At 36.8% G+C, this 550,722-nt stretch overlaps 14 protein-coding genes and 1 long non-coding RNA gene across 47 annotated transcripts; 10 read left to right on the forward strand and 5 right to left on the reverse strand.

Moving 5' to 3' along the window:
- Positions 1–3,404: 3,404 nt before the first annotated feature.
- On the forward strand, positions 3,405–116,394 carry Hnf4 (Hepatocyte nuclear factor 4). Of its 21 annotated transcripts, none has more exons than XM_067764679.1 (8): positions 9,583–9,898; positions 12,601–13,136; positions 28,284–29,032; positions 42,296–42,450; positions 108,206–108,545; positions 108,607–109,103; positions 109,170–109,307; positions 111,053–116,394. In XM_067764679.1, exons 4-8 carry the CDS (start codon positions 42,363–42,365, stop codon positions 112,258–112,260), a joined length of 2,271 nt encoding a protein of 756 aa, XP_067620780.1. In that variant the 5' UTR covers positions 9,583–9,898; positions 12,601–13,136; positions 28,284–29,032; positions 42,296–42,362; the 3' UTR covers positions 112,261–116,394. The 21 variants fall into 21 exon arrangements, with proteins under 21 accessions (XP_067620785.1, XP_067620775.1, XP_067620777.1 ...); XM_067764694.1 differs by lacking the exons at positions 9,583–9,898; positions 12,601–13,136 and having other exon boundaries at positions 28,129–29,032; positions 108,206–108,337; positions 108,431–108,545; positions 111,053–111,289; positions 111,368–116,394; XM_067764674.1 differs by lacking the exons at positions 9,583–9,898; positions 12,601–13,136 and adding an exon at positions 6,503–7,191.
- A 2,939-nt stretch (positions 116,395–119,333) lies between these two features.
- Prx6a (Peroxiredoxin 6a) lies at positions 119,334–121,833 on the forward strand. The gene is made up of 5 exons (XM_067769386.1): positions 119,334–119,577; positions 119,651–119,826; positions 119,886–120,078; positions 121,195–121,267; positions 121,592–121,833. The coding sequence occupies exons 1-5, from the start codon at positions 119,474–119,476 to the stop codon at positions 121,718–121,720; spliced, it is 675 nt and encodes a 224-aa protein (XP_067625487.1). The 5' UTR covers positions 119,334–119,473; the 3' UTR covers positions 121,721–121,833.
- Positions 121,834–122,570: 737 nt separating this feature from the next.
- Positions 122,571–154,386, forward strand: LOC137239407 (congested-like trachea protein). Of its 2 annotated transcripts, XR_010949361.1 has the most exons (6): positions 122,571–123,017; positions 123,079–123,226; positions 129,541–129,973; positions 147,545–147,724; positions 152,577–152,871; positions 154,257–154,386. XR_010949361.1 is itself a non-coding variant. In XM_067764695.1 (5 exons), the coding sequence occupies exons 2-5, from the start codon at positions 123,113–123,115 to the stop codon at positions 152,765–152,767; spliced, it is 918 nt and encodes a 305-aa protein (XP_067620796.1). In that variant the 5' UTR covers positions 122,571–123,017; positions 123,079–123,112; the 3' UTR covers positions 152,768–152,921. The 2 variants fall into 2 exon arrangements, 1 of the variants encoding a protein (XP_067620796.1); XM_067764695.1 differs by lacking the exon at positions 154,257–154,386 and having other exon boundaries at positions 152,577–152,921.
- Positions 131,963–142,898, reverse strand: LOC137239404 (insulin-like growth factor-binding protein complex acid labile subunit). Its single transcript, XM_067764673.1, has 4 exons — positions 142,629–142,898; positions 140,898–141,468; positions 134,307–135,163; positions 131,963–132,930 (listed from the first exon to the last, which is right to left on the reverse strand). The coding sequence occupies exons 1-4, from the start codon at positions 142,665–142,667 to the stop codon at positions 132,097–132,099; spliced, it is 2,301 nt and encodes a 766-aa protein (XP_067620774.1). The 5' UTR covers positions 142,668–142,898; the 3' UTR covers positions 131,963–132,096.
- An 8,882-nt stretch (positions 154,387–163,268) lies between the features above and the next one.
- Positions 163,269–197,293, reverse strand: Marf1 (meiosis regulator and mRNA stability factor 1-like protein). Of its 4 annotated transcripts, none has more exons than XM_067764665.1 (12): positions 197,033–197,293; positions 186,727–186,783; positions 183,374–183,411; positions 180,209–181,343; positions 180,012–180,143; positions 176,896–178,425; positions 175,799–176,074; positions 175,568–175,721; positions 171,513–171,620; positions 170,394–171,439; positions 163,933–164,004; positions 163,269–163,829 (listed from the first exon to the last, which is right to left on the reverse strand). In XM_067764665.1, the coding sequence occupies exons 3-12, from the start codon at positions 183,391–183,393 to the stop codon at positions 163,695–163,697; spliced, it is 4,608 nt and encodes a 1,535-aa protein (XP_067620766.1). In that variant the 5' UTR covers positions 183,394–183,411; positions 186,727–186,783; positions 197,033–197,293; the 3' UTR covers positions 163,269–163,694. The 4 variants fall into 4 exon arrangements, with proteins under 4 accessions (XP_067620766.1, XP_067620767.1, XP_067620769.1 ...); XM_067764666.1 differs by lacking the exon at positions 197,033–197,293 and adding an exon at positions 186,903–187,141; XM_067764668.1 differs by lacking the exon at positions 197,033–197,293 and having other exon boundaries at positions 163,269–163,573; positions 163,670–163,829; positions 186,727–187,141.
- Positions 197,294–212,889: 15,596 nt separating this feature from the next.
- LOC137239402 (scavenger receptor class B member 1) lies at positions 212,890–361,637 on the forward strand. 4 transcript variants are annotated; one of them, XM_067764670.1, is made up of 13 exons: positions 212,893–213,341; positions 213,405–213,554; positions 264,017–265,401; positions 304,231–304,322; positions 305,237–305,397; positions 311,031–311,175; positions 323,466–323,666; positions 324,538–324,765; positions 324,851–324,968; positions 329,975–330,141; positions 341,900–342,025; positions 342,109–342,747; positions 358,351–361,637. In XM_067764670.1, the coding sequence occupies exons 3-13, from the start codon at positions 265,086–265,088 to the stop codon at positions 358,576–358,578; spliced, it is 2,421 nt and encodes an 806-aa protein (XP_067620771.1). In that variant the 5' UTR covers positions 212,893–213,341; positions 213,405–213,554; positions 264,017–265,085; the 3' UTR covers positions 358,579–361,637. The 4 variants fall into 4 exon arrangements, with proteins under 4 accessions (XP_067620772.1, XP_067620771.1, XP_067620770.1 ...); XM_067764671.1 differs by lacking the exon at positions 358,351–361,637 and adding an exon at positions 346,380–346,820 and having other exon boundaries at positions 212,890–213,554; XM_067764669.1 differs by having other exon boundaries at positions 212,893–213,554.
- Positions 361,638–368,029: 6,392 nt separating this feature from the next.
- On the forward strand, positions 368,030–375,688 carry CRAT (Carnitine O-Acetyl-Transferase). 2 transcript variants are annotated; one of them, XM_067764697.1, is made up of 7 exons: positions 368,030–368,416; positions 369,484–369,574; positions 369,643–370,272; positions 371,240–371,587; positions 371,655–371,755; positions 374,667–374,912; positions 374,970–375,688. In XM_067764697.1, exons 2-7 carry the CDS (start codon positions 369,539–369,541, stop codon positions 375,529–375,531), a joined length of 1,923 nt encoding a protein of 640 aa, XP_067620798.1. In that variant the 5' UTR covers positions 368,030–368,416; positions 369,484–369,538; the 3' UTR covers positions 375,532–375,688. The 2 variants fall into 2 exon arrangements, with proteins under 2 accessions (XP_067620798.1, XP_067620797.1); XM_067764696.1 differs by lacking the exon at positions 368,030–368,416 and adding an exon at positions 368,549–368,765.
- A 782-nt stretch (positions 375,689–376,470) lies between these two features.
- On the reverse strand, positions 376,471–378,756 carry Gpa2 (Glycoprotein hormone alpha 2). The gene is made up of 2 exons (XM_067769387.1): positions 376,799–378,756; positions 376,471–376,709 (listed from the first exon to the last, which is right to left on the reverse strand). The coding sequence occupies exons 1-2, from the start codon at positions 377,081–377,083 to the stop codon at positions 376,617–376,619; spliced, it is 378 nt and encodes a 125-aa protein (XP_067625488.1). The 5' UTR covers positions 377,084–378,756; the 3' UTR covers positions 376,471–376,616.
- Positions 378,757–381,223: 2,467 nt separating this feature from the next.
- Positions 381,224–401,751, forward strand: klhl10 (kelch-like protein 10). 4 transcript variants are annotated; one of them, XR_010949364.1, is made up of 9 exons: positions 381,224–381,339; positions 389,208–389,477; positions 392,576–392,840; positions 392,933–393,055; positions 393,160–393,435; positions 398,102–398,312; positions 400,202–400,547; positions 400,744–401,376; positions 401,435–401,751. XR_010949364.1 is itself a non-coding variant. In XM_067764698.1 (8 exons), the coding sequence occupies exons 1-8, from the start codon at positions 387,242–387,244 to the stop codon at positions 401,141–401,143; spliced, it is 2,202 nt and encodes a 733-aa protein (XP_067620799.1). In that variant the 5' UTR covers positions 386,457–387,241; the 3' UTR covers positions 401,144–401,751. The 4 variants fall into 4 exon arrangements, 1 of the variants encoding a protein (XP_067620799.1); XR_010949362.1 differs by lacking the exon at positions 381,224–381,339 and adding an exon at positions 386,457–387,552; XR_010949363.1 differs by lacking the exon at positions 381,224–381,339 and adding an exon at positions 388,790–389,103.
- Positions 401,752–410,922: 9,171 nt separating this feature from the next.
- On the forward strand, positions 410,923–415,552 carry Gpb5 (Glycoprotein hormone beta 5). Its single transcript, XM_067769388.1, has 3 exons — positions 410,923–410,992; positions 411,076–411,414; positions 415,311–415,552. The coding sequence occupies exons 1-3, from the start codon at positions 410,990–410,992 to the stop codon at positions 415,473–415,475; spliced, it is 507 nt and encodes a 168-aa protein (XP_067625489.1). The 5' UTR covers positions 410,923–410,989; the 3' UTR covers positions 415,476–415,552.
- Positions 415,553–418,612: 3,060 nt separating this feature from the next.
- On the reverse strand, positions 418,613–425,925 carry Tim23 (translocase of inner mitochondrial membrane 23). Its single transcript, XM_067764699.1, has 4 exons — positions 425,712–425,925; positions 425,292–425,574; positions 419,327–419,496; positions 418,613–419,261 (listed from the first exon to the last, which is right to left on the reverse strand). The coding sequence occupies exons 1-4, from the start codon at positions 425,761–425,763 to the stop codon at positions 419,146–419,148; spliced, it is 621 nt and encodes a 206-aa protein (XP_067620800.1). The 5' UTR covers positions 425,764–425,925; the 3' UTR covers positions 418,613–419,145.
- Positions 425,926–433,089: 7,164 nt separating this feature from the next.
- On the forward strand, positions 433,090–459,367 carry LOC137239412 (uncharacterized). The gene is made up of 5 exons (XM_067764700.1): positions 433,090–433,352; positions 451,481–451,614; positions 455,052–455,174; positions 455,253–455,790; positions 458,789–459,367. The coding sequence occupies exons 1-5, from the start codon at positions 433,280–433,282 to the stop codon at positions 458,983–458,985; spliced, it is 1,065 nt and encodes a 354-aa protein (XP_067620801.1). The 5' UTR covers positions 433,090–433,279; the 3' UTR covers positions 458,986–459,367.
- Positions 459,368–463,656: 4,289 nt separating this feature from the next.
- LOC137239413 (uncharacterized) lies at positions 463,657–469,863 on the forward strand. Its single transcript, XR_010949365.1, has 2 exons — positions 463,657–465,109; positions 465,164–469,863. It is a non-coding gene; the product is annotated as an uncharacterized lncRNA (long non-coding RNA).
- A 5,874-nt stretch (positions 469,864–475,737) lies between these two features.
- mira (miranda) lies at positions 475,738–478,969 on the reverse strand. The gene is made up of 2 exons (XM_067769389.1): positions 476,629–478,969; positions 475,738–476,538 (listed from the first exon to the last, which is right to left on the reverse strand). The coding sequence occupies exons 1-2, from the start codon at positions 478,528–478,530 to the stop codon at positions 475,855–475,857; spliced, it is 2,586 nt and encodes an 861-aa protein (XP_067625490.1). The 5' UTR covers positions 478,531–478,969; the 3' UTR covers positions 475,738–475,854.
- Positions 478,970–500,254: 21,285 nt separating this feature from the next.
- Positions 500,255–547,636, forward strand: mmy (UDP-N-acetylglucosamine pyrophosphorylase mmy). 2 transcript variants are annotated; one of them, XR_010949366.1, is made up of 4 exons: positions 500,255–500,502; positions 514,259–514,600; positions 545,520–546,791; positions 547,067–547,636. XR_010949366.1 is itself a non-coding variant. In XM_067764701.1 (3 exons), the coding sequence occupies exons 1-3, from the start codon at positions 500,469–500,471 to the stop codon at positions 546,632–546,634; spliced, it is 1,491 nt and encodes a 496-aa protein (XP_067620802.1). In that variant the 5' UTR covers positions 500,255–500,468; the 3' UTR covers positions 546,635–547,636. The 2 variants fall into 2 exon arrangements, 1 of the variants encoding a protein (XP_067620802.1); XM_067764701.1 differs by having other exon boundaries at positions 545,520–547,636.
- The last annotated feature ends 3,086 nt before the right edge of the window (positions 547,637–550,722 follow it).

Consider the following 550,722-nt stretch of genomic DNA (forward strand, 5'->3'; position numbering starts at 1 on the left):
GAGAATCACCTAAGCGGTTGTAACCTCTGCCGGTGTAGGTAAGCTTTGGTCTACTGTAAAGTCCCTATCGAATCCGTCTAGGCACAATGGCAAAGTTTCCATCGCCTTCAAAAGCTTTTGATATGGTCAACCATGGCACGTTACTGCAAGACCTGGAAGGGTCTACCCTTCCCCCATGTCTTAAAAGGTGGACCGCAAATTATCTGGGTGGTCGGCAGGCATCGGTGCAATTTAGAAACGAAACATCAAAACCAAGAAGAATTAAACAAGGGGTGCCACAGGGTGGTGTCCTATCCCCACTTTTGTTTAATTTCTACATATATGAGCTACCTTCGCTACCAGAAGGAGTTACTATCGTTTCCTTCGCCGATGACTGCACAATAATGGCCACAGGCCCAGGCCCACAGATCGATGAGCTATGCAACAGAATAAACAACTACCTCCCTGATCTCTCCAGTTTTTTCGCCTCGCGAAACCTGGCATTATCACCGACTATAACCTCCGCGACCTTATTTACAACAGGGACTCCCAAATGTCGACCAGTTTGAACCTCCACGTCGATGGCACTACGCTACCGACTGTCCTACACCCCAAAATCTTGGGTGTGACGTTTGACCAGGATCTACATTTTGGTGAGCATGCATCCGCAATTGTACCGAAAATCCAGAGCCGTAATAAAATCCTCAAATCCCTTGCTGGCAGTACTTGGGGAAAAGACAAAGAAACGCTCATTACCACATACAAAGCAATTGGCCAGCCGATTGCATGCTACGCGTCCCCTATATGGTCGCCAAGCCTAAAAACTACCTACTGGAAGAAGCTACAGCCCTGCCAAAATACTGCTCTCAGAACCGCCGCGGGCTGTCTTCTTATATCCCCAGAACACCATCTACATAATGAGGCGAGAATACATCAGGGAGAGAAATGAGATGCTAACCAAACAGTTCCTGTTGAATACCCAGAAACCTGGGCATCCCAACAGACATCTGATTGATGAGCCAAAACCGCCTAAGGGCTTAAGTAGTCATCTCCGTAAGCATTTTGAGGAAATGCGGCACCTGAGAACTCAGCCGTATGAAACAAAAAAACACAAGCAGGTCCTCAGTGAACTCCACAAACAGGCGTCGGACCTTTATGCCAGGAATTGCCCGGTAAATCCAGTACTCAAAGAACAGTACCCAAAACTTGCGGAAGAGGAACGCATACTCGCCAGGGAAACGCGACTCACTCTAGCTCAACTTCGTTCTGGATACTGTAACAGGCTAAACTCTTACCTATCCAGAATCAACCCCGACATACAAAATGTATGCCCCGTTTGCAATGTGTCCCCACATGACACCAACCATCTCTTTAATTGTAATGTGGGACCAACGCCTCTAACACCCCTTTCATTATGGTCCACCCCTGTTGAAACAGCAAGTTTCCTAGGACTCCCGTTAGAGAATATTGATGACAATTTGTGGTCGGTCGCATCTATTAGGTGGGGCGAAGCACTGCTACAACAACAACAGGGCAAAGCTACCGAATACATCTTGTTCGCCGAATCTTCCAGTTAACCTGGCACCGATCAACCATCCGCTACCTTCGTCATCGACTAACTATTAATTGCTGCTCCCGCTAACCATGGCACCAGTCAACTGTTCAAAATTCAATGATAACTCCGCCGTCGGATAACTATGCACAGATTCCTATGACAGACAAGACTATATCCACTCTGGCGGATGTTATCTTCTCATTTCTTTCTACTGAGCTCCTTCTAACAAGCTCCTGAATAATTCTATTGCCGACCAGCGCAGCTTAATTGTGGCTTCAATAGACTCAAAATTTTCTTGGCAGTATTTTATCTTTGCAATGAGTACAGTACTTTCATATTCCCCCTGTGAGGCCCTATACCGCTGAAAATACCACCACGAGTAGCAATAATTAAAAACCGTCCTGAAATTTTACTTTAAGTCATTAAGGCTTTCATACCACAATGGAACGAAGGTATTTTTTCAGATTTCCTGCAGACTGGATGGGAGTCTTATTTCTACGGAGCCTATATTGGCTGATCTTTGCTTCCTCTAATAGTTTATATCAAAAGCGGTCATAGATTGATAGGGCAAGGCAATGTATGTCGAGACCTTTCAGTGCCCTTTCTGTAACGGTTCCTCCACTAGCCTTATATTATGGTATTTCCTCTGAAAGAAACAATAAGGTTTCCCTAGACAATTAATATTAAGGATGCTGTAAATTAATCTGTGTCACCCTCACCATCAGACGAGGAACGCACTTATGTACACCTCTCAGGGATGTAGGTACACAATTCCAGCTCCCCAATGTGGCCCATAACATAAAGTTTCCCTAGCAACTTGTTGGCATCGTTTGAAATCGGTTCTAAAGATGTCGCGAATTTTTTTAGCTTGGCACCTCTGATGCTGACCTTAAGATAATAAGATGCTTTAGCCTCTCTTCTGTTCACTATTTGCAGAAACACCGACTGATATCCAGTCTTTAGCTGTTCTTTTACCTTGAGAACTGCTTAGTCCTCCCAGTATCCTCTTATTCTCCTTGTAGCCATAAGGATATTCCGCGAAGGTTTTGGGCAGTTTAATCGATATTGATGGTCTTTGTCCGGATATTGATACGCTACGCTCCTTACGCTCCTGAAAATAGCAACATTACGGTGCTAGTCCTACTATTTCGGTAACGATTTGATGTGAGCACGTTGAAGCTTCTTGATCATCTAAGCCCTGCTCCGTATGAAATTTGGTGTCACCAGAGCATCGCTACTTGACGTTGTCGGTCGTCATGTATGCCTAACTAACTGACACTAATATTACACATTTTAAACCGATTATCTATTCGCCTAAAACTATATAACATGTGGGCTGTAAATATCACATAGAGCCCAATAACTGTATATCAAACAAGTATGAGCCCCAAATGTCTGTGTATTCGGATGTGTAGTTCACGATGTGACTGCCAAACCACTATAGCTGTCACTGTCTAACAAAGGCTACCCCAACAGAAAGACATTTTATTTCTATCTACCATACCTACATATTCCTGTGGAGATCTGAAAAGCAGCACATACACACACAGATATAGCAACAAATCGCCACGCTACCAAAGCAAATATATATCCACAGTAAGTGGGTGGTAAACAAGCTAAACATATTGGATACTCGAAATGGGCTCAATTTCTCAGTGAGTACGTGGATTTTAATATTTTCATACACGTATGATCTTGAGTTTGGTTTAAATTGTGTATGGGAATAACTGGATTGAAACCAAGTTAACCTAACACAAACCAACCTAGAGCTTACTCTCAGCTCAAGTTTTGCTCGAGCAGATTGAAAAAGACAAACCAACTTGATAATATTGAGGTTAGTGCGAGCAATAGCTTCAGAGTCAACATCAGTTTATATATTCTTGCTGATTCAAGTAGTGCTGAGTATTTTGTTGTTCATGTCCAAATATCAAACAGATAATAAGTCTTTTCGGTAGACGCATGCGATCGTCTAGTCGTTATTCGTTATTATTGTTCATCGGTATCGTGTTCAAAGCCGTCGCTGTTTGTTTGGATTTTTTGTTGTAGTCGCCAATGTGGTCAGTGTTCTTGTTTTTGGGTTATTTTTTATACCCAATAGCACTATCTTATTTAATGGTTTGTAACGGTAAAAGAGGAATTGAGATGGATATAGCCTTTGGTATATCAAACAATGTACTCAACACCAAGAAGATAATCTTTTGAGCCATGTTTAGTTTATCAAAAAAACCTCGAAGAATTTTGAATGGCGAGGACAGTGTTCCCCTATCTCTGGTTAACAGTTAACAGTATTTTATCTGACAGGGGCACTAAGCTATTTCTAAGGTTAATGTATGCTTCAAATATGATTCATAAACATGTATTTTCAAAATATTTCGATCGCAGTTGTTTTATTTTAAATTATTCGAGACTTATGAATTATAACTCGGTTCACAGTCCGATAACGCCTCATTTAAGAATATTTTTGAAGACACGCAGTCGCCCCTCGGCAGTGTATGGCAAGCGCTCCGGGTGTATTTCTGCCATGAAAAGCTCTCAGTGAAAACTCATCTGCCTTGCAGATGCCGTTCGGAGGCAGCATAAAAAATGTAGGTTCCGTCCGGCCAATTTGTAGGGAAAATCAAGAAGAGCACGACGCAAATTGGAAGAGAAGCTCGGCCTTAGATATCTTCGGAGGTTATCGCGCCTTACATATATATATGTATAACTAAAAATATCGGGTACCTAATAAAGTCGAAAGAAAAAGACTCCAAGGTTTTGGCGAATCTTATCGATATTTATGGTTCTTTGCCAGATATAGATAACGTGCGTTCCAGTAACAAGTACCGTTAAGGTACAAGCCTGACCACCTTGTAACGATTTAATATGACCGCATTGAACCTTCAAGGCCATCTCGCCCCATAGCCCAGTTATATGAAGGACTAGGGGTCACCAGGGCCTCGCCTGCTGAAGAAACTGGATTCGCCACGGGTAAATAAGTTTTACAATTGAGTTGGAGAAGCTATAAATTGCGCTGCAATACCTTGAAAGGATTGCGCTACAAAACCCCTTTCATCGTTTGGGTATTTTAGTCGCCGCTTAGGGTATATTTTATTTCCGCTGGGGAAGTTTAAAACATCGAAATCAGTTTCAGAAAATAAAAGACCTTGCTAGTGCCGGTACCCTGTCTGCATCTGATGTAATGCAAACCTTTTTGCAGTTTTGGAAGAAATTAGTAGGGTTTGCAGCACAATAAGCATGTCCTAGACCAGGAAGTTTTCAACATGTCCTAGACAAGGAAGCTTTGAAATGTATATTTTGTAAAACATTTTTCGCTTTCTTAAAAGACCTGACATGGCAGCTCTTAAGTCAAACTTTTTCAAGGCAACAAAACTAATGTGTCCTGTATAATCCTACGATGCTTCACAGTTTGTTTGTTAGGCGAATATTTCAGAATAGCGGATTCAACGTAGTAGCACAGCAATATCATAAGCTAACTCTCGCCTTATTGGATCAACAACTAACTATTTTAATTGGCGCCCGAGCAGGGACATATTCTTTTATACAATTTTGCAAAAAAAAATATATGATATATTCTTAATTTGATGATCCATCGGTTACCTGACAACATATTCGAACTAACCGTTCGCTTGCCAAAGAATAGAAGTTCAAAGAAGTTGAGTAGATGTCGTTCTAAGTCTGTCAAAGAAGTTCGGTTATTTTTATTATATTAGAAATTTCAAAAAGTTGTGGAAGTAGAAGTATTTTATTTTGAAATAGGTTTTTTCACTTTAATTGGCACCCGAGCAAGATCACACATTAGTAATTTAATAAACCAAATTACGAAATATTCTTGTTTTCTTATTCACTTGGCTGGTGTACAATATAATTAAGTCATACTGACTGTTTTAATGTTATAGAACATGAGCTGACAAATGCTGCGTAAATAAAGGTGACGACTATCATGAATCAACATTAAGTTATAAGGTGAAAAGTTATCCTCGCATTTTTTTACATATGTACATGGGGGCAACCCGCAACAACCTATTGATCAATAGAGATCAAAAAACTATTGAAAAGTCTGCGAATTTACGGCAACGCCAGGAGAACTACACATTGTGTGATAACTAGATTTAAACTTAAAATTAAAAAGCGGATTTCTGATAATATGAAAACAAAAATCTTTGGTTCATTTGCTCGATTTTGACAAAAAAAAAAACGGTTGGCGAGATGAGGAGCGTTGGATTATTAATTCAAAAATATAAACCAAATGCGAACTTATTCTTTAATTAAACTCCCTTTACTAATGGTGTGGTTATGGACTAAAAAATAATTGTTGGAATTTAAATGTTTGGATTTAAAGTATAAGTCTGAATTTAACTGCATTTTTTGGGTGATAAAAATTAAATTCGGAATATGGCTGTTATTTTTAGAGTGCAAATGTAACACTTTGAAATTAGTTGTTTTTCTTGGATCTAAAAATATTACCTGGCAGCTTATATGTTATTTTTGAATTTTCCCTCTTATTTTTTTGATTAAAAAAAAAGTCGGAATTTAACTGTTATTTTTTAACTTAAATAATTAAAGTTAAATAAATTAAATTGTTATTGTTGAATTTAAACAATAAAAGCCTAGGCTTAAGCGTTACGTATGAACTTTTAAAAGAGAAACAATAAAACAAGACGCGATCCAGGCATCACAAGTGAATTCTACTAATGCCCAAAAGTCGCTACTGGGTATGTAATGCTGTATTCCATGCGAACTTAATACAGTCGACTGGTTTTTCTTTGATCAATTGTTTTTGTTTGCGTTTATTAGTTACAATTTTCTTTTGTTTCGGTATTTATTAATCGTGATTATTGCTTACTTGTTGTTATTGTTTTTAGTATTTTTGTGAATGTGTTTTTTTTTTCAATTATTGCTGTTGTTGTGGAATGAAATGGCAATTCAACTTTTATCAACGATTAAATTCTATTCAAATGTAGTCGCGAGTATGCTGTGCCACCGCTAGCTGTGTCTTTGCCTTTATCGGTGCTATTGTTGTTTTTTTTTGTGTTCATACATACATATATTTATTATCAATTTGTTTTTCGCCATTAGTGGTTAAAAACATGAAAACAAATATTTGAAATTATTTTATTTATCAGTCAAACGAGATTTTGGTGCGCGCAGTGATAAAATATTTTAAATTAATGTTTTATAAGAAGCAAAGTGATTAGCCAGCCACAAGTGAGTGCGAGTACATCTCTTCACACATACGAGTGCTCACTATGAATCAATGGGTAGTGTAGTGTTAGTGAGTCGTTAAAATCCGTTTAGTGAGTGACTCTGTTTTATTAGCTCTGTAATATCTAAATGAGCGAACACTTAATTTGAGTAGGCAAACAAAAACATGCAGCGAGACGAAAAATAAGATTAAAAAAATACGAAAAAACCCAAGATTTGGTAAAAGAAATTTAGTAGGAAGTAATACATAAGATACAGAAACAGCTGAAATACATTTTCAAAAATGTCAATAAGTCTAAATAAAGACCAAGAGCATAAGAAATAAGAATGACTGCGAGGTCTACCACGAGTGTGTATTGTTTAAAGTGACTAGCAAAAAATGTGTAAAAAATTACACCGATCAACAAATTTAGAAAAAAATGTATTCTAGCGCATTGTACCTACGGGTTAATAAGGTAAGCCTAGTATCAAATAACAAACTAAAGGCTCGAGCACATTTCACTTTTACGTTGTTTTTGCGCTGGCGTCACTTTGAAATAACGCATGTTGAAAGTAAGGCGAATCTAAACAAGGTGATGGCAAAGCGAAATCGACCCAATTCGCCGTGCAGAATAATGTCAAATTAAATGAAAATTTGCATTGATTACGATTAACTGATATCTTGCTTTACCAATGCGTCTTCTTGATAATTTACAAGCAAAAAAAATTATCAAGAAGACGAAATCAGTTGATGGGATAACACCATCTGGTACTGAATTCCCCTTGATTAAAAGTTTGAATGCCATAATTAACGCAAAAGAATAACTCAAATTTAAATTTTGTGTCAAATATTTTTTAAACGCATATAAAATCTTTGTGATTTGAATGTAAGGGAGACGAAAGCCGCAACATGTGTATTTCAAGAATTTTCAAAAATTTCAAAAACTTATCATGGCTCAACTATATGGTTGGCTCATCTCTACAGCAACAACATATCTTTAATCAGATTGTCAAAATCTGCGTGTTGGTGTTAGACGAATGAAATGGAGAGAACACATAAATCTTTGCAATTCTTGTGAGTTGTGGGAAAATAATGCGCTCAATTAGATGGATTTACTAAAAAAATAACTTAAAGTGATGTGAAACTATTTTTGATAAAAAAATTACCATCATGGCATTAAATAATTGCCAATGTGTGGGTTACATTTTACGTTTGCCATCTCCTTGTGACAATCCCTATGCCAGTGATATGAAAAAATAAAATCAGCTGATGAGATGAGCCAACCAATATAATTGAACCATGGAACTTATTTACGTCGCCAGCAAAACGTAAGTTTTTTTTTTATTAGTTTTGCCTTATTTTGACGTTGCTGTTGCGCTCTCAGTAGGTTGGAACACAGCAATGAGGCCGTGTGTGTTCAAAAGTCGAATGTTGTTGGGCCTTAACGGTCTCTAATTCAGTATTCCTTTTCTTGTCTCACCCCCTTCCTTTCTCTCTCTCTCTCTCCCAAACTCCAGTTCACACTCCTATGCACTACCTCTCCCGATATCATTTCCACCACCTCCCTCATATAGAGTATCACTATACCGAATATTGGATATCTACAGCAGGGAGGATTACAAGTATTTTATTTTATTATATAGCAAATTTGTATATTTTCTAAAAAAAAGGGGCGTGGCATTGCTTACATGTTTTCCTGTCTTTTAAACCGGTGCAGATCCTGACGACCTTGCAACTGGCGTACACTTTTACACATTTTTATATAGCGAGGGAGATGAGGATTCTGGAACTTTTTTTTTTCCTGAGCCAAAATCTTATCGAAAAATCGATTGCGCGATATCGGTTAATAAATCGACCCAGTCTAATATGCATACCGTCACCCTTCTAACGCATTAATGTTTGGTGGCCGACACTCGAAAGAAACAGCACAGTCAGCATGCTGATTAGAGCGCAGCAGTCAGCCGCAGCCCCCCTTAGAGATAACTCTTTTTCGTCCTTTTCTACAGCAGCCTTAGACGTTGCATTTTCATCTGCTACTTCAAAGTCCTCAGTAGTTTTCTTTGTTAGCTTAGCAAAGGCATCCACAAAGGTGCGTTTTCAGTTTATTGGGTAACAGATTGACTAGGATGAAAAGGGAGTAACAGTAGTAGTTGTAGGAGTAGGGGTGGCTGTGGGAGTTGGAGTGTGATGTGGAATGGAATCGGTTTGGGAGTAGATTTGGGATCGAAGTGGAAGTGGGAGTAGGAACGGAATAAATGAAATAAGAGATGGACAAGAGTCAGGAAAAATGGAAGACAATGTATAAGAAAATGGATATACATATACTCGTTAATTTGATTTATGAGGACCACCCTATGCTGCTTTGGCCATGAGAAAAAGAAATCAATAAGACGTCTCCTCCGCAAAAGATCAAGTTCTGAGTGGTGCCAAACTTGACTTTCCTGCACCAAAATCACAGTTAACCAGTGTTACTTAAATGTGCATATTCAATGCAGAGAAAGAGTCACTCTTACAAGGGCACACATGCATTACACTTGTCTTGTTCTTCTGCATGAAGTGCATTGCAAGTAGAAAAAATAGATTTAAATTTTTTTTTTTTTGTACCTTTTTAATATTTATGCGCGCATACTAAATATTCACAAAATACGATTGACGTTGCAAATCTATGCCGTCGACGTTGTCGTTCCTGTTGCTGCTGCTGCTGCGATGTTGATTCCCATTATCGCTTAGCGCTTGATGTCTGGCGTGCTGTTTGTCAACACTACGGGTGTTGGTTCTTGTGCCTGCATAGGGGTGAGGGGGTGATAGGGTGACAATGCCTTTTACTCTGCTGTCACTACTGGCTATCGCTTTCGTCGCCGTTGACTTATTCATTAGTTGTTGCGCTTACGTATCTCTAGAAGGTACAGCAAAGAAATTGCTTTGCCGCATTCGTACCTATTTATTTTGATTTATTTTTATAATTTTCATTTTATTACGAAATAAAATTAATATTTTATTTAGTACAATAATTGTGTGCAATTGCCGTGAAAAAGTATGTACAATAAAAAAGAAAATTAATTAAAGCAAATCAGTGCAAATCATCAAATCAAAGTGATTCAGTGTTTTTTGAGCTTAAAGAAAAGAGGCAGAATTGCATTGCGCTGTAGTTTCGGCTTACGTTGTCGTGATTGGGTAAATAAGTAAGTGAGACTCCCGTGCAGGTGGTGCACAGTGGTGTATTTCGGTGTGATACTCTAAACCTAGTTAAGTTGACTTCATACAGAGTATTACTTTTGAGTACTAATATATATCAAAGTTTTTATTTTACAATTAATAATAGGTTTCAAAAGAGAAGTCTTAAATCTACTATCATACCCGCTTTGTTATATGGCGCCCGAGCATGCACGCTGATAACAATATATTAGCTGGCCACAAGGTACAGCGTAAAGTTTTCTACAATATACATAATGGACCTTTCCCATAAGCTAATCGCCAGCAAAATCAGGGTACTACAGGATTCATTGGAAATAAACATGAAAAATATGACTTCGCTCCTTTGGTGTCTTCAACTGGCATGCGTTATCGTAAAGGAAAGAGTCTTACGCATGGTTGCAAGACGCCGAATTCTTCTAGACGATTAAGAAACTCCATCTTGAAGAATACCAAACTTAAAGGTCGACACGTCGGTATAAAGTAAAAAAGGGATGACTGCAAACTCGCACGCAAACATGTGAAGGATTTAAAATATGGCCGGCACTCCTTTTCTCAGTGGACCGAGAGACCTCAGTTAAAATTATTTATAGCCAGGAAGAGCCCAGGTATTTAAGGGGTTATGTAGCGGAATCCTTTCAAGGGTTATTATAGGGAATATTATAGCTTCTCCAACCAAATTGTCATATCAGTGGCGTATCCTGTTTCTTTAGCAGTTTATACTCTGCCGACCACAATTTCATTATGCAACTAGGGAGTGGAATACGGGATGGCCTAGAAGGTTCAATGTGATCATATTAAATCGTTCTTGAGATGGTCTGACTTGCACTTCAATACTGCTTGTTACCGAAACATGCCGGATATATATTCGGCAAGGAACATCGAGAACACTCCCCAAAACCTTAGGCGAGTTTCTCTATCGCTACAACGGCAACAGGAAGAGCCCAAGTCAGCCTAGACAATCTTCAATGCTTTTTTTTTTTTTGAATAATACAGGCTCAAAATAACTAGTTAGATCTATTGCTGCACATGTACAACACGTATATTTCCTTTCCAAAAAAAAAAGAGTAAAGACCCATAAATGGCACCTTCGGGCGCTCGCTTTTTACCGGACCAATTAGAGAGTAGGAGAGCGTTGTTTATGAACGTCACAGCAGAAAGCCTTACAAGGAAGAAGAGCTCAAATCAGTCACAAAGCCTCCCCAGACGCAGTAAGCTAACTAAACATAAGAGCCGTGAGCTATTGCTGTACATGTACGTAATATGTAAAGGCTTGAAAGCAAGTATCTTCCCTGTCAGAAGTAAACACATTCTCTTTTCCAAAAAAAAGTAAAACGAGGCCGCGATTTGTAGCTGATGGCGTTCAGTTTTTCACCAACCAATTTAATAAACGAGCAGGTGAATCACGAAGACCACAAAAAAGCAGCACAAAAGGAAGCAGCAGAACACATGTTGTAACTTCAAAGGAAGTATATGTTTCAATCGTTAACCCAGCACTGGCAGCAGAAAGAAGTGTAGGCTCTTATAATTGGACTTAAGCTATGACTCTGTCACCTGCTCACAATCTCACGAACGGTTCTATCTAATGAGAGGAATAACAAGATACTCACTCTCTTTCGCCTCTTTCAACAACAACAAAACTTTACACTTTAGCTATAGAGGAAAAAAGGAAAAAAGATGCTCAAAGATCGCCTAAATACGACCCATAGTCCTACTGCCAACACTCGCCACAACGTCATGTCTACAGAATGGTAAAAAAAAAGGTACCCAGCTTCGTGTCTGGCGTTCTTCGTTTGTATATTCCAGACGGCACTTCTCTTGTCACTTTCTTATACCAAGACTTCGCGCGAAGTAGTGAAGGGTGAGGCTAGATAAGGATCCAATCACTTACGGGTTGCCGCTGAAAAGTATTGACTTATGCGTTGTCATTCTTTCGCCCTTAATGGAAAGGCGGGGATCAAGGAAATGTGTTACTCGAATCTTACTCGTTTACTTAGAGTAGAAATGAATTGGTATCACAAGATCTCAATAACAAGATCTAAAGAAAAATGGGCTGGAAAATGTTTTGAAGAAATAATTCTTGACTTGCTATCATGGATAAACAGTGCCAAAGCGAGGTCGGAAAGGAAAGGTGAGAATATTTGAGACACGATTATAAAACAGTATGAACAGGCCCTTTAATTAATAAGGGACAGTAATTGGGCCGAAGTAGCAATAGAGCAACGAGCTTCGGCACCTTAAATGACTCTAAGCGCGGTGGAGAGTGCGGAAAAATCGGTGACCTTGGGAGCTTAGTTGATAATGGGTAGAAAAAAATCTACCTTCCGATTGTATACCCATAGCTCTGAATGTTCCAATGATATTTTTCCCATTGCAGAAGAAAGAGCACATTGTTTAGGAATTGGAGTCCCAAGAATTTAATGACTAGTGAGATTGCACCTGAAAAGCAATATGTACCGCGAACTCTTTGCATGGCTAGCCAGCACAACCTACCTACCCTAAAGCAAATACCCAAAAACTGTTTGGCACACAATTAATTATCTTTTAAGAACTTTATAAAACGGTGCCAAAAGTTGTCAACGAATTGGGAAAGAAGAAACAAACAAAAGCTATTAAAATTAAAAAAGCAAAATTACTGAAATCTTTTTACTTTCTTTTTCTTTTGCTTTTCTCTCTTTTCAATTCATATAAGAATACATGTGAGGTGCTTGAAATAGAGCTGCCAAGAACCGAGGAACCGGTTTTTTTTAATAAAAGCCGATTTGAGGCCAAACATTTAGTCTGAGAAGCGAAACTCTGTTCCAGAGCAACCGAAAAACATAGATGGGAAGGGTTGAGGGAAGGTCGGATCCTGTCAAATACGCCGATTTGCTGTCTTATAAGGCCTGGGAAATGGAATTAGAAGCTCATAAAATAAGTTCCGAAACATCCCGAAAGCACTTTTCAAGGAATCAAAAACCCAAAACTCGGTTTTAACAAGTCAACAATTTATAAAGAGCAATTCATTGATTATAGAAAAGTTTGGCCTAAACGCTTATAAACCACTCCAGAATTGCCTGAAACTAAGTAGCTGAGCCATAAAAGTCAAAGAGTGTGGATGTTGGAAGTGGGACGCAGGTTGGTGAAAATGGAATTCCCAACAGCCTTGACGCAGTCCTTATATCAAGCAAACGCATGCAGATATTTTCTAAAGAACTTGGAGGAATCATAAACAAAAGATTCGTAAAGGTCAGTAAATACAAGCTTCAAATTAAATTTAGCTAAGCGTCGATGAAAGAATAACAGCAATGTAAGGTTGGTTCCAGGAATAAAGTCCAGAGACACTCCAAAAGCCTTAGTGCATTTGACAGCAAGTTTGAAAACCCGAGTTAAAATGAAAGCTAGTTTTACAGACCACACAGCCCGATTTCAGTTTAACTGGAAGAACATTTTAGTGAGCCTACTTCAATTGAATGTGGAATCGAGATACTCTATTTGATTTGAAAACGGATAAAGGAAACACAATCCCAAGTTAAAGCGGATTTGAAGGGCCCGGGTTCAGTTGGATACAGATTGAAAACGGCCGGGTTTATTTGAAACTGGATTTGAAAGACCCGAGTCGATTGGAACAGGATTTGAGATACTCGGTTTAATTTTAAGCCTGATTTTATAGACCCAGTCCAGTTTGGAATCGGCTAAGAGAGGCTTAGATCACTTCGGCACTGTATTCGAAAGACCGCGCCAGTATGAAAACGGATTTGAAAAACTTGAGTCAAATTAAAGAGGATTTGAGATACGTACTCGCATTAGTTTAAGATGGGATATCAGAGTAACGGGTCCGTTTGAGCCGGTTTTGAGAGAACATGCCGATTTGAAACATCTACTTTGGAAACGCATTTCGAACCGAATTTGAAGTGCTTGAGCCCATTTAAACCCAAATTTGGGTACAACCGAAGATAATGGACTCTGGAAGATTTGAGAACAAGCTTGGGAAGCCCAGGTGAGATCGGATTTGGGCAAACCGACTACATAGAGCCGAGTCGTTTCGGATCTGTATTTGAAGTACGCTTGGGCATTTAAACCAGAATTTGGGTCCAATTTGAAACGAACTAAAATGACTCGGGTAGATTTGAGCCCGGACATGGGAAAACCGAGTTCAAGTGAGACGGAGTTTAGGAGACCCCCTCCATCTGGTGTCATGTATGAAAGAGCCAACAGCGTTTAAACCGTATTTAAGACATCGATCCATTTCAAAAACAAATAAATATAGGTTCGTTTGAAACCAGATTCCAAAGACTCGGCTACATTTTGAATCAGAATTGGGGCATCTGGGTTTATTCGGAAGGGAAATTGGGAGAACCAGGTCTTTTCCGAACCGCTACCGAATTCATTTAGAACCGGTTTCAAAAATACTCAGAACTGCACATCACTAGCTTACATACATACAAACTCATGCACGTAAATATATTCAAACATATATTCAACTAATTCGCAAACATGCCCCCACAGTTAAATATTTTTTTTCCGCTACGTAACATAAAACAACAAAAACAACATACAGATATAATATACATATACATATATACGCACCATGCACACACGAGGCTTCACTCATTTGCCCACATATGCACGTCCTCAAGTCATCGACTTAATAAAAATAGTATGTAAATAACAGCGTTGACTGCGTTAATTGTTGTTATTGGTTTTGTCATGATAAATGCATACATACATATATGCATTCATATATTCATACACACATGCATACATATCTACTGGCTTGTTTTGTGGAACGTATTTATCTAAGCGCATGTGTCACTTGTTTGTATGGGCGCTACCACCGATCATGCTAATAGCAGCACAGTGGGTCGAAATCATATCAAACGCATACAAAAAAATTTTACTTCATTTCTATACGATACCAAGCCAACAAAAACCATCACATTTAAATACTATTTCATTACTGACATTCTGGCAGGTGAACTGAAGCTAAATATACATTTTATATTACTCTGTCTGGTTGAAGCTCATAAAGCTCTTCATTTAATTTTGGCATACTATTCACCAAAATTTGTTAAGAGGGCACCAAAAAGGTTCTTTGAATACCTGTTTTTTATGGCCTGAATCACAGCCATTGCCTTACTTATACATGTGTGTACCTCCTCCGATGGGGCCATCTTGTTATCTACAGACCAAGGCATTTATATCCTCCTAGCGTACCTGGCACCGTGCTTTGAGCCAGGACACAACAAAGACCTCTAGGCAGCGGTCTTCGTTTTCAAGTCGAATTCATTTTCTAACTTAGACTTTCCAGTCGTAGTTATTATCACAGACGAGTCGGCGTTTGGACCTCGGAAATATGCACATCAAGAACACTGAACTATGTCATCTGAAGTTGATCAAACACGATTTAGGTCCATATTGTTTAGTGTGGAACTTCCTGATCGTTTATGGATGTTTTTATGCTCTAACCTAGTACTACAGACGGCGATAGTTTGGTAGGTGGGCCTCGTGCCATCGCCGTAAACATCCTTGTCGTCTACAGACAACAAGGCGGTACAGTCTGTTTTCCATTAAAAGTTCAGCACCACGGTGATCTTATTGCTTTACAAGTTTACTGAAGACCCTGAGCTCAAGTCCCAGAAAAAGCAGCATCAAACACTTAAAAACTCTTTCTAAGAAGGGTCGCTCCTCGGCAGTGGCGTGGCATATACTGGGAATATATTTCTGCCATAAAAAGTTTTCAAAAAAAAATTCATCTGCCTAGCAGATTGTGCTCGTAGTCGGCATATAGGTCTCTTCCCTCTAATTTTTAGAAAAAATTAAAAAGTAGCACGATGTAAATTGTAAGAAAAGTCCGGCATAAATTGGAAGAAAATCCCGGCCGAAATTTTTTCGAAAGTATTTCGAACGTATTTGCTTTTTATTTTAATTGAAAAGTATTCAAAAACAATCTAAATAATTATAGTATTTTCCTCTTGTTGTTGTTGTTGTAGCGATAAGGACACTCCCCAACGGCCTTGGGGAGTGTTATCAAGTTGGTAGTCGTTTGCCGGATGCAGATCCGGTACGTTCCGGTACCAAGCCCGACCATCTCGGGAATGACCACATGCGACCTTCTAGGCCATCCCGACCTTCCACCCCCTAGGCCCATGAGGAGTTCGGGGTCGCCAGAGCCTCGGCTGTTAATGAAACAGGATTCGCCACGGATAGGTGAAGTTGACAATTGGGTTTGGTGAAGCTATGTATTTCGCTGGCAACCTGAAAGGGCTGCGCTACACAAACCCTTGAATCCGGTATTTTAGTCGCCTCTTACGACAGGCATACCTACCGCTGGTATATTCTAACCGCCTAATCCGCTGTGGGCGTATTTTCCTCTTACAATTTCTCACTATATGATTCTTCCTTATCTTTGTAGTTCTACTCTTCTGTCCTTTTTCCACTGTCCCTCGTCATTTCGTTTCTCATCTTCATTATCTCTTTCCCTCTTCCTCGTTCTTTCTCGCTCACTTTTTGTTCTCTTCTCTACTTTTCCCCGTTCGAGTTCTTCTATTTCTACTTTGCGCTCATTCTGTGTATTTTCTTCCCCTATCCCAGCCTTTTTTAATTCCCTTCGTCTTAATCTCCGCCTGCACGCCCGTGTTCTCTCTCTTCCTGTCCCGTTTCCTGTCCCACTCCCAACTATTTCCTTCCTCTCCTTAGGCGTAATCTCACCCTTTTTCTAATCTCCTCCGTATTACACTGTTTCATATTTTCCCTCTTCGGTACTTGCCGTCGCCAATAAGATCCGTAAATCTTCTAAATAACTTTTCTCTCGAACACTCCCAGAGCCGATGTTGTCAGTGTCTATGCTTCTGCACTATAGAGCACTATAGGGGTTCGGTAGCTTATTTTTCTGCCCCTTCTTGCTACTTTGTATTTCCCCTCTGCTCCTTCAAGCTTCCCAGTAGCCTTTTCCCTATTTCTTCTGCTCTCTATTTCTTTTCTTATTTTTTGCCTTTTTCTATCCTCTACATTTTCCACAATTCTTTACCTTGTTCCCCCCTCCCTAAACCTTTGCTTTGCTAGAATAGCCTCTCCATTCCTCTTTTTCCCCCTTTCACTAATTTCTCTCATACATAGCAACAATAATACCTGCCATCATTTACTATAAAAGGTTTTATTCCAATGCCGTCCCTTCAACCCACCCCCTCTCACCATTTCATGTTCCCTCTTCTTCTCCTATTGATCTTCATCTCCTTCTCCCATCGTGCCACTCATCCCAAGAAGCGGTTATTAAATTTGATTGCATTCGGTTGAGGCATTTCGCACTCCACCGCATTAGATTTACATCTGTATGACCAAAGCTCATCATAATTCTACCCGCAGTGCGGGCCAACTTCATAATGTGTACGCATGTGTGTGCGCCTATTAAACGCATTGCTAGATCGGGATACAGTGTGGAACGTAAGCGAATCAGTGAAATCGAAATTAATTTAAAAAGTAATAACAAAGAAATAAACTTTTTATAACTACACATACATACATACATCCATATGTTGCACGTAATGCAATGCGGCAGCATACATACCGCAACATTTACCACACAGCAACAGCTACAATTAAATATTTTTATACTCAGCTGAGCAGAGCTCACAGAGTATATTAATTTTGTTTGCATAACGGCAATTCGTAACGGCATAAACTAATCGAGATAGATAATAGACTTCTATATATCAAAATGATCTGGGCGAAAAAAAAAATTAATTTAGGCATGTCCGTCCGTCCGTCCGTAAAAACGATAACCTGAGTAAATTTTGAGGTATCTTAGTGAAATTTGGTATGTAGGTTCCTGGGCGCTCATCTCAGATCGCTATTTAAAATGAACGAAATCGGACTGCAACCACGCCAAATTTATCGATATCGAAAATTTTGAAAAACAGAAAAAGTGCGATAATTCATTACCAAAGACGAATAAAGCGATGAAACTTGGATCGACGTGGCACCGCCCACTTTTAAAATAAGGTAATTTAAAAGTTTTGCAAGCTGTAATTTGGCAGTTGTTGAAGATATCATGATGAAATTTGGCAGAAGCGTTACTCCTATTACTATTTTTGTGCTAAATAAAAATTAGCAAAATCGGATGAAGAACACGCCCACTTTTTAAAAAAAAAATTTCAAAAGTCAAATTTTAATAAAAATTTTTTATCTTTACAGTATATAAGTAAATTACGCCAACATTCAACTCCAGTAATGATATGGTGCAACAAAATACAAAAATAAAAGAAATTTTCAAAATGGGCGTGGCTCCGCCCTTTTTCATTTAATTCGTCTAGAATACTTTTAATGCCATAAGTCGAACAAAGATTTACAAATCCTTGTGAAATTTGGTAGGGGCATAGATTCTATGACGATAACTGTTTTCTATGAAAATAGGCGAAATCGGTTGAAGCCACGCCCAGTTTTTATACACAGTCGACCGCCTGTCCTTCCGCTTGGCCGTTAACACGATAACTTGCGCAAAAAACGATATATCTTAACTAAACTTAGTTCAGACACTTATCTGAAGTCACTTTGTATTGGTATAAAATATGGCCGAAATCCGACTGTGACCACGCCCACTTTTCCGATATCGAAAATTACGAAAAATTAAAAAAATGCCATAATTCTATACCAAATACGAAAAAAGGGATGAAACATGGTAATTGGATTGGTTTATTGACGCAAAATATAACTTTAGAAAAAACTTTGTAAAATGATTGTGACACCTACCATATTAAGTAGAAGAAAATGAAAAAGTTAAGCAGGGCGAAATCAAAAGCCCTTAGAATCATGACAGGAATACTGTTCGTGGTATTACATATATAAATAAATTAGCGGTACCCAACAGATTACGTTCTGGGTCACCCTGGTCCAGATTTTGGTCGATATCTCGAAAACGCCTTCACATATAAAACTAAGGGCCACTCCCTTTTAAAACCCTCATTAATACCTTTAATTTGATACACATAACATACAAACACATTCTAGAGTCACCCCTAGTCCACCTTTATGGCGATATCTCGAAAAGGCGTCCACCTATAGAACTAAGGCCCACTCCCTTTTAAAATACTCATTAACACCTTTCATTTGATACCCATATCGTACAAACACATTCTGGTCCACTTTTATGGCGATATCCCGAAATGGCGTCCACCCATAGAACTATGGCCCACTCCCTTTTAAAATACTCATTAACACCTTTCATTTGATACCCATATCGTACAATCTCATTCTAGAGTCACCCCTGGTCCACCTTTATGGCGATATCCCGAAATGGCGTCCACCTATAGAACTATGGCCCACTCCCTTTTAAAATACTCTTTAGTACCTTCCATTTGATACCCATGTCATACAAACACATTTCAGGGTTACCCTAGGTTCATTTTCCTAAATGGTGATTCTCCCTTACTTTGTCTCCAAAGCTCTCAGCTGAGTATGTAATGTTCGGTTACACCCGAACTTAGCCTTCCTTACTTGTTTTAAATACGAGTTAAATGAAATCTCGTGCGCCACCAACAACATATTAATTGAAGAGAAAAAATATGCGCATACCCAACATTGAAATATATTGCAGCTATTTTTATGACAAACAGTGCGGTGTGATAAGTGTTTGTATTTATTTTAAATTTTTTTTTATATTTTTCTGTATATTTTTGTTAATTGTAAATTGTATTTGTTTTTGAGTTGTTTTTTTTTTCAACTTGGTTTACAGTTTCATTTAAACTCATTGCGAAAAATTTCAAAATAAAAACACAAACGTGAATAGCTTTGTAAATAAAAAAGTTTACAATATCATTGAAAATGTTTAAAAGTAAAGTTAAATATTAGTACTAAGTTAGTGTAAATAATTACAGTAATGAGTTACGAAACCCAGTGAACAAACACGAAAAATAAAAATTGAAAATGTGGAAAATTTTGTAGTGTTATATTCAAATCTAGAGACTTCTCCTAAAATCGAGCGCCTAAAAGTATGCAAAAATGTGTCACCTGAAAGTATGCTACAAGTAAGTTAGCTATAGTAACAGTAATGAACATTGTAAATTTTACAAAGTAGCGCAACTAACAGCTGATCGGTGAAAATTCGCACATTCACACGCACAGTTCTCGACTCAGTTTCAAAACAACACTTTAGATTATTTAATTCAAATTTTATAGTGAGATAATCCTCACAAATTTATGTATACAGAATATATATGGCGTTTTTGTTGTTATTAAAACAATAGTTTTATTTATATTAAAGCTTTTATCATTTTTTTTTAACTTTGAAAAATCTCCGAACACCATTCCTTCATTATATGACATTCGACTGCCTAGTCCACTGCCTTCCACTCAATTCGCAACATAACCTCTACTTAAGCTGCCAAACTATATAGTAAACAATGGTAATGAAGCCGGTTTTTTAAAACATCAATAAGTGTCCATTACGATGAATTTTTCTTAGAAGATGCATGCGAAAAAGTTTGTATTCTCTCTTTCGCTCTATCACCTCCACTTTCTCAAGCATTCTCATGGTCATCTACATCTTTCTGTCTCTGCTTCTTATGCCCGGTAGAACACGTTCTATCACCTAAGCTACTATCCCACTGCTTCCTTTTTTTTTTGGACGTTGTCGCTGCCCTCTTGTAGCCCAGTGAAACCAGGCTATTCCTGCTCATATGTCCACGCAACGTAGGACCGCCGTTAAGCATAACGCCAGGGAAGGGGAAGACGATTTTATCGCCTCTACTTCGCATGCGCATTTCTTTGCACGGTCAAAAATTTTAGTTTTTTCGCGGGTTCGAATCGAGCTCAAGGCCTAACAATAATTTTTTTTTTTTTTATCATTATTATTGTTATGATAAATTTTTTCTTAATTTTTCTTAATCTTAGCAGCGGCGCCTAAACGTTGCCGATGAAGGAATTTAGCAGTTCCCGAAATGGATCTATACAACGAGCTTTGGCAGTTGTCTAAAATTTTTTCTTTCTTCTATTCTAATTTAAAAATTTTTTCAATTAAGAAAAAATTTATCATAACAATAATAATGATAAAAAATTATTGTTAGGCCTTGAGCTCGATTCGAACCCGCGATCTTAAAATCAGTAGGCCGATATAACAACAAAAATTGTTAATACATCCCAGAGCACGGGGAAAAAAGTGTCAATAAAATATGACACTATGGCAGCATTGCCAACAAACAAGTCCAATTTTCACAGCTATTCTGCAACAGATGTCGCAGTGTTGTGAATATCAATTGGCACGAACCAGAATAGAAGTAGGATTAATGAAGACAAACAAAAAACCGCTGTGGTGGCTGAATGGTTATAGCAGCGGCGCCTAAACGTTGCCGATGAAGGAATTTAGCAGTTCCCGAAATGGATCTATACAACGAGCTTTGGCAGTTGTCTAAAATTTTTTCTTTCTTCTATTCTAATTTAAAAATTTTTTCAATTAAGAAAAAATTTATCATAACAATAATAATGATAAAAAATTATTGTTAGGCCTTGAGCTCGATTCGAACCCGCGATCTTAAAATCAGTAGGCCGATATAACAACAAAAATTGTTGATACATCCCAGAGCACGGGGAAAAAAGTGTCAATAAAATATGACACTATGGCAGCATTGCCAACAAACAAGTCCAATTTTCACAGCTATTCTGCAACAGATGTCGCAGTGTTGTGAATATCAATTGGCACGAACCAGAATAGAAGTAGGATTAATGAAGACAAACAAAAAACCGCTGTGGTGGCTGAATGGTTATAGCAGCGGCGCCTAAACGTTGCCGATGAAGGAATTTAGCAGTTCCCGAAATGGATCTATACAACGAGCTTTGGCAGTTGTCTAAAATTTTTTCTTTCTTCTATTCTAATTTAAAAATTTTTTCAATTAAGAAAAAATTTATCATAACAATAATAATGATAAAAAATTATTGTTAGGCCTTGAGCTCGATTCGAACCCGCGATCTTAAAATCAGTAGGCCGATATAACAACAAAAATTGTTAATACATCCCAGAGCACGGGGAAAAAAGTGTCAATAAAATATGACACTATGGCAGAGCATTGCCAACAAACAAGTCCAATTTTCACAGCTATTCTGCAACAGATGTCGCAGTGTTGTGAATATCAATTGGCACGAACCAGAATAGAAGTAGGATTAATGAAGACAAACAAAAAACCGCTGTGGTGGCTGAATGGTTATAGCAGCGGCGCCTAAACGTTGCCGATGAAGGAATTTAGCAGTTCCCGAAATGGATCTATACAACGAGCTTTGGCAGTTGTCTAAAATTTTTTCTTTCTTCTATTCTAATTTAAAAATTTTTTCAATTAAGAAAAAATTTATCATAACAATAATAATGATAAAAAATTATTGTTAGGCCTTGAACTCGATTCGAACCCGCGATCTTAAAATCAGTAGGCCGATATAACAACAAAAATTGTTAATACATCCCAGAGCACGGGGAAAAAAGTGTCAATAAAATATGACACTATGGCAGCATTGCCAACAAACAAGTCCAATTTTCACAGCTATTCTGCAACAGATGTCGCAGTGTTGTGAATATCAATTGGCACGAACCAGAATAGAAGTAGGATTAATGAAGACAAACAAAAAACCGCTGTGGTGGCTGAATGGTTATAGCAGCGGCGCCTAAACGTTGCCGATGAAGGAATTTAGCAGTTCCCGAAATGGATCTATACAACGAGCTTTGGCAGTTGTCTAAAAAATTTTTTCTTTCTTCTATTCTAATTTAAAAATTTTTTCAATTAAGAAAAAATTTATCATAACAATAATAATGATAAAAAATTATTGTTAGGCCTTGAGCTCGATTCGAACCCGCGATCTTAAAATCAGTAGGCCGATATAACAACAAAAATTTTAGTTTTTTCTTAAAACCTTTTCACTGTTTATTTTAAGCTGGTATAGTTTTAAAACCACTAAATAGTTTTAAGCAATTTTTAAGACTTCTTGATTTTAATTTTAGTGCATATAATTGAAAAATAAAAATTTCGATGAAAAGTTTAAAATTAAAACCAAAAAGTTTTACCCGTAACGCGTTTTTAAATTTTTGATATACATATATGATAAATTATGCTAGGATAAAACCAATTTTTAATATACATACTTGAGTTTAAATTTTATTCTCGAAGTTTGAAAAATGAAAATTTTTTGGACTTAAATTTAAACTAAAATGTTTCAATGCAAAACCAATGATACGAGCTCGTTTCGTTTTAAACTTTGCAAGGTCTGCGAAGGGTGTGCATGGATGTAAGTATGATGATGATGTGACATCCGCCCGCATCAAGGTGGACAAGGGTTAAGGGCCCCGACCTCTCGTCCTGAGCTAGCTGGGGGACATTCCACCTTGATTGCGCAAAGGGGCGGATTCACCTTCTAACAGGTGTACGTTACAATTATTATTAATATGCATAGAATTTGGTCAATTATATAGACCAAAAAGTTTAGGATTTAAAACAAAATTTTCAACCGTGTGCGCTCCCTTTCAGCATCCCTCAATCGCGTCGTAACTATTAAGGCCAATATGTTGACAAGAGTCCAACAATCTATGTATTAGCATATAAGGGAAACTAAATTTCTTGTGGAACTCTGTGCACAGTGATTGCTCGTCGTAAAAACGAGGGAGCGAAACATTACTAATTTTGCGTTTTCCCGTTCGGAGGGACTCAATATTTGCGTGAGGTGGAAATTAAGTTCGCCGTGTTTCCGCTCATACCATTTCACTATATTTCGAACTAACGTGATGGTTTAGCGCGCTTTCCTCGATTTCTCCCACCGTTCTTGACATTCAACAATTGTTTGTGACGCTGCGCTATTCTTGGCGTCGGCCATAAAGATCGTCCGTTTCCCTTGACAGCAGATCTACTGGACTGAACAAGGATAGGGTCCTCGGACACCATCCTGTAAGCTCTGCACCTACCCCTACCTCTGCCTTCCACCTCTACCTTAGGATTTATGTAGCCGCTCAAACAAGCGAAAGAGAAATCCAAAGAACATACATATCACGCGCTCTTGCGGTAAACTTTTTTTCGGAAATTATGGGCTAAGTCGGGCCAAGCTTAGTTCTCATTCGACTAAAATATCGAAGATGGATTGCATGCATGCTAGACACGTTACGAAGGTTTCATTCGCAATTAATGTGTTTATGAAAGTGCAAAGCCGGTAAATTCGCTCTAAAGTTTATCCAATCATGGTGACAACAATAATCAGCATCTATCTTCAGATGTTAAAATATATAATAACGAGTCGGACCCGTGCGAATCTTGCGCAACCAATATCAAATATATCAAATATCAACAGAAATCAGCTGTTCTATGAATCAATTAAATATTTTTAAATAATAAATTTGCGCTGCCATCTGGAGTAGGGGAAGTGACTGCCGTTAATGCAGTGCAAATATTTACAATAGTGCCATAGTACAAATAGATTTCTTTGTGTGCACTACGACCAAAATTACCCAAAGCTCGCTTATAGCCCGAATCTCCATCTTTACAACCAAAACTTTATTTATAGATTTGGATTCCAAATAAGAGCGAAAAAGCGACCCGTACATAAAACCAGCAATTAGAAATAATATGTATGATATTCGTAAGCCTTTAACAAGTCATACCAAAAATTTAGCAGGAATGCCACATTCTTCGATCTCACCGAAAATTCGGATATTGGATCGAAAGTATAATAAGACCGAACGTTCTACTTCCGTTTGCCGAGAATGTAGAATATTTTCAAGCTTATTAAACTTAACGCTAGTGATAAATAGGATCATGCTCAGAATTTTTTTAGAATTTGGTTCATTAACTACCCATCTCAATAGAAGTCCAATTGATTGATAGCTAGGATAGACCGTTAGAAACTATCGTCATATTGAACTGGATTCTGAAATGGTGTTCTTAAAAAACAATCTCAATAGGTTTTAATAAAATTTTGGCATTAGGCATTTCTAAACCAAATTTTTATATAGAACGAACTCTCAGAAAATTCTGAAACACGAATATTTCTGCACACACACTGTATAGCAACTTCTTTTAATAATGGTCATAATATGGCACGATACACATACATAACTACGAAGAGATTCAAACTGAGTTTCTTCTAAGGTTTGTGTTTCGAGGATCATTTTTGAAATTTATATAGATCAGATTTCTTAATAAGAAGAACATTATTGTTGTTGTTATTAAACATTCACAGTCGACCAAAGCTCTTGCCAAAATTCGTTACATCTCTATTATTATATACTCCGTATGTATGTGATGACGTATGCATGTGTAAGTGATATGGAGAAACTAAAAAAAAAAATACTGAATTTATTTAAACGTTTATATGGCGTGATAAAAGCAGTAAAATTGGTCATTTGAATTGGCAACGACAATTACAGTACATACATATGTATATATTATATGCAACAACTGAGAACACTTGTTGATTTGTCAACAAATTTCCGGTTTATGTAAGAGCAATGCATATAGAAATTTGTTTATCTAAGAGAATATTTTTAATATCATATATGTATCTATGTACATATATATAATGTATTTAGTCATTTTAATGACAATGAGAATATATAAAGTAAGTAGGGACCATATAGTCTGAGCTTAAAACAACGTCGACCAAAGCAGCTATCTAAAATCACCTATGTGGGCATATTAGAGATAAGAAATTTTGTTTCTCAATCTAACATTCTATCTATTACCCAGTCGATGCAAAGAGTTCACTTTCTTGCTGCAGCCTACATCGAAACTAGACTCAATTTAACCTTGACTTTTATAGTGCTTCTGCTGAAATTCAGACACGATAGATTAATAATAGCTTTGGAATTGGAATTTATACGAAAATAGAACGATTTCGAAACCAGTCCCGAGACATTCTTGAAATTTTCCGAAAGCAATCCCAAATTCTAAAATAAACCCGAAAAGATCAAGAGAAAGTTCTGACATTATTTCAAACACAATCCCTAAACAGTACCGAATTGATCACTAAAACAGTCCCGATATCGTCTCTGAAATGATCCGAAAATAGTCCTTAGAAGATACCGAAAATATCAAGAAATTTCATGAAAATAGTTTCCAAACTATCCAAAAACAATCCCAAAATTTCTCGGATTATCCCGAATGAAAATTAATATAAATTTTTTGTATTTAAGTGAAAGAAAAATAAATAAAATACAATAAAATATACCAAAATAAAGTAACAAAAAAAAAAAAAATAAACAAAATAATATAAAAAAAAATTAAGTAAAACAAAGTGACATAAAAAATTTAAAATTAAAAAATAAAACTAAATTAAACAAAACAATATGAAAGGAAATAAAATAAAACAATTAAATTAAATTAAATTAAATTAAATTAAGTTAAATCAAATTAAGTTAAAGAAAATAAATTAAAATTAAATGAAATACAAGAAAATAAAATTAAACAACATAAAAAATAGCACTAAAAATTATAAAAATAAGATAAAAAATAAAAAATTTTATTAAACAAAAAAATATAAAAAAAAAAAACAAAATAAATAAAAAATAAAATGAAAGGAAAGAAAATTGAAGAAAATAGAATAAAATAAAATAAGATAAAATAAAATAAACTGAAATAAAATAAAATACAATAAAATAAAAGAAACTAAAATACAATAAAATAAAAGAAAATAAAATGAAAGAAAATGAAATAAAATAAAATAAAAGTAAGTAAAATAAATTAAAATTAAATGTGATAATATAATAAAATAAAAACAATCAAATAAGCTGAAACAAAATATAATAATATAAATTAAAATAAAATTAAATGAACTAAAATAAGATAAAATAAAATAAAATAAAATAAAATGAAATAAAATAAAATAAACTGAAAAAATATAATAAAATAAATCAAAACAAAATAAAGGGAAATAAAACAAAATTAAATTAAATTAAAAAAATGAATTATGATAAAATTGGTAAAGTAAAATAAAATATAATAAAATAAATCAAAACAAAATAAGAGGAAATAAAACAAAATTAAATAAGATAAAATAAAATAAGATAAAAGAATAATTAAAAATATAAAATAAAATAAAATAAAGTAAAATAAATAAAAAAATAATAATCTATATATAGTGTACATTTGATTGTCACTCCATAACTCGAGAACGGCTCGACAGATTGCCATGAAGTTTTTAGGAAAGATACAGGAAGGAGAGATGATGGTTAGTTGATTTTGAAATCCCAAATCGGTTTAGCCATATATATATAAAAATCAAATTCTGTGTGTGTGTGTGTTCACTATGGAAACGTATTTCCCACACATCAATCATCACCAAATTTTGGTTATGGGTTCCTTCGATCAACGGGAAGGTTTTAGGCTAAAAATAATTTCGATATATAAAAGGGGCGTGGCACCTCCCATACAAATGGAATCTTTATTAATGCATAACTTTGAAGGTATACATGCCAGAAAATTGAAATTCAGTAAGGAGTTATATGAGGTCAATCCCTAACACCACCAAGAAAAGGCGGAATTGGGAAAAAGGGGGCGTGGAACCTCCCATTCAAATGGAATATTTGGTACTGCATAACTTTGAAGGTATACATGCCAGAACATTGAAATTCAGTAAGGAGTTATATGAGGTCAATCCCTAACACCACCAAGAAAATTCGGAATTGGGAAAAAGGGGGCGTGGAACCTCCCATTCAAATGGAATCTTTGGTACTGCATAACTTTGAAGGTATACATGCCAGAACATTGAAATTCAGTAAGGAGTTATTTGAGGTCAATCCTTAACACCGCCAAGAAAATATGGAATTGGGAAAAGGGGGGCGTGGCACCTCCCATACAAATGGAATATATTATACTGCATATATCTGGATGTCGTAATGGTAGGATAATTAAAATTGGTAAGGAGCTATGTGACGTTAAGTCTTAAAACCTCCAGTAAAATGTGGAATGGGGAAAAACTATGTCTGGCGTACAAACTTAAGTTATTTTAACACCTAAAGTTTGACTGCATTATTGAGTTTAGCTGTTATTCCTTTTGGACGTTTAGTAATCTGCCGCTGTTAAAAAAATTGTTTAGCTTCAGTCTATCTACATCTTCTATAAAAATCAAATTCTGTGTGTGTGTGTTCCCTATGAAAACGTGTTTGCTATACTTCGATCATCACCAAATTTTAGCTCGAGGTTCCTTCGTTCAAGACGAAAGTTTTTCATATTTCAGAATTAAGAATTTTTAATTTAAATGTTTTTGTTTTTTGGCTATGCGAAAGAACTGTCTTAGCTCCCAAAAATGATCATGTTAACAACATCAATGATCGCTTTCAAAATCAATTTCCTGGTGAAGTGACGAAATATAAATCGATTGACCCAGTTACAGATGAAGATAAAATTGTGAATTATCCAAATGAATTTCTATACTCCTTAGAACCAAAAGGAATGCCTGCGCATATATCAACTTTGAAAATTGGCTAACCAGTCATGCTTCTTCGGAATGTAATCAAAGCAACAATCATCAGCGGTAAAAGCAAAACAATAATATAAAATAAGATACAATAAGATACAAGAATAAAATGTTTTAACAGAAAATTTCACCAAATATGGGTACAAAATTCAATTCAATTTACAGAACAATAAATTAAATTATCAACAAACAAAACAGAAAAAATAACGCAACATCCATTCGATCTCGGGCGTTACAACGTGCGCCTGGTAAAGCTAGTATAATATAAAATAAAGTTAAATTAAGTTAACAAATAAAATAAAATATATTTATAAAACAAAATATAACAAAAAAATTAAATAAAACCAATATCAATTGAAGTAAAAGAAATATCAATAAAATAAAAGAAAAGAAAAAACAACATCAAATAGGATAAAAAATAACAAAATAAAATAAAAACAAACCTGCAGGCTTAATTTACCAATAAAAAGAAATAAACTAAAGATAAATTAACCGAGAACATATCCAAATAACCTCAAAGCACACCATTTATGTAAATGTTCTCGAAGTGTTGTAAAAATCCGCAAATAGTTCCGAATACTCGTATATTAAAAAAACGGAAAGAAAACCCCATAAAAATCACAAGCTAGTTTGCTCCCAGAGAAATGACTACCCAACCAGCAAATCGCTGGCGTCGACGATATCAACTTTTGTGCAACTGACGCATCGAGAAGGTGAGTGTCCATAAGAAACTTAAGGAATTCCTCGCCCCCATTGCCTAACTAACATGATTGCTTTCAGGTGACCCTAGTAAGGTTTCACTATGGTAATTTTTCTGAGCGTCTCAGGGAAATCTATGCAGGTTTTCACGTTTCCGCACAAGCTTCTCCAAGAGTTCTGCTGGGTTTTCCCCTATTCTCCATTATAAATATTCAGCCACACACTTTTAGAGTTCCGATTCAGAGATCCGTTTACGACACCAGGTTGAAAACCGTCTATGTACTATGTACCACTCTAGTAGAGCTAAACGTCTTCATATTGTATTGCAGTGAGTCCCCTTATTAACTGCTGGATTTTTGAGATTTGTTGAACTGTCTGGTTGGCTGATTGAATTTGACAAAAACAAAATAAAATAATTAAAAAAAAAAAATCAAGTTAAACGGTTTTATTGAAAACAGTACTTACATCAAGTAATAATAATACTAAAAGCTAGAAAATAGGTAGGTCCTAGGTACTAGTCATCACACTCCTCATCAATCTAGGGCGTTGATCAGACAATTAAATAAAAGCGTTGGGCCCGTGAAATTCCTAGAAATGTGAGGCGTAGCATAACCTGATTAAGGTTCAGTTGGTGTTACTTATGACTATCAATAGAAATTTGACGCGGTCAACGCGTTTATTTAATTGTCTGATCAACGCCATAGATTAATGAGGAGTGTGATGACTAGTACCTAGGACCTACCTAACTATTTTCTAGCTTTTAGTGTTATTATTACTTCACTACTTCACTACTGTTTTCAATAAAACCGTCTAACTTAAACATTTTTTTGTAATTATTTTATTTTCAAGTTTTTAGTCTTTATTTAATTGCCGACTATTTCTCATTCAATTTAGTTCATTTAGTGACTTATTTACAGTTACAATCTAAGTCCTCAATACATAATCCTTCCAAAGACTTTACTCGACTCTGCGCAACGTATGCTTGTCCCTTCTCGAACTCCAAAATATTTTGATGTCACTTCTACCGGACTGTATGTAATATTTGTTCCAAATATGAGCCAAATCGGACATCATAGGTCGCTTTCTATTCATGTATGTATTATGTGTTCCAAATATGGACACAATCAGACCACAAATACGATTGTTTTGAACGTCTCGATCCTTGCGCCACCTAGCAGCGCTTTTTTTCATACATCGCTTTCTATTGTTGTATGTATTATGTGTTCCAAATATGAGCCAAATCGGGCCACAAAAACGATTTTTTTGAATATCTCGATCCTTGCGCCACCTAGCGGCGATTTTTTTTTATACTCAGTTGAGCAGAGCTCACAGAGTATATTAAGTTTGATTGGATAACGGTTGGTTGTACATATATAAAGGAATCAAAATAGATATAGACTTCCATATATCAAAATAATCAGGATCCAGAAAAAATTTGATTGAGCCATGTCCGTCCGTCCGTCCGTCCGTCCGTCCGTCCGTCCGTTAACACGATAACTTGAGTAAATTTTGAGGTATCTTGATGAAATTTGGTATGTAGGTTCCTGAGCACTCATCTCAGATCGCTATTTAAAATGAACGATATCGGACTATAACCACGCCCACTTTTTCGATATCGAAAATTTCGAAAAACCGAAAAAATGCGATAATTCATTGCCAAAGGCGGTTAAAGCGATGAAACTTGGTAGATGGGTTGACGTTATGACGCAGAATAGAAAATTAGTAAGATTTTGGACAATGGGCGTGGCACCGCCCACTTTTACAAGAAGGTAATTTAAAAGTTTTGCAAGCTGTAATTTGGCAGTCGTTGAAGATATCATGATGAAATTTGGCAGGAACGTTACTACTATTACTATATATGTGCTAAATAAAAATTAGCAAAATTGGATGAAGAACACGCCCACTTTTTAAAAAAATTTTTTTTTAAATTCAAATTTTAACAAAAAATTTAATATCTTTACTGTATATAAGTAAATTAAGTCAAAATTCAACTCCAGTAATGATATGATGCAACAAAATACAAAAATAAAAGAAAATTTCAAAATGGGCGTGGCTCCGCCCATTTTCATTTAGTGTGTCTAGAATACTTTTAATGCCATAAGTCGAACAAAAATTTACCAATCCTTTTGAAATTTGGTAGGAGCATAGATTCTATGACGTTAACTGTTCTCTGTGAAAATGGGCGAAATCGGTGGAAGCCACGCCCAGTTTTTATACACAGTCCACCGTCTGTCCTTCCGCTCGGCCGTTAACACAATAACTTGAGCAAAAACCGATATATCTTTACTAAACTTAGCCCACGTACTTATCTGAACTCACTTTATCTTGGTATAAAAAATGGCCGAAATCCGACCATAACCACGCCCACTTTATCGATATCGAAAATTACGAAAAATTAAAAAAATGCCATAATTCTATACCAAATACGAAAAAAGGGATGAAACATGGTAACTGGATTGGTTTATTGACGCAAAATATAACTTTGGAAAAAACTTTGTAAAATGGGTGTGACACCTACCATATTAAGTAGAAGAAAATGAAAAAGTTCTACAAGGCGAAATCAACAGCCCTTGGAATCTTGGCAGGAATACTGTTAGTGTTATTGAATATATAAATAAATTAGCAGTACCCGACAGATGATTTTCTGGATCACCTGATCCACATTTGGTCGATATCGCGAGAACGCCTTCACATATACATCTAAGGGCCACTCGCTTTTAAAACCCTCATCAATACCTTTAATTTGATATCCATATCGTACAAACACATTCTAGAGTCAACCCTGGTCCACCCTAATGGCGATATCTCGAAAAGGCGTGCACCTATAGACCTAATGCCCACTCCCTCTTAAAATGCTCAGTAACACATTTCGTTTGATACCCATATCGTAAAAACATTCTAGAGTCACCCCTGGCCCACCCTAATGGCGATATCTCGAAAAGGCGTCCACCTATAGACCTAATGTCCACTCCCTCTTAAAATGCTCAGTAACACCTTTCCTTTGATACCCATATCGTACAAACATTCTAGAGTCACCCCTGGCCCACCCTAATGGCGATATCTCGAAAAGGCGTCCACCTATAGACCTAATGCCCACTCCCTCTTAAAATGCTCAGTAACACCTTTCGTTTGATACCCATATCGTACAAACATTCTAGAGTCATCCCTGGCCCACCCTAATGGCGATATCTCGAAAAGGCGTCCACCTATAGACCTAATGCCCACTCCCTCTTAAAATGCTCAGTAACACCTTTCGTTTGATACCCATATCGTACAAACATTCTAGAGTCACCCTTGGTCAACCTTTATGGCGATATCTCGAAAAGGCGTCCACCTATAGAACTGAGGATTACTCCCTTTTAAAATACTCATTACCACCTTTCATTTGATACCCATATCGTACAAACACATTCTAGAGTCACCCTGGCCCACCCTAATGGCGATATCTCGAAAAGGCGTCCACCTATAGACCTAATGCCCACTCCCTCTTAAAATGCTCAGTAACACCTTTCGTTTGATACCCATATCGTACAAACATTCTAGAGTCACCCCTGGCCCACCCTAATGGCGATATCTCGAAAAGGTGTCCACCTATAGACCTAGTGCCCACTCCCTCTTAAAATGCTCAGTAACACGTTTCGTTTGATACCCATATCGTAAAAACATTCTAGAGTCACCCTTGGTCCACCTTTATGGCGATATCTCGAAAAGGCGTTCACCTATAGAACTAAGGATTGCTCCCTTTTAAAATACTCCTTACCACCTTTCATTTGATACCCATATCGTACAAACACATTCCAGAGTCACCCCTGGCCCACCCTAATGGCGATATCTCGAAAAGGCGTCCACCTATGGACCTAATGCCCACTCCCTCTTAAAATGCTCAGTAACACCTTTCGTTTGATACCCATATCGTACAAACACATTCTAGAGTCACCCCTGGCCCACCCTAATGGCGACATTTCGAAAAGGCGTCCACCTATAGACCTAATGCCCACTCCCTCTTAAAACGCTCAGTAACACCTTTCATTTGATTCCCATATCGTACAACTAGAGACACCCCTGGTCCACCTTTATGGCGATATCTCGAAACGGCGTCCACCTAGGGAACTAAGGATCACTCCTTTTCAAAATACTCATTAACAGCTTTCATTTGATACCCATATCGTACTAACATATTCTAGAGTCACCCCTGGTCCACCTTTATGGGGATTTCTCGAAAAGGCGTTCACCTATAGAACTAAAGCCCATTCCCTTTTAAAATACTCATTATCATCTTTCATTTGATACCCATATCGTACAAACACATTCTAGAGTCAGCCCTGGTCCACCTTTATGGCGATATCCCTAAATGGCGTCCATCCATAGAACTATGGCCTACTCTCTCTTAAAATACTCTTTAATACCTTCCATTTGATACACATGTCATACAACCACATTCCAGGGTTACCCTAGGTTCATTTTCCTACATGGTGATTTTCCTTATTTTGTCTCCATAGCTCTCAACTGAGTATGTAATGTTCGGTTACACCCGAACTTAGCCTTCCTTACTTGTTTCATATTACTTTTCATGTGTGTATTATGTGTTCCAAATATGAGCCAAATCGGACCACGAATACGAAATATTTCGATCCATGCGCCACCTGTCGGAGTTTTTTTCTTATTGTTGCATTGTCATCGGGTTCTGAACTATATTCCAAGTTTCAAGCTTGTAGCTTATCGGGAAGTTAGTTAAATTTAAATTACAAAATTCGTGCCGGCCAACCAGCCAGCCAGCCAGCCATCCTGCCAAGTCAAGCTAAATAAAACCGTTTAAAAACAAATGCAACTTTTACTTTCTGTGGAACGAGTATGCATGTGTGTAGTATATTTAAATAATCTCATTGTTGTACGATCGCTTGGATACACATTGAAATACGATCGATGCCACCTTCGCGTAGTAAATGATGTGTATAATGTAGAACCCACTTGAGATAAGAGTTTGTTATGGTAAATTTAGTCACATACAAAAACAATCATAATGAGTCAACTAATTTTTATCAACATACATACATATATTTATCGCATGTATGTGTATAGGCGCGTGTTTTTGTTTATCAGCATCATAAATGTTATGTCGATAACAATAAGTTTGTTGTTTTTATCAAAAAAAACCCTGCGTGAAAGTAAGTTTTATTTCATTTTAGATGTTTTTTGAAAATGACCACTACGGTGGCGCTTAACTGTCATTAATTTAAACTATTGGGATCTTAGATATACAATTTTTTTAAATTTTCTACTACAACCCAAAAGGTCACAAACTACACCATCAACTCAATTTTCCAAAAAGTCAAATGACCACCTTTGATGCACGATTTTTACCAACTTATTGCCTTCATGTTTGAACCGTTCAGCAGGTAGTCCGTCATCACCTACCGCATTGTTATTCTTTAGCCGCGATATTGTCATTCTCTCCTCGAGTGACGGGACGTGAATATATTGCATCATAAGCGATTGGCTATCAGATTCGTTATCGCTTCGCTGTCTACCAATCAGCAGGCATTTGAAGCTGCTGACGGCCACGCCATTCTGAGTCACGTTTTTCCTTCCCCCGAATACACCGCGCCCCATAGACAGCGTACTTTTTTTTCGAAGGATCGCGTTGTTTTGGCGTGCTGACTGGAGACCTATTTTGTCCGCGGCGATGTTATGTAATGAGAGATAAATGTGCTCCCACTGCTTGGCTACACTGTTACTGTGTACACTTTATTCGCTGCACAGAGGCGTGGGCTAATCTGGCTGCCGAATCGATATTTGGGTCTCGTAGTGTGCCCGCATTCAGGATACTGAAGCCATGCCTACTTGCGATCACGACTACATCGATTTGGTTTCGTGTTCTTCGATCAGAACACAGCCAAGTAGCATGGTGCTTTTATATGCTGGAACGTGGTACAGGAGATGAACATATTTCGAGCCGTGGTGAAGTCAATAAGCCTCAATACGTTGGGAGATGCTGAATTTTCCGACTGTTGGTCACAAGATCTCTTCCCAACACCGGCGTTAAATCACCAAGCATGTTTTTTTATGTATTTTATAGTTTTTCAAAGTAGGAGTTCTTAATGCGGATCTCGACTCATTCACAGTGCATTTGTCTCCTTATTGTACTTCTGTCCATATCATCGTATTAGTAAGCGTCGCAAGGGGTCACTGCTTTTTCCCGTGCATCGCGCTTCCCGAACGGTGGTTGCGTGGGCCTTTGCCTTAAGAAGAGCATCAACCAGCCAAAACAGCCGGGAATTGGTACCTTCTGCACCGGCAATAAGATAATGTGTCTCCTTCAAGAGTCTATAACACTGTTGAGTACAACGCTTTAAATACTTCCCACTTAAACTAACTCTACTATATTACGCGTCCTCCTCAACCTCTGAATCGGTGGCGCAGCTCGAACAAAAAGTATTAGCTGAAGCATAGCCATATGTTTTGCTAGGGAAGAAGTCGCAGCTTGCTTGATTTCTAAAGTGTGGGTAGTTCGAAATTTTTTAAGACTTAGCTCGAAGTCAAATTTGCTTCGCTACTTTGCTAAGCCGCTGGTCGGACAGCTACCACTTATACCTCTCACGTAGCTTTATACGCGGTGTTCATTGTGGGAAGAACTCTCTGACTAAGAGCTCTGGTCTAGGGATGGATCAAAATTTGAAGACAAAAAAAGAGAGCTGGCGTCTATGGGCCGAACTTCAAGAAAGCAAACCCTATGGGATACTACCCCATTATTATTCAGGCAGAAATCCAAGTTTGCTGTAGAGAACGTCCACGAAAAGTTTTATCCTCGAGGAGTATCCTCATTATGTCAGACAGCCAGGCAGCCTTACGTGCCGTTCAGTCTCAGAATGCATTGGAATCCTAAATGATCTGGGTGCCAAAAATGAAATTTTGTTATGACAGATTCTCGGGCATCAAGAACGTGAAGTTATTGAAGAGGCAGACTACCTAGCCAAGCAGAGTCCTATATCAGCATTCTATGAACCAAAGCTCGTCTTTGGGCACACAAAGGCTCACACTAGTGAAACCATAAGTAGCTGGAAAACAAAGCACTTCAGACAACAGTGGACTGAATCTCCAGGGCAAATTGTACTCCCACTGGGTGCTATACGGGTCAATGTAGTCTACTATATCACCTAAGTACGTTAATGTGCATATATCACTAGCACACCTTCGCCTCTACCCTTTCGCGTTTTTTCACGAGATTTTATTCCTGGTGCCAAAGTCCAATCATAATCGAATTGCACAATTAAAAGCAAAAATCGGTCATAAATTATATATATACGCTTGTACAGAGAAAGCTGTGCTAGATAGTTTTAGAAATATAGATTATCTGTAGGTTTTATAATTAAAATGCTCTAACTCATGTCTTGTCTTTTTGTATTGCATTTCCTATAATTATTAATTTAACAAAACCACAATAACAGTTTGTTGCAAAGGAAGTCAAATCCAAAGTATCCATAAATGAGGCATCCATACAAATCAGGAAGTTAGGGAGAGGGGGGGGGGGGGGGGGGCTGAATATTGTCTATAAGGCTGTTTTCTTCTGAAAATGCCCCAAAAGTAAGTGTCTAGTACTCAAGCGCATCCCTTTTCAGACATTGAACTGCCGATAATTTCAATATCGGTCTTAATCAATGCGACCCATCATTCTTTGCGATCTCATATATTCTAATATATTCCAGTGTGGAAGACTGGAAGTTGGATACATTTTGTTGTTGTTGTTGTTCTTTTAACGATAAAGAAACATCCAGGGTTTTGGAGAGCGTTGTCGGCGTTTATTGTCCTTTGCCGAATGTGGGACCGGTACGTTCTGGTAACTAGCGTCATTGAGTTACCAGCCCGACCATTTCGGTACCCTTTTGGTATGACTACGTTGGAGGCAGGTGTTCAGCCCGATGATATCAATATCGTCAGCATACGCTAGTAAATGCACACTTTCATAGAATATTGTTCCAGAGCGGTTAGGTTATGCAGCTTGCATTATTTTCTCGAGCATAACATCAAAGAAATCGCACGATAGGGGGTCACCCTGTCTGATACGGCTCGGAGAGTTCTTTCCCAATTCTGACAGAGCTAATGGTGGTGCTGAAGATCATTCTTTGCACAGCCGTTTTCCGGGGAAACAAAATTCAGACATAGTGGCATCTAGGTAGCACCTTATCGTGCTGTCGAAGGCAGCTTTAAAATCGGCCAAGAAGTGATATGTGTAAATTTTTTTATCGCCTTTTTTGTGCAAAATTTGTCGCATAGTGATGGTAAATTTAGCAGATCTGAAGCCACACTTATAAGGTGCAATCAGGCCATTCACAGTGGGCTACAATACACTTGACAGGACCTTATATGCGATACTAAGAAGGCTAATTCCGCGATAGTTGGCGCAGTTTGTATAATCCCCCTTCTTGTAGACTGAGCAAAGGACACTCAGATTCCAATCGTCGGGCATGCGCTCGTTCCACCATATTTTGCATAGAAGTTGAAGTCGAACCCCCTTACAAAAAAAACCGATAGGTAAGCAGTTTGATAAGAAATAGGCATGATTGGCAAACACTTGTGAAATTCGATGTGTATTACAGGTGTACGTCTAGAAAACTAATGTTTCGATATCGGTTGTTCCCGGCAAAGTTTTTCTCAAAAAGTGCGAAATTATTTGTTTCTGGTAAAGTTAACTCTAGTGTGGTTTAACTTCAACCCGACCGAGCTCTAGTCAGAGGGGTTGAAGTTAAAGCAAACCAGAAAAAACTTCGCCGTAAACAACGGATTTCGAAACATTAGTTTTCTAGACGTACACCTGTAATATGAATCGATAACTCATCGATAACCTTTGTCATCGATAAAAATGTTTATAACACTTCCAAAACAAATCTATAATTCGTAGATGCCTCTTCGATAACACACTTATAACTTGTTAAAAACAAGTGAGTAACACGCCCATAACCAGTCGTTAAAAAACCGATAACTTAGCTGTAACAAGCCGTAAACACGCCATACGGGTTCGGTTCCGGCTTCGGTTCCGGTTTCGGTTGTGATATCTAGTCTTAAATTTCGTAGCCTCTCCCTTTCTTTTTTTTTTACCTTTTCCTTCGTTTTTCATTTTCCGCTACCTTTATTTCCTTCCCTTAATTTAACTTTCATTGCCTTTCGTTGGCTCATTATTATCATCCACATCATTATCGACATAATTATACACTTCTTTCTTTTTCTTAAATGTGGCATCACATTATAACATCACATCGTAACATCACACTTTCGTTTGCTGAGCATTTTTTATTTCTGTTGTTGTCCAATTTTTTCTCATTTCCATTACTTTTCAACTGTTTGCCTTTCGTTGGCTCATTATTATTATCCACATCATTATCGACATTATCAAACAGTTATACACTTCTTTCTTCTTCTTAAATGTGACATCACATTATAGCATCACATCATAATATCACATCATAACATCACATCCTTTCATTTGCTAAGCATTTTTTTACTTTCTGCCCTTGTTCTATTTTGTTCCTCATTTCCATTACTTTTCAACTTTTTGCCTTAAAACATTCTTCGTAATTTTTTGTTTCTTATTTCTTCTATGCTTAGACCTTTATTGAACCCGTCGTTTTAATCAAGCCGTAAGAGGTTTTAAATCGATTCTTCACTTGTTTAGCGATTTTTTAAATTTCTTGTTTTGGATGAGTGATTGCAATAAATTAAATGCGAAGGAATATTTAAAAATATACTAAAATCAAAAATAGAAATGCTAAGCAATGCACCGTTCTTTCAGCGTATTATATGAAAACCATAGCTTTGTTAACCTTCTCACCCGAGTTGAATGGGCCTCCATGAGTTATACTATATTTGTATTACATCCCCGTTGTTGTTTAGCTATTGGAACATGGTGTTTTTTTTTACACATTAACGCCCAAATTAAATCTGCTGATAGGAAATTATTCTCATTGTCATTTATTTATTAATTCATGACAAAATAAGGAACTAAACAAAAAAATTCCAATTTTTTTTAACTATCATACTAAGTTCAACATTACGCACTCCAATTAGTTTGTGAAGCGCTCAAGATGATGACCGTTGTTTATCGACACAGCAGCAGTAGGTTTCAGATACGTTCACACAATGTGTCTTCTGAATAGCATCTGACCTATTCGGGGTGTACTGTCAGCATTGCTTAGTAAAACGTGTAGCATCCATGCAGTATGTGAAAATTGGATACCACCATATTTCCCCTCCCATCTAATGGACACCACATACAAGCATATATATCCATTCATTTGGTCCACGACTCCCATGCCTCGGTTATAATTTATATTACACCAAAGTCGTACTTGTCCTTTAGGCTTTTTGTAGTCCAAATATGTTCCCATTGTAACGACGTTACTGCCTTCCCATCGCACCATTGTAATTTCGTTACTTTTGTCAAAGTGACAATCACATCTTCTCTAGAACACGTTTTGTTCATCTCTTTTATGTATATAAGGAGATACCTTTTTTTCTATTATCTCAAGTAAACGAATCACTTTAGATCGCATAAAGGGTGATAGTTGGTAAAAAAATTATCAAAATATACGATATGTTCCATTGGTATTGTAGATAACGAGCCAGACCCGTGCGCATCTTGCGCAACCAATATAAAAGTATATTATCAAATATCAAAAAAAAATCAGCTGTTCTATCAATCAAATAAAACTTACAGCTTGCGCTGCCATCTATCATATGGTAGCAACTGCCGGTAATGCAGTGCAAATATTCACAATAGTGCCATAGTACAAATAGATTTTTTGTGTGCTCACAATCGTTTAATTTTATACTCAGCGTGCTTTGCACACAGATCGCTATTAAAAATGAACGATATCGGACTATAACCACGCCCATTTTTTCGATATCGAAAATTTCGAAAAACCGAAAAAATGCGATAATTCATTACCAAAGACGGATAAAGAGATGAAACTTGGTAGGTAAGTTGACCTTATGACGCAGAATAGAAAATTATAAAATTTTGGACAATGGGCGTGGCATCGCCCACTTTTAAAAGAAGGTAAATTTAAATGTTTTGCAAGCTATAATTTGGCAGTCGTTGAAGATATCATGATGAAATTTGACAGGAAAGTTACTACTATCACTGTATATGTGCTAAATAAAAATTAGCAAAATCGGATGAAGAACACGCCCACTTTAAAAAAAAAATTTTTAAGTCAAATTTTAACAAAAAATTGAATATCTTTACAGTATATAAGTAAATTTTGCCAACATTCAAGTCCACTAATGATATGGTGCAACAAAATACAAAAATGAAAAAAATTTCAAAATGGGCGTGGCTCCGCCCTTTTTCATTTAATTTGTCTAGAATACTTTTAATGCCATAAGTTGAACAAAAATTTACCAATCCTTGTGAAATTTGATAGCTCCTATGACGATAACTGTTTTCGGTGAAAATGGGCGAAATCGGTTGAAGTCACGCCCAGTTTTTATACACAGTCGACCGTCTGTCCTCCCGCTCGGCCGTTAACACGATAACTTGAAAATCGATATATCTATACTAAACTTAGTTCACGTACCTTTCTGAACTCACTTTATCTTGGTAAAAAAAAATGGCGGAAATCCGACTATGACCACGCCCACTTTTTCGATATCGAAAATTACGAAAAATGAAAAAAATGCCATAATTCTATTCCAAATACGAAAAAGAAACTTGGTAACTGGATTGGTTTATTGACGCAAGCTATAACTTTAGAGAAAACTTTGTAAAATGGCTGTGACACCTACCATATTAAGTAGAAGAAAATGAAAAAGTTCTGCAGGGCGAAATCGAAAGCCCTTGGAATCATGGCAGGAATACTGTTTGTGGATTGTATATATAAATAAATAAGCGGTACCCGACAGATGGTGTTCTGGGTCACCCTGGTCCACATTTTGGTCGATATCTCGAAAACGCCTTCACAAATAAAACTAAGGGCCACTCCCTTTTAAAACCCTCATTAATACCTTTAATTTGATACCCATAACGTACAAACACATTATAGAGTCACCCCTTGTCCACCTTTATGGCCTTATCTCGAAAAGGCGTCCACCTATAGAACTAAGGCCCACGGCCTTTTAAATAATCATTAACATCTTTCATTTGGTATCCGTATCGTACAAACACATTCTAGAGTCACCCCTGGTCTACCTTTATGGCGATATCTCAAAAAGGTGTCCACCTATAGAACTAAGGCCCACTTCCTTTTAAAATACACATTAACACCTTTCATTTGATACCCATAACGTACAAACAAATTCTAGACCTCTGGTCCACCTCTATGGTGATATCTCAAGAAGACGTCCACCTATAGAACTAAGGCCCACTCTCTTTCAAATAATCATTAACAACTTCCATTTGGTACCCATATCGTACAAACACATTGTAGAGCCACCCCTGGTCCACCTTTATGGCGGTATCCCGCAATGGCGCCCACCTATAGAACTATGGCCCACTCCCTTTTAAAATATTCTTTAATACCTTCCATTTGATACCCATATCATACAAACACATTCTAGGGTTACCCTAGATTCATTTTCCTAAATGATGATTTCCCCCTATTTTGTCTCCAAAGCTCTCAGCTGAGTATGTCATGTTCGGCTACACCCGAACTTAGTCTTCCTTACTTGTTAACATATTATTTTAATAAAATATAAATAAACAAAAGCACTAAGACCAAAATTGCCCAAAGCTCGCTAATAGCCCCAATCTCCATCTTTACAACCAAAACTTTATTTATAGATTTGGATTCCACATAATAGCGAACAAGGAACCCGTACATAAAAACAGCAATTAGAAATAATATATATGATTTCGCTAGTAACGACTCGACTACGAGCTCAGCAAGCAAGCCCTTTGCCGGTTCTGTAGACTTAGCACAGGATACGTCAAAGGCACTGCTATGCTATGTTTTCTTTTTACATGTATACACATATGCACTTAAACTTTATATGGACTGGTATGTGCATAGCTTTATCTACACTTATGTCCTCAAAAACTAATTTTAACATAATGCTCTGCCATCTAGAAGTCATAAATGTATTTACTTTCTCAACTTCTTTCTATTTGAAGACGTGTTCTCATATGGGGACAATGGGTTGTAATGGGTTAAGCATTTTTAAACTACTCGATTACCTTCTTATTAACTTAGATCATAAAATTCTAATCATAAATTACATAATACCACTGAATAATGCCGTTTGTGTTAAATCTATACTATACTATATTGCCTTTTAACACTTTACAGCCATTTATAACGTTGGCTTGACCATCGAATGGCGTTCTGTTGATTTGCTTTGAGGCAATGCGAAAAAATGAAGGATCCGAACGAACTCAAAGAACACGACAATCTTGCAGCAATCAACAACATGGAGAATTTAGAAGGCGATTCAAATGACAGAGGTAAGTAGAAAAACTATGCTTTAAACATCAAGCAGTCACCCGCAGTTGCTTTTAATATTGCGTGTTTGTATGGGAACACAAAACACACTATTTTCTGTGAACACGGCTAACCTCGGGTTGACAAAAGAACATGAAAGTGAATAAGATTTTCAAAGCGGAAGTTAATAGAGTAAATAAAACAGACTACTTTGAATATCTACGCTTAAGTGGTAGTAGTAGTAGTAGTACGCATAAAATAAGTAGCAAAATGTGTGTCGTCAAAAGGTCAAATCAGATCACAGGCGAAGGTGAGTTACTGAGGAAACGCCAGTAAAAATTTTGGGTTTGTGGAAAATTTGTGTAAGTAATTACGAAAACGGAAATTAAAGGTAGTTTGAAGTTATGCAGCTATGAGTGAGTCTATGCCATAGACTCCTTAGCATAAAATGCTCTGTGTAGAATACACAACAGGAAGTAATTGTAACCTTTAACCTTGTTTTCCTGCAGGCAAAATGTAGCTCGCTCTGAATTTGAGCTAAATACGAAAGCATTAGAAAGCGCGATTTTGTATTTGAATATGAAGGGTGAATGTACTAGCCTCAAGAAAATCGCTTAGATCTTATAGATTTATATAGGCTTAGAGTCACTAGGCCATATTTAAGGTACATAAAAGTATTCTGAAAAACTCTGAAGCAAGAAAAATAGGAAAATAGTGGATTAATTATAGTGAAGCTCGGGTGATCAGAAAAGTTCGGTCCCTAACCCCTTGGAATATGAAGAATTATATGCGTACTGCTAGGCTGACTGATAAATTGATGTCGAAACTCCACCGATAAGTCTGGTAAAGATACCTGTGTCGCCGTACTGCCCCGAATACCTTAGTTCTCCTATTACCCTGCCGAATGCCACCATAATATCGTTACATACGTTAATACAGATTTAATAATCGTCCAAGCCTTCTCCGACTATCCTATTACACGTGTAGAGTAGACTTAGTTAGCCTTCTCTGTAATTCATTCAAAGTTGTTTTCCCTGTTTAAGTTTATTGTTCAACTCACTCCCCGAAGGCCTTAGGGAGTGTTATCGACGTTGATGGTACTTTGCCGGATGCAGATCCGGTACGTTCCGGTACCAACCCTGACCATCTCGGGAACGATTTGTTATGACCACATGCGATCTTCTAAGCCATCCCCCCATCCCCTTGATCCATGAGGAGTTCGGAGTCGCCAGAGCCTCGGCTGTTAATGAGACAGGATTCGCCACGGATAGGTGAGGTTGACAATTGGGTATGGAGAAGCTATATATTGCGCTGGCAAGCCCTAGAAAGGTTTGCGCTACACAAACCGTTGAATCTATTGGGTATTTTAGTCGCCTCTTACGACAGGCATACCTACCGCGGGTATATTCTAACCCCCTAACCCGCTGGGGGACCCATAAAATTGCTTAAATAAATTTTGGCAATCTGGAAACTGATTTGCTTTTAACCTAATCATTACAGCCGACGCACACTTTTATTTCTCCAGATTTTAACTAGGCCTAGCTTCAGTCAGCTTTGTCTGATTTAGCTATCGCTGCCCGGTCATCCATCGGGATATATACTTTCTGCATCTTACTAGACTGTGTGAGAATCTCTCCTGCTGCAGCATATCTTCTCATAATTGAAAGTAGGAACTTTAGTGCTCGACGACCAAATCACATAGCGCCCATCTATGGTGTTCTAACTTGCCAGTACTTGTTTTCAACTATTACTACTAGCATCACCAAATTAACTTGGTGTCTTCGCCAACGCTGAAGCTGTAGTTATAAAGCTCTCATTCTGCCTTTTCAGCCTTTCTTCTTAGCATTGCGTTTGTTCACGCCTTTCACTTTGTTGACTCCTGTGAGTTTGTTAATTGCTACTGTTTTTGTTGGGACTGGGCTCCCTGATTGCATAAAAACTTAATGGACAGGATACGACCAGGAAGATTTTTACTGACAAAGAATACTTAGGTATACACTTTACCACATGCAGGATATTGCTAAAGGAGCACGTCAAGCCAACGAAAGATAGCTGAATATACTAGGATGTCGGCACCTAGGCAAATCTGATCACCACATCTCCAACTACACGGAGCTAAGCGGCGCCAGTCAACGCTCCCTTTGGATAATCCACATCAGGTCTAGGATTATGACATAAAGGACTTAGTAGTCTCTATCACGTCCTCAAAATGGTTCGAATAAGAAGGTATCGGTCCGGACATGCAAGAGCATCTACATTTCAATGTAATGCAACGAGATTTCTTTTTTCGTATCCCGCCGTCGTCTCGAAGATGTGTGAACGCGCCGTAGGTTGAAAAGACACTACGAACCCGAATACGGTAGGTGTAAGTATATATAAACTTCGCCGGCCTTGGTACAGTGATTTTTGCAATCCGAAAAGTTCTTATCATTACCAAATATGTAGTCTTATCACTTGAGTAGGTACTCAAAATATTTTGATTTTCTGTTTTTGTTTTCCATGATCTAGCACCATAAAAACAACCACGCCCATTTTTCTTTCCAACAAGTACTGTGTAGATATGAGAATAACTTTACTAAGCATTTACTTATAAAAATTTATAAAGAGAAATTCCCATTTTGATGACTTTCATAGTTTGGGTTAGGAGATAAAGTTGTACCACCAAGAGTTTTGTTTAGGTATATATGTATATGTATCGTATACATACATATATTTCAACACATATGTAAGTAAGTATATTTACGCTCTAACTATTTATTCATTTGATTAACAAAAGCATCAGCGTCTTTGAGACGAGGTGCCTAAGCGATAACCCCAAACAAGTAATATGAAGATTATCACATTTTTTATTTCATGCACTGGAACACCAGATGATGCAGGCTATGTTAGGCATGTAGGTGGCTCAAATACTACGTATTACTTGTTTACAATCAAATCTTTATTAGGGTGGTAATATTTGAAAGTACGCTTTATTTTAGAACTCTAGATAGATATGATGTTGTGTGCATGCCTACTTGTTGTTGTTGTAGCAATAAGGACACTCCCCGAAGGTTTTGAGGAGTGTTATCGATGTTGCTGGTCCTTTGCCGGATACAGATCCGGACGTTCCGGTAACAGGCACCATTAAGTTACTAGCCCCGATCATCTCGGGACGATTTAATATCGCCCCATGAAACCTTCTAGGCCATACAGTCCTCTCACCCCCTACTTCTATGAGGAACTTGGGCTTGCCAAAGCCTCTACTGCTAAAGAAACAGGATTCGCCACGGGTAGGTGAGATTGACAGTTGGGTGTGAAAAGCTTCAAATTGCGCCAGCAGCTCCTTGAAAGGGTTGCGCTATACAACCCCTTCAATCACTAGTCGTTCCTTACAAAAGGCATATCTCTCTTTGGTATATTCCAAGGTCCATAACTCGCTGGGGGTATGCCCGGTGATCCATTGGTATTGTGGCGAATTTTAGCATCACTATGTTGTTAGTAAATAAAGGCACAACAACAATGAAGCAAGCTGCCTCTCTTGTGTACATGAACAAATCAATCATTATTTACACACATACATACAAGGCAACGAAGAGATATCTCACAAACACATGTAATCATCATCCGAAGTAGTTGCTCATACATACAACCGCATATGGCTATAAGATAAACACAAACTACAAACATACATGTATATAGATGGTAACCAAGCAGGAGATACAAAAGTTCTAGGATGTGAAACGTCTAGACCTTAGGAGAAATATGCGAACGAAGCAACGGAGAGTATAAAAGCAGCGCAAGCTGAATCAGTAATCAGTTTAGATTTAAACACGCTATTGGTTGTGAAGTATAATTGTGCAGTACTACTCCCAAAGTAAGCTAAATAAAGACCAGTTTGCAATAGTGAATATTGATTTATTCAACAGTTTAGCGATTCGAACGTTAGCAGAAGGTTTCAAATAAATGGAATTTCCCTAAATTTGTTACAGCATTTTGTGCCTTTTTTTTGTCTGAACCAATCCCTTAGAATATCCAGTACAGTGCTCCGCGTTATACACTCTGTATATCCTTACTTTCTAATTTTAGCCATCATTAGTCTTCTTCTCGTCACTGCGTCGCAGGATGTGTTCTGCAATCTAATCGTCGCTCTATTTGGAGGTTAAACATGACTTTATAGCACTTTGATCCATATCCTCATAATAGTGCTTTTTCGTGCCACAGTCCCGGACTTTCGCGCCAGTGTTGTTCTTTGAGGCATGTCTCCTTTTACCTGAGGTCTTCGCTTATAATGTGCGACCCTATCGCTTTGATGGGCTTAGGCCCTATTAGCTTTTTGGCCGCTGCAATTCTGGCAAACCCGTCAACTTGCTCGTTTCCCTACCACCTCTCTGTTACCAGGTACCCAAGCCAAACAAATTTGTGTTATTTCTCCATAACCTCTCCACGTACTCAAGGACCGTTGATGATTAAATCTCCACTGAAGACATTACCTTGAGCGCAGCCTGACTTTCGCTGAGTATAAAATTCTCTCAGTTGTGTATTCACGCTGCAGGAACCCGCTACAGTTAACATCAAAAATTAGAAAAGTTTTTCCACAACGAAGTCGGCTCTCAACAAACAATACACTATTCTACGCCCTTATGCGACTTCGGCTAAGCCTTCTGCCTTCATCAAATACATTGAAGGCATTTTATTCGTTCCCCTTAATGCAATCGATATTCGGCTTTTGATTGATATCCGATCACTTCTCAGTACCTTCATGCATTAGTTTCAATTTCTATAACAAGTACCATCGAACATCCGACTACCGATGAGCCTGCGGTCGCTTCAGATATCTGCCATTCTAACATTACTCAGCTACCAATCGACATCCTATAAGTTATCAGTACCTTGGCGACCGAGCTTTGCTCGGCAATCTTCGAGTATGCCGCATAACATACTTTGTTCTACATGTCATCATCGCCGAACTATTAACTTCAAACATTTTTTTTAGTTATACACTATGAAAGTCTCACAATTTTATTCCATTCCAAAAACTTGTAAATTTCACGAATGACAACTATCAGTTAGTTTAATTAAATGTCAACTTACTTCACTAAGCGCCATCTGTTGGTAATTAGTTAAATGGTTAGATGTCGTTTTCAAAATGAACATATGCCTCTAGTGTTTAACGGTAGCAAATTACCATGGTGAGATATCTTTTTGCTATAGTGAGAAATCTTTCTAATAGTAATCTGTGAGAAATTGCAATTATTCATTTCATATTTGCCAAAAATATGCATTTAAATATATTTTGCTAGAATTTGCCACGGTGCCTTGATATTGCAAAATTTTTTTACGAAGATTTTAAACTTTAATGTTCTCCTTTAAAGATTTAATAGAATATGAGGAAGTAGAGTACTATTCCGTCTAACTACCGAAACCCTAAATGACAACCCTACTCAAAAATGTGCCTATTGTAATGCGGAGTGAAACACCTTTCGGTTGATACCCATATCGGCATATCTTTATTTTATTTCGAATAGGTGGCAACCTAGTGAAACATTCTGAGGGGCAACACCTAGGTAGAAAGTCTTAAAAGGTGATATATTATCTCTGTGTCAAATTTCATTTAAATCGATTAAGGCGTTCCCGAGATCGTTCGGCTATACAAACATACAAATATACGAATATACAAGAATTGCTCGTTTAAAGTTATAGGATAGCTAAGGAACCGTCCACCGGTTTCATCTACCGAATTATAGAGACAATCCTATAGACCACCGACTATTGACAACCATGGTGCTCTTTGCGGTCTTCGACCACCAGACCATGTACGACACTTTTTATTTCATATATATGAAATATTTGTCATGAACTTGTTGAGAAGTACAACAGTTATACTGCCCACTAACGCAAATACTAGCGCGTGTTTATGGTATATGCGAATTTTTGTTGTTGCTTACCGCTTATTACAGTGGTTTTAATTAGAAAATGCCGACCACCCTAATGTACTTAATTTTTTAAATATGCAATTACAGTTGGATGAAGGCGTTACAAATCTATCATAATTCTAAATATTTTACTTATTACATTTAATTATATACTTATATAAATGTATATTGACAAGATGTTTGCATCTAATATACATAAACTGTCATTAAATGAATTTTAATAGTTAGAATCAGAGAACGAATTAACCAATTTTTTTTTTTAATTTTAAGTAAAGTGTCAGTTTTTAGCAAATTGTATCATAAAAAACATTAATGAAATGGGCTCGGCGAGAGGATCTGAATTGCAATGCACAAACGGTTCCGAAATAGTCAAAAAAATCTTGAAATAGCCCTGACAAACCAGTCCTATATTAATTTACGAATAGTTCTGAAACGATTTCAAATAATACCTCGAAGCTGTACCGAAATAATCCTGATATGATTCCGAATATAGTAGTCCAAACATAATCTAAAATAGTCCCGCAGTAATCCAAAAATAGCCATAAACGACCACGAAAAAACCCGGAGAAAATCGTGAAATATTCCAAAAATAGTGTCGAAACATTTCTTAAATCCCAAAACAATCCTAAATGATGATAAAGCAATTACGCAATGATCCCCAAATAACCCCGAAATGATTCAGAAATAGTCCTCAACACAGTTCCCTAAGAAATTATCCGAAAATGATCCCAAAAATGTCAAATACGGAGAAATTTCTGATGTGATCCTTAAAACTCTTTTTTCCACAATTGTCTTGGCTTCAATCTAAGTGGTTCAGGGTACCAAAAACTGGTAGAACACGATGAATATTACGCATACCAAATATTATCGATCTGAGGTAAATTCATTCAGAGTTAGAGCAATTTTTTTAAATTTCTAAAAATATTTAGACCTCTATAAATACAGGAAGGGTTAAAGCAATTTTTTTCTTGCAATGCTTTTCCTGGCGGCCGCCATGGTGTGATGGTAGAAGCGTTCTCCGCTTACCAAACCGGAGATCCTTGGTTCACGCTCCGGGCAAAGCAACATCAAAATTTTAGAAACAAAATTTTTCAATTAGAAGACAGTTTTTCTAAACAGAGTCGCACCTCGGCAGTGTTTGGCAAGCACTCCGAGTATAATTCTGCTATAAAAGCTCTCAGTGAAAACTCATCTACCTTGCAGATGCCGTTCGGAGTCGGCATAAAACGAGGAAATCCCGTCCCGCCAATTTGCAGGAAATATTAAAAAAGGAGCACGACGCAAATTGGAAGAGAAGCTTGGCCTAAACTCTCTTCAGAGGTTATCATGCCTTACATTTATTTATTTATTTTTTAATCTATGTAGAAATAGTCCCGATATGATTTCGAACATAGTGCCGAACTTGTCGAAATAGCCTCATCCCAAACAACCCGAAAACCATCTAAAAATAGTCGAACAGAAATAGCCGCAAGCGACCACGTAAAAGCCCAGAGAAAGCTGAGAAATATTGCGAAAAAAAGCCTCGAACAGCTCTGAAATCCCCAAAATAATCCGAAATGAAAGTGAAAGCTATCATGCAACGATCACAAAATAACCCCGAAATTTGCCAACTGTTTGTAAATTGCAATGCCTCTATTAATGAAGCCCGAAGGCTTCCGGCGAAAATTAAAAGGTTCCTGGTCCCAATGGGCGTAGGACCTGACCCTACTTTTTCAGAAAGATATAGCCAGTAGATCTTTCTAGACAATCTGTGTGAAAAATTTCATTTAAATACGTTTGACCGTTCTGACGTGTTTCTGTCATAAAGATAAACGTCTGGACATCCAAACATGTAACCATTAATTTCTTCTTCTGTATTTGATAAGAAATTTAAATTTTTATTTAATTCTTAAAGACATTTGACTTAAAAAATACGAATAAAATGTTATCTTTTGACTTTGACTAAAAAACAATAATTAAAAAAACAAATTCTAGATTTAACTGAACAAAAAAAAATCTAGTTCTAACGTTTAGATTTGATTTAAAACTAAAACTCAAATTTTGTTTTTAAATAACAAACAAAAAAATCATTATAAAAAATTAAATTCATATATCGACTTCTATATAAGACTAAAACAAAAAAAGGTATTTAATTCTTCATTTGACTTAAAATTAAATTTCACTACATCATTAGACTTTAAAAATAAAAAAATTTCAGCATTGGCTAAAAAAATAAAAATTAAGTTGTAACTTTTAAACTTGAGTTAGACAATAAAAGTATAGTTTTAACAACAATTGTTTTTGTGTTCATCGGCCTATTGATAAATGATTCAAGGTTCGATTCGAGCTCAAGGCCAGAACAATAATTTTTTTCTAATGATAATTATTGTTATTTTTTAAATTTTCTAAATTTGAAAAATTGTATTTTGTTTTAATTTTAACATATATTTATAAATAAAAAAAAATAAAAATAAAGTTCTAATTTTTGAATTTAACTTAAAAAATAAAAACTAAATTTAGCCTCACATTTGATTTTACAGAAAAAAATAAATTTTAACTTCTATATTTGAAAAAAAAATGGACTTTTACACTTGATTTAGAAAATAAAAGCATAATTTCAATATCTATTTATAAATAAAAAATAAATAATTTCTGAATTTAACATAAAAAATAAAAATTAAATTTACCTTTCATTTAATTTAACAAAAAAAAAACAAACTAACTTCTAAATTCTCTACTTGAGTTTGCAAAAAAATCTAATTTTAACTTCGATCAAAAAAATAAAATAGAATTTTAACTTCTGCATTCGACTTAAAAAAAAACCAAATAAAATGTTAACCTCAGAATTTGGTAATAAAATTGAAACACAAATTTTCAATTCTGGATTTAACTAAAAAATTAAAATTAGATTTAACTTCAATAGTTGATTCAAAGAATTTAAAAAACAAAATTTGACTTCAAGACTTGATTTAACAATTAAGGTCAAATATTTACTTTTGACTTAAAAAATAAAAATAAAAATTGGCTTCTAGATTTGACTTATAAATTAAAACTGAAGTTCTTACTTCTGCATTTGACTTAAAAAATAAAAATCTAATTTTAACTTCAGGACTTTAATATAAGGATTAAAGTCAACATTTACTTCTGAATTTGACTTAAAAAATAAAAATAAGAATTGGCTTCTAAAATTTACCTATAAATCAAGTCTGAAATTCTAGCTTCTGCATTTCACTTAAAAAATTAAAATCTAATTTTAATAAAATCAAAATTGGCTTCTAGATTTGACTTATAAATTAAAATTGAAGTTCTTACTTCTGCATTTCACTTAAACAATTAAAATACAATTTTGACTTCAGGACTTGATTTAAGAATTAAAGTCAAATATTTACTTATGAATTTGACTTAAAAAATAAAAATTTGCTTCTTGATTTGACTTATAAATAAAAACTGAAATTCTAGCTTCTGCATTTGACTTAAAAAATAAAAATTAAATTTTGATTTAAGAATTAAAGTCAAGAATTAAAGCCTGAATTTGACGTAAAAAATAAAAATAAAAATTAGCTTCTAGATTTGACTTATAAATCAAAACTGAAGTTCTCACTTCTGCATTTGACTTAAAAAATAAAAATTAAATTTTATCTTCAGGACTTTAATCAAGAATTAAAGTCAAAATTTACTTGTGAATTTGACTAAAAAAATAAAAATAAGAATTGGCTTCTAAAATTGACCTATAAATCAAATCTGAAATTCTAGCTTCTACATTTCACTTAAAAAATAAAAATTGAATTTTAGCAAAATCAAAATTGGCTTCTAGATTTGACTTATGAATCAAAACTGAAATTCAAGCTTGTGCATTTCACTTAAAAAATTTAAATCTAATTTTAGAAAATTAAAATAAAATCTTGACTTCAGAACTTGATTTAGAATTAAAGTCAAATATTTACTTCTGCTTTTGACTTAAAAAATAAAAATCAAATTTTAACTTCAGGACTTTATATACGAATTTAAAACAAAATTTACTTCTGAATTTGACTTAAAAAATAAAAATTGACTTATAAATCAAAACTGAAATTCTAGCTTCTGCATTTGACTTAAAAAATAAAAATAAAAATTGGCTTCTTGATTTGACTTATAAATCAGAACGGAAATTCTAGCTTCAGCATTTGACATAAAAATTTAAAATAAAATTTGGACTTCAGGACTTGATTTAAGAATTAAAGTCAAATATTTACTTCAGAATTTGACTTAAAAAATAAAAATAAAAATTGGCTTCTTAATTTGACTTATAAATCAAAACTGAAATTCTTGCTTCTGCATTTGACTCAAAAAAAACAAAAATTAAATTTTGACTTAAGAATTAAATTCAAGAATTAAAGTCTGAATTTGACTTAAGAAATAAAAACCAAAATAAAAATTGGCTTCTTGATTTCACTTATAAATCAAAACTGAAATTCTTACTTCTGCATTTGACTAATAAATAAAAATCAAATTTTAACTTCAGAACTTTATATAAGAATTTAAAACAAAATTTACTTCTAAATTTGACTTAAAAAATAAAAATAAAAATTTACTTCTTGATTTGACTTATAAATCAAAACTGAAATTTTAGCTTCTGCACTTGACTTAAAAAATTAAAATCTAATTTTAACTTATGTATGTGACTTTTGGTTTTAACTTAAAAATTAAAAAAAAAAATTTAACTACTAAATTTGGCAAAAAAGGAACGTAAGTTTAAATTTTTGGATTTAACAAAAAATAAAAATTGAAATTTTAACTTCTATATTCGATTAAAAAGTTTGGTTTCAATTTAAGTTCTACCTATCTTAAAACAAAAACATAGATTTGTGTTCCTGGATTTGACCTAATGAAAAATTAACTTTTAATTTGTGATATTTGAAAATATATAAAAACACCAATCAAATTAAAAAAAAAAAAATTTTATTAAAAAGTGGGAATCAAATTTTTAACTTTTGAATTTGACTAAAAAATTGAAATTTTGGGTATGAAAATAAAAAAAATTAATTTGAAATATTTGTTTAATTAAATTAATTTTTTTGAAAAGTCATAATCGTTGCGATCCCTGCTTCGTATTTAAACTAAATTTTGCATATTTATAGAAGATGAGAATTTTTTCAAGATTTTTCAAATCTCATTAATCAGATCAATGAGGGAAAACCTTCCGTCAAATTGAGTTCAATCGCTTATTTTACAATAAAACTTTATTTGATGTTAGTATTCAATACGTGTTAAATTTTCAGTAAAATTAAAGAAAAAAAATTGCACAAGCTGATAGCGCAACAATGTTGAATCATCGCCTACAATACCAAGCAACAACAACAATAACATAACATGTATTTCTACATATTTAATTATAGCAAAATTTTGATTAAAAGAGAAATAAAACAAAAAAAAAACGTTAATATTAAACAAAAGAAAATTTTCATAAATGCAAACACTATCTGAGTTCGTGTTGAAGCTCAGATTGCCATTTGCTTATTGTTGTTATTATAGAGCGCCCTACGTTGGCTGCCTTGGCTGACTGATTACGAGTGATTCATGTTTAATTTCTTTGTAAACATTTGTTGGGCATGTTTGTTGTTGTATTTTTGGATATTTATATATGTTTCAAGCATATCATCATTTATGCATCATTTTCAATTGCAATATTTTTTTTTTTTGCATTCTCTGAACATATGTTAATTGACATGTTCTAACCGCGGTGGTGTTTTAATTAACGCACGCTAAAGTCCAGCGTCATTCCCCGAAAGCTGGTTGGATTGCCAAAGACAATATGGAGCAACTGGTTGTGGTAGCCTACTTAAACCCAAGGTGTACAATGCGCTAATAGTTTGGAATGCGTTATAACAACATAATCGCATACCAGCATGCGCATATGACACCTACGTACGTGTGTATGTGTATATTTAGTTATGCATTTTTGCGTCTGTCTAAGGTCTACTGGACTGTCCCCTGTGTGCCATTGTTGCAGCTAAGAAAACATGCATTCCTAAGTATGAAGCAGAGGGGGATTCTGGGATTACTTGTTATCAAACACTTGCACAGTGTATGATTTTGAGCTGGCCAGAGACAAAAACTAAGATTATGGATAGATAGGTAGATAGACTGTTGTTAGCTATGCACTTCCACCTATAGGTGTACTGTGCACTCATTCTCTTCACAGCATCCAAACCGAGTTCCCTGAGGAAATCCAGAATGGTGCTCGGCTTTATGTGGCTTTTTTTAATTTTAGCGATCCACGAATCCTTAGACTTCCTCTCACGGCTGCGTCGCATTCGAGAAGTATGTGTTCAGCAGTCTCATGCTCGCTGTCATAGAACCGGCAGAATTTATTGGAATAAATACCTAGCTTGTGCATGTGGCTTTTTAGTCTCCAGTGACCTGTAAGTACGCCTGGTAAAATTCTGGCTTATAACGCTTTTAGCTGTATCCTCCTGTTAGTACCTTTGCCTGCCGCAGTCCTGGAATTTCGCGCCAGTGTTGTTCTTTGAGGCATGCCTCCTTTTACTAGAGCTACTACCTTATAGTGTACGACTTTATCGCCATGATGGGCCTATTCGCTTTTCTGCCGCTCCCTTTCTGGCCAGGCCGTTCGCTTGCTCGTTTCCTTACCATCCCCCTGTGGCCAGGCCTAGTCAAACGAAAGGTCTTAATAGCCCATAACCGATTTAACCTCTTCCTCGCACTCAAGGACCGTTTTTTCTCTCATTAAAGAGATATCAAATATCAAGGATAGCACCGAATCTGTTTTGAAGTTATTGAATAGCTCGAACTATTGTCTTAACTCGGGCTTCTAGCAGAACATTAGTAGCTTCTGGCGACATTCGCGCAATGACCACCCGACAACCTTGCATTGAAAATGGAGAAAAGGTTTTCCAAGTAGAAAGATGGCTGTTCCCACGCAAAGGTTTCATCGAAGTTCTCCTAAGTGATCTGTATAGACTTACCGAAAGGGATAATCTGTTACACACTTTTTACCTATCAGCTACGCAATATCGTGCACTGTGCGGCGTCAATCGCAAATTGGTGCAAAATCCAGCAATAGAATAACAGTAAACATATAACTACTTATGTATGTTGTTATAAATAGAAAGAGGAAAAAAGTTGTATGGTGACGCGGCCGCATACGAAAGAAAACAAAGTTCAATTTTCCATTTCGTCACAGCATTGGATGTCGCAGCTATGGCGCGGTTAAAGTACAAAATGGGCCAACGCAATCGACACCGCCACCGCCACCATCACTCATCATACAATTATCAGCATCATCAGCGATGGCATGCGCATTTTTTATTTTTTTATTTTTTTTTTATTTAATGTGTGAGATATTTTTTTAGTGGATTCTCTCATTTGCGTTGTTTATAAATTTGTGTACATGAATAATTTATTTGTTACCAAAACCAAAAGCTTGCAAAATAAAAATTAATTTCTTGAGATTAGGTACACTGTGATTGATATTCTAAAACAATTAAAAACGCTCAACATAAAAATAAAAGACCTAATTTGACGAAATTATGATGAACGGTTCGGCAGAGTGTGAGTGAGTGGACTCATACCGCTTCTCGAAATGCGAGTAAATCATCTTGTGCACTGAACGACTCAAACATGAAACTCAGGTAAAAATATATGTATGTGCGGTTGTTCTCCGAAACTTCTCAACGGATTGTAATCAAATTTGGTATATACCTGTAACTTAAAGTATCTTAGGCTACTCGACACTTCGCATCCCAAGACAAAATGACATTGTTTGATCTGTACTACGTACATATACTTTAAAGATAAAGAAGGATGCGAATTCGGGTAAGTGGGTGGTACCACTCAGCTTTTATAGAAAGAAAATATCTCAAGTGCATGCATTCTTATTGAAAAATTGGTATAGTGATCTTACACTTACTTAAGTAAGTGTATGATATAGGTGAGTAGATGGGAAGAGCGAAATGGAAAGAGATGGGAGGGATGAGAAAACACGACAGGGAGCAGAGAAAGGCGAAGGAAGATGAAAAAGATAGGGGACGACAATACAGTCCATAGAAAAAGAAAAAGCCCGATGGAGAAGAAAAGCCAGGGATAAAGGGAGCGCAGAAAAATAGAAACGGGGGGAAAACGCTTAGGGAAAGATTAAGCGGAATATAGAAAGAAAGAGGGAGCGAAGAAATATAGGAACGGGGAGGAGAACGGTTAACGAAAGGTCAAATGGGAAGGTAGAGGAAAGAGAGAGAGGGAGCAATAACAGAGGATGATGAAATGGAGGAAAAATCAAAAAAGGGCAAAAGTAAAGGGTGTGAGAATGAAGAGGAAAAGGAAGAAACAAGAGAGGGGAGAAAGTCCGAAAGCAAGAGGAAAAGGGAGGAAAAGGCTGAGAGCAAGACAAAGAAAACGAAGGCGTGGAAGGGAAAGAAAAAGTGTAGCGGAGAAAGACCCGAGAGGAAGGGGAAATGTATGGGGCAGTTGAAAAGATGAAGAAAGGGAGGGACTGGAAAAAAATGAGGAAATATGCAGGGGCAAGAGAGGGGGGACGTAGCAAAAGAAGAAAAGAGGAGCACTGAGAGCAAGCACGTAAGTAAAGATAAATAGCGAAAGAAGACACAGATGTAGATAAAGCCGAAGTAAATATTATATGTAAATGGCTTAAAATACATTGGAATTATTTTTATATTAGACCAAAGCGCAGCGAACCGACGGAAGATTGCTAGTATATTTAAAAGCACAAAATTTAGTTATTGCTTTTGAAAAGGAAATGAAAAGTAGAAGGAAGGGGAGAGAACCGCAAAGGAATGTTAGAACTCGCAGAGGGAGAAGAGGATCAAAAACGGGAAAGCGAAAAGAGAAAGGAAAAGAGAAAAGTAAAAGGAAAAGAAAAAGGAAAAGAAAAAGGAAAAGAGAACAGAAAAATTAAGAGAAAAGAAAACGAAAGAAGGAAAGGGAAAAGGTTAGGTAAAAAGAGAGACGAAGGAAAGAAAAAAGAAGGAGAAGGAAAAGGAAAAATCAATAGAAAGGAAAGGAAATAAAAATGAGAAGAAAAAGGAAAATGAAAACGGCACGGAAAGATAAAGTTAAAAAATAGGAAAAGAAAAGGAAAAGGAATAGTAAAAAATAAAAATAAAAAGGAAGGAAAAAGGGAAAAGGAAATGGAAAAAGGAAAAGGAAAGAAAAAAATAAAAAGAAAAGGAGAAGAGAGGAAAAGTAATAGTAAAAATTTTAAATAAAAAGAAAGGAAAACGGAAAAGGAAAATGGAAAGAAAAAATTCAAACAAAAAGGATACGAAAAGATAGAAAAGGATAGGAAAGAAAGTAAAGGAAAGAACAAGAAAAGGAAAAGGAAGGTTGGATTAGGTTGAACTGGTGGGTCAATAAAGACCTTACATAGACTGAATATGTCCATAGTGTTACCAGAACTCGTTGGACAACCAAACGGAACAACCCCAGTCAGGTGTCAGCACTTATGTTATAGCATAACTACGTGCTCTTGGCAAATACTAGAAGTTTTCTTGGAGATAACTTAATTGCTGCCTCGCGATCTGACAACTTCGTTGCCCCTAATAGCTGAAGTCGTGACCTGGCGAGCGCAGGACACGAAGACAGAACGTGCTCAGCCGTTTCCTACTGCAGCTAACAGATCCCACTTCTGCTGTTACTGACGAGGTTTAACTTATAAACAAAGGAAAAGAGAATACAAATGGAAAAGGATATGAAAAATAAAATGAAAAGGATAAGAAAATGAAAAGGATAAGAAAAAAGAAAAGATAAAGGTAAATGGAAGGAAAAGAAAGGAAGAAAACATACGAATGCTAGACTGGGTCGGCCTTAAAACTAAATAAAAAAAAATTACAAAAGGTCTCATCTAAATTTGATGATTATATTGTGTTCAGAGCTGACGATTTCTCGAATTTGTTCTAGAAGAAACTTCTCGCGAGTAGCCACTTCTCGTGAGATTCTCAGAATACTCTGTAAGGCTCGCAAGATACATGAAATTCACTTTAGTCGATGCATGGGTAGTTTTATTAAATTGAATATCGAGAAGCTCGACTCGAGAATCTATTAGGAAGCGGAGTATCCGATTTCTTTATTCTCAAAATTCTCGTTCTTGTTCGAGAAGAAATAGTAAGCTCTAGTTGAGATGGGGTTGTTTAATATCCTTGCTTTGGCCTTAAGAAGCTATCGGTCCTTTTGACCACTGCATTCGTTTCCACCCAGAGGTTTTATCATAGCCGGTGAAATGAGAAACATACTTTAAGGATCTGCAGCTAGTTTAGAAGGCAAAACTATGTGTTGACGACCTCTGAGCTCAAAATGACATTACAAGGAAATATAGAGGTTCTCAGATGTCAAGTAAGCAAATTATTATATTATTGATATCAGAGAAAAATTACAATGTTTACAAACGGCAATGGCTACTCTCTAATATCAATAACAAAAACAATTGTAGAAAGCAATTTGAGCATGTCTCTCTAATTAAATACAGATAATAATATTGATATAATAGTGAAAAGCGGAAGTACTGCTTATAAAAGCAATACTATAAACCCAATTTTACTAAGCTCTTAGAGCGTGCCTATAATTATTCCACACAATAAGGATTAAAAAGAATATTAGTATGTACCTAAATTGTGAATAAAGGAATAGCAACAAAAAGGCAACACTTAGAGACCAATTGCAAAGCGAGCAGTGAGGCATTCATATGGCTAAGAGGATAAAGGCATCTTCTTTACGCTAGTATAAAATATGAATGTTGGAGAAGATGATGAAGAAGTGAAATTCCTAAAGATGGCCGAGAAACCATCGCCATTTGTAAACTTTGTAATTTTTCTCTAATATCAATAACAAAAACAATTGCTTAAAGCAATTTGAGCATGTCTCGCTAATTAAATACAGATAGCAAATTATTACAGCTTGGCTTTATTATTAAACGGTTTTATTTAGGTTGACTTGACAGGCTGCTGGTTGGATGGCTGGCACGAATTTTGTAATTGAAATTTAAGTCACCTCCCGATAAGCTACAAGCTTAAAACTTGGAATATAGTTCAGAACCCGATGACAATGCAATAATAAGAAAAAATTGCCGCTAGGTGACGCAAGGATCGAGATATTCACAAAACTCGTATTTGTGGTCCGATTTGGCTCATATTTGGAACACATAATACATACAAGAGTAGAAAGCGACCTATGAAAAAAATCTCCACTAGGTGGCGCAAGGATCGAGATATTCACAAAAATCGTATTTGTGGTCCGATTTGGCTCATATTTGGAACACATAATACATACGAGAATAGAAAGCGACCTATGATGTTCGATTTGGCTCATATTTGGAACAAATATTACATACAGTCCAGTAGAAATGACATCAAAATATCTTGGAGTTGAAGGAGGGACAAGCATACGTGGCGCAGAGTCGAGTAAAGTCTTTGGAAGGATTATGTATTGAGGAATTAGATTGAAACAAATTGTCATGAAAGTCCTTGCAGTAATGAGTCACTAAATGAACTAAATAGATTGAGAAATAATAGGCAATTAAATAAAGACTAAAAACTTGAAAATAAAATAATTAAAAAAAATTTTAAGTTAAACGGTTTTATTGAAAACAATACTTACATGAAGTAATAATAATATTAAAAGCTAGAAAATAATTATGTAGGTCCTATGTACTAGTCATCACACTCCTCATCAATCTAAGGCGTTGATCAGATAATTACATAAAAGCGTTGGACGCGTAAATTTCTATTGATAGTCATAGTTAAGACCAACTGAACCTTAATCACATTTTTAGAAATTTCACGCGTTTAACGCTTTTATTTAATTGTCTGATCAACTAATTTATGACTGACAGCCCAATAAAAATCAGCATACAAGTTAGGAAACTCCACACATCAAACTAAAAGGGTTCGAATTGTTTTTCTCTCATAAATGGGATGAATCAAAAACAAAAACGTAAAGTTAATCAAAACAAACAAATAATTAACACATTTACGCGTTTGTGATTATTTCACATCATTGCCAAAAACTAAAGTGTTGCATGGTGACTTTGAGAATTTTTATTAGCACACATTCATATACAAAAAAAAAATACAAAATTAGAATGAAACAAAATAAAAATAAATAATATAAGCAAACACATGAAACAAAAAAAAAGCACAATACAAATAATTTAAAAAAAAGAACAATAACAACATAAAATTGCTCGTCAGCATAATAAACATTGCTGATTAGCTATTTGAATTTGATAAGAAAATATAGCTCTATATAGATAAGTTTAATAGTTTTTTTAGTCTGGCAATTTAACCGTTTGTTTTCCTTACTAAATTCTAACCAATTTACGGACATTTATTTGGTAAAATGATTTTAGTAGAAATGACAAACTGGCGCTTAGACGCGCTCACTTGCCGCTAAAAAATTGAATAAATAAAGTCACACCTTCAGAAGTAAATGCATGCGAATGTGTGAAAAAGTAATTATGAAAATAGACATACGTACATATGTATGTACATTAGGGTGTTTTATATTGTGACGAATATTAGCATCACTAAGCGATAATATCATCACTAAGCCGATACTAAGCAGCCACTCGTATGTACGTAAACAAATCAATCATCATTTACACACATACATTCAAGGCAGCGGAGAGATACTCACAAACGCATGTCATCATCAGCCAAAGTAGTACTAGCATATACACACACATATGGATACAAACTACAAATATACACGTATATGGTTGGTAACCAAGCATGAAGTTCACGAAATTACTAGACCTTAGGAGAAATTGGTGAACGAGGAAGCCGAGAGTATAAAAGCAGCGCAAGCTAAGGCATGTCTAATCAGTTTTGATTTAAGCACGCTATTGGTTGTGAAGTGAAGTGTTATTCAAAAAGTAGTCTAATAAATACCATTTTGCATTATTGAATATTGGAGTTATTTATTCAAGAGTTTAGCGATTCGAACGTTAGCAGAAGGTTTGGAATAAGCGGAATTTCCCTAAATTCGTTACAATATATAATAATTAATATTTGTACCTTAATTTTATGCAAAATTATGGTTCCCTACGTTGGACGCCGAAATTGTGTGCATCACAAGTTTAAAAAAATAAATTTCAGGTGCGAGAACCAAAGACATTTTACATGTTTTATGCCGACTCCGATCGGCGTCTGCTGGCAGATGACTTTTCACTGAGAAGTTTTTCATGACATAAATGCACTCGGAGTGCTTGCCAAATCACTGCCAAGGAGTGACCCCGTTTAGAAAAGCTCTCTTCTAATTAAAAAAATATGTTTCTTAAATTTTTGATGTGTCTTTGCTTGGGGCGTGAACCTAGGATCTTCAGTGCGGTGGGCGGAGCACGCTACCACCACAACACGGCGGCGGCCATACAAGTTTAACAACTAACGAAAAGCTCTCCTTTTTGACTCCTAACGTTGGGTGCACAAGATGTGAGTGTAAGCCTAATAACTTTCCAATAGAACTGGTTGGACTGAAAGCCTTATAGCCTATACTGGGTATCCTGTCAAGGAGCCTCTATATCTTATGTGGCTTAATACATAAAACAGCTGAGTACATTCCTCTCGAGTGCTAGAGAAGTGAAAACAACATATTGACACACTTTGATCATCGTATAATAACGAAACTAAGGGCTTCATTCTGTATTGCGAACGATAGCTCAGACGAACGATTCGCCTCCAAACGATTTCGTCTATGTATCAATGGTATTCTGTATCATTTTCGTTCGGGCTTTACGTTTCTTACTTTATGTCAAACCGGAAGGTGAAGGCAATTGTCAGGTGATATGTTGCTATCGTTTAACATAGTGCAAATATACTAGAGATTCGTCTCTGAGACGAAACGATTTATCGTTCCGTAATAGAGAATCAAGCCCTAATTTTAGATATGCACTGATATAAGTTGGGAGCCAAAACTGTTTGAATCAAAATAAGATTATTTTCTTTTAAAACAAGTACTACCGTCGACAGATGCAAGAATGCCATTATGGAATTGTGATTGAGCCTGAGATTGTATGCATTACTAGAGAGATATAGAGAGTAAGAGAGTAGTGCCGTAATATTGTAAACAATTAGGATTGATGTGCCGCCCACAGTGATGATTAGAACTTGTCTGAACAATTTCTTTCAGTAGAATGTAGAGAGTATTGTTATTGTTTTTGTTGTTATTTCGCACTGCGTAGATCCAGGAGTCAAGTCCATACGATATGTAGTGGTTTAGAATACGTGAAGCACTCATTTGGCATCCGTCACTTCATGGACAGCATGGAGACAAATTGTGAATTTTTTCCTTACCGAGCTATTTTCTAGAGCTTTCTTACTGCACAAGAGCTACCTGTACCTAAATGCCAGGAACTTGTTTATGAATTTGGCTAAACGACGTCTAAACGGTCGCTGTGTTTTAACCTGTTGCGCGGGGAGATGTGCAAATGCGTGTAGAGCTCATCCCGGAATATTTGAAGACCGTTTTGTTTTTAAATGAGTGGAAAACAGCGAGGGTTGTTGTTGGTCACTTGAAGTCACCCGATTAAATCAGGATAGACTCTTCATCTTTTAAGGAGCACCAGTCTTCTCCTATTATCAAATATACTGGCGCGCCTGATTGCGCAACGCTTTCATACTTTCAAAAAATTGCTTGTAATGGCCGTTCGGATAGGTAATATGGGTTTCGGAAAGAACCTTATATTGAAAACGCCTGGGGGTATGTTGAAAGTGTTGGGAGTAGTTTCAGTAAATAGGTGCTTAGGTTATTTACTGTCTTCGACTTCCCTCTCTGGGACACAGTCATTGATATGTGCGAGAAGCACGGATACCTTGAAGTGAATCTTAACAGAAGTAACCTTTTGGGTACAAAAGCTTCACCGTTGGTGTGTATGCGACTGTATCGATACAGACAGATCGCTCAAACTTACGCGTATGCGGACAATCTCCCTCTTATGGTGTTCGGGCAGTCAATGGTGGAATGTGGGCTGCCTCTGTGGGGCACAGTGCATTAAAGCAGTAAGCTGATGGATCCGCATTAAGTACGTAGCTCAGGTCAAATATCTGGCGAAACCATGTGTGAAAAGCTTAGTTTTATCGGTGAAGTGTTTAAGGAAGAAAATACCAAGAGCTGATGGAGCGTTGCATGGAATAATGGAGTCGTCATGCCACCATATGATACGATGCGCTGTCGAAAGCTTGTCGCCTCAAATGAATACTACGGGTACAAAGGACTATTATGATGCGATGTTTGCCTCTGTACATCGCCGTAGGTACGAATACGATGCCAGTTTTGTTTGGTTGTTATAGAATTGATGGACTATACAAACAAAAATCGTCTTGTAGAATAACGCCCACCCTAATGTACGTACATGTTCATCTGAGCTTGTGTAAAATACGTATATGTATATAAATGTGTGTACGCGTGCTATGGAATTTTGTTATTGGCGCACGAGAATGTTTTCTTATTGGTATTAGTGTTATTTTTCTTGTAAAAGGCCGTGGCTGATACAGCGGCCACAAGTCACTGCCAAAGACAACGTGCACTTGGATAGCAAAGTAAATACGGACACCACCTCTCTTTCCTCAATTTCCATTTCATTACGCAGTTTTTGCTTTCTGCATATACATGCTTGGTTACACTCTCACTCTTACTCCTACTAGAAAAAGTACTTAGAAATAGTAGCAGTGCTACACATGCATAGATCCACATTTGTTGTGCTGATTGTTGACTAAGATCGCACAGTGTACATTTTTGAATTGCCAAGGGACAAAAAATATTTAAATATTGAGTAAGATAAGTGGCGTGTAGTCTTTTTTCAACGTCAGCTAGAGTTGCTAGAATATGCACAACTGCGCTTTATCACGGCATAAATGGAGGATCACATCCTGCCATCGAAATTTTTGAAAATATAAGAAAATTTAATTTGAAACCCTAAATATTTTTTTAAAGATTTAAAAACCACAAATAAATAAATTAGTCAAAATATTAATAAATGAAAAATTTTAAGAAATTGAAAAAAAACCCAAATTCCTTTACAGAAAGTTTAAAAAATTTAATTTATAATTTTAAAACATTTAAGATTTCAAAATTAAAAAATGTTTTGGTAAAAAGTTAAATATCATAATCAAAAATTGTTTTACATTTGAGAAAATTTTAAAATATTTCAAAAGAAAAAAATGCAATTGATATTTTTCAAACAAATTTTTAAAATTTAAAATTAAACTTAAAAAAGCCGTCATCCGAAAAAATATAGAATTTTAAGACTTATAAAATGATAAAAAATTCAAGAATAAAAAAATAAACAATTTTTAAAATAAAGAAAAATGTTGGAAAAATTTTGGAAATATTACATAGGGAACAGAATTAAACGTTCTTTAAAGTTTTAATTTCAAATTTAATATTTTAAATATTTTTGTTTAAAATTTCGAAAATATTATTTCAGATTTTTAAAACTTTGATTTTTAATTTAAAATATTATCAATTAAGGAATACGAAAAAATCTGCTTAATAAATTTTTACAAAAACTTAAAAATTACTAAAAAAAACAAACAATATTAATTTATTATATTACAAAAGGAACACATTTGAATTATTTTACGAAAGCTTTACAAAATTTAAGGAAAGACATTGGCAATTTTTTTAGATACTGAAAAATTTTTAAATTTGAAAATATAAAACTTTCAAATTTTTTACTAGTTTTGCAAAAGAAACAGTGGGAAAGATTTTGGAAAATGTGATATTAAAAAAGTTTTCAAATTTGGAAAAAAACTTTCAACATGTTTGCTTATATTGCAAAATGAACATCAGAAAGAAGTTATTTTACCCAGAATTTATGTGTTCTGAAAATTATTATTTTTGTGTTAAATTTCTTCATCCAGAAAATTTGAAGTAAAAAACGATTTGAAATAAAAAACAAAACACTATCAAGTTGAAGAAAAAAATTGTAAAAACGTTACTAAAAATAATCCAGAATTGAATTTAATTAAAGATTTTGAAAATGTTTACAATAAAAATTTTGAAAAAAAATTTATAGAAGCACAGAAAAAAAATAAAAATTTAAACTACCCTAATTAATTAACAATTATACGAAGTTCAGAACAGTTTTAAAATTAATTTGAAATAACCCAGCCAGCATTTTTTGAAAATTTTGATCAAAAAATATTCAAATATCATACCCCCAGATGATTAAAAACGTTCAAATTTAAAAGCATTTTCTGTTCGAAAATTAACGTATCGTCGGGAGAAAAATGTACCATAAATGTGATTATTCTTGAATACTCATTTATGTTTCATATTTCGAAACGCTTTTTGTTCATATCTGATATCATTGTAAAATTGGGCTTTAATTGTTTTAAACTAATATTTGAATGCTTTTCACGGTCATTTTCTGATCATATTCGTGAACATATTTCAATCATTTTGGTTGAGATTTTTGAATCATTTTTGAATGCGATTATCATGCATTTATTCTTCATATCTCATACAAAATAAGATACTACATGCTAATCTTATTTCATAAGGGGGAAGAAAGCATGCGGAAGTGAGCTATTTGAACCAAAGGTAATGTGCAAACAAACTAGAACAATATACACCTGCGACTACAACATCCAGCATCAGCTATGATTGTCAACATCTTAAAATACGATATGGTACGGGATGTTGAAGCCATATCCAGGTACATATGTCAAGAGAGTTTCACTTACCTGGGGTTCAAATAGTTCACAACTTTTGTATTGTCCAAATATTTATGTATTTTCTGGGAAGCCGAAGGTGGAGAAATGGTTGGGGAAATCTTCGGGCAAGAGCAGCATTTGCATTACGTTGTCTTGAAGAATGTCTTGATAATAAAAATTTTATATACATATTTTTTCTGAACTTCATGAATCATGATTGAAAACATATGTGTATGTGAAAAAAATAAGATTTTCAATGAGAAGTAAAATTTTAACAAGTGTAAAATTCATTATTCAGTCAACAAATATATTCATAAAAGATTCAGAAAGCTGAATGAAAAATGATTAAAAATTTTGATCACCTAAAGTAAACACATTTGATTCAAATATGATTCCAAAATTTGATTGAAAAACTATATTCAGTTTTTGATCATCAAAAGTATTCATATTTGATTATTCCTTTTGTTCAGTTGTATGATAACTCATTATTTAGTCAGAAAGAGTAATCAAATTGTATTGAAATGTAGGGAAATTCAAAATTTAATCACCTAAATGCTGAGTGGGAAAAATCAAAAAATTGTCAAATTGAAAAAAAAATCATTAGAAATCTTTTTTTAACATTACAAAAAAATTATAAATTGAAAAATTTCAATTTCACTTAACTCCTTAAATAAAAATTTAAACACCTAAAAAATCCAAGAAAATGTTAGTTTCAATTACTCAAAATAATAAAAAAAATTCACAAAATTTAAGAAGAACTCAAAAATTGTGTATGCAATGCACATTTAACTAAATGTTTTGCAAAATATTTTTTAAACATAAAGTTTACTTTACAATTTGAAAAATTAACACAGCTTAAAATTTTTAGAACAATTAAAAATGTTGAACACATTTGAAAACCCTATAGATGGATATCCCCAAATAATTAGAATTTCAGAATAAGTATAAATTTTAAATATAACATTTGAAATGAAAATAAAAAAATTTCAAAATGATAAATTTTAATTTAAGGCTTAGAAAACTTTTACTATAAAAATTTTGGTAGAAATGTAAAGCCTCTAAAAACCTTACCTTAATAATCGAATAAGTTAAAGCAACTTAAAGTTTTAAAAATAATAAAAGTTTACAAAGAAAACTTAAAAAATCTTTTTACTAACGTAGCCGAAATAATTAAGATTACAAAAAATTAAAAAAGGTTTAACTCATTACAAAAACGCATTAGGAAATGGATTACCTAGCTTAATTAAATTTAGATATTAATTTAAAACTTTAATAGTTTTTATTTTTTAATTTTATTTGTTTAATAAAATAAATATTTTAAAGTTTTCAGTTATACAAATATGACCGCGCATTAAAAAAAATTATTGATGATTTCGCATTAAGTAGACATTGTTCAAAATAAAAAAAATTTTAAGTTAAACGGTTTTATTGAAAACAATACTTACATTAAGTAGTAATAATACTAAAAGATAGAAAATAATTAGGTAGGTTCTAGGTACTAGTCATCACACTCCTCATCAATCTAGGGCGTTGATCAGACAATTAAATAAAATCGTTGGACGCGTCAAATTTCGATTGATAGTCATAAGTAAGACCAACTGAACTGTTGTCGTCAAAACCAGGCCTTATCGTTCGATCACGATGGCAACCCCCGCGCGCACAATAATATTTCTTCTGTTGCTACAATCTGTTCGTTCGTACATTTTTTGCACTTGCTTGTGCATACATACATACATATCCGGCAACTTGACATTTCAATTCGGAACAAAAGAGAGAAGGAAGAAACTAAAAATTCTTAAAGCGCTCCCGCTATTTTTTATATACTTTATTAAATACTTTATTAATGTGTTGAATTGATAAATAAAGTTATAGCTGCTATTAAACATCAAATATTTCTCCTTCTTTGCCCGTAACAAATCTTTAAAAAATTTTAGTGTTTTGCTTTGATTAATTACTTGGAATCGCGATCATTTTTCAGCACTTGCACGTGCCAATAAAGGCTCTTGCATAAACCGGCGACAGTGGCTACGGAATGTTTCGCGTGCAATGCTACTGATCACTACTACGCTGCGCTTTGCTCAACATTCAAAGACTTGCCAGTAAATGAAAGGTGGTCTATGGTAAGAAGGGAAAAGCATGTTATCGCTGCTTGAAGACTCACCACAAAGGCTGTTTCTCGAAGAAGGGTTGTGGTACGAACGGTTGCACACAAAAACATCATCCACTTCTGCATAGTGGCGGCAATGAAAATGCAATTAAGGCAGAAAACGACCAGGCCATTGTAAGCACACATCGTGCCGATAACAACAGCAGACAGTTCTTTCGTATAATGCCAGTGAAGCTGCATGCGGCAGGTAAGACAATCGAAGTGTTCGCGTTCCTAGACGAAGGATCGTCTGTGACACTCATCGATGAGTCAACATTCAAAAGGCTCGGCATGAACGGCGTACCAGCACCAATATGTCTACAGTGGACGAATGAAACTACGCGCAGCGAAAGCACATCGGTGCGGGCGTCAATACAAATATCCACAACAGACTGCTTTGGTTAAATAACGTACATACAATAAAAAAATCTAGCTCTACCGAAACAATCGATGAACGCAAGCGAGCTGCGTCGCGCATACCCTGCGTCGGGACATACCTTTACCATCTTACGATGATGTTCAACCAATGTTGCTTATAGGAGCCGACAATTGCTGTACCTCGAAAAATACGCGAAGGTCGTTGTCACGAGCCAATCGCATCTAAGTGTTGGTTAGGGTGGAGCATCCAAGGCGCTTCGACCGCAGCAACATATGTAACCATGCATCATTGTGAATGCAAATGGCAAGAATTACACGACGTCGTTAAAGAAAGCTTCAGCTTGGACGCCGTGAAACAACAAAATATAATGTCAAGCGACGACAAACGAGCTATTGAGATGCTGGACCAAACGTGCGCTAAAGTAAATGGGCATTTCGAAGTCGGCCTGTTATGGCGCTACGAGGACTACAGCCTGCCCGAGAGCTACAACAACGCACTTTAGCGTCTCAACTGTTTAAAGGCTAAAATTAAACGCGAGCCGTCACTGTACGAAAAAACCGATAACCAAATCTACAATTTAATACAAAAAAAATTACGCGTTTCAACTCTCGGAGGCCGACATGGCTATCAACAATAAGCACGTCTGGTATCTAGCGATTTTCATAGCAACAAATCCGAACAAGCCTAATAAAATTAGACTAGTGTGGGATGCGGCAGCGAAGTCGCATGGTACGTCATTGAATGATCATTTACTCACGGGACCAGATCTGCTACAACCTCTTATCGAAATTCTACTGAGGTTCAGAGTGGGGAAGGTGGCAATATCAGCCAACATCGCTGAAATGTTCCATAGGATAAATATTCGCGAAGAGGACATGCACGCACAACGCTTTTTGTGGTTCGACCAAATCAGCGGGCAAACAAGCGCATATGTCATGAGAGCTATGACATTCGGCATAAACTGCGGTCCATGCATTGCTCACTACGTCCGAAACAAAAATGCCGAAGAGAAACGTCAGAGGTATCCCAGAGCATACGAGGCAATCCGAAACGCACACTATGTTGATGATTACATAGATAGCACCGAAAACGAAGAAGCCGCATTTGCGGTGGCAGACGAAGTTCACACTGTTCATCGCGCTGGTGGATTTGACCTTTGAATATTGACCCAGCAGAACAAGTCCCAGTACAATTGAGAGGCCGAAAAGGTTCTGGGTATGTATTGGGACCCGTATAACGACATTTTTAAGTATATTTTCAGGTTCGCACGGCAGCGTAGATATGTCTTAGCGGAGCAGGCCGTTCCAACAAAATGTGAGGTTTTGCAGGTCCTCATATCCATCTTCGACCCGTTGGGGCTGGTCGCGTGTTACACAGTAGGTCTGAAAATACTTTTACAGCGCATGTGGCGAGTTAATATTGGCTGGGACGACGAGCTCTCTGAGGAGCTTGCCGAAGGTTGACGACATTGGAAGCGTACGATGCCTTTAATACAAGCAGTCGAAATTCCGAGGTGCTACTCACAACAATTTGATGATGTGGCGCGTGTAGAATTGCATACGTTCGTTGATGCAAGCGAGTACGCTTACGCAGCGGCTTGCTACTTAAGTGTAGCGCAAGAAGATGTGGTCGATCTTTCGTTAGTGGCTGCGAAAAGCAAGGTCGCCCCTCTAAAACATCTTTCCATTCCTCGTGTGGAATTGCAAGCTGCGTTAATCGGCTTACGCTTGTCTCAACGTATTATCAATGTGCGCAAACTCAACATACAAAACGTCACATATTGGTCAGATTCGAGGACGGTTTTACAATGGTTGAAGATGGACCCACGCAAATTTCAACAATTCGTTATGCATCGTATCGGCGAGATACTTGAAAACTCAGACGTCAGGCAGTGGCGATGGGTCGCTACGAAATTTAATGTGGCAGACGCAGCAACCAAAGTCCAGTGTCAATTACACAGTGGTTGCACGGTCCCGATTTTCTACGGAAGGCGAGCTTTGAATGGCCCGAATTCGAGTGCACCATCACTGATGACGTCAATATGAGCGAGTTGCGGAAACATGTATATGCAGTAAACAAAGTTCCATCTATACCGATAAACGTTAAATATTTTTCCGACTGGCGCAGGCTTTATAGGGCCGTCGCCACATTTATCTTATACATTGCCAAGCTAAGAGCTGCTGTACACAGCTACATCAAGCCGAACACAATTACGCCAGAGATGATCCAGGGCGCAGAAAATCTTCTCATTAAGCAATTGCAGCTTGAATCATTCTCACCTGAGATCAGTGCATTATGTGCTAAGCAACCACTAAGCAAACGAAGTCGATTGTCTGGGCTAAACGCTTACCTGGACAATAATGGAGTAATGCGCATACAAGGAAGAGCCAATTCCATCGATTTCCATATGGATGCTATAGTAATGCCGCGAGAGAGTCATAACATTCCTCATCGTACGAGCTTATCACGAAAATTGTCACCATATGTCTAACGAAACGGTTATTAATAACATCATATCTTCATACTATATACCCCGTTTGCGCGTGTTGTACAAAGCGGTACGCCAATCATGTCAAAAATGCAAGATTTACGCAGCAGTACCTATACCACCACAAATGGCGCCTATACCCACTGCGAGACTGGCCAGCTTCTCGTGAACGTTGGCAGACACAAGGAGAAGAGGTGGGTCGTACTTTTTACGTGCTTGACACTTCGTGCGGTACATTTTGAGATAGCTTACAGTTTAGATACTAGCTCATGCATCATGAGTATACGTAATTTTATGGCAAGGCGCGGCACTCCGTTGGAAATATATTCCGACAATGGCACGAACTTTAGAGCAACGGAAAGGCTTGTTCGTGACCAAATTATCAAAATCAATTTCGACGAAATTACTATTAATACGATCGCATCAAGTGGCACTTTAACCCGCCAAGCGCCCCACATATTGGAGGTGCATGGGAACGCCTCCTTCGATCAGCGAAAACCACGTTACGAAGCGTCTGTCCAGCTTACTCATTCAACGACGAAAGTTTCGTTGCGCTTTGATGGAAGCTGAATTCATCATTAATTCTCGGCCGCTCACCTTTGTAAGCCTCGATTCGACTGATGACATTGCCCTGACCCCAAATCATACAAGCCTGCTTGTATTGATGGCATGAACATAAGGCAGCGGTGGCGTCTAGTGCAACTATTCGGAGATCGTTTTTGGCAACGGTGGGTGAAGGAATATACACCTGTACTTACAAGACGTGTTAAATGGTTTAAGAAATGCACGCCGTTGGCGGTGGACGACATCGTAATCGTGGTAGATTAAAACCTGCCGAGAAATATGTGGGCCAAAGGTAGAATAGTGAAGACAGTGGTGGCGAAAGACGGTCAAGTAAGAAGAGTAAGCATAAAGACGAGCCTAGGAGTGATGGAAAGACCAGCGACGAAGGTGGCTAAACTGGATGTCGGCACTGAATATGGTGGTAAATAATCCGTAGGTAATTTACGAAGGGGGGGATGTTGCCGTCAAAACCAGGCTTTATCGTTCGATGGCGATGGCAACCCCCGCGCGCACAATAATATATCTTATGTTGCTACAATCTGTTCGTTCGTACATTTTTTGCACTTGCTTGTGCATACATACATACATATCCGACAACTTGACATTTCAATTCGGAACAAAAGAGAGAAGGAAGAAACTAAAATTTTTTAAAGAGCTCCCTCTATTTTTTATATACTTTATTAAATACTTTGTTAATGTGTTGAATTGATAAATAAAGTTATAGCTGCTATTAAACATCAAATATTTCTCCTTCTTTGCCCGTAACATGAACCTTAATCAGGTTATGCTACGCCTCACATTTTTAGAAATTTCACGCGCCCACGCTTTTATTTAATTGCCTGATCAACGCCCTAGATTGATGAGGAGTGTGATGACTAGTACCTAGGACCTATCTAATTATTTTCTATCTTTTAGTATTATTACTACTTAATGTAAGTATTGTTTTCAATACCACCCTTTAATTTAAAAAATTGTGTTTAATTATTTTATTTTCTATCTTTTAGTATTATTACTACTTAATGTAAGTATTGCTTTCAATAAAACCGTTTAACTTAAACATTTTTTTTATTTATTTTATTATACTGAAACTTAACTAGCAAAATTGAACTTATGTGCTCCAAAGCATTTTGACGTCTCTTCTAACGGGACTAGAATTTTTATACTGAAATTTCACTAGCAAAATTTGAATTTATGTGCTCCAAAGTATTTTGATGTCACTTCTACCGGACTGCATATAATATTAGTTCAAAGAGCCAAAGCGGACAGAAAAGTACGAGTTTTTTGAATATCTCAATTTTTGCGACACCTAGCGTGAATTTTTTTTTACTAAAGCGGTTTCTATTTCTGTGTCAAATGTGTGTAAATCGGACCACAAATACGATTTTTGTGAATATCTCGATCCATGCGCCACCTAGCGGCAATTTTTTTTCATAGGTCGCTTTCTATTCTTGTATGTATTATGTGTTCCAAATACGAGCGAAATCGGACGACAAATACATTTTTGTGAATATCTCGATCCTTCCGCCCCTAACGGTGATTTTTTTCATAGGTCGCTTTCTATTCTTGTATGTATTATGTGTTTCAAATACGAGCGTAATCGGACCACAAATACGTTTTTTGTGAATATCTCGATCCTTGCGCCACCTAGCGGCGATTTTTTTCTTATTATTGCATTGTCATCGGGTTCTAAACTATATTCCTAGTTTCAAGCTTGTAGCTTATCGGGAGGTAACTTAAATTTTAATAACAAAATTCGCGTTGGCCGTGCAGCCTGTCAAGTCAACCTAAATAAAACCGTTTAATAATAAAAAACATACAAGAATTTGTGGTAGAAAAACTACGTCAAATTTAAACAATTTAGTAGCAAATTCTTATTTTAAAATTTTAAAAGCAAAATAAAACTATTTTAATTGCAATCAAGAATTTTAATAAATGAAAAGCTTAATACCATACACTGTGCACTTCTTCTACATAGAACAGCAGCGTTTAGCCGGCCGGCCTCAGCTCGGACAATGACGATCAATTTTTTTTTAGCGTCAATATTTGCCACAACGAATAAGCGCACGTTTGGAACAACCAATATATAAGTGATTATAATTATGTATGTATGTGTGTTTCAGTTTCAGTATACATATGTGTGTACATATGACACTCGTAATCACAGTTTTCCTTAACAATTTCGCTAAGACTATCATTAGCATTACTAAAACGTTTTAGTCTGAGTATAGAACATTATTGCTTTAGTCGGGTTTTATTTGTGCGTTGCGGTGTTGTGCTCACACACATGCTCGTAGTATGTTTTAGGCCCACCTTAGCTAGCTAAGAACGTACAACGCTTGAACAGTGCTGATTAGTCGACTACTACAATTGTTTGATAACTGTTGACATACCGATTTTGATCGTCCAAGAAGATTGCTGTTGGTGATCGTGATAAATAAAGTGAGAACTAATAACATGAATGGATATTATCCTGATAAAGAGTGATAGTTAGAATTTATAATACACTCATATACATATATGTATATGTAAACGGAAACGCGAACATTTCAAGTGCATCCCTGCAGCATTTTGTTAAGTGCGTATGCGAGTGTGCGCCAAAGAAAATTGTTGGACTTTTTAATCAAATGACATAATTAGCGCAGTATTCTCAGTTTATTACTATTACTCTTTTATTGAATTTTTTTTTTTTTTTGAGTGCATTGAAACTCATTAGAGGAGTTCAGGACTTTGTGCAAATGGTCTAGTAGCATCATTGTATTTGAAAAATGGTGTAGTATTTTTACGCAAAACGCCAAAAAATTATACGGCTGTGTATTTCTTACATCATGGCAAATATGCTGGATCAAAAACCATAAGGGAGTTCAGGATTTTGTGCAAATGGCCTAGCATCATTACATTTACAAACTGGTGTAATATTTTTACACAAAGCGCCAAAAAATTATACGGCTATGCATTTGCTACGTCATGGCAAATACGCAACCTCAAAAACCGTAGTTTATTTTTTCAATTTTGAATATCAAATGAACAACCGTCAAAATAAAACAAAATATGCAAAGAAAAAATTTAAAACGAAAAAAAGTTGTTCACGATCGATGGCTTTAAAATATTTAGGTGCCCTTTAAACACGATTTCGCTAACGCAAACCCTTTTTATGAGACGAATCGATATAAATTTCAAAGGAGCAAGTAAAAAATAAATTTTAAATTTATGCTTCGAAAATAAAACAAAAAAATCTTTTTTAAAACAAACAAAAGTTAGAGCATTGAAACGCGAAAGAGAAGTATTGGATATATCAATTTACTTAAATTTAAAAAAAAATTTTTTCACAGACTTTCAAAAATTTTAGATATTAAAACAAACAATTAAAAAATTTTAATTTAAAAATTGGTGAAGTTGAAAAAGAAATAGTACTTGATTAGTTAACTATGTACAACATCTAAAATTTAAATATTAACTTTAAGTAAAAAAAAATTTAAAAACTGAAAAATTTTAAAATCAAATATTTTATGTCTTTTTTTATAAATCAAAACTTAATAATTTTAGAACGACATAAGAAAACAACATTTTACCCACTAATTAAGTTGCGGGTTCTATGCTAAAATCAAAAACAAAAAAAAAATAAATTTTGAAATTTTAAAAATTTAAGTAAATTTAAAAAAATCCAATATTATTATCGGTATTTAATTAGCGAGATATGCTCATATTGCTTTATACAATTGTTTTTGTAATTTGTCTCTAATATCAATAATAAAAAATTAATTTTAGTTACATTTGAGAACTAAAAAAGAACCCATTATATCAACTATTTTTACTTAAACGTGTGTGTTAAAAATTTAGCAGGTTCAAAAACAGCTAAAATTTTGAAATATAAAAAAGAAATCAAGCTAAGAACGTGTTTATAAAAGACTGGATACATTCTATAAAAAAGGTTTGAGAAAATTTTAAAGTTTTGAGAGAAAGTTTAAATTAAAAAAAAATATAAAATTTTCAAATTTAAATAAGTTCTAATTGAACATAATTTTAAAATACTTAAAATATTTATAGGAAAAATCAAATTTTGGAAAAATATTTAAGATTTTAGAAAAAAAATTTTAGATTTTGAAAAAATATTTAAGATTTTAAAAAAATTCTTATCAAAAAGTTAAAAGCTTAAAGAAATACTTAAAAAATAATAAGAGTAAATAAATTACTTTACTTAAATGTTTTAAAATACTCAAAAAAATTTTGTTTAAAAAGCAACAATAATAAATCTTTGACAACACTGCGTGAACGTAACCAGCGATGCAAAATTTAAAAATTCAAATAAAATAAAAAAATGTATTTTATATATATTTGAAAACCTTAAAAATAAAAAAAAAAATTAAATATCAATTCGACTTAAAAGTTGTAAAATGTTAAAATTCTACAATTTCAAAACCAGCTGAAACTGTAAAATATTACAAAATTCAAACTAAGAAAATGTTCTGAGGGGCTTCGTTTATTCTAAAAAAAATAAAATTGAGAAAAACTTTAAGTTTTGAAAACAATTTTGAAAAAAATTAAAATCTTGAAGCAAAAAATTTTAAATTTTAAGAATTGAAATATATTCTAATTGAACCCAATTTCATAAAACCTAAAATATTTATAAGAAGCATCAACTATTGGAAATATATCTAAGATTTTAAAAAAATATTTAAGATTTTGAAAAATTTTGTGTTAAAAAAAGTAAAAAATTAAAAAAAAAAATTTTAAGTAAAAGCAATGTCCTAGTAATGTAGTAGTTTGTAACCTTTGCAAAATTTTTCTCTAATATCAATAACAAAACCATGGCATAAAGCAATATGAGCAAGTCTCGCTAATTACATACATAAATTATACTACTTAAACGTTGAAAAAACTCAAAACGATTTTCTTTGAACAGCAACAACTATAAATACAACTGTTTGAAAATACAAAAAATAATAAAAAAAATGTATAAAAAATAAATTTAGTATTTTAGGATAGAAATAAATTTTAATTGAACATAATTTTGAAAGACTTGAGTTTTGAAAACAAAATTGAAATTTTAAAGAAACGTTAAAATTTGAAAAAATATTTAAAATTTAGAAAAAAATACACAAAAAAACTATTAAAAGATAAATATAAATAGCAATAAATAAATCACTTCACTTAAAAATTGAAAAAAAAAAAAAAAATTTTTAAAAATTTGCTTGGAAAGCAACAATAATAAATACTTTACAACACTGCGTGCAGATAACGCATGTGCGGCAGCGCTTTCAAGACTCGCACACGCAAAAATCATTAAGGTGCGATTTTATTTATTTATTATTATTTTTTTTTTTTGTACAAGGGAGTCTATACAAGAATCGCATCAAATTTAAAAAACGCCAATAGCATGCGATGTAATGTGTATACATAAATATACATATATATATAAATACTATAGCTATGTATATATGTATATACTCACAAACTTAAACTTATCTACTTACTTATCTACTTAATAGCCAGTCTCCAAGTCAAAAGTGACTGTCAAGGGGAAAAAAATATTGTATTTTAATTTTTAGTAAATATTAAATATTTGTGTTTACTTCACGAGTGAGCTGTGTATGTTGCAAAAAGTAAAAAGAAAACGTCGACAAAAACAAAAACAAGCATATGTAAAACATACAAATTTTTAAACAACAACAAAAAAAATTTTTTAAATATCGTCATAGATTTATCGTAAGATTTGCTAGCTTTTCACGCCTGCAACGCATATTTGCATGAGTTTTTTTTAACATTTTTCTGACGTGTGGCGTGTTCCTTGCAATAAAAAACTGAATGCATTAAATTAAAAGAAAGGAAATATGCTTAAAATGAAGACGGAAGTGTTAACGAATAACAGCTTTGAGGATTCCTACATATTTGAGGATAATTTGATGCGTATTATTGGTGAGTAAAAACAACAAAGAGAATAAGATTATAATTTAACCTAGTACTAACCTCTAACCTTTTGTCAAATATTAACCCGCTAGCCGTCATGCGAACTTTGTTGCCGCCGACGGTTTTTCGACAGTTAATTTTGTTAATACCATATAAAATCCAAACAAAGTTTTGAAGTTTATAAATATTTAAAAATTCGCTAAGAGCTATATGAGATCCACGTGGTATCACAATGGGACTGGTGCTCGCACTCTAACCTAACCAAACCTACGTCCTATGCTCACTGAAACTATTCCTTAGTCTAGTTTTCACGTGAAAGCTATTTCTAAACAGACAATGCGCTGTTGTTGGCAACTTAGAAAGTACTGCATATCCCGATTTTAAACTTTGATTGTCCAATATGGTCACCAGTAACAACAAAGCTGCGAACCCATCCGAACAAAGCGCTCCAAAAATACGCAGATTGGAGAGACATTCCAAGACGCACATGCACGAGGTTTCTAGCAAAGCTAAGATGCTCGGAGCTTAAGTACACAACGCTAATTTCTTATGAAGCCGTTGATAAATATAAATATGAGGGCTAGATATCTCCGCAAGAGAAACTCACTAAGACAACTTAATGGTCTGTTATAATACCCCATAAAATAGCGCCGTTTATGTTAGGTAAGGTCGAACTGGCCAGTCCGTGTGGACCTCACATAAACTGAATAAGTCCACAGTGTTTCCAGCCGCCCCTTTGGCATATACCAGAAGTTCAAGGACCTATGCTACCTGCTTCTAGATCTGGTAGCTGTGCCATTTCTTATAGCTGGAGAAATCAACTGAATACGGCCACGCGACGATATAAATTGGAACGCAAAGGGGACGTTTCAACGGCGGAGGGTGCTTGTACACTTCCCTGGGCAGAACATAGAATATACTTCGTGGAGCAACGGGAGTAGGTTTTGGACTGTGGTAGGTGCATTACAATCTACACAGAAGGCTAGAAAATTGAAAAGGGGTGGGAGCTGTACTTGGCTCAAAGCATCTGTAGGCAAAACAGTCGTACCGAATTACTGCCTCATCTCATTGTAATCCATGCCGAGGTCTTTGCCACAGTAAGAACACCCAAACTGCTCCTGGGCAGCACTTTACTGGGTCCCTGCGCACAGCGATATTAAAGGGAATAAATTTCCACCTTAGTTTCCGAAATGAAGTATAACATACGGGCACCGGACTTCCTGTGAACCAAGAGGGATGATTGCCATTTCTAAAGGTCCTTTTGACCTATTTCATCGATGATGGGCTATACAAAAAAGCTTCCTCTGCAAAAGCTGTCAGGAAGAGAAGGAAGGTGTCCGTGACTGCATACAAGGCGACTCAGATTTCTGCCCGCACCGTGTTTCGACAGTCTGGCAGAGGTTGGGTAGGTGGATCTTTCGCTCCTACTTAAGTTCATTACAGAAAGCATGTAGTTCGTTGAGGACTACTAAGAAGGAAATTGGTTGGACGAATGTTCTTGTTGTTGTAGCACAAATTGTCGTCAATGTCCCCTAATGGGAATGCGAGGAAACTTGCGGTTTTAATAGAGTTGGCCCGAAGAGATATGTGTGTAGAGGCGTTGGTTTCCCATTGCAATTGAAAAGATGGTTGGTGTCATGTGGGTACATACAATGAGTATGTAGTGGTGGATTCTGGAGAAATAACAGCTTAGCCTATTATAGTATCTAGGTCAAAGTTGAGCTAGATTGACACGCGTCTCCCTAGGGAGATGGCTCAAAATGCAAGGTAACAGTATTTTGCATTTGTTGGCATAGCAATTTGTCCACTTTTTGTGGATGTCTCTGTGATCTTCTTTGTGTTCCTTTTCTTCATACGGCTGACTCCTGAGTGCCGAATTTCTTCATAATGCTTACGGAGACGACTCCTTAAATTCAAGGGTGCTGGGCCTCTTCAATCAGATGTCTGTTGGAATGCCCAGGTGTCTGGGTGTTCAACATAAACTGTTTCTTCAGCATTTCATTGCTCTCCTTTTTTGCGAGTATTTTAACCTCACTGTGTAGATGATGCTCTGCCGACATAAGAAGCCTGCAGTTTCCTCCAGTGTGTTTTTTTAGGTTCGACGGCACTTATGGAGACTAGTAGCATACTAGCCGGTGGCAAATGGCTTTATAAATGGCTATGAGCTTTTCATTGTTTGTGCACTCAGCGAGAGGTTTTTTCTACGGCTTTGTACTTAAGTTGCGATTGTGGTTGTATACTCGCCAAAATATAGGTCCTAATCAAACGTGACATCCAGTATATTTGTTTCTAGTACAGTCGTTGGCGTAATACGTGATCCGACGTGAATGTCCAATATTGTAGACATTTTCCATGTCCACGTTGGACGAATGTGTCGCCACCCATCTCTCACTGAGGGCATTAACGATATACAAAAATATTGTAACGAATTTAGTGAAATTCCGCTTATTTGCAACCTTCTGCTAACGTTCGTATCGCTAAACTGTTGAATAAATAACTCCAATATTCAATAATGGAAACTGGTCTTTATTAGACTACTTTGAAAAACACTTATACTTCTCAACTGATAGCGTGCTTAAATCAAACTGATTGCTGCTTACTCGGCTTTCGCTCCTTTTATACTCTCTGCTTCTCGTTTGCATACTTCTAGGCAGTTCTTCTTCTAGAATTTACTACTTAGTTACCAGCTATAATCTACAGATGCACGTTTATAGCCTCTCGCATAGCCATATGCGCGTGTATATGTGAGTAATACTTCCACCGATGAATGCATACTTTTGTGAGTATCTCAGATATGGGCATGTGAATTTGTAGTTTATAGTCTCTCGCATAGCCATATGCGTGTGTATATGTGACAACTACTTTGCTGATGATTGCATACTTTTGTGAGTATCTCTGCGCTGCTTAGTATCGACTTAGAGATGATAGTATCCCTTAGTGTTGCTAATATTCGTCACACTGCCCTCCACCTAAGTCTGATCGTCCCGATCCGACAAATCTCTCGATCTAAACGCCGCCAGGCTTTCCAAATAAACCACTTTCATTTTGGTTCGTGTTTTGACAATGGTTTGTATGCGGTAAACTACATCATTGATCCGTTTTACAACTTTGTATGGGCCTTCCCAATTACACTGCAATTTCTAGGACAAACCATTTTCCGTTGTGGGTTGAATAACAGCACCAAATCACCTTCCCGAAAACCTTCCGATTTAATTGCCTTATCGTACCTGGCTTTCATCTTGTCACTCATAATCTTCGTTCGTTGCCTTACAAGATCGTGTATTTCTCTCATCTCTTCTTCCAAGACACCAGTGAATTTCTTGGTATTTCTCTCTGCATCGGCATCTATCCCAAACATCAGATCAGCTGGCAGTCGAAGGCCATTGCCGAAAATTACCTTTGCGGGAGTTTGGCCCGTTGTCTCATGCACTGCCGATCGGTAAGCCATCAAGAATAATTATATGTGTGTATCCCATAGCGATGACGAGATGGCGAGTACCGAAGAAGATTTAATGATGAGCTGTACGAGCTATACGCAGACATCAACATAGTCCATCGAATTAAAACGCAGCGGCTGCGCTGGCTAGGCCATGTTATGCGAATGAAAGATAATGCTCCGACCAAGACAGTGTTTCTATCGGAACCCACCTATGGAAGCAGAGGTAGAGGGCGGCCCCCACTCCGTTGGAAGAATTTTAAACTTTTCCACTGTGCCCAATACGACTTCGCAATGGGACTCTCTGCTGACATCTCCTCTCTGTTTGGTCTTTCGTTTCGTTCGAGCCCTTACATAACATGTGACAGATCTGTATCTTCAAGCTGACACTTCCTTAGTTGTTCCTTGTCCCATTCATCCGTACATGTTATAGTCATTAGCCGGACATCTATAATGTCTTCTTTAGCCTCGGCCTTTGAGCAAAGATTGCATTCCAAACTACATGGTCATCGTGACATTGCATCAGCATTTCCATGGGTACTACCTTTTCGATGCTCAATGGAAAAGGCATAGCTTTGTAGTCGCTCGATCCACCGTGTCAATTGTCCTTCTGGATTACGGAACTGCAAGAGTCATTTCAACGCTGCGTGATCTGTCCTGACGCGGAATCGCTGACCGTAGAGGTTTTTGTAAAAATGTTTAATGCACTCTACCAATGCCAACAGCTCCCTCCGTGTAACGCAATAGTTCCTCTCTGGTTTTCCAATTGATCGGCTGTAATATGCAACTATCTTCTCCTGTCCATCGACCAGTTGTGATGAAACGCCTCCTATAGCATATCCACTCGCATCTGTATCTAGAATAAATGTTGCTCCTGGAATCGGATATGCCAACATTGGGACAGTGCACAAACGCTCTTTCTATGTTTGGAAAGCCACTTCTTGCTCCTTCTTAATTTCGGTAATATGTGCACAGCCCAAGGAAACTTCTCAATTCATGTAGGTTCTGTGGTCTTGGCCAATCCTTTACAGCCTCTATCTTTTCGTTCGCAGTGCAGATGCCTTCTGTCGTTACCTTGTGACTCAAATAATTTACTTCCTTTTTAAACAGCGCACACATTTTGGGACTTAGTTTCAGACCAGCGCCAGCTATTCTCTGGAAAATTTCCTCCAAGTTTTTAAGATGTTCATCAAAGTTCTTGCCCAATAAGATGATGTCGTCCAGGTACACCAAGCATGTTGTCCAATGTAGTCCTTTCAATACCTGATCCATGAGTCTCTCAAAAGTAGGTGGTGCATTACAAAGTCCGAAAGGCATTACTGTAAATTGCCAAAGGCCACCTCCGACGCTGAAGGCTGTTTTATCTTTGTCTTCCTCCTTCACCTCCACTTGCCAGTAGCTACTTTTCAAGTCCAGTGTGGAAAACCATTTCGTACCAGAGAGCGAGTCCAGAGTGTCGTCAATTCTTGGGAATGGGTGCTCCATTTTCCAAGGATCACATTTTCCAACGTACCTACAACAAAAAAAAAAATAACATCAAACAAAAGTACGTGCCATAAATGGTTTCATTATCGCACTTTTATCATGTTAGCAAGTTTATGGTCAACACCAAAAGCTGGCCAAGCTCTCAAGAGGCGCCAAATGGCGCTATGGTGCACGGTGAGTGGTGGTGTGCGTTGATGCGAATTATGATGCGGACAATTATGATTTTATTAGTTAAAATCTTCAAGTACAACAACGTAATTATTGAAAATTGTTCGCAATTCAAATATAGTACACCGTGTATTTATTTAATCGACGAAAAAAAGTGTGCGAGTGCAGGTGGTTGTGTGTGTGTGTAGTTAGTGCGATGTGTTAGAAAAAAGGCATTCCGGTGATAAGATAAACCTCAATTGTTTTTGTACAAATCTACATTGTTTAAGTAACCAGTTTAATCAATAGATTTTTTATGTAGACGTTATAGTATTTAAATGTTGTAGATGTGCCCCACACATACATACGTGCACACATCTACACACAAATTTCTATATATTTCAAATGCGATTAACCTTATAGCACCAAAGCTAATACCAACTCGTTTTCTTTCCATCATGAATAATAAGAATCATTTTTTCTTCAATTTTTTTTTAGCAATTGCTTGGAAGTAAACGGTATGCACATGCAAACATATGACACATGTACATGTGTGCTTGTATGTGTGTTAAGCGTAAAAAATATATAGAATAAAATAGTTAGCCAATAAAAGTTAATGATTGAACCCCAATTAAGTTGTTAATGGAACTGGTGTAATTGTATGCACTTCAACTACTTTTTTCAATTAGAATTTTTTTTGTTTTTGTTAATTAAAAGTAGTTACACGTGTATGCGTGTGCAAATACATAGGCAAAAGATATAGCTACTTGCTGCCATAGATATTATTAAGTTATGATTTAGTATTTTTTTTATAATATATGCAAGTTCCAGTCAGCCAATAGTAGCCCGTGAGATAAATGAAGGATGATGGTGGCTTAACACATTTACTGACATTTGGAGCGGTGGGCCGTAAAATAGCAACTCAATGTATCAATAATTTTTGAATTTTTTTTAATAACGATTAGGCTAGGTTAGATTGAACTGGATGGTCCATGAGTGCCTCACTTAGTGTTACCAGATGACCAAGCCGCAAAGCGCTATCAGAAACTAGGACCTATCTTATCGAAACTTTCTAAGACTTATGCTACTTGTTGCTTCTAGATTTAATAGCTGTGCCACTCCTAATAGCTGGAGCCCGCACCTTCACAGAATACCTATCACGAGACAGGTATACCCGTCGTAAGAGGCACCTAAAACATCAAATTGATTCAAGGGGTTGCCAGCGCAATATATAGCATCTCCAACCCAATTGTCAACCTCATCTACCTGTGGCGAATCCTGTTTCTTTAACAGCCGAGGCACTAGAGACCCAAAATTCCTCATGGATCTAGGGGGTAGGAGGGCCCAATGGCCTAGAAGGTTTCATGTGGTCATACCAAACCGTTCCCGAGATGGCCGGGCTAGTCCTTTAATGGTGCTTGTTACCGGAACGTTCCGGCTGTGCAACCTATCATGAGCCTACAGTTCCCTCCTTCCAATGTTGTTCTTGTTGTGTTAACGGCTTATTCAATGGATGCCACCTCTCACAAACTCTCATCAGAGTCCTCTAACGGGAGCCCAAGGAAATAAGCTGCTTCGACAGTGGTTGGCCATAGGTCGGTGTTTGGTTCTGGATAATTAAGAGTTAAACCTGTTACAGTATCAAAAGAATGAAGTTCACCAGAGTGACTCGTGCCTATCTTGGTATTGTGCTTTCTTCTTCTGCAAAAGTAGGATATTGTATATTGATAACGGAGGTTAACGCGCGCGTCCTGGCAAGAGCGTTTACCGATTGCGTGTGGATTTAGCCTAGGGCGTTCTCATGTTCGTCTGAATCAAACGTCTGTGTTGGCAGGTGCCATAGTGCTTATGAAGATCTTGCCTTAACCCTCTTGTTTGATAGGGTGTCCTGGTTTGTGACAAATAAGCAAAACCGGTCTGTTCTGCATTTCGTTGTGCTCTTTTATTCCCTCTTTCTAATGATAAGAGTAGCTTTGTTAATATAAGGTTGTAAGACCTGCACATGATGTTTGGCACATTGCAACCTCGCACTTGGTTCTACGCTTCTCCGGCTTGGTAGATCATATGCAACTCCCGCCTTCTCTTACTCCAGACCAATATATCAGGGACATCCATGGTAAAAGTCTCGAGGGGTTCGCATTGATTAGCTTCAGGGATTGCTTACACTCTAACACACTTTAATATGTTGTGCTTTGAGAAGCCTTGATTGCAGCTACTTCTGCCACCTGAAAAACACTACATTAATCTGTACTATACGGACCCGCAGACCCTACTCTTGCCATTACTTTGAAACCATATAGGTGTATAGATTTGTATGCCATTTGAGCGCCTTTGCGTGAACCTTACACCTCTATTGTGACTCTGAGAAAACCATCAAAGCGCAGGTAGGAAGCTTTGTAGCCTGTTTGTCTAATATTTGATGACTCTGACCACTGTGGCGGTATGGCCTGGGCTTAAGCTGTTCCGATGAATTGAGCCTCGTTGTAGTATGTATGTATCTCCGGATCCATTAAAGAGCTTATTATTGGAAGGCACTATCCACTTATGACAACTGCTCTTCCTTAGACGTATTCCTTACATAACCATCCGACGCAGTGCAGTGTCTACCGACTTACTTTTGGCATGTAGTCTTTTGGAGAACAGTTTTGTTGGACTTTATATACATATCTAACAGTCTCTCAATGGTTTTGAGCAGAAATGAGTCAACATTATGGGTCTCTAGATTTAGGGATACATATGACTGATCTTTCTCGCCCTTGGTATGATAACGACAAAAGGAGTTCTGAAAGTATTGGGTATATGATTCAGTCTTTTACACCCGGCGAAAAATATTTGAAGCCATTCTACAATCACTATCCTCGCGATTTGTAGCATGGCAGGGAAAAGGAAGGGATTTGAGCCTGACGGTTTAAACTTAGAAAAAGTCTTCAACTCCACTCGACCTTGGTATCTGTCACCAGGCCCTGCACTACCTCCTCCGTGATCGAAGTGCAAGTGTTGTCTGCTAGCTCTTCTGTATCATCTGCCGATGGGAAATCAACGTTGATAATCACTTTAAGGGATACTTCACTACTACGTGACCATTGCCTGTTTTCTTAATTTATTAGCCTATACCCTATAAGTATTTCTTGCAGCTCGGTTTTTCGCAACCACATGTCAGCACAAAAATGTTTCCATACGGTTCTCTTCGCCCTGAGTACTTCGGCCGTGTAGGTCATCAACAGATTCCTTTACTCGTCCTTGCATGCGTCGCTTTCCACGACCTTTGCCAGCTGAACAAGATGTTTGTTATCGGATCTAAAAAACTTAAAAAAAATATCTCGTAGTTCCAGTATCTTCCTAGCTGAATAGAAAAAATGTAGTCAAAAGAATGTATTAGCCCTTGATTAGGAATATCGTGAATGCTCTACAATTAATATGTTTGACAAATATTAAGTGTGCACTTTATATAGACACAACTAGAAATTGTGTTTGAAAATGTTTAGAAACAAAGAAGGGTAGTTCGAGCATCCGTCGATCTGCATTTCCATCAATGTGTTGATTTTCATGTACATGTTGTCTAATTCATTCATTCAATCGTCCGTCCATCAGTCAATCTATTCATCTATTTGTACACTTTTCAGTCCACATATTCGTCAGAGAGTTGATCGATTCGTTTTATTCACATCAGTCGTTAATTCAACCAAGTTAAATTTTGCATTGAAGCTCCGGCTTTTCTTGGCATATTACATCTACTTCAGCGCGGTAGTTCGATATGATAATATTGATGTGAGATCGAGGCCATCTAAAATGTTACTAATTAGTTTATTGGTGAGATAATAAAGTACTTATGCTTTATGTCAATATATGGGGATTCGGTTAAAGACATCTTTTACTGATAGGGTTTTAGGCAAAGGTTTTGTTGGAGTCGAATTTTTGGCCCGCCATTCGACTATAAAATAATATAGCTGAATCCACCCTTAGATAGAGTGGTTGATTAATATATTTATAGTATTTGTATTGGTCCAAAAGGTATTGTACAGTCTCACATATCATTCAATTAACTTTTTGTTTCAATTGGGTATACAATTTTATCTCCAAGTAAATTTAGTCTTCTTCTTATTCTTTTATGTATTACATAACTTAAGTAAACACTTTTTCTATAAAATAAAAATGTTTAAGCGCATATACATTTATTAAATAATTATAATTTATGTCTAATGGGAATTTTGATGGTAAAAAAAATTGTTTTAGTTTTTGTTGCTTTTGTATTCGCAAACGTGTTAAATACTTTTAGCTAGAAATCAATTTCAATAAAGTTTTTATATTGCCACTATACACAAGGAGTTTTATGGCACCTCCAACAGAGAATGCGTTAAGTATGTAAAGAATATCCGTATATATGTATGAATACTTAGTTATATATATGTATGTATACATATATATATTAACTATAAATGTGCAGATCTCATTGCCCTAAACTGAGCTGATAGTCAAACCTCAATGCCTTAGTTATTTCAAAATATGTAAACTGTGTTGTTGCTTTGTTATACTTATATATGTATATGTGTATATGTATACCACATTGATATGCATGTAGGTGTGTATACAATAATGTATATGTATGTATATATAATTATTTATTACAAATCCATAAATATGTCACTAATCAATTTTTCAATATGGATGTTTACATGTACACGCGATTAGATTTAGATTTAAAACGCTTATTGAAAGAAAAATGTCAAATGTGTATAGTGAATTGTCACACAATAATCTGAGAACACTCATATAGCTCATGTAGATTATTGTGTCGATATTGAATATGTATGTATGGTCGTAAGTTCTTTAGATGATAAAGAAGATTTAAGTAAATATTTTTGTATCGTGTACTTAAAAAAGACAAATTTATTATTTCGAAATTCGTGCATGATTCAATTTTTTTCCGGAACTCAGATATTTTCAAAGTTCTTTCGAAATTGAAATTTTTGAAATTTTTCGAAGTTTGAATATTTTTCGAACTTAAATTTTTGCCGTTTTTATTTAGTTCATAAATTTATTGTCTTTATTTTTGTCCAGTTCGTGAATTTCTTTCTAAATTTATTTTTATTTTCAGAATTAAAATTTTTTCGAAGTTTGAATATTTTTCGAACTTTAACTTGTGCCGTTTTTATTTAGTTCATTAATTTTTTTAATTTTTTTTTTTGTAGTTCGCATATTTTTGGAATTTTAAACTTTTTGCCAGATTGTTTATTTTTTAATTATTGATAAACGTAATTAAATTCATTAAACTTGTATTTTAAATATCTAGAGCATAACATTTCGACAATATGGTAAATTATTTTTCGTTTCAAAACTTAAATACATACATATATTTAGCTTCAAATTTTTTTATACGAAATTTTTTTTTTTTTTTAAGTGAAACATATTTGCAATTCAAATTTTTTAGATGTTGAAAATTTTCGAAGCACGTAAATTGCTCAAGTTTCAAACTTTTCCTATATTCTTTTGTTTCGAAGCAGCTTCTTTCAAAATTTTATTTTTGATGTGTTTTAAAAACCAAGTCCGTAATGATTCCTCACAAAATTTAGGTTCTCTTAAGGTTCGAGTTTCGAAGGTTTACACTTTAAGTTGTGTTCTATTACCATAGAGCTCATTGCAATTTATTTCTTTAAGATTTTTCCAACTTCCACTTTCAAAGATTTTAATAAGTTTTCAGTTTTAAAATTGTATAATTTTAGTTGGGATCTAAGACCAGGAAGCTTATTGCAATTTATTTCTTTAACATTTTTCTAATTTCCAATGTTTTTCTAATTTTTAAGATTTCAAAACTGGCTAAAGAAATAAAATTAGAAGTTTATATGAAAACTTTTTCCGAAACTCAGATATTTTTATCTTCAAATTTTTTCGAAATAAAATTTTTTTCGAAGTTTTGTCATTTTTACTCAGTTCGTAATTTTTTTGCTGAATTTGTTTTTCTTTTAGGTTGCTTCGAAGTTCCATAATTTTTCGAGTTTTCATATTTTCGCCAGCGTGTTTATTTGTTTAGTAATGAAAAATGCGCTTAAATTGATTTTTATTCGAAATTACGTGTAATATTTTTGGAACTCAAATTTTTCCGATGTTGAACATTTGAAATTCAAATATTTTTTTGAAATTTTTTCGCAGTTTGAATATTTTTTGAGCTTAAATTTTACCCGTTTTACTTGTGCCAAATTTTTTTTTAGGTTTCTTCGAAGTTCGAATATTTTTCGAACTTTTATCTTCTCGTCATTTGAAAAATTTAATTAGAAAAATTTAACTTGTATTCCGGATATAAAGAGAAAAACTCGAATATTTTTCAACTTGAATCTTTACAACTTGCAATATCTTTTTGAGTTTAAAAAATTTCTATTGTAATATCATTGCATTATTATTTCTTGTTATATGTGCAAATCATGATTTCTACAACCTTCAACTGCATCTAAGTTTTTAATTTTTTTTTTAAGCTCACGCATTTCTTTTAAATTTTTGCTTCAAAACGTGTTTTTCGAAACTGAAGTATGTTTCGAAAATATAAGTTTTTGCATGTTTATAATTTTGTTTAATCCGGTATTTCTTAAACTGTTCATTATTTTTAGCTATTGATAACCTTCATTGTAGAGTATAAAAAAAAATGACGTTAAACCTATATAATGGATTTAGCTTATAAAAATTGTTTCCTAATCTACTTGTTATCGCCATTTTATCGCACAAAGCGTATCTTATTAAGTATATATCGATTACCAATCAATGAATAGCTTCCTTTGCCATAATTTAAAAAATTTTATTTCATATGAATTTTCATATTTTCTTTTGTTGTTATTGCTCCATCTCTAAGTGGTGTTATTGGCAACAGCAGCATCGCAATTAAATAAGAAATCATACTTTTTATTACTTCTGCCGATTTCCATGTAATTTTAAGATAAAATTATCGTATTTGTTTCAATTAAGTGGCAAATAGTTTTATTATAGTTCTCGAGACATACAAACATACACACACATCCACACAAACCTTCTTTGGCACGTTTGTATCACTACAACATTTGTTAACAATTTCGCTAATTAAAAATGGTGTACTTACAATACATTCGAACCTATGTAGACATATGTAGGTACTTTCATACACATATCTACATAAAAAAAATAATAATAATAATAATAAAATAATGGCATCTAGAATAGCGAGCACTTAGCTCTGGCTTAAGTCGTTCATATTAAATTTTTTTTATTTATAAATTACAAAAAATATTAACTTTACAAAAGGTGGATAAATTACTCGCAAATAAATATCTTTATATGTATATGTAAACATCATTTTTTTAGACCGCCAAGCAACAGCGCCTCAATAGCAATATGTCGCCCCAAGTGTAGTTCAAGGCAAATAGTTTAATTACATTGTGCGGTCACTACTCTAAATTGCTAATCTGTTTTGACCGCATTTTTTTTTTTTTTTTTTTTGTAAATGCTGTAGGGAGTTTATGTTCTAATTTAAAAATTGATTTGAATTTGAAGAAAATAAAAAAAATCAAGTAGTTTGGATGTTCCTACGACTCGACATGTGTCTACTGACCCATATCAGTTTGTGAATCTTGAAGTATGATGTAGCTGGTTATTCTAACTATCAAAGAATGCATAACAGGAAATAACAGACCCTATCAAAATAAGATGGCATAGCCCTCGGAGCATTCAAAATAGAAATTCTCCGGCTTATTGATGGCTCTTCCCATGATATCTACTTCGTGTGCCAAAGGTTCGGTAAAACGGTGAAATTAAAAAAAATGTCAAACACAAACTTAGTCAAATGTATGGAAATTTTTTTCAATTTATCTTTTCACAGAACCAAAATTCCCGCCTGGATAGGTGTTATAATCATAATAGTAAAACTTATTATAATAACAATTTCGAAAGCAGAAATTTAACAGGATTGCATAAAGGTGGTTTTAGCTTAAGTTTCGAAAAATATTCGAATTTCGAAAAGTATTCGAACTTCGAAAAGGGTTTCAAAAAAATCAAGCTTCAGAAAAATTCGTAACTTAGAACTAAGTTCTCCGATTTATTGATGACTTTTCCCATAATCTCAAACTTAGTGTATAGAAGGAAATTTAAGGATGAGCTGGCTAGGTGTTATGATAATAAAAACAAGTAAGGACGGGACTGTCTTCGGCTGTGCCGAAGACTTCATACCTTTCATGAATGGGGCTGAACAATAATCTTATCCTGTTCGTAATCTCCAAATAATCGGATGTATAAGATAAGAAATATATAGTGAACAGATGTACATACCTAAACGATTTTTAAGATAAATATAAAATGAAAAATGGCGAAAAACCCCCTTATCTGAACGATCGGTTGTAAGGGATATATATTATATATAGCTCCGATTGAAGTGATTTTTACAGGAAATTTTCTATGATATATTAGAAAATATATCACCAAATTTCACGTTTTTATATTGGAAACTAAGGGAAAAATGGCCAAAAATCTTTCTATCTGAACGATCGGTTGTATGGGATAGGTATATGCTATATACATATAGCTCCGATCGAAATGATTTTTTCATGAAATCTTATATGATATATTAGAATGAATATCACCAAGTTTAACGTTTTTATATTGGAAATTAAATGAGAAATTGCCAAAAATCTTTCTATCTGAACGATCGGTTGTATGGGATATATGCTATATATAGCTCCGATAAAAGTGATTTTTTCAGGATATCTTCTACGATATATTAGAATATATATCACCAAGTTTCACGTTTATACTTTCTAAATTGCGGCAGGAATGACCAAAATCGTCTTATCTGAACGATCGGTTGTATGGGAGATATGTGTTATAGTGGTCCGATCCTACCGGATCCGACAAATGTCTAATATAATACAAAAATGCATCCTTGTGCCAAATTTCATTGAGATATCTCAAAATTTGGGGGACCAGTTTGCGTTCAAACAGACAGACGGACGGACAGACGGACATGGCTATATCAACACAGTTCGTCGCCCTGATCAATTCGTTATACTTAATGGTGAGTCTATCTTCTATATTTCTCAACGTTGCAAACATCGGACCAAAGTTAATATACCATTTCATGTTCATGAAAGGTATAAAAAGTTAACAAGATTCTATAAACTTATTCTAGTTTGAGTTTCGAAATATATTCCAACTTCAAAATATATTCGAACTTCGAAAAATATCCAAACATCGAAAAATACCTAAACTTCGAAAAGGGATTTAAAAAATCAAGCTTCGAAAAAAATTGAAGCTTACAAATATTTGGAAATTGTAGAAATAATAATTTATAAAGCAAAAAGCTATAATAATAATAAATTTATATACCTTTTAACAAAAAAAAGAGGGTCAAATAGATGTAAAATGAGAACCACAATTAAGAGTCTCAAATATAAAAATATTTAAGTTCTGAAAAAGCTTAAACAATCAAATTTTGAAATAAAAGACTTTCGAAAACGTTTGAAATTCTAAAAAATTTTGGAATTTCGAAGTAATTACACCTAGAATCAAAAAAATATTCGAGCTTAAAAAATAAAGAAAGGAGACGTTTGGGTATCGAAAAATGTACAAACTGCGAAAAACAATGTAAAAGATCTAATTTCAAAATGGTCTTTGAAAAAAACTATCGAAAAATAAGCTGAAAACACTATCGCAAAATAATGAAAAAATATCCGATTTTTAAAATATAAACGAAAAGTCCAAAGTCAAGAAAGTTTCCAAAAAATTAAACTAAATTCAGGAATTGTGTGATTGAATCTCGGTGAAACCTTTGATAACATTACGAAATTGCCTGATGATGATTACGTGGCGGTTTTCGAAATGCTACCATCGCAATATGCCAGTAAATGTTTCTTTCTTTCTTTTCAGTTTCTCTTAGAAAAACATGATAACTGAATACTTAATTATTATAAGCCGGTGTTAAGCTCATGAATTCTTAAATAAAATCAGGAAATATTTTTTCTTCGAAAAACTTGAAAAAATTTCTTTCGGAAGAACTCCTTGATTTTCGAAAAAACACTTCTGGATCTTTGGAATAAAACACGTTTCAAACGTGCTTGAATGTTACTACTTCCAAACAAATTTTTAGTTTCCGAGATTCGATAAAAATTTTAAAAATCGAATTTTGAAAAAGTTAAAAACTTATAAATATAACACAATGTTATAAGTTATAATTTATGTAAGTAAAATTATTATAATACAAATGTTTATATAAATTTTAATGGAGGAACATAATTAAAAGACTACGAAGTAAAAATTATAAAAACAAATGCTCAAGTCTGAACTTAAAAAATATATAAGTTTTGAAAAAGCAGTATTGAAGTACGACAATAAAATTTCGAAAAATAGTAATCTAATACAGAAAAAGTTTAAAATTCAAAAACGCATATAATTTTAAGGCCGACTTGTATTTTTTGCCAAAAATGTATGAGTTTTAACCTCTCATGTCAAGTTTACGTTGAGTTTAGAAGTTAACTTGCTGTTCTGCAAGCGAGCCTAAGAAAACGTAAAGCTTAAAAAATATTCGCACTTCGAAAAATGTGCCAAAGCAGTGTTTCAGATAAGTCTGTCTGGGTTGCGAAATAAATAAGCATTAGCAATGTTTGAGGTTCGACAAGCAATCGAATTCGAATGAAACAATTTTCAGAAACAAACCATTGAAAAATATTGATATTCGCAGACTGGGTTATGGAATAATAACAATAACAATATATCGACGGCTGAGTGGAATATCACTCTATATTGGTAGCCTTTCAAAAGCGCCCTATCTGAGAGTATTTTTCAAAAACACCCTTTTTTAGAATTTCCTTCAAAAACGCCCTATAACAGAGTTCGGCTGGAGAACGCCTAGCCGAGGGCCAATGTGAAAATATATTGAACTTAAGCTCAGATAGGATGTTCTTTAAATAAATACTGAGATCGGGGGTTTTTAATCGAATTTTGAGATAGCGCCTTTTTGAAGAAAATCCTAAAATAGGGCGTTATTCAAAAGTTGTATGATATAGAGCGTTTTCGAAACGACAACCGAAATAGGGTGATATTCCACTAACCCGTCGATATGTTCTGTTGCTTTTTAAATCGTACGAATCCACGAGCCTACATGTTTTATACCAACGTGTCGGCAAATGTTAAGGGGCAAGAAATTTTGCTTAGCTTTTCATGGCAGAAATACAATCAGTTGGCTTGGTTGACCACGTTCGGAAAAATATTCAGTATTTTTAATGTAAGTTGTACCGCTACTTGAATCTGGGATATTCGGCATGATAGAACAGCGCATTGTCTCTATACCACGGCCGCCAATGGCGCCCGAGCAGGGACATGAAGTCAGCGTAAACATATCACTAAGAAAATGGCGGTACAGAAAGGATACCTATAATTACACATATTTTCCAGAAAGGGAAGGCTCAGACTTCCTTCATGTTTTGATAAATAGATGGGGAAATTTAGCTCTCTTGCTGCTTGCTATTGCCACCAGTTATCGCTGAAATTTATGAATGAATGAGTTCACTAAAAATATTAATGTAGGAGATTGTTTTCTTCGTGTAGCAATTAAAAGATTGATTTCGAAGACAACTAAATCATAATTGACATTTTAAGAATGTTTTCTACTCTTTAAAATTATCGCCGTAATGTTATTAAAGTAAACAAATTTAAGTTATTTTTGTTTTTTTTTTATATTATTTTGATAGGTGATAAGTACCTGCACTTGAAAAGGTGAAAGATTACGCATAATATAACTTTAGAAATGAGTTTTAATAAAATATTAGTAGCACGTGTGTGTATGTGTATTATAGCACAAAATAATGATTTTAATATTTTTTGTTCCTTTTTTTTCGTCCATATTTTTTTCAGCCGAATTCTATTTAATCACAACGCATTAAAATTTACCTAAAAGTATAATCACTCATACTTATCTAATTTTAATATTTTTAAATTATTTAAAGGTCACTTATTGTCACATTTTAATTATATGTTGTTTTTTTCTTTTTTAACCATTAATTATAAGGGGGCCCAACCGAAGCCAATAGGGAAGCGGAAGTAAAATTAGAAGAAAAAATTATTTCTTTTTTGTTACGAGATTTTTTTGCGTTTTAACTTTTAAGAAAAACCAAAATGTTTGTTTATTAATATTTGTCTAAGTATACATTTAGCTATGTATTTTTCCACATATATTTGATTAAATTTAAATTACTTGGTACGTATTTACTCCTTACGTAACAAACATCTATAGAGACGTGTAAACGTGAACAAGCCCTCTAGGAAATATTATAGTTAACTTATCAGATGGTATATTACCAGTCATGCAACAAATCTCTAGTAGGGCAATCGTGGAGTGACTCAAAATAATATTCGACGGGTGCATAAGACTTAATTATATAAGGAAGCAAAAAAAGTGGGCTTCGCGGTAAATGGCGACAAGACGAAGTATGTGCTGTGATTCGAGAAAGAGTCGGCGCATTCGCGCCTTGGCAGCCACGTCACTTTTGACAGACATTAATTCCAGACTGTGAACAACTTCGTTTTTGGGAGCCACAATTAACAGCAAAAACCATGTCAGCTTAGAAATCAAACAGAGAATAACTCTTGCCAACAAATGCTGTTTTGGACTAAGTGGACAATTGAAAAGTAAAGTGTTCTCTCGACGAACAAAAATCACGCTCTACAAGTCGCCCATGACACCTGTCCTGATGTATGGCTCGAAATCAAGGACGGTGTCGAAAGAAGCTGAGATGGCACTTGGAGTGTTAGAGAGAAAAGTTCTCCGGAAGATTTACGGTGCTGTTCGTTATGCCGACGGCGAGAGGCAGGTGAAGAAGACTTGACCTCCCTTCGTGCTCCCAACTGGCATCAACCATCGCGAAACAGGGATAGCTGGCATGACTTGTTACGAAACGGCCGCTTAGGCGGTTAAGCGCCAATTAATTATGAATGATGATAATGATGCATAAACTGAATCACGTGCCCAAACCTTGGAAAACTGCACGTGTCGTTTTTCTACCAAAAGGCCTTCCGCGCCTTCAGTCATATGTAATATAAGTCCTGGTTTATGATACGGATTTCAGTTTGGGTATTCAGCAAACTTCTGGTAGCACTATGAACTCATTCAGTCTATGTAAGATACTCACGGAACGGCTAGTTGAACCTAATCCAACTTAAAAACCATTAAGACAAAAATTGTTCAGCACTTATTTTAGTATAGCTCTAAACAGTGAGGTTGAGTGAGAATCATATTTAGACTAACAGGCCCGTTCCGATTACCCATCTGAAAAGTGATATCTAGTCTTCTCTATCATTCATATTTGCTATGCATAGCGGTGTATTTTCCCGCTTGTTACAGAGCGCTGATCTGGTAGGTAATCGTAGAAGCATCGGAGAGCCCAAATTCAGCCTGTATCTCGAACTTAATAAAAATCTTAAAACTAAAGCGGATATAGGATTTCCCTCGAACTTAAAGGCGTGAAAAAGTAGCTATAAAACTTGCCCATATTTGTTAAACTGTCTGCGCTTCACACTCTAATGCAGTGTTATATAGTCTTTTCTATAGGGTTTGTAGCTGTCATATGACCGTCTGCTTCTACGAGCTTGTATTCACATACATTTAATTGGGTTGCGGCTCTATTTTTTTTTTTAAACACTACCATTTACAATCATACATTATAAGAAATCGAACTATTTATTAAGTATCTGGTATTTTATTTGGAATTTCAAATCTATATACATACATATGTATGTATGCAGAAAAAAACAATCACATATCCATGCAAATACGCAATCAACAGGAACGGAAAAGCAAAAACACAAATATCAAATTAAAATAAGTTCGAATTGAACACTGAAAAAAACCGCAAATGAAACTGAAATAATTACCAATAATTATTAGTCGATCACATATGCAGCACATCTGGGTGCTTCGCTCTTTAGCGGAATTTTTAACTCTATTCTACAAAATATGACTGCTCACAGAAATCAGAAGTAAATTGCGAAATATTTTTGAATTGTTTCTACAAACCAAAAAACAGAGAATCCGTAATAGTAATCGTAACCGTAACCGTAAGGGTTATTGTAACTGTAACTTTATTAGTAGCGGTAATAATAACTGTAACAACATAAGTAACCGTAACCATATCGCTGACCTTAACCGTAACAGTGATAATAACGGTAACGGTACTAGTAACTGTAGTCATAACCGTAAACATATAAGTAACCGTCGCCGTAACTAAAACCATAATCATAACCGTTACAGTAACCGTGACCACGACAGCATAACCATAATGTTGTTGTAAACAGTGATCATAGCCATAATCATAGGCTTTATCGCAAAATTTACCATAAATATACCCGTAACAATCAGCTAAACTGTCACCGTAACCATTATACTTTCTTTGAGCGTAATAGCAACTCTCACCAGAAAAGGTCAGGATCCATAATCATGCTTTTTAAATATTAATTCACTTAATAATTTGGGAGAAATTGAAACAACGTAACATCGCACGGATAAGGCGACAGCTGATTCGATTATACCTTCTAAATCTCTTCAAAGCCTTTTTTCTTGGTAGTGGGATTCGAACACGGACTCCTGCGATGATTGAAATGTTTAGAAAATTAACCAAAACCATGTCTTTGTTGCAACTTCTCCCAATAATTAGTTTCAAATATAAAAGTACTTTTTATGTGTTTTTAAATAATTTTAACGTTATGCTTTGACGAGAAATTTATTTTTTTTTTTTGTATATCTAAGTGAGAATCTTTTTTGTTTACAATATACAAATTTTTCAAAAAAAGCTTGAACGTCAAAATATAATTTTTTATTTAGTTTTTTATATCATATAAAGAAAATTTAAAATCTTTTTTCCTTATTTTTCCGGAAAATTTAGGACAAGAGTTTTAAGATTTTGCTTTTAAATATTTTTTATTCTGTTTTTTTTTTATGGTTCTTTATTTAACCCTTAAGGTTGCTCAAAAAATGTTTGCACATCAAAATCAAATAAGAAAACGTTGATTTCTATTTTAATATCAACGAACAATTATTATAATATTTTTTATTTTTGATATCTACAAAATTTATTTTTGCTGTCCTTCTTCCCCGAGAAAAATCAGTTCAAGAATTTTCCATTTTTAATTCAATTTATTTTGTTTTATTTATTTTTGCTGCTTTTTCATTTTTCTTCATCCTGGACGAAAAAAATTTGCCCCAAAAAATGTTCCACCCTAATATATGTGCATGCGTTTATATCCAACGACACTCGCAATGACTACTACCTGCTCGACAATTAATTCAGTAAATATTCTGAATTAATCTATAGCAACTCGAAATTGCAGTTGTTTTGTTTTCGTGCTTATGCTTAATTCCTTTTTGCTGCTGTTGTTGTTGTCGTTGCTATTTTTCTTTAGATTTACAATGAATTTGATCTTTGACATGCATAGTACTTTTGCATACATTGTACGCGCACATCTACTATAACGTTAAAACAGTACCTATACACACTTAGTAATAACCCTCATACATAAGAGGTTATGAGGCTTTGGCGAGATGTGTAAACTTAAAAATTCACAATCTAAAGCTCCTCATTTCTTCAATTGCATGTGTTGCGTTAGCACGATATATACAGGCACGAGCTACGTGCAGCGCACATTTCGATTTGCCTTCGCTAAAGGAATTTTTTTTTTTTGAGGTACGCAAAAAATTTAGCATTAAAAAAAATGTTTTAATAAAATTTAATATTTATTTTTAAACATTTTATTTTAAATTTATTTTTTTAATTTATTTCAGGATTCCGAAACAGATCCAAGAATTAGGAAAATATCTTTTTCTATTTTCTCTATTTTTTATCTTATTTTTTTATCTTATTCCTATATTGAAATTCGAACAAAACTGCTTTCTCCGCTCAAAACACTAAAAAAAAACCGATGAGTAAGAAAGGTTTTTTTTTTAATTTTTTTTTTAATTAATTTTTGCGATTTTTTTTTTCAAATTCTTAGCAATTGGCAATAGTTAAGAATACATTTAAATAAAAAAATAGGGATTTTTTTATATTATACTAGCAGACCCGGCAGACGTTGTTCTGCTCTAAATTTCGCCTATCTGCATACATTTTAATAAGCTTTTTCCGTCTAACTCTGCCCTACCCCTCTACACTTTCTCCTAATCTTTTTATTCACTCGTCCCTCCGTCTTTTTCGCTTCATCTCCATCTTCGTCTCATTCTATCTCTTTCTCAGTCTCCTTCTCTCTTTTCTCTTCTCTCAAGTTTTTCTCCTTCTTCTTCATCTCTTATTGCCAGTCCCAGATGGTGGTATGTATTTTGTTCCAGTCCCATTCCGAGTTTTAGTCCCAGTCCCACTCCGAGTCTCAGTCTCAATCCCAGTCCTAGGCCTAATCCCAGTCCCAGTCCGTCTCTGGTATACTTCCCGGAAAAAAGCATCGTAAATACTAATATAGGCAAATTTATATACGAAATTTCAGGCAAATCGAATAGGACGTATGTAAATAGGTATGTGGGTATTATTAATTCTTGTCTTTATTTCGGCTTCGCATGCATATTTATCAGTTTTGTCAGGTTGATGCGACTAAATCGAATATCACAATGAACTTTAGAGCTCTCAGCAACAGCTTTAATTTTATATCTATAATACACACACATTCTAGGGGTATCCGGGTCCATGTTTTGGCCTATATCTTGAGACCCTAGCCTCCCAGCGGTGTAAAACTTACTCTGTATTATAGCACACATCAACAGCTTCAATTTGATACCCATAAATAAAAACACTTTCTAGGGGCACCCGGGTCCACGTTTTTGGCTATATCTCTAGACCCTAGCCTCCCGATTGTATGAAAATTATCCTGTACTATAGCACTCATCAACAGTTTTCATTTGATATCCATATTATATAAACCCATTCTAGGGGTACACGGGTCCACGTTTTGATCTCAAGACCCTAGGCACGTAGACGTTGGCCGATTCTCAGACCTACCCAATATGCTCACAAAATTTCATGAGAATCGGTTCAGCCGTTTCGGAGGAGTTAAACCTCTGACACCGTGACAGAAGAATTTTATATATTAGATTATGTATAAGAAAAAATTGATTTCGAAGATGTTTCGAAATTAATTTTTTTAGTTTTTTTAGTCGTTTATTTTTTTTCCGGAATTCTGAACAAATTCAAGAGTTAAGAAAGTTATTAAAAACAGTTTTTTTCCTCAATTTTTCAAAATTCTGAGCTATGCGAATAGTTAAGAAAATATTTAAAAAATATGTTTCTTTTTCGATAAACTATTTTTTTCTTTTCATATTATCGGAGAACACAATTTTTTTTTTTTTTGAAATACTAAAAAAGCGATTCGTAAGAAAAATGTTTAAATACAGATTTTTCCTCAATTTTTTTTATCTGACTTTTTTCCCGGTTATGTTTTTCGATTTATTTTTAAATCTCTGCGTAAATCGAATAGTAAATAAACTTAAGAAAAATGGTTTGCTATCAGTTAATTTTTTTTTATTGTATTTAAGTGTTTTTAGGTAGTCAAATATATAATTAAAAAAAAACGTTTAATCAAATAATTTTTGGTTTTTTTTTTAATTTTTGTCTAATTTTATAAGGCTGAGGCATGACGCAATAAAAACAGTCAGATGAAGTGAATTTTACAAAATGGGGTCGCATTTGACAATACTCGCCCTCATAAATTTAAATGTGCTTCTTGGCCTATCTGCAGCATTAATTTTTTCAGTATTATAAAAAAACACTACATTAATGCCTTTTTGAAGTGTGTAGTAACGTACAGGAAAATACCGCCTGCGGTGTGTATTTCCTTTTGTGGGAGAGTTTGTTTCCTTTTCCTGCGACGAAATGGAAAAATTTAAGTCAACGGAACTCATTGGCCGCATTTTCAGAGTATCAAATTTTCCACAACTTAGGAATATGAAAACATACTGCTACGTTAATGAGATGATTGACGACTTGGAACAATAATATGAGTATCTGAAATGCTTGTAGTCCGAAAACTCGGCATTGGCGGTATACGGTTCCAATACCCAACTCTACATATGTAAACCAAGTATAGTGGGCGCTTTGAGCAGAAATAGGTGGCTGGTGTAAAAATATATAGCGACAGAGGTTTTACAGCAACGATGCTTACACCAATCAGAGCTTATAGATTACCAGATGGCAAAAAAAACGTTGGCATATCAGAACTTTATTTCAAACAGCTCTGGCTAACCCTGGAAGCATTCAGACAAACATGAAACACTCCCAGCCGTATGATCAAACCCGACAGACGTTATTCTGACTTTCTCTGTCCTCTATCTATTCACCTGCCGCTATTCTGTCTAACCCTCTTACTCTCTTATTTCCTCTCCCTTATGCACTTTCTAGTTTATCTTAATCGGCTCATTGAATTTACCCACCTCTTTCAGTTTTTATTAAATCGTGCCGCTTTTCCTCTTTCTCTTACTGCTCTTACTCTTATTTAAGACTAACTCTCACTATATTACTATATTTCCTATGCTTATTCTTAATCTTCCTGTTAACCTCTATTTACTACTTTGTCTAAAACCATTACACTCATTCTTAATTTTACTCTCACTTCATGTCACTCATCTTTCTTTCTGAACTTTCTCTTCTTTTTCTTTCCATTTCCTCTGTTTTCTCTTTTCTTTTATGTCCCCGTTTCCAATGTGGAGATATATCGGGTTTGCCTGTCTCCGCACATTGCATTACTAAGGTAGTAAAAAAGTAGCAAAATAGTACCAAAATGTTTCCCTCCCTACTATTTTACAATTCATGACCGGATTATGAGGGCCATAAAATGTCTGTTATTGTACTACTGACTTAGCCTGTCTGGTTTTATTGTGTCATGAGGTTCAGGATGAAAAATTGCTTCTGTATTTGACTTAGCAGTTCCAAACAAATCAACTTCAATTTTTTAATTTTAGTAGCACGTACGACCAGAGTAGATCAGGCACTCAAACAGCCAATTTGTGCATGCCACGATACATGTATTTCCAAGACCCTAAGAAGGAACACCAAGCTAATACTGCAAATAACCTTAAAACCAATTAGAGATAAATAATGAAAGTTTACAGATACTTGAAAGGTAGTGGTGAGTGGGAATTGGAGTGGAAGAGGAAAACGGCAGAGACCCGGGCAGGAATACGGGAAGCGAGGATATTGGACAGGCGGAAAGTAAGTAGAATAAGAGGAATGGGGAAGAAAAAGGAAAAGAGGAAAGGAGCAAAATAGATGTGGATAATTAAATAGATGTGGGAGAGTTAAAGAGGCATAGAAAGGAATGAGGAGAGTAGAAGAAAAAAGGCGGAAACAAAAAATTGAGACCAAAAGGAAATAGAGAACGAGGTAGAAAAGCGGCAGAAGGAACTTTGAAATGCAAAAGTAAAGCCGCAGAGAAAGGGATGAGGCATAACTATGGAGAGTTGCCAGCAGAGGGAAGTTTTATGTAATGATATTAATTTGGAATTATTTTCTGACGATACCACTAAATTAAGTGCGCTATTGCGTATACGTAACATAAATAGCAGATGTTAAACATGACCGGGCTCCAAACGTTTCATGGTTGTTTTCACGTGGGATGAGAAGTTTTTCGTTGTGATGAGAAGTTTTTCGGCTAATCGTTATGAAATCTTCTTAGTTACCAAAATGTTTGGCAATATAATAATGCTTATAATACATTTATACATACGTACATGTTACGATATTTCTAGGAAGTTCTGCCAAAAATGTTTTGGTTTGTTAGCATGTTTGAGAGAATTTCTATTTGCTTATCTATTTATATTCATATAGACTTGACGCAAAGAAGTGGCATGCATATACATATGTGTATGTGTGTGTTTGTAAGGACAATAGAGTGACCAAAAAGAACCGATTTTCTAAAGCCAAAGGCGCTCAAGCAAAAAAAAAATATGAGGCAGCAATCCATTTTTACCTCTCACTGCACCCCTCCGCCCACCTGTCCTTTCTTTCATTTCTATATGTTAACTTACAATTATATATTTATGATAATGATCATATAAGTGTTTTGCAGTGTATGTGTAAGTACTTTTGTCCATGGGTATGTATATACAGACCTATTTACGATTTACTACGTCCTACATACTTCTTTCCCTCCGAAAATGTTGTTGACCCCTTATGAAGATGCAAAAATGTGAACAACTCAATCAAAACAAAATAAAAATTTAATAATTTTTAATAAACGTGTTTACGAATTTTGCAAAAAACAAATTTGTCAATATTTAAATATGTACATATGTATATATGTGTGTAGTAAGCCTATAACCAGTTGTACATATTTAATTTAGCTGACTGTCGATGGTGGCTTGTTTATAAAAAGTTTAAATATGTGCATTTGTACATATTTGCCCAGAGGATAAAAGAAGGGGTGGAGGGGATTGGTGGATCACGTTCGTTTATATATTGCCCAAGACACTCTACACATCTTAAAAAAAGTTAAGGCATATCGCCATAACTATTTTATATGGATAGCCGAAGACACAAGCAATGCAACAAACATCATGGTGATATCAGAAAGTGGTTGACGACAATACGTTTATTGTTACACGATTTTCCCAATCTAAGTGTCAACCTCACCTATGCAGGGTGAATCTGGTGAGATATATAAATTAAAATATATATAGTATGCAGAGCTTCCGCGCTGACAAAGGCCATTGAGTAGGCAAAGGAGGGTGCAGTACTCGATAAGGAGAGACAATAGACGCTCCTATCCGTCAAAAGGAGACAGGAGATCGAATGTGAGTATCAGTTGCTCATATATCTAAAGAGAAGACTTAAGGCTCACGATGGGCTTTCTAAGTAGGCACTGCCTTCTGGCGACACGCGCTTATATTTTAGGCCTCGTCTGTAACAGCAGATGTGGGAAGTGCGAGCTACAGAAATAAGCGGTTGAGCACGTTTTACGTTCTTGTAAGCTAGATCTCAGAAAACGTCTATTATTTGCCAGAAGTTGTTTCATTACATAAGTCCTGGTACCGAATTGGTATTTTTCCATTCTGTCGTCAAACAAGTTCTTAGGCTATGTGTAGTCTTTATTGATCGGCAGGTTCAACCTTACCTAACGTAACCAAACACTCACTGTCAAGTTTCCCATGGTAAAAGCGTGTGAGATAACCTTTTGAACTTTTTACATGAATGATATGCTTAGAGGGGAAGTGTTTATTATTCAGTGGATTTAACTGATCGTTTTGGCAGACATTTACGCGCCAAGACATACCGCTATAAACGAGAAAATATACTGACATGACATAGGCATATTTGCTTAGTCCCCAGATTCTTTTGTAGTCGAGATATATTTGTACTATGAGTATTCGTTTGAAGTTCTTCTTCTCATTCATAGACTTCCGTTGCTGATCCATAAATTGATCTCAGATTAACATAAACTTAAAACTTAATTTTCCTAGTATTACTTCAGACCTACATGGCCTACATACTTCACTCATTATAATCTAAATACGTTAAGTTTAAAAATTCCACTTCTGATTTCTAAGATTCCGCTGCTTGTTTTTCAAGTGATCTACGCAAAAATTAAGATAAGGTGTCTTTTTTATATAAAAAGATCAGTGGATCATATAAATAAATAAATGCTAGGCGCGACAACCTCCGAAGAGATCTTAGGCCGAGCTTCTCTTTCAATTTCCGTCGCGCTCCTTTTAATTTTTCCTACAAATTGGCGGGACAGGACCTACATGTTTTATGCCGACTCCGAAGGGCATCTACAAGACAGTTGAATTTTCACTGAGAAGCTTGTCATGGCAGAAATACTCGGAATGCTTGCCAAATAACTGCCGAGGGACGACCATGAGGCGGAGCACGCTACACCCACACCACGGCAGCTGGTAGTGTATCATATACATATGTATTTTTGGTGTAAAATTTTGCGGAAAATTTTGTGTTATATTCCAACCCTGATTATTAGAATTGCAATTTTGATTATAAAATATATTTAAGATTTTCTAAATTATCTGAAACTGGTATAGTATAGCTAAAATATTACACATCTGGCTTTTAAAAAGCTACTTTTTATTTAATATATTCCACTTCTGATTTTCTTCAATTTGTTTGGGCTGCATCTTAGAAAAACTTCATATGAGAAAATGTGCTATTTAGTACATGAGCGTCCCGTTTTAACATGAGACAAAGGACTATCCACTCAAGCAGCACCTCACTAAATCCTTTCGGTGTGTTTGCCTGTTAAAATAAGAACGATTGTCATGTCGGGATACTTGTATATACTTCCATTTCTGCCAATGCTGAAAAAGCAAGGAAGCATCAATGGTATGATATGGTAAAAGTTAGATGAGTTAATCCAAGCAAACTTACTAGGTTTGAGTCCAACATGGATGGGTGTGTTTACTAATGAATCGAAGATACTTAGTTGAAAAGGTTTTAACAGGTTTTTGCTAAAATATAGATCTTCAACAACAATGACTGCAAGCTAACTACTATTCAACAACTTTATATTGATTCGTGTTGAAGAGTTTCGTTTCATGGATATATTTTGGCGTAAGCTTAGGCTACAAAATCAAAAACTGTATCCAACCAAGAGTACTGGCCTCATCTATATATATAAGATCTTTACCCGTCAACTCTCAAAGCACAGCTACGCACTTTTATAAAATCTGAATATATCTAACTATTATCATATTCTGCTTTATAGATACAACGAATATTCGTAGTAACAAACACGAATAATGAAAAACGAGCTAGACCCGTGCGCATCTCTTATCAAATATCAACAGAAATCAGCTGTTCTATCAATCAATTAAAACTTCCAGCTTGCGCTGCCTTCTGGCGTATGAGAGCAACTGCCGGTAATGCAGTGCAAATATTCACAATAGTGCCATAGTACAAATAGATTTCTTTGTGTGCTCACAATCGTTTATTTTTAACAAATTATTTTAATAAAATATAGCTAAACAAAAGCACTACGACCAAAATTGCCCAAAGCTCGCTAATAGCCCGAATCTCCATCTTTACAACCAACACTTTTTTTATAGATTTGGATTCCAAATAAGAGCGAAAAATGGATCCGTACACAAAAAAAGCAATTAGTAATAATATATATGATGATTATAACTGGAAAAGATAAGGATGCTCATGAAAAGAATCAAAGCAGATATGTGCCCAAAGAAATATTAAGTTGAAGTCCGACATGTGAACCAAATATGGACAATGACAAAAAAGTCGTAAAAATTAACGCAAAAAATTCTAAAAAATTACTGTAAAATACTGGCGCCGCACTTGCATTCGGAACTGCTGATATCTGAAACTCCACATTCGCCACGTTCCTATTCTGCATTTACTTAGTTGTTCTCAGATTTGTATACCATTAGCTTAATAAGCTTAAAAGCTAAACCTATTTTAATCGTTTAATATTTTTGTTTTTTCCTTAATTGTTAAACAAATTAGATGCATTTTTTCAAAGTTAAAACCGGCCTCAAATATGACTTAACCGACCCCAGCGGGTTAGGGGGTCAGAATATACCCGCGGTAGGTATGCCTGTCGTAAGAGGCGACTAAAATACCAGATTCAAGGCAACCCTTCAGGGGAGTAACGTTGTCGGGGAGTAACCTTATCGCTACAACAACATGGCTTAACCGATGCGCTTGATTAGACATAGTTATAAAGATGACATAGGAGATTATATATAACATTGACACGGGATGACATAGACACATGCACATAGAGACGAGTGTGGGATATAGGGACCACTGGGGAACCTGTGAAGCTCACCGTAATAATTTAAAACTTATCGAGAATCTACGGCACACTTATTTCAAAATAGGCGTTATCGTGGTTTGCCTTCAAGGTTCACTTTGAGAATAAAACAAACACCCATTCTCGACGCTTCGGATAGAATGTATTATTTAAACTTTGTAAAATTAAAACTGTGTCCGTCTCGTGTTATACGAATCCTTTTAAATTGCCATAGCTCTGAAATGGTTAATCGGATTAGGGATATATGTGAAATGGTGGCTACCAGTACTCGTTAGATACATACCTATTGTGACGAATACTAGCATCACTAAGCTGTTAGTAAATAGTCACACAACAACAAAAACATGGAGCAGCCACTCTTATGTATGTGTACACATTAATAATAGCAACACTTATGTAGAAGGCGACGAAGAGCTATCTCACACACACAAATATGTAGTCATCAGCCGAAGTAGTTACTCACACATACCCATAGTCATATGACTATGAGAAACGCATAAACTACAAAAATAAATGTAATTTGGCTGGTAAACAAGCAGGAGATTCTAGAAGGTGAAACGTCTAGGCCTTTGAAGAAATATGCACACAAGGCAACAGAGAGTATAACAGCAGCGCAAGCTGAGGAATGACTAATTTATTTAAACACGCCATTAATTGTGAAGTGAAGTATAATTGTACTACTGTCAAAGTAATCTAAATTAAGACCAGTTTGCAATACTGAATATTAGAGTGATTTATTCAACAGTTTAGCGTTTCGAACGTTAGCAGAAGGTAACCAGGATTTCCCAAAATTCGTTGCCCTATTATGATTTTTACTACTCTTTTTGGCTTATTTATATTTATCGCTTGAGTGAAATTGCTTTTCGAAACGTGATCGTTACGGTCCCTGATTCTTTTTTTATTGAGACTAAAAAAAATATGCCTAAAGTGTTTCACGATTATTTATTTCATTCAAAACCAGGAAAAATTTAATTGGCAGCTTGGATCTAGGCTAATCCATACAAGGTGATGGCAAAGCGAATTTGACCAATTCGCCGTGCAGAAGAATGCCAAATAAAAAGAAAATTTTCATTTATTTCGATTTACTGACATATTGTTGTGAAAGGCGTTGTATGGAAAACAATTAAGAAGCAATCAGCTGTTGGGATAACAACACCTGGAAATGAATTCGCCTTGGCTTGGGTGTTGGGGTTGGTGGGATTCGGATAAAAAATTTAGTCTAATTTGCAATCATTACATAACAATATAAATATATGAACACATAGCTAAGCGTACATGGTAGTGTGATGGTAGCGTGCTACTCCTACCACAACGACGATTTTTGGGTTTCAGGCCCGGGAAAAGCAATATCTTAAGAAAAAAGTTGTTTGCCTTGGCATATACTCCGAACGTATTTCTGCCATTAAAAACTTTTCTGCGAAAATTCAATTACTTACAGATGCCTTTCGGAGTCGGCAATAAGCACGTAGGTCCCGTCCCGACAATTTGTGGGAAAAGTTAAAAAGTAGCACGAAGGTCAGCCCGAACCTCCTCGGATGTATAACACGTCTTGTATTTTTTTAATTTATTATCAGCACGACCATTTTTACAAACAGTTACGTGCCACGAGTGACTCCATAGGGCTTTGGTTTCTAAAAAGAGTTAACCTGGAATATTTCTACAATTACAGTTATTCCACTTCTGATTTTTTTAAATGATTTGGTCTGTACTCTCTTGAAAATATTAGCTGAAAACTAGCTGATTCTATAAAATGAACTGATACTGAAGTAATCATGTCTGATTTTTAAGGCGCTTCTTTTCTACTTTTTGCGCATAAAACTTGTATATAATTTTAAGCTAGTTGAAAGATAGTCATTTAGAAAAATTTTATTATTTAATGTCCGGCTTTAAAATTTACTTTACAAAATTTCTTTTATTTCCTTACTTTCAGAAGCGGAGGGTCACATGATGCACACTATCGAACCAGCCCTTTCGCTCAGCAATGCATCCGCTCATAGTCCAAATGGCAGTCAGGCGCTCAGTCCTACACTCAGTCTCAGCGGTGGCAACAGCAATAGTAATGGTAATTTATCTACTAATGGCGGTAATACACTTGCCAACAATAATAACAACAATAACGCATACGCACCAAACAATAACTCACAATTATCTACAGTTTGCGCTATATGTGGAGATCGTGCTACCGGCAAACATTATGGTGCCTCAAGTTGTGATGGCTGCAAGGGTTTTTTTAGACGCAGCGTGCGTAAAAATCATCAATATACCTGCCGGTAATTTAAATTTTTGAATGATTTGTGTTTGGGTCCAATTATATATTCCACTAATTTGCAGATTTTCACGTAATTGTGTTGTAGACAAGGATAAACGTAATCAATGTCGATATTGTCGACTGCGCAAATGTTTTAAAGCTGGCATGAAGAAGGAAGCTGTGCAAAATGAGCGTGATCGCATAAGCTGTCGTCGCACTTCAAATGAGGATCCTGATCCCGGTAACGGTCTGTCTGTTATATCATTGGTAAAAGCTGAAATTGAGAGTCGTCAATCAAAAGCTGGTGCCGCTATGGAGACCAACCCAAATGAAGATCTCTCAAATAAACAATTTGCCAGTATCAATGATGTTTGCGAATCGATGAAACAACAATTGTTGACACTTGTCGAATGGGCTAAGCATATACCAGCATTCAATGATTTACAGTTGGACGATCAGGTAGCGTTACTGCGCGCTCATGCTGGTGAACATCTGTTGCTCGGTTTATCGCGTCGTTCAATGCATCTAAAAGATGTGTTGTTGCTTGGCAATAATTGTGTCATTACAAAACATTGTCCAGGTAAGTGTTTAATAGGTTTTTTTTTTTTGTTGTAAGAACTTTTTTTGTAATATTAACAATTCATAGATGCACGTTTATCGCCAAATCTGGATATATCGCGTATCGGTGCTAGAATTATTGATGAGCTGGTATTTGCGCTCAAGGATGTGAATATTGATGATACGGAATTGGCATGCATTAAAGCGTTGGTGTTTTTCGATCCTAGTAAGTATAGAAATGTTAAAAAAAAAATTGTCCAAGAGGCATAAGTGTGACTAATTCTTACTGCTGTGGGATAAGCATAAAAACCAAACCCCTGATAGCGATGGGTGCACTCAAGTTGTAGACACGATGATCGAAATGGTTGTCGTTGTACCGCTTAACAACTTCCCTGTCCAATGAGTCATATATGACTCACAAGAGCGTTTTGAAATAAGTCCATGAGTCACATGTGACTCATTTATTTATACAACTTAAAGACGCTTTCTTGGTATGAACGTGTCGTTATATATTTGCGAATTCTATGTGAGTGTAATCAAAAGACCTAAACTTTAGGAAAATGAAAGAAAATTTCGAAATTTTTTTCTGATACCTTTTTCTCATGTATACTTCTAACTTCAATTAAACAAAAAAGCACACTAATACACGCTTTTGACATTTATATATCAATTTACCGTTATTGTGATTCGAAAACATAAATTATTTCTTAAGCCTTCATTACTGATACTTAGCATAGACTTGACTTGACTTGGCGTAAACTTGGCAACTTAGCTTTGAAATTTATTTTTAAATAAATGTCAATTTGTAGGACGAAATGTCAAAATGAAATGGAAACAAACAAATGGCATCTCAAAATGTAAACGTCACTTAGAACTTACATAGAAAATCAAAATTCAACAGACTTCTAAGTCAAGTTAAGTGTGGCTAAGTTTTGAGTAATCAGTAACATGCAATGTTCATTTAACAGAACTGTAAGTGACAGTTCTCAAGTCAAGTCAAGTCTATGCTAAGTATCAGTAATGGGCCTTTATGATCCTATATGTTCACATGTGACTCATTGAACGTGGTAAACAAAATTGTTTTTGCTACGTTCAGGAGTCACATTTGACTCACAAAATAAAATAGCCAAAATAAGGTAAATATATTTCAATTATTTATAAAAATAATATTTTATAATATATATTCATATTATTCAATTAAGCAATACAAAAAAATAATGGGTGTGGGGCATTCTCAAAGCGCTTTGTATGGGGACAGTGAAGTTGTTAAGACACTCCTGGACGGTTTTGGGCAGTGTTATCGATGTTGATGGTTCTTTGCCAGAGATAGATCCGGTACGTTCCGGTAACAAGCACCATTAAGGTATCTCGGGAACGATTTAATATGACTACATTGAACCTTCTAGGCCATCCATTCTCCCACCCCCTAGTTCCATGAGGAACTTGGGGTCGCTAAAACGTCGGCTGCTAAGGAAACAGGATTCTCCAGGGGTGGGTGAGGTTGACAGTTGGGTTGTAGAAGCTATAAATTTCACTGGCATCCCTTGAAAAGGTTTCGCTACATAACCCCTCGAATCATTTGGGTATTTAAGTCGCAACAGGCTGACCTGCCGCGGGTATATTCTAAGTCCCCTAAACCGCTGGGGTCTTTTATAAATACGATAGATCATCTTAAGCTTTCTCGGCAATTATGTATTCAAGCCTTGACAGTAAACAAAATCTGCAGTAGTAGAAAGATTTTTTAAGAAACGCTTAATAGTTGCCTAGGGAAAGATGCGAAAAACACGCCAAAGAAAGTAATACACGCACAATTCCATAAAAAATAGACTTAAGAAGCTCTTTCACTGCTCATGAGCTAAGCTCCTGCAGTAATTTCGCATGTACCTCCAGAAGAATATCGATTAAGGACAGCTTACACTGTCAACCTAGTCCTATACTTTTTTTACAAATTCTTCATTTTTTTTCTTCCAGATGCCAAAGGCCTTAACGAACCACAGCGCATCAAGACGTTACGCCATCAAATACTCAACAATTTAGAGGACTATGTGTCGGACCGACAATATGAATCACGTGGACGTTTTGGTGAGATCCTTTTAATATTACCCGTCCTGCAATCCATCACTTGGCAGATGATCGAGCAAATACAATTTGCAAAAATTTTCGGTGTTGCACACATTGACTCACTACTACAGGAAATGTTACTCGGAGGTATGTCTACATCACACTTCCCCGAACCGCACTATTTTCAAATTTTACGTTCATATTTAATGTACCCCAAATTTGAAGGTGAACTGGCCGACAACTCACCACTCTCACCACCAAGCTTAAATAATTATAGTCCCACAAGGAACATGGATGGAAGTCATGTAACCTCAACATTAGATATGCTTACATCACCCTCGCCTAACGATCATCTAGCGGCTTGCATGGATGGCAATAGTCTGGATGCACAAATGATGTCACCGCTGTTAGAGAATATCTCTCCACCGCCGCCGCAATATCACACAATGCGAAGCGATCCAACGCAAGAACGTCCACCTCATCAGCTACATCAACAGCAGCACAACCAAGCAATCAATGCACCGTGCGCATCACATCATACACGTTCTATGCACTCACCACAATTACAAGACCAGCAGGAGGCAACAAATTCTGATGTTGGTAATGGTGGCATGAATAACAACAATCAAAACCCAAATCCATATATGGATGAGCATAGCATTTATAATACAAATGCTTCAATGCGCCCCCTTTCAGCAGGTAATGCCGTACACAGCTTGCCACATATGACACCAACAAATATACAACATACTCAAACGCCATCAACGCCTAGTCAAACAATTCCAAGTGGTGCAATAATGCAGCATTCACCACCACTGCATCGCATTCATCCCTACCAAAGACCCGACCAGCTAAATACCGTCGGTACGAGTAATGGTTTAACGGGACAGCATCAATTACGTAATCCAGCAGAGATGACTTTAAATGAATATAATAGCGGTAGCGCGGAGGAAATGTTACGGCGTGCACCACTTAAAATACGTGGACCTGATGCGCTGAGCAGTGGTGCTGGAGGCGTAAGTGGTTATGCGGATATGATGGGTGGTAGTGGTGGATTACATGTTGCCGAAAATGCTTATCGTATGACATTGAAAGAGGAACCGGAAACTGGTTATTGAGAAGGGGAGGGTGAAAGAAAGAGGTTGGGAAAAGGGGTACGGAGGTTGTGTTTGTTTTTTAAGGAAATTAAGTATGTTAGGATACAGATGTTGACGTGCAGTAAAGATCTTAATTGACTTACACTGAGTACCGCCAGTATGTTATTTAAAACAAAAACGTGCCAACAACTCGAAGATTGCTCTGAATGTTAGATTTAACAAAAGTAGCCACAATGAGAGGCTTTGGCCATACCAAAGTTCCTGTAATATGGTGGCAATAACTGTGCATAATAAAGTTTTGTATAGCTATAAACGATTATTTGAGAAGTCGAATTCCGTGCAGAGCTAAATCGCGCTAAGTACCAAAGTAATCTTTATCAAAAGAACCTGATTGGGCGTACTTTGATATTGATGTGAACTAATCCGCGACTCAAGCGAAGAGTGATGCTGTGTGTTTCTATTGGCATTGCAATGCTAGCATAGATGCGTCTCGCTACACTCAAGGCCATATCACAGCTTCAAATGCCTGAAAGTTCGTACGACGAACAATGTACAAAATTGCCCTTTATCAATCCTGCTTGACCATAATCAGACTGGCAACTTTCTAACTGCGTGTTCATTGTGAGACCTCGATTCTAGAATATATGTTCAGTGAGGATATGAGCTAATCTGAAGCTCAAGCTATAAGTAATGCATGGTGTTTGTAAAGAAGCTGCGATACTAGCAAGATGTTTCTCGCGACTTTAAAGGCTAGATCACTGCTTCAACAATCTCGGCTCCATGCACAACTAGCAACGATGCTGCAACATTTTCCCATCGAATTAATGAGCTTCCCGCTTTAGGCAAGCCTGTCGTAAGAGGCGACTTGAAGCCACAAAACTAGAAGATTCCACGTGGCAATATTAAATCGTTTACGAGTGGGTCTTACTAGTACCTTGAATTTCCGGAACATACCGGATCAACATCGGGCAAAGAACATCGTCATGCCTAGTACTCCGAAACAGTGTGTCGGAGTGTCTTTATTATAACACGAAGAAAAATAAGGCTTTATTAGTATTGCAATGCGATGAGTCTTTAAATGCTGGTTTTTTTTTCAGTTTAAGCAACGAAGTCAAGCTTAAATTTTATTAAAATACAAATTTTTATGAAATTTAAGAAATTAGTGTACGGTTTCTTTTATGAAAAAAATCATTTGCGTAAAATTTGTAATTATAGTACTGAAGTAAATTGTTAATATATTTTAGTAATTTTCATCACCCGATAGAAAATAAAAGTCACAAAACTTTCAACTTCTCCCTATAACCAGGTCCAAATTAATAGGGGCCCCGGGGCGCGAAGCCCGTCGGGATAGGGGGCGGAGCCCCTCTATGCAAAACTTGTTTGTGCAAGAACCCCGCTGAAGATAGCCGTCCCTATGCGCCGCCATATTGAACATTCTGTGAAAACGCTAAAAAGTAGACATCTTGAACATCCGTCAGTCACTTGGGGGATAAGATAGCGCACTTGTTTTATACACAATGGCCGGTACAGGCAAGAAAAACTTTCGCTCTGTCAGTATTCAAATCCGAACGGAGTGCGCTGGTTCATCGGACAACTCTTTTCTGCACAACGCATTACATATGCACTTGTTTGACCCATGATCTAATCTCTGCAATATCGTTGTGAAACTAAGAGCCCGTAAAAATATCTATCTAAGTGATAATATGGCTTTAATATGCCCGACGCTAACCGATGTTAGTTAGAAGAGACTACGGGAGAGGTGTCAAAAGACGCATTTTGATCCGAGGGCTACGAATCCGAAAGCGGAGATTCAAAATTTTATTTCTGTCAAAAGATATTTCCAAAAAACCGTAAAATGGCCCCGGAGCGCCCCGAAAACGGGGGTGAGATCCAAAGTATTTTTGTGCATAACATCTTTCTGCATTGGCGGCCTTCGGCCGCGCTTATAAACAATTACCCTGAGTGGGTCCAACACCAGTTTGGAGACCAAAACTACATATATCCGCGAAAACATTTGCAGCCACAGTTTTTCTTGTGGGTACGTCAAAATCGCCAAAATTACAACAACCACATCAAAATTTTAAATTTTGTTTGCAAATATCTTCGAAATGAAAAAAATTTCCAATTTCCGCTTTAGGATTCGTGATGCTGGGTTCATAACGCGTCTTTTGACACCTCTCCCGATATTTTTGGACGAGTTTTAGCAGTTGTGAGCTGAAGTGGAGAATTACCAAGAAAAAGAATGATATAGGTAAAATATCAGCTGAATCTGTAAAATTCACTTACCATTTATCAGCGCCAAGAAATATGTGATCTTCTGTATTTTAGCATTCTTAGAACCTAGTTCTTATTTCTCTTGTTAAGCACTTTATCATATTTTACACTTAATAGATATTTAGAAAGCAAACACAAAAGCCGGCCCCCTCAAACGAACACTAATAGAATAGCTTCCGATACCTTCGCCAGGCATATCGCGGTACTTTAAGTCACATTAATTTAAGTTGTTACGGTCAAACACCGTTCCAACTACTTGTTGATCAATAATTTTTTTAAATATACTGAATACTTATTTTCCTCCCGTTAGTCATAGCATAACATAACTTCCATTTACACAATTCTATTAAATTCTACAACAAAAACTTTTGTAAATTAAGCACACACAGAGAGCACTAAAGACAAAAAAGGTCGTTGGCTATAAAAATCAATTTTTAAGTAATATTATTTCAATTATTCACAAAAAATATAATAACTTTTCACTTGTGCACTTCTTCAACCAAAATTAATTCGCTATTTTCGCATAACGGTAATTCGTTGTAGTGACAGCAGCTAGTTGTGTACATGCTAATGATGGTAGATTAGCGATTTCTATGAAAAGCGATAAATTAAGCGTTATAGCTCCGGACACATAAGCAGTTTTTCATACAGATAAGTTTAACACAAGCTTATGCATTATGAGTAGCTTGCACGTATTTTTATGGAGAACGGTAGAATGAGCGACTCTGGCGCCATCAGATATTGAAAAGTAGCCAACTCCAAATTTTGTTCCAAGCAAATCATAAGAAGAAATTGACATTTGCTTTGGCTAAGGGTGTTGGCACACTTTGCAAGTGAAATTATTTTTCCCACTGGTTGGTAAAATTTCTAACATTTTTCGCAATTAAAAACTGTAATATAACAATCGAATACGACACAAAATATGTTAGCAAATATTTTTGTTGTATAGGGAGCATGTTTACAACAGTGCTTCGCGAAATTTTGTATGTGAATGGCCAAGGCGTAATAAACTTCAATTGCCAAGTCTGAAGTTCCTTCATATTTACAAACGCTACATCTTGGTTGATTGTGGCGATGTTATTGGAATGCATAAGTTTGTGTTAAACGCATCTATATGAAAAATGTCTTGTACCGCGGCCTTTAGAGCGACTTGACGACCTTTTCACGTGCTCCATATATCGTCGGTCCAATGCCAAAGTCACGAATGTGCATATTTGGTGTTTTGAGAAAAACGCGTACAATATTGTTAATTTATAGAGATTTAATTAATAGAGATTTTATTTTATATTTTTCAACAACTACTGGAAGGTTTACTTTTGTAATGTTAATTGAAAAATGATTTTTTATTTTTTTTTTTTTAAAAATGCACAAATTTGACATATATAATATTTCGTTTAAACAAAAATGGCACATTCGTGACTTTGGCATAGTACCGACGATATGTAAATTTAGGAAATTTGGTAGACAGTTTCTATTACTTACAATAGAAAGTTTTAAATTGTATATATAAGCTGAAAATAATAAATAATTTTGTTGCAATTTTTAAGATGAGTTCTTTATGCATAAATAGATAGGTTTTATGGAAATTTGGTTGTTATTAAAAAGTTACTTGTTAACAAAAATATTTCAAAAAGGGTTAAGTAGGTAAAATTTGTAATAATAAAAATGGAATATACTAGTATGATGAGTAAAGTAAGTAAGTATGATGAAATATTTTCTTATTTAGTTATAGGTTAAGGTGAACATTGAAATAAGCATTCAAAATACGTAAATCAAAATAAGAATATTTTTTATAATATTTGTACTGCAACGAATTAATTGTAACAAGAAGCAATGATATGTAAAAATAAATAAAAAAATAGTTTTTATGAATAAAGAAAAGAGTTTTTACAGTGTTATTACAAAGAGGATAAATATAATAAGAGACTTCACTCGTTAATTTATATAATGTTTTTGGTTAGGGTAATCACAGGTTTTTTTGGGCGAAATGTGCATAAATGTCTTTATACCTTTTCGTGCGGTATATGTGTTTATTTTTCCGACTGTATTTAATTAATTAATTAATTCTCTTTCCAAAATCACATTTGCATAAGACGCCTACACGACATGGATAAATGCGAGACAATTGAAAATTTCCCTCATAGAAAACATTAGGCATACTTTTTTTAAATTTCCAGCGAGTTACTCGCCACTCGTAACAGACTGGTGGCTCTTATTATATTTATCCGACTGGTGGCTCTTATTATATTTATCCCCTTTGGTTATTAGGCATAACTCCCTCCTTTAGCAACGGAATTCGTGTCATCAACTGCATATTGCTTGAGGAATACTGCACGTAAAAAGAATTATCGGTGAGTCGGTTAACGAATAACTATAATTACTGGTGAAATCAGTGAACGGTGACTCGACGAGCAGCGAGTATAAGGTTTTACGTGAGTAACTGCCGACGTCGACCTTAACTCACGGATGCATCATAGTGTCAAAGCAAGTTTGACCACCCCAAAGCTTACTAACCTTGGTCCCAATCGATGATGTGAGTGGGTGTCCACCTTGGAGCATCAACTGGATGATGTCCAACTGAGTGATGTGGCTGCGAAGCAGGTGACTGGTTGCAGATGCTTATGGGGAAAGTGGGATTGTTGGCAAGCGGGTACCAACTTCAGTCAGATGGGCAAATCAGCGAACGGTGATGCGATTTTGACAAATTTCCGGATCGGTGTTCAAATAACCAGTTGGTTGGTAACCGATGCATCGATCTTCACAAGCATAGATGGGCCGCTGCCAAATAAGCTGCGGATTTTTAAATAGCAGGTGGATAGGTGAATGATTTTTCGATAATCAAAAGAACGGATGGAGCAGTGCCAAATAACCGGGTGTAGGGTGAGTTCAAATATTGTATTAAACGGAGGAAGTGAAATCATTGGCAGATCTGATAACAAAGGCGGATGCACCAGCGTTTTGAAAAATAGAAGATACAATCCGTAAGTTGCATCCACTTTCAGTCCTCCCGCCGTACCAAAAATCAGTGCATCGTTCACCGATACACAATTTATAGGCACGGTGGCGGCTGGCGTTACAAAAAATTAGAGCGGTCTCAGTGGTAGCGCGGAGGGATTCGTTAATTGGGTAAGTAAGAGCAAGTGTAAGGATAAATCTGTAATTTTTCACCAGCAAATTTTTTAACGATATGTGGTATGCTATAAGATCAATGTATCTATTATCTTATATCACAATACTTTCCTATTATAAAACACGAAGTTCGCTGCGGAAAAAAGCATGTATTTGGATCCAACGTTTTTCAGGCGATAAATAAATTGTACAATGTCACAAATACCGGAAATCACAAAAGGGTAGGTGATTTGTGCACAAACACCCGAGCTGATGGGTTTGTTTCTGTTTGTGTTTGGTTAAATATCTTCTAGAGTTATAAGGGTGGGGCTCCAAGAAATTGATCGAGATTCACACGGGTCCATTTTCTAGTAGATTTTTTGACGATCAACCATAAACTCCCTCCAATTTGGCGAACGGAAAATCAAGTTTAGATGACGCGAGAGCCCTTAATAAAATGATAGCTGAGATATAATCTTACCCTACAGTATGAGACATGCGCCTATGCCTTATAATTCCCATAGGGAACTTGATAACTCATGCACACTATAAGGGCGTCCTTGAAGGAACTATTCAAACAACGCTTGGTTTTATAAAAATCATATTTCGTATATACATACTTATGCCCCGAGATACATCGGTATACCGTTGTATCAGTAGCAACTCAGATTACAGCTCAGGCAAAATCTTTACGTAGGATTACTCGAAAAACCAGTGTTCTTGTATCACAGGTGTGCTTTAGAAATTGCTTTAGCCTAGACGGCTCAATTTGGTCGGGATTGTACTTTAAAGTGCTTGTTGCCGGCACGTACTGAATCTATATATCCGGCAAAGGGCCATCAACATCGAAAATACTCAAAACATTCGGTTGGAGATCTGTACTTGAGAGAATTGTCCTAGTCTAAAGGATGACCGCAGGGCAGCACTTCCAACAGTCTGCTCGAAGTATATATCGCAGCGGTTCGGAATTTTTCCTGACCAAGGGCTGTTATTTCAAGTTATTATTAATTTAAGATTAGGAACTAAGTACGGAAGGGGAGATAATATCGTTATATGTAAACTGAGTCTGAAGGGTATACAGTCTGTCACGCCTCAGCTGGAAAGGTTCGCCACATTTCTTGACTTAAAAATATAATATAGAAGGAATCCTGAAACACGGTTGTACGAATTCTATGGCCGTTTTCATTGCACGCTCCCAAATTTAAGGGCCAATTAATGGTGACTTATAACCGTAAAACCATAACCAGAAAAACAGCTGATCGAACTTACCTTATGGTAATCAATGTAATCGATTAATGATGCCATACGTTAACGCTAACGCCATAACCATACCATAGCCAACCAATTGGTTTTCGGTTTCTTGCCATATCCATAACCTAAAAATATTGGAGTTGGTGAATTTAATAATTTTTTATAGTTTTTATTGTATTTTGGATACGTTATGACGGAGAGATTTTTTTTGTGGAATATGTTTGTAATTTTCTGAAAATGAAGTTTTTATGAAATTTTCACGATTAGGCACCATTAATCGATCACATTGGAGATGGTTATGGATATAGGTATGATTACGACTATGGCGTTAGGGTTAAGGAGGTTTAATTGTCCCTTTACTTTGAATGGAGGTGAGGGATAACTTAAAAAAGCCGAATCTCGATTGTACGTTCATTCAAGCAATTATCGAGACTCGGAAATTCGCAATAACACTGAGTATAGTTTTTCTCACATCACTGAATATGTATAACAAAAACGCCTTTTGGAATGAAATAAATTTCACAATTTTTGCTGCTTATTTAAAATAAGTCGTCCATTTTTGAGCATTGCAATATCCACACACCTTATCAGTAACCACAAAATGACTGGCGCTGGCATACCATTCAACATTGGTGACGTCTTCCCAAACTTCACAGCACAAACCACTTTTGGACCAATTGATTTTCACAAATGGATTAGCGGCACGTAAGTCTTATTAAAAGTTAGTTATTTTATTTAAACATGTTTCAATTTATTTATAAATGCATTTGTTCTCTAGCTGGGCTGTATTATTTTCACACCCAGCTGATTACACGCCGGTATGTACAACAGAAATGGTACGCCTTGTGAAGCTATTGCCGGAGTTTGTGACACGTGATTGTAAAGTAATTGCATTGTCTATAGATAGTGTGGAGTCGCACAAGGGATGGATTGAGGATATTTTAAAGGTTGCAGGTATGGTTTTGACGTAAATTAACAAGAGGAATTCCGTGAATAAAATTTTTACAATACAGAAAAACCTTCCTTGGATTTTCCTGTAATTGCTGACGAAAGCCGTGAGATAGCGTACAAACTGAATATGCTGGATAAAGATGAATTGGGCAAGGATGGTATACCGCTCACCTGTCGCGCTGTATACATTATTGACGACAGACAGAAACTGCGCGCATCAATTTGTTATCCTGCAACTACTGGCCGTAATTTTGAGTAAGCATATATATATATGTATGTCTGATATTGAAAAAATAATGATGGCTGAGTGAAAATTTGCATTATATAGATTACCATTTCCAGAACGTATTATAACAGCAAACGGTTTCCCCCAGCGGGTTAGGGGGTCGGAATATACCCGCGGTAGGACCAGATTCAAGGGGCTGTGTAGCGCAACCCTTTCAGGTTGCCAGCGCAATATATAGCTTCTCCAAACCCAATTGTCAACCTCACCTATCCGCGGCGAATCGTGTTCCACTAACAGACGAGTCTCTGGCCACCCCAAGCTCCTCATGGAACTTGAGGGTTGAGAGGGAGGGATGGCCTGAAGGTTTAATTTGGCCATATAAATCGTTCCCGAGATAGTCGAGCTAACACCTTACTTATGCTGTGTTAGCGGAGCGTACCGGTTCTGCATCCGGCAACGGACCTTTACATCGATAACGCTCCCCAAAGCCTTCGGGGTGAAACCTTATCGCTACAACAACAACTACAACAGCAAATAAATAAATAAAGAGATAGGGTGTATGTAGAAATTTCATTGTCTCACGAGCGGATGTATTAGTGTGTCGTTTTGATGGTTAAAATATAACTGATTATTTTATCTTAAAGGTATTGAGACAGCGCGTAATGTAGGTTAATTAGCAGTTTCTTACTACAACTTCATATATAAAGTTGTCTCATGGTCGTATTTGGCCTTGGAAAGCTAGTTTACAATAACATTTTTAAAACTCAACTCGAACCCTCTAGAAACTGCACTATATTCTTAGATACGTATCGTCAGCGTAAAGTGTAAACCTGCTGATTGACATACAAAACAATACATGGCAGTTAAGAGATTATTCTAGTTTTTCGTTGATAGTAAACTCAGCATAGAGTTGGTTTAGTTTATTAAAAGCCACTACTGACAGTCGCTGCTTCCGTTAGCATGGAGAAAACAAAATGTTCGAAAACTTAAGTCGACGATGTGTAAGTTTTTCGACGACAAAGAATAACGAGTTTATATGAGCAAGCAAGTGCGTTAAATTTTAAAGCAAACTAGACCCTCAGCCTATCGCCATAATACATTTAACAACCTTTTATGATTTCATTCCATTTCTCTATTACGTACAGTGAAATTCTACGTGTGATTGATTCACTCCAATTAACTGATAAGCATTCTGTTGCCACACCAGCTGATTGGAAGGTAATCATTTCGCTCATTTACTTCAATAGTGTCATAACTAAAAAAACACAATTTTCCAGGAGAGCCATTCAGAGATTTTAACTGCCATATGTTGCGCATATAAATGCATATTGTCATTTTTATAGCACGTGGTAATTTTTTAACTGATCACAAAGATTTTTTATATAACATAGATCATGATATTGGGTACGTTTATATATTATTAACTCAAAAGTCATGTTTTTTGAGTTATGACACTATTGAAGTAAATGAGCGATTTGTTGTTAGCTCAAATATGAATGTGTGTTATATTGACATTTTTTTTCTCATTGGTTTTAACTATAGGATGGTGATGCTTGCATGGTTTTGCCCACTGTTAAGCAAGAAGATGTTGCAAAATTGTTTCCAGCAGGCGTTGAAGTGATACCAGTTCCATCAGGAAAGACTTATTTGCGTAAAACTCCGCAGCCATAAGTTACTTTTCTGTTAAATTACATTACTAACTACTATTCACAGAAATTCCTACTGAAAAGTACAAATATGCCAAATAAAACTAGCCAACTTCGCCGAAAGGTGAAATAAACTAATCATTTTTTTACGTTATTCGCCGTCATGGTTCTTTTCATGTATCTGGCAATAAGTAATGCTGTTGTAGCAATGCCTCCTCACCCCATCCAATAGTTGCGATCACTCACAATCAACAGGATTGGATGAAAGAGTTAAGGGTGTGGTAGTGGTTGCTGATGTGGATACACGTGTCACGCTGTACAAAAATTGGATACTGTATACTGGAGCAAATCAATTTCGCGCTGTCATTGAATTCCCTCTTTCGGATTCGTGATCCTGGGGACATAACGCGTGTTTTAAAACAAACGTTATGTATGTGTTTTAACAGTTGTGAGCTAAAGCAAATAATTACCACTAGATCTGCAAAGAGGCACTACTGAAAAAGTTTGGGTATTGCTCTGAGTGCAGCTATTTATGGCAGGATGTGAACTCGGATCTTTCCAGTACCTTCAGTCAAGCCACACACCATCCCACTTGCGCCCTCTCTAAAATCTCGATGGTATTTCAAGAATTCTGATTGCTTCCCAACTACAACTTGAGCTACAAGCACATTTCAGGTAATGTCAACAAAAAGTTAATAAAATTTTCTAATTTCAAAGTTCTATTATAAACAAAATGTTTTTTTTTTTTTGAATCTCCTTTCAAAATAAAAAATATATTGCGCAATATTTGGGTTGTCACAGACGATAACTACCAACTGACATTTATCGATAACTTTGCATTTACTGTCCATTTGACATTCAATTTTTTTATTTCTTGTGTTATTAATCCACAGAATGCCACAGAACTTCAACAAATTGAAACACTTGCGCTTATTCTACAGCATCGGGTGAAAGCAGATTAGAAGCAACAGGTTTGCAACAACAACAACGCGTGTGTACAACGAAAGTGTAAACGCTTTTGGAAATATTTGGCAAATAAGCCACCAGCTTCTAAGTTCCCGTTGGCTGTGCACAGTTTTTGTTTTTTTTTTTTAATAAGGAGCCGCTTTTACTCGACTTGCCTGCGTGAAGAAACGCGCTTGAGTTTTAGCGCCAACCATTGTGTAATGTGCTCAACATAAAATCCCATAGCTCATAAAACCACAACAACACTTATTTCCTAGGTAGTAAATTTTAAGAAAAAACACGTTTGAAACAGTGTCAAGTACAAAGGTCATTTGCAAGCATATCTAAATCGACGTTCAGTGCATTATCATTAAGAGGTAAATTTTATTTCAGTCATATATTGATATATATTATCAAATTTTAATTTGAATATTATAGAAGTTAGCAAAACTAAAAGCAATCGTGTAATAAAATGACAGAGGCACCAGCGCAAGAACGTAAAGCAAATCCTTTTAAGGCTTTTTTGAGTGGCGGATTTGGTGGCATATGCAATGTCCTCTCGGGACATCCATTGGACACCATTAAGGTAAGTTTCACCTTTAAAGTTGGAGAAATTTACCTATTTTCGTTTACTCGCTTGCTAAATTAGTAGGTAATAAGCGAATAGAACAAGTTCGCTTTGAACCACTTGTTGTTGTAGCAGTGCTTCGCCCCATCCAATAGGTGCGACCGATCACAAATTGTCATCAATATCCTCTAACGGGAGTCCGAGGAAACTTGCTGTTTCAACAGGGGTGGACCATAATGAGAGGGATGTTAGAGGCGTTGGTTCCACATTACATATAAGAGATGGTTGATTTCATGTGGGGACACATTGCAAACAGGTCATACATTTTGTATGTCGGGACTGATTCTGGATAGGTAACAGTTTAACCTGTTACAGGTTAGTAAAGGTCCGACGCGTTCACCACTCGTTGTTGTTGTTGTTGTTGTTGTTGTAGCAATGCTCGCCCCACCTAATAGCCGCGGCCGATCACAAATTGTCATCAATATCCTCTAACGGGAGTCCAAGGAAACTTGCCGTTTCAACAGGGGTGGACCATAAGGAAAGGGGTGTTAGAGGCGTTGGTTCCACATTACAATTGAAGAGATGGTTGGTGTCATGTGGGGACACATTGCATGCGGGGCATACATTTTGTATGTCGGGGTTGATTCTGGATAGGTAATAGTTTAACCTGTTACAGTATCCAGAACGATGTTGAGCAAGAGTGACACGCGTTTCCCTGGGGAGTATGCGTTCCTCTTCCGTAGGTTTTGGATAATTTTCGTTAAGTACTGGATTCACCGGGCAATTCCCGGCATAAAGGTCCGACGCCTGTTTATGGAGTTCACCAAGGACCTGCTTGTGTTTTTTCACTTCATACGGCTGGGTTCTCAGGTGCCGTATTTCCTCAAAATGCTTACGGAGATGACTCCTTAAGACCCTAGGCGGTGCTGGTTCATCAATCAGATGTCTGTTGAGATGCCCAGGTTTCTGGGTATTCAATAGGAACTGTTTGGTCAGCATCTCATTTCTCTTCCTGATGGGGAGTATTCTCGCCTCATTATGCAGATGGTGTTCTGGGGACATAAGAAGACAGCCCGTGGCGATTCTGAGAGCAGTATTTTGGCAGGCCTGTAGTTTCTTCCAGTGGGGGATTTTTAGGCTTGGCGACCATATGGGTGACGCGTAGCCCGTAATCGGCTGGCTAATTGCTTTGTATGTAGTCATGAGCGTTTCTTTATCTTTTCCCCAGGTACTGCCAGCAAGGGATTTGAGGATTTTGTTACGGCTCTGAATTCTCGGAACAATTGCGGCTGCGTGCTCACCAAAATGTAGATCCTGATCAAACGTCACACCCAAGATTTTGGGGTGTAGGACAGTCGGTAGCGTAGAGCCATCGACGTGGATGTTCAAAATGGTCGACATTTGGGACGTCCATGTTGTAAATAAGGTCGCGGAAGATTTAGTCGGTGATAATGCCAGGTTTCGCGAGGCGAAAAAACTGGAGAGATCAGGGAGGTAGCCGTTTATTTTATTGCATAGCGCATCGATCTTTGGGCCTGGGCCTGTGGCCATTATTGTGCAGTCATCGGCGTAGGAAACGATTGTGACTCCTTCCGGTGGTGAAGGTAGCTTAGATATGTAGAAATTAAACAAAAGTGGGGATAGGACACCACCCTGTGGCACCCCCTGTTTAATTCTCCTTGGTTTTGATGTTTCGTTTCTAAATTGCACCGATGCCTGCCGACCACCCAGATAATTTGCGGTCCACCTTTTAAGAAATGGGGGAAGGGTAGACCCTTCCAGGTCCTGCAGTAACGAGCCATGGTTGACCGTATCAAAAGCTTTTGATAGGTCTAGCGCTACGAGTACTGTTCTATGGTGGGGGTATTGATTTAAACCGCAATTTATCTGGGTGCTAATGGCATTTAGCGCGATGGTGGTGCTATGGAGTTTTCTGAAGCCATGCTGATGAGGGGCTAGCTGCAAATTTGCTTGGAAATAAGGGAGCAAAATGGCTTCAAGCGTCTTTGCCACTGGCGATAGGAGAGATATCGGACGATACGACTCACCTATGTTAGCTGGTTTCCCAGGCTTTAGTAGCGGGACCACCTTGGCCATTTTCCATTTCTCAGGTATAACAAAGGTGGAAAGAGACAGATTGAAGACATGCGCTAAATATTTGAACCCCTCTTTCCCTAGGTTTTTAAGCATCGGCATGGCTATGCCGTCTGGGCCCACTGCTTTGGATGGTTTAGCACGACCAATGGCGTCCTCAACCTCTTTAGCGGTGATGGTGATTGGTGACGCGCTGAATTTGTGTTTATGTGCGCGTCTATTGGCTCTCCGTCTATCTTTGTCGACCGTAGGATGCATTATATATTGTCGGCAGAAAGCGCTCGCGCATTTTTTCGCGTCCGACAGCACTTTGTTGCCAAAGGCGATGGAAACTTTGTCTTTGTGCTTAGTCGGATTCGATAGGGACTTTACGGTGGACCAAAGTTTACCCACACCGGTAGAGAGGTTACAACCTCTTAGGTGCTCCTCCCATTTCGCCCGCTTGTGTTCATCTACAAGCAATCTGATGCGTTGGTTTATATCCCTTATTTGGGGGTCGCCTGGGTCAAGCTGTCTTATAAGGTCACGTTCTCTAGCTAAGTTTGCGGCCTCCGCCGGGAAGTGGGGCCGGATTTCGGGAATTCTCCCGGCGGGAATGAAATGTGCCGAGGCGGATTTAATGACCTTACGGACGGCACGCTCCCCTTGGCGGGCATCAGTCGGGATAGGGAGGGCAGCTAGGCGGCTGTCTGTGAAGGATTTATATTCTTCCCACTTTCCTTTTTTGAAGTTTATGAAAGTTCGTTTTTCAGTGACGATGAAATCGGCGTTACGCTCAAGCGAAATAAGTATGGGCAGGTGGTCAGATGCCAATGTTACCATCGGCTGCCAGTTGACGCAGTTTACGAGTTCTGCGCTCACGATTGAGATATCTGGCGAGCTGTGACAGCTTCCTACCACACGTGTGGGGGCGTCTCCGTTTATTGTGCAGAACGTCGTTTCTTCTATTTGATCCGCCAACATCTCACCCCTACTGTCCGCCCGCAAGTTTGAATGCCATAGATCATGATGGGCATTGAAATCGCCTAAGATAATGCGATTGTTGCCAGTGAGTAAGGCCCTGATATTAGGGAGGTATCCACTGGGGCAACAGGTGGCAGGAGGGATGTAGATGTTGATGATTTCTAGGTTTGCATCGCCTGACCGGACAGATAGGCCTTGACGTTCTAAGACATTGTCCCTGCGGTCGATGCCAGGATCAAATATATAATATTGCACAGAGTGGTGTATGATAAACGCGAGACCGCCTCCATTTCCGCTCTCGCGGTCTTTCCTGTGGACGTTATACCCAGAGCAGGTCTGCAATGCAGATCTTGCTGTGAGTTTAGTCTCTTGAATCGCAGCAATGCGGATGTTGTGCCGCTTCATGAAATCGACTATCTCCGTAATCTTCCCAGTTAGTCCATTACAGTTTAACTGCAGAATTCTGAAGTGCATAAGGGGAGACGTCGCCACTCTGGGGGTAAGTGACGGGTGACTACGCCTGGGTTGGCGAAGGCCAGGACGCAATTGCTGTTGTGGCCCTAGGACTGGGCGTCCTTGGGCAAGCATTGGGGTACCCGGATGATTTGGGTTTGCGACCTGGCAACATGACGCCATGAAACCCGTCGGGGGGTTGCCGTCGCGGAGACCAGAACATCTAGGGAAGTGGCACCACCCAAGGCAGGAGCTGCATTGGGCGGATGTCGCAAACATATATATTCTGTGATGGCAAACGGTGCAAACGGAGGTAGGGACTAAGAGTCTGTTTCCCTGACCTACACGATTGCTGCCGGAAAAGAGGGGGGGGAAAGACGGGGGCAGGGGCTGTTGCTCAGCATTGCTTCCGACTCTACTACGAAGATTGTAGTTATGAGTGGTAGCAGCTGTTTGAGTTGTTGGCGCCGTGTGGCGCGAGCAGCAGCGGGTGCTTGTTGTGGCTTGCTGAGCAGCGGGGCTGCTGGAAGGTAGTGGGGGGGGGGGGCGCTTAGACGTAGACTACGGGACGCCCTTGGCCGTGAACAGCAAGGAGCCACAAAAGATTTATAAAAGTTACGTGGACGTCGGGTTTTGGGATCAAGCCCAGAACAACCTGTCCGATGCAACCATCCCTTGCACGAGACACACTGAACAGAGTATGACCGTCCTAAAAAGATTCTTTTCCGGCAGATGCAGCAAAACCATTTCTCAGGACCGGGGTCAGGAGACGGACCCGGATTGGATTCGGTGCCTTCCCGGAGTAAGAGAATATGGAGCAGTCCTGCTGCAAGGAGCTGCTGGGAGGATGACAATTTGTGGGAGGGACGAAACAAATTAGATGGGGTCACACTGAAATGACAGTCCTTGGTCGGGAAAAATCCCGAGTCGCTCCGGTACATAGAACCGACTGCCTTGGGAAGCGACGACCACTCGTCACATCCAACAGCTATACAATATCTGATACTTTTCTCAATATTTTTACAGAATAGTAGAGGGAAATAAAACTTACCTTGAAGTATTGAGAGAGATAAAGAGACAGTTCTAATGGTTGCTGAAATTTTCGAAATAAATAGATTGCTCCTGCGGCGAAAATTATCTAGGCAGCACATATAAGCTTGGATATGAATGCATTAGAGTCAATGTTTACAGCCGAAAATGTATATATATTTATATATATATATATATATTTATATATATATATATTTATATATATATATATATTTATATATATAGTTTGCTAGTGCATGAAGTTAATGAACAGGCAGAACATCTTCCTAAACGGAGAGGTACTACAACATTCTATTGTCCAGAGCCTTTATGAGGGCTATCCAACGCACACTTTAGGAAAACAGTGAATAACTGGGAAAAAATAATTATTCAGGCAGCACTTAGTTTACTACTTAGGACAAAGGCAGGCTACATTTTTTATACTCGCAACAAAACAAGTATTAACCAAATTCAAAAATTTAAGCAGAAGAGTGCTTCGAATTTCACTGGGTAAGATATGGCCATAGTGGATTAAGAGGCGTAGATTATACCTAAGCAGCGACTAAAATCTACAGAATTGAAAGTTTGAGGGGTGAATAACCTGCAAGTTTTAGTACATGACACCAACCATCATTCCATGCAATGTGGAACCAAAGCCTCTAATACCCTTATCTCATTGTTCGACCCCTGTTAACACAGATAGTTCTCTCGAACTCACGCTAGAGGATATTGTTGACAATTTGGAAGTGTTGTTGTTGTATTAACGATAAAGACACTCCTGGGGAGTGTTATCGATGATGATGGTCCTTTGCCGGATATAGATCCGGTACGCTCCCGTAAAAAAACACCATTAAGGCACTAGCCCGACCATCAGAACGATTTACATGACAACATCAAACCTTCAGGCCATACTCTCTCTCCACCCCCTAGTTCCATGAGGAGCTTGGGGTCGCCAGAGCCTCGTCTGTTAATGGAACAGGATTCGCCGCGGGTAGGTGAGGTTGACAATTGGGTTGGATAATAGAATTGACAAAGGAAACTTGTTGGAAATTATTTTCCGAAGGACAACAAGCCACTTCCCAACGTTCTCCAGCTTGTTCATGAACAATTTTAATTTGTTGTCCACATGTTTCTTCATTATTCTTAACATACAAATCAATGCAATCCTTAAAATTCTTTACAGGCAACTTTTTGCCATTCAAATACACACCCACAAGTTTTGTTGCCGCAGCTATATCATAAGCCCGACGGCTCATTAGTGCAACAATCCATTTTGAACTTGGTTAAGTCAGGACTAAAAGTAATTCTCGTGAAATCGGTCTATATATTGCGCTGGCAACCCCTTGAGAGGGTTGCGCTACACAACCCCTTGAATCCCACAATTTGGGAGTGATCGCACCTATCGGAGGGGGAAGCCCTGCTAAAACAGCAGCACTGCCGGATCGGGCCGAATTTATGCTCGGCAAGGGACTGTCTTTTTATGCAACCCGCTAAACATTTGGAAGATTTTTTTGCGATTACAATAACTGTTACCACAACAACATACAGGAAACTGTCGCTTTTGAGAATAGGGCGATGTAATGCCGGTTCATATCCTTTGCGAATACATTGCTCTGTGGTCGCAGCGTATGAAGGCTTAGTGATATTAATAATATCTTATGATTCGGTGGACTTTGTATAGTATCCAGAATGTGTGTATGTATTATTAAAACATTATAATAATTAGGAAATCCAGCACCAACTCTCAAATAAAATTTTTAGTAAACTAAAATTTGTTGTTTTTTTTTTTCTAGGTTCGCCTCCAAACAATGCCCAACCCCGCTCCCGGTCAACAGCCCTTGTACAAGGGTACTTTCGATTGTGCTGCCAAAACTATAAAGAATGAAGGCATCACTGGCCTATACAAAGGTATGACTGCACCACTCACAGGTGTAGCGCCCATATTTGCGTTATGCTTTGCTGGTTATGCATTGGGTAAACGCGTGCAACAAACAGGTGAAAATGCAAAGCTAACATATACACAAATTGGAATTGCTGGCTCTTTTTCCGGCTTGATGTCAACCGTTATTACAGCGCCTGGTGAACGTATTAAATGCTTATTACAAGTGCAGCAAGCGTCAGGTGGCGAACGTAAATACAAGGGTATGTTAGATACAGCCTCGAAATTGTACAAGGAAGGCGGTATTCGTAGCTTATACAAAGGGAGCTGTGCGACGCTGTTGCGTGGTAAGTGAATTATGTATGTATGTGGGTATGGGACGTGGTGGTTGTTATGTGCTTAATGGTATTGAATTTTAATTTTTGCTAACTAATTCATTATTAACCTATTAATTACCCAACATACCTATGCATCCAATTGATGTGCCATTAGTTTTGAAACTCACTCTTTATTTGTTAAATTTTAGAGTTACTTAACAGTTTTTATATCAATTTTCCTTTATTTGATCAAACGAAAACTGTAAGGGAGCGAAGCAAACAAGCTCACACAATAAATATGAATCGCTACAACAACATGTGGGACGTAAACTAAGATCAAGCATAATAATTAGCTGTCTTATATATAGATATATATATATATATATATATATGGGGTATTCCATCCCATTTCGACCAATTTTGAACCCGACCCCTTTAGAATTGGCTGAAAGTTTTTCTTTTTTTTCTAGCTTACGAAAGACGTTTTTCAGAAGTTTTTCAAATTTTTTCATCCAACTCAAAAAAAGTTATGAATTTTTAAAAAAAACACCGTTTTTTTGTTTTCAAAATGCTATAACTTTTTCAAAAATTGACCGTTTGGGATCTTTTTTTTTTTAAATTTGTTTTTAAATATACTTTTCGGAAAAAATTCAAAAAAATTTTTAAAGATTTTAATTTTCCAGTTTTTCGAGATTTCTCGAATTTCGCCTTTTTTTTTCTAATCCCGGAGTGGGCCGAGAATTTTTTTTTTTTTTTGTATTTTTACCGAAAAGTACATTTAAAAACATATTAAAAAAAAAATGATCCTAAGCGGTCAATTTTTGAAAAAGTTATAGCATTTCGAAAAAAACACCGTTTTCCAACTCAAAATAAGTTTTAACTATTCAGTTTGAATTGACCTTGTAATCATGACACAAAAATGTTCGGACGTTACGTTACGGACGTTACAAATAAGCTCCTCCAATGTAAATTATAAAATAAACGGGTTTAAGATCGCGGGTTCGAATCGAGCTCAAGGCCTAACAATAATTTTTTATCATTATTATTGTTATGATAAATTTTTTCTTAATTGAAAAAATTTTTAAATTAGAATAGAAGAAAGAAAAAATTTAGACAACTGCCAAAGCTCGTTGTATAGATCCATTTCGGGAACTGCTAAATTCCTTCATCGGCAACGTTTAGACGCCTCTGCTATAACCATTCAGCCATCACAGCGGCTTTTTGTTTGTCTTCATTAATCCTACTTCTATTCTGGTTCGTGCCAATTGATATTCACAACACTGCGACATCTGTTGCAGAATGGATGTGAAAATTGGACTTGTTTGATGGCAATGCTGCCATAGTGTCATATTTTATTGACACTTTTTTCCCCGTGCTCTGGGATGTATTAACAATTTTTGTTGTTATATCGGCCTACTGATTTTAAGATCGCGGGTTCGAATCGAGCTCAAGGCCTAACAATAATTTTTTATCATTATTTATGTTATGATAAATTTTTTCTTAATTGAAAAAATTTTTAAATTAGAATAGAAGAAAGAAAAAATTTAGACAACTGCCAAAGCTCGTTGTATAGATCCATTTCGGGAACTGCTAAATTCCTTCATCGGCAACGTTTAGGCGCCGCTGCTATAACCATTCAGCCATCACAGCACGAACCAGAATAGAAGTAGGATTAATGAAGACAAACAAAAAACCGCTGTGAAACATTTTTTTTTTACTTCTGGTTGACCATTTTAAGGATTTACCCATATCGGGAATATTTCGGAACGAACTCGAAGTTAGTTTGGGACTATTTCAGGCTTATTCCGGGACTATTTTTGTACTGTTTACGGGTTGTGATCAAAATGATTTCAGAACTGTGTCAGAGATGTTTCCGGATTATATTCGGGGAGCAACCTTATCGCTACAACAAAAACAACAACAACATCATAATCAGCCCTACTGAAACGATCATACGTGACACTAAAATTGTCTGGTCTCCCAATCGTGACGTTTAGTGGTAGATGATAGAAACCCATTAAAAAAACGTTGATTATATTTATTATTTCTACTTTTTTTACTTAGCACTACATATTAAAATCTAAGCACAAATCAAAAGGGAATTATTGATATAATTAATTATTGGCATACCGCAAAATCTCGTCTCAACTAATCTATATTTCATTTGATATAATATCATCCTCAGCATCTAACGTATGCTCTACACGCTTTGGACGTCGTTCTTGTTGTAGCAATGCATTCATCAATAAATTGCCAACAACATCGAACTTTGCACTTTTATCACGGAATTGATTTGATGTATTCCGCGCATAATTTTTGTTTGTTCTCAACTTCAATTGATTCTCTTCAATTTTACGCCAATGTGGCATGCGTTGTTTAAGTTCCAATACATTATTGCTATTATGATGTGAACGTTGTTGTTGTGATACCACGACATGACCCGTTCCGCATTTCAATTGTTTACGCAATACATAGAAGACACTGCGTTGATTGTGATTGGCGCAACGTGGCGCAAAACGATTGTCATAGACGTAACTATCAACGCGACGACATGAAATTTGTTTACCACTTGCGTAATCAGTAATACAACGTTTTGAGCGTGGACCACGTTCTTGATTGGTAATTTTTGGACGCCAATTATTCATGTCACAATTACATTCCCAAGGATTTTCAATTAAACGCGCCAAACGTAAACGTGGCAGTAGAAAGAATGAGATTGGCAAAGCGCGTAGTTGATTGCCTTGCAAATAAATCTCTTCCAGATTGGATTGATCATCTAGTAGGCCGGGCGGAAAGTATGAAATATTATTGTACGATAGATCGAGTACCTCCAAGCTCTCGCAATCCATTAATGCATCCATGGAGATTTCCTGTATGCCACAATGGCTAAGCTCGAGTTCACGCAGCTTGACAAGACCGGCAAATGCATCAAACTCGATGGAACGTATTTTGCCACGCAGAGTGAGTTTTTCGAGTGATGTTAAGCCCTTTTGAAAGAGATGAAAAAATTTAATCAAATAATATTAAAAAAAGGCAGTGGTTTGCTACGTAAGTCCTGTTACAATACCAGACAAATATTAGATTGTTCCTATTTTATGCCTTTTACCGACTAGCACTGTAAAATAATTTTTGTCAAATTGTTGTGCTGGGATGAATTGCCTAATAAATACAAATACTGGGAAACCTCTGTGTTTCCACAGAGGGGTAACTTTTCATGTTCATAGGAGGTGTGTACAAGAGTATAAAGAACTGTGACATTGAACCAGATATTGATTGCTTGATGAACATCAAATTATTAGGACTGTTGATGGTAGGAATGTACAATATTCAGGTGGTGAAGACTTTGTCCGAGGTTCTGGCTGAAGAACACGACAAATGACATACATTACGGTATTTATATCCCTCAGGGAGTATGTTTGGGTCATAGCAATAGCAAAATGACCTTTCCTGCAGTCGGTATGACTATCAGACAAGGACCAAATACTGCTATAAGAAAAACTACTCGATACTTCGAAACCGACATTGCAAAAACCACCGGTGCTAGCAGCGTCTGGTACTAGACCGACTGACTGCCTTGCGAATTATGTATTACCCTTGAACCTTCGGGTCGGTAAATTTTGTTCGCCCCTTACGATAGTTATGACTACCGCTGGAATAGTTTAAGCCCCTTAATGCCCTGGTAAGTCTTGAAAGTGTTGTTCGTTTAGAAGACATTCTAAAGATCAGATACTACTAATAGGTCCTTTAAGAGTGGTTGTATTGATCGAGGACGTAGCTTCCAACATGAGCTAGGAAACTCAGTTGTTGTTGTAGCGATAAGGTTGCTCTCCGAAGGATTTGGAGAGTGTTATCGATGTGATGGTCCTTTGCCGGATACAGATCCGGTACGCTCCGGTAACACAGCACCATTAAGGTGCTAGCCCGACCATTTCGGGAAAGATTTATGTAGATTTACGTAGAGTAAAAAAAATGTTGATGAAATTATAGCTTCAAAGGACGTTGAGTACATTGCTATAGCTCACCATGTTTAGAACTAAACATTTGTCGACTGCAAGGAATTTTTCAGATTGAATGAAAGAATCGAAACATGGCTTCGCTTCACTCCTTCGCTCATTTTGCCACGTTAGGTAAATGGACGACGATAATTTGGCTCAGAGGTATTCCTCTCAAACCCAACTGTATTAGCAGCTGAGGAGAGAGGCTCACACGCAATTGGCCAAAATGGATAGAGGGTGATTTCGTCTCACTTTGGTGTCTAATTGAAAAGGGGATGAAGAGCGAAATAATGATAATTATGAGTAGTTATCCTAAATTGAAGTAGCAGCCCACGTAGGTGTTTCCAAAAACCTATTTCATCACTCACCTTAAACATATTTTGCTCCAAACTCCCAATTGACACATTACCAATATGCAGCGTTTCCAATTGCAACAACGAATCGAATGGTTGATTATTACGTAACATCAGCGGCGTCACAAGCGAATCAAAGTCCATGGCGCGTGTTGAATTCATAACCCAAAAACTAGCAGGCAATATATAACGTAACGGATTATTGCGAAAATCAATGCATACCATTTTCGGAAATGGCGGGAAACTACGCTCACTCAATTTCTCCAAACGATTATTACTTAAATCGAGCGTTTGCAGCTCCAACAAACCAGCGAGCGCACGATAATGTATATCACGTATAGAATTTTGAGCCAACGATAAAGTTTGTATATGCATGGCGCCATAAAATGAAAAGGGTGGCACCTCTACTATGCCATTGCGTTCAAGCGATAAATGTTCCAAAGCCTTCAGGCCATCAAACATTTCCCATTGTAATTGATTCAACTCACAGCCATGTATGCGCAAGACTTCCAAATGTTCCCAACCATAGAATGTGGGCATGCGCGCTTTGATGAGCTCCTGCTTGTACAAATCATAGGGTAATATATACTCGTCATCTTCACCATCTAATGGCGCAAAAGCAATGCTATTACCATCTGCATCTACGTCATCGTAAGCTTCACTGCGTGGCTTATAATCGAAGCTATCTTTTGGATGTATGGGATTTTTGGGACGTTTGAAGGCATCACTGCCCAGTAGCGTAACCGATTCGAAGTTGGCGTGTTGTAGAAAACTCAGCGGTTCGTCAAAGTAGAGACGCAATGAGCGATTAAGACCACCGCGCACTTCCAATGTGGTTAGTTGGTTTAGCGGCTTCAAGGTGCTGAGATTAACTGTCAAAAGAGAGAGTAAAAGAGACAAAACAAGTTTTTGCAATTAGGAAAAAATAATATATTATAAGCGGCGTTGTTGTTGTTGTTGTTGTTCTAGCGATAAGGTTACTTCCCGAAGGCTTTGGGGAGTGTTATCGATGTGATGGTCCTTTGCCGGATACAGATCCGATACGCTCCGGTAACACAGCTCCATTAAGGTGCTAGCCCGACCATCTCGGGAACGATTTATATGGCCACATAAAACCTTCAGGCCATCCCTCCCTCCCCACCCCCAAGTTCTATGAGGAGCTTGGGGTCGCCAGAGCCTCGTCTGTTAGTGAAACGGGATTCGCCGCTCGAAAGTGAGGTTGACAATTGGGTTTGGAGAATCTATATATTGCGCTGGCAACCTGAAAAGGTTGCGCTACACAACCCCTTGAATCTGGTATTTTAGTCGCCTCTTACGACAGGCATACCATAGTGGGGTCGCCCTAGGCAGTGATTTGGCAAACACTCCGAGTATATTTCTGCCATGAAAAGCTTCTCAGTGAAAATTTATCTGCTTTGCAGATTTAATTTAATTTTAATTTATTTATTATTACGGCTGTTTAGGCCTAAAACTTAAACTACTAAGTACAATTCATTATTATATAATTTTTATTTCTATTGAATATGCTGTTGGAATGCCATGTGATTCCGATCAGCATATTTACTGGCGTAACAAACGGACGAGTCTGGGAGCCAGTCATTTAAGGAAGGTTGGAAAGGACGCGTTTCCAATCCTCCAGGGCTCCCAGCTTAAGGCAACAAAATTTGGAACTTATATTTTTCAATTATATTTGTATTTTAAGCTGTCGGAATGTATTGGTCTCCGATCAACACAGCTAAACATGTCTTTGGATGTTGGAAATTGAAGTGTACCCAATCACCCCTCAACTTTGTTTAGTAAAGACGCTGTCGGAACGCATGAAGATTCCGATCAGCACATCTCAAAATATATTGGAAGGTTGAAAAGGACGTGTTTCCAATCCCCTGCTCCAACTTTTGTTTGACCTTATTTTGGTTACACATCATATAATTTTATTGTTATATTAATGCTGTCGGAATGCGAGTGATCCTGATCAGCAACAGTAAATATAGGCTGAAAATACCGAATTCCAGAGACATTTGTTGTTGGAACTGTCTGGAGTTACAGGTGGCGACTGATTTTCTTTTCCTTAGGGCCGGGTGCATTGTATTTTGCTGCTACCAGTATTACCATTCCCTTTTCGCGCTCCAGTATCGGTATGTCATGTAAAAAATAAAAGAAAAAAAAACTTTATCTTATTGGAAGGGTTTTACAATGCTCCAATAAACTTTTTTTAAAGGTTTTGAAGTTATTCCTACTTTTTATGTGATTAGGAAGTTCATTGAAATATTTCAGGCCCTTATAAAATATATGGATGGATAGATGCCGTTCGGAGTCGACGAGAAACATGTAGCTCCTGTCCCGTCAATTTGTAGGAAAAATCAAAAGAATCTCTTTGGAGATATGTCCCGCCCAAATGAGAAGAAATTTTGAACGATAAACTAAAACGGAAACCACCCGTTACGTTTAAAAAAGGAAAATAAGATAGGAACGAAACCGGGGGCAGCTGTTTCGGTTATACATTTCTTCCGGGAGTCGGATTCAAACCGCGCTCTGGCGAATAATTTATTGAAAGAAGCCAAAACCAATTTATGTTTGGAAAAACGAGACTGGATTTCGTTTCAAGCTCGAAGGCGTGGAAAAGCGAAAGAAGAACCGAAACGAAATCGACGTATATTTGAAGATTGAAACCAAAACTAGAATGAATCGAATTATGTTTGAAGAAATAAACGGAAACTAAAACAAAGCTGAATTTTTTCTGAAGAACGAAACTTTGTTTCCAAAACGATAATGAAATCAGAACTTAACCAGATGGCGTAAAACAAATTATGTTGTAAATTGAAAGCAAATCAAGAACGAAGCGAAATATGTTTGAAAAATTAAACCAAAAATTGACGCGAAACGAAATTTCGTTCGAAAAACGAAAGCAAAATAAGAACGAAGCTGAAATACATATGTCTAAAGAAGAAAACTTAAACGTTACGAATAGAGCTTATGATATCTCGAACATGTTCGAGAAGAGATTTATCGCGAGTCTTGCCTTCTCGCGAGATTCTGGAATCTCGAATTACTAAGCCTACGCGAGCTTCTCGACATTCAACTTAATCGATTCATTGGCTGTTATATAGAGCTTACGATTTCTTCGGAAGCGCAAGCCAAAATGTCCGCAAAACCACAAGTAAAAACCCCGAAATGTATAGAATATTGCCAATGCAGCGACTGAAATGAAAGTCGTGAAGATCGCGAGTATTACGAGTAATTCGAGATTCGAGAATCTCGCGAGAAGCCGTGCTCTTGATGTCTCGTTGAAAAATAAAATATTGCGAACAAAATTATATGTATAATAAATGTGTTTTGAGTTAAATGTCATTGAAGTAATATAATCAACAAAAAAGTCACAAGTAAAAAAAAAGTGTATAAACACTGTCCATACAGCGATTAAGTAAGAATGTCGAGAAGCTCGCGAGATTTACGAGGATTTCGAGACACGAGACACGAGAAGTCGAGTTCTCGATTTCTCGGGTCTCGAAAATTACGCTTGTGTTCGAGAAAAATCGTAAGCTCTAGTTACGAAACCACGCTATGTTTGATGAAGGAAAAGGAAGCCGAAAGAGAACCGAATAATGTTCGAAGATTAAAACCAAAACCGTTACGAAACTGAATTGTGTTTGAGTAAGAGAGAAAGGAAAACTGTAACGAAACCAATTATATTTGAAGTGTATGAATGAAATTGAAACAAATCGAAACTGGAACGAAACCACCATTTTTTTCGATAGAGAAATCGGAACTAACCGAAAACCGTACGAAACTAAGCTACGTTTGGCGAAGGAAGCAGAAGCCGAAATGAAACCAAATTATTTTCGAAGATTAAAACTAAAATCGTCAGAAGCGAAAAAGAAATACCGTAACGAAACTGAATTATATTTGCAGCCAAATTATGTTGATGAATGAAAACGAAGGAGGAAAGCCGAATTATAATTGCTGAAACAAATCATGAAAATCGATACCTTCGATTGCGGTATCTTAAAACGGTATCTTGAACTTAAACAAAAACCACATGACGTTTGGAGAACGAAACAAATGCCGAAGTGAAACCGAAATATAATTGAAGATCGAAACTATGTGTGAGGAACGAAAGCAAAACAAGAACAAAACCAAATGGTATGAAGCCGAACTAGGTTTGACGAAGGAAACAAAATTCGAAATGGAACAAAATTATCTTTGAAGAGCGAAAATTTCGAAACGAACGCGCCTTTACTTTTTTATTTATTTTTATCTCGACTGTTTTTATCTAATTTACCATTTTTATAATACCTTATTCTACATCCTTTTTTATTACTTTTTTTCTTTCATTCGTTTTACCTAATTCTTTAACATTGTTTTAGTTTCTTTTGTTCTCGTCTCTATGATTTCATTCAATTTTATTGACATTGTTTCATTCCTTTTGCAATTTATTTTATTTTGCTTCATTATGGCTCGCTCTTTCCTTATCTGCTTAACATACAAAAACTTTTATTTACTTATCGTATTAAAAAAAAATATTTTAATTTTATTTTTTACTTTCTTTATATTAGGTCGGTTGAATGTTTGTCCGCTTTTCAGACAAATCTTGTAATCGATTTTTTAAGTAACTTTTCATTGAGCTCCAACTGTAAAACTTCACAGATACGATAAGACCCCGAGAAAATTTAAGAAAAGGAGAAAATAAAAATAAAATTAAACAAGTAAGGAAGGCTAAGTTCGGGTGTAACCGAACATTACATACTCAGCTAAGAGCTTTGGAGACAAAATAAGGAAAAATCACCATGTAGGAAAATGATCCTAGGGTAACCCTGGAATGTGTTTGGATGACATGGGTATCAAATGGAAGGTATTAAAGAGTATTTTAAAAGGGAATGGGCCGTAGTTCTATAGGTGGACGCCATTTCGGGATATCGCCATAAAGGTGGACCAGGAGTGACTCTAGAATGTGTTTGTACGATATGGGTATCAAATTAAAGGTATTAATGAGGGTTTTAAAAGGGAGTGGCTCTTACTTGTATATGTAAAGGCGTTTTCGAGATATCGACCAAAATGTGGACCAGGGTGACCCAGAACATCATCTGTCGGGTAAAGCTAATTTATTTATATATGTAATACTACAAACAGTATTCCCGCCAAGATTCCAAGAGCTTTTAATTTCGCCCTGCAGAACTTTTTCATTTTCTTCTAATTAATATGGTAGGTGTCACACCCATTTTACAAAGTTTTTTCTAAAGTTATATTTTGCGTCAACAAACCAATCCAATTACCATGTTTCATCCCTTTTTTCATATTTGGTATAGAATTATGGCATTTTTTTATTTTTCGTAATTTTCGATATCGAAAAAGTGAGCGTGGTCATAGTCGGATTTCGGCCATTTTTTATACCATGGTAAAGTGAGTTCAGATAGGTACGTGGACTAAGGTTAGTAAAGATATATCGATTTTGCTCAAGTTATCGTGTTAACGGCCGAGCGGAAGGACAGACGGTCGACTGTGTATAAAAACTGGGCGTGGCTTCAACCGATTTCGCCCATTTTCACAGAAAACAGTTATCGTCATAGAAGCTATGCCCTTACCAAATTTCACAAGCATTGGTGAATTTTCGTTCGACTTATGGCACTAAAAGTATTCTAGACAAATTAATTGAAAAAGGGCGGAGCCACGCCCATTTTGAAATTTTCTTTTATTTTGTATTTTGTTGCACCATATCATTACTGGAGTTGAATGTTGACATAATTTACTTATATACTGTAAAGATATTCAATTGTTTGTTAAAATTTGACTTTTAAAATTATTATTTTTAAAAAATGGGCGTGTTCGTTATCCCATTTTTCTAATTTTTATTTAGCACCCATATAGTAATAAGTGTAACGTTCCTGCCAAATTTCATCATGATATCTTCAACGATTGCCAAATTACAGCTTGCAAAACTTTTAAATTACCTTATTTTAAAAGTGGGAGGTGCCACGCCCATTGTCCAAAATTTTATTAATTTTCTATTCTGCGTCATAAGGTCAACGCATCTACTAATTTTCGTCGCTTTATCCGTCTTTAGTAATGAATTATCGCACTTCTTCGGTTTTTCGAAATTTTCGATATCGAAAAAGTGGGCGTGGTTATAGTCCGATTTCGTTCATTTAAATAGCGATCTGAGATGAGTGCCCAGCAACCTACATACCAAATTTCATGAAGATACCTCAAAATTTACTCAAGTTATCGTGTTTACGGACGGACGGACTTTTTTCGCCCAGATCATTTTGATATATATAAGTCTATATCTATCTCAATTAGTTTATGCCGTTACGGATTACCGTTATGCGAACAAAATTAGTATACTCTGTGAGCTCTGCTCTGCTGAGTATAAAAGCTTTACGCACTTCCTTTATATAAATGGACAAAAATCAGCGAAAAATGTCTCCTTTCTATTCTCCTTTATATTTTTACTTCTCATAAATATTTTTGCAATTTCTGTCAAAATTAAAAAATAAAGTATAGCAAGAATATATCTTTATATACGGAGACATTTTTTGCTGATTTTTGTCCATTTATATAAAGGAAGTGCTTAAAATTTTTTTATTTTATTTTTATTTTATATTAACTCACCGCTCTTATTCTGTCCACTGCTCGTATACAACAATATGAGCGCATGCAGATCGTGTGGCAGCGCATGTATCCACTCATCCACATTGGATTCCTCCTGCAGAATGCATGTAGCTTGTTTGATATAAGGATTTGTTAAATCCAAACCATCACTATCGCTCCCAGAGTCGGCTTCATTACTGCTGAATGCTCGCCCATAACCCCATTCATCGTCCTCATTTTCATCAGCCTTTGCACCACCATCGGGTCGACGTGCTTGCATATGTTGTATCCAACGCGATATGGACAATTCATCAAAGTGTGCATACTGACAAACACAACCCACTGGACATTTTAATGTATCAATTTCCAATTGTGGTTCAAGCGAATCGAATGGGGGCATTTCCGTTTGTTGTATCCGGTGCAATGCAATTTGTGTGTGTGCACTGTGGCGAGTTGGTGTTGGCGCTGCTGTATTGATAGACTTTTTGAGTTGATGTTGTTGTTTTTGTTGTTGGTGATGACTTTGATATTTTTTGTAATTTGTGATGTGTTGCTTGGCAGTGAGGCGTGCAGCATTCGTGCTGATGATTTGCTGATTAGGAGAAACGCAGTAAACGGGTAGAAGTATAAAATAATTACGCGAAAGCATTTTTTTGATTTGAAATGAATTCGATTCAAAATTTATAATATGAGATTGATTGGAACAGCCTAAAGCAGATATCTCTGCGTGACTGCACGCATGCTTACAGAGTAGCACTTTTAAGAACCACATAGAGATGAACGCAAGCGTGTGTATTACGACCTTTAGCGAGAATGTCTTTGGCCTCACCTTGGTTAGTAGGGAAATGGCAGATCGCGTGTCGGGCTGGAGAGTGCTTAGTGAGTTTTGTCCTGCCCAATGAAAGCGTTTAGGGGGAAGCGCAACTGCAATAATGGCCGCAATCACCGGTCACGTTCTTATATCTCTGCAATAGAGCCAGGAGGAGTAAATTATGGACAACGTGAGTTTGGAGATTGTCAAGTATGAAAACTCTCTCAAACAATCCAACATTCTTGGGGTACATGAGGGATGTGAGTGGTGGCTGGATGATGAGTTGCGCCGAATCCCTGACGATTTTGTTGGAAAATAGTTTTGCTGATACATTGGTTGCGCAGTAAACCTACACCAACACTGATTTCTTGCTCTGCAGGAATGTGGGTCATTCCCTTGTGAGAAAGTCAAACCATGTGGGAATCAATTCTTGCTAGCCTGACGGGCTGGGATAGCATACTTCAAAACTGTTCAGGGATCTCCCACCTCTGGTTGGACAGGATTTACACAAATTGTTTTAAAAGGGGGCTACAGTTACCAAAATTCCACAGTGCGGTAAGAGCTCCCACGTATCACCTAAGGATGTCAGACCAATCAATCTTTTGAGGTTTCTCCTAAAAACGTTGCAGCGCCTGATTGTTATTGGCGATCTGTACATAGAGGGAACAGGTTTACTCGCGGGTTACTGCCATCATCGCAGCATACGGTTTGGGTGGGCCAGCGGAATCGGCTCTACATTGGATTATAAAGCAAACAGAGTGACATTGGGCCACCATAGAACCCCTGGCTGGCTCTTGTTGAACTCATTTACTGACTTTCCAGGTACACTGGTCTATTTTAGGTATCACTTAGGGACGACTTATTCACAGTATTTCTTATATAGTTCAAAGAATAACTTTTGCACTTTATAAAAGTATTTTTTTTATCATTTTATTACTCACAATCAGCACAACAAGCGCCAGGACGATGTTCCATTTCATTTTCGTAACCCAATTTTTTCAGGTGTACGCCGAAAAAACGTGGACCTTTTCTTTGCACTTTTTACTCCAGCACTTGCAATTTATTTCCTAGCTTTAAATATCTCTTGTTCACATTACAATTGGATATTTTTTCTCAATAAATCGTACAATTTTTATTGGTCGAATGTTTTAAGAATATCTGCCCGCTGCGGTTAAGCGCCGTTTCTCTACTGCGCTGCCTCTCTACAAAAATTGTAAAGTTGTTTCGAAAACGATGTGATTAAATTTTGTGCTGCTCAATGATAAAGAAATAATATCCATAAATACACGCTACGTAGAACTTGTTTACAATACGAGGGTTACCTTTTATATTTTGCGCCTAATAATGAAAACACAATCAATTAAGGAAAATAGTTTTATTGCTTTTCAAAATATTCTCCATCCAAGTTCTGCATTCGCTCGAACCAATTTTCAAAGTACTTTTGTCACTCAGATGAGGCCACCTCTAAAACGAGCTGTTTGAAGGCTTCTACAGCTCCTTCAGGCGTTGAAAAACATTGACCTCGAATTTTTTTTTAATGTTCGGGAATAAAAAGAAATCATTAGGTGCCAAATCAGGGCTGTAAGGTAGATGACCCATCAATTCGAACTTTTGAGTCCTCAAAAACTCTCTTGTGTGAATCGATACGTGAGAGCTTGCATTGTCTTGGTGAAGAATGATTTTTCTTCGGCCATTGGTTTTCCTTAATTCTACAAAAACTTTTGGCAAACAAATGGTTATATACCACTCAGAATTGACCGTTTTAAGATTGTGGCGGCCACGTAGGAACTCGTTGTACCATCGTTTCACAGTGGCTAAGTGTGGTGATTCAACACCAAAAGTAGAAGTATGTTGATTGATGCACTCCTGTCTCAATAAGCCACGTCGAAAATCGTAGTAAATAATCGCACGAAAATGTTCACGAGTTAATTCCATTTTAGGCAATATGAATTTTTAAACTCCTTACAAATACAAACAAATAAAACTCGTTAGTGAAAACGTTATATGCAAGTTTATGGCAAAAAATACCAAACTTTACGATAAAAATATCTTATTACAGCTAAGCACATGTAGTGTTGTCAAGGCGCAAAATATAAAATGTAACCCTCGTAACAATACAAAAGCAACGCCATAAAGAAGGAAGTGGCGTGTATAAAGGATGCCGCTTATCGCCGTCAACAAATGAGTTCCAATTCAGTGCAAGCGCTGATTTTTTTTACATATTCCCCATACGAAAATACATCTCCCGAAAGCGTAATTATAGCACTGCAGAGAAGAGAAATTCAAGGCCCTCACCTGGGGAACAGCGCAGTTTAGGTTAATACCACGGGGGTTGTCCCCAGGGAGCAGTTCTGTCACCCCTTCTGTGGACCTTTGTGGTGGATGAACTCCTGCAAAGTCTATCAAAAAATGGTATGAGATGCCAGGGTAACGCGAATGATATAGGTATTATTGCAAGGGGTAAGTTCGAGAGGCCGCCGTGGTGTGGTGGTAGCGAGCTCCGCCTACCGCACCGAAGATCCTGGGTTCAAGCCCCAGACAGAGCAACATTAAGTATTTTCAATTAGGAAGAAAAATAATTTCAAGCGGGTCGTTCCTCGGCAAAGATTTGGCAAGCGCTACGAGTGTATTTCTGCCATGAAAAGCTTCTCAGTGAAAACTCATCTCACGCGGTTGCCATTCGGAGTCGGCGTAGAACATGAAGGTCGCAAATAGAAAGAGAAGCTCGGCCTTAAATCACTTCGGAGGTTATCGCACCTTGCATTTATTTTATCTTGTAAGTTCGAGTGCACGCTATGTGATATATACAGAGAGCATTAAGCATAATAAAGAGATGATGTGCCAGTATGGTGCTTAACATAAAACCATCAAAGACTGTCATTATCCCTTTCACCAGAAGAAGAGTCCTACCAGCCAGAACAATACCAACAGATGTCGTAGTACTAGAATACGGAACTGAAGTTGGGGGGACTTGGGGGTCACTTTGACACCAAGCTCCTATGGAAACAACACTTTGACTCCAAGTCAACAACACGAGTGACAAGCGAGCAAACACTGACAAAACTCCAAAGGCTGAGGTGTGCATGCATCACGGGGACAATGAGCACATACCCCACAACAGCGCTAGAGGCTATCCTCGACTTAACCTCGCTACGCATAGCGATACAACAGTCGGCCAAGCGAACCATCATGAATATTGCTAAGCGGGGCTCAGGCAAAGGTAAGGTTATCTAATTCGTAATTAAGTAGGAACTAAGTGCGAAGATCGCAATCTTTGAACTCCCAAGAGATGATATGCTCAAGCTGGTAGCCTTTCAGAAGAGATATAAAGTATAATTGTGAGACAAGATTACATGAGAGCATTTAACGCCTACACAAGATCTTATGGTACACAGATGGCTCTAAAACACCAGAGGGAATTGAAGCTGGAGTCTTTGGACAAAGTGCCAGAATACCATTGCCTCTGAGAGAATGACTGGTATTTCAAGCAGAAGTGTAAGCCATAACTCAGTATGCTGAGCTAAACCTCAGGACACTGCAGACTCAGCCACATACATAAATTGAGCATACAATCGAGTGTCACCTGCCAGTACTGTGATCGTTCAGCTGAGACGGCGGAACATATCCTGTTGAAATCCGACGCAATCTCAAGACATAAGTAGGGCTAAGTTTTTGGCGCACCATAGCCAGGGCTTTCCCACATTCAAACCCTCAAGGCAAGGGAACTACTGGGCTTCATCATGGAAGTCGGCTTGGATGGGTGCTGTGAAGGAGATGAGGGCACAGTAGACACATGGGCGCAGTGCAATCCTCAACAATTTTCTATCTACAATTAAATACACATTTTAGACTGAAAGAAATGGTGCTAGCAACAAATCGGTTCGGTTGTTCTTGACTTAACGGAGATTCGGTTAAATTGATCGAATTATGGTTAATTCGACCGAGTTATTTGTCAAGCGAACAAATTAGTTTAGTCATTTCAACAGAAGAGAAATTATCGCTCTTAAGTTAACAAAATTTTGTAAAATTGACAGATTCCTAATCAATCTAACTGATTTTTCTATTAACACAACTGATCTTACGGGTCATTTCAACGGCGATCAACTGTCAATACATGAGCAAATTTCAAAGAGAATTTTACGCTCACTGCGCTCTCTACTTTGTAGTTATGACGATGTTGCCACTTGTTACAAAAAACACCAAAATAAGAAAACCATCAAATCGAAAAAACACTCAAAATGGGAAACAATAAAAAACTAGTTTTTCAGTTATCAATACAAAATGAAAAACCCTTTTTTGAATTTACTGTGCAAAAAATTATGAGATACCGGGACACCTATTTATCGGGTACAATTTTGCAACCTCTCGTCCAAGCGAAATACAAAATTGCGCCCTCTTGTTGCAAAAGTTTTGCTTGAACAGGATTTTTCCAAAGTTAGTAACATTTTGGTCAAGTTTTTATGAATTTTCACTCACGCGAACGAATCTAAAAAGATAATAAAAAACATCCTTTTTAATGTTGATGTTTCCGACAAAATAAAAGTTTGAGTTGTTTTGGAATCGTTTCAACTTAAAGTGTTACGAAAATTAAACTTGCCGAATTACATGTAAAGTTACTCCAGTGGTGAATTACCTTTCTCCGATTTGATTCTTTACTTTTCTATAACTTACAAGTTCTCTTTTTAAAATGTTACGTCAAACATTTATACTACAAGTTTTGTTCGAAACAATCAAGTATGGAAACTACATGCGAGAGAAGAAATTGAGAATGAGCTGAGCTGCAACTGAAAGAATTGAGAATCAGTTTTGTGACTACTATTTTCATTTCTATATTCATGTGTATGTATATGTAGCAAGCATGCGTATTTATGTATTCACATATTTACGTATTTATACGGCGGCCGCCATGGTGTGATGGTAGCGTGCTCCGCCTACCACACCGAAGACCCTGGGATCACACCCCGGGCAAAGCAACATCAAAATTTTAGAAACAAGCTTTTTCAATTAGAAGACAATTTTTCTAAGCGGGGTCGCCCCTCGGCAGTGTTCGGCAAGCACTCCGAGTGTATTTCAGCCATGAAATGCTCTCAGTGAAAACTCATACGCCTTGCAGATGTCGTTCGGAGTCGGCCTAAAACAAGTAGGTCTCTTTCCGACAATTTGTAAGAAAAATTAAAAAGGAGCACGACGCAAATTGGAAGAAAAAATAATATATCTTCGGTTATCGCGCCTTACATTTATTTATTTATATGGCAACATAGGTACTTTCATACAAAGCTGTCGCAACAACTTTTTTTGTTCATTTGACTACTAAAACGGTCAATTACGAATCAACGATTTGTGCGCAGTTGATTCAACATCTTGTTGCGATGGATAAAAATTGACAGAAATTTCGGTGGAATTGACCCGTATTTCGGTTGATTTTACCAATCTTTTTCTTTCAGTGTACTTTGATTTTTGGAAACTTTGCTATGTCAATGTATGGGATTCTTGGGCTCTTAAAAATATACTAAATTATTCTCCTAATCTTTAATCGTGTGTATATGTTGTAACTACATATGTATATTTGTGTGTGTTTCATATCATTATTTTCTTTAATTTACTAACTTTCTTATTCAATTCATTTGTGTGAAAGTGCAAAATTACTTAAATGCAAAATCCATATGTGCCTTGTTTATATGCATGTATATACCGCCCTCATTCATTTGTGCGTATGCTGCTTCCGCTAATCGCATTTATGTAAGTGTGCTTTAATTGTATTTATATTATTTTATAGTATTCTTTTTTCTAAGCCTTTTTACTAATAGTTTCCCCAAAATTTATTTAATTTATTATTACAATAATGTGCCCTTTTTAGATTTACCCGCAAATGCTTTCTATTTTCTCGCTTACGAGTTTATACAAGATAAGGTCAAAGAGCAAACTGGTAGCGAAAAGATAAGCGTCGGTTCAACAATTTTTGCTGGTGGTGCAGCGGGTATAGCATATTGGTTGGTTGGTATGCCAGCTGATGTACTCAAGAGCAGATTGCAAACAGGTATGACTATTTATTTGTAACTTCTTTACTAGGACGTTTTCTAACTTTTTTTGTTTAGTGTAAACACAATTTTGTAATTCAACGAATTTTTCCCCAAACTTGACGAAACTTTTTTGAACCTCTACTCAACTTTTAAACGACTCAAAGCATATTTTCTGAAACTCAACGAAACTTTTTTAACATAACGAAACTTTTTTTGTATTAAATAAATTATAGACTAAACTTGCCCAACGGATTCCTAAAACCTCTGTTAGACCTACCTATAGCTGTTTGAAAGCACAGAGCCTCTTTTCAAAACTTGTCGCAACTTCGTTTTGCAATAATTTTTATATTTTTTTTTACCTGACTCATAGTTTTTGAATCGTAATGTTTTTTTTTTGTAAACAGCTTAATAAATTGTTTTTCAAACTTTTTGTAGACCCGTCTTAAACTTTTGGAAATTTAACACACTTTGTTCAAACTTAGTGATGAATTTTTGAAACTCACCGAAACTTTTTTTGAATTTAAATTTTTTTTAGTCTTCGGTTCTATAGAATTATTATTCAAATGTCTTTTGAAGTAAACTAAGTCACTTTGAAATTTCACGAACATTTTCTCAAACTTAACGAAATTTCGTTTATTTTTTTACTACTTTTTTGTATTTCCTAACTTAACAAAGTTTTATTTAAACTTGCCGAAACTTTTTAGAATGTCAACAAACTTTACTAAAATTGAACGAATTCTTTTTTAAAAATTTAACGAATGGTTTTCAAGCATTTGTTTAACTAACTAACCTTTTTGAAACTTAACGAGGCTTTTTGAACTTGTCGAAACTTTTTTGAAAGTTAACGAAGTTTTTCCAAAGGAAAACATTTTTTAAGTCTACTAGCCCGCAGAATTGGGTTTTATACCATTTTCAGACCGACTTAAGTAAATCTCCTTGGAACATAACAGACAAATATCAAAAGTCTACGAAAGTTTTTATAAACTTAATATTATTTTTAACGAAACTTCTTTCAAGCTCTAGAATACATTTGACCAACGGAATTTTTTAAATTTAAATACTTTTTTGTCTATAAGCTTAACGAATTCCTCTTAAACTTACTTTGGACTTTATTAAATCTCTTCGAAACTTCAAGATTTTTTCACGAACTACTAAGGTAAACTTTTTTCAAACTCAATGAAACGGTTGTGAAATATATCAAACTTTTTGGTATTACTAGTCCATCTAATTGTAATTCAGATCCTTTTATTCTTAACTTTAGCTGCTTTAAACTTTTTTCCAGTCCAATGAAAGTTTATTTCGAGTTTTTTTAGTGTAAATAATTTTCCAAACTTAATTAAACTTCACGCAGTTTTAACTGTACGTTTTTCAAACTTAACGAACTTTTTTCAAATTAAACATTTCTTATTTTACTTACTTAATTGTTTTTTAAAACCTTTTGGAACAAAACTTAGCCTGTAAAACTTAACTGTACGAATTGGTTGTCAATTTTAACGAAACATTTTTCGCATTAAACAAAATTTTCTTAAAAACTAAAAAATATCTCCGATTTTACCAACCGCATTGCTTTCAAACCCTTCTTGTACGAAGGAAACTTTTCACAATATTAACGAAACTTTTTTTTTACAAATTCTAAGATTTTTTAATTTTTAAAGACTATTTTTTTTAATTTAACGAAACTTCGTTTAATGACACGTTTTTCTTATCCAACGATTTTTTATACCCAGCTGTAGTTGTACACAGGGTATTATCCAAATCATCAGTATCGAAAAAAAATTTGATTGAGCCATGTCCGTCCGTTCGTCTGTCCGTTAACACGACAACTTGAGTAAATATTGGGATATCTTCCCCAAATTTGGTACACGAGCTTATCTGAACCCAGAATAGATTGGTATTGAAAATGAGCGAAATCGGATGATAACCACGCCCACTTTTTATATATATAGCATTTTGGAAAACACAAAAAACCTAATTATTTAGTAAATAATACACCTAGGTTGTTGAAATTTGACGTGTGAACTTATATTGAGACTTGATAAAAATTTGAAAAAAAAAAAAAATTAATTTTCAAAAAAAAATCTATTTTACAAATATTATTAATCATAAATCAAAAATGGTTAAACCTATCGTAACAAAATTCGGCAGAGAGGTTGCCTTTACTATAAAGAATGCTTTGAAGAAAAATAACGAAATCGGTCGAGGACCACGCCTACTTTTATATAAAAGATTTATAAAAGGGTCGTGGGCGAATAAAATAACCTATATCTTTGCAAAAAAGAACTTTATATCAACGGTATATCATTTCCCAAGTCGATTTATAACAATAAATAAGAAAAGCTTCAAATTTTAAAAAATGGGCGTGGCAACGCCCCTTTTATGACTAAGCAATTTTCTGTTTCGGGAGCCATAACTCGAAGAAAAATTAGTTCAGAATAGAACCATATGTATATGTATTGTAACGAATTTAGTGCAATTCCTCTTATTTGCAACCTGCCGCTAACGTTCGAATCACTAAACTGTTGAATAAATAACTTCAATATTCGATAATGCAAAATGGTTTTTATTAGACTACTTTCAAAATAACACTTTTATGGCTCGCCAGATAGCGTCTTAAATCAAACTGATTGTCGTGCCTCTACTGTTGCTTCTTTTTATACTCTTCGATTTCCTCGTTCCATACTTCTAGGCGTTTCCAGAATTTACTTAGTTACTACTATAAAATTATAACTACAGATGCACGTGTATAGCTGTTCATATGCGCGTGTATATGTGAGTGACACTTCCACAGATAATTGCCTACTTTTGAGAGCATCTCAGATAAGATGTATGCATATGTTTGTGCGTCTCTTCTCCGCTGCGTGTACGTACATACATATGTGTAGACATAATGCTTTATTCGTGTATGTAGATACAAGTGACTACCTGATTTATTGTTGTTGTGGCTTCATTTACTTAGCATCAGACTAGTGACGTGAATACAACTTAAAAAAAAAAAAAATAAATGTAAGGCGCGATAACCTCCGAAGAGATCTAAGGCCGAGCTTCTCTTCCAATTTGCGTCGTGCTCCTCTTGATTTTCCCTACAAATTGGCCGGACGGGACCTACATGTTTTATGCCGACTCCGAACGGCATCTGCAAGGCAGATGAGTTTTCACTGAGAGCTTTTCATGGCAGAAATACACCCGGAGCGCTTGCCAAACACTGCCGAGGGGCGACCCCGCTTAGAAAAATTTTCTTCTAATTGAAAAACCTTATATCTAAAATTTTGATGTTGCTTTGCCCGGGAGTTGAACCCAGGGCATACGGTATGATAGGCGGAGCACGCTACCATCACACCACGGTGGCCGCCAACAACTTAAAATAAATAAAAAAAAACAACAACTTAGTGTCACTAATATTCGTCACAGTATTATTGCGCAGTCGGCCACCGTGGTGTGATGGTAGCGTGCTCCGCCTATCACACCGTATGCCCTGGGTTCAACTCCCGGGCAAAGCAACATCAAAATTTTAGAAATAAGATTTTTCAATTAGAAGAAAATTTTTCTAAGCGGGGTCGCCCCTCGGCAGTGTTTGGCAAGCACTCCGGGTGTATATCTGCCATGAAAAGCTCTCAGTGAAAACTCATCTGCTTTGCAGATGCCGTTCGGAGTCGGCATAAAACATGTAGATCCCGTCCGGCCAATTTGTAGGGAAAATCAAGAGGAGCACGACGCAAATTGGAAGAGAAGCTCGGCCTTAGATCTTTTCGGAGGTTATCGCGCCTTACATTTATTTTTTTTTTTTTTTATTATTGCGCAGTCTTGTAACACTATTAAGCACACAAACCAAACAACAACAGCATTTCAAGTGTACAGCTGGGTATGTAAAGTTCTGTTCCACCCGAACTTAGACTTCCTTACTTGATTTAACTGAAATTAAAAATTTCTTTACTAGCCTAAAAAAATGTATGTCAAAGCCTTTGCGGGTTAAGCCACTGTGGAACTAACTTTCAATTTAATTCGACAGGGCTTTATACAAAAATATGCAATTTTCTTTTAAACTTAACGAAACTTCGTTAAAAAAAATATAACAAATTTAGGCTATTTCCTCGCTACATGGTTCAGCAATTCTATAGCAAAATTTCACAACATTAATGCCAGTTTTTTAATTGTAAGCATTTATTAATTAAATTTAAAATTTGAAAGGCCGCTAGAGGGTTCAACCATTCTATAGAAAATATCACTACTGTTTATTCTTAAATTTTAATTTTATATATATTTTTTGTGTAAATTTTTTTTTATTTTCAAATAAATCAGTTTGAGGATCGCTAGAGGGTTAAAATTAGAAAGAAAATTTCATAATGTTAGTCCTTGATTTTAGAATACATAATTTTACCATTATTTATTGAAGTTTTCTGAGCTTTTTTTTAAGAAACCCTGAACAAATTAACTTAAAAGGTCGCTATAGGGTTAAGCAGTAAAAAAAGTTAATCAAAAACTGCACTGGTATATTCTCAAATTTTATGTAAATAATATAATTTTTTTTTGATACAACTTTTTTGTACGCGAAAGTACTTCGGTCGCGACTCACTTGGATCTCCCGAGGATTTATCCAAAGTTGAAATCGGTATCATTCGGAGTTTTATCGTTGCTACCCAACGATTCTCTAAGTAGCTAGATCTAAGTCACCGTTATTTTTTGTGTATGTGGTATCACAACGGACCTTCGTGTTGTCCAAGTGAGCTTTCCTTATCAGGGCAGCTACCACCTAATCTAACCTATCCAACACAAATTACTTCAAACTGATCCTTCCAAATTTTTTTAATAAATAAAAGTATAAAATTAAATTTTCAAAAATTATTATCATTGATTCGTATTTTTCTATTTCAGCTCCCCCAGGCAAATACCCGCGTGGCGTGCGCAGCGTCTTCGTGGATCTAATGCGTACCGATGGTCCTTTGGCTTTATATCGTGGTGTCACACCAGTTATGTTACGTGCCTTTCCAGCCAATGCTGCCTGCTTCTTTGGTATCGAGATAGCAAATGATGCTTTCGATGCTATTGCCGCTTTAATAAACTAAAGAATTTAAGCGAAAAGACTAAAAACAAGATTTTGTAACAACAACATAATCTATATAGTGCACTTATAAATCTATGCCATTTTCACTATTGCAATTTAAATTTACATAAAAAAAAAAATCGCGGGTTCGAATCGAGCTCAAGGCCTAACAATAATTTTTTATTATTTTTATTGTTATGATAAATTTTTTCTTAATTGAAAAAATTTTTAAATTAGAATAGAAGAAAGAAAAAATTTTAGACAACTGCCAAAGCTCGTTGTATAGATCCATTTCGGGAACTGCTAAATTCCTTCATCGGCAACGTTTAGGCGCCGCTGCTATAACCATTCAGCCACCACAGCGGTTTTTCGTTTGTCTTCATTAATCCTACTTCTATTCTGGTTCGTGCCAATTGATATTCACACCACTGCGACATCTGTTGCAGAATAGCTGTGAAAATTGGACTTGTTTGTTGGCAATGCTGCCATAGTGTCAAATTTTATTGACACTTTTTATCCCCGTGCTCTGGGATGTATTAACAATTTTTGTTGTTATATCGGCCTACTGATTTTAAGATCGCGGGTTCGAATCGAGCTCAAGGCCTAACAATAATTTTTTATTATTATTATTGTTATGATAAATTTTTTCTTAATTGAAAAAATTTTTAAATTAGAATAGAAGAAAGAAAAAATTTTAGACAACTGCCAAAGCTCGTTGTATAGATCCATTTCGGGAACTGCTAAATTCCTTCATCGGCAACGTTTAGGCGCCGCTGCTATAACCATTCAGCCACCACAGCGGTTTTTCGTTTGTCTTCATTAATCCTACTTCTATTCGGCGGCGCCTAAACGTTGCCGATGAAGGAATTTAGCAGTTCCCGAAATGGATCTATACAACGAGCTTTGGCAGTTGTCTAAAATTTTTTCTTTCTTCTATTCTAATTTAAAAATTTTTTCAATTAAGAAAAAATTTATCATAACAATAATAATAATAAAAAATTATTGTTAGGCCTTGAGCTCGATTCGAACCCGCGATCTTAAAATCAGTAGGCCGATATAACAACAAAAATTGTTAATACATCCCAGAGCACGGGGATAAAAAGTGTCAATAAAATTTGACACTATGGCAGCATTGCCAACAAACAAGTCCAATTTTCACAGCTATTCTGCAACAGATGTCGCAGTGGTGTGAATATCAATTGGCACGAACCAGAATAGAAGTAGGATTAATGAAGACAAACGAAAAACCGCTGTGGTGGCTGAATGGTTATAGCAGCGGCGCCTAAACGTTGCCGATGAAGGAATTTAGCAGTTCCCGAAATGGATCTATACAACGAGCTTTGGCAGTTGTCTAAAATTTTTTCTTTCTTCTATTCTAATTTAAAAATTTTTTCAATTAAGAAAAAATTTATCATAACAATAATAATAATAAAAAATTATTGTTAGGCCTTGAGCTCGATTCGAACCCGCGATCTTAAAATCAGTAGGCCGATATAACAACAAAAATTGTTAATAAAAAAAAAATTGTTTTACGTATGTGTATTGTTATTAAACTGCATTGTTAGAAAAATATTAGTGTAGACAAGTTATTTACATAGGCAGAAAAAGTATCAAAATAAAAAACATATTATAAAAAAATTATATTTGCAGCGTACATCATTTTTTGAGTTAGTACATACATTCGACTGGGTCGATTAATTAACCGATATCGCACCATCGATTTTTCGATAGGTTTTGGGCTCAGGAAAAAAAGTTCCACTACACATACCCAAAAAAATAATTTTCGAGCCCATAGTACAGGTTTACAAGTATGATATTTGTGATAAGGAAACAATTCCTTTCTATTTCTTGTGATGGTAAATTTTTTTGGACGAATTTAGTATGAAAATGTAGTGCATCTATATGGGTCCTACAGAAAATTATACAAGAGTCTTGAATTGGAGGTATCTGAGGACGCGTAGTTATTCCAGTATTAAGAATACAAACACGGGTGCTAAGTTTTTCTACCCGTTCAAAAGTTCTCCGCGAAAAACAGTTTGAAACCGAGGTCGACCGTCCAAAAATGTGGAAAGAGAAATGAAAAAACGAGTTTTGTCCTGTTATCAATAGTCCAAAGGCGAAAAAGTATTCGAGCGCGTCTATTAATACCTCCCCCGACGGTTTTTGTCGTGTTTTAGCAAACGTCCCCGGTAATAAACTATCACAATTTGTTAATTAAAATTGTCCAAAACATATGGATTTTAAAGAGAGATGTAATTAAGTGTTCGTATGAAAGTAAATAAGGATTGAAATGTTAAATAATTAAAACGCGCGGAGTGGCTTAGCGTCTGAAAATTATTGATTCTTTATTGGAAAATGCTTTCTCTTTTATACAAAATTTCTTACATTACAAATACGTATTTACACTAATACTTACAAACTAAAAAGTATCTACATTCCTAGTGCATATATGCCAAGTCAGCATATTATTATTATAGTGACCTATTTACGGACACATGCAATTAGATACATATAAATATTACATATAAATATTTTGGCAGTCACATTGACCATTGACGGATCGATAAGTGTGTTGGTCAATGTGACGGGTTGGCAAATGTAGAAAAAATATGCATTGCATGTGCAAGCATTAATTACACTTTGGTGAACTCCCGCTAAGAATGCATAAATATTTGGGTCGGTACATTTAGCAATTTGTGTGGATTATAAGTGCGTGTGTATTTTGTATTACTAAATGCATTCAGAATGAGGGGTAACGCTACAGGATACAAATTTTACGCAGTTTTCGTTAGCAGCTACTACACTTTTCTTGGCCCTAAGAAGTACAACAGTGCCAAACAGCGTCCCCAAAAAAAAAAAAAACGAAGAAGAACAAGCATTTTATCAGGAGAGCGTAGCTGTGTATGTGCGTGCTGCTACATATCCTTCTTGTAGACCTTTACAATGTTCGAGCCTGCGAAATTTAATTTTTTTTTACTTTTTTTCGACTTCGATTTGTAAGGTTTTTTTCATGACCTATTAAAAAAATTTTCATTTGATTGTACAATTTTCATGTAACCCTGTCCGACCCCAAAATGTCCGCTAAAACATTGTCGATAACAGTTTTTTGAAAAAAAAGATATGAAAATTTTTTTAGTAGGTCATGAAAAAAACCTTAGAAATCAAAGTCGAAAAAAGTCAAAAAAGTGAAATTTCGCAGGCTCGAATATTATTTTTTTGGGCATGCATAGTGGAACTTTTTTTCCTGAGCCCAAATCGCATCGAAAAATCGATGGCGCGATATCGGGTAACTTTCGTCCATACAAATCGATCCACCCTAATATACATAGCTTAATTTATGCAGAAATAGCCAACTCAATAACAAGCTATAATTAAACATTTTCTATCATCACAGATTTACCAGCAAATGCCGCTTATTTTGCCACCTATGAATATCTGCAAGATACGATCAAGCTCAAATTTCCAGAAATGCTGCCAATGGTGTCCGGCATATTTTCTGGTGGCATTTGTGGTATTACATATTGGATAGTTGGTATGCCACCAGATGTACTCAAGAGTCGTTTGCAAACAGGTGAGTTATCTTTTTTTTATAAATTCATTAAAAACGGTGTAACCAAATAATATTTTTTTCTCGCAGCGCCAACTGACAAGTATAAACATGGTGTACGTAGCGTATTTGTTGAGTTAATGAAAACCGACGGTCCATTAGCGCTCTATCGTGGCGTATCACCGGTTATGTTACGCGCCTTTCCAGCGAATGCTGCTACCTTTTTTGGTATAGAAATGGCAAATGAATTTTTGACATTTGTGGATCCTAATTTTTAGGTAATTTTGCTGATGTATAAGAACACAAAAAAAGCGTTGATTCTTTACTTAAAATTAAGTATCAGAATCATGTTAGAGGTAGTTCCACTTCTTCGCCATTTGATATACACTGTTTTGGTAATGCCTTCTGAAACAGTGCTACCATATCTTTAAAAAATGAACGTCGCAAAACGATATTTTTCTTTGCAATTCTACTTGCCTCTTTCCTTAAAATTTTTGGTTTGTTGTTTTTTGATGTTCAGCATGCTGTTTCAGGCAGGTATTGAACGCACCATCTGTCCAAGAACATATTTAGACTGCATCTGCCGGAAAATGTGTATCTTGCTCGTTCGTATTCACTTCCTCCATCAGTTTCTTTTCGACTATTGGATCTTAAGCCATTGCTAGGTCAGGCAGCTATCACTGACGTTAGGTCTTAGCCCTACCATGTAGCTGAGTGGTATGGGTACTTGCGCGCGTGAATTGCGCTGTATTTGAACAGAGCCTTCCCCCAACGGGCCTCCTTGCGAAGTAACGGTCGCTTTGTCGTAGCAAAAGGCTCTGGTGACAGAGATTCCAGTACTTTCAGATTCTAAAAAAAAAAAAGAAAAATGCCGCAGCTCCGGATGTCCGTAAGAAAATAAACGAATCGACGAAGTGGTTCCTGACTTAACGCTAATAGATGCAGCAGTTCCTATGGGCAGATGTCTATCAAAACAATGTAGTTAAGTGGATAAGGCTGAATAATAATAAACCCTAAAAATATATATAAAGAGAGGAAGTCTGTGGACGCGCCGAACCTGTGGCATAATCAAAACCGTAATATACCGACTCGGTAGTGAAAGGTATTCCGCATATATCCGCCCTCCCAATAAGCAAAAAGGTGGAGTATATATTTTACCCAGAGCAAATAGCAGACTTAGTTACAATGCCCGAAATGTTGGAGGGGGACGAAGAAACTGCTTTGCTATGGTTTTCAGAGTGGATTTCTCACTCAAGATGTCAGAGTTTAAGAAACACTACTCACCTCAAAGGATTATACAGATTTTGCTTAACTTGTTGGGTTCGGCATTTTAATTGTATTTAAATCAGTTCACACCTTTTAACGGCTCTGTAAATATTTATCCTTTAAATATGCTTTCCAAAATTTGACAAGTCAAATACAACCGAGTGGAATTACCTTTTTTTCTTCTAACATGAACAGATTATTATTCTAAACAAATCAATATTTGTGTTTTTTTTTTATGAATAGAATATTTTGTTGCTGCTGAAGGATTAATTTTGTACAATATTTCCTGTATTTGACAAGTGACAGTTGCGAAATTTTTATTGTGTTTCAAAATTGAGAGGTAAGGACAAATTCATATAAATTATAGTAGGTAATTTTACATCAACATAGTTTTCGACTTGGTCATACCAACCTCGACTGATGGCCTAAATGTTAAGTATCACATATAACTTGAAAAATACAGTCATACACGCCCAAGCATGCCGGACAATGCGAAATAATGCCCTTTCTGAAAAGGCCAAACCATTCCGATATACTAAAATATCCGTGATGCACATAATATGGGCACAGTCTGTTCTTAAAGACAAAAACTGGTTGTTGTTGTTGTCGTTTCCTACGCCGATGACTGCACAATAATGGCCACAGGCCCAGGCCCACAGATCGATGAGCTTTGCAACAGAAAAAACGGCTACCTCCCTGATCTCTCCAGTTTTTTCGCCTCGCGAAACCTGGCATTATCACCGACTAAATCCTCCGCAACCTTATTTAAAACCCCAAAATATTGGGTGTGACATTTGATCAGGATCTACATTTTGGTGAGCATGCAGCCGCAATTGTACCGAAAATCCAGAGCCGTAATAAAATCCTCAAATCTCTTGCTGGCAGTACTTGGGAAAAAGACAAAGAAATGCTCATTACCACTTACAAAGCAATTGGCCAGCTGATTGCATACTACGCGTTCCCTATATGGTCGCCAAGCCTAAAAACTACACACTGGGCGAGAATACTCCCCATCAGGGAGAGAAATAAGATGCTAACCAAACAGTTCCTGTTGAATACCGAGAAACATGGGCATCCCAACAGACATCTGGTTGATGAGCCAACACCGGCCAGGGGCTTAAGAAGTCATCTCCGTAAGCATTATGAGCAAATACGGCACCTGAGAACTCAGCCGCATGAAGCAAAAAACACAAGCAGGTCCTCAGTGAATTCCACAAACAGGCGTCGGACCTTTATGCCAGGAATTGCCCGGTGAATCCAGTTCTCAAAGGACAGTACCCAATACTTGCGGAAGAGGAACGCGCACTCCCTAGGGAAACGCGAGCCACTCTAGCTCAACTTCGATCTAGATACTGTAACAGGTTAAACTCTTACCTATCCATAATCAACCCCGACATACAAAATGTATGCCCTGCTCGCAATGTGTCCCCACATGACACCACCCATGTCTTTAATTGTAATGTGGAACCAACGCCTCTAACACCCTTCACATTATGGCCCACCCCTGTTAAAACAGCAAGTTTCCTTGGACTCCCGTTAGAGGATATTGATGACAATTTGTGATCGGTCGCACCTATTGGATGGGGCGAAGCACTGCTACAACAACAACAACAACAACAAAAACTGGTCGTGGCGAAATTTATTGTGTTTCATAATTACGAGGTCTCCACTTATAGCATTTCATATATCAGGCTTAAATTGCCTTCATATGTCGTTAGCTAGAGCCTAGTTGCTAAAATGGAAATGATTCAAAGAAAAATGGTTAACTTTTTGGGAATAATCAATTATTAAGATGTACAACATGTCGAATCAAAATTTTTTAAAAATTTGAAGGGTTTTCACATCAAAGAACCGTTGTGCTTTCTGCACGAAGAACATGTGGTTGAACGGGAGTTTGATATGTCCTAGTTGAAAGGGTTGGCCGCATCCCTTAAGTGTGGCAATACAAGTCCGAAATTGCAGAAGGATTTTAAATGAAACCAATAGTTTCATCCAATGCTAACCGAGTCTTTCTTTCCCAACTTAGCCAACGTCATTACTTTAATCTGCTGCCCAATTTGGGTTTGATGGGAATACCTTCTGGGGCGGGGGGTTTTTATCTTTAAGCACAAACTAAACTCGCCAGCAATGCCCTTCGTCTCTTATTGGGCATAGCTCAGAACTCCTTTTAACGAAGGTTAAGTTAAGGTTCTCGCTCAGCATCCATCCAATGGGTTCAATTGTCTACTTCTACACGGCTGTAGCAATTGTCACAAGTACATTACTTAGCAAGTCAATGCCATTCAGTGCTTTGGCTTACTCTCAGTTCGGATAGTTCTGGTTATGGCCGCCGACTTAGTAAAAGGTTCCAAGTTCAAATGCTGGGGCGTCCACAGTAAAAAGGACAAAACCGTGCATACGATTTTAAGCAGGTTGGTTACGTAGTAGCTGACGCAGCTTGCTTTCTTGTAGATTCACCAAAGCACACATTAATTCCAATCTGAAGTCACGCGCTCGTCCGACTACACTTTGTCACAGTGTTTGCTGTTGAAGAGTGCAGCGCGTTGTCAAAAGGTTCGCGACACTTAATTATTTTTAAACAGGGCAATTGCTATTCTTATTTTTTCATCGAAAGATGCAAAGTATTTAACATCATCAGGGAAGGGGTATCGGCTTCCCTAGCTATTTAACACCGATTAGATTACATCAATCCCATTATGTTGACTGAAGCTCATAACACTCCGCTTTTCTACCTCCCCGTTTCCTTCTTCTAACTAACTTCAGATACTAATTAGACTTCAATAAGCACTATGAACTAAATTGAGAGCTAGCGGTCCACCTTCCACACCATCCGAGTCGTTTTACCTGCAGTCCTGGACATTGGTAAAAATAAAAAAGTGATGAATCCACTCCTCCTTCCTCGTCATTTTGTTGTTGTTGTTTTTGTTGTAGCGATGCAAGTTCCATGAGGAGCTTGGGGTCGCCAGAGCCTCGTCTGTTAGTGAAACAGGATTCGCCGCGGATAGGTGAGGTTGACAATTGGGTTTGGAGAAGCTATATATTGCGCTGGCAACCCGAAGGGTTGCGCTACACAGCCCCTTGAATCTGTTATTTTAGTCGCCTCTTACGACAGGCATACCTACCTTCCTCCTCATCATGACAGCTTCTGCAAAAGGAGTTTGTTGTTATACGCCAAAGTTGAAGCATCGGAGTAATAGCAAAGTGGCATCCGTTGATTCTCATAAGAAAATTTGTAGATTGGTGTAGTTTAAAAAGGAACCTTAACAATTCCTTTTCAAATATGACCATAAGGACCTTATCACTTCACGATCGTCCCGGTTAGTTCAAAGTAAGTTCCTTTCCCTATTATTGTATTCCTCGATTTGTCTCTAAGAAAATCCACTATTAGTAGTACAAAGCTTTCCATCCCGTTTTCATCCATTTCGAAACTTTTTCAATATCGTTGGCAAATTCAATCCCTTACGTATTGTTGTTCTCGGCGAGCTAACAGTATGAGGCATTTAGATGCCCGATGGACTTCTCCGACGAGGCTCTACGCCTCTCGCAGCGTTTTAGGGGGCTTTAAATATACCCGAGGCAGGTACAGTGCGGCGAATAAATATAAACTCAAATATATTATTTATTTTTGCTATGTAGAGATGTTTACATTTTTTTGCAAGCTACTGTGTATAAATAGTATTTCCGTTATTGGGAAAAATGACCTCACTGGATGCCTTTACCCAGAAGAAATTGTCCGTTTAATTTAACAAAAATGAGTGAGAACGCATTTCTGCTGAGAATAATTATAAACTCTATACGTAATTGAACTCTGTAACTGTAAATTTTGTTTTAGTAGGATCTTTCACTGAATGGTGGTTATTACCATTTCTCTTTAAGAATTAAGGGCCAGTCTCAGTCGTGCAGTGCTCTTATTAGAACGATTTCCTTGCTTGGTTTATCGAAGGGCGCCATGCCACGTGGAAAACAGTTGAGTGAAATTGAAATTCAAAGATTATTAGACTTACGAAAATGCGGAAAAACACAAAGACAAATCGCTTTCGAAATAAACAGGTCACAAGGTGTTGTTAAAAATTTTTTGAAGCTTGGTTGAGAAAACTATGCCAAAAAAAAAACGCTCAGGCCGTCCTAAAAAAATTTCTTCCACCACAAAACGGGAAGCCCTTCGGGAAATGTCGGTCATTGGAGCATCGTCATCCAAAGTTGTAAGTCGACTGAACCTAAACTGTCATCCTAATACCCTTAGAAAATGGGCAGCGTCTTCAGAAAATCTACAATACAGAAAATGCATTTAAAAACCGGCTTTAAGACAAAAGCACATTGAGGCAAGGCTTAAATTTGCGGAAGAGCACATACCAAATGGAACAATCTGGTCACACGTTATATTCAGTGATGAAAAATAGTTCAATTTCGATGGTCCAGATGGCTATCGCTACTACTGGCATGATTTACGCAACGACGTTCGAATAATGTCTAAACGTGCACAGGGAGGAGGATCTGTCATGGTTTGGGCAGCTTTTAAAAGTGAACTTAAGTCCGAAATTGAATTTATTTCTGGCAGGATGAATGCGCTATCATATCAACAAACATTATTTGAATACCTCCTTCCTTTCATAACGTTATCAGAAGACGAAGAACTCATTTTCCAGCAAGATAACGCGCCCATTCACGCAGCAAAAACAGCAAAGAAGTGGTTTGAGGAACTCGGTGTCCCGGTTTTCAAGAAAGGTTTACGATCCGGAAAGACCTTCTATTGAGACAGTGTCTGAACTCAGACAGAATCATAAGCTCGTGGATTCCTGGTGGTACTCTAAAAAAGCTCGTTCAAAGTGTTCCACGCCAATTAGTGATGTACTCAAAAACTATGGTCGGTCCACAAAATATTAGGGAAAAATAAGATACTGAGTTTACAATTATTCTCAAGTTTCTGGACGAATAAGCGGATTCTGTTTAGTTTAAACGAAAAATATTTAAATGTATTTAATAAATTATGTTTAATTAGTCGCTGTATCTAGTAAGTACACATGTACGAAAGTTTAATTTTATTTAATTTTCTTAATAAAAAAAATATATATTAAAAAGTATATTTGAGTTTATATTTATTCGCAGCACTGTATGCCTGTCGAAAGAGGCAACAAAAATACCCAGTTGTCAACCTCATGTACTCGCAGCGAAGCCTGTTTCTTTAGCAAGCGAGGCTCTGGCGACCCCAAGCTCCTCGTGGGACTGGGGGGTGGTGCCAGGAACATCAACATTGATAACACTCTCCAAAACTTTCGTGAAGTAACTTTATCGCTACAACAACAGTTTCGACACCTTCGTACGATATTAAGCTGGATTTTAATGTCCTATGGTGGTAGCCTGGCTGTGAACAAAGCGGGTTACCTTCGTCTCTAAAACTATACTAGTCTGGAGCAGTATTGTTCTCTTTGTGGCACAGACCTTGGCCCGGAAGACAAAGCAAGCCTTAGAAAGTCTATATGACTGATTGTCTGCACCTGCACTGTTTAGTTCAGCATTTCGTTGGCTACCAATATCCATAGGAGAGCCGACAGCAGGCCCCCGTGATAGATGTCCGTGACAGTCAATCCACGTACAGAACATATTAAGGATGAAGCTTGTCACTGAAGCGTAGAAAAAGAAGCATTGAGTGAGGGAAGGATAGCTGCGAAAGGAGAGGGACTTGAAGAAAATGAACAGTCTAGATAGCAGATTTTGAAAATAATCATACGATTTTATTAACTTTAATATATATATATTTTTTTAAACACATATTTATGCTACTGCATTACAATAATAAATAAAATAGATATTTAAAATTGATATTTAAATATTTTTGTTGCCTAGTTTAAAAAGTTTACAATAAATTAAATTGGTTAAAATATTTTCTTTTTTCGCTGCTTCTTTATATCCCTACCAAATATTTTCGAGGTATTAAAGTAATAACAAATTTTTTTCGAGTTGATTGTTTCAACATTTGTTACGCATGCAAACAATTCAAATTCATTGTCACGGCAACTTACAATTTTTAAATAATTTAATAAAAAATAATAATAAATTAGTCTAAATGACTATTACGAATTCATGGTAGGTTTAGTAAAGTGTAAAACTTACCACCGTTCATAGCGCTCCAATTGGTTTAAGCAATTTTCCTGTCATGATTATCAAAATTAAAAACTTGTTGCTTAAGATTTTCGATTTTGGAAAGTGTATAAGGTGATAAGACCATTGGTACGACATTGAATGACTTAAGTTCTGGTATCTTGATTGGTAGCTAAAAGTATGGAGAAAGAGTAAAATAAATTACATATTTATAAATATATAAAAAAAAAAACTGGCCCAAACGAAGCACCCTACTAATTATAAATGTAACTCACCACAACACCTTTCGCTGACTCACTTTCTGGCTTATTTTGTGACCAAATAGGATCGATCCAATATGGCATCGTCTATAAGAAAATAAATATATTTTAAACTTCGCTAGCCTCCGTTAGGTGTCGTTAAAACAATGATAGCTTAAATACAACTAGTAGGCACAGTTGTCACTATTGGTCCATTTGGACCAAAAATGATCTCTTCCACCCCAAAAATGGTCCCTTTTTTCCAATTTTGGTGCTTTTTAGGCAGTAGCCACGATTTTGGTACTCTTCTTTTTATACTCAGCGTGCTTTGCACACAAAGTATATTAACGTTGATTGGATAACGGTTTGTTGTACAGGTATAAAGGAATCCTGATAGATATAGACTTCCATATATCAAAATCATCAGTACCGAAAAAAAATTTGATTGAGCCATGTCCGTCCGTCTGTCCGTTAACATGATAACTTGAGTAAATGTTGAGGTATCTTGATGAAATTTTTGTATGTAAGTTCCTGGGCACTCATCTCAGATCGCTATTTAAAATGAACGATATCGGACTATAACCACGCCCACTTTTTCGATATCGAAAATTTCGTAAAAACCGAAAAAGTGCGATAATTCATTACCAAGGACGTATAAAGCGTTGAAACTTGGAAGGTGAGATGACTTTTAACGCAGAATAAAAAATTAGCAAAACTTTCGACAATGGGCGTTGCACCTCCCACTTTTAAAAGAAGGCAATATAAAAGTTTTGCAAGCTGTAATTTGACAGTCGTTGAAGATATCATGATGAAATTTGGCAAGAACGTTACTCCTATTACTATATGTATGCTTAATAAAAATTAGTAAAATCGGAGAACGACCACGCCTACTTAAAAAAAAATTTTTAAAAGTCAAATTTTAACAAAAAATGTAATATCTTTAATAATAATAATAATAATAATAATAATAATAATAATAATATATACAAGTATATACATAATATATATGTCATATAAATAAATTATGTCAACATTCAACTCTAGTAATGATATGGTGCAACAAAATACAAAAATAAAAGAAAGTTTCAAAATGGGCGTGGCTCTGTCCTTTTTCATTTAATTTGTCTAGAATACTTTTAATGCCATAAGTTGAACAAAAATTTACCAATCCTTGTGAAATTTGGTAGGGGCATAGCTCCTATGACAGTAACTGTTTTCCGTGAAAATGGGCGAAATCGGTTGAAGTCACGCCCAGTTTTTATACACAGTCGACATTCTGTCCTTCCGCTCGGCCGTTAGCACTATAACTTGAGCAAAAATCGATATATCTTTACTAAACTTAGTTCACATACTTATCTGAACTCACTTTATCTTGGTATAAAAAATGGTGGAAATCCGACTATGACCACGCCCACTTTTTCGATATCGAAAATTACGAAAAATTACAAAAATTCCATAATTCTATACCAAATACGAAAAAGGGATGAAACATGGTAAATTGATTGGTTTATTGACGCAAACTATAACTTTAGAGGCAACTTTATAAAATGGCTGTGACACCTATCATATTAAGTAGGAGAAAATGAAAAAGTTATGCTGGAATATATGGAATACTGTTCGTGGTATTAAATATATAAATAAATTAGCGGCACCCGACAGATGATGTTCTGGGTCACCCTGGTCCACATTTTGGTCGATATATCGAAAACATATACAACTAAGGGCCACTCCCTTTTAAAACCCTCATTAATACCTTTAATTTGATACCCATATGTACAAACACATTATAGAGTCACCCCTGGTCCACCTTTATGGCGATATCTCGAAAAGGCGTCCACCTATAGAACTAAGACCCACTCTCTTTCATATAATAATTAACACCATTCATTTGATACCCATAACGTACAAACGCATTCTAGAGTCACCCCTGGTCCACCTTTATGACGACATCTCGAAAAGGCGTCCACCTATAGAACTAAGGCCCACTTCCCTTTAAAATACTCATTAACACCTTGCATTTGATACCCATAACGCACAAACGCATTATAGAGTCACCCCTGGTCCACCTTTATGGCGATATCTCGAAAAGGCGTCCACCTATAGAACTAAAGCCCACTCCCTTTTAAATTACTCATTAACACCTTTCATTTGATACCCATATCGTACAAACACATTCTAGATTCACCCCCGGTCCACCTTTATGGCGATATCCCGAAATGGTGTCCACCTATAGAACTATGGCCCACTCCCTTTTAAAATACTCTTTAATACCTTCCATTTGATACCCATGTCATACAAACACATTCCAGGGTTACCCTAGGTTCATTTTCCTACATGATGATTTCTCTTATATTGTGTCTTCAAAGCTCTCAGCTGAGTATGTAATATTCGGTTACTTCCGAACTTAGCCTTCCTTACTTGTTTTTACTGAGGTAAACAACACTGCTCACAACATTTGGCACACTTTCATTAACCCACATATAATTTTCAATTTACTTCCATGGAATTCTTACCACAAAAATTGCAAAGCCAATAAAATACAGCAGAACATCTCGGAGATAATTTAGTCTAGGCATTAAAAAGAAAAGTACTGGATCTTAGGGCAAACACATTACACGGACATATCAGAGTTTTGTTTAAGTGTTTGTTTTTTTCACTGGTCACACATCACATGTGCCGCTAAGAAACTTGGCAGGGTTTGCCACTAATGGAGCTATTACAATGACCATCGATTTAAATAAATTGAAAACTAAGTAGAAAAATTAAACTAATTTGTTTTATGTTTGATGTACTTGCCAAACAAAAGGTAACACCTTCAAAATTTTTTACAAAAAAATTCTATGTAAAAATTTCACGTCGACATTTAAATCATTCTCACACAGCTTGGCGGCCACCGTGGTGTGATGGTAGCGTGCCACACCGTATGCCCTGGGTTCGCACCCCGGGCAAAGCAACATCAAAATTTTAGAAATAAGGTTTTTCAATTAGAAGAAAATTTTTCTAAGCGGGGTCGCCCCTCGGCAGTGTTTGGCAAGTGCTCCGAGTGTATTTCTGCCATGAAAAACTCTCAGTGAAAACTCATGTCTTGCAGATGCCGTTCGGAGTCGGCATAAAACATGTAGGTCCCGTCCGGCCAATTTGTAGGGAAAATCAAGAGGAGCACGACGCAAATTGGAAGAGAAAAGCTCGGCCTTAGATCTCTTCGGAGGTTATCGCGCCTTACATTTATTTTATTTTTTCACACAGCTCCAAGTAGCTTAATGAGTTCAAAGAATTCCAGGACTATTTAGAATTAAGTAGCTTGACATAAGAAATATTTTAACTGGAAGTGAGGCAATACTACTATTCGAAAGTGATAACTTTATAAATATACAAGTAATTGCGATTAAAACCAATTTATTTTTATATTCAGATTTTGAAGCAAATGTCAAAGATATTTTATTTCGAAAGAATTGTTTTGTGACAACTTATTCCCGTATTATAGGTAATCAGGCTCCGTTATTGCAGAGTTGAAACTTTTAAGACGTTTGATTTAAAATCCGAGGCCTGGGGCTAGATTCAGTAAATGTGGGTTTTTCAAAAATTACACTTACTGAATCTAGGCTATGGTATGAAATTTTAACGTTAAGGCGGAAAATTATGCATCTATAATAATAGCATTAACAAAACTGCTTCGAAGAATTGCTTGGTTTCATTTATGATTTACTGAGTTTGCCCCATAGTTCGGCAAAACCAGAACGCAGTTTTTTGAACCGTTTCTTACTAAAACCTAAGTGCGCTATACATTTTATTTCATTGGAATGACCAACGTAATGCTGGAACTAAGAGCTTTGTCAACAACATTAGAATCAAAATGTTTGGTTGGTAAAAGACATAAACTTATCTTATATAAAAGTACACTTTATTTTTGTTTGTGTAGTTTGAATTAGAGCAAAGTCTTCGATTGGCTATTTTTGGTAGAATTTGGTATAGGAAACCATGGAATCATCCTAAAATTTTATATTTTACAACGAATTTGTCAGTCATGTGAATTGCCGAACTGATTGTGTCTCAATAAAATAAAACACAAAATTTGGTCATTTTCTTGAAATTTGGTCGTTTTTTCGATGAATTTTGGTCCCAAATGAAAACATGGTGTGGTAACCGTGTTAGTGGTGAGAGCTTTTTCAAGCTTTCTTGCAGTACAAAAGCTCGTTGTAGACAGTGTTCGAACTTAAAATCTTATTAGAGGTATATTTGTCCAATTGGTGGATTTCAATTACATTTTCTGCAAAGGGAGTACAGCTCGATAAACCGCGCAGCCCTGAGCGATTGTAACATGCTCATTAGTGGGAGGAGGTCAATACATGAATTTCCTTTGACTTTGATCTGCCACTTCAGTAAGTGGAAGATGTGAAATCCTACTGGTTAAGCTGGCCTATGCCCCGTTAAAAGCCTGGAACGCCTCGCGGTACGTTCTGGACCCGTCATCATTAAGTAACTGGTGTAGTGAGGTGTACGATTCTCTTGGTTTTGCACCCGGTCTAGCTCTTTACGTACGTCTCATAAGGACATTCGTTAACCTAACTGTTGCTATAATAGCAGTGCTTCGCCCCATTCAATAGATGCGATCACAAAACATTTTTTATCAAAGTCCTCTAACGGGAGTCTAAGGAAACTAGCACCTTCAACAGGGTTTGATCATAGGTATGCTGAAATTGAGCCAGAGTGACTCATGTTTCCCGTGGTAGTCTGCTTTCTTCTTCTAGTGTATATTGTAAACGAGGTTCACCCGGCGCGATCTAGCGAAGATCTTTACCGATTCTGTATAGATTAGGCTTAGGTCCTATTTATCCTTGTCTGGATCAAACGGCTGACTGACGTAGGTGCCGGATCCTATAATAATGCTTAAGGAGATGTTTCCTTATTTTTCTGGGAAACGGGGTTAGATCAAGCAGTTGTTTGCTGGGATATCTTGGTTTGTAACAATTGAGCAAAAACTGCCTGTTAAGTATTTCGTTATGCTCTTTTATGTTGAGCTCACTATGCAGGCTATGTTCAGAGTTCATAAGAAGACATTTCGGCAGTTCTTAGTGCAGTATTTTGGCAGGCTCGCAGCCTTTTCCCGTATGTGTTTTTTAGGTTAGACGACCAAACTTGCGACGATTAGCACATAAGCGGCCGGCCAATTGCTTTGAAAGTTGTTAGCAGCATTTATTTATCTTTTCCTCAAGTGCTGTCGACAAGTGACTTGAGGCTTTAGCTTTGTACTTTATATACAATTTCATTGAAAGTAAGAGTGTTATCGAACGTAAGCCCAAAGATCTTTGGGTGACTGACATTCGGTAGCGTAACGCCATGCATGTGAATGTCCAATATATGCGTTATCTGGTCCTTCCACGTCGGAAACAGAGTGGCCGTGGATATGGTCGGTGATAGCGCCAGGTCGCGCGAGGTGAAGAAATATAAAGACTGCGGAAATAGATACTTATTTTAGAAACTAGTTCGTCTATTGGAGGACCAGGTTCTGTTGCCATTATTCTGAAGTCGTCGACAAATGAATAACTCCTTCAGTAGTGGGGATAGGAAACAACCCTGCGGCAAACCCAGTTTAGTTCTCATAGCTTTAGAAGATTCGTTTCCAAATTGAATCGACGCTTGACGACCGTTCAGATAATTTTTGGTCCATCTTTTTAGACAATGCGGATTAGTGTGCCGTGATTGACTGTGGCAGATCAAGTGCCACGAGCACCGTCCCATGATGGAGGTTTGACTGTTTTAGTCCGTCATTTATCTGGGTGTTCTGGGCTAAGCGAAGATTCGCAGTAAAATTAGTGAGCAGTACCCGAAGATTCGAGGGCCAGCAAATCTTACCCATAGTTAGGAAGCATAGAATGTATCAGCGGTCAAAGTATGTCTCTCGTAAGACGTGACTAAAATCCACAGAGGACTTCCCATAAATTGTGTCGCAAAGTGTACTGAAGGGGAATTCGATAGCACCCATTGGTAAAATGGATTGTTACGAGTAAGTTGAGACGGTTTACAAGTTTCGATGTAGATGCGTGTTGACTATAGAAACAGTCCTTTGGCAGATATGAAATTGGTATGCTCTGGCATCTGGGGGTACCAGCCTAGAGCCTTCTCACCTTCAGGTCTGTGGAGTTTAGTCACTTCTTTGATGTGCATGTCTACCGCGGAAATATTCCAAGCTCACTTGGTAGACTACACACAGCAATCGCACAGTCCACTTCTTGCTAAATATAGCCAACGGTGATGGGCGGTTATTGCATCGAACTGTTCATTGCCTTTTCAAAACACGCATTTTAGGGTTCTGTCTACATTCCTATGCTAGGCATGAAGCGCAGATTAGGATGATCATTATAGGTTTATTAGTGGCCCCTTTATGGCTTCTGATAAATAACTAATTTCCCAGTCAGACAAGTCTTCGTTTTCCAACTTGTCGCCTAAAGTACGACATCTCTAGCGCCTAAATAAATATACAATTGATTTTAACTTACATTGGATGGTGGTGTATCCGGCTTTGGAGGTTCAAACATAGGATACATATGTAGATGGTTTTGTTCGTTGTTCGGTTCCTGTTTTATCTTACTCTGAGCTAATATCATTGAGCGTTCAATGGCCGACTGAAGAGCCTGCTGCTGTTGTAGTTGCAGTTGATGTTGATGTTGTTGCTGACGATGTGCGTCCATTGCGGCACTTTCCGATGTCGACATTATAAGCGATGCCTGACCACCACCATCACCGCCACCCACATTCTCGACCAACATTGACATGGGCTGTTGATGGCAAGCCACCGATGCAGCTGCTACATCAACAGCAGCAGTAGTGGCAACATAACGTCTATCCCAAAGTTTTACATTAGCACCAGAAGTTGGTATCAACGAGGTTTTTGGAATAGATGCTGCCTGTGGAAACTCTGCATGTACCAATTGCGTTCCGCTGTAATTTAACTCGGTCATTGAAAGGTTTGTAGAATTTAGTGAATGATTAAGTGGTCCGAATGACGAATTGAATGACATATCATTTGGAATAGAGCTCGAAGCTGATGTATTTAAACTGGAATTATGCGAGGCGACGGAGTAGATGGAGGAGTTACCATTAGAGCTGAAGTGATTGTTATTGTGGTCATATGCTAGATTAGCATGCATTTGTTGTTGGGTTTGTAATGCTTGCTGTATATGCTGTGGTGGGTGGGTTTGTGTCTGTAGCATTATAGGCTGTGGTTGTTTTTGCCTTTGTGTGGTGGTGCGTTGTAACTTTAGTGGTGGTGGTGCCGTTGCTGTTTGTGGTGGTACGTAGGTGTTATTTGTCAATCGACTAGCCTTGTAGGCTTGTGACACTTGATAGTTTGTGTTCTCATTGGTGGTTGTAGTAGTAGAAAGCGCGCGCATTTTTGCTGGTGGACCTTGATTGCTATAATTGCGTCTATTCTGATTCTCGCTAAGTGGTGGACGCAATGGACGTGAGGGTTTTTGTTTGCTTGCCTGTGTTGTTTTTGTTGAGTTCAATAGGCCGGAACGATTTATCAAGGCACTAAGATGAACTAGTGGTTTGTGGAGAGAAAGAGATATCTTATATTAGTATCACATTTAACTATATGGATATTTCCAACTCACGTTCACAGTTTGGTTGTAATGAGATCTCTCTACGATCTTGGCTGGTGTCCACATGGACTATAAAAATGTCGTTATATGCAGATAAAACGGTGAAAAGATTTGGGTAACCTGAAATGACAATTAAAACAGAAGAATTCAAATTGTAAGTTTATTGAAATAAGTTTAACTGTGTCCTACCACAGAACATAGTGATACTGATATACCCTCGGGGAAAATTAGTACCTTTAGAGTAATTGTAGTCAGAGCTATAATGTCAAGAAATTTTGGAAAATGCGTCTCACTAGTTCCGCTAGATGAGCGCTTCACTCAATTGAGCTTGACAGACCCCAAGTTTGGAGGCGTTAAAAATTCCTTTCGCGATTTTCAATTACAAGAACAATAAACGCCCTAGGCAATGGAGCTGGATTTCGATTCGATTTTTAATCGATTTAATCGATCTTTTTTCGAAGAATGAAGAATCGATTTTTTTCAAGAATCGTTCGATTTTTTTTAGCCTTCGAAGTTTTGATCATCTTACAGTTATAGTAGGTAAAATTTTTATATTGATTAATCAAAATGGGCAGAAAATATATTTATTGAAATTTTTTATAAAATTTACCTTCACTGGTTTATATTCATAGTCAAAATAAAATATTTTATATAATAATTTGGAAAAATTTAAACAACGTGACACCAGGACGGACAAGGCGACAGCTGTTTCGATTATACCTTGTAAATCTCTTCAAAGCCTTTTCTCCCGGGAGTGGGAGTCGAACCCGCACTCCTACGATAGTTGAAATGGTTACAAACGCATATGGTTAATTCGTTGTAGTTCTATAAATAGAACAAAAACAACAAATACCAAGTTTCTCTGAAAACCGCCTTACAAACTTGCATAACTTCAACACATAACTACATACGAATTATGTGATGTGTAGAAGATAATATATGCCAAAGAAGGCAATTGGGAAAAACTTTACAACAACTAAGGCATGACGTAGCTGAATGCGTTTGTAACCATTTCAACTATCGTAGGAGTGCGGGTTCGACTCCCACTCCCGGGAGAAAAGGCTTTGAAGAGATTTACAAGGTATAATCGAAACAGCTGTCGCCTTGTCCGTCCTGATGTCACGTTGTTTAAATTTTTCCCAAATTATTAAATAAATTATAAAATTAAAAAAAAAATTGCTTGAAATAAATGTTTTCATACATTTAAAGCGATACGGGAAATCCCCGGTTAACTCATAAAAATAAAATATTTTCGACTTTATTTAGAACCATAAACCATGACTATGACTTCGAGTGAAGGGGGAAAGATGAGGAGGTTTTATCATCACCATCGTTTAGCCCTCAACCGCCTAGATGGTTTTGGTGTTGCATAAAAAATCTCGCCAGCATCTCTGTTTCAACATAACTTACACCAAGGGAGATCAGGTCTTCTTACTGAAGGTCTCCCCCTTCGTCTGCTTCAAAATACGGGTGTCGATAGGTATACTATCTGTGCCAGAGCGTCTTCATGCATTCCCACAATATGACGTAACGGTTGGCATCACGGCGAGAACCATAAATCGTCGCCAGGACTTTTGTCTCGTACACTGGGCCATCCCATTGGCTCTCGACACGGTCCATGATTCCGATCCATATATTAGAAGAGATACGATGAGAGATTTATAAAGCGTTATTGACAAGAGTTTATCTCTGTTTGATTTCTAAGATAGCAATGCAGAGAAGGCAGAATTTACTTAATAAATGTCTGCGTACAAAATGGAATATCCTAAACAAAAATTGTTCATCTTCTTGGTACCCGCGGTTGGTTTCTCCACTACTGCTATAAATTAAGCAGCAATCAACTTTTTTCGACTCGATTTAATCGATTAAATCGATTTTTTTTTGAGTATGGAATCGAAAAAATCGATTTTTCAAAAAATCAAAACGAATCCAGCTATACTCGACAACGCACCGTGTACATCAAGCTTATCATTTACATGCCATTATCTATTCTCTGGACATTACAGGTGCATAATGACTTTTGCGCCCGTGGGGCTCATCAAAGGTAGAATTTCTTAATACTGGTTTCGGTAGCGATTCAGTTAAGGCCCTTCTCTCTCACGACTACCAAATCAAGCTCTGATAATCGCACATTACAACAAATGTATGATTTTAAATCATGTACGATGTCGCGAGCACATGAGATGGCCCTTGGAGGGTTCGAGAGAAAAGGAACATTTAAGGTCCTACCCTGATGCCGACGGCGAGTGGTATAATGATGAGCTGTATCAGCTCTACGAAAATATGGGGATAGTGTAGCGAATAAAGTCTAAAGGCTTCTCGGCTGCATTGAACACGACTTACAAATGGTCCTCAACCACCCTTGAGTAGGAGAAATATATGCAAAATACTGTCGCATTCACTTATCAACCGATAGAAAGTCCTGAGCCAAGAATATGTAGCAATTAGTAATTTCCAGTAAATGGGTAGTTCTTCAGTCTTCGCATATATGTCTATACATTAGGGTGGGTCAATTTGTATGGACGAAAGTTAACCGATATCGCGCGTTCGATTTTTCGATAGGATTTGGGCTCAGGAAAAAAGTTCCACTACGCATACCCAAAAAAATTATTTTCAATCCTGCGAAATTTATTTTTTTTGACTTTTCTACTTTGATTTTTAAGGTTTTTTTCATGACCTACTAAAAAAAATTTCATATGTATACACCGCTAAAAACGTTGTCGATAACAGTTTTTTGAAAAAAAAATATATATTTGTTTTTAAATTGTTATCGACAACGTTTTTAGCGGATAGGGCATACATAAAAATTTTACAATCAAATGAAAATTTTTTTAGTAGGTCATGAAAAAAAACCTTAAAAATCAAAGTCGAAAAAAAGTCAAAAAATTAAATTTCGCAGGCTTCAAAATTATTTTTTTGGGTATGCGTAGTGGAACTTTTTTTTCCTGAATCGGTTAATAAATCGACCCGGTCTAATAAACATATATATATATATATATATATATATATATTTACAGTCCAGAAAATATGGCGAAGTTATCAATGCAGCGCTCCTCCACTTAAGTGAGGACAACGGGACGGAGGCATGAGCACCAGGGGCTACCGTTGTGCGTTTGAGGTACATTTAACCTCAACCAACAGATCAATCTAGGACGACCCTTTTGATACGCACAGCCTTCCATATAGTGTGCTAAGGTGAGTGGCGAGGGGATGTCCAGCGAGTTAGCCGGCACTGACCCGGCTCCTCGAAGTTCTTGTTGCATGCGAGGTCCACGCCGAACGACTTCATATCCTGACCCCAGCGGGCTAGGGGGTCAGAATATACCCGCGGTAGGTATGCCTGTCGTAAGAGGCGACTAAAATACCGGATTTATGGGGTTTGTGTAGCGCAGCCAGCTTTGTCGTGGCGAATTCTGTTTCATTAACAGCCGAGGCTCTGGCGACCCCGAACTCCTCATGGATGTAGGGGTGGGAGGGCGGGATGGCCTAGAAGGTCGCATGTGGTCATAACAAATCGTTCCCGAGATGGTCGGGCTTAGTACCGGAACGTACAGGATTTGCATCCGGAAAAGGGCCATCAACTCGATAACACTCCCCAAGGCCTTCGGGGAGTGTCCTTATCGCTACAAAACCACCCATCCTGGAGGATCGCCCGAAGCAATAATATAACGAACTAGTCTTTGTAGTTCTTATGTCATCATCAACATAACCATCTCTTCGGTTCCGCTACAGGTAAGCGTTCCATCGCCTCATTGTCGCTATTGATCGCCGCACTGCTCAACTGGTACCGGCAGCTATCACACCGGCGCCTAGCTGTTCCGGTGCCGATATTCCTTACTGCGACTACCATTATTGTCCTCTCGTTATTATACCGCCGCTCAGCTACCGATACTCGACACTGTTTACTACAACCCTTGGTTGCGCTAAGTTGTTCGGCTACTTTCGCAATTGCTCCACCAGCTGTAGCGGCCAACCGTTCATCCTAATAAGTTTTCATATTCCAGATAAAAATCGCAGACTTAAGGCTATTTTTTAACATGACTCCGTCTCTGATACTTAATACTTACCAAATTCAAAAGTGGTTCTAATATTGCAATGTAATGCTCTTCGAAGCTCCGATAGCATTATGCTGCTCCGCTTCTCGAGCACATTAATTATGCATAGAAGAAATTTTAGAAATTCTGAGCTGCGCACGTAAGACACATCATTTTCTTGGAAAATCTGCAAAAACAAAACCAAAGGAAGAATCTCCGTTTAACTATTTTCCCAAACAGAATATTATTACCGCTTGTACTAACCTCAATTAAATGTTTCATGGCTCTAACTGAACTTTCGCTGATGTTATCCTCATACATTTTATTAAATTCCTCCATGAAGCTGGTGAGTGCATAATTTTTGCACTGGCTCTTTTTTGAATCAGTTGAGCTAGCGGTAGACTCACTACTATCATCAGGACTTGTTTGGGCACTAGCTTCATAAGTCACGACAAGCTTGCAAGCACGATAACATTGGCTACGAAATGCGGCATCCTCACGGTGGCATGTAATCCATTGGATTTTCTCTTTATCGGTTAACTGAAAAGATAAAAACGTTGCTCATGATATAAGTAATACTTTAGTGTTGTCTTATGGTTCGATCTTCAGTGAAGCCAAGTTCACTCTGTTTTAGAAAGAAAGAAATAAAAGAAAGGGCAGAGTTAAGAATCCTTCGATTTGCCTTGTACGTTGCGGGAGTTTATTGGGCAATGGCTATATTAAATCATGACCTAGCAAATCTTCTTTAAGTAAAAATCTCGTGTAGGGTACTGAATATTGCAAGTACAACCAGTAGTCAGGAAGCGCTGTAACGAACTGAATCATATAAGCTCATAGATAAGTGATCACGAGAGACTGAGGGAAAAGCTTCGTATAAAATCGTTACCTAGATAGACGGACCAATACCTTGAGGTTGCTAGCATACCGAGATCCATATCTGGTATGCGGCTATCAGCATCGGTAACCGCTCGGGTACTTGCATCTTCCTTTCCTCACATAAGTCAGATATCATCGCTTTTTATTTGTGTCTGAAGTAGAGGCTGCTCTTATTAGAGGTTCGATATGAGGTGTCGTATTTTTACGACCTTAAACTTACCAACATTGGGGTAAAAACTGGTTTCCATGCGTCTATTCTCGCTCTTGATCACCTCGAACTATTTTAGTACATCATCCTTGACTCAACTCAGGTCTGAGTACCAAGATAGATTCAAGAACTTACAAGGCCTAAAAGAGTTCCCCTTTAACCTAGACTAACTCAACCTGCACCATTCCCTGTAAGATTTGATTACCTACTAAGGAGTTGTTAGCTTTCATGCCGCACACAAAGCTTAAAAGAAACGTTGGAAAGAAACAATACTCACCTCAATGTAAGGCAGTAGCTCCACTCCCTCTTCCAGACTGCTTACGCCAAGTGTTTGCGGTTGTATTTGATAGCCGAATTTTTTTTTATGCAACTGTAAAACCTCTTCCAACTTCATGCAAGTATTTGCCGTGCCTGTTAAGTCATGTATCAGCTCTTCACATTGCTCGGCAAACACGCGACGTGCTACTTTTGCTGACAAATAGATCTTCTTATCCTCATCGCTAGTCTGTTCCATTTCAACAACACCTTGTATCGCTTCCATAAGATCAGCCAACTTCAAAAACCCATAATCGCTCAAACGACATTGATAGGCAAAATGATAATGATATGAACGTACAAACTTCTCAAATAATATGGTATATTGTGGAGCGTTGCGAAAGAGCTCAACCATTTCGCCAGCAAATAATATCGTCTTCTCCAGCTCAGCGCCAGTTTGTTTACGTTTCGGCATCGATATGAACATATCATCACCATTTTTTACGCGTGACATCACCACAACATTCGAATTGGCTAAACCGTCTAAAATATCGCGTATATCACATACGCCATAATCGGTTACATCGAAGAAACGATGTTGAGTTTCGGCAAAAATCGTAGGTAACTCAGAGAGCAAAACAGCTTTGTTGCCATGAGCGCGCAAAATACGCAATAAATCGGATGTAAAGCGCCGCAATTGCGTGCGATGTGTTAACGTGATGAATCGATTCTCACCATCACCAATTATTTGTACGACTGTAGCGAGCGCTTCGAAGAGTTCTATTAATTTCGTATAGCCATAATCGGCTACGCGACATTGTTTGCCGAAATGATTATGATAAGCCGGTATAAAACGATTAAATTTCATTGTAGATTTCGGTGACATTTTCACCAACTCAATAACCTCACGTGATATCTGATAGAGCGGATCACTCATAGCGCATGCCGACTTTGCATATAAACTACGCTCTAATGTTGAGTTTGTACTATTGAAGCTTAGACTAGTATTGAGTGTACTCGCATGATTCTCTTTATCCACCTCCAGCCAACCGAGTATTTTAATGCCGAAATTATTCACTTGTACTTGTATGCCTTGTACGCAGCATACCAAATGTTCTAAGTTCACACCATTTTCGTTGGGCGTAATTTCGGTTTTCATTTGTCCGGATATACAGTGTACCAATGAAGCGATCGGTATATCGCCGTGGTGATTTTTAAGTAATGGATAAATAATTTTTTGTAAGTCCGCTATGGTCATCCATACATTGGGCAATGGTTCAATTTCTTGCTCGGCCCAGCCTTTATGTTGTTCGCGCTGGAAATGCACTGTGCAATAGGGTACACTGTGCTGTAGACCTTCCATTAGCGGCGAGTTCTCCAACGTGCTAATTACACCCGTTTGCAGGCCAATGAATTTCTCTTCGTAATTATCGACGGTTATAGTACAGATGTCAGGTAATTTATAAAGATCCAAAACGCTTATTGATGATTTGAAACGCGCTTGAAAGAGCTCACGGAACTTATACATTGGTAGCGTGTAATATGGTACGTCCTGCGGTGAGAAAGTTCAGAAATAGAGATTTTGTGAAATAATTAAGTCAGAAGTGGAATCACATCGATGACGGAATAGAAGATCGCCCTCGTCCCGACTGCCGAATCGAAAACATTTCAAAATTATGATCTCAGCTGCCTACCAGTTGACATGGCGGGTGGATAAAACAATGGTAGTGTGGTAAAGTAGTGAATTTGTGAAATACATTAATAAGTCAGAAGTGGAATCATATCGACGACGTAGTGGAATATCGCCCTCTTCCCGGCTGCCCAATCGAAAACAACCTATTTCAGAGCTATAATCTCAACTTTCCACTAAATTACATGGCGGGTGGATGAGATAGTGGTAATATGGTAAAGTAGTGAATTTGTAAAAATATATAATTCTGAATTCGAGTCATATCGACACTGGGTGAGAGATCACCCTTGTCTAATGTAGTAATTGAGTAGCCGATAGTAAATACACCGATACCGACTTCGCCAGTTAAAATACTTTGCTAGTTCGAAGTAGCAGGCTGATTAAATAAATGTAAGGCACGAATACCTCCGAATAGCTTTTGGGCCGACCAAAAGGACGTTGGTGGCCGCCGTGGTGTGATGGTAGCGGGCTCCGCCTACCACACCGAATATCCCGGGTTCACGCGCCAGGAAAAGCAACATCAAAATTTTAGAAAGAAGTTTTTTAATTAGAAGAACATTTTTCTAAGCGGGCTCGCCCCTCGGCGGTGTTTGGCAAGCATTCCGAGTTTATTTCTGCCATGAAAACCTCTCAGTGAAAAATCATCTGCCTTGCAGAAGCCGTTCGGAGTTGGCATAAAAAAAGTAGGTCCCGTCCCGCCAATATGTAGGAAAAATTAAAAAGAAGCACGACGCAAATTGGAAAAGAAGCTCAGGCTAAAACCTCTTTGGAGGTTTTCGCATCTTACATTTATTTTTATTTAAAAGGACATTGGTGATTGCTTAGCTCAACGCAGGGTTTCCGAAGACGTTCGCTTACGTGTATCGAGAAACTTCTGCGATACAGACACCAATAGAATCAATTTGATATAGGTACCAGCAATGGAGCAGGATTAATGCGGATAAAGTAATCAGGAAACTAATTCCCAACCTTAACCAATTCCTAGTCGGACACGGCTAATTCTGTGAATATCTTCAAGGAATAGGGATGATTGAAAAGTCTTAGCTCCCTATTCTTGAACGTGGCAGTGTAATCATTAAGATTCCCCGCAAAATGGAGAGATTGGTTATGGTCAGTATATACAGAAATACATTCCTCACAAAACGGTGAAAAAATATCTTTAGCATGAGCGTAGCCATAGAGTTCACGTAGCTCGTTTCCGTTGATCTATTTTTGGAGTTTTCGATCCTTGGCGATTTCATTTTCATTCCTTTGTGAAGCACTGCCTTCCCCAACTCTAAAGAGGACGTAGAATTGCCACTTAACAATCCGGTTAGCAGAAACAGAAAAGAAATCACTTGATGCTGATAAGAGCTTACCTACAAAGTATCACTATTACATTTCAAAATGTTGAATGGTGCAACAGTGAAAACATCGCCCCAAACGATAAACAAAATAACTCAACTTACCTTAAGTAGTCCAGCTACTTGACAACGTAGCGTTTTGAGATCGGTTTGTGATGACTCACGCGTATATGAAACCAACATGCGTTTATGACCAATCTTCTTGCGATGTAAATTGGCGACCACCTGCTTGGCGAACTGTGAGAGCAGTTAAATTATTCAGGGGTTTTATGAAACAAGCATAGAAGAATAGCTGTACTTACAAACATATCAGGAACCGTGACTTTGGCATAAGAATTTCCCTCAAAAATTAGCGACAACACTGGCGTAATCGGTCTCAATTGTGCCAATAGGAAATTGCGTAAACTTGATTCCTCCATTGTATAATCCAAATTAGTTATTTGTAGAGTTATTGACTGACCTGTACCCGTTGTGCAACCTTGACAGATACTCTCGCTGCTCATCCCACCGTTTGCATTATTATCCGCCTGTACAATGGCATTCGCATCCATTACGCTAGACGCTGAACTAGTCTCAGCATCATTTTGGTTACGACGCGTAACGTTTTCGCACATTGAAGCAGCACAGCCGTTGTTTATGGGACGCGTTCCGACGCTGGAATCACTCAGCGAACTTAAATTGTGAACGCTGCTGCTGCTATCATTTGCTGAAATAATGGCTGCAAGTGGTGCACCCTCCAACAAATTTGGGTAGTTCGAATGAGTATTAGCGAATGGTTGGTATGTAGAGTACGAGGTATATGCAGCTTGTTGTGCGTTCATATTTGCAATAGGTGCAGTGGTAATTGATAGACTGCTTACAGCTCTTGTTGGCATTCCAGCCGTTTGAAAGGCGTGATGATACGGTGCAGTGCCATTGAGGTTTATGGCACGACTATATGGCATATAACGATTACGATTATAACTGAATGACATGTTCGCAGCAGTGACGCTGCTATAATTGGCGCCACCAGCAGCTAAAGGAGCGCCAAGTGTAAGTGCAGCAGTTGGTGGTTTATTGTAAGCGCAATTTTCCCCTAGAATATTTTGCGTTGACAGCGAATTGTCACCATTGTAGATCAATTGTTGGTGTTGTTGCTGCTGCTGACTGCTATAGGTGCCAGGATTATGATAACCACCACCATAGTAGCGTAAGGTGGGTCCAATTAGATGACTATGTGTGGTGGCGGCGTCAAAAGCGCTAGACACCGCTGCGGTGGTTGCAGCTGTTATGCTATTAATGTTGGTAGTTGAACAAAAATAATTGTTGAAATCTGCACTACATGGTGTGAGACCTTGCTGGAGTAATGACTGGTTCTTTGCTTGATCTGATTGTTGTTGGTGTTGATGTAAAACAGCAGCGTTAGTGGAGTATGATCCGTCGTCGGCTTGAAAGGTACTGGATATGGAAAAAAGAAAAGTGCGTCTTATGATATGGCTTATTCGACATATACAGCTTAATGGCTCGTTGAGATAAGAGAAGTCCGTTTACCAAAAGATGTGACTACAAACCATGGTTCTGGTTGTGAGTTAGGACCCAAAAGATCTCTATTCTGGCACTGCCAATTATATGAAAACCTTATATTTGGGGGCATTAACTGTAAACATGGAATGTGAACGGCTTTAAAAAGAAGTATCTAATGTCTGATTGATTAGTCCCTTAATGCAAATCATCCTTGATTTGTTGAACTAGGCAAGGGATTAATCTATTACAGTCCAGGGAACGAATGGCTTCTTGTACAAGTTTTGAGGGTGTCCTTGGCGGATGAGTTTTCAGACTGTGGAAAATGCGTTCTAACATCCGACTGTGTTGAAATAATAAATTGCCGGATTTTGACGGAGCTGTGAAATCACGGAGGTACAGCGTATAAGGTAGGTTGCTGTTGGTGTTGTATCCGCAAAAACATTCCCCACAGGATTTAGGAAAAGTTTCAGAAGGGCAGTCCTTTATCGGATATGAATCTGGTACTTACACCTTCTATTACCATATTAGCCTGACTACATCTGGAACCACCCGCCGAGCTGTCGACAGGCATGCCTACCGCGGAAATATCCCTGCAAAAATCGTTGGGTCATGTGGTCCACTTGTGTCATACTGGAGTACCCCATGGATTACTCTGATGTAATGCTGAGCTGGAGTATATGGTCCAGTCCTAGGATATCGCAATGTTAATTGTGTCATACTGGGTATTGGGTACTGGTAATGCTGAGCTGGAGTATATGGTCCAGTCCTAGGACAACGCAACGTTAATTGGACCATATTTTTTGTATGAATTGTGGTTAATTTTGAAGCACCTGCATGCATGGAGTACTCGCGATTTTTGCAGGGTATTATAAGTCCCTAATGGGGTAAAATTTAAGTGCGGTCAGCACAGTTCATAAAGAAAGCGATCCAGCTAACCGCGCAAATTACTGAGACATCGGACAGCTTAATATCGCTGAAAAATCTTCTACCTAGCATATTGTGTAGAAACCCGTCTTTAACAAGCTTATTGGACATTGTACGCAAGATTACCGGCTTCACATGTGCCTTTTTGATTGGATCACCACGATACGCCAACTCCTGTGGAAGACCCATGATAAGAGTTGCACAGCTTTTTTGTCGATTTGAAAGCAGCTTTTGACATTAAGGTAAGAACTGTCTGCTTCATCGTATGTCTGAGTTTGAACCATATGGCTATATAAAAACTCTGAGCGACACAAACAGCTCTGTCAGCACTATTCGAGCCATTCGAAAGCAAACGAGTCAGATAAGGCGACTCTCTATGGTGCGGTTTATTTAGCCTGATACAGAAGAAGATAATTATAGCATTGATGTATATTAAAACTACATTCCGTCAACCCCTGTAAAATTTGGTTTGAAAAAAGCCAGTTTCGAATTTTCCAGTTGGGAAACCCCACATTCGACCATCAATTGGCGACGGTTATCGCTAAAAGTGACTGACTCAGTTTTTTGATACGCAACTGCCACAATCGCCTAGGCGGTTAAGCGCCAATTAATGCTGATGAGCCGCAGCCGTGCGCATCTTGCGCAACCAATATAAGAGTATCATCAAATATCAACAAAAATCAGCTGTTCTATCAATCAATTAAAACTTACAGCTTGCGCTGCAATCTAGCGTATGATAGCAACTGCCAGTAATGTAGGTGCAAATATTCACAATAGTGCCATGGTACAAATGGATTACTTAGTGTGCTCACAATCGTTTATTTTTAGCAAATTTTAATAAAATATAGCTAAACAAAAGCACTACGACCAAAATTGCCCATAGCTCGCTAATAGCCCGAATCTCCATCTTTACAACCAAAACTTTATTTATAGATTTGGATTCCAAATAAGAGCGAAAAACGGACCCGTACAACAAAAACAGCAATTAGAAATAATATATATGATAATCGAAATCTAGGTAGGTTAGATACACAACTTACCCATAAAAATTGTCACTCATTTCGTAAATTTGTTATTCCTGAAAATACAAACCAAAAAGTTTTGTTATTTTCGGTAAAAAAAAATTTTTCAATAAGAGGCATAGACGATCTCAATTGATTCACGACTTAATACTATGTACAAACACACCAAATTGGCAATTTATACCATTTGGGAAATTTATTACGCAATTTACCATATAATAAATTGTCAATTTAAAAAAAAACTGCGTTTAAATTGTTTCAAACTGCAAATGCAACCTTGTAAGATGTGTTTATTGAGTAGATTTAAACGTCAGTTACGCATGGCTCATCTATATGGTTGGCTCATCTCATCAGCTGATTTTATTTTTTTCATTTCACTGGAGTAGAAATTGTCAAAAGAAGATGGCAAACTCAAACTGAAACGAAAACATTGAACACATGTTCTTAAAACACACAAAAATTTCAAATTTTTATGTTTTTATTCCATTCCATTCGTCTAATACCAACACGCATATTTTGACAGTCTGAACAAAGGAATGTTGTTGCTGTAGAGATGAGCCAACCAGATATCATTTTACTATTGTGGAAGCTAAATTGAGTTGTATGAACACCACTCAATTTAAATCGAAATTGCCTGAATTTATTTTTCTGTTTGAACATAAATAAATAAATGTAGGGCGCGAAAACCTTCGACAGGGTGTTCTTCATTCAAATTCAGAAACAGGACGTCTTCAGCCAACTTCTGAAATGGGAAATTTTCTGAAAAAATAGGCGATTATTCAAATAAATTTTTCAATCGTTTACTGTGACAGGGCGTTTTCGAAGAGGAAGTCGAATTAAAAGGTGTTTAAATATTTATTTTGCAAAATCTTATTAATAATCATCTTGCTTCAATATTTTTCAAAACATACATACGTTTTTATGACATTAAAATCAGGATACTAAATTGGTACTCGAATCCAAATATTTCAAACAAAAATGCGTCAACCTAACTTTGACCTGATGTAATTTAATCAGAATTAACCTATTTCGATAATTAATTGGGAAAGGAACATAGAGACAATGGAATTGACAATAAGTGAATGCGTGTGTTAAAAAATTCACAGTGATTCAAAATTCAAATAAATTATTATTTTTTGCTCATTGGACCATGTATATTAGACCGTTTTGAAAAAAGAAGAAACAGATTTTATTCAAACTGGTTCAGACGCTTTGCCTGGATGTAAAAAACAAAAACAATTTAAATAAAATTTCTTATTACAAGTGTCAGAGGTGTTCGCAACATCTTTAACGATTACAGAATTTTAGAATTTTCAAATGATATATCAATAAAAAAGTATTCACGTAAAGTTGTGCTAACATTTTAAGTGGCGTCTTGCGACATAGTTTTTAAAATGTGTATAATATATGTAAATATTAGACTGGGTCGATTTATTAACCGATATCACGCCATCGATTTTTCGATAGCATTTGTGTTCAGGAAAAAAAGTTCCACTACGCATACCCAAAAAAATAATTTCCGAGTCTGCGAAATTTCATTTCTTTGACTTTTTTCGACTTTGATTTTTAAGGTTTTTTTCATGACCTACTAAAAAAATTTTCATTTGATTATAAAATTTTCATGTATACCCTGTTCGACCCAAAAATGTCCGCTATGCGTAGTGGAAATTTTTTTTCCTGAGCCCAAATCCTATCGAAAAATCGATGGCGCGATATCGGTTAATCTTCGTCCATGCAAATCGACCCACCCTAATAAATATGCTTATGTTGTTGTTGTAGAAGTAGGACATCAGCTCCATATTGCTGGAATGACAAGAGTAGTTATAGTAGTCAGTAGACAGCTAACTCAATCACTTCCAAAGCATACTTAAACCCCCCTCTAATAGGGTCCGTTTCGGTACTATTTCTGAGTAATTTTATAACTGTTTCGGGGTTATTTTCGAATCAGTTACCTTTTTTGTAAACACAGCATTTTGGAATCAATTTGAATTTTTTTTGGGATAATTTCGGAACTATCCCCAGATCAATGCACTATCATGTGAATAATACTTGTGGAATTGTTTACCGCATAGTTTTTGGACTATTTTAAAATCACTTCCCATCGAAAAGCATTTCGGGATTAGTTTCGAGACTATTTTAAAATGATTTTAGGATTGTTTTGGTGTTTAATTCGTGACAACATATCGGAGCCAATTGTTCACTACATTGCGAAATAACTTCGACACCATTTCGAGATTGTTTCTTGCATCGATTTAGTACCTTTTCAGAACAATATCGGAATTATATTTGCGATCATTTTGAGGCTATTCGGGGATCATGAACTGAACATTTCGGGACTACTTAGCGATAGTGCCGTCAGGGTCCTCAGGCTTGGGGTTCATGTATTCTTGATGGCTTCCTCAACTTTTTTTATATTGTTTAGGGTAGTTTTAAGAATATGGATAGTAGCCTGGGTCGATTTATTAACCGATATCGCGCCATTGATTTTTCGATAGGATTTTGGCTAAGGAAAAAAAGTTCCGCTACGCATACCCAAAAAATAAGTTTCGAGCCTGCGAAATTTAATTTTTTTGACTTTTTTTCGACTTTGATTTTTAAGGTTTTTTTCAGGACCTACTAAAAAAATTTTCATTTGATTTAAAAATTTTCATGTATACCTTGTCCGACCCAAAAATGTCCGCTAAAAGCGTTGTCGATAACAGTTTATTGAAAGGGGACATTTTTTGGTAGGACAAGGGTATACATATGAACATTTTTTTAGTAGGTCATGAAAAAAACCTTAAAAATCAAAGTCGAAAAAACTTCACAGGAACACTCTCTGGGTGTTCATGCAACTATCTTGCAATTTTAATAATAAGACGCTCCGACTAAAAAACTATTTCAATCGACACCTTAATTCGGGACTAGAAGAATATATATATTTTTCAAGCAGAACTAACTAAATATTTCAAAGCTTAATTCAAATAAGGCGTTAGTAAATAAAAGACATTTTGGTGTAAAAAATTAAAATTTTCGGAACCGGTATAATATATATGTGCGACAATAAACAACTTAAGTTATGTTTGTGAATTTATTTCTTCCTATTTTACAATGTATAATAAATGCATATATATTTTTTTTATTAAAAAAAAATCCCGCCAAATTGTTTCTTAAACACCAAATCACAATCCACAAGTTTCATTCCGTTAGCGAAAATGCACTCAAAGTGATGATTCTCCCATCATTTGGGGATTAGTTGAGCAAACTTAGAAAGGTTGTCATACCTAACTGTAAACCAAAACAAGAAAATTTTCTATACACATACATATATGAACAAAAGACGCGTGTAAATTTAAATTAAATATCTTTTGTTGTAATAAAATTTAACTCACCTTAAACTTCTCTATTTTTCAATAGATTTGTTACTTTTTCACCTTGTTCAAATTTTGCTAAAAGAAAATTATTATTTTTTATTATTAGAGCGTTTGGTCGATTTTAAAATATTTTTTTCTTAAATTTGTTTTACAAAATTTTAATCACTTTTATTATTATTTATTGATATTATTACGTTTTTTTTGGCAATAAAAACTTAAATTTGTTTAAGTTAACAATTGCAATAAATTAAATTTGCTTAATTTAATTAGATTATTTTTTTTTTAAATTAAAACACACATAAAAACTAAATTTAATGTCTTTGCTTGCAAAGAATAATTTTTTTTTCCTTTTTTAAATGCCGTTTTACATAAGGTTTCTTCTTCTTCTTATAAAACTAAAATACTGAACATATAACGTTTAACCGGCGCGCTGAGCTGTAACATACTAATACGGCGCAATGGCAAACTAACGAGCTCAAAGCGAATTCGCCTTGCGTCAAATTGTGACTCTTATACGAGTTAAGCAGGGTCGTAGCAAGGTGACGCTCGGAAATCAGCTGATTGGTACTTTTTTAATATGATTCGACACTTCAACTTCTGGCGCAGTATGATTTTGACATTAGTCCATCGAAATACAAAAACAAAGTACATGGAATTTTGATCAATGCTTTGATGTACATATGCCGCCCTGCTTTCACCTTGTATGGTCCCGCCATGCGTCCTATTCACGCAAATAAAAATGAGAGAAAATGAAGAGTGAGGCCAGAACGAATTTACAATGAAAGTGATTAAGCATTTTGAAAGGTTAAAAGGTTTGAAAGACCTCTCTTATTATGGATTGACCATGGCACACTTAAATTCCAATTTCCTCTTATTGCATCCGCATAAAATTCTTACTTTTTCAGAGTCAGCTTATGGCATGTATTATTATTTTTAGGCCTTAATGTACTGCGACTTTAATTTAGATCAATGGTGTGCACTACATAGCACAATTGTGCTCTTATTGCATAGCGAATGGGCAATCACTTTAAACTTTTGAAGACCTATGATTTCTATTTACTCCATATAACAAAGATGGAAGAGATGGTAGAGTCTCTGCCTTGAAAAAGCGACGGATTCGCAGAGAATGTGAACCGGCATCTTATTTTTCAGCTCACAAAATCAACAGATTCGTATATCAGACAGATTTAACTTAGTGAGGTCGTATCGTAGACTGCAATGGCCCGTATAGTACACAGTAAGAGTTCGTAGAACCTCTCTGCTAAGAGTAATGAGTATGGCTGATACTCACGTTGCTGGGAGTATAAAAAATTTGGCCTGTCTTTGCCCTGGGCATACAATCTAGTGTTGTGTGACCTGCTTTTTTTCCTACTTACTTAGGATAGTGTGTGCCTTTTGAGTCACAGCGTTTGACTAGGGAGTTTGCCTGTTCATTACCTTCATGTTCGTAATGCCCGGGAACCTATTATAACAAAAACTTGTATTTGGATTGTTTAGGTCTTCAAAGCATTCAAACACTATTTTAGAAGTAATTGTGTAAGTAAGTGCGATGCAGCCAGACATAATGAGGATGCATCTCGAGAATAATAATTATACGTGCTCACAGATTTTTGATCTTCTGTTTCAGTATTTAACGAATTGTGTTCACTTCATTCAGCTTTTGCACCCACCATTGAGAGCAATGTGCGATCGCATATTTTGCACCCATTACGTACCGCTGCAGCAGGCGCTTTTAATATTTGGGTCTTTTTTTTTTCTTCTTGGAAATTCCCAAGGGATCGACCTAGTCCAGAAACTCTTGTTCATGATGCGGTTTGCTTCAAATTTGGTAAATAATAAGTTTTTTGGCTAGGTTGATATTTGGGAAAACAAATTTTCTGCAAGTATGCGATGTTGGGACTTTTTGAGAAAAACGTGTTCGTAGTTCGATAGAGAGATTTAGTAGGAGAAGAAAAGGAAGACAAAACGGTAAAGGGAGCGGTACGAGGATAAAGAGACGGAGAGATAGAGGGAAAGAAACATCTACAGGAATGGGCGAGGCATATGCTCAGGGACGAAGAGAGGGACTTGCACAGGGGAAAACAGCGGTAGAGGAAGAGGAAGAGAAGAAGAAGGGACGGGCTTAAGGATAACGAAGAAAAGTTGAGAGGAATCCGACCGCATTTATTATCGACGGGTTATGGGCGTGTTACCCGTGTGTTATAGGTGTGTTATCGACGAGATTAGAAGTGTAAAAAAATGTTGCTAGCGTTAGCAGAAGTTTCGCGATTTGTTGCCGAAAAGTTATGGATTTTTTATCGATTTTTTATAATAAAAAATATAAATTTTTCATTAAAAAAATTACTGAAATGTTATCGAAAAGTTATCGATTTACTATCTAGAAATTGTCGATATTTTATCACATGGTTATCGTTTTGTTATCGATATATTATTACATATTACATTATGGAAAATCTATCGATTTCTTTTAAAACAATTGTTTATTTGATATCGAAGATTTATCGATTTCTTGTCAGGGGGCTACCGATTTTATATCCATTTTTTGTAAAAAGTCTCGATTTACTTCGATATGTTATCACAAAGTAGTTGTTTTGTTATCGAGAATTTGTCGAAAAGTTATCGAGTTCCTACGAAAAACCTATCGATTATCATATTGTTAACAGTTTGTTATCGTCGTATTAACGATTTGTTATCGATGACTCATCGGCCTGTTGTGGAACAGAAACCCACACAACTTCAATATGAAGTCGATGACACAACAATAACTTGACGCTTTAGCACGTTAACGATGAGAAGTCGAAGAAGGTCTTTTCGAAAAGCCCCAAATTATTTGTTTCTGGTAAAATTTCCTCTGTTGTGGTTGAACTTCAACCCCTCTAGCTCTAGTTAATTTAAATACCTTGGCTTTCTAGACTAACACATACATATATGTTTATACATACAACTTCACCAGTACTTAGTACTCGCGCCTATTTTTTTTTTTTGTGACTAATCGAACACCAAATTCAGGCTTCACTGTACTTTAGCTGATCACTTATTGCAAATCTGCAATACCTCATACATTAAAATTTTCTCTGTGTGCATTTACATATGCACTTTTGTTGTATCAAATAATAAGCCTGCTTAAGGAAAAAAGAGCAAATCATTTGCGCTCTTCCTCTGTGCGAGAAGTCAACAAATAGTCAAACATAACTACATGTATGTATGTTGTATGAGGAGGGTATATATGTAAGTAGTTATGTACATATATATGTAGTTATAAGTATATAGGAGAACTGTTGAAGGAGTGATATGAACGCCTACTCAATTAAAACAAACGTTGGATCTGATTTAGTTGCTTAAGTGAAATCGCTCAAGAAATTAGGCTTGTGGACTAAGTAAGAAAGTGATTTTAAGAGGTCAAAGAGCGCCAAACTTATGCTGAATTCGAAATTACGAAAAATTGCGAGTTAAGAAAATGTGCAGTGAAAAAATATTTAAATAGCAAAACAAACAATAAAAACTTGTTGAAGTTGAATAGAAAAATGGCTAAAAAAACAACAACTGAAGAGAGTGACGAAAGAAATAACAAGAATTAAAAAGGACGATTGCTCAAATTTTTTCTGTAAAAAAATTGTGAGAGGGAATACAGTCAAAAACTCTCAATAGTGCTGACAAGTTGTTAAAGCGGAAAAATGTATCTTTTATGAAAATATTTAAGTGTATATTTATTGGGCTACACAGTTTTATTATTGTATTGTGTGCGTGGTTTTTTTTTTTAAGTTATCATGTATCATTTGCATTTCTTTATTAAGTCAGTTTATTTTGTTTTTAAACACATTGAACTTGATATTTGTAAACATCATTTGAGTGTTATCTAATCCTTTACTAATATGTATGGGTGCATTCCGTACCAATTTATCCTCCGATCTTTGTACATCACGAAATCCGCTGATCTCTTTGCGCATTTCGATACGTGTTTTATTAAATTGTTTTTTTTTTTTTTGTTAAATTTTATTCGTGCTTGTTTTGTTTTGTAAAGGAAATAGCTAAAAAATTAAAATGTAACAAAACCAAATAAAATAAAAAAAATTAGTTATTCTTTATGCTATTTTATATTTGTTTTGTTATTCAATTCTCTGCATAGAACTATTTTATATTACTTAATTTTTTGTTTAAATTGTTTGTTTCATATTTCCTTATTTTATTATATTTTATTAAGGCTTATTTTATTTTATATTTTTTGCATTTTATTTTATTTTGTTTAATTAAATATTTTTTTTTATTTCAATTTGTTTTATTATATTTTTTAATTTTAAATAATTATAATGGTAACGTGCTCCGCCTACCACACCGAAGATCCTCGCCCCGGGCAAAGCAACATCAAAATTTAAGAAACATTGTTTTTCAATTAGAATACAATTTTTCTAAGCGGGGTCGCCTCTAAGCAGTATTTGGCAAACACTCCCAGTGTATTTCTGCCATGAAAAGCTCTCAGTGAAAACTCATCTGCCTTGCAGATGCCGTTCGGAGTCGGCATAAAACAATTAGGTCCCGTCCCGCCAATTAGTAGGAAAAATTAAAAGGAGAACGACGCAAATTGGAAGAGAAACTCGGCCTAAAATCTCTTCGGAGGTTATCGCGCCTTACATTTATTTTTATTTTTTTATTGTACTTATTTTATTCTATTTTGATTAACTGTGTTTAATCTTAGTTTATTATATTTTTTTAATTTAATTTTATTTTATTATAATTTATTTTATATTATATTAGTTTGTTTTATTTTATTGTAATTTATTTTATTATACTTCATTTTATTTTGTTTTATTTGTTTAATTAAATTGTTTTTTGCATTTTATGTCATTTTATTTTTTTCCTAGTTGTTTTGTTTTATTTTTATTTCCGTTGATTTAATTGAATTTTTTTAAATTTATGTTATTTTGTTTTATTGTATTTTATTTTATTTTATTATACTTACTTATTTTATTATACTTATATTATATTTTGTTTTATATTATTTGATTTTAATTTATTATATTTTTGTGTATTTTATTTTACTTTCTTTTGCTCTATTATATATTATTTTATTCTATAGTGTTTTATTTTATTGTGTTTATTATATTTTATTTTTTTTTTATTTAACTTAATTTTACTTTACTTTGTTTTATTTGATACGATTTTATTTTATTTTAGTTTTGTTTTTATTTAATTTAATTTTCTTAATTCATTTCACTTTATTTTGTTTTATTTTATCATATTTTAGTTTATGTTATTATCATTGCATTTTGTTTTATTTTATTTTAATTTATATTATTTTTTCTATTTTATTTTTTCTATAACATTTCATTTTATTTTATATTTTTTATTTTGTTTTTATTGTATTTTATTTTTTATTATTCTATGTTATTTAATTTAATTTAATAAATTTTTTTGTTATTTTGTTTTATTTTCGTTTATTTTATTTCGTTTTATGTTATTTAATTTGATTTAATCTTGTTTTATTTTATTTTGTTTTTCATTGATTTTTATTTTAGTTTATTTTAGTTCCTTATACCTTTTGTTATTTATTTTGTTTTTTTCTATTTCATTTCATATCATTTTATATTTTTTATTTTATTCCATTTTATTTTATTTTTCTATTATATTTTATTTCATTTTATTTTTTTCCAATACATTTCATTTTGTTTTGTTTTATATTTTATATTATTTATTTTATTTCTTTATTTTATATTTTTGTATTATATTTTTTATTTTTTTTTTTATTTATTTTTTTTGTGTATAATTTTTTTCTATTATATCATTTTTTTTATTTTATTTTATATTGTTTGTTTTTTATTTTATTTATTTCATTTATTCAATTATTACATTTATTTTTAATTTTATTATTATTTCACTTTTATTTTATTTTAAAGATATTTTTATTTTATAAAATTTGTTTCATTTTACTTTATTTTATTGTATTTTATTTTACATCCAAACATCGCTATAGTAGGTTTTGAAATGCCTTACCCATCATAAATTTTGCTGTCTAAGCAACTTAAACTAAAAAACAACTCCCCAAATTTTTGGCCATCCACCTTGGGGTCGTTTCGTTACTACTTCCAATGTCTTGCCAACAAATATTCAATTTTTTTATATTTAAGTTGCGGTTTCGGCATTCTGTTACAGTTTTATCTTTGGTACCAGTTTGTATGTCCCAGCACTTTTCATATCGATTTCGGTATCTGTATTCAGGTTTTTAGTTTTGTTATGAATGTGGATTTGCTCCCGGTTTCTAAGTCGATTCAAAGTGCAGTTTCATTTTCGATTCAATTCATAGTTCCGGTTAAATTTCAGTAGAATGCCAATTCTTCTTCATCATCGTTCTCAGAATCGTATTCCTATTTTGGTCTGGCATTCCGCTTCGACTTTGACCTCACTTAGTTTTCCAATTCTTCTGGATTTGTTTCTTTGTTTTATTTATTTTTCTGCCTTTCTTTATTATTTTAAATTTCAAACGAATACTACAAGGTCTTAAATAGCGAACGATTGTTTGACACCGAATAACCCATTCACTTGGTGCATCTATTCTTTAGAATCTTCTTATTTAACGCTTTAAACGTATCGCCAAATTTTTTTATTATCAATTTGCATACTTATTTTATATACAAAAAGATGCAAACATACACATAAATATGTAAATATTTGTATATGAAAAAATATTCTAATACACACACATATCCCCTCTCTCACACATCAAATATACATTGGACTATCATCCTTCCGCGCAAAAGATTAGCCTGAATATGTTGCCTATTTACTCGCTCTCTATAATTCTTCTTAACCTTTGTATGGATTTCCCCTCTATTAACCTTTGTGTATACATAGCAAAAATTTGTGTCAGTCTATAACTATGGAGTAAGTTGTCTATTGCAATCAATGTTGCTGAGACGTGTGCTTATAAAGTTGTAAGAAGGAATTAATTTTTGAGTATTTACTTATATAAAATAAGTTTTGTTGTTGTTGCTTTTATTGATATTTTACTTTTTTTGGCTTGTGGTTTTGGATTTTTTTTTAGGTTTTTTACGTCAAACTAACATTGCGGCTCACAATATATTATATAAATACACTAGAAGACCCAGCAGACGTTGTCCTGCCCTAAATTTGGCATATCTGCAGACATTTTAATAAGCTTTGTCCGTCTGACTCTGCCCCTCCCCCTCCCCCCCCCCCCCCCCCCCCCCCCCTCTTCACTTTTTCCTAATTCTTTTATTCACTCCTCCCTCCGTCTTTTTCGCTTCATCTATCTCCATCTTTGTCTCATTCTATCTCTTTCTCAATCTCCTTCTCTCGTTTCTCTTCTCCCAATTTCTTCTCATTCTTCTGCATCCCTTATTGCCTGTCCTAGAGGGTGGTATATATTTTATTCCAGTCCCAGTCCCAGTCCCAACCCTAGTCCTAATCCCAGTCCCAGTCCGTCTCTGGATAATATATTACTCTGTACTAAAGCACTCATCAACAGCTTACATTTGATATCCATATTATATAAGGGGTATTCCATCCCATTTCGACCAATTTTGAACCCGACCCCTTTAGAATTGGCTGAAAGTTTTTCTTCTTTTTCTAGCTTACGAAAGACGTTTTTCAGAATTTTTTCATCCAACTCAAAAAAAGTTATGAATTTAAAAAAAAAACACCGTTTTTGTTTTCAAAATGCTTAAACTTTTTCAAAAATTGACCGTTTGGGATCTTTTTTTTTTTTAACTTTGTTTTTAAATGTACTTTTCGGAAAAAATACAAAAAAATTTGTAAAGTTTTTTTCAGTTTTTCGAAATTTTGTCGAATTACGCCATTTTTTATTTTTTTTTTTTTTCTCATAAAAAACTTCAATCAATTCTGCAATCATCCCCACTAATCCCGGAGTGGGCCGATTTTTTTTTTTTTTTTTTTTTTAATTGAAAAAAACTTTAATTTTTTTTTGTATTTTTTCCGAAAAGAACATTTAAAAACAAATTAAAAAAAAAAAAAGATCACAAACGGTCAATTTTTGAAAAAGTTATAGCATTTTGAAAAAAACACCGTTTTTTTTTTTAATTTATAACTTATTTTGAGTTGGACACCGTTTTTGTTTTCGAAATGCTATAACTTTTTCAAAAATTGACCGTTTGTGATCTTTTTTTTTTAAATTTGTTTTTAAATGTACTTTTCGGAAAAAATACAAAAAAATTTTTAAATATTTTTTTTTCAATTAAAAAAAAAATCTGCCCACTCCGGGATAAGTGGGGATGATTGCAGAATTGATTGAAGTTTTTTATGAGAAAAAAAATGGCGAAACTCGAAAAATCTCGAAAAAGTGAAAAATTACAAAAAAAAACTTTAAAAATTTTTTTGTATTTTTTCCGAAAAGTACATTTAAAAACAAATTAAAAAAAAAAAGATCCCAAACGGTCAATTTTTGAAAAAGTTATAGTATTTTGAAAACAAAAACGGTATTTTTTTTAAAAATTCATAACTTTTTTTGAGTTGGATGAAAAAATTTGAAAAAATTCTGAAAAACGTCTTTCGTAAGCTAGAAAAAGAAGAAAAACTTTCAGCCAATTCTAAAGGGGTCGGGTTCAAAATTGGTCGAAATGGGATGGAATACCTCATAAACACTGTTTAGGCATTCCCTGGCCAACGTTTTGGCCTATATCTCGAGACCTTAGTCACCCAGGGGTATGAAAATTACCCTCTACACCACTAAAGACTCTCCTGAATTAAAAAAAAATGTCATAGTACCTCTAAATCGCGGTCCCCCTCAGAAACACCCCACCCTCTCGGCGGGCCTGGTGATGTGCTATACTTGATATCATTCGCTATAATATTTTTTATTCATAGGCAGGTTGTTTAATTAAACACCAAGCAATTACACGGAAGTATATCCGCACCACCTGAACATATGAGTGCCACTGCGTATACGTAACATTTTTTTTATTATTACGTATAAACAAATAAAAAAAAATGGAATAAAATAATATTGCGACTATAAACTGAGATATAATCTATCCTATCTCTCAAGTTAGATCAAATTACATACGGGGTGCAAAACAAATTCAAAATCGGTTCAGTAGTTTAGGAGTCCATCGCTGCCAAAAAGTTTGTGACACGTGCTTTTTATCTATTAAGATAATAAATATATACAGGGTGCGTGGGCATTTCAGAATTTGAATTTTTGAAAGGACTTCAAGTTCGAATATTATTTGAGAATATCAGCTGTAAACGTGACATTATTATCCACTGCTTTCAGCAATTATCGCAGAACCTGACCCAATAACCGTTTTAGAGCCGTCAGAACCAAAAGGTTGATGTGTGATCCCGGGATCACTACATAGTCTTCTCAGTAAGCAGCAAATTACGTGCTGTTTTGCGCCCTTAAAGGACACGTACTTCTATATTTCCCCCACCAGGGGCTATTGCATCACATAGTTGCAATATGGGATTTCCTATGAACTTTCTTATTTCCTTCATAAGCCCTGTCATGTTTCCGCTCTTATGATTGAATATATTTTGAAGTTTTGGTGCAGCAAGAATTGCCTCTTTCTCTATTAGAATAGGCACTGATTGCATCAGCAGTGCCGTTCTCATCGCACCCGTTATGCCAATGCAAACATGTCGATGCAGTCTGCTTAGTTTTGTTATAGCTGTTATTTTGCGTGGTCCTCGGCCACCAAACTAAGGAAGCATAGGTGATTATTGGCTTCACAACACAGTTAAATGCCGAGAATACCACTTTAGGAGATAGCCCCCATAGAGTCGAGTGCAGGCGAAGAAGGCTCTTGTTATTTTGTTTAAGGTAGCATCTAGACTAACATTCCGCGTGACGGAATTTTCGGAACCGGTCTAATATATATGTAGGACAATAAACAACTTAAGTTATGTTTGTGAATTTATTTCTTCCTATTTTGCAATGTATAATAAATGCATATATATTTTTTTTATTAACACAATCACAAGTTTCATTCCGTTAGCGAAAATGCACACAAATTGATGATTCTCTCATCATTTGGGCATTACTTGAGCAAACTTAGAAAGGTTGTCATACCTAACTGTAAACCAAAACAAGAAAATTTTCTATACACATACATATATGAACAAAAGACGCGTGTAAATTTAAATTAAATATCTTTTGTTGTAATAAAACTTAACTCACCTTAAACTTCTCTATTTTTCAATAGATTTGTTACTTTTTTCACCTTGTTTAAATTTTGCCAAAAGAAAATTATTATTTTTTATTATTAGAGCGTTTGGTCGATTTTAAAATATTTTTTTCTTAAATTTGTTTTACAAAATTTTAATCACTTTTATTATTATTTATTGATATTATTACCTTTTTTTAGCAATAAAAACTTAAATTTGTTTAAGTTAACAATTGCAATAAATTAAATTTGCTTAATTTAATTAGATAATTTTTTTCATTTGTTTTTTATTTTTTTTTTAACTAAAACACACATAAAAACTAAATTTAATATCTTTGCTTGCAAAGAATTTTTTTTTCTTTTTTAAATGCCGTTTTACATAAGGTTTCTTCTTCTTATAAAACTAAAACCCTGAGCATATAACGTTTAACCGGCGCGCTGAGCTGTAACATACTAATACGGCGCCATGGCAAACTAACGAGCTCAAAGCCTTGCGTCAAATTGTGACTCTTATACGAGTTAAGCAGGGTCGTAGCATGGTGACGGTCGGAAATCAGCTGATTGGTACTTTTTTAATATGATTCGACACTTCAACTTCTGGCGCAGTATGATTTTGACATTAGTCCATCGAAATACAAAAACAAAGTACACGGAGTTTTGATCTATGCTTGTATGTACATATGCCGCCCTGCTTTCACCTTGTATGGTTCCGCCATGCGTCCTATTCACGCAAATAAAAATGAGAGAAAATTAAGAGTGAGGCCAGAACGAATTTACAATGAAAGTGAGTAAACATTTTGAAAAGTTAAAAGGTTTGAGGGACCTCTTCCTATGGATTGACCATGGCACACTAAAATTTCAATTTCCTCTTATTGCATCCACATAAAATTCTTACTTTTTCAGAGTCAGCTTATGGCATGTATTATTATTTTTAGGCCTTAATGTACTACGACTTTAATTTAGATCAATGGTGTGCACTACATAGCACAATTGTGCTCTTATTGCATAGTGAGGGGGCAATCACTTTAAACTTTTGAAGACCCACGATTTAGATCTATTGTGCTTGGCCGCTCAGCCCATTACAGTATGTGGAGGGTTTTAATGTATTTAAATGTCTCTCAGTGCTATTTACTCCATGTAACAAAGGGAGTAAGAGTCACGCCACCTAGATGGAAGAGATGGCAGAGTCTCTGCCTTGACAAAGCGACGCATTCGCAGAGAATGTGAACCGGCCTCTTATTGTTCAGCTCACAAAATCAACAGATTCGTGTATCAGACAGATTTAACTTAGTGAGGTCGTCTCGTAGACTGCAATGGCCCGTATAGTACCCAGTAAGAGTTCGTAGAACCTCTCTGCTAAGAGTAATGAGTATGGCTGATACTCACGTTGCTGGGAGTATAAAAATTTGGCTTGTATTTGCCCTGGGCATACAATTTAGTGTTGTGTGACCTTCTTTGTTTCCTAATTACTTTGGATAGTTTGTGCCTTTTGAGTCACACCGCTTGACTAGGGAGTTTGCCTGTTCATTACCTTCATGTTCGTAATGCCCGGGAACCTATCATAACAAAAACTTGTACTTGGATTGTTTAGGTCTTCAAAGCATTCAAACACTATTTTAGGGGTTGGGGTCAAAATTCTGATTTTTTGGAAATTCTACATTCATAATTCCGGAAGTCGAAACACCGGAAATCAATATTATGGAAGTCAATATTCTGGAAAAAGCCGAACCAACACCGGCTGCGCCATGCACAGTAATTCTGCATAGAAGACCTTTCTGCATAGGCGGCCTTCGGCCGCGCTTATAAAAAATAACCCTGGGCTACGCCATGCCAAGTCCGGGTGTGTGGTATAACCGTGGCTACCGCCACGGTGATATCCTTCTGCGTAGGCGGCCTTCGGCCGCACTTTAAAAAAATAACCCTTAGCCAATCCAACACCGGCTACGCCATGCCATGATTCCGGAATTTTGACTTCCAGAATTTTGTCGACCCAGAATTTTGATTCCGGAATTTTGATTTTAAAATTTTTACCGTTTCCCCTATTTTAGAAGTAATTGTGTAAGTAAGTTCGATACATCCAGGGTGTCTGACATAATGAGGATGCATCTCGAGAATAATAATTATACGTGCTTACAGATTTTGATCTTCTGTTTCAGTATTTAACGAATTGTGTTCTCTTCTTTCAGCATTTGCACCTGTTCATTGAGAGCAATGTGCGATCGCATATTTTGCACTCATTACGTACCGCAGCAGGCGCTTTTAATATTTGGGTCGTTTTTTCTTCTTCTTGAAAATTCCCAAGGGATCGACCTAGTCCAAAAACTCTTGTTCATGATTCGGTTTGCTTCAAATTTGGTAAATAATAAGTTTTTTGGCTAGGTTGATATTTGGGGAAACAAATTTTCTGCAAGTATGCGATGTTGGGACTTTTTGAGAAAAACGTGTTCGTAGTTTGATAGGGAGATTTAGTAGGAGAAGAAAAGACGATGACACGGTAAAGGGAGCGGTACGAAGATAAAGAGACGGATAGATAGAGGGATAGAAACATCTACAGGAATGGGCGAGGCACATGCTCAGTGACGAAGAGAGGGACTTGCACAGGGGAAAACAGCGGTAGAGGAAGAGGGAGAGAAGAAGAAGGGAAGGGCTTAAGGATAACGAAGAAAAATTTAGAGGAATCCGACCGCATTTATATCGACGGGTTATGGGCGTGTTACCCATATGTTATAGGTGTGTTATCGACGAGATTAGAAGTGTAAAAAAATTTTGCTAGCGTTAGCAAAAGTTTCGCGATTTGTTGCCGAAAAGTTATGGATTTCAGTAATTTTTTTAATGAAAAATTTACATTTTTTATTATAAAAAATGTTATCGAAAAGTTATCGATTTACTATCTAAAAATGTTCGATATTTTATCACATGGTTATCGTTTTGTTATCGAAATATTATTACATATTACATTATCAAAATCTATTTATTTCTTTTAAAACAATTGTTTCTTTGATATCGAAAATTTATCGATTTCTTGTCAGGGGGCTACCGATTTTATATCCATTTTTTGTAAAAAGTCTCGATTTACTTCGATATGTTATCACAAAGTAGTTGTTTTGTTATCGAGAATTTATCGAAAATTTATCGAGTTCCTACGAAAAACCTATCGATTATCATATTGTTAACAGTTTGTTATCGTCGTATTAACGATTTGTTATCGATGACCCAGTGGCCTGTTGTGAAACAGAAACCCACACAACTTCAATTTAAAGTCGATGACACAACAATAACTTGACGCTTTAGCACGTTACCGATAAGAAGTCGAAGAAGGTCTTTTCGAAAAGCCCCAAATTATTTGTTTCTGGTAAAGTTACCTATGTTGTGGTTGAACTTCAACCCCTCTAGCTCTAGTTAATTTAAATACCTTGGCTTTCTAGACTAACACATACATATATGTTTACACATACAACATCACCAGTACTTAGTACTCGCGCCCATTTTTACTCTGCTCTTGCGTACACCGCCTAGGGTCGCTTACAGGAATAGGAGACGTACGGACTGGAACCTTTATAAAAAATTCCTATCCTCTACTCTCCTAAAAAACGCTTTATCTGGGCAATCAAGTCCTTTAAACCCTTCAAATCTCCGGGAATGGATGGAATATTTCCCGCTTAATTACAAGCTGCAAGCGATCTTATAAGCCCGCTGCTAGCTAAAATATACAAGGCTTGCATCAACCTGGTCTATATCCCCACGGAATGGACCAAGGCAAAGGTAGTCTTCATACCCAAAGGAGGCAGGATATCGGGCAACAGTCCAAGGGATTTCAGACCAATAAGTCTGACCTCCTTCCTTCTAAAAGTTCTAGAACGATTGCTGGACGCATATATTAGACGATCGGCAAATAAGGTACTAATCTCCAACAACCAACACGCCTACTCTAAGGGCAAATCCGTAGAGACAACTCTACATGCTATCACTACTAAGATAGAGAATGGTCTTGCCTTTAAAGAATTTACGCTGGGTATCTTTCTCGACATAGAAGGAGCCTTGAACAACGTTCTCCCAGCGTTCACTAGTGGTGGAAGAGCCTCTTGTGGAATTCGTCGAGCTCCTTCTAAACAAGAGAATCAGCCCACCGGATGCCAAGTCATTGCATATGCCGACGACATAGCATTGACAGTTACAGGCAAGCAACAGACTCAGACTCCCACCAAAGCTCTTGAAACCATATTATTCCTTCTCCCAACTGATCTATATGGTAGATACTGTGCCTCCTGCAACGCGGCAAGGCTCAACGCTATCGAACCATGGAGGGACTGCAAATTTGGTCACAACCAGATCCTGAAGTAGGTCCCCGAAACCTTCTTGAAATTGGACCATACAACATCCTCCCCTTGCTGGGACAACAAATTTTCCACAAGAATCCCAGAGAGGAACGAGTGGGCAAACGGCGTGGAGCCGGGATCTCACGAAATCTCCGTTATTACAGATGGCTCTAAACTAAACAACAGAGTCGGCAGCGGAATATTCAGGCTGAACTTTTAGCGTTTTGGGAAGCAGCCCTCTATCTTGCTAACCTGCAGGTGACCGATTCTATTTCAATTTTCTCTAACAGCTAAGCTGCCATAAAATCCCTGCAATGCAGTAACACCTTGTTACTAGTGGCATTGAAGTGCAGAGAAATCCTCAACAAACTAGCTGAAAATTGCAACCTAAGCATAATATGGGTTCCTGGCCACTGTGACATCTCAGGAAACTGCGCCGCGGATGAGCTAGCTAGGGAAGGCATCAACCTGCAAACAATAACCTCCGCTGGTTGGGCCAGTCCTCCTTTAAACACTTACAAACACTGCCTACGATCTCTTTTCGCGGATCAAGCAAACGCCAGATGGGCCAAGGAACCTACATGTAGTATATCCAAGCAAATATGGCCTAAGCTGGATGAAAAGAGACCGCAATCGGTGATATTGTTAAACCGTATATCTATAAGCCCACAAGTGGGCCTTCTCACAGGTCACTGTCTCATGGGTCCTCACGGTGACTATATGGGCCTGCAGACAAATGACTTCTGCCGCAGCTGTAGGGACGAGGAGGAGATGGAAAGCGAAGAGCACTATATGCGTCACTGTCCCGCACTGTCAAAAACCAGGCACCAATGCCTCCACAGACACTCCTGTGGGTGCCTTCCGGAGCTTGATTCTACAAACCCGAACGACATCTTGCGTTTCAATAGGCAAACGCGCTGATTTAGCCTCACTGGGATCTAAACTTTCTTCTTCTTCGAAAGTAGGGTAACAGGAAATAGGGGCCCCTCGCGTGGTAGCACAACGGGCCACATAGGCGTACGTGAGTCTCCGCTCGGACAGCGAAGGCGGCCACTTTAACCTAACCTAGGCCTAGTACTCGCGCCTATTTTTTATACTCAGTTGAGCAGAGCTCACAGAGTATATTAAGTTTGATTGGATAACGGTTGGTTGTACATATATAAAGGAATCGAGATAGATATAGACTTCCATATATCAAAATAATCAGGATCGAAAAAAAAATTTGATTGAGCCATGTCCGTCCGTCCGTCCGTCCGTTAACACGATAACTTGAGTAAATTTTGAGGTATCTTGATGAAATTTGGTATGTAGGTTCCTGAGCACTCATCTCAGATCGCTATTTAAAATGAACGATATCGGACTATAACCACGCCCACTTTTTCGATATCCAAAATTTCGAAAAACCGGAAAAGTGCGATAAATCATTACCAAATACAGATAAAGCGACGAAACTTGGTAAATGAGTTGAATTTATGACGCAGAATAGAAAATTAGTAAAATTTTGGACAATGGGCGTGGCACCGCCCACTTTTAAAAGAAGGTAATTTAAAACTTTTGCAAGCTGTAATTTGTCAGTCGTTGAAGATATCATGATGAAATTTGGCAGGGACGTTACTCCTATTACTATATGTACGCCTAATAAAAATTAGCAAAATCGGAGAAGGACCATGCCCACTTTAAAAAAAAAATTTTTTTTAAAGTAAAATTTTAACAAAAAATTTAATATCTTTACAGTATATAAGTAAATTATGTCAACATTCAACTCCAGTAATGATATGGTGCAACAAAATACAAAAATAAAAGAAAATTTCAAAATGGGCGTTGCTCCGCCCTTTTTCATTTAATTTGTCTAGGATACTTTTAACGCCATAAGTCGAACAAAAATTAACCAATCCTTTTGAAATTTGGTAGGGGCACAGATTTTATGGTGTTAACTGTTCTCTGTGAAAACGGGCGAAATCGGTTGATGCCACACCCAGTTTTTATACAGAGTCGTTCGCCTGTCCTTCCGCATGGCCGTTAACACGATAACTTGAGCAAAAATCGACATATCTTTAATGAACTTAGTTCACGTACTTACTTGAACTCACTTTATCTTGGTATGAAAAATTAACGAAATCCGACAATGACCACGCCCACTTTTTCGATATCGAAAATTACGAAAAATGAAACAAATGCCATAATTCTATACCAAATACGAAAAAAGGGATGAAACATGGTGAGGTAATTGGATTGGTTTATTGACGCGAAATATAACTTTAGAAAAAAATTTATAAAATGGTTGTGACACCTACCATATTAAGTAGAAGAAAATGAAAAAGTTCTGCAGGGCGAAATAAAAAATCCTTAAAATCTTGACAGGTATTACATATATAAATAAATTAGCGGTATCCAACAGATGATGTTCTGGGTCACCCTGGTCCAACTCTCATTAATACCTTTAATTTGATACCCATATCGTACAAACACATTCTAGAGTCACCCCTGGTCCACCTTTATGGCGATATCTCGAAAAGGCGTCCACGTATAGAACTAAGCCCCACGCCCTTTTAAAATACTCATTAACACCTTTCATTTGATACCCATATCGTACAAACATATTCTAAAGTCACCCCTGGTCCACCTTTATGGCGATATCTCGAAAAGGCGAACACCTATAGAACGAAGGCCCACTCCCTTTTAAAAATACTCATTAACACCTTTCATATGATACCCATATCGTACAAACAAAGTCTAGAGTCATCCCTGGTCCACCTTTATTGCGATACCTCGAAAAGGCGTCCACCTATAGAACTAAGGCCCCCTCCCTTTTAAAATACTCATTAACACCTTTAATTTGATACCCATATCGTACAAACACATTCTAGAGTCACCCCTGGTCCACCTTTATGGCGATATTTCGAAACGGCGTAAACCTATAGAACTAAGGCCAACTCCCTTTTAAACATTAACACCATTCGTTTGATGCCCAATTGTACAGACAAATTCTAGGGTCACCCGTGGTCCACCTTTGTGGCGATATCTCGAAACGGCGTCCACCTATGGAACTAAGTATTACTCCCTTTTAAAATACTCATTAACACCTTTCATTTGATACCCATATCGTACAAACGCATTCTAGAGTCAACCCTGATCCACCTTTATGGCTATATCCCTAAATGGCGTCCACCTATAGAACTATGGCCCACTCCCTCATAAAATACTCTTTAATGACTTTCATTTGATACACATGTCATACAAACACATTCCAGGGTTTCCCTCGGTTCATTTTCCTACATGGTTATTTTCCCTTATGTTGTCACCATAGCTCTCAACTGAGTATGTAATGTTCGGTTACACCCGAACTTAACCTTCCTTACATGTTTTTTTCTTATTTTTGTGACTAAACGAACACCAAATTCAGGCTTCACTGTACTTTAGCTGACAGCCTCACTTATTGCAAATCTGCAATACTTAATACATTTAAATTTTCTCTGTGTGCATTTACATATGCACTTTTGTTGTATCAAATAATAAGCCTGCTTAAGGAAAAAAGAGCAAATCATTTGCGCTCTTCCTCTGTGCGAGAAGTCAACAAATAGTCAAACATAACTACATGTAGGTATGTTGTATGAGGAGGGTATATATGTAAGTAGTTATGTACATATATATGTAGTTATAAGTATATAGGAGAACTATTGAAGGATTGATATGAACGCCTGCACAATTAAAACAAACGTTGGATCTGATTTAGTTGCTTAAGTGAAATCGCTCAAGAAATTAGGCTTGTGGACTAAATAAGAAAGTGATTTTAAGAGGTCAAAGAGCGCCCAACTTATGCTGAATTGCAAATTACGAAAAATTGCGAGTTAAGAAAATGTGCAATGAAAAAATATTTAAATAGCAAAAAAAAACAATAAAAACTTGTTGAAGTTGAATAGAAAAATGGCTAAAAAAAACAACACTGAAGAGAGTGACGAAAGAAATAACAAGAATTAAAAAGGACGATTGCTCAAATTTTTTCTGTAAAAAAATTGCGAGAGGGAATACAGTCAAACCTCTCAATAGTGTTGACAAGTTGTTAAAGCTGAAAAATTTATAATTTATTTAATAATTTGGGAAAAATTTAAACAACGTGACATCAGGACGAACAAGGCGACAACTGTTTCGATTATACCTTGTAAATCTCTTCAAAGCCTTTTCTCCCGGGAGTGGGAGTCGAACCCGCACTCCTACGATAGTTGAAATGGTTATAAACGCATTCAGCTACGTCATGCCTTAGTTGTTGTAAAGTTTTTCCCAATTGCCTTCTTACGCATATATTATCTTTCACACATCACATAATTCGTATGTAGTTATGTGTTAAAGTTATGCATGTTTGTAAGGCGGTTTTCAGAGAAACTTGGTATTTTGTTGTTGTTTTTTGTTCTATTTATAGAACTACAACGAATTAACCAAATGTTGTCTACTTATATGAGTTTGCCGGGGATTGCCCGTATCGCTTTAAATGTATGAAAACATTTATTTCAAGCAATTTTTAATTTTATAATTTATTTAATAATTTGGGAAAAATTTAAACAACGTGACATCAGGACGGACAAGGCGACAGCTGTTTCGATTATACCTTGTAAATCTCTTCAAAGCCTTTTCTCCCGGCGAGTGGGAGTCGAACCCGCACTCCTACGAGTGCAAGTTCGAGTGAAAAATTTATATTTTATGAAAATATTTAAGTGTATATTTGTTGGGCTACACAGTTTTATTAGTGTATTGTGTGCGTGGTTTTTTTTTTTTAAGTTATCATATATCATTTGCATTTCTTTATTAAATCAGTTTATTTTGTTTTTACACATATTGAACTTGACATTTGTAAACATCATTTGAGTGTTATCTAATCCTTTACTAATATGTATGGGTGCATTCCGTACCAATTTATCCTCCGATCGTTTTACATCACGAAATCCGCTGATCTCTTTGCGCATTTCGATACGTGTTTTATTAAATTGTTTTTTTTTTTTTTTTTTTTTTTTGTTAAATTTTATTCGTGCTTGTTTTGTTTTGTAAAGGAAATAGCTCAAAAATTAAAATGTAACAAAACCAAATAAAATAAAAAAAAAAAATTAAGTTATTCTTTATGCTATTTTATATTTGTTTTGTTATTCAATTCTCGGGGAGCGAATTCGAAGAAGCGAGATAAGATTTTAATTTGGGACGATACATCTAATAAAGCCTTCGAATGCATTAAAGAAAAGTTTGCATCTGCGATATTGTTAAATCATTTTAACAAAGATGCAAAACTTTCTTTAAATGTAGATGCATCCAATACGGCAATAGGTGGTGTCATACACCAAACGTTTAATAATAAATCAGAACCACTTGCATTCTTTTCAAAGAAACTGTCTTCATCCCAAATTAAATATAGTGCATTTGATAGGGAACTATTAGCTATTTATTTGAACATTAAACATTTTCGTTACCTTCTAGAAGGACGTCAATTTACAGTTTTCACAGATCACAAGCCTCTAGTATTTGCTTTAAATTCAAAAACAGAACGCAGTCCAAGACAAACTAGACATATGGAATTCATTGCACAATTTACGAATAATATTATGTATATTAAGGGACAAGAAAATGTTGTAGCTGACACATTATCTCGTGCGTTTGAAATAGAAGCGATTAATAATTCAGATATCAATTTCAAAATTTTACAAAGTAAACAACAACAAGACAGTGAATTAGGCAAACTTACCTCAGAGCAAACATTTTTAAATTTGAAACTAATAAAAATTCCTGTTCTTAACTTTAATATATGGTGCGAAGTGTCAGGATAAAATCCTAGGCCTTTCATTCCAAACAATTTAAGAAAAATAATATTTGATATGTTACATGGGATTTCACATCCTGGTAGTAGAGCTACACTTCGTTTGATAGTTAAGAAATATTTTTGGCCCAAAATGAATAAAGACATCAATACTTGGTCCAAAGAATGTATAAGTTGTCCAACATCGGAAGTACATCGTCATAGAAAATATCCAGTTGTGAAAATTCCAATTCCAAAAACTAGATTTGAACAGATTCACTTAGATATTGTCGGACCCTTACCTGTTTCAAAGGGATATCGTTACATATTAACTATAATTGATAGATTTACACGTTGGCCAGAGGCATTCGCACTAATAGATATTTCTGCAGATACGGTTGTAAATAAATTTTTAAGGAATATATTTCACGTTTTGGGGTTCCATTGGAAATAACAACGTATCAGGGATCTCAGTTTACTTCAAACTTGTTTTCAGATTCAACGAGACTTCTTAGAAGTCATCAAATAACGACTTCTCCCTATCATCCATAAGCTAATGGAATGTTAGAACGTTTCCATAGGCAGCTTAAATCTTCAATAATGGCTAGGAATGGGTCCAGGGATTGGTATGAAGAGTTACCAATAGTGTTTATGGGTTTGCGATCGATTTTTAAGGAAGATATTTCGGCAACGCCAGCTGAAATGGTTTATGGCGAAATTTAATATTACCTGGTGAATTATTTGTTTCAACTACAGAGAATGTAACTTCAGCGGATGTTTTAAGTAGTTTGCGTGAACATTTTAAAAATTTTAAATCAAATTTGGAACATCATCAAAATTCTAGCGGTATTTTTGCTCCAAAAGATTTAAAAGATTGTCATTTTGTTTTTGTACGTGTGATAAACAAACATTCCTTGCAGCATCCGTATGATGGTTCTTATAGTGTTATTGAAAAAGATATTACAAAATTTAAAATTGAGATAAATAATGAAATTAAATCTATTCCTTTTGATCGTTTAAAACCAGAAATGATTGATAAAATACAGATACCTAACACAAAAACAAAAAAGAAAGTTACTTTTAATTTATTTAACGTTAAATCTCCGGAAGGGGGAGTATTTTAGGGTTATATTTATATTCAACTTTAAATGTACCTACTTTAAATAAATTGAATTTTTGTTCTTGTTAATTTTTTATATTTCAATTTTGAAATTATTCTTTCAAAAATGTTCATTCAGATATGAATTTTAAAAAAGAAACTGTTACATACATTTAGGAGTCATTATAATAAAGATATTTTATAAAAATAAAATAGTGGTATATTTATCAACTACCACATCAGTTTGTATGTCCTAGCACTTTTCATATCGATTTCGGTATCTGTATTCAGGTTTTTAGTTTTGTTATTAATGTGGATTTGCTCCCGGTTTCTAAGTTGATTCAAAGTGCAGTCTCATTTTCGATTCAAGTCATAGTTCCGGTTAAATTTCAGTAGAATGCCAATTCTTCTTCATCATCGTTCTCAGAATCGTATTCCTATTTTGGTCTGGCATTCCGTTTCGACTTTGATCTCATTTAGTTTTCCATTTCTTCTGGATTTGTTTCTTTGTTTTATTTATTTTTCTGCCTTTCTTTATTATTTTAAATTTCAAACGAATACTACAAGGTCTTAAATAGCGAACGATTGTTTGACACCGAATAACCCATTCACTTGTTGCATCTATTCTTTAGAATCTAATAGTTAACACTTTAAACGCATCGCCAACGTTTTTTTATTATCAATTTGCATACTTATTTTATATACAAAAAGATGCAAACATACACATACATATGTATGTAAATATTTGTATATGCAAAAATATTCTAATACACACATATATCCCCTCTCTCCCACATCGAATATACATTGGACTATCATCCTTCGGCGCAAAAGATTAGCCTCAATATGTTGCCTATTTACTCGCTCTCTATAATTCTTCTTAACCTTTGTATGGCTTTCGCCTCTATTAACCTGTGTGTATACATAGCAAAAATTTTTGTCAGTCTATAACTAAAAAAAAATATTGAAGACTTGTATGGAGTAAGTTGTCTATTGCAATCATCGTTTGCCTGAGACGTCTGCTTATCAGTTGTAAGAAAGAATTCATTTTTAAGTATTTACTTATATAAAATGAGTTTTGTTGTTGTTGCTTTTATTGAAATTTTACTTTTTTTGGCTTTTGATTTTGGATTTTTTTTTAGGTTTTTTACGTCAAACTAACATTGCGGCTCACAATATATTATATAAAAACATAATAAATATATACAGGGTGCGTGGGCATTTCAGAATTTAAATTTTTGAAAGGACTTCAAGTTCGGATATTAATTGAGAATATCAGCTGTAAACGTGACATTATTATCCACTGCTTTCAGCAATTATCGCAGAACCTGGCCCAACAACCGTTTTAGAGCCGTCAGAACGAAAGGGTTGATGTGTGATCCCGGGATCACTACATTGTCTTCTCAGTAAGCAGCAAATTACGTGCTGTTTTGCGCCCTTGAAAGACACGTACTTCTATATTTCCCCCACCAGGGGCCATTGCATCACATAGTTGCAATATGGGATTTCCTATGAACTTTCTTATTTCCTTCATAAGCCCTTTCATGTTTCCGCTCTTATGCTTGAAGATATTTTGAAGTCTTGGTGCAGCAAGAATTGCCTCTTTCTCTATTAGAATAGGCACTGATTGCATCGGCAGAGGACGTTCTCATCGCACCCGTTATGCCAATGCAAACAAGTCGATGCAGTCTGCTTAGTTTTGTTATAGCTGTTATTTTGCGTGGTCTTCGGCCACCAAACTAAGGAAGCATAGGTGATTATTGGCTTCACAACACAGTTAAATGTCGAGAATACAACTTTGGGAGATAGCCCCATAGAGTCGAGTGCAGGCGAAGAAGGCTCTTGTTACTTTGTGTAAGGTAGCATCTAGACTAACAAAATTGGATTTTGGTCCCACTCAAGGATGGTTCTGTCATGCGTAGTTTTCTTCCGGGGAAAAGGCACTAGCACAGCTCTGTTAGGACTGATAGATTTTTCTGTGGTATCACACTACCTTTTGTGATGCGTGGGGCTTGCTGACTGTGATTGAATATTGTTTCCTCGTGCATCTATGTGATGTAGATTACTAAGTCGTCTACATACACTTGTGTGTAAAATCCATTGCATTTTAGTAACTGAAAGAGGACATCTATGACTATGGTCCAAAAGAGAAAAGAGAGCACATTCCCTTAGGCGCATTCCATAGTGGGCACAACTGACTCAGTATACCTTCAGATTCAGTTTTCCTATTTAGCTTAAGACTGATTTTTCTTGTCATTAGCATGGATAGCACATAGCGAATGATCATTTGGTTTATATCCTTGCCCATGATAGCATGCTCGATAACTTGAGATGTCGTGTTATCGAAAGCCGCTGAGGTGTTAATAAAAGCACAGAGGGCTATATTTTTAGACTGCAAAGCTTTTTGGATTTTCCCCTTTAGACTATGAATAAACATCTCCGTGGATTTTCCTAACTTATCGGTAAAAATGAGTACTACACAGAGAGGGTTTATTTAGGTTGACTTCCCTAATATGCTGCCCAAAATTTTCTTCATACACTTTCAGAGTAACGAACTGAGGCTAATTGGTCAATACGACGGGCGCAGTTGATCGGGTTTCCCTGGCTTTGGTATGAGTACTACCTTAACCCCTATCCACCACATATTTGAAAAGTAGCTGAGCAGTAGAAATGCGTTATATAGGTTAGATAAGGCTGGGGCTATATCAGTTGTACCCTGCTGTAACAGACAGGGATAGACCACATTCGGTACTGGTGACTTAAATGGGCTGAAAGTAGGCGAAGTTCATAGCACTCGCATCACTGTGTTGAGCTTTATATGACACGAGCCTGACCCGTGCGCATCTTGCGCAACAAATGTAAAAGTCTCTTATCAAATATCAACAGAATTCAGCTGTTCTATTAACTTACAGCCATCTAGCGTATAATAGCAACTTCCGTCAATCAGTTAAAACTTACAGCGCTGCCATCTAGCGTACAATAGTAACTGTCGGTAATGCAGTGCAAATATTCTCAATAGTGCCATAGTACAAATAGATTTATTTGTGTGCTCACAATCGTTTATTTTTAACAAATTATTTTAATAAAATATAGCTAAACAAAAGCACTACGACCAAAATTGCCCAAAGCTCGCTAATAGCCCGAATCTCCATCTTTACAACCAAAACTTTATTTATAGATTTGGATTCCAAATAAGAGCGGAAAAGGGGCCCGTACATAAAAACAGAAATTAGATATAATATATGATGATATGACGTTTCTTTGGCAAAAATAATGTCACCCGGTTGTTTGCCTGCTCCTTACCTAAAATATTTCTCACTGAATAAGAAAAGAAAAGATCGGAAGACGCACCTGATTATGCGCAAATGCATAACTAACGGACCCTGGATATAAACATACAAGCCGTACATACCTACACATTTATATTATTTATTTAGCATTTTTCTAATTTGGAATCTTGAATTATGAAAACTATGCACCCCTTACGTCCTGCTGCCATATATGTATATATATGTACTTGTATGTACACATACGTACGGGCACTTGCTCAACGTTTAGTGGGTTCGAGGTGTCGAAAATCGGTGCTATGCCGTCAGTATTTTATATGCTTTGTTTCTAATATAATTTATTTATAATTTTTTTTTGTTTTTTTTTCATTTTTATTTGACTAAATTTTATTCTATTTTACGAATTATTTGAATATTCTTTGTCTTTTTTTTTTTTTTTTTTGTAATTGGTTTACCTGATACTTACTTTTGCGTTTGTATCCTCAAATACTAAATCGTTTTTACTTATATTCTACTGATCGGGGACTCAAAAAATTCGTTCGGCTTAGACATCCCACATGCGCGGCTTAAATTATGAGCTGATTCTATATACCTTATGTATAAATAACCAAAAACAAAAAGAGCAGCAGACTACGAAATCAAAAAAGTAGTAGGCTAAATGGGGCAGAGCAAAATTTTTTATAATTTTTATACCTTTCATGAACATGAAATGGTATATTAACTTTGGTCCGATGTTTGTAACGTTGAGAAATCTAGAAGATAGACTCACCATTAAGTATACCGAATTGATCAGGGCAACGAACTGGGTTGATATAGCCATGTCCGTCTGTCCGTCCGTCCGTCCGTCTGTCTGTTTGAACGAAAACTAGTCCCTCAAATTTTGAGATATCTCAATGAAATTTGGCACAATGATGTATTTTTGTATTATATTAGACATTTGTCGGATCCGGTAGGATCGGACCACTATAACATATATCTCCAATACAACCGATCGTTCAGATAAGACGATTTTGGTCATTCCTGCCGCAATTCAGAAAGTATAAACGTGAAACTCGGTGATGTATATTTTAATATATCATAGAAGATTTTCTGAAAAAATCACTTTGATCGGAGCTATATATAGTATATATCCCATACAACCGATCGTTCAGATAGAAAGATTTTTGGCAATTTCTCCCTTAATTTCCAATATAAAAACGTTAAACTTGGTGATATTTATTCTAATATATCATAGAAGATTTCATGAAAAAATCATTTATATAATATATATCCCATACAGCCGATCGTTCAGATAAGGTGGTTTTTTGCCATTTTTTATTTTACATTTATCTTAAAAATCGTTAAGGTATATACATCTGTTCACTATATATTTCTTATCTTATACATCCGATTATTTGGAGATTACGAACGGGATAAGATTATTGTTCAGCCCCATTCATGAAAGGTATGAAATCTTTGGCACAGCCGAAGACAGTCCCCTCCTTACTGGTTTTTATTTGTTATTCGTCCATTTTTCATTTGAGCTTTATTAACGACTATAAAAATTGTGTGCTTTATCAAACAGGAAGCATTCAATGGTGTACAACACGTAGGGCTGTTTCTACTTGCGAGTATTGAACGTTTTTATCGAAGAAAGTAGTGAAATTTTTTAAAAAGTATTTTGGCTAACAATAAAGTTTTAAAAAATTATATAAAAAAAATTTACTTAACACAAAAAAAAAAACAAAATTGAATAACTAAAAAACTTAACAAAAAAGTGCTGTTTTAAAAAAATATTTTTAAAAATTACAAAAAATTTTAATTAAAAAAATAATAATTTAAAAAATTTTTAAAAACAAATGTGCAAAAATTTGCAAGTGTTTCAAAATCAGCTAACAAAAATTAAGTGTAGTAAGTATGAAAACTTAGAAAATAAAAATTACAAAAAAAATAATTCTGCGGAAATAAATTTTCTTGAAAACCACAAGCCGTACAACCATCAAGCAGCTCTTAAGCAAAATACCTTCAAATACCGAAAACTAAGTAGATAAATCTAAACTTAACTATCTACGCAAATGGCACTTACAAACAATGTTTTTGTTGCAGCATAACCTTTATTTCGAATTTTTGAAAACTCTCAACAATTACACGGCTTAATTTTGTGTGCTATTTGAGTGTTAGCTGCATTTGTAATAATTGTATTTGTAAACGGCAAACGCATATTTGGAAGCTCTACAATGTTTATAACTATCTCACGTAAGTAAATTTTGTTGCAGGCTTGACACACTGCACGTTAATGTGCATTAAGCTAGCTAATTCGCATTTAATTTAAGAATTTTTGTTAATCCTGCATTAAATGCATCACTGTCACTTTATTTGACAAATAACGTAACAATCGATGTCAAATAAGCTGTCGAACAATGTTAGCGGACAAGAAGAAAGCAGCCAGAAGACTTACTTACTTACTAATTAAGTAATTGGCGCTTTACCGTTTAAGCGATTTTGGACATCCAACAAGCCACACCAGTCGATTCTACTCTGGTTTAAAGTGCGCCAATTGACCAAGTGAATTTAAGTTGTTTTCCATTTGCTACTTCTAGCTGAGTGGGGCCGCCTTCTTCCTGTGCTTCCATAGGCGTGTTCTGATAAAAATACTTTCTTAGCCGGATCGTAATAATTAATTCGCCAGCGTAACCGCCGCGTTTTAATTCGCTGAAATATGTTGATGCCTGCCTAAAGCTGCCCAAAGGCACAGTACATAGATTTAGCTCAACATTTAATCTAAATATCGGTAATGCCACGCCCACCTTTAAAATTTGTTTATTTTTTAGCCTGTTAGAATTTAATTTAAATCGAATTATGTCCTCAGTTAATCAGCATTAATGGTGCTATGTGTCAATGCTTTTAAATGTGAATATAATTGGTGGTAGTTCGTTAAGTTATTTATTAAATATAAAATGTATGAGAAGTGATTTGAAATACTTACCAGCAACTTAATTCATAAGACATTATCAACAATTGGGCTAGAAATTAGGGGCTTGTGGCTAAACCCGGGAAAACTCAAATTAGCCGTCTAGAATTTAAACCTATGATTAAGTGTAGTGAAAAAAAGCCCAGCAAAAAAGCTCCGCCGTCAAGCAAGTGCAGTGGCTTTGTCTAGTTTCAGCCCATGCAAGTCGCCAGCACCGGATGGGGTCTATCCTTGTCTGTTTCAGCAGGGAATAAGCCATAATCGCCCCAGCCGTATCCATGTTACGTAAGGCATCTCTCCTGCTCGGCTACATTCCAAACACGTGGACAGATGTAATAAGGTAGTACTTATACCTCAGCCCGGAAAACCCGAGCAACTGCCCTCGCTGTGTCGACCAATTAGCTTTAGTTCGTTTCTCCTAAAGGGTATGAGAAAATTTTGGATCAGCACATTAGGGAGGTCAACTTAAGTAAACTCCTCTCTGAAGGAATCAATCAGTCAGGAAAATCCACGCAGACGACTATTCATAGCCTCACGGAAAAAACTGAAGAGGCTTACTTGTCTAAAAATATAGCCCTCTGCGCTTTTAATAACATTTCAGAATCTTTCGTTTACACGACACAACAAGCTACTGAAAAAGCTATGATTTGCAAGGCTAATAATCCCAATGATCATTCGCTGGGTGCTATCTATGCTATAGAGCAGATGAGGGTGTTCCCTCAAGCGGGTGTATTCTCTCCTCTTTTGTGTACTCTAGTCATAGATGACCTTGTTCAGTTGAAATCATTAATCTAATCTGAAATCATTAATCTATGCAGAGAGGGCCTACGAACTCTCACTGGGTACTATATGGGACTCTGTAGTATATCATATCACCTAAGTAAGGTAAATCTATTCGATATACAAATATGTCGCCTTTGTGAGCTGGAGGATGAAACACATTATCTGCGAATGCGTCGCACTGGCACGGCAGAGACTCACCCTCTGTGATATGGAGTAAAAAGCCTGAAGATGTACTTAAATACATTAAAAGCTTCTACATACACTAATATACTGAAAGATCAAGCACAATAGATCTAAATTAAGGTCACAGTGTATCGAGCACTAATAATAAGAATAGGATTAGGCGACGAAGTCTTGCTTGATGTGAAGATGGGAGGGGGCAATATTTTCACCATACCTCGAGCACGAGACATCTTTCCGACAATTATTGTCTATACCTAAGAATAACAAAGTTGTTTATATTTTTCAGACAGCCACTCCGCACCAAAAGTCTTGCACTCACCCGCAGCCTAAATTCTTATTAACTTGCGCCACCCTAATAGCACCATATTATCGACAACTAGTTCGCCCCCATGCATGTATATGTGTACATAGGTAACACATAGCTCTAGGTAACGGCGAAGACAAGGAGGATGCCGTCGCGCCATCCGGCGCGCACAACTTAGTTTTAGAACCTAGTCTTAAGACAAATCGAGGTCGGGACGCTCAGGCGGAGTTTGAGGTGTTGCATATCGCAAGGTGGCCGGCATGTTTAGGCCCCAAGCCTTAATTCTTATTAACTTGAGCCACCCTAATAGCACCATATTATCGACAACTAGTTCGCCCACATGCATGTATATATGTACATAGGTAACACATAGCTCTAGGTAACGGCGAAGACAAGGAGGATGCCGTCGCGCCATCCGGCGCGCACAACTTAGTTTTAGAACCTAGTCTTATGACAAATCGTGGTCGGGGACGCTCGGGCGGAGTTTGAGCTGTTGCGTATCGCAAGGGGGCCGGCATGTTTAGGCCCGAAGCCAGAATTCTTATTAACTTGAGCCACCCCAATAGCACCATATTATCGACAACTAGTTCGCCCACATGCATGTATATGTGTACATAGGTAGGGTTATGTTGTCCGTACACATATACATATATGCCGGTACAACTGTGTGGGGAAGCTTCCCCTTAAAACCGGAGACTTTTCCCGCGGTTCAACGGTTGTCCTTGACAAGGCGACCGTCTACTTTTTTTTCAGCGATCGTTGAGCGAGCTACCACCAGCCGTCCCGAGAAGTCCCGCCACATTTTATTATAAAAGGTAAATTTATTGTTCTAATTATAATTTTCATTTCAATAAAAGCCCTATTATAAAGAGAAATATCTCGCTTTTTCTTTTCTCATTTATTCAAAAAACGTCCTATACAAAATTGTGGTGCCTCCACTCCTCCGAGTCTGCGAGTCACCTCAATTGTACAGTTAGGTAGACAAAATTGCAACTAAGCGTAGGAATGGCCACCGTATTCGATACCACTATCGGCCACTTGCACCAATAACTTCTTTAAAGGAATCCTAGTAATCCCTCAGAGCGTTCCCTGTTCACTGTGTGATGGCGATGGGTTTTTGACCAAATCAATGTAGTTTGTGTATTTTTAGAATCTATCCAGCCTATTTGCTAGTGGCAGTCAAAAGATTATATGGCGCGTATATAGATTTATACAAGTTTTAAACTCTTTCGTATGCCTATGGGGCATTCCAAAAAAAAATCATCCTACCGAGAGATTTCACGTTACTGACTGCCAAATAGACAAACTCTTTTGTACGCGTATGGGGCATTCCATGAAAATTCATCTTACCGAGAGATTTCACGTTACTGACTTTAAGATTTTCCTAGTCGCAAAATTAAAAAGAAATCGATTTTTCCCTCGATGAAGCTGAAGATATCTACAAATTTTTTAAAATTTCTATCTTGGTTTGAGTGAATTTTCTAATTAAGGAAGATGATAAACTATTTATAACCAAGTTCAAAGCAAGAAAAAATTTAAAAACAGGGGAAAGTTCTATTTCGAGATGAACAAAAAAATATTTAAATTTCAGCGAAAAAAATTTAATTAATATCTATAGCTAAGATGAGTTGACATGGAATGGCCCACTTATATATTTATGCAAAGACGTATATTTCAGAACTATAATTATGAAATAAATATATACAGAAATTAATGTACTTATTTATATACGTACATGCATAGAAAAAATTTAATCAAAAATTCGAGTGTAAGCATATCTAAGCTTTCGAGACGGAATTAGGTTATTTCACGCGGCGATGACTAGTCAATATAATGAAGTCACGTATGCAAATTGCGTCCTTGGTTTCACATAAAAAGCAGAAAAAAACATTGCCCGTCTATCAATTTGAGCTAGAGGTCTAAATGGGGATCCAAAACAAATGACGGTACCGGCTGATCTAACTCTTTCACTACTTAAACCAGCTTAACGTTCTGTATGATAAGTGCCGCCCTGGATTAACCACTTCATTGCTTCTCGTAAGAAAATGCTACAGTTTCTTAGGGCTTTACGAGGAGAGAATGAGAAGAAAATAATATATTATCATATATTTTGGCGCTTAATCGCCAAAGATTTGACGCATAGTAAAAATTTGGTCGATGGTAGATTTACCAGGTCTGGAGCCTCACTAATCCAATCAGCCGATTCACGTTGGGCTTTAATCTTTCGCGAAATAAGCTTCCCGGCTGATCCCGCGACAATTGCCGCAGTTTGCTGGATCCTCTTCTTGTAGACTAGGCAAAGAACACTTAGATTCCAATCGGCAGGCATGCACTCGTCCTACCAGCTGATGCATGCACCTTTCCAACTCCTCGCCGCCGTGATTGCATAGCTCCGCAGGAAAAACATCAGCGCTCGCGGCCTTAGTGTGTGTTTTATCTAGTTGTTGCTATTCTGATTTCGTCATAATCGGTTGGGGGACATTAATTCCATCTTCATTGATTGCGGGATCTGGTTCATTATCCCTGGACGGTACATCGCTGTCTACATTTAGGAGCGCAGAGAAGTGTACCCTCTATAATTAAGTTTTCTCTGGACATCAGATAGAAGGTCGCCGTTTTCGTTCTTACAGAAGTTTTCCCCCGGACTTGGAATATCAAGACATAAATAAAAGCTTAATTTTATATTATTATTTTTCTTCTTTTTTTTTATTAAAAATGCAATTAAATAAGAATGTAAGATTGCAACATTTTTAAAAAAACATCAAAGTTATTACTTCCATAGAATTTCCTTGTTGGCACACTTGGACATTGAGTTCAGGCCTCGTACGCTTCATTGGCACTCCAGGGCGTTGTAACAGTTGTTGTTTGTATTTATTGTATGTAATTGCTATACGGAAATTCATTTTAAATTGTTCAATCTTTTAATATTTTTATTACTTTTTAGTAAACAAAAAATTCAAAATATTACATAAATCTTGTAAAGGTTACAAGCGCAGACAATCAAATGTTATCGGTAAATATGTATTACATGTTAAAGAAGGGACATAAGGAAGGGAAGAGGCATTTGCCTATGTATTTCTTTACATTTTTAAGCGTTTATTTGAAATTCTTTACTTGTTGATTCATATAAAGATACGTACAGATACAAACGCAATCTTTGGTAACCGAGTTGCAAAAGTGCATGCGGTAGTAGTTGAAATGATTTGAAACTGAATATGCGATTGATCGATTAATTACTATTTGTCTAAGTTTAGATATTTCCATTCTCCATCGCAAATAGTCAAAATTTTTATCAATTACTGGTGTACTCGGCAGACTTTATCCTGTCCAAAAATTGGTTTGCCTACATTCAAAAAAGGGCCTTGCTTCCTCTCTTCTCTCTATAACATTTTCGTCTACTTTATATTTCTTCTAATTTTTGTTAATCCTTTATTCCATATTGTCTCTACCACTCCCACTCCAACTCTCACTGCCACTCCTTCTACAACTCCCACTCCCATTCCTACTCCCAATCCAACTTACTCTTACTCCTATCACAATTCTAACTCCCGCTCCCACTTTAACTCTCACGTCCACTCCCGCTTATACTCCTACTACAACTTCCACTCCCAAAGCGGTTATGCTGGATTACCCTTTTGCTAGCTTATTTGCTTTTAACTTTAAAGTTATATAGCCCAAATGCAGTTTCTCCAACCATGCTACAGATAACTTGCCCGCTGCTGATGTCCTGGCTTGAATGTACTCTTAGTGCTGGTATTTTACTTAATTCTGTTCTGAATGACTGTAAAGAAATGATTGAGCATTAGCGACAATGACAGACTCTTTGTACGAGCCCTTGTTGGTTATGCATCCATTTCCAGCATTTGGAGACCCTTATCCCTCTGTATTTTTTAAGTACCAAAGCACAGATATCATTTGCCCTTCTACACCGCTTAAACGTTTGCTTCTTGCTTTTTTGGCTAACAAAATTTCATGCGCTCTTTATGTGTCTGGTTTCTATAATCTTCTTTCGAGCACTAATCGGTCCATGGAGGTTAGTCCGGTGATCACTTGTATGGCGGTAGAGAAGTAAGGGCTTACAGCGGTTCTTCATATGCAGTGTGTTTGTCCACAGTTCAGTGCCGGACAGTAGCGGGAAATCAGCTTGCTTTTGCTTTCTGTTTGTCCTTCAATATTTGTCACACGCCTGCTTAGCAAAGGTATCCCATCAGCTGTTTAATCTGTTGTTAGTCGGAAGTTTAATCTTTTTTATTTAACTATGTATTCTAGCTGTATATGCTTTGTGTTTGTTAGGACTTGGTTTGGGAGCATGGAATTTGGAATCGTTGCTCTTATGCGTTTTTTAAGACTCGGGCTAATTTAACACGTTTCTCAGTTCTTAATCCATGCTACCTGTGTAATAGTCCCCATGTTAAATGACGGAAGCAATACGGAGATTAAAAAGCCTTTCGAAAGGCTCTTTAAGAAACTGAATAGAATAAGAACTGTATCCAGAAACATATGCGTCAGGCTTATCTAAGAGAACTTCCCAAGGTGGTGACTTGTCACCCTTGCTGTGGCTTTTTGGAAGGAGCTCGCGTGAATCACTGATATAGCAAGAGCTCTTCATCACGTAGCGGTCAAATTGTAACCGAAAATAGATAAGAAGGGAATATAATATGTTTTGAGTCTTTTACTAAGACCTTCAGCTGATTGTGCCTTCTTTTAACAATAAATAACTTGTGTATATGGACCCAGATCCCTGTAAAGTCAAGAAGAGGTGATTTTTCGCCTGGTTAAGGTAGCGAAAATATTCTCCTCTTTTCATTCGCATTAGCGTAAGATGTGATCTGTCTATCTTATGTCTTATTCGTCAAGTGCAAAACCAGTAGAAACCCACGAACGGCCTCTATATAGTCTTATCACATCAATTATACCCTGTTGCGTAAATAGTGCATACATTGTTTGTATGATTCTAGTAGAGTTGCTGAGACTCTAATCATGTGTAGTATGGTGATGGCGCCAGATTCTCATCACCTTATCAACTATTAAACTTGTACTTTTACATACATAAGTAAATACCTAGTTCAAATGAGTTCAAATCCCTATTGTGTGTTACTAATACTAAATAATGCTGTAAAATACTTAAAAAAACTAATATTTACTAAGAAATGTTTTAGAATATACTAAATACATTTTCACATACGCACATTGAAACTAAGTCTTTGCTACTTAAATTCTCACTACAATGTTGAGAGGTGGAATAGGGTGAGCTGTGCGGCAATGTGCTAGGTTTGGTTAAGTTGAACTGGCCTCGCACTAAAAACCTCACATAGACTGAATGTGTCCATAGTGTTAGCAGAGTTTGTTTGACGACCAAACGGAAACCCCCAATTAGATATCAGGACTTATATATTTGTAGTATAACTCCGGCCTCTTGGCAAATACTAGAAGTTTTCTAGGACCTAATTTAATTTTTGCCTCGAGATCTGGCAACTATGCAGCCCATAGCAGCTGGAGCCTTGACTTGCCAGCGCATGACACGAACACAGAATGGGCTCAACCGTTTCTTCCAGCAGCTCGCACTTCCTACATCTGCTGTTACTGACAATTCCTTACTTATAAACTTGTGACGCTAGAAGGCAGTGTCCAGTTAGTATGGCCATCGTAAGCCTTTAGGCTTCGCTCCTATGAGCAACTTTGTGACTTTAACGTCGTACGATTTTCACATGATCTTAAAAATGTTGCAGCCGCGCGCTTCTGTCCACGCCTTTCCTGCTTGATAGATCATATGCCATTCCGCCCCCTTTTGATTTCTCCCAAACGAATTGGGACGCCCTTTGCTTTCTCATCGGCCTTTTCGTTATCTTCTATCCCTTTATGATCGGGAACCCAGTATAGATGTATGGTCTAGCGCAAATTCTCCACATTACTTCTTGCATTTCCGCACAGTTCTTGATGAAGTACTGTGTGAGATTATTTACTTAATCGCCGCCTGAATATCAGTATATATATTGACGCGACTGAAACTTAAGCGCGCTTTCCCCAGAATTTCTGCTGCTTTCTTCACGACTACAATTTCCGCCTGAAAGACACTGCAGTGATGTTGCAGCCTGTAGGGTCTACTTTTTTCTGGATCGTACCAGTAAATAGCAGACCCTACCCCTTCATTTGATTTGGAACCATCGGAGTATACGTACATGCCCACGAGAGATGGGCGATAGGCCCCACTTGCAACGTAGCATCCTTTTGCACCACGGAGGCTTTCTTCACTCTATCTGTCGTGGAAGCTGCATGTATTCCACGACAACTTGCTGTATAGTATAACTCCTAGATACTTTGTGCTTTTCTTTACGGCTACCGCTCCAATCTTAGAACCAGCCCAATTAGGGACCTTATTTCTAGTTTTATCTGCGTTGGCGGTTAACTAGACTGCAGATTCCCAGGCATGTACACCCTAAGCGCCTGATTCATCAGAGAGCTGATTGGTAGTAGATATCTGTTGCTTATGATGTCTGAAACGTCATCTGCATACGCAGTAAGTTTGGCGGTTCTCTGTCAAACCGCCTAAGCCATTGGGTGACGACCAGCGTCTCTGGCATTGGTGATAATACCCCAACCTGCGGCTTGGCTATGTTTACAGATTATATAGCCTTGTACAGACCCCACCCAATGCGACGTGTGGGTTGTGAGGTACTTAGAACAGATTTCTTCTGGTTAGTGAACTTGAGACCGACCTACGCGAAAACGTCTTGTTTATGATAAAATTTTTTGTAGTTCGCCTATATTAATATTTCGCATACTTTTTTTAGGAAATGGGTTGCTAAGAAACTGAATAGAGGGAACAATAGAAAGCAAAAACGAGGGAAGGAAAAAAGAACTGGGAAAGAGACAAAGTTAGACGAAGATAAAGCGATGCCGATAAAGAGAGCGTGGTAGGGAGCGAGATGAAAACAGAGTGAGAGTAAGGGAAAGAAAAATAGGGAGAGGGAGAAAAATACGCATATTGTTAGAAAAGGAGAGGGGAGATAGAGGGAGTAAGAGATAAAAACTTCTTAAAATACATGCATATATGTAGACCACAGTTAGGGCACAACAACGTCTGCTGGGTCTACTTGTTAGAGCTCTAAAGTTAGTCCATTTTGGAAAAAGGCTGTGTAAGAGAATCATTCGATGTATCTGTGTGTAGTAAACCAAATCACACATTCAAACAAATACTTAATTAGCACTGCCTTTTCATCTGTCAATAACAACGCTAAGCAGTTAAAATTTTTCTTCAAAGAAATATGTAAATATTTCTGAGTATTTGTTTATAAAGCATTGAGCTAATCACTTTTTATAAAAAAAAAACACATTTTTAAACATTTTCAATTGTATAAAAGCTTAACGAATTAAATAATAAAGAAAATAGTGTTTTCTTCTCTCATTTGATTCTCACGTGGCCGAAGCGTATCCCTCTTATCAGTTAGGTATTTGATTTACTTTTAATTTTTTTCCCATTTCAGGAGCTTATAAATGTTTATACCACGAGATTATGCACCGCAAGAAATGAACTAGTAAAGTTAACAAATCAGGTTTGTTGTTTTTGAATTAAAAAATATTCGGGAAAATGTCAACTAAACAAATCTGTTTAGTTATTTCAATAAAAGAACTGTTGGTCTCAAGTTACAATTTTCTGTAAAAATGACAGATTCTCAATCAATCTAACTGATTTTGCTGTTAAAAGAACTCATTTCATTGTTCATTTCAACAGCAAATAACTGTCAATATTATGCAAATGCATCAGTTAATTTTAAAGAGAAACTTGCGGTCACGGCGCTCGCTACTTTGTTCTTATAACTATCGTGCCACAGAAATCCCTTGTCATATCAACAGCCACTGTTATTCTAATGTTGTTATTTTAACAGTTTTCATTAATATTCTTAGAACATTAATAATTAAGTTAAGGCCGCGGCACAATGAAATTTTTCATGTAGATGCGTTTAACACAAGCTTATGCATTCCAATAACATCGCCACAATCAACCAAGATGTTGCGTTTGTAAATATGAAGGAACTTCAGACTTGGCAATTGAAGTTTGTTACGCCTTGCCCATTCACATACAAAATTTCGTGAAGCACCGTTATAAGCATTCTTCCTATACAACAAAAATACTTGCTAACATATTTTGTGTTGTTGTTGTTGTAGCGATAAGGTTACTCCCCGAAGGCTTTGGGGAGTGTTATAAATGTTATGGTCCTTTGCCGGTAACACAGCTCCATTAGGGTGCTAGCCCGACCATCTCGGGAACGATTTATATGGCCACATTAAATCTTCAGGCCATCCCTCCCTCCCCACCCCCAAGTTCCATGAGGAGCTTGGGGTCGCCAGAGCCTCGTCTGTTAGTGAAACGGGAATCGCCGCTCGAAGGTGATTTTGACAATTGGGTTTGGAGAAGTTATATATTGCGTTGGCAACCTGAAAAGGTTGCGCTACAAAACCCCTTGAATCTGGTATTTTAGTCACCTCTAACGACAGGCATACCTACCGCGGGTATATTCTAACCCCTTAACCCGCTGGGCGTTATATTTTGTGTCGTATTCATTTGTTATATTGAAGTTTTTAATTTCGAATAATGTTAGAGAAGTTACCAACGAATTGGAAAAATAATATCACTTTCAAAGTGTGTCAGCACCCTTAGCCAAAGCAAATGTCAAATTCTTCTTCTTATGCTTTGCTTGCAACAAAAGTTTGCAAGTTGGCTACTTTCTCATACCAGATGGCTCCAGTGTCGCTCAATCTAACGTTCCCCATAAAAATATGTGCAATCTACTCATAATGCATAAGATTGAGTTAAAAGCATCTATATGAACAACTGCTCATGTGACGGTGCTTTTAGTTAACAGAGCAAAGCTTGGCGGCTACCGTGGTGCAATGGTAGCGTGCTACACCTGCAATAATGAAAATCGTGAATTCAAGTTCTGGCAAAAGTAATATCAAAATCTTTAGAAAAAGTTTTTTTTGTTTTTTTTTTTTTGATTTCACTGTTGAAACGGTTAATTCAGAATCAACAATTTGTGCAAAGTTCCCTCAACTGCTACTATTTGCGATGGATACAATTTTACAGAGATGAGTTGAATTGACTTATAATTCGGTTGATTTACCAACTTCTTTCTTTCAGTGTGATGATATGATTTTTTGCTGAATTACAAAGTGGTATATGCTTCACTTTACGAAATTCTGGTAGAAATTTCCATTAATTCGATTTAAATAAACAATTTATGTAAATAACAAATGACATGAGCACAATTAATTGCAATTCATAAGAAAAAGTGTTACAAGGACATTTATGAACTTGAGAATAAGTGCGTACCGAAGAAAAGGCCAAGCAACTTATTGAGCACAAAATCTTTTTCATTAAAGAAACAAAAACAACACACGTCATCCGTCAATGAGAGATTATTTGAGACAGAATTGAAAAAAAAAAAACACTACAATACTGATAACAATTTGGTTACAAAAATATAAACATACAGTTGTATAACACATATACATAATATACACTCTTTAAAAATGCGATTAATCTAGAAATAACCCAGAACTAGTCGTGTGGGAACATGCGTCTAAAGCCAATTTTGATCTTTCTATCCCTTGGGTAATACTTGGCGATTTCTTTTACAGTTTGTAGGCTAGTAGCTTAAACTGGCCAGCCCGTGAGGACCTCACATGGGATCACTGAGTCCATAGTATTGCCAGAAGTTTGCTCAATTACAAAACTGAAACCAGCCCCCAAATTCAAACCTTCGTTAACGCTATAAAACTCCATCGCCAAAAATATCTTAGACAGTATCAAGTGCGCAGAAAAGTATACAACATTAAGTACCATGTGGTCATAAGGAATAACAGCCTAACTCCCATACTTTTACATAGGACTTAGGTGGTTATTCCTTATTACCATATGGTACTAAATATTGCATACTTTTCTGATTAAGTTAAACGGTTTTATTGTAAAGAATACTTAGATGAAGTAATAATAATACTAAAAGCTAGAAAATAATTGGGTGGGTCCTAGGTACTAGTCATTACGCTTCTCATCGATCTAGGTCATGCAGGACAAACATTACGTAAGTCGAAGTTGATTCTGAACAGTTAAGAGTTAAACCTGTTACAGTGTCTAGAACGAAGTTGGGCCAAAGTGGCTCGTGTCTTCCTTGGTTGTCTGTTTTCTTCTTCTGCAATGTTTGGATAGTGTAGATTGATAACGAGGTTCAACCGGAGAGATCTAGCAAATGTGCTAACCGATTCTGTGTTGATTAGGCTTAGGGCCTTCTTATGCTTATCTGGTTCAAAGGGCTGAATAAGCAGATGCCGGATCTCATCATAGTGCTGTCGGTTTGTAGTGGAGAGCGACGCACAGGCAAAGTGATGTTATGGGTATAAACTATAGGTGAAAAGAATCAAACCCTATATAGATACTTAAATAAAATGTATGTATGTGTTAACCTAGCCTAAGTGAACTATGTTCATTGGCCCTCCTCTTGTCTATGCCACTGATATAATTATTATTTTTGAAGCACCTTGTAATTTATTGCTTTAGCTTTAATCTTTTTGCTTTAATTTTGTGTCGAAAATCGAATGACCCCAGTGAACTTACTCTCAATTTGAGAATACTTAGATTAATTTTTAAATAATAGACTTATTCTAAATAAATAAATAAATGAAAGGCGTGATAACCTCCGGAGAGATTTAACGCCGAGCTTCCGAGACTTATCACTACGTAGTATAAAACAGAGTCGCTTTTTCTGTCCCTATGTCCGTTTGAATGCTCAAACCTTTAAAACTACGCAACGGATTTTGATGCGCTTTTTTTTTAGTAGATAGAGTGATTGAAGTGGAAGGTTTATATGTATAATAACATTCATTAAATAGTGGAGAAATGCTGTTATTTTTGAAGTTTCTAATGTGATGTATATATATAAAAGAAAGTGATGTTAGTTACACTATTTATAACTCAAGAACGGATGTACCGATTTGAAAATTGGTGGAGGGGTAGCTTAGAACCAGGAGACAGACATGGGGTACTTTTTTATCCCGTTCTGGCTAGGGTCTTCAGATCAAAACGTGGACTTGGGTAATCCTGGGATGTGTTTGTACAATATGGGTATCAAATAGAAGCTGTTTATGAGTACTTTGATGCGATATATTTTTCGTACCCGTGGGTGACTAGGGTCTCGAAAGCGTGGTCACGGGTACCCCTAGAATGTGTTTATAGAATATGGATATCAAATGAAACCTGTTGCTGAGAGCTTTAAAGTAATTTTCATTGTGATATTCATTTTAGCGCATCAACCTGGAAAAACTGATAAATATGCATGCCAAACCGAAATAAAGACATCAATTAATAATACCCACATACCTATTTACATACGTCCTATTCGATTTGCCTGAAATTTGGTATATAAGTTTGCATATATTAATATTTACGATCCTTTTTTCCGGGAAGTAGACCAGAGATGGACTGGGACTGGGATTAGGACTAGGACAGGGACTGAGACGCGGAGTGGGACTGGTACAAAATACATACCACCCTCTGGGACTGGCAATAAGGGATGAAGAAGAATGAGAAGAACTTGAGAGAAGAGCAAAGAAGGAAGGAGAAGAGGAAGAGATAGAGTGAGACGAAGATAGAGATAGATGAAGCGAAAAAGAAGGAGGGTGGTACGGATAAAAGGATTAAGAAAAAGTGAAGAGGGGGAGAGATCAGAGTTAGACGGAAAAAGCTTACTAAAATGTATGCTGATAGACCAAATTTAGGGCAGAACAAAGTCTGACGGGTCTGCTAGTTCTAGTATACATATATATATACTCATTATACTATATAGAAAGTAGAACTTAAATAATAAATAATTAAACGATTTATTTTGAAAAAGGCATGAAGATCACTGGGTGGTGGTGCAAGTGCCATTTGAAATTCAATTAGAAATTTGCTTAAAAAATGCTAAAACGAGGAAATAGAATTTAGGGAGCAATTAAATTTATAAAATAAATTAAGTCGATTAATCTGCATTACATTTTAATTTTGTCTCTACATATGTATATATGTACTGAACTTTATTTTCCACGTGCATTCGCAGATTATAGCAGAAATCGTATGAAATACTATTTTTAACGTTTTCGATTAGAATAAAGCTGAACTTTATTATTATTTATATTTGAAAAAATTAATTGAAAATTACATTCATACATAGTTGATGCGCTGCAAACCAACTGCTCACGCAGTTCGACCAGCGACCCCTCAAACGTACGCCGTACATAGACGACGCACAGTGGCGCCTCTGCCATTAAAGCATGGCAAAAATCAAAAAAATCATGAAAGCGTTCGCTAAATCTAATACATGTTTCTAATAGAGAATTTTCCAGGGATGAAGAATATACAACTATTTTTACACACAAAATTATAGTTTAGCAGGTAGAGCCGCTCAAAGTTGACCAATTTTCAACATTGGGAAAAATTTCGTTGTATTTAAAATGGTTTTGTGAGTAAATAAGGCAGCCGGTTGTCGCTTTCTTGTATGGCAATTAAAGATAAACTAATTTAGGATTGAAACCAAAAAAAATGGTTTTTTTTTTGTTAAAAGTTGGCGGATATACCTGTTTTTCGAAATGCCTATTTTTAGGCCCTTTTTAAAACTTTTATGGAAAAAAAAAAGTTAAAATATGTGCTCCGTCAAATTAACAGTAGTTATTTGTGAAATATTCAGTTACCTAAATTCATAAAGTCTACCTGCGTCCAGCTGCAACTTCACTTTTTACATCAAATAAAGTTAAATAACCTTGGGCATAAATACGCGCCTGAGCAGGTATATATAATTCAGTACGGCCGTAAGGTCGTTTTTGTTATTGGAACTTGTTAACAACATACATTTTTTTAGTTACGAATTGTATACCTGAAATTCATTTTAATAATTTGAGTAGGTACATATATAAAGCTATCCATCATACAATGCACATTATCATTCGTCTTTTGGAGATTAAGGAACTAGGTATTCTATTTACTTAAATATAGTGAATAGTATTTTTAAATATAGTTCACAGTTTAATATTTAGTCAGATACACTTGAAGCCAATTCTAATATGTATCTAGAAAACTCGAAACTATTTGCGGTGTTTAAATCTACAAAGTCAACACGGGACTTCGTTGAGGCTATTATGAGAGAATTAGCGATTGAAACAAGCATTAAAGAAAAGGAAGGCCTGGAAGAAAAAATTGGTTTACAATACATTATGATAGAAAGAAAATGGAAGGACGTCTATCGTAACAATTCAAAATTTCTAAGTAAGCATGAAAAGTGGCTAGCTGACAAAACTTTTTTGGACGAAGAAATGCCTAGCACGTCAACCAATCCAACTAGAGGGAGACCAACAAAACCCATAGAAGAGTGTTCTACCTACACAAGGAAAAGGTAGCTGTCTGATACCACAAAAGCTATGGCCACGACTCATCTTTCAGAAGCACTGGCTATTAAATATAAAAAAGACGAAGAAAACGTGAAGTCTTATATAACAGAAGCAGTTGCGGTAGCAAGTCCAGTGCGACTGATGAGGATCAAAAACAGCATTCCCACACCACCAAATGCGCTACCTAGGAAATACACTCCCGAAGAAGCTTTGGCGCTGTTTATAGATCTCGGTTTAACGAAGAAAAAATATATTATATTGCGTAAGTCATTATTGCAACGTAATGCTGATATTTTACCTGGATACAAAAAAATTACTCAAGCCAAGAAAGAAGCAGTTCCTCTAAGTCCCAAAATAACCGAAGTATCAGCTGAAATTGAGCTAGAAAACTACACGACTCCTTCAAAGTTTTACTGAAGAAAAGCTGAAATAAGTGCCAAAGGAGCTAGCATTGATAACTAAGTGGGGCTGTGATGGATCATCAGGAGAAAGCGCATATAAACAAAGTACAAATGTAGACGACGAAACAATTACAGATAGTAATATGTTTATGGCTTCTATTGTTCCATTACGACTAAAAGATGAAGCTTCAGAATATTGGAAAAATCCACGTCCGTCATCAACTATATTGTGCCGCCCGATATTATTTAAATACGAGAAGGAGTCTTCAGAACTCATAAAAGCTGCAGTGAGTGATATAAAAAATCAAATTGCCAAATTAGAACCAACAATAATTGAAATTGAAGAGGGGAATGTCATTACAATAAAGCATGATTTTCTTCTAACAATGGTCGATGGAAAAGTTTTGGACTTAATAACAAATACGACATCTACAATGAAATGTCCAATTTGTAAGAAGAGCCAAAAGGACTTTGAAAATCTTGATGATTCAATAACTGACGAACTAAATTATGAGTATGGAATATCTCCTTTGCATGCTAGGATACGATGTATGGAATTTGTTTTGAAGCTGGCTTATACACTACCACAACAAGGAGAAGTTTTCGACGACAATACAACATGTAAGGAGAAACAAAACAGGAGAAAAAAAATAATTCAGGATGTATTCTATAAAGAGATTGGCCTTAGAGTTGACTGTCCAAAGTATGGATACGGAAATACAAATGATGGTAACTCCTCAAGAAGATTTTTTGAAAAGGATGAAGTGACTGCTCGCATAACAGGTGTTGATAGAGATATTGTGAAAAGATTGGGAGTAATTTTAAATATTTTAAACTGCCATGAACCAGTTAATGGACCCAAATTTGGAGAATAAGCATCTAAAACTACAGAGTTGCTGCATCAAAAGTATCCTGAGAAGAAACTTACACCAACGGTACAAAAAATTTTAGCACATGGAAAAGATTTAATAGAGTACCAGTGCTTACCATTAGGAGAATTGTCTGAAGAAGCTCAAGAATCTAAGAACAAGGACTACAAAAGATATAGATGTATGAACACCTGCAAAGTATCACGAGTTAGACAAAACGAATACCTTTTCAGCATGTTAGCTATCTCTTCTGATCCAGACATATAATCTATGAGGTATGTAAGAACACAAAAAGATCTTACAGATGCGTATAGCTCAGAAATGGTTGCTCTGTTAGATATATGTTCCAGTGACGATGACTATGTTAAAATAAAATAAGTTTCTCACTTCTTATCACAACAATGAAAAAGAGATTTACTAATCAATTTTGTTACTCTATTGAAAAATAAGATATCTATGTACAAGTTAATTTTTTATTTCAAATAAAATAATTAATTAATTTAGTAATTTATAAATATATACTTTTCGTTATTGCATTTCTCTAAAGTTTATCAAATTTATTTTAAAGCTTAGGCATTTCGCCTTTTTATAGAAATCAATACGTCTATCGAGTTTGGTACAAATTGGTAAAGCGGTTACTAAGATCAAACTTTTTAGCATAAATGGGCAGTGCCACTCCCCTTTTCCAAAATTCGTTGGCTGTTTAATCTTTAGCTCAAATAAAATTTCATTGAACCACTTTCAATAACTTTTAGTTATTAATAAAATACATATTTGGCTTGTAAATTAAAAAAAAAACATGTAAAGTTTTACGATGAATTTTGAAGCACCTTGTTATTGTGGCACCAAAAACGGACATTTGAGTTTTATAGGAGTGTTGCCATTTAAAAGAAACAATACGTCTATCGATTTTGGTTTTGGTTATTGATTACGTGACTACTTAGATACAACTTTTTATCATAAGTGGGCAGTGCCACGCTATCTTATCAAAATTATTAGTTTATCTTATTTAATGCTTAAATACGTCATTATAAGACAAATATCGTTTCATTTTTTTTATTTTTTACTAAAAACATTTTGTTTTTGCATTTTCTAAAAATTTTCTATTTTGACCAATTTTTTTGAAGCACCCTGTATCTGTGACATTCTGAGCTTTCACACAATAAAACTTCAAATAATTAGCTTTCATTTGCATTTTAAATTTTTTAAATATCTTCATTGGTTCAAAAGTTACGATTTTTGCAAAGAAAAAACTCAAAAGGCGCCACTGTGCGACGTTGCTATTTGTTATTGCATTAAGATGCTTCCGATATATGTTTGTATTTTGTAAGTGAGACTAGGTGCAAATTTAATTATTGTGAGTGGGCTAATAAATGGTTACAACAAAGCTAATAAGGGATTATATATTAAATAATTACGGTATTTATTTGGGAACCAGTATTAACACGAACAACAACATCAGCTCTGAAATCCAGCGAAGAATCACTTTTGCAAACAAATTCTACTTTGGACTAGGTAGGGAATTGAAAAGTAAAGTCCTCTCGCGGAAAACCAAACTCATGCTCTACAAGTCACATATCGTACAATGACAACATGAAGTGAAGGGATCTGGGAGTGCTCGAGAGAAAATTTCTTCGAAAGATTTACGGACCTCTGCGCACTGGCGATGGCGAGTACCGAAAAAATTTAATAATGAGCTGTACGAGCTTTACACAGACATCAACATAGTTCAGCGAATTAAAATGCGGCGGCTACGCTGGCTAGGCCATGTTATGCGAATGCAAAATGATGCTTCGGCTAAGCAAGTATTTTCATTGAAACCCGCCTATGAAAGCAGAGAAAGACGGTGGCTCCCACTCCGCTGGAAGGACCAGGTGGAATACGATTTATCTGGTGTGACCAATTGGCGCCAGTTAGCAAAGCGAAGAAGCGAAAGGCGCGCTTTGTTAGACGGTCATAATCGCTTAAACTGTTTAAGCTGGAGACATTGGTGCTTTATCGGTAACCGTATCGGTAACCTTATAACAGCTGATTCGACCAATCTTATGAGAACCAATGCAATCGATTATTGGTGCCGCTAAGGTCGTAACCGTATCGTAGCCAACCAATTGGGTTTTGGTTTACCGTCGTAACGATAAACAGCTGATTACGTTAAGGATACGGATACAGCGATACGACATACGGCACCAATGACTCCGGCTTTAGCGTCCCTTAAGTAAGTAAGTAATTACGGTATTTAAGTTGAAGCGTAATGCACCAGGGTGTAATGAAGCGTAACCCGATTGAAACTCGTTGCCAGTAATGCAAATTAACTTTGAAACCCGCTGAATGAACTTTGTACTTATCGGCGACAGTGTTTTACTTTAAGAGTAAGCTCTGATGCTCATGGCCTTCAGAGATCAGGATAAGGTTGATGTTGAGCTCTCCTTGTCTTCTCGCTTTTCTTCAAAACGTAGCTCCCTTCCGCTTAGATTTATGAGTTTGGCTCACTTTCGTTGCTGTGAGTATAAACAATTTGGAATGCATTTGGCAAGGGCACTCAATCCAGTGTTGTGTGAACTTCTGTTCTCTAAGTACTTCCCTAGTGTGTGCCTTTGTGAGTCCATAGGAATGCTATAGACTATAGAATGCTGCTAAAGCACCTTGCTTGGCTAGGTAGTGTGCCTGTTCATTATCTTCATGTCCTAGGTTCCCAGAGTTCCTTAAAAACCTTGTTTTTCTCTCCCAGATCATTTAGGACTCTAATGTATTCATCCACTAGCTTAGAAATAATTGTGTAAAACTACAAGCCACGTACGGCTGCCTGGTTGGATACTCCTCGAGGATAAGCATATTCGTAGACATTTTTGCATGTATTTCTGCCTGTTCGACTCATAGATGCCAGCTCCCGTTTTTTTGTCATCAAATTTTGATTCATCCGTGAACCAAATCTCTGAGTCAGAGTGAGTATATGGACTTCCTGTTGTCCAAATAGTTCTGTCCACAATGGATATCTCAAAATTACGTAAGATTCTGAGTTTAAGGGTCTTTACATCACGTTGTTTCAATATGGGATTCTTTCATATGTTGTTGTTGTTGAAGCGATAAGAAGACCCTGGCCCTTTGCCGGATATAGATCCGGTAGCACCATTAAGGTACAAGCCCGAATATCTCGAAAACGATTTAATATGACCACATTAAATCATCTAGGGTATCCCGCTCCCTACCCTCTCCTTCCATGTGGAACTTGGGGTCGCCATGTCATGTTTTCGCTCTTTAGCTCAGAGATATTTTGAAGTCTTAATGCAGCAAGTGTTGCATCCTTCTCTTCTAGAATATGGAAAGGAGTTATGCGCACTAAGGCACTTCACAGTAATACCTTCTGGACTATAGTCCAAATCTTAACAGTTGTGGGAGGTGGCAATAATAGCCTATGTTGATAACTTGAAAGCGTTTAGTGAGCTTTATGTAACCAGTATAAACTCCCAATGATTCATATTTTACCGTACCGCATGATAAAATCAGTTGATTGATTATTTCCGACTTTCCAAATTTTTAATTGAAACTATTTCACCTTATTAAAAATAAAAACGTTGCACGTCCATTTAAGTTGTGGTGTTATAAAAAGACAGGTGAAATATTTGTTTGCAAACAAGTTAAATTTTTTATTGAGTTATTAAACTGTACTCCACTTTATTTATATACAGTGTACTCTCTCTTAAACGGACACCTAAGAGACTGCCAAATTTGTCCGCTTCTGAGAAAAGTATTATTGATGAATGTTTAAACAGTTTTATTTCCAAAACAAGAATATTAATACATACAAACAAGACTGAGTTAGGAGGTTCATAAAGCTTTGTTCATAAATTAAAGAATAAAGTTTTGTGTACAAAATATTCAAAACAATTGTACGGAAAGTTATGTTGTGACGTTTTTTGAACCATTCCAGCCAGCCGAATGATGCACTAAAATCGTCGTAATTGAGTCTCGCTGCAATTTCTTTAGCTTTGCTCCTTATAAGTTTGCCTGACAGAGGAATGCTCTTATTTCGAGCCTTCACAAACCATTCGTAGCACAATTTATCAATATTAAGGCCTTTGGGCTTCAGCAGACTCCTGTTTCTCTCCGGGTTGACGTCAGTGTCCCACAAACTTAAAATTTGATCTTTGTTTTTGATTATGCTAGCAGCTTGCGTTTTGCTGATCTTACATTTCTTTGCCAACTCTCGTACACTTAGTTTTTCTTTCTTATGAATTTCAATGACATTAACTTTGCCTTTAATACTCAAAACTACTTTAGGCATTGCGATTCACGTACGTACACACACAAGAAGATACTAACTACGTGTATGCAATAGGTACATACATTTTTGTGTTTTACTGTATTGAAAACAGGTTCTTCGTATTTTGGGATTCCCCTACATCCATGCACGTATTAGTGAATACGCAACAGCTGTACGAATATGGTAAAGAGTAAATGAAAAAAAAGTGTAAGCTGTACGGTTATGGGAAATTAAAAGGCCCTTTGGGGTAAAATGCAAGTATCCGCGTCCTGTTATGGGAGGGTTGTCCGCTCAAAAGGGAAAAACTTAAAAAATGCTTAAGGATTTTTTTGGTACTGAAAAAATTGTCCGTTTATGAGAGGTGTCCGCTTAAGAGAGGTGTCCGTTAGGAGAGAGTACACTGTACATATATGTATTTATATATTTAATTTTATTACAATACATTAATTATGCAACACACACTCCAGCTGATTAACAAAATTTTACGAGTCCAATCAACTGGCGGTTTTGTTTCGGGCAGACTCTTAAATAGAATGAAGTCAAATTTAGCTTTAGCAAGAGTTGCAAACTTTGAAAAGGTAAAGGGAACGTTAGCGGTGACATAACTAGAACCGTAAACATAAACAGCTAATCGTTGCAACCTTATCGGAAACACAGTAAACCACTAAAAATAACGACATAACTATAACAACATCATAGGTAACCAATTTAACTTTTTTTATTTTACCATTTTTCGCTTAGGAATATGCCACCTGCATTGCGGAACCAGGAACAGGTGGCTGTCGGAAATCAGATGATTGGTACTTTTTTAATACGATTTTACACTTCAACTTCAGATTTTGACATTAGTCCATCGATTTACAAAAACAAAGTACATGGAATTTTTATTTCAAGGTACTTTGCGACCGATTAAGAAACTGTTTGCTTTGCACACAGAGTATATTAACTTTGATTGGATAACGGTTGGTTGTACAGGTATTAAGGAATCGAATCCGTCCGTCCGTCTGTCCGTTAATACGATGACTTGAGTAAATATTGAGATATCTTCACCAAATTTGGTACACGAGCTTATCTGGATCCAGAATAGATTGGTATTGAAAATGAGCGAAATCGGATGATAACCACGCCCACTTTTTATACATATATCATTTTGGAAAAACACAAAAACCTGATTGTTTAGCAAATAATACACCTAGAATGTTGAAATTTACGTGTGGACTGGCATTGAGACTCTTGAAAAAAATTTTATAAAATTTATTTAAATGGGCGTGGCACCACCCGCTTGTCATAAAATCAATTTTAAAAATATTATTAATCATAAATCAAAAATCGTAAAACCTATCGTAACAAAATTCGGCAGAGAGGTTGCCTTTACTATACGGAATGCTTTGAAGAAAAATTAGTGAAATCGGTTAAGGACCACGCCCACTTTAATATAAAAGATTTTTAAAAGGGTCGTGGGTGAATAAAATAAGCTATATCTTTGCAAAAAGAACTGTATATCAATGGTATTTCATTTCCCAAGTGGGTTTATAACAATAAATAGGAAAACCTTAAAATTAAAAAAAAAAAAGGCTTGGCACCGCCCCTTTTAAGACTAAGCAATTTTCTATGTTTCGGGAGCCATAACTCGAAGAAAAATTTACGTATCGTAACAAAATTGGGTACACATATTTTCCTTATAGCAGGAAATATTTCTAGAAAAAATTGACGAGATCGGTTAAAGACCACGCTCACTTTTATATAAAAAAATTTTAAAAGGGTCGTAGACTAGAATAATAAGCTATAACTTAGCAAAAAATTGTTTTGAATCAATGATATTTCACTTATCAAGTTTTATTGTAAGAGGAAATGGGGAGACATTTTTCTTTTAAACGGGCGGTGCCACGTGTTATGTAGAAAAGTAATTTATCTGAAATGAAATGTACAATTGAAGCTCACGCTGAGTATATAATGTTCGGTTACACCCGAACTTAGACACCTTTACTTGTTTTTTCCTACAATTTGGCGGGACGGGACCTGCTTGTTGAATGCCGACTCTGAACGTCATCTGCAAGGCAGATGAGTTTTCCCTGAGAAGCTTTTCATGGCAGAAATATACTCGGAGTGCTTGCCAAACACTGGCGAGAGGCGACCCAGGATCGACGGTGTGGTAGGCGGAGCACGCTACCATAACACTACGGCGACCACCAAACAATCCTTATTACGATAAACGTAATAGCGCTGCCAGATCTGATTTCTACTGAATTGTTACCAAATGCTGAATATTCTAAAAACTCAAAACCAAATCTTTATGATCAAAAATCAGTAGGCACATATATTCCAACTGGGTTATCATTGAGATGTGATCTAATTGCGTCAAGAATCACATTATTTTTAAAATTGGTAGGTGGACTAGAATTATATTTGCATATCCACATATTTACTTACATATATCTGAAGGTATTAGAACTAAATACCATATATTAAATTAATAACGTAAATATTAGTGTTTATCAAAAATCTAAACGTTTCTTAATTGTATATCATAGCTTGCGGGTGAGCTTTGTAGTGTGAAAACAATTAATCGATTTCTACGGAAAACAAGTGATAATTAATATCTGATGAAAGTTCAATGGTAATGCAGTAGATATTTAATATGACTGATATTAAACTAAGATATTTGCACAGCTGTTTTCATAGCATAATATGTAGAGACCCGGCAGACGTTGTTCCACCTTAGCTTTGGTCTATCTACATAATTTTTAAGAATTTTAACCCCCCCCCCCCCTCTCCCCCTTTTCCTTATCCTTTTTTTTACTCCTCCCTCTGCGTTTCTCTGCATCTCTTTCTCCCTCTCCGTCTTTCTATCACTTTTTCCGCTGCATATATTCCTATCTCTCCATCTTCGTCTAACTCTTTCTCAGTCTCTTCCTCATTCCTTCTTTTCTCTTCTCTCTAGTTCTTCCTATTCTTATCAATCCTTTATTCCCAGTACCAGCTATAGTCCCAGCTTAAGTCCAAGTCCCAGTCCTAGATCCAGTCCTAGTCCTAGTTCCAGTCCCAGTTCTAGTCGGTCCCTGTTCCATTTCCCCGAAAAAAGGTGTCGTAAATACTAGTCTAGGGAAGGCGCTATCTATGTACCCAATTTCAGACAAATCGAACCATGAATAGAATTTGTTCAAATAGATCGGTCCCTGGTCCACACCCCCGAAAGAAACTTCACAGGAACACTCTCCACACATCTCCCAGCTGTTACTTTAAATGACTTCCAGGCTGAAGTCTATGATATAAAAAGATCATCTAGGACAGTTCAGTCTTGGATACTAATGAAATAATTTTTCCTGAGAGTTTGGCTACCTTAAAGGTGTTAGAATGTCGAAAGGGTATAAATTTGCAAATTAAATGACTAAGAAAGATTAAGAACTGGATATAAGTTAGGTGGACAGCCCTGTACGGCCACTACTGAGTTATGTCCTGACGTAAATCGCATAACAAACTATAAGGGCAAATAGACTTCCTGTGGACCAAATAAGCTATTTGACCATATTAAAACCATCTTTGAGTAGGAGAGGAACAAGCTTCCTTCTCAAACTAAACATATCTGCAATGAGCGTTCTCTCGCACCGATACTTCGACTAAAACCTATACCAACATACGACGAGCAGTCAGGAAGAGGACGATTCGATTCATCACATCGGCAAAGATGTACGGGTTTGTATAAATATTCCAGAGATAGCTCAGCAATGATTCCGAGGCAGTCCGGAAATAAACTTGATCCCAATCCTTAAAGAAACCTCGAAATGCTTCTGAAATTAGCCTGGAATCCATCCCAAAGTTATAATGCAATTGTTCCGTTATGATCCTTAAAACATTCGCGATATGGAAATTATTCTGGAACCATAACGCAATAGTTCCAAAAAGAAGTCCCGAAAGACTTATCATAACAATCCCGAAATAGTTGTGAAACATACTCGAATAAAATCACACAACGGTTTCGAAATAATACAAATCATCTTTAAAACTGTTTTGAACTTATCCCGAAGTAGTCTCGAAATACTCATTAAAACAATCACACAGTAGTCTCGAAATAGTCCTTATCATCTTTAAAAAAGTACAGAAATGATAACGAAGTAGTCCCCAACTTATCTGTAAAAACGTTCTGAAATTGTAACAAAACAGCTTCGAAATCGTTCGGAAATAATCTCGATAACAGTCCGAAATAGTCTCGAAATGATTCCAAAATTGGTTTGCTGGGTTGAGCATTTTTGGCCATAAATTAAAACAATGTTTGTTGTTGGTTCCCCCGAAATTAATTCCAAAATCATATCGAAACATTCCCGAAACTGTTCCGAAATAAATCTGATAAGATTCCGAGCGTTATTCCGGTCTAGAAATTGAGCCCAAATGACCATTTCGACCGTTTTCAGTTCCCTATTTAATTAAAGAATTAACTGGATGGCAGCAATTCTTCAGATAGCTTATTTGCTATTTTCGTTTTCACAAATACAGGGTGATCAACTCCCAGTTCGATCTATACTTTTGACCATTTTGTAGAACAAGTTACGGTCTTACGTTTAACTAACAGGCAATGAAGAATTTATGGATGGGAGACAATCTGAAGATGGTGAAAACGGCCCTTAGCGTTACTATTCCCCAGTTTTTATATCAGGGCTCGTCAGCTAATGAAATAATTATTCGCGCTCACTTCATATATATTGTTATTCTCTGCCGTTTAGTAGTCGCCGAATAAGCAGAGTAGCAATATTGAAAGAGGCTTTCGTTTACCAATTATTTTTCGAGTATTAACAAACATGCGTGCATACGTATTACTTCGTTGCACGTTAATCAATGACTAAACCACTACCACTACAATGGCTCTGCTCCTACAAACACAGTCACAGTTTAAATTTCAGGGACCGCTGTTATATATCATCATAACTTTCTTATAGCCTTCACAGATTTCTCTTCAAGCATGGTAACCTCGCAATAGAAGTTATCTACCTTCTCAGTTTCGGTTGGATGTCTTCGGTTTGTTGATGTTCGATGTTACGTGTATAATTTTCGGTTGATGCTCAAATTAAGTGTCTGAACATAAACCCAGAATTTCAATATCCTTACAGAAACAAACTTCCTACCCTACAAAAGCGCTTCATATTTTCCATGCTCTCTCAATGTTATATTTTCCAGTATGACATTTTCTAATATAATTTGCGCATTATTTTAATTGAATGAATAATTTTAGAATATTTAATTGGAACTTTTAAAAATTATAGCTCAGCATCCATTACCATTACGAAACTGCGTGAAATAACACTTAAATGTTAATTTCTAAATTGATAGATTGGTTATTCATTTTTTTTAATGCGCTTAATGAATACGCCCTAAAGAATTACCCTTAGTAGGAGGCAGGGTTTTGGCTGACACAAATATCGACAGTGGGTAGGGAACTAAATTTAGGTCTAGAGGACGTGCGTGGGAATTTTCCACACTTTAAATGGGTGCTATTTTGGTTTAAGCTTATTGTGATAACACCCGTGAGATTAGTTTAGCTTGAGAAGGAAGCTATCTCCTTTTTATTCAAACGTGGCCACAAGAACCTTCACTCCTCGCAATCATTCCGCCTGGGCTACAGCGAGTCCGCACTAATCTCATATTCTGCAATTTTCCCCGGAAGATAACTCAGCGGAGCTGTTGGCCCTGCTTATGTCAATTCCGGAACATTTCCTGGTCATCTCATCTGCAAATTCATTCCTTCCAATATTGCTGTGCTCCGGGAATCAGCAAAGGAAAACTAATAGGTGCCTTATAAGTACCAGCGAGGCTGGAAACCTCCGCACGATATCCGAATGCCTTTAAAGCGGCCTGGCTGTGTACAGATATCGAGTTAAATTGATATCTGGAACCGTATTTTTCTAGAGCGGTGTGGCTGCTCTCTCTACTACAAAGAACTGCGTGCCTGGAAGACACTGCATGAGTCAGGAAGTACATTCCAGCTCCAGTTCCCTTTTCCATGTTCGAGTCGTATATGCAGATTGTAATAGCCCCTCCACTGCCTAGTGCTTCCCATTCTTCCCTGTAATTATATCTTATGCTCTGCACCTGGAAGTCAAAAACCGCCGTGATTTGGTCGGTGTCGAAGTCAGTTGTGATTTTATTTAACCGTCCCCTTGTCATGTCATCTTATATCACCGTAGGCACGTATCCGGTTGATTTCCTCATGTTGGTTTCATTCAGTCGTAGAGCCTCCTTTGTGTCCAATCACTGGACGAACATTTTTAGAGGTATCAAGTGAAAAATTACATCTAACCCTTCTGTGAGGTGCGCTGCTCACTGCCCCTGGCATACCCAGGCATGTTAGCATTTGCACTTTCCCAACCTTATGTTCATTGCTATTTTTGTCCAGCGCCTTTCACCAGACAAGAGCTCCATAGTTATTATCGGTCGTATAACTGTGTTGTACATACCATGGATGATGAGTCCCCAGTTCCTCCCGAAAGCCCTTTTTCAGGTTAAGTATGCTTACAAAGCTTTCTTTTATTTCATCTCAAGGGCATCGTTGTGCCGGGTAACCCCATTAAGTTGGAGGAGGGGATTTTTGTTTTTCTTTTGAACAGGACAAGTTCCATTTCTGTTGGGTCTCTCTCAATCCGTTGTGCCCTGCCCATTGCGAAATGTCGCAAAGTAACGTACCCAAGAGCTCGCTAATCGTTCGCAGAAATTTTCCTTATGCGCCTACCCTCGTTCCTTTTGCGCTAAAGTATTCTTAATGCTCAGCGAACGTCTAGGGAGTTAATGAAAAGAATTTTACTCAATTTCCATAATTGTTCTACGAACTTTGCCGTCGTAAGCTCTAAGCTTTATTGTGCTCATTGAATTGAATTGCTATTATTTTACACATAAGTGTAGTAAAAGTGAAACTTGTTTGGTGGTGAAATGACTAGCAAAATTTTGCAATTTGTTTAATGAAATTTTAATCAAAACAAATCAATTAAAAATATTTATATATCTCCTTTCTTCACAAACCAAAAATCAGGCCACATTAACTGGCGCTGACGAGTTATTGACGTAATTAATATGGGTTCTTATAAGAAGTGCCAGCCCTGGCCTTCGTTAATTGGTGGCCACTACTCGGTAGGTTTTTTTCTATTTACCAATTGTCTCGTAAGAAAATAGAATCAGCTTTTGAGAAGGAGAGTTTTTAAAAATTAAAAAAAAAAATTAAAATAAAAAAAAACTTAAAGCAAAATTAAAGCCACGCGAATACCGGTAAAAAAAGTATTTGATAACAAAAAAGTTCAATATACTACAAAAATATTTGAAAAAAATTGTTTATTCAGTTTAGAATCAAGAAAAATTTGTTTCGCTTAGTCAGGATTACGTTTAATTTGGATACAGACAGCTTGCTTTTTACAAGATTTGGATGGGATTGCAGAAAATAGCAGGAGCCTGGGAATATATTTATTGGTGTTTCAGCAGACGTATTTGCTTTTTCATATTTCACAATTGGAAGTGAAATTGCAGAATTGATACATCGCACTGAAGTTGATGTAGGGGTAGGAGTGGAGGTGGAGGTAGAGGAAGATGGTGAGGTAGATATAGAGAGAGATAGGGGTAAAGGTAAAGCTGGTGGTAGCGAATGTAGAGTTTTACGTGAATACCTGCCGTTGACGGCCTAACTTCACGGATGCACCATAGTTTGACCAGCCCCCATGGGTCGCTTACCTTGGTCCCAATCGATTATGTGAATGAACACACCATCACCTTGGTGGGGTTGGACACCTCTTTCATTCTTAGAGTTGTTGTTGTTGTTGTAGCAGTGCTTCGCCCCACCCAATATGTGCGACCGATCACAAATTGTCATCAATATCCTCTAACGGGAGTCCAAGGAAACTTTCTGTTTCAACAGGGGCGGACCATAATGAGAGGGGTGTTAGAGGCGTTGGTTCCACATTGCAATTAAAGAGATGGTTGGTGTCATGTGGGGAAACATTGCAAGCAGGGCATACATTTGGTATATCGGGGTTGATTCTGGATAAGTAAGAGTTTAACCTGTTACAGTATCCAGATCGAAGTTGAGATAGAGTGACTCGCGTTTCCCTGGGGAGAGTGCGTTCCTCTTCCGCAAGTTTTGGCTACTGTTCTTTGATTACTGGATTCACCGGGCAATTCCTGGCATAAAGGTCCGACGCCTGTTTGTGGAGTTCACTGAGGACCTGCTTGTGTTTTTTGCTTCATACCGCTGAGTTCTCAAGTAGTATGCAATCGGCTGGCCTTTTGCTTTGTAAGTGGTAATTAGCGTTTCTTTGTCTTTTCCCCAAGTACTGCCAGCAAGAGATTTGAGGATTTTATTACGGCTCTGGATTTTCGGTACGATTGCGGCTGCATGCTCACCAAAATGTAGATCCTGATCAAACGGCACACCCAAAATTTTGGGGTGCGGGACAGTCGGTAGCGTAGTGCCATCGACGTGGATGTTTAAGATTGGCGACATTTGGGACGTCCATGTTGTGAATAAGGGCGCTGAGGATTTAGTCGGTGATAATGCCAGGTTTCGCGAGGCGAAGAAATGGAGAGATCAGAGAGGTAGCCGTTTGGCCTGTGGCCATTATTGTGCAGTCATCGGCGTAGGAAACGATAGTAACTCCTTCTGGTGGCGAAGGTAGCTTTGATATTTAGAAGTTAAACAAAAGTGGGGATAGGACAGCACCCTGTGGCACCCCTTGTTTAATTCCTCTTGGTTTTGATGTTTCTTTTCTAAATTGCACCGATGCCTGCCGACCACCCAGATAATTTGCGGTCCACCTTTTAAGACATGGGCGAAGGGTAGCCCTTCCATGTCTTGCAGTAACGTACCGTGGTTGACCGTATCAAAAGCTTTTGATAGGTCTAGCGCAACAAATACTGTTTTATGGTGGGAGTTTTGATTTAAACCGCAATTTATCTGGGTGCTAATGGCATGGCGTGGTGGTGGTGCTATGGAGTTTTCTGAAGCAATGCTGATGACAGGCTAGCTGCAAATTTGCTTTGAAGTAGGGGAGCAGAATGGCTTCAAGCGTCTTGGCTACTGGCGATAGGAGAGATATCGGACGATATGACTCTCTTATGTTAGCTGGTTTCCCCGGCTTTAGTAGCGGGACCATCTTGACCTTTTTCCATTTTTCGGGAATGACGAAGGTGGAAATAGACAGGTTGAAGACATGCGCTAAATATTTGAAACCCTTTTTCACTAGGCTTTTAAGCATCGTTATGGCTATGCCGTCTGGGCCCACTTCTTTGGATGGTTTAGCATGTCCGATGGCATCCTCAACCTCTTTGGCGGTGATGGTAATTGGAGACGCGCTGAATTTATGCTTATGTGCGTGTCTGTTGGCCCTCCGTCTATCTTTGTAGATCGTAGAATGCATTATATATTGTCGGCAGAAAGCGCTCGCGCATTATCGCCAAAGGCGATGGAAATATTGTCATTGTGCTTAGACGGATTCGATAGGGACTTTACGGTGGACCAAAGCTTACCTACGCCGGCAGAGAGGTTACACCCGCTTAGGTGCTCCTCCCATTTCGCCCGCTTGTGTTCATCCACAATCAATCTGATGCGTTTTTTTATTTCCCTTATTTGGGGGTCGCCGGGATCGAGCTGTCTTATAAGGTCACGTTGTCTCGCTAAATTTGCGGCCTCCGCCGGAAAGTGCGGCCGAATTGCGGGAATTCTACCGGCCGGAATGAAGCAAGCCGAGGCAGATTCAATGTAAAGGATTTGTATTCATCCCACTTTCCTTTTTTAAAGATTATGAAAGTACGTTTTTCTGTAACGATGAAGTCGGCGGTGCGCTCGAGCGAAATAAGTATAGGCAGGTGGTCGGATGCCAATGTTACCATCGGCTGCCAGTTGACGCAGTTTACGAGTCCTGCACTCACGATTGATATATCCGGCGAATTGTGACAGCTTCCTACCATACGTGTGGGGGCATCTCCGTTTATTGTGCAGAACGTCGCTTCTTCTATTTGATCCGCCAACATCTCACCCCTACTGTCTGCCTGCAAGTTTTAATGCCATAGATCGTGATGGGCATTGAAATCGCCCAAGATAATGCGATTTTTACCAGTGAGTAAGGCGCTGATGCTAGGGTGGTATCCACTGGGGCAGCAGGTGGCAGGAGGGATGTAGATGTTGATGATTTCTAGGTTTGCATCGCCTGACCTGACAGATAAGCCTTGACGGGCTAAGACACTGTCCCTGCGGCGGATGTCGGGATCAAATAAATGATATTGCACAGAGTTGTGTATGATAAACGCGAGGCCGCCTCCATTTCCACTCTCGCGATCTTTTCTGTGGACATTTTACCCAGAACAAGTCTGCAGGGCAGATCTTGCTGAGAGTTTAGTCTCTTGATTCGCAGATGCGAATGTTGTGCCGCTTCATGAAATCGACTATCTCCGTGATCTTCCCAGTTAATCCATTACAGTTTAACTGTAGAATTCTGAAGTGCAACGGGGGAGACGTCGTCACTCTGGGAGTAAGTGACGGGTGACTTACGCCTGGGTTGTGAAAGGCCAGGACGCAACTGCTGTTGCGGCCCTGGGACTTGACGTCCTTGGGTAAGCATTGGGGTACACGGTGTGTTTGGGTTTGCGGCCTGGCAACATGGCGCTATGAAACCCGTCGGGGGGTTGCCGTCGCGGAGACCAGAACATCTAGGAAAGTGGCACCGTCCAAGGCAGGAGCTGCATTGGGCGGATGTCGCAAACATATATATTCTGTGCTGGCAAACGGTGCAAAAGGAGGTAGGGACTAAGAGTCTGTTTCCCTGGCCTACACGATTGCTGCCGGAAAAGTGAGGGGAAGAAGACGGGGGCAGGGGATGATGCTCGGCATTGCTCCCGACTCTACTACGGAGGTTGTAGGAATGAGTGGGAGCGGCCGTATGAGTTGGTGGTGCCGTGGGGCGCGAGCAGCAGTGGGTACTTGTGGCTTGCTGAGCAGCGTGGCTGCTGGAAGGTAGTGGGGGGCGCTAAGGCGTAGACTACGGGACGCCCTTGGGCGTGAACAGCAAGGAGCCATAAAAGAATTATAAAAGTTACGTGGACGTCGGGTACTGGGATCTAGCCCAGAACAACCTGTCGGATGAAACCATCCCTTGCACGAGCCACACTGACAAGAGTATGACCGTCCTAAAAAGATTATTTTCCGGCAGATGCAGCAAAACCATTTCTCAGGACCAGGGTTAGGAGACGGACCCGGATTGGATTCGATACCTTCCCGGAGCAAGAGAATATGGAGCAGTCCCGCTGCAAGGAGCTGCTGGGAAGATGACAATTTGTGGAAGGGACGCAACAAATTAGATGGGGTTACACTGAGATTGGAGTCCTTGGTCGGGAAAAATCCCGAGTCGCTCCGGTACATAGAACCGACTGCCTTGGGAAGCGTCATTCTTAGAGTCATGGCACACGGTTGCTATGCAACTCTACATTCCAACTAACCAGCTCTTACCGCATTCGAATATCAACCACAGCCACCACGATGCTTCCGAAGGGCCTACCGCAAATGAGCAGAAAACGGAGCAAGCTCTGTGGGCTATCTGCTCCTCGTGGTATCCCTTTAGAGGCTTGGTCTGAATTTCGCAGCAAAAGCTACTACCAGTTGAGTATCTACCTACTCCGGATCGGCCGCCTAGGGGCGATGCAACCAGTCCTCCCGCAACGCACCACATACACACCCCTCCGTTTGGCTCAAGAGCCTCTTATGCAATAATGCATTAAGAGGACCATTATCTATTTGCAGAAAGCCCAGACTCAGATAAAATCTGAAGTCCGAATGTTCTGCCGCACACTCGTACGTTACCCTGTCTGACTATTGTCCCAACGCTCTTGCCACTTCGCTCTAACCACCCTTCTAAACGACGCTTATCCGCAAACAATCCCCTCTCCCCATTATCGTTGGCGGTTCTCCATCTTCCAACAGCGGCATGCTTGCCCTCGTTCTCAGCCTGAAATGAAAGAAACAGCAAGCTGTATCACTACCAAATAGAGAGGTGGTGCACCAGGGGCACCTGCATCGCATCCGTAGCACATGCAACGAAAAGACTACGATATATTGTACGAACGGCACGACGACTCAGGCCCCGGATAACCCGACGCAACTGTTTCGAAATATTCTGCATTGTTCCTGACATCATCCGAGTGCCCGGGAGCCCCAGGCAATTGACTTGAGTCGGATACCCAATACTGACGTCTGTCAATGCGGACAACAGGTGGGCGATTCCGTGACAATCTTGAGTAGAGGAAGAGGTCATTATCCACTTGGTAGATCATTATCCACTTGGTTCTTCCTAAAACGTGGGGCCTCCACCTTCTACTTCCATAGGATTCCATGAGATTAGAAGAGAAGCTCGGCCTTAAATCTTCTCGAAGGTTATCGCACCTTACATTTATTTTTTTAAATAATCATTAGATATTCAGACCAACAGAAACTAGCAGCGGTACTAGCCAAACACTTAAAAAAACTTTCTTAGGACATGGAAAATGGGAGTGATTTTTCGCCAAAAAGACCAGTTCCTCAATTTATTATACGTTCTTTTAAGAATGAAGAAAACTTTCATGTAATGAAACAGGCTTTCATTTTCTTCGAAAATTTTCATTGTTTTAGAGAAGAAAGTTCTATGGCGAAAAATCCATTCCATTAAAAAAATATTTTTTTAACTAATCAATGAATTCGTGGCCGGTTCCCCATTGTCAGACTTCACAGCCCAACATTACTCAGCCCACCTAAGCACCTTACAGAAATTGACCCAAGATTGCTAGGTCATCTGCATAGTCAACCACTTGGCAGCCACTAGCTTCTAGCACCTCCTTCGCTCCTGCGAGATCAAACGGCAATCCACCAAACTCATAGAGCCGTCTCGTTTAGCTCTTTATTACGATGCCCCGGTTTACAAATCAGAGATCAGCTTTGTCGACTCGCAAAATTCATGGCTCAATCCTTTCAGTGACTAACCAGAGTTGAAGTTATTATCAATGTTCCGAGAACCTAGGAAGCCACCCCGCCAACGCAAGGGATAGCCACCCTGTTACTAGCACAAATGGTGCCTGTTCATTACCTGCATGTCCTTGATGACCACAAATCCCAACAAAACCTGGTTTTTGGCTTCCAGATCATTTGGGACGCCAATGCATTCGTCCGATAGCTTCGAAGTAATTGTGTATAACTGCAAGGCACGCAAGGCTGCCTGTCTGTCTGACATAATGAGTTTATTTCTCGAAGATAAGCCTCTTCGTAGACATTCTCTACCGAAAACTTTTATTTCATAGATTTCTGTCTGGAATTTGGTTGGTATCGATTTCTTGAAGTTCGGCCCATAGATACCAGCCCCCGTTTTTCCGTCATCAAACTTCGATCCATCCGTGAACCAGACCTCTGACACCAGCTCCCGTTTTTGCGTCATCAAACTTCGATCCATCTTCAGCCAGGCCTCTGAAACATGGTCAGTATATGGATTCCCTGTGTCCCAAAGAGTTTTGTCCAGAAGGGCCGCCTCAAAGTTGCAAAAGATTCTGATTCACGAATTTGCAATATGGGTGTTCGTATGAGTTTTCTTATAGACTTCATAGGCTCCGTCATTTTATTATGGAGATATTTTGAACTCTCAGCACAGCAAGTGTTGCCTATTTCTCTGTTAGTATATAAGGAACTAAGCGTGTCAGCAGGGGACGTTCTCATGGCACCTATCATAGTGTGGCGAATATTAGCATCACTAAGTTGATACTAAATAAATAATCACGCAACAATAAAAAAACATGAGGCAGCCAGTCGTATATACATGAACACATCAATCATCATTTACACACATTGTAAAATGCACCGAAGAGATAAATCACACACAGATGTTGTCATCAGCCGAAGTTGTTACTCACACATACCCACGCATATACATATGTAGCTCAATTACCAAGTAGGAGATACAGCAGTTCTAGAAGGCGAAACGTCTAGACTTTAGTAGAAATATGCGAATGAAGCAAGGGAGAGTATAAAAGCAGCGCAAGCTGAGTAGTCAGTTCAGTTTGCTTTAAACACGCTATTAGTTGCAAAGTGAAGTATAATTGTGAAGTATAATTTTACTACTCCCAATTTAGTCTAATAAAGACCATTTTGCAATACAGAATATTGGAGTGATTTATTCAACAGCTTAGCGAATCGAACGTTAACAGAGGGTTTCAAATAAGCGGAATTCCCCGAAATTCGTTGCAATATCAATACAAACTAGTCTATGCAGTTTGTTTCACTATTCATTGTACCTACATGTATTTTCGTGAAATCTCATCAGATGATACCATAGTTTGCAGCTCAGAAGCTCGATACTCATTATATTTCATATTTAAAATATTTAAATATCTCACTTATATCATACCATCACTGAAAAGCCTTCAACACATTCTGGTAGACTCCAAATCACTATTCATTATCGCCAAACTCGCATAGAAAAATTCAAAGCAAACAAAAAAAAAAACAGAACGCACAATCAAATCGTATCACAATCCACATACTGCGCAGGCGCACGCTACAAATTTTGATGAAATCAAACTAAATAATTGGACAGCAGCAGCAGCAGCAAACTATCAATGACGACTTCGACAACTAATCTGCGACTGCATTTATATATCAACTCAAACGGTCACCTGTCCACTTATATATGTGCATATGTGTAGCAATTGATATACATAGATATGTGTAGGTATGTCACTATTTCCGAATATATTTAAGACATGGACTTGCATTAGCTCACAACAACAAGAGAGGTTCTAGAGACAAGAAACAGCTTCCACTGAAACTTCTCGAAGCTTTTTTTCGCAATTTCGGTTTCGAAACTATAAACATATCTATACGCACCATATACTTATGGACATACATACATACATATATATGTAGTTAGTAGTCGTCATTTATATGCAAGCTCGAAGAAAAAAATAAATTAAAAAAGCTAATATCGTATTTAAGAAAAAAAACCATAAAAAAAATTTTAAAATATGCTATGCCATAAATATTTTGACTTAATCTAAGTTCACACACAGATAAATCTTTATGTTCACATTAGGCTCTGCTCTCTGAACATTCGCTGGGTCATGAAAATTTTTCCCGCGAAAACTCCGCACGAAACAAACAGCTGATCATTCACTCGCCTCTCACATCCATATGACGCTGTAACAGAGCAGTGCCAACGCTTTGGTCACTCATTACGTACCGCAAGATCAGCCAGCGAAAGACTGAACCCCAAAGTCGACGAACTCTCATATCATCAATGAGGGTTTTTCTATAAACCTGGAATAAACTTCCGTTCAAGTGAATCGGGACAGATATATCTGCTTGTATGCCGATATGTCTTAACGTGAATTCGCTGCAAAAAGATTGGAAAGCTACTCTTCGAGTTATTTGAAACCAAACGAGGCTTCATATAAAGCGCCTACCCACATGCGATCTCTTGAATGTCATGTTATGTGAGCGGATGAAGCCGCACCGGCCCAGAAAGTTTTCCTTTCTAGAAGTATTCAGAAGTAGAGGAAGGGAGAGACCTCCATATCCTTTGGATGGACATGATAAATACTACAATATCCTACTAGTAAGCTGAGAGGTGGACTAAGACAATGAAAGGGAAGTTAGATCGGACGCGGACGGAATGGAAAATGGAAAAATTGCTATAGATACTCGACATATTTGCAATGTAAGGACCTTTTTTTTTTAATTTCATGCGGTTTCCTTGTCTTCTACTAGGCTGTAGCAGGATAGTTAAGAAAATTACATAATTTCGATCAAGCTGTCTTAAAAACATAGAATAAAAAAAAGGAAAAATCCCGAGCATATCCATATTTTTTTTGCTAGGTCTGTAGGAAAGATAACCTGACGACATAGCCAAAAAGGTTTCGAAGTGGATATAGAAAAGAAACAGGTGAACCTTTGTACGACCTCCACGTAATATGTAGGATAACGAACTTACTATAAGCTAAAAGAGCTGGTTGTGAAGTTTCAAGATCACTACGACCATGTTTCGAGCTTCCTACTCAAAGGCGTGGAACCAAACGCGGGGCTGCAATGTATCGAATGTCATGTGCATGTCTTATGATGTAAGACTAACAAAGCTACTACATTACCTATATTATCACTAAAAAGAGATAACTGTAGGCACATGATGGGTATTCTGCTTGGGTACTTCCTACTGACGTGATATTTTTTAAAATCAGACCTCGTGAGTGATAGCAGATAAAGAAAGTGGGGGTTGTAAGAGAAATGATAGAGCACGTGCTGTGGTCTTGCACTGAGTTCGGTAGACTAAGACTTCAGCTACAAGGAGTGGTACATCTATCAGATCTAGAAACAGCATGAAACACAGGGCCTAGAAACTTTTAATAACATAGGTCCTGTTTTTTTTTAATTATTCAGTCTATGTGAGGTCCTCACGGACCGGCCAGTTCAACCTAACCTACCGTTCCAATACTTTGATCGGAAGGCCACTACATATCCAAAGAGGGTGAACCATCTTTTCAATTGCAAAGTGTAGAACCAACGCCTTGCACATCCATGTCTTTACTATAAGCCTAATGAATTTGCAAGTTCGAAACACTGCTATAAAAGAAGAAAACTTCAGAGCTCAAAGGAAGAAAAGGAGCGCTTTTTACTGGAAAATATTGGCATTGATATCAAATTAAAAAATGTTAACCTTTTTTTAGGACGACGCGAATCTTTCTGCACAACGCCCACGGCACAAAGGTGCACAACGCCGGCAGAGCTTCAAAAGCAATAGCAACTTCTTTTGTAGTAGTATGTGTTTACATGGAGAATATTTGAGCACAGAATTCACGCATAAGATGTTCATTGCTTAAAGTACAAGCTAAAACCACTGATCAGTGTTGCCAGGTGATGAACAAAGAAGAAGCTAGATTGGCAAAAAAAAAGGTTAGAAAAAGCTAAATTTAGAAAAAAAAGAAGCTAAAAAAAGGCCAGAAATTTTTTTGGTTAATTCATAAAATTTTTTTTATATTTTAGTTTACACATTTGTAAATAAAAACTTATAACCATAACTTAAATATAACTTCTTGTTTCAAAACATATCAGGCACATTTTCCTTGAATAGCACATGGAATTTCTTTAAATGACTGCATATGTGCGGCCACCGTGGTGTGATGGTAGCGTGCTCCGCCTATCACACCGTATGCCCTGGGTTCGCACCCCGGGCAAAGCAAAATCAAAATTTTAGAAATAAGGTTTTTCAATTAGAAGACAATTTTTCTAAGCGGGGTCGCCCCTCGGCAGTGTTTGGCAAGCGCTCCGGGTGTATTTCTGCCATGAAAAGCTCTCAGTGAAAACTCATCTGCCTTGCAGATGCCGTTCGGAGTCTGCATAAAACATGTAGGTCCCGTCCGGCCAATTTTTAGGGAAAATCAAGAGGAGCACGATGCAAATTGGAAGAGAAGTTCGGCCTTAGATCTCTTCGGAGGTTATCGCGCCTTACATTTCTTTTTTTTTTTATTTATATGTGTATATACATAAAAAAAATATATTACAAACTAATTATTTATATAAAATATTCCCCGTCTGAAGAAATAGAAGATCTTAAGTCTGCGTATAAAGTTTGGCTATTTACCATAGATATGAGATCATCAGTAATTTCAAAATCATTACAACATTTAGATAAGCGTTTTGACGAGCATCTAATATTAAGCAGCGCATTAAGCATTTTAATTTTTAGTTTGTTCCTTAATTTAGATTTCAGAATTTTCATGCCACTAAAAATTCTTTCAATCTCCGCGTTACTGAGTGGTAATACTAAAAAACTAAATATGAATTCTCGGACTTCCGACCAAAATTGCATGGTGGAGTGTACATTTTTCCATTGTATAGTTATAAGTTTTCGCCACTGCAGCTCTATTAATGGTATTTGACTTGAAGAATAACTATACTTCTCTTTTTCAAAGTAAGAAAATACATCTGGCTTTGAAACTTTCAACGAATTTTCAGCAGAAAAAGTGTTAATCTTTTGTAGAGAACTCATATTATTAGGTATTAGGTGTTCACAGGAACTATTGAAATTATTTTATTTTAGAAATTAATAAAAAGTAAAAAAGGCTAGAAAAAAGTCACGAATCTAAACCCAAAATTTCGAGGCTAGAGGCAAAAAAAAGGCTAAATCTAGCCTCGAAAAGGCTAACCTGGCAACACTGCCACTGATGACCTGATACGAAACATTCATTCTCTCTCAATTCGTTTCCAGGAATGGGGCTTGAAATCAGCTGTCTGTTCATTCAATTGTAAACAAAAATTCATTCGTTTCCAAGAATGGGTCTTGAAATCAGATGGCTATAGAGTTGCCTAAAATACGCAAAAAAAAAAAACTTCAAGAAATCCGTTCGGTTTCATTATTTTCAAATAAATCAGCAAGTAAGCCGATAAAAACTAATTAAAATTTATAAAAAAGGCAAAGTTTTGTAGAAATATTTTGTGGTAGATAAGTGAAAAAATATGAAATAATCAGCCCAATTCTAAACGAAAATTCCGTGCGAGTTTTTTCCCTTCTCCCATTCCTCGTATTCTAAATAAAAATTCCTTGTGAGTTTTTTCACTTCTCCGATTCCTCGTATTCTGAACAATGTTCTAAAAAGCGGAAACCGGTTATGGGAGAAAAGTAGGTATTATGAATGTGAGGGAGAGGGAGATTTCTCTGCCATTTCATAGGATTTTTTTCACTAGTTAAATTAAAGGGAATGTATAAAAATAGTTAAAGGAAATTGGTTCTTTTAAGAAAGAACACTTATTTCTACAAATTTGTGCTAAAATATGTATTTACATTCTACCAAAATATTCTCACTGTTAACACAACAACAACAACAACAACAACCACAATATTCTTTATTTTAAGTAGAAAAGTATATCATAAGCAACGGAAGAGCTCTTCGTATATTTGATGCAGCCATCCAGAAATTGCGCAAGGATTTTTAAGAAAGCTTAAATAGACTTTGGCATATGATGAAAGACTAATTCAACTCGACTTGGCCAGAAAATAGTTTTGCTGAATGAAAGCAGGCAACTCCGGCAGATTTGTGTTATCCCGCCGTCTTCTTCTTCTTATGCTCCTCTGTTGATGTTGCTGTGGCACCAATTCATTACTCATTTCAGTGAATACCACATGAAATGCAATACTATGCATTGTTTATATTTTATTTCTTAATTTCAAACAAATTCGCAACAATAATTAAACTTTTCTATTTAAAAAAAAAATAAGAAATGCGCGACGAAATTTCAATTGACAAAACAGCTGACTTCGAAAATTCGAAATTCCTATTCCCCAATTATTCTTCTCCCTAGGAGAAAAGAATTGGAGGAATTTTTCCGCGGGAATAAAAAAATCCGCGAGAACAAAATTCCGCGAGAATATTTAGAATTGGTGTGAATATATTTCGATTGCGTTTCTTTGCTTTGTTGCTCTGGCACCGCCATAAGATAACAATGAACGGCTAGCCCCTTTTTTCACTTTGATGCGACCAAAACGTTTATGTACATATGTATATCCACATACAATAAAAAACGCAAAGAATGTATAAGAAATTACGAAATTACATCACTTGGCGAAGTATCTGCGTTGTCGTCCGCAAAGGCTGTTAATTAAACATGTTGCGTTAACCTATACGTACAATTTATCTCAGCTGTAAAAAATGGAATGTCGCCACGCCTTTATGCATGCATTTACATCAATGCGAAGACTAAGAAGCTGACTTTTTCACCAATCGAAAGTTGCTACCAAAACCCGCTTCGTGTGCAGCCCTTCGATGAAAGGTGTTGTCACTGATAAATTTTCCACGGGTTAAAAAGAGTTATTTTTTTCTTCGGATTTGTAATCCTCACAAAAAATTCGAGTTTGGTAATATCCAATTTGACAATCTTGAGTAACTTTTCGGTGAAAATCATAAATTAAACCTTTATCATGTAAAATAACCCAAAGTTTTTCTGAAATGCCCAAATTTGATTTTGAGGATGATGGCATATATGGCCAATATCATAAAAAATGTACATTTTCACGCGCTCTCAGAGAGCGAGAAGTTTCATATCAGGTCATCAGTGGCTAAAACTGATTGTTTAGTTTACAGAATCTCTGTCGATGCGCTCACAAGCCAAGTAGCTGAGCGCCGAATAGATTTCCGAAGCTCTACGGCGCTCTGGAGTGCACAACCGTTCTATTATGAGACTTGCAACGTAGCCCAACAACAATTTCCTCCACAAATAAAATGACACCCTAATCTTTATCTGTGTACATCGTGGAAAAAAAATTGATTTTGCATTTGATGACGACAAAAAATTTTGTTATTTGGGCATGGGCAATAAAACAAACTTAGTTTTTGCATACTCACTACAATATTATCTCGTTTATCTTTAACGTTCATCGAAGTTCATTTGCACAATACTATACTAATTTAAAACAAGTAAGGAAGGCTAAGTTCGGGTGTAACCGAACATTACATACTCAGTTGAGAGCTGTGGAGACAAAGTAAGGGAAAATCACCATGTTGTAAAAAGAACCTAGGATAACCCTGGAATGTGTTTGTATGACATGTGTATCAAATGGAAGGTATTAAAGAGTATTTTAAGAGGAAGTGGACCATAGTTCTATATATGGACGCCATTTAGGGATATCGCCATAAAGGTGGACCAGGCCTGACTCTAGAATTTGTTTGTACGATATGGGTATCAAATGAAATGTGTTAATGATAATTTTAAAAGGGAGTGGGCCTAAGTTCTATAGGTGGACGCCTTTTCGAGATATCGCCATAAAGGTGGACCAGGGGTGACTCTAGAATTTGTTTGTACTATATGGGTATCAAATGAAAGGTGTTAATGAGTATTTTAAGAGGGCGTGGGCCTTAGTTCTATATGTGGACGCCTTTTCGAGATATCGCCATAAAGGTGGACAAAGGGGTGACTCTAGAATGCGTTTGTACAATATGGGTATCAAATGAAAGGTGTTAATGAGTATTTTGAAAGGAAGTGGGCCTTAGTTCTATAGGTGGACGCCTTTTCGGAATATCGTTATAAAAGTGAACCAGGGTTGACTCTAGAATGCGTTTGTACAATATGGGTATCAAACGAAAGGTGTTAATAAGTGTTTTAAAAGGGAGTGGGTCTTAGTTCTATAGGTGGACGCCTTTTCGGAATATCGTTATAAAAGCGGACCAGGGGTGACTCTAGAATGCGTTTGTATAATATGGGTATCAAACGAAAGGTGTTAATGAGTATTTTAAAAGGGCGTGGGCCTTAGTTCTATAGGTGGACGCCTTTTCGAGATATCCCCATAAAGGTGGACCAGGGGTGACTCTAGAATTTGTTTGTACGATATGGGTATCAAATGAAAGGTGTTAATGAGTATTTTAAAAGGGCGTGCGCCTTAGTTCTATAGGTGGACGCCTTTTCGAAATATCGCCATAAAGGTGGACCAGAGGTGACTCTAGAATTTGTTTGTACGATATGGGTATCAAATGAAAGGTGTTAATGAGTATTTTAAAAAGAAGTGGGCCTTAGTTCTATATGTGGACGCCTTTTCGAGATATCGCCATAAACGTGGACCAGGGTGACTCTAGAATTTGTTTGTACTATATGGGTATCAAATGAAAGGTGTTAATGAGTATTTTAAAAGGGCGTGGGCCTTAGTTCTATAGGTGGATGCCTTTTAGAGATATCGCCATAAACGTGGACCAGGGGTGACTCTAGAATTTGTTTGTACGATATGGGTATCAAATGAAAGGTGTTAATGAGTATTTTAAAAGGGCGTGGGCCTTAGTGCTTAAGGTGGACGCCTTTTCGAAATATCGCCATAAAGGTGGACCACGGGCGACTCTAGAATTTGTGTGTACGATATGGGTATCAAATGAAAGGTGTTAATGAGTATTTTAAAAAGGAGTGGGCCTTAGTTATATATGTGGACGCCTTTTCGAGATATCGCCATAAACGTGGACCAGGGGTGACTCTAGAATGTGTTTGTACGATATGGGTATCATATTAAAGGTATTAATGAGGGTTTTAAAAGAGAGTGGCCCTTAGTTGTAGATGTGAAGGCGTTTTCGAGATATCGACCAAAATGTGGACCAGGGTGATCCAGAACATCATCTGTCGGGTACCGCTAATTTATTTATATATGTAATACCACGAACAGTATTCCTTCCAAGATTCCAAGGGCTTTTGATTTCGTCCTGCAAAAATTTTTCATTTTCTTCTACTTAATATGGTAGGTGTAACACCCATTTTACCAAGTTTTTTTCTAAAGTTATATTTTGCGTCAATAGACCAATACAATTACCATGTTTCATCCCTTTTTTCGTATTTGGTATATAATTATGGCATTTGTTCATTTTTCGTAATTTTCGATATCGAAAAAGTGGGCGTGGTCATAGTCGGATTTCGGCCATTTTTTACACCAATACAAAGTGAGTTCAGATAAGTACGTCAACTGAGTTTAGTAAAGATATATCGATTTTTGCTCAAGTTATCGTGTTAGCGGCCGAGCGCAAGGTCAGACTGTGTATAAAAACTGGGCGTGGCTTCAACCGATTTCGTCCTTTTTCACAGAAAACAGTTATCGTCCTAGAATCTAAGCCTCTACCAAATTTCACAAGGATTGGTAAATTTTTGTTCGACTTATGGCATTAAAAGTATCCTAGACAAATTAAATGAAAAAGGGCGGAGCCACGCCCATTTTGATATTTTCTTTTATTTTTGTATTTTGTTGCACCATATCATTACTGGGGTTGAATGTTGACATAATTTACTTATATACTGTAAAGATATTAACTTTTTTTTTTTATTTGAATTTAAAAAAAAAATTTTTTTTAAACTGGGCGTGGTCGTTCTCCGATTTTGCTAATTTTTATTAAACAGGCATATATTAATAAGTGTAACGTTCCTGCCAAATTTCATCATGATATCTTCAACGACTGCCAAATTACAGCTTGCAAAACTTCTAAATTACCTTCTTTTAAAAGTGGGCGGTGCCACGCCCATTGTCCAAAATTTTACTAGTTTTCTATTCTGCGTCATAAGTTCAACTCACCTACCAAGTTTCATCGCTTTATCCGTATTTGGTAAGGAATTATCGCACTTTTTCGATTTTTCGAAATTTTCGATATCGAAAAAGTGGGCGTGGTTATTGTCCGATATCGTTCATTTTAAATAGCGATCTGAGATGAGTGCCCAGGAGCCTACATACCAAATTTCATCAAGATACCTCAAAATTTACTCAAGTTATCGTGTTAACGGACAGACGGACGGACGGACGGACATGGCTCAATCGAATTTTTTTTCGATACTGATGATTTTGATATATGGAAGTCTATATCTATCTCGATTCCTTTATACCTGTACAACCAACCGTTATCCAATACTCTGTGAGCTCTGCTCAACTGAGTATAAGAAATGAGAAAAAGAAACAATATTCTCAATTTTTTTTTGAATATTTTTCAACTTTTTTTTTTGCTTGCTTAAGATGTCGCAAATATGTATATAAATCTGTAAGTATATACATATGTACATACATATGTATACACATATCTATGAACAAGCCTTTTTAAAGCGCAGGGGTTACCCCGATGATTCAAATGAAAAAAATGCAAACTATTTATGTGTGAAATCTTCAAATATCAATAACACCTACTCAATAAAAATGTTTTTTTACCGGCCTTTTTATAACATATACATACACACAAGCACACTTTTTTCTAAAAAACGCTTTCAAATTGCTGCTAATTTGTTCTTTAAAGATTCCTATATTTATTGTCAAAGTGAGGTTGCTAGTCGTACCAGCTCATATCTATCAATTGGGAATTCCGTTATACATTTCCATTCAAGATTGAGTTACGTTCGGCCGAGCTGACTTTATGCTGAAGGCACTAATATTAGTAGCGTAACGAATTTTGTTAAATCAAACTGATCTATTATTCCTCAGCTTGTGCTGCTTTTATACTCTCGGATACCTCATTCACTCATTTCTCCTAAGCACGGTTTCCACACCATGTTTTCATTTGGGACCAAAATACATCTACATTTTGTTGACATCAATTTTTCTGTAAGAAATGCATTGAGGTAAATTATAAATTATATAAGGGTTAATGAAGGTATGGAAAATTGTGTGGGCAGTGTTGGATAAAAGGGACCAGTGGACCAAAAGGGGGTTGGAAAGGACCAAAAGTGGCAACCGTGCTCCTAAGGTCTAGACATTTCGCGAACAGCTGCTTATTTATGTGTCCTTCATGTATCTGATATTTTATATACGTGTGTATGTGTGAGTAACAACTTCTGCTCTTAGCTGGTGACTCCATGTGAAATAATCTCATCCATGTTAGCTCCGCTGTTTACATGTATGTGTGGCTGCTTGCTTTAATGTGTACATGTACATAAGTGCTTTATTGTTGTTTTGCATTTATTTAGTAGCAGCATATTGATGTATAGAACTGCTAATATTCGCCACAGTAGCGTTGCCGTTTGGGTTCTTCTCAGCTCTCTCGTAAGTTTGCGTTTCCCTTTCATCAAATATTTCTCACTGAATAAGAAATTCACCCAGCTAGCGCAGAGGGGAATAGGGACGTTACAGATAAGATTCCCTTGAATCGCTTCTCGACGTACATTTCGCATTGGGAGATGATGCAGAAGAACCAGTTGACAACACTTATACGTACCGCACTTGGTGACTGATATCAAGATCGAATGGATGCGCGTGATGGCGACTTTTTCTAAGTTTAATTCGTCGGGCGCAGATGCTATATGTATTCCCTACCATGTTACAAATCTCGAGTAGTGTTCGTGGAATGGCTTTAAATAATATTCGACGGCTGCATAAGACTGAATTACGTACCCAATCTCTTGGAGATCTTTGCGTGTCGTTTTCCTACCAGAGGCTGAAAGATTAGTCATATGTGTCCCAAAGAGTTACAGACCTATTAGCTTAACAACATTTCAGCACAAAAGGCTAAGAGGCTGCTAGATGTATTTATAAAGTCCAACATGGATGAAAAACTGTTCTCCAAAAGACAACATGCGGCAAGTCGGTACACACAGCACTGCATAGGGTGGTTATAAACAAAGTAAAATCATTGGAATGTAAGAAGTACGCCTTGGCGGGTCTTCTTAGAAATTGCCGTGGCTTTAGACAATGTCTCTAAACAGGCGAACATGGATGAATTCAGCCCTAACCACATGAATCGGCTGCATGCTTAATTGCAGTAAGATTAATTCGCAGTGTGGGCTGTATGAGGCCACAAAATCGTTGGACATGGGCACGCCGCAGGGCAGGGTATAATCACCTCTTCTGTAAACACTGGTCATCAAACATCTGCTCAGGCGGACTCGTCAAACGTATGGCGTACTGATATGACGTTGTAGCTGTCACAAGTGAAAATTGCCTTTCAACAATTAGCTCTTTGATGTATCGAGCGCTTCGAGAGGTACATACATACCTGGGCATCTAATGTCGGTGTGAGCGCCAAAGCGGAAAAGATGGATATGGTCTTATTTACTAGCAGGTTCAAAGGTCCCGAATTAAACAATAACTAAGCTAGGAAGGATGACGCTTTAACGCGATTGTAAATCCTATTATATACTATGAAGTTCTTGTTTGGTGGACGGCCACACAAAAAGGTAACTTCCTCAAAAAATTAGAGGGGTATGCAAGCTATCAATGCTTAGCCTAACAGGAGCCCTGAAAACAACCCCTATGACTGCACTGTATGCCATTCTGCGCATTCCACTTGTTGGCCTGGTAGCGAAGAACATAGCGCTAAGAACTGTAACGGGACTCAATGCGCCGGGACAGCTTGATCGCAGACTATACCGCCATAGTAGTATAGCGTCATCAAATATAGGACGAAAGGTTTACCTAATTCCCTACCTGCGTTTCGATGGATCTCCTAGAGCCACAATAGAGGTTGAAGGTTGTCGCAAAGGCGCTCAAACGGCAGACGAGTTGAGCCACGTGTGCAACGATAGTGCCAAAGTAATTGAAGGAGAAGGGTCTGAGGTATACTGCGCTGATCCGGAAACAAACAGATCCCACAAGCTGCCAGATCACTGTAGTGGAAGTAGCAGCCGTGACTAAAGAGTAAAATAGCTTCAATTGCAGCGGCGCCAATTTCTGCATTGACAGCCAATCAGCAATTAAAGCAATAATTTATCGTAGCACAACATCTCAAAGTGTGTTAGAGTGTAAGGAATCTCTGGGTAAAATCGGTATAGGGAGAAGTATACACCTAAATAGGTCCTCGGATATGAAAAGGCGTATGAGCTAGCTAAACAGGGCATCCCAATCAGATGGTGCGAGATTAAAAGAAGGCAAGAGTTGCTTATGAGCGACCAAGCAGGAAAAGGCGTGGAACGAAGCGCGGGGTTGCAAAGTGTCGAAGGTTCTATGCAGGTCTTAGAACCTTAGACTAACAAAGTTACTCACATTATGCTTTAGAATTAGGCGTTGTCAGTGATAGCAGATGTAGGAAGTGCTAGTTGGAGGAGGGAACTATCGGTCACGTTTTGTGCTCGTGCCCTGCACTCGCTAGACTAAAACTACAGCTATTGGGATTGGCAAAGCTATCAGATCTAGAACCAGCAAGTAGCATACGTTCTAGAAAGCTTCTGGTATTTGCCAAGAGGATGGAGTTATTCTGTAACATAGGTCCTGGTTTCTGATATGGCTTCTCAGTTCGGTCGTTGAGCAAACTTCTGGCAACACTATGGACTTTCAGTCTATGTGAGGTTTCATGGACCTGCCACTTTAATTGGACCTAACCTACAACTTCAGCCAATATGCAGAGCGCCAGGTGGCCAAGTTCAAAATTTTGAATTTAAAAGTGCAGCATAAGGGTAGCATTTGTTCCAGAAAAGAAAACACCATAAGTTCTTAGAGCGCATAATAAAATTTAAAATTTGATCTCTCACACAACATTTATACGAACATTTGACAAATATTTGTCAACAGCTTTTTACATGATTGTTTTATAAAAAAACATTTTAGTCAAAACGTGCAAACAAAGAAGAACAACGAGTGAAAAAAAAGATTTGTTGCGCACCAATGACTGCGCAATTGAGCCATAAGTGCACATCACTGCAGCGCCATTGCCCAATTCTGACTATATTTGTTGTTGTGGCACTAGCATAATATACATTTGTATATTGAAAATGAATTTGGAATTTCATTTTATATTAGAAAAGGGATTCTCAGTGATTTGTCAAAATCATTCCCACACTGCTTGCCTATTAGCTTCCGTTTGTTTCATACGACCCAGCGAATCATGCTAATGCAATTAATTCTATGATTAGAGAAATCTTTTATAATAATTGACAAAACTTCTGATTCAATAATATTATAAATATAACTTAAAAAAGTCGTAATCTTTCGCAATTTTTGCTTTCTAAAAGGAGGGGAAGACATAATACACAATAGAGGTTTACTCCGATCGCTTTATCGGCGGCGGCGTAAAGTCGGTACTATACCGGCGGTGGCCACGGCAGCATAGCGGCGCGCCGGCGTACTTACCATAAATAATTTGCAGCAGCCACGGCAGCCGGTTCTATGCACTGGAGTGACTCTATAATAATTGCCAATGCTTTATTCGTATGCACAATGAGTCATTGATAACAGCGGAAAGAGATTGGTAACACTCCGATAACAAATCGATAAGTTTTCGATAAGAAATCGGAAAATTGTCTATAAAAGATCAATAACTTTTTGGTAACAAATTGATCACACGAATATAACAAATCGACAACATATCAATAACAAATTGAAAACTTTTTTTAAACAAATCGATATTTTTCTGATAACAAACCGATAACTTTTTGATAAATCACCCATACCTTTTCGATAATTTATCGATATCTTCATGATAAAAATCGATAACACCCCGATAACAAACTGATAACACTCCGGTAGCAAATCGGTAACTTTTCGATAACATATTGTTAAGAATCGACAACTGTTCGCTACTAAATCGATAAAAAACCGACAAAGTGATAGCATTTGTTATCGACGGAAAGTTAATAACACTTCCATACAAATCGATAACGCGTATATATCACGTTTTTTTTCTTTTCTTTCATTTCCTTTCCTTTCATTTCATTTCCTTTACTTCACTTTTTCACTCTTCTCTCCTCTCCTCTCTTCTCCTCTCCCCTCGTCTTCTTTACCACTCCTACCCCCTCCTCGCCACTGCTCTCCTCTCCTTCCCTGTCATCTGCTCCCCACTTCTTACCTCTCCTCTCCGTTCTTTCGTTTCCTTTCCTTTCCCTTCCTTTCCTTGCCTGCCTTACCTTGATTTCCTGTCTGATTATATCAACTATAGCACGTACTTTGTCGCCACATTACGCTACAGTGTAGTGGCAGCACTTACTCTTACATTCTATATTACCCCATACAACTTTGAACCTTACGCTTACTTTCAGGATCAAAAACAAACAAAAAAATCCAGAAGTTTTCTTTACTAAATTATCCAGATGATACTTGGTTTCTTGTTCCGCGAACAAACAACACCCAAGATCAATAACTTTTTTTAAACAAATCGATATTTTTCTGATAACAAACCGATAACTTTTTGATAAAGCACCCATACCTTTTCGATAATTTATCGATATCTTCATGATAAAAATCGATAACACCCCGATAACAAACTGATAACACTCCGGTAGCAAATCGGTAACTTTTCGATAACATATTGTTAAGAATTTCGATAAATAATCGACAACTGTTCGCTACTAAATCGATAAAAAACCGACAAAGTGATAGCATTTGTTATCGACGGAAAGTTAATAACACTTCCATACAAATCGATAACGCGTATATATCACGTCTTTTTTCTTTTCTTTCGTTTCCTTTCCTTTCATTTCATTTCCTTTACTTCACTTTTTCACTCTTCTCTCCTCTCCTCTCTTCTCCTCTCCTCTCGTCTTCTTTACCTCTCCTACCCCCTCCTCGCCACTGCTCTCCTCTCCTTCCCTGCCATCTGCTCCCCACTTCTTACCTCTCCTCTCCGTTCTTTCGTTTCCTTTCCTTTCCTTGCCTGCCTTGCCTTGATTTCCTGTCTGATTATATCAACTATAGCACGTACTTTGTCGCCACATTACGCTACAGTGTAGTGGCAGCACTTACTCTTACATTCTATATTACCCCATACAACATTCCTTTCCCACATACTACGCCTACACTACTTATTCCAGTCTCCTAAACAGCGTCTAATACCACAAGAAAAGACAGCACTTTAAGCTTACGCTTACACTTTGAACCATACGCTTACTTTCAGGATCAAAAACAAACAAAAAAATCCAGAAATTTTCTTTACTAAATTATCCAGATGATACTTGGTTTCTTGTTCGGCGAACAAACAACACCCACATAAGTAGATAGGCACACGTAAGTGCATATTCCATTTACTATGTTATTTACAATGTTTACTGTCTCATAACACAGTTAACAGTGAAATTTTAATTACTAAAATTTAAATCACACATCTAACAGTCAGCTAACAGATCAATGTTACAATCCTACAGCGCTGTTGATGGATTTAGCAGCAAAAACACAACATCGGTGTAAACTTAACAGCGGTCCAACACACCAACAGACCTACCCCACTGCATGTATGTTAATGATCATTAACAGCGTTTACCGTGCGCTAATGTCATTTTTGTTTACATGTAAAATAGCTTAACGGTTAAGCGTGTTAAGGATTTCACACGTATGTTTGCGATAGAAAAGATATGCATATATATTCACATAAATAGCAAGTGTTATTTTCAACAACAACGTTTAATCGCTCTGAGAATCAAATTGTCTGCTGCCGTTTACGGCAATCGCTGCGCAGTGTAAACTCGAACTCAGACTTGGAATTACCTGATTACCGGTCTAAGCGACGCTTATCGAGATGACTCGGCGTAAGCAATATTCTGGGTGGAAGAACACAACAAAAAAAAACAAAAACAATGCAAAAGCTGAAGGTAACGACAGCAGTGGGGACAGCGGTGAAGGCAGCAGCTACCGCGCTACACACCAATTAGCCAGGCTCAGCAGCGACGTTGTTGGCTAGCAAAATCGATATTTACCCGCTGTGGCAAGCACAACTCAGACTTCATTCCAAAGTGAGCAGCGCAAGCGAGTAGACAAACTTTTTTAAAAAGCTCTTCGTACTACAAAAACGTTAAATTGAATTGTATAGAACATTTCGTACGTGTAGAGTTGCAATAAAAGTTATTAAACACAAAATAAATTTAATTAAATACAATGAATATGTAGCAAGGATAATAAAAAAAAAATTTTGCATTCGAGTTTTTTTCTTCAAAACGTTTTATTGTAAGCACAAAGTGTGTTAAACAAATAAATAAATAAACAATTGATAAGTGCGCTTAAACTTTATATAGCTAAGCGTTTAGTATTGATAAAAAAATAAATATATACAAATTTCGCAAAAAACAACGAAATTTAAACATAAAAAGCGCGGCTCACAAATCTGTTTCAGAAAAACCAATTTACTGCTTTATACAGCGTTATTGTCGAATTATTTTAATTATTAAATAAAAACCAAAATCCGTGTAGTACAAATTCGAAAAAAAAACACGCGCAAACATGAAAGATCTTGCCAAATTATTCTCACGCCGTTATAGCGCCGCTAATACGCAAGATACCGAACAACAACAACATTTAACTACAAATATGCAAACGACATCAACAACAACAAACGCGTCCACAGCATGCGCACCAAAACCCACAACAACAAATATTGCTACAAAAGGCCCATACATTGCGTGCAGCACATCCGCGCGCGATGCCGATAAGCAACGTCAGAAAAGTTTGAAAGCCAATCGTTCAATGAATCCTGCCAGCGTGCTGAGTTCGTTCTTTAACGATCGTCAAAATAATAAGCGTGCGCGTTCACCAAAATGTAAGTTTTGAAGCACTCTTTTTATATGTATCAAATATTGTTGAAAAAATTGTGGGATTAGTGTGTAGTGGTGTGAAAATGTATGCTTCGATTTCATCCACGCGTACTTCTCAACAGGTTTATGTTATTTTTAGTTTTGTGAAATTGGAAAAAATGTTTTGCGCTAAAGAAAATGCTGAAGCAAATTTTTACTTTGCGGTCAGCAATTCTTTTACGATTAGAATTTTTAGCAGGATTTTGAAGTGTTTTTTTTTATTATAGAATGCTTCCAGTATGCGGAAATAATAATTTGAGAAAAATTTTTAAAAACAAGCTTCAATCGAACTATGTTGTTTTTTGTGTTTGGCGTCTGAATTTCTCAAACGACCTTGATGAAATTTTTACAGCGCGCTTTTAGCGCTTAGAATTTTAAAACTTTTCTTTGAAAAAAAAATAAAATAAATTAAATAAAAAATGGCGATAAGGGGAAGTAAAAGAAGAGATGAAAGGAGAAAGTGTGCGAAAACAACAGTTTCTAAAGCAATTATTCACACACGCCGGTGGGAGGTTATACACCAGGAATGAGTACCTAGGGATATTCACATATGCATCCGAGTGTCGTTTAACTCGAAAACAAGTTTCAATCAATAGCTGTTAAATTCGCGTCAATGTTAAAAATTAACAAAAATGTTAAAAACTTCAAAAATGATTTAAAAAGCTTTATAGAAAAAATTGTAAAGTAAGATGGTTAAAAAGTGAATTTTTTGTGTGCTTTAATAGGGAAGAACATTTTTCTGAAAAAAAATAATAATTTTAGAAAACAAAATATTTTTAAATTTGATTTCTTATTTTAATACATAACATCTAAAAAGTTTGCAAAAATCTGTAATTTGAAAATCTTTAAAATATTTTTAATCTTTTAAACTTTCTTACAAGGCATAAACAGACTCCAAATTCAATTTTGATATTGAGAATGATTTTTACTTCCTTTATATTAGGTCGGTTGAATGTTTGTCCGCTTGAGCTACAAACGTGGAACATTACACATATGTTAGAACACCGTGACAATGCAACAAAAGGAAAAAAATCCGTTAGGTGGCGCATGGATCGAAATAATTAGATAAGCCTTTGAAAATTTTCAAACCTGCTTTTAAGTAACTTCTCGATGAGTTAGAGACTTGAAATTTCAAACTTAATTCAGAGGTCGATGACAACCGATGACACGATTCAAAAATATTCGCTAGGGGGCGCACGGAATGAGATATTTAGAAAAATCCTACGACACGGAGGGAATTTTGGGATTGATTTTCATGTAAGTTCTCATTGAGCTACAACTGTAAAACTTCACAGATAGGATAAGACGCCGAGAAAATGTAAGAAAAGGAGAAAAAATTCCGTTAGATGGCGCACGGATCGAAATAGTTGGATAAGAATTTTGAAATTAGGTGTTTTGAGATTGATTTTAAACTAACTTTCCATTGAGCTACAAACATGATACCTCAGAGACAGGTTAAGACACCGTACCAAAGGAACAAAAGGAGAAAAAAGTTCCGTTAGGTGGCACACGGGTCGAAAAAATTAGATAATAATTTGGAAATTTGAAACCGTGTTTTAAGTAGCTTCTCGATGAGCTATGGGCTAAAAATTTATAATGTAATTCAGAGTTCGATGACAGCCGATGACACAATACAAAAAGTTTCGCTAGGGGGCGCACGGACTGAGATGTGTAGAAAAATCAAACGGAACGGAGGGAATTTTGGGATTGATTTTTATGTAACTTCTCATTGAGCTACAAGCGTAAAACTTCACAAATAGGATAAGACGCCGAGAAAATGTAAGAAAAGGAGAAAATAAAAATAAATTTTTTACTTCTTATAAATATTTTTACAATTTCTATTTCAATACTTAAAAATCAAAGTTTAGCAAGAATATGCCTTTATATAAGGATACAATTTTCTCTGATTTTTGTCCATTTATATAAAGGAAGTGCTAAAAATTTTTTATTATTTTTTTAGAATATTTTTTTTTTAATTTTTTTAGAATGTTTTTTTTTAATTTTTTTAGATACAATTTTTTTTAACTTTTTTAGAATTTTTTTTCCTAAACTCTCAAAACTTTAATAACATAACATGTGTCATACTGAAAAAAAAAATTTTTTTTTTGCTTAAGACTTTTTAGGTTTTTTTTTTTGTTGGAAAAAATTTAAACTAACGAAATTTTTTTTACCGTATAACCGAAAACCCTATTCTTTAAAACTATATTGTATTTTTTCAATTTTAATAGTATTTTTTATTTTGTTTTTATCTTATTTTTGTTGTTTTGTTAAGAAAAACAACTTCTTCAAAATTAAATTTTTGTAAAGATTTTATAAAGAAAATTTTAAATAGAATTTAAATAAATAAAATTTTTATTTACTAACAAAAAGTTTTAAATTTTACTTACATACTTTTTTCCAATTTTAATTTAAACTAAGTTTATATTTTATTTTAACTACTCAAAAAAAATTTAACTCTCAAAAATATACTCCAAACTAATTTTGAAAGCGAAATCTCTAAATGTTTTTGAAACTGAACAGACATTTTTGGCATATTTTTATACAAATTTTATGAAACTTGCAAAGCTTTATATTTTTATTTTGAATTTTTTTATACAAAATTTTATGAAACTTAGAGACTTTTTTCATACCGTTTTGAATTTTTTTTTTATACAAAATTTTATGAAACTGAAGTTTTTTTCATACAATAAGAAATTGCAAATATGCATGTTTACACATATTCACCATTTCCGGTAGCACTCTTCTGCAAGGGCAAGCAAATTGTTATCGCTAAGCTGCAGACTATTTTTTATGCCGCAATGCCATGAATGAGCGAGATGCAAAAAGTAATAATAAAAAAAAAAGTTGCCATACAATGAAGCTTAACAGCGGTATAAATATGAAATAAGTTTTTTATCTTATTTTTATTTTTTTAATTGAGATAAACAAGCTTAAAATAATATTAAGGAAGAAAAGCCAATAGATGAAAAAAACAAAAAAAAACAGTTTATCTTTTTATTGTATACAACACTCTTAAAGTCAAGTACAATATACGCTTTTACCCTCAGCATTTCTTTCTAATCGCATAACGGTCAATACACTATTTGTAAACTTGACAAAAGTGATTTACGTTTTAAAAATTATATAAAAATTTTATTTAATTTTTGCAACATTATTGTATGCCATTGCTGTGCTCAACTCTGTCAACAAGTGTCGTCCACCTTGATCGGCTTTGTTGGCCAACAAAAATGTGCTTTCTTTGCAGAAAGTTGAAGCATTGAGTTTGGTGTTTTTTTCTTTTTGAATACTTTTTTATACATTTTTTAGCTTCAACAAAAATATAAGAAAATGCACGCACGTACTTGAAAAGTGCAAATTTGTTTACTTAACTAAAAAAAAGTGTTGTCAGTTCAAAAATATTAAAACAAAAACTAAATAGGGCTTGCCCATTGGTAGTTAAGCTGAAGCCCGACATAATAGCTAAGCAGAAATAGACCAAGCAAATTATTTCCTGTTGCAATTTTTTTTATTTATTTCTCTTAACCCTTAAACATATGCAATTTTTTTAAGAATGCTTCTTCAATTTAGTATTCTGTGGACAAAGCCTTCCCTACAGAACAGTGCATGTATAAATCTTAAAAAAAGTTCTCTATTGAACAGTGGAACAGAAATGCATAGTTTCCCGCTACATTTTTTATTTATTTGCTTTAAACCTTATCCGCAACTTTTTTTTTTCAAATTTTGAAATCAAAAAAAATTGTTTTGTTTTTACATTTTTAAGTTGAAGATGAATAAGCGGAGTCGGATATGTGCCTTGTTGTTGGCGGCAGCGTTTCCAAAAACATAAATCGACGGCTCTAGACTAAACGGGAGAATTGGAGGTGGAGTCTATTTAAGCGACCTAGACCTCCAACTCTCTTTCAGACTACCCGATCACCGTAGGTTGTTTTAGACAGAAGTATCAGCCATCATGGAACTCGCAGTTAGGATAGGGACTCACAATATCAGCAACGAGATTTTTATTTTCAGCGACAGGCAACCTGCTCTCTCCCAACCTGAAACTCTCGCCGATGTGGATGAACTCGAACTTAAATGTTTCGGTATGCCTCTTACCATATGCAAGCGAATGCCAAACGAGGACATCCTCGTCAAGCCGGCGAAAGATAGATATAAACACCGGGGTGTCGGACATCGGAACAAATATGTTGCAAATGGGAGCCTTAAAGATTCCATCACGTTTCTACTCTAGGAATAAAATTTCCACACCTGAAGGAGTACTAACTGAGCACTGCCTTAAAGTTTGGCATGCATGAGTTATAAAGAGTATTAACAGCACGAAGCAGTTGTTTAACTGCCCGGTACTAGGGGCACAAGGTAGTGCTTTTTGGGGGCTCTGAGATAATCTGCGTCAGGTCGTGGAATATGATGTCAAGAACTTGCCAGCCTTTATCAGGACTTCAGACCCTCGGCCAGCTACTTGCACCTAACATTAACCTAACTTTGGAGTCTCCGGAATACGCCCTAGCGGAACAGAAACGCGACTAGTGTATAATATCTTGTTACATTTTTGTTATTTATCTCGCTTAACCCTCATACGACACATTTTTTTATTTTGAACATGTGACTTAAATTACCAATAGTGAACCAAATCTTCAATCAAAGCCTTAAAAGTAAAAATTACATACATTTGTTAAACTTAATTTTCATTTGTTTTCGTTTCTTTTATTTCTCTTAACCCTTATACGCCTTACCATAATTTTGGAAAAATTTTGTTAGCCTTTGTTTTTACGCGTCAAAACAAAAAAATGATTTGCCATTCTCAACTTTCAGTTTCATTTTTTGTCATATTATTCCTTTCTTTCCATTTGCCAACTCATTCAACTTTTGTTGCATTTTTAGTTTTTGACTATTAAATTTCGCATGCCCTCCACTTTATGTATTGGTGGTCAAGTTCAGGGATATATAACGGCAGCTGCTGCCATCTAACAGGTTTATTTGACATTGTTATCGATATACAAAACACGTATTAATAATGCGCATTTACGTACATAGTTACAGTGCTGGGTAGATGAATGGAAACGATTGAAGTTTAGGAAATCTGGTTGCTGATATAATCGATAATTTATAAAACTGAAAAGACCTTATTTTACACATAAAGTTAATACATTTTCAACGGGTGGAGAGAGTATTTTATACAAATCATGAAAAAGAAAACTTTTACACCAAATACTGACTTCGCTTACACAGAATCAGAAAAAAGGTAGGCGGATCTGATAATGAAACAATTGTATTTCCATGTATTTCGACGCGCCGAATTCGAATCCGCTATCATACCTGGTTTAAGGGGTTATAATTCAAACCTAACCACAGTTTAAACCCAATTAGTAGTGATTTTTTGTTTTCGTTTCTTGAGGTTAGGTTTTGGTCTGGTTAGGTCATTTGTGATGTCGGATAATGCTAACCGCTACCCGCCTAATTTTATATTGTTTTTTTTTTTTTTTTGTTTGATGTGGCTGAAATTGTATGTTCACGGCTCAGCATATATAGAATGAAGCAGCAGTAGTTATTTTCTAATACTTTCCTCTATTTATATGTTCTCGACTGTATATGCGTGCGCTGCCGGACAAGTAATACGTATACTAAGCAAATGAGTCGCAAAAATTAATTTAAAATACAAATAGTTGAATATATAATTGTTATTATTACTATTTATTGAAATATGAACAATAAACACTGTTTGACATAAGATTAACATAATCGATTATAGTAAACGCGTGTTTACAACTTATAATCCATGAGCATATTTATTTACAGCTTTCGACAAGGTTTAATGAACTTGAACAAAGAATTTTTATTGGTTTATCAAATATACTGTTCACACGGCATCTAATCGGCGATCGAGTTCTACCCGGCGCTTTCTTAATGCATTTTTCATTCGTTCGATTGGTCACTGTCAAATTTCGGTAAGCTTCTGATGAAAATTAGATAAGTGATCGAGTTGTGCATAGATCTCGACATAGTTTACAATGAATCATCACCGAATGAGATGATTCGCTCACAAGTTTTGTGCGGCATTCGAGACCGAATTAGGAATAAGGGAGTGAACTACGCATAAATGTATCGTCTGGACATCGTATAACTTTTGATGGTCAGGGATAGTATATGAATTTTTATAATTTGTTCTTTATCATTAAACCCCACTTTTTAAGACAACCCAAGAGTTTTTTAACGATAAGCCAAAGGTCCACATAAACGGGTCAATGTCAGCGCATTTTTTGTCAATTTTTTTTTAATTGACTGCGCGTTGTTTTTATTTAAATAAATGTTAATAATTAATAAATAATAATTAATTTTATGTTAATACAAGTCAAGCTCAGCAAATACCGAAAGAAATGTAGCTATTAAAAACAACAAATCAGGTTTGTTGTACTTGCATTAATAGATATTCAGTAAAATTGAACGCTTCGTGGTTAATTTAACCAAGCTTTTTGTCTAGAAAACAAATTTGTTTAGTTATTTCAACTGAAGAAAGCTGTTGGTCTCAAGTTAAAAATATTGTAACGAATTTAGGGAAATTCCGCTTATTCCAAACCTTCTGCTAACGTTCGAATAGCTAAACTGTTGAATAAATAACTCCAATATTCAATAATGCAAAATGGTCTTTATTAGACTACTTTGAAAGTACTTCACAATAACACATACTTCACAACCAATAGCGTGCTTAAATCAAAACTGATTACTGACTATTTAGCTTTCGCTGCTGAACTTTTTTTTTGCTGATTTGTCTTTTGTTTGTGCGAAGTTGATTCAAAAGCTATTTGCGATGGATACAAATTGGCAGAAATATTGGTTAAATTGACCTGTAATTCGGTATTTTAACAGCTTTTTTCTATCAATGTACAAGTCAAGCTTATCATAATAACGCTATTAGCACCAACTCTCAACAAATATATTAATAAGCTTAGACTATTCTTTAACAGCTGATGGACTAACCTAACACAAATATTTATTGCATGCTGTTGTTGTGGTACTCCAAATAAGGTCATTGTCTGCTTGATGTCGCTTCAAACGATTTTTTTTTTTCATTTTAATTATTTTTATTTTTATTGGTTTCCAGCGTAGTTATTTGTTTATATATTATGTTGTTGTTGTTGTTAAGACACGCTTTAGAAGTGCATATAACCATATATTTTAGCATCAATTAACCATGTTTAAGCGAACATTCGCGAACAAATTTTTTTCCGAGTAAACACTTCTTAAACATTTATTCATGATATCAGCAAATAAGTGAATGATATTTTCAGGCCAACTTACTTCCTAACCTCAATTTCTTTAATTAATGCGTTTATGTTGATTTCTTGTACAAATATAATATGTCGATATGCCACTTAAAGCTTAGCACTTGTCTTGTCCCTCTTCTTTGGTCTGCTTGCCGCCATTGATTGTTTCGTTCATGTGTATTCAGCATTTTTCGTTCACCTTAAATTGCATAGCGATTCTTTCTTAGTTCGTTTAAATTGCGTTTATACCACATAACTACTATTTTAATTTATTTTTGTGTCCGGTTTGTCGAGTGTGCATAATTATGAAACACTAAAAATAAGCATCTATGCATAAATATTAATTTTTATGCAAACGCTTTTGAAAAAAAAAAAAGAATATTTGCAAACTCACCCAATTTGACATTTAGTATGTCGATATGAGATTTTAGGGCATTTAACTTTTATTATTTTTTTTTTTTTTTTGCATATTTGTAGATAAAAATCTATTGATTTGTTTACCAGATAAATTGATTTCACGTGCTTCTATTGTTTTAAGTTCACATACGCTGGAAGGATTTTGTTCTAGGCACACTCTTCTCCGATGGCTTGTTTGACATTTGAAGCCAATTTTGGTATCGCTCAACACTTGTGCATGTATCGAGTCACATAAAGTTTTTTAATTATTTTTTATAATTCTTGATATTAGAAAAAAAATACAAAATTTACATACGGCGATGCTTACTATAACATATTTCTGAATTTCACTTCATCACCACCTAGCTTTGCGGGAGCTCGAAATCTCCAATATTCATATTTCATACTGGTGTAGATGCATGTATCTACTCAGCCATATAAACGTCCCGCTGCACACCTTGTAAATTGTATTGCCTTTTTGGTTGCTATTCCTTTTATACGCAATTTGGTACATATTGTGGCGAATATTAACATCACCATGCTGTTAGTAAACAATCAAAACAACAAAAAAAGCAAGCAGCCACACTTATGTAAAAGGCAACGAAGAATATTCCACACAAATAACCAGTAGCTCGAAACGAAGAGATTATTTTACATAAACATGTGTAGCCAGCAGATAAGAGTAGAAGCTGTTACTCACACATACACACGCATATAGCTAGAAGAAAAACATAGACTACAGATATACATGTATAAAGCTAAATAACCAAGTATGAGATACAACTGTTCCAGAAGGCATGTTCGTGAAAAGTCTAGACCTTAGGAGAAATAGGTGAACGAGGCTAACTGAGAGCGCGGTGATAGCGACAGTCAATCAGTTTGATTTAAGCACACTATTAGTGAAGTATAATTGTAATTGTGAAGTACTACTCCCAAAGTAGTGTAATAAAAACAATTTTCCAATACTTAATAATGGAGTTATTTATTCGACAGTTCAGCGATTCGAACGTTAGCAGAAGGTGTATAATTATCAAGAATTTCCCAGAATTCGTTACAATATGTATACCACTTGTTTTTTGATCAAAAATAATATGGAATATTCACAGGCGCGCCTCAACAGTTTAATAACATTGGATTGTAAGCAGTGCTTTATAAACAGTGGTTCCGCTGTTCATTTTTTCTGACATTTCTCTTACGATTTGAAATGATATTTGTTCTATTCTAGTCACGCATCGTAACTTTTTTCATATATATGATAGAAGCGGTTTCGGATTAATGGACTTTGAAGTTATTCTCCCTGCAAAAAAGTGTACAAATTTGAAAAAAATTCAAAGATTTTAGGCTTACTATTAATATTGACAAATCCCAAGAAAGGTTTTATGAAATAACTCTCGTAGTAAAAGCTTTTAGAACATATTATATCGGAGTCTATTTCAAAAACACCGTACCTTTGCACAGGACATCTTTCTTCGTTATATATTAGCGAAACTACTATCTTATGATATGGCTAAACAACACTTTAGAAAAGCTTTCATCTCATAAGATTAATATGTAAGCCGATGAGGTTGACTGTTGAGATTGTTTCGATTATACCGATCTTTCTCCCTGGAGTTTGGTTATTTATAATGTATGATATTTGTTGAGATAGCATGATTCTTAAAACAAATCCTGTGAAGATAAGGGCTCGAATTTCTATACGATATCGGTATTTTTTATTTACTCGATAGTTTCGTAAAAATATTCAGGCCTGTTCTGAATTCCGACTCGGAATGAAAAGTAAAGCGACATTGATTTCGACTCGGTTTCTATTTGGTGTTCTCAATTCCGATTGTAAAAAATCGATTCGAAGTCGATTTCGAATCGTTTTCATTCCGATTCGGTAACCAGTTTAATCAGCTGTTTTTGTTTATGTGTTTTGGTTTAAGTATCATAAAATTTTATTTTAATTAAAAAATGCCTGCAGATATGGTTTTTGATGCGCAGACGCAAGAATACGTGCTATTGTGCGTGCGAATCGTAAAAATGAGCTGGATCGGAATTCAGAACAGGTCGACTTCATTTCGATCAGCATCGATTTGTTTGCCTAATAGATTTCTTGATAGAAGTTTTTAAAGAAAGATTTATTATGCCAATTTAACTCAAATTTAAACAAAAAATACACACAACTCTTCCAAATAAAATGAAGAATTAAAAAAAAATTATTTGAAAGACAAATATCGCAACATTTGTGTATAATCTGCCAATTAATTTTCATTCCGACTGCTCAGAGGCAATACTTTTCAAACCGATAATTTTTGGTCGGAATCGAAATTGAGAACACCAATCCATTTCGATTCCGAATAAATTGGTCGGAATCGAAATCCAGAACAGGCCCGATTGTCATGTTTCTTAAAGATTCTCGATTACTATTTGCCTTCTGTTGTCGTTCGAACCACTAACTCAAATGTCGGATAAATTAACTCAAATGCTCTTTATGCAAAATGCTCTTTAGTTACAGCACTACTATGCGAGTAGAAATTCACAATTGAATTTATTCGCGTACTTCACTTACAGAGTCTTAAAATCAAACTGATTGATTTTTTACAAGCCCTGCGCTGCTGATATACACTCAGTTGCCTCGTTTGCTTATTTTATTCAGGGTCTAGACCTTACCGAACAGCCTTCTCGATTAGTTGCTTATTCACTTATCTCATTTCTCTGCATCTCATATAGGCTGTTGTCTTCGTCTACGCTCTTATCTGCTGCTTAATTGTATGTGTAGCCTTTTGTTTTCTCGTATCAATATTAAATTTTGTGCAACAAAAACGCTGATTGGATGCACAGACTATGCCTGCCTAGGTGTATGCGTATTGGGTTGTGTCGATTTGTATGGACGAAAGTTAACCTATATCGCGCCATCGATTTTTCGATAGGATTTGGGATCAGGAAAAAAAGTTCCACTACGCATACCCAAAAAAATAATGTTCGAGCCAGCGAAAAAAAGTCAATTTTTCGACCAAAATTTTTCTAAATCTCCATAAAAGAATTTTTTTTTTTTTAAAAAACTGCATTTACCAATTTTGCATTTGCCAATTGACACGAAAAAAATACATAAAAAATTATTTGGAGCCTTGAAAATTTAAAAAAAAAATGCATAAAAAATCGATGAAATTTCGCGGGCTCGAAAATTATTTTTTTGGTTATGCGGAGTGGTACTTTTTTCCTGAGCCCAAATCCTAATGCGTATACTGCTTTGATTGTGCTTGTGCGGGTTATAATATTTTCTAGTGCATTCGGTATGTATGTGATATCACTACAGTGTAACTCCTCACTAATAGCGGTAACATCCCTAATAAAGCCAACTATCCAAGCGCCATTCCGGTGCATAATAATTTTTGCCAAATAATAAATTTCAGAACAGCCTGCAAACCCCAAAACAAAGTTAATTGCATTTTCACAACATTTTTAGCTTACGATAATTATACACACATACACACACATGTTTGCGCAAATATACATGCATAATTTGTATTGCAACGCAAATGACTTTTCAATTTCCAAATCGTCGCAAATTATACATTGTTATGCATGCTGTTGTTGTAAAACGTATAAATCTCAGTAACAATGATGTGAAGCGTATATACGAAAATGTTACAAGAAATTATGAATGGTGAGATGTAACCTCAAAAAATAGAACAAAATAAAAAAAATAATAATAATAATATGCAAGCTTAATTTACTAATTATTACAGGCATTGATGAGTGGTCATTTTGTGCACGTAGCACTCGCAAATTACACCCATCAGTCATATGAAGTGAGCGACGTTCGATATATTTTATAAAGCAAAGAAAAGTCCAGACCCATACGAGGTGGCAGCAAGAGGACATACATGCAAACATAATAAAAATTCCACCTAATTGGTTTTTGTACTTCAATGCTTTAATATCAAAATGTACTGCGCCGAAAGTTGAAGTGTGGAATCATATTTTAAAAAAAGTGTCAATCAGTTGTTTTCCGGGCATCACCTGTATGCTTCTGTCATAATTAAGAACGAATGAACTGGGCCAGCTAGTCATCTTCAAGCCAATTCCTTTTCCTTGCTATAAATTGTTACGAGCTTTAGGAGTTCTCGATAAACATTTGCCTTTTGTTATCGTTAGAATCGTTGAACTGCCGAACAAATAAACTCAAATCTTCATTACATCAAAATGTTCTTTAATTACAACACTACTATGGTAGTAGTTTCTAACAATTAATATTAATTGCGTACTTCACTTACAACGTGTTAAAATCAAACTGATTCACTACTCCTTAGATTGCTCTGCTATTTCTACCAGGGTCTAGACTTTTTGAAGGCAAAGCACTCTCGATTAGTGCCTATTTACTTCTAGTTCTACTGATATAGTAGTGCTATAAATAAAGAGCATTTTATATACAGAACATTCGAGTTTTCTAATCCACTGTTCAGTGATTCCAATGAAAACAGAAGGCGCTGAATTTTCGAGAACTTTATCAAATTCGTTACAATATTGAACGTCCCTCGTTGTTGCAGAATAGCACGAAAGTGCGCGGTGATCACTTCAGTTACAAATTCCAGCACATACTTAGCAATAGTATATGAAATGGTTGTCAATAGCTAAATATTGACAACAACAAAAAAACTTGTATGAAAACAGACAAACCAAAAAATTTCTGAGTAAATTTTATTTCGACCTTACTTGCACTTTAAATGGCATTCTTTAAATATTTCTTATCAACTTGCCGCTATACAATAAAATTTTAAGCAAGAACTGAAACAAAGCACAAAAATATTCATAAAATTCTTAAAACACTTGATAAATTTGTTTTGTTGCAGCCACCTATGCTAACAAGCAGATAATTTAAAAAAGTTATGTCAGTTGATAAAAATGTGGTAGGACCTGCTATCGAAAATCGATAACTGTCACTGATGTTCATTTTTATGATTAATAAAGTGATGAACAAACGATTGAATGTGTTATATTTTATTAACGATACAATTATGCATATATTGTCGCTTAAGCGAATTTATACTATATTTAAACAGAAAAATAAATTGAGGCAATTTCGATTTAAATTGAGTGGCGTTCATACAACTTAATTTAGCTTACACAATAGTAATTTGATAGCTGGTTGGCTCATCTCTACAGCAACAACATAGCTTTCCTCAGACTGTCAAAATGTGCGTGTTGGTATTAAGCGAATGGAATGGAATGAAAACATAAATCTTTGAAATTTTTGTATGTTGTATGAAAATGTGTTCAATATTTTGGTTTCATTTTGAGTTTGCGATTTTTTTTGGCAATCTACTCCAGTGAAATGAAAAAAAATAAAATCAGCTGATGAGATGAGCCAACCATATAGTTGAGCCATGCGTAACTGACGTTTAAATATACTCAATAAACACACTTTACAAAGTTGCATTTGCAGTTTGAATTTATTATTACAATTTATTATAGGATAAATTGCGTAACAAATTTCCCAAATGGTATAAATTGTCAATTTGGTGTGTGTTTGTACATAGTATTACTCAACTAGGAATTAGAATTAGCTCAGAACGTGTTTGGTGCGTATAACGCATACCTAATCCTTTAGCTCATAGCTAGCGTTCGTAATGATGAATTAAAAATTTATTAATTTACATATTCAAAACTTTTATATATATTTGGCAACTTTACAAATTATAGTATCTAAGTTTATTCAAGGTATTACGGGTTGATTGAAATGCGCCACCTTTAACAAGACAATCGCGTTTCGCGCTGCTGTCACTTTGATTGATTTGTTGTGTTTGAGAGTGTAGGGGTGCTTTGATTATGTCAGCTGTTTAGTTTGACCTATAATGACTTGCAAAGATGACTTAATAAGAAACATTTGTTTACGCTCTCGCGAGGGATATATCTCAAATTTGTGCTGGCAAAAATTACAGACAAATCCCTCGCGCCAGCTGAAGTGGGTGCCAGAACAAAAAATGTGCCAGCTAAAACGAAAAACGGGCCAAAAATTTCGGTAAACTTTATTTTGACTTACAACTGTAGAAATGTCTTCAAAAATTATCGGAAAAAAGATAAAAATACTTGTTTTAGAGTAAATATTATTAGTTCGAATAAAATTAAAAAAAATAAATGTAAGGCGCTATAACCTCCGAAGAGATCTAAGGCCGAGCTTCTCTTCCAATTTGCGTGGTGCTCCCCTTGATTTTCCCTACAAATAGGCCGGACGGGACCTACATATTTTATGCCGACTCCGAACGGCATGTGCAAGGCAGATGAGTTTTCACTGAGAGCTTTTCATGGCAGAAATACACCCGGAGCGCTTGCCAAACACTGCCAAGAGGCGACCCCGCTTAGAAAATTTTTCTTCTAAGTGAAAAACATTATTTCTAAAATTTTGATGTTGCTTTGCCCGGGGTGTGAACCCAGGGCGTAAGGTGTGGTAGGCAGAGCACGCTACCATCACACCACGGTGGCCGCCATTTATTATTATTATTAGTTTGAATGCGGAGGGTAAATATTATTTCCCATTCAAATGTTATCACTAAAAACGGGTTTTGTAGATATGAAGTCCCGATGCAACCAGTCCATTTTGATCACAGAACCTGGAACGTCAGACATTTAAGATAAGCCATATCCACTAAATGATGTTAACTATTATATCCTAGGTCCGATTTACTCAAATTTCAAAAGAATATTTGGTTTCCACTGTGAGTTAAATGCGTTACAATATTTGACTAATTAATTTAATCAAAATGTAAATTTTACTTAGATTTGTTTATATTTAACTCTAACTAGTCGTATTATTGTAAAAAAAAGTTTAAAGAAATGAATATTCTTCCACTATCATTTTATTAAATGATTGAAACTATAAAAGCGCCGCAATATATGTCAAAAATCCCCATATTCAGATCATTTTTGTTTTTTGTTTGGAGTGGCATCATTGACAAAAATGTGCATTTTGCCACCGCTCTCTCGAATCAAAGAGTCGCAAATCCATTCATCTATGATTGTACGAAAGCAATTGTCAAATTTGCGGCCACCGTGGTGTGATGGTAGCGTGCTTCGCCTACCACACCGTATGCCTTGGGTTCACACCCCGGGCAAAGCAACATCAAAATTTTATAAATAAAGTTTTTCAATTAGAAGAAAGTTTTTGTAAGCGGGGTCGCCCCTCGGAAGTGTTTGGCAAGCGCTCCGAGTGTATTTCTGTCCTGAAAAGCTCTCAGTGAAAACTCATCTGCCTTGCAGATGCCGTTCGGAGTCGGCATGAAATATGTAGGTCCCGTCCGGCCAATTTGTAGGGAAAATCAAGAGAAGCACGACGCAAATTGGAAGAAAAGCTCGGCCTTAGATCTCTTCGGAGGTTGTCGCACCTTACATTTATTTATTTTAAGTGTAAACTTGTACTTAACTCTTTGTGTACAGTTTTTGCCTAAATTAACTTATTTGACAATCTAGTGTAACGAACCGAAAATAATAAAGAGAGGAATTATCAAAACCCGCTTAGAAAAATTTTCTTCTAATTGAAAAACCTTATTTCTAAAATTTTGATGTTGCTTTGCCCGAGGTGCGAACCCAGGGCATACGGTGTGATAGGCGGAGCACGCTACCATCACACCACGGTGGTTAATGTATGTTAATTCACTTTAAACTCAAACTAATTTTCATGTCGTGCTTGACTGCTGCATTTTATAGTCACTGCTCTAGTTTCGCACCAAGAAGCCTCTACACTTCGCTTCAATTTTCGTTCGTGTATCTACCATCCATTATTTTAAAATTTAAATAATTATTATATGTATATTAATTTATGCAAAGCTTAATAAGATTCGGTAGCAATTTAAGTAAATCGAATTGTCATATTTTTTTTTTTTTTTTGTACATCACTTCCAAACCACTTCCTTCCAGAAGGGTCATTGAATTACAATTGAAATTCAATAATTCGTTGAAAAGATATATACAAGTTTACTCGACATAATTCATGCTGATGGCACATTTCAACTTATAAAGGTCATTAGACTGATTTCTTTTTAATTAAAAACAAGTTAACGAAAATCTAAATTGACTCCGCGTCAAGAACATTATACTTTCCTTATACATTTGGTCGAATAGCTTTCATTCAATTTGTCTATTGAACAAGTCATTTTGATGTCATAATGACGTCACAACTACTTGAAAATCAACCACAAATTTTTAAGCTACTCGTTTTGAGGTAACATTAATCGCCAACTTTGTCGTTTTTTCACAGAAATGCCATGCTAGGGACTTCTGGGGATGTTCTTTAAGATGTTTGCTATAGGCTTAGTTTCATTAACAATGTTCTATTCTTCACAATCTCTTAGTTGCTATCGATCATAAATTTTCGATGTTGTTAGTTGACATTTAATTTTAATTTTTTTCCTGAATTTTAGGTTATGTCTTATACTTTATTTGCACTTACCAAAAACAAATTTCAAAGCACTTAAAATCTACTATCTACTATCGTTCTATTAATGTAATTTTAATCAATACTATATAATAAACTAAGACAATATTTTTAGTTGACTTTCACAAAACATTTTGAAAATGTATATATTTTTTGGGATTTTGAGGTTATGTCTTATACTTTGTTTGCACTACCCATAAACGAATTTTAAATCACTTAAAATCTACTATCGTCAACTCTAATTTATTTGATTTTAATCAATAGTTAATAAGAGTAAACAAGTTATTTCAAAGTTGAACCCCAAAATTGGCTGGTTAGTCGGCACAATATTCGATCATTTTTGTGCGATAAGATTTTACATTTTAACGAAGTGTTTATATTATTTAAATTGTTTGCGTTAATTTGCTACACTGAAAGAAAAAAGCTGGTAAAATCAATCATATTTCGGGCCAGTTTAATCGAAATCAGATGTCAATATTTATATACAAATTGCTGATACTGAACTTGGATGTTTCAACAGTTATATTAAGAAAATAAAAACTTTAAACCGCTCTGTGAAAAAAAATTAATACAATATTTGCGAGGCGACTCTACTCAGAACTTTTGTTACTAATAGGCGCGTTGGCCGCCTAGCTCTGCTCTGTGAACAAACAATTAGTATCATCCTAAGATTAACAACGAAAACAGTTAAAATAACAGATTTGCACAAACATAAGAATAACAATGGCGATCTCCGGGGCGCGATAGCCATAAGAACAAAGTAATGAGCGCCGTGATTAAAAAAATTAAATTTTTACAGAATACTGTTAACTTGAGACCAAAAATTTTTCTTCTGTTGAAATAACTTAACAAATTTGTTTTCGTAACAAAAACTCGGTTGAATTAATCATAATGCAATCGAGTTTACTGAATGTCTGTTAATTCAACAACAACAAACCTGATTTGTTGATTTTACTAGCTTCAATTATTTCAGTATTTAATGAATTGCTTTAATATTTTCTGCGCGGTCATTCTGACATTTCAAACTACGAGACACTCGAGCAAACAAGCAAAGCTCACAATTCTTTAAAAAAAAAAGATCGTCAATAAAAATTAGTCATAACAACAAAAGGGGGCTTTGAAACATTGACGCATCTCTGTTGTTTAACATATCAGTTTCATGTGCGAGTATTTTGTCATTAAGATTCACCCGGTTAGCGATTAGTGAAAAGTATCATTTAGATAGCCAAAAAATTTTAATATATTCATACATTAGGGTGGGTGAAATTTATTGTTGAAAAGACACATCCAGTTTCTGAATCTATGGGTCATACTGAGTAATATTGTCCATGGGACCATAGGTCTGAAATGAATTTCGAGCCTCCCTAATTTTGTTAGAACATTTTATATCCCAATCCGAATAGCGGCTCTCACAAATAAAATACATGAAAATAAATATCAAATTCGGATTCGGATTGGGATATAAAATTTTCTAACAAAATTAGAGAGGCTCGAAATTTATTTCAGACCTATGGTCCCATGAACAATATTACTCAGTATGACCCATAGATTCAGAAACTGGATATGCACCTGAAGTTTTTTTTCCCCATTTTTCCCCATACAATTTGACCCTCCCTAACATACATATTTAGCTGAATAGCAAACGAAAATCCAAAAAAAAACCCAGCACCCTCGATAGTTTAACCCAAACCTATGCGCGCGAAAAATCGCTTAAGTAGTTCATAGTTTTCTGGAACATTCTCAGACTTTACTTAATTCATTCGTACACCAAGCAAAAATGCTATATTTCAAAATATTTAGCAAATAATAAAGCATATACGAGTAGTATAAAGAAAAAACGCAAAAAAAGTTCAATTATGCAAAAACCATTTTAGAAGTATTACCAGTTTGCCAATGTATTCTGATCGGCCACTCACTTTTAGGCGGTTATGCCAACTTTGACCGGCAGTTGACGGCTAAAACCATTTTCGTACCAACATTGAAACTCTGAATGAATGAATGTTAACAGCTTGTTTAATCACATGCTACACACAACAACAACAGCATGCATATTCACGAGACTAGTTATGGGCACGTCGTACGAACCAGGTGATCAAAAAGTAGATATGGTCGCGCTTGATTCGATTTCGCACTTTGATTAAGTGCTTAAGTAGCTTGTTAAAAGGCGAGACAGACCGCAGCACTTAGTCCCTTTAAGTAGCGCACTTAATTCGAAACAAATATGAACGTGTCAGTGCTGATTTTGTACCGATATTTTGAGTATATAGTATGTTTGCCTCGATATTTTAAGATTCGTTCCTTTTTGCTTCTAAAACAATTACTATGTTCAAACAGAACACTAAATTGAAGCAATTTCCACTTAAATTGAGTGGTGTTCGTATAACTCAATTTAGCTTACACAATAGTAGGTGTGTTTTTTTTTCACACCTATATAAGTTTACGCTTAAACTTTATATGGACTGCTAAGCGACAAACTTTAAATACACCTCTGAAATTGCTACGCATAAAATTAGTACTACTAAATTTCAATATGCATTATACTGAGATGTAACTGAAATATGTGTCTATGTTTCACCCTCTGCACTAATTCTATGTATTCTATGCGCGTCCACTATTTACCACAACTGATTCAGCTATATGTTGTACACAGAAATACAACAGAGGGTTGTGTCTCCGCTTTTCGGTTCACCCTGTGCTGTAGCTAGTTGTTTAACACTGCCGCTAGATGGGTCTCCTAAGCATTATCTAAGCGAGGATAGGCGTTTTTTTTTTTTTCAAGGGCAAACGAAACGTATACGCGTGTAAAAAAAACACGGCTAGTAATTTGATAACTGGTTGGCTCGTCTCTAAAGCAACAATATACCCTTTTTCAGACTGTCAAAATTTGCATGTTGGTATTAGGAGAATGGAATGGAATGAAAACATAAAACTTTGAAATTTTTGTGTGTTGTAAGAAAATGTGTTCAATGTTTTGGTTTCATTTTGAGTTTGCCATCTTCTTTTGACAATCCCTACTCCAGTGAAATGAAAAAAATAAAATCACCTGATGAGATGACCCAACCATATAGTTGAGCCATGCGTAACTGACGTTCAAATCTACTCAATAAACACTTTACAAGGTTGCATTTGCAGTTTAAAACAATTTATTACGCTTTTTTTAACTTGGCATTTTATTATTACAATTTATTATATGATAAATTGCGTTATAAATTGCCAATTTCGTGTGTGTTTGTACATAGTATTAATGAAATCAATGTAATCGATTAAAGGTGCCCATAACCATACCATAGCCAACCTATTGGCTATTGGTTTTTCGCCATAACCATAAAAAAAATATCTGAGTTGGAAAATTTATTAACTTTTTGTAGATTTTATTTATTGTTTTGGATACGTTTTGACTAAGAGACTTATTTTTTGTGGGGTATGTTTTTAATTTTTTGCGTTTTCTTAATTTTTATGAAATGTTCACGATTTTTAGGTTAAGGCACCAATAGCTGATGCAAATTTTATATGGATAAGTAAAAATGTGGTTATGACTATGTCAACTTTAACTCGGGCTTAAGTATTCTCCAAATGCGGATTTACATAAACGCTTTGGTCGCGACGCTTTGCTTTGACGCTTTGGCCACGTAATACAAATTCTTTGCTGCTTTCTGCGTTTTGAAGCGACCAACGGCATTTTTTTGCTACTTAATAGCTTGTGGAACGCAAAGGAAAGCAAACATTTGAAATATTAGTCAGGTTTCAGGCATTTAACTGTTAAACTCGAAAAGTTCTAAGTAAATTCTCCTAATGTGGCGTAGTCAGCTGATCAAAATGTTCAGATATTCTAGACTATGATATGAAGCACTAACTGTCAGTGTTAAAGTCTGAGTGAAACAATTTCATGTAAACGCGCTCTTGGAGCACTCATCTGTCAAAGTGAAAGTACTTACTTTCTTAATTGGCGCTTAACCGTTTAAACGGTTATGGCTGTCCAACAAGGCGCGCCAGTCGCTCCTTCTCTCTGCCAACCGGCGCCAATTGGTCACACCAAGGGAGTTTAAATCGTTTTCCACCTGGTCTTTCCAACGGAGTGGGGGCCGCCCTCTACCTCTGCTTCCATAGTCGGGTTCCGATAGAAACACTTTCTTGGCCGGAGCGTCATCTTTCATTCGCATAACATGGCCTAGCCAGCGCAGCTGCTGCGTTTTAATTCGCTGGACTATATTGATGTCTGCGTATAGTTCGTACAGCTCATCGTTAAATCTTCTTCGGTACTCGCCATCGCCAACGCGTAGAGGTCCATAAATCTTTCGAAGAACTTTTCTCTTGAACACTCCCAGTCAAAGTGAAAGTCGTGAGTAAAAAACGAATGAATGTTATTGGCCTATTTACCTTATGCGGGGTATTCGCTAAGCTTTGCACTTTATAAAATTCATGGAATGCTTCTAAAAATAAAGTTTCAAAAAGACGATTTATTATATAACTAAAGCAAAAACTTGATAATTAAAAAGAAATAAACTAAGTATAAAAAATATCAAAATACTTTTAAGCAATTCCACTTAAAAACTTTTAAAAACCTTTCCACAAAAAATAAGTTGTTTGCATAAATTCCGCCCGAAAAAATAATAATCGTCTTCTTTCGAAAAAACAAACGCCGAATACGCGTTATGAAGCGAAATTGCAAAAATTCACAAAAACAAAAAAAACAGAAACCTGCAATGAAAAAACACAAAAATATACGTACCAAAAATGTTGGTTACTTTAGCGCATGTCAAAACAAAACTTAAAAGGTAAATAATTATACAAATTTTACATGGATTCGCACACGTTTTAACGTTAGACAAATTTTTCAAAAATATTTTGATGCGCGTACACATATTGACTTATTTATGAGCCACCCAAATAGCTAAGAAGTTTGTAAAGTTAAAAATTTACAAAAAAAAAAATGAATAAATAACTGTTTTTGGCGTGAGAATTTAACGCCCACGCATGCCATGTTACAATATTGTATTTGTTGTGTCTTTTTTTTTCCTTTTTCCTATGCAAAGCTCACTTAAAACACATTTCACGCCACCAGCTGACTGACTCCGTTAAGTGTGCACAGCACATTGACGTGCAAATTAGCGTAAAATTATGGTTTTTCAGTAGTTTTTTTGAGCACTACATAACAAGAAATTAAATATTGAGGCGCGTGGTTTGCATAATTTATGGCTTTTTTTTTAATAAAATTATATGATGCCTAGAATTGTAACGAGTTAGATATGCTAAATGTCACTTAAGCAAATGCTAAAGTAGTTGAGTTGTCAATCTCACGCATTACTCAGCTTTGCTTATTTGCATTTATTTTATTTAGGCGCGTAAGCAATTTGTTAATTGCCGTTTCGGCATTTATTTTTATTTCCTACAAATTTGCATGCAAATATATTTTTTTTTCAATTTTTTACAAAATATAAAGCTAAATAAATAATTTGTAATAAATAATCTAGAGAGCTTGCTAATAGCGCCATTTAAGTGCCTTCAACTCATTTTATCCGCCTTTTGGAGCAACACGAAATTTGCAAATCATCTCTGTTGCAATTTTTTTTCCTTTTTTTCACGCTAATTGTTTCGATTTTATTTATTACACATTGTTGTGTACTTTTATTGCCGTCTTCATGTTTTGCCGTTCGGTAGAATTGTTATGCTAAGCACAAATAGTTGTTAAAGGCTTGTGGAAACTTTCTGCATAATTCTGTTTTAACGCCATAAATTTTAGCGATGTCAAAAGTCAGTCTGGTAAAATAAAACGAAATAGAGTGCATTGATTCCTCATACAATCTCATAAGTAACAAATCAGCGATCATTGCAGACATGCAATGTGCAGTGAACGCACAGTGCTTATGGCTAATTCACATGCAGCAGTGCGAGTATTATTATACAAAGAACGCTATGCGGCGTCCCTTCACTTTGACGCTTTGCCAGCGCTCTGCGTTAATAATATCTCGAATTTGTTGCACTGTTTTACATTTCACAAACTTTGTGTAGCAAGATATAGGTGGGGCCATATATTGAACTCTGTACTATTCCTCAGATTGCGCTGCTTTTATACTCTCAGTTGCCTCGTTCGTCTCTTTCCCCCAGGACGAGCAGCCTCATTTAGTGCTTTTTCATTTCTCTCATCTCAGTGTATCTCTTATTCGTCGGTGCCTTCTATGCATACATATGTGTGTAGTTTATATAATGTTATATGCTCTCTTTGTTGCTGTTTACATGTGTGTGTAATGTCGTGTACGCTTTTAGCTGCTGTGTACTTATGTATGTAGCTGTTTGTTAGCTCATCTGCTTAGATCAGACGTCGGCAAAATGAAAATGCAGCTGGGTTAGTGAGAGTCGCATAAATCACTTGATGCATCGTTTTTTGTGTTGTTCATTCGCTTATTAGCAAGCAAGAAGCGAAGATCGTTTGCGAACAATGGTCGACAAATAGTGAAACATGTGCAACATTCGTCATCATTGCAAGCGGCGCACACAATCGATGTTGCTGCGCCAAATGCTCTGCGACTACTATACTAAATAGAATAAGAATACGTGTGAATTGAGTGTACACAGTTTTTCCATTGTTTGCCGATGTCTGGCTTAGATTGCTGTAGTAGTTACACAGAGGAGAACAATTTAGGCATGAGTGTTTCGTAAAGGAAAACGGCTTTAAATGAAAAGAAATAGAAAATTTTAACCCTAAATCGAGATTAATCTAATAATAACAGCATTTCACCTCTTGAACTTTAAAAGTAACAAATTAAGTTATATGCGTACTAAAAATGTCGTTGTCTTCATATATGAGTACCTACGTACCTACAATCATAGAATTTAGTTATTATCACTTTCTTTTAGCACTTGTGTTAATTTGTAAAGAAATTGTTTTTCACTGCTACAAAATTATATCACAACTTTCAAATCAATGACTTACTATTGTTTTTGTTCTCAACACATATCATATATGATTTGTCATATACATATATAGGTATATGGATAAAGAATGCGATTGAATAAAAATATATTTATATATATTAATATTTCTAAGAATGTGACTGGACGTGTTATTGTTTGCCCCGTCCTATAGTTGGTGTTCATGGTTCAATGCAAAATCGCGTGCTGTGATATTCAGTTAACGAGGCAATGAAGAACCGCTGCGTAAATATTTGTAATGTAATAGCTATTAGATGGCAATTACATTCATATACTGTAAATACGCATTTATATTTGTACTTGTTTTTTTCTGTGATGATAAATGCATATTATAGTTGATATGAATTTGTGGATAGTTAAGCACATATTTGAGCATCACCTTGACAATCGAGTATAATTTGTTGAGGTTAATTCCAAAACAAAAATGTGTGTCTGACATAAAGAACTAGACGTAAGGGGTTTGGATAAAAAGTGTAATAATAATTGAAAAAATAAAATTAAAATATTTTCAAAAAAAAATTAGTAGTGCCATTTTTAATTGGTTTTGGTTTTGGATTTGGATTAACTTATAATAATAGTTTAAAAATCGCGTTTCTCAAAAAAACTAAAATTAGTAGTGCCATTTGAAGATTTTTGTAAATCATGATATACAATTTAGAATATTAAGGCAGCTCATAACTTAACTTAACTACTTAAAGCTATCTCTTACACATCATTGTTCTACTATAGGTAGAACTCAAACAATGCAGTATAAAAAATGTGTGTTTCAATAAAGAACTTTTGGATTAAATAATAATAGTCGAAAGGAAAACCATTTCACAAAAAAATATAGCGCCATTTTAAAAGTTGAAAAAATAATTAATATCTACACAGTAATTCAGTTTTAGTCATGTTCAGAAACTTTTCATATTAGCCAAAAAAAAGCAAATATAATTTTGAAAGTTCCAACATTTTTTTAAAAGTATGTACTAAGCCCTACCATGGGCAGCACTAAATATTAATTTTATGCATCACTTTATTTTGCCACATTTAAAGTTAATACATTTGTAATATAAAAATATATTATGTTAGGTTTTAATTAGAATTTTGATATTTTCAACTGAAGCGTGCGGTAAATGTAATATGGGCAGCACTGAATATAGAGTAATGTGCTATATTTTTGCTTATGAATATTTTTAGTTGTAGAATTTCATAATAAATTGTTGTGAACCTTATCACAAATTGGGTGCTATTCCTAAGTATGTGAAGCTCTTTATATTTCACTTTGACTATGGGTAGCACTAAAAATAAAATGCCTTTTAAGCAAGATTCTATCATTCAACAAAAAACCAGTTAGTTTTTTTTTATTTATCAAAATAATGAGCTAGCAATTTTGAAACTGACTCATAGAATTTATTTATATTTTTTCCAGCCATTCAAGCCTTTTAAGCTCAATCAGGAAGATCAACATCGATTTTTTTTTATGGTATTAAATAGATTGATGGCACTATATAGCTGGGGTGGTGTGCATTTCAACCGCAAATTATTTACTTAAAAAAAACGCAATGCTTGTGAATTTCTCTAATTTGATACCTTATATGCATGGTGAAGGTGTTTTAAACTCATATGATTTTTTGCCATAAATGAATAGATCGTTTTAGAACTAATAACTTAATAAAAAACCTATGGACATGTGCATACCTATTATATTTCATCTACATTTTTTGTTTGTTTAGCTTCGCTTGAATCTTTTTCTTTCTATTTTTCGCAGGTGTCATCGCATATGCCAATTACAAAAAAAAAAATATTAAATTCTTTTCGTCGTACGTGCAACATGTTTTTGCGGTATTGTTTTCCGTCTGAAAAGTCTTTTAAATTAATATTTAAATTTCCAAGTAAATTTTTTGCTTTTACATATTTTTTAATTAATTCTTTCTCTCCTACAAATTTGTATTGCGCATGTTTGCAAATTTGGCCAGTTAAAAATAAATTTTATATTTTCTCTTGAATTCGATAGCATTTGTATAGGAATTCTTATGTCTAATGTGGCGCATAATATTTGGTGAGAATTTTTGATAGTTTTTCTGAAGAAATTAAAGAACATTGAAAATTGCTAGGAAATTTGCAAATCTGTATAAGCAAAATCTAAACTCTTTAAATTAAATTAACACCTTTCAAGAAGTGGAAAAAAATTTATGAAAAAGTGCTTTGATAAAACTCAAGTGCTATCTCGTGTACTACTAAGCAAGGCCTGTGCAAAAAACAATAATAAAAAGGTTAGGTCTTGTTTAACGCAAATAAATTTTGACGCTCTAAACGAACTATTGCGATTTGAGTCATGGGATGAATGTTACTCTGAAAAAAACGTATCCAAGGCATTTAATATTTTTCTGAACATTTTTAACAGACACATTAAGTCTGCTAGCTTTGGATGGATTAGCAAAAAGTTGCTCAAAAAAATTCATCTAAAAAACAAGCTTGGAAAAAAGTGTAAAAACCACCCATCAAACGCAAATCTTCGCAGCAGGTATGTGAAATTATGTAGAGAACTGAAAAAATAAGTACACGTGGAGCGTGATAATTTCTATCGAAATGAGTTTAGGTCTTCCTATGGCAATCCAAAGAAGGAATGGAATATCATTAACGGTCTTCTGAATCGCAGTTGTAAAGCTAATAATAATCCAAAATCCTCACCTGACATAGCCATTGTATTCCATGCTACTGACTGCAAACGTTTTGTACTAAATAATTTTCTGTTCTGTGCATCGTTTAAAGCTGAAGTAAATTGTTCCGATAAGTGCTTCACTATTGAAAAAGTAAGCGACTTCCAATATCTTGGTGTTATTGTTGACCTAAACTTGAGTTGGTCTACGCATATTTCTCGTTTGAAGTCCTACTTGCGATCTTCCGTTCGTTATTTTTACAATTTAAGAAAAGTTTGTTCAAACGAAACACTTAAAACTATTTACTACGCTTTAGTCCACTCCAAGCTCCAATATGGTATAACCTGTTGGGGTGGCGCTGCAGGTAATAAAATCCAGCAGCTTCTAACTATTCAAAAATGGGTCATAAGAAAAATATGTAATGTTGATCGTTTTCACCACTCTATGGAGTTGTTTAGGGATCTGAAAGTTCTTCCTGTTAAGCATATGTACTACTATAAAACGTTAAAGATATTTTTCATTCGCTGTGGGTATTTACATAGCCTGGTATCGGATAGTTATAACTTGAGGCAAAACTCATATGGACTTGTGTATGTCCCGACCTCTCGAACAACCAACTTCAACAACTTCTTTACTATCGTTTCTTGTAAAGCTTTTAATGCGTTGCCTGCATGTATACGTGTCACTAGAAATCTGAATGAGTTTTTGGGAAAGGTTAAATCTTTTCTACTAGAGAAATCACACGAAGACATCAAAATTTTGCTGAACCATAGCACTTAAAAAAATATATGTACATATTGTATTAATATATTTTATTACTTATTATTTTTAATCAAACTTCACCCCACGCACTATTTTACATGTTTTTGAATTCAATTTTATTCGGAGATGGCATTCGATACTAAAATACATATATTTTTACAGAATGCCTTACTTTTCTTTCTGTAATTATGGTATAATACACTTCCACCTTGCGCACTTGTGTGTATTGAGCTTAGTATGCAATTGAAAATATTTGGATTTTTCAAATGCATAGTAGGCGAGGTGAAAAAATAATTTGTTTTAGTTTTGGATTTTGATTTGGATGTGATCGAATGTAAAGAATCGTGTTCATCTGATATGCAAATTAATAACCAAATTTTAAAAAATATATTTTAATTATTAAATAAAATATTAATATAAATAGTAACAAAATATACGTGTATGTGTGTGTTTTTTAATTAAAGCGTATGCGTGTGTATTGGTGCATAAATGCACGTAAGAAGACATTCCTTTTATGGAGTCTTTATATGGCGACCGTGGGCCGGAGCCCTACAATAAGAAAAGTTATGAAGTTTGAAGAATTGCATTGAAAATGAATTAATGCAAATTATATGTGTATATGTGTTGTGACGTAATAAAAAAAAGACAAAAAAAAAAAAAATTGAAAAAAAAGTTTTATACTATCGAAATACAAAATTAAATTTAAATCTTACAAAAAAAAAAAAAAAATCTATGAAAATAAAGATTTTACAAAAGAAATAAGTTAATAAGAGCTAATATATGAACTAATATCCACGTTTTAGAAAACTTAAATATATATATATATTCGTATATAAAAAAAAATATTATCTTTGAGCTGTAACAATAATCTGTGAATACTGTTTACAGTAGAACAAAACGAAAAGCGGAACGAAGAGAAATACTAATATTAACATATTAAGTGAACGAAAGAGGAACATAGAGAAATACTAATATTAATATATTAAGTGAACGAAAAGCGGAACTGAGAGAAATACTAATATTAACAATGGTATAAAAAGAAAAGGAACTAAATGCGAACGGAAATGTCAAAGAAACATAAAAATATTCAGTAAACAGTCGTGAGCGGAACAAAACGAAATCGGAAAGTGAAAATTAGTGGAAGAATTTTGGAAAAAGGAAGCTACTGAAATCAATAATGTCCCTCAACTAAACTGCAACAGGGTAGTCAACTATTGAATGGAACAAGTCAGCACTGAATATTAGCAATAATGAAACAATATATTACGAGCGGAAAGCATACACTACTACAACAACAACAGCGGAACTAATAATGATTGCAGAATTGGGTATGGCGCACAGTGTACGAAACATGTAGTTTAGCAAATATAAAATAAATTTTTTTTCTTGAACTAAAATTTTCTTAATTTATATTATTTACACTTTTGCACATTTATTATAGTACCACCACACACATGTACTCATTACATATTTACATACAAACTATTACTAATATAATTTATCTAAATATTTAACAATAAAAAAAATTAAAAACAAAAGAAATAAAATTTAAATAATAATAATAATAATTAACATTTTACTAAACTTTATTTTAAATATATTAAAATATATTAACATATGTATGTACAAGTGTACATGTTAATGACAGTGGGCTGGTGTTGATCAAAATTTTAAAATATTTCTTTTTGTTTTTATTTGTTTTTGAAGACAAAATTAAAACAAAATAATTGAAATAAATAATTGAATTCAAATTATTAAATTTTTCTTTTTGAAAATTTACTTTTGCCCTACTGTCCTATATTCACATGTGGTAAAATTTACTTTAATTTAATACAAGCTTTTTATATAAGGCAGTGTGTGCGTAAAATGAATATGTTACTTTTGAAATAAAGCGATACAATTTTCAAAGATGTGGCTTGAAAGCGATGCGTCATTAATATAAAAAAATGTATTTATATATATAGTATTAAAATTTTATTGTCTCCGAAACAATGTTTTTTTTTTTTCCAAATTTTGTAAGCTCAGCGGAAATTTCATTTTGTTACGATAAATTACACGGTAATTCTTTTACTATTACATATTCAATATTCAATTTAGTTTGCTTTTGTTTTGTTTTTCTTTTACTTGTGCGATTCTAATAGTCCACATACATTTTCAAATGCTAGAATAGAATTTAGTGCAGATAGAGATTCTTTATTTGACGACTTTTTAGGGTTTGATAACACAAATCATTCTACGCAAACTTCATCTTCTAGTTCGATTTCTAATTTTGACCTAACTTCAAATTCTAATTCTTATTTTACTTCTGATACTATTTCAAATTTTAACGATTTAAACATGGCTACTCTTGAGCAAAAGAGGTCATTCATTAGTACTTGTGCCTCGATTATTCGAGAAAACTATAGCGGTGATCCGTTATCACTTGCCTCGTTTATAGATAAAATTGATTTAATAGAAGATTTAACTGATGTATCTTTAACTACTACATTTATATCATTTTTAAAGTCGAAACTCGAAGGCAAAGCTCGCGAAGCTCTACCAACGCAAATAGATTCTATTAGTCAGATTAAAGATGCTTTACGTAGCAGAATTAGGCCAGATAACTCGAAGGTTGTTGCGGGTAAAATTGCGGCCTTAAGGGTAAACAATAATAATTTTACTGATTTTTCAAAACAAGTAGAAGATCTTTCTGATTCGCTAGAACGCTCTTTGATCATCGAAGGTATGACACAGGCAAAAGCTCATGAGATGGCGGTTGAGCAAACTGTTACTGTTTGTAGGTTGAACAGTCGTTCAGATATGGTGAAGTCTATCCTTGCATCAACAACTTTTAAGGATTCAAAGGATGTTGTTGCTAAAATGATTATTGAGCGTGAACAGGAGGTAAAAGAGCGGCAGGTGTTAGCGTATCGCTCACGTCCGATAAGATCTAATAGTTTTCGCGGGAATTTTAGAGGTAATAATAATTTCGGATACAATAACAATTTTAGATTCAATGGTAATGCAACTAGACCTAACAATAATTTACATTTTCGAAATACTAATTACAATGGAGGTAACAATAGGTATAATAATTACAACAACAATTACAATAGAAATAACAATCGGTCTGTAAATAACAGTAATTCAAATAATCAACGTTTAATTAACAGGAATTCAGTCAATGTTCGTTCTTTAAATGCCGAAGCCCCTCAGGAGCGAACACTGAGGGAGCAGGTGCTATTGGGTTAAATTCTTTTAAATCAATATATTGTCTAAATTTAAATTATTCTGACTTCATCGAAGTCAACTGTAGTGATTCTTATAAAATATGTTCTTTTCTTGTAGATTCTCAGGCAGATATTTCACTTATAAAAATTTCTAGTTTAGCAAGTGACGTAATAGTAGATAACAGTAATGTAATAAATATAACAGGTGTAACAACAGACACAGTAACAACTTTAGGCACAGTTAGTACGAACATAGTAGTTTCAAATATATTATTTCCTCTGACTATTCATGTTGTTGATGACAACTTTAATATTCCTTCGGATGGTATAATAGGAAAAGACTTTTTAAAAGCAAACAAATGTATAATCAATTATTCGAATGATACAATAACGATAGGACTAGGGAGAGAAAGAGTTAATATTTCAATTTTGCATAGCACTTCAACAGATACTCTTGTAATTCCACCAAGATGTGAAGTTTTTCGTGTTTTTAGTTTGAATAAATCGGAAAATCCAGTTTTTGTCGATTCTCATGAACTTTGTAGTGGTGTTTTTACAGCAAAATGTGTCATTGATACGGAACATCCTATTTTAAAAATTATTAATACTACTGATGAAGTGAAGTATGTTAAAAACTTCAATATTCAAACTGAGGACATAGAAAATTTTGATATCTATCGCATAAATGAAACATCTGTTGATTCAAAACGCATAGAAGAGCGTAAGTCAGTTTTAGAAAAACAAATACCTTCGTATGCAAAAGATAAATTACTTGACTTATGTTTGAAATATTCAGATATTTTTGCTCTAAAAACAGACTTAATGACGATTAATAATTTTTACGAACAAAAATTAAGACTAACGGACAAGACACCAGTGTACATAAAAAATTATAGATTGCCATATTCACAGCGTGCTGAAATAAATAAACAGGTTGATAATTTGTTAAAAAATTATTTAATTGAAGGAAGTTGTTCAAATTATAACAGCCCATTGATTTTAGTACCGAAAAACGACCCAACTGGACAAAAAGCATATCGAATGTGTGTAGACTTTAGAGCAGTCAATAAAAAACTTGTTGCAGATAAATTTCCTTTGGCACGTGTTGATGATATTTTGGATAACCTTGGTCGAGCTAAATATTTTTCGACTTTGGATCTTTTTTCGGGTTTCCATCAAATTCCATTACATAAAGATTCGAGAGATATAACATCATTTCGTACAGATCGTGGATCTTTTCGTTGGAAAGTTTTACCATTTGGACTAAATGTTGCTCCTAACTCATTTTCAAGAATGATGTCAATAGCATTTTCCGGTATTGCACCTAATCAAGCCTTTATGTATATAGACGATATTATAGTCATTGGATGTAGTGAGACCCATCATTTAAAAAATTTGGAGAAAGTTTTTGAGACATGCAGAAAGTTTAATTTGCGGCTTAATCCTAATAAATGTAATTTTCTTAGATCTGAGGTAACATTTTTGGGGCATAAATGTTCAGCAAAGGGTTTGTTACCTGATGATTCAAAAATAGAGGCAATTAAAAAGTATCCTAAGCCGCGTGACAAAGACGCAGTTAGAAGATTTGTTGCATTTGCAAACTATTATAGGAGATTTATACCTAATTTTGCTTGTTTAGCGGCACCTTTGAATCGTTTGAGTCGGAAAAATGTTGAATTTAATTGGGATACCTCGTGCGAGCTGGCATTTGAGAAACTAAGAAAAAGTTTAATGTCTCCAAAACTTTTGCAATATCCAGATTTCACTAAAGAATTTCTAATAACAGTTGATGCTTCGAAAATTGGGTGTGGTGCGATATTGAGTCAAGATCATAATGGTAACGATTTACCAATTTGTTTCGCTTCAAAAGCATTTAGCAAGTCTGAACAAAATAAAGCAATTATCGAATTAGAACTTTTGGCAATATATTTTGCAGTTAAGCAGTTTCGGCCATACGTTTATGGTACACACTTTATAGTGAGATCAGATCATCGGCCGTTAGTTTATTTATTTAATATGAAAGATCCTACGTCAAAACTGTCTAGAATACGTTTAGAGTTATCTGAGTATAATTTTACTATAGAGTATATAAAAGGTAAAGCGAATGTAGGTGCAGATGCTCTTTCTCGTATAACTATAGATGAGTTAAAAAATTCGACTAAACATATATTGGCAGTACAAACAAGGTCAATGACAAAGCAAAAAGAGGAAATACAGATACAAAACGATAACCGACAAATACAGACAGAAACATTACAAGTTTACGACAAATTTGCTTATAATTTTTCAAATAAAATCCCGAGAATAAAGTCGAATATAAATTATGATAAGAATGGTGATGTTAGTAATATAGAAATGTGTGCGCACTTAAAACATAAAAAGCTCGAGCTACTTAATTTTGAGATTGTTAACAAAATAGTGAATTTAGATGAGCTACTTTTGAGGCTGGAACATAATGCCGGCAATCACAATATTAAGAATATTGAATGGCAGAAAGATGATAATATTTTTCATCATTTTACTATTGCAAATTTTAAAGAAACCGGGAATAAAATTTTAAAACATTTAATAATTATATTGACAGAGCCAGTAAATACGGTAACTGATGAAGACACGAAATTAAAACTTATGACAGTTTATCATAATGATCCAATATCAGGTGGTCATTGTGGATATAAGAAGTTATACGCGAAAATACGTACAAAATATTTTTGGAAAAATATGACGCGCGATATTGCTAAATTTGTTAAAAATTGTGAAAAATGCCTGTTAAACAAAGTTAAGCCCAAAACAAAAGAAAATATGGTGCTTACACCAACACCTTGCAAGCCTTTTGATATAGTAGTTATAGACACGATAGGACCTTTGCCTGAGTCGAATAATGGGAATAAGTTCGCAGTTACCATTATGTGCGATTTGAGCAAATATTTAGTTACAATAGCTATTCCAGATAAGAGTGAAAAAACAGTTGCATCTGCAATTTTTGAAAGTTTTATTTTAATTTATGGAATAATGAAATCTATTAAATCAGATTTAGGTACAGAATTTAAAAATGAAATTTTTGCGGAATTGACTAAACTTTTGAAAATTGAGCATAATTTTTCAACACCTTATCATCATGAAACTGTTGGTACTATTGAAAGGAATCATCGTGTATTTAACGAATATTTAAAAGCTTACCTTGACGATTCATTTCCCGAATGGGACGTTTATTTAAAATATTTTACATTTTTGCATAATACAACAACAAGTACTGTTTTTGATAATCTATTTACACCTTTTGAATTAGTATTTGGTAGAAAAGTTACTTTGCCAAATGAGTTAAAGAAGGAAAATATAGATCCAATTTATAATGTTGAAAATTATGCAAAAGAGGTAAAATATCGTATGCAAAAGTCACATCTACTTGCAAAAGAATTAACTAATAAACATAAAATTAGAAATAAAAATGTTTACGATAAAACAACAAAACCTTTGACTATTAATATAAATGATCGAGTTCTAATACAAAAAGAACCTAGAGATAAACATGCAAACATATATCAGGGCCCCTACACTATAACAAAAATTGATGGAGTTAATGTAACAATTTTTGATAACAAAATTAAAAAGAAAAAATTAGTACATAAAAATAGAATACATAAGATAAAATAAATATTCTTATATTTTAGTTTTAGCATAGACTAAAATTTAGTTGTTGGATTAATAAAAATTAAAAAACTCAAAAAAAAAAAAAATAAATAAATAAATTGTTTACTAATACAAATTGAATTTAATATTTGAATTATTAACATAATGTTTAGAATATAAGTTAGTAATTATTTGTAAATTACTTAATGTAGTATTAACCTAATATAGTATTAACATAGTAGTAATAATAATAATTAATAAATAAGTTAGTCTGATTTTTTTTTTTTTTTTTTTTTTAATACAAATTGTTCGGAATGATCGAATTTTAGGAAGGGAAGGTACCCCTAAATAATGCATATTCGTTCATTCAAAACAATTAATCTTGCAGCTGAATAAGCAAGAAGGACGTGACAAAACTGATCATTTTGTCACATCCTTCTTTTCGAAAGGAGGGTGATATAATACACTTCCACCTTGCGCACTTGTGTGTATTGAGCTTAGTATGCAATTGAAAATATTTGGATTTTTCAAATGCATAGTAGGCGAGGTGAAAAAATAATTTGTTTTAGTTTTGGATTTTGATTTGGATGTGATCGAATGTAAAGAATCGTGTTCATCTGATATGCAAATTAATAACCAAATTTTAAAAAATATATTTTAATTATTAAATAAAATATTAATATAAATAGTAACAAAATATACGTGTATGTGTGTGTTATTTAATTAAAGCGTATGCCTGTGTATTGGTGCATAAATGCACGTAAGAAGACATTCCTTTTATGGAGTCTTTATAATGGTTAATTTAATTTATGTCGCTATTGTAACATATATGCTGTTTTGAAAGAAAATGAGTAAAAAATGAAATGAAATGAAATGAAACTCCGCACTGGTATCCATCCTCTTCAGCTACCTTATTCGCATCTAGTTTGCAAGGCTTGACCTCAGTAATCAAGACCAACGCAGAGACATGAGACAATGTATATTATATATAGAAGCGAAAAAGTGTTCATATTTTGGGGTGTTCTTTATTCGGGTGTTCAAGTTGTAACGAATATCGGGGAATTCCGCTTATTCCAAACATGCTAACGTTCGAATCGCTAGACTCTTGAACAAATAACTCCAATGTTCAATAATGCAAAATGGTGTTTATTAGACAAATTTGAGAGTACTTCGCAATCAATAGCGTGCTTAAATCAAAACTGATTACTGATTAGTCATGCCTCAGCTTGCGCTGCTTTTATACTCTCGGTTTCCTCGTTCACCCATTTCTCCTAAGGTCTAGTAATTTCGCGAACTTCATGCTTAGTTACCAGCCATATACATGTATATTTGTAGTTTGTAGCCATATGCGTGTGTATGCGTGAGTACTACTTCGGCTGATTATTACATGTGTTTGTGAGTATCTCTTCGTTGCCTTGTATGTAGGTGTGTAAATGATGATTGATTTGTTTACGTACATACGAGTGGCTGCTTAGTAACAGCTTAGTGATGCTAGTATCACTTAGTGATGCTAATATTCGTCACAATATTATCGCGAGTCCACTGTATTTTAATTAAAGAAATAAGTTGTTAAAATTGCAATCAAAATAACTTATGTTATTGTGCTGCATAATATATAATTTTAAAGCTTTAATTCGAGAAAACGATACCAGTAGATCGGCTGTTTTGCTCGATGAATTCTGAAGACTATAATATGATAATGCTACAAATCTCTCATCCCTAAATCCTTAACCTTTGCCATGCAGTGACCCTGAAATTCTTGCACTGTATTAAAAATGCTCATATTACATTGTGTAGCTCATATGATGCCCTTTATTATGATTACCGCTAATTAGGGTAACAACAAAGTTTTTAATGATCTTTAAAGTAATTCATGGTAATCAGCAGACAAAATTTTCCTAGAGAGAAATTAATTCCATGAAATTTTAGTATGCTTTAATACAGGTAACCCCACTCATATTAAAACTGCATTTCCGAGAATCGAGCGTCAAACTCCAATTTCTGCAGATTCCCTCATGTTCTTTCAAACCATTAAAAATTTTGCCATATACGGAAATCAATCTGAAAGACATAAAGGCTATTAAAATCATAGCTGGAAATGGCATTAAGAATTTCTTGCAAAATAACGTTATTCTCCTATGAAACTTGTTTAAGCGCAAATAAAGGCATCGTCATTAACGCAAAACGTAATACAAATAATGCTCAAGGGAATAAGGATGCCTACTTGGCGATGATAAAAATGACCAGCAAAAAATTATAAAAAGTGTAAATAACTGTAGCATTTGACTGGCCAGTGACGGCGCGTGATTGGCATTAACATCGCCAAGTACAGTGGAAATTTACACCCAAAGGAAAAAAAATTGCCCTTTTTTTGCACGTATGTAATTGTCTACTATGCACTATGTTCCGGCGTATGTTTGTATGTCGTAGATGCAATCGCCAGCATTTCATGTCAGCGCTATAGATAACGCTGCTGTCAACATTCATTTGGCAACTAAAGCCAGAGCAGACATACCACTTGTAGTGACTACTTAATGGACTTGAACTTTTACTTTTACCAACACATCCATATATATGTATACACATACATATATTGCAATGCAGCTGTGCTCATTAAAGTGCAATCAAAGCAATATTGAATGCAGAAAAAAGGGTTTAAACAAGGAAAAGAAGAACTATACGCTTACAGCAGAGGACTGCATGAGTGTCTGTTGCTGATATACTTAGTATATTGCTAATCTTCTCTTTTTCTCTTTCTCTCTCGCTCTCTTTGTCCTTTCTCTCTCTTTCTACCTTTTCTATCTATCTCTCTGATTCTATAACACTAACTTCTTCAACCTCTTCTCCTATCACGACGCCTACCTTTTAGTTTTAGTAGAGCTAACAATTCCTACTCGAGCACAAGCAAGAATTTCGAGGCTCGAGAAATTGAGAGCTTGGCTTCTTAGATATTCTCGAGTATCTGCTGCACTGCTTGTTACATATGTAGAGCTAACTATTTCTTCTCGAAAACACAAGCGAAAATTTCAAGACCCAATAAATCGATAACTCTCGAATCTCGTTATGCACGTAAAGATCGCCCCCTGCTTGCTACGCTCGCCAACCCCCACCTCATCTTCCGAAACCTTCGCTATCTCCAGTGGAGCCCCGACATTTCATTTTTGAATGTGAGGGCGTGACATTGTTCGCATTCTGTTTCTAAATCTCCCATATCCAAATATTCAATCTTTGACTCCGCATCATATAACCCTAACGTCAATTTGCTTTTCTTTGCTTTTGCCATACGGTAATTTTCTCGTGCTGATTTACGCTTCTCGGCTTTCCTCTCCTCATATTTTTCCGCACGGTTTTTCAAAATTTTTAATTTGTTTTTCTTATAGAATTTCACATCGAAATGTAATATTTTCACTTTATTTTTCTCAACAAACCTTTTCTTAGCATTGCGACGTATAACACGTTTTCTCTCCGCCAACTCAGCTTCGGTTAAATTAAAAAAAAAAAACAGTACATACTACAGTGATAGCAGATGTAGGAAGTGCGGGTTGGAGGAGGAAACGATCGAGCACGTTCTGTGCTCGTGCCCTGCACTTGCCAGGCTAAGACTCCAGTTATTAGGAGTGATACAGCTGTCAGATCTAGAAGCAGCAAGTGGCTTAAGTCCTAGGAAGCTTCTAGTATTTGCCAAGAGGACGGAGTTATTTTATAACATAGGTCCTGGTTTTTTGATAGGGTTTTTCAGTTTGGTCGTTAAAACAAACTTCTGGTAACACTACGGACTCAATCAGTCTATGAGAGGTCCTCATGGACCGGCCAGTTCAACCTAGCCTAACCTAACAGAAAGATCATACCACTGAAATAAAATATTCCCGGAAGAAAAAACTTTTTTATATAATAGAAGGACGAGCGGGACCCGTGCGCATCTTGCGCAACCAATATAAAATTCTCTTATCAAATATCAACAGAAATCAGCTGTTGGATCGAGATATTCACAAAGATCGTATTTGTGGTCCGAGTTGGCTCATATTTGGAACACATAATACATACAAGAATAGAAAGCGACCTATGAAGAATCGCCGCTAGGTGGCGCAAAGATCGAGATATTCAAAAAAATCGTATTTGTGGTCAGATTTGGTCCATATTTGGAACACATAATACATACATAAATAGAAAGCGACCTAAGCGAATGACCGCTAGGTGGCGCAAGGATCGAGATATTCACAAAAATCGTATTTGTGGTCCGATTTGGTCCATATTTGGAACACATAATACATACACGAATAGAAAGCGACCTATGATGTCCGATTTGGCTCATATTTGGAACAAATATAACATACAGTCCGGTAGAAGTGACATCAAAATATTTTTGAGTTGGAGGAGGGACAAGAATACGTGACGCAGAGTCGAGTAAAGTCTTTGGAAGGATTGTGTATTGAGGACTTAGATTGTAACAAAAATGTCAGGAAAGAGTCCTTGTAATAATGAGTCACTAAATGAACTAAGTAGAATGAGAAATAATAGGCAATTAAATAAAGACTAAAAACTTGACCCAACACCAACTGAACCTTAATCAGGTTATGCCACGCCCCACATTTTTAGAAATTTCACGCACCCAACGCTTTTATGTAATTGTCTGACCAACGCTCTAGATTGATGAGGAGTGTGATGGCTGGTACCTAGTTTTTAGTATTATTATTATTTCAACTAAGTATTGTTTACAATAAAGCCGTTTAACTTAAAAAATTTTTTTTAAATATTTTATTGTGTTAAATTTGAAAGTACACTAAATATAGTTTTGATATAACTCTAAAAATTGTTAACACTGCACTTTAAATTTTTGTGTGTAGCTAAGTGAAAGAGACGCTGTCATGATGCATACTGACCTTCACGTTCGCTAAGATGATAAAACATGTGTAGGACTACTCACTACAGAGCCTTATCTGACTTCGTTGGGAAGATAAGCTATCGGTATTAATTCGACAGTGGTGCGCTTTGGTGATGAGGTTCTGCGTATCTCTGATACGAGCAATCGCTGTTTTTGTCTTTGTATTTATAATTTTTTGAGTGCCTTGTAGAAACAAGTTTGACATCCTTTTACCAATAAAATAGCATTGTACTAGACAAAGATACATCACTAAGTTGAGGTTGGTCAAGGGCAAAGTAAAACTAAGCAAAGTTAAGTTATTCCCATGAGAAGGGAAGAACATATGAAATTTGAGACGGTTGAATGCCATTGACAATCCTGGAGGTACAAATGCACACAAATCGATCTATGTACCTCCTTATAAGGACTTATGTACATTGTAGAAATAATAATTTCTTGCTCTTGTTCAAGAGTGGTCATGTTTGATAACGCATTTGTGAAGTTAAACAGAATTACAGTAACAGAAATGCGCTTGCCAAAGGCAAGTTATATTTACCAGCTAATAAAGGTCTACTTAGTAGATTAGAGTGGTGTAAAAAAGTACAGAGATTTTTATTTAAGTTTAAGCGTGTAAAGAATTATATTTTCGTCTTCCCGTATTAGCATTTAATTTAATTACTTTTTTTCTTACAGGTGCCTTTTTATTACTCGCTCTTGGCGTGCTTGCCATCACAACGGCTGTGCTAGTGAAAATATTTCATCCGTATGATTTAATTTTTAAATGGGTAAGCAAATATAATAAAATATTAGCAAACGCTTTTTACTTTCTTTTCTTTTATTACTTTACATTTTACTTAAATTTTTTTTTGTTACAAAATTTTGTTCGTTTCTTTTTTCCTTTTTATCTCATTTTTTTGAAATTTTTTTTTTACTATTTATTTTTAATTTTTATTTTCTTCTATAATATTGGTTTGTTTTATTATATTTAGTTATGTTTATATGTTTTTTTGGCTTTATTTAGGTTTTATACTTTATTTTTCTTGTTGTTTTAATTATATGTTTTATTTTTTTGTGTTAATAATTTTTTAAATTTATTTTGTTCGCTTTTTTATTTTATATTATTTGATGACATCTTTTTTATTTTATAATATTTTATTTATGTTTTATTACTAAAGTTTTTAAATTTTTTTTTAGTTGTATCTCATATATATTTACTTAATGTTTCAAATTATTATTTTTTCATATTTTTTGACTATTTTTGTTTTTTTTTTTTTTTTGGAGCTTCGTTTTCATCTTTAGATTTTTTCGTTTTATTATATTTAAATTTTTGAATTTTTATTTTATATTCATTGTTATATTTTTATGTAAATATTTTTTTTGCTAATTTTTGTAATTGTATATTAATTTTTTTTATTCTTTTTTATTTGATATTTTGTTTTAATTTTTTGTGAAAACATTTTTTTTTTTTTTTTTTTGATGTAAGATATTTTATTTACAAATTTCGGGACTATATTTTATTCTATGAATTAATTTTAAATTTTTTTTTTACTTCATCATTTTAATTTAGTTTTTCTATAATTTTTTGCGTTCTATTTAATTTTTTTGTTTATATTTATTTATTTTTTTTTCTTTTTTTATATCTTTTAACTATTTCAATGAACTAATCAACTTTTTTATACTTTTTTTTATCTTTCCACAGAAACTCACAATGGCAGAAGATGGCGAAATTTTCAATTTATGGGCAAAACCTCCAGTAGATTTATATATAAAAATTTATTTGTTCAATATAACAAATGCAGAGGCTTTCCTTGCGGGACGTGAAAAAATTAATGTGCAGCAAGTTGGACCATATGTTTACAAGTAAGTCAATTGAAGGCCTTTTTATAGGGCGTAAAGGGGTAAAAATTAGTTAGTTCTGTTGCAGGAGCACTGAGTATTTTTAAGAAGTATTCGGCTCAAATAATAAGTGAGGAAGTAGTCAATGTATTAAGCACAATTTCATCAATGTTTATTAAAAGAATTGAAAAAATTTCAGTTTTGTTAAAAAATTATGTACAGAAATTTTGGTAGTTAAAAAAAAAGTAATATAAGAAACATATTTTTTTAATTTCAATACAAAATTTAAAAAAAAAGTTTATCTACGTGCTAAAAGTAAAGCAGAAAAATGTTTGCATATTTTTTTTTTTTTTTGTTTACACGTACAATTTTACTTCAAATTTTTTTTTTAATATTTTCTTTACAGGGGTGACTCTAGAATTTGTTTGTACGATATGGGTATCAAATGAAAGGTGTTAATGAGTATTTTAAAAAGGAGTGGGCCTCAGTTCTATAGGTGGACGCCTTTTCGAGATATCGTTATAAAGGTGGACAAGGGTTGACTCTAGAATGCGTTTGTACAATATGGGTATCAAACAAAAGGTGATAATGAGTATTTTAAAAGGGAGTGGGCCTTAGTTCTATAGGTGGACACCTTTTCCAGATATCGCCATAAAGGTGGACCAGGGGTGACTCTATAATGTGTTTGTATGATATGGTATCAAGGTATTAATGAGGGTTTTAAAAGGGAGTGGTGGTAGTTGTATATGTGAAGGCGTTTTCGAGATATCGACCAAAATGTGGACCAGGGTGACCCAGAACATCATCTGTCGGGTACCGCTAATTTATTTATATATGGGGTATTCCATCCCATTTCGACCAATTTTGAACCCGACCCCTTAGAATTGGCCGAAAGTTTTTCTTCTTTTTCTAGCTTACGAAAGACGTTTTTCAGAATTTTTTCAAATTTTTTCATCCAACTCAAAAAAAGTTATGAATTTAAAAAAAAAACACCGTTTTTGTTTTCAAACTGCTATAAATTTTTCAAAATTTGACCGTTTGGGATCTTTTTTTTTAATTTGTTTTTAAATGTACTTTTCGGAAAAAATACAAAAAAATTTTTAAAGTTTTTTTTTATTTTTCAGTTTTTCGAGATTTTTCGAATTTTGCCATTTTTTTTTTCTCATAAAAAACTTCAATCAATCCTGCAATAATCCCCACTAATCCCGGAGTGGGCCGATTTTTTTTTTATATTTTTTTTATTTAATTGAAAAAAAAATTTACAAAAATAAATTTTTTTTTTTATCAATTTTATTTATATAACAAAAAATGTAAGGAAATGATTTTTAAGTATTCTTTTCTTTATATATTATGGTAACCTACGATTAAAATAACCAGGATTAATGACTGACACAGTAAACATGTAAGTTTTCTAAAAACAATGTAACAAATTGTGAATTTATTTTCTGGCTTAACTATTTTCGAAGCTTCTTTACGACATGAACTGCAATGAAAAATTAAAAAAAAAAACTTTAAATATTTTTTTGTATTTTTTCCGAAAAGTTTAAAACCAAAATTAAAAAAAAAAGATCCCAAACGGTCAATTTTTGAAAAAGTTATAGCATTTTGAAAACAAAAACGGTGTTTTTTTTAAATTCATAACTTTTTTTGAGTTGGATGAAAAAATTGTTTTTGTTTTTATCGGCCTATTGATAAATCATTCCAGGTTCGAATCGAGCTCAAGGCCAGAACAATAATAAAACAAAATACAATTTTTCAAATTTAGAAAAATTAAAAAAATAACAATAATTATCATTAGAAAAAAATTATTGTTCTGGCCTTGAGCTCGATTCGAACCTTGAATGATTTATCAATAGGCCGATAAAAACAAAAACAATTGTTAATAAACCATGAGAACTTGGGAATGTCAAACAAAGTAATTGACAATAAACAAAAATCCAGCATTATCAGTGATTTGCACCAGATGGCGCAACACTGAATAAATATAGTTGGTAAAAAGGAATAGAAGTAGCAAATTTGCCAGTCAAACAAACCACCCCTGTATAGCTAAATGGTTAGCACAGCATGCCTAAAGCGTACTGATGATGAAGGCTTAGCACCCTTCGAAATGGATCTATCTGCGCAGCTATGGCAGGTTGTCTGAAAAAATTTTCTACTTACTATTCCAAAAACAAAATACAATTTTTCAAATTTAGAAAAATGAAAAAAATAACAATAATTATCATTAGAAAAAAATTATTGTTCTGGCCTTGAGCTCGATTCGAACCTTGAATGATTTATCAATAGGCCGATAAAAACAAAAACAATTGTTAATAAACCATGAGCACTTGGGAATGTCAAACAAAGTAATTGTCAATAAAGAAAAATCCAGCATTATCAGTGATTTGCACCAGATGGCGCAACACTGAATAAATATAGTTGGTAAAAAGGAATAGAAGTAGCAAATTTGCCAGTCAAACAAACCACCGCTGTATAGCTAAATTGTTAGCGCAGCATGCCTAAAGCGTACTGATGATGAAGGCTTAGCACCCTTCGAAATGGATCTATCTGCGCAGCTATGGCAGGTTGTCTGAAAAAAAAAAATTTTCTACTTACTATTCCAAAAACAAAATACAATTTTTCAAATTCAGAAAAATTTAAAAAATAACAATAATTATCATTAGAAAAAAATTATTGTTCTGGCCTTGAGCTCGATTCGAACCTTGAATGGATGAAAAAATTTGAAAAAATTCTGAAAAACGTCTTTCGTAAGCTAGAAAAAGAAGAACAACTTTCAGCCAATTCTAAAGGGGTCGGGTTCAAAATTGGTTGAGATGGGATGGAATACCCCATATGTAATACCACGAACTGTATTCCTGCCATGATTCCAAGGGCTTTTGATTTCGCCCTGCAGAACTTTTTCATTTTCTTCTACTTAATATGGTAGGTGTCACACCCATTTTAAAAAGTTTTTTTCTAAAGGTATATTTTGCGTCAATAAACCAATCCAATTACCATGTTTCATCCCTTTTTCGTATTTGGTATAGAATTATGGCATTTTTTTAATTTTTCGTAATTTTCGAAATCGAAAAAGTGGGCGTGGTCATAGTCGGATTTCGGCCATTTTTTATACCAATACAAAGTGAGTTCAGAAAAGTACGTGAACTGAGTTTAGTAAAGATATATCGATTTTTGGTCAAGTTATCGTGACGGCCGAGCGGAAGGACAGACGGTCGACTGTGTATAAAAACTGGGCGTGGCTTCAACCGATTTCACCCTTTTTCACAGAAAACAGTTATCGTCCTAGAATCTAAGCCTCTACCAAATTTCACAAGGCTTGGTAAATTTTTGTTCGACTTATGGCATTAAAAGTATCCTAGACAAATTAAATGAAAAAGGGCGTAGCCACATCCATTTTCAAATTTTCTTTTATTTTTGTATTTTGTTGCACCATATCATTACTGGCGTTGAATGTTGACATAATTTACTTATATACTGTAAAAATATTAAATTTTTTGTTAAAATTTGACTAAAAAATTTTTTTTTTACAGTGGGCGTGGTTGTTCTCCGATTTTGCAAATTTTTATTAAGCATACATATAGTAATAGGAGTATCGTTGCTGCCAAATTTTATCATATCTTCAACAACTGCCAAATTACAGCTTGCAAAACTTTTAAATTACCTTCTTTTAAAAGTGGGCGTCGCCACGCCCATTGTCCAAAATTTTACTAATTTTCTATTCTGCGTCATAAGTTCAACTCACCTACCAAGTTTCATCGCTTTATCCGTCTTTGGTAATGAATTATCGCACTTTTTGGGTTTTTCGAATTTTTCGATATCGAAAAAGTGGGCGTGGTTATAGTCCGATTTCGTTGATTTTAAATAGCGATCTGAGATGAGTGCCCAGGAACCTACATACCAAATTTCATCAAGATACCTCAAAATTTACTCAAGTTATCGTGTTAACGGACGGACGGACGGACATGGCTCAATCAAATTTTTTTTCGTTACTGATGATTTTGATATATGGAAGTCTATATCTATCTCGATTCCTTTATACCTGTACAACCAACCGTTATCCAATCAAAGTTATTATACTCTGTGAGCTCTGCTCAACTGAGTATAATAAATTGTATTTTCTCCTAAAAAAAAAGCAGAAAAATGTTAGCTTAGTTATACGTTTTTTTTTTTTGTATTTACACGTACAATTTTACTTCAAAAATTTTTTAAATATATTTTGTTTACATTGACCATTTTATTAAATTTATTTATTTTTTATAATAAACTAGCAGACCCGGCAGACGTTGTTCTGTGCTAATTTTGGTCTATCTGCATACATTTTAATAAGCTTTTTCCGTCTCACTCACTTCCACTCTTCACTTTTTCCTAATCCTTTTATTCACTTCTTTCTCCATCTTTTTCACATCTATCTATCTCTATCTTCGTCTCATTCTATCTCTTTCTCATTCTCCATCTCTATTTTCTCTTCTCCCAAGTTCTTCTCATTCTTTATTGCCAGTCCCAGAGGGTGGTATGTATTTTGTTGCAGTCCCAGTCCCACTCCGAGTCTCAGTCCCAGTCCTAGTCATAATCCCAGTCCCTGTCCGTATCTGGTCTACTTCCGGGGGATTTCAGGCAAATCGAATAGGACGTATGTAAATAGGTATGTGGGTATTATTAATTCACGTCTTTATTTCTGCTTCGCATGCATATTTATCAGTTTTGCCAGGTTGATGCGACTAAATCGAATGTCACAATGAAAATTACTTTAAAGCTCTCAGCAACAGCTTTCATTTGATCACCATAAGACACACACATTCTACGGGTACCCGGGTCCACGTTTTGGCCTATATCTTGAGACCCTGTGTGTCGATCGCAACCAAACCTACGTGCAAACTACCGCGTGAGGTATACGCAACTTATGTGAGAGTTTGAACAAAATCGACCGGCGCATCTCTTTAAACACCGGCTACAAACTAACACACATTTTAGGCTTTCTTTTTATATATAAGATTTTATTTTTCAATAAAGTAAATAAATTTTATTTTTTAATATTTTTTTTTTCAACAAAATATTATGTCATTTAAATTTTCTTGTATAAGGCAAAAACTTGTTTCTATGCATATCTTAATAAAATTTTCAGAACAAAATTTTTATTAATTCTTTTTCATACATTTTAATTAAAAAATATTTTTTCTTCATAGAGAAATTTTTTTATATAATAAATTTTTTTTCGATAATTTTTTTCTAATAAAATATTTTCTTATTTACAATACAAACATTTTTTTATTAACATTTTTTTCAGTGCTTAATTTTACTATACTTATCTCAAGAAAAGAAGCTCGGCCTTAGATCTCTTTGGAGGTTATCGTGTCTTACATTTATTTATTTTATTTTTATCTCAAAATAAAAATGTTTAAAACAAAATTTTTTTCGTGCAACTTTCTTTTTCAATTCAAAAATATTTTTATAGAGAAATATTTTTTTATAATATATTGTATACAATAACTTTTTTCTTTTAAAACATTTTTTTTATTTCAATATTTTTTTAGTGCAAACATTTTTTTCTTCACATATCTTAAAGTTCAAAACAAAATTTTTTATCTTCTTTTTAAATATTTCTCCATACACTTTTTCAAATTTTTTATTTTTAACTCAAATAAATTTTTTCTTCCTAGAGAAATTATGACTCATGAAAATATCACATTCAATACTAACAACACAATGTCTACAAGACCCAGCCATCCATTGGTTTGGCAAGAACATATGTCCGAGGGTAACAAAGAAGACGATCAAGTGGTTATGCTGAATATCGCAATGTTGGTAAGTGGAAAATAGTTAAAATAAAATTTTTTTTTATAAAATCTTAAAAGTAGAAAATATGCGCTGTTTTAATACGCCAAAATAATACAAAGCAAAAATAACATAAATTAAAATGTAAGCAACTTTGAAATCTATCATATACGGAGAATAGCATTGACGCAAATCAAATATAATTTACATTAAATATACAAAATTTATTGATAACAATTTTTTTAACAAAATCGAAGCTCAAACTGGTTTAGAATTTTGATAAACATTGGCATTAATTATATTTGGAGTAAACAAATTTTATGACGTCAAATTGGCTTGCTATTTTTAATCACAAAAAAGAGTTGAAATATAAACAAAAGACAGGTATTTGTAGAGGTATTCACTTAGGTATTAATAAATGAGCAAAGTTTAGCAAAAGAGTTTGTTCGATTTCATAGAATAATTTCGCTGTAATGAATAGGCGTGAGCGTAGCTTTTTTTTGCACTAAAAAGGCGACAAAGAGGGTGGGGTTATTCACAAAATAAGTAGCAGCTGAAGAAAGTAGTAAATAGCCATAAATTTATTTTTTTAGGAATAGAATAATATGAGAAAAATTACAAGTACATTTGTAAGGGTATTTATTCCTTTTAGTTCATAAAACCAAAGACTTAAGACACGAACTCGATAGAAGAGTGCAATATTACTTTAACGATGAACAGATGATTTATACGAATACAGAGGACTTTTTCGAAATTGCATTTGAGATTTTCAGCAGACGAAATATTCAAACAAAAATGCATTGCAAAGTGAATACCTGCACTGCATAAATGTAACTCAAGAAAATTTCCCCTTAAATCAATACTTCAAACAAGTCATTCAGTAATATTATTCCTGTTCTTGATTATTTCCATTATTACTATATTTTCTTTTAACTCAAAATGCGTAAACAAAAGGCAATTATTTAAACTCTAACTTAGGTCAATAAACGTTGCAACCTTTTGTATATGCGCTTGTAGGTGTGTTCACATTATATTGGGTTAAAAAACTTTCCTTTACAATATGCGTCGTTAATAACAAATGCATAAAAAATAATGCAAAAAAATGTTTAATTATGAGAACGCTAAGAAAAGTGGAATAATTTATAAAAATATTGCAAGATAAAAATAAAACATAAAAATCCCAGGCCATGGTCACTAGTCTAATTAATAATTAGCTTAAGCCTGTTGGTTAATCAATGTTGAGTAAAGTGAATTGAACTTAACTAGAATTGTCAACAGAGCCACATTAACATATGTAGGTACTTATTTACATACTTATAAACATACATCTATACATCGTACATATATTCATTACAAATGTTAGTCAATTTTAAATATGACTTAGCGCTTATTGCATGCAAGTTGTCACTGTAACAAAAAGGAAATTACAAATTACAAAAGCAATAATGAGAGGTAAAAATAAAAACAGCAAAAAAGTCACTGAAATAACATATATTAACGCTTATTTGTGTATGATTAATGCGTAATTTGTCTATGACGGCTGAGCTGTGAGTCACAATTTATTAAGTTGCTACTGTTTCTGTCATGAATGTGTTAATGTGCATGCCAATGTAAGTAAAGAAAAATAAAAATTTCCTGAAAATATAAGGTTTAAAACAAATTAAACCTCAAAAAAGAATATTTTTTAATAAAGTTAAAAAAACACATGCAAATGTTAATTTTTTAGATAAACATATAAAACATAATAAGATCAAGTCATCAAAGCCCTATACTAAAGAAAAATTTAACGAAAAACTCTACAAACAAGATGAAAAAATAATCCGTAAAAACTAGTTTTTGTGTAATAAACTGAAAAAAAAACACACAAAAAAAATATTTGTTAAATCCACATTTATCCAAAATCAAAACATTAAAATTTATATAACAATTAAATAAAATTGTTGCAAAAAAATTCAAACCTAAATTTCAGAATGATAAAAAAAATTTAAAAAATCCAAAAAAAATATTAAAAATCAAACGTATGCTTTTTTAATAAAGCCATATAAAAAATGTTAATTAAAAGTACAAAAAGAAAATTATGCAAATATATTCACTTTTTCGAAAAAAAAAATATTTAAAAAAGAATAGCTTTTGTTAAATTTAAAAGAAACCAAAAATATAAGTTTAAAAAAATTATTAAAAAATAAAACAAATGCTTTTTTTAATAAAGTCATATAAAAATTTTTAATTAAAAGAACAAAAAGAAAATTTTGAAAAAATATTGACTTTTTCGAAAAAAAAAATGGATTCTATAAAAATAACTTTTGTTAAACTTAAAAAAAACAAAAAATATAAAGTTTAAAAAAATTATTAAAAAATGATACGAATGCTTTTTTAACTAAGCCATTAAAAATTATTAATTAAAAGTACAAAAAGAAAATTTTGCAAAAATATTGTTTTTCGAAAAAAATAGATCTTAAAAAATATTTTTTGTTAAATGAACTTAAAAAAACAAAAGTATAATGTTTAAAAAAGCGCTTTACTAAAAAAAAATTAAAACATCAAATTTAATATTGAATTCTAAATAAAAAAAATTAAAATTTTAGATCCAAAAAAATTTACATTAGAATCAAAAATTGTACAAAGGTATAATGTTTTTGATAAAGGATTAAAACCTAAAAAAAACTGTTAAAGAAACTTGAAAAAAAAAAACACAAAAAAACCATTTTTAAATAAAACTAAAAAAACAAAATTTGAGAAATGAAATTAAACACAGATGTAATTATGTTGTGCTGCAAAAGAAAAAAAACAATGAACAAAAAAGGTTTGCCAAAACATTTTAAGTTTCAAACACAAAATTCCACAAACTCAAACAAAACATTTTTAAAATGTTTTAAGAAATATTAAAAAAAAAATTATTATAGAAAAATCTTTAATTTACATAAACGTTAAATAAAACAAATTGTTTTTTAGAAAAATATTTAGTAAAAATCAATTGACGCAAAAACTAAACAAAATTTTAAAAAATAAAAATATGTAAAAAAAACTAAAATTTTAATATGTCACCTTGCCTTACGCACTTTTATCGAATATCATATGCTTGTCACATGATCAAAAGGTAAAAAATTGTATACAAATGCACAGAACTACTTAGTAAAAATTCCAAATTTGATTTCCTTAAAAAAAAAAACAGGTTTTTTCTACTTTTCATTTTTTTTGTTCTTTTGAAAAATCACCTGCCCATTTACATAGTTAACTTAAATGGAAGTGTAAATATTAATTAAGCATTTTTTCACAATCAAATTCTTTTAACAAAAGAATTTTAATAATCAAACGATTGCTCAACAAATTTTTCATATACCATATAAACAATTGGCGGACAGTTTGTTGTCAAAAATTAAAGCAATTTCATTAATTACCGAAACAACAACAAAGTGTTGTGCTAGTATTTTTTTGAAATTATTTAAATACATATATAACAATTTTAAGTTGAATTTGCAATTCGATAAGAATTTTTTAAAAATAGCAAACATACCAGTTTTTTTTTTTTTTTTTGAACAAAAGACTTAAGACACAAACTCGATAGGCGAGTGCATAAGTACTTATTGTTCATAAATGTTAGGTAGGTATACAGATTTTTACTAAAACTTAACTTTAACCAATAAGCTCAATGTTTTATTAAAATGTGAAAAACACAAAAGACTTAAAATGCGAACTTGAAAGACAAATGCGGCTTAACAATAATTAGTGTGGTTACTATGCAAGCTTAATAAATAAATAAATAAATAAATAATAAATGTGTGAATCTCAATTGGTTTAAGCTGCAAATAAGCGTAATGAATTAATGCGATTCTTATATGATTTAAAATATGTTTAGTGCATTGAATAATTGCGATTAAATAGAACATATCTGTGCTTTTTTGCAATAACCGCTTAAGTCTTATATTTTAGTTTGCCGCAAATTGATATTTAAGGTTTAAATGCATATTTGAAAAAATTTAAAACAGCTACTCAATCAAAATTTCGTGAATCAGATGGCTTAATGTAAGGTCAATAAAGGCCACCGACTCTTTTTTAAAACGTATGTGTATTACAAGAAATGTTTGCACTTAAATAACTTAGTGGGTTATGGCAAATTTTGAAATATGTGATATGAAGATGTAAATCTTACATCGACTTAAGCCTTTATTGCAGATTTTGATTTAAATATCAGCCTAACTTATGTCGACACAGGTTTTTATTGCAAACAGTAAACTTAACGGCGGCCACCGTGGTGTGATGGTAGCGTGCTCCGCCTATCACACCGTATGCCCTGGGTTCAACTCCCGGGCAAAGCAACATCAAAATTTTAGAAATAAGATTTTTCAATTAGAAGAAAATTTTTCTAAGCGGGGTCGCCCCTCGGCAGTGTCTGGCAAGCGCTCCGATTGTATTTCTGCCATGAAAAGCTCTCAGTGAAAACTCATCTGCCTTGCAGATGCCGTTCGGAGTCGGCATAAAACATGTAGGTCCCGTCCGGCCAATTTGTAGGGAAAAATCAAGAGGAGCACGACGCAAATTGGAAGAGAAGCTCGGCCTTAGATCTCTTCGGAGGTTATCGCGCCTTACATTTATTTTTTTTATTTAAACTTAACGACTTAACTCAAAACGGAAATATACAGTCTCATACAGTGTCGAGATAAATATTTCATTTGTTAGTTTTATTTAACAATAAATACAATTTTTAACATAAAAACTCACTCCATAAATTAGAGAAAGTAAAAGGAAAGTTTGGGGTCATTGCACTCATATATATGTTTATATTTAATATAGTGAGCTAAGTTTCATTATAACCCTTTCATTAAGCAATGGAATTTTTTTAAATAAGTTGTATTTGAACCTCTATTTAGAATATTTAAAACTTTGAAAGGCCAATTACATTACGACTAATTTTATAGTAAATTTTAGCGAAACTCCTTTTTTTATATCGTAATCATTTAAAATTTTTCCAAAGAAATATTTCGCTATCTTTTTACTAAGTCTCCAAGTATACATATTTTGATTTTAGTAGCGTGGAAAATGTACAGAAAATAAACGTAACTATTTCTTTAACATTAAAAACGTTTCTTTCAATAAGCGCGTGATCTACGCCGCACTCCATGTGGATGTGGCCTGGTTCCATGAACTTGTGGTCGATAATATAAATAGTATTGGGAAAGTGATTTGCTGATGTGAACATTGCGGACACAATTCTGATTTTCACCCTCGCCCTGATATTCCTTCGTGCCACATGTAGCAATATGAAGATCCTGTTGTGTAATCGTTGACTGTTAAATTAAAAGCCACAATTGCCTTTTATAAAAACTTAGGGAGTGGCGCAGGAAAGGAGTTGGCAAACATTGTTGTAGGTCGACGGTACAACTTCTTATGCCAGTAGTTCCTTTATCTACCCATTTGGAGTTAAAGCCAACTTGGATGTTTCTTGGCGCACTGACCGCTCATTCTGAAATTATTGAACAAGATCTTGATTGTTGTCTTGATTAACAACAACTATTTTTGCCTCCAATTTATCACATGTTTTACAAGTATCTAGTTTAATTTTCCTTCCTAAAAATAAACATACCGAGTTAAAAATAAATATAATAAATTCTGTACATTAAAAAACCTTCCAATATGAAAAGAAGGTCACTCAAGTATTTCCAATTTAGGCCACTCCTTGTGTAGTGCTCCTCATAGCTTGGAAAGCTGTTAATGTGTTCCTTAATTTTGCTTATTCTATCTTTAGAGAGCATGATCCATCCAGCTGCGGAGCCCGTCTATCAAGGAAACTTGAATTTGGACTATCGTTTTTTTTCACAACGATTTTTAAAAACTTTTTGACATACTTGAACATTTGTCCCTCCCTCGTTCACATTATATACACGTGACCATACCATGTTGACTGGGCTTTTAGCGTGGTAATATAATTTAGCCAATTTCTCGCCATCAATATGTATAAGGGTTCAATAAATAAAACTCGTTCATTGTGAGAACCGAGTGCGCAAAAGCTATCAAATACTTTTTTTTGGAGCTTACGTAACTTTTACCACTATTCCGTTTAATTTGGAGTGTTAGAGCGAGAAGGAACCTTCTTCAGTGCTTGAAATAGTTTTATCGATTTCTTGGTGATCCACTTCTGACTCAATGACACTAATTTGATTATTTTCATGGCTATCAATTTCAGATTAAAAGTCATCATTATCAAACGCAAACACTTCGTATTCGCGAATACATTTTTTATTGATTTGCGTAATTGTTCATACTTAGTGCGTAACTTTTACATTAAATAAATCATAAGCAGGTGAAGTACTTCAACTCCAACCAACGAAGTTAAAGCTCCTAACCTTATTTTAAATACCCTCCCAATAAGCATTGTAGAAAGCCATGATAAGAAAACTTTAAGGTAGAGTCGTTTACCCGCTAGGTAAAGTGTAACATTCTGCCCAAGCAAAAAACCAATTTGCCTAATGAATAAGTATTTTGCTACAAATTTAAAGATTTCATGTTCGAATACCGACAATTTTAAAGTTACGCTACATACTATGCAAATTGTCGTCGTAGCTCGAGAACAGCCTTTGGCGGACGAGTAAAGTGACTTGCTTGCGATCGGAAGGTTGTGAGATCAAATCAGGGGAAAGAAAGGGTTTTTTTAATTCAATTTTATTTTTGTTTAACGAAACGTCTGCAATGAAAGTTTGTGAAAACTTAAGTAGACTTAAGAACTCAAACGTGTTACACAATGGGTGCAATAACCGCTTATCTCGATAGAGGTCCGTAATTCGCGATATAGGAAATTTACAATAAAAACCTAATTCTAGTTATCGCTTCACTTTGTAAGTTTTCCATTTTGCAATAGTCGCTTAAAATGTGCCGCTTTGTTAAGAAAATATGTTTGCAATAATCGCTTATCTCGAGATAGACGTATTATGCAACTCAAATAAATGTTTACAATTCTTCTAAAGAACACATAAGCTACATATGCAAATGTAAATTAGTACAGTTTCGAGTTCGGCGATTATGCACTTGTTAATAACTTCTCTATTAGTTTACCTGGACGGATACTGTTGGACACAAATATGTAGCTTTAATTCGCGAACACCATACCACTAATAAATCTCGCTAATAAATTCTTCTTAAGTCGACTTAAGCGGTTATTGCGTGAGGCCACAGATATTTAGCATTGTTTTTTGGGAAGAAGATGATCCTGTGCGACTCAATGTCAGTTAGCGTTAAAGTGGGTTGGTGTCGAAATTCTGTATGCACAAAATTCTAAAAACAAAATTCTGCTTCTTTAAAATTCTGCTTTCTAAAATTCTGCTTTCAAAATTCTGTATTACAAAATTCTGTATTAAAATATAATGTTAACAATGTTAAAGAGGTCATGTAATTATTTTAAAAAAGTGCGCCATGCACAGTAATTCTGCGTAGAACACCTTTCTGCATAAGCGGCCTTCGGCCGCGCTTATAAATAATAACGCTGGGCTACGCCATGCCAAGTTCGGGTGTGTGGTATAACCGTGGGTACCGCCACGGTGATGTCCCTCTGCCTAGTATACCATTCTGCGTAGGCGGCACTTTAAAAAAATAACCCTTAGCCGATCCAACACCGGCTACGCCCTGCCATGATTCCGGAATTTTGATTTCCAGAATTAAACATGCAGAATTTTGAAAAAGCAGAATTTTAGAAAGCAGAATTTTAAAAAGCAGAATTTTAAAAAAGCAGAATTTTGTTCAAGCAGATTTTTTTGCAATTTACAGAATTTTGTCACCCAGAATTTTGTAATACAGACTAATGACACGCCCCCCCTTAAAGTTAATACGCTCTTAAACAAAAGATACTTTTTATGGTTGAGCGGCGTTGAAACTTGTTTGAGAAATTATATATTTTTAAACAATATACATAAATGAAATAAATTTACAGAACCAGCAGATTATTTACAGGTTTGTTGTAGAAAAAAATTCAGTGTCTAAAAATATTTTTTTTAATAAAAATGTATAATGGAAAATAACGATTTTATTTACATATTTTTATATAAAAAATCAAATGGAAAGTTACCATCATTAGGGAGTCTGCCCAGTTGCTTTGTGTTTTTTTTTTTTTTAATTTTTTTTTTTTTTTTACTGTTTGTCTGCGCGCCTTGCTTACGCTGTGAATCATTGCTTGAAATCTGGATGTATAAAAAAAAGAATATGCAAAATAAGCAATGCTTTATGAATCAAAACAAGCTAATAAAATCTTAATCGACAGCTATCAAGCGAATGGAAAAATCAGTAAAAAAAATGTTAGGATTTAAAAAATGACACGCCAAGCAAAACAAATTTACGACAAACAACAAAAATATTTAAAATATGCATAAAACTAAGTACATATAATGCATTTCATATACACAACCCAAACATAGTGGAGCAACATATGTATATGTTTTTTCTAACTTTAATATTCTTCTAATAGAAATTTACTTTTAAATCTATAGAAGCAAACGATTTTAGTTTTGGATCTTCGTATTTTTTTTTTTCACTTAACTACGAAACTTTCAAAAACTTAAAAAAAATCAAAATCTTTTTAATAATGAACAAAATTTCAAAACAAACGATGAAAATTAAGTTAAAAGTAGTTTTAAAATAATTTAGAATTTTTCGTATTTTTCTTTTTTGCAATCTAATTTAAAAACTTTCAAAACCATAAAAGAATTTCAAAATGAACAACATTGCAAATCAAATGATCGAAATAAAGTTGAAAGTAGTTTTAAAATTGTTTTAAACTTTTCATATATTTAATTTTTTTACAATTCAATTTGGAAACTTTCCAAAGCATAAAAAAAGTTTCAAAATATTTTTAATAACAAGCACTGCACTGTTTTAAAGCAAATGATCGAAATGATGTTAAAAATTGTTTTAAAATAGTTTTGAATTTCTTACATTTTTTTTTTTTTCAATTTAGTTTAGAAACTTTCTAAAGCATAAACAGATTTTAATATTTTTCAATAATAAACAAAATTTTGAATGTTTTGTGTTTTTTTTTTTTATTTAATTTAGAAACTTTAAAAAACATAAAACATTCAAAATATTTTTAATAATAAACAAAATTTTAAATTAAATGATCGAAATGAAGTTAAAAGTAGTTTCAAAACAGTTTTGAACTGTCAGTATTAAAAAAAACATCGAGAACAAAAAAAAAATTGTTTAAGCTTTTATTTTAAATCAAATAAACAAAAATACTTATATGTATTTAATTAGAGAACTTTGCTCATATTGCTTTATACAATGGTTTTTGTAATTTATATTAGAGCTAAAGGCTTGCGCTGATATGAATGTTGGATATTCGAGTTCAACGCTCAGCTCCCGAAAAGCTAACTGATGAAGAAGTGAAATTCAGAAACATGTCCTAGTAACCATCGCCGTTTGTAAACTTACAATTTTTCTCTAATATCAGTTCAAAAATACTTATAGTTCTACGACTTTTAAATTTTTACATACATATGCTGTAATTGATATTTATAATGCACTCAAAGTTAGCATTTTCCAAGCATTTAAAAAAATGTGTTTTATTTCAAAATGTTTGACAAAATTTTAGTCGCCTTAATTGAATAATTATCGGAAACATATAACTAATGAGCACATTTATTTTGAAATTAAAAGATATATATTAAATAGCTGATATATATTCAAATGCAAGCCTTGAGAAAAAATTATAAAAAATAAATGCGATTTTTCAGAAATTTAAGTTTTACTTAGATCGATCAGAATTAGATCTGCTACTTAGCTTCTTTGATTTCAAATACCAAAAAAAAATGTATTCAAGGTTCGAAACGAACAACAAAAACAATTGTTAAAAAATAATGTTGATTATTTTTTTATATGCGCAAAACTGAATTTTTGAAGTTTCTTGATAAGACTACCAAGAAAAAATTTTAAATCAAACTCAAAGGCTAGGAAATTAGTTTTTTTGTTTAAATTATAGTTTAAGATTGATTGATTTAAATTTCTTTTAGTATGACATAAATCCTTAAATATCTAATTGAAAATGTGTTAAAAAATGTAAAAAATAAATTTAATGTTTTTTTTTTTAATTTCTATAATTTTGTTTAATATTCAGCTAGTTCTTAAACAAGAAATTTTAAATTTTTTTTTTTACTATTCAGAGTATGTTAAAGTAAAAGAAATTTGAAAATTTTCGGTTTGCTAAAATGAGCATTTGTGGCCATAAATTGAAACAGGGTATATTTGTTGTTCCCGACGAAATTTTCGCTATTTTGTTATTATTTTTTTTTTTCATTTTGTTTGAAATCAATGCATAGAGTTTTGATCACGGATTTAATGGTTCTTAAACAAGATTTCTATTGGAAAAAAATTGTATAAAAACAAAAATCTATAAATAACTGAATGACAAAGGTTCAAGAAATTAAAAGACAATTAGATTTTGCGCAATTTTTTTTTATTTAGTATTCACATAGATCTATCAATTTTTCAAATATTATTTTTTTTGATGTATTTTTTTTTTTTTTTAAGCAATTTTTTTATTTTTTATTTAAGACAAAACATTTTTTTAAAGCAACGTTCTCTTTTTTTTTTAATTAGGACAAAAAGCTATAAATCGCCGAATGAGAAAGTTTTTAAAAAACTAAGAAAAAATGTTTTATTTTCCGCAATATTTTTTATCATAGAACATAAAACTTTAAATATTTCAAATACGTCAAACATTTATTAAAACCCAAATTTTTAATGTAAAGAAATTTAAACAAAAAAAACTGTGAAATTTATACAAAAAAATTCGTTTTTTTTTATCATCAACACGTCAATTTACAGTGTATTTTATTTATGCAGTGTGGTATATAATAGAACAAATAATAAATAAAAAGTAACATGCAAAAAAATTTTGCATATTTAGATATGATTTTTTGAGTAGTTCTATAAAACTAATAAATTCGTTAAAATTTTACAACAACTTGTATGCAAATTATAACACCAGCCGATGTTAAAAAAAGATAATTTTTTTTTTTTAATTAATATGTTTTAAAAGAGAACATAAAATTATAGTATCTAAAATTCACAACAAGCAAATGAAAATGTTAATATTGTTATAAAATTTTTGAGCCCCACCAAATGCTTCACAAATTACAAACCGAACTATCAATTTTTTTGTATCTTGTTCTTTGCAATAAAATTTGTGCCAACTTCTGCATTAACAATTGCTACTAAATACATCATTAAAAGTCAAGTTGCTTTGCTATGCACTTTATTGTGTCGTAAATAAAAATTCAAATTTTTTTGTGCTACGTAATTGTAGTATACGGTGATTAAAAAAAAAACTTAAAATCACATAAACGTTTAATTAAAAAATCAATAACAATTCATTCGTATGTAAGCAGCATATAATTGTGTTAAGGTTCTGTAACGTCCTACGTCAACCTAATTCATATGCGTTTATCTCAGCGAGCAATATTGCTGCAGCACAATTGTTGTCCGTATTCATCGCTGTCTGAAAGAGAACTAATGTTCGGCCAAAAGTTCGTATGGTGTATGGCCAAAGCTGCGAACAAGATTGCGGAATGTTCGCGGAAATGTTCGTGTCGTGTATTTGGCGCTTAAGTGAAATATAGCGCTAAAATAGCAATATAAAAATGGCAACACTACAAATGCCAAACACGCATATAAAATATGAGAATGTTTACACGCACACTACGGATGCTACGTGCATTAGTTGTTGTTTAGAAAATCACCAGACCTCAAGAGAGTTGTTTTGTTGGAAGTATTGCGCGATAGTCAGCAAATATGGTTAAATGTGTAATTTTTATTGCTGGTATTTAAAGTGTTTACGAAAACAAATGAGAATATTCAAGTTGGAGTATTTGTTCGATTTGGTGCAACAATTTTTGTTAGTAAAATTAATTTAAATTAAATAATAAAATAAAATAAGGGAACGAAAGGAAAAGAAATAAAACGATAGAAAAGAAAATGGTATGAAAGCGAGAGAAAAGAAAGGAAAGAAACAAAAAATAAAGCAAATAAAAGTAAAGGAAATGAAAGAATAGGAATTGAAAGAATAGGAAAGGAAAGAAGAGAAGGGAAAAAAACACAGAAAAACAAATAAAGTGGTATTTGTAGTGCCTGTTTTCCAACCACTGTTCGAATTTTTTGAATTATATCTATACAAGTTATTTGTACTAATTTTTTATTGAATTTTTTTAGTCTATTTATTTTATGTATTTTTAGCGTTATTTTTTTTATAAAAGTAATTTTTCTTCATATACATACTTATCACTCCATATTTTCCAAACATTTACAATTAAATAAAAAAAATTAAATTGTTTACTCTTTAACAGGCAATTTCTCATCTAACCGCTAAGAAGCCATATCTTGTACGCCTTGCCTTACAAGGACTCTTTGCAACATCACAATCCAAACCGATTATACGCATGACAGCCAAGGAATTTATGTTCGGTTATGAAACGTCACTAACAACTTTGGGCAACACTTTCTTACCAAATTGGATATATTTTGAAAAAGTGGGATTAATTGATAGGGTAAGTAAAAAAAATGAACACACAAAAAATTAATAACCGAAATTGGATGGATCCATGTGAAGAATTATTTAAGCTGTTAAAATTTAATGAAATTTTAACTCGAAGGCTTAATGAAGCATACATACTATTTTAGTGCGATTAGGTTAGGTTAAGTTGTACTGGCCGGTAAATAAAGACCGTATATAGACTGAATTTGTACATAGTGTTACCAGAATTTGCTTCACGACCAAACGGAAGAACCACAATCAGGTCGCAGGACTTATGTTATATAATAGCTCCATCCTCTTGGCAAATACTAGACGTTTTCTGGGACCTAGTTTATTAGCTGCTGGCAACACAGTACATGCTAAACCGTTTCTTCTTGCAGTTCGCACTTTGTAGTAAGCTGTTAATGACGAGTCCTAACTTATAAGTATGTAAGGCCAGAAGACAGTGTCCAGTATATCCATCGTTAGCCTTAAGTCTTCTCTCTTTAGAGATATGCGCAAGTTTGTAAGTCTAACATCGTAGAATTTGCACATAATCTTAGAAATTTTGCGGCCCTGCGCCGCTTCTGTGCACGCCTTTCCTGCTTGAAGATCATGTGCAACTACTGTCTCCTTTGGGACATCTACCGTCGATTCATCGAGCGCTGCACCCTTTTTTGCTATCTTATCGGCCTTTTCGTTACCTTATAACGAGTAAGACTTATTTTACAGAAAAATTATATAAAATATAAGAACGTCATAAAACTATAAAGGCTATACAATTTTGTTATTTTTCATTAATAATAATATGCAAAGCATTAGGTATTAACTTTATTTTGAATTAATGCAGTTTTTGCATTTTGTTTGCATTACTAATTAACTTGACCTTGCTCATTCTCTTTCAGATGTATGACTTTGACACAGACTATGAAACATTCTACACAGGCGCTACAAATCCCGCCATTTCCGGTCTTTATGCTACCTATCGTGGTAGTACGAATTTGCCGCAATGGGATGGTGAGCATTGTAGTAATATTGAGCTGGCTTCAGATGGCACAAAATTCAAAAGTTTCATACAACCAAATGAGACTATAAAATTTTTCCGTAAAAGCATGTGCCGACCAATTAATTTGGTAAGTTTGTTATAAAAAAAAAATGTTAAATGTGAGTGTTTTCATTTTAATTTTTTGGTCTTTCTTCATTTTACCACAATTACAGCATCGTACTGGTGAACCGCAAACTTATGGTAGTCTTACTGGTTATAAATATGTTTTTGAAGAAAATGCATTCGATAATGGTGTCCATAATGAAGCGAACACATGTTTTTGTAGAAAGGGTGAGTGTGATTTCTATATACTTGTGTATGTATATACGTGTGGGTATATGTAAATAGGTATTTGTATGCGTACACAATAACAATATTAACATAGCAATCATTTAAAATATACAAATTATATAAGCATTAGTGTCATCAATCACTCAATTTTAAAAAGCAATTACATATACTCGTACGAAAGACTTAAGAAACGAACTTGCTACAATATACTCAATATGCCTTAGCCCTTGTGCAGTAATACAATTTCTAATAAAAAAAGAAAAAAAATATTGTTAATTAGCACTGCTAATATACATATTTACAAGCAACTATTGTCAGTTACTAACAGATGCACATTACAATTGCCTATCAACTATATAAAATAACAAATACCTATAAACTGAGGTTAATTTAAATGTGCGAACAAATATGCTAAACGACGTATACTAAGCGCTTAAGCAAACAGGAAAAATCACTCTTTACTAGCTATAATCATAGACAAGGTAATCAAGGGAATATTTAATCATAGTGATTATTTGCGGCATATGCGTTGTTCGTTTACTCTCAGCTAAAATGAGCCATACTTTGATTGATAATTTATCATTTTTTTCTGGATTTGATGTTATTGCAATTTTGAAGGCATATATGTACATTAGTGTGGGTCGATTTTTATTGACGAATGTTAACCAATATCGCGCCATCGATTTTTCGATAGGATTTGGGCTCAGGAAAAAAAAGTTCCACTACGCATACCCAAAAAATAAATTTCGAGCCTGCGAAATTTCTTTTTTTTTTTACTTTTTTTTTCAACTTTGATTTTTAAGGTTTTCAATGACCTACTAAAAAATGTTCATATGTACACCCTGTCCGACCCAAAAATGTCCGCTAAAAACGTTGTCGATAACAGTTTTTTGAAAAAAAAAAAATATTCAAATATATATATATGGGGTATTCCATCCCATTTCGACCAATTTTGAACCCGACCCCTTTAGAATTGACTGAAAGTTTTTCTTCTTTTTCTAGCTTACGAAAGACGTTTTTCAAATTTTTTCATCCAACTCAAAAAAAGTTATGAATTTAAAAAAAAAAACACCGTTTTTGTTTTCAAAATGCTATAACTTTTTCAAAAATTGACCGTTTGGGATCTTTTTTTTTAATTTGTTTTTAAATGTACTTTTCGGAAAAAATTCAAAAAAATTTTTTAAGTTTTTTTTTTGTAATTTTTCAGTTTTTCGAGATTTTTCGAATTTCGCCCTTTTTTTCTCATAATAAAATTCAATCAATTCTGCAATCATCCCCACTAATCCCGGAGTGGGCCAAGAATTTTTTTTTTTTTTTATTATTTAACTGAAAAAAAAAAACTAAAATTTTTTTTGTATTTTTTCCGAAAAGTGCATTTAAAAAATTTAAAAAAAAAATTATCCCAAACGATCAGTTTTTGAAAAAGTTATAGCTTATTTTGAGTTGGAAAACGGTGTTTTTTTTTTCAAAATGCTATAACTTTTTCAAAAATTCACCGTCTGGGATCATTTTCTTAAATACGTTTTTAAATGTACTTTTCGGAAAAAATACAAAAAAAAATTTAGTTTTTTTTTTCAATTAAATAAAAAAAAAAATTCTCGGCCCACTCCGGGATTAGTGGGGATGATTGCAGAATTGATTGAAGTTTTTTATGAGAAAAAAAAAGGGCGAAATTCGAAAAATCTCGAAAAACTGAAAAATTACAAAAAAAAAACTTTAAAAATTTTTTTGAATTTTTTCCGAAAAGTATATTTAAAAACAAATTTTTACAAAAAAAAAAGATCCCAAACGGTCAATTTTTGAAAAAGTTATAGCATTTTGAAAACAAAAACGGTGTTTTTTTAGAAATTCATAACTTTTTTTGAGTTGGTTTTTTTTCAAAAAACTGTTGTCGACAACGTTTTTATAGAACATTTTTGGGTCGGACAGGGTATATATGAAAATTTTACAATCAAGTGAAAATTTTTTTAGTAGGTCATGAAAAAAACCTTAAAAATCAAAGTCGCAAAAAAGTAAAAAGAAAAAATTAAATTTCGCAGCCTCGAAATATATTTTTTTGGGTATGCATAGTGGATTTTTTTTTTTCCTGAGCCCAAATCCTATCGAAAAATCGATGGCGCGATATCGGTTAATAAATCGAGCCTGGTTAATATAATACATGTTTTATTTTTTTTTTCTTAATAAATGTAATGATGGCATGCAATTTAATAGATTTCTAAGAATAAGATTGAAGTAGCATTAAATTGTGAGAAATGTTACTTGATGTAACATGTGATTAAAAAGAAAAGTGTATTTGTATGCGGAAAAGTGAAAAAGCGAGTTATAGAAAAAAAAGAATTATTAACAAAAAAACGACAGTTAAAGTTTATAAAATTGCAAACAAATTTACAGAAAAAAAATTAAAATGATCAATCAAATTTTTTGCATTCCGAGTTTTAGAAGAAGAATTCATTAACCTACTACAGCAAAAACAAAAAAGCAACAAACAAATTTTATAAAATTTTCAAACAAATTTGAAGGAAAAATATCATATCAAATATCAATATTTAAATGAAATATTTTTAATTTTACAAATAAAATAAGTTAAGCTACTGCAACGAAAACAACAGCAAAAACTAATTTATAAAATATACATACGAATTTCCAGTAAAAAATTCAAATTTTTTGCATCTTAAATTTTAGCAATAAAATCACAACATTTCAAATAACTTGTTGCTTTTACAAAAACTACGATAAGAACATGACATTTGCATGAAAAATGTAAAACTCCCAAACAACTTTTTGTTGATTTAATTTGCCAACATTTTTTTTTTATTGCCAACTATGAAATGTCTTTAAGAAAATTTTTGCCACCAAATTTTATAATAAAAATTTATTTTAAACAAATTTTAACTTAAACAAAAACTATTTAAATTTTACCACTTTTTTATCTTAATACTTCCTTAAAATATTTTATACTGTCATTGGAAAATACAATTTAAAAAAAATAATTTAGGTTAATATTGAATATTTTTTTATTCGTGCTTCTTTTTATTTTGAAAATAAGTGTGACATTTCTTTTCTTTTTTTATTTTTATAAAATTTTTCTTTATAAATTTTTTGTTGTTATATCGGCCTACTGATTTGTAAGATCGCGAGTTTGAATCGAGCTCAAGGCCACCCACGCTGATACTTTTGTTATTAGCATGTAATTTTTTTATTTTGTGTAAATGTTTAACTTTTGTTTTTGTGTTTTTTTTTTTATTTTGTGCACTAAATACTTCATTCAATCAACGACAATGTAGAAGTGTAAAAGCTTGAGCAGCAACAAAAGAAAAATTATTGAATTTGCCACACGCGACATAAATAAATAACGGTTTATAAAAAGCGTAGCTAATTAGATGCAATTAAATGCTGAGCTATGGCGTAGGCGGTGTTTGTAGTGAGTGTAATGAGGAAGGTCAGTAAATAGTGGGCTTGCTTACGTATATATTGAGAGTTCTTTAGTTTCGAGATGCTTCTTCAAATTTTGTAATCAATAGTTAAGAGAGAGATGGGCGAATTAGTGATAGACATGTATTTGAAGATAGGGGTACAGGTAGTAATAGATGAAGATGACCTCAGCGATAAAGATGTAGAGAACTAGAGACTAGGATAAAGTTAGTGACAGAGATACTACTTCTCTTCGATACATCATTTTCCTTTATGTACGCTGCAACAACACTTTATAGTAAATTCTTGCTCGTTAAACTGACATTCGTTAGAATAAGTTCACAGCGTTAGCCAATTAAGTGCAACCAGACCTTATCCACTACAAACAATCACACATACTTACTGTGACGAATATTAGCATCACTAAACTGCTACTAAATAAATGCACAACAACAATAAAGCAGCCACTCTTATGTAGAAGGCGACGAAGAGATATCTCACACACACAAATATGTAGTCATCAGCCGAAGTAGTTACTCGCACATACACACGCATATGGCTATGTGTCTAAGCTTTGGTGATTCGGCGGGTGGATCGGTTTTTTATTATTATATTATTTGTTATTTAAGTGGGCTGTATATTATTTTATTTAGAGAGAGGTCGCTATGTACCTGTTACACCTTTTATGAATTTATTGGGGACGAGCACTGAAGCATGAGCTACAACTGTTCGCGAAATTACTAGACTTTAGGAGAAATGGGTAAACGAGGAAACCGAGTGTATAAAAGCAGCGCTAGCTGAGCAATAACGAATAATTTTTTATTTAAACACGCTATTGGTTGTGCAGTATAATTGTGCAGTACTACTCCCAAAGTTATCTAAACAAAGATCAGTTTGCAATACTAAATATTGGAGTGATTTATTCAACAGTTTAGCGATTCCAACGTTAGCAGAAGGTTTCAAATAAGCGGAATTTCCCTAAGTTCGTTACAATACTTATGGTGATTTCTTTTCTACACGAAAATGTCGCCACTTTCAGGGTCAAACATTTTTAAGATTCTCACTTCTCCCTGTGAAATTGTAGCCACTTAAAATGTTCAGTGCCACCCTGCATGACCTGAAAAGAACAAAAATTGTAACGATTTTTACAAAAAAATTCAGTTCGTGTGGTTGTTCGCTGTCAACTGTGATCGCAAATTGCTTTTGAGTCAGGCATGATGGGACACATACGTACATATATAGCATTCGCTTCAGCTTTGTGTGATTCATCAGCTAATTTACAGGGCTGTTTTCTGCACCGTCAATGGCAGAGAGGGCAAGTAATGATGCATTTTTGGCCATTTTTAGGGTAGGTTGTTGAGAAAAGATAATGATGTCCTCTATTGAGGCTAAGCTGATTTTTCAACAGAACACATCTTTTTGAAGGGTTGGCGTGAAGGCGACATTTTCGTGTAGAAAAGAAAAGACCATTAGTCTAAATATTAGTATTATTTACATTTAGTTAGCTTTAAGACATTTTTTTTCCTGACTCACATGAATCTGCATATTTATGTATGTATATCATCTTTTTTTTTATTATAATCTGTTCAACACAGGTAAATGCCAACCTCAAGGTCTAATCGATGTTACCGATTGTTATTATGGCTTTCCCATTTCACTAAGCTACCCACACTTTATGCATGGTGATCCTGGTCTACTAACCAATATAACCGGTGTAGAGCCTGATGAAGAAAAATTCGCCTCAGCATTTGTTGTACAACCGGTAAGTTGAAAAGTAAAAATACAAATTAATACAATGATAAAAAGGCAATTTTTACGCTTGCGCTAGTTCAAAGATAATATTGCCATACATATTCCACTTCTGATTTATGCGGGAAGCATAGTAAAATATTGTTAAGCTAATGAGTATCGTTTTGGTGTGCGAGACAAAATCATCGAAAATCGATATACATTTTATAGATTATCCCGTGTTCACACTAAGGTGTTAATGTAGGGTAATAGTATTTACAGCTTTTTAGGATGCACATGACGTATCAGTGGTGTCTGTAGTTGGAATTTTTATCACCATAGTTGATACTGCTTATTTTTACGTTGAAAGGCAGTGGTAAATTAATACTAGCGTGGTAGTAAAAATATTTCCTCTTGAGAAACCAGATTGGCGAAACGTAGGTCAAGTTACAGAATTATGAAAACTCCTTTCTTGTACTGGAACACGTTAGAGAACTATTACCTTATACAACATATACACTCAAAAGCAATTTGTCTTCAGCAAATTAAATACAAATTCCATCAATAATCAATATTGCCAACAAAGAATTATTGCAAGTCATGTTGCATATGTACATATATAAATAAAAATATAATTGCGGTACATTACCTCTAGTGCAAAAAAGGAGTGCTTGGACTTAAATAATTTTCTAACGTAATTCTCGTAATTATTCTATAGCAGGGATTATGTAACTTCGCCAACGTCATACGCTAATTAATTGCAGTCAATTATGGTTAATTAAATATTTATCGATTATATTAAATCTACAATTCAATTACAAAATGGTTCTAATTTTTCCTGCGCTACAAGACTTTTATACGCTACCAGGGCCGGATTAACACTCAACGGGGCCCTAGGCAACCATCAATTTGGGGTCCTTTTTCACGCCCGTTCCCTTCTTTTTTTCGATAAAAAATACAAAATTATACACCAGCAGCTCGAAGTGAAGAGATATCCCACGCACACACATGTAGTCATCAGCCGAAGTAGTTTCTCACACATACACACGCATAAACTACAAATATTCATGTATATAGCTGGTAACCAAGCATGACTTACAACTGTTCGCGAAATTACTAGACTTTAGGAGAGATGGGTGAACGAGAAAACTGAGAGTACAAAAGCAGCGCAAACTGAGGAATCAGTAATCAGTTTGCTTTAACCACGCTTTTGTGAAGTTCGCGATATTGAAGTATAATTGTATTAGTTCCAAAGTAGGCTAAATAAAGACCATATTACAATACTGACTATTGGAGTTATTTATTCAACAGTTCAGCGATACGAATGTTAGCAGAAGGTGCAAAATATCAGGAAATCCCCAAATTCGTTACTATACGTTCATTTATTTGTCATCCATCATCAATCATTCACTCATTCATCACTAACCGACATTTTTCAAAATAAAAACAACTAGTGTACATTTTGAGATAATTCTTTTTTATTATTCAATATACTCTCCTTTGACTTCGATATACTTCTTTGCACGCTCATACAATTTGTCAAATGTGTCGGAAATGTCCTTTTTAGGAACCTTGTCTAGTTCGTCGGTCATCGCCTTTTGAATGCGGTCAATTGAGTTTTATTTATTTGAGTAAAACTTATTTTCAGTTCTGATTATATTTTTCTTTCATTCTCTAGAATTTTATATTTGTAAGAAAATTTTAGAAGTCTTTTTCATTTTTCGGCGGCCCCAGGCAACTGCCTATTCTGTACGACACGCTGTAATGTGTGAAAAGGCATAAATCAAGTTAAGTGTTTAAATGCCTGTCACTACAAAGCATGACCAAGTGGAGCTAATGTGTCGGGATCAGTTAAATATAAAAATAAATGTAAGGCGCGATAACCTCCGAAGAGATCTAAGGCCGAGCTTCTCTTCCAATTTGCGTCGTGCTCCTCTTGATTTTCCCTACAAATTGGCCGGACGGGACCTACATGTTTTATGCCGACTCCGAACGGCATCTGCAAGGCAGATGAGTTTTCACTGGGAGCTTTTCATGGCAGAAATACACCCGGAGTGCTTGCCAAACACTGCCGAGGGGCGACCCCGCTTAGAAAAATTATCTTCTAATTGAAAAACCTTGTTTCTAAAATTTTGATGTTGCTTTACCCGGGGTGTGAACCCAGGGTATACGGTGTGGTAGGCGGAGCACGCTACCATCACACCACGGTGGCCGCCGAATCAGTTAGCTTAGATAGTTTGGTTTACATAGCATTTAAATAATGTCAATTGTTTTTATTGCTCTGAAAATTAATTGTTAGGTAGTTATTAGTGTAAGCAATAAGATTTTAATCGTTTAAGCATATATTCATGCAATTAACGTTGTTGGTTTGCTTAAAACTTTCCATGCTGATTTGGGAAGTTCTAATATGCATAGCTTGCTAAAGGCAAAGAAATTTCTGTTTTATAGTTGTAAACAAGTAACAATAACTTGCTTGTATGTAAATATATTATTTACAACTTTATTAAACATTAATTGCTGAACTTATAAATGTGCATACTAATTTAGTTGGAAGCTTGTCAGTGGCGTAGTAAGGTTTTCTTGCGCCCGGGGCAAAATATTTTTTTGTCCCCCCTCCCTATATAAACAAAACAATATAATTTCCAAAATTAATAAACCAATGAAGTCATGAAATATTATTTAAATATTTTTACGTTAAGCTCAAACTTTATATGAGAACCCTCGAATTCTTAATCGTTGGAGTGTAATAATTTTGGTGTGAAAGCCATTATAACGGTGGGAAAGTCATCATACCTCTATCACCCTCGTCCTGAAATATAGGAAACATTGCCCTCGTTACTGAAGGACAACAACGGAGGGAGCTTCGTTTCCCGACAGGTTGAGAGGCATAGAGGAGGAACTTAGTTTTGTCCGGCAGCTTCATGGCTCTGCGAATGCAGATTGGAATAAACAAAAGAAAACTATGCTGCAAAATAAGCATTTATATCCTCTTGTAACTCCAAATTTTTCACATCACAGGACTTGGCACTGATACGGCCATATTGTTCACGACGTGGACCTTACACATAACACAACAACTGCACAGCCACTTTGATGGCATAACGTTACTACTGTGGAGCCCCAACAATTTTTGGTTGTGACGTTCGCACACAGCCTTTGCTTCAATACAAATGCATCCGAAATTGCCTTCAATGCACAAGGATGCATCAAAATCCTCAAATCGCTGCAACAGACAAAGTTGTAGGGCTGCCAAATTTTCCACTTAGAACTGCCAAGGAATATATTCTTATAACGTCGGAGCACCGAGGCATCCCAAAAGACAATTGATTGATGTAGTTGCGCCTCCAAGGTAGATAAGAAGACATCTGCATAAGCCCTATGACGAGATCTGGTGTAGTATGATCCAGAGCAACACGAACGCAGAGTCTGTGATTTTCTTCAAGCTCAGGCTCCCGCCTTTGCAGACATCGCCGAAGTATAATGCACACAGGATATACGCGTTACTCTGCCCCAACTTCGATCTCTATGTATGGCCCAAGCAGGAAATATAGCACAAATCATGTATTCGTCTGTAATGTGGAACAAAAATCTGTAATAGCAACTTTTTTTGCTAAACCCATATTGAAACTGCTCGATTCCTTGGACTTCCGTTAGAGGATTTGATTTAAAGTTTCTTGAGTATTCTAGCCTATTAACCCAGGCGTGGGATTTGTACAACAAAAATAAGAATCATACATGGACGACCGGGAAAAAGACTGCGCCGCCTAGTTCTGTCGATAAACAGGAAAATATATATGTGCGCTGCTCTCTGCATGTCATCCAAAGAAAATCGGGATGTCCCACTTAGCGCCAAAGTGGGGGAAAAAGGTGTCGGAAAAATTCAACTTCCACAAATTAATATTCCCCATTTGGGCTAGGTGAATCGTCCTGCTGCGAAGACCTGCAACATCTCTAATGACGGAAGTAAGCTGAATGCTGATTTGAGCAAATTATGACCATGCACGGTTAAATCGTACAAATAAAAAACTATAAAACCGAACTAAAAAAATTCATACCAAATTTTCGATCTATTTTATTTTTTATCGGGCATTCGTAAAATTCAAATATGCTAAAATTTTTGTTTATATCCTTTGGTTTGGATTATCCACAAACTTTTTGAGAGAGATTTAAAATTTTTTTAAAAATCAAAAAATTATTACGGCCGCCTAGAAGAAGGTTTTACCTTCCTATATTTTTATCATGGGCTGAAGATATCATCTATAAGTAGACTCAAATACATATTTAATAATGATATGACTATAATACTGTAACGAATTTACTGCAAATCCTCTTATTTGCAACCCTCTGCTAAGTTCGTATCGCTAAACTGTTGAATAAATAACTCCAATATGTAATAATGCAAAATGGCCTTTATTCAAGTACTTCACAATAACACTTATACTTTGCTACTCGCTGGCTTAATAACCAAACTGATTAATAACTCAAATGAAACTCTACTATTGGCCGCCAGATCGCGTGCTTAAGCAAACTGATTTATAGCTCAACTCAAATTGAATTTCTCAAAATGAATTTTCTTACTCGCCTGCCCCGCTTTTATAGTTTACGCTGCATACTTCTAGGCTCTTCGATTTCCAGAACCTACTAGTTATTTTCGGCTACAAAATCGCCAGCCACAACTACGTGCACAAATTATTGCTCTCTTTTGTGACGACTCAGATAAGATATATGCATGTGTTTGTGCATTGCCGCTCCGCTGCTCGTATACGTACATATGTGTAGACGCAATTATTTATTCGTTTATGTAGATACATAATGATTGAATTATTGATGTGAATGTTTGTAGTTTACAGTCTCTCGAGTACACATAGGCGTATAAGTAAATGCATCTGTGTGTGACATCTCTTTCGGCTGCCTTATATATGTGTATACATGATTTGATTATTGACGTAAATACTGCTTGGCATGGCCTTAGCATCGCCTTAGTGATGGTATAACTTAGTGATGCTAATATCCGTGACACTGCCCTCCACCTAAGTCTGATCGTCCCGATCAGACAAATCTCTCGATCTAAACGCTGCTAGCATTGCCAAATGTACCACTCTTCTACTCCGTGGTTTCTCAATGCTTTGTATGCGGTAGATGGTATCACTGATCTTCTTCACAACCTTGTACGGGCCTTCCCAACTGCACCGAAATTTGGATGGAACACCTTTCCGCCGGTGAGGGTTGTATAACAGTACCAAATCTCCCGCCAAGAAACCTTTCGAATTATTGTTCTCATGGTACCTGTGTTTCATCGTACCACTCAATACCTTGGTTCGTTCCTTCACACTCTGTTGTTTGGCCAATGAACTACTCCGTAGAGCTTGGGGTTCACGGATTGGCTTCGCATAATCAGTATCGTTCCCACATTTCACAACAGTAGTGCGCTCTGGCTTGAAACTACCCTCGCATTCTTTCTCGGAAATTCGTTGCTTCGTTTTTCTGCGTCGTTTAGGTTTTTTCAATGCCAGTGTTTCTCTCGCAGGTACTTTTGATTTTGATTATTTGGCCCATTCGATCTATCAACCTTTGCCTTTGACTTTCGTGGTCTCTGTCGAGTCTTTTCCACCAGTACCCGATTACTGCTGAACCCTTTTTCCAAACTAAAGTTAAGTGGTATTTCCTGGTTCTTATAGCGCATAATTTTCCTCCGCATATCGATCCTGACGTCATGGTCAACCAAGAAGTCCACTCCCAATATGACTTCATCAACGATCTCCGCCACAACGAATTTGTGTAGAACCATGACTTTTCCAATTAATACCTCACATACCACTTCGCCTTGGACTTCATTATACTCGCCTGTGACCGTACGCAACCTTGCTCCAGGTAATGACTTTACTCTCCTGTAGACCAAATCAGATCGAATCAAGGAATGAGATGCGCCCGTATCTACAGTCAGTACACGTGCCTTGCCATCCAGCTTTCCTTCGACGGCAAGACTGCTCGATTTTCGCGACACAGATATCACAGGACATTCAATAGCTGGGGCAAGTCTTCGTTCTTTACATGTGACACGCTCTTGCTCATCTCCTCCAGCTTTGCGTTTACGGCCACCAACATTGTTGGAACTATGAGGGCCAAGATCGCAATGACGTGCAATGTGACCGGACTTCCCGCATTTGAAGCATTTGATAACTTTTTCACTCCGCTTTTGCGATCCTTTCAGCGCCTCCAATATTGCGTCTACCCACTCTGGCCTTTCTACTTCCACACGGCGTGCTTTGAAAACTGGCTTACACAATAGTGAGGCCGTTTCCTGAGTCATTGCATGTGATACCGTTTCAGCAAATGTCAGTTTTGGGTTTGCGTATGTGGCTCGCTTCGTTTCCACGTCTCGTATGCCATTTATAAAACTCTGGATTTTTACCCTCTCGGTGTATTCCACGGGTGCGTCCGCATTTGCGAGATGAGCCAACCTTTCAACATCTGAAGCAAACTCCTGCAATGTCTCATTTGCTTTTTGGTAGCGGTTTTGCAACTCAATTTGGAATATCTGTTTTCTATGCTCGCTTCCATAACGTCGTTCTACAGCAGCCATTAATGCTTCATAATTGTTCCGCTCTCCTGCGGGAATCGTCTGTAGGATTTCCGCTGCTGGCCCCTTCAATGCCACGAACAATGCAGCAACTTTATCTTCCGCATTCCAGTTGTTCACTGTTGCGGACTTCTCAAATTGTAGCTTAAAGACCTGGAAAGGAACAGAACCGTCAAAGGATGGTGTTTTTACCTTTGGATTACTCGTTGAAACTGCTGGGCGATTTAGTTGCAACTGCTCGATATGTCCTCTCAAAGCATCCACCTCGGCCTCGATTTTTTCTTCAAACTGTAAAATTTTTGTATTTTGCGCCTCTAACTTCGAGGAAATACGTTCTTCTTGCTCTTCCAGTTGAGCAGAGATCTGCGCTGATATTTGTGCCGACATTTCGGATATTCGTGCCTCTTGTGCTTCAATCTTCGATGTTATACGGTTCTCCTGCGATTCCAATTGAGATGACATATACGTTTTCTGTTCTTCCAGTTGAGATGACATACGTTTTCTGTTCTTCCAGTTGAGTTTCCATCTTGGATGCCATATATGTTTTCTGTTCTTCCAGTTGTGATGCCATATATGTCTTCTGCTCTTCTTGTGACGACATTGATGCTACTGTCGATGTTTGTGCAGATATTGCAGCCAATATCATGTTCAAGTCTGTGCTGGTAACCGTCTGCGATGTTTCGTTTTTCTCTTCAATTTTTGTTGTCTCCTCGCCATCAAGATGAAAGACATACTCTTCCACATCAATTCCTTCTGCTTCCATTGCCTCTCTTAGCCGTGCCTGAAGTTCGTGTTTAACGCCGCTTGTATTCAATGCACGGTTCTCCAACTCCTTCTTTAGTTGCTGGATCTTTAATTCACTGAACTTTGCCATGTCCTTGTTGTCCTCTGGAATTTATTCAACAATTCCTCTTCTGACACCAATTGTAACGAATTTACTGCAAATCCTCTTATTTGCAACCCTCTGCTAAGTTCGTATCGCTACACTGTTGAATAAATAACTCCAATATGTAATAATGCAAAATGGCCTTTATTCAAGTACTTCACAATAACACTTATACTTTGCTACTCGCTGGCTTAATAACCAAACTGATTAATAACTCAAATGAAACTCTACTATTGGCCGCCAGATCGCGTGCTTAAGCAAACTGATTGATAGCTCAACTCAAACTGAATTTTCTTACTCGCCTGCCCCGCTTTTACAGTTTACGCTGCATACTTCTAGGCTCTTCGATTTCCAGAACTTACTAGTTATTTTCGGCTACAAAATCGCCAGCCACAACTACGTGCACAAATTATTGCTCTCTTTTGTGACGACTCAGATAAGATATATGCATGTGTTTGTGCATTGCCGCTCCGCTGCTCGTATACGTACATAGGTGTAGACGCAATTATTTATTCGTTTATGTAGATACATAATGATTGAATTATTAATGTGAATGTTTGTAGTTTACAGTCTCTCGAGTACACATGGCGTATAAGTAAATGCATCTGTGTGTGACATCTCTTTCGGCTGCCTTATATATGTGTATATATGATTTGATTATTGACGTAAATACTGCTTGGCATGGCCTTAGCATCGCCTTAGTGATGGTATAACTTAGTGATGCTAATATCCGTGACAATACATTAGTAATAATATACATTAGTAATACTGAAATAGTCAAGTTTGGAAAAACATCTCTATACGAAACAAAATAATTCTAATGGAGTTTTAGGTTCAATTTCTTTTCTACTGCGAAGCAATATTTTGCAGACACATATTTCGACAAAAAGTTCTGTTCCATCGAAATCTGTAGTATAAAATTCACCCAAGTCCTTACAATTTCGTCCTTATTATCCCTGTTTAACAAATTCCCAACTTCTAAGAGAAATCCAAATATAAAATTAAGGTAATTTATTCGTGTAAGTCTGTTTGGTATTTTTTGTTGGAGACGATCGAAAACACTTTTCATGACGTGAGAAATTTCACATTCTGCGGAAAGACCAATATCTCTAGCCGATTTCGTGGCGCCTCCTTTCACGTTTTACTATATCAATATCCCATTTTTCACAAAGAGACTTCGCTTTTTCTATTGCTTCTTCATAGAGAGTGTGTCTCGCATTTCGGTTTCACGTTTGACAGTTTTTGTTGAAGCATTTTTTAATAATTCCCATCGTAACGTTTAACCTGAGAAAAAAGTATTATGCTTTCAATTATACCAAGTGTTCTGGATATATGCCCCTGTGAGTAGCGCCCGGGGCAAGACGGAATTCGCCCCCCCCCCCCCCCTCACTACGCCACTGAAGCGCGTACAGGAAATCGGATATGTCGGTAGTCGGAACAGTTTATTAGCGATTTTGTTTTTTGTAATTTAGAAAGTTGTTATCCTAATCATTAGCTGTTAGTATTGTCTACTGAAATGTTGCCCTTGGCGGTTAAATGCTTAGCTAATTAATTATTTAAATTTGTTGTTACTCTGACTGTTCTACTACATGAATCAAATCATTCAGTAAAGGTTACGAAATATATAAATTACTGGGCGATTTTAAAAAATATTTGCATTATGTTTGCACACCCACAAATTCAGCTAAAGCACTATTTAGTTTAGTTGCATTGCAATTATTTAAGCAGACCCGCCTTTGGCTTTCAACTTTTTAGTGAGCGTACGTTGAAACTTAATAACTTGGTTTAGTATAGTGTGTTAACTGAACCTAAATAAAAGCGATTAGATTCTTATAGTTAATTCGTCGCCAAAAACCGAAAAGAAATTAAATTAAATAATTCGGGCTATTAGCTAGCTTTGTGCAATTTTGGTCGTAGTGCTTTTGTCTAGCTACATTGTTTTAAAATAATTTGCTAAAGTTGTGAACACACAAAGAAATCTATTTGTACTATGGAACTATTGTAAATATTTGCACTGCATTACCATATGGCAGCGCAAGATTTCTGTTGATATTTGATAAGATAATTTTAGTTTGGTTGCGGAAGATGCGCACGGGTACAGTTCGTTAATTTTACTCCACAAACAGTTTTGGAGACCCCACCGCGGATATTTCCGAGAAGCATATCTCTAAGTAATAGTAAATTCACATTTCTGACCAATGTGAATTTCCATGTATCAATGCAATTGATATTTCTTTTTTTTTTTTTTTGTTACCTATCATGATGAAGCACTTAATTTTCGTTTACAAAGAATCCTGAAGATCCACTTGATATTTTCGAGAAGGAAGTCTAAAAATAATTACGTCTTATTAGTTATACAAACTTGCATACTTTTATACAAATAATATTCCAGTTTTGATATTTGCGAATAGCATGTTTTGTTACGCTGTTGCAATTAAATTTCCTTCATAAAAGATACTTACATGGCAGAACCAGAAACAGGTGGCCGCGGGAAATCGCTACTTTTTTAATAATATTGGACACTTCAAATTCCGGCGCAATACTATTTTGACATTAATCCATTTTTTTACAAAAACAAAATACATTGAATTTTTATTTATGTTTGTATGTATGTTACCGCGCTGCCACCTTATACGGTTCTGCCATGGATCCTTCATCCATTTCTTGCAGGGGATATAATTTCTCCAAAAGCATTGAATTGAATATTCTTAACACGCATTATCATCTTATTTCTACGAGTTTTCTTCACAAAGTATAAAATTTGCAATTTTCTCACATAAAATTTAAGTAACACTGCCTGAGAATGACTTACGTTATTTTAGTTAAAATATTTTAGAAGTGTATGTGGCAGATGTATCGAAAATCGATTACTGTCCAAACACAAATGCTATGAACACATTACGCGCGTCTATAGCAGTTGAAAATACTCGAATGTTTTGTAGCCGCTTCGCAGTAGTTATCACACAACCAATTATAAATCTTATTTGTGGTTTCAAATGTAATAGGTTTTAAGCATTGTGTAACCATTTTAAAATAGTGTAACGAATTTAGGGACACTCCGCATATTTTACACCTTCTGCAAACGTTCGAATCGCTAAACTGTTGAATAAATAACTCCAATATTCAATAATGCAAAATGGTCTTTATTAGACTACTTTGAGAATACTTCACAATAACTCTTACTTCACAACTAATAGCGTGTTTAAATCAAACTGCTTAGTCATGCCTCAGCTTGCGCTGCTTCTATACTCTCGGTTTCCTCGTTCACCCATTTCTCCTAAGGTCTAGTAATTTCGTGAACTTCATGCTTGGTTACCAGCCATATACATGTATATTTGTAGTTTGTAGCCATATGCGTGTGTATATGTGAGTACTACTTCGGCTGATGGTGAGTATCTCTCTGTTGCCTTTTATGTACATGTGTAAATGATGATTGATTTGTTTACGTACATGGTGGCTGTTTAGTATCGGCTTAGGGATGCTAGTATCACTTAGTGATGTTAATATTCGTCACAATAGCATATTTAAAAAAGTGTTTGAAAGTGAGAAATTAAAGCTTATGCAATCTCCTCCTTGTACACAGTCTATTAATCACTTAAGGTATGTAATTTTATTTTTTATTATTAATAAATACTTTTTTGTAATGTTAGGTCGTAATTACTAAACGATTACCGGCAAATCAATCAATATTGATATAATTGTTTAAGCAAACGTGTAGCTATTTGGTTGTTAAAAAAGCACACACACACACAGACATTAGTTGCAGCTGCATACAGAACAACAGCAGAAAGCTGTTTACATAGTTAGAAATAGCTGAGTTATTTGCAAGTTGCATTTTTCAAAATTATGTCAATGTCATAAAATAATCAGTAGCTTAGCCATTGAAATTATGTCAGCAATAGCGCTAATATGGCTTACTACAGGAAGGCGTTAGTGAGGTCGTTTTCTTTTAATTCAAAAAACTAATGTAATGTAAAATAAAAAAATAAAAAAAATAAGCATTAGAAATGTAAATCAACAAGAACATTTTTGCGTTACACTAAATTTACAATTGACTATTTATCAATAGCTAATAAAACTAGTTTTTATTGCATTAAAAATTTTACAAAATCCTTGCTGCTTCAAACACGCTATGTGTTCAAATTATTGAATGCCAATAAAATTTAATAGTTAATAGTTAAAAAAAAACTTGTTATCTCATACTATTTTCAATAATTTTTAATGCCAATTTTCTCATTGTATTTAAATAAAAAAAAAACTTGTTTTCCTTTGAATAAAATTTAAATATGCTTAATTTTGTTTTTTTTTTCTAATTCCTCTCGCCAGCACTCCGGTTTGCCACTCTCCATATCCGCCAAGGTACAAATTAATATGCATTTCGACGATATGTCAGCCTACAGACAAGTTAGCCGTTTTAGTCATCTAACAGTACCTATGCTATGGTTCGATATTGTAAGTTTTTCTAAACCTTTATACATTATTAAGCACAAAATTATTAAAAACCCATGCATTCTCTGACACACTTAAATTTCCAGATGATGTCTGAATTACCCGAATCACTTGACACACGCTTCAATTTTTACCTCAACATTTTACCTTATCTTGATATACTCGGCTACTGGGGTAGCCTGCTGCTTGGTATTGCTCTACTCGTTTACGCTGTTACACGCGCCACTTTACGCATGTCAAGCTTAACGCAAATGAATCACATTTCTGATGGTAAATACAGTAACGTGAGTTTACTGCGTGGCGTTAAAAATGTGCAATGTAATGATGTTTATAAACCTTGTGAAATGAAATTGTTGCATCAACATGAGAAAACACAACAATCACATATGCATGAAGATAATCTTATTACGCGTCACGATGATGAGGATGTTGCTGATAATATGGCAGCTGATGTTGATTTATTATACAGAGAACAACGTCAAGGTTCGTTTGCATTGGAATTGGAACCAGCGTTATCTGGTTCAGAGAGTGGTGATGATTATGATGATGATAGTAGGTCATCTGCATCGTCATCGTTATGTAGTCACAATTCGTCAGCATGCTCATGCATGTTGGAACAACAAAGACGAAGAGCACGCACGAAGTCGCAAGAAGTTGACGGCGGCTGTGATGGTAGCACAAATAGCAAGTGTAGCAGTAACGGTGATAGTTGTGCGACGAATGAGGTAAGTTGAGATGGGAAAAAACTCTAAATTTTTGTTAAAAATCCTTCGCAACTTATTGTTCCGAAAAAATGTGTGTTCCTTAAAGATTTTTTATAAGCATAACAGCAAGTCGTTTCAGTCGACAGTGATCCAAAATTAACAACATCAAGTTGTTTCGGGATCTGAATTACTGTCGATTGCAACACACTTAAGTTGGATTTACGAATCGCTTTGAAGCGACCAAAACGTTTATGCATATCCGCCTTAAGTTTCTATGTAAAGTACGTTTTATGATGCCCATACTCCCATTAGTAGCTCATCCTCCTATTCGTCATTCGGTATCCAATTACTCGGCGCACTTTGTCAAATTCCATTCGAAATTTTGAGACCGAACCATCTCTATCATTCTAAACTACGTTAAAATCGATACTTTCTCTAACTGTTATCGAAAAATTTTCGAAGTCTTACAGTAAAACCAGAAAAATGTATAGGGAAAAATCTACAACAAATTACACAAATTATAGTACAGTTATTCAAAACGAGAAATACGATCACTCAAAATTTTATAAGGTTATTTCAAGTTAAATTGGGCTTCAAGTCGTCATGGTGTGAAACTAATAATAGATCAGCTGTTCTGTATGAACTTAGTAATATCACTAAAAACAGAGATTTCACGCTATATCATCAATATATTAAATTGTTTTATATTATCTTCGGCGGCCACCGTGGTGTGATGGTAGCGTGCTCCGCCTACCACACCGTATGCCCTGGGTTCGAACCCCGGGCAAAGCAACATCAAAATTTTAGAAATAAGGTTTTTCATTTAGAAGAAAATTTTTCTAAGCGGGGTCGCCCCTCGGCAGTGTTTGGCAAGCGCTCCGAGTGTGTTTGTGCAATGAAAAGCTCTCAGTGAAAACTCATCTGTCTTGCAGATGCCGTTCGGAGTCGGCATAAAACATGTAGGTCCCGTCCGGCCAATTTGTAGGGAAAATCAAGAGGAGCACGACGCAAATTGGAAGAGAAGCTCGGCCTTAGATCTCTTCGGTGGTTATCGCGCCTTACATCTATTTAAGCGCCAATTAAGTAAGTAAGTAAGGAATATTGTTGTTGTTGTTGTAGGAGTGCTTCGCCCCATCCAATAGGTGCGACCGATCACAAATTGTCATCAATATCCTCTTACGGAAGTCCAAGGAAACTTGCTGTTTTAACAGGGGTGGACCATAATGAGAGGGGTGTTAGAGGCGTTGGTTCCACAATACAGTTAAAGAGTTGGTTGGTGTCATGTGGGGACACATTGCAAGCGAGGCATACATTTTGTATGTCGAGGTTGATTCTGGATAGATAAGAGTTTAACCTGTTACAGTATCCAGATCGAAGTTGAGCTAGAGTGATTAGCGTTTCCTTAAGGAGTGTGTGTTCCTCTTCTGTAAGTTTTGGGTATTGTTCTTTGAGTACAGGATTCACCGGGCAATTCCTGGCATAGAGGTCCGACGCCTGTTTGTGGAGTTCACTGAGGACCTGCTTGTGTTTTTTTAGCTTCATACGGCTGTGTTCTCAGGAGCCGTATTTCCTTATAATGCTTACGGAGATGGCTCCTTAAGCCATTTGGCGGTGTTGGCTCATCAATCAGATGTCTATTGGGATGCCCAGGTTTCTGGATATTCAACAGAAAATGTTTGATTAGCATTTCATTTCTCTCCCTAATGGGGAGTATTCTCACCTCATTATGTAGATGGTGTTCTGGGGACATAAGAAGACAACCCGTAGCGGTTCTGAGGGCAATCATATTCTTCCTTCATTTTTCCTTTTCTCTGTCCATATAGAGCTCAGCTAAACCTCTTATTAGCTATACTTCCCATATGTTTTGTATTTAAAAATGTATAACTTTTCATAATTACCCTACAATTATTGCTTAGGAAAATATATTTTAATTAAGTTTGTTTATCTTATAAAAAAAATTATATGAATTATTAGTCGCTCTTCTAACTCACTGACAAGATGTAACTGCCCACATACATATGTAAATATCGTGAAATATATATTTATATTGACACATATATACATAGCAAGCAATGTTGGTTAGTATACAATTAAATTCAATGTCAATGGCAAATCCAACAATTTTAGCTAATCAAGGTAAACTACGTGCGAAAATTTATCGGAAACATATTGGCGACATGCGGTCTATGCGCATTTTTACTTACCTGAATAATGCAACAAACTTGCATAAACACCCTGTAGGAAAAACGTTTTTTTTTTTTTATGAAATACATTTTCATACTAGTTGCGTTCCAATGAAGTGTGATCCAGATACGGATAGAAATTTAACATGCAAATGCAACAACAACGCTGTAATCCTGATATCTATCTGGATAAATTTCGGATCAACAAGGTGGCTCTGTTTGTGCTTGGTAGCACTTACAGACAGATGCGATAGGGCAACCGATATTTAACATATTTTTTCCACTCGACAAACCATACGTTTTAACTTTAAGTCTAAAAACAAATTATTAAGGCCTATATTCGTTTTAAATCATGATAGAAAAACTATACATTTTTTATTTGGAAAAAAACAAGAAGCACAAAATAATGTAGAATTGCTTTTGCGCAAAGCTCCTAACAGTAGTAAAGTTTTTAATATTAGCCTTGAGACGGTAGTTATTTAGTTCAAAAAGAAGCGTTTTACCTCTCCCGACATTTTTGTACGTATTTTAACTGCCGACCCTTTTGTGCAAGTGCAAAATCCCAAACAATTTTATATGATAAATATTTCGCATTTGCGGCATGGTTTAAAGTACTAATAATACTAGTTATTAGTTTGATCATATGTAGTAAAATTTTATGTAGCAATTCGGGAAAAAAATTTGAAAATAACAGGCACCCTATTATGTGTACACATTTGTTGAGTGCTGCCAACTCTCATAGTACTGATCCTGATCGTTCCAATGAGATTTGATCGTGAACCAGAGCTCGATGTCTCAGTGGAACGCTGCTACTGTCTGTAATAGTTCCAATAAACACTGATCCAAATGCCGATAAAAATGGAACATGCAAATGCAGCAACAACGTTGTGATTCTGGTATCTATCTGGTTCAATTTCGTAGCCACAGGGTGGCTCTATTGATTTCGTTTCGTGTGTAACAGTTTTGACAACTATCCTTTTTACTTGGTAGCACTTACAGGCATATGCACTAGGATATCCGATATTTAACCCATTTTTTCCACTAGACAACCCAAAAAGTTTTACTTTGAAAATAAATTATTATGGCCATATAAAATACTTACATTATATTCATTTAAACCATGACAGAAAAACTATAAAACTATAAAATTTGCATTTGCATATGCTTAACAAAATAATAGGCCCGGTTTTCCAGTACAAGTTCAACTCAGTTTGTCAGTTAAATTACGCTTAAACTTATTCTGCAGTTTTTCAGTCTACTTTAACTGAAGTTTAAGCTGAACTTAAGCGACCAATCTGGCACCATTAGAGTTTATGTTGATAGCTAGCATACTTCTAAAATCTCAAGAGAATCATAGCGTACTCATCAAAAGAGGGAATTTTTTACAATACTACAGTATTTTCACGAAAATAAAATAAAATTTATATAATTTATTTTTTGTTAATATGTTTCATTACTGCTATCAATCAGGTGTTTATTTCTCACAATAAATAGCTGTTGGGTTTGGTGATACCACCTTGGAGATTTTTTTAACTTCACCCCAACCCAATATCCAATGGAGGATATCAATTGGAGAAACGTGTTGGATAATAATTTGAAATTGCTAATGTTGTTGGAGATCAACTGGAGAACTATAAATTTTGCAAACTTTCTCAAGTGTTGGATAGTGATTGGAGAATGATGTTTGTTGGGTACACGAAATCTAGCTTTTGTCGTATGTACAAATTATCTAGATAATAAACAACCAATGTTGCCGTACAAAAAAGCCTACCTCAAAGGCGGCCTTAAACTGTGACTGAAAAACTGCTCAGTAGTTTAACTGGAGTTTAAATTCGACTAGAGTTTAAGCAAACTTAGTTTAAGCAAACTTAGTTTAAGCTTAGCTTAACCAACTACTGAAAAACCGGCCTTAAAAATAAAATGAATGTGCGGTTATTTTTGCACGAATATCCTGACAGAATTATAATTTTTAATTTCAGCCTTCTAACGACACTGTTATTCTTTTGATACCTCTACCGATATTTTTGTACATATTTTAACTGCCGATCCTTTTGTTAAGTATTAGCCCTCTAGCTTTTTTTTAAGTACAAAACTCCATACAATATTATATGAATAATATATCGGATTTGTGGCATGGTTTAAATAGCTTATATTACTGTTTAGTATATTAATAATTTGTTTCAGTAATCGCGATTTTTGCAGGGCAACTCTCATAGTACTGATCCGGATCACACCAGTCAGATTTGATCGTGATCCGTAGCTGGATGGCTCATTGGAACGTCCTAAATGTATAACTAGCTTTCTTGTGACTAGATATGAAGTAGTTCAAAAGCATGTTTAAGTAGAAAATTTCATTCAGTAATTATTTAATCAGCCCAATTCTAAATATTCCCTTGGAATTTTGTTCTTGCGGATTTTTTTATTCCCGCGGAAAAATTCCTCCAATTCTTTTCTCCTAGGGAGAACAATAATTGAGGAATAAGAATTTCGAATTTTCGAAGTCAGCTGTTTGTCAATTGAAATTTAGTTGCGCATTTCTTATTTCCATTCAGCAAAGCAATTTTCTGGCGGCCAAGTCGAGTTGAATTCGTCTTTCGTCATATGCCAAAATCTATTTAAGCCTTGTTAAAAAATCCTTGTGCAATTTCTGGATGGCTGCATCAAATATACCAAGAGCTCCTCCGTTGCTTATGATATACTTTTCGACTTAAAAATAAAGAATATTGTGGTAGAATGTACATATTTTAGCACAAATTTGTACAAGTGAGTGTTCTTTCTTAAAAGAACCAATTTACTTTAACTATTTTGATGCATTCCCTTTAATTTAACAAGTGAAAAAACTCCTAACAAATGCCAGAGAAATCTCCCTCTCACCCACATTCATAATACCTACTTTTCTCCCATAACCGGTTTCCACTTTTTCGAACATTGTTCAGAATAAGAGGAAAGGGAGAAGTGAAAAAACTCACAAGGAATTTTTATTTAGAATACAAGGAATTGTACATAAATGTGGCTGCTTGCTTTAATGGGTACATGTACACCGATGTGTCTGCTTGCTGTTTTTTATGTTGTGATTATTTACTAACAGCATAGTGATGCTAATATTCGTCACAATATGTATAGAATCTATCAAACATCCGGCTGGTCTTTTTTCAGCCTTTTGCCAAAAAAGATGATTTAAATTCTGGGAGCTTTCTCCTTGAAATAACAAGTTCGTTTCTCAACACACAGTTCCGTATTAGATAAAAATCATACCAGTATTACATATGTACATATGTATCACATTAGTGCATCAACAATTTCAATCTCTTTATATCTAATACTATTATTCGCAAGGAATTTTTGTTTAGAATTTGGCTGAATATGAATCAAAATTATTAGTAATAACTTAAATAGGCTATAATTGTAAAGCTTTGTTTTTTTACAGTTAACGACTCTTTAATATTGAATTTAAGTGTCTATCAAAATAATTTGACTTAAAATATGGCGAAAAAATTTATTCTTTGTTAGCGCAAATCACGTTTTAGCAAATAAAAAAAAACATTTTCAGTTCAAGATTTGCACTTATCGTACATCTCTTTAATTGCAACGTTTCATTCTTCATCTACTTGTTTTGCTTTGCCAAATCTTTTGCGTATCAACATTACCTTTCTCAATAATGGAGTGCCCTCGTAAAACTTCATATTTTTTTTTGCATTCCTTTTCATTTAAAAAACGGTTATAAATAAAACGTATATTTGTGTGGAAGTTTTTGGCAATGAATTAATTTGCATACATAAATAGAATATTTACGTAGAAGTTTTTATTTACAATTTTTAATGGGACAATATGTTGTAGTTCTTTGCACATTTTTGTTTTTAATTAAATGTAGATATTCATATAATCCAATTTTTATTTTTTATCAATTCTCTTGTCTAATTATTAAGTGAAATTTAAATGAGTTGTTTATCAACTTTTTTCAGTTACTAATGTGGTAAAATTCTAGCAAACGAATTGTAATACTCAACATCACTTACATATAAATGTTATAGGCTTTATATAAACATGAGATTCGTGTGTAGTAAAATGTTAGTTAAAATACATATTTGCATACTGACATGAATACAATTTATTATTAGAATAGCATATTTGACATAGAGACTCTAATGTTACTCAATTTCTAAAAGTTTTGTGTTAACAACCCCCTAATACTATGTTCAAACAGAAAAATAAATTGAGGCAATTTCGATTTAAATTGAATGGTGTTCATACAACTCAATTTAGCTTACACAATAGTAATTTAATAGCTGGTTGGCTCATCTCTACAGCAACAACATATGTACCTCTGTTGAGACTGTCAAAATGTGCATGTTGGTATTAGGCGAATGTAATGGAATGAAAACATAAAACTTTGAAATTGTTGTGTGTTGTAAGAAAATCTGTTCATTGTTTTGGTTTCATTTTGAGTTTGCCATCTTCTTTTGACAATCCCTACTCCAGTGAAATGAAAATGAAAAAAATAAAATCAGCTGATGAGATGAGCCAACCATATAGTTGAGCCATGCGTAACTGACGTTTAAATCTACTCAATAAACACACTTTACAAGGTTGTATTTGCAGTTTGAAACAATAGCTGTATTTTTTTACATCTATAAAAGTTTACGCTTAAACTTTATATGGACTGCTTAGCGTCAAACTTTAAATACACCTCTGAAATTCCTGCGCATAAAATTTGTCGTACTAAATTTCAATACGCATTATACTCAGATGCAAGTGAAATATGAGTCTATGTTTCACCTCAACACCAATTCTATGTTTCACCTCTAAAAATGGTGTGTATCCGCTATTCATCGCAAACGATTCAGCCATATGTTATACATTATGGCCACCAGAGGTGTGTCTCCGATTTTAGGTACACCCTGTTCTGTAGCTAGTTATTTAACCACTGCCGTTAGATGGGTCTCCTAAGCATTATCTTAGCGTGGATAAGCGTTTTTTTATGCGCAAACGTAAACGTATACGCTTGTAAAAAAAACACGGCTAATAGGCATCATCCGGTCGCAGAGATTCAGGGCCAAATAAATAATTTTGCATGTTAATGCAACAACAACGATTTGAGCCAGATAAATCCAGATAGAAGTCTGGTTCAATTCGTCAGCCAGTTAAATTGAAAATTTCTTGTCTTTAGTTTGGCAACGCCACCTTTTCAAAAATAGATGTCGCTGCTAAGCCACTGCTTTTCAATGTGCAAGGTTTGTGTATTCGACGCCTTACGATTCACTATGTTTCCCCAAATGTACGTGTTGAATGAAGCACAAGGAGGACATCTGCCTATCACAACTTATGTGTACAAAAATATGACGACCTCTGCTTCTCAAGTCTCCCAATGATCCAGAGCATTCCCGTGAGAATTGAACGTGATACCGAGCTAGAAAACTCACTGGATGATGGCTTATGTCAACTTTGCCAGACCCTTAAAATCCAAAACGTTGAGTGAATCAAAACTACCCAACCCTTCTATAGTGGTCGGCCTTAAAAAAAAGTACTTCTATTAGAGATATCAAAGTGAAACTTTACAAATATGTGAGAATTATTTTTTGACAACCACCCATTTTCCCGCACGCATACAAAAGTAAGTAGCTGCGGGGGGAAAAGTGGTAAGATGTGTCTATCGCAAATGCAGTGTCTAATAGGTTAAATCAGGCATGCTTAACCAACGAAACGATATCATTTCGTTACGATAATCAACGTTAATAAACGAAACGAAGTCATTTCGTTTCGTTTATTAACGTTAAGATCGTCAAATTAACGAAATGATTTCGTTTCGTTTTCTGCCATATCAAAACGAAATCAAATCGTTTATGTTGATTATTAATTTCAAACTATGCTGGCAAAGCTGATTGATGGCGGAGTCATTAAAGGTGAAAGCATTAGCCAAGCTGATTACAACTTTTCTCATGAATTTTGACAGTACGAACATTTCTCAAAGTATTTTTGACATTACCACCAACGAATTACACAAACAAATTACATAGAGTATGTGTGTGTATGTGCGCTCGTTGTTGCCACCTTACGGCTTCACCATTGCTATAGCATTGCCAGCACAATTCAAACATAAAGTATCACGTTTTTGTTAACGTTTTTAACGTTAACGAAAGCTTTTCGTTTCAGTTAAAAACGAGATACAATTTATTTTGATAATTTCTTTATCGATAATATTTCGAAGTGTTTCAACGGAAACGGTGGAAATTTTTTGATAAACGATTAGCTTAACGTTAAGGTGCATCCCTGGGTTAAATAAAGGAATTAAGGTTTTTTAAATATTTTGCATACATAACAATAACAAAACAACAAACACACACAAAAGTTTACATTTGCATATCGTCGCACAGTGGTCGGTTCCATAGGCCGAAAATAAAAAAATCAAAGTGAAAAGTTTGTCACCAAATGCGTCGTTAGTATCGCTTATTAGAATAGCGTTTTAAAAGGTATATTTGTTTTTGTTGTATTCGAACTGTACTCTTTAAGTATAGCTTCAAAAGTGAGGTTATGGTATTAGTTGGTTTTTGCAGTGTGAGCAAGTTAAAAATAAAGTGCAAGTTTAAGCTATATAAAAATACATAAAATATTATTGTATCGAAATTAATAAAAATTAATATTGAAGTCAAAGGTATTTACTTCATTTTGAAATAATTTTAGTATCTTTAGCTTGTTGTGTTTTTTTTTTTTGTTATTTAAAGTTTCACCAGTGTTTTATTAGTGTTTATTTGCACAAATATTTCAAATTCAGCTAAAGTTTTAGTTGGGTTCCTCACCGATCCTCACGTTGGGACTTATATCTTATTATTAGACAAAGTTGTAAGATTCTAAAGTATTATTATCAGCTGCCACTTTCTGCCACTAACTATGTTTTGCGACAGTTTTCTGATAGCGTCACCCTGATAAATTATTGTCGCATGTTATATGTGCTTACATGTAACATACGACATTATTTTATCCAGTCGCACAGTGTTTCGTGTAGAACAAGCTAGCTGGACAAAATTATTTTATGAGATTTTCCGTTTCATATGCAGTCATTTATTACAACTACGTCATTTTTTTTCAGCCATATGTTCTTGTTTTTTTAATTTTTTCCAAAATTTTACTTCATATGCATACATTTGCTTATTTCATATACAGTAACTCGTGTGAATAAGTGACATATATCCAAAAAAATTTAAAGGACTTAAGAATATTACTTTATTGTACTTAAATTGAATGGACTACAAATCTCAATACTCTAAAAAATTCTAAAAATTCGGAAAAAAAATTAAAATTTTTTATGAAAATTCGTCGAATTTTTCAAACATTTTTAAATATAATTTAGTTTTTGTTGTAGATCGTGACAAATTTTCTTATGGGAAATTAGTTAAAATATGAAAATTCGTCGAATTTTTCAAACATTTTTTAAATATAATTTAGTTTTTGTTATAGATCGTGACAAATTTTCTTATGGGAAATTAGTTAACATAAATTTGCGAAAGCGAAAATTGTAAGAATTGTCCAAAAAGGGGTGTCTACTTATTTATGTGATTGACTGTACATATGTACATACATATTTTGTATTTATTTGAGTATTTATCCTGGCACTACAATTTTTACAAAATTATTTTATAGTATTAGTCAGGAATGTAAAAGTGAATTACAATAATAATAATAACAATGTCAACTTCTGCTAATGTGCTATGGCCAGAGCTTCCATCGCAACCCCACTTGCTGATTAAAGTATACCTCAAGTTTGTAGGTAATAAACTAACAAAAACTTCTTGATTTGCTAAAACTAAACGCTCAACAGTTTTATCTAATACGGGGTGGACTTTAATTTCCGCATGTGTTTCATCCACATCAATTTCATTTGGATAGCATTCTGCCTTAGCTTTTCTTAGACTATAAAATGATGGATAAACCTTATGGCCTGCCTTGATGCTCCACTTCCGAGTCGTTTTGTACCCATGAGTCGTCGACTTGCTATCTACGTAGTATGCTAAAGCTTCTACATTGCTCAAGCATCGTGCATCTGGCTAACATGTCATCTTTTTGCCGGATATTTGAGTGGTTTCCTGTGATATTTTTATAATGTTAGCAATATTTCTATTGCCGGACATACGCATTGATACTTCTGCCGCATAAAGTAACTCACCAGGACTTCCACTCGACGCCGTTTGGTTTTTTCACTGCAGCTAACAAAGTCCTTCTTCCGTCTTCCGGGGCCGGGGGTACCTGAAAAAGTGGTTGGTTGGTCTGATGGCAACTTTGAATCCACCGTTATTGTAAATGTGAAGTCTGAACCCGAAAGCCACTCCGAGTTTTTATTCAAAAATCGCTCCTTATGTCTTCCAGAAGTGATCCACTTTTGATCCAGCTTCGACGAATATGCCGATATTTGTAAGCTTAAACTTTAAATAAAAATAAATAAAATATAAATGTAAGGCGCGATAACCTCCGAAGAGATCTAAGGCCGAGCTTCTCTTCCAATTTGCGTCGTGCTCCTCTTGATTTTTCCCTACAAATTGGCCGGACGGGACCTACATGTTTTATGCCGACTCCGAACGGCATCTGCAAGGCAGATGAGTTTTCACTGAGAGCTTTTCATGGCAGAAACTTTAAATAAAAAAATTAAATAAAAATATCTGGTTTCCTTCGAATGTTGAACCCAAATGTCAAAAAACTCCGTTCTTGGTACGGTTATAACTAAACTGCTTTGTGTTGTTGATTTTCCGACAGGGTGAATAGTTTATGATTGTTGTGCTGCCATATTAAGTGTCGTTGATCGTTCTGATTTGTTATCAGTTGTGCAGTATTTATATTACATTCAGGTATTGTCGTAGATGCTACCAAATGGGGTTGTTTTGTGTAGCGTTCCTGTGTGGTTATATCTCCATTAGGATTGCTTTGTATGTACCTGTTTTATGCCTTATTGACTGGTGCGGTATGTTGTGGCAGGTTGAAGTCAGTGATCTTCGCCTTTTTGCTTTTGGTGTGCTCTTGTTGACCTTGCGCGTTTATTTTTGTGTGTTTTATGGCTACGTGTTTGTTCCCTGTACATGGGAATTGGTTTTGCTGTTTGTAGATCAGCTTTAAAGGTTCAAATATCTCGTCGGAGCTGGTACGTACATACATCCTATGTTATATGTAGAGATAACTAAATCTACAAAAAAAAAAATTTAAAATAGATGTGCAAAGAATTCGCAATGGTTTTTTCTTTCAACTATTAGAGAATACTTGCGACTATAACATATGTAAAATTTAGCCCGGATGTCCGCGGATGTATGTAACTTTTTTGTCCCTAAAGTTAAAAATATAGAGAAAAAATACCTTTTCTTCTTAATAACGGAATGTTAAATATATTGAAAATACTCTATTTGCGAAAGAATTACTATTAAAAAATTTTACTTACCTTGGAGCTTAGAATCCATAAAAAAAAATTATATAAAAGTGTTCACTTAAAAGAAATACTTACTTACTTACTTAATTGGCGCTTAACCGTCTAAACGGTTATGGCCGTCCAACAAGGCGCGCCAGTCGCTCCTTCGCTCCGCCAACCGGCGCCAATTGGTCACACCAAGGGAGTTTAAATCGTTTTCCACCTGGTCCTTCCAACGGAGTGGGGGCTGCTTCCATAGGCGGGTTCCGATAGAAACACTTTCTTGGCCGAAGCATCATCTTTCATTTGCATAACATGGCCTAGCCAGCGCAGCCGCTGCGCTTTAATTCGCTGGACTATGTTGATGTCTGCGTATAGCTCGTACAGCTCATCATTAAATCTTCTTCGGTACTCGCCATCGCCAACGCGTAGAGGTCCATAAATCTTTCGAAGAACTTTTCTCTCGAACACTCCCAAAGCCGCTTCATCTGCTGTTGTCATGGTCCATGCTTCTGCCCCATATAGCAGGACGGGTACGATAAGTGACTTGTAGAGTACGATTTTCGTTCGCCGAGAGAGGACTTTACTTTTCAATTGCCTACCTAGTCCAAAGTAGCATTTATTGGCAAGATTGATTCTTCGCTGGATTTCAGTGCTGATGTTGTTGCTAGTGTTGATGCTGGTTCCCAAATAAACGAAGTCTTTTACTATTTCGAAATTATGGCTGCCAACAGTAGCGTGGTTGCCAAGGCGCATATGCGCTGACTCTTTGCTCGATGACAGCAGGTACTTCGTTTTGTCCTCATTCACCATCAAACCCATCTTTACCGCTTCTTTTTCCAGCTTGGAGTAAGCAGAACTAACAGCGCGGGTGTTTAGGCCGATGATATCGTTGTCATCAGCATATGCCAGTAATTGCACGCTTTTATAGTATATTGTTCCAGTGCGGTTAAGTTCTGCAGCTAGTATAATTTTCTCCAGCATCAAATTAAAGAAATCGCACGATAGGGGGTCACCCTGTCTGAAACCTCGTTTAGTTTCGAAACGGCTCGGAGAGGTCCTTCCCAATTCAGACTGAGCTGATGGTGTTGCTCAACGTCATTTTGCACAGCCGTATAAGTTTTGCGGGGAAACCAAATTCAGACATAGCGGCATATAGGCAGCTCCTTTTCGTGCTGTCGAAGGCGGCTTTAAAGTCGACGAAGAGGTGATGTGTGTCGATTCTCTTTTCACGGGTTTTTTCCAAGATTTGGCGCATTGTGAAAATCTGGTCGATGGTAGATTTACCAGGTCTGAAGCCGCACTGATAAGGTCCAATCAGCCGGTTCACGGTGGGCTTCAATCTTTCGCACAATACACTTGAAAGGACCTTATATGCGATATTAAGAAGGCTGATTCCACGATAGTTGGTGCACTTAGATTCCAACCGTCGGGCATGCTTTCGTCCGCCCATATTTTGCTAAGAAGCTGCTGCATGCGCCTTACCAACTCCTCGCCGCCGAACTTGAATAGCTCCGCAGGCAATCCATCAGCGCCCACGGCCTTGTTGTTTTTCAATCTGGTTATTGCTATTCTAACTTCGTCATAATCGGGCGGGGGGACATATATTCCATCATCATCGATTGCGGGATCGGGTTCTTCATCTCTGCGCGGTGAATTGCTGCCTCCATTTAGGAGAGCAGAGAAGTGTTCCCTCCATAATCTAAGCACTCTCTGGACATCAGTTACAAGGTCGCCGTTTTCATTCCTACAGGAGTTTGCCCCGGTCTTAAAACCTTCCGTCTGTCGCCGTATTTTTTGGTAGAATTTTCGGGCGTTATTCCTGGTGGCTAGCAGCTCAAGCTCCTCGCACTCACGCCTTTCTCCTTCTGCTTTTTTCTTCCTGAAAAGGCGTCTCGCTTCCCTTTTCAACTCACGATAGCGTTCACACACTCCTCTTGTCGCGCTCGCTTTTAACGTAGCCCTGTAGGCAGCGTCTTTTCTTTCGGTTGCAACGCGGCATTCTTCATCATACCAGTTGTTTTTTCGTGGCCGCCGGTAACCAATTTTTTCCTCGGCGGCGGTACGAAGTGCTTTGGAGATATGCTCCCACTGCTCCTGTATTCCTTCAGGATGAGTTATGCCCTCAGAGAGCAGGTGTGAGAGTCGAGTTGCGAAATCATTGGCAGTCTGTTGTGATTGAAGCTTTTCGACGTCTAGCTTTCCTTGTGTTTTTTGTTCCTTGTTTTTAGCCGCGTTGAGGCGGGTGCGTATTTTGGCTGCAACGAGATAATGGTCCGAATCGATGTTAGGTCCTCGGATCGTGCGCACATCTAAAACACTGGAGGCATGCCGTCCGTCTATCACAACGTGATCGATCTGATTGCGAGTATTTCGATCAGGAGACAGCCATGTAGCTTGATGTATCTTTTTATGCATGAACCTCGTGCTTGATATGACCATGTTTCGAGCACCGGCAAAGTCAATCAGCCTCAGTCCGTTAGGAGAAGTTTCATTGTGTAGGCTGAATTTTCCGACTGTAGGGCCAAAAACACCTTCTTTGCCCACCCTGGCGTTAAAGTCGCCAAGCACGACTTTTATATCATGACGGGGGCAGTGCTCGTATGTGCGTTCTAATTGTTCATAAAAAGTGTCTTTCACCTCATCGTCTTTCTCCTCTGTCGGCGCATGGGCGCAGATGAATGATATATTAAAAAATTTTGCTTTTATTCGGATAGCGGCGAGACGCTCGTCCACAGGCGTGAACGCCAGCACTTGGCGACAAAGTCTCTCTCCCACCACGAATCCGACGCCGAAACTGCGCTTATTCGCATGGCCACTCCAATATATGTCACAATTTTTGATCTTTTTTCTTCCGTGCTTCGTCCAACGCATTTCTTGGATGGCGGTGATGTCAGATTTTGCTTTGACGAGGACATCAACCAGCCGGGCATCTGCACCAATCCCATTCAGGGAGCGGACGTTCCAGGTGCATGCCCTCAATTCATTGTCCTTCAAACGTTTGCCATGGTCGTCATCAATAGAGAGTGTATTTATCCGAGGCTTGTTAAAAGAAATATGAAGCTTAATATTCAACAAGAATTTTGCAAATTAATCAATGCTTTTTACGGCCACTCCTGCCTTCTTACTTCAATTACTCAATATATATGAGCAAAAATATCAAAAAAAAACACAAATCCCGTTATTTTGTTTGTTTTCTTTCATTTCTCATTACACTTTTCTTGGAATAAGAACTTTGTTTTTGTCCAGCTAGCTTGTTCTACACGAAACACTGTGAGTCGGTGATATGCAAATGTAAAATTTTGTGTGTGTTTTTTTGTCAATGTTATATATGCAAGATCCTTTCATAACTTTAATTTCTTTGCGATAGACACATCTTACCAATCCGCCCCCCCCCCCTCCACACCTACTTACTTTTTGTATGCATTCGGTGAAAGTGGGTGGTTGTGGGTCGGTATGAAGGTATCACCCGCACCAATTTTATGAAAAAATAATTCTGACATGATATGTACATATGTAAAGCCGTGACCAACTCCATATAAGACCGACCACTGTGCGCTGTGGTGTGGTGTTTAGGTTGCTCCGCCTACCACACCGAAGAACCTGGGTTCGGGCCCCGGGCAAAGCAACAACAAAATTTCAAAAACAAGTTTTTCCAATTAGAAGAAAATGTTTTCAAGCGGGGTCGCCCCTCGGCAGTGTTCGGCAAGCACTCCGAGTGTATACCTGACATGAAAAGCTCTCGGGAAAACTCATTTGCCTTGCAGATGCCGTTCGGAGTCGGCATAAAACAAAAATGTAGGTCACATCCCCCGAATTTGTAGCAAAAATTAAAAGGGGTACAACGCAAATTGGAAGAGAAGCTCTGCCTAAAATCTCTTCGGAGGTTATCGCGCCTTACATTCGAGTTTTCTTAGGCAGCATTTTCTTATTTCCATTAAAATAACGCAAGCTCACCTCGCACTCTTCTACCAACAATTGCAAACAAATGAAAAAGTTACATTTTTTATTATAGCAAATTAAATTAAATATTAAATATCATTTTATTTTTCTTTGCAGACTTCAATTAATATTGATTTAATTGAATGTGAACAACAGCAACAACAACAACAAAGCCCAACCAACACTGCCCTTAGCATAAAACGCGAGCAGACATCAAATAAACAGTTGACAGCGGCGACAACGTTCACAACAACGTCATCGAACAATATACGGCCAAACAGTATCGATAACACAGACAGCAATCAAAGTAGTCATAGTGCAAAAACAAATAAAATACATATATAATATTTAAAAACTCAATTTAAATCGATAAATTTTTTTTGTTTTTTTTTTTTTTTGAAGCCTACTCGCTTCATCACGGATTGGGTTTTATGTGGTTATCTTAGCGGTACCTCTTATTTTTTACATGCATAACAAAAACAACATAACCGTATATAAAGTGCCAATTAATGCTGACTTATCCATAACCAGATAAAACAGCTGATATCAACTTATGGATATCAATGTAATCGATTAATGGTGCCATACCATAACGCTAAAGCCATAACCATATCATAGCCAACCAATTGGTTTTGGGTTTTTCGCCATACCCATAACCTAAAACTGTTTGAGTTGGTTTATTTATTAACTTTTTGTATATTTTATTTATTGTTTTTGATACGTTTTGACTAAGAGACTTATTGTTTGTGGAATATGTTTGTAATTCTTTGTTAGATGTTTAAGGTTATGGCACCATTAATCGATAACAATGGAGATGGTTATGGATATGGTTATGGTTATGACTATGGCCTTAGGGTTAAGGAAGTTTAATTGGCCTTTAAAATTGCATTCAAACATACAAAAGTACATTTATGTGTATCTAGTAATAAATAGGCACGTTAAGGCACACTGGCTTTTTTAATTTATGAAGTATTGCACTTGTCGTTTAGCCTTTTATAATTAATTATTAATTTAGTTAGTATTTATTTTCAAAGCAAAAGAAAAAATAAAAAAAAAAATCACAAATAACTAAATAATAGAAAATCATATGGCGAATAGCCATAAAAAACATAAAATTAAAGCCAAATTAAATTAAGTAGTACCACCTCCATGAGGTGCACTCAACCATGAAAAATATGTATGGATATGTCTATACATATGTATACATATATGATGAATTTCATATCAAAACCCATAAAAAAGGGCACATTTTGAACCTGACCCCCTCAGATTTTGATGAAATTTTGCATACGGGTACACTTTACCTATACAAACACAACCTCATTTTTAGAAATTGAATTTTTGAAAAATTGTGGGCGTGGCAAGGTGTCAAAGTTGTGAAAAGTGCGTGAAAAATGACGGTAATAAGTACTTTTGAGCTGTGGTGACTACAGAATGGCTCAACCGATTTCAAAGATCTTGATACCATTGGAAAGGTCTTCAGATCGGCTTTCGAAAACACACACTGTAAAAAACTTCAAACGCCAAGCGTTTTAAAATAAAATATATTTTTTGGAAAGGTCTATTTAATATATATAACATATCCAAAAACTAAAATGGCGTTTTTTTTCGTTTTTTTTTTTCAATTTTAAGTAAATGCATCTCTTTATATTTTGATATGGTAACCTCAACCGATTTCCAAGATCTTGGTACCATTGGAAAGGTATCGTACACTGAGAAAATTTGTATTACACTGAAAACCATTTTTTTGTTTGTTTTTAAATGCTTGATCTTTATAATTTTTTCCAAGTTTAGTTTTTAAAAAACTTAAAAAAAATGTTTTTTTAGCGAAATAAAAATTCTTACAGTATACGTTTTCGAAAGCTTATTTGAATACCTTTCTAATGGTGTATCAAGATCTTTAAAATCGGTTCAGCCATTCTGTAGTTATCACAGCTCAAAAGTACTATGATGTCAAAATATAGAGAGATGAATTTACTTAAAAATTTTTATAAAAAAAAGAAAAAAATGCTATTTTAGTTTTTAGATATGTTGTGTATATTAAATAGACCTTTCTAAAAAAAATGCGTTTTATTTTAAAACGCTAGGCCTTTGAAGTTTTTTTCAAGTTTAAAATTTTTACAGTGTATATTTTCGAAAGCCGATCTGAATACCTTTCCAATGGTATCAAGATCTTTGAAATCGGTTGAGACATGCCGTAGTTATCACAGCTCAAAAGTACCTATTACCGTCATTTTTCACGCATTTTTCACAACCTTGACACCTTGCCACGCCCACAATTTTTCAAAACTGCAATTTCTAAATCGGTTTTGATATGAAATTCATCATATATATTTCTTACTCATTAGATAGATGCCTTCATTGAATTTTAAATGCTAGTACATATGTAAATATATAAGTTTACTCAGAAACAGCCATTGCACATGTATTGAAAATTTAGAACGAAAAAAATCGAGATCACTTTATTAAAGCAATAAATCGACGGCTGAGTAGGATGCCACCCTATGTTAGCTGTCAGTTCGAAAACGCCCCCTCTGAGAAAATTTTTCAAAAACATTCTACTTCAGAGTTTGTTTCAGAAAGGCGCTAGTTTCGAATTCGGTTGAAGAACGCGCTATCTCAGAATTTTTTTCATAACCGCTCGAGCTAATGTCAAAATCTAAGCTCAGATATGGCGTTTTTTTTTTTCAATAAATCCCAAAATAGGGCGTTACTCAAACGTTCGCTGAGATAGACCGTTTTTGCAACAAATCCTGAAACAGGGCTTTTTTCAAACTTTTTCTAAGAAGTGACATTTATGTGTGATATTCCACTCAGCAGTCGGCATAGAAAAAAAAATCACAAATGTCTTCAGAAAAAGTAGTCAATTAAGCGGGCATACATATATATGTGACTCGGTCTATGAAAAGGTGGCTTATGACTAAAAAAATATATATAATGTATTTGCCAATTATTTTTGCGCTGTGATTTGTCATAGAATGTAGTATAATAGTTAAATAAATTTTTCGATTTCATTTTATACATACATATGTATCTATGTGTGAATTTCAATTTAAAATATTTTTTGTTTTAACAAAAATATTTACGAAGTGTATTCTCTCTCTTTTAAGACATGGTTTTATTGGGTACATATTTATAATATTTTAAACTTCATTAGTCTGTTAGTTAGCGCACATTAACAAAACAAAATCAAAAAAAAAAGTTTTTAATGAAATATAAGTAAATGCATACATTGTGAAATATATTTTTAGTAGCCCTCGTAATTATTGTAAACGTTACATTTATTGCACATATTTAAGACATACCTGGGGGTAATATATAGAGATTATTATATATTTTAAATGTAAATGTATATGGTTGGTAGAATATATTAATTGTGAGAATAAATAATTTGAAATAATAAATATGATGTTTCTTAGAGGCACGTTATCAAATAGACTTTGGATCAAATTGTGAATTAATCTACAAATAGATGGCAATATAATGCAAAAGAAGGGTTTTGAAAATATTGCTTGGTTCGCGAGATATAAGGCAATTTAGGTGCTGGGTCATTAGTGTACCGATAAATTCAAATTTTTGCCTTTAAGGGTTAATGATGAAAGTTTATTTCAAATAGTATTATATAACCACGTTCCTGTAGATTGATACTCAATTTGATCAACGTTCTATCGCTAACGCTTCATTTTCTACTTGCGATTTATCGGTGGATTAATCAGTACTATATATTGACTGATTTTTGTGTATATCTCTTGAACCAAGCAAAATTTCAAAAAAAAATTGTTTGTGTCTTGCGCCTACCTTCGTATAGATTGAGGAGCACAATATCTCAAGGTTTTATCGTTAACGGTTAAGGCACTAAGTGGATTAATCGGTTTTTCGATAACTATTGTCTCTTTGTGTACATCTTTAGAACCAAGCAAAATGGAACCGTAATTCAAATTTTGTATCAATCTGCAATTATAATGCAAAATGAAAGGTAAGAAAATCTTGCTTGGTTCAAGAGATATAGGGCAATTGTAGGTGAGGGTCATTTGTGTACTGATAAATTCACATTTTCGCCTTAAAGGGTTAACGATGGAATTGGATGTCCAATTGTGGATTAATCTAGAGGTAAAAAAAAAATAAATGTAAGGCGCGATAACCTCCGAAGAGATCTAAGGCCGAGCTTCCCTTCCAATTTGCGTCGTGCTCCTCTTGATTTTCCCTACAAATTGGCCGGACGGGACCTACATGTTTTATGCCGACTCCGAACGGCATCTGCAAAGCAGATGAGTTTTCACTGAGAGCTTTTCATGGCAGAAATACACCCGGAGTGCTTGCCAAACACTGCCGAGGGGCGACCCCGCTTAGAAAAATTTTCTTCTAATTGAAAAATCTTATTTCTAAAATTTTGATGTTGCTCTGCCCGGGAGTTGAACCCAGGGCATACGGTGTGATAGGCGGAGCACGCTACCATCAATCTAGAGGTAGGTATCTATATATTGCAACAAAAACGTTGTCATTTGGCTTGGTTCAAGAGTTATACGCAAATTTACAATAGTCATATGAGGCATTTGCGCTTGTAGCATCGGCCTAAAAGTATGCAACGTTCGTTTTGAGTTAGAGGAAGCAACACAATTTGACACACACACACCACCCACATGTATTAGTGCAAATAGTATAGTTCTGCGCGCCTGGTAATTCATCAATGTGATCAATGTAGAAAAACGAAAAACGCGAATGGAAAAAATTTTCCGCGGCGACGAGCGCATTTTTTGATCTGTTGGTGTTTGTAGGTTTTTGATCTATGTGCTAATTCGAAAGTTGCTTAGTGGAGATTCTAGGCTCAAAACAAGTTGTGTCATTCTTTTTTAAAAGTATCCCATCCATTTTTCTTTTTAATGCAGAAGATGCAAACTCGCTTTATCAATTCCACAATACCCTTCCAAATAATTCTGCTGCCTGCTTTCCGCTATATTGCGGATCTATCAATTAAAATTGTGGTGTCACCAGTGATGGGCTAAGCCTGACCATCGACCAAAAGATCTTCTTCGACGACGTGGAACCCTATAAGTGTTCTTGCATTCAAAAGTCTGATAAGTAGAAATCGTAGATCGAGCATTGAGTTCCTGATCCCTTGAAGATGAGTGTACAGGCGTATAACTCAGTCTGAAAACTTCATTCTGCATGCACTTTGGGCACTTTTCGGCAAAGAAAAGCTTCCGAATATGCCGTTCGGAGTCGAGCGTGGATCAATATGGATCGGTGTCTAAATCTCATCCGAGTCTTCAATCTTCATATAATGGACTTTTTTAGTTGGCGCGGTCTGAGCCAGCTAAAGAGATTTGAGTTATTTACTGACGGTAAGTAGCACTATCTGGCGTGTTATGTGACCGTAAGTAATATTTACTCGCAAGTCGTAAGGGGACGAAGCCGCAGTATGCGTGCGTATTAAATTCTTACTGATGTATGTAGGTTCTACACATCGGTACAACTGCAAGCTCTGGTCAATTTGGCGGCCAGCAGCTCATTTGATAAATTTGGAAGTCATATTCACCGATTCCGAAACCTATTTGTTGTGCTGAGTTTGGGTAGCCACCACTACTTAACATAAACGCTCTAGCCACTTCAATGTGAAGAAACAGCCAGGCCAGGGCGTTTCATTTCTATCTTATGACGCTGTAAAGCCTTAGCAACGCAACCAAAGCGTTAAATACAACATAAGTAGTACTTGGGCTTAAGAATTGCAACTACCAGAGATTGGTAGGCCGTAACATATACAAGACGAACTCATGCAACTGTTTTCCAAGTTCATCTCCAATGTCTACAACAAATGCTCCAAAGCCGTAAAAAAAATCCTTAGTAAACGCAATGGTTTATTTGAATCTTATGGCATTGGGGCCAGAAATGAGCTCATATCCGTAGCCCCAAGCAATATGCAACTAGTCAGATTCTTGTTAAACCAGCACTCTTTGCCTTAAATACTGTGGTTGGCCTTAGGGGCTCGATCTCAGCAAGAGAAGTACCATCAAAATGTGTACTTTTCCACAACTCTGTGCTTTTTTTAAATCCTTTATGGAAAGCGACGCTCGCTACTGAATTCGGAATATCTGCGAAGCATCTTTACCAACTATTCCACAGCGGTATCAGAAAAATATCTGTATTTGCCAAAATTACTCCACACAGAACAGAAACGTCATTAAAATCCCTGGCGGCTAATTTTTTCCATTCGTGTTTTTCGTTTTTCTACATTCATCACATTGATGAATTACCAGGCTCGCAGAACTACAAAAGCAGACAATTTTCACTAATACGTGTGGGTGTGTGTGTCAAATTTTGTTGCTTCCTCTAACTCAAAACGACCATTGCATACTTTTAGGCCGATGCTACAAGTGTAAATGCGTCATATGACTACTGTAAATTTGTGTATATAACTTGAACCAAGCCAAATGACAAAGTTTTTGTTTTTGCAATATCTAGGTATTACCTTGTACTTTAATTCACTATTTTGATATAAAGCTCCAACATTAACCCTTCAAGGCGTAAACTAGAATATATAGATACAAAAATGACCCAGCACCTAAATCGGCCTATATCTCTTGAACCAAAACAGATTTTCTAATTTCTCGTATTGCATTATATATATAGCCACTTACTTGTAAATAAATCCAGAATTTGATTCGAGTCTCTGTCAGCACCGGTTGAAATCTAATGAGCGACTTACTGATTGATCGATCAGTGCTGACTACCAGCAACTTTTTGTGTATATCTCTTGAATCAAGCAAAATTTCAAAACTTTTCTTGTTGCATTATGTAGGTACCTACTCGGCGATCACAATTCTACTCAGGGGTCTATTGCTAACGGTTAAGGCGCTAAGTGGATTAATCGGTTTTCCGATTATTACTATACCTTTTGTGTATATCTCTTGAACAAAGCCAAATGACAGTTTTTTTTTTTTTGAAAAATATAAGACCCAGTCGCAGATTAATCCACAATTTAAAATATAAATAAATCATTAACCTTTCAGGCGAAAATCTAAACTTATCGGTACCCAACTGATCCAGCACCTATATCTCTTAAACCAAGGAAGATTTTCTAAACTTTGTTCTTGCATTCTATAGCCACCAACAAATAGATTAATACATAAGTTGTTTAAGCATTCTGTTTGACTTGGTTCAAGAGATATACACAAAAGGAACAGCAATAATCGAAAAACCGATTAATCCACTTAGCGCCTTAACCATTAGCGATAGAACCTCGAGTATGATTGTGCCGCAATCTACGAGTATGCAGCTATATAATGCAACAAAAACAATTTGGAAATTGGGCTTGGTTCAAGAGATATACACAATAATCGGTTTAGTGTTCAATTGCTTTCGATAAAATGCTAACTCATGTAGCGCTTGAACTGTTAGTGATAGAATCTTGAATCAAATTGCGTTATATAGCCACTCACTCGTAGATTGATCTACATTTTGATTTAAACTTTCATCATTAACCCTTCAAGGCAATAATGGGAATTTATCGGTACACAAATGACCCAGCACCTAAATTGCCCTATATCTTTTGAATCCAATTAGATTTTTTAAACATTTTTTTGTATTATATAGCCACCTACTTGTAGATTAATTCACAATTTGATATTAAGTTCCATCGTTAACCCTTGAAGGCAAAAATTATAGTTATTCGGTACATAAATGACCCAGCGCACAAATTGCACTACATCTCTTGAACCAAGAAAGATTTTCTCAATTCTTTTTTTGTTCCATGTAGCCACTTACCCGTAGATAAATACAAGATTTGATTCAATGTTCTATCGTTCACCGTTCAATTTCTACGTGAGATTTATCGGTTGATTGATCAGTGCTGGCTATGAACTGACTTTTGTGTATATCTTTTGAGCTAAGCAAAGTTTCACAAATGTGTTCATTGCGTCTTCTGCCTACCTTCTTATAGATTGAGGAACACCATGATTCAAGGTTCTATCTTTAACGGTTAAAGCGCTAAGTGCATTAATCGGTTTTTCGATTATTACTGTGCCTTTGTGTATATCTCTTTGATGACAAAGTTTTTGTTTTTGCAATATATAGGTACTCTCCTGTAGACTAATCCACAATTTAATATAAACTTCTATCATTAACCCTTCAGTACGAAATGGCAATTTATCGGTACACAAATGACCCGGCACCTAAATGGACCTATATCTCTTGAACCAAGCAAGATTTTCTTAACTAATTCTTTGCATTATAGTTGCAGATTGATACACAATTTGACTCATGATTCCATTTTGCTTGATTCTAAATGTATACACAAAGGGACAGTAGTTATCGAAAAACCGATTAATTCAATTATTGCCTTAACCGTTAAAGATAAAACCTTGAATCATGGTGTTCCGCAATCTATATGGTAGGCATAAGACGCAACAAAAAAAATTTGGTTCAAGAGATATACACAAAAATCAGTTAATAGCTGGCTCTGATCAATCAACCGATAAATCGCAAATAGAAATTTAATCGTTAACGATAGAACGTTGAATCAAATTGTGTTAAGAGAGTTAGGAAAATCTTGACTGGTTCAAGAGATGTACCTAGTGCAATTTGAGTGCTGGGTCATTTGTGTACCGAAAAACTATAATTTTTTCTTTGAAGGATTAATGATGAACTTTATATCAAATTGTGGATTAATCTACAAGTAGGCGGCTATATAATACAAAAAAAGGTTTAAAAAATTGTGCTGAATTTAAGAGATATAGGACAATTTAAGAGCTTGGTGATTTGTAATATGTATTAGGCCTGGTTTTTCAGTACTAGTTCAACTCAGTTTGTCAATTAAACTACGCTTAACCTTATTCTGCAGTTTTTCAGTCTTCTTTAATTAAAGTTTAAACTGAGCTTAAACGGCCGATCTGGCAGGGTTAAACTCTAATTAACCTATCGGTTATTCGCGTTCGTTCGAAATGGCGTCGAAAATACCCAACTAGCATTTGGGCTTGAGTACCATTAGAGCTCATGTTGATAACTAGGCATACTTCCAAAATCTCAAAGGTTGTTTCGTAACAGTGGCTCAACTCGAGAATCATAGCGTACTCAGCAAAAGAGGGAATTTTTTATAAAACAAAAAAATGCTATAACTTAAGTTGAAAAAATTTAATTCCCAACTTGTGGTTCTCTAACTGGACTCGAATGTATTTTCACGAAAATAAAATAAAATGTCTATAATTTATTTTTGATTAATTACTCTTCATTACGGCTATCAACCAGGTGTTTATTTCTCACAATATACAGCTCTAGGTTTTGGTGGTACCTCCTTGGAGATTTTTTTTTCAACTCCACTTCAACTCGATATGCAATGTACGATATCAACTGGCGAAATGTGTTACATTTCTCAAAATGTCTCAAAGGTCGGAAAATAATTTAAGAATAACGTCTTAAGGAAGGTTTCAACGGTGGAGATTCAAGACCTATACATTTTACAAAATTTCTCAAAGGTTGTATAGTGATTGGAGAATGAAGTTGGATATCAACTCGGGAACTATCTGGTTTAAGAATAATTAAATTATGATGTTGGATATCACTTCCGGAACTAGATATATATTCCGCTGGAAAAATGTTTTTCCATGTTTGTTGGGTAAACAATATCCAGCTGTTGCCGTATCTACAAATTATCTAGATAATAAAAAAACGAATGCTGCCGCACAAAAAAGCCCACCCCAAAGACTGATTTAAACTGTGACTGAGAAACTGCGCAGTAGTTTAACTTTGACTAGAGTTTAAGCAAACTTAGTTTAAGCTTAGATTAACCAACTACTGAAAACCCGGACCCTAAAATTCTTTCCAAAATATACTACCATCGCCACACACCCATTATTGTTGGCAGCTCACTGCCATTCGCCGCAAGATGACGCTGAAAAGAATCAACATGTCAAACAAAAAATTGAAACAAAAATTAATCTGAATATAAACAGAGAAATTGACGAAAATTTATTTATGTAATTTGTTGCGAAAAGGTGCAGAGGAATCAGGCGGAGAAATTATTGAAGCAAACATAGCTGGGGCGCTTGGGGCAAAGTGCTTTAAAAATTTTTCGGAGTCGTGCAATACACAAAAGACGGCTAATTTTCATACGAACAGCTGATTGTGTTTATTGTTGTTGCTGTGCGAAATAAATAAACGGGGCCAAAGTACTTAGCTCAACCAGTTATATGTGAGTAAAGGTGTTATATATTCTACTAATTGTTGGAGGCTCACTTAAGTTTTTAGAAACGTTTATTGCACTGATAACATACCATGTATACAACAACAATCAATAGTACGAGCGTCTGGGGCGTACAGGCGTTGCTGCTAGTTGGACACCTGCCGCCGTTGAGTAGCGTTGGTTAAACGAGTTTCACACTTTTGTTTACGTGGAACGCTGAATTTTTTAAACGGGTCAACTTATCTTAGTAGAGTACATTTAGTCATAGTTCTTTGGCCATTTAATTATATCGTATAGTTTTGTTTTATAAGTGGATAAGCTCTTCCTATACACTGCTGATTATGCACAAGAATCTGAGGTGAATTTATAAATTGCAATAGTGAAATGAGGGATTCAAGGGGTTGTGTAGCGCAACCCACTCAAGGGGTTGCCAGCGCAATATATAGCTTCTCGGCCACAGCTACATGGCATTTGTTCCGCTAGATATCACTGCAACTATATTGCAAATATAGGTGCGAGTTAAAATTTCCTTGTCAAGTAAGAAAGATATAAGGCAACAAACGGGTACATATCGTAGCAGAAAGAGCGAACATCTGCACAACTTCTTCAAATCAATTGTCAACCTCACCTACTCGGGATGAATACCTCCAGCGGGTTAGGGGGTTAGAATATACCCGCGGTAGGTATGCTTGTCGTAAGAGGCGACTAAAATACCGGATTGAAGGGGGTTGTGTAGCGCAGCTCTTTCAGGTTGCCAGCGCAATACATAGCTTCTCCAAACCCAATTGTTAACCTCACCTATCCGTGGCGAATCCTGTTTCATTAACAGCCGGGGCTCTGGCGACCCCGAACTCCTCATGGATCTAGGGGTGGGATGGTGGTATATATTGCGCTGGCAACCTGAAAGGGTTGCGCTACACAACCCCTTGAATCTGTTATTTTAGTCGCCTCTTACGACAGGCATACCTACCGCAGGTATATTGTGATCCCCTAACCCGCTGGGGTGAAAGGCACTCACTCTCGGCCGAAAGTTCAAGTTTTTCAAAATTAAATTCTTTCCCTCATTTCTCCTTCAGCTTTCTTACTAACGGGGATTATTCACAACATCAAGGCGTAAATAATTCTAACGAAATGCAACTTGCTTTGCGTCGCGCCACTATGAATTTGGTAAATTCGTTTATATTTGCTTTCTAATTTAAACAAGGAACTAAAAAATTCAAATCATTTCTTTTCAGACCAAAAACGCTTTACAAACATCGTGGAAGTTAAGGCCAACTACCGCAACAGTGGCTGCACAAAACCATGTTTCCAATCAACGTTTTTATTCAATTTCGAAAGGTCCACAAAAACAAAACCTCTTACGTTATCCCGCCTTTCCACTCAAAGATACTTTGAACACTTTTTTGAAAACCGTTGAACCACTGCTAAATGAAAGCGAACTAAAAGCAACTAAAGAAGCTGCCAAAAAATTTGAAACTGGCGAAGGTGATCAATTGCAAGCGTTACTTGAGCAGGTAGCAAAATGTGAAGAAAATTGGTTAGCTGGAAGATGGTTGCGTACTGCCTACCTACAATATCGTGATCCAGTTACGGTATATGTTAGTCCTGCCATGACCTTTCCACCACAACGTTTCGACAGTGATAATTCATATTTAAATTATGCCGGTAAAGTTGTATATGGTTTGGCACGTTATAAGCAAATCATTGATGCCGGTGAGATTCCTATTGCTAAAATGGGTAAATTTGAATTGGATAATTCACAATTTAGTCGTGTATATGGTACATGTCGTATACCGCTGAAGGGTGAGGACAGCATAGAGTACAATCCAAAATCGAAGCATGTTGTAGTGCTGTATAATAATCATGTGAGTTCATCGTGATATTGCTGGGTGGAAGAATGTACTAGGTTAGGTTAGGTGGTAGCTGCCATGATAAGGAAAGCTCACTTGGACAACACGAAGGTCCGTTGTGATACCACATACAACAAAAACAATGGTGACGTAGATCTAGCTACTTAGACAATCGTTGGGTAGCAACGATAAAGCTCCGAATGATACCGACCTCAACTTTGGATAAATCCTCGGGAGATCCAAGTAAGTTGCGACCGAAATACTTTCGCCTAGTTCTGGCAAAAGCTGGGCAATCCAGCATAAAGTGATTTGGTAAATTCCACCTCATCACCATCCATACAGCTGCAGCAGGATGGAGTTTCCAGTATATAGAGACGTACCGCATGGATACCCATGGGACAGTGCCCTGTCAAACCCCCAATGACCATTGATAGGTGAGCCTTAGTGAACCCAATTATTTCGGCAGACCTCCTGCCATCCACTTTCGGCCAGAAAGATCTTGCTACCCTGCAAGACGTGGTGTCCGCCCTACTTTTGCTGAGCTGAGTCGAGGCCCAGCTATGGAGGTGCAATCCACAGGTGGCCAGCGGAATCCCGAAAGCCCTACAGCCATCTACATCCGGTTCAGTTATACCGATGCGGGCTAAGAGATCCGCTTGACAGTTACCGGGGCCATCACTATGGCCCGAATGTATGTAAATAATTTTGAAATTATATTTTCGCTTCATTTTGCCTACCTATTTAAATCGGATAGGGCAATTTTGCACCAGTTTCTAACCAAATACCGTAATAGCGCATTATGAGCTATTTGCTTAGACAGTTCTTTGTTGAAAGTAATGACCATATATATTGTGCTTCCACTCAGTCATAATAGTATTTATGTAATTGTACTATTGAGCTATGGCAGTTTCTTGTATGGCTCATCAATTAACATTATTTATTGAAATTGATTTTTCTTTTCTTTTTCATCAATAAATTACAGTTTTACAAATTAAATATCTATAATAATGATGACGTTCCTTTACATCCCGAAGTATTAGCTGAAGAATTTAAAAATATTATGAAAACAGAAAGTGTAAAGGGTGTGGAATTTGGTATACTAACAACAGATAATCGTGATAACTGGGCTGAGGCATATGATCTACTAATGCAAATCGATGGTAATAAGGAACTTGTTAAAACTATACAAAGTGCCTTGTTTACCGTATCATTGGATGAATTCTATGATGTTAAAGATAATGAATTTTTCAATGAGATGGCCAGTCAATTAATTCATGGCGGTGGTACATGCTTGAATAGCGCCAATCGTTGGATGGACAAAACAATACAAGTATGTTATATGTTCTCATACACTCATTAGAACCATTTTGATACAAAATTTGGTCTTATTTACACAGTTAATTTTTAATCGCAATGGCATCAGTGGATTTTGTTATGAACATTCGCCTGCTGAAGGACAACCAATCGCTAATATCACTGATTATGTGTCCAATAATTTGTATGTATATTCATTTATTACCTGCCGCAAATTTTTTGTATGTCGATATCTGGGTAAACCTAATGTTGTTGTTGTTGTTGTAGCAGTGCTTCGCCCCACCCAATAGGTGCGACCGATCACAAATTGTCATCAATATCATCTAACGGGAGTCCAAGGAAACTTGCATTTTCAACAGGGGTGGACCATAATGAGAGGGGTGTTAGATTCGTTGGTTCCACATTACAATTAAAGAGATGGTTGGTGTCATGTGGGGACACATTGCAAGCGGGGCATACCCCATTTAATTTGTTGCGTAAACCTAATACATCTCGTCTTTAACACTTGCCGTTGACATCACATAAAAGTGCCTATATCGTAGTACAGAGAGTTTTCTCCCGAACTAACCTAAGTGTCATCTCATTAGCTAGACATACTTGGCTGAAATGAAATCGGCAGTACTTACGAAATATACACCTTATTTAGAAAGAAGACATAGCATAGACCGTTGTTGCGCCCCTAACGGAACAGTTTTCTATTGGATGGTACGTGGAAATATTGAGTGTTCCATGGCGCGGATATTAAGGAGTTTTAATGGCGATGAGAAAAAATAAAAATGGCATACCATCAGCGAGTGAGGGCGCTTAAAATATGCCCGCGGCATATCAACCCTAATTGTCAACCTACGTCGTGAATCCTGCTTCTTTATCAGCCGAGGCTCTGGCGACCCACCCCAAGCTTCTCATGTAACTAGGTAGTGGGGCGGGATGACCTAGAAGGTTCAATGTGGTTGTTGTTGTTGTAGCGATAAAGGCACTCCCCGAAGGCCTTGGGGAGTGTTATCGAGTTGATGGTCCTTTGTCGGATGCATGTACGTTCCGGTACCAAGCCCTATCATCTCGGGAACGACCTAGGCCATACCGCCCTCCCACCTCCAATATCCAAGAGGAGTTCGGGGTCGCCAGAGCATCGGCTGTTAATGAAACAGGATTCCGCACGGATAGGTGAGGTTGAAAATTGGGTTTGGAGAAGCTATATATTGCGCTAGCAACCTGAAAAGGCTGCGCTACACAACCTATCGCGGGTATATTCTAACCCCCTAACCCGCTGGGAGTGGTCATAGTAAATCGTTCCCGAGATGGTCGGACTTATACCTTAATGGTGCTTCTTACCGGAACGTACATGATATATATCCGGGAAGGATCTTCGGGGAGTATGTTTATCGCTACAACAACAACAATAATATAAACACTGCATTTTTTCTGGGACTGCCCGATCGCCTTTTACTTAGTTTAAGTCTGCTTGCAGTATATAAGGTGTATCGTGTTGCACCTCGTCGTCGACCATGTTTCAGGCTATGGAACATGCAGAATTTGTATGCATTGGTCACATAGCTGCACACGCTGGTGTAAAGGCCAAACTGTCATGCCAGTGATTAATGCCTTTACTAAGGTGAACTTAATTCGGTGTAGCCTTCCTGTTGATGTACTACATCAACTAGAGTCAACGGGTCATTGTCGATCCCGGTCAGAGGCAGTTATCGAACTGTTCACTTCAGACTTTTTGTTGCATAAAGACAGTGGCTACTTTTTATTCCGACTAGACAAGGTAACTGACTTATACTAAATAACATGAAGTATAATAACGGGTAAGGGGTAAGAATATACCCGCGGTAGGTATGCCTGTCGTAAGAGGCGACTAAAATACCAGATTCAAGGGGTGTGTAGCGCAACACTTCAGGTTGCCAGCGCAATACATAGCTTCTCCAAACCTAATTGTCAACCTCACCTATCCGCGGCGAATCCTGTTTCACTAACAGACGAGGCTCTGGCGACCCCAAGCTCCTCATGGAACGTGGGGGTGGGGAGGGAGGGGATGGCCTGAAGGTTTAATGTGGCCACATAAATCGTTTCCGAGATGGTCGGGCTAGCACCTTAATGGTGCTGTGTTACCGGAGCGTACCGGATCTGTATCCGGCAAAGGACCATCACATCGATAACACTCCCCAAAGCCTTCGGGGAGCAGCCTTATCGCTACAACAACAACAACAACAAGTATAATAACAAAATGTGGGCCAGTATAACTTGACTACTTGTGTGGTCGATATGTGTGTATGTATATTGTACCATCAAAAATGCATTGAAAGTGAAACGCATTCCAAGTAACGCTGCATAACCCCTAACCCATGTCGATCAGCCCTATGGAGGACTGTCGCACGACACCATTATTTCCGCATAACGCACTCTCACTGATGAAGTATAATAAATGTACGAAATCCGCGCTGAATCGAAAAGATGTGTTGCCACACAGGCAAAGATAAAAATCGATGCGAAGCTAACAACAGCAGTGAAACAGGAAAGGGGACTAACTTGGGAATTAATTTCCGAACTGAACCTTTAGCAAGTGCCTACATGCAGTATTGGACTTTTACCTCCCTCAATTTTTAACAAGAAATGAAACAGTTTTGAAACCCCATACTTACTATAATGCGGAAATATAGACTATGTACGACAAACCTTGGAATATGCACACTTTGCTCAACAAGAGCAGAGAAGATACATTACCACTCATGGAACTTGGGGGTGGGGAGGGAGGGATGGCCTGAAGGTTTAATGTGGCCATATAAATCTTTCCCGAGATGGTCGGGCTAGCACCTTAATGGTGCTGTGTTACCAGAGCGTACCGAATCTGTATCCGGCAAAGGACCATCACATCGATAACACTCCCCAAAGCCTTCGGGGAGCAACCTTATCGCTACAACAACAACAACACATTACCACAACAATATTTATGCACTTGATCAGCTTCGCTTTCCGCTTTCCGTGGCAGGTATTCCTACCTACGATTAGCCGAATATTATTATTTAATGCCCTAGTTGCATGGATATGGCTAGCAAAACTACATTTTCATTACTCTTTGCTTTTATATATTACAGATCCAATGCCAAACACTATGAAATGGGTGCGCGCGACAATTATCCTTGTCCAGAGAAGCTCAAACTAAAAACTACAAATGCCTTAGATCGATACATTGAAAAATCTAAAAGAAATTTGGATAAATTAGCGGATAATTTGCATGTGAACATTTTGCATTTCAAAGACTATGGCAAAGGTTTTCTGAAGCAACAAAAACTTAGTCCGGATAGTTATATACAAATTGCGCTCCAATATGCCTACTATAAGTAAATAACTTTAAATTTAATTCAAAAATAAAAAAACTGTAACTCCTTTTTTCGTAGACTACATTTAATGCCTGCTGCACAATATGAATCCGCACATTTGCGTATTTACATCAATGGACGCACTGAGACCATACGTTCATGTTCTAATGAATCGATTGCCTTCGCTAAAGCAATGTTAGACGAATGTTGCGATGCAAATAAACGTGTCGAATTGTTACGTACCGCTATTAATGGACATCGTGCCTACACTCAAATGGCTTTACAAGGCAAAGGTGTTGATCGACATTTGTTAGGTTTGAAACTTATGGCTATTGAGAATAACAAACCTATACCAGAATTTTATAAATCGCCTGGCTACGTGAAAAGTTTAATATTTCGTGTGTCTACCTCACAAGTGGCTACACCTAATCTGGGATTTATGGCATACGGACCAGCTGTTGATGACGGTTATGCATGTTGTTATAATCCGCGCGAAAATGATATGATTTTAGCATGTTCATGTTGGCGTGATAATCAAACGACAAATGTTGATACGTTTGCGTCTATGTTGCGAGAAGTATTGCTTGAAATGAGAACATTATTGATTAGCGCTGGAAAAGACGCAAAAGCTAAATTGTAAATTATTGTACAAAATATATATGGAACTGAGGAATATTTAAATGTAGTACTAAATATAGAAAATTAAGTGCCTATACATTTTTTTTATTTTAAACTATATAGTTTATACATTTTTTTTTGTTCAGAAACTGAAATACAAATTTATTAGTAAATAAAGATACTTTGTCGTAATGATTTTTTAGTTACGTATAAAAATATTTAGCTACGGAAAGAGAAATACATTTCCTTAAAGCTGCAACACCATATACATTTTTCAGAGCTGGTATTCAACACATTTTCATTAACATTCTCAAATTTGACTGAATAATTTTTAACCTTGGAGTTTATTGATTCAAGTAACAGAGAAGTAAGGTGATGTGACATATAAACTAAATCGATTTCTCGACATATATAAGCTTGTGGAAAAGCCAAATCAGAAGTGGAATATGTACAAACTCCTGGGGTTTTCGTTTCAGCATCGAGTAGCCACTAATATCGAAAAAAAAAAACAAAATAGTTCTATATTACTGCTGTCTAATGCAATATATTTTAGTACAGCGAAAACCTCCTGGCCAATCATCCAGCCTATTATAAACAGAAAAAACTTGCCAGGATATATTGTAGCATTAACGACACTCCCCGAAGGTTGTGGGGAGTGTTATCGATGTTTATGGTCCTTTGCCGAATATATGTAGATGCGGTAACAAGCCCTTTTAAGGTACTAGCCCGACCAGCTCGGGAACGATTTAAAATCACCACATGTAACCTTCTAGGCCATCCCTGCCAGGATATGGTGACTGAGAATGGTACGCGCCTAATACTATGCAACGTTTTTGATCAGCGCAGTATCTACCTGTCAGAATTTCAAATAAATGTAGTTTGATCCTCCACAAAATGAAAATATGAAAAGAAAGTTATCAAACACTGCTTCTTAAAAAGGTTATCAATTTATTTATTTAATACATAAACTGTTCAACAAGGCATGGCTCAGAGCATATTTAAAACTAAACTTTTTTCTGCATATAAAAAAATGTCATCTAACACCAAATATTCAACTACATTTTGCCACTTAACAATAAATTAAAATCATCACTTCATTACTTCCTTTTAATCTTTTTTGCAATGATAACAGGCGCACGATACCGCTGATTTAAATGTTATATTGCGCATACCACCCATACAAAGTATACGTTTTTGTACCTTTAATAAAGAAAATGGAAGAAAGGAAATTGAAAAAAAAAAAATATTTTGTAGCTACTCATATATGCCACTCTTTCTTTCACACTCACTTCTTCCGATTCCATCATATTACAGCACTGACCCACCGAAACGACTGGTTTGGCCTGCTTAAAAACACCCGGTATTGCAAGACCCCATGGTATAGATGGTACCGCATACGATTCGCAGAAACCGCGACATGCATTTGTTGTTATACGAAACTCTACACAATCGGGTATGGATATTTTACGCGTATTCCCCACTTTATGACAGCCAGGCTTTAGCCATGACTCTTTAGTGGAAACAATTACAATAATATAGAACAATATAAAAATGCTTAAACGTAGCAGCAGCATTTTTAAAAAATAAAAATTACCACCACTATCACTTTTGCACTTTGCTGTGTCTTTTGCTTTATAGTGCAATGAATGCTTGCTTTATACTGCGGATGCGTTCAATATTAGCAACGACTTTTATTTAAACTTTTGACATATTAGTGTGGTACAAAGAACTATGATGCTGCAGTTGATTCTGTATGGCGTCTGCGCATAACCACTATTAGCGTTGAAGTAGTTGCATATTCATATATATTTGTTATGCGTTTGCTAGTCTTGATATTTTTATGTGTATATTTGCTTGCATAGCATTTCATGTTATAACTTAATTATGATATTATTCCAAGCGTATCGAAATTTATTTGGTGCTTAATTTTAATTTAACAATTATACTTTGACTTTTTTCTAATACAATGTTTGCTTGTAAATTCTTCAACAAATACATACCTTAAGGCGCATAAGTGCAAACAAAAACATTTTGACTTTTTGGCTGTGATGTGACTTCATTTTATTTCATTTGATGTGATATGTCTTGAAAGAATATGAAATTAGTTTATTTGATATCCTATGATGTGGCGTGATGTGATACTAACTGATATGATGTGATATGATTTTCTTTTTATATCATCCATTATATGAAATGCTTTTTGGTGATGAGATAAGAGCTAATTTTATTTCATATATAATTTGATGTGCCACGTGATGTAGTGCAATATGAACATAGATAAGGACTTTATTTTATTTTACGTGATATCGCGATATGTGACATCATTTTGTTTGACGCAACTTGGTGTGATGTGATGCGCAATTATTTGATTACAATTATTTTTATTTGATTGGATGTGATATAAAATATTTAATTTAATTTGCTTTGATATGGTCTCTCGTGATGTGCAGTAATTTTATTTTATGTCGAAAAAAAAGATCATTGGAATCCATATGATTTGGTGTTGTGATGTGTATCAATTTGATCTCATGTTACGTGATAGAACTCAGTAACTTTTTCTTGTTATTTGATTCAATTTCATTTGATTCCTATTGAAACAGCAGCAGGCGATGTGCATCGATTGTTATGATGTGATGTGATTTAGTTGATGTGATATTATGTGATATGATAAGAACTCATTGTAACGAATTTAGTGAAATTCCTCTTATTTGCAACCTTCTGCTAACGTTCATATCGCTAAACTGTTGAATAAAATAACTCCAATATTCAATAATGCAAAATGGTCATTATTCGACTAATTTGCAAATACTTCACAATAACACTTATACTTCGCAACCAATAGCGTGCTTAATTCAAACTGACTTGCTCATGCCTCAGCTTGTGCTGCATTTATACTCTTCGGTTTCCTCGTTCGCATAACTCTAGGCTTTTCTTCTTCTAGAATTTACTACTTAGTTACCAGCTATAAACTACAGATGCACGATTATAGCTTCTCGCATAGCAATATGCGCGTGTTTATGTGAGTAATACTTCCACCAATGATTGCATACTTTTGTGAGAATTCAGATATATACATGTATTTGTGCGTATCTCTCCTCTGCTTCTCCGCTGCTTGTATGTGCATATGTGTAGATGTAATGATTGTTTTGTTTATGTACATACCAGTGACTGCTTAGTATCGGCTTAGAGATGATAGTATCCCTTAGTCTTGCTAATATGCGTCACAATATATTCAATTTAGTATGATATGTAAGCATGATGTGGCGTTATGTGACGTGATGAGATCCCTTTTTCGATTAAAGAGTCTTGCAGGGTTAAAAGAGTAGAATCTTGTAACAAAAGTAAACAAAGATAACATCTCCTAACCCTCATAACCCTCAGCGGGTATGCCTGTCGTAAGAGGCGGCTAAACTACCAGATTCAAGGGGCTGTGTAGCGCAACCTTTTCAGGTTGCCAACGCAATATATAGCTTCTCCAAACCCAATTGCCAACCTCACCTATCCCTGGCAAATCCTGTTTCATTAACAGGTTCTGGCGACCCCGAACTCCTCATGGATCTAAGGGGATGGCCTAGAAGGTCGCATGTGGTCATAAAAATCTTTTCCGAGATGGTCGGGCTTGGTACCGGAATGTACCGGATCTGCATCCGGCAAAGGACCATCAACTCGATAACACTCCCCAAGGCCTTCGGGGAATATCCTTATCGCTACAACAACAACAACAATACTCCTTACTATAAAGCCCAATAAGGAGGAGTCAAAAATATAAGTTTGTCAATAAGCGAAATCAGAAGTGGAATATAAACAAATTATCAATGTAAACAATATAGAGTAGCCCATAATATCGAGAAAAAAAAACGATATTGTAAATTAGCACAATCGTATGTTATATATTTTAACACACGATCGCGGTCAATAAGCCCGCCTATTATTAACAGAATAACCTTTATAATGGTATGGACATAGTACAGGTCTACAAGTAGGATATGTAGCAGCACGCACATACACAGCCACGCTCACCTGATAAAATGCTTGTTCTTGTTCGTTTTTTTGTGGATGATATTTGGCACTGTTGTACTTCTTAGGTCAAAGAAAAGTGTAGTAGCTGCTATCGAAAACTGCTTACATTTTTTATCGTAAAATTACAAAGAAATGCCCTTATTTACTTTCAAACGAGCACTTAATTACATCCCTCTTTAAAATCCATATGTTTTGGACAATTTTAATTAACAAATTGAGATACTTTATTACCGGGGACGATTGCTAAAACACGACCAAAACAGTCGGGGGAGGTATTAATAGACGCGTTTTTGCCTAGCATCCAATAAATCGAATACTTTTTCGCCTTTGGACTATTGATAACAGGACAAAACGCTTATTTTCATTTCTCTTTCCAGATTTTTGGACGGGTTATTGCAGTCAACCTCGGTTTCAAACTGTTTTTCGCGGAGAACTTTTGAACGGGTTGAAAAACTTAGCACCCGTGTTTGTATTCTTAATACTGGAATAACTACGCGTCCTCAGATATCCCAATTCAAGACTTTTGTATAATTTTCTGTAGGACCCATATAGGCGCACTACGTTTTCATACTAAATTCGTTCAAAAAATTTACCATCACAGCAACCCATATCTGATATTCCGCTCCTTTTTTTGTTTCCCTGCGTCGCTTCCAACGACAGCAACCCCTGTAATTTTGACACTTCGTTCAGTGTCAAACGCATGTTCCACGCAGGTTCCACAATAGTTTGACACTGACCGAAGTGTCAAACTGCAATGTGTTAGAAAAGGAAAGGAATTGCTTTCTTCTCATACATATCATACTTGTAAACCTGTACTATGGGTATGGATATCTTTAGTACACGCCCGGATCGTAAGAATAGCAATTTCACATATTTATATGGAAAGAAAACGATATAGTATCATATCGTTCTTTTGTTATTGTTTAACCGACAAAATCATTTCTCCGAAACTTTTGGTGACTGCGTCCGGTGACCGACCGGAGTGCATTGAATATGAATGCACCAAACTTATTTAACAACTCTGTATGAGGTCTATCATATATGCAGACCAGTCATTGAATTGCACTTCACTACCATTTACGACACTTCGGATAACATGTATTAATAGTACTGATAGAATTTCAAAGAGTTGAACTGAAGTCAAAGCCAAAAAACTTCAAAAGCAAAGCACAGGCCGGTTTTAAGTTGCTTTCACTCTATGGTTCAACTACATATGGTTGGCTCATCTGTACAGCAGCAAAATATGTCTGTTCAAATTGTCAAAATATGTATATTGGTATTAAGCGAATGTAATAGAAACGTCAGTTGTTGTGTCAAGCATTGCAACATTGTAGTCGACTGGATTTTAAGATACTTAACTTTTCACGAAAAACATGAATTTATGTCATTGCAAATTATATCAGCGAAAACTTCATAGAATTAATTGCTAATCGATTGCTATCCATAGCGCATACAAATTGGACAGCAAATTAATAAATAGCTTGAACTCTTCAGAGGAAAAATGCAATCTCATCTCTGCCGAAGGACCCAAATTGATTCACACAATAAAAATCAAGGAAAAGATCTACATTTTCGTTGCTGCAATCAATAAAATTGTCCGAGTTTCTCATAAGCTTGGTAATATTCTCTGAAAATTTAAGAACCACACTGCCCTTATCACGATCATTACAAGCTATAGAAGTTATACGTTCTACAATTTAGTTTATTACATTAAAGCAATCAGGCTGAGGCCATCACAAATGAAGTGGATGCAGTAATCAGAATCACCAGTCATCAAATAAGTCGGTCAAACATTCAGACTCAATCAGAGGTAGATTATTACCAACATTCAATATAATATTATATTCCTTTTTAGCTTAAATGTTAGGTCAGGCATTCCAGGCTCCCTATCGCCCCACGCAAAGAGTCGGACAACTTCAAAAGATGTATCATAACTTTAGCGACGAAGATGTAGAGAATGTTTTACAATACCCAGAGGTATATAAAGCAAAACTTCTTTACGTTCCAGGTATTAAAAGAGATAGAGCTATAAGTTAAGCATCAGACGACAAAAAATATCCCAGCAACGGTGCTGCCATAAGAACTCTTTGCCACGTTTCCAGTGACAACCATGAGCCATTTTCTCCCCGTTACACCATTTGAAGTCATATCTTCGCAACAGGGTGAAATATGAAAGCTCTTTTAATAAATATTTTGGAAAAAATCGAAGCGTTTAAGGTTTATAGGAGCTTGGAAAAATGGGCCACTTCCTGGTTTGGATCGTTTTCCACATATCACACACTTGGACATGTTTCTTTTTTTATATTACAAATTTTAATTTGTAAATTTATTAAATTTGAAACAGACTTAATTTTCGAAACAGACTTAAAAAACAACAGCTTTTTTGTTGTTTTTGTAACCTTTGTTTACGTTTTGTATTCTCTATTTCCTTTTGACAATCCCATCGACCATGCAATGAAAATAATAAAATCAGCTGATGAGATGAGCCATCCATATAATTGAACCATGTTTCACTCTTTGTTTTGAAGAAATTACAGCATAAATTTGAGTAAACAAATATTAATACAGGGTGATTAATATACGTAATATGTTACTGTACAAAACACAAAGGAATTCCGGTCACTGTTTCTCTTTGTTTTATCGTATTGTAAAGTGTTCGAAAAATAGGCTGACATCTTGGTATGTTGCTTTTTCTGTTTCCATACAAATTGTCGAAGGACTTGCCAAAAAAACTGCCGACGAGCGACCTCTTTCAAAAAAGTTAAATATTTTGATGGTAGTTTTACTGTTACTTGCGTTGGGGACCTTTGCTAATGTAGGGAAGCACACTTGCTCTATACCATGCCACACTGAAGCGTATATATAAGTTCTGTGCTGTGAACTTAACAGAACCGATCGTAAAATTGTTCAATTTATCTTTGCAATCAGCGTCATTTCCATCAATTTGGAAACAGTCGTTTATCATACCTCTGCACAAGAAGGGTAGTAGATCTAATATTGAGAATTATAGGGGAATTGCTAAGCTTTCAGCTATTCCTAAAACCTTTGAACAAATAATTACCTGTCAGCTTCAACATTCGTGTACTTCCATATTATCACCCTTTCAGCATGGGTTTGTGAGATGTAGGTCAACCACCACAAACCTACTTGAGTCTACCTCTTTAGTTCGGGATGGTTTTTTGGCTTGCAAGCAAACTGATGTGATTTATACGGATTTTAGTAAAGCTTTTGATTCAGTGAATCACGAACTTCTGATTCTGAAGCTTGATTTACTGGGCTTTCCGAAGAGTCTGACTTCATGGCTCTCAAGCTATCTTTCTAATAGAACCCAAAAGGTGCTTTATAAAAATATTATTTCAAAATCAATTCATGTTACCTCTGGTGTACCTCAGGGCAGTCATTTAGGCCCATTGCTTTTTACTCTTTTTATAAATGAGCTGCCACAGATTTTGAATCATTCACGAGCTCTAATGTATGCCGATGATGTAAAAATTTGCTATACATGCTTGCCTTCGGAGTTAACTCGCTCAAATCTACTTCAGGTTGATTTGGACTCATTTCAACGCTGGTGTACAATTAATGCATTAGTTCTAAACTGTTCCAAATGTAAGTTCATGTCATTTCATCGCGTGAAGCCTGTCCTGTCGTCTTATGCGCTTTATGGCACTCTTATGGAGCGTATATCTTCGATTAACGATTTAGGGGTTCTGTTTGACTCGAAACTGAGCTTCAACTCACATATTTCAGCTATTACTAATAAAGCAATGGGTACCCTTGGTTTTGTGAAACGCTGGGCTAAGGAGTTCAAGGATCCGTATCTGACCAAAGTCCTCTACACTTCGCTGGTCCGCCCAATACTTGAGTATTGCTCGTGTGTTTGGTGTTCATTATATATTACTCATATAAAGCGTATTGAGTCTGTGCAGAAACAATTTTTAATTTTTGCTCTACGGGCCTTTAACTGGGACTCAAATCTTCATCTTCCGTCTTATAGAAGTAGACTTCTTCTCATTAATTTGCCAACTCTGGAAAATCGTAGAATATTACTCGGGGTAATGTTCCTGCATAAGCTAATTCTAGGTGAGGTTGACTCCTCTGAGCTGCTAAGTCGATTGAGCTTTGCAGTTCCTGCTAGGACGTCCAGACACTACGTGCCCTTCCATTTACCCCTGTGTCGTAGAAATTTTGACAAAAATGATCCTATACGTGTTTGGTGCTCGTACTATAACGACTTGTATAATTGCATTAGTATCGAATGTTCGTTTGTTGCCTTACGCAATGGTATACTTTTCAGTCTCAACTGATATCTTAAAGTTTATTTGTTTAATTTGTAATGATAGTTTAATTTTAGTTCTTGTTCAATGTTAAAATAAATTGTAAATTTTTAATTTATTCCATTTTTAATTCTATACTTGTATATATTTTTACGCTATCTTTTTTTTATGTTACTTTCCTTTGTATTTTGTTAGTTGACCACTCTTGTTAGTTGACTTTAAATAATTAAATAAATAAATAAATATAAGTAAGGTGCCACCGCCAAAACTTTTACAAACTATCTAACATCTTGTGTTCGGACTACATATCAGTGGCTGTATGTTAGATAACCTCATCTCGGCTGTCAGTTCAAAAATAATTTAGTTTTTTGTTTATTCAAATTTGAATAATTATTACGAAATATTAGAAATATCATATAAACTGTTTAAAAATGTGTGTTCAAAATCAACAAAGGGATTCTCAACAAAAAAATTACAAAATCCAGAACTTGAAAACAATAACCCAGAAAAACAGCACAAACCAAGTTGCCCAGCATAAGAAACTCCGGGCCCGCTTTCACTGTCACCTCCACTTCATCAAGTATCGTTATCCAGCAACAGTAATATTTGTGTGTAAACAGCGACTACGGGAGTAATATATTTTGGCGTATTTGCTATAATTGAATCAAATTTTTTTTTTGAAACCATGGAAACCACTGAAATCTTAAAATTTTACATAAATACTTCACTCTAGTGAAATGCCTGATTGCATTTCTTTCATACTTTAAAATGTTTGCTCAACTGGTTGCTCATGTTTTGTCTATTAACTAGATTTTATAAACGATTATTAGACCTAGTTTGCATATAACGAAATTATCTTCATTCCCTGCAAAAATTGTTGGATTACGTGTTCCATTTTCTTCAGGTTGGAGTACTCTAACAATACTCCTTTGCAATGCGTTTGCGGACCACCATCAGCCGATCATTGCTCGTTTTTAACGACCGTGATCACGACACGATGACGATCGAACAGAGTTGCCAAAAGTAAAATATTACATACAAATAACTGATAATAAAATATTACTATGACAACTCTACAATGCAACCGCGCACTGGTTTTATGTATACATACTATAGTATAGAGAAATATTAGTTTCTTTATTCACGCAAATGCTAAATAACATAAGAATATTCGTAGTAAAAAATATAAAAGTTGTATTGCCCCTCTTAATTCCGATAATTCTTTCCGCCACAATTCCTCTTTAGTACTTTGGCATATGATCCTCTGTGGGTGCTCCATGGAGTACTACAGTGAAAGTACTTTGGAAAGTACTCTCACGTATGCACTCTATGGAATACTCACAAACAAAGCGAGAGTGGGATCACCTACTCCTCTCCTAGGACATCGCAATGTTAATTGTAGCACATTTTTTGTATGAATACAGATTAGTTTTGGAATACTCTTATACTCCCAAACGACTATTCCTTACATTATTTATGGAGTACTCGCGTTTTTTGAAGGGTTTTCGTGCTTAACTCCTAAGGCTACGTCTACACATACACTAATCTACAATAAATCCTAAATATATAATGTACGCGTTTACATATGTTCCATTCCTGGTAACTAGATTATTATTCGCCAAATCTTCACGTTTTTCTTTTATATCGTGCCTCCAATTAGAGATTACACTTTAGAGGTGGCATTTTTCTATAAAAAAAAATCGGCATCTCTAAAATTTGTTCATAATTACCTATTATCGATTAATTAATGATTTGGAGTATATAAACAATCCGTGCAATCAGTGCGCCATACACCACAAAGCGAATACCCCTCATATTTCATTCCAAAGTAAAACCAAAAAGTCGAATTCAGTACTAGGTGTTATTATTCAAGCTGATTGCTTATTCTTGATTATTTTCCATACAAAGCCTTGTACAACAATATGTCAGTTAATCAATGAACATTTTCAATCACCTGTTGGGATAGCAACACTTGGTACTGAATTCGCCTCGATACAAGGTGGCAGAAAAATGTGAAGCCACAATAAAATGTTCATTGATTTTGATTAACTGGCATATTGTTGTACAAGGCGAATCCATACAAGGTGATCTCAAAGCGAATTCAACCAATTCGTCGTGCAGAAGAATGTCAAGTTAAAAGACAATTTTCATTGATTAACTGACATATTGTTGTACAAAACGTTGTATGGAAAATAATCAAGAAGCCTGTTGCTATAACAACACTTGGTACTTAATTCGCCTTGATACAAAGTGACAGAAGAATGTCAAGTCACAATAAAATGTTCATTGATTTCGATTAACTGGCATATTGTTGTACAAGGCGAATCCATACCAGGTGGTGGCAAAGTGAATGCAACCAATTCGCCGTGCAGAAGAATGTCAAGTCAAAAGAAAATTTTAATTGATTTCGAATAACTGACATATTAACGTACAATCCGCTGTATGGAAAATAATGAAGAAGAAATAATCAGCTGTGGGGATAACAACACCTGGTACTGGATTCGCCTTGCTAAAAATACAATATCGTATTATTTTCAAATGCGAATATCACTTTACTTATCAATTTTTGAACAGAAAACAAAACTTTACTCGGCATCGAGTGTTTTCAGTTTTTTGTTTCAATTTAGTATAAATATACTTGATTAGTTTTTGTCGTCAATATTTTCCTTTCTTTCGGAGAAATATTTATTTATTTTTTTCAATACATCGCTTAATTTAGTCCCTAAGGCATCCGGTTAACTTAGAGGGAAGTTAATCTTTTTTAAAATTTCAACTGCAATCGACTTAAGAATAATCCAACAATCCATTTTGAAAAAACAAATATTTTTAATATATATCTTTATAAAGAAAAAAATCACCGGCAAAATATATAAACAGCGTAGAAAACAAATAAAACACATAAAAAACAAGAAAAGTGAAAAATAAAAGATTCTAAATAAAGAGATTATAATCGTTTTAACAAAAAAAGATTAGTTAAAAAGGTCATTGCGAATATTTTTCAAAATTTTACGATCAAAAATCATTGCAACGCACTGCACTGCATGCAACGCAACACAAAAACAACGTTCAGGAAGAAGAGAGACCGCTTAAACTGATTTACGAAGCAACCGCCGCAGGGCATCAAGGTGTTAAAAAAAAAAAGTATAAAATATAAAATACAATAAAAGAAATAACAATAAAACCAAAAAAGGTATATATGAATGCAACAGCAACATTATTACCATTTCTAAACACGTAAAAGTAACTACAACTTAAAAAGTCAACGTGTGACGCATCGCAGCATTGAAGTACATCACATCGTTGCAGCACATCACATCGTTGCAGTAAATCACACCAACAGAGCACTTGCGGCGGTGGCAATTGATTTTTAAACGTCCACAGCCCCCTTTTTTTTTGTGAAACATTTAAAAACGAAAACAAACATAAATATATACCAACATGGATCATCTTTTAAGTCGTTCGCGCGATAATATTTCAATCAATAATAATAATAACAATCAACTTAGCATGCATGACGAGGGTGTTGTGGTAGCCGAAACGGATCATGATGCTGAGGATGAAGATATGGAGCATCCATTGGTGTCACATCTTTCAAGACGTTCTGTAAACGCTTGCATGAGTGATCAAGCGTTAAATACATTAAACGAATTGCGTCGTAACAATTTACTTTGTGATGCTGTGATATCGGTATCAGATGCCTCCTTCAATGTGCATCGTGCTATAATGAGCGCTTGCAGTTCATATTTTAGGTGAGACAAAATTTATTTGCTGTATGAATCTTCGGCGTAAATTTACGCCGCTGAATAACACAATAATGAGCTATGTTGTTGCCGATATAGACACTAGTCGAAGGTCTTGTCGAAAGATAGTTATTTGCCAGATATACATGAGCTGGTGTCAGGTATGAGACTATGGCGCCAACCTATGAATCCAACATTTTTTTTACATATTGTTTTGGCAATTAGAAAAACCGCCGTTTTCGATCCCACATTATTTTATATAATGAGTGTAGTAAAATGTGCACATGTATGTATACTTAACGGAGAATATGTTTAGATCAATTCCCATATACCATACGCCCTATATGTTGATGTATATATTTGCTTCGATAAGCGCTTACGATTTACTATTGCATCCTAAAATGTACTTGTACGTAGAAATTATCCCGTGCATGCAACAAACGAGAATTTTTCTTTCAACAAAGCGGAAAAATAATCAAAAATAATCAAAAAATAATCAAAAAAAATCAAAAAATAATCAAAAATAATCGAAAAAATCATAATTTTTATTTTTATTTTTTATTTTTTCTAATGGTAATAAATTAGTAGTTAATTGCTTTTTTCGAAAAACAATTGAAATAATCAATAGCCATTAAAATAGGCATCTAATTAATTGATTACTAATGCTAATTCAAATTTAACAGGTCTGGTTTATAGCCCAATGTGTGTGTATGTGTGCGCAACTACTTCGTCTGATAACTACATGTGGGTGTGTGTGAGATATCTCTTCGTCGCCTTCTACATAAGTGTTGCTAGCTTTAACGTGGAAATGTATATAAGAGTGGCTGCTTCATGCTTTTGTTGTTGCGTGAGTGATGCTAAAATTCGCCACAATATGTTAGCCGTGGCCAGATGTTAGTTTAGCACTACTCTCCAGCTATTAAGCGTAGGCACAGGACCAGCCATATATCCGCATGGATACCGGAACTTTGTAGTTATCTGAAGTTTCTTAGCTTCGCGGAACTTTATCTTCTCACCGACTGCCTTCGAGGAAGGAGTGGAATTAGTCTTACGATGGCAGTACTCTGCTAATAACTATTAACCCTGCATAATGCTGCGTCCCACCTAAGATATTCGCATCTTCTGCTTGCAGACATAGCTCTAGATATTTTAACAGACGATTCGTTTATATATATATATTGAAAACATATCATGCATGTGTAGAATGAGACGGTAGACACTTTAAGGCGAAGTTGTCCAACACCATTTTGCCTTTGTTATCCTGTCGCATTTCCTGGCCCTACGAGAACACATGAATAGTTCATTAATACGCAATCAAACTCTGTGCAACAGCAACAAGTAATCGACATCATTTCATTACCAAAGGAGTGTAAAAAGATCGTCCGGCCCAGAAAGTATTCTTAACGGAACCCGCCTATGGTAGCTGAGGAAAAACCGACCACACTCCACTAGAAAGAGCTTTTTTGGTGTTACCAACTGGCGCCAGTTAGTGCAACAAAGAAGCGACTGGCGCAATTTGTTGAACGTCCAAAACCGTTCAAATAGTTAAGCGCAAATTAGGTCAGTAATTCCGTTAGCCGTCTAATATGTAGAGCCTCTTCACTCTTTCCTTTATACTCCTAAAAAAAGTTATATTAATTCTTTTTCTCTCTTCCTTCCTCAAGGGCACAGTTTACAGGCTTCAATTCAACCTTATCGCCATCCCAAAGTGATGAAAATCGTTCCGTATACATACCAGGCATGAGTGGAGCTATTATGGAGCAACTAATACAATATGCTTATCTGCGGAAATGCATCATCAATGCAGAAAATGTGCATGAGTTGCTCATATCAGCTGATTATGTGGGAATGATTGGGCTGGTGACGAAATGTAAACAATATCTTGGAGCAATGTTAACACCCGAGAATTGTGTCAGCATAATGGGATTTGCAAGGTATGTATGCATCTGTATTAAGTTGATGTAAGAGTATATTGGCTGGCACATTTTAGCGTAAAGTTGAAAAATTGAATGGGGAGACATAAAGCAAAAGTTGTGCTTGTTGCACTTGAAAAATATTCGAATAGCATAGCATTCTGTAAGCCCTTCTCTTTTCCTTACGTAGGCAAGCTTTACAGTAACTGACATAATTATATGTCTGAAGGCACTTATCACAAGCTTTCTTACTGAGTCCATTTTTTTAAGCTTATTGCAGCTGCTGCTGAAACTGTAGTCTGAAAGAGGAGACGGGTTTTGATTGCAAGCATTATAACTTTTCAAGCTCAAAAGTCAGATATTCAGATATTCAAAACAGGTTAGATTTGTGAGGTGTATTCCAATTTCTTTAGAGCGGAGTCTACTCTATTAAGATCCTATATTGCTGAAGGGGTGCTACGATCACTGTAACTATGAGCAAATGATTAGACGGACTTCGCCTGCACTAGGTCACTATTATTGGTTTAATATAGCTTTTTGGCCAGTAGTTCATCCGCTTTTTCGTTGCCATGAGCATTTTGCGATGGTACCATTTCTAAAACCGCCTCGTAATCATCATCAGGCAATTTCGTAATCTTATCAAAGGTTTCACCGAAATTCGAACCGCGAATCACATGGTGAAACTGCAGTTGCATTAACCACTAGGCTATCCTGCTTGTATTTGCTTCCTTGCTTAATTCAGTTTATCTTATTTCTACACTAACAACACAATGGAGACATTCTGCCGCTATATTAATTTGTGTTTTGTGTAGATTTGTTTTTGTAAAGTTTCTGATGATGATTACGTGGCGGCTTTCGAAATGGCAACATTGCAATATGCCAGTAAATGTTTCTTTGTTTCTTTTCAAAAAAAGAAAAAGATAATATGATTTTTAATAATCGGGGCTGCCCATATTGCTTTGTTTTTTTAAATGTATGAAAACATTTATTTGAAGCAATTTTTTAATTTTATAATTTATTTAATAATTTGGGAAAAATTTAAACAACATGACATCAGGACGGACAAGGCGACAGCTGTTTCGATTATACCTTGTAAATCTCTTCAAAGCCTTTTCTCCCGGGAGTGGGAGTCGAACTCGCACTCCTACGATAGTTGAAATGGTTATAAACGCATTCAGCTACGTCATGCCTTAGTTGTTGTAAAGTTTTTCCCAATTGCCTTCTTTTTGCATATTTTAATCTTTTACACATTGCATACTTCGTATGCAATTATGTGTTAAAGCTATGCTTGGTACGGCGGTTTTCAAAGAAAAGAAAATATGCTAAAAGAAGGCAATTGGGGAAAACTTTACAACAACTAAGGCATGACGTAGCTGAATGCGTTTATAACAATTTCAACTATCGTAGGAGTGCGAGTTCGACTCCCACTCCCGGGGGAAAAGGCTTTGAAGAGATTTACAAGGTATAATCGAAACAGCTGTCGCCTTGTCCGTCCTGATGTCACGTTGTTTAAATTTTTCCCAAATTATTGAAAAAGATAATAATTGAATATTCAATCATTATAAGTCGGTGTTAAGCTCATGAATTCTTAAGTAATAAGTATAAATTGAACACACCATTAAACAAACTCAGCATTTTCTATTACTATGGTGCATATGGAATCTTCCTACATTTAGCGCCAGGAACATTGCTTTGCTCACACTTGATGTCTTTTCTTACAATGAATGAATGTCCCTCATGATTCTATAGTTTCTCCGCTTGGAGATTAGTAGCTCAGTTTGGAAGAGGGATGCATTGACCACGTAGTTTCCTTTTTGGACCGGTCTATGATGAATGAGACATGAGACATTCCTACTTCATAGTATGTTGTCTCGAAAGTCTCTGATTAAGAAAACTCTCAACTTAAAAATATGTTTTTCATCAATTAACGCATAAGATAGTCTGATGGACGATAATCTTCTTCGGACAGAATCTTGTTCGGTATTGTAAGGGTACATCTAATTTGCTCTACTGTCTTCCAAACAAAACTAGATTATCTTCAGGATGTGCAGAGTTCTGTCGTCAGACGCAACACTTATAACAGAAACACTTCCTTCCCTATTCATCATCATAGAAGAGCTGAAAGTTATGACCAACCTCCATCTAATATAAAAATAATCTATCGAAGGCAGTAATCGAAAGCTGACAGTCGCTAATCCAACTGACCGTGTTGTACATCAGATATGTAGGCGCCAGAACACTGCGGTCTACCTGGAAACTGCGCTGCCCACTACATATTAAATGAGAATTCTGAACACATAGAGTTGAACCAGTATTAGTTCTCCCCTGCTACGTACAGGCACTGGTTTGGGTCTGATTTCTACAGCAAGCAAATGCCAGACGAGCACAAAAAACCACGTGTGAAGTGGATAGGTAAATATGGCTCGCAACAATGAGAACCAAAACAGGTTCCTAAATAGACTGAATACTCTTGCTTGGTTTATAGAGGTATTAGAATCCTGTTTCATTAACAGCCGAGGCTCTGGCGATCCCGAGCTCCTCATGGATCTATGGAGTGGGAGCGCGGGATGGCCTAGAGGGTAGCATGTGGTCATGACAAATCGTTCCCGAGATGATCGGGTTTGATACCGGAACGTACCGGATCTGCATCCGGCAAAGGACCATCAACATCAATAACACTCCCCAAGGCCATCGGGGAGTGTCCTTATGGCTACAACAACAACAACAACAACATCTACTTATATAAATACACTGTGCTGAGGAACAGCAACAAAAACTGTGGTCGGTCTGAGAAATATATTCCATATGTGCCACCACCCGGCACTTACTGTGGGCACTTAAGATGTACAACAATTTCTCTAAGTGGAAGTGTGGGAAATTTCCGCGCACGCAGTCTCTACATAACACCCTAACCTTGTCGGAACTAAAACTTGTTCGTATTTAAACCAAATCGAAATAGTAAAACGCATCAAAGTGTGTCCGTCATATAATTATGCCAAGCACTGTATTATTGATATTAAATATTTCTTATGGCTTACTAATTGGTTTTGATATCCTTTAATCCCTTTTTAATCCTGATTGTTGTGCTTACACACGTACCTACACATATTTGTGCGCAGATTTCGTTTTCTGGATGATTTATATGCCAAAGCACGAAATTATCTACTGCGCTATTTTATTGAGGTTGCTGCTAAAAATAAGGACATACTCGAAATCGGTTTAAAGGATTTCTACGATATCATTAGCGACGATGAGCTGAATACACGTGAAGAGGATCATGTTTGGAAATTGTGCATTAAGTGGATTGATCACGACCCCGAAAATCGTAAACAATATGTGGCGCAACTAATGCAAGGTGTGCGCTTGGGGTTGATGACACCAAAGGTATTTGGTATTAAAAATGTCCTTGACACAAACGCGCTATCTCGCTTTCTAAGTCTTATTAAATATGTATGTATGTATGTGTGTACTTGCAGTGCTTCATGGAGGAAGTGAAAGAGCATCCGTATGTGTTGCAGTGCGAGGATGCGAAACCTTTGATTGTGGAAACTTTTAAATTTATGTATGATTTGGATATAATGAATCCGTCATCGGGTGAGGTATTTATAGAATGTTTTTACTTTCTTCCTTCCCTTTTTTGCTCTCTCTTCTCACATTTAGTTCAAATTTATATTTGCCTTTTCGTATGCCATTTTCTAAAAAGCTCACCACACCACCACTAGCTATGCCACGTCTACCGCATGAGGTCATTTTTGCTATTGGCGGTTGGAGCGGCGGTACTTCGAAGGGCTGCATTGAGACCTATGATACGCGCGCCGATCGTTGGGTGAATATACCTGCCGAGGATCCAGCAGGACCACGTGCCTATCATGGCACAGCTGTTATTGGTTACAAAATATATTCGATTGGTGGTTATGATGGTGTAGAATATTTTAATACTTGCCGTGTCTTCGATGCGGTGCGCAAGAATTGGAAGGAGGTAAGTTACAATATAAATTAATTTATTAGTGTTTAATTATTTTGTTTTTATATTTTAAATGCGATTGCTTTACTTGATTTTATACCTAGTGTAAGCTCATAAAGTATTATAAGGTTACGCGCAGCTTTGTACTGAATTTTAGCAAAAACATCAAATAAAACAAGTAAGAACGGGACTGTCTTCGGCTGTGCCGAAGACTTCATACCTTTCATGAATGGGGCTGAACAATAATCTTATCCCGCTCGTAATCTCCGAATAATCGGATGTATAAGATAAGAAATATATAGTAAACAGATCTACATACCTTAACGATTTTTAAGATAAATATAAAATAAAAAATAGGTAGGTACTTTGTGTGAGGATCCAAAGTTTCAGGTTTTTTGTGGTCTGCGTGTAAAAACTATGACTACGAATCACGTATTTCAACAATATATGACGTAAGCGTAACTATTTGATGAAATTTGATGAATTTTGAAGCTTCTAGCCGTGAAAAGGGGGCAAAAATTAGAGTTTATATGGGGTATATAATATATATACCACCGATCTCTATGATTTTTTCAGACAACAATATATGCCATATACGTAAGCATATGGTGAAATTTGAAGCGTCTAGCTGTTAAAAAGGGGCAGAAATTGCGCACAGTTTCTTATCTGAACAATCGGTTGTATGAGATATATACTATATATACCACCGATCTCAATGATTTTTTCAGACAACAATATATGCTATACACGTAAGCATTTGATGAAATTTGAACATATCTAAACGATTTTTAAGATAAATATAAAATAAAAAATAAGTAGGTAATCTGTGTGAGGATGCAAAGCTTCACGTTTTTTGTGGTCTGCATGTAAAAACTATGAGTACGAATCACGTCTTTCAAAAATATATGACGTAAACGTAACTATTTGATGAAATTTGATGAATTTTGAAGCTTCTAGTCGTAAAAAAGGGGCAAAAATGACAGTTTATGTGAAGTATATAATATATATACCACCGATCTCTATGATTTTTTCAGACAACAATATATGCTATATACGTAAGCATTTTGTGAAATTTGAAGCTTGCAGCTGTTAAAACGGGGCAGAAATTGCGCAAAGTTTCTTATCTGAACAATCGGTTGTATGATATATCTATGATTTTTTCAGACAACAATATATGCTATATACGTAAGCAATCGGTGAAATTTGAAGCTTATAGCTGTTAAAATGGGGTAGAAATTGCGTTAAGTTTCTTATCTGAACAATCGGTAGTATGAGATATATACTATATATACAACCGATCTCTATGATTTTTTCAGACAACAATATATGCTATATACGTAAGCAATTGGTGAAATTTGAAGCTTATAGCTGTTAAAATGGGGTAGAAATTGCGAAAAGTTTCTTATCTGAACAATCGGTTGTATGAGATATATACTATATATACAACCGATCTCTATGATTTTTGCAGACAACAATATATGCTATATACGTAAGCAATCGGTGAAATTTGAAGCTTATAGCTGTTAAAATGGGGTAGAAATTGTGAAAAGTTTCTTATCTGAACAATCGGTTGTATGAGATATATACTATATATACAACCGATCTCTATGATTTTTTCAGACAACAATATATGCTATATACGTAAGTATTCGGTGAAATTTGAAGCTTCTAGCTGTTAAAATGGGGCTAAAATTTGCGAAAATATATATATATATATATATACTATATATATATACTATATATACCACCATATATATACTATATATACCACCGATCTTTATGATTTTTTCAGACAACAATATATGCTATATACGTAAGCATTCGTTGAAATTTGAAGCCTCTAGCTCTTAAAATAGGGCAGTAATTACGAAAAGTTCCTTATCTGAACAATCGGTTGTGGGGGAATTCAGGCAACAATACGTGCAATATACGAAAGTATATGGTGAAGTTTGAAGCTTCAATCTGTTAAATTGGGTAAGATATTACAAAAATCCTCTTTTTCTGAAAAATCGGTTGTATGGAGGATATATGATATAGTGGTCCGATCCGGTCGGTTCCGACAAATGTCTAATCGGACACCCAAATACACCCGCTCATCAAATTTTATCAAGATATCTCAAAAATTGAGGGACTAGTTTGCATACAAACAGACAGACGGACAGACGGACATGGCTAGATCAACTCAGCTCTTCAACCTGATTATTTCGGTATACTTAATGGTGGGTCTATCTATTTTCCTTTAAGGACTTACAATTTTCGGTTTCGTGACGAAATTAATATACCATTTCATTTTCATGAAAGGTATAATTACAAGACTCCCTGAAGAAGACGTAAAATCAACGAAACGCGTAGGAGCTTAAAGAAAATTTTACTTCTCATTATCGGCCGTAAATCCTTTAATAAAGTTTTACAAAAGGCTTAATAATAGCGCCATGGGTTAGGCCTTAAACTACAGCCGTTTCAACTTTTATATTGGCAGCCAAGCAGCAATTAAGGCAATAATCTCGCATGGCACAACATCAAAAAGTGTGCTATATGTAAGAAATCCCTGGAAAGAATCGGTATATGGCGAAGTAATAATCTATATTGGGTCACTGGAATAAATGAGGTTAAAAACGCGGATGAGCTACCTAAAAAGGGCGCATCCCTCGAAGCTTGTACTGTAGACGCCCCAATAATATTGGGAGAGATTAAGAGGGGCCAAAATTGAGCCGGAGGGTTGATGCCAGGCAGGAATGGCAGGACATAATATAAACGCATATACGGATGGTTCCAAATTAATGGAATGGGTCGGGTCTACTATTTACAGTGTGGACCCAGAAATAGGTAAATCCTACAGGCTGCCAAATTACCACAGCGTCTTTTAGGCGGAAATTATAACCGTGAAGAAAGCAGTAAAAATTATGGAGGAACCGTGCTTAAGCTGCAGACGCGTCAATATATATTGAAAGTTAGGCGGCGATTAAGGCAATAACCTCACACAGTACTTCATCAAGAAGAATTTAAAAAACTACGCTCAGCCGGGATCATACATCTATACTGAGTTCCCGGTCATAATGGGATAGAAGGTAACGAAAAGGCCGATGAGTGGGCAAAGGAGGGGCAGCACTTCCTGAATCGGCGATAGACGTCCCAGTCCGTTTGCGAAAAATTAAAAGAAGACATGAGTTGCATATCATCCATCAAGCAGGAACGGCGTAGACAGAAGCTCGGGTCTGCAAAATTTCTAAGATCATGTGCACAGCCTACGTTATTAGACACACAAGTGGCTTATATCTTTGAAGAGAGAAGGCTCACGATGGGCATACTAACTAGACACTGCCTTCTGGCGTGACATGCTTATAATTTTGGCCTCGTCAGTAATAGCAGATGTAGGAAGTGCGAGCTGCAGGAAGAAACGGTTGAGCACGTTCTGTGCTCGTGCTCTGCGCTCGCCAGATCAATGCTCCAGCTATTAGGGGCGGAAGAGTTGCCAGATCTCGATGTATCACTTAAGCTATGTGGGTCCTAGAAAACTTCTAGTATTTGGCAAGAGGACGGAGTTATTTTATAACATAAGTCCTGGCACCTGATTGGGGGTCTTCCGTTTCGGTTCAACTTAGCCTAACCTAAGAGAAGTTGAGAGCTGCACGTAATCGAAGAAATGCACCGTTATATAAGGTCTAGAAAACCGTGCCAAAAATATGAGTCCACTCCCTGGAAAAAATTTAAAAAATCGATTTTGTGGAACAAACTTTTTATATATATAACATTTCGGAAAACACAAAAAACCTGATTATTTAGTAAATAATACACCTAGAATGTTGAAATTTAAGGTGTGGACTGATATTGATACTCTTGATAAAAATTTTAAAAAAATGTTAAATGGGCATGGCACCGCCCACTTGTGATAAAATCAATTTTACAAATATTATTAATCATAAATCAAAAATCGTTAAACCTATCGCAACAAAATTCGGCAGAGAGGTTGCCTTTACTATAAGGGATGCTTTGACGAAAAATTAACGAAATCGGTTAAGGAACACGCCCACTTTTATATAAAAGATTTTTAAAAGGCTCGTAGACGAAAATAATAGGCTATATCTTAGCGAAAAAAAGCTTTGTATCAACAGAATTTTACTTTCTAAATTGAATTTTAACATTAAATTGGAAAATACTAAAATTTTAGAAAATTGGCGTGGTGGCACGGCCCCTTTTGTGACTAAGCAGTTTTCTATGTTTCGGGAGCCATAACTCGAAGTAAAATTAACGGATCGTAATAAAATTGGGTACACAGATTTTCCCTATAGCAGAAAATATTTCCAGAAAAAATGGACGGGATCGGTTGAAAACCACGGCAACTTAGATATAAAACAAGTTTAAAGGGGTAGTAGACTAGAATAATAAGCTATAACTTAGCAAAAAATAGTTTTGAATCAATATATTTCACTTATCAAGTTTTATTATAAGAGGAAGTGGGGAGACATTTTTTTTAAACGGGCAGTGCCACGTGTTATTTAGAAAAGTAATTTATCTGAAATGAAATGTACAATTGAAGTTCACGCTGAGTATATAATGTTCGCTTACACCCGAACTTAGACACCTTTACTTGTTTTTTAATAATTTCCCCTTTTTTGTAATTTTCTTATTTTTTAAATTTCATCCACTTCTCGTTGTTTTTTTTTCTCTCTTCTCCCTTCAGATTGCACCCATGCATTGCCGCCGTTGTTACGTTAGCGTCGCTGAGCTTAACGGTCTCATCTACGCAATTGGCGGTTACGATGGTCATAATCGCTTAAATACGGTCGAACGTTATAATCCAAAGACGAATCAGTGGACCGTTATAACGCCGATGAATATGCAAAGATCTGACGCAAGCGCATGCACTTTAAAGGGAAAAATTTATGCGACTGGTAAGTTTTTGAGAGTTGTGGGGGGTTGTTAAGTAATTTTAATGGTGGTTGTACACGTTTTGCTTTAAAAGTTTTTATTTATAGTTAACGGTTTATTTTTAGCATAAAATTTACATATTTTATTTTTATATTCTTTAAGACGGTAACTGATGGTAAATGTGTGTGTGAGAGTAATGCGTTTTTTTTTAATCACTTCATATCAGCCTTAATCTTTTTACTTTAACAAATATCTTGAGCTCCGTTCGGCATAAGCGATGTGGCTTTGCTTCTAGTGCGATCTCCCTCCCTCAAGGTTATGGAAGGCACAACATGAGGCATTTACGCTTTAGAGAATATGTTGTTGGCACCGAAAGTTATTGGTTGCAGATTATGTTGAATTGCGTTGTAAATTTTGATGGGCATATCCTTTTAGATAAATCTTGTAGCCGTTTTGTCATAGTAAACAGTGTGTCAGAGTCGCATACTAGACGAACTGGGTTTGAACCACCTTGAAAGCGTCAAGTGGAGCTCTGACAAGGAAGGATCCGAGGCGTGTTGTTGCTTTTCATTGGAGTGTGGTTTGACGTGGCGGGTTCCAAGCCCAACGCAGCGGGGGTGAAAATATTACTTGCACGTTTATATATCGATCCGCTTGATCCAAGACAGACGCCCGCTTGCAGCCGCACCTCGTGGTGGACAGACGCTGCTGAAGAAAGATCCCCTGACTAGCCCTTAAGCCGATTATGTCATAATGGCCTAGCCAGGTTCTCGCCTTCTAACATTTGCTCACCACTAAACGGATGTTTAGTGGCTACCCAAAGGCTACTTGGCCGCAAGCGACCGAAAGTAGTGAGCTGCTTGAACCGCATGCAAAAGAATCGCTCTGGCCATGCCTAGGTGAATGGCGATCAGAAGTTTTCCCCACTTTCGTGGACTTCTACACACGGCTTCACCCTCTGACATGGAAGAATGCTTAGTGAAAACTCCTGCTTCAAGAGCGATTATCGGCAAAAAGGTATGCATAAGTATCTACTTTATCTTCTACGACTACTCAAAGTTATGCGATTTCAGCGTATCGTAACAAGTCATGCCAGCTGTCCCCGTTTCACGATAACTGGCGCCAATTGAGAGCACAAAGAACGTTAAGTCTTCCTTTACCTGCCTCTGCCAGTTCAGTGGAGGTCTTCTTTTCCCTCTGCTTCCAGTCGCACAACATTAACTAGCCAGCAAAGCCTTTGTGTTTCAGCTCATCATTATACCTACTTCAAGCCTCGCTGTCGCCATCGTGGGCAGGACCATAAATCTTCCTTGGAACTTTTCTCTAGAACACTCCAAGAAAGATCTCATTTTCTCTTGGCACCGTTTATGATTCCGAGCCATAAATCAGGACAGGCCTGATGGGCGACTTGTAGAGCATGATTTTTGTTTATCTCGAGAGGACTTAACTTTTTAATTGCCTACTCAGTCCAAAATAGATCTTGTTGGCAAGAGTCATGCTTCGTATAATTTCTAAACTGGCATTGTTTTCGCTGTTGATGCTGGTTTCCAGACAGACGAAGTCCTTCACAGTCTCAATTTATATCCGTCAAAAGTGACGTGGCTGCCAGTGCGATTCTTTCTTCCTCTTTATCTAATGCAGAATTTTGTACCGTTGCATCATAAAGCATTTTTTCTTCCGTCTGCCTCTTTTGAGCTGTCATCTTAACCTCCTAAACTTCGTTGTACTGGACTTTGAAAGGTTTAATCATGAGAAGGAATGACCTAGGCAGTGAATCTGCAAACAAACTTCTCTTTTGTATCTTGCTATCTAACTATGCAATGATTAAAGCGCGGGCATCCTTGTGGATGTGTCGACGCACGACCTCTAATTCAAGCCTAACCTATTGTCTCATTTTTAAATAATCATAAAGGTGGCTTTAATGGACAAGAATGTTTGGATAGCGCAGAATACTATAATCCATCCACTAACATTTGGACACGTATACCCAATATGAATCATCGACGTTCCGGTGTCTCCTGTGTAGCCTTTCGTGGACAGCTTTATGTGATAGGCGGTTTCAACGGTACGGCACGCCTATCAACGGGAGAACGCTACGATCCCGATACACAGACTTGGTCATTTATACGCGAAATGAATCATTCACGTAGTAATTTTGGACTGGAAATAATTGACGATATGATCTTCGCGATTGGTGGTTTCAATGGCGTTTCGACAATTTCACATACCGAATGTTATGTTGCTGAGACCGATGAGTGGTAAGACAAAAAAAAAAAAATTGGTGTTCTTAAAAATTAGATCGATCATTGTTTGAGCCCTATAAAAGATCGGACTCCGGCTGGAGCAAAGTTGACAAAGGCTCGGTTTTTGTGGTCTGAAAACCTATTTTGCGGGCATTATTTTATTCTATTTGTTATTTTTTCTAATATTTGACTGTTTTTTACCACGCCACAGGATGGAAGCAACCGATATGAATGTCGTACGTTCGGCGCTTACAGCCAACAATGTTGCCGGTTTGCCAAACAAACGTGATTATATACATAAAGAACGTGATCGTCTGATGGAGGAGCGACGTCAACGTTTATTAGCAAGCGCAATGGCACTCGACGTCGAAAGCATACCCATATCAAACGCTTCCGTGGACGCGCAAGATGCCGCCATGGATGATTATGATAGTCCGAATGAAGAGGATGATGCTGATGATGAGGAAGATGTAGCCAGCATGGATGTAGCTTTAGCACCAGTAATAGAGGATCATCATGAAGATCTACGCCACGAACCGAATCACCGGTTTCGCGTACAATTAAGAGCGCAACGTTTTGGGTCACATCATGAGATACGGCGTAGGGCGTAAACTTTATGGACATTCTTTTTTTTTTTTTTTGAAGTGAGAAAACATTAAAGCACAAAAAACCGAGTAAAAGGACTATACACACTAGATCTGTCGATCCTCGAGACAAGTTTTTTTGCTATGTAAACCAAAAATGAACGTTTGTACGGGTGGCGTGTGAGCAGCAGTAACGTAAGAGGAATCTCTGAACGATCTATATAACACGAGCAAAATCAAACTCTAGCCGGATATAGATGGTAAGGCACATAAACTACGATCAGTGAGGAAAGTGAAATATTTTTTTAAAATCAACAGATTGATGACAAAATTTTTGCTGGATGCAATAGAGTTTCAACAATGGATTGCCTAGCAGTAGAAGAAAAAGCAGTAGGTGAATAACAAAGATGGATGGGGGGAAAATAAGAATGGTATTGCGATAATGAGAAGCTAAGTGTATGGATTGCTAATACAGCAAAAAGAAAGCTTTTAAAGCATTTTTCTATTTACACCATTTTTGGCATTGAACTGTAATATCGACAAAATTTTTTTTATAATTATACAAAATTTTTTATAGTGATAATCTAAAAATCAAAATTAATAAAGTTTGGTAATCTTAAAGACTATAGCCGAAAGTACAGACTTAATTATATCCATTGTGAACTGCTACAAGTTAAGAATCTTTTCATTCCTCCAGTACCAGAACTAAGTTGACAGGAAGAACGGCTGTCACGAATTGCCAGAGAATGGAAGAAAGGTAAATGAATTGAATTGCTGCTTTGTGTTTTCAACCAAATAAGTATTTTGGCGAATGTTAGCAAGTTTCGACACGTCACTATGCCGCTAGTAAACAAATGCTGCACAACACACCGGCAGATGAGACAACACACACATGAAAACAACAGCTAGAGACATTACTCACACATATGCACAGTAACAAAAGAGTCCAGATGACATTGCTCACACATACATAGAAGACAACAGCGAATATGAGATGCAGCAGATGAGAGAAGTAAATATGCAACTAACCGAGAAGGCTGTTAGCGCAAAATCCAGACCCTGAAAGAAATAGGCGAACGAGGCAACTAAGAGTATAAAAGTGGCGCAATCCAAGTGATAGTAAATCGGTTAAATTAAAACACGCTATAAGTGAAGTACGCGAGTGCATTAAATTGTGAAGATCTACTACCGTAGTAGGGCGATTAGTAAAAAGCATTTTATATCCAGAACATTCCCCCATACAGAATTCAGAGAATTCACTACAGAAAGTACATAGAAAATCAGACTACATATTATTATTAATTTTTAAAATCTCGTTAATTGTTCAACATATCAGTCATTTACAAAAAAAAAATTTAATACAAGTATTGGGCTAAAGCTTGAAGTACCCCAACAATAATTTAACAGGTGAACCGGCCTGTTTACTATTGTGAATGTTTCTTCAAACATTTGCCACTTGTAGGAATTCACAATGTTTCAATCCGAATTTTAGCATCATTGTGAATTCATACAAGTGGCGAATGTTTGAAAAAAAAACGTTCACAATAGTAAACAGCCTCGATCATCTGTTCAATCGCCATTCGATTACTTAAATCATTTCCCAATAGGGCTTTTCAATAATTTTTGTAAACGACGGGCGTATTGCATTATTTACAAATTTTTAAATGTTTACTTAAATGGCTGCTCATATTTTATCTAATAACTAGATTTTAGAAATTAAAATCAATATGTAGTCTATGGCCCGTAATCATAGTCGCTGACTAAAATACTCTTTAGTTACAATTTTGCCTAAATTAAAAATGGGATTTAAAATTTTGGTCTGTCATAGACATATTAAACACAGTTTACAGCTAAAATAAGCATGGACAGGGTATCCGCATGAAAAAAAGGCATTGATTGGCGTTATGAAGAAATTTTTTTGCCTCGGGCCCGGGGTTTCTGAGGGGGCCCGCGATTTAGAGGTACTATGAAATTTTTTTAATTCAGGAGAGTCTTTAGTTGTTCCATGTGCAATTTTTAAGCCGAATTTCAAAAGCAACGAAAATCTGCATTTCGTCTTAATATTATAGTGAAGTGTAAAAAATAAAAATCTATATATGGTATTCCATCCCATTTCGACCAATTTTTAAACCGACCCCTTTAGAATTGGCTGAAAGTTTTTCTTCTTTTTCTAGCTTACGAAAGACGTTTTTCAGAATTTTTTCAAATTTTTTCATCCAACTCAAAAAAAGTTATGAATTTTTAAAAAAACACCGTTTTTGTTTTCAAAATGCTATAACTTTTTCAAAAATTACCGTTTGGGATCTTTTTTTTTTAATTTGTTTTTAAATGTACTCTTCGGAAAAAATACAAAAAAATTTTTAAAGTTTTTTTTTTAATTTTTCAGTTTTTCGAGATTTTTCGAATTTCGCCATTTTTTTTCCTCATAGAAAACTTCAATTAATTCTGCAATCATCCCCACTAATCCCGGATTTTTTTTTATATTTTTTTTTTTATTTAAAAAGTTATAGCATTTTGAAAACAAAAACGGTGTTTTTTTAAATTCATAACTTTTTTTTAGTTGGATGAAAAAATTTAAAAAAATTCTGAACAACGTCTTTCGTAAGCTAGAAAAAGAAGAAAAACTTTCAGCCAATTCTAAAGGGGTCGGGTTCAAAATTGGTCGAAATGGGATGGAATACCCCATATATAAAAAGAAAGGCTAAAATGTGTGTTAGTTGGTTGCGATCCACGTACAGGGTCTCGAGATATAGGCCGAAACGTGGACCCGAGTACTCCTAGACTGTGTTTATAGAATATGGATAACAAATGAAAGATGTTGATGAGTGCTTTAGTAGAGGGTAATTTTCATACCCCTGGGTGACTAGGGTCTCGAGATATAGGCCAAAACGTGGGCCAGTTAATGCCTAGACAGTGTTTATATAATATGGATATCAAATGAAAGCTGTTAATGAGTGCTTTAGTACTGAGTAATATATTATCCAGAGACGGATTGGGATTAGGACTAGGACTGTGACTCGGAGTGGGACTGGGACTGGGACTGGAATAAAATACCACCCTCTGGGACAGGCAATAAGGGATGCAGAAGAATGAGAAGAAATTGAGAGAAGAAAAAAGAGAGATTGAGAAAGAGATAGAATGAGACGAAGTTGGAGATAGATGGAGCGAAAAAGACGGAGGGAGGAGTGAATAAAAGGATTAGGAAAAAGTGAAGAGGGGGGAAGGCAGAGTCCGACGGAAAAAGCTTATTAAAATGTATGCAGATAGGCCAAATTTAGGGCAGAACAACGTCTGGCGGGTCTTCTACTAGTTTATATAGTTTGTAAGAATGTTGTAAAGAAAAGTTGTTTGCATTAAGACAGATGTGACGGCCAAAACGATGCAAACCTTAAATGTTAGGTGACCCTAACCGTTAAAGCCGTTTAATTTAATAGACCCGAAACCGAATAGGGATATCTCTAACCTCGATACTAATAAGTTCGAGTATGCAGGACATTCAATGATAATCAGGTTAAATCAAATTTAGGTTTGTCTTCGCAAAGTCAGCATAAATAAAGGGAGTTTAGTATAGTTTTCCAATATAGAATAGAGTACACAAAAGGAAATGCCAGCAAAATTGAATTCAAGAATTCTGTAATGTAATTCAATATGTAGAAGTCGGAAATAAGAAATTGTTCTTTTATTAAAAGATATTCACAAAAAACCGAATAATTACTCTCAAACGGCTGCGAAACTGGTGAAAATCGTATCAGCGCAAAACGCCTTTTTAGTTAATTCTTTTCTGTATACAACAATATCACCAAAATTACATCAACCACATGAAAATCTTAAACTTTTTTTTTTTTTTTTGCAAAAATATATTGACAGAGTACAAACATTACTTTACCGCCTTCGGATTATTGCTTCCGAAATTAAAACGTGTCATTTGACACCTCTCCCGAAATTCCTTCCATTGAATATTTATTTCTAAACTTTATGCCAAAATCAGTGTATAGGATGCTACTTTTTCCTCAAAAGATACTAAAATATCAAAACTCACAAATATCTTTGAATGCGGAATAGTGTTAATTAAAGAGTTCGCATATGTGGAGCCAAGTAACCATCCCACATTTTAAGATTGTGTAATTTTCGTCACAAACATATTAATACGCATTCTAGGTATAATAAATTAGCTTGTGACGTGTACGTGCTTGTCGGGGAAGCCTTTTTTCACTTCCATTTAAGTTCACTGCATTTAAAAAGCAAATTCTTTAATTTCTCGCAACTTTTGACAGCAGACCACCAACTTAAAACCTATTTTAAAAAATTAAAATCGCGCTCATGTCATTTTAAATTTAAAATACTTTTTTTTAGAGATAAAATAGTGTTTAAGTGGACTATAACATACTTAAAATGATATTTAATTTAGAACCATGCTTAGACCAATAAAACTCTATTTTATTTCGACTATGATTACGGGCCACAATGTTTAGGGTTATCATTTTTTCTCTTCTCACAAAACTTGCTTCTCCTCCTTTTCTATTTGCTTCTGTCTCACTAGCTCTCCCAATCACAGTTTCCTCTTATGTCCTCTAGCTTTATCACTCTTCCTCTATTTATTTCTTCTCCCATACTCTCCCTTTTCCTCTCACTATCGCTTTTTTTCTTTATCTACGTCGTCTTTTGGCTCCCTGTATAACTGGTAGGTACCGCGATTTACGAGGAACAACGTAATTTGCTAATGTCACTTCTGAATTGCTGTGAATTTTATCCGCGACTGTGACTAAACACTGTCATGAGATCACTATTATCTAAATAGCAATTCAAAATCATGCTATCATTAAGAGCAATCACAGCTCTTGTCAAAGCAGAAACATTAGCAGCAAAAATAACAATCAATAACTCCGTGATTAGCGTTGGGTCTCGCAGTAAGCTGGTGGGTTTCGCACTACGCTATCGAGGACGTTGGCATAACCGACTATACTGCAGTATATACAGTCGCTGAGATATTAACCGTTACTTAGTCGCAGCACAAATCACGGGCTAATGCGTTCACATCGCAGGTAACTTAAGGGCCAATTAATGGTGACTTATAACCATAAAACCATAACCAGATAAAACAGCTGATCGAACCTACCTTATGGAAATCAATGTAGTCGATTAACGCTAACGCCATAACCATACCATAGCTAACCAATTGCTTTTTGGTTTCTCGTCCTATCCATAACCTACAAATATTTGAGTTGGTGAATTTAATAACTTTTTGTAGATTTTATTCATTGTTATGGATACGTTATGACTAAGAGATTTATTTTTTGTGGAATATGTTTGTAATTTTTTGCGTCTTTTTCAATTTTATGAAATTTTCACGATTTTTAGGTTAAGGCGCCATTAATCGATCACAATGGAGATGGTTATGGATATGGGTATGGTTACGACTATGGCGTTAGGGTTAAGGAAGTTTAATTGGCCCTTTATATTGGGGCGAGAGCTGTGATTGCCGTTACTGCTAAGCGTCATTTCGCACACGGCGCAGCGATTTCTTTGAAGCTGCCACGGCGGTTTACATATGTCTTTGGTTATTTTTCCAACCTTTCTCTTTTCCACTATCTCACTTGATTTTTCCCTCTCGCTCGTCTTCCATTTAACTGCGCTGTGGCTTTACAATTTCTAGGATATAAATGAAGACTCAAGTATATAAGGGGGCGAGTGAATAATATACATATTCGCTGCATGTTACGTTATTAGTGTCTAATCATATCTTTCCTGACGTATTTAAGGACGAGGTCGAGTGAAAATGAGAGTTTGCTTGTAGTGTGCGAGAGAAAAGTTCTCCGAAAGATGGCTAGATCATGTTATTGAAAAATTTTTGGAAGCAGAGGAAAGTGGAGCCCTACACTAAATGAAAGAAATAGGTGGAGGAAGACTTAATCTACGCTGGTGCTGCCAATTGCTATAAGCTTCGCGAAATAGAGCTAGCTGGCGTGACTTGTTACTCAACTGCCGCAATCGACAAGGCGGGTTAGGGGGTCAAAATATACCCGCGGTAAGTATGCCTGTCGTAAGAGGCGACTAAAATACAAGATTCAAGGGGCTGTGTAGCACAACCCTTCAGGTTGACAGCGCAATATATAGCTTCTCCAAACCCAATTGTCAACCTCACCTATCCGCGGCGAATCCTGTTTCACTAGCAGGCGAGGCTCTGGCGACCCCAAGGTCCTCATGGAACTTCGTGGTGGGGAGGAAGGGATGGCCTGAAGATTTAATGTGGCCTTATAAATCGTTCCAAGCATCGGATAAATACACTCTCTATTGATGACGACCATGGCAAACGTTTGAAGGACAATGAATTGAGGGCATGCACCTGGAACGTCCGCTCCCTGAATGGGATTGGTGCAGATGCCCGGCTGGTTTATGTCCTCGTCAAAGCAAAATCTGACATCACCGCCATCCAAGAAATGCGTTGGACGAAGCAAGGAAGAAAGAAGATCAAAAATTGTGACATCTATTGGAGTGGCCATACGAATAAGCGCAGTTTCGGCGTCGGATTCGTGGTGGGAGAGAGACTTTGTCGCCAAGTGCTGGCGTTCACGCCTGTGGACGAGCGTCTCGCCGCTATACGAATAAAAGCAAAATTTTTTAATATATCATTCATCTGCGCCCATGCGCCGACAGAGGAGAAAGACGATGAGGTGAAAGACACTTTTTATGAACAATGATATAAAAGTCGTGATATAAAAGTCGTGCTTGGCGACTTTAACGCCAGGGTGGGCAAAGAAGGTGTTTTTGGCCCTACAGTCGGAAAGTTCAGCCTACACAATGAAACTTCTCCTAACGGACTGAGGCTGATTGACTTTGCCGGTGCTCGAAACATGGTCATATCTAGCACGAGGTTCATGCATAAAAAGATACATCAAGCTACATGGCTGTCTCCTGATCGAAATACTCGCAATCAGATCGATCACGTTGTGATAGAGGGACGGCATGCCTCCAGTGTTTTAGATGTGCGCACGATCCGAGGACCTAACATTGACTCGGACCATTATCTCGTTGCAGCCAAAATACGCACCCGCCTCAACGCGGCTAAAACAAGGAACAAAAAACACAAGGAAAGCTAGACGTCGAAAAGCTTCAATCACAACAGACTGCCAATGATTTCGCAACTCGACTCGCACACCTGCTCTCTGAGAGCACAACTCATCCTGAAGGAATACAGGAGCAGTGGGAGCATATCTCCAAAGCACTTCGTACTGCCGCCGAGGAAAAAATTGGTTACCGGCGGCCTTGAAAAAACAACTGGTACGATGAAGAATGCCGCGTTGCAACCGAAAGAAAAGACGCTGCCTACAGGGCTACGTTAAAAGTGAGCGCGACAAGAGGAGTGTGTGAACGCTATCGTGAGTTGAAAAGGGAAGCGAGACGCCTTTTCAGGAAGAAAAAAGCAGAAGCAGAAAGGCGTGAGTGCGAGGAGCTTGAGCTGCTAGCCGCCAGGAATAACGCCCGAAAATTCTACCAAAAAATACGGCGACAGACGGAAGGTTTTAAGACCGGGGCAAACTCCTGTAGGAATGAAAACGGCGACCTTGTAACTGATGTCCAGAGGGTGCTTAGATTATGGAGGAAATACTTCTCTGCTCTCCTAAATGGAGGCAGCAATTCACCGCGCAGAGATGAAGAATCCGATCCCGCAATCGATGATGATGAATATATGTCCCCCGCCCGATTATGACGAAGTTAGAATAGCAATAACCAGATTGAAAAACAACAAGGCCGTGGGCGCTGATGGATTGCCTGTAGAGTTATTCAAGTACGGCGGCGAGGAGTTGGTAAGGCGCATGCAGCAGCTTCTTAGCAAAATATGGGCGGACGAGTGCATGCCCGACGGTTGGAATCTAAGTGTTCTTTGCCCAGTCCACAAGAAGGGGGATACTGTAAAATGCACCAACTATCGCGGAATTAGCCTTCTTAATATCGCATATAAGGTCCTTTCAAGTGTATTGTGCGAAAGATTGAAGCCCACCGTGAACCGGCTGATTGGACCTTATCAGTGCGGCTTCAGACCTGGTAAATCTACCATCGACCAGATTTTCACAATGCGCCAAATCTTGGAAAAAATCCGTGAAAAGAGAATCGACAGACATCACCTCTTCGTCGACTTTAAAGCCGCCTTCGACAGCACGAAAAGGAGCTGCCTATATGCCGCTATGTCTGAATTTGGTTTCCCCGCAAAACTTATACGGCTGTGCAAAATGACGTTGAGCAACACTATCAGCTCAGTCAGAATTGGGAAGGACCTCTCCGAGCCGTTCGAAACTGAACGAGGTTTCAGACAGGGTGACCCCCTATCGTGCGATTTCTTTAAATTGATGCTGGAGAAAATTATAGTAGCTGCAGAACTTAACCGCACTAGAACAATATACTATAAAAGCGTGCAATTTTACTGGCATATGCTGATGACATTGATATCACGGCCTAAACACCCGCGCTGTTAGTTCTGCTTACTCCAAACTGGAAAAAGAAGCGGTAAAGATGGGTTTGATGGTGAATGAGGACAAAACGAAGTACCTGCTATCATCCAGCAAAGAGTCAGAGCATACGCGCCTTGGCAACCACGCTACTGTTGGCAGCCATAATTTCGAAATAGTAAAAGACTTCGTTTATTTGGGAACCAGCATCAACACTAGCAACAACATCAGCACTGAAATCCAGCGAAGAATCAATCTTGCCAATAAATGCTACTTTGGGCTAGGTAGGCAATTGAAAAGTAAAGTCCTCTCTCGGCGAACGAAAATCACACTACAAGTCACTTATCGTACCCGTCCTGCTATATGGGGCAGAAGCATGGACCATGAGAACAGCAGATGAAGTGGCTTTGGGAGTGTTCGAGAGAAAAGTTCTTCGAAAGATTTATGGACCTCTACGCGTTGGCGATGGCGAGTACCGAAGAAGATTTAATGATGAGCTGTACGAGCTATACGCAGACATCAACATAGTCCAGCAAATTAAAACGCAGCGGCTGCGCTGGCTAGGCCATGTTATGCGAATGAAAGATGATGCTCCGGCCAAGAAAGTGTTTCTATCGGAACCCGCCTATGGAAGCAGAGGTAGAGGGTGGCCCCACTCCGTTGGAAGGACCAGGTGGAAAACGATTTAAACACCCTTGGTGTGACCAATTGGCGCCGGTTGGCGGAGCGAAGGAGCGACTGGCGCGCCTTGTTGGACGGCTATAACCGTTTAGACGGTTAAGCGCCAATTAAGTAAGTAAGTATAAATCGTTTCCGATTCCCATCAGGCCTGCACCTTAATGGTGCTGTTACCGGAGCGTACCGGATCTGTATCCGGAAAAGGACCATCACATCGATAACACTCCCCAAAGCCTTCGGGGAGCAACCTTATCGCTAAAACAACAACAACAACAAGGCGATTAAGCGCTTATAAATAAATCAATGAGGTGCCCTCCCAAATAAGGTCTCGGGCCTTTCATGTACACTTATCTTAAATATTTATCAAAGTCATTAAAATAGGTAACTTTCAATCGAGCCTTCTTCAAGCTCTACACAACCCAACAAGTGTAGTACATCAGGAAGTGTTTATTTACATACATACGTAACGCTTAAAGTAAAGTATGTAAATCCAATATCATTTAAGATATACTTTAATAATACTCTCTCCTTTTTACACTAATCCAGGACACATGTACTCGCACCATTGTGTTGCTGTTAGTGTCTTTGATTTGTTGAGATGTATATCAAAATAAGAAATAATAGAAACTTGAATAAAAGACGCGCACAATAAACGAAAGCATGTCATTCTTTCATCTACGCTACTTTCGGTAACAACTCAATACTGTGCGCAGTTACGAGCTACCACCAAAAGCGTCAAACGGTCACTGCAATGGTAGGAGGATTTACAATGGAATTTCTGTTTTTTTTAGCTTGTATTTTAAAAATAACATTAAAAATTTTATTATTTTATTTTAGACTCAATATCTCAACACGTTTGCGCTGATTGCGCTGCTAACGATTTCAACCCCATCATTGAGCCAAGTATTGGAGGCACAACCCGTCAATAGTAGTCCTACCACTGCACCACTCGGTTGTCATCAACGTCTCTACACATACCGTATCACGCAAGCTGATCTACAGGGCCGTGAGTGTTGGGATTATGTAAGTGTACGCTCGTGTTGGGGTCGCTGTGACTCTAGTGAGATTTCCGATTGGAAATTTCCATATAAACGTTCATTTCATCCGGTTTGTGTGCATGCGACGCGTCAACCAGCTGTAGCGGTTTTACGAAATTGTCATCCCGAGGCTAGTGAGGTGAGCGAAAAAAAAACAGTGTTGGGTAGTTGTAATTAGATTACAATAAAAATTAAATTCGACGGTTAGGTTAGGTTAGGTGGTAGCTGCCCTGATAAGGAAAGCTCACTTGGACAACACGAAGGTCAGTTGTGATACCACATACAACAAAAATAACGATGACGTAGATCTAGCTACTTAGAGCATCGTTCCGCATGATATCCCAACCTTGGATAAATCCTCGCTGGGCAATCAAGCATAAAGTGATTTGGTGATTCCATCTCATCATCCTCCATACAGCAACAGCAGGATGGAGTTTCCAGTATATTGAGACATACCGCATAGATACCCATGGGACAGTGTTCCTATCAAAACCCCAATGAACATTGTTAGGTAAGCCTTAGTGAACGCAATTATTTCGGCAGACATGACAGGAGATCCTTTTACGGCCAGAAAGATTTTGCTACCCTGCAAGAGGTGGTGTCCGCCCAACATTTGCTGAGCTGATTCGAGACCCAGCTCTGGAGGAGCAAACCTCAGGTGGCCAGTGGAATCCAGTTGTACCGCTGCGGGTTAAGAGATCCGCTTGACATTTACCCGTGATATCGCTATGGCCCGCGACCCAGATAATCTTAATTTTAAAATAGTTCGATGCAATCGCAAGCGAGGTCAGGCACTCCCAGACCACCCTAGAGCGCACTGTAGTTGAACTCAAGGCCTTGATAGCCGCTTGGCTATCAGAGTAGATATTAAATTTCCTAACCGTAGTAGCACTGGACAGCATTTCATCCACCGCAGCCTTAATCGCAGCAACTTCCGTGATCAGCCAACTTAAACTTGCGGCTTATATTTAGCTCTTGACAAAAGACCCCCCACCAACCTTTCCGTCCCACTTCGACCCATCCGTGAACAAGTTAACCGGTCTCCTGCCCTAGATAATTCCTCTTCCCCACTCCTCTCTCGGGGGAAAACTGGGGTGAAGGTTGTATAGGCAACAGTTATCGGCATACAATAGTCCGTCCTGTCCGATATAAAGTCGAAACTAGTAAGAAGGCTAGAGTGCCCGAAGTCAGAAAGCGCATATCCCATATCACGAAGCCTGGCCAACGACCGTGCCGCGGCTGCCTTTCCCGCAATATGTACTGGATGTATGTTCAGCATGGCATTCAGTGCCAAGGTAATGAGAGAACATTTTTTTGTGAATTTTTTTTTTTTTATATATACCAAAAAAAATGAGCATTACAGGGAGTTTCAAGTGTGCAATTTCAGTTAATACATTGCAATTTATTTCTTTAGCTACGGAATATGGATCTCAATTAAAAATAAATGCTTAAGTAGCATTGCGAGAATGTTTAAAAGTAATTAATTTTTTTGATTTCCTCAAAAAATTTATAATATGTAATTCAGTGTAATTGGTCTTGCAAATGTGAAGTTTACGGTAAATAAAAGGGCATACCTAAGTGTTGTTGGTCAGGCAGAATCTACCTGGTCATACCCTGCCTGGGGAGTTCATCTGCAATGAAACTTTACCACGATGTTCCTGTGCCCCGGGGCCCATGTGAGGTGTACACGGTTTTGTTCTATCTATCTCTTGAAGATATCGGCGACCGTTTAGTGTTAGTTCAGAATTGAACGAGTAACAGCCAAGAGATTTGATAACAGACGGGCTGTCGACAATTTCGTTGCCCATATTGTTAGTCCCTATTCTAGCTATGCGGCTTCCATGATTGCTGATACTTTTGCCTGGAAGACACTAATGTAATCGGGAAGTCTGAAGGCGTTTAGCTTGCAACCGCGTCTGTATGCATAAGTATATGGTCCGTCAAGAGCAAGTCACCTATTCAACTCCGCTAATCATCCCTGCTAGGAGGAAGAAAACTATTTGTTTAGTGTGCTAGAGTGCCCTATGGTTTTATTATTCCAATTGGACAACACCCTTAAGCATAGGGCTAGCGTTGCCGTTGCTCGATAACCAGCTAGATTCAATGGTAGGATATCAAGAATGGTCTGAAGAAGGCGTTATTCTCAGATCACCACTTATGCTGATCATACTAGATCTGTGGACTTTACAGAATAAGTTTTGGTTTGACGCCTTGCTCAAGTCTGGCCACCAATGGCTTTTTTACAAGAATATAGTGCAATGAACGCTTGCTTTTGGCGCTAAATGACGTTGTCCTTCCAGTTCGGTTTTTTGTCCAGAACTACGCCTATGAATTTGGCTGCATTTGCAATATAAAAAATAAAATTTTACACACTTTGTCACCTTATTTCAAATTATGTTCTGAAACTCTAAATAAAAATTCGGAAATTTTCATGAAATTTTTAAAAGCTTCTAAATTTTTTGAAATTGGCTTTTATAGTTCTCCTTATGCAATTTTTCATACTCAGCTGTACTTGTACACAAAGTATTGTAACTTTGATTGGGTAACGGTTGGTTGTACAGGTATAAAGGAATCGAGATAGATATAGACTTCCATATATCAAAATCATCAGTATCGAAAAAAAATTTGATTGAGCCGTCCGTCCGTCCGTGTGTCCGTTAACACGATAACTTGAGTAAATATTGAGATATCTTCACCAAATTTGGTACACGAGCTTATCTGGACCCAGAATGGATTGGTATTGAAAATGACCGAAATCGGATGATAACCACGCCCACTTTTTATATATATAAAATTTTGGAAAACACAAAAAACCTGATAATTTAGTAAATAAAACACCTAGAATTTTGAAATTTGACATGTAAACTGATATTGAGACTCTTGATAAAAATTTGGAAACATTTTTTTAAATGGGCGTGGCACCGCCCTCTTCTGATAAAATCAATTTTACAAATATTATTAATCATAAATCAAAAATCGTTAAACCTATCGTAACAAAATTCGGCAGAGAGGTTGACTTTACTATAGGGAATGCTTTGAAGAAAATTTACGAAATCGGTTAAGGAGCACGGCCACTTTTATATAAAAGTTTTTTAAAAGGGTCGTGGAGGAATAAAATAAGATATATCTTTGCAAAAAAGAGCTTTATATCAATGGTATTTCATTTCCCAAGTGGATTTATAATAACAAATAGAAAAAACTTCAAATTAAAAAAATGGGCGTGGCAATGAATTATAACATTAAATTGGAAAACAGTAAAATTTTTGAACATGGGTGTGGCACCGCCCCTTTTATGACTAAGTATTTTTCTATGTTTCGGGAGCCATAACTCGAAGAAAAATTAACGGATCGTAATGAAATTGTGTACACAAATTTTCCCTATAACAGTAAATATTTCTGGTAAAAATTGACGGGATCGGTTAAAGACCACGGCAACTTAGATATAAAACAAGTTTAAAAGGTTTAAAAGGGTCGTAGACTAGAATAATAACGTATAACTTAGCAAAAAATAGGTTTGAATCAATGATATTTCACTTATCAAGTTTTATTGTAAGAGAAAATGGGGAGACATTTTTTTAAACGGGCGGTGCTACGTGTTATGTACAAAAGTAAGTTATCTGAAATGAAATGTACAATTGAAGGTCACGCTGAGTATATAATGTTCGGTTTTCTTGTTTTGGGTTAACAAAAATTAAAATTTAATAAACAAACTAAAAGAAAACTTGTATATCATATTTAATGTTGAAAAAAAATCCAAAATCAAAATTGTTATTATAAAATTAGTTTCACATTAGGTAATGAAATTGGTATGGCAAAAATTACAAACCATGTCTGCAAGACGGTTACCCGGTAGACCCGGTTTTTCAGTGCAATTTTAAGATGCAGTGCAGGTTAAGCTTTGTCTAACTTTGCTACTTTAGCCGTTTACCTAAAGCTTTATTGCTCAGCTCTAGTTAACTTAAAGTCGCACTGAAAAATTAGCTTTTACACTTTATGACTTTTCAAATTTGTTTTTGTATTTGCACAAAATTGTAGGAAGCACGCCGCTATGAGTACATGGAAGCAGGTAGCTGTCATTGTCACACTTGCTCTACGTTGGATACCAGCTGTGAGGCACCAGTCAATAATATACTCGATGAACGTTCCGGAGTTAAAGTGTTAGCTTTAACTGGTTCCGATTCGGATGCTTTGGATTATTAGAATTCAGCTTTTTTATGTGCATTAAATTGGCAAGGTTATCAATTAAGTGTCATCAGTTAAGGGCAGCGAAGCAGGGCTTTCACCAAAAAAAAAAATAATAATATTTGTTTATATTTTTAAATGTACGAAATGCAGATAAAACAAAAATGTTTTAAAAAACAAATAGTTTTGTTTTCTTATTGCAAAACTTACGTGTACTACATCAGATTGCGTTGAGAATAAAAGTGGCCAAAAAAAGCTGCTACAATTTTAAGCACAATATAACTTCGCTTATTAACGTCTGATTTTTAAAACTGCTGTGCCATTATTTCGAGCTGAGGCCATTTTCGCATAGGTTTGTAATCGAACCGAGTTGAAGCCCCTGAAAGTATGCTTCTCGTTGCATGAAACGGTGAAAAACGACTATTTCGAAACGACTGCAGGGCTCAAAAGACCAATGTTACAATCAAAAAACAATTTCGACGGTATTTACAAGGATAAAAATGAAAAGTTTATTTTCGCGAACCTACCGCTTTGGCACCCTCTCAACATAAGCTACAAATTACAGGACGGGTTTGGTAACTTTTTTATTTCGTATAGGGACCGACAGAGTGCTTTTCGTTGTTGTTGTAGCGATAAAGGCACTCTGCGAAGAATTTGCGTAGCGTTATCGATGTTGTTCCTTTACCGCATGTAATAAGGTACTAGCGCGACCAACTCGGGAACGAGAAATATGACCACATTAAATCTTCTAGGTCATCCCCCACCCTCTAGTTCCATGAGGAACTTGGAGCCGCCAGCCTCGCCTACTAAATATATGTATGATACATTTATATTTGTATCAGGATTCCCCTTGCGTAAGTGAGGTTGACAATTGGGTTGCGGAAGCTCTGAAGCTATAAAAATTTGTATTGCGCTTATAAACCCCTTGAATCCCATTCAATTTGATTCACGTTTTTACATATTTAACGTCTTTGAAGGAATCTTATAAATACGGTTCTGACCTATGTTCCACATTTTTTCTCAAAAAAAAGCGCTGGGCACATTTATCATCCCATAACTGCTTTATTCAACATGTCCCTAAAACATGGTATTATTCCTGCTGCTTGGAAGGAATCTTTTCTAATATCCCTCCACAAAAACGGCAGTAGGTCATAGGTAGAAAATTATCGAGGAATTGGAAGATTGTCTGTCATCCCAAAGGTATTTGAAGCCATTGTTACCAATCAGCTAACATTTTCCATTTCTGCATTGATTGCAGACTCTCAACATAGATCTGTAAAGGCAAATCTACCATTACCAACCTACTTGAATTCACAACTCATGTTTCTAATGGATTTAGAGAAAAACACCGATGTTATTTACACTGATTTCAGTAAAGCATTTGACAAAGTTTCCCACTCCTTGCTTATCCACAAGCTGGATCGACTTGGCTTCCAACCTTGTCTCCCCAGTGGATATCTTTGTATCTCTGCGGTAGAACGCAACAAGTAATTTTTAAAAATACTCTTTCAGATGTCATTAATGTTCCCCTGGCGTCCCACAGGGAGTCATCTCTGTCCAATTCTGTTCTTGCTACTTTTTAATGATATATGTACCACAATAAAACATTCCAAAGTTTTAATGTATGCTGATGATGTGAAACTTTTTAGGTCCTATGCGTCTATTGAAGAACGTCCCTTGCTTCAAGCGGATATAAAATACTTAGTTTCTTGGTGCAACGCGAATTCAATGCTGCTGAACATCAATAAATGTAAATTCGTGTGCCTCTCTCGGAGATCTTTGCCAGCAGCCTCTTACGTAATTGATAATTGTCTTGTATCAGTAAATTAATTTGACTTGAGAGTCCCGATGGATGCTAAACTTAGTTTCAAACTTCATATTATGACTACTGCCAATAAGGCTAGAGGTGTTCTATCATTCGTGAAGAGATGGTCTAAAGAATTTAGTGACCCTTATGTAACCAAAATCCTTTTTACCACATTAGTTAGATCAATACTAGAATACGGATCAATAGTCTGGAATCCGCGATATCAAGTTCATGCAGATAGGCTTGAGTCAATACAGAAGCAATTTTTACTTTTTTTGTAAGGCATTTTCATTGGGACTCTGTGTATAATCTTCCACCTTATACTAGTCGGTTAAAGCTTATCAATATTCCAACTCTCGCTAGTCGTAGAGAAATGCTAGGCATATTATTTATGACTAAACTACTGAATGAACTAATGTCTAGCCCCTTTCTTTTAAACGAAGTATACTTCAATGTCCCATCACGTGCTTCAAGACATTACAAACCTCTTCTTTTGAGGCAGTGCAGAACTATATTCGAATTAAATGAACCTTTTCGGTATTTGTGTCATGATTTTAACTCTCATTCGAATTCATTTGATATAATGGATTCATTTTTTACTATAAGGAAAACTGTCCTATCTTAACTCGTAACAAAATAAAAATAAAATATTGTATAAAGCAATATGAGCAAAGCTCGCTAATTAAATACATATAAAAATTAATAAATAATTGATATTAGAGAAAAATTGTAAGTTTACAAACGGCGATGGTTACTAGGACATGTTTCTGAATTTCACTTCTCTATCGGTGCACTGATATGAATGTTGGAGATTCGAGTTCAACGCTCAGCTCCCGAAAAGCTAGCTGATGAAGAAGTGAAATTCAGAAACATGTCTTAGTAACCATCGCCGTTTGTAAACTTACAATTTTTCTCTAATATCAATTAAAAATAAAATATAAAAAAAAATCTTTATATGCTAAAAGCGTTAACTTATTTAACAATTTACTATATGTATAATTTTCAACTGTTATGTATATAATACTCAGCTGATGATTTTTATTCTGTAGCTGAGCAGTTTTAGATCTCGGCGCTTAACAAACCCCCGCCTATCAACAACTCGGAAAAAACAAAATCCGTGCGTCATGCGGATGCGCCCCTCGTGTCGGTTGGGCGGGCTTTGGAGGGTATTAATCCGTTGCGTTTATTATTATTAACACCGTTGAGTGGTACATATCGTCGTCGGTTTAATGAAAGCTTGTCTTATTTCGATTAGCCGTTCAAAGCAGCATATCCCAGCTGTATTTATGAACGAGGTTAATCGAGCACAATATATCAGTTGTTGCCCATGGTTTTATTGAAATTAGGGTTTTACCTGTTTATCGTATAACATTTGCCAAGCGTTTAGTTTTATTTTAAGTTAAATTCTATAATTATGTTTATTGTACAACTATTTGCTGTTTGTGTAAATATTAATTTACTACACCAATGTAGACACACACACACAATTCCTTTGCGTTAACAAAGATTTTTTTGCTTCGCTTTCGTTTGGTGTTTTTTATTTCGTTTTTGCTTACCAAGCAAAATGTATTCGGTGTTTGTTTGTTCAACTTAAATCATCACAATTTAATAACTAATAAAGGTAAAAAATAAAAATTACAAAACGAGCGCTACTTAGAACTTAGATTTGCTATGTAGTACGTTCGAGTGCGTTACATATAGAGCAATATAACGCAAATCCATTCCATCCAAACTGGACGAAAAAATTGGAGTTACATACTAAATACCTAAGCCACTACTACGCGCAACCAAGAAATTACCTTACATGCATACAAAATATTGTAGTCAAATCATTATATAATGTCTACCAGTCCAATTTTTTACAGCATTTTGTGTATGGAATTACAGGAATTTCAGACCCGAACCACCTGCATTCGTTCGCTTTAATTGGAAGAGGCAATAAAGCGTCGTAATGCCAAGCCCCACACCACCACCGATTGCACATTTCCGCAAACCAGCTGTAATATAGTAAACAGTGGTTTTATTCGAAATAATTTATAAATATAAATGGCGTATTACTTACCAGTCGACTTGTATAGTAAACCAGTCGCTGTGCCTGCAATGAGCGTATTGATATCATCATCTTCACCACGTACATTTTGCAATAGCACACCAAAAGCTGAATACATAACAGCAAGTGTCCCCAGTGTATTTGCAGTGCCTGAGCCTTGTTTCATTATATGGTTAAGCAATCTTGATGGGGTGTAAAAAATTGTTTGAATATTTTATGCATGAGAAAATATAGTAATCTGGGGATTATTTTTAAAATTATCAAATACTAAATGATTAGATTAGATTATTTATTTATTACGGCCAGAAGCCTAATTAGTAAATTAGAATATAGCTAAGGTTTTACAATATTCATATAATTTTGTTTTAAATACTATTATTTCGTTACAACTTTTTATATCCATAGGCAGATCATTGTAACTTTTCAGACCCTTGCAGAAAATGTTCTGTTGATCAATTTCAGTTCTAAAAAACGGCAATTTGAAATTATGTTTGTTCCTCGTATTTATGTTGTGAGTTTGCTCAACTAATGCTATATTTTTATTTAAATACTCAGGTACATTTCCATGTTTTATATTAAATATGGATTTCATGGAGTGGAAAAAATCTTTTGTTTCACACTTAACGAGTCTAAAGTCTTTAACATGTCAGCCGTTCGTGTATCTCTAGGTTTCTGAAGAATAAATCTCATGCATCTATTTTGAAGCTTTTGGAGTTTGTCTACTTCTTTATCCGATATTATGAATAGAATGGACGGGCAGTACACGAAGTGCGGTTCTATAATTGATTTATATAAAATTATTTTGTACTTTTTTTGAATGTATTTAGTAGTTCTCTGCATGACTCCTATTTTATTAGCAACTTTTTTAGTTGTATAATTTATATGATCTTCAAATTTGAGTTTATTATCAATTATTATTCCCAAGTATTTTATACTATTAACTCTTTGTATGATTTCATCATTTATTTTTAGCTCGGCTATATCATCCTCATTGATATTCCTCCTTGTTATCATCACATATTTAGTTTTATTAATATTTAGTTTCAGTCTATTACCACACAACCATTGATACAAGTTATTTAGTTCATGTTGCATTTTCGCAAGTGCAGTATTAATATTATTTTCACTTATCATAATTAATGCATCATCCGCAAAAAGTCTAATTTCACAACCTTCGATAGCATTGACTATGTCATTTATGTATATAAGAAATAGTATAGGTGCCACGCTTCCCAAGGCAGTCGGTTCTATGCACCGGAGCGACTCGGGATTTTTCCCGACCAAGGACTGCCATTTCAGTGTGACCCCATTTAATTTGTTTCGTCCCTCCCACAAATTGTCATCCTCCCAGCAGCTCCTTGCAGCAGGACTGCTACATATTCTCTTACTCCGGGAAGGTATCGAACCCAATCCGGGTCCGTCTCCTGACCCCGGTCCTGAGAAATGGTTTTGCTGCATTTGCCAGAAAAGAATCTTTTTAGGACGGTCATACTCTGTTCAGTGTGTCTCGTGCAAGGGATGGTTGCATCGGACAGGTTGTTCTGGGCTTGATCCCAAAACCCGACGTCCACGTAACTTTTATAAATCTTTTGTGGCTCCTTGCTGCTCACGCCCAAGGGCGTCCCGTAGTCTACGCCTAAGCGTATCCCCACTACCTTCCAGCAGCTTCGCTGCTCAGCAAGCCACAACAAGTACCCGCTGCTGCTCGCGCCCCACGGCGCCAACAACTCAAACAGCTGGTACCACTCATAACTACTACCTTCGTAGTAGAGCTGGTAGCAATGCTGAGCATCAGCCCCTGCCCCCGTCTTCTTCCCCCCCCCCCCCCCCCCCCCCTCTTTTCTGGCAGCAATCGTGCAGGTCAGGGAAACAGACTCTTAGTCCCTGCCTCCGTTTGCACCGTCTGCCAGCACAGAATATATAGGTTTGCGACATCCGCTCAATGCAGCTCCTGCCTTGGGTGGTGCCACTTTCCTAGATGTTCTGGTCTCCGCGACGGCAACCCCTCGACGGGTTTCATCGCGCCATGTTGCCAGGTCGCAAACCCAAATCATCCGGGTACCCCAATGCTTGCCCAAGGGCGCCCAGTCCCAAGGCCACAACAGCAATTGCGTACTGGCCTTCCACAACCTAGGCTTAGTCACCCCTCACTTACCCCTAGAGTGGCGGCGTCACCCCTCATGCACTTCAGAATTCTGCAGTTCAACTGTAATGGACTAACTGGGAAGATTACGGAGATAGTCGATTTCATGAAGCGGCACAACATCCGCATTGCTGCGATTCAAGAGACTAAACTCACAGCAAGATCTGCATTGCAGACCTGCTCTGGTTATAATGTCCACAGGAAAGACCGCGAGAGCGGAAATGGAGGCGGCCTCGCGTTTTTTATACACCACTCTGTGCAATATCATATATTTGATCCTGGCATCGACCGCAGTGACAATGTCTTAGAACGTCAAGGCCTATCTGTCCGGTCAGGCGATGCAAATCTAGAAATCATCACCATCTACATCCCTCCTGTCACCTGTTGCCCCAGTGGATACCGCCCTAATATCGAGGCCTTACTCACTGGCAACAATCGCATTATCTTAGGCGTTTTCAATGCCCATCACGACCTATGGCATTCAAACTTGCGGGCGGACAGTAGGGGTGAGATGTTGGCGGATCAAATAGACGAAACGACGTTCTGCACAATAAACGGAGACGCCCCCACACGTATGGTAGGAAGCTGTCATAGCTCGCCAGATATCTCAATCGTGAGCGCAGAACTCGTAAACTGCGTCAACTGGCAGCCGATGGTAACATTGGCATCCGACCACCTGCCCATACTTATTTCGTTCGAGCGTACCGCCGACTTCATCGTCACCGAAAAACGCACTTTCATAAACTTCAAAAAAGGAAAGTGGGAAGAATATAAATCTGCAACAGACAGCAGCTTTGCTGCCCTCCCTATCCCGACTGATGCCCGCCAAGGGGAGCGTGCCTTCCGTAAGGTCATTGAATCCGCCTCGGCACATTTCATTCCCGCCGGGAGAATTCCGGAAATCCGGCCCCACTTCCCGGCGGAGGCCGCGAGCTTAGCGAGGGAACGCGACCTTATAAGACAGCTTGATCCAGGCGACCCCAAAATAAGGGATATAAACCAACGCATCAGATTGCTTGTGGACGAACACAAGCGGGCGAAATGGGAAGAGCACCTAAGAGGTTGTAACCTCTCTACCGGTGTAGGTAAACTTTGGTCCACCGTAAAGTCCCTATCGAATCCGACTAAGCACAAAGAAAGTTTCCATCGCCTTTGGCGATAAGGTGCTGTCGGATGCGAAAAAATACGCGAGCGCTTTCTGCCGACAATATATAATGCATCCTACGGTCGACAAAGATAGATGGAGAGCCAATAGACACGCACATAAACACAAACTCAGCGCGTCACCAATTACCATCACCGCTAGAGAGGTTGAGGACGCCATTGGTCGCGCTAAACCATCCAAAGCAGTGGGCCCAGACGGCATAGCCATGCCGATGCTTAAAAACCTAGGGAAAGAGGGTTTCAAATATTTAGCGCATGTCTTCAACCTGTCTCTTTCCACCTTTGTCATACCCGAGAAATGGAAAATGGCCAAGGTGGGCCCGCTACTAAAGCCTGGGAAACCAGCTAACGTAGGTGAGTCATATCCTCCGATATCTCTCCTATCGCCAGTGGCAAAGACGCTTGAAGCCATTTTGCTCCCTTATTTCCAAGCACATTTGCAGCTAGCCCCTCATCAGCATGGCTTCAGAAAACTCCATAGCACTACCTCCGCGCTAAATGTCATTAGCACCCAGATAAATTGCGGTTTGAATCAATATCCCCACCATAGAACAGTACTCGTAGCGTTAGACCTATCAAAAGCTTTTGATACGGTCAACCATGGCTCGTTACTGCAAGACCTGGAAGGGCCACCCTTCCCCCATGTCTTAAAAGGTGGACCGCAAATTATCTGGGTGGCGACCTTATTTACAACATGGACGCCCCAAATGTCGACCATATTGAACATCCACGTCGATGGCACTACGCTACCGACTGTCCTACACCCCAAAATCTTGGGTGTGACGTTTGATCAGGATCTACATTTTGGTGCGCACGCAACCGCAATTGTTCCAAGAATTCAGAGCCGTAATAAAATCCTCAAATCCCTTGCTGGCAGTACCTGGGGAAAAGATAAAGAAACGCTCTTGACCACATACAAAGCCAGCCGATTACGTGCTACGCGTCACCCATATGGTCGCCAAGCCTAAAAACCACCCACTGGAAGAAACTACAGGCCTGCCAAAATACTGCTCTCAGAATCGCCACGGGCTGTCTTCTTATGTCCCCAGAACACCATCTGCATAATGAGGCGAGAATACTCCCCATCAGGGAGAGAAATGAGATGCTGACTAAACAGTTTCTGTTGAATACCCAGAAACCTGGGCATCCCAACAGACATCTGATTGACGAACCAGCACCGCCTATGGGCCTAAGGAGTCATCTCCGTAAGCATTTTGAGGAAATACGGCACCTGAGAACCCAGCCGTATGAAGCGGAAAAACACAAGCAGGTCCTTGGTGAACTCCATAGACAGGCGTCGGACCTTTATGTCGGGAATTGCCCGGTGAATCCAGTACTTGAAGAAAAATATTCAGAACTCGCAGAAGAGGAACGCATACTCCCCAGGGAAACGCGTGTCACTCTTGCTCAACTGCGTTCTGGATACTGTAACAGGTTAAACTCTTACCTATCCAGAATCAACCCCGACATACAAAATGTATGCCCTGCTTGCAATGTGTCCCCACATGACACCAACCATCTCTTTAATTGTAATGTGGAACCAACGCCTCTAACACCCCTTTCCTTATGGTCCACCCCTGTTGAAACGGCAAGTTTCCTTGGACTCCCGTTAGAGGATATTGATGACAATTTGTGATCGGTCGGGGCTATTAGGTGGGGCGAGCATTGCTACAACAACAACAACAACATCGGTCGCGGCTATTAGGTGGGGCGAGCATTGCTACAACAACAACAACAACAACAACAACAACAACAAGTATAGGTGCCAATACTGAGCCTTGAGGTAACCCTATGCGTACCTCTAATTCATCCGACGTCACAGCATTTATAACTGTTTTCTGCTTTCTCTGCTTCAAATAGTTGCGGAACCATTTAAGTTCAATATCAGTTATGCCAATCCGCTGCATTTTTTTTTATTAATATCTCTCTATCCACCGTAAGAGTAAACTCAATGGTTTCAGGCGTTGGACACGGGAACACATTCAAGGAGTAAATAATATATTCATCGAGAAATCAATTCGTGCAATGAAACCATAAACCATCCATCGAATCACATCCTGTTAAAGCACGATACGGCACTTACACTTTTATTTTATTACTTCATTTGTGTTTCCACAATTTCCACGATAGCCTATTCTACTAACCAGATCCTATGGCCTAGAAGGTTTAATGTGGTCATATTAATCGCTCCCGAAAATGTCGGGCTAGTACCTTAATGGTGCTTTGTTACCGAAACGTACCGGCTCGTTATCCAGCAAAGGACCATCAGCATCAATAACACAACAATTCAAAACCATCGGGGAGTGTCTTTATCGTTAATACAACAACACGACGTTTAATGTGGTCATATTAATCGTTCCCGAGAATGTCGAGCTAGTACCTTAATGGTGCTTTGTTACCGGAACGTACCGGGTCGTTATCCAGCAAAGAACCATCAACATCGATAACACTCCCCAAAACCCTCGGGATTTTACTTGACCATGGGCTATTATTGTCAGTGCAAACGTGTTTAATCGCCTCGTCTGACCCTTACAGCCACAAATGGGCGTTTTTGAGCTCCTAAAAAAACGGTGTTTTCTGTAGTCCCATTGATCTTACTTTGTAAGATGTATACCATATGAGACTATAGAAAATTATACTCCTTAATCTATACGTGTGTGGAGTACTTACTGCGTCCGCCGAAGTTTTCCCGTCTGTTTTAATGCTGATGTTACTTGTAGGCCATTATATAATCCAGCAAAACCACCTACCCCCGCACCAATCATTACTGAGCTTCCAATCTGTGAGAATGCCAATTCGAAACGTCCACGTTGTTTATTTGCACCCTCAGGAAATATAAATTCAGGTTGTTGCTGTTGAAGGAAACGCGGGTCGTAGTTTAAATATGGTGATATTGGTGTGCCGAACGCCGTTGTTGCTGATGTCGCACTCGATCGGTTTGGCCGTGTTTCATCTTTAATTCAATAACGTAAGCAGAAAAAATAAAAACCATCACTGATTACATGCAAGGATCCTTACAATAATGTAATTATAGTAAAATTGCGTAATGTAGGCACTGTATACAGCGCCAACGCTTTTATTGTAATTTACCTGCGGTAGATAGGCCCAGCGATAGTGGTTGACTTAAGTAGTCTTCGCTCATTGTTATTTTTGCTGTGATTTATTTGCAGAACTATAATTTTTTATAAAAATGTAACCAATATTTGCCCTACTAAGTATTGAGTGGAATTTTCCCCGTACGTTTTTAACCAGACTGAAATGACAGCAACATATGTTAAGCACATGTACACACAAACTGAACCAAATCGATAACAGAGGTATTCACAGTAAACTGTCGCCTGTCGCTGTTCACACTCAAATCTGAGATCATTGTTTACTATATAGTTTGGCAACTTAAACAGAGGTTATGTTGCGAATAGAGTGGAAGGCAGTGGACTAGGCAGTCGAATGTCATAAAATGAAGGAATGGTGTTCGGAGTTTTTTCGAAATTAAAAAAAAAATTGATAAAAGCTTTAATAAAAATAAAACTACTGTTTTAATAACAACAAAAACGCCTTATATATTCTATGTACATAAATTCGTAAAGATTATCTCACTTTAAAATTTGAGTTAAATAATCTAAAGTTTTGTTTTGAAACTGAGTCGAGAACTGTTCGTGTGAATGTGCGAATTTTCACCGATCAGCTGTTAGTTGCGCTACTTGGTAAAATTTACAATGTCTGAGATACGAAGTACGGAGTCATTGGTGCCGTATGTCGTATCGCTGTATCCGTATCCCTAACGTAATCAGCTGTTTATTGTTACGACGGTAAACCAAAACCCAATTGGTTGGCTACGATACGGTTACGACCTTAGCGGCACCAATAATCGATTGCATTGATTCTCATAAGGTTGGTCGAATCAGCTGTTAAAAGGTTAAGCGCCAAATACATGACACGAACATTTCCGCGAAAATTCCGTAATCTTTATCGCAGCTTTGGCCATACACCATACGAACTTTTGTTACGGTCTGCTGTTATGGTCTACGGTTACGGTCGACTTGGGAACGTTTTCGTGCGAACACACCTCGTGACTGGGGATGGGGCGAAAGTTGCGATACAAAAGTATCGAAACAAAGAAAAGAAAAATTCGGCGATCACTAGCGAAAAAAGCCACGAGTTTCAGGCCGTAGAAACACCAAGAAGGAGTAAAAAATTTTAGAAAAGAAAAGAAAAAGATAGCCACGTGCTTTCCGGCCGGAAAAAAATGCAAGAATTAGCTTTTTACTTGCGCAGTTAATCGGAAATTTTTATAAAACCAAAAAGGTTTATCGTAAAACTAGTCCTATAAGGCGTTATACCAACGAGAAGATTTGTGATTTGCTTCAGCCTAAATTTTGGCGGCCCTGCGAGCATACCAAAAGGATCGTATAACATCTAGGACACAACTTCAACACCAAAGGCGTCAAGCTCAGAGACTGCTTCATTAGCACTATTGCTTACCTCAACGGCACGTCCCCAACTATATTCAACTCATTGCGAAACACCCTCGCGTGCTGTGCACATTTTCAAGAGAGTATTGTTGAAGAACCAAAGGACTGCAACGAGGAACCGCAGGCCGATTCCTTAACCCAACTACCAAAGAATAAACCGGGAAATGCCCAGAAAGTAGGAAGAGTCGATAGCGCAAAGTACCGACACAGTCCATTCCGACAAGCCTCGTTTTTACTCGTCTATTTCGGGGTGGTAATAAACCTTACAACGGTTGTGTGGTGGTGACACAAGCTCCACGTATAGAATATCCAGTTGAAGTAGGTCGGCGTTTCACAGTCACACTTAGTGAGGAAAGTTCTAGTGATTCCGATTCGGATGGCACTAAACTAAATGGTGATGAGAACCCTTGTTATCCGAAGATAAACCCCTTTCTCTACATTTACGAAGTACACTACCACCTTCGGAAAAGCGTCCGACACCACCTCCGCCTCCAGGGCCAGCAGTACGCTGCAGCGTAATATAACGAACGCCAAAATCACCAAGTCATCCAGATCGTAAAGGTCAGCACGAAGTTTTATCGCCACCAGGTTCACTCGATTACCTCGGACCAGAGCGCAACAACCACCAACAGTACCAACACAGCGCGCCATAACCGACAACAGCGACACCTTCACCAGCAACAACAACATCACCAGTAACCACGCCGGCAGAGGCCCATGGTACGTACTCTGGCGGCTATGTAAGTACCAGCAAAGTATAACCTTAGATATAAATAGTTAAAAGAAACTTCTAAGCAGTACTTAGAGAGTTTGTTACAGCCCGGCTAACCCTTTTAACAAGGGTCGATTTTTTTCGTCAAATTTTATTATTGAATATTTGAAATTTTTAGCTTTACAACAAAGGGCATACATTTTTTTATAACATTTTAATAATATATTTTGTTGCTTTAAAATGATTGAAATTAGCTCTATAAATTTTATTCATAATAAGCCGTCTTTATCACGTGAAACGTTTTAGCGATCCATTTTTGGAGCTCAACCATAAATTGTTAGAAAAAAAATTTGCGGCCGCAGCCATTGGTCGATTATGCATGAATTGGCTAAAAGATTTAAACTTTAGTTTTCTTATATCATACAAATACAACATATATATATATATATATATATATACATATGAATCACTATTTCTTGCAATATCGTTCGAACAACAAGAAGAAAATAATATACGTGCATATAATACATAGTGCTATCACAATTTCATCTTTATTGCTTTAATAACAAATTTTCTTAGTACATATTACATATATACTATGCCATTATACCAAATTGATATTTTGTTACACTCAAAAAAATAAGTTCTACTACAACAACATAATAATTTTGTAAGAGAGCCCCAATTATCGGAATTTGTATCCAAACTTTATAGCCCTAAAATATGTTTTGTGAATGAAAAAAAGGGGTATTCAACCAAATTCTTACTTTGTATGTAGTATATTTACTATACATAAGTACATTTAATTACATATTTTTTCTCACACAAAGCGTTTATAACGATAAAAAAAGGGGGAGACATAAATATATGTATAACTTGAAATATTACGAGCAAAAGTAAGAGAAAAGAAAGGAACCCCCAACAGAACAAGCTTAGCCAGACTTAAGTATTCATATTAGATTTCGTTTTCGATTTCGGCCCAATAAAGTGTGAACTGTTGGATCATTTTTTCTTTTTTCTCTCACTTTATATACTACACACACTTACATACATTTTCATAGTGTAAATAGCTATTCGTAGTTCAACATTTTTTTCTTCTCGTTCTAAATTTGTCTTGGGATGATGCTATAAACAGGGATTTTGAGGGTGGGCAAAGCACCGTGCGTCGCAACACCACCCGCGGCGCCCCCTATATATATTCGGCCCTTTTCCCTTTCTTGTACTTTTCAGCTTTTTTTTTGTTCTTTTGAATTTCAGCTTTAGTAACCGGCCGTGTCCGGTTCGGTAATTTTTTTTTGCGTTTGATTTTTTTTTTTGAAGTTTAAATTTTTTGAATGTTAACGGTCTGTCCGTGACATCCGGTTCGGCCGGATGTTGTTTTATTTTGAATTATAAGTTTTGAGTCGTCTCTGCGCTTCTGCCGGTTTGTTTTGAATTTGACAGCTCTTAGTTTTGAAAGGCATGATAGGAACTTTTTTCTGTTTATGGCGCAGGAACAGTAAGGTTGGCTAGGACCCGCCACAGCCGACAATGACTAGCCACTGTGCACCAACACATCATGCCGACCGCCTTCCTTACTGCTTCCACTGTAAATGCGATTCCATAACACATTAGTTCTCTTTCAGACAGCGATGAATACGGACAACAATTGTGCTGCAGCAATATTGCTCGCTGTGGCAATTAAGGGTACAATAATCTTTGCTTTTTACTTGCCACAATGATGGCAAAGATGTATACATTTCAATAAATTCACTCAGACATTTTTTATTGTCCATTTTACTTTTCCGCGCACGTCTGTTCCGTTCAGAAATTACTACGATTATGAGCTATTTCGCCTTACACGCACGAACAGTTCACGCAAATGTTCGCCAAAAATTAAAATATTTTGATTTTTGGCGAACATTTGCGCGAACTGGCAAACACCACCATAAACGACAGAAAAGGTCGCAGAAACATGACATAACGGGAATGTTCGCGGAAATGTTCATGTAGTGTATTTGGCGCTTTACCGATACGGTTACCGATAAAGCACCAATGTCTCCAGCTTTATGAGAATCAATGCAATCGATTATTGGTGCCGCTAAGGTCGTAACCGTATCGTAGCCAATCAATTGGTTTTTGGTTTAAGCGGGAGTCATTGGTGCCGTATGTCGTATCGCTGTAGTCGTATCCCTAACGTAATCAGCTGTTTATCGTTACGACGGTTAACCAAAAACCAATTGGTTGGCTACGATACGGTTAGGACCTTAGCGGCACCAATAATCGATTGCATTGATTCTCATAAGGTTGGTCGAATCAGCTGTTAAGCTGGAGACATTGGTGCTTTATCGGTAACCGTATCGGTAACCTTTTAACAGCTGATTCGACCAACCTTATGAGAATCAATGCAATCGATTATTGGTGCCGCTAAAGCCGGAGTCATTGGTGCCGTATGCCGTATCGCTGTATCCGTTTCCCTAACGTAATCAGCTGTTTATCGTTACGACGGTAAACCAAAACCCAATTGGTTGGCTACGATACGGTTACGACCTTAGCGGCACCAATAATCGATTGCATTGATTCTCATAAGGTTGGTCGAATCAGCTGTTAAAAGGTTACCGATACGGTTACCGATAAAGCATCAATGTCTCCAGCTTAAGGTCGTAACCGTATCGTAGCCAACCAACTGGGTTTTGGTTTACCGTCGTAACGATAAACAGCTGATTACGTTAGGGATACGGATACAGCGATACGACATACGGCACCAATGACTCCGGCTTTAAAAGGTTACCGATAAAGCACCAATGTCTCCAGCTTAAGTCAATAAGTGAAATTTCCCTAAATTCGTTACAATATATTTAACTTGAGGTGCTGGCAGAGCGCCAGACTGAAGCGTAAGTTTTTAACTATTTTCTTAGGCAAGATGCACACGAGGCTACGCGCCATAGACGCGTACAAGATATTTCATATAGATACAATTTCTCTACGCCTCAAGATCTGCACACGAAGCTACTTTGGAACGTCGCTACAAAAAGCAAACAATTATTGAAAAAATAAAAAATTAAATTTCTTTAGCTATATACGTCCCCGAAACCAAAGGAAAATAGGTATTAAACGTTCTTTGCATCCCCGTGTATTTGTAAATTATGAAAGGCAATTTTAAACCACCGCAGAGTAGAGAATAAGGTGATTTCTAGTTTCCAACACTTTTTTGCCTTTTAAACGCTTCAACAATGTCTAACCAAGCTGTTGTGGTGTTTAATCTTCTTTTTGCTTTGGTAATATACCTTTCACGCACTTTTATTAACTAAAGCGTTATGTCATGTTTCTGTGACCTTTTCTGTCGTGTATGGTGGTGTTTGCCAATTCGCGCAAATGTTCGCCAAAAATCAAAATATTTTAATTTTTGGCGAACATTTGCGCGAACTGTTCGTGCGTGTATGGCGAAATAGCTCATAATTTCTGAACGGAACAGACGTGCGCGGAAAAGTAAAATGGACAATAAAAAATTTCTGAGTGAATTTATTGAAATGTATAAATCTTTGCCATCATTGTGGCAAGTAAAAAGCAAAGATTATTGTAATAGAATTAAAAAGAATAATGATTATGCGACTTTAATCGAAAAATTAAAAGAAGTAGATCCTGATGCCACAAAGGATACAGTTATAAAAAAATAAGTAGTTTGGGGCGCAATTGCTGTCAAAAATTTTAAGTCTTCAAAGCTATTGCCACTAGCTAGAAAGCGCAAAGTTAAAGCAAGGCGGTGATGAGGGGGAATCGCTTCTCTCATTATTGTATCCCGTTTCGTTATGAGTGGCAAAATTTTTTTGTAAAAGTTGGTCAAATGTTGCCTTGCTCATACGAACGTAATTTTTAAAATCATTTTGTGACGTGAATTCCAGTTATTTAATAAGCTCACTTTGTCCAAGAACTGCTCGTTTTTTAAACCATTCTTTGCACCAAATTCTTTTTTTTGCGATCTTCTCTCTTTTTTTACGCTTAATTGCCACAGCGAGCAATATTGCTGCAGCACAATTGTTGTCCGTATTCATCGCTGTCTGAAAGAGAACTAATGTTCGGCCAAAAGTTCGTATGGTGTATGGCCAAAGCTGCGAACAAGATTGCGGAATGTTCGCGGAAATGTTCGCAAACATCTTGTTCTTCCTTTTTTTCAAGCGTAAGTATGCTCAGCGACCAACATTGCTGTACGCTTAGCTACACGAAAATTCCATGCTTTGTCGCTTTCATGCAGCTGACGCCTCGTATGCAGCTCTCCATTCAAATACATGTGTTCGGCATCAAAGCATACAAATTTCGCCTGCAGCGTCTTTGACGCGTAGCCTCGTGTGCACCTTGCCTTACACCCCTATTATGAACTCGTACGATACACGATAAACGCTTGCAATCTGTTCTACCGTATTATGAAATAAATTCTAGCGTGTGAAACTCGATCGTTAGCGTTTATCGTTTATCGTGGTATTGCCATACGCTAACTATCGCATACGCTGTTCAATTTTCTACGCTAGCTATCGCTGATAAATTTTTCCACGATACGTTGGGAACTATTTAAATAAAAGTAAATATACAATTATTACATAATCCAAAATAATCCAACTACAGCCTCATTCCCAACACTCTGTTGCAACACCCTGGGCAAGAAGCCTTAAAGTGGCACAAACCTTCAAAATATTTGGGATGGATGGCCTATTTTTACGGGCGCGCAAACTGCCTTCTATTTCTGTTAAGACATACTCTGACATCAATTTTGTTTATTAAACTTTTTTTACTTTTAGTATGTCAAGTACTTACAGTGGAGAGTTCATTTCAAGAAGATTGGAATGATCTCTCAATTTTCTTCTTTCTGTGGAATCTATGCAAGTTCCGTCAATTTGTTCATTTGAGTTTATATAAAAGGTAACAGAGGTTGTATAAAACATTTTATTATAATAGCTTTTAAAATCTTTTGCCACTTTTACGTACAAGACAAATGAATTGTTAGTATTTACGTTTTGTTTTGCTATCTGTTTCGTATAGATTCACAAAAATTTGTAAACAAAACTCTGCTGTCATTCACAATAGTACATCTATCGGGCGTGTGGAAATCGCAATATGAAAGCTGATTTTTTACGTTACGCTAGGAAGCGTTTATTGTCTATCGTATGAAAATTCATAATAGGGGTGTTAGTTTCAATGACAAGCGCAGGAAAGCACAAAGCGTCCTATGTATATGCGCCTTTAGTGACAGCAACTGTGCACGGCAGCCCGATTACTCATGCCACTGATACTCGATTCTCATCAATATTCATCCCTATATCTCAGTTGTTTTTTTTTTCTGATGTGTTAATGATACTATATGAATTTGCTTGTGAAATTCGGTGAAAAATAAATAAATAACTAAAAATTAATATAAAATTATTAAAGATTGATAATATACAAACATTTTTGCAAAACTACAGAGTGTAAGTGACGAGGTGGAGAAGCTGGGTTTTTCAGTGATGGCTTCAACCGATGTAAAATTGTCTCGCCTATATCATTTGGCCCAAAAGTTTAATAACTTCTATTTGACAGGTACGTGGTACATTAAGTAAAAATTGTTAAATGCAGTATCTAGTTTTATGATTTGTATGCCGTTTTATTCACAAAGTAATTTAAAAAAAAATGTTATTGGGAAGGATGTTTGAGGTAAATTGTAAAAATATACGCAAAGCACTTAATCGATTTGTGTGGTATTGCAACACTTCATAGGGTTTGTGTTCATCTACGTCATGCACTGAACAGAATGTCCTTCGGGTGTGTATAGCACTGCAAGACAAAGTAAAAGCGAACAATGCACATATTAAACGAAAGATAACTTAATTATAACAAGGCTTGTGAAGGCGTTGTAATAGTATAAATAATATAGGTAGGAACGAAAAGATTTTTAGTTCTTATCCTTTTGCAAAACAATTTTGCCTTTGGTAATGTGCTTAGGGCCATTGCAAAAATATGAGCAAACCATTCATGTACGTATGGATTAAGATACTTCTTTAAACTAGCATAGGTTCGCTGTATTTGTTGTGGGCTTAATTTTTTGTCCAAAACGATATAAGTCACATCAAAGGTTTTGCGTAAATCAGTATATATGTATGTACATAGATAACCAATATTTAATACTAAAGTTTTTTGACTATGTTCTAATCTGAATATTTTGTGAGCATTTAAATTGGGTGTGGTCAACTTTCTTAGTTTCTACATATAAGCGAAAAAAAAATTAAGTAGATCAAGAAGAAAATCTATTCGAACATAATTATTAGTTCTTGATTGACTAAAATTGAGCTTCAAAATTACTAAAAACGGCCAATATACTTACTAAAAAAAAAGGACAAAAAAATTTTACTTTTCAAATCCGAAAGGACCTTATGTATCAAAATTTCGGTGCGGTGCAATAGGTGCGACCGATCACAAATTGTCATCAATATCCTCTAACGGGAGTCCAAAGAAACTTGCTGTTTCAACAGGGGAGGAGCATAATGAGAGGGGTGTTAGAGGCGTTGGTTCCACATTACAATTAAACAGATGGTTGGTGTCATGTGGGGACACATTGCAAACAGGGCATACATTTTGTATGTCGGGGTTGATTCTGGATAGGTAAGAGTTTAACCTGTTACAGTACCCAGATCGAAGTTGAGGAGTGTGCGTTCCTCTTCCGCAAGTTTTGGGTATTGTTCTTTGAGTACTGGCTTCACCGGGCAATTCCTGGCATAAAGGTCCGACGCCTGTTTGTGGAGTTCACTGAGGACCTGCTTGTGTTTTTTAGCTTCATACGGCTGAGTTTTCAGGTGCCGTATTTCCTCATAATGCTTACGGAGATGGCATCTTAAGCCCCTGGGCGGTGTTGGCTCATCAATCAGATGTCTGTTGGGACGTCCAGGTTTCTGACTATTCAACAGGAACTGTTTGGTTAGCATCTCATTATGTAGATGGTGTTTTGGGGACATAAGAAGACAGCCAGTGCCGGTTCTGAGATCAGTATTTTGGCCGGCTTGTAGCTTCTGTCAGTGAGTAGTTTTTAGGCTTGGCGACCATATAGGGGACGGGTAGCATGAAATCGGCCGGCCAATTTCTTTGTAAGTGGTAATGAGCGTTTCTTTTTCTCTTCCCCAAATACTGCCAGCAAGAGATTTGAGGATTATATTACGGCTCTGGATTTTCGGTACAATTGCGGCTGCATGCACACCAAAATGTAGATCCTGATCAAACGTCACACCCAAGATTTCCAGTCTACAAACCAATTTGGTGATAACTGACGTAAATACTAGGTGAGTACGTTCCCTGCTTGTTAGTGGAACGTACCTGATCGATATCCAGCAAATGACCATCAACATAGAAAACGCTCCCCAAAATCTTGTTGTTGTAGTTGTTGTCTTCGTGGAGTTTGGTTATCGCTACAAGAAGAACAAGACCGCCCACCACTTTTCCCATTGTTTTAATGTGCTGCCAATTTTGGATGTCGATAGGAAAGCCTTGGGAGTCCGCGCATATTTCCTCATTCAAGTTTTGCTTCTTAGCCATTCGGCCAGGATTATTAATCCTTCGAAGAACTTTCTTTCGTATGCCGCTAATGACATCTCATCTGCGTTTTTCAGCGGCCGATAGAGGCGTTTACTTTTGCTACTATGCGTCTATTGGAAAGTGTCAAGGCTGTTACAACAAAAAAATGTTTGCATATACACGGTAAAGCAGTAATAAGATGGTTCTGCCAGCAGCGCCCATTAATTTATGATCCAACACCAAATACAAAAATCGAGTAACAGATTCCTCTGTCAAATGTTTATCTCTATTCCTCTCATTGCACAAAATACACTACACGAAAATTTTTAGAGTTTTGCCGTACTGACAGTCTCTAGCAGTGTATGATTCGCCAATGTTGATATTGCGACCGATTTGATAGGACTAAGATTATCCTTAAATGGTCTGAACGTCAGTTATCAGATCCTCATTATTTTTCCTGATGGAGTTAAGCCCAGTCATAAAACTCTCATTGTTGTAAACATTGTTTAAGTTGTGTTAGGCAGGTATAGTTGTTGTTGTTGTAACAATAAAGACAGTCTCCAAAGGTTATAGGAATGTTATCGATGTTGATGGTCTTTCGCCGGAAATAGATCAAATATGTTCCGGTAATAAGCATCGTTAAGACACTAACCCAACCATTACGGAAATATGACCACATTGAACCTTCTAGGACATACCGCCCCAATTTCCTAAGTCCACGAGGAACTTAGAGTTTGCCAAAGTCTCGCCTGCTAAATATGTGTATGATACATTCATATTTGTAATAGAATTCGCCTTGCGTATGTGAGGTTGACAATTGGGTTGCGGAAGCTGTGAATTGCGCTTTTTAAACTTTTAAATTCCCTAGCCGGCAGATCGCATTCACTTCTTTTGGACTCAAATTTCTTACACCACATTTCTTACACTAACGTTTTTTTATCCGAACACTCCTAAGAAATCAATAGGAAGACTAACTTTGTTGCAGGACCAAATGGAGAACGATCTAAGATCCCTAGGTATTTTCAATTGGTGCAAGTAGGAAAAATAAAAAGTTGAGCACCAAATATGTAATAATATGAATAAATGCCGGTACGGAAAACCGAATGTCGTGGGATCGTTTAGCGTTTTTTGATTAAGAGGCAGTTGTTTTTGTTGTTGTTGCAATGCTTCACCTTTTTCATTCGGCACGACCACTGAAGAAGTGACATTAAGATCCTATAATGGAAGTTCAAAGAAACTAGCAATTTCAACAGGGCTGGACCATAGACAAGTTGCTGTTTGATGCGACGCACCGCATGCATGCAGATATGCATATGCCTCAAGTACCGCGTATGGATAGGCTTATCGTTTGCCATTGAATACAGTTTTTATATGGCGCTTTTGAAGACCCAGAACAACTGAGTATATGGAACTGAAGTTCAAACATTCACAAAAAAGCGTCCTGCAACAACATCTCCATATTCGTAGATAGATGTTTCTAACGCTTGTGGGACTTAAAACCACATTTGTTTTGTGTTAGCCGTATTTTCTGCCTACGGAATCTTCGTTGAATTATCACTTCATCTCTTTATACAAATCGGAGGGCTACAGCTGTTCTCCTATAAATATTTTGTTTTCATTTTTCGCAATCATCATTGACTTATTGTTCAACATCATTCGAAATGTGAATGACTTTTATTTTTTATTTTATGTATAGTATACGCGAAATTAGAATAAACATTAGAAACAAACTCTTACATCTGCCACTAATTCGATTTAATCGCTGTTTTCCATGGTATGTGAGATGTATGCTTTTTATGCATGTATGTACATACATATATTTGCTTGAATTGGACGAGAAAGTAAAAACGAAAGGAACACATATTTTTAAACTTGTTATCAGATCTTTTTTATCACATTAAGTCCAAGGAAACTTGCTGTTTCAACAGGGGTGGACCATAATGAGAGGGGTGTTAGAGGCGTTGGTTCCACATTACAATTAAAGAGATGGTTGGTGTCATGTGGGGACATATTGCAAGCGGGGCATACATTTTGTATGTCGGGGTTGAATCTGGATAGGTAAGTATTTAACCTGTTACAGTATCCAGATCGAAGTTGAGCTAGAGTGACACGCGTTTCCCTGGGGAGTATGCGTTCCTCTTCCGCAAGTTTTGGGCACTGTTCTTTGAGTACTGGATTCACCGGGCAATTCCTGGCATAAAGGTCCCACGCCTGTTTGTGGAGTTCACTGAGGACCTGCTTGTGTTTTTTTACTTCATACGACTGAGTTCTCAGGTGCCATATTTCCTCATAATGCTTGCGGAGATGACTTCTTAAGCCCCTAGGCGGTGTTTGCTCATCAATCAGATGTCTGTTGGGATGCCCAGGTTTCTGGGTATTCAACAGGAACTGTTTGGTTAGCATTTAATTTCTCTCCCTGATGGGGAGTATTCTCGCCTCATTATGTAGATGGTGTTCTGGGGACCATTCCTTTGTCAACCTCTCAAATCTGCCTCTTATAACTATCACGATATCGTCCACTTACCCCCAACAGCAGATTCCATTATCCGACTGTCTCTGTAGGAGCTCTTGTGGACATAGTATAGTATTCACAATGGAGAAGAAAATGAGACCGAACTGTTTGGATCTAGCTATGAAAATAAACAAAGCGACAAATGAGGTGCAGTGTTAAATAAATAAAAAAAATTACGGCGACCGATACGATGATACATAATACCTCAAACCATTCAGGTGAGCTAAAAAATTCAGGCTTTCGAAAACTGAGACCGAGATTTGAGTGAACGCCCCTAACTAAGAAACAATACTAAAATAGTATGGATCGTTATACGTCGTATCTTTTGAATAAGAAAAGCAACGTAAAACCCAATTGAATCTTCCATCGCCTGCTCTATTTATGTATGTATGTTTGTAAAAAATAAACTTTGAGGACTCACACCTAGCACGGAGATAATTATCCGATTTCTAATCATAATTCTGAGTCACCATTTATCATGACGCCAATGTGACAAACTTGGCAAATAACGCACATGTGTCCACATGTATGTACTCCTACATGTACATATGTATATACATACAGTGACTCGTAAGAAAAATTCGACAGACATCTATCTGGCTTGCCTATCTCTTCCCAAAATGTTGTTTTACCTGTGGCTTCTTAAGTGAGTGTAAAGCAGCAGATTGTTAGAAGTGAAAAAGGTTGTACCCTTCGATCCGCCTTTATTTCCTTTTTCTAATTGACAGACTACCAATTAGACGATTTTGACGCATATATCCACCCTTAAATAGATTCAAAAGTTTTAAAAAAAATTATCCGAGGTCCGGAACTAGTCCTTATCTGATACCAAAAACACTCTTGAAGTGATTCTGATATAGTTCAAAGATCATACATTAAACAGTTCCGCACAGTTTGAAAATGATGCCAAAATTATTATTATTTATTTAATCATCCCACAGAGTAAGGCCCGGTTTTTCAATACAAGTTCAACTCAGTTTGTCAGTTAAACTACGCTTAAACTTATTTCATTTCATTTCTGCAGTTTTTCAGTCTAATTTAGCTGAAGTTTAAGCTGAGCTTAAGCGGCCGATCTGGCAGGGTTAAACTCTAGTTAACCCATCAGTTATTTGCGTTCGTTCGAAATGGCGTCGAATATACCCAACAATCATTTGGGCTTGAGTACCATTAGAACTCATGTTGATAACTAGGCATACTTCTAAAATCTCAAGAGTTGTTTCGAAAGAGTGGCTCAACTCGAGAATCACAACGTACTCAGCAAAAGAAGGAATTTTTTATAAAGCAAAAAATGCTATTAAAAAATTGGCGGCACGGGACCTACTTGTTTTATTCCTACACCGAACGGCATCTGAAAGACAGATGAGTTTTCACTGAGAGCTTTTCATGGCAGAAATACACTCAGAGTGATTGCCAAGAAAAATGTTCTACTTCGTGTTTCTAAAATTTTGATGTTGCTTTGTGCGGGGCGTGAACCCAGGATCTTCAGTGTTGTAGGCGGAGCACGCTATCATCAACTCCACCTCAACTCGATATGCAATGTAGGATATCAACTGGAGAAATGTGTTGATTATTCATTTGAGAACTGTACATTTCTCAAAATCTCCCGAAATTAGGATAATGGAAAATATTAATGACGTTGGAGATCAACTCGAACTTTTAATTTTAATAATTTCTCAAAGGTTGGAAAGTGATTGGAGAATGTAGTTGGATATCAACTCGAGAACTATCTGGTTTAAGTTTAAGAATAATTAAATAATGATGTTTGATATTACTTCCGGAACTAGATATATATTTCGCTGGAGAATTGTTTTTCCATGCTTGTTCGGTAAACATCCAGCTGTTGCTGTATCTACAAATTATCTAGATAATAAAAAACCAATGTTGCCGCACAAAAAAGCCTACCCCAAAGGCGGCTTTAAACTGTGACTGAAAAACTGCTCAGTAGTTTAACTGGAGTTTAAATTTGACTAAAGTTTAAGCAAACCAAGTTTAAGCTTAGCTTAACCAACTACAGAAAAACCGGGCCTAAGCCATGTACAAATATTAATCCAGATATTGTTCTCCGAACTACAAGAGTTTGCATTTCAATCAATATACAACGAGAAATAGATGACCGAGTAGGCAAATCAAACATTAAATGAGACAATGCAAAGTGCACGAATCTTTTTTGGACACGCTCAATTTTATTCGAATGAGTAGCTTTGAAGGGGTTCCAAACTATGACAGCATATTCAAGGTTAGACCTAACAAAAACATTATATAGGACGTTTTTTTGTATAAAAGCCTTAAACTCACGACTATTCTTCTTAAATAAAGGCAAGGGAAGCATAAGCCTTAGGAACGATAAAGCTATTATGTTCTGTGAAAGTAAAACTGGAATCAAAAACTACACCAATATCCTTTATTTTCGAATTAGAAGTTAGGCCAAAGTTCGAAATAGAATAGGATGATGCCAGCTGTGTACGGCTTTTATGGTGAGTAAAGAGGCAGCACTTTACAACATTGAGAATTAACTTATTGCATCTCATATTGAATAATTTCAATAGCAGAGTAACTTTTAACCATTTTGAAGATCTTCAAGTCGTCAGTATACAAAAGATGATTACAGTGTTTGAAACAGGAGCTGACATCATTAATTAAAATAAAAAACAATAGGAGTACCGATATACTGCATTGCGGCACTACCGAAGTGGCAATGTACGCAGATGATCTCGCCTTGTCATTCATAACAAAATTGACGCTCTTAGTAAGGTATGATTTGATCTAGTTGAGGAACTGGTCATGCACCCCAATTGAGAAGAGCTTACACAGCAATAAATTGTGGCTAACTCTGTCGAAGGCTTTTGATATTTCAGTGTAGATTGTATCTACCTGAGCATCCTTAACAAAAGACGAAATACTATAGTTAAAAAATGCCAACAGGTTAGTAACATTTGACCGGACAATGATTCCGATATTATCGCAAAAACAATTCCTACATTATCCTGAAACATATCCGAAATAATTGCCATTGCTCAATTTTCCAAAGATGCCCAGACCTTGATTTATAAGCCGGATATACCAAGTGTTATTGGCTGTTGTGGTTCTCGCGAAGTATTATTGGTCTCGCTCAGGTCCGGGTGATCCTAACCCCAGCGGATTAGGGGATCAGAATATACCCGCGGTAGGTATGCCTGTCGTAAGAGGCGACTAAAATACCAGATTCAAGGGGCTGTGTAGCGCAACCTTTCAGGTTGCCAGCGCAATATATAGCTTCTCCAAACCCAATTGTCAACCTCACCTATCCGCGGCGAATCTTGTTTCACTAACAGACGAGGCTCTGGCGACCCCAAGCTCCCCATGGAACTTGGGGGTAGGGAGGGAGGGAATGGCCTGAAGGTTTAACGCGGCCACATAAATCGGTTCCGAGATGGTCGGGCTAGCACCTTAATGGTGCTATGGTACCGGAGCGTAGCGGATTTGTATCCGGCAAAGGACCATCACATCGATAACACTCCCCAAAGCCTTCGGGGAGCAACCTTATCGCTACAACAACAACAACAACAGGAGTGGGGAGCTTCTTTGTCATATTTCAAAAATTATGAGATCTTATATGGGGTCTTCAGATTCTGAAATAAGGTGTTCCTCGGCCACTTTTGAGATTGTTTTGGAATTGTCAGATATGAGCGTCTCAATAATGTTGACTAAGATTGTATAAAAAAAAAATAAGTATACAGGTCGGTGCTTTTTGATGTCACTGTATGTATGCAAGTATTCATTCACGATTACGGCTAACATAGATTAACATTTTGTTGCCAAATGAAGAATTTGGGTTTACAAATTGCCGTCTACATGTGTAGATACTCACATACTAAATATCTGGGCACAGCTTAAAAACAAACATTTCGCAAGTTTTTAAATCACTATATTATTTTTTATGTCCAGAAGAAGGCCAACCAAATAGGCCTCCCCAGCGTCTATTCGATGCCACTTACAATTAAAATTGTTCAAATCACCTTGAACGAGCTTCTTGACGTTCTGAATTCTGCATCACAAGTGGCCACGCGCACAAATTGCAAAATAGTTTACATTCAAGCATACATAGCGCCAATCTTTATTGTGCGGATAAAAATAGTATGAAAGCTTTTAGGACGTTTGTGTGCAGCGGACATAAGTTGAATACGTGAAAATTTATCGCTAATAGCAAGAAGAATTTTCTGTTTGTTGAACATTGATGAATTTCAAAATGTTAAGATATGGGTGGCGCGGTGTGGTGTTGTGGTAGCTTTCTCCGCCTACCACGCCGAAGGTCCTGGGTTCAAATCCCAGGCAAAGTAACATTAAAAAATGGAAACAAGTTTTTTCAATTAGAAAAAGAGGTTTTGGGAAAACACCCCGATTGTATTTCTGCAATGCAAAGCTTCTCTGTGAAAACTGATCTGCCTTCCAGATGCCGTTCGCAGTCTGCGTAGGACATGTGGGTCCCGTCCCGCCAATTTTTAGGGAAAATTAAAAGGAGCACGACGTAAATTGGAAGAGAAGCTCCGACCTAAATCTCCTGAGGTAAATCGCGCCAAGTATAAGTACTTTCTTTTAAGTTATGAGCTTCCAAGGAAACCATCAACGAAGTACATTAGTGTCACAAAAAACATCATATATAGTATTTCAAATTGCTGTTTTTATGTTCGGGTTCCTTTTTCGCTCTTATTTAGAATCCAAATCTATAAATACAGTTTTGGGTGTAAAGATGGAGATTCGGCCTATTAGCGAGCTTGGGGCAATTTTGGCCGTAGTGCATTTGTTTAGCTATATTTTATTAAAATAATTTGTGAAAAATAAACGATTGTATAAACTGTAGTTACTAGTTAGATGGCAGCGCAAGCTCTAAGTCTTAATTGATTGACGGCAGTTGCTATTATACGCTAGATGGCAGCGCAAGCTGTAAGTTAATATAACAGCTGATTTCTGTTGATATTTGATAAGAGACTTTTATATTGGTTGCGCAAGATGCGCACGGGTCAGGCTCGTTCAATAAATGCCAAATTGCATTTTGTGGAGTGTTATCGATGTTGATGGTCCTTTCTCGGATATAGATCCGGTACGTGCCGGTAAGAAGCACCATTTATCTACCAGCAGGTAGGCTCTTTCAATAAATGTCAAATTGCATATTGATTGATCCGTTCTTGTTATTGTCGATAAAGACACTCCTCGAAAGTTTTGGGAGTGTTATCGATGTTGATGGTCCTTTCTCGGAATAGATCCGGTACGTGCCGGTAAGAAGCACCATTTATCTACCAGCAGGTAGGCTCTTTCAATAAATGTCAAATTGCATATTGATTGATCCGTTCTTGTTGTTGTCGATAATGACACTCCTCGAAAGTTTTGGGGAGTGTTATCGATGTTGATGGTCCTTTCTCGGATATAGATCCGGTACGTGCCGGTAAGAAGCACTATTTATCTACCAGCAGGTAGGCTCTTTCAATAAATGCCAAATTGCATATTGATTGATCCGTTCTTGTTGTTGTCGATAAAGACACTCCTCGAAAGTTTTGGGGAGTGTTATCGATGTTCTCGGATATAGATCCGGTACGTGCCGGTAAGAAGCACCATTTATCTACCAGCAGGTAGGCTCCTTCAACAAATGTCAAATTGCATATTGATTGATCCGTTCTTGTTGTTGTCGATAAAGACACTCCTCGAAAGTTTTGGGGAGTGATCGATGTTGATGGTCCTTTCTCGTATATAGATCCGGTACGTGCCGGTAACAAGCACCATTTATCTACCAGCAGGTAGGCTCTTTCAATAAATGCCAAATTGCATATTGATTGATCCGTTCTTGTTGTTGTCGATAAAGACACTCCTCGAAAATTTTGGGGAGTGTTATGGATGTTGATGGTCCTTTCTAGGATATAGATCCGGTACGTCCCGGTATGAAGCACCATTTATTTACCAGCACGACCATCTCGGGAAGGATTAAATATGACCATGAGGAACTTGGGGTCGCCAGGGCACCGCCTGTTAAAAATGTGTATGATAAATTCATATTGGTAAAAGGATTCGCCTCGCGTAGCTGAGGATGACAATTGGGTTGCGGAAGCTCTGAATTGTGCTTTTCAACCCCTTGAATCCCTTGATTGATCTGTCTTAGCAGATTTTGTTTATTTCTTTGTTTCCCTCGGTCTTATATGGAAGGTTATTCAGTAGTGCACAAGCCTCGAAAAGGTCGACTAAAATCTAACGCTTAACGGCACTGCGGAAGGTCAGGAATCGCATCAATGAAAATTTATTGCATTTTGCTTGCACGCCTATTTTCAGTAAATAATAGGAAAATCTTACCATCCATTTTTAAGCAGCTTCCGAATGAGCTAGATACATTCCCCTACACCGCTTTTAGTTTTAGTTCGGAAAGTTGCAATGGAAGTTCAGAAAATTACTATTTTAGCTCAGATTTCACAACACTGAAAAACCCTACCTGGACCATGTTATAAAATAACTCCGTTCTCTTGGCAAACAATAGAAGCTTTCGAGGACCCAAAGCCCTCGCTGCTTTTAGATTTGTATCAATCCAATGCCTGGAGTCTTAACATGGCGAGCGCAGGACACGAGCACAAAACGTGCTCGACCATTTCCTTCTCCAACCAGCACTTCCTATATCACTGACAAGGCCTAGTTTCTAAGCATGTGACCCTATTTTTAATGATAAGAGTAACTTTGTCGCTCTAAGGTTGTAAGACGTGCATATGATCTTCGAAACCCTGCGGATTCAAGCTTAATTTCTGCTTGGCCGATCATGCGCAAGTGTTTTCTGGCTTCTTTTAATTTCGCCCAATCTGGTTGGCACGCCTACTGTACAAGCTTCGGGGGATGCGACCTGTTTAGCGGGCTCATCCGCTTTTTCATTTCCATCTATTCCCATATGCCCAGGAACCCAATATAGATGTATATCTTTCCCTATCCCAATTTTTTCAAAGAATTGCGTACACTCTACACACACTTTTAGATGTTGTACTATGAGGGATTATTGCCTTAATTGCTGTTTGGCTGTCAATGTAAAAATTTACCCGGCTACGGTTTTAGATATTTTCCTCCAGTGTTTCTGCTGTGTTAGTCACGGGTACTTCTTCTGTCTGAAAACACTACAGTAAGCCGGCAGAGTCTGTTTATTATCGGATCATTGGTGTACAGGTGTATCGCCTACTGTACTATTTGAACCCCCTTGAGTGAACCTTCCATTCATATTGTGTCTTTAAGTGACCCATCGAAGCGGAGGTTGAAAACTAGGTAGTCTGCTCGCTCAATAATTGATGACGCTTGCTATTATGGCCATATGGTCTGCGCTCAAGCTGCCACAAGAAATTGAGTCTCGTTTCAGTTGTTAACGTTACGTTCTTGGCCACCATCGAGAGAGAGAGAGAGAGGGCGGTAGATCCCACTTGCACCCCAGCATTCTTTAACATGCATAAAGTGCCGTCGAGGACTTCTTCGCTCACTGCTCCAGCTTCCACGATAACTTACTGTCTATAATGATAACACATATATAAACATATAAATTATTTCTTTTGTTGTGCTAAATTATTCTTGTTTGTTACCTAAAAATATAAAAGTCAATGCTTTTTATAGCTATCTTATCACCACAAAAAAATTTCCTATTGTTGCAATAGGTTATCTGAATTTCTATGCACTCAAAATTAATACAAATTTAAATACTGGCGTAAAAACTTAGCACTGACCATGGCTCAACTATGTATATTAAGCTGGGTTGATTTGCATGGACGAAAGTTAACCCATATCGCGCCATCGATTTTTCGATAGGTTTTGGGCTCAGGAAAAAAAGTTCCACTAAGCATACCCAAAAAAATAATTTTCGAGCCTGCGAAATTTGAGTTTTGTGACTTTATTTTTCTTTGTTTTTTAAGGTTTTTTTTTATGACCTACTTAAAAAATTTTCATTTGATTTTAAAATTTTCATGTATACCCTGTCCGACTCAAAATTGTCCGCTAAAAACTTTGGCGATAATAGTTTTTTGAAAAAAAAAATATTTTTTTTGGTTTTGACTACCATTTTTTTTTAAGGGTTTCTTCAGAAGCGTGCAAAAGTGTTGCCGATGAAAACGAATTTGTCTCATAGTTCCTATCCCACTTAAAATTATGCGATAAAAACGTTGGCATTAACAGTTTAAAAAAAAAAATTTTTTTTTTGTTTTTGGGACTTGTTTTGGTCGAAATCGCTTTTTTTCATTTTCAAGGCTCCAAATCATTTTTTATGTATATGTTTCCGTTAGACCCACCAATAAGTATACCAAAATGATCAGGGGACGAGCTGAGTTGATTTAGCCATGTCCGTCTGTCCATCCGTCCGTCCGTCTGTCCATTTGTTTGAACGCAAACTAGTCCCTTAATTTTTTAGATATCTTGATGAAATTTCGTAAGCAGGCATATTTTGATGGGGGATTTGATATTTGTCGGAATCGACCGGATCGGACCACTATAGCATATACCTCCCATACAACCGATTGTTCAATAAAAGGGTTTTCGCCATTTCTGCCCTATTTCTGCCTCATTTTAACAGCTAGCAACATCTAATTTTACCACAAGCTTGCGTATTGGGCATAGATGGTTGTCTGAAAAAATCGTCAAGTAATTCAAAAATAATTTACAAAAATATGGCATATTTAAATAAATAACACTGGTTTAAAGCCAAAATGCACCAGCGACGCCATTATGAAATTCCTATGTAAAATCACTCCCTGATTCTGAAAATCACGGTTATTTTTATTTCTATGGCAACGTTTTTGAGATATTTACGAATTACCGTTATTTCAAAAAAATAAAAAATTGGGTCCACTTAATCATATATATCTCAAGAACGAATTGAGCAATTCCAAAACGGTTTGAAGCTTTTAAAAGGTAATAATTATACATATTAATATTCGCTAACTCACTGATATACGAATACTAACTACCAGTAGGGTACTTGAGTATTAAATGGGAATATTTACATGAATGCTTATAACTTTTGTATTAGTCCATCGATTTTGTTGAGTGATAAAACAGAGCTTAGAGAGAAAAGAAAAAATCTGCAAAAAAATAAAAAGTTTTCGAGATCCTTCCGCGCAAAGTACAATTTTTTTTATATGTTTACAAAAAAAATTAAAAAAATCCGTAATGATTGTTCGTTATCCTTGAATCTGCAGGGCCCCGTTAAAAGTGTTGTATGCACAGCTTATAGCAAATTTTATTACCTTTTAAAAACTTTAACTTTAAACCATTTTGGAATTGCTCATATCGTTCTTGAGATACATATATATGATTAGTGGACCCTTTTTTTTTTTATAAAAAACGGTGATTCCTAAATATCTCAAAAACGTTACCATAGAATTAAAAATTACCTTGATTTTCGGAATCAGGGGGTGATGTTTCATAGGAATTTCATAATAGCGTCTCTGGTGCAGAAAAAAAGTTGGAATTTGTGATCCAGTGTAACCTTAAATATAATTTATTTTTGTAAATTGTTTTTTGAATTACTTTATTTTTGAATATTATTTCAAAAAGAAAATTTTAGTGTCAGTGTATTTATAAATTTTAAATGTCAATATTAATATTTAAAAACCAATATATTTGGTGATAAACAAATATTAAAAATATTTATTTATTTTTTAAATTTATTTTATTCATTTGAAGTACAGTGAAATTCCTTATAACCGGACACTCGCCGTCGGAGTGTTGTTGTCCGGCTATGGGGGATGTCCGCTTATAAGGTATGAAGTCACAAAATATATATCACACATATAAATTGTATTGTACATAGTTTATTTAAGAAATTTTTGGAAGTAAAGAATATTTGCATACTTTAGTAAATCATATAAATACATATACACATATCGATTAAGTATATTGTACAAGTCTTTACATTTCAATACTAGTTTAATTGAAACAATTGGGTAATGCTTGATTGCTTAAATATTGATTGCTTTAATTTAAAACGTTCATTTTCAAAGTGACTCTCGATATTTTTAATGTGCTGAAAAGCTACATAGTCATTTTTTGCAAATTGTTTCAAACGCGTAACAAGTTTTAAAGCCTCATCATATGATGTTATAGGCTCACTTATTTCTTCTGAAAATTCATCTTCTGAATCACCTATGTCTATAGTATCATCTTGTTGGTCAAATTGAATTTCTATATTGTTGTCCTCAGTGAAAACATTTTGATCCATTTGGAGAAAACCTTCCAAATCATTTGCCAAATCTAGTCCTTCCTGAAGCTTAGCATAATTGCCAGTGGAATGTCATCTTCGGGATCAAAATATGGAAGATCCTGATAAGTTTCCAAAAATCCTGCCTTAGGGAAGCAATTTCGGACGGTTGTGGCTTCCACTTTATCCCAAGATGCTTTGATGAAATACACAGCTTCTAGTACATTAATCGATTTTGAGAACTCTGAGGCTGAACTTGTGTTGTCAATTTTAGATAGCAAGAGTTTTAAAACTAAGCTTCTATACAAAGTTTTAAAATTTTGGATTATACCTGATCTAGGGGTTGGCTAACTGCCGTTGTATTTGGCGGCAAGAAAATAATTTTTATGTTGGTTAAGTTTAATTCCTTTGGATGAGAAGCCACGTTATCTAAAAACAAGATAATTTTTCGATTCTGGGCTTTCATTCTTCGATTGAACTGCTGCAGCTATTCACTCGTTTCTTCTCGAGTCATCCATGCTTTTTTATTAGGCTTCCAATCCACTCGCAGTTTTGCGATTGGAAAATGTTTAAAAGATCGAGGACGGGCTGCTTTACCTGTAACCAAAAGCAGCTCCTTATCTCCAGCCATGTTAGCACAGAAAAAAATTGTGAGTCTTTCCTTTGGTAGTTTACCGCCCACGCATTTTTTGGATTTAAGAGCGAGGGTTTTGTCACATAAGGCACGAAAGAAAAGCCTACTTTCGTCTGCGTTGTAAATGTCTTGAGGCTTGTAACCGGTCAACAGAGATTACAGTTTTGTCCTAAAATGTTCGATACCATCCTGATTTACATCTGCAGCTTCACCAGATACCAATTGTTTAACCATCCATCTGAAACATTAAAATTGGGTACACCCAGTTTGCCTTTGCTTTCAAAATGGGACCAGAAATCGGAATGTTTTGACTTGTAGCCTTAGCGAACCAACTAAAACACATCTTGTCTATTTCAGAGCCGCCTTCTTTAAGAAAACTTCGCTTTTGATGAACATTAACTCCAGACTCCCATTTAGAACGAATTTTTTCTTTATTTTTATTGATATCGGCAGCTTGTGTTTTGCCAATATTGAACCTTTCAAAGCAAAAGAAACGTGTACCTACTACCATTAAATATTTGGGCTCACTATACTTTACCTTTTTGCAACTCCACGTACTCATAATTTATCTTTTTCGAAAACATTAATAATTTTAATTTTTTCGTTAATAGGAAGTACCTACCTTATTTTTCGGCGCCATAGTATTACGAATTTTGAACGCAACCATTCGCATGCAACTGACTTAACAAACTGAATGGAAAACTACCCTTAATTTGACACACATGGCTTGAATGTGTGCATACATGTTAAAAGGGGAATCACCTATTTCATTTTTATAATGAACAGCAAAGCTTGCTTGTGATATTTTTGAATTTTGTCCGTTTATGAGAAATTTTTTTATGAAAATGGTTTGAAACACATTGTCCGCGTCCGGTTATTAGAGTGTCCGTTTAGTAGGATGATATTTGTATGAAAAAATGAATGAAAAACCTGTGTGCCCAAAATTTGTCCGGTTATTAGAGCTGTCCGGTTTTAAGGACTGTCCGTAATGGGGAATTTCACTGTATTTATTTTTTAAAAACTAATTAGAATTTTCTTTTTTGATGTAATCAAAAATTTTCATTTTTAAAAAGGTAACTATTAAAAATTTTTTTTAAATTAAAGTATAAATTAGAAAGTATATTTTGTTATAATAATTAACACTATTATTTAGTATTTTATTTTAAAATATTAATATTCACATTGAAAATTTATAAACACTGACTAGAAAATTTTATTTTTGAAATAATATTCAAAATAAAGTAATTTAAAAATAATTTACAAAAATATAGTATATTTAAATAAAGTAGAAAACCCTATACGGATAAACCTTATGTTCGAATATCCAGATAGCTATGCATATAATTCGTATATCCGGCTTCATAAATGGAAGATCCGGATATTCGGATGCCCGGATACTTGAATATAAAGAAGCGTCTCCGGAAAACAGTGATTTCACGGCCATGGATATAATCCTAAATGAGAATGAGGGTGGCACAAAGCAGGAATAAACCACAATCTCAGTGCCTTAAATGGGTGACGAGATCATGCAAAATTATTTCCCAATATCTCGAAACTCGCCAAAAGATATGTATATTGCGGTACCTGCCACTTCAACAGCTTCTGAAGAGGTGTTTACCAGTGCCAGACGTTGTTGTTGTTGTTGTTGTAGCGATAAGGACACTCCCCGAAGGCCTTGGGCAGTGTTATCGATGTGGATGTTCCTTTGTCGGATGCAGATCCGGTACGTTGCAGTAAAAGCGCCATAAAGGTACTCTCCCGACCATCTCGGGAACGATTTGGTAAGATCACATGAAACCTTCTAGGCCATAAATCGCCCTCTCACCTCCTAGATCCATCAGAAGTTCGGGGTCGCCAGAGCCTCGGCTGTTAATGAAACAGGATTAGGGTAGGTGAGGTTGAAAATTGGTTTGGAAAAGCTATTATTGCGCTGGCAACCCCTTGAAAGCGTTGCGCTACACAAGCCAGTGTTAACGGATAAAATGGATGGATATTCGAATAGTCCCAGCCCTAGTACAAGCTGCGCTTAGACTAAGCTACCGGCTTGATATAAAATCTCCTTGAGGCTACATAAACATTGCTTGGGTGGATATTAATTTGTTGTTGTCTTGAGTGCTTATACTCGGCTGTAGGAACTTGCGCTCAATCATTCAGCATGTTGTTCCCTTTTTCTCTCTTGCTCTGTTTCGCATCACTCCGTTTAGCTGTTTCTTTTCTGTATCTCACTTTTTTTCTAGTTATCACTCATTATGTTTCGTTCTTTGTGCTATATTTCTTTCTTCTTACCGAAGGACAAACAACTTATTCTGAAGAATTTTCGTGCTTTATGTGTACTAGGTAAGCACACCACATACATACATACCGCAGTCACCGCTCTCTATGTTTCCTCATTTTTCACATTGCTGGATTTCGCTTTCTTCGCCCTTGTAGACACACTTCGCCGCCGCTAATTTATTTTAATTTTACGAGCCGGACCCGTGCGCATCATGCGCAACCAATATAAAAGTCTCTTATCAAATATCTACAAAAATCATCTGTTCTATTAACGCTTGCGCTGCCATCTAGCGTATAATAGCAACTGCCGGTAATTCAGTCCAACTATTCACAGTAGTGTCATTGAACAAATAGATTGCTTTGTGTGCTCACAATCGTTTATTTTTAACAAATTATTTTAATAAAATATAGCTAACCAAAAGCACTACGACCAAAACCACAACTTTGTTTATAGATTTGGATTCAAAATAAGAGCGAAAAAGGGACCCATACATAAAAACAGCAATTAGATATAATATATATGATTTTATGCTATTTCTTAATTTCTCTAATATCCTTTTGTATCCTTACAGGTTTTCAAAAGGGTGACATACGCCCGTTCCTTGTCGAAGGCGAACAAGTTGGTCTGATAAAAGCGGATGTGATTAAGCAACTTCAACGTTATCCCGAAATATTTTGTATACGTAATTGTGAACTTACAAAACAGGTAAAATGATTTCTTAATCATTGTCGTAACCGTTACCATAGTCGTCATCGTAACAATTACTGTAACCGATACCATAATCGTAATCATTTATAACCATAACCGATATCGTAACCGCTATGGTAACCATAATTTAAACCGTAAACATATCCATAACTTTTATCGAAAAAAGCGATATTTTGTATAGTAACCGTAACCGTTATCGAAAACAAGCCATATCCGTAGCTGCTATCTTAAGCCGGAGTCATTGGTGCCGTATGTCGTATCGCTGTATCCGTATCCCTAACGTAATCAGCTGTTTATCGTTACGACGGTAGACCAAAACCCAATTGGTTGGCTACGATACGGTTACGACCTTAGCGGCACCAATAATCGATTGCATTGATTCTCATAAGGTTGGTCGAATCAGCTGTTAAAAGGTTACCGATACGGTTACCGATAAAGCACTAATGTCTCCAGCTTTAAGCTTTGTAACAACTCTTATCATAACCATAAGCGTTAATGTAACGGGTAGCGAAGCTATCGCCGTAAGCGTGCCGCACCAGTAACAATAACTGTAAGTGTAACCGTCGCCGTGACCATTACCGCTCCCGTAGTCGTAGCCGCAAGCAAGTTGTTATAGTTGTATTAAAAGTCGTTCGCCCCATCCACGCGCAAGCTCGTCGCAGTTGTTAACGTAACCATAAAGCTAACTGATACACAGTCATACATACCGTCATTAAATGAGTTCAAATAGAGTTATACTGAAATGAGAGCCTTTGATCGGATACAGATGAAGGAAAAATTGCGAGTCACTCCAATACCTCCCCCACCACTCCTGGCGTGTGGGAGGGTGCGATGATGTCATTGTAACCGCCACTGTAACCAGAAATCCACCGTGATCGTATTTAAAACTCTTGCCCTTACAAGGCCCGTAACTGTCACAACAACCTTAAAAGTAACGGTAACCATAGACATAGCTGTAATCCTTAACCGCATTTTCGCCTTTTTCTTTCACTTGAATGGCTGAATTCTTTTTTTTTTGAAAAATTACAGTACGAGCAATTCCAGTGGGGTGTATGTGCAGACATGAAAGTAGTAGCCATATCATGGCACTATCTGACTTTTCACCTCGTTTAACAGCTGTCATACTAAATTTCCCAAAAAAAAAAAAAGAATTGAACCCATCATATAAGGGAAAAGAGCGGACCACGACTACATTTTTACTTTTTTTAATTTGCTGAACGCGTTAACAAAAAAATAAAATTACGAAATGTAGAACGTCGAACTTCGAAAGCCGACATCTATTTTTTGGAGGCTAACTTCGAAAAAGGGAGATAGTACTATTTATACTTAAGCCTCAATCTCCTCAAAAAAGTTGGTTTGGTCCAATACCCAGAAAAAAAGTTGATTTTGCATAGAGATCGAACTATTATTTTCTTATTTTTTGTTTTCGCTTCTTTTTTAACATCACCACCGTCACCTTCATTCTCATCATTATTATTATCATAACATTCTTCTTTTTTCCTATTTTACCTTTAATTTTCTCTTTATCATCCCCATACCCTTTTTCCATATCCCTTTCCCGTACTATTTAGTTGTGGTGACATAATCGTAAGTAAAACCATAATCATAGCAGCATCCGTTACTGCTGCGGTGGGAAGTAAAAATTTCGCCTTAGTCACCGTCATTGTAACCTTTAACATGGCTCGTAATTGTAACTCTAAACATAACTGCAACTAGAAAAGTAGTCTTACGCGCATCGTCAACGCGTTTAATACAATTCTTGATAATTTTCGACTTAATCCTCGTTGTTATTGTAGCAGTGCTTCGCCCCATCCAAAAGGTACGATCACTAACAACCTGTCATCAATATCCTCTAACGGGAGTCCGAGGAAACTTGCGATTGCGGGTTGGACCAAAGAGATATGGGTGTTAGAGGCCTTGGTACCACATTACAATTGAATGGATGGTGTCATGTAGGAACACGTTACAGGCGGGACCTATATTGAGTATGTCGTGGTTAGTGAGAGTTAAACCTACTACAGCATACAGATCGGAGTAGAGCTAAAGTGACGTGCGTCTCCCTAGGGAGGTTAGTTTCTTCAACTGCGAGTTTAGTGTATATTTATTTGAGAACTTTTTGTGCATGTTTCTGTGCGCCTTTTGTGCTTCTTTTCTTCAAAAGGCTGACTTCTTCATTGTGCTTACAGAGATGACTCCTTAAGTTCGTGGAAGGCGGGGCTCCTTTCAGATGTCTTTTGTTTCTGGGTACTCAAAAGACACTGTTAAACATTTCATTTCTCTCCTTTATGTGTAGTATTCACGACTCACTGTGAAGATGATGTTCTACTGACATAATTAGACATCCCGTGGCAGTTCTGAGCACGATGTTTTGACACAACTGCAGTTTTCTCCAGTGTGTGTTCTTTTAGGCCCGGCGACCATATTAGAGACGCGCCGCATACAAGCGGATGGCCAATTGCACCAAGTGCTGTCAGTGATGGACTTGCGGATTATGTTACGGCTCTGAACTTCAGGAATAAATGTGGCTACATGCTCGCCAAAACGTAGGTCCTGATCGAACGTCATACCCAGTAATTTGGGTGTAGGACAGTCGGTAGCGTAATGCCACCGACGTGGATGTCCAATATTGCCGACATTTGCAGCGTTTACATCGTAAATAAGGTCGCCGGGGATTTGGTCGGTGATAATGCTTAATCTTATACATGCTGTTGTTGTTGTTGTTGTAGCGATAAGGGCACTCCCCGAAGGCCTTGGCGAGTGTTATCGAGTTGATGGTCCTTTGCCGGATGCAGGTATGTTCCAGTACCAAGCCCGACCATCCCGGGAACGATTTGTTATGACCACATGCGACCTTCTAGGCCATCACGCCTGCCACCCCCTAGTTCCATGAGAAGTTCGGGGTCGCCAGAGCCTCGGCTGTTAATGAAACAGGATTCGCCACTGATAGGTGAGGTTGACAATTGGGTTTTGAGAAGCTTTGTATTGCGCTGGCAACCTGAAAGGGCTGCGCTATATAAACCCATTGAATCCGGTATTTTAGACGCCTCTTACGACAGGCATACCTACCGCGGGTATATTCTGACCCGCTGGGGTTAATCTTATACATCGGCCGTCTTTGTTCTCCAGTCAACTTTATCCTCATAATCATAACTATCTATCTTCTTTCTTTCCCATCTTATTTTACTTTTATATTCTCCTTTCGTTCTCGTCACCTTTTCCTATGCATTTCCTCTCACTTCCCCCCGTTTTTCCCTTTGCTTGCTTATCCGATTTTGTTGTTATGATTTCATTTCTTGAGTTATTTATATCATCTCAACCATGTCATCGCTGCGTGTTGACTTTAGTAACTACTTCCGAGTTACGTGTGATTCGCTGTATTCCTCATACAGAGAGCAAAGATGTTTATACATCAAAAAATGCATTATATTCCACAGGGTATCGTTGAGTTAAATCCAGCATTCCGTGACTATGCTGAACGTACAAAGCAAGTTGATGTGGTATTACGTGATTTACGTTCTAAGGGCATTTTTTCCGCACTACAAGGCTGGCGTAATGAGGTAAGTATATTCACGTTTGTTTTTTACCACACTTCACCTGCAACTAAAAAAAAATATGTATCCTTTGAATATTTTCAGTATTATGAAGTCAAATCGGAGTATAGAAGTCTATTGAAAATGGATCGCTCGGCTACACCATTATTTGGTGTACGTAAATATGGTGTAGATATTAACGGTTATGTACAACATCCAACGCAAGGTCTATGCATTTGGCTACAGCAACGTTCCAATACCAAAGAAACTTGGCCAGGCAAATGGGATAATATGGTTGGTGGTGGTTTATCTGTGGGTTATGGCATTAAAGAGACTGCAGTAAAAGAGGCAGCTGAAGAGGCATCCATTCCAAGCGATCTGGTTAAAAATCTTGTTTCAGCCGGTTGTGTATCATTCTTTTTTGAAAGTGAACAAGGTCTTTTTCCAAATACGGAATATGTATTTGATTTGGAGCTTCCATTAGATTTCGCACCACAAAATGCCGATGGTGAGGTGCAAGCATTCGAGCTGTTGCCAGCTAAAGAATGTCTTGAACGTGTCTTTACATCAGATTTTAAAACAACTAGCTGTCCTGTGGTTATAGACTTTTTAATTAGACACGGTTATATAACACCCGAAAATGGTGAGTGAAGTAAAACTTTTTAAAATTTTCTTAGTTTTCTTTTTTTTTTTTTAATTTTTAAACTTTTTAAAATTTCAAGTAAAACTCTTTAAAATTTTCTTTTTCTTTTTAAATTTGGTGGAAAATTTTTAAAATTTGAAGTAAAACTTTTTAAAATTTTCTTAATTTTCTTTTTCTTTTTAAATTTGGTCGAAACTTTTTAAAATTTCAAGTAAAACTTTTTAAAATTTTCTTTTTCTTTTTAAATTTGGTGGAAACTTTTTAAAATTTGAAGTAAAACTTTTTAAAATTTTCTTAATTTTTTTTTTTTTTAATTTGGTCGAAAATAATTTTATGTATAGTAATGAAATTTTGTACTTACTTAATTGGCGCTTAACCGCTTAAACGGTTTGGGGGTCCAACAAGGCGTGCCAGTCGCTTCTTGGTTGGGTTAACTGGCGCCAATTTGTCACACCAAGAGAATTTAAATCGTTTTCCAACCGGTCTACAAATAATTGTGTAAGACTGTAAGGCACGTACGTCAGCCTGGCTGTCTGACATAATGATGATACTCCTCGAAGATAAGCCTCTTGGTAGACATACTCTACCGTAAACTTCTATTGATTACTGCCTAAAAAGTATTGGGGTAGCATCCCATTGGTATCGATTTCCTGAAGATCGGACCATAGATGCCAGCTCCCGAGCATTCTTACACAAATCAAGGATGTACCGCTCTTGAAAAATATTCTGAGTAAGGGTTCTTGGAACACTTGCTGAGCTGAACCGCTTCGGATCGGCTGACGAGATAGGCTGATATAGTTTTCGAAAAAATTAAGCTATGGAAATGATATTGAGAGCAATTATAAGTTTAGAATTGAACTCAATCGTGTGACGCTCATATCCACTATTTAAGGCAGATTGCCCTAAAGTCATAACTCCAGCTCCGTGCACGATAACCTCGCTTTGATGTACGGTTCGAAAACGCCCCATCACAGCAAGTGAATGAAAGATCTCCTATCTTAATTTTCCAATGTGGAAATTATCATAAATTTTAATGATGAATAGTAGAGTAAACAAATTCTTTCCCGCAGCAGTCAAGCTGCAGAAAATATTAGTACCAGCGTACCGGATTCATACACGCTAAAGGAGTGTCCATATCCGTAACACTCCCCTTAGCTGTTGGGAGTGACTTTTGCGGATAAGGATTAAATGTGTCCATTGTGTTGCCATAAATTGTTTGGTGGCAAAAAGCTGAAAACATATTAAAAACTGAATTTATTTTAATTACTTATTTGAGATCTGATAACTCTGCCGACCTCATGAGCACAGGACGCGAATTCAGAACAGGCTCAACCGTTCCTTCCTGTAACCCATACTGTATACATCACTGTATTTCATTGTCTATCCGCGATGTATATTGTTGTTGTATTTACGATAAACACTCCTCGAAGGTTTTGATCCGGTATGTTCCGGTATCAAGCACCATTAAGGTACTAACTAACCGACCATCTCGGGAACGATTAATATGATCACATTAAACTTCTAGACCATCCCGCTCCCCCCACGCCCTAGTTCCATGAGGAACTTGGGGTCGCTAGAGCCTCGCCTGCTAAATATGTGTATGATACATTCATATTTGTACAGGATTCCCCTCGCGTAGGTGAGGTTGAAAATTAGCCGCGCTGTATCGCTGCGACATTCGACGTCCGCACATAAATATTTTCATGAGACTCTTCTCCTTGTTCGTTTCAAAATTATATATCCTCAACACTTTGTGTTTAATTGCACCAGTTCGAATTGCTTTTCGCCAGCTTCAAAATTTGTTTCACCTGCCTTTTTTATTCAGATCCTTACTCCAAACTTTCGGTTTTGCTTTCCCTTGTATATTCTAAAAGGACAAGCTCTGGTGTACATATTCTCTACCAAAACCTCCCTCTTTGGATTATCCATTTTATTACTACATATTTCTGATGTTCGAGACAGTCCGTTGCCCAAGGTTTCCTTTTCCACCCTCTTTAGGAGGATACTGACGCTAATATATGCTTGGTCTTGATATATCCTCCCGAAAACTCAATATTAAGGACGGTACTTGATGTTGGCCCAATATATGAAGGAAAGACGCGAAAAACGTTGTAAGCGTGAATCGCAATTTCTAAGGAACATATAAAAGAATATTTTGTTATGGAGCAATAGTAAGTCATTCCATGCAGAAGTTGGCTATTAAAACGTGTTTCACTATTACCCTACATATGTGTAAATGCTAAGGAATATGAACAAGCTAGGGACACATCTATCATTTATATCGGCAACTTCCATGCAGGCCTTTGCGGGATATGCTTACGGTACGCTTAGTACTAGCGCCTTTTGCCACTAGCCCAACTGTCACCTCGAACCTCCGGGTGTGTGAATTTAATTCACCTCTACCGATAGGCATGTCTTACCGCGGGAATGTTCTAACCAACTTAACCCAATCTGGTTCACTGCCCCCTTCAAATTCATCCGCATCATTTTGATCATGATAACGAGCATTTTAATCATGACAACGAGCAGCGCTCTTTCTACAGATCTTCACCTTTTGGTAGTAATCTACCCACAGGGATCAAAGCGATCTTCAACCTCATGTTGTTGTTTTTGTAGCGATAAGGTTTCTCCCCGAAGGCTTTGGGGAGTGTTATCGATGTGATGGTCCTTTGCCGGATACAGATCCGGTACGCTCCGGTAACACAGCACCATTAAGGTACTAGCCCGACCATCTCGGGAACGATTTATTTTGCCACATTAAACCTTCAGGCCATCCCTCCCTCCCCTACCGCGGGTATATTCTGACCCCCTAACCCGCTGGGTGCATCTTCAACCTCATCAGGGGCTGCTTCGTCACTTCGTTCATTTAATGTTCACTCGAAGATGTTTTTAATGCAGGGTTGCCATTTATTTAACAAGTTAAATGAATAAATTATGTTTAATAGTAAAGTATAGAGAAATGTGTATTATAAAATTTTTTTTGCGTTTTCATTTACAGAAGTTCATTTTACACAAATCATTGAGTTATTACATGTGCCACTCCAGTCGCTTTATACGTACAAGTCACGCTTGGAGCAAAAACAGAAGCTGAAACAACAAAATGAGTCGCAGCAACAACAACAACAAACGCATCTCATCAATAATATTAAAACTATTGAAAATGGGCACAATAAGAATAATACAATAACCAATTAAAAAGAGAAATATGTAACACAATTATTTTATAATTACATTTAACTAATTTAAAGTGAAATATGTATTTTGCATGTCAGCGATAGGAAAGCGAAAGCGCAAAAAAATAAATAAATAAATAATAGACTGCGTATTTTACATTTACGCTCGTAGGCATATATTTACATACATACATGCATAGGTATATAACGAATTAATGTATTTGCTGTTTATGCATACGCAAGCATACAAACATACACATATATACATAGATATTTAACGATATAAAGAAATATAGTTTAGAATATTTAATGTATTAATTAAGCGTATTATCTGTTTCGCTAAGAGATGCACGCAGGAAAAATGCTATAAGCTTTGCGATATTAAACTTTCCTTTATTTTAAAACTGTATATCTATGCCACCTAGGCCAATTAATTTACTTAAAATATATATGTATATACATATATTGGATTATTATGGTATCTGAAAAAATACATATATGTAAGTCGTTAAATTCAATTTAATATACAAAAAACAAAAACAAAGAAATCAATTCGTAAAACGAAAACGTCGTTTGCAACAAACGAAAAAATGCTGAGTTAATATTGTATTTGCGCGTATACATATGTATATTAGGGCGGGTCAAATTGTATGTGGAAAAATGGGAGAAAAAACCCTTCAGGTGCACATCCAGTTTCTGAGTCTATGGGTCATATTGAGTAATATTGTCCATGTGACCATAGATCTGAAATGAATTTCGAGCCTCCCTAATTTTGTTAGAAAAGTTTATATCCCAATCCGAATAGCGGCTCTCACAAAAAAATACATGAAAATAAATGTCAAATTCGGATTCGGATTCGGATTGGGCTATAAAATTTTCTAACAAAATTAGGGGGCTCGAAATTCATTTCAGACCTATGGTCCCATGGACAATATTACTCAGTATGACCCATAGATTCAGAAACTGGATGTGCCTTTTCAAGTTTGACCCGCTCTAATGTATATATATATTTTTTTTCTTTCATCCATATGTATGGATGTAGTATTTGATATCGAAAGTCATTATTTAATTAATAACACGAGTTTCTAAAAAATGTATTTTTGGCTCATTCCACGCGTGACATTTCAACTTCCATTTTAAGTTCACTTCTTAAACTGAAATAGTAAGGTGAAGTCAGAAAAATTGTATGTATGTAAGGCGAAAGCAGTTGTCCAAGTTTTCTTTTTTTAATTTCGTCAGTGACAAATGTGCAAACAAAATTCGTTGCTGCAAGTTATGTTGTTGTTGTTGTTTTTGCAGCAATGCTCGCCCCACCTAATAGCCGCGACCGATCACAAATTGTCATCAATATCCTCTAACGGGAGTCCAAGGAAACTTGCCGTTTCAACAGGGGTGGACCATAAGGAAAGGGGTGTTAGAGGCGTTGGTTCCACATTACAAATAAAGAGATGGTTGGTGTCATGTGGGGACACATTGCAAGCGGGGCATACATTTTGTATGTCGGGGTTGATTCTGGATAGGTAAGAGTTTAACCTGTTACAGTATTCAGAACGAAGTTGAGCAAGAGTGACACGCGTTTCCCTGGGGAGTATGCGTTCCTCTTCCGCGAGTTCTGGATATTTTTCTTCAAGTACTGGATTCACCGGGAAATTCCCGACATAAAGGTCCGACGCCTGTCTATGGAGTTCACCAAGGACCTGCTTGTGTTTATTCGCTTCATACGGCTGGGTTCTCAGGCTTACGGAGATGACTCCTTAGGCCCCTAGGCGGTGCTGGTTCGTCAATCAGATGTCTGTTGGGATGCCCAGGTTCTGGGTATTCAACAGAAACTGTTTGGTCAGCATCTCATTTCTCTCCCTGATGGGGAGTATTCTCGCCTCATTATGCAGATGGTGTTCTGAGACATAAGAAGACAGCCCGTGGCGATTCTGAGAGCAGTATTTTGGCAGGCCTGTAGTTTCTTCCAGTGGGTAGCTTTTAGGCTTGGCGACCATATGGGTGACGCGTAGCACGTAATCGGCTGGCTAATTGCTTTGTATGTGGTCATGAGCGTTTCTTTATCTTTTCCCCAGGTACTGCCAGCAAGGGTGCGTGCGCACCAAAATGTAGATCCTGATCAAACGTCACACCCAAGATCTTGGGGTGTAGGACAGTCGGTAGCGTAGTGCCATCGACGTGGATGTTCAATATGGTCGACATTTGGGGCGTCCATGTTGTAAATAAGGTCGCGGAAGATTTAGTCGGTGACAATGCCAGGTTTCGCGAGGCGAAAAAACTGGAGAGATCAGGGAGATAGCCGTTTATTTTATTGCATAGCTCATCGATCTCTGGGCCTGGGCCTGTGGCCATTATTGTGCAGTCATCGGCGTAGGAAACGATTGTGACTCCTTCCGGTGGTGAAGGTAGCTTAGATATGTAGAAAAACAAAAGTGGGGATAGGACACCACCCTGTGGCACCCCTTGTTTAATTCTCCTCGGTTTTGATGTTTCGTTTCTGAATTGCACCGATGCCTGCCGACCACCCAGATAATTTGCGGTCCACCTTTTAAGACATGGGGGAAGGGTAGACCCTTCCAGGTCTTGCAGTAATGAGCCATGGTTGACCGTATCAAAGGCTTTTGATAGGTCTAGCGCTACGAGTACTGTTCTATGGTGGGGGTATTGATTCAAACCGCAATTTATCTGGGTGCCAATGACATTTAGCGCGGAGGTAGTGCTATAGAGTTTTCTGAAGCCATGCTGATGAGGGGCTAGATGCAAATGTGCTTGGAAATAAGGGAGCAAAATGGCTTCAAGCGTCTTTGCCACTGGCGATAGGAGAGATATCGGACGATATGACTCACCTACGTTAGCTGGTTTCCCAGGCTTTAGTAGCGGGACCACCTTGGCCATTTTCCATTTCTCGGGTATGGCAAAGGTGGAGAGAGACAGGTTGAAGACATGCGCTAAATATTTGAAACCCTCTTTCCCTAGGTTTTTAAGCATCGGCATGGCTATGCCGTCTGGGCCCACTGCTTTGGATGGTTTAGCGCGACCAATGGCGTCCTCAACCTCTCTAGCGGCGATGGTGATTGGTGACGCGCTGAATTTGTGTTTATGTGCGTGTCTATTGGCTCTCCGTCTATCTTTGTCGACCGTAGGATGCATTATATATTGTCGGCAGAAAGCGCTCGCGCATTTTTCCGCATCCGACAGCACCTTATCGTCAAAGGCGATAGAAACTTTGTCTTTGTGCTTAGTCGGATTCGATAGGGACTTTACGGTGGACCAAAGTTTACCTACACCGGTAGAGAGGTTACAACCTCTTAGGTGCTCTTCCCATTTCGCCCGCTTGTGTTCGTCCACAAGCAATCTGATGCGTTGGTTTATATCCCTTATTTGGGGGTCGCCTGGATCAAGCTGTCTTATAAGGTCGCGTTCCCTCGCTAAGCTCGCGGCCTCCGCCGGGAAGTGGGGCCGGATTTCGGGAATTCTCCCGGCGGGAATGAAATGTGCCGAGGCGGATTCAATGACCTTACGGAAGGCACGCTCCCCTTGGCGGGCATCAGTCGGGATAGGGAGGGCAGCAAAGCTGCTGTCTGTTGCAGATTTATATTCTTCCCACTTTCCTTTTTTGAAGTTTATGAAAGTGCGTTTTTCGGTGACGATGAAGTCGGCGGTACGCTCGAACGAAATAAGCATGGGCAGGTGGTCGGATGCCAATGTTACCATCGGCTGCCGGTTGACGCAGTTTACGAGTTCTGCGCTCACGATTGAGATATCTGGCGAGCTATGACAGCTTCCTACCATACGTGTGGGGGCGTCTCCGTTTATTGTGCAGAACGTCGTTTCTTCTATTTGATCCGCCAACATCTCACCCCTACTGTCCGCCCGCAAGTTTGAATGCCATAGGTCGTGATGGGCATTGAAATCGCCTAAGATAATGCGATTGTTGCCAGTGAGTAAGGCCTCGATTTTAGGGCGGTATCCACTGGGGCAACAGGTGACAGGAGGGATGTAGATGTTGATGATTTCTAGATTTGCATCGCCTGACCGGACAGATAGGCCTTGACGTTCTAAGACATTGCCCTGCGGTCGATGCCAGGATCAAATATATAATATTGCACAGAGTGGTGTATGATAAACGCGAGACCGCCTCCATTTCCGCTCTCGCGGTCTTTCCTGTGGACGTTATACCCAGAGCAGGTCTGCAATGCAGATCTTGCTGTAAGTTTAGTCTCTTGAATCGCAGCAATGCGGATGTTGTGCCGCTTCATGAAATCGACTATCTCCGTAATCTTCCCAGTTAGTCCATTACAGTTTAACTGCAGAATTCTGAAGTGCATGAGGGGTGACGCCGCCACTCTAGGGGTAAGTGACGGGTGACTACGCCTAGGTTGTGGAAGGCCAGGACGCAATTGCTGTTGTGGCCTTGGGACTGGGCGCCCTTGGGCAAGCATTGGGGTACCCGGATGATTTGGGTTTGCGACCTGGCAACATGGCGCGATGAAACCCGTCGAGGGGTTGCCGTCGCGGAGACCAGAACATCTAGGAAAGTGGCACCACCCAAGGCAGGAGCTGCATTGAGCGGATGTCGCAAACCTATATATTCTGTGCTGGCAGACGGTGCAAACGGAGGCAGGGACTAAGAGTCTGTTTCCCTGACCTGCACGATTGCTGCCAGAAAAGAGGGGGGGAGAAGAAGACGGGGGCAGGGGCTGATGCTCAGCATTGCTACCAGCTCTACTACGAAGGTAGTAGTTATGAGTGGTATCAGCTGTTTGAGTTGTTGGCGCCGTGGGGCGCGAGCAGCAGCGGGTACTTGTTGTGGCTTGCTGAGCAGCGAAGCTGCTGGAAGGTAGTGGGGATACGCTTAGGCGTAGACTACGGGACGCCCTTGGGCGTGAGCAGCAAGGATCCACAAAAGATTTATAAAAGTTACGTGGACGTCGGGTTTTGGGATCAAGCCCAGAACAACCTGTCCGATGCAACCATCCCTTGCACGAGGCACACTGAACAGAGTATGACCGTCCTAAAAAGATTCTTTTCTGGCAAATGCAGCAAAACCATTTCTCAGGACCGGGGTCAGGAGACGGACCCGGATTGGGTTCAATACCTTCCCGGAGTAAGTGAATATGTAGCAGTCCTGCTGCAAGGAGCTGCTGGGAGGATGACAATTTGTGGGAGGGACGAAACAAATTAAATGGGGTCACACTGAAATGACAGTCCTTGCCGAGTCGCTCCGGTACATAGAACCGACTGCCTTGGGAAGCGAAAGCAAGTTATGTTCTTGCTTGCTAGTTACTTTATCCGCTTGTTGTTTTAGATAGCACGTATTATACCCAAATAAACACTCAAATTACGTCGTCTATGTGCACTATGGACACATGAGGTTGTTATGGACTGGCCCGTAAAATCTAATTTGGATCTAGCTGCTTACCTGCATTTGTGATTTTACCTTATATCGTCGTATGAGCGGAATATTCACCCCTATTCTGCATTTCGATTACGTTCCCGTTCTACGCTCCGCTTCAATCGAAGTTTGGTATTCTGCATTACGACGGAATCGTAAAGATAAGAGGAAGAGCAAATGATTTTTCGAAATCAGCTGTTGGTACGGAATGTGTGAACATTGGAACAAAATCAATTAAAGAAAATTTGTAAAAAACACTGAAAAACTATATTTTATTATCCACGCCATTTTGTACAAAAAAAAGCAATAGAATATATTGCCGCAGTGTTATATTTTTTTGAGTGAAGTTCTTTCATAATTGTAAGTGTGTTTTTGTCGTTCTTTTGGCCAATTCCCTGCCGTGGCCACCAAGTTTTGTTAAAACGGATTCCTGCACGAATATCGTTGACATTTTCTGAATTTTAAGGATGCTAATTTCATTGCACTGGCCTAAAATACTTTATAAAGGTTTATTTATTCTTTCCGCACGGATTGTTTACGTTTTCGCTTCACCTTCCTCTACGCCGGCAGCTTGCTTTGGCATATAACTGGACCCAACGAACAGACACAAATTATAGCTGTCTATTATAATGGAATCAATAGCCGCGGCATTATTTATGGAGTTGGAAAGCAACGCATACGAAAATTGCCAGGCAAGAATGGAAAGGCAAATATTGCGAAATTTGTGTAATCCATTTGAGATGAGTGACGAATTGTAAGAAATTGAACTTAAAAGTGGTATAGTTTAATGACTTATTTTCTTATTTAGGTTCAAAAATAACTTTCGACTTAACAAGTATGCTTTCAAGTATGTGTTAGATACTTTTGCGGGGCAAATACGTCCAAGGACTTCGACATCGACATGTTGTTTTTGACCTGGAAACATATAACAAACAATCATCATCAAGCCTTCTACGTTTCTTAACAAGTTTTACTTATATTTTTGTCAAAATTCTGTTATAAATTAATAAAAAAATAAAAAGAAAATATTTTTCCGCCAACTAATTTGCAACTTAGAAAAACGGAACTACGATCGAAATGCAGAATACAAAAAATCGAACGATTCGAAGTTGGATCGAAAGAGATTGGAACACAGAATACCAAAATTGCCAAATCGAAAAAATTCCAATCCAAGTCGAAATGCAGAATAGGACTGATTAAGAATTCAAGGTTGTATAGCTTCATAGCTTCTCCAACCTATCTGTCAAACTCACCTATTCGAGCTACAAATATGAATGTATTATACACAAATATGAATGTATCATACACATATTTAGCAAGCGAGGCAATGCCGACAGAAAGTTCCTCACGGAACTGGCAGAAGGATACCCTTGAAAGTTTAACGTGGTCATATAAAATCGTTCCCTACTTTTTGCCGGAATGAACGGATTTATATCCAGCAAACAATCATCAACAGCGATTACACTCCCCAAAACCTCCGAGTGTTTTTTATCGTTAAAGCAACATCAACATCTCGCTAATTCAAGATCGTAATATCTGATCCCATCTTAAAGTTTGATTGCTATCAGAAAAAAACGTCTCTTATTGGTTTTAAATGCCATAAATTTTCAGTTGTTGTTGTTAATGTTGTAGCGATAAGGACACTCCCCGAAGGCTTTGGGGAGTGTTATCGAGGTGATGGTCCTTTGCCGGATGCAGATCCGGTACGTTCCAGTGCCAAGCTCGACCAGCTCGGGAACGATTTGGTATGATCACATGAAACCTTCTAGGCCATACCGCCCTGATCCATCAGGAGTTCGGGATCGCCAGAGCCTCGCCTGTTAATGAAACAGTATTCGCCGCGGATAGGTGAGGTTAACAGTTGGGTTTGGAGAAGCTGTATATTGCGCTGGGAACCTGAAGGGTTGCGCTACACAGCCCCTTGAATCTGGTATTTTAGTCGCCTCTTACGACAGGCATACCTACCGCGGGTATATTTCATTCGGTATTTTTTATTGTGGAATGAGCCAAAAGCTTTGTAAAAATCAGAGATCACAAATAACAGTTCCCGAAGCTGATGTTTTCAATTAAAGCGTGTTCATTAAATAACTGTTAAATGCCAGTACTGTTGGTTTCGATTTCTTACAGAGCGAACAAAATGAATGCAAACGAAGTGAAGGAAATGAAAATAGAGGAAGGAGCATGAAAGGCGACGCATAGGCGAGTTAGCGATTTGTTATCGAATGGTTATAAATGTGTTATCGATAGCAAGCGCTATTGATGACTTATCGGTTTAATATAAAAAAGTTATCGAAATAATATTGATTTGTTATCAAACAAATATATCGAATTTTGGAAAAGTTATCGATTTTTTTATCCAAAAATATCAGTTTATTATGGAAAAAATATCGATGTATTATCGAAAAAATAATAATTTATTACCAAAAAAATTTTGATATTTTATCAAAAAAGTATGGATTATTAAATTTGTTATCGATACCAAACGTTATAGATGACCTTTCGGTGTAAAATAAAAGAGTTGCCGGAAAAATATAGATTTGTTATCGAAAAATTGTGATTTGTTTTAGAACAGTTTTCAAACAAATATAAATGTTTTGGAAAAGGTGTTGATTATGTTAATATGGATTTGTTATGGAAAAAATATCGATATATTATCGAAAAAATATCGATTTATTATCGAAAATATAATGATTTATTATCAAAAAAATTTCGATATTTTATCAAAAGATATGGATTATTAAATTTGTTATTGATACCAAACGTTATCGTGACCTTTTGGTTTAAAATAAAAGAGTTAATAGAAATTTTTTCGAAAAAATATAAATGTTTCCGAAAAGTTATCGATTTGTTAACGAAAAAATATTTATTATACATTTATTTTCGAAAAGCTCGATATTTTCTCTATAAAAAATCGATACATTTCTGATAACAAATGCAGATTTATTTTAAAAACAAATCTCTAACTTTTCGATAGTAAACCGATAACACGTTGATAATTCACCAATAATATACCGATAACTCTTCGAAAGGAGTAGTTATCGATAACAAGTCGAAAACATGTCGATGAAAATACGATAACACTATGCAACAGCCGACTGGGTATTGGACCAAACCCATTTTTTTTGTAGATATTGAGGCTTATGTAGACAAAGTGCTGCTCCGTTATTCGCAGTTAGCCTCGAAAAAATAGATATCGGCTTTCGAAGTGCGAAATTCTACATTTCGAAATTTTATTTCTTTTTTTAACGTGTTCTATTTTTTGGAGGCTAACTTCGAAAAACTGAGATAGTACTTTTTATACTTAAGCCTCAATCTCCTCCAATACCTAGAAAAAAGTGTGTAATAATAACGGCCCCATAACTTTTCGTATTCATAAGTGAATTTCTCCGAGCCCTGCTAAAGTGTTTCAAAATAGTCCCGAAATAGTTGCTAACTTAATCCCAAAATTAGTCAAAATTGATCCGGAATGATTTCAAGATGAGCCAATAACGATCTCAAAATAGTCCCAAAAAAATTCCAAAATGTTTGCAAACGCCTTCCTAAATTCATCTCCAAATAGTACCTGAAAAATCCAAAATAAACCCGAAATGATCCCAACTAGTGCCGGAAAAAACGCAGCATTACTACAAAAGTCTCGAATATATCCCAAAATTATCCTCGAGCAGTCCAGAAATGATATAAAATAGGTTTTAGAGGTAGTCCCGCATGACTCCAAAATCATACGATCCGGACTTAGTATGGTGTTTCTAATTTAAATTTTGTGTAATAACAATTATTTGCAGACCCTTATAATAACCTAATGCTAAGTTTACATTATGTTAATTCTAACAGAGCAGAAGGGGGATTTACCATTGCCGAAAAATTTTTTGGGTCTCAAAATAACAGTTTTTAATAAAACCTTAAGAAATGAATGACACTACATAATCTCCGTGATAGTGACACCCACTTGCAGAACGGCAAGTTATCTTATTTTAACTGAGAGTTAAATTGACATTTTTGACACATTTTTAAATTAACTCTGAGCTTAAAAAATAACTTGCCGTGGACATGAGAAAACAAATGCAATAAAATTTCACTGCTCTTCCAATCAAAATTCTTTCTTGTTCTTGTATATCGGTTGTTATCCGTGATAAACCGAATTGCTTTTGCTGGTTAACCGTTAAATGCAATCTCTGATAAAAATTAATTAATGACACTATGCGACAAAATCAACTTTTTTTCTAGGTATTGGACCAAACCCACTTCTTTGTAGAGATTGAGGCTTAAGTAGACAAAGTACTATCTCCGTTTTTCGAGGTTAGCCTCCAAAAAATAGATATCGGCTTTCGAAGTTCGAAATTCTACATTTCGAAATTTTCTTTTTTTTTTTGTTAACGTGTTCAGCAAATCAAAAAAGTAAAAATGTGATCGCGGTCTGCTCTTTTGCCTTATTTGAAGCTCTGAATTCTTTTTTTGAGAAATTTAGTATAACAGCTGTTATACGAGGTGAAGTCAGATAGTCCCATGATAGTGGCTACTACTTTCATGTCTGCACATACTCTCCACTGGAATTGCTCGTACTGCAATTTTTCAAAAAAAGAATTCAGCCATTCAAATAAAAGAAGAAGGCGGACCACGACCACATTTTTACTTTTTTAATTTGCTGAACGCGTTAACCAAAAATATAAAATTTCTAAATGTAGAATTTCGAACTTTGAAAACCGGTATCTATTTTTTGGAGGCTAACTTCGAAAAACGGATATAGTACTTTGTCTACTTAAGCCTCAATATCTACAAAAAGGGGGTTGGTCCAATACCCAGCCGGCTGTTGCACAGTGTAATTGCTCCTCGTTCCTTTTTTTTTTTGCTTTTTTATGATATTTGCATATGTATAGCATTATTATTTTTAATGCTACTTAGTGTTTTTTATTTATTTTAATTCTTATATAGTTAAAGAAAAATTACAAAAAAAAAAAAAAAAACAAAAAAAAATTGCATTCATACACGTGTTACATGTCGATATAATGTATTATGTAGTACATAATTGTAAATTATGTAAGTTTGTTTTTATTAATATTTTAACACTGCAATAAAATGACATATAGTGTTCGAAAATTTATATATACATACATATATATATATACATATATACTACTTAATATACATATATTGAAATTGCATTCACTTTTTTATAAAATAAATTAACGAATTATGAATTATGCTTATGTATATACTTTTAAAAATATGTAAATTTTTATTCGTGACTTACACTCATACACACTTTATATTAAACTATATAATAATACTAATTTATGCTGCTGATTATTAGTTGTATGTATTTGTATGTACCAAAGTGCTCAAAACACACGTTTTATGTTAATACAAATATTTTATTTTATAAAAATTTATTTTAATAACTTAAATGCATATATACATATATATAAACTATGAATTATAAATATATGATATAATAACGAACTTACATTTTTACTGAAAAATAAACGAAACGTTTAATTCAAATACATACAATATTGTTTAATACTCTACTTATTATTAAGAATTCATGAGCTTAACACCGGTTTATAATAATTGAATATTCAATTATTATGTTTTTCTAACAGCAATTGAAAAGAAAGAAACATTTACTGGCTTATTGTGATGGTACAATTTTAAATACCGCCACGTAATCATCATCAGACAATTTCGCAATGTTATCAAATGTTTCACCGAGATTCGAACCGCGAATCACACGGTGAAACTGCAATTGTCTTAATCACTAGGCTATCCTGCTTGTATTTGTTTCCTTGTTTAATCCAGCTTATCTCATTTCTACACTAACAACACAATTGAGACATTCTCTCTATATTAATTTGCCTGTTATGTAGATTTGTTTTTGTAAAGTTTCTTTTTCGTTGCGAATGAAGCTTTGTAAACTCGGGCTCAGTTTTATATATTTATGTTTGTTTGTTTTAATGGTGTGTTCAATTTATACTTATTATTAAGACTTAATGAGCTTAACACCGGCTTATAATAATTGAATATTCAATTGTTATGTTTTTCTAAGCGAAACTGAAAAGAAAGAAAGAAACATTTACTGGCATATTGCGATGGTACCATTTCGAAAACCGCCACGTAATCATCATCAGACAATTTCGCAATGTTAATGTTTATTATTTTAGCAAAATTCGTAATCAAATCCCTTCTACTTTATCTTCAGGTTTTCTTCATATTCTTCTCCATACCTTATTCCATTTATCTAACGCCCATTCTCACTTTCAATCCCACTTCCACTCCCATTACCTGTCCCACCCCAATATCCTCATATATGGAATATCTATACCAAATATTGATCACCTCTTTCAAACAATATCGGAGATAAAGCGAATTTAAATATTCCTTAAAAGGAAATGTGGCACAGCTCACTTTTCCAAAAATCGATAAGGATTAATATATATAGTACATGCATTTAAATATTGTAACTAATTTTGGGAAATTCCTGATAATTATACACCTTCTCCTAACGTTCGAGTCGCTGCACTGTCGAATAAATAACTCCAATATTCAGCATTGCAAAATAGTCTTTATTTAGACTACTGTGGGAGTAGTACAATTATACTTCACTTCACAACTAATAGCGTGTTTAAATCAAACTGATTAGTTATTCCTCAGCTTGCGCTGCTTTTATACTCTCTGTTGCCTCATTCGCATATTTCTCCTAAGGTCTAGACGTTTCACCTAGAACAGTTTTATCTCCTGCTTGGTTATTTAGTTATATGCGCGTGTGTGTGTGAGTAACAACTTCTGCTCTTACCTGATGACTACCTATGTGTATATGAGATAATTTATTTGCTTTAAGCTGCTGGTGATGTGTGTGAAATATTCTTTATCACCTTCTATGTATGTATGTATGTGTGTAAATGGCTTACTTTGATGTGTTCATGTACACAAGTGTGGCTGCTTGCTTTATTGTTGTTTTGCATTTATTTAGTAGCAGCATATTTATGTATAGAACTGCTAATATTCGCCACAATATCAATAGTTTGAGCCTTACAAGCTCGGATTTTAGCCGGTCCACTTTTCCAAAAAATTTTATTTAAGCCATCCTTGAACCGTAACGAAGGAAACAAAAAATATCATAATCGGTCAAGCCGTTTTTGAGTACTAGCGAGTCTGACGCACAGCAAACCGTTTTTATATATGGTCGTGGACAGTTCCTCTCCATATAATATATTGGTCGCTGCGCCTGCCTTGTAGAGCAGGTGGTCATACAACCAAGATGCATCACTCATAATTCTGTAATGAAGATAAGGAGAAGGAGAGAAGAAAAGAGTCTCAATCAATAAAGTAAACTTGGAGAGCGAAGGTAGAAAAGCTCCGTGAGAGATCAGTAGGAGAGGTCAAGAAGAGAAGAAGAGTGAAGAAAGAGCGCAATAAAACTCTAACACAGCACTGTGCAGCGAGCATTGAAAAGGACCAGTGAAATGGTGCAAACAAGTCGAAGGCGGTCTGCTGAGTTGAAGTTTACCTCCAGCAATCCTCGATACCGTAACCGGATTGAAGAAGAAAAATGTCAGTCTGGAAGAAGGGAAAGCGATCGACTGAGCGCAACAAGCTTGCTTTTTAGAAGCAGAGGACAAACGACCCAATAGCAAGACTTTGATACCTGGTAGCCGCAACGGCAAGACAAAAAGGAGGAGAAAAACGGCCCTGTCTCAGGACCGTGATGCGGGAAACCGCAACGGCGAGACATATGTAAGTTTCTCATGCAGGAAGGGAATTGGATGACCTAGGAAGTTCATTGTGGTCATATCAAATCGTGCCCGAGACGATGTGGCTAGTCCCTTAATGGTGATATGTACCGGAACGAACCGGATTAATATCCCACAAAGAACTGTCAACGTCGATAAAAGTCTCGGGGAGTCTCCTTATCGATAGAAGAAGCAGAAGATGAGAATATACCTATAAAACTGCAGGACAGAGAACTCATAATATACATTTACTTTAAAGATAAAAAGCCAAAAACCGAAACAAGCTCATCTTGCTTTTTAAAGAACGTTCGTTCGATGAAGCGCTTATTCAGGAATCATAGCTGTGGGAGAACGGTTTCGGGGCGTAGGGCGCACGATATCGGCGATTATTACGAACGGAAGGCAGGGTGAGAACTGCAGTCATGATAAGAAAACACCCATACTAATCACCCCTATTCTGCATTTCGATTACGTTCACGTTCTACGCTCCGCTTAAATCGAAGTTCGGTATTCTGCATTACGACGGAATCGTAACGAGAAGAGGAAGAGCAAATGATTTTTCGAAATCAGCTGTTAGTACGGAATGTGTGAACAATGGAACAAAATAAATTAAAGAAAATTTGTAAAAAACACTGAAAAACGTTAATATTTTATTATCCAAGCCATTTTGTACAAAGAAAAGGAATAGAATATATTGCCGCCGAGTTATATTTTTTTGAGTGAAGAGCTTTCATAATTGTAAGTGTGTTTTTGTTGTTCTTTTGTCCAATTCCCTGCCGTGGCCACCAAGTTTTGTTAAAACGGATTCCTGCACGAATATAGTTGACATTTTCTGAATTTTATGGATGCTAATTTCATTGCAGTGGCCTAAAATACTTTATGAAGATTTATTTATTCTTTCCGCAAGGATTGTTTACGTTTTCGCTTCAACTTCCTCTACTCCGGCAGCATGCTTTGGCATATAACTGGACCCAACAAACAGACAAATTATAGCTGTCTATTATAATGGAAGCAATAGCATCGGCATTATTTGTGGAGTTGGAAAGCAACGCATACGAAAATGGCCAAGCGAGAATGGAAAGGCAAATATTGCGAGATTTGTGTAATCCATTTGAGAGGAGTGAATTGTAAGATATTTAACTTAAAAGTGGTAAAGTTTAATGACTTATTTTCTTATTTAGGTTCAAAAAAACTAGGATGCTTTCAAGTATGTGTTAAATACTTTTGCGGGGCAAATACGTCCAAGGACTTCGACATCGACATGTTGTTTTTGACCTGGAAACATATAAAAAAATCATAATCAAACCTTTTACGTTTCTCAACAAGTTTTACTTATATTTTTGCTAAAATTCTGTTATAAATTAATAAAAAAATAAAAAGAAAATATTTTTCCGCCAACCAATTTTCAACTTAGAAAAACGGAACTACGATCGAAATGCAGAATACACAAAATCGAACGATTCGAAGTTGGATCGAAAGAGATTGGAACACAGAATACCAAAATCGCCAAATCGAAAAAATTCCAATCCAAGTCGAAATGCAGAATAGGGCTGAATGTATGCTATCTAATTTCAGTACTAAGGACCTAGCGATAGCATCTATCGAGGCGAAGGGAGAACAGGTCTTTAACCTGGCACCAGAAGAGTTTAAATGACCTATAAATTTTATGGTATATTAATGTTGTGAATGGGCTTAAAAGTGTAGTTATAATATAATAGAGATGGCGTACAGACTATCCAGAGCTGGCATAACTGATGTGCTGAACACTGCACCACATCCGCTGGGCTTGTGAACAGCCAGATGCAAATACACTCCAAATAATGTCGTATATTCAGGGAACCGCTGCCCGGCTGATGGATGATGTCGCCTTTACCCCCATCCAAGATATAAAATGAGCGGTACACGTAAAAATTAGTGTGATAGAGACTTCAACGCCAGGGCGGGCAACTTGTTTTTAGCACTACAGTCAGGAAAAAATCATACCGGAACACGCTTACGAAAGCAAAGGAAGTGCGAAGCTCCCACTCTTTTGTAAAGAAAGAGTGCAGAAGGATCTAAGGCCCCTGTAATCTCCGCGCAATTTGCTATACCGCCAAATTGGATTAAACAGCTATGCGCAAAATAAGTGCATTACGTGTTCCTTGTCTGCCAGACTCGTTTAAAGGTTTAAACGCCAAATAAATATGCGTACTTTAAGTTGTCTTCGCCCTCCAGAAGAGTAGGGCGTTGGGAGATAGCCTCCTTCTTTTGCCATTATGTAGATTGCGAAGAAAGCCTCTACATGGTAGACCAATCCACGTGAATTTCTCGCTAGGGTAGGGCTGGGAAGCTTCGCCCTTACGGGCGCTTTCGCGTATACATATTGTGACGAACATTAGCATCACTAAGTTAATACTAGCATCCCTAAGCTGTTACTAAACAGCCACAGGTATGTACGTAAACAAATCAATCATCATGCAGACATACATACAATGCAACGGAGAGATACTCATCATCAGCCGAAGTAGTACTCACATATACACACGCATATGGCTACAAACTGCAAATATACATGCATACGGCTGGTAACCAAGCATGAAGTTCGCGAAATTACTAGACCTTAGGAGAAATGGGTTAACGAGGAAACCGAGAGTATAAAAGCAGCGCAAGCTGAGGCTTGACTAAGCAGTTTTGATGAAGTATAAGTGTTATTGTGAAGTACTCTCAAAGTAGTCTAATAAAGACCATTTTGCATTATTGAAAATTGGAGTTATTTATTCAACAGTTTAGTGATTCGAACGTTAGCAGAAGGTTTGGAATAAGCGGAATTTCTCTAAATTCGTTACAATATATACGAGTGACAAGCAAGCAGGGGCGACTTCGGCACCATACGCGCGAATGATTTGCACTCACACTGTTCTACACAGTTTGACGCACACTTTGCGAGTTCTCTGCCGAAGCTAGCCAGACCTGGTATACAGTACCTATTTCCTAGGTACTAATAAAGTTAAAGTACTTAAAAAAACCACACGTGCATTGCCATTCAAACATAACTGTTACCCGCTCCTTTTCCCTACCCAACTCTGTCGTTGTGATGGTACGTAATTGTAACACGATGACCCCAGTTATTATTCAAGAAAGCAACAAATGCCAACTCAAACAGCTGCCTAAATTACATGCTTCCTTTAGCTGCGCACACTCATGAACATTTTTCCGTCTTCTTTGCTTACAGCAAACCCTCGAGTTCGTTGAAACTTTGCATTGATATGTAATGCAAAATGAGGACAAAAGGCTTTGCTGTGACGAAAGGAAGTGCGTCGCAATTTCTTGACGTTACCTTTGAAAAGGAATAATGTGTGAGTGTTTGTGTGTGTGTCGGTATGTTTACCCACCCCTTTGTTCGCAAACAAAGGGTGATGTTATGCTTTCACAGCGGGCCAACAGATCCATGGGTATTGCGCAATTGTATGAAAAAGAATTATATTTATGCTAACATACATACATACGTACCTTTCCTTACGAGAGTGCGCAACTTTAACGTATTTTTCTTGATGTGCATAAATCTCAAAACGCACCGTGGGAACATGCGCAAACGTAAATCAAAGCTAAACTCCTAAGACTCCCAGAGCATACAAAACAATAGACAATACATGACGTGTTTTGTTTAGCACTTAAATGTGCGCATTCGATTTTAATAATTTATTTTAAAAAAATGTAAATAAATCTCATATTCTAGTAGCACTTCAATCTCATCTACATTCTTTGCTACATCTCTTGACTTTCCTCTTGCGCGTTACATATTACGCGCCTTTAGCACTTGCTTTTGCGGACTACATATATTTTCTTTGCCTGGGAAAAGTACCGTTTTCTTGGGTGTAGAACGTGGTGTGCGTGGCGTTTTCGGTGTACGTGGTGTGCCCACATTTGAACCTGGCGCTGTTGATGAAATCGTTATCGTTTTATTAGCAGCGGCGGGTGATGCTGGCGTTGTCATGCAGCTGTTGCGCGTTTTGTTATTACTATTAGGCGTTGTTGGTTTGAGCAGCTCACTGATTTCGTTAGCACTCTCTTGGCGCACCATCTTTTCAGTGGCGCTAGCGCACGCTGCAGCAGACGTTGAACTCAACAGCCAATTAGCAATTTTATCACATTCGGCGCGAAGCTCGGTATCGATGAGCATATCTTCAATTTTCTCCAAATCTGTGATATTCTCTTTTTTTGTGACAGCGGCATTACCTTCATCGACTTTCGATTTGAGCGCAATATTTTCCAACTTCAATTGTTCACATTCTTCACGCATTTTGTGTAATGACTTCTCCTTGCTATCCAATTCGAGTTGCGCAAATTGTAATACTGTAGCGAATTCATCCAATGCCTTCTTCATATCCTGCATGTACAGTTCACGTGTCTCATCCTTGCGTTTCAGCTCATTGTACATGTCCAGGTAATGCGCCACATCTGTAGTATTGATACGCTCCTGGAATGAGGAAGCAATTTTATTGAATTTAGCCAAAGTTTCCTCTTCTGAGGTAAGTATATCATTGAATAGATTCTCTTTAATGGATACCTCTTGTTGTAGCGTCTTTGATGTTTGGCACAGCGTCTTGAGCGCCGTCTCAGTTTCAGCATGACTGCTACGCAGTGTCTCCAATTCGGTTTGCAGCGCTAGATAGCTTTGTTCTAGCGCACCCTTTGCCAGCTGCACGGATTCCAATTCCGCACGAAATTGTTCAACATCTGCATCGGATTTCTTCAAACGTTCCATTAGTATATTTACCGTGGAGCGTGTATTGCTGAGCGTTAGTTGATAGTTGTACTTTTCCGTGATCAGTTTTGCTATATCCTGTTTTAGATCGACAATTTGTTTTTGCAGCGCATCACACAATTGTATGTAATAGTCGATGCCATTGCGTATTTGTTCTTCGTATTTTTGTATTTTCTCATCGCGTTCGCGTAACATATCATTTGTGCTCTCCAACAGCACCATAACGTCTTGCTTCTCTAACTCCACCTTGATGATCTCATTTTCAGCCATTTTTTGACGCTTATCTAATTCAGCGCGCCAGTACGCTTTCTCGCGCTCGATTGCGCTTTCCAAATCCGATTCGAGCTTTTGCACTTTTTGCTCTGCTTGTTGCTCAGCGCTGCGCACTTTCTCTTCCGCTTGCTCAATTAGCTGCTCTTTCTCCATAAGCTTCGCCTTTTCGCGACACAGCTGTCGTATGGTATCGCAATGTGCATCTATTTCGCAACTCTTATCTAACAGTTCATCTTGCAACGATTTGATGAGTTCACATTTGCTTGCTAAATCATTTTTCAATGTGCTGCGCTCCTTCTTCAAACATTCCATCTCATTTTGTGCCACCTTGCATTCTTGTGCATAACTAAGCGCATCTTGTTCGATTTGCTGTTTTAAGTCGCTTAAATCACTATTCAGCGTTGCGTTAGTGTTGCGCAAATTTTGTATGAGTTCGCTGTCTTTTTGTGCGCGCTCCTCTGTTGACGTTACCCTCTCACGCGCTTCATTTATCTCGCGCTGTAATGTCTCAATTTGTTGTTGTTTTCTTTGTTCTTCAGCGCATTGCTCGCGCGCTTTCATTTCCAGCGTAGCATTTTGTAACTTTAACTCAATTATGGTAGCTTGCAACTCCTCCAACTCATGTGCATGACGCACTATAAGCGCATCCATCTCTTGCTCCATTTTGTTGCATCTATCCGCAAGCTCAACATTCTCAGCGCTTAAATGATCATTCAATTCTTTGTGCGCTGCATTCTCTGTTTGCAGCGCTTGTATTAGATTATCAGTTTTCTCGGCGACACTTGCGCTATCTTCACGCATTTTGCGTTCGCTCTCCTTCAATTGTTCCACATGACGCTTGAGCACATCCACTTGACTCATATAACTTTCGAGTAGCTCATTCTTTTTGCGTATCTCCTGTTGGAGCGCTTCTTTACCTTTTAAGCGTCCACCAGATTTGGAAACATCTTTAATTGGTGTTGTAGTCGCTGAATGCAGCGGCGTAGAGCTTGCTGTGCCAGCGCCACCATTATTATTATTGTTGGTGCCGCTTTTAGCCTCTGTTGTGTTTGTTGTATTATGACGAAAGCGTAAACGTTGCGGTAGCGATGGTGTACGAAAGAGCCGCAATCCTTTGGACTTCTTATCATCCTTCACTGCTGCATCTTTTGGTATGGCAAACTCTTTAGATTCTTTATTGTTGGTTGCAAAACGTACGGCGTCTTTGAAGAATTTCTCGATTTGCTCTTTACGTTCTACTGTCGCAGCTGATGTAACGGTGGATGTTGTTGTTGCTGTTGTTACGCCTGGCGTGGTTGGTAGACATTTCCCTGGTGTATGTAGTCCCGCGCTGCTAACATCGTTGGCGGCTAAACGTGCGGCGGCTGGTGAGTTGGCGCAATCTACATCGACATCGTTGAAACGCTTGAGTTTAGCTTTGGAGAAAGACATTTTATTTAGAGTTGTTGTTGTAGTGCTGGTGGTGGTTCTTGTATTAGTTGTTACTTGTAAGTTAGCGTTTCGGGGGTTGTTACAAGTGGCTTTCAAGTTAAGAGCGACCGTTATTAGAATTCAAAAAAGTTAGGTTATACGCGCGCTACTTTCCGCTTAGGAGGGTTTCTATAGTCTTATTTTAGTTTTTTTTAATGCATATTTACGTAATATCTTTTTCTTTTTTAATTTTTTTTTTCTTTCAATTAAATATATTTTTTCAAATAAATAAAAAACAAGTATCCATAATAGTAGTTTTAACAAAAAACAATACAAAAAATGTTTAAACAAATCTTTAACTGCATAACAAATTCTTTTTTTAATTCAACACTTAAACCACGTTTACTGTTTAAAAATTCTAACTACATTTGCGTAAGCCCGCTTGCTTGCGTTCTTGAACTGTTCCTATTCGTTCGGCGGTAAAATCATAACTGATTCCTCACGATCGTTGCTCAGACCAAACTAAACTGCCACTTTGTCCATTATCTGGCTGTGGCGCTGCTTTCGGTCATATGGTGGTGGTTATTAAGGTTTTTTGTGCGCATATGACTTCTGTATCTTACCCATTGCAATACCTGAAGGTGCTGATGGTGGTGGTTTTTGCCTTGCGACCAGTTCTTAGGCATTTCGTTTCATATCCCTAGCTGCGCTAAACGCGTAATTTTTTACAATGTTTTCTCCTATTCTGGTTTTAAACGGCATGCCCGAATCACAAATAAAATTAATACAGAACCCATAAAAAAATTACCTCATCCAATGTACCGGCTCGGAAAGGCCCTAAATTCAGTGGCGTAGTAAAAGAATTATTCGGGGGAGACACAAAATTTAAAATTCAAATTTTGTTAAGTGATGATAAGTACTTATTGTATGGAATAATGTTATTGGGAGGAAATAGTATTGTATTTATTCAGTGATCCATTTATTGAAAATGTTGTTGTAATAATTAATAGTAAAAAGCAAAATTACAAATTGATTTTCCTCTGTTTTTGAGCGAATCAGACTTCTTCCACTGTGATATCAATATTTCTATTGATACTTAATAGGGCAAATACATTCAGCCTATCTTCTCCGGTTGAATTCCTTATCCAATTTTTCAAACGCCTCAATGTTAAAAAACTTCGTTCACTGCTGGCAATGGTTACAGCTAACGTGGCTCCAATCTTCGAAAACTTGAAAACGTGTGGAAAAAATTCTTCATTACAAAGATTTAATGCGTCGATGAATGTCTTTGGGCGATCTTCTGCTCCAACCCAACGTAGTCTCCATAGTAGGACTTTATTTTATCATAGATACCGCTATTCCAGTAAGTGCTGGCCACTGATCCATTATTATTTCGACAGTTTCAGAAACGTTTTCACCTACTTTTCTGACCAATTTATCGGGAATGACATTTTCAATAATGGACAGTGTGTTTTTATGTTTGATGAATCTATTAGACACTGAAGATATGAAGTGATCGATGAAAAGGATGAATATTAATTTGGAAAATGTTCTTCTGCTGAGCTGTTTTCGTAGTTTCTCGATTTTTTTGACGCGTCATAATCCTAGGAACTTCAATCTTCTCTCCGATAGATTCAGCTAATTCTTTAGCATCAAGAAACATTTCTTTGAACTTTGACTTAGCCTTTTCCCTCATTTCTTTCAACAAAACAGCCAGATCATAAGCCGCTGAAACTGCTGCAGAAAGATCAACACTTTTCCATTGAAGGTAAGAGGTTCATGGTTGAGCCAAAGAAAAAATTTCGTTAATAACAACCATTGCCAAAATGAATCCTCTAGTCCTCAAAGTGTGTAGATAACTGAAAGCATTTCTAGATTTTTCAGCGTTTCCACAATCATGAATTTTTTCTAAACTGAAATAAATGGGAGCAAACATTTCTTTGAAGCAGATCACAGCATCCAGTCTTCCGTCCATCTTGTTTCACACAATCGCTTCAAAAGTTCTTTCTTTGTTGGATAATTCAAATCTTTGACGGCATCCTTGGGAATAACTTCGCGTTTTGCTGAAGGTCTGAAGAAATAAATTATCTGCTTTAAGGGCCCAAGACAGTTTCTTATGAGAGAAATGGAGCACGCTTCAAGGAATGGCGTGCGCAATGTACATAAAGTGCAGACGGATACTTCTCAATCGCTCCAGCATCACAACCATTCCATTTTCCACTCATTGCAGCTGCACCGTCGTATCCTTGAGAAACCAAAAACTCCAGGTTGATCTTCAGCTTCTTTGAAATGTTTATCAATGACGAAGCAAGTCCTCTACCAGTGTAATCTTCGTTCGGGATGAACTGTAGAAAATCTTCTCTCAAAATAATACGATCTGCAGTTTTTTCAGTATAACGGAAACATAGTGAGTATTGTTCCTCGCCACTAAAATCGGTTGTGCCATCTGCGAGTATAGTGCAGCATTCGCTTCCGTTAATTTTTGCAACAATCTTTTCAAGAATTATGTGCCCGCAAATTTCGATGAGTTCATTCTGAATCTGTGGACTCGTGTAAGATGTGACGCGATTTTTAAATGTGGCCGTATGAAGTAAATATTGCTTCAATGTTTGGTCACCAGCATTCATCCGAAATCTTAATAAAGATCCGAAGTTACCATCATTATAGGGAGGAGTCACGAGGGATATAGGACCAGTCACGATGTCCTCTTGAAGCTATTTCTTGCCTGCCGATGAAAATTATTGTTTCGACGCTGGAGCGAAAGATTTTTCGATTCCGTTGAAATTGAAATGTTTATCAAATAAATTTTTTAATATTTCGGAGGGGGTTTGCCTGCCCCCCCCCCCCCCCCCCCCCCCCCCCCCCCGTTATTAAGGCAATTCCTAAATTATTAGGTTTACTCGGTATAGTTCTCCAACTTGTGATGCTGCTATATTCAGTTTACGATAGAAAAGTTTTCTGGGCCCGGAGCTTTATATCCATGGACATAGGCTAGGTTGGGTTAAGAGGGCGTGCGTGGGAATATCACACACTTCCACTCAAAGACATTTTTTTCCATTATGAGTGTCATCAGTGAGCTCCGGGTGCCGGCACATTCGTTCAACCAGATTACTTCCTAATGGTCCTCAACGAACCACTTACTTTCTGTGATGAACTTAAGTAATTGAGAGACACACGTTTCCTACATCTGCCCGACTGTTGAATAACCGTGCGCTCAAAAATCTGTGTCGTCTTGTTTGCAGGCCTGAACATGGCTTTCGACAAAGACACTGCATGAGTTGGAAAGTCGGTACGATTGATGCAGATGCTTTGAGTAAATTCCAGCTCCACCTCCATTTCCGTTTTAAACCGTCTGTGTAGATCGTAATGACCCTACCACTGTCTAGACCTTCCTCCCATACCCCCATTGAAGGATATCTTATTTTCTACACCTGATAGTCAAAAACCGCCGTGATATCGTTGGTGCTGGACGCTAGGTCAGCTGTTATTCCGTTTAATCGTCCCCTTGTCATGGCATCTTATATCCACGCGTGCCCTTATTCGGTTGATTTCCACATATTGGATTCTTTTAGTTGTAGATCCCCACTCGCGGCCAATCTCTGCACAAACACTTGTGAAGGCATCAAGTAAAAATCCATGGACATAACTTGACCTAGCAAATGAAGTATTTGATGTTCATATATGCTTGAAATTCATACAGCTCTATATTAAATTTCATCCGATTGCCGCACTACGGGAAGAACCATTGTCTTTGGGATAGCTTTTATTTCGAACCTTACACGCGATGATAAGCAGACTGACCACTCAGGTATTAGCGCGGTTTGTGGGGTCGCCTTTCTTGTGAGTTCGACAGAGCACCATTTAGTTTTAACATGCAGGCAAGCGCATATTCGCGGTGGCGTCATATCAGGGTGGCGGAACGTATATTTCGTCATCAGCGATTGGTGTACCGGGTTCATCTTCGCCCTCATTATCAAGCAATGATTAGAAGCTCTTCCTCCCAAACCTAAGGACACTCTATACGTCAGTAGCAAGACTTACAATATCACTCCTGTCAGAATCTACCCGATCAGTATTCCTATCAGCCAGTATCTGCAGCTCCTCGCACTTACCCCGTTCTTCCTCAAGTATTTTCTAATAAGATATTATGAAAGTATATAAGATATTATGAAAACGCACAACTAGGTATAAATTAGACAGATTCACTCCGCTTTGTTTTTCTTACTTGTTTTGCTGTTGTTTTTAAAGAAATGCATAAATAAGAGCTGGCGTACGGATGAAGGAGAAGCCGACAAAATTGAGCAAAAACAAGAAAATACGCCTTACAGATAGGCTCATCTATTCAAGTTATTTTCCTAGTTTTCTTACAGGGGACCTATGCAGATGTTTTTATACCAGACCGGACCATATTGGGAACATTTTTGGGTTTTGGTCCCCTCTTTATATTTTATTGTATAAAATTTTAGTCCTCAATGCTGAGCTCTTGAAAGCGCTCAGGAGAGTGTTAAGGATGCGGGCAGGTCTTTGCCGGATATGAATACGGCATACTCCGGTATTCAAAGCACCAGACCGACTGCTGCTCTGCAAAGGTAGATACCCATCTTAACTTATTAGTGGTCAAAGTCGAATATGGGATCACAGCAGGTGACATGCGGTCAACTGTTGCATATTTTTATGCAGGACCTTGCTCTGCAGATGGCCATAGTTAGGCTCATGATGAATTGCGTTAGGAGTTGTGAGAAGTTCTGTTTGTTTACAGTTGCGAGTCGATTGGCTGGAAGCCCTCTCCCCTACCAAAACTCATATCCGCGTACGCCTCTTATATATAAACATAATGAATGACAAACCTCTAATGTCTGCACGTGCGTTTTATGTGCATGAGGAAGAAAAAGTATTAAATAATTATAAAAAATCGTTTAACTTTTTGTTTTGCCCTTATAGGAGTTACCGGAAGGAAGCTCATAATGAAGAGTATAATCAAATTTAGTCTATTATGAATCTTACTGGTTGTTCCACGTAAGCTTTGCGATATCTGTCCAAAGACTTTGTGAGCTGACATGATCTCGTCTGACCATGTTTTTCATAGGAGTCTTCGAACAGCTTAGTCGCAAAGCAGTCTCACTTCATTTTAGTCCCGTGGCGGGACATATATTGCATCGTCGGGGAATGGGATATCGTGCTCTTCATCTCCCTCGCGCGCGCAATGAGGAGATCGTAAATATATATATATATATATATATCTCGATTTAGTAACTTATACCGATTTAGTAATTGTACCGTAGACGTTTCAATCAGATTGGGCGAGAATAAAAAAGACGAGAACTGCACATGATGGACCAAGCAGAAAAGCTGTGGAACCAAGCGCGGGGCTGCAAATTGTCGAAAATCATGTGCAGTTATTACAACCTTAAACTAACAAATTTACTCTTATCATTGAAATGAGGAGACCGTAGGCTCATGATGGGCATTCTGACTGAACGCTGGTGTCTGGCGTCACATGCTTTTAAATTAGGGCTAGTCAGGGATAGCGGGTTGTAGGAGGAAACGATCGCACACATTTGTGTTCGTGCCCTGCGCTCGCAAGGCTAAGACTCCAGCTATTAGGAGTGGCGCAGCTATCATATCTAGAAGAAAGCTGCGTAGGTCCTAGAAATCTTCTAGTATTTGTCAAGAGGACGCAGTTATTTTATAACATCAGTCCGGTTTTCTGATAGGGTTTGGTCGTTGAGGAAACTTCTGGTGACAATATGGACTCATTCTGTCTATGTGAGGTCCTCTCGGACCAGCCAGTTCAACTTAACTTATGGAGTCAAAAATATCCAAAATAAACTGTGTCGCGTTGACGCACGTCGTAAGGTAATCCCTTAGATAAAATCGAGACTATTGAACAGAAAGCAGTAAATACAAGTAGTAAATCTGATTTTTACGATGATAACCTTAGAAGAAATGTACAATACAACCTTTTATTAGTAGTAGTCGAACCTCCGAGGAAATTTTGACTGGAGAAACCTACTAATAATACATACAATTTGCTTTAAAGAACCCCTTTACTAAGAGAAAAAAGCTCATCCGTTGTCTCGCAACCTTGTGGTAGCGAGAACATTTCTGAAACTTTAGAGTCATATGACGCAATTCAAAAATTATTCTTATGCATATTAAAAATATATAGAAATTGTAAAACAACTTTTTGCGCAGTTAAACTTTAATAGCAAGAAAATGTCAAAGAACTACATCTGCGATCGATAGGGGTTCAGCATACTTACCCATAACGTGAGACTAAAGCATTTCGCACAGTGGGACGAAGTGTAGTAAATGCAGTTTAGGTTTTTTTATACTCAGCTGAGCAGAGCTCACAGAGTATATTAATTTTGTTTGCATAACGGTACTCCGTAACGGCATAAACTAATCGAGATAGATATAGACTTCTATATATCAAAATTATCTGGGCGAAAAAAGAAATTCATTTAGCCATGTCCGTCCGTCCGTCCGTCTGTCCGTTAACACGATAACTTGAGTAAATTTTGAGGTATCTTAATGAAATTTGGTATGTAAGTTCCTGGGCACTCATCTCAGATCGTTATTTAAAATGAACGAAATCGGACTATAACCACGCCCAATTTTTCGATATCAAAAATTTCGAATAAACCGAAAAAGTCCGATAATTCATTACCAAAGACGGATAAAGCGATGAAACTTGGTAGGTAGGTTGACCTTATGACGTAGAATAGAAAATTAGTAAAATTTTGGACAATGGGCGTGGCACCGCCCACTTTTAAAAGAAGGTAATTTAAAAGTTTTGCAATCCGTAATTTGGCAGTCGTTGAAGATATCATGATAAGATATGGCAGGAATGTTACTCCTATCTATATATATAAAAATAAGTGTACCTTTTGATTGTAAATCCATAACTCTAGAACGGATAGAAAGATTGCCATGAAATTTTTAGGAAAGATACAGGAAGGAGAGATGACGGTTAGTTGATTTGGAAATCCCAAATCGGTTTAGCCATATTATATAAAAATGAATGTTTGTATGTATATCATCGATTAACTACTGGACCGATTATTATGAAAATTGGTATATATATGTATTTTTCCACGGGAAGGTTTCTATAATGAGTACTTTGATACCGGGTGACTAGGGTCTCGAGATATAGGCCAAAACATGGACCCGGGTAACTCCAGGAAGTGTTTGTACAATATGAGTATCAAATGGAAGCTGTTTATGAGTACTTTGACACTGGGTATTTTTCGTATCCCTGGGTGACTAGGGTCTCGAGATATAGGCCAAAACGTGAACCCGGGCACCCCTAGAATGTGCTTATACAATATGGATATCAAATGAAAGCTGTTGATGAGTGGTTTAATACAGGGTAGCTTTCATACCTATTCGTGACTAGGGTCTCGATACATAGGCCAAAACGTGGATCAGGGTAACACTAGGATGTGTTTTTACATTATGGGTATCAAATTGAATCTGTTGATGTGTGCTTTACTACAGATAATTTTTTATACCGCTGGGTGTCTTGGGTCTCGAGATATATGTAGGCCAAAACGTGGACCTGGATACCCCGAGACAATGTCTATACAACATGGATATCAAATGAAAGCTGTTGATGAGTGCTTTAATACAGGGTAGCTTTCATACCTATTGGTGACTAGGGTCTCGATATATAGGCCAAACGTGGATCAGGGTAACACTAGGATGTGTTTTTACATTATGGGTATCAAATTGAAGCTGTTGATGTGTGCTTTACTACAGATAATTTTTTATACCGCTGGGTGTCTTAGGTCTCGAGATATATGTAGGCCAAAACGTGGACCCGGATACCCCGGGACAATGTTTATACAATATGGATATCAAATGAAAACTGTTGATGAGTGCTTTACTACAGGGTTGTTTTCATACCTATTGGCGACTAGGGTCTCGAGATATAGGCCAAAACATGGACCCGGATACCCCAGAATGTGTGTGTATTTTGGACATGAAATGAAAGCTGTTGCTGAGAGCTTTTAAGTATTTTTCATTGTGATATTCGATTTAGTCGCATAAACCTGGCAAAACTGATAAATATGCATGCGAAGCCGAAATAAAGACATGAATTAATAATACCCACATACCTATTTACATACGTCCTATTCGATTTGCCTGAAATTTGGTATATAAATTTGCCTATATTAGTATTTACGATGCTTTTTTCCAGGAAGTATGCCAGAGACGGACTGGGACTGGGATTAGGACTGGGACTGAGACTGAGCCTCGGAGTGGGAATGGGACTGAAACTCGGAATGGGACTGGAACAAAATACATACCACCCTCTGGGACTGGCAATAAGATATGAAGAAGAATGAGAAAAACTTGAGAGACGAGAAAAGAGAAAAGGAGAAGGAGACTGAGAAAGAGATAGAATGAGACGAAGATGGAGATAGATGAAGCGAAAAATACGGAGGGAGGAGTGAATACAAATATTAGGAAAAAGTGTAGAGGGGCGAGGGCAGAGTTAGACGGAAAAAGCTTATTAAAACGTATGCAGATATACCAAATTTAGGGCAGAACAACGATAACTTGAGCAAAACTCGATATATCTTTACTAAACTTAGTTCACGTACTTATCTGCACTCACTTTATCTTGGTATTAAAAATGGGCGAAATCCGACTATGACCACGCCCACTTTTTCGATATCGAAAATTATAAAAAATGACAAAAAAATGCCATAATTCTATACCAAATACGGAAAAAGGGATGAAACATGGTAATTGGATTGGTTTAATGACGCAAAATATAACTTTGGAAAAAAACTTTGTAAAATGGGTGTAACACCTACCATATTAAGTAGAAGAAAATGAAAAAGTTCTGCAGGGCGAAATCAAAAGCCCTTGGAATCTTGGCAGGAATACTGTTCGTGGTATTACATATATAAATAAATTAGCGGTACCCGACAGATGATGGTCTGGGTCACCCTGGTCCACATTTTGGTCGATATCTCGAAAACGCCTTCACATATACAACTAAGGGTCACTCCTTTTTAATATACTCATTAACGCCTTTCATTTGATACCCATATCGTACAAACACATTCCTGGGTTACCCTAGGTTCATTTTCCTACATGGTGATTTTCCCTTATTTTGTCTCCAAAGCTCTCAGCTGAGTATGTAACGTTCGGTTACACCCGAACTTAGCTTTCCTTACTTGTTTTATTTCCGCTTCATAACGCAAATTGGTAGTGGCTCCTACTCTGATCATCCGACTTAGCGAACCCTTTTTTCTAAAAAAAGGAAGCTACCACATGAGCTACCGTTCATGCCGTGCAGTGTGTCCGCAAAATCAGTACGCTAATAAGGCGTTATTAAGATTTGGGCTATTTTTGGGGCCCCAGTAGGTTTACGAAGGCACCCTCGAAAAAGAAAATAAACTTAGTCCTATTTTCTTTGATAAAGAGACAGATTATTCACAGTAAAAAAGTTAGCTACTTTTTCCATTTTAAGTTTGCTGTTCGATGAAATCCGGCCTTTTTCAACCCTCTCTACACTTACGGCCTCGTCCAAGTCAAGGTAACCTGAGATGTCTAATCGGGCAATAAACCACAGTGTGACACCTGGAGTCGCACGCAAAAAAGAAAGTGATCCTCGGTAGCCACTTTACTTAAGGGCTGACCGAAGTTTACGGCGCCTGTTAAGCTCGAGGAACCGCTGTAAGAAGAAGTCTGTCTTCGACCAAGCTCATTATATAAAAGTGTAACAACCTATTAATAACTACTCGCCTGGCTTGGAACCCACAGCTTCAAACGAAAAAAAATTAGTAGCAAGTTTCGGATGAGAACTCTTTTTTCTGATAACGACTGCGGCAAACCCTGTAAGGCTTCTAATTTGATTGCTTATACCTTGAATGTCGTGACCTGTTCAAAAGAAGATACCGATAATCGGCTGGTTGATGTCTTCGTGAAAGCTATACAGGAAATGCGAAGATGGCATCGGATAAGAAGAAGGCCTAGCGATATATACCACAGCGACTAGAAAGAGGAAAGCGTGAAACCATGCCACGTTGTTGGTTTTGTGGTGGGAAAGTTAATTCGGCTATGAACGAGCTCTCGCCGCGATTCGCATCAATATGAAGTTTTTCTCACGTCAGGATGGAAAAAGGTGGGGTCTTTTGCCCTACGGTTTGAGGTCATATGCAGCATCGTCGTAAGAAGATACACCAACCTAATTGGTTTTATCGTTATTCAGGGATACGAAACCAAATTGACCATACGTGATCGAGAACAAAGATACGCATATGCCTCAGTGCAGCCTAGATAATACATGTATGCATGTCACTGCAGTGACACAAGAAACGTTTGGCATCGAGAAGCTACTCACGAAACAAAGATGTGATGATTGTTTCACTCAGCTCTAACACCTGCTCACTGTGAGCAATCTTCGGACTGAGGATGGAAATAACTAGGATTGCCGCGATGCTAGGATTAATGTGCTCTTCGAAATGGAAGGGAGCAGCCAACAAGGTCACTATGGGTATAGACGAGCATAGGAAGTACAGACGCGTACTTAAAAAAATTTACACAAGATCGATTCTAGCAGAAAACAAGAGCGAGACGAATAATAATGCGGACCTGATAGCCGTTATAAAGAGCGTAATTTAGCTATATCCTCATTGCTAGATATCGAGGGAGATGATGAACCAGTACCTCAATCCCTGACGACAACCTATAATTCCAATACCTGACTATGACGAGAATGGTAGATAATATCCCGATTAAAAATAACAAAGAGCTGGGAAATTATTGACTAATTGCCGCGCAATCAGCTTGCCTAGTATATCTACCAGTGAGCTGCAATGATTCATCTTTTAAGGTTATTAGTGGACTAACCAAAAAATGAGTATTAGTGCGTATGCAAACAAAGAATATCAAACACTTATATCCACTAACACACATTTACATAGTCAAGCTTCATAAAATGAATAACCGCTCATAAGCCACGAAGCAGTTCAGTACTCAATTATCTTATTGAGCAAGAAAGTCAACTGTGTATACGAAAATACTAATTGGAATAATTAAGACTAACAGTGCAATAAAATGAATAAAATCATATCAGTCTTCTGACGCTAGCAACAACGATGTACACAAAACTAAACTGAATACAGCGCCAAAGTAAACCCGATGATAAACGAAGTATACAGTGTATTACACACGTAATCAACGTGCTACTGAGTTAAAGCGACTATGACATCAGTTTATATTTAACAATTTCATATATGTATGAGACATATGTTTTCGGGGGCACTCGTATGCATTTTCTATTTTATGTGCTAATCACTCATAGTATTTGTCTGTACTTGACTAAGTACACATTTAGACACAATTTTTTGGCTCATGACTAAGTGCACTAATTTTATTAGTACTCAAAGCTGATCTCTGATATCTACTAACGGTAAGAGAATTCCCTGCGAAACTTGTACGGCTATACCAAATGAATTGAGAAACACCATCATATCAGTAAGGATTGTAAGGATTGGTAAGATCCCGATCCAGGCTTCAGACAATGCTACCAGATAAAAATTCAAATTCGTCAGTGAACTTAGGTCATTCGGCATCCGTTTTATACCACTGTCTTACACATTCGTAATCATGTACGCCTTAACAACACTCTATGAGTCGCAACAATTGTTTTGAATTATAAAATGTAGTAAGGATACAAACTCACATACCAAAGTATAGGCTTGTATATACACAGGGCCGGATTAACAAGTAGGCAGAATAGGTAGTTGCCTGGGGCCCCCGATATTAGGTGGCCCCCGAGAAATGAAAAAGACTTCTAAAATTTTCTTACAAACATAAAATTCTAGGGAGTGAAAGAAAAATATAATCAGAACTGAAAATAAATTTTAAATGAAAAAATAAATGTAAGGCGCGATAACCTCCGAAGAGATCTAAGGCCGAGCTTCTCTTACAATTGCGTCGTGCTCCTCTTGATTTTCCCTACAAATTGGCCGGACGGGGTCTACATGTTTTATGCCGACTCCGAACAGCATCTGCAAGGCAGATGAGTTTTCACTGAGAGCTTTTCATGGCAGAAATACACCCGGAGTGCTTGCCAAACACTGCCGAGGGGCGACCCCGCTTAGAAAAATTTTATTCTAATTGAAAAACCTTATTTCTAAAATTTTGATGTTGTTTTGCCCGGGGTGTGAACCCAGGGCATAAAGTGTGGTAGGCGGAGCAAGCTACCATCACACCACGGTGGCCGCCGAAAATAAATTTTACTCAAATAAATAAAACTCAATAGACCGCATTCAAAAGCGACGATTGACAAGCTAGACAAGGTTCCTAAAAAGGACATTTCCGACTCATTTGACAAATTGTATGAGCGTATATCGAAGTGTATCGAAGTGAAAGGAGAGTATAGCTGTGTTTTTTTTTTTTACTTCTATATACGTTTATGCTTAAACTTTATATGGACTGCTAAGCGACAAACTTTAAATACACCTCTGAAATTGCTGCGCATAAAATTTGTCCTACTAAATTTCAATACGCATTATACTCAGATGTAACTGAAATATGTTTCTACGTTTCACCCTCTACACTAATTCTATGTATTCTATGAGTGTCCACAATTCATTGCAACTGATTCAGCTATATGTTATACCCTATGGCCATCAGAGGATTGTGTGTCCGCTTTTCGATACGCCCTGTGCTGCAGCTAGTTATTTAGATGGGTCTCCTAAGCATTATCTAAGCGAGGATAAGCGTTTTGTTTACGCACAAACGTAAACGTATACGCGTCTGAAAAAAAAAAAACACGGCTTATATCTATAATAGCCGTGTTTTTTAACACGCGTATATCCGTTTACGCTTAAACTTTATATGGACTGCTAAGCGACAAACTTTAAATACACCTCTGAAATTGCTGCGCATAAATTTTGTCCTACTAAATTTCAATACGCATTATACTCAGATGTAACTGAAATATGTGTCGTTGTTTCACCCTCTACACTAATTCTATGTATTCTATGTGTGTCCACAATTCATCGCAACTGATTCAGCTATATCTTATACCCTATAGCCATCAGAGCGTTGTGTCTCCGCTTTTCGGTACACCCTGTTGATGTAGCTAGTTGTTTAACCACAGTCGCTAGATGGGTCTCCTAAACGCGTGTGAAAAAACACGGCTTATATTGAATAATAAAAAAGGTTTATAACTTTTCTTAAGTTGGAAGGTCATACTGGTGAAAGTCTAGCGAATCAAACTTTAAAGTTTCTTACTGAAGAGTGTGGTTTAGATATTCGAAATTGTAGAGGACAATAAGTATAAAGATATGCAAGCAAGAATATTGAGTTTGAATGAGAATGCGATCTATGTTCCCTGTTCCGCGCATTCCTTTAATTTGTTTGGTGAGCATGCTGTGAAGAGCTGTTTTTATGCAGTCGATTTTTTCGCCATTATGCAGACATTATATAATTTTTTTCCGCTTCCACCTATCGTTGGGGCGTATTAAAAAAAAATAAACAATGAGAAAACTTTGAAGGCATTGTCACCTACACGCTGGAAAGCACATTCGAATGCGACGAATGCAGTTTACGATTCATTTGATATCATATTAGGGGCTCTAGAAATCATTGCTGATGATGAATCACAAAATACTGATACTCGTTATGAGGCGACGTGTATCGCGAATAAAATGCAAAAATTCGAATTTGGTTTCATGTTGATTTTATGGAACTCTATTTTGAGTGCTATGCGTTCCGTGAGTAAGTCTTTGCAAAGTGAAAAAGCAGATTTGCAAACGTGTGATTTTTTGTACGGATTGTTAGAAGAGAGTTTAGTTTCATTCCGTAATTTCGAGGAAAAAACAAAACAATTATTACCTGCTGTAGGTTATACATAAATCGTAAAACGTACTCGTCGCAGAAAAAACCAACCTAACGACGGAAATGCTCCAGAAGTCCAGAAGTTGAATTTTCACCTCGCGATGATTTTAGGACAAAAGGTTTCCTCGAAATCATCGACAATCTTCACAGTGAAATCAAACGACGTGCGAAAGTGTATATGGAAGTTTCAGTGAGATTTGCATTTCTCATCAACTTTTCTCTAAGTGATGGAGACCTCCACGAAGCTATAAATAACTTACTGCGTTTTTATGCTAGAGATTTGGAAGAATTTTTCATTGAAATGAAACAATTCTAAAGTTACGTGAACTTCAGATACACTGATGCAAAAAAAAATTATAGTCATTTGTATAAGATTCTAATTGAAGATTAATGACCCGATGTATTTCCTAACACAGAAATAGCTCTTCGGTTTTTTTAACATTTATGATCACAAATTGTTCTGCCAAACGATCCTTCTAGCAATTAAAAAGAATCAAAGCTGCTGAAAGAGCTACAACGCGGCAAGAGCGACTGGAGATGTTAGGTATACTTTGCATTGAGTCAGATTTATTGAACAACATTGATATTGATGATATAATTGATGAACTTGCCGAAAATAAATGTAGAAAATGACATGTTTAAAATGTAGATAGTAATTTTATTGATATTATTACATTGTGAAAATAAAATGTTTATGAAAGATATAAGTTTGTATTTTTTAGTCGAAAAAAGAAGGGAACGGACGTGAAAAAAGGGCCCGCGTATTGATGGTTGCCTAGGGCCCCGTCGGTGTTTAATTCGGCTCTGTATATACATATAACACCTACATACCTACACAAATTGTTTGATGAATATTTTTACTTTGTGTCCTTAGTCCTTTTCTTTTGCTTGCATTGTAGTAAGTATTTTTCGTTTAAGTACATTGGCCGCAAGAAAGGTAAAATGCCATTGCATTGCCAGCGGGATGATTGAATCATTTTCGCGCGCATTCGACTTGGCCAGCTGGCTGAACACATATTTACATACAGTAAATACATATAAACATATTGTTCAGATAAGGTCCATACAGAGGAATACGGGATTTTCCTTTACTTGCGTAAGGATCACTATGAGCTATGTGAATGTATTAAAAGAGATTGTTTGGGTGTTTATGAGTTTGTTATTGTGTTGACTAAGCGACATGCGCACCTTGATATAGGTACAAAAATCTTGAAAAAAAGAAGCGAGTCCTTTGTAACGGTCTTTATTTAATAATGAAGAAAAAATACATGAGACATAGATCAATAAAAAATGTATGAGCAACTGAGCACTACTGGTTTCATCTGTAGAAATTTTTTTATCTCACTGCATTTGTACATATTAAGTAACTTATGCCAATGTCTATTGAATGAAATCCTTTTGCGGGGATATCTAGGGCGGTGGTTAGGTGGTTTCAAGTAACACGGAGCTAAGTCCCCTCCCGAGAAAGTATAAGATGCCTGTATTCAGACAACTCTTCTTTGGCTGAGTACCGCTGGAACTACTGGACAGGGCTGAGTTAGATTAAACTGGCTGGTTCATAAGGACCTCAAATAGACGTCTTTAGTGTTACCAAAAGCTTGTTCGATGTTCAAACTAAAGAACCCCAACAGGCTATGCACCTTGGTATAGTGTTTTATGGCAAGCTGTCGTGAAAGCTTAATATACGAGGTGTGGCTTTTGAGTTCTGACAATTTAGTCATAATTCATAAACTGACAACGCTTTTTCATTCGTCATCATCTGTCTAAAAGAGTGGACTTTGAGTATGCCCCTGAGATACGTAAACAAAGTCAAGAGTCGCTCCTCAAGGGAACTGTGGTGCTAAATGGGCTAACTTCGGAGAATTATCAATGGGACTTCCAATCGTGGGAGAAACGTAGTAATCGTTGTAAAGAATTAGAGTGACACTTTTGTGAAGGTTGATAGACTAATTTTTCCTAAAACTTCATTTTTTTGTTTTTTACCGAAGAAGATTTAATGATGAGCTGTACGAGCTTTACGCAGACATCAACATAGTCCAGCCAAATAAAACGCAGCGGCTACGGAGGCTAGGCCATGTTATGCGAATGAAAGATGAGGCTCCGGCTAAGAAAGTTTTCTTATCTGCACCTGCCTTTGGAAGCAGAGGAAGAGGGCGGCCCCACTCCGCTGGAAGGCTGGAAGGACCAGGTGGAAAACGATTTAAATTCCCTTGGTGTGACCAATTGGCGCCAGTTAGCAAGGCGAAGAAGCGACTGGTGCGCCTTGTTGGACGGTCATAACCGTTTAAACGGTTCAGCGAATATTCTGAGGTCTATGGAACTAGGCCACTTGATCAGTGAGCATTGCACCGTCCTCCAGGCAAATGTCGCAACTTAAATAATGCTATACAGAGCGTTAATTACTGTCTGGATTTCTTACCTAGCGTAAGTACTCAGATCACTTTGGGTAATCGTTCAATGCGGATTGCGGTGTTGACAAGGTGGTGACCCTATCCTTAGCTGTGTTAGATTCATGCTAAGCTGCTCAGCTTTTGAAAATATAAGGCATACATTTATCGGCTTAGATGTGTTTACATCCCTGAGGCAATATGCGAACCCGATGCTTGCCGTATCCAGGAACACATCAGTTCCACGCAGCGATTTTATTAATAACTTGCCGGAAGGCACTGTAGAACTGTATGTATCGCATTAGATTTACTAGCTTCTTGGAAATCAAAGCAAAGCCTTTTACTTCTTCTGTGTATTTTCGGCCTTAGACTCCCACTATAGGATACTCTTGGGCTGTAAGGAATCACAAAACATTTCAACAAACTAGAGGAAAATTAATTTTGACTCCCCGTTTGGCGGTAGTTGAGCATCAGGGTCAACTCTTCCTATCCCAACTTAGTGTAGGCCTCCCCCTTCCTCTGCGTCCAAATAGGTGAGTCGATTGAAATACTTTATTGACTGGAGCATCTTTCTCCATTCTCATATCATGCCCTAGCCAGCAAAGTTTGAGCTTTCATTCGTTGAACTATCTTTATATCCGCGTAAATAAATAAAATAAAATAAATGTAAGACGCGATAACCTCCGAAGAGATCTAAGGCCGAGCTTCTCTTCCAATTTGCGTCGTGCTCCTCTTGATTTTACCTACAAATTGGCCGGACGGGACCTACATGTTTTATGCCGACTCCGAACGGCATCTGCAAGGCAGATGAGTTTTCACTGAGAGCTTTTCATGGCAGAAATACACCCGGAGCGCTTGACAAACACTGCCGAGGGGCGACCCCGCTTAGAAAAATTTTCTTCTAATTGAAAAACCTTATTTCTAAAATTTTGATGTTGCTTTGCCCGGGGTGCGAACCCAGGGCATACGGTGTGGTAGGCGGAGCACGCTACCATCACACCACGGTGGCCGCGTAAAGCTCATTATTATATATCCTTCGATAATCGTCGTTGGCACCTCTCGACTCCGTATGGCAGTAAGTACTTCGACTTCCTCATTTACCGCAAGACCCACAGGCAGAACTGACGGTGTGTTTGTTAAGGCCAATGATATTAATACGCTCTTATAATGGATTGTACTATGCCAGTTTATTTCTGCTGCTAAAATTATCTCTTCCAGCATAAGTTTAAAGAAATTGCACGAAAAGGAATCGCCTTGGCTGAAGCCGTCTGAGGTTCGTCCTAGTCCTAACGGAGCTGGTTGTATTGTTGAACGTCATTTTACAAAGCAAAATACAAGTAACTCCTTTTTCTGCTGTCAAAAGCTAACTTTAAGTCGACAAAAGGGTGGTGAGTGTCGATTCTCTTATCGTGAGTTCTCGATAGCTTCCGGTGTTTCTGCCGCACTGATAAGGTCCAATCACTTCGTTGTCTTTCGGCTTCAGTCTTTAAGCAGGCTGATTCCACTGTAATTAGCGCAGTTTGTGGATTGAGCAGAGCACACTTAAATTCTGAAGGCAGGCAAACATCTTTTATTCTTTCGCCGGGATGTTGTTGTTGTAGCAATAAGGATGCTCCCCGAAGGCTTTGGGGAGTGTTATCGATGTGATGGTCCTTTGCCGGATACAGAACGACTTATGTGGCCACATTAAACCTTCAGGCCATCCCTCCCTCCCCCACCCCCAAGTTCCATGAGGAGCTTGGGGTTGCCAGAGCCTCGCCTGTTAGTGAAACAGGTTTCGCCGCGGAGGTTGAAAATTGGGTTTGGATAACCTATATATTGGCTGGAAACCTGAAGGGTTGCGCTACACAGCCCCTTGAATCTGGTATTTTAGTCGCGGGTATATTCTGACCCCCTAACCCGCTGGGGGTGTTCGCCGGGATAATAGGCGTCTCCTATCCTCTTCCGTCTATGATATCAACTTGCGGGATGTATAGTGTCTGCCCTATTTTTAGAGGAGTCGACGACTAAATACTTTTCCGGTTTCGGCGCCAAAAATTCCTTGGTAATATTTTACAAGACCTTAAATAACCCCAAAAAAAATTATACACCCAAAGGCGTGTTTAGAAATTATCAATTTCCGTTTCCGGATTCTAAAACGAGGGGTGATACTCGTCTTTCGATACTAAAAGCCCCGTCACATAAGCAGTTTTTTATATAGATGCTTTTAACTCAATCTTATGCATAATGAAAAGACTGCGCGTATTTTTATGGAGAACGGCAGATTGAGCGACACTGGTGCCATCTGACATGAAAAAAGTAGCCAACTCCCAACTTTTGTTGCAAGCAAAGAGTAAGAAGAAGAATTTGATTTTGCTAAGCCGCTTTCAAACTTTGCAAGTGAAAATATTTTTCCCACTCATTGGTACTTTCCTAACATTTTTCACGGTTAAAATCTGCAATTTAACAAATGAATACGACACAAAATATGACCCCAGCGGGTTAGGGGATCAGAATATACCCGCGGTAGGTATGCCTGTCGTAAGAGGCGACTAAAATACCAGATTCAAGGGGCTGTGTAGCGCAACCTTTCAGGTTGCCAGCGCAATATATAGCTTCTCCAAAGCAAAACTGTGAACAAAAAAACTCACTGATAAAAACTTCGTGAGTTTTCTTGGCAGCCAGTGTACACTATTCTGACATTCAAAACTCATACGCACTATTGCAGAATGCCTTTTTTGTTTTCATGGCGTTTGACGAATATTTTCTCACTGACATAAGACTTTTACATTCAGCGCTCATTCAGCAAAACAATGTACACAATAATATACAGAATTGCATGAAAATTTAAAGTGTAAATTGTGTGTGCAAATGTGTTTTCAATGAGTGTAAATTTTTCAGTTTTTCACAGTTACGGAATTGACACCCAGTTAAAGTTGACTAGAGTCGAACCTTGCCCCTTTGTTCGATAACATAAAATTTTGCTGCTCATCTTGGCTTAAACGGCCGAAGTGGCAGGCATTGTACAGGTTTACAAGTATGATATGTATGAGAGGGAAACAATTTCTTTCCCTTTCTAACACACGGCAGTTTGACACTTCGGTCAGTGTCAAACTAGCGTGGAACCCAGTGGAACCTGCGTGGAACATGAGTTTTGACACTGAACGAAGTGTCAAAATTACCGGGGTTGCTTCGTCGAAAGCGACACAGGGAAGCAAAAAAGGGATCGGAATATCAGATATGGGTTGCTGTGATGGTAAATTTTTTTGAACGAATTTAGTAGGAAATTTTAAGTGCACCCATATGGGTCCTTCAGAAAATTATAAAAAAGTCTTCAATTGGGGTATCTGAGGACGCGTAGTTATTTCAGTATTAAGAATACAAACACCGGAGTTAAATTTTTCTACCCGTTCAAAAGTTCTCCGCGAAAAACAGTTTGAAACCGAGGTCGACTGCAATAACCCGTCCAAAAAAGCGGAAAGAAAAACGAATAGACGCGTTTTGTCCTGTTGTCAATAGTCCGAAGAGAAAAAGTGTTGGAATTATTGGAAGCGAGGCAAAAACGCGTCTATTAATACCTCCCCCGACGGTTTTGGTCCTGTTTTAGCAATCGTCCCCGGTAATAAAGTATCACAATTTGTTAATTAAAATTGTCCAAAATATATGGTTATTATAAAGAGAGATGTAATTAAGTGCTCGTTTGAAAGTAAATAAGTATATTTCTTTGTATTATAAGAAAAAAAAATTTTAAGCAGTTTTCGATAGCAGCTACTAAACTTTTTTTAGTCATAAGAAGTACAACAGTGCCTAATAGCATCCACAAAAAAAACGAACAAGAACAAGCATTTTATCAGGTGAGCGTGGCTGTGTATGTGCGTGCTGCTACATATCCTACTTGTAGACCTGTACAATGGTGGCAGACATTGTAAACTTTACCAAGTAGCGCAACTAACAGCTGATCGCTCAAAATTTGCACACACACACAAACATCATTAATGGCCATATTACGGAAATCTTAGGGAAATTGAAGTTAAATTTTTAAGCAGACATAAAATGTTATAATTTTGGAATATATAGCATCTAGAACACTTTTTATAGAGTAATTGACAGAAAATGTTTGCTTATACTCAAGTATTTAATTATTTTTTCTAAATTTATCTTTAATATTGATGCAATGATTGATCCAATGCAACTCTAGTCTTCCTACTGTTCTTCATTCCACTCCATTCGAGTGTCTCTTTCACTTAATTCGAGTGCCTTCCACTCTATTCGCAACATAACTTCAAAATAAGCTGCCAAACTATATAGTAAACGATGGTGGCAGGGTTAAACTCTAGTCAACTTTATCTGCAGTTTAAACTCGCGCTGAATAACCGAGAATAACTTTGATACATTTTTGATATAAACAAGTAAAGGTGTCTAAGTTCGGGTGTAACCGAACATTATATACTCAGCGTGAGCTTCAATTGCATATTTCATTTCAGAAAAATTACTTTTCTACATAACACGTGGCAACGCCCGTTTAAAAAAATGTCCCCATTTCCTCTTACAATAAAACTTGATAAGTGAAATATCATTGATTCAAAACTATTGTTTGCTAAGTTATACGTTAATATTCTAGGCTACGACCCTTTTAAAAATCTTTTATATAAAAGTGGGCGTGGTCTTTAACCGATCTCGTCCATTTTTTCTAGAAATATTCCTTGCTATAGGGAAAATTTTTGTACCCAATTTTATTAAGATCCCTTCATTTTTCTTCGAGTTATGGCTCCCGAAACATAGAAAATTGCTTACTCATAAAAAGGGCGTTGCCACGCCCTTTTTTTAAATTTGAAGTTACTCCTATTTATTGTTATAAATCCACTTGGGAAATGAAATACCATTGATATAAAGCTCTTTTTTGCAAATATATAGCTTATTTTATTCGTCCACGAACCTTTTAAAATTTTTATATAAAAGTGGGCGTGGTCCTTAACCGATTTCGTTATTTTTTTGTAGAAATATTTCTTGCTATAGGGAAAATTTGTATACCCAATAATATTACGATCCGTTAATTTTTTCTTCGAGTTGTGGTTGCCGAAACATAGAAAATTGCTTAGTCAATAAAAGTGGGCGTCGTCCTTAACCGATTTCGTTAAATTTTCTTCAAATCATTCCTTATAGTAAAGGCAACCTCTCTGCCGAATTTTGTTGCGATAGGTTTTAACGATTTTTGATTTATAATAAATAACATTTGTAAAATTTATTTTATTACAACTGGGCGGTGCCACGCCCATTTAAAATTTTTTTTCAAATTTTTATCAAGAGTCTCAATATCAGTCCACACGTCAAATTTCAACATTCTAGGTGTATTATTTACTAAATAATCAGGCTTTTTGTGTTTTCCAAAATGTTATATATATAAAAAGGTGGCAAATTAATTTTCCCATCCACCATGTTGATTGCGAATCTACCACGATCCCTTTTAATAATCTGGCAGCTCCCAAAATATCGATTATTTCACATTCCGTTTTGTGCTGATAAATAAACCACAATCGCCTTCTGCTGGAGAAATATAAACAATGAAGAATTTTTATTTCGTTGTGAATAAATCACACCGGCTTAATTTATTTAATAAATAATCTATGTGCACGTCCAGCAAATATAACCAATACACATTGGCTTCGTAGCAATGATTTGCAAGTGTTTAGTTTGCGAATAAAAGTGTCAAAAGGAAAGAGGAGTATGGGAAAGGAGGTATCCGCTGCTGTAAAATTTGGTAAGTAGATCATTGATAGCTCAATCCAACAACACGTCACATTGTGCTGTAGTGATAACACGCTTGACAATTATTTATTATGTAGTTTAGATTATTGCAAATGCTAGAAGTTGTGTACCCCCAGTGAGGCCGAAAATTAGGTCTTGCGGTTGGCGTGCGTGCGCTTCATTTATTTATATCGATCCAATGATAAACATATTTACATGTATAAAGTTGCATTTTTGCATTGAAATACTACACAGATGTTGGTTTGGGCGCAAACATGGAAAACAAGACAAACCAGTAGACGCTGTAAATGAACGTTAAGAAGGGGTGCGGCTGGTTTGATGCTGGCCCAAATTTTCATTGGCTGCAATTCGCAGACCTATTGTAATATACCTTATATTAGTAATCGATGATTGCTTAATAACAACAATGTACATATGTTTTTAGATTCTTGTTTTCCTAACTGAAAGCTGCCTTGGCCCAGCAAGAGATTTTAACGTCATTTTGTATTTGATAGCACAATTGCAACAAACATTATAAATGTATAATTTAGCAGGCCAAGTTAATTCCACGATGTAGCGGAATGTTGCTTCAGTAGAGAGAGAGGAAAAGGCGTCAAAGACAAAAATATGTATTAAAAATCGGTTTTGCGCAATCATGCATTAAATTCAGGAAAATAGGAGTATGAGAAAAACAATTGACCTTTTAGAGTTACATATCGTTAGCTTAAGTCACAAGGGCCTTACTTTCAAATTATTAATTTTACAGGGGAAGCAAAAACCATTTATTTACATTCACTATATGTGACCCGGCCTAAGAAAAGGTGGCTTATGACTCAAGAAAAAAAAAAAGAACGCTACTAAGAAACTGAAGAAATTCATTATTTATCTTTAACAGCTGTTTCTCGCAATTTCTGTTTTGAGTCATAAGCCACCTTTTTATAGGCCGGGTCTCATATGCAGATATGGTTTTTTAAAAGTGTCATATCTCCGTTGTTATTGACTAATAAATTAAAATTTTTGCGGAGGATGGATTTTAATATGCCATACCAGAATCTGCGAAAAACGCTGTTTCTAAAAATCTGTTGGTTAGGGCCCTAGTGAATTAAGCAAACAATATGTAGATATGTATTTGCGAACATGTGCATATTAGGGTGCGTCTTATTTCTTTGGTTAAGCGCGGTATCCAGATCACAAGAAAACACTAGAAATTTTTTAATTTTCCTCTTCTGAGCTAAACTTGAAAATTTTTTATTTGAAAATATGTATTTTCGTATTTTATTATTTATTTTCGTCATAAAATTACTTATAGACCGAGACGAGTGATAAAGTGGACCCTTGAAGAACTGCCCAAGAAATACTTGCACGTTTCAATTGACGTATGCAGACCGTAACTCGAAAGAAATTTAGTAAAGAACGTGAATAGTAAAAAGTGAAAATATAAAATAAAAAAACTTCAAGTTTGGCTTACAAGAGGAAAATAAAAAAAAAATTGTGGTTTTCGTACGATGTAGATACCGCGCTTTAAACTGTAGAGCTAAGGCTTTCTGAAAATTAAAATATGCCTCGCGTCTTCGATATGTTTTGCCAGTAGGAACACCGAACTTAGAGCTGCCACATCATCTGCATAGTCAGGCAAAAGAGCTCAACATAAAAAAAGCAGAATTAAATGTTGAGCCTAAATACTGTAACAGGTTAAACTCTTACTTATTCAGAATCAACTTCGACATACGTAATGGATGGCCTGAATGTGATGTGTCCCTACATGACACCAACCAGTATTAAGAATGTTCAGTCAACACCGACAACAGACCCGAAAACCTTCCGGCTGTCTTTGTAAACTAAATCAAGAGTTAAGCTAGGCTTCCACAACTGGCTCAACCGGGGACCTACATTTCAAACACCCAGAAGCTTCGCCGGGGAATCGGACTCATAACCGAGAAAAAATGGCCTAACAAGCATCCCTAAAAAGTCTTGCTTTCTAGGCAATATTATAAACATAACAAAGACCACTCCAACGTACATTCATACAAAAATACACATCTACTGTGTATACGCTTATTTTAAGTACTGCAGGATATATCATTCATACATACATACATGCATGCGCAACCTAGATGACGCAAATGATGAAGAACTCAGTTGTGCACAAGAAAACTTGCAAGCTTGCTTCATAGATTTGCACTTTGCACTTTGTGGAGTGCTGCCAGTATGACAATAAGGATGTGAGTTCGTTAGAAAGCGTCATTGTTGTTTCCCTTTTCGCTTGCTTGGCCATATCCATCGTCGGACGCAAGGTAAATTTTGCGTGTGTAAAAGCTTTCGCATCGCTTGAGGTCATTCGTTCCGGTAAAATTGCTTTGGTGGCACAGTCAATTCCAGGAAAGTTCTTTGAACCCTTTTAGGCAGTAACATCATTATGACTAATAATATCAAAAATTACTCTTGAAATGATAGCTAGTAGATGGTATTAGGTAAACACAAACGGAACTAATTTAGTTGTTGTTGTAGCGATAAGGACACTCCCCGAATATTGTTGTTGTTGTATCAATGCTCGCCCCACCTAATATCCGCGACAGATCACAAATTGTCATCAATATCCTCTAACGGGAGTCCAAGGAAACTTGCCGTTTCAACAGGGGTGGTTCCACATTACAATTAAAGAGATGGTTGGTGTCATGTGGGGACACATTGCAAGCGGGGCATACATTTTGTATGTCGGGGTTGATTCTGGATAGGTAAGAGTTTAACCTGTTACAGTATACAGAACGAAGTTGAGCAAGAGTGACACGCGTTTCCCTGGGGAGTATGCGTTCCTCTTCCGCGAGTTTTGGATAATTTTCTTTAAGTACTGGATTCACCGGGCAATTCCCGGCATAAAGGTCCGACGCCTGTTTATGGAGTTCACCAAGGACCTGCTTGTGTTTTTTCACTTCATACGGCTGGGTTCGCAGGTGCCGTATTTCCTCAAAATGCTTACGGAGATGATTCCTTAAGCCCCTTGTTGTTGTTGTTGTTGTAGCAATGCTCGCCCCACCTAATAGCCGCGACCGATCACAAATTGTCATCAATATCCTCTAACGGGACTCCAAGGAAACTTGCCGTTTCAACAGGGGTGGACCATAAGGAAAGGGGTGTTAGAGGCGTTGGTTCCACATTACAATTAAAGAGATGGTTGGTGTCATGTGGGGACACATTGCAAGCAGGGCATACATTTTGTATGTCGGGGTTGATTCTGGATAGGTAAGAGTTTAACCTGTTACAGTATCCAGAACGAAGTTGAGCAAGAGTGACACGCGTTTCCCTGGGGAGTATGCGTTCCTCTTCTGCGAGTTCTGGATATTTTTCTTCAAGTACTGGATTCACCGGGCAATTCCCGACATAAAGGTCCGACGCCTGTCTATGGAGTTCACCAAGGACCTGCTTGTGTTTTTCCGCTTCATACGGCTGGGTTCTCAGGTGCCGTATTTCCTCAAAATGCTTACGGAGATGACTCCTTAGGCCCCTAGGCGGTGCTGGTTCGTCAATCAGATGTCTGTTGGGATGCCCAGGTTTCTGGGTATTCAACAGAAACTGTTTGGTCAGCATCTCATTTCTCTCCCTGATGGGGAGTATTCTCGCCTCATTATGCAGATGGTGTTCTGGGGACATAAGAAGACAGCCCGTGGCGATTCTGAGAGCAGTATTTTGGCAGGCCTGTAGTTTCTTCCAGTGTGTGGTTTTTAGGCTTGGCGACCATATGGGTGACGCGTAGCACGTAATCGGCTGGCTAATTGCTTTGTATGTGGTCAAGAGCGTTTCTTTATCTTTTCCCCAGGTACTACCAGCAAGGGATTTGAGGATTTTATTACGGCTCTGAATTCTTGGAACAATTGCGGTTGCGTGCGCACCAAAATGTAGATCCTGATCAAACGTCACACCCAAGATTTTGGGGTGTAGGACAGTCGGTAGCGTAGTGCCATCGACGTGGATGTTCAATATGGTCGACATTTGGGGCGTCCATGTTGTAAATAAGGTCGCGGAAGATTTAGTCGGTGACAATGCCAGGTTTCGCGAGGCGAAAAAACTGGAGAGATCAGGGAGATAGCCGTTTATTTTATTGCATAGCTCATCGATCTTTGGGCCTGGGCCTGTGGCCATTATTGTGCAGTCATCGGCGTAGGGAACGATTGTGACTCCTTCCGGTGGTGAAGGTAGCTTAGATATGTAGAAATTAAACAAAAGCGGGGATAGGACACCACCCTGTGGCACCCCTTGTTTAATTCTCCTTTGTTTTGATGTTTCGTTTCTGAATTGCACCGATGCCTGCCGACCACCCAGATAATTTGCGGTCCACCTTTTAAGACATGGGGGAAGGGTGGACCCTTCCAGGTCTTGCAGTAACGAGCCATGGTTGACCGTATCAAAAGCTTTTGATAGGTCTAACGCTACGAGTACTGTTCTATGGTGGGGATATTGATTCAAACCGCAATTTATCTGGGTGCTAATGACATTTAGCGCGGAGGTAGTGCTATGGAGTTTTCTGAAGCCATGCTGATGAGGGGCTAGCTGCAAATGTGCTTGGAAATAAGGGAGCAAAATGGCTTCAAGCGTCTTTGCCACTGGCGATAGGAGAGATATCGGACGATATGACTCACCTACGTTAGCTGGTTTCCCAGGCTTTAGTAGCGGGACCACCTTGGCCATTTTCCATTTCTCGGGTATGACAAAGGTGGAAAGAAACAGGTTGAAGACATGCGCTAAATATTTGAAACCCTCTTTCCCTAGGTTTTTAAGCATCGGCATGGCTATGCCGTCTGGGCCCACTGCTTTGGATGGTTTAGCGCGACCAATGGCGTCCTCAACCTCTCTAGCGGTGATGGTAATTGGTGACGCGCTGAGTTTGTGTTTATGTGCGTGTCTATTGGCTCTCCGTCTATCTTTGTCGAACGTAGGATGCATTATATATTGTCGGCAGAAAGCGCTCGCGCATTTTTTCGCATCCGATAGCACCTTATCGCCAAAGGCGATGGAAACTTTGTCTTTGTGCTTAGTCGGATTCGATAGGGACTTTACGGTGGACCAAAGTTTACCTACACCGGTAGAGAGGTTACAACCTCTTAGGTGTTCTTCCCATTTCGCCCGCTTGTGTTCGTCCACAAGCAATCTGATGCGTTGGTTTATATCCCATATTTGGGGGTCGCCTGGATCAAGCTGTCTTATAAGGTCGCGTTCTCTCGCTAAGCTCGCGGCCTCCGCCGGGAAGTGGGGCCGGATTTCGGGAATTCTCCCGGCGGGAATGAAATGTGCCGAGGCGGATTCAATGACCTTACGGAAGGCACGCTCCCCTTGGCGGGCATCAGTCGGGATAGGGAGGGCAGCAAAGCTGCTGTCTGTTGCAGATTTATATTCTTCCCACTTTCCTTTTTTGAAGTTTATGAAAGTGCGTTTTTCGGTGACGATGAAGTCGGCGGTACGCTCGAACGAAATAAGTATGGGCAGGTGGTCGGATGCCAATGTTACCATCGGCTGCCAGTTGACGCAGTTTACGAGTTCTGCGCTCACGATTGAGATATCTGGCGAGCTATGACAGCTTCCTACCATACGTGTGGGGGCGTCTCCGTTTATTGTGCAGAACGTCGTTTCGTCTATTTGATCCGCCAACATCTCACCCCTACTGTCCGCCCGCAAGTTTGAATGCCATAGGTCATGATGGGCATTGAAATCGCCTAAGATAATGCGATTGTTGCCAGTGAGTAAGGCCTCGATATTAGGGCGGTATCCACTGGGGCAACAGGTGACAGGAGGGATGTAGATGTTGATGATTTCTAGATTTGCATCGCCTGACCGGACAGATAGGCCTTGACGTTCTAAGACATTGTCACTGCGGTCGATGCCAGGATCAAATATATGATATTGCACAGAGTGGTGTATAATAAACGCGAGGCCGCCTCCATTTCCGCTCTCGCGGTCTTTCCTGTGGACATTATAACCAGAGCAGGTCTGCAATGCAGATCTTGCTGTGAGTTTAGTCTCTTGAATCGCAGCAATGCGGATGTTGTGCCGCTTCATGAAATCGACTATCTCCGTAATCTTCCCAGTTAGTCCATTACAGTTGAACTGCAGAATTCTGAAGTGCATGAGGGGTGACGCCGCCACTCTAGGGGTAAGTGAGGGGTGACTACGCCTAGGTTGTGGAAGGCCAGGACGCAATTGCTGTTGTGGCCTTGGGACTGGGCGCCCTTGGGCAAGCATTGGGGTACCCGGATGATTTGGGTTTGCGACCTGGCAACATGGCGCGATGAAACCCGTCGGGGGGTTGCCGTCGCGGAGACCAGAACATCTAGGAAAGTGGCACCACCCAAGGCAGGAGCTGCATTGAGCGGATGTCGCAAACCTATATATTCTGTGCTGGCAGACGGTGCAAACGGAGGCAGGGACTAAGAGTCTGTTTCCCTGACCTGCACGATTGCTACCAGAAAAGAGGGGGGGAGAAGAAGACGGGGGCAGGGGCTGATGCTCAGCATTGCTACCAGCTCTACTACGAAGGTAGTAGTTATGAGTGGTATCAGCTGTTTGAGTTGTTGGCGCCGTGGGGCGCGAGCAGCAGCGGGTACTTGTTGTGGCTTGCTGAGCAGCGAAGCTGCTGGAAGGTAGTGGGGATACGCTTAGGCGTAGACTACTGGACGCCCTTGGGCGTGAGCAGCAAGGAGCCACAAAAGATTTATAAAAGTTACGTGGACGTCGGGTTTTGGGATCAAGCCCAGAACAACCTGTCCGATGCAACCATCCCTTGCACGAGACACACTGAACAGAGTATGACCGTCCTAAAAAGATTCTTTTCTGGCAAATGCAGCAAAACCATTTCTCAGGACCGGGGTCAGGAGACGGACCCGGATTGGGTTCGATACCTTCCCGGAGTAAGAGAATATGTAGCAGTCCTGCTGGGAGGATGACAATTTGTGGGAGGGACGAAACAAATTAAATGGGGTCACACTGAAATGACAGTCCTTGGTCGGGAAAAATCCCGAGTCGCTCCGGTACATAGAACCGACTGCCTTGGGAAGCCCCTAGGCGGTGCTGGTACATCAACCAGATGTCTGTTGGGATGCCCAGGTTTCTGGGTATTCAACAGGAACTGTTTGGTCAGCATCTCATTTCTCTCCCTGATGGGGAGTATTCTCGCCTCATTATGCAGATGGTGTTCTGGGGACATGAGAGACAGCCCGTGGCGATTCTAAGAGCAGTATTTTGGCAGGCCTGTAGTTTCTTCCAGTGGGTAATTTTTAGGCTTGGCGACCATATGGGCGACGCGTAGCACGTAATCGGCTGGCTAATTGCTTTGTATGTGGTCATGAGCGTTTCTTTATCTTTTCCCCAGGTACTGCCAGCAAGGGATTTGAGGATTTTATTACGGCTCTGAATTCTCGGAACAATTGCGGCTGTGTGCTCACCAAAATGTAGATCCTGATCAAACGGCACACCCAAGATTTTGGGGTGTAGGACAGTCGGTAGCGTAGTGCCATCGACGTGGATGTTCAAAGAGATCGACATTTGGGACGTCCATGTTGTAAATAAGGTCGCGGAAGATTTAGTCGGTGATAATGCCAGGTTTCGCGAGGCGAAAAAACTGGAGGAATCGGGAAGGTAGCCGTTTATTTTATTGCATAGCGCATCGATCTTTGGGCCTGGGCCTGTGGCCATTATTGTGCAGTCATCGGCGTAGGAAACGATTCTGACTCCTTCCGATGATGAAGGTAGCTTAGATATGTAGAAATTAAACAAAAGTGGGGATAGGACACCACCCTGTGGCACCCCTTGTTTAATTCTCCTTGGTTTTGATGTTTCGTTTCTAAATTGCACCGATGCCTGCCGACCACCCATATAATCTGATGTCCACCTTTTAAGACATTAGGGAAGGGTAGACCCTTCCAGGTCTTGCAGTAACGAGCCTTGGTTGACCGTATCAAAATCTTTTGATAGGTCTAGCGCTACGATTACTGTTCTATGGTGAGGGTATTGATTTAAACCGCAATTTATCTGGGTGCTAATGGCATTTAACGCGGTGGTAGTGCTATGGAGTTTTCTGAAGCCATGATTATGAGGGGCTAGCTGCAAATTTGCTTGGAAATAAGGGAGCAAAATGGCTTCAAGCGTTGTTGTTGTTGTTGTTGTTCTTGTTGTAGAGATAAGGTTGCTCCCCGAAGGCTTTGGGGAGTGTTATCGATGTGATGGTCCTTTGCCGGATACAAATCCGGTACGCTCCGGTACCATAGCACCATTAAGGTGCTAGCCCGACCATCTCGGGAACGATTTATGTGGCCACATTGAACCTTCAGGCCATTCCCTCCCTCCCTACCCCCAAGTTCCATGAAGAGCTTGGGGTCGCCAGAGCCTCGTCTGTTAGTGAAACAGGATTCGCCGCGGATAGGTGAGGTTGACAATTGGGTTTGGAGAAGCTATATATTGCGCTGGCAACCTGAAAGGGTTGCGCTACACAACCACTTGAATCTGGTGTTTTAGTCGCCTCTTACGACAGGCATACCTACCGCGGGTATATTCTGATCCCCTAACCCGCTGGGGTGGCTTCAAGCGTCTTTGCCACTGGCGATAGGAGAGATATCGGACGATACGACTCACCTATATTGGCCATTTTCCATTTCTCGGGTATGACAAAGGTGGAAAGAGACAGGTTGAAGACATGCGCTAAATATTTGAAACCCTCTTTCCCTAGGCTTTTAAGCATCGGTATGGCTATGCCGTCTGGGCCCGCTGCTTTGGATGGTTTAGCACGACCAATGGCGTCCTCAACCTCTTTAGCGGTGATGGTGATTGGGGAGTGTTATCGATGTTGATGGTCCTTTGCCGGATGCAGATCCAGTGCGTTCCGGTACCAAGCCCGACCATCTCGTGAACGATTTGTTATGACCACATGCGACCTTCTTGGCCATCCCGGTCTCCCACCCCCTAGATCCATGTGGAGTTCGGGGTCGCCACAGCCTCGGCTGTTAATGAAACAGGATTCGCCACGGATAGGTGAGGTTGACAATTGGGTTTGGAGAAGCTATATATTGCGCTGGCAACCTGAAAGGGTTGCGCTACACAACCCCTTGAATCTGGTGTTTTAGTCGCCTCTTACGACAGGCATACCTACCGCGGGTACTTTCTGACCCCCTAACCCGCTGGGGGAGAACTAATTTAGTTATCTCATCCGCTGTTGTGCTTCTTATCAGTAGGCATACCCCCATAACTATCTTTTAAGTATTTGCGCGAAAATGTCATTACTCTAGTCGCTATTTGTTTTAATTGTACAGCATGTTGATACATATACTCACACACACTTGTTTATACATATATTTTACATTAAGGTGGTTCGTATAAATCAACTTATCATATAGGGTGCCAAGCTCGGTTTAGCCTATAAAGACTAAGTATAGTAATATCTTAACTTTAACCACTTTAAACTGTGCGACACCGCTTAACCGTTTTCAATCGGGACCGAAATGTATATATGATATCATCGCCCACTAACCAGAAGCATGAATGTGCAATTTTTCCGATTTTGTGTTATAGGTCTCGTTATATTACCCTTTAGATTCTCTAGGTTCTACTTAAATCTAGAGCTTCCTACGCACATGGAATCCCCAATAATTTGCATTGCCATTTTCATGAATGTACAATTCAATCACACAACGATGGGCCAGAAAAATGAATGTAGCACATTCATGTTTCTGGCTGGCAACAAGGTAATGATTTTCCTGTTTATATGATATCGTTGATATGGCTAAACAATTTTTGAAAAAAGTAAGAATAGCACACATTTGTATGTTCGAATGTTCCGGTACACGTGCCTGAATGTTGGGCACCAACTCGTAACTCACCAGAACTTTTCGAGGTTCACACACAATTGTATCACGATTTTTTTATATATAATTATTTTACTCAGGGAGCTATAAAACTACCCATGCGATATATATGCTAGTTGAGATACACAAGAGATGAGCTGTATAAGGTATTCTTCATAAAAAATTATATCGATGAAGAATTTTTAATAGCTGAAGATCCGAAAAAAAGATAGTTGTTTGATTGAAGACAAAACTAAAACTAAAATACTTGAAAAAATTGCTTATATCAAAAGAATATCATTCTTTTTATAAAAATCTTGAGGGCACCGCTTTACCCAAACCCAATATTTCAGAAGATTCTGATTCTGATGAGAATAAGAACTAGTTCTAAGTTTGCAATAATATCTTAAATAAAAACACATTAGTGTATATGAAATTGATTTGAATGTGTAACTTTTTCATTCACATACGTACTTTCGATAAGTCAAAGCCGCGGATGTTTTCCCAAGTACTGTGATGCTCTGAATCCCAATCCGCCAACAGAATTAGCCTAACAGGTGTTGGCTTGGCCCTAACATTATTTAGAAATCAATATGCAGTGATTTTTTTTACGTGTTTTGAGGTTAAGGCCATACCATGACTACTTGGGCCAATTCTTATAGCGTATTTGGATTCAGCGCATCAAAATGTATAGAAAATATAAGTCGCATTACCTGATCCGACTACTTTTAATTTTTTTGTATAGCTGTGTTAACAAAAAATTAGATCAGTTTTTAAAATTTTTTTGTGCCAGAAAAATGAATGTGCTAAATCTCGGAAAATAGAAGGGATGCGAGCAGAGCAATTATCTCAGTTAAAAGAGCATAGTGTGAATATAATATATAGATACACTTTTACATTAGAAACTAATTCTTCTAATTTTGAAGGAGCAATAAACTTTGAAACTCGATTTCCCAACATTTTCATTGTGGCACATTCATGCTTCTGGCAAGCGGGCGACGATATGTTTGAGCTTGGTAATACGGGTGAGACCGGTAAAATAGTTGTTTGATTTATTAGAACCACCATAAAGTACATATCATTTTATAAAACGATACAAAGTTACATTTGCGTGCAATAAATTAACAATGGGAATAAAGCTTTGCAAACCAAATTTATACATTACTCTCATTAATTTTGTTTTACTAGTGGTGAAAAAAATTAGTTGGCTGAAGAAGTAAAATCGGTCTGTGCATTTTGTCTTATGAATGACATAGAGTGAAAGAGATAGCCCGAAAACAAGACAAAAAGAACGAGGACGTAAAAGAAGAAGGAGAAATAAAAGGGAGAAGGTGGAGAAGAATAGTGAAAAATTGAGGGCATTTAATTTGATGAAGCAATAAAAAGTACAATTGGTGGAGGAGAACGCGGCAATGGGTAAGGGGGCATAGAATATACCCGCGTCAGGTATGGTTAGGTTAGGTTGCGAGGGCTGAGCTGAACACTATGGTAACAGCTCACTACTTAGGCCGTCAAGGGGCCAATTGTAATACCCTATACCGTCTCAAAGAGGACCCCTACCCTGCCTAAAACGGGTCGAACCACTTTGTGGAATTTCTATATTTTGCTAGAGCCTTGACTTCATAACTAGAGACCTCAGCAAGGTCATGTAGAAAAGGTTTACCAAGGATGGCCAACCTACGCCTACTTAGCGCTGGAGCTAAGGGACGATAGAACTGAATTCAAGGGGCTGTGTAGCGCAACCCTTCAGGTTGCCAGCGCAATATACAGCTTCTCCAAACCCAATTGTCAGCCTCAGCTATCCGCGGCGAATCCTGTTTCACTAACAGACGAGGCTCTGGCGACACCAAGCTCCTCATGGAACTTGGGGGTGGGGAGGGAGGGATGGCCTGAAGGTTTAATGTGGCCATATAAATCGTTCCCGAGATCGTCGGGCTAACACCTTAATGGTTCTGTGTTACCGGAGCGTACCGGATCTGTATCCGGCAAAGGACCATCGCATCGATAACGCTCTCCAAAGCCTTCGGGGAGCAGCCTTATCGCTACAACAACAACAACAACGATAGAACTAATTTGTTTAAAATCAGAAGCGCTCTTGTTCGCCCCTTGTCATATGAGGGACAGTTTAGCCTGGATGTCTCACACGATGATATGGCTGACCATCGTCCATTTGCATTTCTTATAGTGCTTGTGTTCACACGAAGCCTGAAAGTGGCCATGGGTATACCTACCGAATCATTTCCCGGAAGGATATGGTCGGCGGTGCCTCTTCTGGCCAGCTCGTCTGCTCTGTAGTTGCCTTCAATATCCCTGTGCCCAGGTACCCATATAAGGCTGATACTGAAGTGCTGAGCCATCTCGTTAAGAGATCTGCGGCATTCAGTGACCGACTTTGCGATGTCGACGAATGAGTCCAGGGCCTTTAATGCGGCCCCGTTTACCATCCTTAGGCATAGACCCGAGATGATTCACAGCCCTGTGTATTGCCAGCATTTCCATTTGGTAAACACTACAGTGATCTTGTAGGCGAAAAGAGACCTCTAGACCCATATCCGGTGAAAAGAGGCCTGCTTCCACCTTCCCGTCAAGCTTAGAACCATCCGTGAATATGTTGATGGTACTCGGTACCGTATAGTGTCAGGCGCGGCAGGTACACTTGTCGTAAAAATGCGACGAAAATATCCAATTGATTCAACCCAACTGTCAACTACACCTATACCTGGGGAATCCTGGCGACCCCAAGCTCCATATTAAGACGTTTCCGTAATGGTGGGTCTTATACCTTAATATCAATACCGATAACACTCCACAAAACCTTTGGAAGTATTTATCGCTACAACAACAACAACAACAACAACCGAAACGTATTGGATCTATATCCGACAAAAGACCATCAACAACGATAACACCCAAAACCTTGGCGTTGTTTCTTTAGCGCTACAACAACAAGAACAGGGCAATATATGTAGGTGCGTCTTTGAGAAAATCTATTTAGGTTTCGCGGTCTATCTGAGAGAATTGCCATGTGCCGTTGCTAAGTATTTGCACGCTACTGTAAGCTTATGGTTACTATAATGACATAACTGAACTTAAAGCTTATAATTTCTGTCTCATTAATATACCAATGCGGACTTGGCAGACAAGAATTGGAAGCATAATAATTCACTTTCACTTATTACTTGTTGGTATATATCTTGTTCTCAGGGACGCCCAGATACGTAACTTGCGCAGATCAGACTAGTTTAATTTAAGCTGCAGCATTCTTTAAACCATTGAATAGGTATCATAGCTTAAGAGCGAGCGCTCACAGCCCAAGCCCATCAAGCTTATGTGTGCAAACGATATTACCACATTTTGCCTCAACAAAGTTTAAGTATTATTATTATTTTTTTTTACACAAGCAAACCGACAAGTAACCACAAAGCTAACACGACCACAAAAGCTTGTTAAAGTAGTGAGGTAGTGGGACGTAAGAGGCGTAAGCAAAAACCAAACAAACGAGTAAACAACATGGCAAACAAGCCAACCATCCGCGCCAAGCCAAGCGAGCTGTCGACCGAATTTAAAGCAATTGGCCTGTTGGCGTACTTATCGCACCTACAAGTACACCGCTTGAGCTCAGTAGCGGACGGTAGACGTTGATGTGCAGTTGTGCGTTGAATTGGCGCGATATTTACAAACCCACAACGACAAGGAGCGCATGGCATTTTTTGTTAAAAATTTTATAATTTAAAGTTATTTTTTTTCTATACACAAGTTTGAATTTTTGTTTTTAATGTTTTGTTTCGTTATTAGTGTTTGTTTTAGCTGGTGTTATAAGAATTAGCACAAATTGTTGTTATTTTTGTACAAAAATTTATTTACAAAATAAAAACAGATATTTAAACGCGCAAGAAAATTTAACTTCTAATAAAAACAACCAAAAAAAATCGCTAATCTTTACAACAGCAACTATGCCAGTTTATGACGCCTTGCTTGAGCGGCTTTCGAAGTTCGGACAGGAGCATTTATTAAAATTCTGGGACGAATTAACACTCGATCAGCAGGAGATTTTGGTGCGTGATATTGAAGAACTCAATTTAAATGAGCTCAAACTTTATTTTGATCGTGCAACTGAGTCATTGCAAGAGAATGGCATTAAATTGGATGATCGTATGCAACCATTGCCAGAATCGAAGCTGATCAGCATTGAACGTACAGCGGAAGAGGGTCTCAAGGCTTACGAAGCGGAGGGTATGCGACAGATAAGCGCTGGACATGTTGCTGTATTGCTGATGGCTGGCGGGCAAGGTGAGTTGATTGATTGATTTCTCTATTAAAAACTGACATGAATGTATATATCAGTGGCAATTTATTAAAATAGCCTAACTTGCCAGGGGCGAAAATGTTATAAAGCAGCTTAATCGTATTTACAAAATAAAAAGATGATAAAAAATTTTTAAGAACTACCTTTATATAAATGGATCAATAAATAGAAGGCAATTTTTCCTTTAATACAGACATAGTCTTGTTGTATTTTGACTAAAAAACTTTAACAACAGCTCTTGTAAAAGAATTTTGGGATTTATTATAAAGGTAGAGTGCGTGTTTAAATTTTAAATAATCAATTAGTTAATCCCAACTACATGGTTTGCCTTAAATTGAAAGATTGCGCTCCACCTTTATAATTTTAAATCCCAAAATTCTTTTGCAAGAGCTATTGTTAAAGTTTTGTAGTCAAAATTCAACAAGACTATGTCTGTATTAATGGAAAAATGCCTTCTATTTTTTGGTCCATTTATATAAAGCTAGTCATACAATTTTTTTTATCATCTTTTTATTTTAAATTTTTTAGTACTGCCTACAAAAAGGTAATTGCAACTTTGATTAGTAATTTAAGTAATTCCTAAGTGAAATTTCTTATCTTTATTTATTTGTTCAAAATAGCAAGATTTAAGAGAATTAGTGGAATTTTCGCTGACAACACTGGCGAAAACAACAGAATTCCACCTCGCATCATAATAAGAGAATTCCACTTCGTTCGTCAGCTACTTAAGCTGACAGCTGAAAATCGTGGTGAAATTCGCATACGCCTGAAAGTCTAAAAGAATCGTGGCGAAAGTCACGTACGCCTAAAAGTGTGCAAGGACGTGCATTAAGTTGGGCCTTCAACGAGGTGGAATTCTACAATGCCTGCAACACTCAGGATGCTAGCCATGAAGGTGTGGCCTAATCTTCTAATTAGTTCGACTTGTGCGTTACGTAGCTAAAATTTTTTGATCAAACATTGCACTGTCACCGAGTTTTAAACTATATTTCAGGTTTCAAGTTCTAGATATCCAGGAAGTTAGTTAAAAATCGATTGCAAGATTCTCAATTTAAAACTAGTTTTCCCTATATATCGATCCATGCGCCACCTAGCGGATTTTTTTTTTTTTGATAAAATATTGCATTGTCACCGGGTTCTGACTTACGGCCCAAGTTTCATGTCTTTAGCTCATCGGGAAGTTACTCGATAATCGATCGCAAGATTCCCCCTTTTTTAAAGGATTTGCAGTTATCTTGACTAGCGCGCCACCTAGCGGAATTTTGTTTTTTATAAGTTGTATTGTCACCAGGCCTCTAACTAAGTGCCAAGTTTCAAGTCTCTATGTAACCGGGAAGTTAGTTAAAAATGGATTGAAAGAATCCCAAATTAAAATTTGTTTTCTTCCCATTTCGATTCGCGTGCCACCTAGCACCTTTTTTTTTATCAAATGTGACATTGTCACCGGGTTCTGACGCACGGCCCAAGTTTCAAGTCTCTAGCTCATCGGCAAGTTACTTAAAAATCGAAGTTCGTTAAAAATGCATTGAAATCAAAACTAATTTTCTTAATATCTCGATCCACGCGCCACCTAGCGAATTTTTTTGATCAAATATTGCATTGTCACCGGGTTCTGACTCACGGCCCAAGTTTGAAGTCTCTAGCTCACCGGGAAGTTACTTAAAAATAGATCGCAAGATTCCCTGCGTTTTTTCAGGGATTTTCGTTTATCTCGATTCGTCTGCCACCTGGCGGCATTTTGTTTGCCGCGAATTGTAGTGCAATCGACTCGCAAACTATGTTCTAAGTTTCAAGCCTCTGGATCACCGAGAAGTTAGTTAAAAGTCGATCGCAAAATTTCCATTTTAAAATTAATTTTCTGTATATCTCGATCCGTGCGCCACCTAACAGATTTTTTTTTCACTTGCATTGTAATGTCCTCCAGATCTGAACTATGTTCTAAGTATCAAGTGTCTAGCTCAACGGGAAGTTACCGAAAAAGACTTCCGTGGGTCAAATATTCGTATGGAAATGAGGGGAAAAACATGAAAGGGACTTAATATAAAGGTAAAAATGGCAATTTTCAAACTAATCGAACTTGATTAAATAGCCATCGTCCTTTTATTTTACGTACAACTGTAGCTATCAATTGAATGCACTTTGGGATATCGTGGAAGCATAACCTTTTTATTTACTCGACTCAATCTACTTTGATATTTTGTCATGAATTGATGTAAAATATTTTAACAAATTGCCACACCTACATATATTGGGTAAGAAAATATTTAGAACGAGCAGGCGCTGCAGCCATTGTCCTGCCCAAACTTTGATATACCTGTAATAATTTTAAAAGAATTTCAAGAAGTTTGTATCGCTGTCTCTTTCTAACTACTTACAACTTCTTTCCCCCTACCTTTTGCCCATACTATACATTAATATTGTTACGAATTTACTGCAAATCCTCTTATTTGCAATCCTCTGCTAAGTTCGAATCACTAAACTGTTGAATAAATAACTCCAATATTGAATAATGGAAAAATGGCCTTTATTAAAGTACTTCACAATTACACTTATACTTTGCTACTCGCTGGCTGAATAACCAAACTGATTGATAACTCAAATTAAACTCTACTATTGGCCGCCAGATCGCGTGCTTAATCAATAACTCATTGATTGCTCAACTCAAACTGAATTACTTCTTACTCGCCTGCCCCGCTTTTATAGTTTACGCTGCATACTTCTAGGCTCTTCGATTTCGATGTATAAGTAAATGCATCTGTGTGTGACATCTTTCGGCTGCCTTATAAATGTGTATACATGATTTGATTATTGACGTAAATACTGCTTATCGTGGCCTTGGCATCGCCTTAGTGATGGTATAACTTAGTGATGTTAATATCCGTGACACTGCCCTCCACCTAAGTCTGATCGTCCCGATCAGAAAAATCTCCCGATCTAAACGCTGCCAGCCTTTCCAAATGGACCACTTTCATTTTGGTTCGTGGTTTACCGATGGTTTGTATGCGGTACACTACATCGTTGATCCGTTTCACAACTTTGTATGGGCCTTCCCAATTACACTGCAATTTCGGGGACAAACCTTTTTTTCTTTGCGGGTTGTATAACAGCACCAAATCTCCTTCCTGAAAACCTTCTGAATTAATTGCTTTATCATATCTGGCTTTCATCTTGTCACTCATAATCTTTGTTCGTTGCCTTATCAGATCATGTATTTCTCTTAGCTCTTCTTCCAAATCACTAGTGGATTTCCTGACATTTCTCTCCGCATTGGCATCTATCCCAAACTTCAAATCAGCTGGCAGTCTAAGGTCATTGCCAAAAACTACTTTTGCAGGGGTTTGGCCCGTTGTCTCATGCACTGCTGATCGGTAAGCCATCAAGAATAATGGTATGCGGGTATCCCATTCTTTATGGTACTTGTCCACTACTTTCCTTAAGTGCTCCTCCAATGTTCTATTGAATCGTTCTACCATACCATCGGATTGAGGATGCAATGCAGTTGTCCGTGTTTTTCGAATGCCCAATGACTTACACATTTCCTGGAACACAGCTGATTCGAAATTCCTGCCTTGGTCAGAATGTAACTCCATTGGTACACCATACCTTGCAACCCAATTGTTTATAAACACTTCTGCTACCGTTTCCGCTTCTTGATTTGGGATTGGGTATACCTCTGGCCATTTGCTGAAATAATCCATAACTACCAGTACAAATTTGTTTCCGCCGTTGCTAGTAGGAAATGGACCGGCGACATCCATAGCGATCCTTTCAAATGGCGCACCTGAGTTATATTGCTTCATCTGGCCATGACTTCGTGTTCTGGGCCCTTTCGCTCTGCTGCAAACCTCGCAGTTCGCAATCCACTCAGTGACCGACTGACGGCAACCAACCCAATAGAATCTCTGTTTAATCTTCTCGAGCGTCTTCGTGATTCCAAGATGACCTCCGCTTGGACCATTATGCAGCTCGCTGAGCACATCAGGAATCCTCTTTCTGGGAACAACTATCAGTTTATTCTTGTATTTACCATCCTCACTCTCCCATACTCGATGAAGGCATCCGGATATCAATTCTAAACTGTTCCACTGTGCCCAATATGACTTCGCAATGGTACTCTCTGCTGACATCTCTTCTCTGTTTGGTCTTTCATTTCGTTCGAGCCCTTGCATAACACGTGACAGATCTGCATCTTCTAGCTGGCACTTTCTTAGCTGTTCCTTGTCCCATTCATCTATACATGTTATAGTCATTAGCCGGACGTCTATAATGTCTTCTTTAGCCTCGGCTTTTGAACAGTGCTTGCATTCCAAACTACATGGTCTTCGTGACATTGCATCGGCATTTCCATGGGTACTACCTTTTCGATGCTCAATGGAAAAGTTATAGCTTTGTAGTCGCTCGATCCACCGTGCCAATTGTCCTTCCGGATTACGGAACTGCAGTAGCCATTTTAAAGCTGCGTGATCTGTCCTGACACGGAATCGCTGGCCGTAGAGGTATTTGTGAAAATGTTTAACGCACTCTACCAATGCCAAAAGCTCTCTCCGCGTAACGCAGTAGTTCCTCTCTGGTTTTCCAATCGAACGGCTGTAATATGCAACTACCTTCTCCTGTCCATCGACCAGTTGTGATAAAACGCCTCCTATAGCATATCCACTCGCATCTGTATCTAGAATAAATGTTGCTCCTGGAATCGGATATGCTAACATTGGGGCAGTGCACAAACGCTCTTTCAATGTTTGGAAAGCCACTTCTTGCTCCTTCTTCCATTCAAAAGCTTTATTTTTTCTTGTAAGCTCATGGAGGCTATGGGCTACGCTGGAAAAATTTTGTACAAATCGGCGGTAATATGTGCACAGCCCAAGGAAACTTCTTAATTCATGTAGGTTCTGTGGTCTTGGCCAATCCTTTACAGCCTCTATCTTTTCGTTCGCAGTGCAGATGCCCTCTGTCGTTACCTTGTGACCCAAATAATTTACTTCCTTTTTAAACAGCGCACACTTTTTGTGACTTAACTTCAGACCAGCGCCAGCTATTCTTTGGAAAACTTCCTCCAAGTTCTTAAGATGTTCATCGAAATTCTTGCCCAATAAAATGATGTCGTCCAGGTACACCAAGCATGTTTTCCAATGTAGTCCTTTCAATACCTGATCCATGAGTCTCTCGAAAGTAGCTGGTGCATTACATAGTCCAAAGGGCATTACTGTAAATTGCCAAAGACCATCTCCGACGCTGAAGGCTGTTTTCTCTTTGTCTTCCTCATTTACCTCCACTTGCCAGTAGCCGCTTTTCAAGTCCAGTGTGGAAAACCATTTCGTACCAGAGAGCGAGTCCAGGGTGTCGTCAATTCTTGGCAATGGGTAGCTATCCTTTTTCGTAACGTCATTCAACTTCCCGTAGTCCACGCAAAACCTCATTTTTCCATCCTTCTTCTTTACAAGTACTACCGGTGAGCTCCAGGGACTAGCTGATGGTTCGATGACGCCGCTGTCGCTCATTTCTTGTATAATTTGACTCACAACTTCCCGCTTCGCCAGTGGAACACTACGTGGAGCTTGACGGATCGACCTCGCATCTCCAGTGTCAATTTGATGTTTCACAACGTTGGTGCGGCCTGGTTTAGAACCATCCTGGTCAAATATGTTCGCGTACTTTAGGAGCAGTTGCTTTGCCTTACTCTGATATGCTTCCTCTAGCCCCTGCGTCCATGCCGTGATGTCATTTGAAAGATTAGTATTACTAGCTGAAACGTGTTCCTGGAGCTGTTCACAGTTAATAACTACTTCAGCCTCTTGGCATCTTCCCAAAATAGCTCCTTTAGTCAGTTTGAGTGGTGAATTGAACTCATTGAGTACTCTTACCGGAATACGTCCATCTTGTTTTGTCATAGCCAGGGTTTTTCCTACAAGTATGTTCAGTGCTGATTTGTTTGCTGCTTCGACAACCCACAATTTGTTTGTCCCCCAATCTCCATCAACCTTTGCCCAGATGACTGCTTCGGATTTTGGTGGTATTCGCTGACTCTCTTCCACCAGCACTCGTTTACTGCTGTAGCCTCTCTCGTAGCCGAAATTAAGTGGTACATCCATGTTCTTATATCGCATCGTCTTGCTTTGCATGTCGATCTTGATGCCCTGGTCGATTAAGAAGTCCACTCCAATTATGATTTCATCAACAATCTCTGCCACTATAAAATTGTGTACTACCGTGACGTTCCCAATTGCGACTTCACATGATACTTCTCCTAGAACCGTGCTGTCTTCTCCAGTGGCTGTACGCAATCTTGCTCCATGCAATGGTGTTATCTTCTTGTTGACTAAATCCGCTCGAATGATGGAATGAGATGCACCCGTATCTACAGTCAGTAAACGTTCCTTTCCATCCACATGTCCTCCGACAGTAAGATTGTTTGACCTTCTTCCAATTTGTGAGATAGAGATTATGGGGCATTCAATTGAGGGAGCCAGCTGTCGCCCCTTGCGGCTGACTCGCTTTAGTTTAACGATTGAGTGGACTTGGAGATTTGCTCATCTCCTTCAGCTCTGCGTTTACGGCCACCCACATTGTTGGAGCTATTGGGACCGGTGCTGCAATGTCGTGCAATATGACCTGGGTTGCCGCACTTGAAACATTTAATAACTCCGACATTTTTCTGTTGTGATCCCTTCAGTGCTTCCAAAATTGTGTCTACCCATTCTGGCCTTTCTACTTCTACACGATGAGCCTTATATGCTGGTTTACTCAATAGGGCGGCAGTTTCCTGAGTCAATGCATGTGATACCGTTTCAGCAAATGTCAGTTTTTGGGTTCGCGTATGTAGCTCGCTTCGTTTCCACGTCTCGTATGCCATTTATAAAACTCTGGATTTTTACCCTCTCGGTGTATTCCACGGGTGCGTCCGCATTTGCGAGATGAGCCAACCTTTCAACATCTGAAGCAAACTCCTGCAATGTCTCATTTGCTTTTTGGTAGCGGTTTTGCAACTCAATTTGGAATATCTGTTTTCTATGCTCGCTTCCATAACGTCGTTCTACAGCAGCCATCAATGCTTCATAGTTGTTCCGCTCTCCTTCGGGAATCGTCTGTAGGATTTCGGCTGCTGGCCCTTTCAATGCCACGAACAGAGCTGCAACTTTATCTTCCACATTCCAGTTGTTCACTGCTGCGGTCTTCTCAAACTGTAGCTTAAAGACCTGGAAAGGAACAGAACCGTCAAAGGATGGTGTTTTTACCTTTGGATTACTCGCTGAAACTGCTGGACGATTTAGTTGTAACTGCTCGATACGTCCTCTCAAAGCATCCACCTCGGCCTCGATTTTATCCTGTCGACCACTGAAGCCTTCATGAAACTGGGTTAGTTTTTCTTCCAATGCGCTTCCAGTTTAGATGATATACGGGCTTCCTGCTCTTCTAGTTGTGTGGAGATCTGAGATGATATCTGTGCTGAAATTTGTGCTGACATTTCCGAAATACGCGTTTCTTGTGCTTCAATCTTTGAAGTTATACGTGTCTCTTGGGATTCCATCTGTGATGACATATACGTTTTCTGTTCTTCTAGTTGAGATGACATACAAGTTTTCTGTTCTTCCATCTTGGATGTTAAACGTGTCTCCTGCGATTCCAGCTGAGATGCCACTGTCGATGTTTGAGCAGTTATTGCAGCCAATATCATGTTCAAGTCTGTGCTCGTAACTGTCTGCGATGTTTCGTTTTTCTCTTCAATTTTTGTTGTTGTTTCGTCCCCATCAGGATAAAAGACAAACTCGTCCACATCAATTCCATGCGACTCCATTACCTCTCGTAGCCGTGTTTGAAGTTCGATCTTATTGCCAGTTGTATTTAATCCACGGTTTTCCAACTCCTTTTTCAGTTGCTGGATCTTCAATTCACTGAACTTTGCCATGTCCAAGTTGTATTCCCAATCTTCGGAATTTATTCAACAATTCCTCTTCTGACACCAATTGTTACGAATTTACTGCAAATCCTCTTATTTGCAATCCTCTGCTAAGTTCGAATCACTAAACTGTTGAATAAATAACTCCAATATTGAATAATGGAAAAATGGCCTTTATTAAAGTACTTCACAATTACACTTATACTTTGCTACTCGCTGGCTGAATAACCAAACTGATTGATAACTCAAATTAAACTCTACTATTGGCCGCCAGATCGCGTGCTTAATCAATAACTCATTGATTGCTCAACTCAAACTGAATTACTTCTTACTCGCCTGCCCCGCTTTTATAGTTTACGCTGCATACTTCTAGGCTCTTCGATTTCCAGAAGTTACTAGTTAGTTCGGCTACAAAATCGCCAGCCACAACTACGTGCACAAATTATTGCTCTCTCTTGTGACAACTCAGATAAGATATATGCACGTGTTTGTGAATTTCCGCTCCGATGCTCGTATACGTACATATGTGTAGACGCAATTATTTATTCGTTTATGTAGATACATAATGATTGAATTATTGATGTGAATGTTTGTAGTTTACAGTCTCTCGCGCATACATAGGCGTATAAGTAAATGCATCTGTGTGTGACATCTTTCGGCTGCCTTATATATGTGTATACATGATTTGATTATTGACGTAAATACTGCTTATCGTGGCCTTGGCATCGCCTTAGTGATGGTATAACTTAGTGATGTTAATATCCGTGACAATATTGTAACGAATTTAGGGAAATTCCGCCTATTTGAAACCTTCTGCTAACGTTCGAATCGCTAAACTGTATAGACTACTTTGGGAGTAGTACAATTATACTTCTTAATTATACTTCACTTCGCAACTGATAGCGTGTTTAAGTCAAACTCATTACTGATTGTTCAGCTTGCGCTGCTTTTATGCTCTCCGTTGCGTCGTTCGCATATTTCTCCAAAGGTCTAGACGTTTCACCTTCTAGGACTCTTGTATCTCCTGCTTGGTAATTAGTTATATGGGTACATGCATATTTGTAGTGTATAGCCATATGCGTGTGTATGTGTGAGTAACTACTTCGGCTGATGACCACATCTGTGTGTTTGAGATAGCTCATTGTCGCCTTCTACATAAGTGTTGCTAGCTTTAATGTGTACAAGTACATAAAAGTGGCTGCTTCATGTTTTTGTTGTTGTGTGATTATTTACTAACAGCTTAGTGATGCTAATATTCGTCACAAAATGTTATTCCAATATGGCCCTAGGTTAGGTTAGCTTGAACTGGCCAGTTAATAGACCAAATGTGTCCATAGTATTGCCAGAATTTGTTTGACAACCAAACCCCCAATTAGGCACCAATAGTTGTTATAGAATAACTCCGTCCTCTTGGCAAATATTTGAAGTATGCTACAACCCAGCTTAATTGCTGCCTCGAGGTCTGCCAACTCTACCGCCCCTAGTAGCTAAGCCTTGACCTCGAAAAAAAACTCCCGAAATCGTTCAGATATAATCCCTAAAAAATCCCAAAATGCTCCTGAAATAATTGCCATATGATCCTTAAACTGATCCAGCAGTTATTCCGAAAGAGTCCAGCAAGCAACGCCGAAGTATCTCAAAAATAATCAGGAGAAAATCCCGATAGTGTCACGGAATCGTCTCAAATTGATGCCGATACAGCCACGAAACTGCCCGCTTATATAATTCACGTATATGCAATATTATTATTTTGTCTTGCTCTATATAAAACTAAAAATAAACGACTAAAAACTTATTTTTTCCAATGTACCAAGTTTCAACCCCACATCCACTCATTCTAGCGTGCTTGGGCTACAAACACGATTAAACATTAAGTGTTTCCAAGAGCGCGGTACCGTTGTTTATTCAAACAAACTTAAAAAAGATTCACTCACTGTTGTTGTAGCCGCAAAAAAAAACTCCCCGGTTAGGTTAGGAAAGTGCTTCGGATGTGGACATAGGTACAGTTGCACTCACTCAATGATTTAGTCATAAACTAGCAGAGCAGGGAAAAATTTTCGCGAGCTAGTTATATTTCTTATTATCTGCCTTATTTTTCTGTTCAACGCAGTGTGCTCTATAGCATTATGTGGGCCAGAACCCTTCTCACTCACTCACAAAGTCACACACTAAAGAACCCATAAGTAGCTGGGAAAAGCAGGCCAAATTGTTTATAAATCCGCTGCTTTTGTTAGTTGGAGGATTATACGCCGGTTCACATTCTCTGCAAATACGTTGCTCTGCCAAGGCAGAGACTACCATCTAGGTGGCGTGACTCTTGATCCCTTCGTGATATGGGGTAAAAAGCCTGTGTATCAAGGCCTAATAATAATAACGAGCCGGACCCGTGCGCATCTTGCGCAACCAATATAAAAGTCTCTTATTAAATGTCAGCAGAAATAAGCTGCTCCATCAATGAATTAAAACTTACAACTTGCGCTGCCATCTAGCGTATGATAGCAAATCTCGGTAATGCAGTGCAAATATTCACAATAGTGCTATAGTACAAATAGATTTATTTGTGTGCTCACAATCGTTTATTTTTAACAAATTATTTTAATAAAATATAGCTACAACAAAAATTGCCCAAAGCTCGCTAATAGCCCGAATCTCCATCTTTACAACCAAAACTTTATTTATAGATTTGGATTCCAAATAAGAGCGAAAAAGGGACCCGTACATAAAAACAGCAATTAGAAATAATTTATATGATATATCCCTTGTATTGCTTTCCTGCTTTCTCTTATTTTAATACTTTTTTCTCTGCCTATTTCACTCTCATCTTCCTCTCTAATGCCCGTATCACCCACACCTATATTTTTTGATAAGCGCCTTTATTCTCTTCCTGTATATTTATTTTGTTTGTGTACCCTCCTTATTCCCTTCTTCCTCTCTCAACTTGTCGGTTCTTCTATATCCAGCGATGCCTGCCTCGCTCCATTTCTTCTTCTGTCTCGTCTCTTTCTATCTATTGAAGTGTTTCCCTCATTACCTCTCACATTATTTATATCGCTCATCACTCTTGTTATCTTTTTATCCTTTTACTCTCTATCCCATTTTCTTTCACTTTTCTCCCCTCTCGATATCTCTCTTTCTCACAGGAGCCTTATAGCGAATTTTGTTCCTCATATGTACATATATAACACGTGGCTAGAAAACACTTTGCACTAAATATCAAAAAACATTATTTTTTTGGCAAAATTCGATTTTATTCATGAATATAGTCTCCTTTGAGAGTTGTGCAATCAGGATATAATCAGTCCAACGCTTCTCTGACATTTAAATACCTTTTTTGTCTAGGCCTGCAAAATACCTTTCAATACACGCTTCATTTTTACATTTGACACAAATCTTTTTCCACGGAGCTCGTTTTTGAGATTTTTAAATAGGTAAAGGTCCCAGATCTGGAGATACGGTGATAAAAGAGCAAACGCGGCACCCATTTGGAAAACAGCTTTCTCAGATATATTTTCTCTTGATAACTTTACGATGTCAGCAATCTCACTCAATTTCATTTTCAGAATTTTTTTTATATCTTCTGGAGTAACTTCCACATTTAGAGGACTAGACCGTGGTGCGTCATCGGTGTCTGTAGGACGGCGTTTAAATTCAGCATACCCATAACAAATAGTTGAGTTTAGTCGAACAGAATCCCTCTAAAACTTTTCAACTGATCTTCAACGGTATTTTTTTCCCATGAAAAAGCAATGCTAAAATTAACACACGCTTTTAACTCCATGTTTTCAAAAATGACAAAGTTGACTCGCTTGAATCGACGTAACTTGTAAAAAAATGAACGAAATGACATGTAATTTTGACAGTTGGCGTTTGAAAGTTCATACTTTCTAAAAATGCGTTTTTAGGAAGGAAAATTACTTAAAATTTGTTTGCGAGATTTTTAAGTTTTAGAGTTTTCTAAATATCTCGGCTCGGGCGCCACCTAGTAAAATGTATACCCGAAAAATACCCTTCAATATACGCTTCACTTCTACATTTGACCCAAATCTTTTTCCACGGAGCTCATGTTTGAGATTTCTAAATAGGTAGAGGTCCAGATCTGGCGATACGGTGGTGAAAGAGCAAACGCGACACCCATTTGGAAAACAGCTTTCTCAGATATATTTTCTCTTGATATATATACAATGTCAGCAATCTCACTCAATTTCATTTTCAAAATTTTTTTTATATCTAGGACTAGAGCGTGGTGCGTCATCGGTGTCTGTAGGACCGCGTTTAAATTCAGCATACCCACAACAAATAGTTGAGTTTAGTCAAACGGAATCCCTCTAACACTTTTCAGTCCATTACTGATCTTGACCGGTATTTTTTCCATAAAAAAGCAATGCTAAATTAACACACGCTTTTAACTCCGCGTTTTCAAAAATTACAAAAGTTGCCTCGCTTGAATCGACGTAACTTGTCAAAAAATTAACGAAATCACATGTAATTTTGACAGTTGGTGTTTGAAAGTTCATACTTTCAAAAAATGCGTTTTATTTGTAGTTGCGCCATCTAGTTGTTAGTCCAAAGACTTTTCTTTCCACGTGTTATTGTTTATCGCCGGGTACTGACCATATTTCATGTTTATAACTCACAGGAAAATTACTTAAAATTTGTTTGCGAGATTTTCTAATTTTAGAGTTTTTTAAATATCTCGGCTCGGGCGCCACCTAGTAAAATTGATTTCCCTATATATTTTTATTAGCGGAAAGTGTGCTATGTTTTAATTCATGGTAATACCTAGGTCAGTAAAAGCAGGAGCAGAAACTGTTATTCCTTTTATAATATAGTTCCTTGCAAAACTATTAATTTTGGACTTTTAATATATTTGGATCAAGATAAAAATTATTTTCGGATTTTTCATACCTGAGTCCGATAGAACTATTTAAACTCGTTCTATTTCCGGATTTAACTTTTATTTCCGGACTTTTATTTTTGAAAGTCCGATTTTAACTAGTTCTATCGGACTCAAAAATAAAAATACAGATTTTACTTTTATATGTGGACTTTTATGGAAAAAGTTCGAAAAATAAAAAGAATGCATGATTCGACATGATAATGCTATAGGGATACCTGAGAACTCACACATTTTCACCTAGGACAATTTTTTGACCCGGACTTTTTCAACTCCGAAAAAAAAATTATTATTTTCCGTCCCTGGGTAAAAGTAATCAATTGAATTCACCACACCATCTATCGGTAACACGCCAGCCAACATATGAGCGTTCTTCTAGACTATTTTCAAACATTATTATTATTATTATTATTGTTATTATTATTATTACTAGGCCTGGAAGCACTGCGACCTTTGTGCAGATCTATTGTGCATGACCTTTCAGCCTAATTTTGAATGTAGAGGCTTTTAATGTATCTAAGTACCTTTTCAAGCTTTTTAGTCCATATCACATAGGGATTAAGAGTCACACCACTTAGATGGGAGAGTCTCTGTCTAGCCAGAGCGACGCATTCGCAGAGAATGTGAACCGGCGTTTCATCCTGCAGCTCACAGAAACGACAAATTTGAGTTCGGATATATTTAACTTGCTTAGGTGATATTGTAGACCACAGTGTCCCGTATAGTACCCAGTGAGAGTTCTTAGTCCTCCCTGCTTAGATTAATGAGTTTGGCTGATACTTTTATTGCCGGAAGTATAAACAGTTTCGCCTGTCTTTGCCCTGGGCAGTCAATGCAGTGACGTCTGAATTGTTTAGTTTCCCAGTTACTTATAGTTCCCCTGGTGTGTGCTTTTGTAAGTCCACAAAGGGGATCTGGAGCATAGAATGCTGCTATAGCACCCTACTTTGCTGCTAGGTAATCTGCATGTTCATTACCTTCATGTCCCTGATGTCCGGGAACCCATCCTAACAAAAACTTGTTTTGGCTCCCAGGTAATTAAGGATTTCAGTGCAGTCATCCACTAGCTTATATGTAACTGTGTACAATTGCAAGGCACGCAGGGCCGCCTAGCTGCCCGACATAATGTAGATGCTCTTCGATGTTGAGCCTCTCCGCAGTACATTCTCTACCACAGACTTCTATTGTATGGATTTCTGCCTGAAATATCGTGGGGTAGCATCCCATTGGTATCGAATTCTTGAAGTTCAACACATAGATGCGAGATCCCGTTCTTCCGTCATCCGTGAACCAGACCTCTGAGTCAGGGTCATAATAGGGATTCCCTGTTTTCCAGTGGGTCCTGTCTACAATGTACACTTCAAAGTTCCGTGAGATTCTGAGCTTAGGGGGCATTACGTCACGCAGTTGCAATGTGGGATTTCCTATGAATTTTCTTATTACTTTCATATGCCCTATCATGTTTCCTGACTTCAACTCCGAAATATTTGGAAGCCTTAGTGCGCCTAGTGTTGCCTCTTTTTCTATCAGAAAAGGGAAGTGAGGCATTCCCACTAAAACACTAAGTGCATCAGCAGGGGACGTTCTCATTGCACCCGTTATGCCAATGCAAACTAGTCGACGCAGTTTGCTTAGTTTTACTGTTGCCGTTCTTTACGTGGCCTTCCTTGGAAGCATAAGCCATACAAGTTCCATTCTATTTGTGTTCTTTTTAAAACAGTTTTTCGAATGTCTTCAATTGGAGCACAGATGTTCTTGACCCTTGCAACTAACATAAACCAACCATCAATTCAAGGTGTAGAATTAGGTCAATAAAAACTCGTGCTCGGTCGTAAGGCAATTTTCCTCTCCACCCAATTGCATGCAACTCATAGACTCAATCTACTTTTTTCTTCATTTTAAAAAATACTGTTAAACTTTTGTCCCTGATCAATGCTATTAAATTAAATAATCCTACATATTCTCAAAATAGCATGTCTTTCAAAACGAAAGATTTTCTTGTTTTAATACAAATTTTAGCAGCTTAGCTACTTGTGGACAAGTTTTAAAACGTGTTTTTATTTTTATTTTGCTTAAGCCAAGCTTTGTTGTGCATTGACGTAAATACCGATTATATGTGTATGTATATCGATGCACAAGTATAATAATTTATAATATCGATATACTCTTTGGAAATTTACAACAATGGCGTCTAAAATTAGTCCAACTCAATAGAATTGCACTTAAAAGATTGCATACAATAACATATTTTATGGCCAACTTTTGTTGTTTTTGTTATTGCAACATCTTAATGGTTTTACTGGGTTTCAGTTAGCCTCAATACCGGTCTTACCACTAGAATGCATTCGAGGGTGATCCTAAAGTTTTCAGAAACGTACAAAAGTAGTAATTTTAGACTTGGGCTGTGTTCAACACACAAGATATTGGTGTTCATAATGGCGTTACTGAATCAAAATATATCTAGACTTTCAATGTATTAAGTTATCAACATCAGGAAAAAAATAGTTGGAGCCATGTCTGTGTTAAGCTTTTTGAGGTGACTTTCCGTTAAGTTATGAAACCTTTAACAAAGCTTAATGATTGTAATATTCGGGACAAAAAATTGTTATAGATGGGGCAGGGACTAAGATATCTAGAAAATATGTTTAAAACCATTTGAAATCTTCTAATCCATTTTTAACTAGCTTCCCATTGGGCTAGAAACTTGAAACATTACATAGTTCATGCCACCGTGGCAATGCAACAAAATGAGAAAAAATTTTCGGTAGGTAGCGTACGTGTCGAGATTATTGCAAAATTCGTCGAGATTTTGAATTTTTGAAACCGTTTTTAAGAAAAAAAAATAAAAAAATAAATAAATATATGTAAGGCGCGATAACCTCCGAATCGAGATATTCAAAAAAATCGTATTTGTGGTCCGATTTGGTCCATATTTGGAACACATAATACATACATGAATAGAAAGCGACCTATCATGTCCGATTTGGCTCATATTTGGAACAAATATTACATACAGTCCGGTAGAAGTGACATCAAAATATTTTGGAGTTCGAGGAGCATACGTGGCGCAGTCGTGTAAAGTCTTTGGAAGGATTATGTACCATACCAATAACAAATAGTTGCTTTTGGCCGAACAGAGTCCCCATAAAATTTTTCAGGCCATTGCTGAGCTTTAACGGTATTTTTTCCTATCAAAAAGCAATGTTAAATTAGGACACGTAATTGCTTGACTGCAACTTGTAAACAAATGAACGAAATGACATGTAATTTTCACAGTTGGCGTTTGAAAATTCATACTTTCTAAAAATGTGTTTTTAGTTGTAGTGGCACCATCTAGTTGTTAGTCCCAAAACTCTTCTTTCCACGTGTTATTGTTTATCACCGGGTACTGACCATGATCATGTTTATAACTAACAGGAAAATTACTTAAAATTTGTTTGCGAGATTTTCTAATTTTAGAGTTTTCTAAATATCTCGGCTCGGGCGCCACCTAGGATTATGTATTGAGGACTTAGATTGTAACAAATTGGTAGGAAAGAGTCTGTGTATTAACGGGTCACTAAATGAACTAAATAGAATGAGAAATAATAGGCAATTAAATAAAGACTAAAAACTTGAAAAAAAAATAATAAAAAAAAATTTTAGTTAAACGGTTTTATTGAAAACAATACTTAAATGAAGTAATAATAATACTAAAAGCTAGAAAATAATTAGGTAGGTCCTAGGTACTAGTCATCATAATCCTCATCAATTTAGGGCGTTGATCAGACAATTAAATAAAAGCGTTGGACGCGTCAAATTTCTATTGATAGTCATAAGGAAGACCTATAGGACCTACCTAATTATTTTCTAGCTTTTAGTATTATTATTACTTCATGTAAATATTGTTTTCAATAAAACCGTTTAACTCTAACATTTTTTGAAATTATTTTGTGTAGGAAATTTACGTAGAATTGAAAAAAAGAAGTACTTCATTGCATAATAACAAATTGCATGGCATATAAAAGGACGGCAATGAAAAATGTATTAATTTTAAGTGTGAATAAAGAAGTACTTCCAAAATGGTACAAGAATATATAATAGAGTACCATCCCTTTTAAAACTTTATCGAAGTCCCTCAATCCTTTCTTTACGCATGGACAAAAATAGCGATCACCTCCAGTTAGTTGATATGCCCACGCATACCCCTCCCTCCTCTCCCTTCACTGAATAGCATGATTGATTAATTGAGTGATCTAGTATTTCATCTTCTTATTGGAAAAAAAAGTTGAGTTCACTCTTGGGTTAGGTTAGCTTAAGCTGGCCGGTCAATTAAGACCTCACATACATTGAGTGTGTCCAAGTGGTTTCCACAATTTTTTTTGACGCCCAAACGGAGGAACCCCAATTAGGTATCAGTATTTATATTACGGAATAACTCCATCCTCTTGGCAAATACCAGCATTTTTTAGGACCTTACTTAATTGCCGCCTCGAGATCTGTAAACCCTGCCGCCCAAGTAGCTGGAGCCTTGACCTCGCGAACGCAGGACAAGAACAGAATGTGCTCAAACGTTTATTTCTGCAGCTCGTACTTTCTACATGAGCCTAATTTATAGTCAGTGTCCAATTAGTTTGTCCGTTATGAGGCTTATGCTTTCTCTCTTTAGAGATAGGAGTAACTTTGTAAGTCTAATATCGTAAGATATGCACATGATCTTAGAAATTTTACAGCCCCGCGCTTCTACTCACGCCTTTCCTGCTTGATGAATCATATGCAACTCCTGCCTCCTTTTAATTTTTCGCGAGCTGATTGAGACGTTCACCGTCGACTCATCGAGTGCTGCATCCTCCCTTGCCAACTAGTCGGCCTTTTCGTTATCTTCTATCCCTTTACGACCGGGACGCAGTATACGAGGTGTAGCCGGGAATTTCGTTATAATTTAAAAACCGGCCATACTTTTTCATTCAGCTTCCTTTTAGTTCGAGTTCAAAGTTGAAGTAGATACCACATTTCGTTTGTGTTTCATGCGTATTTTTTGCAAATAACTTTTTTAGTGGCATAGTGAAGATGTGTGCCGTTCATTACATGCAACGTGTTGAATTCAATTTTTCGTGAAATCTGGCGAAAAACTCGAAAGGGTAGTCACTTGAAATGAGACTTCGATATTTGAGTATGAGCCTGAGACGCGTTAACAAAGTCGAAAGTGGATGGAAAAGGGTGGGGAGCGGCCAACGAAAGCAAGGATGTCAGAGTGACATCTGAAGGCAACGTTTAAGTTTAAGTTTAGTTTATTTTAAGTTTCGTTTATTAATTCTATGATCACAAAATCTGGTTGATTTCTTTTTTTTCGATATACATGGTATCATTCATCGTGAATACGTTCACGCTAGCCATACAGTGACTGGAAAATTCTATGTTGGTCTTAATTCGGAGAACTACTTGGAAGCACCCCTAGCATAGGAGAAACGTTGGAATCGTTTTATAGAGTTAGAGGGAGACTATCTAGAGCAAAATTTTTTCAAAAACTTATTAATTTTTTTGTTTTTTATTGTCAAATTTCCGAAACTTATTTGCTACACCTCGTAGAGGTATGATCCGGGCTGAGCGAAGTCTCTGCGGTGCGTGTTTGCATTCCAGGACACTTCTTGATAAAGGCCTTGCAAGGTTTTAATTAGCTTTCTCATGAGGTCAAACATAATATCCAACCATCTGTCAAGTGTTAAAGACAGGCTTTTAGAGTATCGACATTTCAAATATCGGGTATTTTTATTTGGATATTGAGGGAAATTCCGCTTATTTGAAACTTTCTGCTAACGTTTGAATCGCTAAACTGTTGAATAATCACTCCAGCGCTGCCTTTATACTCTCCGTTGCTTCATTCGCATATTTCTACTAAAGTCTAGACGTTTCGCATTCTAGAACTGCTGTATCTCCTGCTTGGTAATTGACCTACATATATGCGTGTGTACGTGTGAGTAAAAACTTCGGCTGATGACTACATCTGTGTGTGTGAGGTATCTCTTCATTGCCTAGTACATAAGAGTGCCTGCTTCATGTTTTTGTTGTTGCGTGATTATTAACTAGCCTAGTGATATCAACATTCGCCACAATATTATATAACTATTTATGGATTTTTACAAAAACACATCTCCATATTTCCATATTCATGTGTGCTATGTATGTATGTATGTATGCAAATTAAGTAGGTATTATCTTAAAACAAAAAATATAAAATTGCAAGGTCGACGAGATGAGTTCTTTGGTTTATTTGTAATTTAAGCAAAATTTAGATATGAATTTAAATATTTGACACATAAGGCTATAAATACATACAATGACAAAAAGGTTTCGGTAATCCCTAAGAAGCATGATTAAAAAATGTGTTCTTATTTTATAACAGTAAAAATCTGTTGTTTTTCTTCTGTTAAACGGGTTTGAAAAGTTGATTAAAAGAAAAACAAAACAAAAAAAGTTAAGGTGTCTAAGTTCGGGTGTAACCGAACATTATTACCCAGCTGTACACTTGAAATGCTGTTGCTTTTGTTTCGAGTTATGGATCCCGAAACATTGAAAATTGCTTAGACAAAAAGGGGCGGTGCCACACCCATTTTCAAAAATTTTAGTCTTTTCCAATTTAATATTATAATTCAATTTAGAAAGTAAAATTCTAGTGATACAAAGCTCTTTTCGCTAAGATATAGCTTATTATTTTCGTCTACGACCCTTTTAAAAATCTTTTATATAAAAGTGGGCGTGGTCTTTAACCGATCTCGTCCATTTTTTCTAGAAATATTTCCTGCTATACGGAAAATTCGTGTACCCAATTTTATTACGATCCGTTAATTTTTCTTCGAGTTATGGCTCCCGAAACAGAAAATTATATTAAAAAAAATATAAAAAAAAACATAAAAAATTACTTAGTCATAAAAGGGGCGGTGCCACGCCCATTTTTTTTTTTTTAATTTGAAGTTTTTCTTATTTATTGTTATAAATCCTCTTAGGAAATGAAATACCATTGATATAAAGCTCTTTTTTGCAAAGATATAGCTTATTTTATTCGTCCACGACCATTTTAAAAATCTTGTATATAAAAGTGGGCGTGGTCCTTAACCGATTTCGTTAATTTTTCTCCTAGGCTTTTCTTATAGTAAAGGCAACCTCTCTGGCGAATTTTGTAACGGTAGGTTTAACGATTTTTGATTTATGATTAATAATATTTGTAAATTAAAATTTTTATTTTTATCAAGAGTCTTAATATCAGTCCACACGTCAAATTTCAACATTCTAAGTGTATTATTGACTAAATCAGTGTTTTTGTGTTTTCCAAAATGTTATATATATAAAAAGTGGGCGTAGTTATCATCCGATTTCGCTCATTTTCAATACCAATCTATTGTGGGTCCAGAAAAGCTCGTGTACGAAATTTGACGAATATATCTCAATATTTACCCAAGTTATCGTGTTAACAGACGGACGGACATGGCTCAATCAAATTTTTTTTCGATACTTATGATTTTGATATATGGAAGTCTATATCTATCTCGATTCCTTTATACCTGTACAACCAACCGTTATCCAATCAAAGTTATAATACCCTGTGGACAAGTACAGCTGGGTATAATAAAAAAAATAAGTAACGCTTACTTGCATATCTAAAGTAGATTCAAAAAGTGCGGTTTTGTCCATTCGTTGTTGATATTTACGTAGGTATTACGGTATTTGAGAGTATTTCTTGCTCCCAGGTACGTGACAGGCAATTTAATTATTTACCTTTGCGTACTTTTTTTTTGTTGTTTTTTTTTTTTTCGTTTTTATTTCAATTCATGCCAAATACTCTTTTAAACATGACTCACTAACGATGTAATGCAGCCACGAGCACAACAAAATTTAGCCACGAAAGCACAGCGCAGCAGAGTTGCGAGTTACCTACTTAAAGGCAGCGGCACAATGCAATTCTTCATATAGATGGGTTTAAGGCCCGGTTTTTCAGTACAAGTTCAACTCAGTTTGTCAGTTAAACTACGCTTAACCATATTCTGCAGTTTTTCAGTCTTCTTTAACTGAAGTTTAAGCTGAGCTTAAGCGGCCGATCTGGCTGGGTTAAACTCTAGTTAACCTATCAGTTATTTGCGTTCATTCGAAATGGCGTCGAATATACCCAACAAGCATTTGGGCGAGTAGCATTAGATTGATGTCGAGGCATACTCTTAAAATCTCAAGAGTTGCTTCGAAACAGTCGCTCAACTCGAGAACCATAGCGGACTCAGCAAAAGAGGGAATTTTTTATAAAGCAAAAAATGCTATTACTTAAGTTGAAAAAATTTAATTCCCAACTTGTGGTTCCCTAACGGACTCAAATGTAAGATTCCAATACTACAGTATTTTCACGAAAATAAAATAAAATATATATAATTTATTTTTGATTAATTACGCTTCATTGCTGCTATCAACCAGGTGTTTATTTCCCACAATAAACAGCTGCTGGTTTTGGTGGTACCTGATTGGAGATTTTGTTTTTAACTCCACCACAACTCGATATCCAATGTAGGATATCAACTGGAGAAATGTGTTGAATGTTCATTTGAGAACTGTTTATTTCTCAAAATCTTTCAAAGGTAGAAAAATAATTTAAGAACGACGTCTTAAGGAAGGTTTCAGCGATGGAGATTCGAGAACTATGCATATTACAAAATGTCTCAAATGGTGGATAGTGATTGGAGAATGAAGTTGGATATCGACTAGAGAACTATCTCATTTAAGAATAATTAAATAATGATGTTGGATATCACCTCCGGAACTAGATATATTCTGCTCTAGACATTTTTTTTCCATGTTTATTGGGTAAACAAAATCCAGCTGTTGCTGTATCTACAAATTATCTAGATATTAAAAAACCAATGTTGGCGCACGAAAAAGCCTACCCCAAAGGCGGCCTTAAAATGTGACTGAAAAACTGCTCAGTAGTTTAACTGGAGTTTAAATTTGACTAGAGTTTAAACAAACTTATTTTAAGCTTAGCTTAACTAACTACTGAAAAACCGGGCCTAACACAACCTTATGCATTCTTCCAGTAACATCGCCACAATCAACCAAGATGTTGCGTTTATAAATATGAAGGAACTTCAGACTTGGCAATTGAAGGTTATTTCGCCTTGGCCATTCACATAAAAAATGTTGCGAATTGGTGTTATAAACATTCTCACTATACAAGAAATATACTAACATATTTTGTGTACTATTCATCTGTTAATTTGCAGTTTTTAACTGTGAAAAATATTAAAAAGTTACCAACGTGTGGGACAAATAATTTCACTTGCAAAGTGTGCCAGCAACCTTAGCCAAAGCAAATGTCAAATTCTTCTTCTTATGCTTTGCTTGCAACAAAAATTGGGAGTTAGCTACGTTTTCATGTCAGATGGCGTCAGTGTCGCTCAATCTACCGTTCTCCATAAAAATACGTGCAATCTACTCATAATGCATAATACTATTTTCACAAGACGGCTTATTGAATAATAAAGGCAGTTTTCTTCATTAAGACGCTTATTGAGCTCAATCTTCCCTACAAAATTCGAATCTGTAATTATTTCATTAGTAGCTAATCGAATGCCTACCCTGCAAAAATTGTTGGATTACGTGTTCCATTTTCTTCATGTTGGAGTACTCTAACAATACTCCTTTGCAATGCGTTTGCGGAACACCATCAGCCGACAACCGTGATCACGACACGATGACGATCGAACAGAGTTGCCAAAAGTAAAATATTGCATACAAATAACTGATAATAAAATTTTACTATGGCAACTCTGATAAAATGTAACCGCGCACTGGTTTTATGTATACATACTATAGTATAGAGAAATATTAGTTTCTTTATTCACGAAAATGCTAAATAACATAAGAATATTCGTAGTAAAAAATATAAAAGTTATATTGCCCCTCTTCATTTACTTTCATTTTAAATTAAATTCACTCCGATAATTCTTTCCGACACAATTCCTCTTTAGTACTTTGGCATATGATCCACTGTGGGTGCTCCATGGAGTACTACAGTGAAAGTACTTTGGAAAGTATTCTCACGTATGTACTCTATGGAACACTCACAAACAAAGCGAGAGTGGGATCACCTACTCCTCTCCTAGGACATCGCAATGTTAATTGGAGCACATTTTTTGTATGAATACAGATTAGTTTTGGAACACTCCTATACTCCCAAAGGAGTATTCCTTACATTATTTATGAAGTACTCGCGTTTTTTGAAGGGTAATGAAGTCAAAAGGACAATGCAACTCTGTTGGCCGCGTTCCGCTTCTTAGTTTTTGGTGTGTTCAGTGCTTAAAAATGTCATTTGTCAAAGTAAATAGCAATCATCCGGTGGCAAAATCCTGAGCCAGATAAATAATTTTGCATGTAAATGCAACAACAACGATTTGAGCCAGATAAATCCAGATAGAAGTCTGGTTCAATTTGTGAGCCAGATAATTTGTTAATTACTTCTTTTTAGGTTGGCAACGCGGCCTTTAATATACCTAATTTTTCAAAAATAGATGTCGCTGCTTAGCCTTTCGCCGTATGAGTTCAACTAAAACAGCGGCGACATATGCCTATAACATTTCACGTATGCGAAAATCTCACGACATCTGCTTCTCAAGTCTCTCAATGATCCGGAGCTTTCCCGTGAGAATTGAGAGTGAGCCGGAGCTGTAAAACTCACTAAAAGACGGCAAATGTCATTGTCTGCATGGCGGAACGATACAAGGTGGCCGCATCGAACAGCTGATTATAACCTTTTTTATTTGATTTGATACATCAACTACCGGCGCAGTACGATTTTGACATTTGTCCATCGAATTTACAAGTACATGGAATTTTTTTGTTTGTAGGTATGTCACCATGCTGCCACCTTGTATCGTTCCGCCATGATTGTCTGTCATATAGCATTGTCATTTTATTCGCTTGACATTTCATCCTTCATACTAATCGAGCAGTTACTTCTGTGTGAAAGCAAAAAATTTACGATTTCATTAGCAGGTGAAATGAGATCATTAAGTTTCTGTGTGAAAACAGTATCATGGCGGAACGATACAAGGTGGGAGCATGGTGACATACATACAAACAAAAAAAATTCCATGTACTTGTAAATTCGATGGACAGATGTTAAAATCGTACTGCGCCGGTAGTTGATGTATCAAATCAAATAAAAAAGGTTATAATCAGCTGTTCGATGCGGCCACCTTGTATCGTTCCGCCATGTAGACAATGACATTTGCTTTGAAAACTAAGAAGCGGAAACGGAAGCGGAACGCTGCCAACAGAGTTGCATTGTGCTTTTGACTTCATTAGGCATTCGATTAGCTACTAATGAAATAATAATAGATTCGAATTTTGTAGGGAAGATTGAGCTCAATAAGCGTCTTATACTAATTTCACACAGACGGCTTATTGAATAATAAAGGCAATTTTCTACATTAAGACGCTTATTGAGCTTAATCTTCCCTACAAAATTCGAATCTATTATTATTTCATTAGTAGCTAATCGAATGCCTAATGAAGTCAAAAGCATAATGGAACTCTGTTTGCAGCGTTCCTCTTCCGTTTCCGCTTCTTAGTTTTCAAAGCAAATGTCATTGTCTACATGGCGGAACGATACAAGGTGGCCGCATCGAACAGCTGATTATAACCTTTTTTATTTGATTTGATACATCAACTACCGGCGCAGTACGATTTTGACATTTGTCCATCGAATTTACAAGTACATGGAATTTTTTTTGTTTGTAGGTATGTCACCATGCTCCCACCTTGTATCGTTCCGCCATGATTGTCTGTCTCATCCTTCATACTAATCGAGCAGTTACTTCTGTGTGAAAGCAAAAAATTTACGATTTCATTAGCAGGTGAAATGAGATCATTAAGTTGCTGTGTTAAAAAGAGTATTAATGTAGAAAACTGCCTTTATTATTCAATAAGCCGTCTGTGTGAAAATCGTATAAGATTGAGTTAAACGCATCTACATATATGAAAAACTGCTTATGTGACGGGGCCTTTAGAAGCTATTGAACTTCTTTGTTGCTTGCATAAAATAATTAAATATTGGAAGTATTTGCATAAATAAAATGAAAGGAGATTTGCCTTTAAATAATTTTAAACAAAAATTAAATATGTTAGCCAATACTCGTTGGTATGCGTGCAATAATTCAACCAAACAATCAATGCAGACGTATGAAACGGAACATTTCAAGCAGTGACCATAAATAAAACCAAATTTCAATTTAAAAAATAAAGTCTAAGTTCGGCTGAAACCGCACATTACATACCCAGCTGTGGATGGATTTTCTAAATTGGGAATTTTCATATTATGAAAAAATGTTTATGCCAAATTTCGTTCGGATTGGGAGATTTTTGTTTGAATTATGGCATTAAAAGTATTTTGGAAAAAGTTTTGTTCTTAGCTCAACCATACACTACTGAGGTAGAATATCAAATTAAACTTTTTTAAGGTTAGACCTTTAAGAAAAATGGGCGTGGTCTTAACCCGATGTTGATTATCTTCACTCTGTCTATATTGTAACGAATTTGGAGAAATTCCGCTTATTTGAAACCTTCTGCTAACGTTCGTATCGCTGAACTGTCGAATAAATAACTCCAATATTCTGTATTGTAAAATGGTTTTTATTAGACTACTTTGGGAGTGGTACAACTATACTTCACAATTATACTTCAATATCACGTACTTCACAACAGCGTGTTTAAATCAAACTGATTACTGACTACTCAGCTTGCGCTGCTTTTATAATCTCCGTTGCTTCATTCGCATATTTCTACTAAAGTCTAGACGTTTCGCCTTCTAGAACCTCTGTATCTCCTGCTTGGTATATGCGTGTTTATGCCTGAATAACAACTTGGGCTGATGACTGCATCTGTGTGTGAGTTATATCTTCGGTGCCTTTTATATATGTGTGTAAATGATGATTGATGTGTTCATGTATATACGAGTGACTGCTTCATGTTTTTTTATTGTTGCGTGATTATTTGTTTAGTATCAGCTTAGTGATGCTAATATTCGTCACAATATATATAATTTGGCAAGTATAGTGTCTCTGCCAAATTTCAATGCAATATCTTTAATGGCTTTTGATTTACGGCTAGCTAAGCTGCCAAATGTTCTTCTTTTAAATGTGGGTGGTGCCACGCCCATAATCCAAAAATTTTTGGAATTTATGTTTTGCGTCATAAAACCAATGCACCTACAAAATTCATTAGCTTAGCCGTATTCGTTTTTGAATAATCTAATTTTTTCCATTTTTCTAAATTTTTGATATCGAAAAAGTGGGCGTGGTTATGGTCCGATTTCGCTTCATTAACAATTAACAATCTGTTCTGGGTCCAGATAAGCTCGTATACCGAATTTGGCGAAGATATCTCAATATTTGCTCAAGTTTTCGTGTTAACGAGAGCGGACAGACGGGCGGAGGGACATGGCTTAATCAAATTTTGTTTCGATACTGATGATTTTGATATATGGAAGTCTATATCTATCTCGATTCCTTTATACCTGTACAAACAACCATTATCCAATCAAAGTTATAATACCCTGCGTACAAGTACAGCTGGGTATGAAAATTAAGGTCACTTGTAAAGGTAATGGCCACGACGATTGCACTAAGAATATCGAATAAATAGCACTCGGTTCTAAAACTATAAAAAAAAAAAAAATGTAAGGCGCGATAACCTCCGAAGAGATCTAAGACCGAGCTTCTCTACCAATTTGCGTCGTGCTCCTCTTGATTTTCTCTACAAATTGGCCGGACGGGACCTACATGTTTTATGCCGACTCCGAACGGCATCTGCAAGGCAGATGAGTTTTCACTGAGAGCTTTTCATGGCAGAAATACACTCGGAGCGCTTGCCAAACACTGCCGAGGGGCGACCCCGCTTAGAAAAATTGTCTTCTAATTGAAAAACCTTATTTCTAAAATTTTGATGTTGCTTTGCCCGGGGTGTGAACCCAGGGTATACGGTGTGGTAGGCGGAGCACGCTACCATCACACCACAGTGGCCGGTTCTCAAACTATCGATATACATTTCACAGGGTTTGAATTTTCTAGGCAGTCTTCACGCACTTTTTTTTTGCGGGTTGGATGGGAAATGTCAAAGGCAGCATAATTAGACTAATCGGTCGCCAACCCCGGCACCGCTTTCGCATAACTTCAGGGTGGCATGCCATGATTCTCGTTTTTTTAAAAGAGCTTTCAGATCCCCCGTTTTTGCTTTGAGTATGGTTTCTGTGAAGTTAATGATTTGTTGCCACTCATCTCTGCCGCTCAGAATTTTCGCTTTAACAATATGGACACTGATTTGGTCTACTCTTTCCTCAAGCAATTGTCGGCTCTGGCTCTATCGCGAGTATTTGAAGAATGTATGTTCTTTATTGTCCTCGTCTGCATCGTCGTAGACGCACTTAAGATCTTCGGTCTTTTTTATCATGTGCATATATTTTTTGAAGTACTGGTGCCCAGAGAGAATTTGTGTGACGTAGTAATTTACCACACCAAAGTTTCTGATGTTCTGTGCTGCAGCATCTGTTATTAATTTCGGTATCCATCTGCCTCGGTATATGTATATATTCCTACCGTTCTTACCACAACCTTAACGTTTTTTCCCAGCTCTCTTTTCTACCGACATTCATGCAGACGGATCTTCTGTCTTTCCATAACCTTTTTCTTTCCAGCGCTAATAGGTCGGTGGGGGTTGTTTTGCTAATCATTTATGCGGCTGGTTCTGATACAGTGCGATAAACGTAGACTACTCTCAGAGTTGCTGCTCGCTGTATAGCTGTTAAAAGCGATTATTCTTACGATTAAGTTCGGAGCCTTTTGACTTTTTCTTTCCGTTGGTCCTACGATGTTTGCCATCAGCCTACTTAGCAATGATACCTGTTTAGATGTCTTCTTAGTCGGGCGTGTCACCTTGCTCCTAAATTGTTGACTGCTTTCTTTGATTTTATACTTACGCGGATGGTTTCAAAGCTAACTTCTAGCGGTATATGCTTTTTTGTCAGGAGTATCAACTCTGTTTTTCTGCTGCCAACTGGAGTCCACGCGAGTGTAGCCACTTCTTTGTGCGTATCATGACTATATTGACTTCTATGCGTGTTTTTCTGTGTTTCGGGTAGTAATGACTGCAGCATTGTTGTCTGCGTATCCAACTAAGAATGAATCATCAAGCATTTCAATATTGAAAATTTCATCGTAACTGGCGTCCCACAGGTCGGGACCAAGAATTGATTCCTGTGCTGATCCGCATGTGATTTTCATAGTATGTGGGCCCTCTGGTGTTTAATATTTGACTATCTTGGATCATTTGGGGATCACTTCGGGGTCGTTGGGGGTTATGTCGGGTTTAGCTCGGGACTCCTTGGGAGTCCTCCCAGGGTCATTTGTGGGTTATTTCGGGATTTTGGGGACTCCGTAGGGATCCTCCTGGGATCATTTGGAGATCACTTCGCGGTCGTTTGGGGTTCATTCCGGTATAATTGTGGGGATATCTCGGGATTATTTGGGGATCGCTTCCTGGACGCTAGAGGGTAATTTCGGGGATTCTTTCGGGGTCCTCCCAGGATCATTCCGGGACTATTTTGGAGACTCCATCGGGATCCTATTGGGGTCATTTGGAGATCTCTGCGGCCCGTTTGGCACCCGTTCTGAGATAACTGTGGGTACTCCCTCGGGATCTTCTCGGAGTCATTAGGGACTAATTTCAGGGACTCCCTCGGAGCCTCCTGTCGTCATTTAAATAAATAAATGTAAGGCGCGACAACCTCCGAAGAGATTTAAGGCCGAGCCTCTCCTCCAATTTGCGTCGTGCTCCTTTTAATTTTTTTACAAATTGACGGGACGGGACCTACATGTTTTACACATGACATCTGCAAGGCAGATGAGTTTTAACTGTGAAGCTTTTCAGTGCAGAAATACACTCGGAGTGCTTGCCAAATCTCTGCCGAAGGGCGACCTGGTTTAGAAAAAATTTTTTCTAATTAAAAAAATTTGTTTCTTAAATTTTTGATGTTGCTTTGCCCGGGCGTGCACCCAGGATATTCGGTGTGGTAGACGGAGCTCGCTACCACCACTCAACGGCGGCCGCCTTCGTCATTCAGGGAGCATATTGTAACGAATTTTGGGAAATTCCGCTTATTTGAAACTGTCTGCTAACGTCCGAATCGCTAAATTTTCGAATAAATAACTCCAATATTCAGTAATGCAAAATGGTCTTTATTAGACTACTTTGAGAGTACTTCACAATAACTCTTACTCCACAACTAATTGAATATTTATTTATTTATTTAGTCTAGTAACAAATGTTTAGTACAGACACTTATGACTAAATTACAGAGACCAGCTTATATTAAGCAATGGAGAACATTAACAAGAAGAATTTATATTATTACAGATTAAGTAATTTTTTAGTTTAAGTTGAAAAGCGTATTTTGAGTCGGAGAAATCAATATCCAAAACACTAGAGAAGCAATTAATTTCTGATAGGGCTCTGTTAATAGGCGCTTTTGAGTTATAAACAGTTCTACTCAGCCCTATGAAAAAGATTTCAAAGTGGCGGAGGTTTCTACAGGGAGTATTTAAGCATAGTCTTTCAAGAAGCACCGCGCAGTCAATTTTGCCCGTGAAAAGATCGAAAATGAACAACGAGGCCAAAAGAATTCTGCGATTGTTAAGGGATAATAAGGATATTAGTTGGCATCGAGACTCATAAGACGGGATCGGTTCAGAGAAACGTAATGAAATAAGCGCGAAGCGCATAAAGATTTTTTGAACCCGCTCCAGGCGGTTGATGTGAACTGTGTGGTAGGGCCGCCAAATGAAAGCCGCATACTCAAGTTTGGACCGCACAAAGGACGTATATAAAACTTTGAGTGTGTAGGGGTCAGAGAAGTTTGCGGAATGGCGTCTGACAAAAGCAAGCATTGAAAGCGCCTTAGAAATTGTGAAGCTGACGTGAGTGTTAAAATTAAACTTTGAGTCTAAGTATACCCCCAAGTCTTTAACTTCAAGATTCGTTCGAAGAAAGGTTTCTGCAATATGATAGGAGGTATGAAGTGGCCTCAGCATTTTACCATACGTCACAGTGTGGCACTTACTTATATCAAACTGAATACTGATTACTGAGCTTGCGCTGCTTTTATACTCTTCGTTGCTTCATTCGCATATTTCTACTAAAGTCTAGACGTTTCGCCTTCTACAACTACATATATGTGTGTGTATGTGTGAGTAACAACTTCGGCTGATTACATCTGTGTGTGAGCTATCTCTTCGTTGCCTTTTACATAAGAGTGCCTGCTTGATTGTTGTTGTGCATGCATTTAGTAGCAGCTTAGTGATGCTAATATTCATCACAATATATATAGAGCTAGGAGCAGTGATAAGTATAGGGATGGAATAGAAAAAAGGGTACCGATCTTGTTTGGGAAAGAAATGGGGATAGGGATATGAATAAAAATGGAATAGTGAAAGAGACAAGGCTGCGGGTGGGATTATAAATAGAATACAAGTCGGAATTCGAATAAGATAGGAATTACGGAGAGAGGGGACGGAGTGTGAATAAATGCATATTTATAAATTAGTTCGGGCAGGCTAACATCCGCTGGGTCTGCTAATATCATATATATTATTTCTAATTGCCGTTTTTATGTACGAGTCCCTTTTTCGCTCTTATTTAGAATCCAAATCTATAAATAAAGTTTTGGTTTTAAAGATTGAGATTCGGGCTATTAGCGAGCTTTGTGCAATTTTGGTCATCGTGCTTTTGTTTAGCTATATTTTATTAAAATAATTTGTTAAAAATAAACGATTGTGAGCGCACAAAGAAGTCTATTTGTACTATGGCACTATTGTGAATATTTGGACTGCATTACCGGCAGTTGCTACCATACGCTAGATGACAGCGCAAGCTGTGAGTTTTAATTGATTGATAGAACAGCTGATTTCTGTTGATATTTGTAAAAGAGACTTTTATATTGGTTGCGCAAGATGCGCACGTATCATAAATTTAAGGTTCATCATAACCGATTTCAAATTCGCTGATTCTTTACAAAATACTAATCCATTTTCACGTTTACCTTTCACAGGTACACGCTTAGGTTTCGCATACCCAAAGGGTATGTACGACGTGGGTCTACAATCGAAAAAGTCACTTTTTCGTTTACAAGCTGAACGCATACAAAAACTTGAAGAATTAGCCTATGCTGCCACTGGACGTCGTGGTACAATCACTTGGTATATTATGACTTCCGAACACACAATACAACCCACATATGAGTATTTCATGGCTAATAATTATTTTGGTTTGAAAAGAGAAAATATCATACTATTCGAACAAGGCTCATTACCTTGCTTCGATTATGATGGACGTATTATATTGGACGAAAAATATCGTGTAGCACGTGCACCCGATGGTAATGGTGGACTTTATAGAGCACTCAAACAACAAGGCATTTTAGATGATATTAAAAAACGTGGCATCTTATATTTGCATGCGCACAGTGTCGATAATATATTGATCAAGGTCGCCGATCCCGTGTTCATTGGTTATTGCGTACAAGAGAATGCCGATTGTGCGGCCAAAGTTGTAGAGAAATCACATGCAAATGAGGCCGTCGGTGTCGTAGCCATTGTGGATGGTAAATATCAAGTTGTAGAATATAGCGAAATATCAACAAAAACTGCTGAAATGCGTAATCCCGACAATCGACTAACATTCAGTGCTGGCAATATATGCAATCATTTTTTCACTGCAGCATTTTTACAAAAAATCGGCGAAACATATGAAAAAGAATTGAAATTGCATGTTGCCAAAAAGAAGATACCATTCGTAGACAATTCGGGCAAACGTATAATGCCAGAAAAACCAAATGGTATTAAGATAGAAAAATTCGTTTTTGATGTATTTGAATTTGCGCAGAAATTTGTTGCAATGGAAGTGCCACGTTATGCTGAATTTAGTGCATTGAAGAACGCTGATAGTGCTGGTAAGGATTGTCCAGCGACAGCACGTGCCGATTTGGCACGTTTACATAAGCGTTACATTGAATCAGCAGGCGGTCTGGTGCATGGTGATGAATGTGAAATATCGCCATTAATCAGTTATGCTGGTGAAAATTTGGCACCATTGGTGGCAGGCAAATCGTTTACGAGTCCCGTATATTTGCGCAGCAATCGGGATCCCTACCCTGGACACCTGTGATTTTTTTTTTGTTTTTTCTTCTTCGCTTTTTGTTTTTGTGCGGAAAACTCGATAATGCACGCTAATGTTGTTGACTGATGATAATTGCTTAAAGTTATGTTACATATACATTAGGGCGGGTCAAATTGCATGGGGAAAAAGGGGGAAAAAACTTCAGGTGCATATCCAGTTTCTGAATCTATGGGTCATACTGAGTAATATTGTCTATGGGACCATAGGTCTGAAATGAATTTCGAGCCTCCCTAATTTTGTTAGAAAATTTTATATCCCAATCCGAATAGCGGCTCTCACATATCAAATACTTGAAAATAAATGTCAAATTCGGATTCGGATTGGTATATAACATTTTCTAACAAAATTAGGGAGGCTCGAAATTAATTTCAGGCCTATGATCCCATGGACAATATTACTCAGTATGACGCATAGATTCAGAAACTGGATGTGCCTTTTTAACAATAAATTTGACCCACCCTAATATACATACTACTTATTATAAATAATGTAGAACAAAATTAATTGTTTAACGTGCTCTTCTACACACACACACACATGCTGAGAGTTTATTTTAATATTTAAGAAAATATATATTTAATGAAATTAAGCGAATTTGCTGAATATAATATTGCTTATGAACTATGTACATTCTTCTTTTATTTACAGATGCACTTGAATTAAGTAATCGCTTGTATTATAGATTTTTCCTTAAAAAAAAATTACCAATATTGTGCTTCTTGAAAAATTATATACGTTTCACAAAGCGGCAAAGCTCTAATACTTTAATATAAAATTGTTTTTATTATTCGAATAAATATTTGTGTTTTTTTGTTGTATACGTTTTGAGGTTATGTTAATATGTAATATACATATGAATATTGTATTACTTACTATACATTTTATTATGTATGCCTAAAAAAAATTGAGTGCAATCTATATTTACTTAAATATATATTCATGTATATAAAACTAAAATAAACGATATATTCAAACAAAAAACTTCAAAAATTTTTAATTATTAACTACTTGAAATTTAATTAATTTTTATTTAGTACCCGATTCTCTTCTAATAATTGGTATTGATCAACGGCTTGCAAAACTATAAAACTTGATTCTTATAAATTAAGCCGATGCCACGCCCATTTTCAGAGGTTTAAATTTCTATTTTTCTTCATAAAATCAATCAACATATCAAGTTTCGTCACTTCATCGGTATTAGGTAATGAATTAACGCATTTTTCCTATTTTTCGTAGTTCCGATATCGATTTTTTTAAGTGGCTGTGGTCGCCAACCAATTTCATTTATTTTATAATCGTAAGGACAATGCATTGAGCGTGTTTAAGGCCCGGTTTTCAGTAGTTGGTTCGCAATCCCTTGCTCTAGGCAAACCTGGCTCAGGCCTTAAACCATAACGGGAAAAGTGCCGAATGACCGAGGCAGCAGCAACCAAGCTCGCACACTACGCAAACCACCTTGCGCGCCGCCAAGCCGACGGACTGGCCGTCGCTATGTTAAGTTAGATATAATTAGTTATAAGTTTTTTATTTTTTTCCTCTTCACGGTCTGTGATCCCTGGCGGACTGTGAGGTTGCGTACCGCAAGGGGGGCGGCATGTTTAGGCCCAATGCCTAACTTTTACCTGATTGACGGCGCCCCTCCCTAACGTTTGAATAATATTTCCCGCCACCCTCACTCACGCCGCATTTGTGTGCATGCATGCACATGCATGCGTTTCGTACACATGCACGTGTGTGTTCAGGTTGTCAGCACCCATGCACGTATATGTGGGGGTGGTTGTGTGTGTGGCTTTTTCCCCTCCTTAATACCAAAGGACTTTTTCGCGGCTTAGCGGTTGTCATCAACGGGACAACCGGCCTCTTTCTCGATTGACCGACAAGCAGTTCACATCGCCAGGATCATTTTGCGACAATAAGGTAACCTTACACACATTGTATATTTTTTCTTACACTCTAATTAAAACACTATTATAACGAGGAAATCCTCTTTGCGTTTGTCTGCTCTGTTTTATTTCGAGTGAACCATCAATCCCGAGATCGACCCGTGTGCGCCTACCCACTGCCGGTTTCAGACGCACCCAGACCGAACACTAAGCTTTAACTAAGTTTGCTTAAACTCTAGTCAAATTTAAACTCCAGTTAAACTACTGAGCAGTTTTTCAGTCACAGTTTAAGGCCGCCTTTGGGGTATGCTTTTTTGTGTGGCAACATTGGTTTTTTTACTATCTAGATAATTTGTAGATACGGAAACAGCTGGATTTTGTTTACCCAACAAACATGAAAAAAAATTCTCCAGCGAAATATATATCTAGTTCTCGAGTTGATATCCAACTTCATTCTCCAATCACTACCAACCTTTGGGAAATTTTTAAATTAAAAGTTTTCGAGTTGATCTCCAACGTCATTAATATTTTCCAATTATTATCCTAATTTCGAGAGATTTTGAGAAATGTACAAATGTATATTCACCACATTTCTCCAGTTGATATCTTAAATTATATATTGAGTTGAGGTGGAGTTGAAAAAAATCTCCAAGGTGGTACCACCAAAACCAGCAGCTGTTTATTGTGAGAAATAAACACCTGGTTGATAGCAGTAATGAAGAATAATTAATCAAAAATAAATTATATATATTGTTACGAATTTAGGGAAAATCCACTTATGCCACACCTTCTGCTAACGTTTAAATCGCTAAACTGTTGAATAAATAACTCCAATATTCAATAATGCAAAAATGGTCTTTATTAGAATACTTTGAGAGTACTTCACAATGACCCTTACTTCACAACTAATTGTGTGCTTAAATCAAACTGCTTACTGATTAGTCAGCTTGTGCTGCTTTTATACTCTCTGTTGCCTTGTCCGCATATTTCTCCAAATGTGAAGACGTTTCTTCTTCTAGAATCTACTACTTGGTTACCAGCTATACGCATGTGTATTTGTAGTTTATAGCCTCTCGCATAGCCATATGCGTGTGTATATGTGAGTACTACTTCGGCTGATGATTACATGTGTTTGCGAGTATCTCTTCCTTGCCTTGTATGTACATATGTGTGTAAATGATGATTGATTTGTTTACGTAGCAAGAGTGGCAGCCTTCTTTATTGTTTTTGTGCCTTTATTTAATAACAGCTTTTTGATGTGAGTATCACTTAGTGATACTAATATTCGTCACAATATTTTATTTTCCTGAAAATACTGTAGTATGGAATCTTACATTTGGTTGGTTGGTTGCTGTGCTGCCCGGCTATGGAGCCGGGCCCAAGTAGCGCTCTAGGCGCCATTTTGATGCACTTTCTCCTGAAACCAATTGTATGGTGGCTGATGTACCCTGCGTATGGCTTTACTCAAACCACTTGGTTAAAACTATAAACCTACTGATGTCCTTAATGCGGCAGTCTGACACCGCCCTTAAGTCGGGAAACACATAGTTGCCTAGAGTTCGGGACCGAAAGTTCGCGAAAGCTGGGCACTCGCAGAGGAAGTGAGTAACCGATTCCTCGGCACCCTCCTGTCTACAGCTCCTACACCTCTCATTGTAGGGGATACCCATTCTACTCGCGTGCTGGCCAAACGGCCAGTGCCCTGTAATAGTGGCTGCGATTCTGTATATTTCCTGTCTAGACCTATTTAGTAGATCATCGGCTCTGTTCTGGTTGTACTCTGGCCAGATTAGCTTGGTGATTCTACAGGTGTCCGTAGAGTACCAATCACGGATTGCTATTTGCCTAAGATAGGTGAGAATGTCTCTTTTAATTGATGTGAGTGGTCGATGCACCGCGACTGCTTCCGTAATGTCTAACGATGCTCCCGACTTCGCTATTTCATCCGATTTTTCGTTGCCGTCAATGTTCCTGTGGCCGGGTACCCAGCTGAGTGTGATAGCTGCCTGGTTAGCTGCTTCACGTAGCACCCTCTTACAGTTATTGACGGCTTTTGAGGATGTGTACGGTGATTCTAGCGCTTTTAGCGCCGCTTGACTGTCGGAGTATATGACTACCTCACCGTCTATCCGGTTCTGCAGCAGGAAGATGCAGGCCCTCTATTCCTTGCAGCTCTGATTGGAAGATGCTAGC

Source organism: Eurosta solidaginis, chromosome 2 (genome assembly GCF_040869045.1).
Source record: "Eurosta solidaginis isolate ZX-2024a chromosome 2, ASM4086904v1, whole genome shotgun sequence".
Classification (NCBI taxonomy): Eukaryota; Metazoa; Arthropoda; class Insecta; order Diptera; family Tephritidae; genus Eurosta; species Eurosta solidaginis.

What these genes read in the sequence shown, in the direction of transcription:
- LOC137239404 (XM_067764673.1), bottom strand. Translation starts at nt 142,667, where the DNA reads ATGAAATGGAACATCGTCCTGGCGCTTGTTGTGCTGATT. An exon ending in TGGCGCTTGTTGTGCTGATT is followed by an intron (nt 141,469 to 142,628) that starts GTGAGTAATAAA and finishes TCTCCTAATCAG; the next exon opens with CAAATCATCAGCACGAATGC. An exon ending in CAGTGGACAGAATAAGAGCG is followed by an intron (nt 135,164 to 140,897) that starts GTGAGTTAATAT and finishes CTCTTTTGACAG; the next exon opens with TTAATCTCAGCACCTTGAAG.
- LOC137239412 (XM_067764700.1), top strand. Translation starts at nt 433,280, where the DNA reads ATGGCTTCAACCGATGTAAAATTGTCTCGCCTATATCATTTGGCCCAA. An exon ending in ATTGTGAACTTACAAAACAG is followed by an intron (nt 451,615 to 455,051) that starts GTAAAATGATTT and finishes TATATTCCACAG; the next exon opens with GGTATCGTTGAGTTAAATCC. An exon ending in TTATATAACACCCGAAAATG is followed by an intron (nt 455,791 to 458,788) that starts GTGAGTGAAGTA and finishes TTTCATTTACAG; the next exon opens with AAGTTCATTTTACACAAATC.
- Hnf4 (XM_067764684.1), top strand. Translation starts at nt 42,363, where the DNA reads ATGAAGGATCCGAACGAACTCAAAGAACACGACAATCTTGCAGCAATC. An exon ending in AGGCGATTCAAATGACAGAG is followed by an intron (nt 42,451 to 108,205) that starts GTAAGTAGAAAA and finishes CCTTACTTTCAG; the next exon opens with AAGCGGAGGGTCACATGATG. An exon ending in AATCATCAATATACCTGCCG is followed by an intron (nt 108,546 to 108,606) that starts GTAATTTAAATT and finishes ACTAATTTGCAG; the next exon opens with ATTTTCACGTAATTGTGTTG.
- Marf1 (XM_067764665.1), bottom strand. Translation starts at nt 183,393, where the DNA reads ATGAGTGACAATTTTTATGG. An exon ending in TAGAACCACTTTTGAATTTG is followed by an intron (nt 171,621 to 175,567) that starts GTAAGTATTAAG and finishes TTGTCATTTCAG; the next exon opens with GTTACCCAAATCTTTTCACC. An exon ending in CGGATACACCACCATCCAAT is followed by an intron (nt 164,005 to 170,393) that starts GTAAGTTAAAAT and finishes ATTTTCTTATAG; the next exon opens with ACGATGCCATATTGGATCGA.
- Tim23 (XM_067764699.1), bottom strand. Translation starts at nt 425,763, where the DNA reads ATGAGCGAAGACTACTTAAGTCAACCACTATCGCTGGGCCTATCTACC. An exon ending in GCTGGGCCTATCTACCGCAG is followed by an intron (nt 425,575 to 425,711) that starts GTAAATTACAAT and finishes ATTGAATTAAAG; the next exon opens with ATGAAACACGGCCAAACCGA. An exon ending in GGAAAACTTCGGCGGACGCA is followed by an intron (nt 419,497 to 425,291) that starts GTAAGTACTCCA and finishes CACCCCATCAAG; the next exon opens with ATTGCTTAACCATATAATGA.
- Gpb5 (XM_067769388.1), top strand. An exon ending in GTCATCCCGAGGCTAGTGAG is followed by an intron (nt 411,415 to 415,310) that starts GTGAGCGAAAAA and finishes ACAAAATTGTAG; the next exon opens with GAAGCACGCCGCTATGAGTA.
- CRAT (XM_067764696.1), top strand. An exon ending in TAGTGCTGTATAATAATCAT is followed by an intron (nt 370,273 to 371,239) that starts GTGAGTTCATCG and finishes AATAAATTACAG; the next exon opens with TTTTACAAATTAAATATCTA. An exon ending in GGATGGACAAAACAATACAA is followed by an intron (nt 371,588 to 371,654) that starts GTATGTTATATG and finishes TTATTTACACAG; the next exon opens with TTAATTTTTAATCGCAATGG.
- mira (XM_067769389.1), bottom strand. Translation starts at nt 478,530, where the DNA reads ATGTCTTTCTCCAAAGCTAAACTCAAGCGTTTCAACGATGTCGATGTA. An exon ending in CAAAGACGCTACAACAAGAG is followed by an intron (nt 476,539 to 476,628) that starts GTATCCATTAAA and finishes TCCTCATTCCAG; the next exon opens with GAGCGTATCAATACTACAGA.
- mmy (XM_067764701.1), top strand. Translation starts at nt 500,469, where the DNA reads ATGGGAAAGGAGGTATCCGCTGCTGTAAAATTTG. An exon ending in ATCCGCTGCTGTAAAATTTG is followed by an intron (nt 500,503 to 514,258) that starts GTAAGTAGATCA and finishes TCTTTACAACAG; the next exon opens with CAACTATGCCAGTTTATGAC. An exon ending in GCTGATGGCTGGCGGGCAAG is followed by an intron (nt 514,601 to 545,519) that starts GTGAGTTGATTG and finishes TACCTTTCACAG; the next exon opens with GTACACGCTTAGGTTTCGCA.
- LOC137239402 (XM_067764669.1), top strand. Translation starts at nt 265,086, where the DNA reads ATGAAAGATCTTGCCAAATTATTCTCACGCCGTTATAGCGCCGCTAAT. An exon ending in ATGATTTAATTTTTAAATGG is followed by an intron (nt 304,323 to 305,236) that starts GTAAGCAAATAT and finishes ATCTTTCCACAG; the next exon opens with AAACTCACAATGGCAGAAGA. An exon ending in CAGCATTTGTTGTACAACCG is followed by an intron (nt 330,142 to 341,899) that starts GTAAGTTGAAAA and finishes TCCTCTCGCCAG; the next exon opens with CACTCCGGTTTGCCACTCTC.
- Prx6a (XM_067769386.1), top strand. Translation starts at nt 119,474, where the DNA reads ATGACTGGCGCTGGCATACCATTCAACATTGGTGACGTCTTCCCAAAC. An exon ending in CACAAATGGATTAGCGGCAC is followed by an intron (nt 119,578 to 119,650) that starts GTAAGTCTTATT and finishes TTTGTTCTCTAG; the next exon opens with CTGGGCTGTATTATTTTCAC. An exon ending in GGATATTTTAAAGGTTGCAG is followed by an intron (nt 119,827 to 119,885) that starts GTATGGTTTTGA and finishes TTTACAATACAG; the next exon opens with AAAAACCTTCCTTGGATTTT.
- LOC137239407 (XM_067764695.1), top strand. Translation starts at nt 123,113, where the DNA reads ATGACAGAGGCACCAGCGCAAGAACGTAAAGCAAATCCTTTTAAGGCT. An exon ending in CTGTGCGACGCTGTTGCGTG is followed by an intron (nt 129,974 to 147,544) that starts GTAAGTGAATTA and finishes TGCCCTTTTTAG; the next exon opens with ATTTACCCGCAAATGCTTTC. An exon ending in CAAGAGCAGATTGCAAACAG is followed by an intron (nt 147,725 to 152,576) that starts GTATGACTATTT and finishes TTTCTATTTCAG; the next exon opens with CTCCCCCAGGCAAATACCCG.
- Gpa2 (XM_067769387.1), bottom strand. Translation starts at nt 377,083, where the DNA reads ATGCTGCTGCTACGTTTAAGCATTTTTATATTGTTCTATATTATTGTA. An exon ending in ATATGATGGAATCGGAAGAA is followed by an intron (nt 376,710 to 376,798) that starts GTGAGTGTGAAA and finishes TCTTTATTAAAG; the next exon opens with GTACAAAAACGTATACTTTG.
- klhl10 (XM_067764698.1), top strand. Translation starts at nt 387,242, where the DNA reads ATGGATCATCTTTTAAGTCGTTCGCGCGATAATATTTCAATCAATAAT. An exon ending in TGCGCAAGAATTGGAAGGAG is followed by an intron (nt 393,436 to 398,101) that starts GTAAGTTACAAT and finishes TTCTCCCTTCAG; the next exon opens with ATTGCACCCATGCATTGCCG. An exon ending in GGGAAAAATTTATGCGACTG is followed by an intron (nt 398,313 to 400,201) that starts GTAAGTTTTTGA and finishes ATAATCATAAAG; the next exon opens with GTGGCTTTAATGGACAAGAA.